General features: G+C 40.7%; 35 protein-coding genes and 1 long non-coding RNA gene across 69 annotated transcripts; 15 read left to right on the top strand and 21 right to left on the bottom strand.

Moving 5' to 3' along the window:
• Positions 1-11,078: 11,078 nt before the first annotated feature.
• LOC117210542 (cytoplasmic polyadenylation element-binding protein 2-like) lies at positions 11,079-67,273 on the bottom strand. Of its 2 annotated transcripts, XM_033453669.1 has the most exons (9): positions 66,220-67,273; positions 63,798-64,975; positions 55,005-55,113; positions 27,427-27,477; positions 16,377-16,679; positions 16,142-16,254; positions 15,511-15,903; positions 15,322-15,432; positions 11,079-15,064 (listed from the first exon to the last, which is right to left on the bottom strand). In XM_033453669.1, the coding sequence occupies exons 2-9, from the start codon at positions 64,890-64,892 to the stop codon at positions 14,948-14,950; spliced, it is 2,292 nt and encodes a 763-aa protein (XP_033309560.1). In that variant the 5' UTR covers positions 64,893-64,975; positions 66,220-67,273; the 3' UTR covers positions 11,079-14,947. The 2 variants fall into 2 exon arrangements, with proteins under 2 accessions (XP_033309560.1, XP_033309559.1); XM_033453668.1 differs by having other exon boundaries at positions 63,798-67,273.
• Positions 67,274-67,288: 15 nt separating this feature from the next.
• Positions 67,289-69,013, top strand: LOC117210544 (charged multivesicular body protein 5). The gene is made up of 4 exons (XM_033453671.1): positions 67,289-67,807; positions 67,906-68,223; positions 68,315-68,542; positions 68,630-69,013. Exons 1-4 carry the CDS (start codon positions 67,739-67,741, stop codon positions 68,678-68,680), a joined length of 666 nt encoding a protein of 221 aa, XP_033309562.1. The 5' UTR covers positions 67,289-67,738; the 3' UTR covers positions 68,681-69,013.
• LOC117210545 (tubulin epsilon chain-like) lies at positions 68,915-71,426 on the bottom strand. Its single transcript, XM_033453673.1, has 9 exons — positions 71,274-71,426; positions 70,929-71,161; positions 70,720-70,835; positions 70,456-70,644; positions 70,061-70,312; positions 69,844-69,990; positions 69,628-69,777; positions 69,366-69,540; positions 68,915-69,145 (listed from the first exon to the last, which is right to left on the bottom strand). Exons 1-9 carry the CDS (start codon positions 71,296-71,298, stop codon positions 68,999-69,001), a joined length of 1,434 nt encoding a protein of 477 aa, XP_033309564.1. The 5' UTR covers positions 71,299-71,426; the 3' UTR covers positions 68,915-68,998.
• Positions 71,427-71,505: 79 nt separating this feature from the next.
• LOC117210543 (nuclear envelope integral membrane protein 1) lies at positions 71,506-75,293 on the top strand. Its single transcript, XM_033453670.1, has 8 exons — positions 71,506-71,688; positions 72,076-72,185; positions 72,269-72,491; positions 72,561-72,727; positions 72,813-73,028; positions 73,112-73,236; positions 74,691-74,852; positions 74,966-75,293. The coding sequence occupies exons 1-8, from the start codon at positions 71,595-71,597 to the stop codon at positions 75,087-75,089; spliced, it is 1,221 nt and encodes a 406-aa protein (XP_033309561.1). The 5' UTR covers positions 71,506-71,594; the 3' UTR covers positions 75,090-75,293.
• Positions 75,294-81,519: 6,226 nt separating this feature from the next.
• On the top strand, positions 81,520-114,752 carry LOC117210509 (protein tincar). The gene is made up of 15 exons (XM_033453615.1): positions 81,520-82,226; positions 103,081-103,201; positions 105,096-105,200; positions 105,366-105,642; positions 106,185-106,409; positions 106,551-106,682; positions 107,914-108,807; positions 108,884-109,071; positions 109,149-109,348; positions 109,466-109,968; positions 110,431-110,626; positions 111,560-111,692; positions 111,857-111,907; positions 112,450-112,670; positions 112,864-114,752. Exons 4-15 carry the CDS (start codon positions 105,372-105,374, stop codon positions 114,023-114,025), a joined length of 4,176 nt encoding a protein of 1,391 aa, XP_033309506.1. The 5' UTR covers positions 81,520-82,226; positions 103,081-103,201; positions 105,096-105,200; positions 105,366-105,371; the 3' UTR covers positions 114,026-114,752.
• A 10,974-nt stretch (positions 114,753-125,726) lies between these two features.
• Positions 125,727-135,839, bottom strand: LOC117210510 (probable sodium/potassium/calcium exchanger CG1090). Of its 2 annotated transcripts, XM_033453616.1 has the most exons (11): positions 135,830-135,839; positions 131,559-131,699; positions 131,193-131,485; positions 129,171-129,656; positions 128,814-129,039; positions 128,359-128,471; positions 128,036-128,211; positions 127,519-127,742; positions 126,477-126,791; positions 126,129-126,362; positions 125,753-125,952 (listed from the first exon to the last, which is right to left on the bottom strand). In XM_033453616.1, the coding sequence occupies exons 3-11, from the start codon at positions 131,214-131,216 to the stop codon at positions 125,753-125,755; spliced, it is 1,998 nt and encodes a 665-aa protein (XP_033309507.1). In that variant the 5' UTR covers positions 131,217-131,485; positions 131,559-131,699; positions 135,830-135,839. The 2 variants fall into 2 exon arrangements, with proteins under 2 accessions (XP_033309508.1, XP_033309507.1); XM_033453617.1 differs by having other exon boundaries at positions 125,727-125,952; positions 131,193-131,699.
• On the bottom strand, positions 133,521-134,890 carry LOC117210513 (tetratricopeptide repeat protein 1). The gene is made up of 4 exons (XM_033453623.1): positions 134,446-134,890; positions 134,178-134,354; positions 133,904-134,086; positions 133,521-133,834 (listed from the first exon to the last, which is right to left on the bottom strand). Exons 1-4 carry the CDS (start codon positions 134,743-134,745, stop codon positions 133,655-133,657), a joined length of 840 nt encoding a protein of 279 aa, XP_033309514.1. The 5' UTR covers positions 134,746-134,890; the 3' UTR covers positions 133,521-133,654.
• Positions 135,008-138,773, top strand: LOC117210517. Its single transcript, XR_004488116.1, has 4 exons — positions 135,008-135,518; positions 135,668-135,772; positions 135,890-138,464; positions 138,616-138,773. It is a non-coding gene; the product is annotated as an uncharacterized LOC117210517 (long non-coding RNA).
• Positions 138,774-138,880: 107 nt separating this feature from the next.
• On the top strand, positions 138,881-157,601 carry LOC117210511 (tachykinins). Of its 5 annotated transcripts, none has more exons than XM_033453618.1 (7): positions 138,881-139,067; positions 154,700-154,892; positions 155,126-155,314; positions 155,740-155,991; positions 156,132-156,351; positions 156,425-156,647; positions 156,726-157,601. In XM_033453618.1, exons 2-6 carry the CDS (start codon positions 154,701-154,703, stop codon positions 156,586-156,588), a joined length of 1,017 nt encoding a protein of 338 aa, XP_033309509.1. In that variant the 5' UTR covers positions 138,881-139,067; position 154,700; the 3' UTR covers positions 156,589-156,647; positions 156,726-157,601. The 5 variants fall into 5 exon arrangements, with proteins under 5 accessions (XP_033309509.1, XP_033309510.1, XP_033309512.1 ...); XM_033453619.1 differs by having other exon boundaries at positions 138,882-139,067; positions 156,734-157,601; XM_033453621.1 differs by having other exon boundaries at positions 138,882-139,060.
• A 598-nt stretch (positions 157,602-158,199) lies between these two features.
• LOC117210515 (COMM domain-containing protein 4) lies at positions 158,200-169,687 on the top strand. The gene is made up of 8 exons (XM_033453627.1): positions 158,200-158,345; positions 168,061-168,108; positions 168,273-168,344; positions 168,436-168,501; positions 168,832-168,871; positions 169,041-169,241; positions 169,314-169,460; positions 169,540-169,687. The coding sequence occupies exons 2-8, from the start codon at positions 168,106-168,108 to the stop codon at positions 169,575-169,577; spliced, it is 567 nt and encodes a 188-aa protein (XP_033309518.1). The 5' UTR covers positions 158,200-158,345; positions 168,061-168,105; the 3' UTR covers positions 169,578-169,687.
• LOC117210514 lies at positions 158,546-162,184 on the bottom strand. Of its 2 annotated transcripts, none has more exons than XM_033453625.1 (4): positions 161,859-162,184; positions 159,442-159,885; positions 159,099-159,198; positions 158,546-159,002 (listed from the first exon to the last, which is right to left on the bottom strand). In XM_033453625.1, exons 2-4 carry the CDS (start codon positions 159,881-159,883, stop codon positions 158,816-158,818), a joined length of 729 nt encoding a protein of 242 aa, XP_033309516.1. In that variant the 5' UTR covers positions 159,884-159,885; positions 161,859-162,184; the 3' UTR covers positions 158,546-158,815. The 2 variants fall into 2 exon arrangements, with proteins under 2 accessions (XP_033309516.1, XP_033309517.1); XM_033453626.1 differs by having other exon boundaries at positions 159,099-159,183; positions 161,859-162,183.
• On the bottom strand, positions 163,098-166,814 carry LOC117210516. Its single transcript, XM_033453628.1, has 5 exons — positions 166,689-166,814; positions 166,064-166,123; positions 165,900-165,985; positions 165,338-165,504; positions 163,098-165,166 (listed from the first exon to the last, which is right to left on the bottom strand). Exons 3-5 carry the CDS (start codon positions 165,981-165,983, stop codon positions 163,765-163,767), a joined length of 1,653 nt encoding a protein of 550 aa, XP_033309519.1. The 5' UTR covers positions 165,984-165,985; positions 166,064-166,123; positions 166,689-166,814; the 3' UTR covers positions 163,098-163,764.
• A 171-nt stretch (positions 169,688-169,858) lies between the features above and the next one.
• On the bottom strand, positions 169,859-205,341 carry LOC117210536 (microtubule-associated protein futsch). Its single transcript, XM_033453652.1, has 11 exons — positions 204,728-205,341; positions 204,024-204,234; positions 203,095-203,334; positions 195,712-195,810; positions 195,405-195,577; positions 195,098-195,255; positions 194,565-194,976; positions 187,806-194,429; positions 179,395-187,415; positions 174,998-179,277; positions 169,859-174,810 (listed from the first exon to the last, which is right to left on the bottom strand). The coding sequence occupies exons 3-11, from the start codon at positions 203,330-203,332 to the stop codon at positions 174,641-174,643; spliced, it is 20,175 nt and encodes a 6,724-aa protein (XP_033309543.1). The 5' UTR covers positions 203,333-203,334; positions 204,024-204,234; positions 204,728-205,341; the 3' UTR covers positions 169,859-174,640.
• A 4,200-nt stretch (positions 205,342-209,541) lies between these two features.
• Positions 209,542-211,076, top strand: LOC117210527 (heme oxygenase). The gene is made up of 3 exons (XM_033453641.1): positions 209,542-209,850; positions 210,094-210,292; positions 210,468-211,076. The coding sequence occupies exons 1-3, from the start codon at positions 209,748-209,750 to the stop codon at positions 210,907-210,909; spliced, it is 744 nt and encodes a 247-aa protein (XP_033309532.1). The 5' UTR covers positions 209,542-209,747; the 3' UTR covers positions 210,910-211,076.
• A 150-nt stretch (positions 211,077-211,226) lies between these two features.
• LOC117210526 (m7GpppN-mRNA hydrolase) lies at positions 211,227-213,662 on the bottom strand. The gene is made up of 5 exons (XM_033453640.1): positions 213,416-213,662; positions 212,657-213,304; positions 212,306-212,444; positions 211,927-212,221; positions 211,227-211,843 (listed from the first exon to the last, which is right to left on the bottom strand). Exons 1-5 carry the CDS (start codon positions 213,460-213,462, stop codon positions 211,590-211,592), a joined length of 1,383 nt encoding a protein of 460 aa, XP_033309531.1. The 5' UTR covers positions 213,463-213,662; the 3' UTR covers positions 211,227-211,589.
• Positions 213,663-213,879: 217 nt separating this feature from the next.
• Positions 213,880-215,111, bottom strand: LOC117210528 (phosphomevalonate kinase). Its single transcript, XM_033453642.1, has 5 exons — positions 214,964-215,111; positions 214,728-214,878; positions 214,420-214,625; positions 214,206-214,355; positions 213,880-214,106 (listed from the first exon to the last, which is right to left on the bottom strand). Exons 2-5 carry the CDS (start codon positions 214,856-214,858, stop codon positions 213,985-213,987), a joined length of 609 nt encoding a protein of 202 aa, XP_033309533.1. The 5' UTR covers positions 214,859-214,878; positions 214,964-215,111; the 3' UTR covers positions 213,880-213,984.
• Positions 215,112-215,430: 319 nt separating this feature from the next.
• Positions 215,431-217,424, bottom strand: LOC117210529 (60S ribosomal protein L29). 3 transcript variants are annotated; one of them, XM_033453645.1, is made up of 4 exons: positions 217,286-217,424; positions 215,929-215,983; positions 215,766-215,830; positions 215,431-215,587 (listed from the first exon to the last, which is right to left on the bottom strand). In XM_033453645.1, the coding sequence occupies exons 2-4, from the start codon at positions 215,963-215,965 to the stop codon at positions 215,474-215,476; spliced, it is 216 nt and encodes a 71-aa protein (XP_033309536.1). In that variant the 5' UTR covers positions 215,966-215,983; positions 217,286-217,424; the 3' UTR covers positions 215,431-215,473. The 3 variants fall into 3 exon arrangements, with proteins under 3 accessions (XP_033309536.1, XP_033309534.1, XP_033309535.1); XM_033453643.1 differs by lacking the exon at positions 217,286-217,424 and adding an exon at positions 216,208-216,309; XM_033453644.1 differs by lacking the exon at positions 217,286-217,424 and adding an exon at positions 216,212-216,292.
• Positions 217,278-220,504, bottom strand: LOC117210525 (calcium-independent phospholipase A2-gamma-like). Its single transcript, XM_033453639.1, has 8 exons — positions 220,143-220,504; positions 219,304-219,700; positions 218,863-219,229; positions 218,575-218,787; positions 218,251-218,459; positions 217,945-218,143; positions 217,625-217,828; positions 217,278-217,531 (listed from the first exon to the last, which is right to left on the bottom strand). Exons 1-8 carry the CDS (start codon positions 220,208-220,210, stop codon positions 217,278-217,280), a joined length of 1,911 nt encoding a protein of 636 aa, XP_033309530.1. The 5' UTR covers positions 220,211-220,504.
• A 574-nt stretch (positions 220,505-221,078) lies between these two features.
• Positions 221,079-273,574, bottom strand: LOC117210569 (G1/S-specific cyclin-D2). The gene is made up of 5 exons (XM_033453711.1): positions 271,649-273,574; positions 262,753-262,968; positions 236,151-236,313; positions 228,891-229,036; positions 221,079-227,737 (listed from the first exon to the last, which is right to left on the bottom strand). The coding sequence occupies exons 1-5, from the start codon at positions 271,844-271,846 to the stop codon at positions 227,525-227,527; spliced, it is 936 nt and encodes a 311-aa protein (XP_033309602.1). The 5' UTR covers positions 271,847-273,574; the 3' UTR covers positions 221,079-227,524.
• An 88,062-nt stretch (positions 273,575-361,636) lies between these two features.
• On the top strand, positions 361,637-364,197 carry LOC117210568 (splicing factor YJU2). Its single transcript, XM_033453710.1, has 3 exons — positions 361,637-361,801; positions 361,927-362,643; positions 362,748-364,197. Exons 1-3 carry the CDS (start codon positions 361,778-361,780, stop codon positions 363,069-363,071), a joined length of 1,065 nt encoding a protein of 354 aa, XP_033309601.1. The 5' UTR covers positions 361,637-361,777; the 3' UTR covers positions 363,072-364,197.
• Positions 363,310-369,019, bottom strand: LOC117210567 (early endosome antigen 1-like). Of its 3 annotated transcripts, none has more exons than XM_033453708.1 (11): positions 368,634-369,019; positions 367,966-368,087; positions 367,564-367,782; positions 366,525-367,381; positions 366,344-366,463; positions 366,129-366,241; positions 365,805-365,944; positions 365,534-365,652; positions 365,073-365,421; positions 364,664-364,854; positions 363,310-363,439 (listed from the first exon to the last, which is right to left on the bottom strand). In XM_033453708.1, exons 1-11 carry the CDS (start codon positions 368,665-368,667, stop codon positions 363,415-363,417), a joined length of 2,289 nt encoding a protein of 762 aa, XP_033309599.1. In that variant the 5' UTR covers positions 368,668-369,019; the 3' UTR covers positions 363,310-363,414. The 3 variants fall into 3 exon arrangements, with proteins under 3 accessions (XP_033309599.1, XP_033309598.1, XP_033309600.1); XM_033453707.1 differs by having other exon boundaries at positions 364,664-364,866; XM_033453709.1 differs by lacking the exon at positions 367,966-368,087 and having other exon boundaries at positions 364,664-364,866.
• LOC117210566 (spondin-1) lies at positions 369,009-397,293 on the top strand. Of its 3 annotated transcripts, none has more exons than XM_033453703.1 (18): positions 369,009-369,523; positions 370,160-370,428; positions 378,041-378,242; positions 388,051-388,294; positions 388,965-389,151; positions 390,042-390,206; positions 390,432-390,555; positions 390,731-390,861; positions 391,703-391,901; positions 392,055-392,217; positions 392,381-392,720; positions 393,805-394,009; positions 394,615-394,782; positions 395,125-395,247; positions 395,531-395,679; positions 395,824-395,902; positions 395,988-396,056; positions 396,191-397,293. In XM_033453703.1, the coding sequence occupies exons 2-18, from the start codon at positions 370,426-370,428 to the stop codon at positions 396,364-396,366; spliced, it is 2,727 nt and encodes a 908-aa protein (XP_033309594.1). In that variant the 5' UTR covers positions 369,009-369,523; positions 370,160-370,425; the 3' UTR covers positions 396,367-397,293. The 3 variants fall into 3 exon arrangements, with proteins under 3 accessions (XP_033309594.1, XP_033309596.1, XP_033309597.1); XM_033453705.1 differs by having other exon boundaries at positions 392,381-392,606; XM_033453706.1 differs by lacking the exon at positions 395,125-395,247.
• A 142-nt stretch (positions 397,294-397,435) lies between these two features.
• LOC117210570 lies at positions 397,436-401,274 on the bottom strand. 4 transcript variants are annotated; one of them, XM_033453715.1, is made up of 3 exons: positions 400,828-400,954; positions 399,777-400,322; positions 397,436-399,649 (listed from the first exon to the last, which is right to left on the bottom strand). In XM_033453715.1, the coding sequence occupies exons 2-3, from the start codon at positions 400,260-400,262 to the stop codon at positions 399,506-399,508; spliced, it is 630 nt and encodes a 209-aa protein (XP_033309606.1). In that variant the 5' UTR covers positions 400,263-400,322; positions 400,828-400,954; the 3' UTR covers positions 397,436-399,505. The 4 variants fall into 4 exon arrangements, with proteins under 4 accessions (XP_033309606.1, XP_033309604.1, XP_033309603.1 ...); XM_033453713.1 differs by lacking the exon at positions 400,828-400,954 and adding an exon at positions 400,528-400,805; XM_033453712.1 differs by lacking the exon at positions 400,828-400,954 and adding an exon at positions 400,427-400,805.
• Positions 401,275-401,333: 59 nt separating this feature from the next.
• Positions 401,334-408,357, top strand: LOC117210565 (UPF0518 protein AAEL005291-like). Of its 5 annotated transcripts, XM_033453699.1 has the most exons (13): positions 401,334-401,725; positions 401,884-402,095; positions 402,213-402,464; positions 402,553-402,703; positions 402,880-403,125; positions 403,828-403,875; positions 404,689-404,856; positions 404,967-406,244; positions 406,329-406,527; positions 406,648-406,659; positions 406,740-406,896; positions 407,035-407,200; positions 407,278-408,357. In XM_033453699.1, the coding sequence occupies exons 1-12, from the start codon at positions 401,576-401,578 to the stop codon at positions 407,195-407,197; spliced, it is 3,036 nt and encodes a 1,011-aa protein (XP_033309590.1). In that variant the 5' UTR covers positions 401,334-401,575; the 3' UTR covers positions 407,198-407,200; positions 407,278-408,357. The 5 variants fall into 5 exon arrangements, with proteins under 5 accessions (XP_033309590.1, XP_033309589.1, XP_033309591.1 ...); XM_033453698.1 differs by lacking the exon at positions 407,278-408,357 and having other exon boundaries at positions 407,035-407,244; XM_033453700.1 differs by lacking the exons at positions 406,648-406,659; positions 407,278-408,357 and having other exon boundaries at positions 407,035-407,244.
• A 1,843-nt stretch (positions 408,358-410,200) lies between these two features.
• Positions 410,201-412,904, top strand: LOC117210540 (RILP-like protein homolog). 4 transcript variants are annotated; one of them, XM_033453665.1, is made up of 7 exons: positions 410,201-410,219; positions 411,009-411,359; positions 411,487-411,628; positions 411,715-411,842; positions 412,020-412,390; positions 412,511-412,609; positions 412,674-412,904. In XM_033453665.1, the coding sequence occupies exons 2-7, from the start codon at positions 411,048-411,050 to the stop codon at positions 412,795-412,797; spliced, it is 1,176 nt and encodes a 391-aa protein (XP_033309556.1). In that variant the 5' UTR covers positions 410,201-410,219; positions 411,009-411,047; the 3' UTR covers positions 412,798-412,904. The 4 variants fall into 4 exon arrangements, with proteins under 4 accessions (XP_033309556.1, XP_033309553.1, XP_033309557.1 ...); XM_033453662.1 differs by lacking the exon at positions 410,201-410,219 and adding an exon at positions 410,240-410,570; XM_033453666.1 differs by lacking the exon at positions 410,201-410,219 and adding an exon at positions 410,240-410,570 and having other exon boundaries at positions 411,487-411,607.
• Positions 412,905-414,559: 1,655 nt separating this feature from the next.
• LOC117210539 (microprocessor complex subunit DGCR8) lies at positions 414,560-419,732 on the bottom strand. 3 transcript variants are annotated; one of them, XM_033453659.1, is made up of 7 exons: positions 419,613-419,732; positions 418,206-418,637; positions 417,808-417,891; positions 417,292-417,676; positions 416,915-417,192; positions 416,411-416,847; positions 414,560-416,231 (listed from the first exon to the last, which is right to left on the bottom strand). In XM_033453659.1, the coding sequence occupies exons 2-7, from the start codon at positions 418,606-418,608 to the stop codon at positions 415,899-415,901; spliced, it is 1,920 nt and encodes a 639-aa protein (XP_033309550.1). In that variant the 5' UTR covers positions 418,609-418,637; positions 419,613-419,732; the 3' UTR covers positions 414,560-415,898. The 3 variants fall into 3 exon arrangements, with proteins under 3 accessions (XP_033309550.1, XP_033309551.1, XP_033309552.1); XM_033453660.1 differs by lacking the exon at positions 419,613-419,732 and adding an exon at positions 418,744-419,186; XM_033453661.1 differs by lacking the exon at positions 419,613-419,732 and having other exon boundaries at positions 417,808-417,943; positions 418,206-418,399.
• A 1,217-nt stretch (positions 419,733-420,949) lies between these two features.
• On the bottom strand, positions 420,950-425,356 carry LOC117210552 (putative homeodomain transcription factor). 2 transcript variants are annotated; one of them, XM_033453682.1, is made up of 16 exons: positions 425,039-425,355; positions 424,821-424,960; positions 424,495-424,706; positions 424,221-424,407; positions 423,993-424,129; positions 423,813-423,915; positions 423,508-423,720; positions 423,252-423,316; positions 422,941-423,110; positions 422,669-422,805; positions 422,256-422,565; positions 421,893-422,121; positions 421,668-421,763; positions 421,432-421,575; positions 421,213-421,308; positions 420,950-421,133 (listed from the first exon to the last, which is right to left on the bottom strand). In XM_033453682.1, exons 1-16 carry the CDS (start codon positions 425,062-425,064, stop codon positions 420,984-420,986), a joined length of 2,415 nt encoding a protein of 804 aa, XP_033309573.1. In that variant the 5' UTR covers positions 425,065-425,355; the 3' UTR covers positions 420,950-420,983. The 2 variants fall into 2 exon arrangements, with proteins under 2 accessions (XP_033309573.1, XP_033309576.1); XM_033453685.1 differs by lacking the exons at positions 420,950-421,133; positions 421,213-421,308 and having other exon boundaries at positions 421,448-421,575; positions 421,640-421,763; positions 425,039-425,356.
• A 691-nt stretch (positions 425,357-426,047) lies between these two features.
• On the top strand, positions 426,048-428,719 carry LOC117210541 (ER degradation-enhancing alpha-mannosidase-like protein 2). The gene is given in 2 exon segments (XM_033453667.1): positions 426,048-428,247; positions 428,249-428,719. Coding segments are annotated over 2 exon segments (2,025 nt in total). The 5' UTR covers positions 426,048-426,261; the 3' UTR covers positions 428,288-428,719.
• Positions 428,720-433,059: 4,340 nt separating this feature from the next.
• Positions 433,060-438,836, bottom strand: LOC117210551 (vesicular inhibitory amino acid transporter). The gene is made up of 4 exons (XM_033453681.1): positions 438,457-438,836; positions 437,277-437,580; positions 437,006-437,138; positions 433,060-436,931 (listed from the first exon to the last, which is right to left on the bottom strand). Exons 2-4 carry the CDS (start codon positions 437,561-437,563, stop codon positions 435,747-435,749), a joined length of 1,605 nt encoding a protein of 534 aa, XP_033309572.1. The 5' UTR covers positions 437,564-437,580; positions 438,457-438,836; the 3' UTR covers positions 433,060-435,746.
• A 914-nt stretch (positions 438,837-439,750) lies between these two features.
• Positions 439,751-444,179, bottom strand: LOC117210588 (ubiquitin carboxyl-terminal hydrolase 20). Its single transcript, XM_033453744.1, has 4 exons — positions 443,452-444,179; positions 441,566-443,323; positions 441,216-441,487; positions 439,751-441,145 (listed from the first exon to the last, which is right to left on the bottom strand). The coding sequence occupies exons 1-4, from the start codon at positions 443,868-443,870 to the stop codon at positions 440,844-440,846; spliced, it is 2,751 nt and encodes a 916-aa protein (XP_033309635.1). The 5' UTR covers positions 443,871-444,179; the 3' UTR covers positions 439,751-440,843.
• A 182-nt stretch (positions 444,180-444,361) lies between these two features.
• On the top strand, positions 444,362-446,284 carry LOC117210591 (eukaryotic translation initiation factor 2 subunit 1). Of its 3 annotated transcripts, none has more exons than XM_033453748.1 (6): positions 444,362-444,517; positions 444,752-444,997; positions 445,086-445,317; positions 445,399-445,631; positions 445,706-445,821; positions 445,901-446,284. In XM_033453748.1, exons 2-6 carry the CDS (start codon positions 444,760-444,762, stop codon positions 446,084-446,086), a joined length of 1,005 nt encoding a protein of 334 aa, XP_033309639.1. In that variant the 5' UTR covers positions 444,362-444,517; positions 444,752-444,759; the 3' UTR covers positions 446,087-446,284. The 3 variants fall into 3 exon arrangements, with proteins under 3 accessions (XP_033309639.1, XP_033309638.1, XP_033309637.1); XM_033453747.1 differs by having other exon boundaries at positions 444,366-444,564; XM_033453746.1 differs by having other exon boundaries at positions 444,367-444,551.
• Positions 446,285-446,444: 160 nt separating this feature from the next.
• LOC117210592 (40S ribosomal protein S20) lies at positions 446,445-447,270 on the bottom strand. Its single transcript, XM_033453750.1, has 3 exons — positions 447,132-447,270; positions 446,844-446,949; positions 446,445-446,754 (listed from the first exon to the last, which is right to left on the bottom strand). Exons 1-3 carry the CDS (start codon positions 447,132-447,134, stop codon positions 446,498-446,500), a joined length of 366 nt encoding a protein of 121 aa, XP_033309641.1. The 5' UTR covers positions 447,135-447,270; the 3' UTR covers positions 446,445-446,497.
• Positions 447,271-447,786: 516 nt separating this feature from the next.
• Positions 447,787-454,889, top strand: LOC117210587 (sister chromatid cohesion protein PDS5 homolog B). 4 transcript variants are annotated; one of them, XM_033453740.1, is made up of 17 exons: positions 447,787-448,082; positions 448,806-448,957; positions 449,054-449,248; positions 449,362-449,552; positions 449,637-449,844; positions 449,946-450,452; positions 450,527-450,825; positions 450,907-451,249; positions 451,322-451,426; positions 451,521-451,940; positions 452,023-452,385; positions 452,506-452,752; positions 452,856-453,103; positions 453,174-453,470; positions 453,909-453,944; positions 454,061-454,111; positions 454,170-454,889. In XM_033453740.1, the coding sequence occupies exons 2-17, from the start codon at positions 448,877-448,879 to the stop codon at positions 454,224-454,226; spliced, it is 3,648 nt and encodes a 1,215-aa protein (XP_033309631.1). In that variant the 5' UTR covers positions 447,787-448,082; positions 448,806-448,876; the 3' UTR covers positions 454,227-454,889. The 4 variants fall into 4 exon arrangements, with proteins under 4 accessions (XP_033309631.1, XP_033309633.1, XP_033309632.1 ...); XM_033453741.1 differs by having other exon boundaries at positions 447,788-448,082; positions 452,506-452,737; XM_033453742.1 differs by lacking the exon at positions 453,909-453,944.
• A 1,610-nt stretch (positions 454,890-456,499) lies between these two features.
• Positions 456,500-460,009, bottom strand: LOC117210590 (probable ATP-dependent RNA helicase DDX27). The gene is made up of 13 exons (XM_033453745.1): positions 459,841-460,009; positions 459,532-459,720; positions 459,335-459,425; positions 459,126-459,271; positions 458,716-459,021; positions 458,494-458,621; positions 458,210-458,407; positions 457,975-458,119; positions 457,689-457,870; positions 457,275-457,606; positions 456,927-457,172; positions 456,748-456,829; positions 456,500-456,637 (listed from the first exon to the last, which is right to left on the bottom strand). Exons 1-13 carry the CDS (start codon positions 459,925-459,927, stop codon positions 456,544-456,546), a joined length of 2,226 nt encoding a protein of 741 aa, XP_033309636.1. The 5' UTR covers positions 459,928-460,009; the 3' UTR covers positions 456,500-456,543.
• Positions 460,010-460,491: 482 nt separating this feature from the next.
• LOC117210547 (flap endonuclease 1) lies at positions 460,492-463,237 on the top strand. Its single transcript, XM_033453677.1, has 8 exons — positions 460,492-460,680; positions 460,777-460,879; positions 460,950-461,116; positions 461,838-461,947; positions 462,003-462,206; positions 462,301-462,519; positions 462,599-462,781; positions 462,855-463,237. Exons 1-8 carry the CDS (start codon positions 460,599-460,601, stop codon positions 462,930-462,932), a joined length of 1,146 nt encoding a protein of 381 aa, XP_033309568.1. The 5' UTR covers positions 460,492-460,598; the 3' UTR covers positions 462,933-463,237.
• Positions 463,238-463,385: 148 nt separating this feature from the next.
• On the bottom strand, positions 463,386-466,715 carry LOC117210546 (reticulon-4-interacting protein 1 homolog, mitochondrial-like). 3 transcript variants are annotated; one of them, XM_033453676.1, is made up of 9 exons: positions 466,577-466,715; positions 465,769-465,894; positions 465,343-465,583; positions 465,117-465,262; positions 464,840-464,989; positions 464,480-464,769; positions 463,949-464,134; positions 463,700-463,877; positions 463,386-463,630 (listed from the first exon to the last, which is right to left on the bottom strand). In XM_033453676.1, the coding sequence occupies exons 2-9, from the start codon at positions 465,814-465,816 to the stop codon at positions 463,427-463,429; spliced, it is 1,443 nt and encodes a 480-aa protein (XP_033309567.1). In that variant the 5' UTR covers positions 465,817-465,894; positions 466,577-466,715; the 3' UTR covers positions 463,386-463,426. The 3 variants fall into 3 exon arrangements, with proteins under 3 accessions (XP_033309567.1, XP_033309565.1, XP_033309566.1); XM_033453674.1 differs by having other exon boundaries at positions 465,769-465,985; XM_033453675.1 differs by lacking the exon at positions 466,577-466,715 and having other exon boundaries at positions 465,769-466,268.
• Between the last annotated feature and the right edge of the window lie 64,831 nt (positions 466,716-531,546).

Below are 531,546 nucleotides of genomic sequence, written 5' to 3' on the forward strand. Positions count from 1 at the left end.
CTGCACATGATCGGCAATAGGAGAGATAAGCTTTAGGATATCGCGCCTTCTCGTTCTCTATCTTGCCGAGTGACGCTCTGCCCGAATATCCGTCTCCGATGATTTTGCAGAAAATCGCGCGACCCTCGATTTGTTCGAGAAAACGAAAAAACACAAAGAGAAAGAAAAAGAAAAAGACGCGAATTGCCTTGTCTCGCGGCAAGAGTCCTGGCTGGCTCTTCGTTCGAATAACTTCGATCTCGTGCACTTTCGATAACGAGAAAAAAGTCGGATCTAAACGTCTCGACGTAAGAAATATATCGCATACACATAGTAGTATTGCTTCGACGTACTTAAATGCTAACGTAACGCACAAATGCGGCGTTTAAAAGTAGTTGAATGGTTCTTACACGATAAATCGATTCGAGTAAGGTAAAGAGACTAAATTTCGTTTAAAAATGCTAGTCGAACTTGTGGAGACGGTGTCGGCGGGATACGAACGCGGAGAACGCGTCCTGCCTCTTTCTCTTTCGTCGAAATTTCTACGAAAAAACGTCGACTCGTACGCAAGTCGATGAACCTATATTTAACGAACGATCGGTTAGTTCGTAATAAAATCCGAGAAAACGTGGAATACGCGGAACGAATGCGATCAAGGGAAACGAGAACGCGGTCGGTTTGCACCGAGGATTTCCATCGAATGGTAAAATTCGTCGAGCGACGAGCTCGCTAACGACAACTTTCGATCGTTGCTTCGTTCGTGTGGTTTCACTCGGATTTCTCGAAATAATTATCTCCGAAGCGAAGTTCTACCTGAACGCTAGCGTTCCGAAATCTATCAGAGTCTCGGGGAACTGAACCGAATCAAGTCCAGCGACGAAGGTGCAACGTTCTGCGACCGGCAATTTTTCCAAAAAAAATAAAAAAAGACGATTGTTCGTTGCGTCCACTTTTTCGCGTAAAAAATCGTTGACCGTGATTGCATAGAGCGAATGGTCTTTATCGAAGAGATTCTCGATGGAAGAAAGTATCGTATAGAAAGACAAAGAAGATACATTTCGTTCATCCGTGAGCTTTGCCTATCGACGAAGAGAGTGTGTGTAACTATTTTATATAAATCTACAGGCGAAAATAGAGAGACGAACCAGCGCAACCATCAAATTAGTAATAAGTGGTTTGTTTCACTTAAGCGTAGTTACTTACTTAAAGTTACGTTAAGCGTAATGTGTACAATATCCTAAAACGTACAGCGCGATTTCCTCTCAGGCGCTGTTCACTTGGATCGTCGTTCGTTCAGTCGGACACATCGATCTTTTCGAGCCACGATCGAATCGATCGTCCATTAACGTTAACTTTAATACTATGACAAACCAAACGATAAAACTATTATTTTCCTATGCCTTTTTTTCTCTCATTGTTTCCGCTCTCCTCCTCTCTATCCCGCTCGCTCCTTTCGTTTTCATGGAAACATACAAGAAACCTGTGTATACGTACGACTTGCATGGTGAATCAAGTCCACCTCGTTTGTCTTTTCTCGAAGGACCACACGGTGTTCGATGTACCTGCGATCGTGTTTTACGGATCTCTCTCGGTTTATTATCGTTGAAAGATTGTTTCGTTAGAATAAAAGTAGCGTAAAAGTCGAACGTGGATTTGATTCGTGCCAGTTCCGAGCCACTAACGTCTACTTTATATAGATATGTGTAAAAAAATTACACGACAGAGTATATATATATATATACACATACATATATATATATAAACGTAACTTTCACCGAATGTAACCACGGGAGTACCTTCTGTCGTACACTCGATCGAGGTCCTTCGGTTGTATCGGGCTTCGAATCGTTCGACGAGTTTGTAGGAAGCAAGGGAGAAGGATGTGCTACGTGTGTATGTGCGTATTTTGTGTGAGAGTGTCTGTATTCGTGTGTGTTTGTGTGTGTGTGTGTGTATTTAACCGTATGTGTATGGCAAGCGTAATGCAAAAGTGTGTGAAATGTGAAAAAAAAACAGACACGAAACGATATCGTTGAAGTATGCATAATTTGCATTTAACCGTAGTACGAATAGAAATTCATTAACAAAACAGAAAAATATGAAATAAGGGAAACCAAGTCAACGTTGCTATATCCAAATACAATAATAAAGTACTAGAAAACTTTCCTCGGTTACAGACGAGCTAAAGTACCCTTAACGTTACCAACGATAATAAAAATGTGTTTAAAAATAAAGATCACCATACAACGATACAATACGCTATTCGCTACAATAACGTGGACAATGTTAAATTACAGGTGAACGTAGAAATAACGTACAAAAAGGATTTCTCGAATCGTGTAAATAGTCTCTAAATCAGTAGGACACATATTTAAATCGCGTTAATAATACCTATTGGTTTTTATCAAAAATTCAGGGATCGAGATACAAAGAAAGTCTTTTCCTTTTACGAATCGAAAATAAAAAACGTTTTCTCGTTCGTTTCGTAATTTCCGTGCAACTTTCGTGGATCGAGGATTGACTAGTAATATTCTTGCTTTCGCCTTTTCTCCTCCTCTTTTTTTTTTATCATTTTTCTCTTCGTTTTTTTTTTTTTTGGTTACTTTTTCGTTTTTTTTTTTTGTTCCTCTTTTTCTTCGATATTTTTCCTAAGAAAACCTCCGTCGATATACAAGACGCGACCCTCGACGATTTATTTACAAAACGCGACAAAGATTTATTTATTGCGACGCTATCGTGTCGTATTCCGATGCAGCGAAATATGAAAGAGCATACATTATTAAAAATAGAAATGCAGTGTAAGAAGGGGTAAAATCGCGTCTTGCATCACGACAGACGTCGAGTGACATTTTTTTTTTTTTTTTTTTTGTTATTCGTTCGTACGCCGTTTTTACCCAGAGGTGGGCAGAAAATACTACCACTGGTATATATAAAAAAATAAAGATGATCGATTAAAACGAGCTCCGCAAAAAATTGCTTTAATAAAAAATTATATCTTTCGAGAGTATGAAAACCTCGCAGTTTGGTAACTTCAAGTTAAGACTTAAGTTGCACTTGTAAGTTTCCTCTAATTTCATTCGTATCCTCGGCATCGATTATATTACAAAATTATATAGAAATTTGCGTTTTCATCGTTTTATACGCTAGGAAATAAGGGTCTATCTTAAGTAAACAGTAGTATTAGTAACAGGAGTCTCCTATATGATAACTTACGAATACAAATGGTGAAATTTTTACGATAAAAAACAAACGTCGACGTGTAAATGTACATAAAAAGATACGTACAAAGGCGAAACGACATTTAAAAAATTCTACCTTCTTTCTCATCATCGTCGCTATTGTAAATTTCATTCGTCCTTTCTTCTTCGTCCTTTCTTTCTTTTTTTTTTTCTGTGGTTTTCTCAACGTTTTCACTTTTTTTCAGCTTGTTTTTACTCGAACAACTTTTCTTTAATATCTAAGAGACGTCAACTATTTCCCGTAAAAATTTCCACAAATTAAAAGCAGTCAGACTTTCTATTTCTACGTAAAAAACGCATGCACTGTGCCCGCCTCTGGGATGCACTTAGCTCTGTATTTTCCATTTTCCGCGCTCCGTCTCTCATTCTCTCTTTCGCTCGCACGCTCCGCCATACATTTTCGACCATTCGAACACACGTACGAACATAAACACGCACACAGAACAAAGAACACGAAAGCACACTCACGCACACACGCAAGCCCTCTGTTACTCGATTTTCTTCTGCCTGCCACTTTGTCCCTCCATTTTGCTATTTCTTTCTTGCGTGTAAACTTTCTATCTCTTTCTCGTCTCCAAGATCTCGTTAAAAAAATAAAAAAATATCTTCTTTCCTCTGGTTCCGCGATAACTTTCGCTCCTGGCAAATTCCCATTTTGTCCATTGTTTTCTCCTCGTTTCTCTCGCACTCTCTCTCGTTCTCTCTTTCCGCATTCTTACTACTGTTATACCCGTCCGCTTTCATTCGTCCGATAACAACATTGCACGGCTCCCAGCTCCAAACTTATACTGTCTTATAGCCTTATCACGTTTTACGCTCTAAGTGTCTCCGTTAAACATATACACGTACATACATTGAACTTATCGCTGTACCGCATTTCCATTGAACGCATCCAGACTGTTTGTAGCTGCGTGGTTCACGCGTACCGCGAACGCGATCGTATTTTGCCCCGTACAATCTATCGATGGCGCGCTACGATCCGGCTGCCAAGGAACAGGGTAGCAGAAATCGTTCTGTAGGCGAGTGACTGTAGAGTGGCAACGAATACGATGTTCGGCTTTCTTATCGAAGAAGGCTGTATCGCGCCGTCTCTTTTTCAACGCCAAACACTCTGGTGCCCGTCGACGCGATGCGATCCTTCGACCTCGGGTCAGACACGCCGCCCATCCTTCCAAGGGAAGCTACGCTGACAACGCACCTGTGCGAGATCGATCATAGAACGTAGCTCGAGGATCGAAGAACGGATCGCAGCGATGATCGTCCGTTCGGAGGATCCTTCGAGCGGTCCAAGTCGACGCGTTGCGGACATTCTTCGACGATTGACGATCGCGTTGCTGACCCGAGATCGCGATACGATTTGACGTATCAAAGGCAACGCGCAAAGACGTAATTCGTAATCGGCGTCGGACCAACGGTTTCGGCCACTTTTGCTTGGACAGAGATCTCGATCGATGCGCGATGCTTGCGTATATTGCAAGCAATTATTCCAAGAACGTTACTTCCAAACGATCTACGGATCGCATTTATGTCTGACGCTTACAGGATATTCCAGCTTTAACGAGACTCGAGTTTCTCATTTATCGTTGCGCTCTGGTTTTCGCATCGAAAGTACTCTCTTACCGGCTTTTGTTCTCTGTACGCGTGCCGATCTGTACGTTTCCTAACGTGCACATGTCCATGTATACATCAGATGTACAAATATGTTCAACTGTTCTTTGGTACATGCAGATATATGCGTACATCTACAGTAGACACTCTAATAGTAGTAGTGGTAGTAGAAGTAGTAGTAGTAATAGTAATAGTAAGAGTAATAGTACTACTACTACTACTAGTAGTAGTAGTAGTAGTAGCAGTAGTAGTAGTAGTAGTAGCAGTAGCAGTAGCAGTAGAAGTGGTGGTAGTAGTAGTAGTAGTAGTGTGGTAGTAGTAGTATTAGTAGTAGTAGTAGTAGTAATAGTAGTAGTAGTAGTAGTAGTAGTAGTAGTAGTAGTAGTAGTAGTAGTAGCAGTAGTAGTAGTAGTAGTAGTAGTAGTAGTAGTAGCAGTAGTAGTAGTAGTAATAGTAGTAGTAGTAATAGACGTAGCAATAGAAATAGCAGTAATGGTAATAGTAATGGTAGTAATAATAATAATAATCATTACCGTCTTCGTAATCATAATAATTATAGTAGTAGTAGTAGCGGCATTAGCAGCAGTAATAATAATAATCGTAATAATAATAATGGTAATAGTGCTAATGATAGTAATAGTAATAAAGGTAATGATAATTAGTAATCGAATAATAGTAATGACGATAATGACAATTGCAAAAATAACAGCGACTATATTGATTGCGTTAAAAACATTATCAACTAGTAGTAATGCGTTTCGTAGCGAACGTATATCGTATGTAACAAAAATAGAGAAATTTGGAGAACGATGAAAGGAAAGGCGACTGAACGATCGCTTGCCTTTCGCTAGGACTTCGAAAAGAAGGAAAAGAGAAAACGAACAAAATACGAAGGTACGAAAGATGATGCGTTTTCGCGCGGAGCGAAAGAAGACCGCGCAACGGTTTAACGGAGGTTCGCCTTCGTCCACGTACTTGATCGGTCATTCGCAAATTCGAAGAAGGAAAGGAATCGTTTCGTGGGCGCGCGAACTTTCCGCAGTCCGTCGCCTTCGATCGTCCGCGTTTTATCTGCGAGGTATGGCTCGAGTTAAAAAAAAAGAGAAAAAGAAGAAAAGAAAAGACGCGTGTAGAAAGAACAACGCGATGAACAGGAAGGTGGTCGGGAAGTCCAGCAAGAACACAGATCAAACGAGAAAAATAAGATTTGCAAATTGCCTCTAAACGAACGCTAGTCGTTCGAACGCGATCTATACAATACGAGAGCGATAAAAATCGTAACGCTTAAAAAAATATAAATCGATCGATAAAATTGTACGTGGAAAATGGTAGATAGAAATAGGATTGCTCGAGCATATCAGGAGCTAACTAGAGGTAGGATCGACTTGGTCGATCGCGTTTGGCGCTTCGTGTTTCGTGCCTGGTATCACGCGCTCGCTACAATCTCGCTTTTCCGCCATTAATCGTCGTCGGTTCGCTCGTGTTCTCGGGGTTTACGCAGAGCGAGTCTCGAAAGCGTGAACGCTTTTTCTTTCTTGGACAAACGACCACTCGCCAAGGATCACCGAGACTCACGACGCTTCTACCTTCCCAATCTCTCTCTCTCTCTCTCTCTCTCTCCCTCTCTTATCGTCGGTTTTTCTCTCGCGAATAATCGTTTTGAGACGATCGAATCAAGCTAGAGAGATCGTTCCGCGCTTGTTCGCGACGATGACAACGAAACGTCGTTGCACCGGTTCTATTCGACGTTTATCGAGTGCAACTTTGTACGCACCATGATAAATCGCGTTGAAAATAAAATCTCGATGGTCGATTCGTGGCGAGTACATCGTGTCCTCCTCTTTTGGAGTTTACGTTGTACACGATGTTCGTGCTTTTTCGATTGCTCGTTCGACTTTCGCTTCTCTTTCTCTCTTTTTCTTTCTCACGCGCACTCTCTCGTCTCCTCTCTCCGTTACATCTATCGAAGCCATTTTCACTCGTTCCGTGTTTCTTTCATTCCTTTCCTTCGCTAAACCCTCCTTTCTCTCTCTCTCTCTCTCTCTCTCTCTCACTCTCTCTTTCTCTCTCGCACACACACGCACGTATTCGGTGTATTCGGACGCACCTATATAATTTCATGCAAGCTAAGACGCGACCATCGTCTCTCGCATTTTCTCTGAACTAAGATATTTAGACAAGAATATAACAGCGGTATAAAAAACTTTTCAACACTGAAAAATACAAATCTATCGTAAGTGACTACCATTGTTACTCGTTCCCCCAAAATGTTCATCCCTCCTTCTTTTTTTCGCTTTTCCCATGCTGTTTCGTAACCCATACCGTTTTTGAGTCACTCGTGCGCATTACACGAACGACAGTGTACGCGTTACGTCGCGCCTGTGCTTATGCAAGCATCGTTCGGTCGGCATCGCGATATCTTTCGTTATTCGAAACTTCCGCTTCTCCGCTTTTCCACGCGTTTCCACGCTCCACGATTTTCCTATCCGTTTCTCTTGCATCCCGCTACTGTCGTGTCGCGCAATCAACATCTATATTTCAAGTTTACATCCATTATCTTTTCTTTTTTTCAAGTCCATCAGAATATATTAAATATTTCGATCGTTATTATCAATTATATATTAGTATTTTATATCCTGTACCTACATGTACACACACACACATATATACATATACATATATACACACAAATATGTATATACATGTAAACACGCGTATATACATATATATGTGTATGTATATATATATATAATTGTCATTATATTATATATTATGCTTTATCACACATATTACAAAGGAGGTGAAGAATCATACCTAACATATTGTTTGTTACTCTTGTAGTTGTTGTAGTTGTTACTTTTTTTTTTCTTAAGGGCGATTTTCTCAAACAATAACTTTGCTGCGAAATGTAGCTTATCATTATCGTTATTATTATTATTATTATTATTATTATTTATTATTTATTATTATTATTATTATTATTATTATTATTATCAATCGTCATCGTTATTATTTTTCTCTTCTTTGCTTTAAATTCTTAGCGTGCCATTGCCGGCAGACTTGCGTTTCCATCGTGTGTACGCGTGCACGTTCGTACGTATAAAGTTTCGCTATAGGCGACTACAGAGTCGCGGTTATTCCCTTTATCCATACTTCCTCGCGGCCTCAGCCCCTATTTTCAACGCAGCAGTCGCGCGCGATGTTCGTACGACATCAAACGTCAAGCAGCGAGTCCATCTGATTTTCGTGATTCGCGGTTCGTCGACTTTTCTTTCTTCGCGACTTGCCGACTAGCAGAGAAATGTAAAAATTCGTCGAGTCGCGCGTAATATGCCGTCCCGTCGATCGTGCTCGAAAGCGATATGTCACTTATCCGCTACGCGTGGAATCTCGACAACATTCGCGAAATAATTTTACCTAAACGCTGCTCAATTCGTATATCGGCAATATGCCCGATAACGGTCAACTAAAATTTTCTAATTGATCTAAGCATCGAGTGTGCACAGAGCAACCGTTCGCGGTTCGTTGATCGAGCGCGAAACAAAACGAATCTTTCATCGATATTGCCCACCTACCTAGGCACGGAAATTTCGAAATTGCACATTGATTTGCGAACGATCGATAAGCGAACGTTAAAGTGTCTGATAAGGTCATTGTCTCGAGTACTTGGTATTTCGCGCGAACCTACGCCGACGTCGACACTCTGCCGGAACGTTTTCATCCGAGGAAAAGCGACTGGAGTTTCGCGTACGAAAAACGCGCACGTACGTTCTCGCGTGTATGTATGCCTTTGTCTGTGTTTGTTTGTGTGTGTGTGTGTGTGTGTGTGTGTGTGTGTGTGTGTGTGTGTGTGTGTGTGTGTGTGTGTGTGTGTGTGTGTGTGTGTGTGTGTGTGTGTGTGTGTGTGTGTGTGTGTGTGTGTGTGTGTGTGTGTGTGTGTGTGTGTGTGTGTGTGTGTGTGTGTGTGTGTGTGTGTGTGTGTGTGTGTGTGTGTGTGTGTGAGCCCGCGCGCGTACGCGCGAGCGGCGAAATCGGTACGATCCGTGTCAGAACACAGGTGAACGCAAAAAACGCTCGAAGAAGAAATTCGTTTAGTCGAGATCGCGCGATAGTTCTGGCACGGATACCGGGTTCGTTTCGGTCGTTCGTGGCGTGAAAACGCGCAAACGAGCCGAGATTTCTGTTTTACGGGGCATGATAACGCGAGTGTATCGATAGAAGGAGACGTCCCGCTCGATTCAACGGCGGAACGCCGCGGCATTCGTCAACGATTAGAAAAATTTGTCTAGAAAAATCTCGATCTCGATTCTCGCCCAAATACTCGGCTCGCTGTCGAGTATCGGAACAATACTACTTTCTATATAATATATATTAATATATATATCATATGTATATGAATATATATATATATACTTTGTTTTAATTATCAATTGATTTAGGTGAATTGGTACCTAGATAAGTTTCACTACGATTATATCGATCGATTAGTGGGGAGAACGTGTCCGTGCACGAACGAGATCGTGTGTCTAAGAGTTGGTCTCGTTTTCGTGTGTCGGTGTGTACGAGCTCGGGGTCGCGCGCGAAATCGTTTTCGAACGCGTATCGTTTCGTGCTCGTTTACGGGATGCAAATTTTCACCTAGTATATATATGAGCCGCGGTAGCTTCGTAGCCGCGCCAACGCGATCAAAGGTTTTCCCATTCCTTCGAAGCCGTCGTTAACGGTATCGTCTCTCGACCTCGAAAATTCTTCGCCAGCCCTCTCTTCCATCTCTCCGATCGATTTACGACCGAATCTCGACGCGTACAGAGACGCACGCGGCCGACGTCGCGTTTCCAACTTTCATCCCCGAGCGATCTTTCGTGGAAACGATACGCACGGTGTACGCGGTGATAAACGAAAGGCAGCGTTACGATCGTTACCGATCGACGAAAATAAACGAATTGCACGCGTGTTTTCTCGAATCGCGCTGCGACCGAAAGTCAAGGAACAAACGGAGGAGACGCGTCGGAATCGGAGGGGCAAGCGAATCGTCGAGTCGAACGTGTTTCTCTTATCATCGAAGCAATTGGAAAACCATCTGGACGCACCGCGTCATATATGCACGCTTATACGCTGCGTTTGGTATATGCGTTTTTAATAAATTTATCCGTGAGATAGCGACGCTGCCGAGACGCGTGAATCGCAGCGCTTGCTTCTTAATCGCCTGAGTCGCCGCGTTTCATCGCTCCTCGTCCACGCGAGAACGGTGCCGAGCGTCGACAAAATTACGCTAACTAATGCTCTTCCCTTCCTTTGTCCTTTTGTTTCACCCTTCCCCCCCTCCCCCGCCCCATTTTCTCTCCTTTCTTCCTACTCGCCGTTCACTCGCCGCGCCCCTTCGTTCACAAAAATCTCGCTCGGTTTTTTCAGACCTCGACAAGGTTCTCCGCGTGGCACGAACGATGTTAATCGTTACTCGAAATAAACGCGTCCATTCGCTTCCATCGCAACTATTCTCGCCGGTCGACCGATCTAGGACACGGTCGAAATACCTTCTGTGTCCGCCAACGTTTTTCCAAACGAGATCGATAAACGTGTAAAACACGAATGCTCGCCACGAATATTTTCCTACGTTAATGTAATAGCCGATCGGTTTACAAGATTCGACGTTGAGTTGAGTTGCGTGTATGCGAGCATCGTGAATAATTCGTGTGAACGAAGGGACGGAGATGATCGTCGTTAACGTGGCTCGTTTCTTCAGCCTTTCCCACCCTCTTTCTCTCTCTCTCTCTCTCTCTTTCTCTCTCTCTCTCTCTCTTTCTCTATCTATCTCTCTTTCATGCACTTTTCTTCTTTCTATCACGCATTCATACACACGTGTGTACAGACAATCGATTTTTCGTTCTGTTTCTCGTTTTTCTCTCGTACACTCTTCTTCTCGTCCCTCTGTTTTTCGCTCTGTTCTCTCACGCGGATATCTCGTACCTCGTGTGGATCCTAGACGTCACCTAATCTATGGCGACACGTATATACAAAAAGAGTACCAAAAAAATAAATATATATGTAAATATATATATGTATATATAGATGTGGAAATTACTTTTGTTTATTCATTCCTCCTAAACGTACGCGAAAGTACGCATCGGTTAATCCACGATTAATTTTTATCGATTCGTTCTCGGATGACTAAATTTGTGATATCGTAGGTATGCGTGTACGCGTATGTATGTGCCTACGTGTCTGTGTGTCGTGTATATTTTTTCTTTACGAATGCGTAACACGCGAAAACGTGTCGTTAAAGATACTCGTCGTGCGAGGTTAATCTACGAGCTTATGGTTTCAACTGACGGTGCTGCTACGTATAAAACGACCATCTATTAAGCGGAACACATAACGTTGCATACTGATAACCATCCGTGTCGTTTCCACCGTTGCATCCTTGTCCGAAATTCGCGTCGACTCTCTTTCCACTCTCGTTTCCTCTGCGAACATTTTTCCAAACTACCGACTGCTTCGTATCCGTTTATCGAGAAGAAAATGAAAGATGATAGCTGCGGGCCAGGATGTCGGACGAAAGTTAACGCGTGGCAACTTGGACACGGTCGGAAGCGACACGCCGGCGATTACCACCGAGAAAAGTCCTCTGTTCCTCCTTCGAAGAATAAAACTTATAATAACGCGTCTCCGTCGAGATGAGATTTCATTTGAACTACGTCGATTGCATCATTGCGTTTGATTATATACATCGAGCGAAGAAATTCGTTAGGATCGAGAAAACGTGCATCGCGACAGCCGTTCAACGCGGATCGTATCGGTACAAGAAGGATCGGTCATCTACACAGCAGAAACCCGTGCAGTTTTCTTCGTATTTTATCCTATCGACTTAGATCGTTCATTCGCGCGAAAACAACGTTAATCTTTGCACGCGTTTCCTTCGGATCTCCTATATATCGGACGTATGAAGAGTAATTTGCTAGGAGCTCGATCGCTGCGTCTCTTCCCCGTCGAGAAAATTGTAACGCGTACGTGTTATGGATGTGTGTGTGTGTGTATGTGTCCGCCCTGCAAAGGAGCGTTACTGTATATTCGCGAGATCGACTTACTCCAAATACACCGATCCAATGGAGAGACGTTCGCCGCTCGTTGTTCGAAAAGAAGAAACGCGGAGGCCCAGGTACGTAGAATCGTTTACGTTCCAACACCAGGTTCGAGGATCGTTTCCGGATTCACGGCCAAGATTAGTCCCGTGACTGGTTTCGATCGCGAGAAATCTCCCGTTTCTTCGCTCTCTCGGTCTCTCGGTGCTTTTTCCTTCCTTGACTTTCGAGTGCCGACGCGACCGTTCCTTTTGTACTCTCTTTTATTTTCTTGAAAACGAGTAACCGACTGTCCCGGTACGATCGTTACGGTCAAGCCTCGTACCATCGTTTTCTTTCCTCCCGTCGTTTGAGACATTTTTGGAAGGGTCGCTCGGTTAAGGTTTCGTGTATTGGCTGAGGATCTGGTACGGTTAAGCAAACTCAACGCGCGATCGTGCGTTAAGTAAATTGGACTATCGTCTTTTCAACGTCCGTTTCGAATTCCATTTCTCTACTTCGATCTCCTAAGCCCCCTGTTTATCCTTCCTCCTCCTTCTTGTTTCGTCTCTTTTTCGCAATCTCTCCTTCACGCACGCACGCACGCACGCACGCACGCACGCACGCACGCACGCACGCACGCACACACACTCAGGCAAACGCGCACGCATTCTATTCTTTTTCTTACACTTTCGTTCTTGCTTCCATTGACTCTCGGCATATTTTCTCACCTCCGTCTCACTTTCTTTCGGTTATTCCACTATTTTCTATCCCATGATACTTTTTGCTACTTACTTCTTGCATTCAAATAAGTTAATTAGTAAAAAATCGTTTATTTTACTCAAATATTTTGTCTACGAGCGCAACGTCACGTTTTTCACGCGGGAAACGCATGTGTATATATATGTATGTTATATATACATACAGATATATAACGTATATATACATATATATATATATATATAACGCACCTATGTAACATTTAATAAGTTCTTAAAAGCTAAAGACCGTGTGATACAGATAATTATCTGACACACAGCGATTCGAAGCGTGGTTGGTTTTTCATTACCTATTCAACGTCCAACGCGAATGGCTCATTTTGAAACGTTTGCGTCTTTATATTTATATCACTCTTCCGCGTTTATCTACCAGCTCGCGAGTATCGACCATTTTCTAACTCTTTCCGTCGCTCTGCCGTCTCATCTCTCCATCCGCATCTCCTCTTCGTCGTTCATTCACACAGGCATACACGCTCTTCCGATTCTTTCCAATCATTTCCTTTACTCGCTTTCGTCCCTCGCGATCTTTTGCTCTCTCGTGCTCGCGTTCCATCAATCTTAATCCTCGCGGTTTCACGTCGAATCAGGTACTCGCTATCACCTCTTACCGTTTCGATTCACGTTCACACTCGTACGTTCCTTATATATTTTCGTACACCTCTCGGGTCAGGTTCGAAGCGACGGTCGCATCCTTCCATCGAGGAGAGGGCAAACTGCCGTTTGGCTACCTCGATCGACGCTCGATTCTGCCTCGATCGATTTCTCGAGGTGGCACAGAACGCTCGACGAAAGAAAGGGACCGATTGCCCCGGTACGGCGCTCCGTTCCTCTCGTTCTCCGATTTCCTTTCCTGATTGCCTTGGCCTGTTCGACGAGAAAGAACAAGCGAGATCGCAAAAGGAGGAGGTGGAGCAAGTAGAAGACGAGGAAGATGAAGAAGAAGAAGAAGAAGGAGGAGGAGGTGAAGGAGCAGGAGAAGAAAGTGAACAAGGAGGAAAGCGCACGTTCGTCGCGCGAAAGATTCCGGTTTCCTCCGAAAGTTTCCGGATTCCGGCTCGCAAAAAACGGATAGACAATCGGTGGACAACGGAGAACGATGTTCCTCGTGGTAGCTTCTGCGCCTCTGCCCGACGCGCGATCGATCGACGAGGAGATCCGTCGTCCGTCTTCGGCCGACGCGCTACGAGAAAAGGAACGAGCGAACAGGCAAGGAGAGGAAGAGGAACACCTGGAACGAATCTTCCCGTTTGACAGTCGGTAATGGGAAGAGACGATCCGCGAGCGCGAACAACGATTGAAACCTCTCGTCGGACGCGTCCAACGCGTGCTCCGTACGAGAGAGCTTTTAATTATGGCCGCCTACGCGCATTCGTAACTTATATATATATATATATGTGTGTGTATGTATATATATATATACGTCGATATCGATATCGGTAACTAACGCATGTTCCATCTCTCGGTCGGACGAAAGGCGTTTAGGGCGACGGTCCGTTGTTCCTTCTTGGCCTCGACTCGTTCGTTTGTCATAAAGCGGAACTAGCGCGCAGCACTCCGTGTATTACCGACGCACCGACGAATCGTCGACGAGTCTTCCTACTCCGCTGCTAAACCGTTTTTCCTCGTGGTGAATCGTTGGTGCGCTGAGTGTCACACATACAAACTCGGAGACGAAAGATCGAAGTGGTCGTCGGTGCGAAAAGGTAACGTCGAGACGCATCGGCTGGCAGAAGACGATGATGGCGGCGGCGGCGGCGGCGGCGGCGGCAGCGGCGGCGGCGGTGGTGACGGCGGTGGTGGTGGTAGTGGTGGTGGTAGTGGTGGTGGTGGTGGTGGTGGTGGTAGTGGATGTGTGGTGGTAGTAATGGCCGTGACGGTGGTGATGGCGACTGATTTGTTCGCCGTGTAACCGGTAAACACGTCCATGTAGCGGTGGATAGCAGAGCAAAGGTAACTCATAGTGGAATAGTAATGGTGGTGATTGCGATAGAGCGGTAATAGCAATAGCGATAATAGCGATAGTAGTAGAATAGCCATAGTACCGACGATCAGTGGGTAGTAGCGATAATAACGGTTTTCGGGCTGTGTTTCGATGCAGGTAGGTATGTGAGCAAGGGTGAGACGAAGTGTCGGACGGGCCGTGGGAGGTTGAATGAATGGAAGGGTGGGTGGCGGCGGGCGGTAGAAGGTTCTCGTAGGGGGGGCGGGGGAGGAGAAGTTGGTACGTAGAAGTGGTAGTTAATTAGCTAGGGTTGCGAGATAATTAGGGACAACGCAGCTGGGGTTAACACCAGCGGTACGGCACGGCCCGAGGTCGATCCGCACCCTCCTTCACCAACGGCTTGTGGAACTCGCGACCTGGTCGCGAGTGAATCGTCGCCCAGCAGTGCTCGCAATAGTACTGCAACAACAACAAATGAGAATGCGCGTTTCGCGCGCCGTTGCTTTCAGTTTTTTCGTCAGGGGCTTCGTAGTTCGCTGCTCACGTCAGTTCGTAGTTTTCGCTTTCGCCGTCGTTATCATCGTCACTGTCGTTGACGCTGTCGTCGTTGTTGTCGTCGTTGTTATCGTCGTTGTTGTCGTTGTTGACTCGCGATACGCGGCAGGGAAAATAAAGGGAAAAAGAGGAAAAACGTATAACGAGGTGAAAGAATTTACCTGTAGGCAGGTAACGTTTGCGCAGAAAAACGGCGCAAATTTGCCACCGCAACGTTGTCCCTGACACTCGTCGCACATTTGATCGTCCAGAACGTATGGTTTGACTTCGACCTAAATAAAATAAACGAGTAATAGTTGTAAACGATGGAATCGGTTAGATCGAAAATACCGCTCGGAGTGGCTACTTACTCTCTTGTCTATGTCGCCGTGTTGTAACTGAACGAATCTCGCCGATATGGCAGCTATGTAGCTTTGTTGATTACTGAAAGCGACCCTGCCGGCTCCTTTCGGATACTTGAGCTCGGGATCGGTATCGATACCGGCGTAACACACGCCTCCGTAGAGTCGATCCATGATCATCGCCAACTCGACGGCTTTCAACGGCCGTGGAACACCACCGACGAACACCGTCTTTCGTGGATCCAGCGGCATCGAAGCGTCCAGCACGAAATCCGCGTCGCTCAGTCGCCACGGTCGAATTTGCACCGGCTTGTCTTTGGTCGTTGGCGAGCTCACGCATAGATACAATTTCTCCTCGTCTTGAATGCACGCGTCGATCAATTGTTGCACGGACGCTTCGTCCTATCGTCAACGAAAACATTCCAGTTAATATATCTCTTTATTCGTTACTCGAGATTCTAATTAACCATCTTGGCGATTTTCGACTATCGATACACGATCGTGTCGATCTTTCGTACTATTTTGTTGCTTCGTGGTATCGCGTACGTAAAACAAGCAAATCGAATTCCATCTTTCGTAGTAGCCAAACTGCCGGTTTATTATTACTCGGAGCATAACACAGCGAGAGTTTCTCGCTTACCTGGAAAAGCAAGAAAGCGTAGCCCTTCGGTGGAAAGTAGGATTTGCTCTCCGCTTTGTGGGGCCAGTCGACGACCAACGATCCGAAACGACGGAAACTGGCTTTGATTTCCTCTGAAACCGGACGACAACGAGCAGTTAGAAAAACGTTCGTCGACCCGTTAAACCGTACGACGATTCGCCAACGGATATACACGAACGGATGGAAGAAGCGAATCACGGAACAAAAAGCTTACCTTCGTCGATGTCCGGTGGCAGACCACCGACAAACACCTTCCTAGAGAAGCGTTCTCCGGTCTCGCTACCTTGACTGTGAGGACTGCTCCGACTCGGGGAGGAAAGCGGTGCGGTCTGAGAGCCGGTTATGCCGCTACCGACGCCGACTCCAACCCCGACGCCGACACCGACACCAACTCCAACGCCAACTCCGACTCCAACACCGACGCCAACACCGACGCCATCGAGCTGACTCGCCGCGTTCGGATCTTCTAGCAGCGTGCCGCTCTGATCCTCCAGACTTGGAAAGAACGGCGATTTGCCTGCAACCATAGACGCACTACGTTTATCCCTCGTTATTTTCGTTTCTTTCGACCACTATTTTTAAGCCGAGGATCGTCGAATCTTAACTGTTCGATCGTATTGACCGACATGATCTTCGAGCCACTAATTAGAAATTAGCCCGCTAATTAGAAATTAAAAGGAGAAAAACTATTTCGTTTGAAACGTCGCGTCTCTTCTCTTTTCCGTTTGATATCGACCACCACGATCGCGCGATCGAGCCAAGCTTCCTGCAACGTTCGTTTCGTTCGCCGCTTTCGTCCAACTTTTCATCTCGAAAAAACGCGAATACGAATCGAAGTCGTTGATCCGTAGAGCTTTCGCTCCGAAAATAGATCGATGCTCTTGGATTCGCGTTGGACTGCGTGAAATATAAAGGGTCGAGGAGTATTTGCGATCCTCATAACCTGGATATCATTGAGCGTCATCGCATAGCGACGATTCTTACGCATAGACATGGCAACAAGACGGTTAGGAGAAATCGGGGCCGATGCCACGCGTAATTTCCGATCGATCCGAGAAAAACTCACTGTATCTTCTTCTGACCGGGAATCTCGCTCTTCTAACGAACGTCGCCATTGCTAGCGGCGAATTCTCGTTTCGATAACGAATGCAAAATAGTCGGGCAAACGTAACCGCTTGTTTCTTGCTGTCGCGAAAAGAGAAAACAGAAAACGGACAAAGCGTACGCGCAGTCGAGCGGAACAATCGAGTCTTATTGTTCGATCTTCATCTATCTTTTTCATTTGCCGGCAAGATCGATAGTTTCACGCCAAACTATCCGCTTCCAGGCGGACGTATAGCTCGAAAAATAAGTCGATCGTCGTTTGTCCGAGGAATCGGCTTTCCGATAGAATCGCAACGATTCTTTGCTCGGTAGGTGGATAAGAGAGGACACATGGTGTCCATCGTGCTGCCTCGCCCACCCCTTCGGTTTTACCCGTTCCCGGTTTGGTGCAGTATCGATTACTCGAGCCAGCTCTGCAAGGGCCTCCAACAGCACCCGGTTCTTAGGATCTCCTGTCCTAATCAACCTGGCTCACAGCGGTATATCCTACGCGCAATTTGCCATTTTATTTGTTTATTAACGGATTAAAGAATCCAAGAGCGTACATATACGACACGAAGATCAAAGGAGGGGAACGCGAGTGTATTTAAGTATATTTCGGCGGATTTACCGATTCCAATGTGATTTTACGATCGAACGAGATAAGTTCGAGACGGCGGGAACGAAAGTAAAGACAGCCGGTTAAATTCAGAGACGAGAATCGACGAAAGACATTTTGTAGAAGTCAATGGCGTAATTATTGTAAGACGAATGATTTTTTAATATCTTTTTAATATATTTTTAATATCGATCCCCCAATTACCGGAATTAGGTTAAAATTGCCGAGTTTAATGCGACTAACGTAGAAAACGAATAAACGTACGCGATTATTTTTCGACGACTCGTAGAAACGAAAACAGGAAGTAAAATTTAATCGACGCGTTTCGAGCACGAGATCGCGTAACCGGCACACGCGCACGCGGCGCGACCTATCGATTAGAAGATTTTAAGTCGCGAGTCCTCCTTCTTCTACTAACTTCGGTTTATCCGATTCCTCGTCGATCATCCGTTCACTCTGACAGCAGGTTTGATCGCGGAGGGTAAAACGTTTCGTTTTCGACGCATTTTCGAGGGATCGGGACACGAGCGCGATACGCTCGCCTGCCCTGCAAATCGTAGAACGATGTCACGCGAGTTAGGGGAACACCGGGGACCGCGTCCCTTGCCCTTCTATTCTTCTTCCGAGTGATACGTACCTACGTACGTATACGCCACGAGGGTTAATCTTTTTTAACAGCTTTTATCGCTAAACCGCGAGCAAACGCATCGATTCTGTCCAAGCAAAGGGCCGAGTTTCCTTCTCCGTTGCACGCGCATTTTTCTCCTATTTCTTTTTTATCGCCTTTCGTCGTCTCTTCGTCTCTCTTTCGCTCTTTCTTCTTCCAGCTCATAATCTCGCTTGTACGATACGTACAAGTCCAGAAAGTCGTCGTACGCTTTATAAGAAGTTTATTCTTATCAAAATAAAGTGTCAGATTTTTAAGAAGATATAACGTGTGACGCAAAGATAAACGTGACTTACGACGCATCGCAATCTTGAAAATTCAGTGGAAAAATGTTTCACGCGTCGGTGAAACGTCGGCAGATCGACGTTTTATTCGACAAATAAATTGTATTATAAAAAAAGGGGAATGACGAGAGAGAAGAACGGCGCAAGGTGTTTCAAGTAGCCCACGGAGAAGGGAAATAAATTGATCCACGCGTGTGATCGCGATACGTCTATATGCACGAAGTATAGACACAAGATACGAGACACGAAACACGAGACACGAGTCGCGAGGGTTCCAGATCGAGGGAGGCGAACGATGGCGACCGGTTCGCCGTAGAATAATCTGTGCGGATAATCGCAGCCTTATTACCAGGCACTGCGCCTATGCCGTGCTCGTGTTCGTGCTCGTGCTCTCACCCTCGCGCTCCACCCTCTGGCACGCATTATTTCGGAAAACACGGCAAGACGCGGCCTTTGACTGAAATTATATTTATTCGATTGGTCGATAGTCGCAGAATAAGAGCTTTCCTAGAAAACAGACGTTCCATGTCTATAAAAGAGAATGGTCGAGCGTGGCGAAAACGTTCTCGACGATGCGAGTAATTTGTGACGATTCGTTTAAACGCGATAACACTGCCATATTTAGCGGATCGCTCGTATTCGCTGCTCACGCTGTGTCTTATTAAATATTCCACGTGCTGCGTAGAAACACGCGCATCAACGTAAAAGAACGAGGTACGCGATTACAGCGAAGAGTCAACGATTCTTTCTTCACTCCGATGTATCGTAATTCGTCGATTCCGATCACTCGCCGTAATCGATCGACCGATGAAGCGACAGGCTGAAAATTAAATGGCGAAATTAAACGATTGTCTAAACAAAAAAGAAGAGAACTTGTCTTCTGTAGGAAAAATAACACGTCGGTTAGAAAGCACGCGCGAGAAGCCGCTCTTGCTTTCAAAATTAGCTAAGAAAATAGATAATGGAAACGTAGTTTTCCGTGTTCGTAAGAACGGTCGTTAGAGAGGGGGGAGAAGATGTGGAAAACGTCGAGGCTCGTAGCACGTGTAGCAAAATTGAAACGAGAGGCGATGTTTTCGTTCGGTTGTACAGCAACAGTAATGGGGAACATCCCTCTAACGCACGCCGTCGACGCTAGGAGGTTCTATGGATCAATATTACAGGTAGCGCTGCCCCCTGTGCCCGTTCCACCTACGTTCTCCCTTCCATTCGTCAGCCTTTACACGCTACACCGATACCTTAGCTTTGGCAGGTAACCAAGGTGCGAGCTTCGTTCTACATTCCTGGCCAAATATATCAAACGCAGCGTGCGTATTTCAGAATCGGGAGAGTGATGGCGAAGTCGCGCAACTCGTCGACATCTCCACGCCGTGACCAAGCTTGCGACGGACACGTTCGACGACGTGTCGACGAATCGTTTTGTTTGCGTTTCGCGGTCGTGTCGCTAACGAAACGACCCGCATTCGAGAACGCGGTGAAAAAGAAACGGGTGTGCGCGAAAGCTAGCCGAGGTGAACGACCTTCTATAGCCACCGCCTCTTTACTGCACCCCATCGTCGGTAAACAGTTCCCCTTATGCTTGTTTCGTGCTTTCCTGGTCTTTCGGCGTCGACTCGTCGTAAGCCAGCGTTTCTCTTTTCCTTCCTTCCTTCCTGCTCTTCCTCTTCTTTTTCTTCCTCTTCCTTTTCTCCTTTACATTTTCTCCTTTACTTTTCTCGCGGAGACGCGCACCCATTGGCACGTAAGCTGCAACATGTACAGAGGAAACGCAGGAATCGCGCTAACTTACCGCACCAATAGCGCAACGACACGATGATGCGTCGCAGCTGATAAAGCTAGCGCGTTTGCACGATACTTTCCGCGAATAAATCAAGTATGCGTGACGAACGCAAGTACCGAAAGAGATCGGATTTTCCTATAAATTCTGTATAAATAAACGTTCGATAAAGGGGTTTCGGTAACAGGCTACGAATTGTTTCCAACTGGCTCTACCGTGGCAACGACCGCGTTTATAATAACGCTGTAGCGCCGCGTGATCGTAGAAAACGTCAACGGAAATTTCGAATCTGAGAGACCCATATTATTCTGTCTTTGAATACCAACGTTGTTTTCGTTTACAAGGTCTAGAGGCAAACGAACGCGGGACAGATTGTTATTGCCGTTATCTGTAATCTTCAACCAGAGTTACATAAGAACTTAAACTTTTTTATGCTAATGTCCGTCGATATAGATGTACGAACGTGGACAGTCGAATCGTTATCCGATGATATGCGATCGGCGTAAGAGTATCGAGCGAGTGACGATTATAACTGGCGTACACTATCTCTTGTACTTGTACGAATTCTAATACACCGACTATTACAAATTCATGCACTCGTCGCATTATTAAATACAACGACACGTTTAATCCACCTCGACGCTTTGTCAGATAGACATCGCGTGGCTAGAGACGGTCTCGTATCGTTACAACGTACGTTCGGCCAGCTTTTCCGGGTCTAACTTTTGGAGGCGCGTGGAAAAGAACAGACGCGCAATCGTTTATTGGGCAACCAAACCCTGCTCGTTTCGACGAGGGAGCTGACAAATAGACAGTTGGTCACGCGACGTGACGAATTTTTTTACGAGTCGTATGCAAATGCACGGCGGCACGTGTTCTAAGCGCATTTGCGCGATAAACGACTCTCCTCTGCCAGCATGATTTTCCATTTCGATACGAGCTTCATAAATTTCGGAACGTCAGCCGGCTCGTCCGGGAATATCCTTTGTCGTAATTTCTTGGAATCCTCGTCCCATACGTCGTTCCGTGTTTCTATTTGAATTGTTCGGCGATGGAAATTATTTGGAGAGCTATCGAGACGTAACGATGATCGCTGTGAAATTGGCAAAAACGGGGAGCATCGTAGGAGAACGAAGGCACGGACACGCGAGGCATCTGACTCGATTCGAGGAACGAAAGGGGAAAAGTCGAATAGACGAGAAGAGCAGGGATTACCGTAATAATCGTTCATTGTTGGGAGAACATAACGAATGTTGTTTCACGAACGATGCCTGGCCATTCTTCTCTCATCGCGTTCTTCCCAGCTTGCTACGGAGTGCCGCTGCTACGGTCGAATTCCTAGCAAAGATACGCTCCCCCTTCTTATTTGGGCAATGGATTTAATTTTAGATAAGCTCGGAAGGATTTTATTCTTCCGGCGGTCGAAGTCGATTCAAACGGGTCGCCAAGAGATACGTACTCGTCTGTATTGTCAGCAAGGATCCATCGAGAAATCCTCCGATACTCTTCGTCGTGATGAATTTCCTAGGTATCGCGATTATAAAACTCTATATCGTAATTTTCGTATCGCGATATACTATTCGCGATTCTCCTTCGTTTCGGCGACCTCCGGATAACGGTGAGACAAGCAGCGATAGAACGCGAACATTCTATGAGATCTTATCGGAGGAAAATGGAGAATTAATTACTGGAAGAAGGAGATCGATCGATTAGTCTGGCGAAAGGACAAGAATCGAAGCTGCTGGAGGAAATGGGAACGCGTACGAGTGTAACGCAACGGACGCACGATGCGCGGTGATAATGGTAATCGGGGAGAAAGCAGCAATTAAAACGTTACTAGGGGCGCCACGTTTTCGCACTTCTCTTTTCGCGGTCTCTCGGCTGTCTAGCCTACCCTGCGTCTCCCTTTCTTCCACCCTTTTTTTCGTCTGCTCCCCACCACCTTTACCTATGTCGCTAACCCTTCCTTTCCTTTCCCTTCTCCTGTCCCTTGCCCCTTGCCCCCTCGCAGCCTTCATAACCATTTTCGAGGTTTCCATTTGCCAGCGCAACTTATAAAAATTTGCAATTATGGGCTTATTAACGACTTAGAAAATCCTGCGAATTAACGAGCGCGCGTCTCAAGAGCCAGTAACTTTACGACAGCCCTCTTGCATTCTCGTTCCGTCGACCTCGACGGCTTGTCGTCTCTCTGCCTCGTACGCCACTCTGCCCTCGCCGCTTCTTCGCCCTCCGCCGCCACTCTCTCCCACTCTCCTTCGACTTCTCCTCTTCCTCCTACCGCTTGGTCGCCGTTCGTCAACCCCATAGACCGCGATCTAACCATCCCAAGAGAGAAGTACAGAGACGCGCGAGAGGGTGAGCACGCCGACTGTGAAATTGCTCGAGGTACATAGAAACCTCGTCTAGCTACGTGTACACCTAGGGGAAACGTTAAGGCATAGAGATATATATATATATAAAACATCACTGATGCGACGATTATTCGACCAACGATACAACAGCGTAATAATAGCACAATGGAAAAATGATAGATTCTCAGTTGAGATGGAGCGTAGCAAGGTGAAATCAATCCGTCGTAAATTTCGTCCGAGTGGCTTCGCTCTCTCCGCGTTGCGAGTATTTCCGTGCGTATTGGCCAACAATCGAATAAAAGTATATTCTCGACGCTCGAAGGTACAAACGTAACGTCCGTCGGTGTAGAATTCGTCGACAAACCCGAGCTCGTGGTTATCGGTAGCGCTTGAGAAGCCTTGACGCGTATCGCTGCATCTATGAAACACGCGACGCCAACAAATCACAAGATTCTCCTCCTTTTCGCGTATCTCGCGTTAACTTCTTTCCATATCGTCGGTCTGTCCCGCAAGTAAAATAGACGAGTACGACAAAAGCGTAGAAATCTGGAACTTCGATGTTGGTTTCTCTCCTCTCGTTGGTTTTACGCCTCTCGTCCTTCTTCTTCGTATTTTTACGCTGGATAATCGCTTCGCGAGAGACGACGATTCGTCGTGTCGTAAAACGCACGATGCTTACCGGCGCGAGAAATTTTCAATTAATCAGCTATACTTCAAAAGCGCGTTAAAGCAAAGACATTAACGACGATACGGATTTAAAAGCGACGTAATCGAACGTTGGAAACTCGGCGCGATGCGATATTGCGAATCGTACCGTGTATAATCCAACAAAGAAAGGGAACGCATGGAACGCCTGCTGCACTCTTGACCTTTCCAAAGTCTTGTGCAAGCGAGGCTGCGGAACGTCTCGCCACGTTTCCAGGAGGCAACGCGAAGAATTCGACTCGCAAACAAAGAAGAAAGCTAAAAGAGATCAGGAAACGCAGTTATCGCGTTTGTGTTTGTCGACCGTCGTTGAAAACGATTTTGTTCCATGCTTCGAGTCGTACAGTTGATTCGCAACAGTACAGGATGGCGGAACCGGTGTTACGGCAGAACGATAAAATTTTACGAATTTCCAAAGCTGAATTTCCGAACCTTGTTTCGTCGTAACCATGTATATTTAAAGCTTGTTTTCGTTCTTGATCACCCGTTGTCTCTCAACGTCGAACGCGAAAGTGCTCTTGATACGAGACGCGTCTTACAACGCGTTAAGGCAGGTCTTGAAAACAGGTCTCCCCGGTCTCTCTCTCTCTGTTCTTCTCTCTCTTCTCCGTCTCCTTGTTGCACCGTGTTTCGCGACACGCTTAAACTCCGATCGAAGGGTTCAAACTCTATAAAATAAAGCGATCCATCTTCGCGACGCGCTTGCAAAGGATAGTGAAAACCTTGACGAACTGCGGACAGCTATCTAGTAAAAAACGAAAGTATGTTATAACTACGATTGTCGCGTGGACATCGCTCGTAGAAGGACCCGCGAGTTTTCGAAACCACAGTTTTTTTCTCAAAACGCCGGTTTTCGATACCTGAAAAATATCTTATCGTGCGCTCGAAATATTTGCAGCAACGCCTCGGACAGCCGTATTTTACGAATATGTAACCATATGTTGGCAGTACGCAGTAACAGTACGCAGACGGACAAACTATTCTCGTACACCGAGGAGGACGCTCCTTTACGAGAAAATTATCGACTTCTCGGCAGACGTAGCTACCGCGTGTAACGTCAGCAGCGAAGGAGACGATTGTTTCGATTCTCTTTCAGAGTCCGCGGTTCGATGGAGTTTACGATCGCAAAAGGACGGTCTCGCGAATCATTCCGCACCGATTCGAACGAGAAGCACGCCGAAACGATCGTAGGACGAAGAAGACGGCGCACGTGCGCCCGTTCTTGCAATGGCGCATGATCGCGTTACACGTTGCGTCCCTATTCTCCTCCGGTAAAAGTAGCTCGCGTGATTGGTGTCGCGTGATTCGCGCGACGCGAATACAACTCCCCGGTAATTACCCCTAATTGCGTCGCTCCGCGATAAACTTCCTTGTGATAATCGTTGCTTTTAATCGACCAAGAAATTGCTTTTTCCGTCGTTCAACGGACTATACGCGATCTCAAGAGCAACCTCGGTTGCCCATTAGCGAGAATGATTCAACGAATGCCGGCGAATAACATCTGTAATCCTGTTAGAGCATCTGATTACCATTGGATATTCGTAGATCCGTTCGCCGAATATTCGAGGAATATCGACCTTCGAGGACACAGATTTTTTTATCGAAAGCGTGCGTTACATACATATCACTGTATACGTATGTACGTTAGCGTGTATAAGCGGTACTATCGATAAAGCGATATTATCGATATCGACTTAATCACGTATGATCGTCCGAGATAAGACTGGAGACTAGAGAAAATCAGATGGTCAAAATCAGTATTTGGAGCGAGTTTTGTCCATTTGTTATCGTTCGAAACTGTCGAGATATTTATGCACGGTAATGGGGATACGTGGACTCTGCGAATGCTATGCTCCGTATAGAAATGAAAGAGGAAAGAAAAGTTTGTACTTAGTTTATCGGCGAGAAGCCGTATAGAGCAGGTTTACCCTGCAAACGAAGAACGTCAACGACGCGAAACTTTGCCAAGGATGCTAGGAATGTGGGACAAGGAAAATCTTACGCCTTGGCTTCGATGCGTTTTATCGCGTCGACTAGCGTTCCGCTGGTGAAAATATCGAGTATCGACGCGCTAATTTTTATCTCGATTTTTATCTCGCGTAGCCCTCTTTTACCTCGATTAAAGAAACAGAGAAACGCGAGAGGAATGTCGCGGGGCGAGAGGAAATATCCCGGCGGAGTATCTCCGCGAAACGGAACGTTTCCTAGCGAGAAATCGGACAGGTTGTAGCACACAAAGGTCGAGCGTACACGGGAAATGAATTTTTCCGGTTCGTACAGTAGACTCGTCGAGTAACGAGCGACCAACTCGTTCCGTTTCATTATGCAAGCAAGGAGACTAGAAAAAATACGCAGCTATCGAACCTCGTTGAAATCGCTTTTTTCGCGGTTGGTCGACTTTATTAGACGCCTGGATGAAATATCTGTGACCTTGGCGCGATGCAAGCTTTACGTTTAAATCGCGATCCTCGTTCGGGGAAAAGCCTCGTTCGTTTCGCCAGCAAAACTCTAATTCCGTTCAGGCATGCGCAAACTCCGTGCTCTGGATTATCCGAATAATTGATCTATCTACTTTTACGTAATGTTTCGGTAGCTATGGCTCGTGCAGTAGCCGTATTCGTTTAACGTACAATCGGCTGCCTTCACCTTGCGATCCTGCTTTGTACGTATTTATCGGTTTTCCTCCGTAAAGATCGGCGAAAATACGTTCGTTAGCTGCTGTGATAACAACAGCGGAACGGTCGAGCAGAGTTCTCTTGCGCGTTTCTTTTTAGCTTTTTCATGGGGCGATCGGGCGATCGATTTTTATCGGCACGCGTGTACATCACGACGCTCTAAATAGGTTCTCGCTTGTGCGTTTCGCGTGCGCTTCACGCTTTGAAGTTGCACGTAGAAAATCGTCCCATCAGCGGAGGACTCGGTGCATGTCTGTCACGCGGCCGATTCCGTGCATGTTCGTGTAATTTTAGTTCGTGCCTGTCCGCTGGTAAACCCTCGAGAACCATACGACGCTACGTAGTAGAAAATTCTTCGCTTTTCGATGACGCGCGAATCAGAGCACGACTCTCTTCCTTGGTTAAGATAGGATTTTCTATATGCGTCGGTACGCTCGTACCTGTTCCATGGGAATACACAGGAAATCTGTGTGGCTGAACTTGCAGGAAATCCTATCTCTAAATACCAGTTTTCCCCGTGGTCGTTTTGCGCTCTTCTCGATCGAGAGATCGCTGAGAATCGATTTTTTCTTTTTTTTTTTTTTTTTGTCGGACGCTTCGACGACGAATGCACGGAGCCAGTGCTCCGTGTTTTTCCCTTCGAAGAATATCGAAAGGAAGGAAAATTGGCGATTAAAGGACAACGGTGGTGGCAAAGGAGATAAAGGAGCGAAGGGAAGAAGAAGCGGAACGTTAAACTATGAATATCCCTGGAAGAGGAGGCCAACGGACTAAAGTACAGGCTCGAAGCCAGTCCTTTTCCAGCGATTGCAACGAAGAAGGAGGAAACGAGCGTCGCGGAGGAGGGCTTCGTTTCCTTGATTGCCGTCAGAAAAGTGTACAAGCCTGTTGCAAAGGCGTTGCGCAAGCGTAAATTTTAATTGAGCGTACCACGGGCTCTGGTCTCTCTCTCTCGAGGAATCTTCCTGTGGCGTAGCGTAGCGAGACGCGGCACGCCGCAAGTATCAGCGAAACGTTCGAGAAACGGCGAAAAGAGAAAAAGAACAAAAGAACGAAGACAAGAGGAAAGAAAAAGGAACGGACTGGCAGTTTTCACTCACCGTGCAGTTGCGCGAGCGATTGCAGCGTGCTGGCATTGCAACTTATGTATCCTGAAACAAAGAAAAGTTCCGTGGGTTCGATTAAACCTGCATTTCCATGAAATCGCTGGTGGTGTCGATCGATATTCTACGATAAAAGCCGATCTTCGGTTGGTTTTCGTCGGTTCGATCGAACGAAGCGAAGCCACATCGATCGACTTCATAAATTGAAAAGTATCTTCTCAATTCGTAGTGGCACGTACACGGAGGAAAGCAAGTGCGACAGATACGAAAACGGTGGATCGAGATCGATAAAAAGCCGAGTCGATCGATTTAGCTTCTGAAAACGGCGAGAACTTGCCCCAACAGGAGAAACCGAGCGATTCGTTCGATTCTAGAAAACTACTTTTGCGAGCGTCTCTCGATCGGCCATATCTTGGACGTGCGAGCGTATTGGACGTGCATCCACGCGCGGTAACGCTAGACGCGCGCGTGAAGTTACGAGCCGGGATATTGTATCGCAAGGATATAAAGGTAAAGAAAAAGAAAACGAACCGCTCGCGTGCGGTTCTCGGAGATCGCGTTGCACAGTGTCGTAAGTAGCGACACGAAAGCCCGTTGCCGGACACGTGGATCAGACGCGGTTTCACCGTTTCGAAAAAGTCCGCCGCGTTGCCTGGCTTATCGAGTACGCGACACTGCTAACCGTTAACCACAAACGAAATAAGTCGAACGAGAAAACGCCGGCAACTCGAATCTACGGTTAAGCCCTCTGTGCGAGGTTTTGCGGCTTTCCAGACTCCTCGACCGGCAGATAACATCGACACGCGCGTAGTTCGCTGAGTCGATGCTGTTCTTGTCTTCGTCCAAGGAATCTCCGCTAACGTCTCGCTATATTCGACTACTTTTACGCGGCAGTCGTACGTTCTGTTGTATTACGCGCTTCGATAGGGCTCGAGAGATCGATGTTGCATCGTTAACATGGCGCTATTAATAGCTACGTAGAGGATTCGCGTTCGCAAAATCTCGCAAAATCTCGCAAAATCTCGCAAAATCTCGTAAAACGCGTTTCATTTATCTTTCTCATCTACGACGCTCTTCATTTTTCACGTCCTTCTTACGCGTCCTTTCTTACTTTTTCTTTCTACTATTTTTTACCGCGTTGACGTCTTTCACGTACTTTATACCAACCGTATATAACGTAAATGATAATAACCAAGATTGTGCAACGGCCAGCTAATTTTAATTACGAAATCGAACTTTGTCATCGATAATATTATCGATGATAACGAAATCGAAGGTTCTTTCGGGCGATCGATCTTTCGATAATTCGAAACTCGCTACGTCTCTGCCGTGAAATCGAGGGAAGGGGTCGCGTAAACCAAACACGCGAATTCCAATCTCCTTGGCGAGTGTCGCCATCGATTTAGACGCGTCGGGAGGGAAGATGGATCTCGAGTCCGGGAGCGAAGCTCGCGAGAAAGAGCCGCTTTCCGACCTATCGTCTACTCGACTCTCGTTCCGCCCTCCTGACGATCGAACGTCAAGACGTTCCGTCTAGTGGACGCTGGTTACATAATTCTTTCGCAGCTGTAACGCGCTAGCAAACGAGCAACAAGAAGAAGAACAAGAAGCTTGAAACGCGCTACGCTGGTAAAACACGGGGCTGTTCGACGAGAAGGTAATAATAGCGACCGCAGACTTTGACTTTGCGCCGCTGCGACGTACTCGGACGACGAATAAGATAAAAATCGACCGCATTGCCTAATTCTTCCCGGTCGCTTGGAGATTGCGCGCGGTCGAGCGTTCCCTTCGACCTCGCGCGAACCGAACAAGATCCGAACGTTCGCGAGTCGACCAACGTGTGGGCAATTTCTTTCGACAGTTTCCGTTCTTACCGATCGAGATCTAGTTTCCTTTAGGGATCGTAAAGTCGCTCGGTGTGATTGGCGTTCGCGTATTTACGCGGCAACTCCACACCTACCGGATCTTCCGATTCGAGGTTGATTAAACGAGTCGCGACTCCTAGTCGGCTCGATCGTAATTCGAAAGTGGCCGACTAAAAGGCAGAAACGTTAATTAAGACGCAGAAGCAAGTCGAAGTACGCACTTGTACGTATATGCAGCAGGACGCCGTCGAACAACCGCCGTACGCAGAGGAGCACGCGCGTGCTTGTCGAGCCGAGAGAGTTGTGCAATCGGCTCGAATCGAAAATATCCACTACAAGTATATTCGGGACGCTCGTTGCGCGAGCGACACTTCCCTGTTGCCACAGTCGGCGCCGCGGCAATAATCTCCTCGTTTCTACACCGCTGTCCCGCTCTCGCGCAAAGCTCTTTCTCTTTTCTTCGCTTTCCTCCGGTATCCGATGTTCGTTCCGTAACCCAACGATCGAGTCGCGCAAATACCGCGTAAGTAGTTGTATCGCAAAAATCCTTAAGAAATCTAACGACGAGCGTAAGGAAATTCGAGCCTCTTAAGAGACAAAGCGTTCGATACCGGCTTTTCCATTCTCGAGGTTTCCGGCTTCCGACTGGCTCGTACGTATACGTACAAGCCCCATCGAAGTTACTTCACGGATTAACCAACTTTCGATCGCACGCTACATAAATTAACCTGCTCCAGTCAGCCGTCCTTCGGAGCGTAACAAGCAAAATATTCGAAAACATCTGCCCGTGGAGTCTTCTTTTCCAATTACTCTCGCATCAAATAACGGATCAAAGGAACTTTAAGCGACAACCTGTGCGATAAAAATCAAGTTTCGAGCGTTTTCTCCTTTATGAAAGACGTATCGTTATTTAGCAAAATCTAAGCGACGCATCTCTCTCTTTCCCTCTGGCTACATTGTCGCCGCTGATAACCGCACAGCTGCGGTTCATGCGGCGTAAAAACTTATATAGAAAAGAAAAGCACTTATATAGAAAAGTTCGACGCAAAGTCGAACTGAAATTTATCGGAGGTCGTAAGCGAAGAAAGAAAATTTCACTCGCCGCGAATCTCTCAGTTTCTTACCGACCTACGTACACGAGTTCTAAAACACAATAGTCGCGTTTCGAGCGAACGGCTCGCCTTTCCATCCCGCGAAAAGGCGCGTCACAAAACCACGACGGCTTGATTTTTTGCCAAACGACTTGGTCTTGCGACACGTCGATCCGATCAAATTTCTCGACGCTTTCTCCTTCGCGGTCCCCGGCTGAAAATCTTCGTGATCCCTTCCAAGTTTCCCAAGTTAAAGTGTGCGTCAGGCGACAAATATATATACATATATGCGTAACCGGACAAAGTTTTTACGATTTTCAAAAATCGACGACACACGGTATTGCGCTAACCGATGGTTTTCTCTTCGTTTTTGCGACCGATTCAAAATCGCGGTAGTTTAATGCAACCGGACAACCGGACGTTAGCTCGTAGAAGAAACCGGTTCCGGGCGGCGCGCTACGCCGCGCTGCGCAACGCCAGCAGAGTTTGGTCACCCGCGCGAAATCAAACGCGAAACGAGACTCCGTGGCACGATGGTATACAACGATTCGCTTTCCATACCAGATATTTCTGCCAGTTACCAACTTAACCGGAACCAAGTAACTAGCGCGAGTACGTACATCTGGTTCGAGCCGAGCCGAGCTTCTTCCCTCTGGCGTTCGAATTCGCCGATCGAATTTCTTTTTAATGGCAACGATTCGCTTTATTAAGCGAATCGTTGATCCACGGTCTTATCAATTTCAGCATACCGCTGCTTTTACGCGGTAGCGACTTGCTCCGGTGCTAAATAAGTAAATTAAAAGAAGGAATCGCGTCGTTTGTTCGTTTCGCGTGTTCAAAGTCTAACCGCGTATTCGCTTTCAAAGAACGTGGCGTCGCGCAAATGTATTTCTCCGCTCGTCTTAAATAATAAACATCGCGTTGGATATATTTCTACCGATCGGGGATACAAACACGTACGGTTAGTCGTTTGAAACGCGGATAAATTTTACAAACGTCGGAGCTTGTTCCCTGACTTTTCCTAACGTCGGGTATCTAACGCAGGATCTCGACCACGTTCCTTTCTGATCATGACCTTGCCACTTAACGACACCTTTGACCTTCGAATAAGCTCGCTTGTACACGGATTATACACGGTGTTCCTTGATGATCGTACGGTGATCGTATACTTAAGGAATGCTGGAAAACATGCAAAAACCGAACCACGACGAATATTTTTTTCCCTCGTATCGCGTTAAATTTTTACATACGTACGCGATAAAGTTGGCGATACGCTGCGATAAATTCCGTCCTATATCGTTAATGCCATTATAAAACGACGGTTGCTCGCTGAGAGAAGAGGAAAAACGTCGAGTTGCAAGCGGCTCAAAATGGCGGGAACGTTCAAGGCGACTTTGTACTACGACGTACTACTATAGAGTAGAACGTTGGCGGCTAGCTAGCGGCTGTCTTGCAACTTGAACCGAATAGCGGTATATCCGTACCGTGTCAGGGAAGCAAAAGTTTAAACGTGCATCGACCTTTCGCGTTTCCTTTGGCTCGTCCGTTTCGCTGAAACTAGGATCGCGAACGTTGGACGTTTGCCTATCTATTTCTGTCATATTTCTATAAAACATGGTCGAGTATTTACACGTTTATCCAACGCGGATAATTACGTAAAGCGTATATTCCCGTCAAGATTTATCCTCGAAAGGTTTCCGATAATCGCAACGAGCGACCGATCGATGATAAAACGAGTCGAAGAATGCGCAGGTTCCGTCTCGGATCCAACGATAAATCAGCGCAGGACTCGGAGAAAAAGTTATCGCGTCGAATTCCTTCCGCCCGGTGCACATTAACGTTTATTCTAACGTCTTATCAGCTTCGGCAGATATAGCCAAGAAATGCGTCACAGTTTTCTTTTTAAAGGAAGTCACTCACACGCTTTCAAACTCGTTCCGCGTTAAATCGTAGGAAACTGCGCTTTCCGTTTCTCTGCGGTCGTCGAATTCGAAGAATCGCGTCACAGGTCCGAAAGACGACGATTTCTCTATTCGTTATTATTGCTTATCTGTGTCAGCGCGTTATTCGCGCGCGTTTTCATTTTTCAACGTCGTATTTGAGAAAAGATTAGAATTACGCCGCGTAACGGCGACTCGGCGACCGACTACTCTCTTCCTACGTCCGTTTCCCGTTCGCGCTCGTGGCAGCCATAACACGCAACGTATTGCGACACGGAACGACGCTATGCGAAGAATCGATTGTTCGAGGCTTTCTGAAACGCGCGATGAAATCGATGCTACGTTACGCAAGCCACGGGCAAACGAACGTCGGTTTTCGGATGGAATCGAAATCGACTATCGGTCGGTTCGACCGGCGAATTTAAGCGAGCGCTCGATCGCTTCTCGCGTTACATACGTCGTGTACGTCGAAAACCAGGATATCCGAAAATGAACGTTCGCCACCGTTGCTTCTGGCTCGACAAAATTCAGGCAGGAACGTTCGTGAATCGAGATTCCTTGGAAAATTAACGTTTTTCGTACGGCTGTCGCGTCAACGGACGATCAAACGAACGATGAAACGAACGACAATGTACATGCGTCTTCTGTGTGTGTGCGCACCGATCTTGCGTTTACCTTGATCCTTTCTTTCCGTTTACGAGGAACGATTTACGAAAATCTAGAAATACCTAAGGGATCGAAATCCTATTTACCGATCAACGACGAAAACAATGGATTCGTTGATCTTCCTACGAATACGATCGACGAATCGACGCGTTATCGTCGCTATCGTGGTTTCCTGGTAGAAACGGAACGCTGCAACGATCGTTTTACTATCGCGAACGCGTTGCTCGATGATTCGATCGCAGCGGTACGCTCGACGAAGGTCGACCACGCATTACGTACGTTATTTACTCGTATCCCCACCTACTCGGCTTCTCGCGATACTAGTTCCTGCGAGATATGAAAAGCGTTAATGGTGCGTACGTTGATGGTGCATCGTCGAGTCGGTTTGAATCGGTTCGAGTTGGAATTCTACGTTGACGTGTCTCGCAACACGATCTCCGATCGTTCCTGTCACGACGTCTACTTGGTGAAAGTGTTAGATAACGATTTTATTCGTGGCACGCTGCTCTGGCCTCGAATCGTACCAACAATTTAAAAAAAGAGATCTCTCGCTCTCCCGCGCTGTTGCTTCACACTGTGGACGAAACGCGAGCAAAGTCGCGACATTTTTATTCGTTTTTCTCGCACCTGTACACTCTGTACTCGTACGTACGTGCGTACGTTGGCCGCGACAATCGTATTCGTATTTCGAAGCTGCGACACGACAGCGAAGACGATGGTTTTAGAACGATCTCGAGACACCGGTTAGACCACGGCCTATTCAATTAGACTGGCATCGGTGACATAACGCGAGCCACGATACGGATGTGCATATTAACCTATTTAGCTCCGTTACACGCGGACAATGCATGATCCGCGTTCTGCGCGATGCGAGCGACTTCGAAATGGACGCGGAAGAAGGTGAACGTGCAATGGAATTACACGAAATTCGAATATCTCGCGCCATTACGTACCAGACGATGGACGCAACACCCAACTACCTAGTTTTCCCGAGTAGCGTCGATCGGATCTGCGCATATGCAACGAACGCACGTGCGCGTGAAATTCTATCTCGTATAAAATTCTTTCTCTTTCTCCGCACGAATTTCCATTCGAATGGAATCGTGCGATTCTTCGTTACACGACCGCGATATCGTTATCATCGCCATTGACGGACGCAAATAGCTGGTTTCGAGCGTCGAACGAAACGAAGGAGAACGGGCGAGAAGAGTACGAAAAGATAACCAATTAATAATCGCAGAAGAAGTAGAACGCGAAACGATCCAGTCGAGCATTTCAGATTAAAGGCGAATTCCACGTAAATTCGATATTTACGTAGACGTTTATCGCGACATTATACGCGTCGTTGGACGCGTTTTGCCCCAACGATCGCCGTGCACTTTACATAATCTTTGTGACCCTGCATCTCAAATACCGCAGAAATATACAGCCTCGTTATCTCTTTCTCGCTTTGTCCTCGTCGCTCTTCAACCCCTTCCGTAGTTATAAATATTACCAATTTACGTTGCTTTCTTCTTTCGAGTCACACGCTGCACCGTTTTTATACGAGCCTTCCAGAGACCGAGCTCGCCAGCTTCCAACGAATTCCGTTCTTCACGAATTCCTCGATTTCGTTGGTACGCGAGTTATACGAGTCGCCCCAAGAGAAACTCGTCGTTCGTCGCAAGACGATGACGCACGATGGTTCACGAAAATATTTGAACGCGTTGCATACACGTAGAAGCTACCTATCGCCTTGTTAACCGGCTACGGTCGATCCCTTCCACTTTTGGCAGGTTCCTGCCTACCGAGCTCCGTTTCGTTAATCGGTCGTGCAGCGAAAGCAAAAGCAGTGGATGAGAAAGCAGCGACGAAAAAATCCGCACGAGCCAGACGTTTACCGAAGCATCTTTGGTTTCTCTCGCCAGAGAAATCGATTTGACGTGCTTTTAGATGGAAGAAACATCCGATTAACGGTATAAACGTGGACGGATGATTTTCTTTTTTCGTCGAGTCGGTTTCGCATCCTAAATTTGGACGAAATCTGGTTCGCGTCGAACGGTTAACGTCTGAGAAACGCTAGGCATCGTTCGAAATAGAAAAAGACTTGCTATCTACGGAATGCAAGCGCCCCGTGCATCCGCTCCGTTACGATTCTATTCCGGTCCTCGCGAGCAAACCGATGAACTGCTAGACCATGCTCGACTAGTAGCGCGTCTCTACGCGACTCTATCTACCCGCTCAACGCTGGAATCTTCTATCCGCGACCAAGAGCGCGCGCGTCTAAAAATTCGAATTCCAAGAACGTTCGTGGTCGGCGAGAGGAGGCGTTAAAAAATGGTAGGAAACAATCGTAATTCGGTAATAGGTCGGCAACCGTCGAAAAACCGTAGCAGAGCGGAGGGATGCGGGTAATTCCGGGGACCGAACGGAGGGGACGAGGCTCGGGGGAAGATTCGAACGAGGTGGGGTGGGCGAAAGAGAGGAGCCAGGCTAAATTTAAATGGCCCGGTACTACTCGTGCGTCGTTAACGAAACGCACTTGGCTGCCGTATACGCTGTTCCCCGGTCGTGCTACTCCCCAGGACGTAGTACGCATACAGACATGTACGCGTCGCGTGCACGTGCGTCGAGTCGGCCGATCAGCTGGCCCGCATATAAGGGTTTCCACGACCCTCTCTCCGCCGGCGATTCCGTCCGGGTGTCCGTGCGTTTGACTCGGCTTTCTCCTACTTCCGGCGCTCTGCGATTCGTTTACGCATAGTTTATTAACAACGCTGTTTCACAGGTTGTTCTACGCAGAAAGTAACGCGTGCCATCGCCTGCTCTATGCAAGATCGGGCAACTCTCAATTTTACGCGTGAAAACGCGAGTTCGCCTGTGATCGGCCAACCATACGTTCCAGGCTGGCATTTCTCGTACGAGTCGTATATATGGTTTGGCGGAAGGTACGCGGATCGAGGTGGTAAATTGAAACGCGAAGAGAAACAGCCACCACGAACGTTTCCACTCTTTCGAATCTATCTTGGAATTTCCGACTATTCGCGATAAGTAAATTCGTCGAGATAAATACGTTGTTAAATGTAGGAACCTAGGCGGTCAGGTCTCGAGATTGGCAACTTTTTGAAAGCGAAGAGTCGATCAATTTGACTTCGGACAAGTTCGTACAAATGTCAACTGGAACGCGACAGACGAGAATCGTCGAGAGAGAGGCACGTTCTGCCGAGAGGTTTCTCCAAATTTCTATTTTCTTGCGTGGAAAAAGTAGCAGAGTATCAGGAGAGCGTGAAAAGAGGAAAAAGTGAGCAACGCGAGAAGGGGAGAAAAGGAGAAAGAGAGAGAGAGAGAGAGAGAGAGAGATGGTCGGGAGAAAAGGTCGGATCCGGCTTACAGGAGGGTGGCTGAAACTATGCGATCGATAGTTGAATGCCCTCCAGTTGACATGCGTAGCCCGTACCTGCTTCGCTTACGATTCACCCCCGATAACTTTTTCCCCTCTTTCTCTCGGTCTTGTCGTTATCTTGCCTTTTAACTGATTCCGTTTTTTCTTTTTCTATCTCCGAGTGAATATGCCATCGAGGAAAAATCGCTCGATAACGCATAGAACGTACGAGTCGACGCTATCGACGCTGACAGCGAAACTACCAGTCGACTAGCGCCCAACTCGACGCATGGAAATTTCCATCCAGACGAATTCTCTTCACCTTTGCTTCGCGCTTCTGTTCCACGTTCCACGTATATTTGTACTTCCTTCTCCATATTTTTTCTTTCTCGCCGGGCCGATCGATGCCACTCGCGCACGCAAAAATATATCGCAATTCGTGGAAAAATAGCGCGCTTTTACTCGCATAAATAAAATTCAATTGGTCGCACGGGTTGACGTTAATCGGCGAAATTACGCGATAAAACGATTCAACGTTGATTGGCCTCGCTACGCTGAATTACAATTACCTTGGTGATAATAAATAGCGCGAGGAAGGGAATTGTTAAGATCTGAAAGAAACGTTGTATCTACTCCTCTAACGACAAACAACGTTATGCACACATATATGTTAATTCGACTGCTATATAATTCGTGGTGATTAGAGTTTGCCATTTGTATTTGTCAGAGGTTTTAAATACTCGAAAAGCGAAAATACAGAGGTAATAAATAAGCAAAGAATCGCGTAAATTGATAAGTAAATATTGTCTGCTAATACGTGGTTAATATTTACATGACGCTGCTGTAACGTCAGCGTTCGTCGATGCATATGTGTGCGCGCGCGCCCGCGTGTGTGTGGCATAGATCTGTTCGTTTTGCTCCAAAAACTCGCACGTAAAACGCGGGGGAGAAAGGTTGGGAATCGCGTTAGAAGAACGCCGCTGTGCGTGCCAATCCAAAACGTAATTTACCGTTGCAAATATCGTACAGGTATTTCGTGCGCGTTTCGTACGATGCGATTGTAACGAATTGCAAGAAAGCTGTACGAAACGAAACGGCAGAGAAATTATGGAAAACTTGGTCGGGTAAAACGCTTTGATTACACGATCGGTTCGCTGAATCGCTCGGCCTTATTATCAAGATGTTGAAACAGAAACGTCGGCGTTATTGCTAAAGAAGGAAATCGATATCTTATCGGTGTTTCGCGATAACATCGAATATCCTGCTCGCAAAACCGTAGATATACACGTTTTATGTATCAAACTACAACGTTTCTTTCTTTTCAAAGCGTATAGACGAGTATGTTGGGATGTAGGTCGTAGATCCGTAGATTTCCAAGTTACGGTTTACGCAAAAAGAGGTCAACGGTAATGCAAGGTGCATACATCCAGCTGATCACGAATTCACCGAAACATTTCGCTTGTTCGCGCATCAATGGAAACGCGATGACACGACCAACTTTCTTGCGGAACAAGAGTTGCGCTGCCGTTGGTAGCGACGGAAACAAGAGTTCGTTTAATGGCACGGTTTATTACAATCCATAGTTAGCTCGCGAAAGGAACGCGTATTTCGTAAAATCGTAGACGACGTAGGCGTTCGTCGGAAGATTCTAAAAATCCGAGTTAATTTTTCTTGCGACGATTATCCTATCATTCTTGTAATATCGTTTTGTTATATTGTTACTATTATTATTATTATTGGTAAAATTACGTAACATCATTGTCACACCATCGATAATCGCAATACAGGTAATCGACGAAACGTCCGAGTCTTCGAACGCTACCATTCTTTTTGCCTATGCGCGACACGTGCACTAAAACGTACGAGTTATATAATTATTCATTGTTACTTACGTAACGTCGTAATCGCCGAGTGAACCAAAGGAATACGAGATAACGGAAATGCGAAATACAGTCGACGATACAGCAACGTCAGAGGTAAGTATACCTGCTATGTAAGTTTCTGGAAACGGATGGATCTCTAAAATTGTAACCTTCGAGTCGAGAAAGACACACGTGCGAACAAACAGGGGGAAAAAGCTCGGTGATGTAACTCGATTCATCGGTAGACGCGAACGAGCGTGAATCGAAAGATCCCATCTGGCAAAAATTCAGTCTGCTACGATTTATTTCTGACCGATCGGTTAACCATCGACGAAACCAAGTTCGTCAACGAACAACGGCTCGTTTTCCATAGATTCGTGTTCGCGACGTTCGACAGTGGATTCGACCCGATCGTAACTAGCCAAAACGTTGCAAGGAACGGTCACGATGTCCGTCTCGTTTTCGAAAGTCGGTCGAGGCTGTTGCGACAAGGGACAAGTGATTGAGAAACAGCGCAAAGGAGAAAGGGGCATTTTGTTCAGCGCCAAAGAACCAACTATGAATCGTCAAACATTCGTGTAACGATAGCTCGTGGGTAATGTACAGATATCGGGTCTAACATTCGACGGGCAAGGGATCGTCTATTTACGATAGCCCGATATTACATATACAGCTAGAACAGCAAAGCTTTCAGTTAAGGTCGGTACGATCCCCTTCGTTCTGCATATTTCTCATCGAATCGACTACCCTACTGTTACCAGACCTTTGAACGCTTGGAATCTAACGCGTTCGCTTTGACCTGTGGAACAATATCCGCCAGAATAATTCTCAGCATTTCAAATATCGCGATACGCGTACACACGGAATAATACAGAGAAACGCGAACCGATCCAACTTTTTTCCAAAATCTCCGTGATTTGCTGCGCTTTCTTGGAAAACAGAAAACATCAAAGGGAAAAGCTCGCGAGGAAAGATTACATTCGTTCGTTTCGACGTAATCTTTCGACGCAAAGAACGTGGAATTTTTCTATGGTCTCTCCGTATATCTACTCGTTTACGATAAACGATACGGTTCTTCGACGATGATATCTCGATCTCGATCTTCCTTCGTTTCTTGTACCTGAACGTTTGAACGATAGCGCGACGATAGCGTAGAACGCTGGAATAATTACGGCGTGAATAAAAAATGGTAGAGAGAAAAGGAAACGAAATGTATCCGCGGTGAGGCGTTACCAAAGAAAACGGGCGAAAGAAGGCGCGAAGGGGTAAGCAACCTGGATCAAAATGCATTCCAGCGCGAAGTACAAGCAGGGAGAGGTTTTCCCGAGGGGTAGAGTGCGAAATTGCGCGGGTCAGGCCAGGTCAAGGCACTCTATCGGCGAGCGAAATAAAGGGTGAGCTAAAAATCGCGACTCGCGCCACGAATCGATATCGTACTTGTACGATTTCACGAATACCTGTCTTACGCGCAACAATTCACCAGCAAAATCTTGAACATAGAGTATAACGGTACAATTCTAACGCGCGTTAGCACGAACATCGAGTCGCACAATTTGAATAAAAACGAGATGACGTAAATGAAAGACGAACGATCGTATTAAGTAAGCGTAATATCGATTAACGTGTCTCGTAAAATCTGCGATAGTATTCGTTTCTATTATAGAGTGCGTACGTGGTTTCCTGCGGGGTCGAGTGTGAAACAGGTGCGTGGCACGTACCTGTGCCTGACGTACCTGAGGGACGAATCTTTTAAACTTTAAAAGGACGTCCTTTCGCGAAAATCCACAATGGAGACCGTTCAAGCGTTTCGACACGATACGACACGAAACGATTCATTACGATACCAGAAGCGTGCGTGACACGGACATCCCTCTTTGCCACGTGCACGCGTAAATACATACCTACACATTGTCGCGTTTGGTATCGCGATTGTCATCACCCATCATCGACTTGTTCGACTCGACGCCGTTCGAAAATAGCAATGATTTCTCTTTCGGTTATTCTGATTTGAAAGTACTTGAAAACACGGCAGTTGCCATTAAAACGTAATATCGATTATCATGGGCATCGATGGACGAGCAAAGTAGCGCATGTTCTACGTCAAATTACATAAACAAGGAGAAAGAAAAAAGAATAAAGAACAGAATGGAAATTTTCGAACGCGCTGTTTCATCCTTGCTCGGGAAGTATTTGTATGTTACGACGGGCACAGTCATCGATGAATCGTCATTGAAAGCTGTGTATGTGTATATACAGTCTATATATTTGATGTTGTTTATCAACTTCCCCTCCCTTACTCCCAACGCGCCATCGTTTGATATCCTCTGGTAATATACCGTCTCTTGCCTATCTTGCCTATATACTCCTATCGTAGTTACAGAAAATAAAGCACGCGTATAGATACTCGTTACGAGATTAAAAAGAAACTTGTTCGAAAGGGAGTAGCCGCAAAGGATCTACGCAACGTTGAGGGGATTAGCTCGAGACAAAAAGAGCGGTGAAAAAAGAAAAAAAAAAAAAAAAGAAACGTAGCGCTCGCGACGACGAAGAGCGCGAGGCAGGATGCGCGGCTACGCGGGTGCGAGGTGCGATCACGTGGCGGGACACGCGTCGACGAACTCTCGGCTCGAGCCGAAAACGGGCAGGCTGCACGGAGTGTGGTTGCGTCACCGTGCTCCGAACCCGTGATCACCCCGCGCGGCCTCTTTGCGAAATTCGAGAGAACCTTCGAACGCCATACGCACGACACGACGCACGAGCCTAGTCTCGCTCGTGGATGGAGCGAGTACGAACGATCGTTCGTTCAACACGGCGACTAACCTACGACAAGTTGTATACTCGACAAATACGTAATATAGGCACCTTTATTGGGGAACGTGGTAGTCCAGATGTCGGCGGTTGAAGGTGTCTCAGCCGGCGCAGCGCCGAACGCGCGAAACATCTTCTTCCGCTATATGGATTCCTATGGGTGCGACTACGGTCGCTCAATGAAGTCGTTGAATCTTTTAACGCGAATGTTTTAACGGTAATTCGTAGGTTACACCAAAAATCTTTTCGACTCCGTTTTCGTCTGCTGTCGTTGGTCGTTAAACTCGTTCCCCGGTCCGTCCACTCGGCCCGGTCGCGATGGTCGCCGCGCACTTTGAACCTCACCTCGGCGAACGACTCCTCCTGATTTTCGATAGATTCGGCACTACGCGGGTGACACGGAGCGACTGCACGCAACAGGACGTGATCAGAGCATCGGAAGTTTCGAGTTTATGCACAACACACATACGGACAGGAACGGCACACTAACGGGCGCGAGCAGCCAGGCCGAGCACCGGAGTACCGGGGTACCGTTTGTCGATGAACCCTAGATAAAGTTTCCTCCTCCACTATCGAGTCACTTAGCACACACTGGGGCGATCTTCGATTCCACACTGCTACCCACCGCGCACTTTTATTCTTATTTCTATTTTTCCTTTCTTTCTTCCCCTACCCACCCTCTTCCTTCTCACTCCTTTCTTTCTGTATTCCTTCTCTTTCTCCGTGTATGTTTCTGCTGTTCCGCACTATCCTTCCTCCTATTTCACCGAACACGCAACCAAATCAAACACGTATGTAGTACACGTAGTGTCGCTACTATGTTAGCCGTATCGCATCCCAAAGACGAATGGCTCTAAATAGCGTATCTGGATTAACACAGAGTTAAGCACATGTCACGGCCGACGAGGCGAGAGTATTAGTTGCTACGTCGTTCGTTTATACGATAGCAGTTAAACGAACGGAAAAGTTGTCGCGCGCACTTTGCTTCGATTCAACACGTCCCTCGGCCGTGATCTCTCGAAAACAGATCGTCGTTCTTTCTCTTCGCACTTTGCCGCTTCTTTCTCGGCTACTCGCTCCGTCGGCTTCGAACGAGCGTACGCGACACAACCGGCTATTTGTTTTTAGAAAAAGGCGTGGTTACGGTTACGGTCGGCTGTGTGTTACGTTTCCGACTGCGATTGCGCGGCGCGTGAATACGACGTATGATGCGCGCTGTCTGAAGTTCGCTGAAGGAATGGCCGCTCCGCGATGGTCCCCGGCCCCCAGGCGTGGGAGGAAGCTGGTAGCGCGCGGAGGTGCGGTGCGGCGAGGCGCGGCGAAACGAACGTGGTGGGACGAAACGAAGCGAGACCAGGCGAAGAGAGGCGAAGAGAGGCGAAGAGAGGCGAAGAGAGGCGAAGAGCGGCGAGACGAGGCGAAGTCCATGCGGACATATATGTACGCGCGCGGTGTGTGCGCACCTACCGCTTCTACTCTGTTCCGTGTCGACACGTCGACGCGTGTATGTGGTAGCGTTCTCGCGCGCCGGTGTCCGTGTCCGCTGTTCGTCTGCGAACGAGCGCGACAGAGTCGGAGCACGCGCGCAAAAGGGATCGATGGCGCCGCGGCGAAGCTACCCGACCACTACTCCATCGGAGCCACATCGAGCGAAACGCTACTATACGACCGAAGGAGATACAGGAGTCGTCCACGCGCACACGTTCAGTTTCGCGCACGTACACGTGCGATCGCGGAGAAAGAGAGAGAGAAAGAGAGAGAGAGAGAAAGAGAGAGAGAGAGTGCGTCAGGGACAAACCAACGGCGCGAGTCAAAGCGAGTTCGAACGATGTATGCGAGATACGGCTCGATGACGTACTATGAGCAAGTGGATGGAAGAGCGAGAGGCGAGAGACTCGTACCGCAGGGACGTAAACAAAGTCCCGAATACCCCGATGTAAACCTTACGTGTCGTCCTATTTGACGCTTTGTGGTTTGTTCGATGTTTCATCGCGATCGTAAACGTAAAACGAGTTATCGATAAATCCGAATCTGTTATCTCACCTGTACCTAAATCCAGCCATTAGGAATAAAAAAACGGGTTCGGTCGTCTCAAAATACGATCTCGAACTCGCGGTTACCACGGGGTTTGAACAGAGTTCGTGTGAAAAACGATCGAGGGTAGAGAAGTTGATAAAAGATAAAAATGGAAGACGGAGGACGGGGCACGCGTGTGCGTGTAAAAATACAAGCGGAAGCTATACGACGTATATTGTACGAATGTAATGGAAGCAAAAATGGGAACAGATATATGTTGTTGCGCGTATGTACGCGTGTATGTATACGTATGCGTGTTGATATACAGATAGGTAATCTTATACGCACACGTGCGTATATAGTGCGCACGACCCCTTGATAGTCGCGTTGCCTCCGTTCATATTTCAGCATTGAGACGCGATGACTCAAAAACAAGCGTGTACGTCGCATCAACGTATTAGTATAGCGCGTGCATCTATCGCCGTCGATGTACATACGTAACTTCTTATCTAGCCGTGCATCGTTTCTCTATTTATTCGTTTGTTTCATCCTCTGTTTACACCCCTTATTTCGACATCTGTTCGAATTCAAGCGCGTCATTGATCCTTGAAATACGTATTTCTGCGCCCTATCGAGACGAAGAAATTAGCGGAAAAAATGGACTCGTCGCGTTCTCTTCTCGTACGCTGTTCAAATATATCGGTGTGGAAATAATTTTCGCAGTCATTGAGCCATTGAGACTGTACGGTCAACGCTTTGCCGAAAGAAACGGATCTAATCGATCCGAAGAATCTCGAAATTAAGTATAATATATTCGGCGACAGTCGAGCGTAACCTTAACCGTATTATACAAATGAAAGAAAGAATGGCAGCTGAATATCGTATCGACCGATCGAGCCGCGATCTTGCGGTCGTTTGGCAATCAACGAACAAATTGCGCGTACATTATCGCCGAAGATTACGACTGCATCGGCAACCAGAGAATAATAAAAATGTTCTAATATTTCGTCCAAGCTTGTAGAACGACGACAACGACGACGACGTGGAAGAACTGGATAATACGCTCAAGGTTGTTTGCTCACGAGTGCGCTGCTTATACGAGCGTTTCTGAATCCACGTGATATCGCGAAATACGCGAACGTTGTTTCGGCGCTTCGTCGGTTTCTTCGGTTACGCGTCGAATTCGTCTCGAAATCGAGTGGAATTTGTCCGCCACTGACGTCCCTTTTCTACTACCTCGCGCATTCCGAATTCCAAGCGATCCATCCATCCCTTCCTTTCGAATCGTCCAAAAGATAACATTTGCAAGCATATATGCGTACAGGCGTCTATGAAAGTGTTTCGAGACTCGCGAACGCATATCGCGATTCCATCGAGATAAAGCTTCGTCATCGTTACGATTTCTTTCTGTTGGTAGATGCACGATATTGTGAATAATTACGTAACATGCCTGTAACCTAACGTTCCTTGAATACGTACGGACGTACTTAAGCGTATCCACTCGGCGTAATACTCGATCGATACCTAAAACGTATTCGAACGATTGGATTAGTCTCGTGCATGAGCGGAATCGATGGGAAATAATTTTTCGACGAATGTTACGCAAATACATCGGTCGATTTACCTACAAATGCGTAATACAGCCTGCAGAAGCCGGCCACTCGTCCAACTATCGGAAACCTCCGATTTGTTGCATCGATCCTAAGCGATTATGCACGGTTCAAGGCATATGGCAAACAGCGTGCACATGTGGTAATATCTATATGTAACGCTGTTCCGACGGCGAGAGGTGTACCGATACGAAGGATACTTTAATCGATGTTCAAGGTTAAACGGCAGAATTATTAGCGCTCGCGCTCGTTGCGACACGATCGCGGTTGCTCGTGCTCGTCTCGCGGTTCGACCAGTACCACGCCGATACGTAGACACAGTGTGTCGGCATTTTGTGACGCATAGCCGTTACATAATCGTTCAGCGTCGAGACGAGCCGCGCGTGGTATAGGTCCTCGTGCTCGATCATCGCCGATCCAATTCGAAGAGTTCGTTGTTCGGCAAATATTCGAGCGATTAAGAGATTTGGCGAACAACGGCGGAAAGCAGCGAATGAAAGAGGAGCGACGAATAACACGGCAAATCGTTCCATTCGTACACGAACGCTCTTATTTCACAGCCGTTAAAGGATAATTGCAGAAAACGAATAAGTGGATGCAGGGACATATGAAAAATTAGAAAGTCAATTCGGTTGTTCGCGTTATTCCGCGTCTTGGAATCGCGCGACGTTCCAACGTCGTCGTATTTCGTAACCAATAAGCTGGCAACAGCTCGGCAACGGTCACCGATCGAACCATCGTTAATGAAAACTCTAAACAATGGCCAAAGGAGGGACGAAGGAATTTGCGTACGTAGCTTGATCGCGAAAATTAGTGCATGCATAAACGAGGTAACACGCGCGCGCCTGCGCGGTACTCCACTCGATCGAACTGCGCAACGGCACGATGGAATTTCACGAAGCAGAAACTGCACTCGTACAATTTCGAAACGTATCTCGTCGTAAACGAGCAAATCCGCTTTTCATCGACCAGCTTTGTAACGCCAACGCGCTTCCACGTTTCTCGGTTCGTTTTACGAACCGAGAAGCTACCGCAAGCCGAACGTGTAATTCGTTGGCGATCTTCCTGTTCGCAACTTTGTATCTCGAACGTAGGAAATATCGATCGTCGAGAGATATCGACGTTGAGAGGAAATGGCGAGGAGAAAAGCAACGGATGGAACGTTCCTTGGCCGAAACGGTTGGCCCCTAAGCTAAAATAAGCGGAAGTAAGCAGCACGAGCGCATCTAAATTTAGACGTGGACGTGTGCTCATCGTTCGGCCTTTCGGCCATTACGCTACTAGCTTGCTCGTTGCATATCTGGCTGATGGGGGCTCGTGCTCCGGTTAACGTGGAAGCTTCGATTCCAGCACCGACTTCGACATTGACGTGCACGCAATCCCGCCTGAGCATTTTAGGCTGCATGCATAATGGGTATCCAAGATCCCGCCGAGTTGTGGAAAACTGGTCCCATTTGCATTTCGACACATCGTATCTCCCTACCGTTAAGCCTGCCTTTCGATGTTTCGACCAACACGCGATATCGAAGAAAAAGAAGGCTCGCGTGTCATATTCTTGATCCTAATTTATGTATTTGTTTATTGCGACAGGTGGCAAGCCCGTGGATGCAAAGCGGGACCTCCCATAACGCGGCAGATACGTATTATACGGGACCCGTATTAGCCTGTTTCGCGTAAAATCGTGAAATTATAAAAGAGAAATCTGCGATCTGCAATGTCTCGCTTATCGATTCGCTAACGTTATTGCTCGCTAAATTACCGCGCGGAAGGGCCCGGGTTACTCGGAAGCGGCGAAAGGATATCGAGAAAACGCGACTATCGCTGGAAAGCACGTTGTAAATTCTATGGAAAGGATCGATAGAACGGTAATTAGAGATACAGAAGTTTAGCCTGAAAGTAGAGTGGACAAGTTCTCGCGGCTTTTACCGATACGAGGCAACTTTTAACGCAATGTCGCCGTTGTCTTCTCCTTCCTCGTTCATCGATCTCGACAATTTTCGATAAAAAAAAAAAAAATGGAGAATGAATCTTTAATATCCGTCCGAACGGAGAGACGATGGATCGTCGCGAGGACGACTGGGAAAATTTGGTATGCACGCAGCCTTATCGTAGATTCGGCGCGAAGGATGGCTGACACGAAAGTAGTCCGTAGTACAAGATGCGAACACGAATCGGCCGGACCAGCTGACTGCCAAAACAGCTGCGGCGATACACGCGATGATGGATCATTGCTTGCTCCGTTTCACTGGTTCGTCGTCTCTTCCGCTTCTCCTTTCCACTTCGACTCGACCTCTCGACTCGATCGTACGACTCTGTGCGTTCAGCCAATTCCCGCGTAATTAGCCGACCTTCTTCTTTTCATCGATTACGCGTACATGTTAAAGAGATCCAAAAGCGAACAATCGATCGTAAGGTAACGTAATCTTACAACTTGGAGAAATTCGAAGAAATCGATGTGCTTATAAAACTATAATTTATATACAGGGTGGTTGGTAACTGGCGGTACAAGCGGAAAGGTGGCGATTCTACGCGAAAAAAGAAGTCGAAAACATGGAATAACAATTTTTCGTTCGAGGCTTTGTTTTCGAGAAAATCGACGTTGAATTTTCGCTCGGTACGCCTGCACTTTATCGCGTCTCGTTATAATCACCCCCTTACCGCTTGTACCACCATTTACCAACCACCCTGTATAAGTATATGCTTGTGATAAATATTTAAATATAAATATACGCGTATTTAATATATAGATATATATTTGTAATAAACTATCGCCTTGGTCTTTAGTCAAGAAATCGACGTACGATCTATTTGAACGGAATTTGAAATGTATCGAACTGATTACCAACCGGGTGTGCTTTGCCTCTCTCTTTCGAGAACTAGCTGTTTTATTTTTGGCCGTCTTACGTAAGGAACAATGTTCGGTGGACGATCGAGGCGACAAACAGCGTTAATCGTACCGTGCGATTTTGCCGCTAATCTCGAAGCACGCTTCAATCGCTCTTTCTCAAGGTACGCGTGTCGAAGCAACTATTATTCCTTAAGGAAAATACAAATTGCCGTTCGTGTTGCAGAGTCACGCAGTGACGAAGAGATACTCGGTTTTCTGTACGCGATAAAACGTTTGTTGTTCCAAATAGAAAGTTACCGTTATCCAATCCTGACGGCGGCTAAAAAAATTCAAAGGCCTTTTCCGTCTCTTTTTCTTACGATTAACCAATTGTCGCGTTGGCTTGGAGTCTGTCGATGCCGAGGAAAAAATTGTTACGAGAAACGTAGACGAGTCGAGGATAAAAACTATCACGTTCCATGGGATAAAGCGAAACGCCGAAAAACCGGCACCGGTGGACTAATAGCTAGAGGAGAAGTACGGTCGCTCGAGCGTGCTCGCGATACTCTAACTCTGGTTCGTTAATTTTTTCGTCGCTTTACGATTCGAACGAATTTACCCGAGAGTCGTTCGAGCCTCCCGCAAACCACAGTGATCGATACCATAAGTCGAAAGTACGTTTGTCGAATTTCCCTTAGAATTTACCATCGCTGCTGTCACGTTGCCACGAACGATCTCGCACAGGTCGTTCGTCGCTCAAGAATCGAACATCGATCGCGCGCTTATGTAACGAAATTAAAAAATTAATAAACAGTGGGTCGATTCGAGCAGCTTGCAGGAGATTCGTTTCTCGTGGTTTCCTATTCCTTCGCTTGAACGTTCTATATTTTTCGATTTATCACAACTAACGCCACAGACGAGCTTCGTACGACGCACACGTTGCAACGAATTGCGGTTGCGTCACGCGTATAACGCCTTCAATGAAATATCGTAACGAACATGATATCTGATATCGTACACGGTATCCTTGAATTTATATAATGTCCATTCTTTCGTTATTCGTTAAGGCTTCTTTCGTTCCCCTCTATCCTCGCTCGTCGATCCTTTTCACCCTGCCCCTTCCTCCTAGTTTCCCCTCCATCCATCCATCCAAGCGTCTATCTGTTACTATACGTTCGTTACTTCTCGCACGACTCTTCCTACACGATACACGAAACGATTGCGTAAGGATTTCTTCGCTTTTGTAAATAATTGGACGGTGCTCGAGCGACCAGTTCCATCGCCAAACAGCAATACGGAATTATAAGCGTACAGAAACGTAGAAACTGCGGCCACTTTGGTCGCTGACTTTGACAGCCGACGATCGTTCTCCCTGTCGACTTGTCGTGTATCTTACGACGAACGACTTACGTTTTTCCGTACGACCTATTGCATAAATATAGAAAGACGCTAGTCATCGGAGAAGCATTTGCGAGCGGCGAGTTGCTACAAATACGAACGCATTTGTTCGCTTAATTGTTTCGAAAACTGTGCGTTTGAGATCAGTCGAGTCTATGAATGGAGGAAGGAGCACGGGGGTAGTTGGAGTCGCTCGACCGACAGCGGTCGAACGCGATAGAGAGAGAGAGAGAGAGAGAGAGGAAATAGACGGAGAATAATGACGTTCGTTCCGGAGAATAATTTTTAAGAGACGACAAAAAATATTTATTTGCTGTCAGTAGGATGGTTTCGATTCACGCTTCGATAAATAAGAACTATCGATGGATGGTAGATATTACGTGATCGGGAAATAAAATGTCAAATACCATAGACGCGTAATTGCGTAGGAATTAAAGAGCGACGTAAGACGGAAAATGCAAGCTCGATAGGTTACAAGTGCAAGGACGAGAAAAGAGTCTGTTAGGTGTCCCCGAGCGAGTAGCATCAGCGATCGCGCGTGTCGCTCGTTCGTTCGCCCGCCAACCGCTTTCATCCACTCTCGTTCTTGCACCCTTTTACCCTTTTTATTCTTTGACGTAAGCCTTTTGTCCCTCAGGATATTTGCGGAGCTTTGTTTCGTCGACAGTATGTACAGCGGCTTAAATATACGTCGCTAATGGCACGGAACCGAAGATACAAAGGGTTGCTCGCTACTGCTACCGTTCTTACTATTACTGCCACTGCTGCTGGATGCTGGCGTGTTTATTTATAATTTGACCATGGTCAAGAAAGGAACGATCGAATCGGTGGAAGCTAAAGATCGACTTTCAAAGCGGACAGAGTTACTCGAACGATGCAAAGAATGCGATCTTTTATAAATAAGGAAATAAAATAAAGCCGCACCACGTAACACGCAGCACGCTCGAAAGACACAAAGAATGCGTCCTTTTATAAATAAGAAGGTAAAAAAGCTTGTACGTAGTAGGCAACGTGCACGAAAACATCGAAAGAGTAATCGAGAGTACAGAGGCTCGCGAAAGTATTCGCACAATTGTAGAAACGTAGAGACATCGCGCGTTTGAAATACGAAAAATTTGGAAATTTTACTAGTTTTGTAACGAAACGCGACTAATGATCAAATATTTCGACGAATTCTAATTTTCTACGGCGGACGTTCGAACGTTTTCGTGCGCCAGCGTACACGCGCGTAACGACGGCCGAAAGTCCCTTTGCGTCGCGCGAATACGACGTACGAAGAACAACATTGCAGGTCACTGCAATGCGGCTGATGGTGGCAGTTGGTCAATAGGCAACCAGCCAATTCCGATCGAATTTAAATAAGCCCTTGTGCCATTTTGCACTGTCAGCTCCGAGTATAACGTTTCTAAAGAAACCTTTTTTTGCTTAGTCCACGGAGCGTGCTCGCTACGCGGTACACACGATCGATCCGACGCAGCGCCGCGTTGATCGATGACCCGAGATCGGAAGATCGAGGATCGAAGATCAAACACGACGCGAGTCGCGTACGTCTATACGCTCGATTAATAAACTCGTCCGACGTTGACGGATCGACAACTCGAAAACATCGTAATTTCGATTAAATCGTCGCACCGTTTCGGTATTATCGAAGATTCGCTTCGTAAATAAATTTTGAAACGCAGCGTACGCTTGCGCGATGCCGAGCCGCTTACGATTCCTTCTACGAGCCGCCTAGAGATGGCGGTACGCGTCTTTTCCAGCTTGAGCGTCGTTCAAAGAACGCGTCAAGCGTATACTCGGTCGGTATTAACGCCACGGATTCAACGCAAACTGCTTGACAAATTGGTAAGTATAGATGACTCGAGAATTCCACGAGTCATTCACGGGATTTACGACTCCGTGTGAATACGTTATTTATCGACGAGCGTGTGTGGTTCTCTTACAACGGAAACTTATTCGTAATATATTACATTCTCCTTCGTTTCTTCGTTTTAACTTCTAGAGCCCCTCCGCATATATATATAGGGGTGTACAGTACACCGCGTGCAGCGGTATAGTATTCGGACTTGCCACGTTTTCCGAGTTAAATATACAAAACTATCGACGAGAATACCGAGAGACAGGAACTTGTAGGAATAGTAGGAACTGTATGAGACGGAAAAGGGAGAAAGGATCGTCGGGTTTGTTCGTTGGTAAAATAATTTTTCCTTCCACACGACCCGAATACTATTTTCAGTCGGACCTTATCGCTTTATACGCTTATTGTTTGCACCGTTACCGTCTTATCGGACGTCAGCTTCATTTTTCAGATTATTATCTCTAATTCACACCCGACCGCTTTATCGTACTCCGCGACGTACGAGAGAATACTATTTCGGAAATTGTTTGCTACTTTTGGTACTTTGATAAACACGTGGCAGCAATACTTCTCCGATAACGGGCACGACCATAATTGCCCGCGTTGCTCGAGATGCGAACGATTCTCGCCAACGATCGCACAACTTTGATCGAATGGAATATTTAGAACGAGCAGGTTTCACCTTCGCCGTGGTCACCTGGCAACATTTTTTTTTTTTACATGGACTTGGATCGATAGCTGCGGCCGCATCCTCGAGACATCGTCGCATATTCTCGGCCAATATCGCGTCTACACGGCGCCATTTCATAACGGACGAAAGCTTCGTGGCCGATGCGACGCAACAAAAGGATCGTCGCTGGTTCTTCGCCACGAACGCAGCTCGATTCTATCACCTAGCTGAGACGAGAAATTGGTTTTCGTTTTTCTGGACGGATTAAGGTCGAGAATCGCGGAAAGACAGTCGAGTCGATTCAGCAGGATCGATACGAGAACGTCGTTCGTGTCGACGCTGTAACGCGTAGCGTAGTAGCTGTAAAGAAAAAGCTCTGCGATTCTCCTCGTTTCTTCGTCGATTCCGCCTGCTTTTTACGTAAGGCTTGTTTCACACTTGTGACGCGATCTCGCGATTTGGTAGGATCGTATCCTTCGTGACACGGATCCATAGTGGTCTATGAACGAAACAGTTTAGTAACTCCGAGATAATTTAGAGTCTCGAGTCATTAAATTTGTATCCCGGGTCAACTTGCTATTTAAAAATACGAAGCTGCCAAATCTCACAGCGTCGCTGCTATATGTAAAGTCTCGACGATATCGTCGCACCACTGGTTCACCTCGTGTGCAAAAACTCGCTACTAAATTACGCATCGTCTTTGACAGAGAAGGGGATGAAAGGGAAAGAGTAAAAAAAGAAACACGCAGAAAGAAAGAAAGAAAAGAAAAAACGAACGAAACGTTGCATCGCGAGATTAATTCTCGTTTTCTTCGCAGATCGAATCTCGAGTAGAAGCGCACGAGTATTTACGTATTTACGCGGTGTCCTTTTTATCCATTCACCTTTTCAATTACACGCGTAGCGTTTGTTCGCAGCAGCGAGATGGGGTGCGCGGAAGATAGAAAGGGAACGAGGGGTAGAAAGCCACGATCCAATGAAACCCTAGATGGCTGGAGCGCGGCGTAAAACCACCCTCTATGAATCCCGTCGGCGTTACTAACCGATTACACGGTACACGTATGCGCGATATATAGGTCAGAGAATGCAATCGTAAAGCCCGTGTCGTTCAAGGACGGAAAGTTGGCCGCTGGTTAACCGCTAGCTACTCGCCGTCAGATAATCTGGACGAGTGCGAGCACGCGATCCTATCAATCGGACACGTTCGCTCACGCGGGACATTGTTTTCATCGTACGATGCCGAACCGATTTAAACGGGTTATAGTTTTCACCCGTAATGGATAGAAATCTTGGTCCGTAAAAATACCGAGCGGAAGGAAATTATTCTTAAGCATTGTTCGTGTTTAACCACGGTGCGACGCGATGCAGTATAAAAACGCAGCGATAACGCAAAATCGATCCGCTTATTTTCGAAAGGATCTTATCGACGCGGAACACGCGATCGTTAGAGTCCGAGTAGCGTGATCGTTCTCTCGATGTAGCTTCTAACGCGCGTTTGATCGTTCCTTTCGTGCTTTCGTAACGAAGTCTGCAAAGCCGAACCACGCGAGTTTAAGCTCGAATAATTTGCCATCGCTGATACGCGTATATTTGAGTTTAAGCCGTGATTCTTCCGCGTTTCCTCGGCATCTTGCTAGATGCAAGAGGAACACGCACGTCGCGGTTAGAACAAAGGACGACGCGAAGAGCGTTTCGTTTGGTCCGAAAGATGGCTACGACGCGTATACAGCCGGCTATCGTTGCCGTCTCGAGGTTGCACTCGGATTTTCCGAGACTTGACCTACTGGTGTGGTTTAAAGTGCCATGCTGACACTTTTAAAGATGGCGCCGTAGTAAGCACGCCCACTCAACGGAGCCTTACAATGCCTCAAGAGAGGTTTTTGTTCTAGAATAAAGACGGGTTCGCACTCTGGCGATTTGCTATCCCATCCTAGCTCTCAACCCTATTATTCGTTTTTCACCGAAGAGTATCTTCGACTAGACGCCGTTTTGCGAAAGGGTTACTCCTTGTAACTCCTCTATTCTTCCAGCCATCCTCTTTCTCTCCGCCCTCTGTCGAAGCGTAAATTTCTATCGGAAATTATCGTCGCGATCTATTCTTCGTTACCGCGAGCTTGTCCCCGGCCGATCGTTATTTCCGATGGTATTTCGATCGTGAAGAGATTTTAATTACGGCTATGTAAGGGTTTGCGGCGAGTTAAAAAGGAAAGGCAGGACGTCTCCGATGGTCTCCGAGGGAGCCGATAATTACGCGATCGGAACAAAGTAGGTTGGCCAAAATATTTCTCTACGCCTGTTCTTGCTGCTACCACGTTCGTACGCCGTGTATCGTTTCATCTTTCACGAAGCTTCCCGCGTCATTCGCAAAACTCGACGAGTCGTTTCCACGAGTCTATAACCTGTAACTCGCGACTCGTCGACTCGCCGATATTATTAGCTGCGAAATTATCGAGCAAGGAGGACGTAATTCGTGGTGAATAAATAATCGCTGCATCGCCGCAAGGCAAATTTATCGACCTGGAAGAACCAAGGCGACACGAGTCAACGAAGGGAGTCACTTTCTCCAGAAGCTGCTAAATCCTACGAAGCTTCTCGGCGAGGATCCTCTTGTCGCGCGCGTTTCCATGCTAGAACGACCAGAGTAGTCGATTTTAAGACGTACGAACAAATTCCGTGGCTGTGGGATGTCGAACGCGGTGTCGTCGCGGGTGTTGGCGACGACATCGGGCGTTTGGTCCTTCCGGTGGTCGATGTCGGTGGCGTCGTACGGTTTCGGTGTGTAGACGCACCACTAAGGAAGAAGAGGCCTCGCGATACCACCCTTGCCCTTGACTGTAGGCGCGAGACCGCTTGTCTGAGGGTTGTGTCGGAGCTCGCAGACAGGGTGAGTAGGCGCGAGAAGGAAAGCGCGATCGCGAACGAGAAGGGAAGCGAGAGGCAGAGCATCGCGAGACGCAAAGCGTTTGCCGGTCTCCTTCCTACTTCTTTCGGCTCGGTTTCTATGTTGGCTCGCGAAGCTCGAGCTGGACGTGTAGATACGGTCGCGTCGAATCGCACAGAGTGTACAGGATAGAGCGAGTAAAGTGTGTAGAGTGCGCGTCGAGTGGAGGGTGCCGAGAAGGGTTGGTCTGCGTTAAGTGGTCGGTTCGGCGGCTGTTTCGTTGGTCTCTCGTTGCTCGGAAAGCTAGTTGTCTCATTCCGCGCGCCGATCTACCATCTTTGCCTATCGACCATCTTACCGCATTATGCACGTTCGACAACTTGTTTCGTTACGCACCGTCGTCCAAATCTTCCCGTATTTCCTCCACTTTTTTTCCTTCTCCCGTTTCCGTTACATTTTCTTTGTATCCATCGAAGAACTAAATTTGGTCAATTTGCGTAGTCGATTTTGAGACGGAGTTTGATCAAATTACGAAGAGACATCGAGACGATCGTATCTGGTACGTGTACGCGTAGACAAAATCTCTCGTTAGATTCTTGTGACGAACTTTTCAACCTCTTCGAACGATAACTTTGTATTCGCGGATTATCGCGTCTTCTATTCGGCGAAGTTCGCAAACATCGAATCTACGTTTTATTACGAGCATTGGAAAATCGACTTACCTTTCACGTGTTCAGAGGTATCCGCTGTACCTCGCATGATGTCGCTCAAGTAATGCTCCAACGTTCTCATACTGTCCAACGGTGAATTTCCATTTGTCGTCATACGATCCTGCAAAAACAGCGAAATTTGTTCGTTATTTAGCTTGCATCGGGCGGGAAATCGGGCGGTTTATCCATTTATTTAGTAACAGGTCGTAAGAAGGGGCCGACGAATCGTTTCGAACGTTTCGCCAACTACGGGAAACCGATCGTTCGCGAACTCGACTTGCGAGGCGTTCGCTCGACTCGCAATTTCTACAGCGAACGAATTTTAATTTTTCACCGTCTCTCGTTATCGCGTTTCATCGAAACGAGCCTCTCTCGCGGAGAAAGGGCTTTTGAGGACGAACGAGTACCTCGATGGAAAACTTACCCGGCAGCGATGTCGCGCTCTCCGATGAATAGAGTAACCAAAGACGAGAAGAAAAGGAAGGACGAGGGAGACGAGAAAAGAAGCAAAGTTATGGATTCGAGTCTAGTTTCCTCGGAGAAGGTTACGCGCAAACGGACGATTTAGCTTGCCGTAGTCCAAGGTCCCTACTTTTAGATAGAATGGACATTCTTTGTTTCGGAGATTCCGCTTGTCATTGAGAATACGTCAGTTTTGTATCGTCTGGCTTCCTGCGCTTTCCTTCCTAAGGCTTCGGTCAAAAAGGGCCGCTGGTCACGGCAAAGATCGGCATTCGAATAAACAGGCTTCGACGTTCAAGTCGTATTTATCGGAAAAGAAGGAAACGTCTGGAAGGAGATTTATTATTGCGAGTATTGGTTGACCGTGAATGCACGACGCGCCTGAGAAAATGACGTAACGATTAACGGAGGAAAAGCAACGATTACACGCGTCCTAGAATCATTCGCAAGCGAATCGATCGTGAAGCGTCCGACCACGCGTCGTCCTTTACTACTGAACTCGTTTCATAGCAGAATGCGCTGTTTGTTTCGTTTCCACGAACCGCTCCGCGAAATAGGGAATTCGTTTAGTCGAAACTTTAACCAACCGCGCATCGCACATCTATCGCTAGAAAGTCAAAGGTAATGTCTATTCCGAACGTCGGTATTTAACGTTCGTTCGATCGATCGATCGGTCGATCGCGAGTAATACGCGGCTAGCGAAAGTATTCAAGAACGGAAAGAAGGAACCTAAAATATGCGAAAGAGAGAGGAGTGCGAAGCGATGGACGAGGCAGAAGGAGAATCGAGCTGAAAAGCACGCGAATAATATCGAACATCGGGCTGCGACGTAAATTCGCCCGATTTTGTTTACTCGTCCTGGCAAATACACGTTACAACTCAGCGCGTACGAATTAATTCTCTCGATCCACCGTTACGTTATGCCAAGAATCCGAAGACAAAGTGTTTGTCGAGTGACGAAACGATTTTACAAGCTTAAAGAACCGACTTTACCGACTTTGAGAAATCGATTTGATCGGTTCGTAGTATCCTCTTAAACGTAGACACGGTGATCGTAAAAGTCAAATTCTTCGTGCTTTGCTAATTAAAGTACATCTTGACAGAAATAGGCGAGTGTCCACGCATTTCCGAGCACCGTGCGGTGTGCATATAGCACGTATATCTCTGTATCGTTGTTCGTTGGTGCAGGGCGAAAGGTGCAAAGGTAGCCCCACTTTTTTCGCATTCGCGTTTTCTTCGTATTACCTGGAACTCTGAGGTGTATTTTCTCCACCCTCCTACGTGAACACCGACTCTCTAACACTGCCGTGTTCCAACCTAGTTCCCCTTCTTTGGTTTTAAGGCCGCCCACACATTGCTGCAAACGTGACTGAGGTGCGCGCGCACACACTCACCCACACATGGCCAAACGCGCGAATCACGAACGAGCGCACGAGCACCCTGCTAGCCGATTTCCGTGCACGCGCACACATCCGTGTGCAAGCACAAGCGCAGAGCAACCTTTCCTCTCCCTCTGGCCGTGTCGCTCCGTTTCCGTCTAACGCAAGGCACGCTGGAAAATCAATATAGGGAAACCAGGAAGCGACGGCAGGGCGTCGACAGCAACCTCCGTGCAGGCTCCGTCACTGTACCACCCCTATTCCACTTGTTACCCCTCTGCTTCTCCTCTTAACTTTGCTTATCCATTTACCTATACATTCCTTTTCTTCCCTTTTTACCCTCTACTTTAGCTTCGATCGGTTAGTGTTTTTAGGTTATGTTTTTGTTTTCTTCCGTACGTTTCGCGAGACCAGTACAGAGATGTTATTTAACGAGCGATATCGCGGTCAGTTTATCGCCTAGACGCAAATCTTGAGAAATATAGAACACCTGATTTCATATTCTCCGAAAAAATAACGATTATTAAGAATACGTAGATCCTGCTAATTACGATAAGAACGCGTCACTGCGAATCTATGAAATTTTTATGAGAATTGTTCTAGTTCTAGCACGTTAATAGAACGTAGATACGATATAATGGGAGAGAGAGAGAGAGAGAGAGAGAGAGAGAGAGTCGCGTGTCGTGAAAGAAACGAAAAAGGGAACGACACGGAGTGTTAGTCGATTCGTTTCGATTGAAGAGCGAAAGCAAATATCGTTTCGCGACTAGCGTGGAACGTTAATTTTTCTAATCTGTTCGTGTTTAAAGTTCGCTCTAACGATTGAACCGGAGAACAAAGAGAATGCGCCACGGCCGCGCAGCAGTTTGTCGCAGACGGAGCAGATTCGAACTAGGATTCTGCGCTATACGATCGCAGGGTGTGTACTCGCGACAACGTTGGCCTACTTCCAATGATTACGACCCGCAAAATGCTGCCACGTCCTTCGTCTTATGCCGCGCTAGCTCCTTCCTATCGAATTTAATTACTCGTTACCATAAATACGACCGAACGATATCATCTCCTGCGTAACTTAAATATAAATCGCTGCTAAGATGTACAAGTTGGCCTCGTCGTTCCCTCCGAGACAAGGATGCTGCGAGCCAACGAACAAAGAGTCGTCGTAGAGGCAGGGCAAGGACGACGACGACGCTCTTGCGTGGAGAATTTCGGAGCGTTCGGGAGAAGAGAGAAAGATCACGCAAGGGGGTGGGTTTTATAAAGGGAGAGAAGCGTGAAAGGGATTGTTAGCGAGTGTATACGCGCGTGCACGTATTCAAACGCGTATACATCTTCGACTCCGCCATTTCCGTGCATCCCGCCGGTCTAGACGCGACCGTTCTCGCGGCCGTTGTTCTACGCGTGTTTTGTACTCGTGCAATCTCTTTTTCTTTCGCTCGACGAACCAGACGCGCGTAATTCGCCGCGCCCCGACGCCTCCTATCCTCTAAAACGCGCTCTTCTTTTTCTCGAACGCGCGCGACGCGACTATATTCCACCTGGACGACGCGCGAAAGCGCGTAACCCCTTCCTCGCTTCTGTCTTCCTCGGGATATCCATTAGACCGCGTGCACCCATGTAAGAAACAATTATCGCTTTGTTACGTCGGAGACGAAACGCAGACCGTGTTCAACCGACAGAGAATCCTCGCAACGAATGAGAACGCGATACAGAGCGTCCAAGCACCTGCTATATCGCCGATATCGACAGAAACAACGTTGAAATTCGGAGACTGTGTCGTTCAGCGAAGGAAACTGGATCCTTGCTACTAAGCAGAATTTGGCCGTCGACGCTTTTAAGTAAAATCTCGATAATCGACGCTTCGAAGGAAAAGTTTGAGAATCGAAGAGACCGCGTAAAATATTAACCGATGTCGCTAGAACTGGAGCGATCGATGCTATTGATCAAATTTTGGCTGAAAATCCACGCTGTCGATCGAAATTTCGTATTCGAATAGACCAGAGCGAGCGAGCGAGGCGGCGAGGCGGCGAGGCACGAGCTCGGTGTAACCTGGATCCCGAGGCATGTGCGGAAGAAACGATTCCAGCGGCCTGTCGCGAACTAGGTCACCGTCGGTGGAAACGGGCTGAGCAGAGGTGCGGCAGAGCGCGCTACGCCACCGCATGGCATGGCACGGCAGGGCACGGTAAGACGAAGCGAGACACGCCAAGGAACACCACAGCCTTCCAAGAGAGAAAGAGAGAAAAAGGGGGGATTCAAAAAGTGGAGGTAGGTAAAGAAGAGAAAAGAAGAAGCGATGAGAAGAGAAGAGGGAAAGGACGGGGTGGAAGCAGTCGATGGTGAGGGTAAATTGATGGCGACAGAAGGGCGGAAAAGGTAGAGCGCTGCCGTCGATGTTCGCTCTGTTCAGTGCGCGTCTGCTCGTCCTCGGCAATCTACACCCTCGTCCAGTTTCTGCTTAATTGCAAAATTACCATTTATCGACGAGATATATATATATATATAAATATATATATGAACATGGCGTTTTTAGCCGATAAAGTGTGCAAGGTTAACCACGCTTTCTCTCCATCGTTCGATTCCGATACCTTTATACGAGCTTCTCGGTAACCGAGAACTCGCTAACTTTCTGCGCAATATCTAGATACGCGATTAATATTAACGTTTCAAAATACGGAGCTTATCTTCGTAAACGTATTTGTCGCAAACAGATAGCACGAAGAGAAACTCCTAATTTGGATTCGATCTTCGATCGTTTCTATTCTTAAGAGTATCGTTCCATTATTTTCGCAATTAAGATGTACATTTATTCTCTATCTCGAAAACACCGTGAATTTTTGATAACAACGAACGTAGAACGCTGGCTGACGAGACGCGTTAGTCAGTTTGGCGAGCGAAATAACGTTGTCGTTTCTACGGATCGGTCGAGAGTCGAGGACACGGTTTACAGGCGAAAGCTTCGATTCGAAAAAGCTGCGTTCCGTGTTTTCGATGGTAACGACGGAGGAGTAACGGCGTAACGTCGGCCGTTGCGTTCGATAGCGGGTAGTTTCGCGCACACCCTCTGGCAGCGCCGCAGGGTCGCGCGCCTTGCAGTTTGCCGTATTTTATTACATAAGCTGCGAGCTTGTGTAACGCAACCGATCGATACGAGCTTCATAATTTTTCATCGTATCGGTCCTCTAAGTGCGCGCTCGCGAGCAGAAAGAAAGAAAGAAGTGGACTTGGCTGTGGATTCGGATTCGGCGAGTGGACAAAGAGAGTCGGTCGATGGTGCACGCGTGGATTCCGAGGAGGTCGCAACGGGCGGGACACCGTCGAGCTCTGGCTCGCGAAAAATCTATATCGCGCGAAACCGGACTGACCTATAAACCTCATACCGGGTCGGGTCACTCCGCACCGGCGCAGTCCCGAATTCAAATAGGAGGGATCTTAAATTGGGTTAACGTCCGGATATATTACCGCGTCACCGGAATTAGTCGAAAAAGATCGTCGTTGCGTCTTGGTTCGCGGATGCCAACCTAACTCGCGATGATTACATCCCGTTGCGTTGGCTATCGGTATAGCGCCTTTCGATATGGCGACCCGTAACGTTCTTGGTTTAGCGTTTGTTTCAAGGACGAATTGGCGAAAACTCTCGGCCACCACGCGACGCGATTAACGCTTTTAGCTAGAACGTGGCGTGTATCGAAGCTATCGACATTTCTGCGTACGATTCCATAGACGGGGTTTCTATAAACCAGACGATTCCACGGGATTGCGTATTCCCAACCGACTCAAGCCCGTCGACCGATTAACCGAAATCGTCTTTTATCGAGTTTCCCGCCTGTTCTGTTCTATCGGCGTGCACTTGGCGTACCAGATGTTACGCGTCTCCGCCTACATTTTGATACGCGTACTACGTCGTGATACCGGTTAAATACCAAAACACGAATAGACGCTGATACACGATTTCTTGGTTTCGTTGGCGCATAACACGGTTGCGAAACAATCGTGATAGCATGGAAGTACTTATGGAAGAATTATCAAGTAGATAGGGCCGGCGTTGCTTGCATTTTCGTTTCGTCAGAGTAGTACACGTGTTTCGTAACGATATATATATATATAACGATATACGTACACGGACGCCGCTGTGTAACGGCACTGCGTCAAGGTAAAGTCAATAAAAAACTTTATCTTGTCGCGCGTTTAACGTTTTTCGAATCGACGCTGGCTTCGATCGGCTCGTTGGCCAAACTCGTGGTCGGAACTTGGCCTAGTTTTCCCGTGACCCTCGAACGCAAGATCCGCTGCCTGGTTTTAAGCAAAAGAGCCGCGGAGAATTTAGGGGAAAACGCACGCGTAAATCGGGCGCACGCGTAAATAGAGAGACGCAAGGCGTAATCGGTGCTCGTCTTCGATTGGTTTGCTGCTCTGGCTCTGGCTGGCCAGCCGGTCTACGAGCACGTGCCCCGATTCGCTTCCAAGGTGAATGACGACCGACGAGTTATCGGACTTCGAGCCCGAGTATTTTTTCACTCCGTTGCGTTCGACGAATCGCTTCGTTCGCGTATCGCCGTACATTGCCACATTGCCAGCTTAGCGTACAACCTCCTTTCGATCGACTACCCACAGCCAGCTTTTTTCTTATCGTCTATTTTACGGGTAGATACGGAGTACGGTAGCGGCGCTATTCCAATCACCTTCTAAACTTCCACTTAAATTCGCCTTAAAATTCTATCGTATACGGAATAATTCGACTCGTTGAATATTACGAGGCATCGTTACGGCGTTTAACGCGACAAGGAAAGAACGAGGAAACGTGGTGTATCTGGAACTCGGGAAGAAAAAATATCAACGATCCGAGAACGAAACGAAGCCTATGCTAGGGTTATTTTAATTAGCGAACAGGTATTATATAAGAACTGGTAAAATTAATGACGAAATATATGTTTCAATTACGGTAACCTACACGCGCTACTGGATTACGATAATTACATTTACGAATATTAACGCGTTAGTCAGACTTTTATCGAGTAAAATAAATATCTGTGATAAAATATTATGGAAGAATAGAAATTCTATGATGCTATATTCTATATTCTATAGTATGCATAGTGGTGGAACTATTGGCGGTACATTTCGTCGTCGGAAAATTCGTAATCTAGTTTCACGAATTACAAAGCGAATTACTTAGCTGGTCACGATAGAAGAGAGACGATCATAGTGGAGGAAAGTGGACGTCCGAACGTCCCACGTACGTTCCTATATCCGACGATCGGATTATCGCGTGTGCATCTAGTTTTGCCCTTTAACGAACGACGTTTGTTTCAGCATCGATTTCGTTTCATCCGTTTCTATCCGTTTCATCGTGCGTAGGTATAGTTGGTTCGAACGCGCCCAATTGATAAACGCGGCAAAGGGATGATATTTTGATGAAAATACGACGTTATTACCTTTCGGTAAATATCAGCATACCGATACGATCGATCGCTAAAAACTGATCGAGCAGAAGTTTCCACGTAGAATACGGTCGATATCCAGAGCCGTAAAACAGACAGCACGAACGTACGGCGTTACGTACAACAAATGCATGTCACGCGTACTTATCGAGAACAATGTCGCGAAATACGCCAACACGAAGAATGAACGAATCGATCGTGACGAATGCAAATATACAGATAATTATACATATTCTTGAAGAAAGGAACCAATTCCAAAGCGTTTTCCGACCTACTTGAAACAATACCGCGAACCTCGATTTTAACTAGGTTTCGTATAAGTTGTAATTGGATTACGATGCCTGGTACAGATTAGGAGAACCTTCCTATACCAAACGACGGACCTAACGACGAACGAAATTAATCTTACACGCTATCCTTACGTTACGATATTTCGCCTTTTCGTTCGGCTATGGCCCGTTCTTCTCGTTTCTTTCTTTCCGTTTCGTTCGTTCGTACGTGATGTAGAAAACGCGAGTACAGAATTTATAAGTATCATAATGCATATAATTTAAATATAACCGTCGAAGAAGATGCGCGAAGGGTAATAGCTCGCATAACAGAATCCGCCATTTCTCCCGGATAGTATGCAGGTCTATTTTTGACAAGTGGCTAAAATAGCTGAGCTTAAACTTCTGCTAGACACTGTTTGAGCTGTTCGAGCTGCCACGCAGGAAAGGAATTAGGTCAGACATCAATAACAAAATAAGTACATCGGAAAAGTTCTTCTCTCCGTTTCTTTTTAAATACCGTAAATTCGATTTCAAAGTTACGTCAACGATGCGTTTGGTTGTTAGCCGATATTTTACGAGCGCTTTCGCGCATCGCGCGCCATTCTAACCTCTCACACCTTCGTACATTTCGCCGTTTCATCGTAGCTACGTTGGGCCAGCACGAACGACGAAACGAATCGAACAACTGAAGAAAGAACGAATTCTCGATCGTTGATAGGCGAAATCGACGAGAGTCGAGAATCGGAATAGGTTTAGACGAGGTTTAGGTCGGTTTCGAAGTAGATCGAACCACGTTTCGGAATGTTTCTCGAATTTCGAGGAACGAAACGTTCCGTTTAAGAACAACCATGTCGCGCCGTTCACAGAGAGCGAACCGTTCAAACAGCCGTTGTACCGTCTAAATTTAAATGCATGTCTCGAAGCGGTTGCATAACCTGGCATCGAATGCGTGCACCAACGAAACTGCGGAAGCCAAAGCTACCGGTATATACTTTTTCGAGCGAACCATATACCGCTACGGTAACCTTTCTCGTAGGTGGTGAACGATCGATAACGGAATAAAAACTCCATTCGCTCTGGAATCGACAAGATCGCGCTCCCTCGTCGAACTTAAGACGCTCGACGATCCCGACAGAGACGTTGGATCGGCGTATTCTTAGGTCGAGTGTTACGGGTTAATCCCAAGTCGGATAATTCGGAGTAATTCGAAGTAAAAGAATAGAAGCCAAAGGAAAAGATAAAGATTCTAACCTGCTGAAACGGCGGCAGCTGTAGCAAATCTCTGTCCTCGGCGGTGGTAACTTCGAAGGTTGGCGCAGGTTGAGGCGGATACATGTTGCCTTTTCCGGGATACGAGGTGCTTCTTCGAAATTTCACGGGGCTGATGCAGGAGGGATGAGCCGCTGGTCCCGGATGACCGGGAAACGTAGGACTCGGTTTCCTGCCCTGTAGCCCGGCAGCTGCCGCGACCGCAGCAGCGGCGTGCAGGGACGAGTGCAGGGGAGGAAGATTCGGTACCGATCTGCCGCGATTCCAGGGCGAAAGGCCGGGACTCGCGACCGCCGCAGCTTGCGGCCCAGCGCTCCATTGTTGAGGCGCTTGCGGGCCACCGGACCAAGCCGCGTAACCTTTGCCAGGTAGGTAAACTCCCGGATGCGACGTGGCTGTAGGTTGTTGTTGATGCTGCTGTTGCTGCTGCTGCTGTTGTTGTTGCGGCGGTTGCTGCTGTTGTTGCTGCTGCTGCTGCTGCTGTTGTTGCTGCTGCTGTTGCTGTTGTTGAGCGGACGAGACCTGAAGTCCGTGTCTCGTAGTTGCAGCGGTCGCGTTACCGTGCTGTTGCGGGAAATTGTGACTAGCTGTGATAGCGCGACGCGTTCCAGCCGAAACGGTTGGACCGGTACCAGCGAACAACCCGGTCGGACCACCGGTCGGAAAGTTCTGAAACGCTGCGATGGATCCGTTGACCGGTAACGCGTGAAGACCGGTGTCGTCCGGAGCGGATGACCACAAGCTCGGCACTCTGGCCGCTTCGGAGAAACTCTGAAGCGCCGAGCTGGTGCTACAGGCGATCTCTTTCTCTGTAGAGGAGGGCGTCGTCGGCGTGATAGCGATACTCTCGACCTCGACCGCGTCTTTCGCCTTTTCTAGTCCAGCGACGGCCTCCAGGCCAGTACTGGGCGATAGCGGCGCTGCTTTGCCACTGGCTTGTTTCTCGATCAACAGATCGTCCTGCATCGTTGATGTCGTTACGGTTACACCGGGACTCGCGGTATTGCTACCGATCGAAGATTTCGTCGTGCTGGACAAACTATTGGAGAAGAGGCTGGTCGCGCTAAAGTCCCCCATAAATCGCCAGGGTTCCAAGATCCACGAGTATCCTGTCGATCGTATCGAGGTCCCTTTCGCCGACCAACTCCTTTTGGATCCCCCTGTCGAACAATACGGATTCTTTTAGAATCTGTGTTTGCCGATTCGCTTTCGAAAATTCGCCCTGTGATTCGAGATAAATCGAGTCGTTGGCTGTCGGCACGGACGTCGTCGACCACCCGTCGACCAGAGCTCGCGAGACAACTATCGATCCACGGCGTACGCGTAAAAACACCCACGAAGCCCGGAAGCTGTGCGAACTACACCGATATTTGGCTTCTCTTATTTTCGCCGTTTTCCTCGATTCCTTCCTTCCTGCTCTTTCCCTCTTTTTTTCTTTTTTTTTTTTTTCTTGCACACGACAGTTCGCCAAATAACGTGGAAGCTAAACTACGACAAAGACGCGTCGCGCCCGTGTAATTTCCCAGCAACTTTGCTTCCGTAGCATTCTGCTAGTTATCGAACGACCGCCCGCTCGATGAGATGACCATCGTCGTTCGCGCGAAACTACCGTCCATACGACGTTTGTTCGTTCGTTGGTGTCTAACGTCTTTTTCCGGTATTTTTCAGCCGCTTCCGGCGTGCATAATTTACCCTTTTCACGAATGTACGACGAATTTATCCAGTTGGAATTCTCCCAAGTATACGCGCGAAGCAACGCGACCTTCCGTCTTGCAGTGCGACTATTTGTCGATTCCTTCAGCCGCGTTTCACACATACACGCTCACCCATAGAGGCACGCACACACACTCCACCGTAGTACTACGCGAAACGAGGCCGGGATCGTGGTCGTGATCGTCGTGGTCGTCGTGGTCGTCGTTGATCGTTGCGTATCGTGTACGCGGCACACTGCGAATACGCGTTTTATCACTAAACACAGAATCTCGGCAATAAGGATAGACGATCGTTTCGATTCGTTCAGCGTCGAAATTCACCGCGCGAGAAGCAGCGCGCGTATCGCTGTTCGACACACTCGCGTCCTCGTTAATCGCGACTATTCTTCCGATTACCGATCGCTCGACACAGTCGTCGAGCGACTCGCGACGCACGACTCACGACGTACGGCCACTGTGCGTATCGCGCGCCAGGGAGATCTCCGCTAGTTCCACGGTTCCCCGGTTCCACGATTCCCCGGTTCCACGGTTCCCCGGTTCCACGATTCCCCGGTTCCACGGTTCCGCGCTCGTTTGACTCCAATACTATCGCCGAATCGGACCAACTTGTTTCCTTCTCGCCAACCCTTTCTTCTTTTCGTCTTCTTCACCGTGATTCCGCTCGTCCTATCGACGATACGGCCCGAACTTACCGTCGTCTCGGCTTGTCTTCGTTCGAGCTAGCGCTGCTTCTCATTGGCAATTCGAGTACTATGATCACTCGCGGTTTATCGTTTGCCCACGGCACTGCTTCTGTTCGTTCACGTGTCACGATCTTCTACAACGATAAGACGTCGTCGTCGTCTTCGTAGCAGACGATTCTACGCAAACAGAGCCTCGAGTTTTCCGGCCCTCGTCGTCGTCGTCGTCGTCGATTCGATCGATCTCTAATCGGACAGCAGCCAGCTGTTGGTTACTCGCGTTCCCTGGCTGCGCTCGACGGAGCACTCGATCGGAGGCCAGCCGAGCGCGATTCGACGACGCAGCTTGGTGGCTCTGCGTCGCGCGTAACACGATTCGTGCGTGGTGCCGACTTTTGGAACACTGTGGCCGTGCTGCGGCCCACACCATGCCAGCCGTAGTCTCTCCGCGTAGCCGTCCGCTCGGCGATCTTCGGCCGCCGCTTCGTCCTCGTCCTCGTCCTCGTCGACGTCGTCGTCGCTACGTCGCTGCTGCGTCGCGCGGCGACGTCGCTCACGCACGCGCGTTCACGTTCGCCTTCGAGCTGCCGCCGCCGCCGCCGCCGCCGCAGCCGCCGCTTCCACCGCCTTCGCCACTACCACTTCCACTATCGTTTCTACCGTCGCCATCGACTCCACCACCGCTACCGAGGTCGCCAACGAAAACCATCCTCGTCGTTGTTCGTCCGATCCTTTTCATCTACCCTCCGTTTCTTTCCACCGCACCATACACTAGGCTTCTCGGCCTCCCCCGTGAATTCACCTGAATTTTCAAATACCTGCTCGACGCGAGCGCCTTGGTTCCTCCCCTTCCTCTGTTACCTTTCTCTTCAACTTACCTTTCCGCCTTCAGTCGCGGAACGTGCCTGTGTACTTACCGACAGAGATAAATAACCCGACTGTTGTAACATATCATATCACTGTACATTTGCAACATTCATTCGTTGATTTAAGGTTAAGCGCGTCTAACCATGAACGATATAAGTGCGCGTTCTAAGACTCGTTCGAAATTCTTTTACTCCGCCTAATAAAACGAGAACGTTTCGTCCTTCCAACGAATTGTAATCTTTATCGATGAAACGGGGATCTTATTATTCGTCGATTAGAATTCAGCCAATCGGAATAGACCGCTGATAATGGCGATAATGTTGTTATCAAACTATCGACAACGTATTATATTATAATATCTGTTCACAAAAATTGGATGACAGATAGGAGACGCCATAGATGGATAAAAATTTACCGATAACTCGTTTGAATTTTGTTACATTTTACCTTAAAAGCAGAAATGCCGAAATCCCGCTCAAAACTAAAGTACATTGATAAACGTGCTACGTGACAGTAGATGGAGCAACTGACTGCGCTGAGTCAGTCAGCTTGACGTTTCGATTGAAGGCGAGTAACGATCGAGAAACAGAAAGAGAAATAAAGGAGAGGAGAGAAGGAAGAAGAGATAATCGTATCTTACCTTTACTTTACTTTATTCGCCAAAATGAACAGACTTTTTGGTCGACCTAAAACGAAAGAACCACCGCCGAGTCTCACCGACTGTATCGCCGGGGTATGTGTTCGTTTTCGTTGCATCGTTAAAGAGGTTACGTTACTATCTACACAATTTGTACGTTTATAACACATAATTAACGTTTATGGTTGTAATAGGTCGATAGCAGGGCGGATACTGCGGAGAAGAAGATAGCAAAATTGGACGCGGAATTGAAGAAATACAAAGATCAAATGGTTAAAATGAGAGAAGGACCCGCGAAGAATGCGGTTAAGGCTAAGGCATTACGCATCCTGAAGCAGCGTAAGATGTATGAAACACAGGTGGACAACTTGCGTCAACAGGCCTTTAACATGGAACAGGCAAATTATGCTACCCAAACGCTAAAAGATACTCAGGCAACTGTAGTTGCCATGAAAGAAGGAGTTAAACAAATGCAAAAAGAGTTTAAAAATATCAATATAGATCAGATCGAGGTATTTTCAGAACAACTTCCTGTTTATTGTATCTCTTTCCTTTTTTTTTCTTTTTCGCTAACTTGCGACGATAAGTTAATGCACATCTTAGGATCTCCAAGACGACTTGTCCGATATGTTGGAACAAGCGGATGAAGTCCAAGAAGCGTTGGGTCGCAGTTACGGCATGCCGGATATAGACGAGGATGAACTAGCCGCCGAATTAGAAGCTCTCGGAGACGATTTAGCCATCGACGAAGATACCAGTTTCTTAGACGATGCGATCAAGGCACCTAGCGCTCCTGACAAAGAACCTGGCGCCAGCTCAGTCAGAAATAAGGTTCGTGCTCTCTATTCTATCGTTCGGAGAAATATTAGGAAACATTTTATTTAAAAATTGCATCAAACGAGAATTTTTTCATTCCAGGATGGCGTATTGGTGGACGAATTTGGTTTGCCACAGATACCAGCTAGTTAAGATGTCGTTTCGTAAAAACATCGACCGATATAAGTAAATATTATGTATATGGGTATATCCAAAGATGATTGGTTCTTGAACGACTTTCGACTTTCAGAAGCTTTTGCTACATACATATGTAGTACACAGACAACGTACTAAGTATTCCGAATTTCTCTAAATCTATGGATATAAACTCGCGCAAATTGTACATTTTCGATGAACGGAACGTAATTTCGTTGTTGCTAATAGATATGCTATGTTAATATATTTTTATTGCTTTCTGTTCATGTTGTTAATGTATAGATCAAGTTAAATAAAATTGTCTAATCTAAGAATTTAAACGATCTGTAACCGAGAAATATTCTTCTGAGTTTGGCTTTGCACTTCTGTGTACTGCATAATTAAGTTTGAGATTACCTCTTTACTATCAATGAAATGCGTTTCTTCAAAACCGCATACTTGCGTGTAGTGATACACATGTGCCTGCAACATAAACATAACATCTACAAGCTTACTTTATAAGTTTCGTGTTTGTATATACAGGGTGAACCGATAACTTTGACCGCCTTAATTATTTTCTTTTATTTACAAAAGTTATATGGTTGGCTATAATTTTTTAAGATTTCAACAATTTATAATTCAAAATCATTTCTGATACCAAAGGTCCACCCTGTATATGTATGCGTGCTCGTTTTAACATTACCTTCCTTCTATACAGTCTAGTAAACTGTTCTATTATGTTTTTAAATAACGATATCATCGAGGAAGAGTTTAAAAGACTCAACAAAGAGGTTGAGTGCCCAGCTGGAGGTACAGAACACAAACCTACTTTCATAGCTTCGTTGCTCCACTCTGTGAACGTAACTTTTTTCCGAAATCTGGAAATTCAAATATAATATCGCATACGATGATTTCCAAGTGCATATAAAAAAGTGCATTATCGACAAATTACACGAGATATTTACCTCTCGATGTTTCGTTTTAAATCGTTTACAGGGCAGTTCCCTCTAGCGATATGTGCAGCGCTTAAAATCATAGAACCTGATCGTAGCGGGTCTATTTTAATCAATTGATTATTTCGTGACCATGCATTGGTAAATATTTCATCTATTAGCCTTAAAGAACATATATAGATTACGTTTTTATAATCTCATACAATAATATCATAAGCTAATATGTACTTTGTTTCTCGCATATTGCACATCGTCGGCGCTGATAATGCTGATGGACTAACGCTGCTAAATATATAATGTAATTTTGGGTACGGTACAAGATTCGTCGCTATTTCGTTCATATCCATATTTAAATTGCCAGGGAACCTAGATCCGCTAAAAAACGTGACTATTTTCATAAGATTTACTTGTTATGAATAAAAATTTGTGAAATTATTCTAATTACCTTGTTAAATGAAGAAGCATATTTGCAACAATGCTGTTCATATCTTGGAATGGTTTACACGAGATGTTATAGTTTATCTGATCTGTGTTACCTTTTATTTTCAATTGTGCATTGCATATATCCAAAAGGGATTCGTTTTCAATAGGAAATACACAAGTCGCATAATCTATAAGCTCTCGAGTTGACAACAATACATTATATGGAGCTGTAACAACATCTTGCATAACAATTGGATATACGCAAGATACTAGTCTGTAATGATAACAATAACAACTACTAAAAAGTTAATAAAATAACGCTAGTAATAATAAAAATCATAATGATAATGATGATGTGAAATATTATTCTTCGTTGTAATCAAAATAATCTTAAAGAGACATTTATATATTTTATACCTATCTACAGTAGGATAATTATTGGCCAGTAGCTTTAGAACAGCTGTTCCTAATCCAGAACCAGTACCACCTCCAAGAGAATGCATTATTAGAAAACCATGTAACCTAGAACATTCTTCTGCCATACGTCTGATAGTATCTTCTAATTTATCATGATACTCTGTACCATAGGTATGATAACCTACAGCCCTACAAAATATATCTGTAATATTTGTTTTGTCCAAGAATATACCAAGGTAATCGAAGAAAGCAAAAGATAAATACCAATTATTCGCAGAGCCTGGATAATTTGTTACAATGGAAGTCTGATCAAACAAGTCACGCACAGGTCCTCTCCTTAACCCTCCTATGACACTATCCTCCATATCTATCAATATTGCCTACATACCAAGAAATCCACGGTGTAAATCTTTTTAACCATTCGTCTGAGTTTTCTGTAATTGTGTAGAAATAACATAACATAAATATTATACCCTAGCTTTGACTTTAGCTCGTTTTAAGTCGGTTATACTTTTAAAGCATAAATTGCGTGTATTCTCAGGTATAACAAAGAAACTATCAAACGCATCAGACAAATCGCTCATATCTTTAATGTGGCTTCGTTGCGTTTTAAGTAAATTCATCCCAGTATTTGTTGTTTGTATACCGTACTCGTGTAACGCCAAAGGCCAAAATGCTGAACCAATTTGATTTCCACATTGTCCAACTGAAATCAATGTAAATAAATATAGTATTTAGTTTCAATATATGCTATTTCTTGAAATCCATTTATACGACGTTCACAATTTATCACAAACGTAATATCACTCGATATATACCTTGTACCGAAATGAATTGACTCATTAAAAGTCTGTCCAAGGTACTTGAATTCGGACGTTAAATTCTCTTCGTATTTGGCATACTGTGATATTTTCGAATTATACGGTAAACTCGCGCGATTTTCAATTTGACGAAGTGAAGATTAGATTAGAAAGAATAGCATCGATATTTGAATCAGTGTTATCGAAAGTCGCTTCTTTCGATTTTGAAATTTCAAACGAACACTTACGGATAAATTCAGTATTGTTCCATCCTGTAGAACCAGATAGTACTTATAGATTAAGGTTAAAATATTGGTTATCTTTTTGCTCGATTATAAAATGGACAACGGAATAGTAAACCCGTTAAGTGCAGTTATTTTTTTACTTATTTTTCATTGTGTGTACACAGAATCACCATCAACTACGGAATCAAGTAAGCCATATTAACTTATAATACCGTAACCTATAAAATGTGTATTATAAAATATACTGACTTTGATGACAAAGGATACGGATGAAAATTGAGTTAAGAAAATTGAGAAAAGTGAGAAAAGTTAATTTTGTTCTGTTTTTATGTCATAGCAACATCCGTATATTTATAACAGTTTTTCACTGAACAATTCAATTTTGTTTTATTCGTCTCATGAAAACGTTAACAATTGTTATTTGTTGGCGTTCTGCTTTTTACGTTATAAAAAATATTTAATTTTGAAAGCCTTTTATTTTACTCATATTTTACTTATATTTTGTTGATAAGAATAAATTCTAAAGAGATACCTAGGCTTTTATTTGTTTAATTTTCTTTATTTGACCTTTCTAGTACACTTTTTAAAGCCAGGAGATGTTATTGAAAATAACAAGCCTGGATTACAAACTTTCTGTCATAGTGCCAAACCAAAACATGTGAGATATATGTGGGGAAGTTTAACAGTAAGAAATAAGTTTGGAATTCATGTAAAACATGTATCTACATCTCTATGATGTTACATTTAGTTGTATTTTATACGTTATAGATCTACTTAAGAACAAATATAGAAAACTATGACCTTTACAATGGGAAAACTCCTGAAGAAGTAATGCAAATGCACGATGACAATCATAGGTCCTGGAATTTTAATATATTTAGCATACAGAAGAATAAAAAATTCAAAATTAATCCTTTCGAAGATGTATGTATTGGTATATATGTGCATCCCTCCAATTTGCACAAATATACAGTGAGCATGATAGAAACACGTGAGTGTGTCAAAGCAATGAAATATTTTGTGGTATAAATGAAAGGCGCTTAAATTCTTGTATAAACAGGTACCGATAGCTCCATATTAATAATGATGATGGCAGGCGCTGCATTATTTTTGGGCGCTTATAATCTCAGTAAAAATACTCTATTTTATTATTTGATCAGTATAATGCTTGGAATCACCACCTCGATTATAATTTTAGTGTACTTCATTAGTAAATTTTTACTAAAGGTAAATAGCTTTTGTACAAGTTTTATTCACACGTGTAGCTTGCTACGTCGCATTTTTAAAAATTAATGTCTATACACAATTTAAGGGTAAGATGATGTATATCACGGTCCTCACTGGTTGGACAATGAGTTTTTATCTATTTCAAATGTTATGGGAAAATACCCAACTAATCATCGTGCAGTATAGGGAATGGGTGGCGTGGTACATTTTAATCACGTCTGTCATCAGTTTTGTCATTTCTTATCGGTTTGGTCCAATTACGAATGTTAGGACGAAAAGACTTATACAGTGGTTCTTGCAGGTTTGTAGACTAATGCGTTTGAAAAAATTAACGGTTCAAAGTTCGCTTGTTCTCATTTAATGTTCTTCTTTTCGTTTACTTAGATAATAGGATTGATTACCATGTATTATAGCAGTTATTTACGCGAAGCATCAGCCTTTTTTTGTATCTTAATTCTCTTACTTTATAAGTCTCCTACTGTATTAACTCAAAAAGGCAGAACTTACTGGTAAGTTATTCGATGATATCAGCGTTATTAAGCTTTTTAGCAAGCTTGCTTCAGTGTTTGCTTTCAGTGTTACTCATATTGCTTCTTTATCTAATCGTTCGTTCCTTATATCTATATTTTCAATGTTACAATTAAAAATGTCTGTTAACTCCCCGTGGACAAGCATATTTTTTGCAGCTTTCATGGGCAATCTGGGTCATTATGTCCATAACTTTACTGTTCTACTGTTTTACTGTTCTTGACTTTCAAAAAAATCTGAACAAAATTTTGTGATGTTTATCAAAACCACTAGTTTAGTACATAATAGCTTTTTCAGTCGAACGTTTAAAGGATTACTTAGCAAAAATCGAAATTCGCAAAAAGGTTTATAAAAAGATGGGAATTTATTAAAAAATAAATATTTGTACAATATACAGATATAAAAAAAAGTGATTGCATGACTTTGAACCTCTTGTGGTGATCTCTTAGAAAACTATATGTACATTTGCGATGAGTTTAAGAAGTATAATATACTTTAAAACTTGAATTTGGAGGAGTTTTGGAACAACAATGCAGAAAAAAGCCGGTATATTTATTGCAAAATGTTACTTCAAATGTACTGATAGAGGGCAATCTCACCTTTTCCTATATATATTAATGGCAGTCGATCTTGGTTTGCGAGATATTTGTGAAAAACTGTTGTTACTACTACTACGGTGAATTCTGAATATAATTATGTGTCTGTGTCAGCATTGGATGCCGGTCGCTATACGCAGCACTAATACTTACACTCTGATATACAATTTCATTTGTATTACAGCAATCATACAAGGCGAAAAAAAAGAAAGCTTCCATGGTAGTAGGAGAGCAAGAAAAGAAAGAATTATTTACTTTCTAAACTATTGATCTGCTTCGGAACAAAGTGATTCGCACCAAATTCTTTTTGGTTTTAAAGACCCATTTACTTCTTATTTTTTTTATGTATTCTCCCTTCCCTTCGAAGACATTCAAAAGTGAAATTTCACCTCAGCCACGAACGACCCAGGTTGTCCACTGTGGGTTGATATCAATTATAATTGCTATTCCGCTCATATTCTACTTATTGTTAATATTTTAATTTGTGTTAATAAATCGTTCTATATTACTTCGTAGCATTTTGTTATTTCGGTTAAAAGGACACATAAAATAAAGGTCAATTAGACTATCTCACCTATTCCATTTTTATCACTTTTAATTGTTTGATAAATATTCGATAAATATTTTGAATGCATTTTCATTATACTTATCGAAGCTAGAGTTTGATATGAATAGCGATCTTTGATAATTGCTAATAGCGATAGACAGTAGTGTGTAACCGTAACAAGAATAGTAAGAATAGTAGTAGCGATAGCGATGGTAATAATAACGACAGCATTAGTATTATCGTTTAGAAAAGCAACACCGTATGTTACATGTATACACCTGTTCGAAATCAGGATGAACATGTTTCCTGAGAGAAGAAAATTATTGACAGAAGACCAGTATCGTGAAGAAGGAATAAGAGAAACGAACAAAGCGTTGAACGAGCTAAAAGAATATTGCGTTAGTCCTAAATGTAATCCATGGAAAACGACTTTAATATTAAAAGATCCGATAAGGTTATTATATTATGTATTAGTTAAAAGCTGGTGTGCGTTTACGAAGATTAATCGTGATGCAGTCGCGATAATATATTCGCGAATGTAACGTAATTTAACACACGTGCTTCTAGGTTTGCCAGGTTTATGGAAGGTGAATCACATTTATCCGAAGGCGAGTCTCGGGAACACGACGCAGAGATCACAAGAATTATAGAGGAATGTGAATATACGGATGATGAGGATGATACGCTATAAAATGTACATAGGAGTCATTTATTTCGGTAAAAGAACGACCAACGAGTACAAAAACCTTGTACACCGTTCATTATGGAAACTTTTCAAGTACAAAATTTTTTACTCTGAAATATTGTACTTACTAATTTACTATATAACTAGAGATTGCATATTTTTTTATTATATCGATTGCGTGGTTGTGAAATAAAGTTGTTAATTATGATATTTGTTACGTGCATTGTGCGATTCTATCGAGCAGATTTACTCAATCGCGCCACGATCCTTCGAATCTCGTTGCAACCCTAATCGCGATCGTATTCTTATCTGGTTCGCGTGACTGCGGTCCTTTGCATGTATTTGCCCTATGTATCGTTATGTTGTTTGCTCCAGTTACATTTCTGCGAATGTCACTTTATATTTCACGAGGTTCATTTATAAAAGCACGAAGAGAAAGAGGAGAACAACAACAACAAGCATACTTCTTCTTTCTCTCTCATTTTCTTCAAACAAAATTCTGTGAAACTCGGAAAAACCATGCAATCTGTTCTATCGCGGGATGAACGAGGAACAGCGAGAGCTTTATTAAAATAAAGGAACTTTTTGCAGTAATTGTTCCACTTGTTCCTTTTTATTTTTATTCTCTCTCTTTTCTTTTTCATAACGATACATCGGATAAAAGCGTAAAATTGCCATAAAAGCATCCTCGGTTGATTTTACTTCCCCTTCGGGCTACTATTATTTTGCCATTTTATTCAATCTGGTATTCGCGTATTGTACACAACAGCGGAGTTATTGCTTCCTTTTCAAACAGCTCGATCGAGCAATGTAAGTAGATATCGCAATAAATCAGGGACAACTCGTTTGTACGTGTTTACGATTCGAATTGCTTCATCGTTCTGCAGCTTCTCATTAGTTTCTCCTGATCCGCTATCTTCCTTTAAAAAATCCTACCGAGTACGATAACGCGAAACTTTCGTTTGCCTTCGTCTTTGTGAAACGACATCCAAGTCTTGGTACAGGCATATTTTTTATAGCATTTGATATATCAAAACGTTCACATGGCAAATACAATATTCACGTTCAAGCGAAAACAACGGATTAATTGATTAATCGATCAACGAGAGTCAAGAGCGATCGAGAACAAACGGGTTGCAAAGTTGTCGTTGCAAGGGCGTTGTTGCTCGTATTGCCATAAGCGAAGATAAGCGTTGGGTTTCTGACACTTCATCGAGAGTACGCGTTCAATTGCTTCTCACGGCGTACAATAGACTCTCGTAGGTCTTGTACTTGCACACGAGTTGCTTTCTCCGACCCACGGCAAATTGTCATCGAGCGATGAACAACACCGACAGGTGGTCTTCAATCGGGCACCTTGCAAAAAACCTGAACGCGCACGTATGCGGCTTCGGTGCGTTTGCTCGGTTGATCATATTGGATTACAAAGTGCCATGGAACGGCCAAGGGTCACGATTAACTTTTGCTTTTCGCACGGTCCAACCTTCTTTCCACCGTAATTTCTCTTCATACGTGGTGCGACTGTTAGAACAGAGGATTCTGGATTGTGTGGAAAAATTTCGTGGTAAAGAACGAATGCTCGGCTCGGGGGACATAGAAGACGTTTCGTATAGAACGTGCTATATCAAAAAGCAAATTGTAGTCGGTCGAGTGTCCGGGGGAAGCCACGTGATCGGCAGGTGGGATTGGTAACGGTCCAAAGGGCAGAAGCAGGATCAATAAGAAAAAGACTGGTTCTCCGTGATGCATGGTGCACCTGCTCTTCGGAGAGACACGAGGAGAGCGGATCCGATCTCGTCCACGATTCTTCGTCAAAAATCTCGAATCGTTTCATTGTCGGAAGCGACAGCGACGTTCCAGCACGTATATAGCGAAATAGGTATCGTTCGAGTCGCTTGAGCTTCGACCTTTTGAAATTCATAGATTTGTATTTCGTCTCGTTGAACGAGGAATCGAACAGAAGAATCACGATCGAAAGCAATTGGAAGTAGCAGAGTCGTTGAAACCCGATTCCAGTGAAATTGATGGACGTAAGCACGGCTTAATGGGAAACGATCGTGTTCGAAAGACGGTGTTATAAGAGAGCAGAGGAAGTTAGTAAGATAGAAGAGCTTGTTTTCTTTCGAGAGTCTCTGCAAGGACTATGGTTAAGATCCCAGCCAGCGTATGCCATCTGCCAACTAGTTCTTTGGATGCCAGTCGCCCTTTAGTTTACCAGCGCGCAAGAAGTAGCTCGCTGCCCTTTAAATCGGCTCTACTTTGGCAATCACGATCAGCTGCCTAGTCGGCGTCTCTCCCGTAGCTTCTTTTTCCTTACCATCCTCTTCTTGTTCCGTATTCTTCCGCTTACTTCCTTCGCGATTGTTCCCTTCCTCTCTAACCCTTTCTTCTTTTCGCTATAGGCGATCCGCACTGAAAATGTCTGTATGTTCCGTTTTTTGATAAATCGACACGCGTGTTTACGGTACATAATGGAAAAAATATCGCGTAATACGTACAATGTATTTTTATTGCTCGGGGATCACGAGTTACGAAGCCGTAGCACTTTTATCTATTTGAAACTCGTCTGGTTTAATCGTCGACAACCGTAAAATTATTTCACTCGCGGGTATTGGATTTTTTGTGGTTACACTGCAAATATGGATACCCCAGTTCCAGCGAGCTTTAGCTTGAACCGTGGAGATCGCGCTTCGACGCGCACGCGAATATATCCCTTGATATTTTAGTCTTCGGTCTTTTTTACTGTTAGAAGAGAGCGTTCAAGAAGAATACGAATATCGCAGCGAGTCGAATTCGTTAAATCCAAGCATTCGATTTCCCTGAATTTGTTCATTGTAACTATATTGGACGACGATGCGTTTAAAGAACGAAGAACTCGAAAAGTATCGTCTATTTCCTTGGATTCGCGAGTCGATTTGTACCGAATCCGGGACTCGAAAGATAATGGATATAATAACATCGATGGTATAGTGATCTTTATCTTATTGGACGTGATTTATTTAGAGTGATCGAAACAGAGAACGATGACTGTTTAATCAGAGCTATTCCTTAACACGTTGAATGCCATGGGAGTCACCGGTGATCGGCGCACCAAGTTTGGTAGAAATACATAATTTGGACAAATGTCGATAGTTATACATTTTTTATTATTACCATCGTTACTACGATGATGTGACGAAATTAATGCAGTATAAAACATGTAAAAATAGTTTTATTTATACACGAAATATAGACCTATTATGCGCAGCATAAGCCCCCAGCAGTGGCTGTCGAACATGGAAGAAAACCGTTTTCTCCGTGTTTTACCTTAATAAACAATAACCCTAAGGAAGGTTTCTATTCGAAAGATGTTTGATAACAATTAAGGGTCCCGGCAGTAAAGTATAAAGTGCTAAACCTTCCGAGGGTTCTTTAGGATTATTGCGGGTCCGAATAAGAATATGGTAGGTAGGTCAGCACGTAACGATATAGAACAGTTATTTAGCAACGCGAAGAAGCGATATAGAATAATTGATAATCGGAAAAAATAAGTGAATCGAGCGAAATTGCTGACAGGTGATCTTAGTGAGATAAATTCTTGTGGTAATATCTCAACGTTGTACGTATCGCGTAATAAAAGATTCATCGTGGTGCAAACCTTGCAAAACTGGCGTGGCATTCAACATGTTAATGTAGCAATGTGATAAAACTAAAACGACTAAATTTGTACAACTACTGGACTTCTGAGTGACAACTCACCACTCAGAACTCACAGCTAACAATTCGCAACAACTCGAGAACTAACGAGTAACGACTAATTCGCAACTTACTCGTAACCGACTATACTCTTCGCGAAAACGTCCTTTTATACAACGATTTTCGGTATCCGATTATTCGGTATGTGTTTTACAGCTGTTAATGGCCCAAGATGGTTACGTGCACCTTTTCAATTACCCATTATCCTAAAAGGCCACGGGCATATGGCCTAATGGGATTTTCCATCCTTGCCGGCCCGTCAGCACTTTCAACATTTTCTACCTGTAGTTCATCGGCATTTTTCCCGTGGCTTTTCCACGATATCACAATAGAAGGATGAAGCGTGACACAATTTGGCACATGACTTTTCACGTAAGGATTTTTGATACGTTCGATAAAATAGGAACGATAGGTGCTATCGGCGATTGTTACTCGCTAAGGTCAATATCGCTAGAGAAAAGGGGACGAAAAGAGAGAGAGAGAGAGAGAGAGTGCACATTGAGAAAGACAGGTTTAGCAGCGTGAAAGCAAAAGGTGAGACGGATGAATATGTTAGCAATCCCGTTGCGGGCTCGTAACCAAGAGTTACTCACGATTCCGACCCTCATCAGCACACAATTACTTTCTTTGCTTCGACGTAATGTCGTTCAACCGGGATTCTGGGATTTTCAAAAGACCTTTACAACTCCGAGTCAAACAATGTCCGTAGCAAGTATCAATTTAGTCATTTACTCGATTGGCGTGTTTAAACGTTTACCATGAAAGCAGTTATTCGATGCAGACGAAACATTCGTACAAGTTGAATTCATAAATGTAAAACGTAGCAGAAGGTTAAACGAAAAGACTCTGTGACACGGTATCGATAATTCGCGGCGGAAATATTTCTATCGATGAAAATTCGTTCCGGACGTTAAGGATCGACTTCGTTGATAGGAGGAAATGGAATCGACAGGGTAAACCAGAGCAAATGCTATTACAGGTGAATATCTCTGGGGTGAATAAACGTTTCTGAAAATGATCCAACAATGGGGCAAAGTACGCGTATCGAATGTAATGATTTTTCCAAATACGGAAGAACGATTGATTGTTCGATAGAAAGAATAGAATTGTTTAAACTATCGTCAACCAGATATCGTTAATCTACTTGCATCTTGTTCGATTCGATCGACGAATTATTGCCACGTTCGCAACATTGTTATCGTTCTTTCTCGAATAACCGATCTCGATCGATTTCCGGGTATGAACGTCATCGATAAGAACTGTAAAGACCGGTTCATAGAAAGCAAAGCAGCGAAGGGAAAGTAAAGAGGAGCGAAGAAGGATACCGGCTCCCATCTCGTATTCACGATAAAAATATGGTGTTTGAAAAAACGTTGGAGTTTTCAGGACCAACGACGAACGTAAAAAACGGTCGAACATGATCGTTCGAGACACACGCTCTTTCGTTTGTGCGAATGTACGAACGTTTGTGGAGTACCTATTCGCCAAGGAAAAATAGAGAAAACAGAGAAAAGGAACGCGTTTCTGTGCATACGTAGTACACGCATACTTGTTACCAAACGTACATATGCATGCACGTATTTGTTTCAACATCGAAACTCGAAAATTGAAAAAGTTCAACGATGTTTTCCACGGACTAGTAGTTGGTTGACTGGATTACACCATTTTCCAGTTTCGTCCGTGCATTGCACACTTGCGGGACTTTGGCGTTTAAAGTTGCGTCTATTCCCTGAAGCAAGCGTTCCAAATAATTGACGATCCCACGTTCCTAGTTTACATTACGGTTCAATTTACCGAGTAAACTAATTGTAAGCACGTTGCTATCGTTAAATATAACAATTCTGATACTTGTACAGTTTCACTCGCAAGTGTATGTATACGATATCATCGATTGTTCTAGCTGGTACTGTCCAACGAACGTACACGACATAATGGCTTCGTAATGACATAACAGTAGAAAAGCAACTCCGCCACCGTTGATTAATCGGCGTGGGCGTCTTACGGAAAAAACTACCGTTAGATTCGGCAAACGAACATAATTATCATAAACACGCAAAACTAGTTGGACACGAAACAAGATCATCAAAGATAATTTAGCCTAACCAATGACAAGCCTAGTTCCTTCTGGCGAATAGACCAGTTCGACTGTATGGGTGGTTGCGCCTTTTCACGAGTCGCTAATTTCATAACTCGTTCGAGAAGCGTGGCTTGTGTATCGGTATGCGATACATTCACTTTTTGTAAAAAAGAAAAGAGTATATATTAATCTATTGGAAGCATCGCATCGTTATATCACCTATTTTTTTCGATTCCGCGTTCAAGCAGCTCGAGCGTGTAAAACGCGGAGCGTAAGCTACGGCGTAATCGCTGTAACTTCGATTACGCGTAATTAAGATTTCCACGTCGATACTGGAGACGATGTAACTATTTTGCTGAAACGAATATCGAACAATGACAAATGGAAAACAGCTTAAAAACTATCGGGAACAGAATACAAAGGGACTATAAGGAATTCGATTACAGGTAGATTCGCTTGTTATCCGGAAAAAAGGAGAAGAGCAAGGAAAAGAAAGTCGATAAAATAGTAGAATCGGCGGTGGTGTCGAGCGTGAGGAGAACCCCTGTAGCGCAAGGAGTGGGGGAAGGATAGAGCTCGACGAGCCAATGAAGAGAGGAAGTGCGCGGCGCAGATGCGTGGTACATTCGATGCGCCGGGCTGGTCAGAGCAAGCGTGGACGTGTACCGCGTCGGATCCTTTCGATTTTTCGCTCGATTCTTTGCTCGTTTTTCCACTTACGACCGCGTTGCGAGTCACACGGCTGCCAGACTCGGACCGATAGCTTCCTAGTTACGCGAGTGCTTCGAACCCGATCGGTTCTTCTTGCCGTTCTCGAATCTTAATCGCCGAAATACGTACGTACTACGGGGAATCGAGAAAACTTCCGGGATTGGAAGGTGAATCGAGCCGGAGTATCGACGATCGACACAGTGCGGACGAATCACACGTGCAGTGACATTGGTATCGAATTTTGAGCGATCAATCGAGATTTCTCCGTCGTTCGTCCATTCGGTTGGACGTAAGACGTACCGCGTGTCGAGTTCGTAGGATTCTAAGTTTCGCTCACGAAACATCTGCGATGATCATAAGAGTGAGAATTCGAGTGACGCTATATATTAGCGACACTGTCTTTCGTTCTATACGTTTTTGGTACTCGCTTTTACTTGGACCCGAACGCATTGCGGCTATTTTGAACGAGTAGACCAATAGCACCGGTAAGAATGTAAAGATTGGTCGGACAGAAGAACCGCGAGTGTCAGTAGTTTACAGTGTCCGGTGAATTTGACTTTTCGAAAGGCATCTACGCTCGCTGGAAGTCGCCAACGTCGAACCAGGATTGGAGCAGAAAGGTCAGTGTGCGTTTCATTGTGTTTCATTTATCGATCGTTGCGGCATACTTTACTATACGTAGAAACACGAAATACAATATACGAAACAACGAGATATCGGAACGACCAGATATATGTGAAAATTATCAGTTTCGTCTTGTCTACGATCGAACGAAACGATATATAGAAAATGTGGGTCAAATCGAATCTTTCGAAGATCGAGTATCGAAAATCGACGTGGATTCGCGTGAGAACAGACGAGATCGGTGGACGTTCCGATGGAACCTCGTTAGTTTTTTTTTCTTAACGAAACGAAATGCCAGAAACGTGACTGTTGAGCGGTAGTTGAGAAGTAGTCGGGGTGTAATTAAGATCGATAGCTGGAGATTAGATTGTTCCGGGGAAAAGGGAGTAGCTGAAAGGGGGTGCAGAGACGAGAGAATTCGGGATCGAAGGATGGTGGAGAGAAGGTGGTTGCGCTGAAACAAGCGTACGCGGTGAGCGGAGGAACGTTGCGTGCAGGAACGAGGCTCGTTTCGTTTCTGCAATACCAACGATGCGATACAAGTGTGACTATCGCGCGTTCACCTACGATTATCACTGTCAAGGGGGTTTAACAGATTTAATGGAACGTTTCCAACTTCTTTTCCGTCGCTCTACTTTTATTCTTTCCGTCCCTACGAGCGTGCGTACGCCCAATGATTAATTCATGCTTACCTCCGCGTCAACGATTTCATTTTGCACGCAGTACTTGCAGCTTGAATCGGATTAGGTTACGTCGTAAGTTCTCCTCGTGTAAACTGGCTTACTGTCGGAGTTACGTGTTCCGTACTTGGTTTACTAATATTCCACGTTACGTAAATGGACCATGCGACCCATTCTTTCGTATTGGAGCTAAATACGCGTGTTTACGTCCTCTCCGATATTTCCAAAATGTCGCTCGTTGTAATTTCAAAGTATCGAGGACGTTAAAATATCGTATCAACATAGTCGAGCTTCTCGAATATAATCGAATATAGCGTGATATCTCAGAAAAGAAACTCTGTTTTCATAAATTCGCGTATTTCGTGGACGAAGTGGAGTTTCGATCGATTTATCTTCTAAGAGTCTGCCGTGGTATCCGATCCTGATACCTCTCTGATCCTCCTTTCTCTCCTTCTCTTCTTCTCTTTCGTTTAGCCTGTGAATTCTTCTAATTGCACTCGTCAACGAAAAAGACAGCACGCGTCGTTTCGATTGCTCTTTCGCACGCGCGATCTTACGATCGATTTATTCCCATCGAACGGTACGTTCGTTCGATCGACTTTGGACGTTAATGAACGACGGAACGAGCGCGCATCGAAGATTGATAATCGACGTCGGTCGTTCCCGTGAAAGTCAACGTACCGTAAAGTTCTCGGTTCATTCATCGTTCCCACGTTGCGTAATAATCGTTGCTGGCACGTGCCACGTGCGACATACAGACGTTACCGGTTCACGGAAGCGTTGTCGTTTAGCCGGTACGCTCAGTAGCCGATTTACCGAAAATCGTCTACATTTAACGGTATTTCTACGTTTCTCTCGGAGAACCGCTCGGAATGCGGCCCAGACACGGCACGATACGATCAAACGATCAGACGATCGAGTTAAAATCGATCCTCTTAAAAGCTACGCCGATCGTACTACGCTTCTTGTAAAACTCTGGTTCGAGATCAGGGATTAGGTCGTCTACGAGGTATCGGGTTGAACGCGGGTTAGACGATGGTAGAAAGAACGATACCGGTTTCCCTCTTCGAGGTAATGTTTACCACTCTTTCCCTATCTCCGAGCATACAGCTATACAAGTCGTGTATATTAAAGCAACTCGCGGAAGAGGATCGTCGAGAGGTTACGTCGTTACTTATCAAAAGCTACTCCCGGTCTTTCACATTCCCTGTTCTGCCCTGTTCTTACCTCCGACTACTTTACCGCTTTCTTGCCTTGCAAAATGATCGAGCTTTAGCCTCGATGACAGTGGAGCACTCTCTTGCCTCCTTTTTAAGAAATCCAGCTGGAGAGATGAACGTAACGAGGAACAATATCACAGAGACAGCGAGATTTCGAAAGTTTCCGTCGAAAGCGCGCAACTTATTCGTAAAAATTTTCCGTCGCGAATATTCCATTACTTTCGGATATTTAAAGGTGTAAAGATACCCGGAATGAGTATAATATTCGTTCGAATATTTGACGCGTTTAGTACCATCGTTTTACTTCTGTTCACGAAGATGCAAGATTGCTTAAATATATATAATACATGTAAGTATGTCAACGAAAGCCAGCGAGTCAAACCATCGACTAATATCGCGGACGAGGCAGTTTAACGATATCGACTCCGCGGCATAATAGATCGTTCGGTGAAGGAGGCTCGTTATTGATAATTAATCTCATTACGAGGTTCTAGCGTAGCGGCGATGGAAAAGGACCGATCGGCTCCCTCGAAATCGAATATAATAGCCTTTTCATCGGTTCTTTTTTCACGCACCTTTCATCGCGTATGCCGTCTGCACTGCCGGAGTTAAACTTTTCTTCGCGGACAATATCACCATTTATTATAGCGAACAGTTTTATTCAGCGTATTCTCGTTCGAAAGAGCGCGCAAGGACGAATCTTTTGTAGAAGAAAGTTATCGAAAGCGATTTATTTCGCGGTCGGTGCTAAGCTCGACTGGCCTCTACGCGATGAGAAACGAAATTGGATTTTGAAATGCTTCAAATGGACGACCGTATCGTGACTAATTTTCGTGCTAACTAATTTTCAGCGTATATACTCGTATGTATATGTAACGACCTCGAAATCCTTTTTCTTCGTTCTACGTGATCGCGTTACGGGCTTTGTAAACGTTTCGAGCTTCAAAGCAACCTTGTGTGTATATGTGTATACCGGCTTCCGGTTTCCGATCAATCTAAAAATCGTTCACGACTATGCTTCCGGCGGAGCGTGTATCGTGGCATGGTAACCTTCGACGAAGAATCCGAGACGAACGATTCGAAGGATAGTCGTCCCTTTATCTCGTCGAAACTTTTTCCGCCACTTTTTAAATACAAAGTGTATTTGATTAAAAATGTATGCAGTTTAAAAAATATTTCATCTTCGTATAAGAAAAGCTAATAAGTATATATTAAACACGAACAGGTATACATTATGTAGGACGATGTTACAAACGGGAAATTTATAGAGCTATATTTGACGGCTTGCCCGAGTCTCCCCTGTGTTGCACTGCGAAAGGGTTGAAATAATTATACGGAGGTTTGCTTAATATGAAACTTTCTTTGGAAGGAGCACCGCCGAGACGTACATATTTTGTGCACGCAACAGGCTATCCTGGCACTTATACGATCTGGGCAGTACGATTACTCTCATACAGCGATATTTTTCTTGTCTTCGTAATTTATGAGCGTAATATCGAGTAACGCGTAACGCCGCAGCTTTCATAGACTGCCATAAATTCTTTACTGCACGCCTAGGTCGTTAGAAAATTGACGAAGGAATAACTATTCGACGATCGATTTCCTACAGGTCCAGTTTTTACGAATTACTATACGCCTTTTACCGCATGTCCAAGACGATCGAGTATCGGAAAGAAAATAATTAATTCTTTACCGATAGATTTGCTCGCGGCTTTAAATCGCTGCAACACGAGTATTTCGAGGCATTCGTAGAGACGACGAGTAATAAGTAGTTGAAGGAGAAGGAAGGAAATCGATTCGTGGTTAAACGATCGAACGGATAACAAAACGCGTTCTTCGAGAAACGAGTGCATCCTTCCGTAGTTATGCATTCGTTGGAGCGCAAAGAGCAGGCTACGGGGTTATTTTTGTCGTTTCGTCCACACGGGAAGGAGACCATCCCGGATAAATTTATCGCTCTACGACTCGGTGTCGGTGGCAATTTCGGGATAGGCTTTTATAGAAAAACGCGAGCGCTCGTTCCAGCGCTGTTTCATCGAATTATCGCCACGTACCACCGAACGTCGCAACAGCCTCCATACGCCACTTTGAAGTTTCAAACTATCGTTTAACGATGCTTTCAAACAAATTGTTCGAAACAAATATTCCAGATCTTTCGTTCATTCGAAAGTTTCAACTGAAAATCAATTTTATTTCAATCGCGCGGCAATTAATTACTCCGAATCGAAGAGAACGCCCCGCCATGAAAACAAAATCAAGCTGGACACAATGGAAGCAGCGCGATTAAAACACGGTAAATTTTCGCGGGCACCGAGCCAAGTGCGCTCGTACGTTCGCGCTAATCGAACTCTTTCTTTCCGATCGCATGTCGCTAATTGCACGCTGGGACTATCGTGCTTCCGTATATCGTGTTCCGTACGCACAGGTTCATCGAAATATTCGATCATTTGTAGACACCTTTTACGAATATATTATGTGTGTCGTATGAAACATTTTCAAAGTTACGACTATTCGTGCCGTGTATATTAATATTTCGTCAAATATATATTTTATACGTATACATTTTCGAATTGCTTTCGAATTTGGCCAATATAATCGTGACGACCGAGTCTCGTCATGACTAACGTCGATACGATAACGTTTCGTACAAGGCGTAGAGTACGAACGTAAAAGTTGTCTATGACGATCCTTAACACACTTCCGTGAGCCATCGTAGTATCCTATCGTATACTATTGGTCAACAGTTCGATCAAAGAATTCGTCACGCGACCGCTTTCGATTATTGTTACAACGATCGAGGTCGTTTAGTTCTGTTCGGCGATCGTGTCAGATTTATCGTTACGCCTATTGCTGCAAGTGCTGGGTACAATAGCAGCGCACAAAGGTGATTGTCGTAACGTTCTACCATCGTCGTCTACGGTCCTCGAGAAAATCTCTATACGAATGTTCTATACACGTATGTGTGTATTTGTAGGCAAACGTTCGAACCGAGTATAGTAGTTGGCGAAGGTTGTAGTGGTGGAGGCGTGGATGTGTACGCGCGAAGGGAAAGAGAACGAAAAGCCGGTCTTCGATGGAACACCTGTTCCACAGGTATGCGATCCTTTCCACTCTTCTTTGTGCTTTACCTCTCCGATCCGGATTTCTTCTACGCGTTTCTGAGCTTTGTTACCCCTTTTTGCAGTCGCCATAGGAAGAACGACGTTCGATGCCACGTATCGCGATATAAAATGCCTCGCGTTCCCCTTTCCACGGCTAACCAAAATTCCCCAAATAAATGTTATAATCGACGATCGACGGCACAATCGATTAAACGGATTTAAGGGACGATTTATTAGATCGTAGTATCGTTAGGAGATCGACTCTGTTGTGACAACGACCATACCCAAATCCACGCCATTCCATACTACCTGACCGCTGGGTTTCAACTTGACCTTTGCACATGGCCCAACATTACGCTTTCTCCATTACGTAGGGCAATCAGGATCCTTCCCTTGTCCTTCAACACCTACAAACGCGACATATAAAAACTGCAAGCATCCGACCACGAGACTAGTCTTAGTCTTGAGTCTTGTGTACAGTTGTGGCCGTGATTCGAACAACTGTTTTAACTTCGCTTTAACTACTCCTTTAACTGTTCGACTACTCCTTTTTTATCATTAATTTTACGCCACGCTGTCTTCGCTCGTACTATCAAGTTTCGATGACTTTGGATATTTATGCAAATTCATATTTTTATGGACATAATTCGTATCACTGCGACCGACCGTGTTTTTTATTTTGCTGCCTAGTCCTTTTTCTGCGTTTCATACATATTGTAATTGCTAAATACTCGTAACGATATTTTATTTCTCGGCTAGGCTATATACAACGTGTCGCAATAACCGTACGCAACCGTATATAACTCGTTACGAAGTTAAAGTGGAAGAAGGTGGCTTACGCGAAACTTGTTTACCGATTCATCGCCGTTTTATTGCGTCAAAGCGGCCATCAGACACTCGATTACGATTTTTCGCTACCACCTGGCATTGTACGTTTCACCATATCACGTTCGTCCCAAGCTTTCGTAATTCTTCTTTGCTTTACACGTTGCTACCCTGTTCCAGCAAACGTCAAAGTGCTCGTGCACGACAGCTCTTTTGTTCTGCTCTCGAACGAGAACGCAAACGCCACTGGCAAATCGACGTTCCGGATATACGTGCAATATGTATATCGACATTTATCCATATATGCTATATTTATATCGCGGATGGAAGTCCAATCTATTTCTATATCGCTCGAATATTTCATGACCATTTATTTTCTACGTACGTATCGCATTTCGTTCGAAACTTCGTTCGTCTTCTGTTTCTTTCGCGCGCATAAATAAATAATGCAGCAGTTATTTCTTGACAAATCGAAAGGTTTCGCTTATTTTAATCGTCCGTTTGTTATTACTTCGCTGGAAACTTGGCTTTTGTTTTGTTTCGTTTCGTTCGTGGATATAAACACAATCGATGGTTTTCTTCAAAATGTACGATATCTGCCTTATTTTATTATCGTATATGTTTCTACGGGTTGAGCGATTTTTATTACACTCGAGCAGTTTCTCGTAAGAAAGGAAACATCGAAACAAAGCTGAAGACAAATGACGGAACATCTGTTCCTTCGCAATTCGCATGTCTCTTGAAATTATTTATTTCTCGTTTCACCTCCCGCGATTCACATCTCCTGCTTTAACATTGATTTATAACGTTTGTCGCGCTCGATCCATTATAAACCGCAACGTGTTCCCTATTGTCTTTGCGTCTACTGGGTATCAAGTTAACACGGAGAACGGAGCAGCAACAAAGCAAGGCAAGAGAAAAGTAGTTAAAGAGGAGTGGGGCTAGAAAGAGAGAGAAGGAAGGAAGTTAACGGTAAAACAGAGAAAGTGAAAGAAAAGGGATCGTGCGTTGGGTAGAGAAAGACTAATGCGAGCCTCCATTTACGGCCAGTTTCCCAATTTTACAGACGGCCAAGCTTTATAGAACTTCTCGAAAACCTAATTCTTCTACTACAAATACGAGCAGGATAATATTCCTGCCAAGTTCTCATTATGTCTTTGAAACCTAAGACTTTTCCGTTGCCTGTCGTTACGTCCCGTCGCCCGACCACATATTCTAATCCATCCTTCGATCGAGATGGCTAACAGCTGTTCAAACATATTTGCTCGGATCCGCAACGATCCCAAGGAATCGTTATCGCCACGTATAAAATCCTCTTTACAGCGACAAAATCTATTGGCGTCTTAAGATTTACTTTATCTTGATTGTTTGTCAGCTAACTGTCGACACCCTAATTTTCTACGATGCGTCCTTCGAATCGAGACACTGCTTAGGGTTTATTGCTCGTTACGATAAAACACGAGATAAGCGGCTTTTCCCAGGTACAAGGTTCGAAGGTCGATTTCACCCGTGAGCGACCTTCGGCAGGGGCCGGCCAGCACCTACTGCCTTCGCTTCTCTACCGAAAATTGTAATCGACGAATCCGCTTGTCTCGTGCTTTAGACACATCCATAGCTAGTTTTCCTCCTCGACGTTGTAACGTCAATTCACATGGCCACTGTGACATTAGGGGCCAGATGTGTGCGTGCCCTCACCGCGTACCCTCGATAACTTCAAGGACCCACCATAAACTTAAACTTTTAGTTTATCGTTTCTGTAAGTTTTGTCGGTTTATGGATGGTCGTTGAACAGTCCTTAGGTCTATTGTACGTTCTTACAAATTACGGAGAAAGTAGGTAGTTACTTAATGGGAAAACCTATCTTCATTTATTAACGTGGGCTATAACCAATTGGCATCGCGGATCGTTACCCTCACTTTTCCTAAAGAAAAGTGTGAACGACGAATCCGCGTTGTTAGTTCAAAGGGACACAGCCACACCGAGCTTCCCTCCGTAATAATACGAGAACACCTCGACACTGAAATTACAAACTCTCATCAGTCAACGTCTCGCAGATCAGTCGCGTAAACGGTGGTTATAAACTTGTGTTATTCAATAAAGTTCTATAGAAAAGAAACGCAATTGTCAACTCAGAGTTAAAATCATTCGAACCATCTCTATTATCTTAACCGAAATAGGCGATCGACTGATTCGTGGCGTCGATTACCGTATCTAGACGAGATCTTACAACTCTCGTTGACGCGTTATTCCGCGAATACGGTCGAACATCTGTTTCATCCGTCGATGCCTTTCCCTCATACTCTCGCTCGTATAATCGTTTACGATGCATCTTGTTATGCGGGTTATCTTCAGGGACGATACGTGAAAAATTGGACTAGGTAATATCGCGCAGCAAGCAATATCGTTGCCGCCAAGCAACCGAGCAGGCCACGGCTCTCGTTGTCGATCCTTTGGCAACCTTCTTGCCGTGTGATCGTCGCGACTCGCCTGGTATATACGCTAGTAACACGATAGTCGAAGCTTGGCTGCACAGTTTGGAGCACATTGCTCCGACAACCTCCATTGTTTCTGACCAGTTTATCGTAACCCAACACTTATTGTGCATCAGAATGCCACGCTCTCTTGGTAGCTCGACGACCTGTTCGTCGGTCTGCCTCCCTTCCAGTCTGTGTACCTTTTTGTCTAAGCAGTTCCTCGTCCCTGGCAATTCTTCTTTCCTTCGTTCATTATTTTCTCGTTCTTTTGACGAAGGTGCTCGGTCCTGAAGTAGAATATTCCGCTTTACGTTGGCTAATTATTCCAAAAATATTCCCGGGGACTGGGAATGAGACGGGGACAAAAAGAACAACGCGTTTATACATCCGTACGATTCACGGCGTACTGTCGAACCTTCGTCGAACTACGAGTCGCTTAACGATTAACGGATAACGCGAAAAGCTGCGTATTGACCTGTAAAGTTATTTCTAACCGGTCGATATACGTAGCAAAAAGTCTCTACGCTGTTTAAAGATTAGAGAGAATAGCCGACGATATACATAAGCAACACGACGATCGCTGACACGAATTATCGTTTTTCCACGGTTCGAGAAAGTCCTTCGGTCGCCACGAAACTTTACTTTCCCTGTATATAAATTCGTAACTTGCGTATACAGCCGTAAACTATATTTTTTATGACCGTCGATTTCTTAATTTCTTTTTTTTTCTCGTACACGCCAAAAATTTCATAAAATATCTGGCGTATTTTGTCCCTGAATTTCGTCGGCAACTTGAACGTTGACAAACCATTTCGACACGCTGTTCTACACGATTAGATTCTGTTCTGTTCTGCGATTAGAAAATTAAGAAATACCAGAAACTATTATAAGGGTGGCGCAACCCCTTCATGTAACGTTACACGCGATGTTAATTATTCTATCTTAATGTAATTAGTAACGAGGGGTTGCAATGATTTTCTAATCGCGTGAAATTGAAAACGTAGACGCTTGAGTATACCGTAGAAGGCGGCTACTACGCGTGCGATGGTGCAATCAGCTCCGACACTGTAATACAATCGGTATAGGAACTTGACAGTGGTGTCAAGAATATGGGTCAAGGGGCCAGAGTATTTATCATCCGTTCGATCGAACGAATTAATTTTCCTTTCGTTTTCTCGACTCCGTTTCCTGAAACTCGATTTCTCAACGAAACCTTGTAATTTCCATTTAAAATTTCATGTCTTTCAACTCTTTCCCGGTTAACTTAAGAATTCCTGGTTCGTGAGAATTAAACAGCGGAAATTTTGTCACATTTTGGAGAACACAGTTAGAAAGTAGAACCACGGTAAAAAATCGTTTCATCTGCCGAATATTATAGAAAGCGCTCTACGGATATTTCATATATTTTTCCATATTATGTGCATTTTGTAAAATTTTCAACTCTCAAATTTCCCAATAAATGCATAAAAATCCGCCGTCTAGCAACGATATACCGAATCCAAATTAATTCGTAATTATCAGGTTAAGCAATGACTGCATTCGTATTTTTTTTTTTTTTTAAGAGCGCGTTACAAATTAGATCAAAGTTGGATTTGTATGCAGCTAGAAAAAGTCAATAGCCTTGAATCGAGATTAAATGGAAAACTAAATGTAAAGAACAAGACGAAATTTCCACGAATCTACGAGCTTTTAAAACGAAAGTAGCTAGGTCCGTGCGATTAGAAATTACAATGTCGGTTCGACAAAGTGTAACTTCGATCACGAGTTTGTCTTTGGTTGGCGTAACAGCCGCCGTAAGCACTGCCGATTTTCACGAGTACACATCGTACATGGATCCATTTACTTGCGCCGTTCACGCTCGACTTGTTCGCAACTCGATACTCCCGTATTTAATATCACCCTACGAGCGTGACACAACACCCACTCCTGTACCAAGTGACTCGTTACTATCGTTTAACCCTGCAATGCTCGCTCGAAACATCCGGTTAAAGGTATCGACCGTTGACCGGCTGTCCCCGAACGAAATTTTTCCAAACCATCGCTTTATCGTGTTGCTTCGACGACGATATATTTCGATTTACCGAATTCTTTGTATCAAAGTTATATTTTCGGATAGAATCATTCGCTATAGCGTACGGTTATTTTTATTAAAATAAAACTGCACCAAGTTTCACCGCCAAGTTACCGTATTTTATAGCAATAAAAGCAAAATAAAGTGCTTGTAACATATTGGCATAACGCGAAATGATTTTGGTCGATTTCCTCGGTTGGAGTTGGAAAGGGACTTGACGCGTTTGTTATACCAAGTAAATACATAAATAATTATGTAAATAATAACGAACAATCTCTAGTTTGAGGTTTGGACATCGTACTGATATAATATTTGTTTTCTTATGTCAGCGAATATTCCTGTAATATAATGCATCTCTAATCTGTTAAATAAATATTGTTGAAGTGATTTCTCACTTTTAGGAAAACTCGATATCTGCTCTAGTGTTCAGTTTTCTCAGTCCTCGAAGCCATTAAGTATTGTTTGGCGCTAAATCAATTTGAAGGGCCTCTCAGCCTCATAGCCTTTTTAGGAACATGCCTTGCACAGATGGTACAACGGGCTATAGACAGGCCAGTTTTCGTAATTATATAAATAACCCATAGACCCATGGTTTCGGAGCTCTGTTGCAATGTAACGCTGCCAGTACTTATACTTATTTAAATATATTTCTATTACACATTCATCCAAGCGTTCCTCTATCGTATAACATCAATGACTGTTATTTAACGAAAATAATGCTTTTATAGAAGGTACAAAGACCATCGCGATCGTTGGTGCCTCTGCGGAGATACGGTCGACCCAGTGGCTTTTTAGTATCAGAAATTAACCATCGACGTCTTTGTTTCTCTATACGATAATATCGCGTCGGAATTTACCGAACCTATGTGCACGGTATCAAGCTGTCGCCATGTACACAAGTAACTATGTACTTGTTCGGTTTACCTAATGAGATTTAACAGTATCCAATTATCTAAAGTGCTTTTCCGATGGTCGCTTCAGTTCCTATCAATCAAATTTCCCTTCGGCTAGCGGCCGTGCCGGTTCGATTTCCAGCCTCTGCGTATTTTATTTCGCGAATTAATTTACCGCCTGTGTGTATATATGTGTCGTATAAAACAGCACGGACGATCTTTTATGGGAACATTAAAATTTCGCGAAATATACTCTCTTTGCGCGTTTAACAGCCACGTCAAAGCCAACGATAATGGTAGTGTGTTAAAAATCGTTTGCCCCGTAACGTGAAAATTAAAAACGCGACCGACCGCCGCATCGATTTTTTCGTTCGCCGAATCTTCTTTAATCGCGTGAATCGCGTTCAAAGGAAATTTTTTGACGAATTACTAAAAAGTAACGCGACATTCGCGGTAAAGAGTTTTCGATATTCTAATTTTCTCTCCTTTCTTTCGTACGATTTAACGAAAACGATATGTCGAGATACTTCTTCCTGCGTATCTCTATAACGACAGCAACGATTGCTGCGTCTCGTAGATTCACGATATACGATATACGTCGAGACCCCGGTTATATCTTGCAGCTGTTGTTTATCCCTTAGCTTGCAATTATAAGGGGCGATAAGAATAATATCCTATTTCCTTTCACCTTTGCCGTACTACCATCTTTTTATTTTAAACCTTTTCTTAACGATGTGAACCATAACGAGCCGATCGTTGCATCGGATAACGATAACGGAAAATCGCGAAAATTACCGCACTCCGAATACAAATTTGTAGATACGACCGGAAACATCGATCGTCTAATATTTTCTTCTTTTCCGTATCACGATCTGTTTGGTTTATCATTCTATCCGGATTACAAACTACTAGTGTCCGTTCCCTTCGTTCCTCCGTGGTTTTCCTTTCGGTCGACACCAATATTTCCTACGACTTTTCAGTTCCAGCGACACACACGTACATATAGGAAAGGCAGAGCTTATATGCAGCTTTTCTTGTTTGGTCGGACTGTAGAAAACGGAAGGCAATCACTTGGGATTTTATCCGAGATTACTATGAACGCGAGAAAGGGACGATCGCTTGAAAACCTCGAAGAGAAGGGGCCGAGCGAAAGAAAGAGTAAAAAGAAACGCGCTTTTCGTAGCTGGAGAAACTATTCAATTACACGGGATAAAATTCAAGATACTTTGTATATAAACGCGCGGTCGAAAACGTTCGCTCGGTTTTGTTCCTTCATTTGCCGATGCGTAGGTTGGTCCGTGTAGTTTTGTGTTTTTTTATCTATATCCGTTACGTCCTATTCTATCGTTATACGGAAGTACACTACAGGGAAGAAGGAAACGATAAGAAAATAGCGAATAGGGTAGAGTATGGCGGGTGACGTGATAAAACATCGTAAGATAACGGTTCATGGAGAAAGCTTCGACCAAAGGGTGGAAGACAAAGGAAACAGATGGTGAAAATTAGAGCCGCGCGGTACGCAAACTTTGTTTTCTTTAGTCGAATTCGATGGACACGAAAGCAACGCGCCGTAACCAAATATAACATCCCCCTGACGGGATTCACAGGCGCGTCAAGTTTCGTAAAGCCTGCGCTAATCGTATTTGGGAGCTGTTGAACACACCCGGAAACCAAGTTATACGGGAACGAAGCAACGAGTGTTTCGCGCTGCTTCGAATTCTATACATTCGTACTTATGCACGTGCTCTCGTTTAATCACAGACACGGTCAAGGCGAGAAAACGTGCGTGCCCTCGCATCACGTCGCTCGTTAATCCTTCTAATTGAACTCGACGTTTCATTTCGTTCGATTCCTTTTACTTTTAGCATAGGAGAATCGCAGAGCAAAAATACGACAAGTACAGTTTCCTTCATCTACTGGCTTTCATGATTATTTTGTGGTAGTTCAAAGGTAGTATTTTAATGTGACTCGCGATAACGATAAGAATAACGATAACGATAACGATAACGATGACGTGATGTTTCGTGCGCGTAGAAAAAGAAAATGGAGAGAACTCCATTGTGCCAATACTTTCTGTAGCCGTAGCACGGACAGCTTTTGAATTTAACCCATTGAATTTAATTTACGAGTCACTGGCGATAAAATGTCGCACGTCCCTCGAACCGTCGAGGTTTAATTTTTCTCGGTTTCGGTCGACCGAAAGAGGCGATAAGAAAAACGCCAGAGAGCACTCGATATATCGCAAGCATCGCTTGTTCAAACGTTTAAATAGCTATTCGCACTTTCGATAGGCGATGCTAATTCTCGTAACCCTCGCATTTCCATGGCGTTTCGATAATTCTCCCCTTTCGGTAGGCGACCGTCTTTTGCGGAAACGGCTCGACGAATGGATGAAACCGATCGAATCCGATCCCTTCGCCACAAAACTAATTACGTTCGTAAAGCCATTAATATTCCCGGGGCATATTAATCCACAAAGGAAGTCACGATCAGGTTGGATGTCCGATCTAATCCGTCGAAGAGCGACGAACCTTGTTTGTCGTGGCTACTCGATCGATCGGAATTACGCGAGGCAATCGTAACAACGAACGTGTATTACATTCTGTCGAACAGATATGGCAAACGGATATCGTAAAAATACCAGTCAGGGATGTTGATATTCGCGCCAACTTCGTTGCAGTTGTTCGCCGGAGAGCTGTTCCGTTCGAAAATATTTATAAAAAGGTCTGGCATGTATCTGTCGGGCCAGTCATAACATCCGCGAGATTAAACGATATTCGTACGAAATTCTATTTCCCAGTTCCTCCAATTTCAAATTTATGACTCCGTGAGTCGAATACGTCTGCTCCGCCTGCTGCAACGGAGCACGTATACGCGCTGCCCTATCGCTTACCTTTCAAATTATTCTGACTGGCAACCCCCTACCAAGCCACGGTGAAATTCACGATAATTGCCGCGTCACAGTCGATCGTAAGCTAAGCAAGACTGTCAGGAAGACTGACATCGACTGCGTACCTACTTTCGTTATCGAATAACATCGATGCTCTCGTCACCATTGCAGTCTCTGTTGCGTCTCTATATTACTCCAAACTACATTATGTCGGATATCTATCGTACTCCGCAACCGTTGTCGATATTCTACAACCGTAAGCCCATGCTGTCTTAGCACGTTCGCGAATAGTCTCGCGAAGCATCTCGTCGATCTTAGGACGTTTATTTAGTCGTTCGATAAGCTCCAGATTATATTTCGCAAAGTAGATCCGCTCTTAACGCAATATTCGTGCATCGTTTATACTTATATCGTGTGTTTATCGATATCACTATAGTAGCAGCATTTTTTTTTTTTTTGTTTTTTAGATCAACCAACTAACAGTTATTATTTTTACCTTATCTCGCGTGTACGCTTCGTAAAGTAAGAAAAATTTATTTCGAGCAATACAAATGTGTACATTAGTTACACCTCTGTATCACCTTCTTATACGCATACATCGTTACGATCGATCGTTAATCGCGCAATGCTCGCGTGAGAATGGACCTTGCCGAAATTCTCGGTGAAAATGAGGGGTTTAGATCCCAATGTTTAGCAGTGTGTGTGCGGCATCGGATATTGATTGAATGGGATGCCATGGGAGGTGTGCGGCAAGAAGGAATAAAACGTTGGAGGGAGAGAAGGAGAGCCGGTGACTGTCAGAAGGGAGAGCGACAAAAGGGACGAAGGATGGATGATACTTTGCTCGTTAGTCGCTAATCATCGTCATTTCCGTTCAAAAATCAAAAGCTCGTGCTAGACAATCTTTTAAAAGTCGAAGAACAACGTGAAACAATTTTTGTCGATTACATTTCCTTCTTATCTCACGATCGACTAACTCGATTTTTTTCAATCCGTACTATTTCTGGCTAGAAACAGAGTATAACGTCGCTTAAGCTTTCTCGATATCGTAATTTCGATGGGAAACCAAGAAAAGAGACGATGAAAGAATCGTAATGATCCAGCGATCGGTGATTTGCTCGATCAATTGATTCGTTTTCTCTGATTAACAAGTTAAAGATACGTACTTGCGGTATACGTCAAACCGACGAACTTGAAAATTCGTATGACAAGCTTTCGCTGTAACAGCATCCTAAGGCAATTTCGCTTGTCCCGTGGTGGTAGGGGCGGTTGGTTGAAACGTCGAATCGAGGGTGAATCTCGAGGGTGAGTCATCGGTGGAACCCCGCGGAAAACTGGGAAACTTTCTTCTTTCGGAATGTCTTGAGGGGCAAAGGAAGAGAGCGATGAGTCATCGAGACGAACCGGATCGCGTCGATTCGATTTGTCATGACAAAGCGTTCCGCCCATTCGGATGTAATAGGGTGAGGCTAGGTTCGAGAAAGAGGGCGATGCAATTATTACTCGGTCTTGTATGTTAGTTCAGAAAGAAAATTTCGATGTTCGTTGGTACTCGTTTTCTCGAATCGAAGGCTCCGATTTCATCCGGTTTCGCGTGGAGCCAAGGAGAAAAAGAATCGCGGTCCTCCGAGCTCCGGTCGACCTCGTTCTATCGATTTACCGGGGAAAGCCGAGCAGAAGCGACGCGAAGAAACATTCCGGGCAGCTGCGTTTCCCGTACCGTTGCGGAAGCACCTGCACCCAACGATTTTAGCCCGTTTATCGTTTCGTCTTCGGAACTAGAGCCGATGCTAAAAATCTCTCCTCCGAGCATTCGTTGCGCGTACACCGGAAGTCGAGTGCGTACACTCCCGTTCATAAATTATTACGCCGCTCCACCTACGATCGGTCGCCCCAGATTTCGACGAACCTTTGCTTTTTTAGGTTGATCGATCGATGTTTTGGATTCCGTAAGATAACGATCGAGAATGTACGACAAAAGTTGGCGGAAACCAATTGGAAAAGCTGTAAAATAGTCGCAGAAGCCGGCTCCACCATGTTCCAGTCTATATTTCATTGAAGAAATATGAATTCGATGGACGATTCCGATTGATACCGAGTCTGAGAAGTTTGACCAAAAATGAAACTCAATTACACGTACAATCGGTAATATCGTCATATCGTAGCATCGAATATATTAATTTCTTTACGGTTTATCGTCTCAAACGACGTAGTAACGCCGAGAAAAAGATATAATAACTTTGTACGAATTTCTCAAAAGTATCTCTTCTTTAGTCTCTGAGGTACTTATGAATGGGGTTGTACGTACCAAAACCACGAACGTAATTTCAACATCGATTCCGTTGAACCTTCCGATCTAGAAATAGCTCTGCTTGTAAAACGCACTCGCTTTTCGTTCACAGATCCTCCTCTGTTGTTATTCGTTTATCGTTCTATACCTCGTCGGATCAAACAGCTGCAAATTTAGAAAAACGTCGAATACGTCTCCCTTCTTTTTTCTAGCTCGGTTCTCGTACTATTTATCGTCGGTATATGCCTCTCGAACGTTCGCTGTGATTGATCTCGGAAAATCAATCGCCGATGGATACGCGCGTACAAAGAAAATTCATCTCGGCTGCGTATGAAACGCGTTGTTACGAGGGCGTAGATGAACGCGTATTATGGCTATATCGACAGAGAGTAACGAATGACACGCAGGAAATCAAGTTTTTCGAAGCCGCGAGACAAGGATGGCAACATTTACGCTAGGCACGAAGCATTGAAACGTAGACGTTTCGATAGAAAATCGATTTCCGGTTGAGGTTCGTGCGGATCGCGCCAGCAACACGCTCGCTTCGTCCTGTTCGTTGTTTCTTTGTTGCGACCGAGCATCGATCGGTGCCGCAATCGAACGTGCTTTAGAAATTTCCGCGTAAAGTAAACTCGTGACCAACTTGCAACTCCATACTCCATACTCCGTACTCCGTACTCCGTACTCGTCTACAGGAAGGATTTCGTATTCGAGGAAGCGCCGTCGCGTTGTCGTTGTCGTTGTCGTTGTCGTCGTGTTCTCCACGACGAACAACGTCGTTGTCGGCTATGGAGTCAGCGAACGTGACGCCGTTTCCCTGTTATTCGCTTCGCTGCGTTAAATTCGAAGTGCATGCTTAATTTAAGACACCGGAGAGAGAATGTGGGAATATCGACGTTCTTCGAAGAAAAACATACGGTGCCAGCCGCTTTCTTCTATTTCTGAACACATCTTTCGAAATTCGCTTTTAGATCGGATTTCATTTCGCCGATATTTTACCGTCATCTGCTTTCAAAGTAATTACGACAACGAACAAAATATCGTTATCGCGTTACGAATATTTATGGACATTCGTATTTTTACCAATATAATTAAACGCCTGGAACTTAGATAGGAAATTGTTTTATTCATTAGATATCGCAAAGGATACTACACTTTGCATACCTAATACGTTTTTCCACGTTATATAGCTCCGTAGTTTCTGGCTATTTACTTATTTATTTAAATTTCTCGTAAATGTATAAAAATCGGCAGCCTAATTATGTAAGAGTAACGGAGAACAATAGGGGAAAAAACGTTATAGCCAGCCTAGGACTATTCCATTCAACGTCCGAGCTTTTTGTATGAAATCGATGAAATAGTGGCGAGAGAGGAACCGTAGATTTCCGATAACGATCGTGGCTGCTTCGTACGATAATAGACGCGTCGACGATTACGATTACGATGCATCGTCGACCTCGGCTTTTCTCAGCCGTCTCGTGAATCCAGCCCAGCATCGTAATTCGGCAGGAATTTACGGTCGCGCGAGCGTCTATAGCCTATAGTTTATATCGTGCCATGCGTATCCAGCTATTTCGGTGCTGTTTCAAATAAAACGAAAGCAAAAACGGAGCTGCATATGGAAATTGCCGGTGTACACGATGCGTAACCAGAGATATCACCCTTCGTACGTAAATAGCCAAGTTACTACCAACTATCGTAGTATATTTCGTACTTGACCTTTTTCAAAGGTCTGACGTGCACGACAGGGTGAAACGCACGCGAAATACCTGTATCGAGTTTTGTTTTTTACACTTCGTTTCGTACCTTCAGCGGTGAATATGTTTGGCGATTAAATCGAACGTGAAGGTGAAAAAAAATCGATCGTCGATCGCGATTTCGTGCTTTCCACTTTCCAACAAGCGTCCTCTGTCTACGTATAGGTCGTCGAAAGATCGCGTTCGTGTTCGATGACGATGACTCGAAAGAGTACGTTACGAAGCTCGCGCAGATAACGAGATAAAAAAGAGAAAGAAATACCGTTCGTTCGATATGAATGGGTTAATTTGGACGCTAGATCCTACGTTCGCGAAAGTCAGCGGAGTCTCTTTTTAGTCTTCGTGAAAAACCACCGAGAGAAATCGTGATTTGAATATAGGGCGAAATTTTACAGAGAGCAAATGTTCCCTGGCAAAGATCCAACACGATTTTCGCTGAAATATTACCATCTTCGACTCGTCGCGCGTTTCTTCTAATCCTCTCATTTTATCGCTTTCTCTCTCTCTCTCTCTCTCTCTCTCTCTCTCTCTCTCTCTCTTGAGAGGCAGACAGAAAGAGAACTATAGAAGAGCATCGTGAACACGAGCAAAGACGAGAACGCAAACTGGTAATAGAGAAAACGAATGCAAACACAAGCAGAAATACGAACGGTTCAGGGGATGTTGAAACGCGAGATCGGTTGACGTCGATAATTGAGGTGTCGATGCCTCTGACTGGTGCAAGCGCACGCTGTAGGCAACAGTGGTGAGCTAGCCATTGGCAGCCTGCCAGCTACTCCTCCTGCCATCGATGCCTTCGGTGTTGACCGACAAACAAAAGGGACCTCGATGCATTGTCCTCGACGAGACCGAATGCAGGTCGAGGATTCATCCAACGACCGGCTCTCCCGTTCTCGGCTGATATTGCATTCCGTAAAGGACGATCGGCGTGCTTGTCGCTGTTCGTCCCAATACCTTGCTGCCTCGTAACGAACTTTCATCTCCTTGTCTTCGCATCGCGCGTGTTCACGCGCGATAATTTCAGCGAAAAGGAAGTATTTTTTCCGAATCCTGCCTAGATATAATCGAGGATGAGATTTGCGTTAGCTTTAAACCAGCTTCTCTTAGAGGCCAAACTCGTCCGATCCTGGCAAACGATCGCCAGTCTCCCGATATCTCTGACAAAACGTGCACGGCGTCACGTTGATTAAAAACGAATGAAGTCATTCGTATCCCCGACGTTGAGGGCAGGTCGGGCAGACGGAGGATAGGCCGAGTAGAATTGGTAGGAAGAGCGGAGACCGATCGAAAGGCAGTTGATTGACGGGAGCATGAAACGGCAATCGCGGGCTAATGCCCTGCGAACACAGAGAACGGACCTTTCTCGCACGTTCTTCGCTATCTCGTCCTTCGCCTATCGTTAACCTTAGTTTCGCTTCGATATTGTTTACGACTGGTCGACCGACCACGAAAAGAAACTCGACTAATTTGAATCGCAAAACAAGACGAGTCACGAGTTCAGAAATCAAGACGAGCGGCAGAACGGACGAGGTCGAATCGGTTGCCAGGCGATATGCGGAATATATAGGATTAATAGGGTGTTCCGGCTGTCCTCGCCGACACAGCCACGTAAGTAGCTGTCTCGGAATGTCGGAGACGTTCCGGAAACGGAAATAACGAGCTACAGCACGATGTAACGTTGGAACACGCGAGAACATGCTCGCCACGAGATAAACGACCTCTTCACATTGCTAACCGATGCAAATTAATTAAGAGAAACCACCCTTTGCTTGTTGACGGTGCTGCTAAAATATGTAGCGGAGAGAGTCGTGTCTGCCAACTACCTTACTGTCCAACGAATTCCTCCAACGAGCAATATAATCCGCGCGATAGTTTAAACTTAAGACTCGTGCAAATTCTCAATCCAGGTAGTGTTCGTTGTTTCGATATCTGCGAACGTCTGTGCGATTCCGTATTTTCCTAAATAGCTAATACCATATTCGTATGCAAGATCGTAAATCATTAGATCGAGTATCCAGAGGTTCTTGAGCTCGTTAAGTTGCTCCATGTGCAACTCTCCTTTCAGGAGATTCTTAATTTTCTACGCATCTCTATGCGGATGCAATTACGCTTCCAGTAGTTGCATTAATCGCACTTGCTAATTTATTTGCCCGTCGATTAGACTTCCGTTGCGAATCGTTTCCTGTTCTTAAGAAAAATGTTGGAAATGCAGTGTGTAATTCACTGATACTTTCGCCCCATTTACGATCCGTTGTTATTGACAATCGCAATTATTTGTTCATTTTATATTATCGTATTCTTCTTTTCTATCAAAATGTGCCATCCATACGTAAATAATAATAGTAGTAATAATAATAATAATAATAATAATAATAAGCAGAAATTTGTTCCTCGCAAAATATCATAATGGATAGAATCGGATACAAGAAACGTGACGAATATAACTATTTTCGAATAACGGTAGCTACAGATTGGATCAAATTCGTCTATTCATATACTCTCGAAATTTAGCGAGGCAGAATAATCGATCGACGAATCGCTTTGTTCAACAGTGAAAACGACAATGGCTAATCGATTCGCGAGCGTGGCTGCAATCCGTTCGTACGTTCGTTTATAGAAACTTGAAAGAACCTTTGGTTTCCATTTCAGATCCGCATAGCGTTCAAAGCGCAACTCGTCGCTTAACTCGTCGCTTGACTCGACGAGCAGCACGACGGCGACGACGACGGTGACGGCGACAGCGACGACGGCGGTTCTTCTCCTCCGTTCGGTGAGTAGATCGATCGTTTTGACAGTTTACGTATGCACAGCATCTCGCGAAAGTATTTCAACGCCGAGATACGACATCGGAAAAATATTCGAACAGCCAATTCCCCGTTATATCGACGAATCTCTATGTTCAACGTGGTCATCCCTCGACGCTTATCGTACGTTCAGGATGGTCGTTCGTGCTGTATATTAATTCTTTACACGGTGCACGAACCGTCGTCGTTTCTTGCTCGGAAACGATCGTCGAGAAACACAATCACTTTCTGCCAGTAGCCGCGCCAAATGGTACCGAAGAGCTGTAGTCGCGAAAATTTTGACAAACAGCCAGAATTCGTTTTGTTCGTCCTTCTCCCTGGAGGAAAGTCCATCTACGAGTTACACGGTTTTTCATTCTCGCTACACCGTGACCGAACGTTCGTTCGATTTTCCATTGCACTCACGACCATTCGTCTTGTCCAACTTCACCGGCGGACCATCGGTCCACGTTTCGTTCTTCCGTACCTGCTTTTCCCTCAGGGGAAACTTCTCTCACTTAATTAGAGGAAACACGTTAGCTGCCAATTTGTCGGAATTGGAGAAACAAAAATTTCGAAGGAAGGAAACGACGATGAAGCAACTGGAATAACAAAACGCAGGGGGAGAAATAGAGAAAGGAATCTTATCGTAGGAAGAAACGCGCTATCGATCATCGAAATTTCCAATTCCAGCTTGTTCGAATATCGTTCGCGACAAGTGGGTCAACCCTAGCGAGATTACGGTACGATCGTGCTTCTACGATAATAGATTCTCCCTTTCTGTCTTTGTTTCTCCTTCGACCTCGTATCAAACGGAAAATGAAAAGACTCGTTTCTTTTTGTTACGACACCGAGCCCCTTCAGAGTCCGTCTCCACGGTATCGCTTCCTTCTTTTGAATACCGTGGCAAAGCAAAAGATCAGGAGCAATATCCGACTAAAAAAGAATTTCTCTGCAAAGTAATCATCTCGGAAAAACGGCTTCTTTCGTCAAAGAAACGAAAAGAAACGACTTTACGAAGCTGAGCGTGCAAGAAAAAGGCCGATAGGGAGAGAAAAGAGGGAAAGAGAGAGGCAGATGTGGTCGTAAGAGCACTAGAATTACCACGCTACGCTGGCCCTCCTCTGTTTCGACCCTTTTGTACGACTCGCTACCGCGATTGTCGGTAAGCATTAAGCCGCTCGATCATTTTTCTTCTTCCCGCGCTTCGTCATTGTCGGTTTCACGATTGGGGAAGCATCGAGTTGTTCGCGGATAGACACGATGCGTAATTTTCTCCGCAACTTTTCGAACAATGCTCACACCCTACGCGTCGGTTTCCCCTTTCTCGTCTATTCTACGTTCAAACGATACCGTTTACGCGCAATGCGCGTTTAAGTCTTCGTCTCGGTCTTTGTACTTCTGCTACCCACCTTCCATCAAGAAGTATCCGATATCTTCTTAAACTGACTTTTTAATCGTTTCGAACGTTCTCCGATTCCTATCGAATTCTCGTTGAATTCTCGTCGATCGAGAAAGAAACAAATATGAAAATTTAGTCGCGTCAGAGCAATGGCATATTGGTATTCTTTGGACACATCCTTTTGCCACTTGCGTAGCTTGAACGGAAGATCACGATGCTAGGTACAAACGAATCAACAGGCTTTGTATATACGTCGACGGGCAACAACTTTTGTGCGTGTGCCTCGTAGTATACTTAGGTGTATAACACAAGTAGACAAGTCCGGTCAGTTTCACGGTTCGATCACTGCAGCGTCCGTGCGTCCTCGTTTTCTATCGTACGCGATGCGTTCTGACGAGTCGCGTACAAGACGGCAATTCGCTTGATTTATTTCACGCTGTTGGACTATCCGATAATTCGATTTTCTTTTTACGTTTCAGGCGGCGCTGTCACCTCCGAAAATGCCACAGCTCCGCATCGATTGTTCCAAACTAACTCCTTCGAATCATTAAGACGCCTACACTAGAAACATAGCAGAATACTCGGTAAATATTTCAAACCGGATCGATGTTCGACTTCACGCCCACCGGAAAGTTCGATTCCCGAATCTGAAAGCGAAAAATTGCGAAATTATACGCGTGCGATTTTTCACGCGCGATATCCCGCCCTCGAGAGTTCTACGACGAACGAACGAAACGTCTCTCTTTCAGAACAAGATGTCAATGACGGGAAGCTTAATGGGTTACGAAAATAATAACGAGGTAAATCAAGCAAAGTGCAAAAAGCCATTAAAACCGCTCCCGATAGTGTCCAGCGTAAACTCCAGCGGTATCACGACTACCAACAAAGCGAAAAAGCCACGAAGGTCTACTAGACGAAACTCTTGTATACGAGGTCACGTGAATAGTTTGTGGTCCGTCTGGTACGGCGTTTTGGCGGTCGCTTTTCAAGCTTACATCGGCTTGAGATACGCAAAAAGGTTTGCCGGTAAGTGAAATCGTCGTTTTTCGGATTGAAAGAGGAAACTTGGCTTTCCATGAAATTCACGGAAGAAACGCGGTACGGTAGTGCGATAACGTACAGTGATTCGCGAAAATATTTCAACGCTTATGGAAATCTTTTGTACACGTGCAAAATTTCAAGTTGGCGTTGACGGATTTTTTAAATTATTACGCCGCATGAAACACGATCCAAGCTTTGGTATATTTTAACGCGAAATTTCTGTTCCGTTTCGAACTTTACCAATACGATCACGACAGCCGTGTCCAGTTACAATATCGATTAAGTTCCAAATAGTTTGCTGTAACGCGAGTAACATATTCACGAAAGTTTCTCGTCATAATGTTCAAATATAGTAGAACTTTGATTATCGGAATTAATCACGACACGTACTGTTCGGACGATCAAATAACTTTATTTTATTTTCGAACGAGAGAAACGAGTACCATCTCTAAATTTTCTAACTCTGCTACACTTTCGCGAGACGCTGTATACCTTCGACGTGACAGGTTGGTTGGTTATATTTGCAGCATATTTATCGTTACCTTGGCCGGCGGACGCTCCACCGCCGAAGGTGGAGTTATACGCGTGTCTGGTGCTAGCCGGAGCCGGGGTTGTCCTACTGCCGGTTCTGCTTGGCGCGGCCTTCCTGAAGCTAGGCAACCTGGCGAACGATGGAGTGAAGCTCGGTCGTCATTTGAGCGCCTGTTCACGCGACCCGCCTTCATCCTTGCTTACCAACAATCCTGACCACAGTGAGTATACGTGCCATGTATTTTTCATCCCGGTTTACGTCCTCTCCTCCGTCAAACGTCCAAGCTGAGATGTTTCGCTCGACAAAGCGTAGAAAGCAGAGCCATTTGTAGCTACACAATTCCCGTGCTGTCGATTCGCAGGTTTGGCGAATAATTTATGGCGACACGGAGGTCCCACGGCTGCTTTCGTACACCTTTGCACAGCCATGTGCTTCCTGCTGCCCTCGCTGCTCATGGAGGCTAGATTGATACACGCTGGATTTCTGCCAAAAGGTAACGACCCACACCTATCGCTGTTTCTCTTCGTGTTCCGCAATTACGGTGACGCGTGTTTTGAATGGTTTCGCTTTTCATTAGCAACGTGATTAATTTTTGCGGACAGTTATACGATTCGAACGATATTTCAGGATAACCATGATAACGCGTTGCCTCTCCTGTTTCACGTGGAAGAAGGCAACGATACTTTTCGTACCATTTTTTTCGAACACTCGTTTCTTCCTGGTTGAATATGCTCCACTACCTTGCAGTTCGAGTAATCTAAGGGAAACTAATTAAAAATCTATCCGAAGCTACACTAGCTTCACGCGTATCTTCGTTTAGGCTGATCTCATCGGTAATTGTTTAACTTCTGTGCGTCTTCCAGCTTAAAGCTATCACTCGCGTGTGCCTTGGTTTTCATCGATTTGAAACATTTCAATCGAGTCGATGACGATCAATGAATCGCGCTTCGGATTCAGATCGCTATCGTTATGGGGTAAAACGATTCGCGCATGGAGAAAGGGGCGTTTGGAATGTAACGGGGCAACTTCGTCCTGACTACGTTCTGGTTCGTGTATTGATCGGCCAGGTGTGTGCACACAGCTAGCTACAGGATTTCTCGTTCCTCGAATCCTTCCACCTTGGGCCACTTAACCAAGGAAAGAAAAAATATAGCATTTTTTTTGGAACGAATCAATTCTCAACCCTTGTACACGGTATTCTTCGACCTTGTTAAAAAACCGTCTTATTCTCGATGATCTCATACTCCGAGATATTCGAATTCCTCTCTTCTTTTTCTGGCGCTATCGTAATGCCGGCTACGGGATCTGTTCACGCGATCCGTGATCAAAAACACGAAACCACAGGGCGGAACTGGCTAATGATTAACACGAAATTATCAGATTGCGCGCATGTACGTAAATTCGTACCTTTACGTACGTAATTGAAGAAATAAAATCTAGGCGGGGATTTCTTTGGTTTCGCGAGACTGATAGTATTTCGAGGAACGGATTAACAACACGTGTAGTTGCCTGGATGCATCGTACACGCCATCTCTCAATTTCTGTCTATCGTTTATTATAATTTTACGACTCGCGTAGAGCATTCGCGCGTTCGATCAGCGTCCGCCAAACTCGTGAACTATAACCGAAGCGATTCGTTGCAGAGATTGCGAAATGGAGCGCAATGCGGATACCAGCTCGATTAATCCTATTTAATCGATAACCCGATGCTTCCTATTTTCCAGAAACAATATGGCGTACGGACCTCGATTGGCTAGTGACTCACCGGGATCGTCTGGTTGTATCCAGTTTCATGAATCCAAACGTGAATCTCAGCATCCTAACGGGCTTCGTAACTCCTCAGCCTTTCGTCACCTTAGCGCCGGACGAAGAATCCGACAATATAGCCAACGACATCGTCACGACGAAATTGGAATTGACCGACGTTATTAATAAATCAACAGCAATGGAATTTCGACCACGCGACCGCACGAACGAACATCTTGGTCAGTTTCGTACACCAGCGAGTACCAATCTACCCGTACCCAATGCAAGAGTTTCAAGCGTTAGCACTACTTTGCCTACCAACAAGATTACGATGCCCATGACGCAAAAAATTATTAACGACACGACGAAAACACCGTCCATAGTCAACGGGGCATCGAAATTAAATTCCACGAGACTGACATCCGCAGCTTCTCCGATTACAACAACAGCAACGACTAGTACAAATATGGCTGCAACAACTACGGCAACGATAACAACGACAACGACGGCGACGACAACAACGAGAGGCGTTAAAGCGCCTGCAAGCTCAGACGAGGCGGCAGCGGTTACAGCTGCGACTACGACCGCAACCGCAGTTCCAACCGCTGCTACAGCCGTAACGACAACGTTACCGTCGACGTCATCTTCAACGTCTAGCTCGATGAAGTATGGCAATACCGTTAGAAGACCTACCGCTGCGAAGTCGATTATTAGAAGCAATAATTCGAGGAGTAAATTGAAAACGAAGAACACGGGGAAATCATCGACGACTGTTCGGCCCGGTAAGAACGTTGGGAATATGACAGCGCAGAGTATGTCGTTGACGATGAATAGTTTGGCTGATTTGGATCATCCGGAGAAGTTGAATCCGGGTAAGTTAAAATCGAATCTCGAGTTGTTTTCTCTTTCTCCGATTTTTCGTAATCTTTCTTCTTGTATCTCCATTAGCTGAATCATACGGACCTATTACTCTCGAGTACTTGAATTACGCCATCGCTCTCGGAGTGTATTCTGTGAGATACCCAGCGGTGTTCTGGTCGTGCAATAAACCGTTGGCCACGATTTTTAGCTTACAGTTGATCGTCAATTCCGCCCAGAGTTTATTAGCCTATATTGGAATGTCCGTACTTTACAAGGTAAGACACGCTCTTGTAACAAATTCCCCTATAAAAATAAAAAATAACGGAAGAATTAAAATTTGTAACATCTTCAGGTTCAAGTGATGGGACCCTTGAAGGTGCTACCAGTTCTTCGACAACAGTATCGCACGATATCGACTACTAGCAGCATATCGACGATCTTCGGGGACTCTTACTTCTTACTAAATCCACACGTTACCCTCGTCTTGTTTGCTCTTTCCTCCCTCCTGGTGCTCTGTTCCAGCATGGTGATGTATTTCTACGCTTACGGCAGGTAAGTCGCTTTCCATCCCCTCTGTTTTCTTTCATTCTGCCCTATTTCGTTCTTTAATGGAACTGCTTTTCGTCGTACGAAAGTTTCTTTAACTTCTTTGCGCTTCTGCACATACAGGTTTACGGCGTTTTTGAGCCAAGAACGAGAGCGTCGAATAATCTTGTCAAAGGAGAATAGAAATGGCAATGGTTGGATGTATTTCATGCACTGCACCGCTCTGTGCGTATTCCTGTCGATCGCGATCTGCAGCGCACCGTTGCTCTACGACTACAGCGTCGTATATCGTGGCAGTCTGGATGGTGCGATATTAGCCTGTGTCGTCGCTACCGTTCTGCACTTGCTCCTCTGGTTACTCTTATGGATCTTTCTCACGATAAAACAACGTTGGACATTCAAATTGCGAGTGACGATCGGTCGTGCTACCGTTAGGTCAGCCAGATCGGTGAAACTCGTAACTGACGTGGATCTGTTGTCAGCTAGAGACGACGAGGACGGAACTAACGCGCCGTTACTGGTCGTTGGGAATGGTAGAACTTACACGATTGCCGACGCGTCGCCGAAGAAAGCTATCATGAGCGTGATACAAAAGGCGGCTATTGAAAGGAAAGCACGCAGTCAAGGTAAAATAGCGCGTTATGGAGGAAGGCAGTAAGCGCGTAAGAGCGTACGAGAAACTTTTTCGTATCTTTGAATACTCGTGAATATTTTGTGTTTTAATTTGGTGCAAAGTTGCAGCAATGTCGGCGATATACTTATACTACTGTTAAACGTTTTCTTTTAATAATTGTCTCCGAGTCAATTTTTATTACACCAGCGTACGAACAATACGTCGAGCTGACGAACAAACTATAGTCTTGTGTAACAGAACCGTTTATAGCACGACCCTCTTTTTACTTTCCGCGGTATATTATCGTTTAAAACATTAACGGCTGATATTGTTTCTAACTTGAAAGATAAGCTTCGAACATTCTGTACCCGAAATTCGTTCATAATTTTGATACCTTGGCACGAATTTATAAATATCTGACACGTATTTCGCGACACTGTCTACTATAATCCTTTTTATCTTATTCCAATCGTAGGAAACGTCGATTCCGTAAACGGCGACTCAGCAGCCGACGACGAACAGATTTATTGGCTAAGACCAAAATTACGTCCATCGCCGACTAGATCGCCGAACGACGGAAACGTAGCGCCAACGACGGAAAAGGGCTGGCTGAACAAGAAATTGAAACCCAAGGTCACCTTTAACGACCTGCCTAGTACGTCAGGCTCGCGGTAACTACCCTCCTCCCTCCTCTTGATGTCTTTCTGTATGTATCGTTGTGTCCGTGCCCGTGCTCATGCTCGTCTTCACTTTCATTTACTCTCTCTCTCCTTCCTGTAAACTAACTCGAGATTCCTGTAGAGAATTCGCCCGATCGATCGTTCCAATTCGGTAATCAGTCCGTATCACGGAGAACTTGCCATCGCCTTTTTATCATAACCTGCGTTCCCTTTGTGGAATTCTCCTGCTTTGGCTACTATGTATTTTTATAATGTTTGTTGCTCTTACGATATTCAAGCGAGTAATTTCCTATCGATCTCCTCTTCTCACCTTGAATTCTTTTTCCACTTAATCGTACCGTGTTCGTATCTGGTGCTTACGTACACGCGCGTGTTGTCAGTGTTATTAAATTGCGTGCTTTTAAAGTGTATCGAAATTCGTTAACTCTTTGAGATCATAATGTTATATTATTACACCTATTTCGTATCACGATCTAGCAGGAATTCTTAAAAAAAAAAAAAAAACGTTACTAATATCATATGATACGCTATGTTATTACGTTATGAATATACGCTATGAGTAAACGATATTTCATTTTCAATACAATTCGCACCAAGTGTCAAATCTCGAAGAGTTAACGTCACGTATTGCTAGCACCTGTATTTATTCACTAAGCCTTATTGTCATTCGTTTTCGCTTTCACGAGACTGAATAAAATTTCTTACGTTTACGTCCAATATGGATTACATGGATCGCTAGAAACTAACAAAAAAGAGATATCACTTTATCCAATTCTCTCTTTTCCTGTCTTCCTCCCCTCCCTTTCTTCTCCCCTGTCTTTCTCCCCGTCTCCCATTATCTCTATTTTCCTCGTCTATCCTAACGGATAAGTATTCGTATGACCTCGTTGTAACATATTACAACGTGGTGCGTGTGGATTGCAGCAATAAAGGAAAAGTCAGACGAGGCACCGGTGACGGAGGCCCTGAAGATGATGGAGATTATGCCACGTTACGAGAATTACCGCTGATCACGTCTCTGGACCCAGCGGATGATTCAACGTCCGAAGAGAACAAGGTATTCGATCATTTTCTGTCGCGAATCGTCTTTTCCCCCGTTAGATTTCATTCGCGATAAACGTTTCGTTAACTTGAAAATATTTTGCTCGAGTACCTTCCGACTCTTGTAACGTCGTTCATTTCCCCTTCGACATTTAACTTAGTTTTCTTTTGCTTTGACAGTGGGAAAGGTGGCTGATATCTCGTAGGGACGTTATACCTAAGTTTGGCAACGTAAGGCGTACAAAAATATTTTTTTTTTATTCGTTCGTTTGTTTTCTCGTTTCGTGTTGACGCTTCGAAGTAATACTAACATTCTTTAACTGCGTGTGTTTGTTTTTTGGTTGCGTACTAACATACGTTAACGTAGAATCGTACCAGACGAGGAAAATATTTGAAAAGCGATTTAACATGCCACAAATTTCTACGCAATTCGATCGCATCGGTAGTGCACGTTCGATCTTCTTACGCTTATCCTCCCATCCTTTCGAATTCTGCTCTGTCATCTCCAAACAGCAACCGTACCAATTTTATATTGTACATGTAAATGTATCTACGTAAAAAAAGGTTCGAAAGATACGTTTGCTAAGAATTGAAACACGTTCGTTTCTCTCCTCTTCTTCCTTCGCCTGATGGTCCTGTTTTTCTTTTCTTTTTTTTTTTTGCGTTCTCTCTTCGATTCGTATGATTTTCAATAAATTCATGAGACTCTTGCAGGCTTACTTTCTAATTGGCATTTCGCTTGGCAATTAATCGTTGATGAAACGTTTCAACAGCTGCTCGAGTGCGTGAACGACGACCAAGTGACATACTACGCGAGCGCAAATCGCGATCTACAACCTTCGGAAGGCGACCCCTCGCCCCTATTGACTCCAGACCCTTTGCCCGATCCCACTTCGGAACCACTTCCACTGCCACCTCCGACTCCGACTCCGACTCCAACTTGTGCACCGACTACCGAAGTTGTCACGGCGTTACTAACCACTAACACCCAGGTACTAACAACTCTTGTCGTTCACAATATACTTTTCTTCTAACAAACTACCAAATAAATACCAGACAGAAAAATGACAAATAAATAAATAAATAAATAACTGAATACAGAGAGCGAGATAAACGTCGATAAACAAAAATCCGTGGAAGCCCTGTTCCTTAAATTGAAGGTAGGTGGTCGCGCATTGGTTTCAGACAAACGGTGGTCAAACGCCGCGATGTCTGCGTCGAGGGGATTCGGGAATGCCACACGAAGAGTTAACACCTCGCTCGGATTCTTCAAATTCTCCGCCATTGGACGCCGTGGTGGGTGGTAGCAGCGGAGCTGGTTCGGTGACGGGTCACAGCAACGCGAGCAGCCACAGCGAAACGTCCTCGAGTGGCGTGCACAGTAACGCGAGCAACGCGAGTAACAGTAGTTGTCAGAGACGAGCGACGAGCGTGGACGACGTGAGCGGCAACTGCGATCAACGTGACGGCGAGGAATCACGCGATCAGTGGCGCAGCTGTTCCCTCCAGCGAGGGATTCAGCCTCCATCCGCAACGGCCACCTTCTCACCGCCGAACAGTCGTCCAGGCACTAGTCAATCCTTCTCATCGCCGCAATACGCGAATCACGTGCCACTGTTCGCCAATATCAACGCAAATTCAACAGCGAACGCGAGTATAAACGCGAGTGCGAACACGGGCGTCAACACGAACGTTAACGTGAACGACGTCAACGTGGTTGGACAAGGATGTCCAGCTGTGATTCTCGAGAATCCGAACGAGGCGACCGTGGTGATCCGGCGGAAACTCTCGAGGACGAAGCTGACGGAACCGCTGAACCCTAACGAGGAACCTTTCGGTCGTTCCACGAACATGAGGATGACGTCGTTCACGGAGAGCAACGATATCCGCGTGCACGCAACGTCGGCCACTCTGCCGCATTATCCGACCCAGCCGGCGGTCACTTATCCGCATTGCTCCACCATGCCTTTGCCACACGCCTCTCATAGCATGGCTGGATCTCATATGGGTGGATCTAGCGGAAGCTGCGGATCGGTGCCGAGGCACGCTTTCGTCCCTCCGCAAGTACACTCGTCGGTACCAGCCCATACTACTCTACCGTCCCATCACAACGGCGTCAGACTTCTTCACGGCATCACGCCCACACCGAACAACCCTTTCGTCAAGAGGTTCCCTCCTGTGCAGCTACACACGCAACCCTGGGCACTGCCAGGCCACCACACTTTCCCCCAAGCTTCGCAGGTTAATGGAAAATTGACCACTACCGCGCAGATCAGGCAGAGCGATCGCGACTCGGCTAATTTCTCGATGGCCAGCAGCGGAGACTCGGATACGTGTTTGCCTCATTAGACGTTGATCGCGTCTGCTAGATTCCAACCTCTTCGCTCTCGCTCCGCGCCGAGCAAACCCGATACGTTCTCACGATGCCGTTCCCGTCGTCGTTCTCGACGATCACGTTCCTAGGTCGCCTCGACGAAACGTTTCCCATCGAGACATTCGCGAGATCGTTCTCGGAAAAGAATCGTCGTTCTTCGCGAACGTACTTCGATGGGAACCTTCTTTCAAACGTGTTTTGTCATCGAGGTTCGTGGAGGATTACCATCGTGGATTTTTACCCTATCACCGATATCAAAAGTAACGTTATTACATATCATACCGGTCGATTACTCGCAACATCCGACACTTACGGTTACATTGTGTTATTTTCGATACAGATGTCGTATGTCGAGATAATATTCTGCCCCGTTCTTCCATATCAATTATCTCTCCATATGCACGTACCAGTAAGAAATCATACACTTGTAGATACACTTTTATGGTCTGCCCGTTTTTTCAGCCGGTACAACGACTCGTTCGAATATGAACGAACGACTCGCGATACAAACATATCTTGCCAGCTGCTCACGAATCACCGCTCGTCAATCGCTCGTCAATCGCTCGTCAATCACGAACCATTATAATCGCACGTGAGACTATTTCGATCGCCAGACTGGAAGGAGTGAAATTTTTTTACATTTTTTACTTTTCCATATAGTTTGGCGTGGTCATACACCATTTCATCGCTTTATTGCAACAAATAGCCGACAAAGACACTCGTGAAAATAATTTACGACTGCTTAAAATAACTTATATATATATATATATATACTTATTATTACAAAAAAAAGAAAAAATCTTCTTTTATCATTATTCTGAAAGCTGAACGCGAAACTTGCATTTCAAACGGATAATCTTCGCACGAGTTGTTTACCCTCGTGATATTCGAGACGGCACAATTTCGATCCCACGCGACGTAATAACGATACATCTCGACTAATACGATCAGCGAGTGAGCCCATCAGAGAGGACGTTGAGAAGCGTACGATTACTGCCATTGTAATAAACATAATCGCAAGACTTTCTAAGATCTTCGTTATATCGAATATATAAATTGATTTCATCGACTGCCATGTTAATTCGTCCTGTTTAACGCTTGCGCTGCGGCAATTCTTTTCTATTTCCGCGATTTTAAAATGGCGAAAAACGCGGCGAGACCATAGGAAATGATCTCGCGTGGAGACGCGCCCAATTTCATAATTAAGTAAAGACTTAAGGACCCAGATGCACGACGCACGAGTGAACGATATATATATATATATATATAATCCAGATAGTCGAACGAATTCGAGTTCGAGCATCTATCGTTAATCCAAGTACTTATGATATCGATTAACCAAAACTGCAAGTACGGGTTTCCTAACTTTCGACGAAGAAAAAAAGAAAGAAAAGAAAAAAGAACCGACGCTTTTTCGAAACAACATAGAAAACGATCGAGATAATAATGTGTGTAACGTATATTAATCAGTGCTTATCTATTACGATACTACGAATACTCTACGATACAGGAAACTTACATATACCAGACGCGTGTAAGTGATAATACGTTGCAAGCGAAGCTATTGGGAAATTGTTGTTGACGCAAATTCGGCAAAACGAACGGTATTTTTCGATTTAGGATCGATCTTTGCAATCTCCGATCAAATACACCGATAGTAATAAACTAGTGGCAAGAGAGAGGTGTGGTACTGAGAGCGTGCCTTGCTTGTTCGACGAAGCATACGTATAATAGGACGCGCAAGCTTTCTTCTTTCTTTCCACTCGCTCGTTCGAGAAGGTTTCCTTTGACGTAAACGCGCAGCGTAGTCGGACGAGTTGCGTGAAATTTAGCTTTCCCAGGTAAATACGCTCTAGAAGAAAGATTGTTATTTTGAAATATCTTCCGATCGTTTTCGACGATATCGAGTCGGAAGAGCTGAGAAGAGTGCGCAGAACAGGTATATACGGTATTGTCGATAAATATCCGTATGTTTCACGCACTTATCGCGAAAGCGTAAAATCCGATTCCTAAGAATCTCACACGAGTCTCTCAGAAGCTGAATCGATGAACAACGACTTTCGAGAGAACGAATTATCTACCTTCGTAACTTCATTTTTCACGATAAGCTTTAGGATAATAAACTGGAAAAGATAACGTTTATACCGGCAGTTCGCATTTGAAGTTTACATACTTTTCGGTTTACGAGACTCGTCGGATATGGCTTTCGAAGGGCTCGAATATTCACGAGGACGATTAAGAATACCGATTTCGCCTGGTATCGCGTGTCGTATCGACATTAAGCTTTCTTCAAACCTCGTACATACCGTTGCGTACTCACACCTTTCTCGACTCGTTATTCGCAAACGTTAGTGTTAATATTTAGTTTACGTTCTGACGTGCGAACAGAGCCAGTCGCTTTCGTCGAGCTTTCACTTTCGTGGATCGAAACGAGGGAACGAAGTTGCGAAAGACGGCTCTAATGGGCGACGCGTCAACTACTTTTTTATCATATCACGGACGTTAACGAATCACGGAGCGTACGAACATACTCGAATAATTTTTCTATCACGGAACAAAATCAACGGAAGGGAATACCATCTAATAGATATTTTCTTACTCTTTCCACGAACGAGTTACGACTTCCGTACGTAGAGAGTAGAAACGGGAATGTAACGTATAGCCGAGTAGAAAAAGCCAGTAGTAGTAGTCAGCCAGATCACCGTCGATGAGGTTATTCGAATTAATTACGCGTGCGTGCGAGTTTTTTGCGATGTTCGACGTACGTCTGGCCAGAAGGGATACAGCGAAGTCATAAATTACATTACGCGAGAACCTCTTCGATTTCGCAGCCTTCGTTCGCGATAATTTATCAGCTAACGATATTAGCGATCTCGCAAGCTGCAAATCGTAGATCGTACGTAGATAACATCCCTTTCGCGATTTTACGTGAAACAGAATAATTGGATAACAGGATTTGCGATTTGTAAAATTCGCTTGTAGAATTTTACGTTTACTCGAATCTCAAACTCTCGATTGATTTTACGCTACGGCTTCGTTATATCTTTTTTGTCAAACGTTACTTTGCAAATGTGTAGCACGTATCTATTCGAGCCTCGAAATCCTTGGTTATCTGGACGGACGTTAGACAGAAAATTCCTCTAATTTTTATACCTCGATAGGATCGAATAGATGAACGGTTTTTGCGAGTAAATTAGAAGATATCAGTCTATTCTTCTAGGATCAACGAAACGTCGAAATGGTTGCAGTCAAAGCTTTATGGTACCGACAGAAACGCAGACTCTTGAAAAAGCAATCCTAAATAATCCGCGGATGGTTGGTTTCTATGCGATAAATCTTCATTTTCTAAAGCATACGATCGATCGGAATGCAAACGACGGCTAAAGAGCAGCACGATTCTTCGACATCGCGATCGATTTGTAAAACGATAAAGCTTTCACTGTACTTGTATATTTTTTCAAACGACTTTCAATGCGCATAGGTTACACGCATTCTCTTGAACGCCAATTACGGTATCGACTTTTATACGAGACTTGCTTTCGTCTTCGTTCGAAGCTAAAGATCCTCAACAACGCGATTTAGAGATAAAAGAAGAAGAGAACACGACGACGGAGAATCGAGGTCGAAGCGAACGAGCATGTTTTTATCATCATCGACATACGGAGGTAAATCCCCGAGATCTTTTCGTAAAAAGAAGGAAAAATACAAAAAAAAAAAAAAAAAAAATAGAGAAAAAAAGAAATAAACGCTTTGTTACACCGATCGTACATATCACAGTGAAAGGACCACGCGTTGGTAACGACGAGACGTGTAAAATCTTTCGATTCGCTACGCATTTCTGGATCGCCATCGATCAACGATCAGAAGAAGGAGATTTCAACTTCTGTAACGTCTTTTCTTCTCGACTTTTTAATATCGGGCCGATCCGTTCTTCGAAAACGATCGAGTTCGTGTTCGCATCGTATTAATCGAAATAAAAATACATCAGGCTAAGAACGACGACGGACTCGCGTTGTCACGATCGAGAATTACCGTTGTCATTGTCATCGTTGTCGTCATTATCGTTTCCATCGTTGTTATCAGCAGCAGCAAGAATATCGAGAGCAAAGAGCAGCCGAACGTACCTTTTGGAGAATGGCGAAAAGGCTCCGATCTGATACGGACGCTGCTGTTTGCAGAAATATTTTTTTACCGTTTAGCGTCAGTCAGCCACCTCATCTGTTCGTTTTAGATCCGGCTAGACATCTCGAACGCGGATACCTGCACGAAACGGATCGATTCCGCGTTCCACGTGCTACCTACACCCCAAAAGAACGTTAAGGACGAAAAGGAAAAGAAAGAAACGTAGTTTCGGCGCAATTTCCGAGCTTTCCCGCGAGAATTGTATCCGAAGCGCGCGTAACGGCACAACGCATAGAGAGTAGCAAACGAGAAGGAAAAAGGAAGAAGAGGGAAAAAAAGAAAAGAGTGAAAACTAGAGACAGGGGAAGAAAAAGGTTGCGTATTTGTTGCGCGTACGAATTTCCGTGCCTATGTCTGTGCGCGCACGTTCAATTCGTTCGCCCTCGAACTAATTCCTTTCGAAGCTGTAAATAACTAAGGATCGAGTCAAACTTGCGGGTGAAACGAGAGAAAGGCGCGAGAATGAACGACGAAGGGGAAGAATTAATGCAACAAAAAGAAAAAAAAAAGGGGGAAGAAAAGAGAAAAAAATTTAACAGATATGTACGAATAATTGTATAAAGACTGATTAGAGTTATCTTGGTATTTATTCTAATTCACAGTTAAACGCTATCGCTTTGCGCGCTCTCGAATACTCACGGAGCACGACACCAAAAGTATTCCCTGGCTCAGATTCCATTTTTCTCTTGTTCTTTGACATCTGTCTGCGATTACTCGGTCGCGTTTCCCGTTTCCATTCGTTCTTCCATTTGGCATTTCGCGCGCGAATCGCCACGAAACGTCGAGTCCTATTAATCGCCAAACGATCACAGCGGTGCTCGCTTAAATTTCAATAAACTAGGATTTTGTATCGCGATTCTCGCGCAAGCAGCGGCAACTTTGTTCCACGAATACCGTCGAGACGAGCGAATAGAATTTCGCTGTCGTTGTCGATACGCGTGATTTCCATTTTTAGTTGCATATCGAAGCTTTCCTTAAAACGTTCCACGTCTTATCGCTTGTCGAGACAAGAGTGAGATTTGCACGATGATATTTGCGGAACCGCGGCAGAGTTAAGCGAGCATTACTGGACCAGCAGCAACCACTAAACGCCGATCGATCGTTCGATGGATCGATCGAACGATTCTTGGTTTTCGTGTCTTTTATCGATCGATAATTTGATGCTCTGTTTGAAAATAGAACGAGTCATATACTCGTATCGGCCTATGAAACATTTTTTCGTCGTACAGACTGGAGAACGCGAAAAGCGAAACGGAAAAATGAAGAGAAAGGATAGAAGGAATAAGGGGAAACGAAAATCAACGATCGACGATCACGATCCGCGGTATTTCGATGATTTTTGTTTCGTATCGTTAACGCGTAATTCATCCGTATTCAAGGGAAGAGCCATCGGATTATACAAAACGCGTGCGAACAGAGCAAAGAGAAAAAGAAAAATGGTACGCGCGATTATAACAGCGACGCTACTATCGTCACATCGTATCAATATTATCCGATGCATCGTATAAACAAGTAAACTAGATGTAAACTTTGTATATTCATTTACCAAGAGAATAAAGATAAATTATTCGACGTACATACACGGAGCGAGCCGTTTTATTCCCGAAAATTTTTGTCCATTTCCCCGTTTCGTTATCCACGCTGGTTTATAAACGAATAAATAAAGCAAATATTCTCCGTCCGGCCCTTTCCTCCGTTCCTTTCTCCACTATTCGCAAACGCGCACGAACATATCTATTACGAATGGCGTAAACAAGGAAACGTTCGATAATTGCGCGAAAATCGAGAGCCAATTTATGCAAATTACAAATGCGAAAGAGACGGAGACACCGAGAGTCGAAGCGTTCGACTAGACTAACCGAGACTTTTAACTCGAAGCTCAAAATTCTCCGGTTTTCACTCGCGATCAACGAAACTTTTGCCAATACGTTTGTTACATTTTTCTAGTTAAAACGAAACTAAACGCGTTACGATTTGGGGCGTATTCGCTTAACGAAACGACGATTAAAAATGCATATCGGTAATCGAGTATAATTTAATTTACATCGTGTTTGGTGTCGTCTTAATCGGAAAGATCTCGTTAGTAGGCGCTCGATGTTAAAAATTCGAAAAATAAAAAGAGTTTCGCTTTCCACGATTCCATCGTATTACGTTATCGGATCGCGGCGAGTCATCGAGCTTCGCGTTGCGTCGGGAAAACCTTCATCCCCCGTAACGACCGTGCAATTATCGAATGTTTTCGTACGAATGTCCGCGGAACGACGGTTCGTTGGTCTGTTTTATTTACACGTTAATTTGTTCGTTCGTGAAATAATCGATTCGTTCGTGGACTAGTTTATTCGTTTATTCATTTATATTTCGTATTTGTGTTTATTTCTTTACGACATTGGTAAAACAGTTTGCTTACATAACGCCGTAATAAGCTATAACTAGATGTATTGACGGTTTAGGACTGTCTTGGAAATGTATTCTAACAACACGAGAAAAACGTTATATAACAGAGGGAGATCCGGTTCTGTTTCCGATTTCGATCGCGCGTGAACAATCCCCTTGGAAGGTGCACGATCGTTGCACATCGCATCGTCCCGTCGTATCGCTTTATCGATGTTTCACATCGCGCGCGATTTTTCTCGATTTTGTTCGTTGTTTAGAAGCGCGCAACATACTTTCTCAAACTGTCGATTCGATCGCGTCGAGAACACGTTCCACGCGTGTACAAACGCGTTACATAACGCGTATATCGTTCGTTGATCGTTCGCTTAATTCGAAGAAATTAAATCTACGCTTACAAATTATTACGATTTGCGTGCTAAGTTATCGCGTTTATCACGTTCTCTTCTGTTACGTACAGTATAAAATGCTAGGCGGTTTCTACGAGTCTTGTTAGGATCGCTACTCGTTTACGTAAGTAATTTATTGCGAATCGTCGCTCGATGTCACGATGAAACGACCCGCGCTCTCGTTCGCCTTTCTCGCTTTGTGTTTCCCATTCTTTAACGTATACCTACTACGCATACATACGAAATCGTTGGAGCGCGAGGGAAACGCGACTGGAAACGCGTCGAACTCGCACAGTGCGCTGTATCGCCGTTAAATCGAACGAACGTTTGTCGTGTCGCAACCTTATCGCAAACTGAACATTTTTCGGATGTTCCCTCTTGTCAATGGCAGGTACACGGACGTATTGACTCGACGAAGACCAGAAATATCACGCGCACAGGAAGAAGAAGAAGAAGAAGAAGAAGAAGAAGAAGAAGAAGAAGAAGAAGAAGAAGGAGGAGGAGGAGAAGAAGAAGAAGAAGAAGAAGAAACTATATATTTGAAATCAACTAATCCTGTTAATTAAGCTAGGCGCATAATATACGTATACTTGCATATAGTATGTGCCAAATATAGAGAGTCTGTATACATATATTTATATATATATATATATTGTATATATATTATCTGTATATGTATATTCTTATATACGTATATCTATAGGTATGCGTATATGTATGTATGCGTATGCATATTACTCGACGATATAAAATCTACATTCACAACAGTTAACAATGAATCATCGACGGGTCGATATCTATATCGATAAACAACGAGTCTCCTTGTTCGTGTTACTTAAACTTTTGAATCGGATAGAGATACCTTCGAAACAGATTTTTCGTTGGTCCGTTGTTCGAAAATTGGTGAACGAGACAGAGAGGGGCGAAGGACGGGTAAATAGGTCCGATCGAAACGTACGTAAAACGTCTAATTTTAAGCCGTATCGAATATATTGACTCGAACGTATGAGCTACGCCTATCTTAAGGGCACCGGAGAATTGATCCAAGTTACGCTAAACTATCTAACGATATACACCTACGATAACGCTACTAATTGATCTTTATTGACTAGAACCACACCAATTTTCGAACGTTGTTGCACGAATGACGAGTACGTTACTCGGCTACGAAACACGTAGGCGAATTCACAGAGTCGACGATCGGGAGAAAAATAAAATTCTACAGAGCCAAACCTTCGTCAACGAGAGAAGGCCGAACCACGTTTTACACCCATGCCCATCTTAGTCGTTCACCTAGCGAGTCCTTCTTTTTTTCGTTTCTCGGTGCACGTCGCGCAAGTCGCCGATCCGACTTAATCCCACTTGGTCGAAACGACGTCAACGTAATTTTCTAGCGAATCATCGCTGCTTCTTCGCGCGCCTCGCTTCGCGAAGCTGCATCCGATAATTACGCTTCGACCAATTGAACGCGTTTCCAACGCGTATTCGTATGCGTCAGAACGCACCGTCTCTTGCTTCGCATCGATCGATCGAACGCTTGTTAAATGCCGCGGTTGGCTTCGTTGAAGTTCAATTACACGCACGCACACGCATGTATATATACTCTATATGGAGGTGTAATTTGAGTTCAATTCGATCGATCGATCGAGCGAACGAGCGAGCATACTATATATCTCACGATATCGCTAATAGTTAATATCAACGTGTATCCGCCTGAAGCGCTAACAATATAACAAATAATGGTAGTGAACAAACACGTAGAACGTTCGATAATCATATAAATCTAAGCTTTCGTACGTATCGTATATACTTTTCTTTATGTATACTACGTACTGTGCATATACATATACATATACAGTGCGTAATATACAGTTTGTAGATGTATGTATTGCTACAGCTATATATGTATAATGCGTAATCGTACATATCTATATACGCACGCATACGATATATGTACGTGTGTATACGTACATGTACTTACGTAATGGAGCACGCATGCATATAACACACGCGTTCGGTTTACGTTAAAACGCCTGCGCGATCTTTGCGATCTGTCATCGGACCGCGTACCGATTCAAACGCAACTGTGCTCGTGACACATTACGAATTACGTTTGCATTGTATTTGCTTTTGGAACAGGCGAATGCACGCATACGGTACGATGTACGATGCACGATGTACGAAGAAGCGCTGATCAACGTAGACAGACAAATACAATAAATACTTAGGCTGTTCGCGGATCGCGGTTTGCTCTTTGTTTGGAATTCACCGCCGGCCCGCTTTCCGCTTAGCGACTACATAGAATATCGTACGTATAATAGTCTAGAAACGTTGATCGATCGTCTTTGCAAAATGGCCAGGCAACAGACAGATCGAAAGGTATGGGAAAACGGAAGAATACCGAACGCTATCCTTTTACACGCTGATCTCAAGGATCGCGCAGAGTAACGTTGTAGATACTTTCATCGGATAAGGCTGCGTTAATTATTGTCTCTTTTGTTATCTCGTCTCGTACTCGTCGAAAGTGTACCCTTCTATCTCTTTCACCTTCTTCCGTCAACTTCGTTTCTACCTTTTGACTCGCCTCCACTGATCCACGTGGGTCCTACGTAATCCCTTTGATCGATGCGTACGATTTGTCCGAAACGAAGCTTTTAATTTCTCCTTTGCAAGCAATCGTACTTTTACGCGAGTACGCGAACGGCGTTCGATCATTCGCTCGACTCGTTGAAAGCGCTCGCCTCTCCCTCACCCACGGTCTAATTCGTCCGATAAACTCGAACTTCGCGACTGGTTGCATCGTCTTTCGTCGTTTCATATTCGTTCAGGACGTTAGAAAGTGAAAGAAAAACAGAGATAATAGTGCGGAAAGGAACGCGCCAGAAACAACGTATTCGAGTGCACGTAACAAGCCTGTCGGTAAAAAGGTCGATAAAAAGACCGGTAGATAGTGAGGACGAATGGTGTCGATCGTCAGCGAGGAAAACAACGGTGCGTCGTAAATCTCGATTCGGACGTGGCTAGTTTGTCCGACGTTTATCGATTTCCTCTGGAAGAAAGCAAGCTTTTCGGGTGCCGCTGCATCGCGTCTGACTGTTAAACGTTAATTCTACTTCTCTGATCGATAAAGCGCTTCGTAGTAGCGGCTCCACCCGCAGTTACGCGCGAACAGAGAAATATTTCGTAAAAGACGGATTAAAAGGTACTTTCGTGATTTCGAAAAAACGCGTTAGGCCACAGGCAAACGATCGTTCAAGAGAGGGAAAGAAACATCGAAGTAAATTCTTTCGCAACATTTTTCGTCTATCGATACGCTAAATTCGCTGTTATCGACGCGCTGATTAGAAAATATCTATCAAAAAACGTTACGTTGTTGGAAAATTAACTTTTCCGCGGATAGAACCGTTTGAAAACACTGACGTACGCACACGCATACACGCGTATACTTGCATAGAAAACGTATATGTGCGCGATAAGAACAAGGGAACGATTATCTCGATAGCAAAATAATTATTCTCGCGTGTGCACTATATCGCTTGTCGAGGAAGAAAAACGGCAATACGAATCAACGAATTAACGAACCAACGAACGCACGGACGGACGAATCATCGTACAAGAAGAAATTGACTGGATGCCGATTGCGAGAAACGTTTAAAAACGTAAGAAATAAGCGAAAGTGCAGCAGCTTTCGATTAGAAATTTCGGTGGAAGTACGACAAGTAGAGCAGTAAGAGTCGAACGAGGAAACAGAGTAGGTTTGAAAGAGCAAAGAGGCACGAAAGATAGAAACGATATTCGATTAACGAAAACGACTGTCTAGAGTCTTCGGACTGTGGCGTCTCGCGCGTCTACGATTCGAAAGTAAGCGCGACGAGTTAATACGATCGATCCACCAGTTCTATTCCGCTACCGATTCTAGATTGCATAATACTTAACAACGTCGTCGTTTGCGTTTTAATACTGATGAGTGTATTGTCCGTTTGACCGACCCCAAACTTACGAACAACGATAGAGCTTGTTTTCGTTGCGTTTTCCATTTGCTTCCGAAAGAAAGCTCGATCGATATCGTACGAATAACAAATGGAAGCAAAGTGAAACACCGAGAATCGTCGATGTTTCGATGGAAGGAAAATTCACGCGACGTGAGAATAGAACTCGAATTTGTGCTCGAGAGGTGACGCTACAAATCATCTAACGCGTTATTGTACAAATAGATGTTAAGACGAGCGCATTTGAAATATATTCTTTAATTCCAGTGCGAACTGGATTCTTGTCACCTTTTTTCTCATTCCTCTGCCATTCTTCCTCACTTTTGCTTGAAATTTCAATTCACGTAGAAATTAGAATAGGGCTAGAAGCTAAGATAAGAAGAAGGAAGAAGAAGAGAAGAAGAAGAAGGGGAAACGGAAAAGAAAGAAGAAGAAGAAGAAGAAGAACGAAAAGGAACGAGAAGAAACGAGACGGAGGATGGAAGAATGAAACGAAAATATTATAAAAGAGTTTTCGAACTATCTTCCATCGTGCTTTAGCAGCCTGATACTTACACGATGCAATGAGATCGAGTTCGACGAGAACATTTTCATCGAGCATTCAGTCGGTTGCTTACACACGCACTCTTTCTCTCTCTCTCTTTCTCTCTCTCTCTCTCTCCCTCCCTCGCTTTCACTGCTCCTCCTTTTCCACTTTTTCCATTATATTTCATTTTCCTCGTCAGTCTGTATACGATTAAGTGGCGTTCGTTTAAAATGCGCTGAAGCAAACCGGAGGATTCATTTCACCAAAGACATTTAGTTCGTAGAGCGAGGCAAATGTGATGAATACCAAGTACCAAACCATCAATATCGCTCCGTACCGTCGATCCAGCTTCCAGCCGTTCAAATGGGTCGCCAGGACTAAGAACACCACCGTTGACAGCAGAGACACCGTCGAGTACGTCAGACCTGGCAGTGCGACAATAAAACAACGGGAATTTGAATTTCGTTTGGCAACTTCTAGACTGCGAACGTTTATGCATTTATGGAAAATTGAAATGCACGAAAGTTCCCAGACACGCGCATTCGCGGTCTAGCAAGCGTATGCGACAAAGACTCGTATAAGGGAAATCGCACGATTTTACCTCGACTAGTGACGTTCACGTGCGAGCCGGGTTGTATCATCGCAGTTTGTATAAACCATGGAAGCCCGAGGCAAACAAGTATATCAAAGACGTTACTGCCGACAGCGTTGCTCACGGCCATGTCACCAAGGCCTTCTTTTATCACGGCTAACGACGAGAGCGCGTCGGGCACACTGACACCGGCAGCGACGAACGTCAAACCCATCACCGTGTCTGGTATGCCAAGAGTGCTACCTACGAAACATTGAATTTGCCGTTGAAGAATAGTGGACGTCGGAAAAAGATTACTTAAACTATGTTTGTATCGTTGTGCTTTTCAAGATCGCCGCCATCGCTGCTGTCTCTTACCTATAATCGTAATCATCCACACCATGAAGTAACTGTAGAAACTGATCCAAACCATCGACACGCAGAAGGTAAAGGGATACCAATTCCTAAATTTGTCCTGTCGGCAATCCGGCATTGTGGCGCGGCACATGAAATGAATCGGATAGACGAGACCCCAGGTGAACAGAGACCATTTGCTACCATCGGTGGGCTTCTCTAACGGCGATACCTCGTTCGGATCTGGTTCTTTCGCTTTGTAATAGCTCGGTTGTTTCGGTGGTGCCGATTCATTCGTTTCAGGAACGTTTCCTCCTGCCACTGCTCCTGCGGTTACACCTGCGTAGCCAAGCGATCTTCTGTGTAATATTTTCTACTTTACGGAATTTCATTTTTGCGCAATAATTTTCATACACTCCCGTCCATGAGTATTCGGACACTTACGTAGTTAGGCATTTCCCATAAATATCTTCGGTTTCTTTTATGGATTTATCGCATTGTCCTACGATCTTCGTGTTATTTTTGGAGAATATTTTATACAGAGATAGGTTGGCGAAGACGTACACGCAGTATTTTCTTATCCGCTACAAGATGCGATAGGAAAGATACACGTTTCGTACACAGAAGGCGGAGATGACATTGACAAAATTAAAGAAGGAACGAGCGAACAAAAATCTTCCTTTTCCATGATATTCCATTTTTGGAAATCGTTTAAGTCGAGACATTAAAAGCGAAGCAGACGTTTAGGTTGGAACAACTTATACAGTAGCGATATGGAGGTATCAAGATGATAAAATAAAAGATTACGGGTGATTTTGTCTTCCGTCTTTGGATAGATATCGATCACCGATGATCGATAAACATGACAGCACGATAAACGACGCAGGCGTTCGAACGATTCGAGTCTACGTTCTAGTTCGTTGCAGCATCGAGATCGTAGGTCAACATAATGAATTCATAAAAGTCGCCGGATGTGTACCGAAGGTGCACACAATCTATTCTTTTTATAAAAACTAGAATAGATTAAAAATTCGTATTTCGTACGTGTTTGATAATCGGCGTTTACCTTCCTGCTCTTTATATTGATCCGTAGGCGAACTCGGCCCTGTGTAAGACAAGCGGTCCTCTTGTAACGATCTATAACTAACAAGAGCGCTCTCCTCCGCGGGTTCGTCGTCTTTTGGTAGAAAAGGTATATTGTAAGATTTCGCCCAACGTTCCAGTCTAGCGTTGTAAGATAAAGCGACGCAGTACACGCCGTACATGAACAACATGAACAGAGATTCCATCCTGCGAAAGACACGTTTCTTTTTTGTACATGATAAAAATCGACGATACGACATCCATGCGACGATGGTACAGTCACGAAAGTCTTCGTTCACCGTGGAAGAAGGTAATTTTTATTAAAATAAAATGCTACGCGAAAGTTGGCTACAATGATAGCGTATTTCATATGAACGCGATTCTTTCGTTGAACGTATATGCTTTGTGTAAATGAAATGGCCTCTTCGTAAGATATACAAAGACTTTTAGGGATGACTGTGTCGTAACAGGAATAAGCTCGATAACAAGCTGTCTCTTACCAAGATATCGATTCGTTGTAAATTGTACCCAGCATCACCAGAATCGATACAGCGTAGAAAAAACAATCCCGGCAGAGGGGCCACCAATTCAACTTTGACACTGTCGACGTACACAGTCCACACACCGATATCACGAACATTATATTGAACACCGCACTTCCGATTACACCGCTTACCTGCAATCCCAACAGCAACTCTCTGTAATCTGCATAATATTCCTCACTAAATTCCTTTCGAGTCCCCTCTAACCAAACTTAATTACGCGCGCGCGTATTTGCTCGATGTGGATTTTTGGCCAAAACGCTAAGTTCTCGTATACTTACTCCGATGTCATCCTTGGCAAAGAACACACCGATCACCACGGTTGCCAATTCCGGAGCTGAAGAACCGGCAGCCATAAAAGTCGCTCCAGCAACGTCCGGAGACAATCGCAGTTCTACGCAAAGAAAACCAAGACTTTTGTCAATATTCTCGCAAATTTAGCGGTAGAAGAACTTCCTATAATTTGTATAACTTTTATCAAAATCACGCTTCTTCGATGCATCGTAAGTCTCGCGGTTCTATTACTATTTACTATTACAATTTTGATCCTCCATAAAAATAGAATTTCTCCTTATATCTTCGATATCGTAAAATTAGTTATCCAAAGATTCTGCTGTATTAGATATAGATGAAAATATACACGAGAAATCTTTCTGTATGAGCAGCATCCTGCTGAAAACGTGCAAACGCATAGGTCTGACACCTGAGTGAAATTCTACTTTAAAACTTTCGTTACCTTCGCAAATTCGATCCAAACTGGAGACGAAGTAATCGTCGCAAACAATGGCAAGGCCCAGGAAGGTGTAAATTGCAACTAAAATATGAATGATCAATCCACCGTGTTTTCTAGCCGAGGGACCCATTAATGGTCGTGGAAATTGTTCGATCGCAGGTGGCGAGCAATCTTTCCTTCGCGGTCTCCACGTTGCATGTTCGTACTTCATAGTGGTCGTTGTTGGAACCTAGAGTCTCGAATAACCAATATCTCTTATATGCGTTATAGTGGAATTCGAACGATTTACAGTCGCGTTCCTCGCGTTTAAAAGAACACCGCGATAGAAAAGAGAATTCGATAATAAAAATCCTGACTCACCGTTGTGGTTCCAGGGACATTCGCTGTCGTCACTTCCTTTTTCGGAGCAGTTTTCTCTGCTGGAGAAGCTTTCTCCGTCGAAGCGGCGTTCCGTTCCTTCGAATGTTCACCGAGCTTCGATTTTTCTTCTTCCGGTGTCTTCTTTCCATGTTTCTGCTGGCCCTCGTTCTTTTCTTCCGTTCTGTTCTTTTCGTTCTTCGGTTCGGTCCTTTCGTTCTTTTCTTTCTCCGAAACAGCCTCTTCCTTTGCTTTTGGTTTTGGTTCGACGCTGGCCTCTGTCTCGGGCGTGAACGATTCCGAGGTAGAATCTAACGTCCAGTTTTCTTCGCGGTCCGTGGAACTGGGATAAGGAGACGTTACCTCTTCAGGTATTTTTGCACAAGTGACGTACTGGACTAATATATACACGAGGAAAAGGCCGAATCGCAGAGACCACCTTCTGCGTCGCGAAATACTTTCCAAGTGAATTCGCCTCATTGTCTTCGACTGAAACATATTTAACGTACAATTATCATCGGTACATGCATACAGCTTCTTTTATATTTAAACGCGCGGTGAATAGACCGCAAATGTTTCTGCAAATTCTCGTTTTTACGTAACTCAATTGGAAAACTGGAATGTCAGCAGACATTTGTTTCATCCGGTAATACAACAGATCCTGTGCGAAATACGCCATCAATTTTGTTTTTTACCGCTATATGAATCACGTTGTTCAACTTTGACGTGATGTACGTAATAGTTCACGTTTTCTTCGTCTCACAAACGTCTCGTCCCTTAACGGGTCGAACGACCCGTATCAAACGAAACATGCGAAGGATTAGACTCTTTTTATCTCGATATAGTCGTATCGATCGTGGGAAATATATTGATTCGCAACGCGTACACGCATGTAATACATGTTGCCAGACGTGTCGGTAACAGCCTTACGAATGAACAAAGTAAACAGAATAAGTTTTAACATCGTACGAGGATAATCCCGGTTTTCGTTCAAATATTTATGCTCGTTACGAAATGAAAATTAAACGAAGAGAAAGCGATTGCCCACAGTTACACTATAATTCTTTGCTGCAAGTGAGAAAGCAGCGATACGATAGAATACAGAAATTAATTAAAAGTTCTGTTCACAACTCGACAAGCAACTCTAACTGTAACGATTAAAATTTATCGTATTGTTCTCTTCTGTTTTTTCTATTCTTGTTTTACCTTGTTATTATCGCAAAAAGTTCTTCGTTCTTTGTATAATGCGACTGAGTCATTTATAGCCACGTGTATCGCATTATACGCAAATATGGAAAGCCGTAGTCAAACAAAAACTCGACGATCTAAACTTTTGCTTTGAAACGTTTTTTCCTTTTCAACGTGTTTCGACTTCCTCTTTCGTCGTTCTATTTGATATCTATTTTTACAGCTAACGATCGAAAATCAATACCAACGAACGACAAATACAATTTTTCGAATTAGGCAATTACATCCACTCTCTCTCTCTCTCTCTTTGTTTCATTTCGAAGAGCCAGGCGACGAACGCGTACGAAAGGATTTACGTTAATAATTTATCAACCCATCGAGGAAATAAATACTTAAACGATACTGATAATTCCATATGAATGCCTACATGCGTGTAGTATGTGTGTTGCGAAGGAAATACGATTAGAGAAACCACAAAATTACGCGTTAAGTTATGAAGAGACACCAACGGCTCGATTTACGGCAAAGATCAAATACGCGTCTTTTAATGACGAACGAACCAAACGATAGGATTTCTGAAAAAAATAATTCTGAGCAAACGCGCATACGTATTTCGTAATGGGAACGATTCAACGATACAGTGGATTTCTATTCGGCAAAACTATTTCCGGTGGCGGAAGTTCCGAGACTTTATTTACCGCAATTAACACGTAGTAATATAAAAGCACGAGGAAAACCGAGGTGTCAGTGAAAGTGACCCAATTCGGTGTTTCCAACGATCGTTAAACGGTGGGTTTACGAATCGACGTATGTATGGTAGCTCGTAGTTCGGCTTACCCCTTTCTCAGAAACGTTGCACATTATGCACCAGCGAATTCGACGTGACCAACTTCTTTTACGTGCCTCACGAAACACGTACGCAGCACCGATTATTGGCACGCGAAAGGCGAATCAACGGTGCAAGCGACCAAAGGCACTCTTACGCTTTCCTCCACACTCAGCCGACGTCTGCCGAACGCTTCTACCACGATAGAAACTCGTTATCGAGTGTCGGGCGCTCGCTGCCGTCGACGCGACGCGACGTCGCCCTTGTCGTCACTGTTATTCGGCAACAACAACGTTCGATATTTCTAGGAAATAAAGGCAAAGCTTTATTGCTGCGTCGTACTCGAATTATTGATTTGCATAAAAACTGTCGGTTACGATGCGTTCTCGGCGTGTTTGCGCTGTACGTAGGCGTCGTCTTCTTGGCTACGTAGGTGTCGTGCTTACTGAACCACCCTCCGGTTAATACGATCTCCTTTCATCGACGTCACGGCCATCCTCGTGCCGTGAAAAAAGTATCTTCGCAAGATCCCTTTCACGGTGCTTTCACATCCCTTGTTATCCCTATCTCTCTCTCTCTCTCTCTCTCTCTTTTTCCCTCTCTCCCTCTCTCCGTCTTTTCTATTCACCTCCTATACCCGATTTTTATTTTTCTGCCAGTTTTCTCGTTTATTCCACGTTTGTTTTTATTTCTTCCGAGTCTTGCAGTTTGACCGCACACTTTCAACGTGCACGTATGTCTGTATGCGTGTAACAGGTCACCTTTAAACGCAGATACCAGCTTTTAACGATCTCTGCTAGCACATAGCCATGCAACGTTTATCGTTTACCGGTCGATTCTGGTCGCCTGTTTCGCTGCGTTTATGCGCTGCTCGCCAATGAAGCCTCCTTTCGCATTTCTTCTCCTCGCATATCACCATCAACGCCGCCACTATCATCCCCCCTTTGCGACTGCCTCTATCCTCTTCCCCTTTTGCTACCTATATCTATGTGTTTCACCTGCATGCGCGCACGCGCTCACGAGTACGCGAGAACCACCCTCCTACTTATCCTACTAAAGCGCGCACACATCCGTCGTATCTCTTTTTCTGTTAATCCCAACCCTCCGATATCAAGTTACGCACGCGCAATCGCATTGTCACAATTCAGCTTACTGTGAACCGCAAGAATGAAAACTGAATGAAGTAATGGCCATTGATCGGTGAATTACGGATTCTTATGCATCCTTGGAATTGGACATATAGATAATTATATATAGATGCAAAATGTCCAAAGTAGAGTTCTACTTTTGTAGTTGTTAATAACATACGAATTTGGATAAATACCCATAGTCGATCAAAGATGAAGAGGGAAAGAGAAAGAACGCTCGATATGTAATTTTATATTTTAATAATCGCAATTGGAGAAATGTAAACCTAAATAGACATTTTTCTATCCAATAGATGTTATAACGAGCGCTTTACTTTAGTTATTTATGTATTCTTGTATATTAACTTTAATTTTCCATAAATGCAGGAATAGATCATCCGTAATGCGGCGATAAAGTCTAGGAAATATGAGGATAGTACACGAGTATCGAAAATAGAATAGAAAAAGGGGTATATACGAAGATAAAAATATCGAAATGAGAGGGTGAGAAGCGATAGGAGTGGCAACGTGGACAGTTCATCCGTTGCTTCCTTTCTATTCGCGGTCGTTCGTTGCACCTGCAACGCTTTAAGGTCGTTCATTCGTTCGCTTTCGATTGTGAAAGATAAAAATAGTTTCTTGCCTATAGTTGCCTATAGCTTGTTGAACTTGTATGTGATAGGATCGTTAGATTACATATGATCTAAATCATACGACGTCGTTAGGAATAAATGCTAAAGACACCAATAGGATCTGCCTCGCAATCTGTCTGCTGGTCTTTCGATTTTTCATAAACTTTTTTTATTCTCTTGCGAACAAAAGTTCTCAGTAATATTTATTAGACCATTCTACTATCGATCGAAACATTAACTGCAGTAGATGCCAAGGAAACTCTGAATCAACAATGCAACAAACGACATGCAACTGTAAATAAAATTGGTGTATGAAAAAATCTGACGAGTACATCCGACGAATACATCCGACGAATGATTATTTTACCTCGTGACGAACTTACAAACGTATACTTACCATTTATAATGAATAAATCTTGTGCCGTAATCTGTAATCGGTCAAGCATCGTACGTTTTCAGACGAATCTTATCAAGACGTTGATCGGTAGCGAAAGAAGCTAACTTCGTATCGTGATAAAATCGAACAACGAGATTTTACGATTTTACATTTTTTATATATATAATCTTCAATATTTTAATATATCTTTCTAGATATCATAACGTTTATGTATTTATTACAACAAGCACACAACATCCGAGCAGAATTTACATAAGGTACGTATAAATATTCCGCGACACGCTTCCAAAATCAATTTTTATGCGGCGGTTGATGTATTAACTAGGATTTTGATGGAACTTGACAGAATAACCACCGCTATTAGGATCCTTTTGCAGTTCGAAATTATTCGTAGAAAGACCAAAAGGTTTTAGTACCATATTTCCCAAATCCTTCAGTTTCCCTAGCATTTCTTCTTTCAGTTTTTCGTTTCTTTCGTTGATCAATGGAGGTAATCTCTGGTAAAACATTTAAAGCATTAATACCTAAGTACAATGGAAATAAAGAAGATATAATTTGGTGATTACCCGAGTGGCATGATTTGCCTCTACGTGACCGGAATCAAGCGTTAGAATTTTTTTGAAGTCTTCCAGAGCCTCGTCTAGTTTCTCCGCTTCTTCGTATAGTTTGGCTCTTCTAGCGTATGCTTTCACGTAGTTTGGATTTAATTCTATGGCCTTTGTACAGTCGGATATCGCCGATTCTCTATCCTACTTAAAAAACGTTGTAAGTAGATTTTACCGAAAAGATCATTAGATCTTTCAAACATTTACGACGATATTCTTTAAATAACATCGTTACCAGACATATTATCTTTGCAGCAGCCCTGTTGGCGTACAGAATGGATCTCTCTTTGCTATAAGCTAACGGACAAGTTTGCAATCCTAGCGTGTACATAGATATTGCCTCATGATATTCTTCGCTCTTAAAAAGATCATTTCCTTCATTTTTATATTTCTTTGCTTTTGCTTTAAGGATCTGAAAAAGAAAGATACATCGGTAGATATAATATACGATGATTACTTATATAATTCTGTAAAGGCCATAAACTTTATAAGCAACTACAAACTTCTTTTTCATCTTCAGAGAGGGTTAGTTCTCTATCTTTCAACGACTCTTCGTCTATATAGTCTTGCGGAAAATTAGTGTCGCCTTTGGCCCCTGTTTCACATTCGTCAGCATTGTCATTGATTATTCCCACACGTTCGTAACAAGCTCCCGAGGAATTGCCATTTTTTTCAGTCGAATCTTTGATATCGTCGTTCGACGCGGGATTGTTATTTGCTCTGATACAAGAACTTTCTAGATCTTTCGTGAGTTCCTCTATGATCTGTTCGTTCATTTTCGAATTTTCCGATTTATCGCCCATCGCGTAATTGTTTCTTACCTTGCAATGATTTAAAACCTAATCTAAACGTTTATACCTAGGAATCGTAAAGGTTAACTAAAGCATCGCAAGCAGACGACTTAACTTGTCATTGTTAACTTCGACGCGTTTGCAGATGGCACTAACGTTTCTTCGTAGTTCGCAAGTCAATCGTTAGAGTGCATCCTACGACGCGCTTCGTAAATAGTATTTCAAAGGCGCTTGTGGCGGAAAATTTATACGCAAGTATCATTATTATATTAATTTCGTACATTTATTCATCATAGCTATCGCTTGGATCTATAATAAAATTTAAGTTTGTTACGATACTCTAAACGTTGTTCTATGGAGTATTTCTAATTATCAATATTATAATTGTCACGTCGTAATTTTATAGGTTAATGGTAAAAACTTATGTACATATATCGTATAAACGTCATACATTTTACATACATCGGTTTATCGCGAAATATTTCATGCTTCGTTACAAAATAGGCGTTATTCGCACGGAACAATAATTATTACGTTTCATAGCAGTGCGATTTACGTTTCGTGCACGTTTCAATATAATCTAGTATAAGTTTTATACAAACGAGGATAAATTATTGTTTATACGTGTATAGAATTACTAATGAAGGGAAACTATATCTCACTAGGTATGATCTGAATGAACCTACGAATATTATAACTACGTGCTCTGGCCTGATTAAACTTACCAGTTCGTATCAAACGCAAGTAAACCATTTACCTATGCTCTGTGTTGTATGCAAGAAAAGGTGCATTGATATAAAAATTTAACGAACAATATTATTATTTTATTTTATTAATATTACGGTCAAATCATTGAACATTATCTCTGTTCAACTTTGATTTTTAACTTTTCTCCTCATTCACCTTCTCGTCTCTCATTTTCTTTATTCCATAGCTTACCTGTTATTACGTGAAAGAATATTACATTACATTGGGCGAAGAAGACTCCACTGTTAAAGTTCGCCGTCGATAAATTCGAGGAAATACGGAAGTCAAATACGTAAGTATAGTTAGCACGGTAGTGGCTTATGGTTCAATGAAAATCGATTTCATCAACCGCTCAACTTCCGTTTCGATAATAAACAGGATCTTGGGTGATAAGCTATGTTTCTAGTAGAAACGGGATAAATAAGGATTCTCGTCTACTGCAACCTGCGGCTTTTCTTCGTCATCAAGGTTGATCCGCCAGTGCACAATTTCTTCGACGAGAAGAGAAACGTCCTACATCGAGCAACTTTTCGTCCGTATAAATTTTACGTTGATTTGTCATCATTGGCGTGTGTCACAGCGTTGCATATGCAGCAATAAAAATATCCTTTTGAAAAAATTAACGTCACCAGCTTAAAAACTGGCGCAACTCGATCAGCGCTACTTTCATAAATCAAGTTGTTGATTCAATTGTAAACACGTGTAATTCTATTTATTCAAGATCTATTTATTCAAGAGTGTTTTGTAAGCTTTACTTTAATTTAGTTTTAAAATGTATAAACTGGTCGTATCCACGGTCGTAGAAAACTATCTCGTATGAAGAATCGCTTCGTGTTGTTTCATTCAGCTACAGTAAATGTTTCGTATAACGAGCGTGGCGTTTCTTTTCGTCGACACGCCACTTTAATTAGAAAGATATTGCGCACGCATAACTTGTATATATGTGTATTGTCTTTCGTGCAAGGTTTCATGCGAAAAAAGAGAATAAATTCTCGACAAAGCAAAATGCGACATAACAGCGCAAATAAAAAATTCGAAACTATGCTATGAAAGAATTCATGAAACCACGAGCATTGGTCACAAGGGTGTATTTTTCTTCTTAGACGATGGTAACGGCGCGCGACCGTGCGCCATCGTGCTAGATCGACCGTGTAACTAATACCAGTTTCTTTTCTTATAAACTGCCGTACTAGCAAACGTTTTCAAGCAACTCCGTTAAACTACTAGAATTTTTACAATTTTTTTATCTTCGTTTTTTAATCGATTTTTTTCCAAAGATACGCGAGAAACGTTAGTAAAATGAATTACATACGCGCATTTTCATCTTTATCATTTTCTTGTAGTTCACAGATGGAAATCAACTCATCGTGGATAGTAATAGTAGCGTTACGTATTATCTTTCCATACAATCAATATGCAAAACTATCTGGATTTCTATTTTACGCTCAATAAATCCAATTTCGAAAAAAGGCCAAACACGAATTAAAAATACGGTCAGTCGAATATATATATGTAATAATATACATATATATATATATATAATGTGATAATACAATGTAAATTTTCGTTTTGATTTATAGGCAAATTATTAGTTGGAAATAGGGTAGATAAGAGCAATTGATTAAAACTGTTTCAAACGTTTAAAGAGTATTAATGCGATATCTCTGTTCTGTGATTTGATCGACAACAAAAGCATCTGCTTGGACGCTTTTGCCTATCTATCTGCGAAACGAACATATTGTTCGTTTCACTTGAAAACATTATCTTTTCTCGATAACATAGATTTTGAAATATATTTTCTATATAGGGTGTCTGTTCAATTTCAGTACACTGAAATATCTTTTAAGGAATTGACGTTACGAAGAATATGTTGGTCAGTACGAAGAGAGACGTTATGCAATGCAAATATCTTTTCTATACCTGCTATAGTCGGGATGAATTTCAAAGGCAATTTAATTTTTTCTTTAGATGGATCTATGTATCTTCTTACGCACCATTCGATACATTTTCTAATTCCCAACGATAAAGAATTATGATATCTCGGTCGAGAAACGATTAGTTTCAGAGGTATTTTAGCTTTAATCTTGTAAAACTCATCGTACGAATGTAAAGGGAATATAAACGTCTTTCAAGAGTAAACGTTTTACAAGAGTAAAGTTAAAATGTCTTTCAAATTACTAAATACTTCTCGACCCAAGTACCTTGATACGTTTTTGCAGAGAGTTACAAAATGCATCGAATGTATGCAAGAAGATGTATAGGTCCGTTCAAAAAAATTAAATCGATTTTGAAATCTTCCACACTGTACGAATTACAAAAGAAATACTTACACCGCATAACGTCTCCCTCGGTAACAAGCGATTTTTGATGAAACACTTTTTTCGTAGTACCATTACCTTAAAAGATATTTCAGCGCATTCAGATAAAACAGACACCCGTACGTTTAGAGGCACATCACTTTTCATCTAAACGAAAACTGTTTCGAGAACAAATACTTGTTTTAATCATATCGTGGGTGGAATATTTTGAAATTTGTACCTTCCCATGAATATAAATGAATCGAAGGAAATTATGCCACGCACCTGTAACTTTCGAAACATTTGTTACAACTTGATATTAGCTACGTTAATCGTATGCAAATAGCCGCAAAATGATGCGTTACCGTCTTGTTCTTCTGGAGCATCAACGATTTCATCGAACGATCTTGCCGATCGACGTTGCAAAATTATTCGAACACAATTCCTTGTTGTTCGTTTATTCGGTCGAACAAATGCACGAAATAAAAACCGAGAATTGTAATTTAGGAACGATAAGACGATAAAGGAAAACACTTACAAAACGTCGTTTCTTCGTCGAAAGAAGTTATTGTTGACGTCGAAGTTAACGAGAGCTGCGGTGCACGAGAGCGGACGGTCGTAACGAAACTCCGTTGCTCGATATCCGATACGCGATCGCCAACCAGAAGAATATTCCTCGTTATTCAGGTGCGAATTTATACAAATTCATATATTTGCGAACATAATTAAAGAAACGGGACTTTGATATAATAAATTACTGGAGCAATGGAAAATTAATATACACTGTCTACTCGTTATCGTTACCAAGACTAGCCAACTGATATATTTTTGCTCGTAGATGGGTGAATATGCGAGAGGCTGCGGAAGGAAGAAGAAAAGCAAATGGAAGAAGAAAAAGTGGAAATGTTCGCCGTTGATAAGGGAGAAGATTGAAGGTGAAAATCGGTAGTTAGCCAAACATTATGTATTCGAGATAGCTACAAGTTTCTGCGAGAGATATTTGCGATGAAAGGGGTACGGGGTTAGATTTCTATCCCCAATGGTGGTGCAAGCTTCGTTTTCTCATTGGTCCCCGCAGATTCGTGACGTCACTACGCCGGCCTATGTAAAGGTGAAGCACGCGGAGCGTCAGTACATCGTTGTCCGTCACGTCGATCGGGTCTCAACTTTGAATCGCCCTCTGCTCCTGCGAGAGTCGTAAACGAATCTTTAATTCGAGCCAATCGACAACGAAAATCATCGTTATCCTACTCACGAGGACGTCTTTACGCTCATCTACGAAGGTAACAGGTACGCATGAAATTTTTTTACGAGTCGTCAGGTCGATTTTTTTTTTTTTTTGTTTCTATAATTAGAAATAACTACATATATATACACGATACGTATATACCGCTACTATTCTTGTTCTCTCGAATCATTTACGAATCATTAAACAATCGATATGGTCTCTATAATAATTCCACGCTAAGTCAACCTCACGTTTTCGGTAAACTTTAAAGCAGAGATAATACACCGCGTTCGAAACTGCTTCGGGCGATACATGAAATATACAGGGAACAACAGACGCGTTAACTTTTGATGGAATAAAGAATTCAAAACCACATCGAAATATAATGCATTGAAATTGAAATATCATTCTACGATGTACGTGGCGTTGATATTTACATTTCTTATTTCCTTTCTCGGTCAGTTTGCTTTCCTTCTCTTTCGCTTTCAAGTCGCAAAATATGTTTCTCACAGTCGCAATGTTTGCAAACCATCCGAGCTACGTATGTGCTTTCGTTCTCCAGTTAGCACATGCTTTTATAAACGCGTTTTCATGCATAGGTGAATATACATATATTTGTGTACTGTATACGTAGAGATATTCGTCAAAGAAGAAATAAAGAGCGAAAGGATGGCGAGGAAGGAAGAGAAAGAAGAAGAAAGATATTGTTCGGAATTTAGGAATGCTAGGAGTTAAAGTAGAAGCGTACGGTCATACACAGCCATGAGTATTACATCTGTTGAAAACTTGCAATAAATTTTGCTTTAATTAATATTTCACGTTATAAAACACGTGTAACGTAATTAAAGCAACAAATTTACAATAAAATGGTTAAAAAAATAAAAGCAGTGGGAAGCATTCAATTTGTATTAAATGTCAGCACTCTTAATGTACTTATATCGTGTATACATATACGAACGATTTTTCGAAGCAACAGGCTTCCAAATAGAACGTACAAATACGACCAACAGCATTCGACAGTAAATTAAAAAAATGTTCGAGTTTCGTTTCATAAAACATTAACGACAGAAACGATTATTGGTCCGAGTCGACGTATTTGTAACACTGAAAAACTGCGCGTACCGTTCTAAGCGCATTTTCCACGATTTTCTAGCTATTGTTAAACAAACGTATTACCAACGAACGAAGAGACGAACGACTAAGAAAGTAATTAGTTTCTTGAAAGTACCCATTCCTCGAAACAATAAAGTTGCGAACGATTTTGTTCGATCGAATAGGTGTAACGTCTAACAAGTTTCTACATTGTTCGAATTCGCACTTTTCGCGTTACTTCGATTACAATGAAGCTAAAAACAAACCAAACGAATGAAATGTAACTGGCACGAAGATTCTATACAGTGGATAAAGCTACGCTTTAATTTGCCAATATAGAATTCGCTCGATTGTTTCGAACTCCGTTTCGATTTCTCTATTCGTTGACGCACAGTCGAACGTATCTCTCGAATGTAAATTCATCATTCTGGATTTTACCAAATTTACCCATTCGTTTACGAATTCAAATGACAAACTTCGATCGAGCGTGTTCGTTGCTTTTTAGCATAATATTTCTCGTATCGAAACGCGTATACGCGTTTAACCAACCGATTGCCATATTCGAAACTTTACGTTTTAAGTGTACCGTACTCTTTATACTTGATCGATCCTCTTGAGCGCACCGATCGTTTCAACGCAAAACGCGCGCACGCTCGAAATTAACTACCCTCGTTACTATCGAACGTAATTGCAAAAGTTTAATCAGATCTTTAAATTCGTTGTTCCAAACACTCGATGAAATCTTCGTATTGACACATATTTTCCGTGGTAAGCTACGTAAACGGCATAACGATCGTACAACATCGCATTGGTGCTCGACATCTACATTTGTATCATTAGCATCGCAATCAAGAAGAACATTTTATTACGAAGAACACGCGAGTTCCGTAAATACATCCATTCGACTGATTAATGCGCATAATCCGAACGGGTCTGCTTTTCTTAACGTCCACTTACCGCGTTTCAACAATTTCATATTTTCCTCTTATCGACCGCTGTGTTCTTTCGCGGTTCTTTCAATTTCTTCGAGAAACGAATAATTCGCCGCTCTTTTCGTAGAAAGTGCACGTGAGAACGCACGATTGCGATTAGTTTTATCTCTTCACCGTTCCACGGTCCAATTCTCTCTGTACAGTCTTTCCATCTGTCGTTCATTTTACCTCATCTTCCAGTATCGTATATAAGAAAAGGATACAAAGTGACTTAAGAACGAATCTTATCATTGCCGGATAAAACAGACTTTTTTCGAACGTTCTTTGGTTCTCGATTAGGAAAACGCGATTTCTTCTCCCACGAAATTGTTCTCGTACAGCAAGAAAAGATACGGAATTACAAGTTTTCCATTACTTACGCAGTCCTGGTTTGTTTCTTTACACGATTTTCATCGATACATTTGCTTCTCCTTCTCTTCTTACGTGTATCATTGCGTTTGATGTTCGACTCGTCGTGTTTAACGTCGTCATTTGCATATTATCGTATGCATATCAATGTCATATACGATATATAACAGCTATAATACACGAGTTTCGCATTATGATTACGTGGTCGCATTTTTTGTCGCAAATTCTTTCAAAACTTCGATCATTATTCTTTCGTTATTCCTATTAAAATTTTGCCCATTCGCTTTTTTCCCGCGAGCAACATGACGAAAGATGAGAAACAGCGATAATGTTACATACAGTGTAAAACTGCAAATCTAGAAGAGAAAACCCATCGAAAATGATCTCTTTGTCATATCTATATATCTATATATATATATATGCAATGTTATCCGAAAGGTTTTTAAGGATGGAGATTTAATTAAAACTTGTACGATACGATTTGCACCTAAATATAACGACGTACATAATTACACAAGAACACGTTACTCCATTGTGATCGTTCATATTTTATACTTTTAATTAACTCAATCTGACAAAATAACACAGTCACCGACGTATTTGGAAGCGCGTGCTTTAATCAAGCAAATGGTTCCGTTCGCCTAATCATACGTCGACTCGTACTACTTGTCGCTTTCCTCCTCTAAACGAAAACAATTCGCTTACATCACTCGCCAATCTATCAATTCGTGCTTCTAGTTCAAACGATCGTCGTTAATACCCTTAAAATAAAAACTTCGAGTCATCGACTTCCTTTTACTCTTATACTTCGCTACTATCTTCATACTTGATACTTTAAAGCGTCGTGTAAATATCTTTCTAACCATTATCATCCGCGTGGTACTTTAAATTACTTTTAGAATATAAACGATCACTTGGGAGGATTAACCTTGAGAGGATTCTTACACGGAATCAATGTGAGCTAAATTTATCGACAGGATTTATTTATTAAATTTATTGACAAACATTTATGACACAAGTGCGAACATTTGTGTGAAGATAATAATAGTTGTTTATCGTTGAAAATTTGTTTCGAAAGAGGCAAGCATGTGCAAAAGGTAAAACTTAATTCAAAGAGTAGGCGATTCTGATCATTGTCAAATTAGGTGTATTCGCGATAAAACGTGGACGCTTGGACGCAACAAAGGGCGTATTGTGCTGAACTTCGCAGAATACGTTAAGCAAATAGTAAGACATAGTACGACCGTCATAGGAACAACGATGAATTTCAGAGGAGTTTCGTAGATAAATAAATAGACAGAGAAAGAAGACTCTTCGATCTGGAAGCTTTCGTATTTAACGCAATCGCATCGAAAGGTGTAGAGGAAAAAAGTAGAGGAAAAATTTCCAAGTGCTTGAAACTAGTTCCCTACTCCACTGGAAACTCGTTTGTAATTTACACCGTAAATCGACGATCGACTAGCATCGATGTAGCTACAGTTTCGAAACACTTAATCCGTACTATCCGGCTAAACCGAGCATTTTCTCATTGCGGGTTAATCGTTCGTTAATCCACTTGTAATTGGCTACTTATCGACCATCGTTTAAACGAAGATCGGAAAACAGTATTCGGTGATATTCTCGTTTACGAAGTTTACAGAAAAACGTGTAACACGATGTCTGTGATTTTATAAAATATACGTCTACAGATGTTTTCTACGAACGCGTGCAACATATACGTCAAAGACAAAATATGGTAGAGATAAAATATAGGCGGTTTACCAACTATATTCCACGTAGACCTGGTTGCTTTCATCGTTCCTTTCATTCGGTTAAACGCAAAGAACTCCGACGCACGCGTTACACAAAGTTTTATTTTTATTCGTTATTAACTATCACCGACAGTTTCGAGTCTAACTTCAATACAAATTATCCGAACAAACAGACAAGGTTAAAGAAACGAAAAATCTAAACGTTGGATTCGCGCGAACGTTCCAGTTCGTTTCATTTATCCTCGTTTATCGTTACGGGTGCGAAGATTCAAAGAAGACGCAGTTTAGCGTAGAGGGAAACGTGATTTAGCGTAGATTTTTCTTTCAATTTGTAAGAATTTTCTCCAGCAACGAATTCCTTCGTACAAATTCTTCCGCCATTCTTGTATGTAACTACTAAATTTTTCTCTCGTTTCTTTATGACCTTTGCGGAAAAAATTGATTTTCCCGTTTACTTAACTCGCTTCGAACGAAAACTGAAAACATTCTTTTTTCAATCACACCATTGTGTTAAATTGTGCGATCGAAATGAAACGTAAAAGCTCCGACAACCCTCTAACTTTGGCATTTTTTTTACTAAGATTGAAACATTTTAATAAGAGAATCGTTATTTCTACAGAACGTTTCCAACTATAAACGGTTTGTCTTGAAAACAATTCACTTTGTCGCCTGTTTATTTACGTAGCGCGATTATTGCATCGTGAAACCATCCAAGTTTCGATTTTCAAATTTTCGTTACAGATTTCTACATCACTTTTAGAACGCCGTTTAAAATTGAACGAATACGACCCGAGGCTTTTAACCTGTAACTGTTACTCTGCAGGCAAACAAAACACGTGCACCCACTCGTGTCAAGAAAAAACTTATCGCAGGATGACTGATAACTTTCAATTAAAACATCGTGAAACACAGCACGTGTTTCACAATGACTTGCAAGATAGAAACACGTATATGACAGTTATTTAACGCGTGTATGTCTCACATACGTATGTCATACGACATGTCATACGACATGATGTATGTCATACGACAAGTATATATTATATTCGTACATATATAGGCAAAAAAGAAGAAAGAAAAAGATTTAGACATCTTCCGGCAAATTTATTCTTCTCAGATACGTCGGATATCTTTTATATTCCGATTCTGATTCCCCTGTGTCCTTTTACATTTGTCCACGTCACATAGCCAACAAGGATTATCGATGGGACAATCTGCAACACCACCATCTATCGTCCCTCTTACCTGTCGCAATTTTTTATTTGCACTTTGACAGGCGCAACTGTACCGTGGCAAGCTTCATCGTGATAACGGTACAAAGGCAGATGTACGATAATCGTCGGGTTTCTTGATCGTTCAAAAGTTTAAAGAACAGAAACATTATAATTATAGGATGGTGAAAAGGCGATTCGTTGAAAACACGTGTAAGACCGAGCACGAAACTACGATGCACGCTATAACGATAAATCACAAGTTTTCCTAGTAGCTTATTCCCCAAAAGGGAAAAGAGATTTGATGATAAGTCTGACAAGGTTATTTATGTTTCTCAACTTTAGTACAATGCCCGAAGGTGTTTTTGTTACGAAGATTTGTCAATTATTCTCAATGAAATTAGTCCGCTATCGTTCAGAATAAAATAGAGTTCCACTTTGCGGACAAGCTGATCTCGTCGATCATCTTAATTCGTTAATATTCCATTATACGCATCGATAAAATTCTTTTTTTCGGTATCCTGCACGAATCTGTTTGCATGATGCTTCTTACCGTGTACTATACGTATATAGGCACATACGTCTGTATACAGAAGCACGAGTGACACTATGAAACACGTATCTACAGGTGTATCTACAAGTGGATACGCATATTTCACGCACTAAGTAGTTCCTTTTCTTTCGCCTAGTCTTTCCAAGATTTATCTCGAACGTGATAGGATGTTGAGACGAGGTTCGTTCTCGACAATAACGAGCAGCGGTTTAATTTTCAACGCAATAGACAAACGCGCTTTGAAATCATAGAGTTGTACGGTATCGTATGGCACAGGATAACGCGATACGATAGTGGCATCCGAATGCCAAATAACGAAGATCTTTTACACTCCGTCCGTAATAGTTTTTGACGAAGGAAATACACATATGCATATGCGAGCTTCTCAAATGCCAGGCTGATCAATTCCACTTTTCGTTCCCTCGTTCTCCTTACGCTAGTAAACGATTATGTTCGATTTCCGAAGAAGAAGGAAATATTTATGTTCAGAAGGTAGCATAAGCGACTGGGAATTCCAATGCGAATTTCAAAAATACTATTTTCGCAATCCCATCGCTTTTCTCTACTTTCCGATTTATGACGATAATTGCTGATCACGTTTTTTATGATTATGGTTTCTGATCTCTAAGCATACGTAATGTACTTATTTTCATACTTTGGGCTTTCGTATTTTCATGAAACGAGCAAGAAGTAGATCCTACTGCCTTTAAGTCAGTTTCACAATATTCCGAGAACTCGATGAAATTATGCGAAACTGAAGGAAAACTTTAATCGTACGACGATCAAAAATATAGCATGGCCTGTTGTCTGAATTGAAGTCTCTTTTATTTTTAGATAGAATCGTAAGCTGTGCGATCGTTACGAAAGACGACACGCGACAATCTACTCTGATTAATAATTAATATCCCGCGTAATTACCAGGAATGGCAGAAATGAATCGAATCGGTGGTAAGCGAAGCTTGTCGACGCTCGTATATCACATGGCACTTGTCGATATACGTTCGATATACAGTCGATATACACACACACATTCGTATACGTGTGTATGCTTCTAATAGCGGCAATAATCTCGCGGCTTCTCCGAACGGATAAATATCGGACGATTCAAAACTGTAAAATTGCTATGACACAAGACGCGAGCAAACACGCAATATCAAACTTTCATATATTCAGCTTTCATCGATCGTCGTCTCATCACAATGCACACACCGCATCGCGTTTCCCACGTTTACGTGGTCAAATGCTTTTTAGACTCTTCTTGTACGATCGTCTACTAATTGAAAATTTGTGTCGAAATTTCGTAGGAATGAGAATCGCTCTAAGGAAAGAAAGAAAGAAAGAAAGAAAATCGACGTTAAATATTTATACAGGAGAGGATCTTCGAATAGAAGAGAAAATTAAAAATAATAAAATATATACCATCTGACTAAATATAAAACATGTTTAAAGAAATTCGACACTCGTGTGATATTGCAACACAAAATTTCATTGAAAAAAAATCTTTTTAGAATAAGAATAGGTCTTTAGAGGGGAAAGAAAATTAATGAAAATGATCGAAGAAAGAGATAATCGTTGTTTCTATGCAATCGAATTAATTATGGGACGTCTTTAAAAAATGCCTTCATCTTACTCTCATTCACCTTCGTCTCATTAGACTAAAGGGATTAAAGGTTTGCGATTGAAGGGCCTCGAGACGCGCATAATACTACAAAATGTAATTCGTTTAAGAAAAAGTTAGAAAATTTCTTCTGCGAGACAAGAAACGTAATTAACGACGGCAGCAATCAATGAAAACGCGTACAAATTAGATTTCCGTAAAAAAGAATTGATAAGAAATCGAAGAACGTCGAACGGTATTATACAGGACAGTTATCGACAATTTAACTAAGAGTCTTCGGAAACGAGATCAAGTTTTTAGATGAAATTGCGGCATTCGTGCTTACTCGCGGTTACCTTTAAAAGGTTCTAAATTGCGTACGCGTGAGCGTGCTTAAGGGCGCCTCGTACGTTTATTAATCGACGATGAATATTGAACAAACACCTGTTCTCGTTCGAGTTCGGGGAACCGTATTCTCACGCATCCATCTTCCCGCCGCTACTTCTCCGTTTATTCTGCTTCGACATTCGTTTAACCATATTTCGTCTATTAAAGTAAATGGTTATCTCGGCAAATAAACGGTGAAACATGGGAAAGGCAAGGAAAGGTAACTGAAGGGAAGAGAAGAGATCGTGAGATCAAATTGTACAGCTCGTTCGTGTAATTACTCTGGTAATCGTTCGAGCCTCGAAGGAGAATAAGTTATCGAGTACTTGGTTACTTTACAGTAGAAGAAACGTAATTTAACAAACACCGAAGCTAGTCGTCGCGACGATTTTGCAATTTAGCATGCAATTTGTCGTTTATTCGATTAGCTTGCTTACTTCCTCCAGCAGACGTTACTTTCGTGGGGTGGAACGTTGTCAGGCTGGTGGCAACAGTAACGACAGCATCGTTTTCCGACTCTCGACTCCAGCATGAGATCGAAGTCGCATCGTTAGCAAAATATGGGTTGCTAACTACAAGCAATGCTTCCTTGCTATCCATGCAAATGATTGGAAACGAGCAGAGAAGGAGAGGGAGAGGGAGGGAGAGAGCTCCGCGTTTCTGTATCCGTTCTACTTATATAGAAACTTTCTCAAAATATTATCTTGTATTATACCTGGTACTTGCTTTCGCTTACAGCGTCTTTCATTTATATCGCTTCATTCTGACAATTTCATGAAATAACGTACCATGCTTAATCGCAGTTGCGAGGATGATCGTATCCATCCAAGCGTCTGTTAGAATAGGTTGTTAAGCTTTTGCCTTTCTGACATCGTAATCAAATTTAACACGCGCACTTTCTTTATACTGCGTACTTTCTCGAGTCTCTGTACGAGAAAGGCGAACAGAAACCTACGAAAATCAATTTATTACAACCATCTTTCCCGTTCCCCTCAGATATATCCATGTTTTTCTCGCACTTTCTTTTGTAGACGATTTTCCTCTGCAAGAGCTTTCGTCGATGTAAGCAGAATCGATGGAATTCGACCGTGTTCAACCTCGGACAGCAACAGGTTGCAAGGCATACGATCTTATGTACGATATGTATACGTAGTTGAAAAGTTTCGCTGGCCGCAGAATCGCGAACCAATTTGACAACTAAGAAACGAAGAAACGTCCCGATAATAAAAGTTTCGATGAATCTTGCTTGGAAAAGTAGCTCGCTAGAACTCTACAAATCGTTTTCACCGAAAATCGTAGCAATCTTATTTCCGAGCTTCGTATCGATTATTTTACGATAATTCTTCGATAAATAGCCCTTCGTTATCATTCAGTTGCCTACCATAAATCTTCTAGCTATCTTCTAGCTCTGTTCGTTACCATTTTATACCCGGATATCTTCTATCTATCCATTTATAAAAAAAGAAGTAGAAGAAGATATTGTTTTAGATATTAGAAGAAGATATTGCTCCTTGAGAACTCTCAACGTGCTAGTAAAATTCAAATTCTTCGCGAATCCTCGATTCCTTACACCGACGATGTATAGTTTTTCCTCTCGTTTCTAGCGTTGGCTGGAAAACGGCGTTGTTGAAGAGTTGAAAACGTTTCGCCCGCAACGCGACTATTCTTCTCTAAATCAAGATCGTCCTTGCTTGTTTTACGCGACCATTGGATATGCCTTGAACGATGCTCGAAACAACCAAAGGTATCGACGTTTTCCGAACAAAACCAATACTCAGACCTATGTATATACTACTTGCATCGCTCGTCCTTTTTCTGCTCCGCCTTCGCAGAAGCGGCCGAACAATTTTCTGCCTCGTCGAGTGTTTATCTGTTTGCATGGTACCTCTTCTTTTTCCTCTTGCTCCTCCTCCATGTTCCTTTTTCTTTTTCTTCTGCTTTTCCGCCGGTGTTCTCCGATCGCAACGCATTTGCGCATTGTTTTCGCAACTTACAAAATGTTTATCTTTTCTTTCGTTAACTTCCTCGAACCTCTTTCGAACCAAGAACCTTTTCAACTCTCTAGCTTTGCGCTCTCTCCGAGGACAACCAATTTTATTCTCTCGAGAAAACAATACGATTTATTATAAATATTTATATGGCAGCGATCGATGTTATTTACATTTCGAACATTGCTACGTGCCACTAAGACCGAGGTTACAGCTATATTAAGTCGACTTCTATCGCAAGTCGTTCTTTCCTAATCCTTCTTCCTTTTAATAATCGACGCCCTTTGTCTTCCTTCGAACCTTTAAATAATTTCTTCGATAAAAATACTTCGAAATATCTTCAGATCGTTTGAACCGTCTTTTATCAGAAATAGATGAGAAAGTGGACAGTTCGATGCGAAAATAATAAACAGATCGCAGAGAGTATCTATCAAACAAGCTTTTCCACTTTTTATCGATTAACCGCACGAATGTAATTTCAACTCTTGGTAGCTTTCGTTCTTAAACTTGGTAATTTTTCAATTAATGGTCGTAGATTGGTAAAAATGTCCCAATAACGTCCATGATCGTTGAAATTGCAAATAGAAAGACCCAATTGCGAGCTTTTTGACATAAGTTGGTCCTTTCACGTACTAGTTTAAAAAAGCAGTTGTATCAGCCTTCGAACAAAATCACAACTACGAAACAAGAAAAATCTTCCTTGTCGACAACCAAAGGTCTGCGTTCGTTCTCTCTAAAAAAAAAAAAAATCCCTTTTTCCACAAAACTTACGTTTATTTTATCCTTTACTATACTTTCCTCTTCGTAAGTCAGACGGTCCGACGAGGACTTTATGCAATTTTCTTTCGATCTTACGCACCATATCCCAATCGTGTTAATGCTTCTGCTATCGATCTCTCGTAGAAATCTATCGAGCTCCGTAAATATTTTAACAAACCATTTTTTGCGATCTTCTCGCCACTTGCGCAAAATGCGCCTTTGTAATTTTTCATTTGCATTACGAACAAATCTCTTTAATTATTCCCGATCGTTGGAACGGTAGCACGCGTACACGCGACCGTCATGGTTTGATTTAACAACGAAGAATATTCAACGCATTTGCGAACAACTGCCCGATCGAACTTTTCAACGAAAGTAATTTAATTTATACGTTTCTGGTACAGAAATTAATTAAATTTTATTCGCCGATTGTTGTCCTAAATTTAAATAAACGGGTACTAGGTTATATGTAACACGATGTTGATATGTAAATCGATTCTGTCGTATGGAGACATTCACGAATTTAGTTAAACTTCGTTTCATCGACAGTCAGTAAGATCGCGGCCTTTTAGGTTAAAAGAATTAACCGGATTCCAAAGAATCAACGATGAGTTGAGCGTACGTTTCATCGTTCGGCGATGAGCGAAAGATAGAAATTTCCCGATCGCGCATATAAATACGTAATAAATAATACAGCGAAAACGTGAAATCTGAAAGATAAAAGAAGATCATCGTACGATTTACGATGAAACATGCCAGATATTCGTTCGAGAAATCATTTCATCGACTACGCTATTGAAAGAATCAGCGACTTCAAAGAAGATTTTCAAAGATTCGTCGAAACACGTTCCATCGAAATAGCAACGATGCTTACAATTTGCGGTCTCTTTTACTGGATCCAACAATACGTGTCTACGTAAATGAATTGCAAGTACCAGACCTATAAAACCATATTACGTACACGTGCACAATTTTATCTCCGGGTGATTTCTCAACCACGACCTTTCCCTGGTAATCATTCATAATTTCTTCCCTGCTACAATGACAACGGTTTTTCCTTTTTCCAGTTTCTCTCCGATACTTGGTCCAGATACTTGGTCCAGAGAAGGGAAGATGGTTTTTCTCCCCTTTATTTATCGCGATCGGTGCTGTTTTTCTAGCAAACAGCTCAGTTTTAACGCGAAACCTTTAGAACGTTCGTTCGACTCGAACAACTCTGTTCACGATGCAAATAATCGAAGCACAAGCTGAACAAATTACCTCGAAACGCAACACGCGCAACCACGCGATCCTATACGAAATATGCCGATGCTTATTATGCATTGGCCGACTTTGTCTTTTTTTCGAAATCAGGTTATAAGGGGATGGCGATGAAGATAATTTTATTTGTATCATTTATGTTTTTTAATTTCATGTAACTCGGAATAAAGCGAAGGAACTAACGATTCTGTCTAATAACCAACTCGTTTCGTAGGAATCTGTTCGTCGATACTCGCAAAGGTCATTGGAAATTAATATCCTTTTTTCTTTTTTACTTCCGATGTCCAATTAGTAGGTTTTCATTGAAGCAAATTATTAATACAATCGTTACGGTATATGTGGTACAGATTGCGGTTACGTTAGGAAAAACACGCGCTGATCTCCGCCGCGTATGCAGCTATTTTCAAATCAGATGAAATCAGGGATTTGATACAAAGGTTTCTATAAGCGTTCCAACGCTTTCATGGGCCACTGTATGTTGAGAAGTAAATAACGTCCGTATATTTGTCTCTCATGTTGGTCAGAGGAAACCGCGTAACGTTAAAGTTAAGCTTAAGGGTAAACTGTTGGTTAGGGTGAAGATAGAAGTATAAGCGAAGGTAAAGGCAAAGGTAAAGATAAGAGTAAATGTAAAGGTCATTCTTGGTTCTCTCGTGACGTTGCGACAATGGTACCGTGAAGAACCTAACGCAAAGATTGATTACCACGGAACAAAAGACCAATGATTCCAATCCGTTTCGTATCGGCTTTCACGTGTTTTTCCATCTTTCCCCCCATTCTTTTTCCTACTTTTTTTTTTTAATCCTTTGTGCACATACACGGATGCACGCGTGCACGCAGATACACGTACTTACATACGCCTACCTCTCGATCTCATCCGATCGTGTTCCGTCCCCATTCAACTTCAGTGCGCAGCTGTAGATTGCAACGTTACTTACCGTACAGTGAACGTAGCTATTTTTATTTCACCTTCGTTGAAAAAAAATCATCCCCGTATGTAGCTACTCAGTCGAAATAATGTATCATACTTGAACTTAAACGCAGTCACGACGCTTCGTTTGGAATCTTCTCCTTTTCTTTTTTTTCTTTTTTTTTCGTCTTTTGAGCTTAGAATCGTTTTTGTAATTGAGCATCGTCTCTTTTAACTTTTCTATACGTGCGAACCTAGAAAGATTTATACCAAGTACGGAATAAAATAATCGAAGCGGCGTAACGCTCGTCGAACAGAGTACAATGCTCCGGATGGAAGAATTTTGAACGAAAGTACAAATTAGTATGCAACAGTTGCTCGTAAGAAAATGATTTCATCGAATATCGGATTGTGTCTGAAATAAAAGTTTGTTGGTCGCGGATCGTTGATTTTGAGAGAAAATATGGAATACAAAGACGGCTTGTTTCCAACGATTACACGAGTGACCGACCCGTGAAGAAGAGCCGGGGCTCAGCGTACAATCTATACGACATCACCTGAAGCAACGATGCTACTCCCTTGTCTTCCCCGAATACCCGCCAATCTATCCTTCCTCTCCCTTTCTATCGGTCTCTTTATCGAGTCGGGAAATCATCGCTCCGTTTACTCTACGTCAACCGACGAGCTGACCTCGACGGTCACCCACGGTTCTATTCGTTAACGCGGATCATTCGCCGATCAGTTTCAAATTCTTCGTCGATTTAACTCTGCCCTGTCCAAAAGAAAGTTTTAAACGTGCTACCGTGTACCTTCAAATTTATCGATTTATCGCGACTAAATGGTAAACTGTACTTACGGTAAGCTTGGCTTTACGTAGAGGCTTAAAAATCTTCGCTCGATCGAAAGATTTGTGTGCGCAAAAATCCAAGAGACGTATGCAACGTGCAGAATTGTACGAAACATTCGAAGTATAGTAGCCGGCATAATATTCAAAGGATGGAAGAAATAGAGTGTAAGGATCTAACTTGCCATTCTTGTAAAGATAATCAAAACGGCGGAGTTGGTAATTCATCACAATTTTAAGAGATCAGAAACAAACTTTCGTTTAAAAACAATTGTCCCCTGAAACTTCTCGTTCGCGAGAGATTACCTCGTTTAGACGTAAAGAATCGGACGAAGGCTGTTGCAGCGTCACAAAGTTAAACGAAATGAAACCATAAATTTCAAACACGGACGGACGATGATGGAAGAAACCACGAGGGCAATGAGGTGCTACTACGAGATGCGATGTCGAGAGGCGTTTTAATCAAGCTATACGATCCGACACCGGTTTACCGCGTCGTTTAAACTTACAAAGCGATATCTGTGGTCCCACTCTTCACTACTGATCGACGAAAGACGATGATACGCTCGTTAACGTACATTATTATTATGCGCGATTATTATTTCGCCATTTATCGAATTCGTAACGTTTTTGGCCATCGAGAAACTGTAAATTTAGAAAATCGAAAAAATGTTGCGAGAGAAACGTCGAATAGAAACGTTCCACGTATGCTGATGTCCTGATCAATGAATGGCCTCTTGTATTCGATCGTTGGTGTTATTAACAATTTACTGACCGCTAGCGGTTCAACAGCATACGCTCGTCCGACCGGCAACTCAGGCTCTGTTTCGGTTTAGACTCTCCGATACCGTTCTTTTCGTTCATCGCGAACGGTAAGTTTTCAAATTGATATAAAACTGTGGGAGCTTACGAAGCAACGCAACTGACGCAACCGAGCAAAGTATCTTGGCGCTAAATAACAAATTACTGCTCAAATAATGAGAAAGATTGTCGGCAACAAAAAGCCGATTAATAGGCTACCGATCGGTAAGCGTCGGCGACAGAAAGCCGATTAATCGGCTATCGGTCGATAAAGTGTCAAGTTACCTACAAAGATGCTCAGGTTTTTCATCAAAAATTATTCTGTCTTTTACTACTCTTCTTATATTCTTCTACCTCGTACCAACTTTCTAGAAACTATTCTTATTTCGTTTCGATACTCTCTCTCTCTCTCTCTCTCTCTCTCTCGTTCTGAAAAATTGAAAAACGTATTTTAAATAAGCGAACGTATATCTATGGGTTTTAAAATATACAAGAGAGGCGAGGTGCCAAGCAATAATACGCGTAAAAGTTACGGCAAGAAAGGAATTGCGTTGTTTTATTTCTCATTTAGTATTCATAAAACATCCGTTTACTAAGACACAATCAAGGTAATAGACGATAAAACGTACACGACGCACTTTTGATGAAAAAAGCGACGATATTTGAAATTCAAACGCAGCGTCCTGTAAATTACTTTACGTCGACACCGTAGTTGACAACGATAAGAGTCGGCACGAGCGGATTCGTACGAATTTTAAAATACGTAGAACAGACGAGCAGCTGTCTGTCGATCTGAATTGCCGCAAAATATCATTTCATTCTTGACACGTAGACATAGGCCGGTCTACCCAATACCGATGACGTTGTCAATCAAATAACTGACCATTCTTCGTGCATTTGTCGTGCGCTTCATTTGCGAATTAAGAATCTCAGTCTTTTACATGTATCGTCCATATATATGTATATGGGAATGTGTATGCCATACGATAAGATAAACCGAGTAAAATTCCATTACTTAAATCATAGCCTCGTGGGAGAAATATCCTGGTATACGAGCTAGGACAACGAACGATAAAAGTGCCTTGCCGAGAATATCCCATTCTTCGATGAGAAAAAGTTGAATTAAAAGTATACGTAACTTGTAACATAAAACATAGAACTCGGGGTAACAGATTAATAACGATGATCTAATCCTTTACAGAATGATCATCCCTTCGACGTTTTTGTTAATGGTATCCGTCACATTCGCGATCGCCGAAGAGTCCATGTCAGAAAATGTTCTCTCCGACAAACGTGCCGTTATGGGATTTCAAGGAATGCGTGGGAAAAAGAATTTTGACTCTTTGGATTCGGAGGACTTTGGAATTTTGAAACGTGCGATCATGGGCTTCCAGGTAAAGCATCTAAAATCATTTATGAAATGCTTGTTATTTGTATAATATTATATTATTCTTTTTGCATTATTACCTTATTCCTTCGAGAATTATTATTTTACCATTGTACAATATTATTATTTTATCACTCGATAGAAATCTTATATACTTGCTGCAATTAGCTATTCGTTGAGCGTGCACGTCTTTCAGGAATTTATTGACATTATGCATAATGCGTGGTTGCGTGTGTACAGGGAATGCGTGGAAAGAAAAACTCGATAATCGCTGACGTTGAAAATCAACTTTTCCCCGAGGAGACTAATAAGCGTGCGCCGATGGGTTTTCAAGGCATGAGAGGCAAGAAAGCTTCGTTAGATGACGAATATTACAAACGTGCACCGATGGGATTTCAGGGAATGAGAGGCAAGAAATCTCTCGAGGAGGTAGGCAAACAGCGAACCTTGAATTTCGAAGATCGTTTGAAAAGTGTGACGCGAGGCAAAGAAATATTACTTTTTACTCGTTTACATCGATTTATTTCTCCTTCGTTCTCTTTTCCCCTTTTTACGCCTGTAACTTCTTTCAATAGTCCTTAACAAATGGAAAAGAAACAAATTCAACGCGCTCTTTAAACTACGCTCTTGAGAAACGATAGAATTTACAACGATGAAACTTAAAAATTTACGCCATCATTGCATACGTTGCATAGTTACTTCGGTAAATGGTAAAAGCTTCGTTTCTATTGTAAAGCGAGAACCTACCTTGCGAAAGAAATGAAAGCGTTCAAAGAAATAATACAATAAGAATACTCTTTGTTTCCTTGTCCGAATATTATGATTATACCTATATACGTTTTCTATACGTGCAGATCTTAGATGAAATTAAAAAGACTACCACGAGATTCCAAGATCCAAGAAGCAAAGACATGTACGTGATTGATTATCCAGAAGATTATGAAAAGAGAATATTGTCGATGGAAGGATATCCAAATATTTTCGATAAGGAAGGCGAATTCTTGTGGGAGAAGAGAGCTCCAATGGGATTCCACGGGATGAGAGGCAAAAAATTAATTCTTGATCCGTGGCAAGATCTTGATAAACAAGACGTTATGGGCTTTCAGGTGAGTAAAGCATGTAAAATATTTCCCAATGCTTTGTGTGCAACATAAACGAAAGAAATTGCGCTGTATATGAGCACTGTGCACATTATATATTCATATTAAATAGTGCGAATCTTAAAAGATCTACGGAAACTTTGCAGGGGTTGCAACGTAGGAAGGATACGTTCGATGATTATTTAGATTATTCGATGAATCCGTCAGATTACGAGAAAAGGGTTGCGGATTTTCAAGATATAGAAAGCGGTAGCGATTCGTTTAAAAGAGCTCGCATGGGTTTTCATGGGATGAGAGGTAAAAGGAACGTTGGGGAGATTTACGGATCTAATTCGAGCCCTACGCAAACGACGATCGGTTATCAAGGTATTTATATAAATTATATAACGTTGAAAAAGATTACGATCAAATAAAATACGGATTGTGGTACTTCAAACAGGCGTAAGCAACCCTGGAAACAACCTCGCCGCGTACGAAATTGAAAAGCGATCACCCTTCAGATATCTTGGAGTCAGAGGAAAGAAGAATCCACGATGGGAATTCCGAGGAAAATTCGTAGGGGTGAGAGGCAAGAAAGCGTCGTCTTTGCAATCTGTCTATTAATGTATTTCAGTAAAGAAACATCGAAAGGAGTATGAATGAAGATTCGTGAATGTTATTAGGTAACTTGATGAACTTATTATAATTGTAGGTAATATTGTGAATAAAGTTTTACTTTTTATCGACGTTTCTTATTTCAGGCAATTAGCAGTAATAGCACTGGTTTTGTTGGTGGCAACAATGGCAACGCAACAACAATAATCACTGTGTAATGCTAGTCTTTTTGTTTAAACGTGTATTAGACTGTATCGCTTGATAGGTATACCTAAGGATAGGGGAAGACAACGCGGTACTTTTATCAGTAGACTGTCCTCGTTATTGTCATTGCATTCCATGCGTACATTGTGAAAGAATACGTTGTCTTCTCCCCTCGAGATTTTAGTTTCAACGACATATCCGTACACCGCCAATGTACATATATACGTAAACCTCGAGCGTATTACAGACCGCGTTCCTATTTCTTATATTTTGAAAAGGGCTTAAAAGACGCCACTCTCTCTCTCTCTCTCTCTTTGGTTGCTAATTTATTCTTACCGTTACCCTTTTAATTTTGATACAAAAAATTAATTTATTTTTTACATTCTCCACGTCATTCTCGAGACTGTTATGTCGACTTAGGAACAACTTAAAACGGACATAAATAATATAGAAGTAGATAGAAGATTCTATTTTTCTTGAAAAAAGAAATCACCGATATATATGTATACAGATATTTTACGCTTCAACCAGCAAAAAAAATTAAATATACTTTAAGTTCATTCCTTTCTCGGAATACAATGTGATTGTTATGACTATACAACACAATATTTTTATACTATCGATACCTCACCTCCTTTCGTGTTTTGTCACATGAACGATATTTGTTAAACACAGCTTGTTTGCAAATAAGTTTTAGAATACGTAATCGTTTAGTATTCTACCCAATGACGAAGACCTATCTATGTTGTAATTTGTAAGTGTGAAACAAGTCTCTGGCAATTTAAAAAAGAGAATAAATATCTATATAAGTTATTTGATTTACTTGTTTAATTTGAACTACGCAATATAATAGTTGCTATTTACACAACAGTTGCAATTACTGGAAGAACGATGAAAATAATGCACCTATATATACATATGTTATTTATTATTTTACAGAAGGAAAGTCTGTGTCTATATATCTACATCTAAGGACAAATACATATAAATAAAAGCACTACATTATATTAATTCAACAAGTGCTGATATTGGCACAAACTTATAATTGACAGGAAAATATTCTATTTTAACAAATATGTCTATTTTTCTGTATCGGAAGTTTTATATAAAAACTTTATTATCAAAACACCTTTTTATATGGAACCAAAAGTAACAACTTTCTTTTCGTAAAGATTAATGACTTTCATACGATGATAGTAAAATACATCGAAGGATTAACTTTAAGCCGGTAAACGCGTTAGAGGTTAGGTGATTGGAATGGACAATTCTACGATATTTACTAATGTACAAATACAAATATCACAAATTATCCAAATTCGCGTTTATTTTTATCTATAGCATAAACGAAATAAAATTCTATTCAATTTAAAATTAACCTAAACTATCACAAAATCACAACCAAATGAAGCTGTCGTTGTATTTTCTTAAGGTTGGCTAACCTGTATTGTTATCGTGTGCAATGGTACGGTCGTACCGTCATACGGTACGCAATGTACGAGGTGGTCAATTTCTAACCTATACATGCGAATCTGTCACTCTTCAAGCATAAATTCCAATTGTTGGTAAGTAATGTCCACGATAAAACCAATTAAAATTTTAACGAAAACATTTAATAAGTTATAATAATAAGTTATTTAATAAGTTATACTAATATAAATATGCATAATATACATATGCATCGGTCTTGAAATAAATGTAGAATAAATGTGAAAACAATACGTGTGGTATATAAAATAAACACGCATAGAATCCGCAAGGGAACTCTGATTAAACAGATATTTATTCATAATGCTATATAATACATATGTGTACATACACCACTTGACATATTTCGCATCCAAAATTCGAATGTTACAGATATTAAAGAACTTATTTATTCCCAACCTCCTGCACAATTAGATCGGATAAACGTGTTCCAAACAGAAGATACACGATTGTACAAAGTAAAATAGAATCGAACGCGCCAAACTGCTTTACAAATTTTATGACGTTCTATGGATTTATCTAATCGGATAGAATAATCAGTGTGCGATTAATTATGTTTTCTGAAAGGAGAAAAGTTCCTCTCGTCTTTTATAGAATCGGCCGGTACCGTGAAGTACTCATTTCCAAAACGGAAGGTATATGTTTTTAAACTTCTTTTCCCATGCCATGGACCCCACGCTCTGGGTTTCTCATATTGTTCGTTTTGCTTCGTTTTCTTCTCGATTTCACTGCAACTAATGAGATTATATTACCAAAATAAACGAAGAATGAAAACTGTCGAAGACAATTTATCATTGACATATGTCTTTAAAAAGATTTTAATTACGAACCAATGTTTTTTGGCGCAGGTGTTACACATAGAAGATAACCAATTCTTCGTTTCGATCGAGAGTTTTTCGTCGCCAAGTTTTCTTCCTGCAATGAGTTTATCTTTGAAACAAAGCAAATTGATTACAAATCCTGTGATTTGCTAACTTTATTAATTTAGGATTTTATGTTAAATCTGTAATTCGAGCTTGTTTGCGAACACAACGGTAGATAGCATACAACATGATCCAATTACGATCTTGATTCGCGTAGTACGATGTATTCAAAACAAATGCAAACAGCATCGAGTCATTTTGGATTTCTGAAAGCGAACGGTTTAAACGTGCATCTTATTTTATAACTTACCTTTTGCCATCAGGTGGAGGTTATGAGGATCTCTCGTTAATGCTAAAACTGAATCTCGATTGTTCAGTTTCTCCGCTCTTTTTCCACCCCAACTATTAAAAGGAGTCCATTCGACACTTTCTGTTATTCTTTTAACATTGCTAAATTCATTCGTAGGTGTGTCTCGATCGTACCAATCGTGTGTAAGTTTCGTTCGTTTCCCTTGTGAGTCGACTTTCGATCGAGAATACTCTTTTGCTCGTTTACCACTCCAAGGGTCGAACGATGTCTTTTTCCACACTTTCCATATATCGTTCCCAGGTCTGTCGGTATAATTATCGGTTAGTATATCGTTGCTTTCGTTTTCCAGGTCCATTATGTCCGGTAGGACTATATCGTCGATTTCTGAACTTGCGAGAATCGCGCGTATCAAAAGGGAAACTATAGCAAACATCAACCACATGCCTAAAACAAATTAATTTGGTAGAAATAACAGATGATAGATACAAATGAACGTTTTAGAATATAATTTTCTCTATTTCTTCGACATTCTCTTCGCTGTTGGTACAAAATATAAAAAATACATATTTTCAACCTTTTTTTGGGAAACAACTAAGCAATTAACAGAAATTGACATTTAAGGTATAAGATTTGTAGTATTGCATTTGCACGAATCTTTCTTCAGCTACATTATTGAAAGGTTAAACAACTATCCGATTAATTAATAAACCCAAAATAGAATGAAAACGGATAACAAAAAGCTCGATTAAGTACGTATGTAGTACGAGATGTAGCGCATACACGTACACGCTTGAATATGCTTCATATTTAGCATTCTTCGCTATATCATATAATATAATTGCAAAGAGTACGAAAAGAGATGAATGTCGGATATGGGAAACATACGTGAGCATTGTCATTTGCTTTTATACGCAAACAAATATTGAGAGGGAACAGAATAACGACGCTTAATTTTCATCAAGTATAATGTACTAAATTTTATACGATAAAATTGCAAACTGCCGGAATCGCGTTTCATTTTTAACTTTGTTAACTGACAATGCATACACATTACGATTTCATAGTAGGATCAAATCGTTTCTGAGAAAAACCATGAAAAGAGGCTAAACCTTCCATTTGTTGGATCTAAATATGCATGTGCAATGTAAAAGTAAATACTATATTAACTGCATGAAATCTTTATGGAGAAGTATAATTCTTATATGCAGAAGTACGTTGCCTCCCTCAATTCCCTCTAAAAATAATCTACTAATTGTACGTTCCTATTAAAGTCGCATTACTTTCATCCTTGCGAAATAGTCGCATTTATATTATATGCGCGTTTCATATACTTTCTTAAATATGTGCAAACACAGCGGATAAATTTAACGTGGAATATCCGATTTGATAATTTCTCCTTTATATTTTCATCATTTCTTTCGTGTTATCTTCGGTCATCGAGCAAAATTAAAATAAATCCGATATTTTGAAAGTAATTTTTAGAGAATCTTTATATTTATTATCAGAGCCCTATATGAATTGTGAAAGAACATTTAATTTAACAGAATACGAAAAAATATGTATATATATTCATATATTTCTCTTACTATATATTATATATCTATTTTTTATTATATTTTATTATATTTATTATGTTTTGTGTTATATATAGTTGAAGGATGTGTTGCATCAAGTGGAAGCAACAGTGCATTTTCGTTAAAAACTTGTTAAAACAATTAACAAGCACTTTCAAACCTGTCATCGGCTTATTCTTTTTCACAAACCATTTACGTCCTGCAATATCATATTTGAAAGGAACCTTTTTCTCTCGAAATGTTCATTTTTAGATCTTTTCGGTTTCCCCCCTTTTTTTTTAACAAACCTTCGTTACATTAAATGTCAGAAATAGAGAAACTATGTTTTCGACTTAATCTAATTTTCGTATGTCCTGTCATTCGACGCAAAATACGTGTCAGATCAAATTTTCAGAAAATATTCGTATCTGTCAGGCCGTATCTATCAATCTAGAATAATTTTAGATGAGAAAATTACGTGTCAAAGGATCTAGAAATTCTCTTTTTTCTCACGCGTACTAAACACACTTCCCTATAATACACAATATGCAACAAATTAAATAAGTCGACGAATCAATGTTAATTTCTGCAACCCCTTCGTTGCCGTTTTCAATGATTTAACAAATGAAAGCTCCAAAAAAGACGAAATGTATCATCGGTTAGCACATTAAATAAAACTAATCTTCTCTTACTAAATAAAAATATTTTTAGATCACTATCGTTTAAACTCGTTATATCTTCTTCTTGTTAATTTTAATTCACTCCTAGAGTTTTATCGTCTAGTAACGAAGAGATTAATAATATTGGTGAGAAGGATCAATTAGCGAACTTTTTTAATTTGTCACGTTAAGAGCTGCCGCTTACCTCTTACACTGGTATCGTATTTCACTGTTGAAACCTATCCGCAGTTTCTGTTTCGAAAACTAATTCTTCACTTAATGAGATGTTACGATTACGAAAAATCGTCTCACCACCGTTCCTTTCAGTTCTATGCAAATATATTGTACAGTACGCGCGACACTTGCGAGCTCCGCTAAAATAAGATGTACAGTGACTAGTAACGATACGCGCGGCTCTTCTTATACCCGCCACGTGCTTCCGCAGCGCACTCTCCTTGCTTCGAAAGAGCAACCCCGATTTTTAACCGCCCTTTTCATCCACGCTGCTATTATTGCTCACGCTTAATGCTTTTCTCTCTCTCTCTCTCTCTCTCTCTCTCTTTCTCTCTCTCCCTCTCTTTCTCTTTCTATTTCGCTACTGCACGTTGATTCCTATTTACGTTATTACATAAATCCATCTTCTAGGAAAGAACAAGAGAAACCAGAAACGAAACGGGGCAGGAAAAGGAACGGAATGATGTTGCAAATTGTTATATCGTCGATGATAACGAACGTAAAACTTCGCCTCTCTTGTCCTATCATTCTTTTGTTAGATCGAGCGACGTTGTTTAGTGCAGGTTTTAATTTGTCGTAATATATTATTTTATTGTAGAATAATTGGTTATCAGAGGTCTTCGCCAGAGTTGGCTACATTCGTCAAGTAATATCGTATTCCGCTGAAATTAGCTTTACCTTATCTTTCATTTGTGAATTAAAACAGACGATGACTGTTAATCATCATTCAATAATTTATTTCTATAATACGCGATGAAACACATTAAGATAACGACTACCATTGACACTCGACCAAAGTCTATACGTTTGCGTGGCTTTGGAAAGCGCGAACAGCAGGGAAATCCGTCGAATTTTTCTTGAATTCAGGCCCGTAATCCAAGGAAACGAGGCAACGGTGTTAAACGCTTGTCTTTTGCTTTGTAAAGTACGGTGACATTTTGCGAATACAATGACAAAGTGAATGTGCGAGAAGAGACGGAGGTAGCATATGTGCGTATCGGTTAAAAATGCGTTTCTTCGCACTTTGAAAGATTACGTCGTAAATTTCAGCTCAGGGTAATGCGTAACGTCAAATTTTACGGTGAACAGGCAAGAGTAAAGACAAACGGAAGCAACAGCCTGTTGATCATCATTTTAATTTCAATCTCGTCAAGAGAATTGCTCGCCGTTTCGATCAGAGTACAGTAGAAATCGAAGAACGATGAACTATTATCAGAGGTTTTCTTTCTATAAATTTACTCGGATCGCGCGATTTTTGAAGAACAAACAAGGCCAAGGTCTGATCATTCGTTTTTAGGAATATTAAGTATAGCGATTCAAGTAGATACAGATGTTGTATACAGACGCGAGTGAAATGATCTTCATAAAATACGTAAGCATTAGGTAAGCGTATAATTGTGATGATAAAGCAAAATAACTTGCTTAAAATTATGGTTAAACGGGTAACACGGTGCTATTAAGTCCAGTCGGTAGATTTATTCGGTCAATACGTTTCTTCGGAACGTTTAACATTCTTTGTTTGTAGGTGTATTCGCTTTAGCGTTTCCTTTGCTCGCAAACGTAAAGATTCCGGTGAAATGTTATATATACATTCGTACAATACGTCCAATTTGATGTAATTTAACATTATTCGAATGACAATCAACTACGAACGTTCAAACGAGAAAAATTACATTTCGCCACACGAAATCTTTCAAATTCATAAGCCTAAACGATACATATGAAGACATTCTTTTAGACAAACTGAAATTTTCAATCGTAAAACAAGTGTTTCGCTTCGCTCTAATTGGAAACGATCGCGAAACACCAACCAGTTCGTTGCCAAAAAGATCTTAATTTTTTGAGAAACATTTTAGGTAAGAACAATTAGCATTTAATCAGAATGATTCGTTCAGTGATGGTAACAACACTCTTTTACCTCTGGACGCATAAAAGGGATCAAACTTGGATAATAAGTCTTTAACAATTCCCTTCGTTTTTACCCCATAAAGGTGATCTTGGAGTTTCTTTGTTCTCCTTTCTCTTTCGCTAAAACGATCCTTGCATGTATTCGAATCGCATTTCAAATCTTCCCACAACTTTCCTCTATCCACGAAGCTATCTATCATCGATTCGAATTCTTTCGATTCTAATCGTTCGGATAATATCTTCTCGTCGTGCCGATTATTAGTTCTTTTACCTTTGGAAATGAAGTAAGGTTGCCTGAGTATGCTATCCAGCATGTCATAACCGACACTACCCCTTCGCTCTCTTTCGAGATAAGCCAAGATAGTCGGCGTCGTTTTACGAACATGTCTGTACCGCCAATTTGGTCGGTACGTAGATTCCACCACAATATTCTTTACGACGGCGGAGGCACTGTTTGCCGTGTTCGAGTCGCGTTTCATTCGAACGTGAAATAAAACAGAATTACCCTTCTCGCCAATCGCGTTCCTCGAAACGCGAGCCAATTCGATCGGCATGTGAAATGTCGTCAGTCGAGGCGTGTAAATCGGACGTGAGACTATTTCGTCTTTCGAACGATACGTCGCCGGTATTTTTCTAAAATCCGCTCCACGCATGTCTTTCTGTTTGTCAAACGTTGACTCCACTTTTTCGAATCTCCCGCTCTTTTCCTCGTTTTTCGAATATATCTTTCGCTCGTCGTACGCCCTTTTCCTTCGCGTGGCAAACAACGAATTCTCATAGTTATTTGATCGTAAATGGTCGATACATTTGTCATCCGTCCTTTTCAGATTTTTCTCTTCTTCATCGTTATCACCGCCGTCGTCGTAGTTGTCGTTATTTTTGTTTCTTTCGAGTCGCGAATTCGCATACGTCGATCTTCCATCTTCCGTCGTTGACTCGATCGTTTTCGGTTCGTCCGCCAGGATAACATTCGGATCTTCGTACTCGATCGGCGATTCTCCTCTCTTCGAGTCGCTCACGATATTTCTTAATTTTTCGTGAAACTTCTTTCCCCGAGAAATGATAAATGGATCGATCGTCTCCAAACGGCTATGACGCGAATGCTTCTCCTTGCGATCATTGTCAATTTCGATCCATGTTGGTTCCTCCACGTAGAATGGATTTTGTTTTTCCAAGCCTAATTGTCGATGATAGCAACATTCCTTCGAATTAAACGATGCGAAACGATCGTCTCTTTCCAGTAGTTTGCGGAACTCTATCGATCTTGGTATGGTAGGATTCAGGATACGACGTCCTACGTGCTCGGCTCCTATTCTCTTTGCCAGATTCCAGCTATCATATTGCGATTGTTTGCCACTTGGGTCCACGTATCTTTGTAACACGATAAACTTTGTAATTATTTGCATATAGTACAAAGTAGTAGCGTCCATAGGTCGCGGAACACATAGTACATTTATCGAAAATTATGTTTAAAATTAACAAACACGTGACGACTTATGGACGATAGCGTATTTATATGAAATATGTATTTTGGACGATTACCTGTTCGCCGTAAAAGGTGTGAGTTTCAGCAATTTAGTAGCCTCTCGCGAGGAATGGTCATCGATTTCGAAACAAATGGCGTCTTGCCACGATCCACGTCTTCCATGTTTCCCCGAACAACGCACATTCAGATTGAACGTCGGTGTCGCTTCATCGTTTATGCTTTCCTAAAAATTGTGATATTTTTAAATATCAGCGAGGGCGGTGAACGGTCTGGCGTTTAAACGGTGGACAAGAACTGTTCGTTATAAATATTGTTACGAAGCAAACAAGAAGTAGAAGATGAAACGCGACTCCAGGGAGGAAACTGTACTTCTTCGTACGTACAAGTGTTTTTCTTTTCTCTTTTCCCTCTTTTTCTTGTCGTAATCAATAAGGAGTTGGTGTAACCTTTTAAGAGTTTACTCATTAAAATGTGACGAAAGTAATAATAATACATCGATGGCAAAAAAAAGAAAGGGATAAGAATTAATTTAGCAGAGTAATTCATAATTAGTAACGCATAGTTTTGCATAATCAGAATATTTAACTCTTACGATGCGACAAGTTCGTGCACATTTACCATAGAAGTGTCCTTTATCTTCGTCGCATCGATATTGCATGCCACCGCTGATAAGAGCGCTAACGTAAGGAGGGATCTCGTCATTCCTACAAAATATACAAAATATTACTTTCTCGAAGACGAAACTCCGTATGAAAAAATTGTAGTCCATATTTTCGACTTACTTTTATATCAGGCGATATTTTCGACCCCCTTTCCTGTTGTAGCACGATTTCGAAAACACCCTATATACATAGTAACTGTTTATAACCGAGGAGCGCTCGTAGGAAACATTGTAAGTGCCAAAATTGAAAAACTTCGACTTTTTATTGAAAAATGTTCTATATACCAGTGGAAATATCGCGGTATAGAATTTGAGTGCAATTTCGCTTTCTAAATATTTATTAATAATGCTAGAAGATGGCGTTTCCACAGAGAGAAATTAGATGAATGGAACTAACTATAAAACAAAACAACATAACATAATAATATAATATAATACAACTACAAAAGGTGACACGTACAGAGTTTTCTACAAATACACTTGTCCTTTTCACCAATTTCGACTGCATTGATGCATAAGGATTCTTCTCCTCCTGAACATCTTGCTTCTTGGCACTTACAGTGTTTTAAGATTACGTATTTTTAAATTTTAACAATACGTCGCGCTAAACTTTCGTCCCTGATGCCTTGCAACAATTGGATTTCAAAAATTATTTAAAGATATTCTGTCTATTTCGAAATATCGATCTCGTTCGAATAATTATGATCAGTAACGTACGTAACAGTTAATGCGAGATGTGGACCTACCTGTTGTAACAACCGACCACGATCACTGTTTCGTCGTTGCACGACGAGTCGAACGCGAAGAATGGACTCGAAATGACCGTTTCTGCCGTATTTATGGTACTCGTTCGCGAATCCTACGGGCGACCTCGTTGCGGTCGAGAGATTAGGAGAATTGTATGGGGAATTTACCCTGCCACGAAACGCAAACATCCTGATGACTTTAGGTTATAAGTTTCTTCCGTGTTCTTGTTCTTTCGTCGAAAAATTCCTGTCATCGAGGGAAATGCGTTTCACGCTGGTCACGCTTGTCATAACAGAAAATGTTATTTTGTATTTTAACATTTTCAACACCGACTCGATCATTTATATACTTCAAGACGATGCACATCGTCCCTACAATTTTTAATATTAATCTTCCGACTGCAACTTTATTTTTACCGACTTTGTTCCTATACCGAGTCGTTTAAGACCATTCGGCTTTGTTTATACCTTTGTGTTTTAACAAATCTCCAAAAATTCTTGGATAAAAGCTCTTCCAAGCTTCTAGAATGTCACTCGATTCGCATCCTAACGTGTTACCTAAATTTTATTAGCGAAGCAACGTTCAAACAAAAATATCGAAAGAATGGAAATTTGCTGATTCGAAAACGGTATGCAGATGGAGGTTCGATTAAGTTAAGATTAAATTAAACTAATATTATACGCTTCTTATAAAATACATCGTGTATGTGTCGTCGAATCTGTCAGGATGTTTCCCTCTTTAACTATTCCATGTGAAAGTACTTTGTTCTTTTTTTAGTCGTTAAATGGTAAGAAAGAAGTCAGAAAATCAACAAACTATAATCAAACTACGTCGTACAAACAAAAATATCGATAACGTGCAATATAGTTTGCAATACGTTCAATGAAACAGATATTTACAATGTAAACTGGAAAGGGATTGAATATAAGTACGCTGTTTCTTTCTGCGTCATGAAAGACGCGTAAGTACTTACTTATAACCATAAAAACGTTATGATGCGAGAAAGAACATGCACTCGTGTTTAATGTGATAGTACGTTGTGTAACCGAATCAAGTAGGAGGTAACCAAGAGCGCGTATCAACTTATTTACGTTTGATGTAATCCCTTTCGTCGGCATATCCTCTAACTTTTACCCCTCTAAACCGATCGAGTTCAAACAAAATTTTGATTCTCTGGCCTAAACAACGATCTTCCCCAATTTTTCTTTTTCTTTTTGCGAATCGTAGATCGTAGATATTGATAGTCGTAAAATCGTAAGAATTCGTCCACTACGTCGCTTCGTACGACCGGCCAGTTCATTTGATTTCACGTCAAGTATGTGTTCTTTCGTTTTATCGATCGATTTAAACATTTATGGGTGTTCTTTTCAGATCAAGAACCGATACATCCGATATTTCAGAAGAAATCGATAAACCATGGTGAGATAATCTGCTTATCTATTATAAGTTATACGATAATATAATACATTTGGCGATATAGTTTATTTTTGAAGTGGGTGCAATTACGCGTGGTAACTACGCAAAATTCTAGGCACAAGATCGATAGAAACAACGTGCATTTTATTTCTCTCGTTTGTTCGTAGAAATTCAGATTTTTAGGCGATGGGGATTGCCCCGATTGGTTGCTGGCTGAGATCAACACGTTGTCACGTATGGTACAATTTCGTTTCAATATCACAGACAGTTTTCACTTCTCGACCGAGTACGCCACGATCCTTGAAAGTTTGTTTAATTATTTTGTCGCAGACATCAATCAAAATCAAAATACTGGGCCAAACGGTTGCAAAGTATCTTACGGAGAGAGATCTCGATGTGAGTATTAATTCTTGATGATCTATATTTCAAAATAATAATTTTGCGAGCTTGTCGGATTTAGTCGTGCCCGTATAAGAGATAAAGATTGATTTTAACAAAGAATAAAGATTAGGAATAAATATCCTGCAGAAAATTTTAGTCGGGCAGAGCAAAATAGGATAACGCGTTATGTTGTTAAAAAGGAAAGAAAAAACGATAGAGTAGATCTTAGATACTGAAATCTAAGCGAAAAAGAGTTTTATGTTATACTATTTGTTCTGTTTCTGTCGCTATCGTTGTTATTTTTAGAAGAGTAATATCAATTTCGGAATACTTTTTCTTTTCAAGGAGGAGAAGGTCAGAAAAATTACTCAAGACGCTAAGGTTGGTAAGTGGAAATCAATTTTACTGCATCAAACAGTAAGTACAAGTGTATTGTTTTCTCGTTTCATACACAAAAATTCGTTTCTCTCTCTATTCATTTTATTCGTATGTGTGATCAATGTGCGTAACAATTTTTCTTTATCCTCCTTTCCTATTTCTTACCCTTCGCGAAGAATTAAACGACGCAAAGGCTATGGTGGCAGCTCTCGAATTAATTTTCACATCGTCCGCCCGATATGGCGTTTCCGCTGCTGATCTAAGCAGTGAGTTACAACAGCTGGGACTGCCTCGCGAACACAGTGCTGCGATTGCCAGACTACATACGGATCATTGTCCTCAAATTACGGCTGCACTTTCTTCGCAGTCTTTAAGAGGTAATTAAACGTCTTTTGGGTTAGCCGCGTGATTGACGCGAATTCTAATTGGAAAATTCTATGGTTTTGCAGTCAGCAGATTATCGTCGATCGAAGTTCTATCCTGCGACAATTCCACGCCATTCTCCACGGTGTCTCTCAAATTGAAGAAACTGGACGGAAACGTAGAAGATTCCGTTATTAATATATCAAAAAAGGACGTTCACGTTCTACTGACAGGTGAGGATTAGAATTTGACAAACGAAAGATTGGTATTGTTCGCATTTAACTCGTTCGTTTGTTTTTCCGTTTTTTCTAGAACTAAGAAGAGCCAAATCCTTGATGGAAAATCTTTAAATACTTGAAAATTACATTCTATGCAACGGTATACACAGCATGATCACCTTCGTCGATAAGAATATTGTAAACTATATAACGTCGTCAATAATAACATTGCAAAATGAAAATATTTTGTTCTTTATTTTCGACAGAAATCAATATTTCGTAATAAAAGCGACAAACATTTCCGGTAAAGGATGAAGAGGGAATATACGTACTTTATCGAAAATAAATATCTCTCCAAATTAAAAACAAAAAGTTTTTAAGTAAATGAAAAACACGAGAGTACAAGGAAAGAGTATTGCTAAGGTATAATGTATATTTATTATATTATCATTTTTTGTCATATAGCATAACATTGTTATTTCTATAGTAATAATAATAATCATAATCATAATCATAATAATCATAATCATAACCATAATCATAATAATAATAGTAATTATAGCACCATGAACACTCCACAGTAAGTTTTTTTTTTTTTGTTTAATTCGTTATTCGAAAAACACGACGCGCTGATGCGCTTCAAGGGGTGAGAACCGCGATTTGTATAATAAATACAATTGTGAAAAACTGTACTTCGTCTTACATCTGCGGCGCAGTCTCGTAACGGCAGAAAATCGACTGTGAAGAAGAATGACTAGATGATTTTTTTAATATTAGGAAACGAGATTTTCTTCTGACTAGAACATTAGCGTATCCGATATTTCGCGTGGAGTAAACAAACTCTTGATTTATCATGTCTCGGTAGACCGATTGCTTTACTTTTCTTTTTCATTTTTTTTTCCTGTCTTTTCAACATTTTGTCCCTTTTTGCATTCGTCTCGTTTGATCGCTGATTCGACGTTGCTTCGTACAATGTACTCCTTTTGATCCAGCAAAATCTCTTTAAAAACACATGCCAAAATTCGAACGTGAGCCCTTACCCCGATACGCTCGAGTGTCGGATACGTGTTAAGGGCGTATGAAACACACTTCATACGACGCTCTTTTTAAGTTGATATTCAAATAAAACCGTATCACCGTTCTCACACCCGTTAAGCATCGCGATTTAGGGGTTCGTACAGGTGTCGAGGTTCGCACTTCTTAATCCTTCGCATATTCTTTTTCCTCCCGGAATTAGATTTCTTTCTAGTTTTTTTATTTTGTCTCTGACTTTCCATTCATATATTATATGTATATTTCTTGCGTCGTATGCATGTATTATGTATGTGCACACGCACGGTTTGTACGTATGTGTCTGTGTCTGTGTCTGTGTGTGTGTGTGTTCATATATATATATATATTTATATATATACCTTTTTGTTCTTCTTTATATTTAATCTAAACTGTCTTAATGAAAGCTCGTTCTTAACTTTTATATTCATCCTCGTTTCTTTTTAATTAAAATTCTCTTTCATCTTCGTTAGCTCGTCGAGGACGAGCGCATACCTAACCATTCGCTTCGTTTTACCAATGTTAATATAACTGTGTTTGTTTACTCGTTTCGATCGTTCTCGTTACATATTCAATTTCATAATTTTAATATCCTACCTAAATAGCTGGTCGTCGTTAGTTTGTCAATAAATAATACATAAATACATAGGTACACACATGGTTTTATCGCTATCGCGCATTTACGTTTTCCTCAGTTTCATTCGTCTGTTCCTTCTTTCTTTCTCTCGTCGCAAGCGACAAAATTCTCGTCCACGATGACGATGGTGACAATGACGATACGACCATGCCAATGACGATGGTAAACATAACAATGCAACAACAACAACAACAATAACAATAATAACGGTGACAATAATAGAGATGATGACTGTAACGATACGATAATGGTTATTAATAATACATAATAGTAACGCGATGATTATGATAATCATAATGATGATGACGATAATCATAACGATTTTGTTAGAATAACAATGACAATAGCGATAGTACGAACAGCGATAATATTAGGAGGACTAATAAATAATAATAAATAATAGCAATGACAATGGTAATAACGAGCATAGTAGCAGCGGCAGTAGTAGTAATAACGATGATGATGATGATAGTAATAATTATATCGAAGATAATACGTAGCAAACGTATTTTCGTTTAGACCAAACGTCTTTAAACCTCTCGTCCAAAGATCTTACGTGTAAACCTAAATTACAAAGATGTAAAAGATGGAAAAGTAAATGCGTAAATAAGTAGATGAAATATACACACGGAGGAGCAAATAAGCGATCGTTGACGAGCAAACTGCGTTAAACGAGCAGTAAAAAACTTACACACTAACTAGAGCATTTATTGGACCTTGAGTTATCGTAAGACAATCACAATCGGCAGAACGTACGTTTCTCTTCTTAACTCTGCCTTTTTCCTTTCGCGAACCTGGTAACATTCGTAAGACGATCGTTTTCGTACAACGGGTGTGAAAACCGATCGATATTATAGGCCTTTCGCTATGCTCAGTTTTAATGCCTTCGGTCTTTCGTTATTCGAGACATTTCCATCGAAATTTTCTTCTCAAATTCTCCGTGGTCGATCCGAGTAAATACAATTATCTGTAACTTGAAACTGTCAACTTGCACGAAATCGAATGCGATGGTAATTTTGTTAATAGGTCGATGAGATCGCTTTCGTTCTTTCAACGAACGATACTTATCTGTTATTTTCACGTATACAGATATATATATATATATATGCGTTCACAAAATAAATTTTTCCTTATATATCATTTATCACGAAACGATTAAGAACATAACGAGCATGCGTTCTCATAATCTACAAGGCTACGTTTGTTCTATGAAAATTACCTCGATCACACGCGTATTTCAAATTCTTGAAAACACGTTCGCTTTACGTTACGTACGTTAAGCAGAATTTTATTTCATCCACGTGGAAGATATCATCGTCCTTATACTTTCGGATTTCTAATCGTTCTTACAAGGATTATCATCATCATTGCCATCATCGTTACTATATTTGTCGTCGTCTCGTCGTTATTGTCACCGTTGTAATCGTTATTGTCGTCACCATCGTCACCATCATCACCATCGTTATCGTCGATAACCGGTAATCGTCACCGTTCTCGTTTACGTTCGCGTTGTCCACATCGTTGTCACCACCGATCATCGTCATGATCGAATCGTTATCGTGACTAATGCGTGTTTTCGTCATTGTCGTTACGATTACCGTTGTAATCGTTTCGCGTATAGTCATCGTTACCATGTGTCGGGCAATTGTCACGCCATCGTCATCCCGCACGAGTGCAGTTTGTCGTATTTCGTCGATCTGATTGAAATAAGTACAAAATGAACTAAACGGTTTGTCAACTTTCTGGAACGCTTTCTTTTACGGTGTTCGGTTCGACACGCGTAAAAGGAATAGGGACGCGCGGAGCATCGAAATTCCCTTGGAAAGCAAACATCGTCAGAATCGTTGCGTTTCTTTCGCGAGATACAACGAGGAGAGAATGGAAACGAGTCAATGGAATTCGTAGACCCCTTGTACAGTTCTCAACGTCGATACGACACCGCGATTATCGTTTGGTCTAATTTCATAAACGGTGCGCGCTCTAGAAAGTGGTATTTTGTTACGTGGCAAATGAAATACTCTCATCTCTAAAAAATATCTATAAACGGATTTATATTACAGGAACGAGCAACTCTGTTCTTAAGGTGGCCGAAAACTCGGGCGAAACGTCGAAAAACAGAGCTGTTCACTCCGATACGATTATCGAACGTGGACTTTGTCCATTGGATGGATGTTGTACGATTTTTACTTTATCGCCGTCTCAGTTTTGCTTCTGATATTCTACTTTCTTCGTTATCGAGAAGGGAATCCTTTTTTAGATTTTGCTTTATCTTTATTCACCTACCTCCGCTATAAGGTAACGGGCCTAAGTGGCGTTTGGAATGGAACATCGACGATATGGACGATCGTTTTCCTATATCGCTTTTCCTGTTGTTTGCTTCAATCCGATTGCGACCGCGCGAATATCTTCCATTCTTTGGGAATCTTTGCAAACGCTTTGTTTCACGACTCGGATCGTTTCACCGCGGTACTTCCCGATTGACGTATATAGTCGTTTATCTCTGTACACGAGTAGACATTCACGACGAGGAGATCGATCGTTAGTTCGACGAAGAAACGTCCTTGGATGTTCCAACTCGAATTCATTTTTGTCGAGAACTTAAGACCATAAAAGATGTACAAAGAATCCTTTTTTCTTCTTCATCGACGTGATCGATGCCTCAATATCTGCCCGTTATGTGTACGCGTTGTTTCGTCCTATTTACCTTTGTACGTCTTGTCCGTGTTATTGCTAGGCTGTGTTGCGTTGTTCCTACGTGTCTCCATCTTTCTACGGCTTTTTTAGCGATGCTTCCAAAGCGATAACAGTGTCGAGTAATAGGTGTGTATATAAAAAGATAATGGAGGCAAAGGACGCGTTCTTTAAACTTTGCGAGTGTAAGCGTCCAAAAAAACTGAGAACAGGCCAGGTTCGTTTGTCGCAACAGCTTCTAACGTGATCGTTTCACAGCTTCGTATCGAAATTTTGCACGTACCAGCAAAGATCGTACACGGCCGAGTGTTCAGGAGAAAATTGCATTCTTTTTATCGTATTCTCGATCTAAGTATCATAGGTGAAGGAAGCAAAGAAAACAGATAGAGAGAGCAAGAAAGGAGCATCGTTAACGTTATCGTCCTCATCGCTGTTGTCGTTATCGTTGTTGTTGTGTTGTTATTTTTGTTGTTTTCGTCGTGATTGTTTTTGTCGTCGTTATTGTTGCTGCTATATGTTGTTATCGGTGATCGTGGTAATATAGTTGTTGATCCAATAAACCTGTGCATTTAAAAACAAGGAACAACTGCGTATTTATGATTTATATGGGATTAGGCACGAAATATTCGGATCGTAGAACGACCACGTCCAAGTCGTTCGATGTAGCCTCTCCTTAAGATTTTTCTAAAGTTTTATGGACCGCTAGTAGGCACGGTAAGGAATTCGCGAAACGGCAAGTCCAGAAATGAAGCGATCAAGTACACTCTCTGAACACCGCTCAGAACTCAACTATTACGGCTGAGCAGGCTGCCAATCCCTAGAATTCAAGTCTATAGGCACTGCAACTAGTCTCGTGGTCCTGCAGGTTAATCGTACATCGGGATGCTGAAGGTGAAAGGTCAATGTGATTCGCAGCCAGAGCTTCTTCGTTGTCGGCTACCCAATAGCCCAGGGTGTCGGTGTCGTAAGTTGGGATCATAGTTACCTCTGAAAAGCAAAGATCATAATGTGAATCGTGCTAGGATCGGCAAATTAAGCGCTACATAAGGATATACTTTCTCGATGAGAATTAAGACTTGAAAATAAGATTGAAAAATTATTAGAGTTTTGGAATAAACGAGTGCCAATACCGATCGGCATAAATGTGTCCGAATGAAAACTGACGTCGACCTACCGAGATCTTTGTCTTCCCAAGTCCTCTTAGCTTCCAACAAAGCGTCATAGACTTCGCGACTTGGTTCGGTACCGCTGAACACGTAATATCTCGCGCGAACTCTCTTGAAGAATTCCAACGATGTGTAATAGGAGTTTCCATGATGAGGTACATAAGTAAGATCCACGTAGACGGGTTGTACTTTATTCTTCGAATCCTTCAGCTTCTTCTCGTTCTTGCCCGGACTCTCGGAGCGTTTCTTGTTCTTCAGATTCTCCGATAGAACCTTTCTCGCTTGTTTCTTCTCTTTTTTCGGTGTTCCGGGTGTACCCTTGTTAGAAATTTCATTGGTCACAGGAGCTGGTGAAGGTAATCTCAATGGCTCACCCCAGTCGTTGATAGCGTCGAAATTTAGTCTCATATTGTTGTCGGAATTCGTGTTTCTGAGGTTAAACTTATGCGGTGGAATGGGAGAAGGAAGCCCCAACGGAGTTCCCCAACCATCTAACGGATCTTTCTTCGTGTCAGACTTCGGATCCTCCTCTTTGCGATCGTCCGACTTACCATCAGAATCTGACGCTTCTCGACGAACGCTACCGTTCGTGTATCTCACTGAGATAGTTTTACCCTGTGATTCGGTTTCTTTAGTTTCCTTTTGTTCCATCGACAGAGCTTTCTCAAAGTCAAGTCCAGCCTCGTCGATATATTTCTTCGGATCGGATTTCTCCTTGTAATCACCGGCATACTCTTTCTCCACCATGAAACGTTTGAACGTGTAATCACCTTGATCTGTCAGAGTGGAAGATTCGCCGATCTTCTGCGTGCTGCCACTTGTTGTATCTTTTTCCGATGGTAGCTCGCCATAAATGCTGCTGCTCATCGCGCTGCTCATAAAGTCGCTAGATGTTCTGTCTTTCTCTTTTTCTTGCAAGGAACGTAGAAGGGAGCTATCGGGACCCAAAGATTCCGTCATATCCTTGCTAGGTAAATATTCGTCTACCTTCACGTCCACTTTCTCCGCCAATATCACCGTCTCTCCTTTTTCGTTTGTGGTTTCCGTGACTTCTCGGGTCGTCGTCACTATCTCACCGTCGTCGGACACTGTCTTAGTCGTGGTGATGATCGTTCTGATCACCTCTCCCGATCTGAATCCTTCTGGAGTTCCAGTCAAAGACCTACCTTCGGATCTTCGGTCCGGTGTAGTTCTTCCTGACAGAGAAGAAACGTCGGAAGCGATATCGCGTACTTGAGGAGGCATCGAACGTTTATCCATCGGCGTATGCTTCGTTTCTTCCTTTTCAAATTTCGCTTCAGATTTTCCTTCTGCTCCTTCGACTTTCTTCTCTTCTTTCTTCCTTTCCGTAGACTCTTCGGTCTTCGTAGTTCTAATAGTAGTTTCTTTGATTATGGTACCTTCGTCGCTTAAAAATTCACTCTGCTTACTAGCTTCGGTCGTCATTTTTTCGATAGCCTCTCTGATGTCCTTCTCCGATATCTCACCACCCGTTTCTATGATAGTTGTCGTTCCTTTTTTAACGTCGACGTGCATACCCGACAGAATGTCCGATGTCAGACTCTCTTCGCTCAGCTTCTCGCCTCCTGTAATCACGATTTTCTTCGTTTCTGTTCTCACAGTTTCGACGGTCGATGGGACAGTTTCTTTGCTCACGATTTCTTTTATCGTTTCGAGATCGTCCGTGTCGCCCATCTCACCCTCGGGAACGATAATCTCGCGCTTTATGACTTTCGTAATCACCAGCGGATCATCCTGCTCGATGATCTCCCGTTTTATTACCTTACGAATCGTTTCGGGTTCTTCTTGATCCGACACTTCCCGTGTTACGATTCTTTTAACCACGATCACCTTGCCATCTGGCGAAACTTCCTTTTCTTCTTCGGTTGGCTCTCCTTCCATCTCTTCTTTACCTTTGATAATTCGTTTTTCCAACTCCTCGAACTCGAGCCTGGCCGAGGGTACAGATTCACTCTCGTCTACGTCCGATTCGATTACTTTTCTAATTACTTCCGTTTTACCCGTCACTTGCGCGTCTACTTCGCCGATTTTACTTTCTTTCAGTACAGTAACTATCTGAGGTTTCGCTTCCACGGTGTGCGTAACGGATGATTTCTGGGTTACCGTAGTGGTGATAGTGGTGGAGGTGCCGATACTCGTAGAAACTACATCTTTATCAGGCGAAATATGGTCGATTGGTTTACCGGCCGATTTGTCTTCTACTTTCTCTACGGTGGAAGCTGTAGGCTCGGATATCGAATCAGGAGTTCCGTCACGAGTTACGTCTGGCGTTGATTTTCCTGATAACGTCGTTATATGGGTCGTACGTATCTCGGTTACTCCGCCGACGAATGCTTTGTGGAATTGGCTCTCGTAACTTGTCGAATAATCCGTCATCGACGTTTCCATGTGGCCTTCGCGTTGTCCCGAATATTCCACCGTTTTGTAATCGTAAGACATTTTCCCTTCTCCGTGGTCGGGTTCGTATCTGAGCTCCAGAGATTTTTCATAACGGTAGCCATCCTTGCCGTAGCTGTCATCTGGCTCGTCGTCGTGATAGTACACCTCCACGTCGATCACGGATTCTCGAGTAAGTTTTCTCTTCAGAATTAATTCCTCCGTTATTTCTAGAATAATGTATCGAGGTAAAGACGATCGGACGATAATGTCTTCTAGAATTTCTTCGGTGATTTTCTTTCCTTGCTTAACGTAGTCTTCTTCGAGAAGTTTCTCAATTTCGATTCTCTTCTCTTCCGAGATCGAAACTTCTTCGTCGATATGTGGCTCAGAACGTACAGGGCTATCTTGAGTAGATTTATCAGAAGCAATCAGTTCGGAACTTACGCTAGAACTTATCGAATGATCCGACTTCTCCATCTTTTGCTCGGGTATATCTAAAACTGAATCTCTGTTCAGTTTCCTCGTCGTAATAATTGTCTCTATGATAGTCATTACTATCAACTCTGAGACTGAATAAGTTCTAATTATTTCTTCTATTACGATCATCGTGATCTTCCTTCCCTTATTTATATATTCTTCTAAAATATACTTTTTAATATTTGCTTCTTTCTCAGGCGTTATTTTCATCGTACTTTCTCGATCGACCTGCGTTTGGTCCATTTCAACACTTTCAGGCAATACTTTATAGCTATCATCGACGAATAGCGACTTATCTTTAGTTACCTCTGTAGTAGAAACGCTTATCTTCGTAAAATCTTCCAGTTTAACTGGCGTCTTTAATGCCCCATCCTTTTCGACTGATTTCCGAATATCAATCTGTTTCTCTTCGACATCTAGCTTTTTACTATCGATTTCTCTTCTTTTATCGCCTTCGTCTAAATCAGCGATGCTGGGAGACTTTGATTTGTCGGACAAATCTTTAGCTTCTCCTGGAACACTCGCTACACTGGGAGATCTGGATTTCTCAATTTCTTTTATACCAACTTCCTTCAAATCAGGTGTCTCGCTAGCAATGCTAGGAGTCTTTGATTTATCCTTAGGTTCTGACAGGACACTTGTTACACTGGGTGATCTGGACTTTCCAATGTCTTTAGCTTCGACTTCCTTTACATCGGAAACGTCGCCAGCGATGCTTGGGGACTTCGACTTGTCCGATACATCTCTCGAGTCCAACGTAGCACTTGGTATACTTGGAGATCTGGATTTCTCAGTATCTTTTGCTTCAACATCCTGTACATCGGGAACTTCTCCAGCGACACTCGGAGACTTGGATTTGTCCGCTGCTTCCTTTGGTTCGCCTAATACACTTGTTACACTAGGAGATCTGGATTTGTCTTTTACGTCAATATCCTTGAGATCAAGCGTGTCGCCAGCGATACTAGGCGACTTGGATACATCGGATTTACCCGCTACATCCTTAGATTCCACTGAAACACTTGGTATACTCGGAGATCTAGATTTCACGATATCTTCCAATTCAACTTCTTTCACATCAGGTGCCTCGCCAGCGATACTGGGTGACTTTGATTTATCCGATACATCCTTAGCTTCCTTTGGAGCACTTGGTATAGTTGGAGATATAGGTTTGTCAATAGATTTCGTTTCAACCTCCTTTAGGTCAGGTGATTCACCAGCAATGCTGGGCGACTTTGATTTATCTGATACATCCTTCACTCCCACTGAAATGTCTGTTACACTTGGTGATTTAGATTTGTCCACAGAATCTGCAACATCTTTCAGATCCAATATATCACTAGCAACGCTAGGGGATTTTGATTTATCCGTTAAATCCTTTGCTTCCGCTGGGGCACTTGTTACGCTAGGTGACCTAGATTTATCAGCAACTTTAGCGTCAACATCCTTTAAATCACTTGTTTCGTCAGCAACGCTGGGAGTCTTTGATTTTTCTGATATATCTTTATATTCTAACGGAACACTAGGTGACCTAGATTTATCAGCATCCTTCGTCGGAACATCCTTCAAATCGAGAGCCTCGGCAACAATGCTGGGAGACCTGGATTTATCCTTCGATTCATCTGTGACACTAATCACACTGGGAGACCTAGATTTCCTAATTTCTTTAGCCTCGACATCCTTCAAATCAACAGCTTCGCCAGCAATACTGGGCGATTTCGATTTATCTACTGTTTCTTTTAGTTCCGCTGAAACGCTTGTTACGCTAGGAGATCTAGATTTCTCCATATCTCTCAGATCAGGAACTTCACCAGCAACACTGGGAGATTTCGATTTATCTGACACGTCCTTTGATTCCACAGGAATGCTTGCTATACTGGGAGATCTAGATTTCTCAACATCCTTCAAATCGGGAACTTCACCAGCGGCACTGGGAGATTTTGATTTATCTGATACGTCTTTCGATTCCACAGGAATGCTTGGTATACTGGGAGATCTGGATTTCTCAACATCCTTCAAATCGGGAACTTCGCCAGCGACACTGGGAGATTTTGACTTATCTGATACGTCCTTGGATTCCACAGGAATACTTGGTATACTGGGAGATCTGGATTTCTCAACATCTTTCAAATCAGGAACTTCACCAGCGACACTGGGAGATTTTGATTTATCTGATACGTCTTTCGATTCCACAGGAATGCTTGGTATACTGGGAGATCTGGATTTCTCAACATCCTTCAAATCGGGAACTTCGCCAGCGACACTGGGAGATTTTGACTTATCTGATACGTCCTTGGATTCCACAGGAATACTTGGTATACTGGGAGATCTGGATTTCTCAACATCTTTCAAATCAGGAACTTCACCAGCGACACTGGGAGATTTTGATTTATCTGATACGTCTTTCGATTCCACAGGAATGCTTGGTATACTGGGAGATCTGGATTTCTCAACATCCTTCAAATCGGGAACTTCGCCAGCGACACTGGGAGATTTTGACTTATCTGATACGTCCTTGGATTCCACAGGAATACTTGGTATACTGGGAGATCTGGATTTCTCAACATCTTTCAAATCGGGAACTTCACCAGCGACACTGGGAGATTTTGATTTATCTGAAACGTCCTTTGATTCCACAGGAATGCTTGGTATACTAGGAGATCTAGATTTCTCAACATCCTTCAAATCGGGAACTTCACCAGCGACACTGGGAGATTTTGACTTATCTGATACGTCCTTTGATTCCACAGGAATACTTGGTATACTGGGAGATCTAGATTTCTCAACATCCTTTAAGTCAGGTACTTCACCAGCAACACTGGGAGATTTTGACTTATCTGATACTTCTTTCGATTCAGCGGAAACACTTGGTATACTGGGAGATCTAGATTTTGCAACATCCTTTAAGTCTTGAACTTCTCCAGCAACGCTGGGAGATTTTGACTTATCTGATACGTCCTTCGATTCCATAGGAATACCTGGTATACTGGGAGATCTAGATTTCTCAACATCCTTTAATTCGGGAACTTCACCAGCGACACTAGGCGTCTTTGACTTATCCAAAACGTCCTTTGCTTCAGCCGGAATACTGGTTATACTGGGAGATCTAGATTTCTCAATATCCTTTAAGTCAGGTACTTCTTCAGCAATGCTGGGTGACTTTGATTTATCCGTGGCTTCTTTCGATTCCGTTGATGCGATTGATATACTTGGAGATCTAGATTTCTGTGTATCTTTTATATCGGCGTCCTTTACATCGGGTATTTCGCCAGCGATACTAGGAGACTTTGATTTATCTGATGCGTCTTTCGCTTCAGTTGGAACACTTGTAATGCTAGGAGATCGAGATTTCTCAATATCTTTTGCTTCAACATCTTTCAAATCGGGAACCTCCCCGGCAATACTAGGCGATTTTGATTTATCGGATGTTTCCTTTGTTTCAGTTAAAACAGATGCAACACTAGGAGACCTGGATTTTTCAGCACTTTTTGCATCAATTTCATCTAGATCGGGTTTCTCGCCAGCAATGCTAGGTGACTTTGATTTATCAGTTGGTTCTCTCAGCTCGGCTGAAATGCTTGTTACACTAGGAGACCTAGACTTCTCAGCATCTTTTACGCAAACGTCTTTTAATTCTGGAATCTCACCAGCAATGCTGGGTGACTTGGATTTATCCGGTGTTTCTTTCCGCTCAGTAGGTACGCTTATCACACTAGGAGACCTAGATTTCTCAATATCTCTTTCGTCAATCTCCTTCAAGTCAAGAGTCTCACTAACAATACTAGGTGACTTTGACTTATCCGAAAGTTCCTTCGGTTCAACTGCAATACTTGCTACGCTGGCAGATCTGGATTTGTCAAAATCTTTTTCATCGACTTCCTTCAGATCGGCAATTTCTCCTGCAATGCTTGGTGTCTTGGATTTATCAGCTGGTTCTTTTGGCTCAGTAAGGACACTAGTTACGCTAGGCCTAGGAGACCTAAATTTGTCAACATCCTTTAAGTCAGGTTCTTCGCCAACAACGCTGGGAGTCTTTGACTTATCTGATACTTCTTTAAACTCCGCTGAAATACTTGTTATGCTAGGAGACCTAGACTTTTCGATATCCTTTAAATCTGGTGTTTCGCCAGTAATGCTAGGAGTCTTTGACTTATCTTTCAGGTCCGTTGAAATACTTGTCACACTAGGAGATCTGGATTTCTCAATATCTTTTGTTTCCAGTTCTTTTAGATCCAGCGTATCACTGACGATGCTTGGTGTCTTTGATTTATCTGATATATCTTTAGTTTCTACTGGAGCACTTGGTATACTCGGAGATCTAGATTTCTCAGCACCTTTCGCTTCAACGTCCTTCAGATCAGGCGTTTCACCAGCGATACTAGGAGACTTGGACTTATCCGATACATCTTTTGCTTCAGCTGGGACGCTTATTACACTAGGAGACCTAGATTTTTCAATTTCTTTAGCTTCAAGATCCTTTAAGTCAGGTGTCTCGCCAGCGATACTAGGAGATTTCGACTTATCCGGTATGTCCTTTGCTTCGGATGGGACACTCGTTACACTGGGAGACCTGGACTTCTCTATTTCTTTAGCTTCAATGTCCTTTAAGTCAGGTGTCTCGCCAGCGATACTAGGAGATTTCGACTTATCCGGTACGTCCTTTGCTTCGGATGGGACACTCGTTACACTGGGAGATCTGGACTTCTCTATTTCTTTAGCTTCAATGTCCTTTAAGTCAAGTGTCTCGCCTGCGATACTAGGAGATTTCGACTTATCCGGCACGTCTTTTGCTTCAGATGGGACACTCGTTACACTGGGAGACCTAGACTTCTCTATTTCTTTAGCTTCAATGTCCTTTAAGTCAAGTGTTTCGCCAGCGATACTAGGAGATTTCGACTTATCCGGTACGTCCTTTGCTTCGGATGGGACACTCGTTACACTGGGAGATCTGGACTTCTCTATTTCTTTAGCTTCAATGTCCTTTAAGTCAAGTGTCTCGCCTGCGATACTAGGAGATTTCGACTTATCCGGCACGTCTTTTGCTTCAGATGGGACACTCGTTACACTGGGAGACCTAGACTTCTCTATTTCTTTAGCTTCAATGTCCTTTAAGTCAAGTGTTTCGCCAGCGATACTAGGAGATTTCGACTTATCCGGTACGTCCTTTGCTTCGGATGGGACACTCGTTACACTGGGAGATCTGGACTTCTCTATTTCTTTAGCTTCAATGTCCTTTAAGTCAAGTGTCTCGCCTGCGATACTAGGAGATTTCGACTTATCCGGCACGTCTTTTGCTTCAGATGGGACACTCGTTACACTGGGAGACCTAGACTTCTCTATTTCTTTAGCTTCAATGTCCTTTAAGTCAAGTGTTTCGCCAGCGATACTAGGAGATTTCGACTTATCCGGTACGTCCTTTGCTTCGGATGGGACACTCGTTACACTGGGAGATCTGGACTTCTCTATTTCTTTAGCTTCAATGTCCTTTAAGTCAAGTGTCTCGCCAGCGATACTAGGAGATTTCGACTTATCCGGTACGTCCTTTGCTTCGGATGGGACACTCGTTACACTGGGAGACCTAGACTTCTCTATTTCCTTAGGTTCAATGTCCTTTAAGTCAAGTGTCTCACCAGCGATACTAGGAGATTTCGACTTATCCGGTACGTCCTTTGCTTCGGATGGGACACTCGTTACACTGGGAGACCTAGACTTCTCTATTTCCTTAGGTTCAATGTCCTTTAAGTCAGGTGTCTCGCCAGCGATACTAGGAGATTTCGACTTATCCGATACGTCTTTTGCTTCGGATGGGACACTCGTTACACTGGGAGATCTAGATTTCTCTATTTCTTTAGCTTCAATCTCTTTTAAGTCAGGTGTCTCGCCAGCGATACTAGGAGATTTCGACTTATCCGATACGCCCTTTCCTTCGGATATGATACTCGTTACACTGGGAGATCTAGATTTCTCTATTTCTTTAGCTTCAATCTCTTTTAAGTCAGGTGTCTCGCCAGCGATACTAGGAGATTTCGATTTATCCGACACATCTTTAACTTCAGCTGGGACGCTTGTTACACTGGGAGACCTAGATTTTTCAATTTCTTTAGCTTCAAGATCCTTTAAGTCAGGTGTCTCGCCAACGATACTGGGAGATTTCGACTTATCCGATACGTCTTTTGCTTCGGATAGGGCACTCGTTACACTGGGAGATCTGGATTTCTCTATTTCTTTAGCATCAACCTCTTTTAAGTCGGGTGTCTCGCCTGCGATACTAGAAGACTTCGACTTATCTGACACGTCCTTTGCTTCAGTTGAGACACTCGATATACTGGGGGACCTAGATTTCTCCATATCTTTTGTTTCAACTTCTTTTAAGTCAGGAATCTCTCCAGCAATACTAGGTGTCTTTGATTTATCCATCCGTTCCTTTTGTTCAGTCAAGAGACTTGTGACGCTAGCGACACTAGGAGATGTTGACTTCTCAATATCTCTTGCCGTAATATCCTTTATATCGCATACCTCGTCAACAATACTGGACGACTTTGACGCATCTGATGCGTCCTTAGATTCTCCTGAGACACTTGTTATACTGGAAGATGCAGACTTTTCATCTTCTGCCTCTGCATCCTCTAAATCCGAATAACGAGAAAGTGATTTTTTATCAATAGCCTTTAAATCTGGCTTCTCTGCAGGACTAATCGGTGATTTCAAACGATCTGTAATAACCTCACGTTCTTCGGTAGCACTCGTTATACTTAACGCCCTAGCCTTGTCTATTTCCTTTACATCAATCTCTTTCCACTCATGCGGTTCAGTAGGAATACTGGGTCGCTTTGATACATCAAAAGGTGCCTTTGATTCTATCGGTTTTTCACTGGGAATTTCTGCGATGTCTGCTTTCGAAGGTTGTTCAAGAACAGGACTTGTAGTCGGAGTTCTAGGTTCCTCTGGTGTTTTTGTTTTCTTGGATTCTTCAGCCTGACGTTTAGAAACATCTACTTGTTCTTCTATCTTCTTTTCTGCTTCTGCGGTAGTGATCTCAGATTTTTCCAACTTTGTCAAATAGACAATCGTCTTTTCTACCATTTTATCCTCGCTTACCTCCTGCAAATCCCCTTTATCGCTCGGTGCCGGAGAAGGAGATTTTTTGTCTGCTTCTTTCGTTCCTAACGTGTCCTGGTCAGTGATAATTGCTGGCTTAAGGTCTGTGATTGGTTGTATCTTTTCTGCTTTGGTAGGTTCGAAATCAAGTGGTTTCTCTTTTAGTTCTGGACTCTTTTCAGGACTCTTTTCAGGACTCTCTTCAGGACTTTTCTTAGGTGAAATACCGGCACGTTCTTTCTTGTCTTCTTTTTCATCACTTACAGGCATCTCAATTTTCCTATCAACTTGAGCAACTTCTTTAATTACTTCTGTTTTCAAACTTTCCGGCATTCCAATTTTTCTTTCTGGAACTATCGTTTCGAAAGTTGACTTTAGAGGTTCTATATCTTTCATATCAGAAGTCTTCGCCGATTCTTCCGGTGATTTTGCAAAAATAGTTTCCGCCGGAGAAACATCTTCCGATCGAAGCGACTCCGGTGATTTCGATGCAACGATGTCGAGACTTTTCTTGCGAATTTCATCGACTTCAACTTTCTCTTGAATCAGCGTCGGTTTCTCTAAAGCTTCTTTAATCATTTTTCCATCTAATTCTTTTTTCTCAGCAACGGTATCCACTACTTTAGTAGCTGTATCAACAGATGATTCGATTGTTTCAATCTTCCTAGTTTCTAATTCTTTCTTTTCGACTTTTTCACGAACGGCTTTAGCCATATCCTCCAAAATTTCTGTTTGTTGTTGCAAACTGGGAGACTTTGGAATTTCTGATTCTATCAGAGATGGAGAAGTGCTACTGTCCGCTTCTTTTGGTTTAGTAGGTACCGCCTTCTCTAAGCTGTCTTCGAGATCACGTGAGTCACGAGTGTCAATCGGTGACTTATCCAAGCTGTCTTCAGGAGTTACCTTTCCGACATCTTTGATTGATGGTGACTTATCAGAAATGCTGTCTTTTTCTGGAGAACTGATTTCTGAGTGCAGAGAGTCCTTATCTAGAAGCAAAGAATCTTTATCAGATGTTGATTTGACAGATGCATCTTTAAGAGAATCATCAGGTGTAACAGTTTTTTGGAGCGCGATAGTACCAGTTGGGGAAATTTCAATTTCTTGTCCGCCATCTTCGCTGCTTGCTGTAACTAACATCCTTCGAACAGCTGCAGCATCATCTTCAGGCGATTTCTCAGGTTTCTTTTCTTCTTTAACTGCAACTGGTATCTCTTTGAGTGGCTCTTCTTTTCGAGCCAACGATAAGTCTTCAAGAACAACTTTCTCAATTTTCTTGTCACCTTCGACCTTTTCTACTTTGGGAGATACTTTCTCGTCCTTTTGAGCTAAATCTTCAGGAGCAACCTTCTCCATTTTCTTGTCATCTTCGATCTTTTCTACTTTAGGAGATATTTCTTCGTCTTTCTTAGCCAAGTCTTCAGGAACAACTTTCTCCATTTTCTTGTCATCTTCGATCTTTTCTATTTTGGGAGATACTTCTTCGTCTTTCTTGGTTAAGTCTTCAGGAGCAACTTTCTCAATTTTCGTGACATCTTCGATCTTTTCTGCTTTGGGAGATATTTTCTCATCTTTTTTGGCTAAATCTTCAGGCCCAACCATCTCCACTTTCTTGTCGTCTTCGATCTTTTCTACTTTGGGAGATATTTTCTCATCCTTTTTAGCTAAGTCTTCTAGAGTCACTTTCTCAATTTTCTTGTCATCTTCGATCTTTTCTACTTTGGGAGATACTTCTTCGTCTTTCTTAGCTAAGTCGTCAGGAGAAACTTTCTCCATTTTCTTTTCATCTTCGATCTTTTCCAGCTTGGGAGATACTTCCGCATCTTTTTTAGCTACATCTTCAAGAGTAACTTTCTCAATTTTCGTAACATCTTCGATCTTTTCTGCTTTAGGAGATATTTTCTCATCTTTTTTAGCTAAATCTTCAGGCGCAACCATCTCCACTTTCTTGTCGTCTTCGATCTTCTCTACTTTGGGAGATATTTTCTTGTCATCTTCGATCTTTTCTACTTTGGGGGATACTTCCTCATCTTTTTTAACTAATTCCTGAATACTCTTCTTACGCTCCACTTCAAGTATTTCCGGTTTCTTTTCAACAAGTTCTTCCTTCGGTACGCGATCAACAACTTCCGATTCCGGAATTTTCTTGGAAACGTCGATGACTGTCTCCAATTTGTCTTCTCGCTTCTGGTCTTTTGTTAATGAAATTTCAGTAGGCTTGATTTCATCGATGATTTCCTTTTGAACAGGTGACTTTGGTTCAGTTACCTTTTCCACTGGTCTCTCTTCTTCTTTCGTTTCTACTGGTTTCACTTCTTCTTTCTTTTCCACTGGTTTCACTTCTTCTTTCTTTTCTACTGGCTTCACTTCTTCCTTCTGTTCCATTGGTTTTACTTCTTCTTTCTTTTCCACTGGTTTCACTTCTTCTTTCTTTTCTACTGGTTTCACCTCTTCCTTCTTTTCTATTGGCTTTACTTCTTCTTTCTTTTCCACTGGTTTCGCTTCTTCTTCCTTTTCTACTGGTTTCGCCTCTTCTTTCTTTTCCATTGGTTTTACTTCTTCTTTCTTTTCCACTGGTTTCGCTTCTTCTTCCTTTTCTACTGGTTTCACCTCTTCTTTCTTTTCCATTGGTTTTACTTCTTCTTTCTTTTCCACTGGTTTCATTTCTTCTTCCTTTTCTACTGGTTTCACTTCTTCCTCCTTTTCCATTGGTTTTACTCCTTCTTCCTTCTCTACTGGTTTCACTTGTTCCTCCTTTACCATTGGTTTTACTTCTTCTTTCTTTTCCATTGGTTTTACTTCTTCTTTCTTTTCTACTGGTTTCATTTCTTCTTCCTTCTCTACTGGTTTCACTTCTTCTTTCTTTTCCACTGGTTTCACTTCCTCTTCCTTCTCTACTGGTTTCACTTCTTCCTTCTTTTCTATTGGTTTTACTTCTTCTTCCTTTTCTATTGGTTTTACTTCTTCCTTTTCTACTGGTTTCACTTCATCTTCCTTTTCTACTGGTTTAACTTCTTCCTTCTTTTCCATTGGTTTTACTTCTTCTTTCTTTTCTATTGGTTTTACTTCTTCTTCCTTTTCTACTGGTTTTACTTCTTCCTTCTTTTCCATTGGTTTCACTTCTTCTTTCTTCTCTATTGGTTTAACATCTTCCTTCTTTTCCATTGGTTTTACTTCTTCTTTCTTCTCTATTGGTTTTACTTCTTCTTCCTTTTCTACTGGTTTAACTTCTTCCTTCTTTTCCATTGGCTTTACTTCTTCTTTCTTTTCCATTGGTTTTATTTCTTCTTTCTTTTCTATTGGTTTCATTTCTTCTTCCTTCTCTACTGCTTTCACTTCTTCCTCCTTTTCTACTGGTTTTACTTCTTCCTTCTTTTCCATTGGTTTCACTTCTTCTTCCTTCTCTACTGGTTTAACTTCTTCCTTCTTTTCCAATGGTTTTACTTCTTCTTTCTTTTCTATTGGTTTTACTTCTTCTTCCTTTTCTACTGGCTTAATTTCTTCCTTCTTTTCCATTGGTTTTACTTCTTCTTTCTTTTCTATTGGTTTTACTTCTTCCTCTTTTTCTACTGGTTTAACTTCTTCCTTCTTTTCTATTGGCTTAAATTCTTTTTCTTCTAGCTTTTCTAATTCTTTCTGAATAACTTCTTTTTCCAGTACTAGTTCAGCGATTGAACGTTTCCTTCTTTCTTTTTCTATTGTGATCGCATCCACTTGTTCTTCGGGCGATTCAGTCTTCTGCTCCTTCTTCTCTTTAGCTTCGTCTAGATACTTTTCTATGGTATCAAGAGATTCTGGTACTTCGGTCACTTTAACTTCCTTTTCTTTCTCTTTAACTGGTTTTACATCGATAGGTAATTCTGTCTTTCCTACTTTTCCCTTTGTCTCGTGAACGAATTTTTCGTCAGCCTCGATAACGTCACTTATGGTATCTTCCACAGCTTCTTCGGCATATTCCCGCTCGCGTGATTCGTCTGATTTTGGTGAAATAATACGCGATGTATCTTCCAAAGAAGTAACAGTTACATCACGTACTTTATATTCTTGTTCGACAGCCTCAAAGTCGTCGCCAATGTCTTTTTCCTGTCTTTTGTCGATAATTTCTTTCAGAGATACCGGTTTTGTAGGTATTGTGTCCTCGTAGTCACGAACCTCTTTCGGTTTTGTGGAAGATTTTTTAATGATACTTACAAAATCATCTTCTTCTTCTTCTTCGGCTGACAAACAAACGGATTCTTCTTCGACGCCGAGTTCTTCTTTACGTGGTTCAGAAATTTTAGCTTCTTCTTTCGGTGATTTCATCTCTTTTTCCTTCAAAATCTCTTTTTCTACAGGAGATTTTATTTCTGGTTTCGCGACCGATATAACTTCGATTGGTGATAATTTTTCTTCCTTTTTGTCTAATTTCGACGGTGCTTCGATCTTTTCCTCCTTCGTTTCTTCTTTCTTCTCAGCTTCTTCTTTCTTTGCTTTAGTATCAATCGGTTCCAGTTCGGAATCAAACAAACCATCAGTTTTAACATCGATTAACTTTTTAACGATAATTTCCTGGATAATACGAATTACGATTACTTTCGGCACAGTCTTTTTAATGGAAATTTCTTCGACGATTTCGATAGTTATGCATTTTCCTCTTTTAATGTATTCATTGATAATATACTCTTCAAGCTCCATTTTCAATTTCGGAGTGATAGATTCTTCCAATTTTAAGATATCAACGTTATCGACGACATCTTTCTTTGAAAGACCCTTTCGTATAATAATCTCTTCGATAATATAGATAACACGCTCCTTTGGAACACCTTTAACAATTGTAATGTACTCTATAATCTCAATAGTGATTTTCTTCTTCTTAATCACAAGTTCTTCGATAATCTCTTCCACAATACGATCTACCTTATCGACAATAGCTTTTATTTCAGCGGGTAATTTAATCGAGAGTTCAATTTCTTTACTCAAGTCCACTTTGCTTTCCTGCATTTTATCTGTAACAAATTTCGGTGAGGTTGGTGTTGAACCAGGAGAAACCATTACAATCTCCGCTTTGGCGGGAGAAATCTTTTGCTCGAAACCTATTACAGGCTCTTCTATAGCTGTTTGAACTTTCTCCTCTTTTTCGATCGGTGGTTTCACAGTTTCTTTCACACAAACGTCTTCCACCCCAGCTTCCAGTACGTCCACCTTCAGAGACAAATCTTTAACTTCGGGAGCAATCTCTTTGACATCTTTCATCATTTCTTCGCAAATTTCCTTAACGTCACGCTCATCTTTCTCTTCTTTCGGAGATATAATTGGCTCTGTTTCTTTGACAATTTGGACACAAGGTTCTTCCTTTGTTTCTGCAACGAGTTCTTCAGCTTCCTCCTGGTACAGAGAAATTTCTTCGGTAATTCCAACTTTCGTGGGTATCATAGGAACCTTAGTTTCCGCGACAGCTTTAGGCGGCGACACAGTTTCCGCCACAGGTTTAGGCGGCGACACAGCTTCCGCCACAGGTTTAGGCGGCGACACAGCTTCTGCCACAGGTTTAGGCGGCGACACAGCTTCCGCCACAGGTTTAGGTGGCGACACAGCTTCCGTCACAGGTTTAGGCGGCGACACAGCTTCCGCCACAGGTTTAGGTGGTGACACAGTTTCTCCCTTTTTGATTGGTTCCTTGAACAACAACTTGTCCGAGAAGACATCGTCTTCTTTCAGAACCTCGGCAACCTTACGCACGATTTCGGTAACATCTCTAACTTTGTCCTCGATGTCGATACCAGCTGTTCCAGCAAGAACCTCTCCAACGTCTAGAACAGCTTCTTTAACGTCTTTCGTAGGTATTTCTTCTTCCAAATGTTCAGCTTTTGGTATTTCGAATTTCACCTTTTCAGGTTCTTTGCTTTCGGGAGATGTGCCTTCGATATGTGGCTTAATCGCTTCCAGCTTTTCCACCACACCTTCCAGAGTGTCCTTAACGACATCCTTCGTTAATGGTACCTCTCGTGTCAAATCAGCTGTTTCACCGGCAATCTTCTCTTCCAACGATTCCAAAGAATCCCTCAAGCTGTCCTTTACTGTTTTAAATTTCTTCGAAGCTTCTTCCAACAGTGCTTTTATTTCTTCTGCTTCTTCTTCGACTTCTTCTGCAAGCTGTTCTTCCTTCTTAGCTTTGATCTCGATCTCCGGTGACTTTTCCGTCTTTTCTGCGACCTCGACATCTTTCGACGGAACTTCGCTTGGCTTCGCTATTTCTTTTTTCGATTCAATTTTTTCTTCCTCAATGGGTTTCGATACCACCGACACTGGAGATTTGCTTTCTTCTTTCACAGCCTTTTCCTCAGTAGGTTTAATTTCTTTCTCTTTAATTTCGAGTTCTGTTACGTCACGTTCTGTTACGGTCACACCCTCGAGTTTTTCCTTAGCCATCGCGATGGTTTCTTCCGTGATCGAGGCAGCCCTCTCTTGTATCTTCGGTTCCACTTCAGGAACTACTTCCTGGACTTTCTCACTAGGTTTACCAACTTTCAGGAATATTTTCTCGACATCGACTTCTTCGAGCACGGTCTTCTCTTGTACCTTCGCCTCTTTCGGAGAACTGGACTTCGACGAAGACTTTTCATCGACGTCCTTCTCCTGTTCCTTCTTTGATTTCTTGGTTAATTTATCGATGCCCTTTTCAAACTTATCAGCAACCTTGCCGAAGAAGCTGAAAACTCCTTTTTGTTCCTTAACAGGTGGCGTAGGTGGTTCCTTGACCTCTTGCGTTGGTACCGGTGCCGATACTTGTGGCTGAGGCTCTGGTTCTTGCTGTGGTTGTGGCGGTTGTACCAATGCTGGTTTCTCCTCTTTGTCCTTCTCGAAGTCTTCCATTCTGTACAATTTAGGATCTACCTCTTCGTGGACTGGCAAATCAGCAACTTCGTCTGGTGTTTTTACAATGTCGCGTTGAAGACACTGTACAGCTTGACGGACATCAAACACTTGAACGTCTGGTTTTGTAGTTACTGTTGGAGGTACGGTTCGCGAAGCAACGACCTCTTCTTTAACTTTCTGTACCACATCCTTTTCTTTCACTTCCTCGATAATGTGTTTCTCGTCGATATCTTCTTTGATTTCGTCCAGAGGTATACGCTCATCTTCTGGAAGCGTCGGCGCTGTGGTTGTAGCACCAGATTCCAAAGTTGAAATTCGTTCTTGCGATTCTTCTAATTTTTCTGGTATTTGTTCCTTTTGGTCAGCTTCGGGTTTCAAATCAGAGTCAGTGGTTTTCTTCTCGGAAGAGTCCAACTTATCAGGGCTCAAACTCGAAGGTTCCTTGGTAATGTCCTCGCTATCCTTCTTACCGGAATCGTCTTTCTCTTCTGGTTTTTGTTGAATTATCTCTGCTGCGGGAGCAACTATTTCTTTAGCCTCTTCTTCCAATTGCTCCCTACGATCTGGTGACAAATCAATTGGCTCTGCCCTCTCTTCTTCGCCTTTCAATATCGTCTCCTTCTCTTCCAATGGTTTTTCACGCTTCTCCACGCTCTCGTCCTTCTCTTTCTCCTCCACTTCTTCCTCGGCACCTTTTTCCTTCACCTGCTCCATATCCTTTAGCATCTTCACCTTCTCAGATTCAGCCTCGTCCAAAATATGCTTTTGTTCACCTTCGCCGCTCTGAGTAGAGTCTTCTATATAATCTTCCTCTTTCTCAACGATCAAATACTCATCGATAAGTTCTCTCTTAAGTGCATCTTCCATGTCAGCTTCGATTATGTCATCGTCTGTGATATCTTCTTCTTTCTTGTCAGTAAGTTCCGCTGTGATTTCATCATCTCCTTCGGAACGATCATCTTTTCGTGTTTCTTCGATAAGATCTGCTTTTTTAAGCACTGCTTCGATCTCCTCGACTACTTCTCTTTCCTCCTTTAGATCAGCCAGCACTTTGCTTTCGATAGAATCCAAAGAAATATCTTCCGATTGTTCCATTAGACTCTTCTCTGCGAGTCTAACTCCTGTTTCGGCTTCGATTCCAGATGGCGTGGATACAGTCGAAGAATCGGCTGTACCTTTGTCGCTCTTCGCTTTGCGAACGACACCGTCTTTGTCAGATTTAACAGAGGTTGTTGGAGTGCTACGAGTCGACTTCGCTGGACTACCAGATACTCGAACTTTACTCGGACTAACTGGTTTTGGTCGGCGGCTAAGCGGTTTTCTGTCCATTGGTTTCGGTTTGGCTGGTACTTTGACCATGCCAGTGGTTATAGCCGATTCGATGTTCTTCTGTTCAAGTACTTTTCTATTATTTGCATCCTTAGTGCTTTTCGCTGGTGGTGCAGCTGCTGTCTTCTGGGCTTTTGCTTTGGTCACGCTCACTTTCGATATCTCCGTCTTTGTGGCAACTCCGTTTATAGTTTTCTTAGGGGTCGTTGGAGAAGATTTTACTATCATTCCAGCGTCCTTCTTTTCTACGGGAGACTGTTTCGCTTTTTTATCAGTTACCTTCGCCTTTGTTTCAATCTTTCCAGGTTTAACGCCCTTTGGTTCTTTCGATTCTTTCCTTTTGGCTACTTCTTTCGGTTTTGATTCCTTCGCCGGTGGAGTTATCTTTTCTGTTTCTTTCGGAGGCTCGATCTTCTTTTGGACATCCTCTTCGCGTTTCTCTAATTTCTCTTCTATCTTTTCTGGCTTCTCCTTCCCAACATCCTTCTTTACAATCTCCTTCTTCGCTTCCTTCGCTTCTTTTTCTATCTTTTTACTCTCCTTCTCCACCTCTATCTTCTTGTTCTCCACTATTTTCTTAGGCTTCGTTTCAGCTTTAACAGGTTTCGTAGGAATAATTGACGTTGCTTGCGTCTTTGGAGGTAATTCATCTGTAGCTTTCATTTTTATTTCAGGCGATTCTTTTTTCTCTTTCTTCGCCTCTGTGCCTAACTTCTTCGAAGCTTCTTTTTCACTGATCAGGCCCAATTTCTGTTTCGTGGGCTTGTCTCGCAGGGTAGCTAAAGACGCGGACGGCGAGAGGCTCTTTGCGGAACAAACAGGATGCTTTAGGAACTCCAGGTGTTTCAATCGTTCGAAACCTTCGAAGATCTTCTGTTGAGGCGTACTTCCGGGAAACAATATTCTCGTGATGGTGTCTTCGGGGTTTGCGGGTTGCCAGACTAATAACGCGCATATGGAGACCAAATTCTGGATCGGGAAGGTTAAATTGTTCGAGTCTTTCTTGTGACCACCGGCAAAAAGTTTCGAATCGGCGGCGTGCCATCTCGCCAGAAATTCTTTAACTTCGCGACTATCCTTGCTGGGGCTTAACACGTACATGTCCAACGTGCCGTGACCTACTTTATGATAGAGATTGATCGGGTCTGGGTCTCTGTAGCACGGATGCGCTCGCAGACTGATGTGACGCAGATTGACGACCATCTCTTGGCCAATATCGGTGAGATTTAGTATCAGAGGATCGATATCTTTGTCCCCGTCCGGTGAATTGGATTGTCTTCTCTCCTGTTACGCGAGAGAACGCAACATCGACAGTTTTAATAAACGTACATTAATCAAACTCGATTAGCATATTGCGTATATACGACTCGAGTAAGAAAGCGTGGAATCGACAACTTTTTATAAACTAACGATACTTACGATTAGGTTGCAGAAGAAATGTCCGATTTGAGGATAGACGTGCATTTCTTTCTTCTTGCGGAGCACGCTGGACATGCCTCCAACATTACTATTATTTATTCTGGTAACTAAGACCGCATCGAGGCGATCCAAGTGTCTGGTAAAGTCCCAAAAACAGGCCTTTCTGGCGAAACCACCGTCCACCAACATGTTAAAACCATTTATGCCGAAGAGCGCGGCATCACCTTGACCGCCAGGGAAGACATACAATGTTGGGTGACTAAATCTTATGTTGCCTACGACATCGGATGGCTCCATAAGCTGGTCCAGTGTCTGAGCGACCAGATATTGTCCAATGTAATTCGTGAAACTCGCGATGGCTGGTAATCCAGCGGTGAGAACGTCATCGGGATTTACTCTTACTCGGCAAGGTCTGTATCATGGCAAATATAACACACATAGATGAATTATTTAAGCGTCGCAGACTCTTTATAATATTGAGATACAATCTACGTGGATATTGAAACGTTGTTCGAAATAAATAGGATACAAACCTAGTGCAAGCTTCTTTGGAAAGTCTATTTGTCGTCCAATCGCCGACACTCGCGCAATGAATGTCTACCGTGACACTGTTTTCATACGCACGAAGAACTCTTTGCACTTCGTGTTCACTGAACGCATCCAGGAAATCGGCAAGGCTAAAGGTTCCATCCTGGACGCGTGGCATTTGAACGTGATCGTTAGTTTCAGTGGAAACAGAAATGTTCGGACTATACTAGATGAGCTTAGTAATAGTTTTGCATGTTAAGTTTCTATGTTATGTTTCGCAAGGTATTATGCTTATGTAGAATTGGCACGTACTTGCAGTATCCAGGAACCATTTCCACTGAAGGTATAGCCACCGTGTATAATGTGTCGGTGTTTTGTAAAGCTTGCGAGAAGGTTACGGATACATTGTAACAGTGTATTCGTTTGCGGGTGAATCAGAACTTCGGTAACGAGGTTCTCGGTTGCGTATTGGATCAGTCGTTCGCCTGAAAATTCATTTCTCTCAGCGAACGAAACGTATTACAACGATCTATAGTACGTTCTTGGGATTCGGAATGATAGCGAACGATTTAGATTCAACGATAATATTTATCTTATAATCGCGCGTTTTAATTAATACCATTTCTTGCTTCTTCCCCTTCCGGAGCTTGCGCCACCAACGCCAGTAATTCTTTTTCTAAATCTACGTGACAGCTATCCTTATCCCACGACAAGAAACCTGAAATGCAAAATTAGAAAATATTAGTCGAAAGGAAGATCACGTAAGGCTCGTGGATATGTTCCGTTTCAATTAGAAAAGTCGAAAAGTCTCTTTTATCAGGACTCAAGATCCGAAAGGTAAATGATCGAAATAGCAAGTTATAACGTCGTACACAACTACCTAAGAGTCTGCACTAGGTTGGCTTCGTAAAGTGAGGATGATTCAGGGCTGAATAACGTAAGGTGAAGGTTAAGAAATCGAGAATTGTCTTCTACTCGAACGTCGACTCGTCAATTCTATTAACGAGATGAAAGTCTGCATCATATAAAATCAGAATTTAGTAGAACCTATAACTAAACGTATAACTACTTTCCGAGCGAAGAGACGCTCGACGGTAAACGTTAATTACGAGTAATTTATCAAATATATTTTCAGTTGAGCGCATTCCCGCATTCCCACATTCTTCGCGGCTCTTTCAAGAAAATATACAACAGATAAAAGATCTCGTCCGACGTAAATTATTGTAGAAATAATCGCAAAGGGTGGACAATTGGTCATAAAGTTATACGTGTAAAGTTGATGAAACAAGTAAGATCAAAGGAATTAGACGTCGAACGAACAATCGACGTAAAGAGAAAGTAAAAAGAAAAGAAACGAATATGTCGATAGCACGAATGAAACAGGAGTTTCTATGACGTCACGAATACCGCACCCCGTCACGTGGTTCGGCGGTAGCCGGCGATCGATCGCACATCCTGCACCCACTCTCTATTGCCGTCTCTGTTACTGTTATTTTATCTTTTCTACGTGAAATCCACTTGCAGCAGCCAGCCGCTTAAAAAACAAGCATACGCGATTACATAAATAATAATAAACGAGCGTACGGTAGAATAAATCTTTGTCGCAAATAAACTACAGTTTAACAATGACATTGTTCTTTAATTATATACAGATGGATATATTAACGTTATAATCGTAATATATCGGCTAGTTTTTACTTGTCAAGCTTGCGACGAAAATCTTACGAACAAATTGAATATTACGTTTATTTCGTAGCAGCAACGAATCGAGAGAGATAGAGAAATAAATCATAGAATAAATCATCGCGAAGTGTTTCCAGTCTGCGTCGAAGCGAGCAAATAATTTTTATTACAAAGTAGAATAAGCAACGTGACAGACCAGATACCATAACTCCAAAGGATCGATGGTACAATGGTACCACCGTATCTCGATACCGAGAGATTTTAAACTTTCAGCACGTAAAATCTCACTCGTTCGATAAACATTTATGAATAAACAAAAGTAATCATAGTGAACATGACCGACCAGTGCTTGTTTTATTGCGGGAATAAATTTATTCCGATAAATGGGATTATAAATACGAACAATGGTTCGTTCGATGAAAATTTAGAAGAATAACTTTCGGTCGAATAAAATTTGAATATGGACGTGAATGGGCAAATCGAGTATATGCTAAAAGAAGGGAAAGAGTTTGAATAATCGTTGATAATCCACGAAGAATAAATCAATGGAAAATAGGTTTCATATTTTAAGAAAGTATAATTAAAATGAATTTCCAAATCCAATTATATATGCGATAACCGTATATAACTATAATTCCTTCGAATCGCTTAACTTGTCAAGTTGAACCACAGAACCAGCAAATTCTCTATGTCAAATTGATCGGAAGCCCTGACGATGATACAAGAGAAGCCGTGCGTCGGGGGTCGTGCCTTTTAATGCGTGACGAACCCTCTACATTTTCTTTACGATATACATACATCTATATATATATATATATATATGTGCTAGTAATTAGTACTAAATAGATTAATATACACGTATTAATCTATTTAGTACTAATTACTAATATCTGTGTGGTAATATATTTAGTACAATTTAATTATTATCGAACGTACGATGGAAAATCGTTTACAATATGCAAATATTACAAATGCGATAAAGCAAATAAAATTGTAGAAGATAGAACGCATTGAATTCAGCCATTGAATTCCAGCAATCGCGAGATTTTTCTATGAATTTAGAAAAATAAATGCCGATAAAATAGGAGTGGAATGGCTTGAATATTTAGTAACAGTAGCGTTTCTTTCTCTGGAGAAAATCGTCTGATGCACCTCGCGTTGATAGGTCGTAGACATGTTCTACTTAAAAACAGTATCAGTGAAAGATACAGTTAAATATAGACAGAATCATGGCTTTCTTCGTTCGAGCATTTACCCCTCTTGCAGTATCTCTCAGAATCTTAAACATTCGCCGCTATCTCGTTTCTCGATTTCTATTTAATTCCCTTCCATTTTTCCTCCTTTCTCGTGTATTTCTTTTTTCTTTTTCTATTTTGATAAGTTTTCTTCCTTTTCTCGTCTCTTCCTGCCTGACGACGGACGCTAAGAATGTTAGGAGTTGCCTCAACTATGTTTAGACGTGGTTTTCCGTTATCCTTCGTGCAACTTACCGTTCTCGAAATTCGTACGTCTCCGACATGAACGCGAATTCGATGTCGCGAGAAACGTCTGTATAATTATTCGTTAATAACATTTACGTCGTTAAAGAGCGTCGAAATGTGGAAATATTCTTTTCGCGATACATCGTATGCAGTAAGACAGGATGGATCTTCACGAAGAATATAACGTAGAAGCTTTTGTCGTCTAACAGGGTCAAAAAGTTTCTTCGAAAAGTGCTGACATCATTCTTGATTGATCTCGCGAGGCGAATAAAATATCGAACGAGGTCGATAGAGAGCTGTTGTTGTAACCTGTTTCAATCGTAAGTGTCATTTATCGTCGCTTCTTTGATTAAATACGACTATAAACGTTTAGCCATTCGATCGAGTTTAGCGCAAATAATACAAAACGTGTCTAGATGGAATAATAATATTTGTTACATACCATCGTGTTATTATACTTGAGACGAAATAAACAAATTACGTATGTATGTAATAAATCTTGGCGTAGTTCGATAAATTTAACAGCAGCCTATGTGCAAACTTACCGATTAACTAGTAACCAATATTTGAACATACACGAACTTGATGGAATAGCACAGAGATCGACTTAGCCCGACCGCGGCTATTTATATTTTTAAGAGAAGGGCGAAGACCTGCTCCAAGGATTTGTTAAAGATGAGACCGAGATTTATTTCTTGCGTTTCGATATTGTCCGATAACGCTTAACGAACAACTAAATACTTATCGAAGACCATCGATGAGTATCCTTTCGCTTGGATAAAGAACATTCCACATACGATAATGATATTCAAACGTATTTGTACTTTCGGATATCGTTGGATCGCAGCAGCGTATGCGCTTTTAGCGAAGAAATTTTAGTTAGAATCGTTACAGCGATACGCGTGTTGTGTGCGTAAGGTAATCGTTGCGACGAATAAAGTTTTATAAAAAAAAAAAAAGCATAGATAGGATATATGAGATAATACATAGTATTGCAGTTATAATATTGTGTATAATGTGACAGAAATATGCGATAAGAGAAAGTAAAAGAAGGTAGAGAATTATATATAGAAGTCTGAAAATAAAAATCTCTTTATGCAGTTGCATCGTTGCATATCGTTAGCGTCCTCGTTGACGATAAGAAGCACTCGAAACGGAACAAAGGAACGAAGGGAAAAGAAGGAGAAAGTACGAGCATGCGAAAAAATATTTTTATATTATAACTGGACGAATATCGATGCTAAGTATGCTATTTGGTGTAAGGGTCAGGTTCAAGAACGAGGTAATCGAGAAACAGAGTTTCACGACTCGGAAAGCACGATGCACCAGAGAGCAAATCACTAGCGAATGCCGTGATAAAATTAGACACACTATATTCAGTTGCGCGTACGACGAAATTGTAAGAGTCTTCTGAAAAAGTTTTCTGGAAATTGGCTAAATAGCATCTTGCTTCGACGTTTGCATCGACTGTCGCAAATATTCTTGAGAAATCAATGCTTCGATTCCTTTCGATGTTCGATAGATCTTTTATTACGCTGTCGACAATACGCGCTGTGTTACGCGAAATCGAATACTCTCTCTTCCGAATAACTCGACGTTAGAGTGTCGGTTTAATTGTTTGGAGAAACCGTGAATATTTCACTAAAATAAAAATTGTCGCCACGGTGAAAACAGTAAAAGATCACGCGCCTACAGACGCCTGAATGTCTGGCCGAACCACATCTGGCTCAAGAATCATAGCGGTGCGAGTCAGTTCGCTGTTATGCTTCATAAAATAGCGTTCTACGTTTATTATCATAAGAAATTCATTATATTCTTAGAAAGTAACGGATGAAGTTGTACCTAAATTAACTATGAAACTAGATGGATGACACACGCTGGCTATAAAAAGTCTATGCACGTTCCCTTATTTTCCGATTGTTATATTTGATACTGAATGCTTCTCGGATAGTACCTTTCTAATAATATGAAAATATTATTGAATTACACAAAGTTTTGATATACCTGGTACTAATTATTAATATGCAAATGCTATAATAAATACCACGGTATATAGCAAATACATTTTCTAACCACCGTATAAAAATTGAAATATGTTATTAATTTGAGATTCTAGAAACTCGATTCACACCACTTTGATTTTCAGTTCACCATATGTGAGTACAGGTGCATGTACGTGCTTCGTTCCTTGTAATTGGATAAACAGCGTAATGCGGTTGGAAAAGCACGTATGCAAATTTCGCCATTTGATTGAACGGAACCCTCTATGCGCAAGTTCTTCCGGATATTACAAGCATCGAATAACTCCAACTTTCGCGATGCTCCCCACGTCCTCAATCATGATTCATACCGACAAGTATGCCTTCCTATCTTACGTATGTGTGGTTACTCGTACAATATCTGTAAATATACGCGCGTACATGTATTTGTATATGCATTATCACATTAATCTTTTACGAGCATATTACCATGTATTAACTCACGCAAATGTTCACGTACGACGATTCGCATACTCCATAAAAAATTATCAGTTTCTAAAGCAGATACACGATTCATAAATCAAGATATCACGCGAATATTCTATTAATACTGTTTTTCAAGTATTCATATCTTTTTCTATATAAGTTTTTATAACAAATCATCGTATTTGCTGAGTATTAATATAGTCACGTTCTTCTCTATGTACTTTCGGCAAAATTTAATTTAAAACTCGACTACGTTATCAGTATGTCAAGTTTATTCTCGTTTTTTATTCGTAACTCCGGTCATGTATATCGAGAACGAGGCACAATAACATTGTCAAAAATAGTGGACGAGTCAGCATTACATTTAGGTTCTTCGAAATAAGCAGATGAATGAATTCATGTCTCGCCTTCTTTCCGCTCTACCAATCCTTCCTGTGATGCGTCTACGCTCTACACGGGCAACCCATGACTCACATGAAACTTGCTAACGCGTATACCATACCCATTGCATACGAAATTACCCATACGAACTCACGTATAGAAGGTACAAGAATTCTGGTTGTAATCGAAGAAATCTACTTAGAATTCCAAGATATTTGATCGGATGCTCTATCGAACAAGCTATACCTTTCTTATACTCGGAATCTTCCAAGAATTATATAAATTTCTAGCTCGTGTTCAAATTATACCCTCTGTTATCGTAACAACACGGCAGTACTTATTTCTGATTCTTTCTGACCTGTAATCTTTTTTAACGTAATGAATAATAATGATCATCTCGCGTGCGAAAATGATCTTCAACTAACAATTAAAACGCTTACACTGTTCCAAACAATTTCAATCTGTTTTATCTACTTATCTGATTTGCTAATTTTCTAGCAACTCTTTTCAGAAATCAACGCATCGCGTGCACTCGTTTCAGCCCAATTTTCATTCCCTGTCTTTGCTTCTGTATACGTCCGTATGCAACATACAAGCAACCATTGTTCGTTGAATTACATCTCAAAATGATTTGAAAAAATTGTCATTATAGTTTAGCGACGATTTTCGTTATATACTGTGTAGATGGATTATTGATCCAAGTTCTGGTGACTGCGGGGATGTGGCCGTAGGCTGGTCTAACATGCGCATGCCGCATCAAACTCACAAATACAGATTTTTCCCTTCATCCACTATTTTCTTTCTACCATTCGCTTCTTCCTACTTTTATTTCCCGTCGTAATGAATCTTTCCTTTAGTGCCTTGACTCCTTCACGCCCCATTTCTTAATCACCGTTTCCTACGCGTTTCTCCGTGTCTTTTCCACATTCTTGATAATTTTTGATAGTCGAATGCTCGAACTGAATTTCACTTCCGTTAAGGAACAATCTTGTCGTTCAATCAACCATATATGACCTGTTTCGTACACGCGAGACATGCATGAAACGTTTTATAATGTTACCAACATTTTTCACGCATATGCATGCATATATATGTATATATATATTTGTAATTTTTCGTTCCATTGATGAAAATTTGCACGATAGATTTCAATTTTGCATTGAAATTGTATAAGGAAACGGAAAGGCGTTCTGAACTTTCTAGAATAAGTTGAAGATAAATCAGTGACCACGTTTGTCAAATTTTGTAAATAATATTTATACCACGATGTATTGATAAAATAAAATTAAAAGTAGAAAGTAATTCGTGGCTAAGCGTGTCTTAATCGTATATAAGCACGAACTAAACCATAAAGTCGGAGTTCACTCGAATAGTAGGAAAATGGGTTAGCAATTAAACTATTAATCGCGAAATTTGGAGAACCATAGGACTCCTATCGCTTCTTAAAGGTTGACAACCAACAGTTAATGACGTATAGAGGTACCATTCGATTTCCTTACTAACCAACGTCCGCTCAAACTCCGCCTAGCAACAAGGGGGACCTGGATAAAGTTGTTGGGTAAGCTTGTCCGATAAATCGGAAGGAATACGCACAGCGAAGAAGAACCGTTAGCGCCTGGGTTCATGTGCGGAACTAATACCACGAAATATGTATATGAAATCATAATTGTTATCAGAATCTCAACCATACACTTTAAATACTTTAACAATACTCTCTCATCTATCGACGACATTATGTGCTTTTTATTGATAAAACAATATTCTACATTGACGCTATTCTTATCTAGATTAGAACGAAAATAAAGAGGAAGAAAAAAAAAAGAATCTAAAGCCGCGGAAGCGTTTAACCGAGCGTATTTCGATTTTTATTTGTTAACTGATTTTAAAATTGCTATCAGGCATGCATTTGGATGTTATAAATCCTAAAGACGATTTCTCATTGGACATCGTATTATATTACATTGATTATCGCTTTAATCGAATTGTACTTACCTTTTGCGAGACGATTTAAGATGAGATCTTTATGCTGCGTGGTATGAGGCTCTGGAAGCACAACGAGAAGGTAACAACCACTTAGTGGTGACGGTGGTGGATGCTGTTGTTGAGAGCCTGGTTGCACCGCACTACCGGTCACCGGTATAATCGGAGATACATTCTGTTCAATGTTTGGTGATATCGTAGTCGTTGCCCCTCCCCCTCCGCCCTCTCCAGTAGGATCCGTGGTACTCATTGCTGAAACAGAGGCGAACCAACTAAATTAGGTAAGAAGGAAGCTTATTCTTCGCCATTACTAATTGCAATTGCTAGTTCCGAATAAAGAATAGTTTTTATCTCTTAAATGTCTCTTCGAGGAAAGTTTGTCGATTAAACACGTTAGCCGGATAAAATCTCCTATGTATAATTCGCGATTTATCTACAAACCGATTGGCTGTCGCTTTCGCTAACAGTTGTCAGATATGATGACATCCGATATATGACATCATACTAGAGCTGACCCATACTACTGTTATACTACTTTTATGTTTGGCAGCTATACGATGATTGATGATCGCCAGTTTAACACCATACGTGCATTTCGTATACGATGTATATATATACAAACGTAAAAAGCTTTAAATGAAAAAAAAAAAAGAAAATGTCAAATTGATCGTTGCCAGGTAACTGCAAGGTTGCAATTTGTCCCTCTTTATATATTCGATTCTTACGATGATTTTACTTCTACCTGTATCCCCAATTATATACAGTCGAAACATGAGCATGCTAATAAAAATGTTTTCACGCAAAGTATGATCACTTTAAAGATTTTTTTTCATTTAACACAAATTATTTCACTACGCGAGAAGAAAGAGAATAAAAATGCGATCGAGATATCCATCGAGATTCGTGCAAACGTGAATGCACATTTTAGAACGAAATCTTACCGAGGCAACAAAATTTCGAAGAGATTTTATGAAAAGGTCACCGCGTCGTCACACCGCAATTTCATGCGGACAGTGTTGGCGTTAAGTATTGCGCAGGATTTGCACGACCCTTTTCCTGAAAAGCGGTAGGGCTATGTCCTATCGCCGAATGCGCAGGATCCGAGCTTCTCCGTACAACATTAGATCATTGATCCAAATTCGGGCTAGCTAACTACAAAACAGGGCATTAAACACCTATTCTTAATGATGAATTTTAATAAAAAAAAATTCTATTTCATCGAAAAATAGCGAGAAATAATAAGAGGCTGTAAATTCGGAAAATCACGGACTGGACTTAAAAATCCGGTGAGTAGTGATAAAAATGATAACATTTTTCATTTGTCGTTATTAATACATTTGGTAGAAAAAAATAAAGAAAAAAATAAAACACCTCGTGTCATGTTGTCATTCCCCGCACGATATACAACACTTTACACCGCGACATTGGTATAAGAGTGTCAACCGGACAAGCGAGTATCGGCACTGCAGTCTACCCCTTAGTAACAACCCCTCCCGCAATCCACCTAGCCGGCCGATAAAATCTATACATAGTTCACCAGAATGTTATTAAAAGTTTCGTGAAATTCAAATCCCTACCGTTCTCGTTTATCAACTAATTAACGCTCACACCGAGAATCTTCTAATAATATGTTTTACCAGCTTACCTCGTTACGTGACACGATTATCCAGTTTTAATTGTTCGATCTTTCGATATATGTACAATCCAGGAACGGTATTCTTTCCACGTAGAAAACAACGTGAATAATATCCGTCAGAGAAGCAATCGAAAACAGTCTGTTATCTTAACAGGCTACTTCTTCGTGTGAACGCTTTAATTTCTCCGTTTCTTTCGTATTCGATGTTGCGTTTAAAGACCGAGAGATATAGAGAGAGAAAGAGAGAGAAAGAGAGAGAAAGATAGAAAGAAAGAGATAGAGAAAAGAGAAAGGGAGAGATAGGTTAGCAAAAGAGGGGCAAATGGAGAGCGACAGGAGACCGAGTAGTTCGCGAATACGGTGGCAAAGAGGGTGGCGTGAGAGAACCGTTGTAGGACACAGCGACACTAAACGTAGATCGGAACGAATACGAGATGATGCCTGTCCCTTCTTTATCTAGGGACGGGGTTAACAACGATTCCGTCGTTTCCGAGTTTCTTTACTACGAATTCACGAAATGTCTCTTCTCTCTGTCTGTTTCAATCAAACGATATTTCAAACTCGAATTGACTCGGCAGCAACTCTCGCGTTGCGAGCTGCCGGCTCTCTAACAGACTGCGATACCCTTTGCCGCTACCATGCAAAGACACCCCCTCTCCAAGGATCGTTCCGGTATCCCCACTAGCGATGCGCACTGGCTCGGTTGCTTTAGGTTCGCGCAGTTCAGACTGCCCGTAACGTCTAGTCATTCGGTTTTCACCGACATACACACGGACACAACATCTCCACGGCATCGGAAACGTCGCAATGTAGGCCCATTTAGGTGTATAACGGGGACCATGCTATATACATGCACAGACTTTGTATTACATACTCGAATAGCCAGGGGTACGACATCGTACCACTTTAGTTACACGTTTGCACGTGTGTGTGGCCATATGTGTATATCTGTATGTGTGTGACTGACTGACACGACCGGCAAGCCGGCCGGCACGACGTCGGAAAATGCCGGTACCGAGGGAAAGGACTCCGGCACCGGAAAACAGAGAAAACTGGGAAAGTATCACCGAGACTTGGAGGTCAACGTTGGTCATACTCTGCAGTACCGGGTGCGGTTATTTAAGGGAAAATGTTACGTGGTAAAATAATGACTGGCTAAGAAGCACGCGATACATATGTCTGCCATTGCGCCGGCCGGTATGCCGTGGGAAATTAAGGAACCGTTTCTCATTCGTTATTTACGTTCGTGGCAATAATTACGTCGAAACGCTTGTTAAAATGAGTAACGATGATTAGAAGTACCATGAATATTCAGAGTTCGTATTTTATTCTTTAAAATGTTGACATGTATTGAGGTTTTTGAATATATTACTTCCTCAAATTATCAGTGGGAAATTATTGTTACCACACTTTAAGTCTCACGCAAGTTTAGGCATAATATTGACCTTTATTCTTGTTAGAAGATATTCAAATTAAACTAGATACTGCATGTGTGAAATTGGCACATCTTCACCAGCATGTAATTACTATGTATGACCGTAATTTATACTTATTATTCTCTAAAACAAACATATAATGATGCCAAAATAACTATAACATGTCACGTCTGATGAGTGGGCCACATATGTAGGTATACTATTTGTCGCACTGCAGGGAGGATCTGTTCCCGTAATTCTTATCGCTTTACTTCGTCGTCCATTCTATATCACTAATACCTTTCTCTAACTTTTTTCTCGATTCCTTTTTCGAACAAAACATAGAGCTTAAAATAGTTAAAATTCCTTCACTACATATGTACATTTATTTCCATTTTCTATTAATTTTTTATCGAAAAAAGTAGCAGACTTCCGTGGATGGGACAAATAATGGTTTCGATATAAAATGGAAAAATGCTCGATTGAACATTCAGATAAAGCCCCCAAAAATATATTTTTAAAAATAAGAAATATTTTACGAGCAGTTGTATTATCAATTACGTAATGAAGCCGCTACAGACATATACGTATATGAATGCATATAGCTACAACTGCAGATGTGACCTCTGTTATTTGGTCAGTTAAATTTATTTGGTTGCCAAACTTTTAAAAATTCGTAAATTTCCTAATAATCGAAACATATATAATTATTTGATAATATTTATAATTTTATTGGTTTGCAGATGAATAATTATTTATATTTATTGTTCAGTAATTTTGAATCTACTAAAACGAGGAGGATCGTAAAGAAAAGAAATAATGTCATCAATTAAAATGTTTGTTGATCGCACGGTCGATATATCGATTCGTTGGCCGTCTTCGATTGCCGCATTGCATCTCACAATCTTCAACCCTGTATCTATGAAATATCGTACCCGATTGATGGTATATTTCTCTTCCAATTTTTTCAAAAACATCAGTATTTCATAATTATCTATATCCTTTCTATCTATTCAAATTTTTCTCGTTCTGGTTTTAGTTAAGAAATATTTATCTATTAATTTCTTACTATTCTTTGTTTCCTCACATTACTGAATATATAACTATAAAAAGTATATATATATATATATATATATATATACACACGTACACATGCACCTATACATAAATATAAAATATAACGTGTATATTCCATTTGTAAAAAAAATAGTTGCACAATGTGTTATTAAGAAGAATTATATATGATATATTTAGTATTTCAAAGTAATAGTAGAACATTGTTATTTTCTCTTCTCATTAACTGTCCCTAATTTTCATGCTATTTTCATGTCAAAATATAATTTCGAATAGAATTCGAACGTGATCAGGGTACAAGTCAGAAGTTTTACAGTGCTGGCCATAGTGCGCGGCGCTAGTATTGAGCGGCATCCCTTACTAACCGTGTTGAGAATATCAGAAACCAAAATATAGCATCTCTTCAAGTCGGATACTGTCTCTTGTCGTAATGACGATGCGCCCTACGTTCCGCACTTATTCTACGTCCCACCATGTCAGTGACGTAGGTAAATGCGTTCACACGCGAGACATCGCGACGACACATGTGACGTTTCGACGCGCATGAAACGTAGATACGATTCAATTTACGATATCTACTCTAACGACATAGATATATGTAAATCAATTAAAATTATTTCACCTTCCACTCTTCAAACCGTTCGTATTTAACAAACATAATATCTAAAAAAATTTTCTAAATGAAAGTGTTTAATGATATATTCGACTACAAATGCAATTCAATCTGAACATATGTATCAAAGAATGAGCAATTTAGTGGGGCAGAATAACGAAAAAGTAAAGAACGTACGTTTGAAAGTACCATCGCGTATTGAGATGCATACGTAAAATTTCTACTCGATTCTACGGTAATTAAAATACTAATTAAAGAGTCCGTGACTAAAAACCTGGCGAAGCGTATTAAACCACTAATCTGCTCCGTTCAGAAACCGTTCAGTAATACGAAGATATGTATACGTGCGCTTGTGCTTATTAATTGCAGGTACCTTAGCATTTGCATCAGCATCATTATTACATCGTTCGAATTATTTTACACTTGGCATCTTCTACATTACAGTCTGTAACGCGGTATATTCAGCAGCTATAACGTCGATGGCCTCCTTTTAAAGATTTCAAATTTTTCTCCTGCGATAAAGCACGTCTACCTCTTGTATCGTCTGCATAAGAAACATTAATAGATTCCTACTTTAACTTCCTACTTCTTGCGTTCTGCTTAAATCAAACAAAGGTGCCAACTTACTGCCATTAAGATATTACGACGCTTTCTTTATACTCTCCGATACAATTATAATTACATTTTTCATATGCTGATTGAAGATTAACGACTAGTAATTAGCAGAATTACATAACTGGCTTCGTTCTCGTTATCCAAAAGTGTTGGACGGTTTACAAAAGGTAATTATCATTGTTTAGCAATGTCTGTCAATATTATATAAAAATATATGAGAAAGATAAGTGATCCCAAAAGCGCAAGTTTAGCCAAGACAGCAGGGCAGGGCGTTCACGAGGCGCCACGACGACGGCGTCTCATCGATCTGACTAGCCGAATACCGCAGCCACTTACAATATACACAGAGCGTATACCAATGCCATAGAAAATCCACGTATCTGCAGAGAAAACTGCCAACTACTGCAAACAGTACGCTTGTGCCATCATAACATTTTTAATCGTCCACTTGTTTCATTTCCTATTTGACAAATTTATTGTCTTTCATATAGAGATAAGTTACTACTTCTATAAAAACTACATACTAATATTCTCATTCTTCTCCCGTTTTACGTTTTCCTTTCCTTTCCATAAATGTTCCGTTTAGCAACACTGAAGCATATAACATATAATAAAAGTATAAACATCCCAATAATTTACCAGATATACATAATGAACTAGGAGAAAGGCACAAACATGAAAAAACGATTGTAAAATACTGAATACCTGCATTTTATTGAAATAAATTTCTCTTTCATAATCTCCACGATGATGATAATATAATGTTACCTGTGCTGAACAGTTAACAAACGAAATAGAGCAAACACGGGAAATTAAAAATTACCAAAGCAAATACAATTAAACGAATTAAACAAAAAGAAAGAAAAACATACATCTCCTCAATCAATTTCAAATGATTTATTACAGAGACAAAAATTAAATATATTGTGCATTTGGAAATTGTCATAAATCTTTTTCATGTTACCAACGATTGAAAAATATTCTACAGGGACTTAAAATTTTGAACAATCTTTTCTAAGTAATCAATATATCAAATGATTAATAGTTCTATAGCGTTTTCCTCTTCTTTTTCGACGAACACAGTGCCATCTTGTGCTTGACCGTAAGTTTCAGCTAGTGCAATCATATGATTGTACACTAGTCGTACTGTTCGTGTGTTGTGTAAATGTTAGACGTGAAATAGTGTTTTTAATTATTTAATAATATTATAATTGTACAGCGTCTTAAATACGAACGAATTAAGAATAAAATGGCACGATAGATTTGTATCCATTTTCCTGTACCGTGACAAAGTCATATAGATCTCACGAAAATGACAAGCAAAGATAAAGAGACATTTTGTAAAAAAATGCAGAAAGCCACTAGAGAAATTCATTCAATTAGTGACGCATTAGTAAATGCAAAATTAGCGTTTGGTAAAGCACAATCTTTTTAATTAACGTATCAGTGAAATTTAAATCTTCATTTTTTCATATAGGTTAATAGAAATGACATGTAATATAATATAATATAACAATAAATCCTATATGAATTCTATTAAGCAATGCAATGAATATTTATTCTAAGATCATTGTGCAATAAACTAATGATAGATTACATAAAACTTAAAATCAAATGATATCAAATTAAAAATGACAAATATCACTGATTTTAAATAGGTATTCTTGAGGATTCTGTATGGGCTGATGGTCTTCTGGTTTTCTATGAAATTTTTCGATATTTGGAACTTGCTATGATCAGGTGCAAACATACAAAAGTAGGATCACTTTTACAGGACGAACTTCGTCGTACCGAGGCGTTTGAACATGATCTTGAATTTTATTTGGGGAAAGAATGGACAAAAAATTACAGTCCTAGGTAAATTCTTTTGTACTATTTTTATATTTCTACGTACATACGTACTTTCAAAAAAGATTAATATGTAATTAATTTACTATCGGTCGCTGAAAATATTTAAAGGCATTCGTGAATCATTGACAAAATCGATAGATCCTCGATCTAAAATTTGGTGTATATTTAATATCTTTTCCAGGGATAGTGTTACCAAATATTTGAACCATTTAAAAGAAATCGAAAATACGGAACCCATTTTACTGATTGCATACATTTATCATCTGTACATGGGCCTTCTAAGTGGTGGGATTATTTTGCGTAAAAAAAGACAGGTTATGCAAAAAATTTGGCCATTTAGAGGATCTCGAACGATTGTTAACAATATTACAGACTTTGGAAACAGTAACATTTATGAACTTAAACGAAATATGCGCGATACTATGAATAATATCGCAGAAACGTTGGACGAAGATACAAAAAATAAACTTATTGAAGAAAGTAAAACGGTGTTTGCATTAAATAATGAGATTATAAGAAGTATAGAAGGTACAAGCACTGTCCTTGTGAAAAAAACGATGTATTTTGTTATCCCTGTTATGATATTTCTTTTAGCCTTTTTTATATCTTTGAAGAAAGTATGATAAATATATATCCGTTTTAAACGTAGATTTTATTTTATTTATATAAGAATAGTTTTTAAGTTTGATTTAGATATCTCTCTTATTAAACATGCGTTCAACACGTGTACATATAAATACTCAACTATGGTGAAACAATCTAGTTATAAAATAAAAGAAATTAAATACCCTCTGTTCATCTTTCAGAGATAGTTTCATAATTTACTAATTTAAATTAAAGCGAAATATACAAGATATTTTATTACATAAAAAATAAGTACCTATCAAGTGAAAGTAAACACATGTATATGTATATTATTTCGTTGATTTCATCACATATCTAAGCGTACTTTTATCGTACTTTTATTTAATATTCTGTTGCATTTCATTATAGTAGTAGGCTGGATATATAATAACAAAAAAAGTCCTTAAATATCTAATAACTAAAAACTAGTGATGTATATACCTTGTACTCTGTTATAATATCTGACAAGATCGTTTGAACACCAAAACCAATATGCTGAGAAACATTTGTGATCTCAAACAAATGTTTAAAATCATATTTAATTATAAATCTTTGTACACTCTATCATCATTTAAACTTATATAAATATTCTAAAAATGTATGCACAAAAAATGTACAACCATCGCGATATAACCCTGCTGAGTATGACTATGTCTTCTAAAATCATTTTAAAATAATTTTATAAACAATCAAGTATTGCTTGTTTGTCAAATTTAAAGTTTGCCCAAGTCATTGAATAATATTCCATAGAGTGGTTTTGGGCTTTTACATGATCTATTGGGAAGAAACGCGATGCGTCGTGATTCATTAGCACAAACGGAGAAGGTATAGTTTTTAAATCTGCTTGCAATTTATTTGCTGCTTTGCCAAATAATAAAGATTTTAAATTTCCATCGGGGAATTCTGCATTCCGAAATTCTCTGGATATTTGATCTGTAAATCAATAAAATTCTTCATTATATTACACAATCTCTTAAGCTTACAACTAGCGCTAATTACAGTATTAAGCACCAAACCTTTCGATTCCATAGTTAGAACTTTAGCTTGAGCTTTATAACTAAATTCATTGCATTTTACAGACTGGATAGCTGGATCCATTAAAAATGAATATGATTGTTGATTTTGTGGACTGTCGGTTAATTGTTTGGCGAGTATGGCTGACGTTTCATCTTCATTCTGATCCCCGAAAAGATTACGTTTGATCGCTGCTGTTTTTACATTTTTACAATCATGTACGCTACGTCGATTCCTTGCTGGTGAAGTATTACATTGTCGAAAGTTTTTAACGTCTTTGAAGCTCGGAATATCGTTCTAGAAATAATTTACAGTTACATTAAAATTATTTTCAAAGACATTAACAGAAATAGGCGATTAAGCAACAGATAGTTCAATTACCTGAACAGAATGAGGAAGTAATTGCCGTTTATTCTTTGGAACAGTGTCAACGTCACCCAGAGATTTGTGTCTGTGTCTTCGTATAGTGTTTGCATTTTTCTCACGTAAATGTTTCTCTTGTATCCAACGTCTCATTCTCCTATTTAAAAATTATAATAGCAAAATAGAATTTTTGAAGCACATCTTCATTATACTTTTTATTCTTTTCTAACATCTAAACTAATTGCTTTTTTAACAATGTTGTATATATGAACAAGGACATGACATCATGATATAAAGGATAGTAGATAATAATGTATACATCATGTCAAAATAACTTTTATCTTTTAGGCTTTTGAAATAATTTATTACCTTACAAAAGGAATAACCATGAAAAATGCATTTGGACCAACTCCTGTTTTTACTTTTGGGGTCATATCTTTCTTGTTATTAGGTAAATCAGCAAGAGAGAACCATTCTACATTTTTTATTTCTTTCCTTGTTTTTGGTTGAAATTTCGTATCTTTTTGTACACCACATATTATGTACAATCTTACCAATTGCTCATTTATTACCGATTCAATGTATTCATTTTCATCTATTAAATTTGAAATATCAAAACCAGTTTCTTCCAAAACTTCTCGAACAGCACAACGAGATGGATCTTCATCCTCATTAACTTTGCCTTTAGGAAAACTCCAACTACTTTTTGCCCAATAACTTTGAACAAGTAACACTTTAGTTAAATCTTCGTTCAATACAATCGCTCCAAAGGTTGGAACATTTTGTTTATAATCACGCCATTGTTCAAGAATACTATCTATGTTAGCTACATGAGGTTTTAGAAACGGTATATGAAAAAAAATATGCGTGGCAAATTCTCTCATGCTACATGGTCTCAACTTTGGATTTTCATCTGTACAATAAAAATCCAAATAAAACCAATGAGCTAATTCGATTTGAAAACATATTCGAACTAAATCTTTCCTCTCTTCTTCAGGTACGTTGATAATAAATCGACTGAAAATATCAAAATCCCAAAATACTTTCAATACAGGATGAAACAATGTGAACGAAGTTAAATAATGGTATGAAAAAAATGTTTTTTGAGAATTAAGTGTAAAAATTAACCTGCTTAAATCGTCGAGTATGTCGGATGGTATTGAATGATCCACCATTTCAGGAATTAATCATACAAAAGGAAATTTCAATATTCTCTTTTATAATAAAACTTTGTAATCGCAAAGTACACACACAATCATCGTATATAATCACACTTCAAATGTTAACATAAACTACCTCAATCGAGTTCATTTATACTTCATACCATTCCATTCTCTTTTTCAATTGATTCGCTCTATGATGCCATCTAACCTCCTTTCTGGACATTCCTATACCACGGTCGTATAAAAACATGTTTACAAAATTACGCGAACATGATCCGCAAAATTTGAGAATCAAATATATAATATTTAACAAGCTTAATAATAAATAATATTTCGAATATCCATTCGTAACAACATTTATTTAATTACAATTTAATTTTCAAACTCGTCTAAGAATACAATTAATTTGTATTGCTCTTTTATTTTTTGTAAATCACTTAAAAAGATTCATTTTTTACAAGTGTATATACATACATACATATATATATATGTATGTGTACATAATGTTAATTTATACATTTGTGATATGGTTCACTAATTAATTAGTTTTAATATTTGCTCTAATATATATTCTATGCTCTCATTATTATTTATCACTTTCAAATCCCATATATCTACATCATCCAAATTACATTCAGTTTCTGAATCATCAATACCTGTAAAGTATACTTTATAGTTAATAATGTAAGTACATGCAAATATAATCATAATCAAACTTCCATTGTTTCGTTCAACAATTAATTTTTGTTACCTACCTGGGGTAAACATCCAGCCACGTTTGTTTCTAATTGAATCATCTGATTCAATGCGAATTATTTTACATATATTTTTAAAATTTTCCATAAACCATTGTATATCAGTTTTTCTTCTTGTATCACTTACTATCCATATAGGTTTGCTATATGCTAAAACAAATTGGCATATGATATTGTATAAAATATTAATTTTTAATATAAAATCATTTCGTACCGTTATACATTTCTAGAGCTGCACGACAAAAATAGCCATAATCTTTGTTCCTGATGTTTTCTCCCCATTTTGCCATTTCAAGGCGATAATTTTCTTTGTATTTTCCATCTCCTAAAAGTTGATCGATATCCAGACCAAGAGATTTAGCCCAGTGAAACTTAATTGGTCCAGACAGTCTTATAATTTCACTCTTATCATGTCCAATTCTATTAACAAATAGATCATTCAACATGTTAAATTAACATATTATTATTATTATCACAATCATATTGTTCTGAGTTATTTTATTATGACTAGAAGCTAATCACCTTTCGTGCAAAGCATTTGTAATATAATCTTTCCCAGATTTTCTTTTACCACTGAATAATAAAATTATTTGTGGTTTGAATGTTCCTTTATGGCTTATTTCACGATCATCGGGAATATTGTCAGTCGCCATATTGAAATCGCACTACTTCACTTAAGTATAAATTTGAATATTAAAAGATCGCATAATTGTTCGTTCAAAATATCAAAATTTATTACTTTATATAAATAAACTTACATATATTTATTACAAATGCACAATGCTTATTGACACAACAAATATGTTTCTGATTTCTTCTATTAAACACCCAAATACTTCTAACTACTGATACGAAATGAGAAATTAACATACTTATAGATAAACTTATTTAAATTCTAGGAAGTATAACACAAAATCAAAGTGCACATCCGAAAAAAAAAGAACAATAGCAAAAAATCTTTGAGTGCAAAAGGTTAAATTCAAATGGACATTTTCAAAAAGGTGCAATCTCTACGAGTATAATGCTCGCTTGAATTATATAAAAAGACAGTGGGGAACTTCTTATTAATGGAGTGTATTAATTGAAGAGCTTGGGAGATTGACTGATGGAATCGTTGTGTTCTTTAAGCTTTAAATGACGCACGCAACTATATAGAATTTAGGATCTATCTGTATATTAGTTACGAGTCAGAGAATTATAAAATATGTTTGTTTAATAGTTTTTAAATTTTTTTTATTACAATAAAATCATATATATATACAGGAAAGTTATTTTTTAGCTTCACGAAGAGCCTTACGTTTCTCTGCCCTCTTCAATTGTTCTTTGGGTTTTAAATTGTGCTTCTTCGCAAAGCGTTGGTTTCTCAAGAATTTTAAATCCATCTAAAAAAATGTCAAATGTCATGAAGTTATATTTTGATTAATATAAACGATGTTACCGATAAAACAAATCTTAAAATCACAAGAGGAATTTCTTGATAACATAACAAGCAATTAGAGATTCTGTTTATGATTAAAAAAGAAAAAACTATTATTATTATTTAATAAATTTAAATCTTACACCAAGCGTAGATTCATGCCTGTAACGTTTTGGTTTTTTGATACCATTACGATGAGCTTTACGATCTACAAACCAGAAAGAACCAGGTAATGTTACATTTCCTATTTTACATTTTAAGATAAATGAATTTCACTTTTCATGCTTCATAATTATTTACACTTACTTTGATTATGATTGGTATGATTCTTGGATTTTGCCATTTTTCTCTGTTAATCAATCTAGAAAAATAATAGCTTTAATCAGTTACAACATAAAATGTCATAAACAACCTTTGAGGTTAAGAGTTTCTTTGAAAATAGGATTATATTCTGTCATGAATTGGGAAAAAAGACTACGAGAAATTAATACAAAGTATTTTTACTCAATTGTAAAAAATAATATAATAACATAGTTATGTCATTTACATAGAAGATGATTTAGATATAATAAATTTATAACAAACCTACGAGAGTTCTTCCACGCGTGCTTGAAAGCGGAAGTCTAAAGTGAAAAGAGACAGGTTCGTAGTGTGAGAACGACACTAGCGCCAAATATACATATTTCTCTTGCGCTATTTCTTTTCCTTCTTTCTTTAAAGTTCAATTTAATAACATATGGTCTTCAAAAACGATAAATGAGAAACGTAATAATATTAAATATATTTAGTTATTTTAATATCTTTATAGTACATAACATTTTTTTAACGAAGTTGACAATGGCTTAGTTAAAGCTGAATTGTAATACTTTAAAGTGTTCTTTGAAACAAGTAACATTTAAACATTATAAAACATTTTATACGCATGATCATTTTCTATTTTATACAGATATATTTTCATATTAATATATTCACTACTTATGTGAAAAAACACAGACTAGCATTAGGACTAGCGGCACAGCGGTTTATAATATTTTATATTATATATCACTTTGTTATTTACAGTTATTTAATGCTTCAATTCTCTAAACAAGCGCACGTATGCTAAAATATATGTATACTAAACAGTAAAATAATGTTATCATTTATGAAATACAATATTAAAATAAAAAAGTCACTGGTGTATTAATATATAATTACACTAAGTACAATAGTAAACAGTCCTGCTAAAATAAATATTATATATTTATTTATGATGCTTTGTACTTTGTCATTTAATGACCATCTTTTATTGATGCATGTGAATATGTGTGCATATGTCTCAGAGGTCACATGTATGTACATGTTCATTGATATGTTAACTAAATCGTTACTTTTTACACAAAATTATTTTCAATATAATATTTACAAAAACAAATATAAATAAATGTAATATATTTGTTTCGTTATATTAACGCTTTAAATAAATGTTAGAATTAATAATAATTACATCACATATCTAGTTACTAGTTTGTTTCAAACAAACTTTTCTCATAAAATATAGATACGCTGCAAGTCTGTAAGCCCGATTAATATAAAACTCGTACTTAGTATTTACGTAACATGTACATATCTTTATAAGTTATGAAATGCTTGAATAAATTATGAGATAGAATAATTCATAGACCTGAAACTTTTCTTTGTAATGTAATCCAATCCATGATTTTTTGTTGGAGTTTTCTCTTCTGTAATAAAACTTCAGCAGCTTTTTGAAACTTTTCTTCATTTCTACGTATATACATTCTTGCATCTTGTTCTAGTTGATTGATTTTCTCAGGACGTATTTCTACCATCGACAACATCTCCGTTAAATATGGATTGAATCGGAAGTAAACGTTTTCCGGCAGCAGATCGTTCAACATAATATGCACAGCTACACGGTATATTAAACGTTATTGACGTGTAAGTATATGTTCAATTCAAATAGTAAAATAAATATGTTAGAAGTTATTATGCAAATTAATACCTTCGGTATCTGTCGCGCTATCCAAAATTTTATAAAACTTGTCTTTCCAACTTGAAATCGCTATTTCTGTCGCTTTGCTGTTGTCACAAATTTGATTTGGCGTGCGACCAGTTCCGAATGAAACTACACAATGAATTGGATTATTTGGCCATAATTCTTTAGCTTCATGTAATGCGACTGCACATGGATTGTTTACCAGTATACCTGCATAAAATTAGAGTATTTGAACACTTCACTGTCAGTCTTGTTTTATATGGTTAGGGTTAGGGTTAGGGTTAGGTTTGAAATCTTCAATGATTATGAAATACATTGATATGTACCTCCATCCTGATGAAGGTATCCACCACATTTAAATTCTTCAAAATAACTAGGCGCTGCTGCAGATGCTCTAATAGCTTCCCACAATCTATGTTTATGAGATCCTAGATATAAACTTTCGACTTTATGAGGTAAAGTATAATTTCTGAATACATAGGCCATTACACGTTCTTGGTTTACAACGGCAGATATAGCTGAAAACTAAAAAAAAATAGCTATTGTATCATAGATGGAAGATTTTTTACTTTCAACAATTCTCAATAAAGTAATGCAATATTTTGTTTATAAATAAGAAATAACACACATACTTTTGGACCAGCAGGATCATGAACTGTTTTTATAAGAACTTTGTCTCCTATATTCTCTTGCAGTAATTTTTCCCAGAGCGCTGTATCATAATATCCATGGCTCCATACCAAATTACTCGTACCTTTTATTGCACTTTGAGTAAACACTTTAGTACTTAGTTCCTTGTATAATTCAGATATTTGAAACAATGATTTTCGTTTATGTCCACCTGTAGACAATATTATTAGTAAACTATATGTAAAATGACAAATGGTAAATAACATTAAATTTTAAAAATAGATGTTGATGATTATTGTAATCAAACAAGCATACTATATACATACCTAAAGCAGCAGCAAGAATAGCTCCTGTACTCACACCACATATGTAATCAAACAGTTCATGAGTTTTCTTGCCTGTCAATTGCTCAAGTTTTTTTAACATTTCTATAACTAATACTCCACGCACACCCCCACCATCAATGGAAAGAATCCTAATACCTCTGCCAGGCAAGGGTTCAGTATAACCCAATACTGCTAATGCTTCTCTAATAGATGCTGTGAAGTTTAAAAGCATTCAGGATACTCTTCCTCGTATAGTTAACAAGATAATGTCTTTAAATCATCGTATACCTTTTGTTTGTTCATCTTTAACCTTTCGTCTAGTTTTAAGCAATACTCTTATCGCTCCTCCTTTAATCGCATAATGTCTAGCTTCTGGATATTGATCAATGTGTGCTAATAAATCTTCGATCCTTCTCCAACGTGAAGCAGTTGATTCAGCAGTTATTATACTATTCAAGACATGATTTGTTCTAGACGCAATACTGTGTTTTGGTATATCTTTGTGAATATTTACTTTCCACTTTGGTGGTACAACTAATCTGGCTGTTTTACTTTGTACAGAATTAAATATCAGTGCACCAAGAAACTCAGAAATAATTTGTGATACTGCTTTGTTTTGAAGTTTACTCTCTTGTATATTATCTTCATGAATTTGCTAAAAGAATCGTAGAATATAAGGAAAATAAGATCTTTGAGTATGTCGCATATTATCCAAAATATATTACTTACCTTTTTACATCGAACAGAGCTGGTAGTTAACGTCTCTTCTTCTGGAACATTCAGTATTACCTTCTCTTTTTCTATTTTACTAATGTCGCCTTGTTTTGTATCTAAATCATTATTATTCTTCATATGTTTTGAAAATTCAAGTGCTGACAACTTCTTCAAAGTATTTATTTGTGAATATGTTACTCTTTGTAGAAAATCTAACCAATATTTGGAGAAGATAATTTGCAAATTTTTATCATAACCAGCTTTGTTTAAATAATCTTTCAATTGCGATAAAATCTTCGAGTGATTTTGCATGGACATCTTCATTTTCCACAAAGTATGTAAACGATTTAATAATTTATTTTTATCAACACTTCCACTATAACCTTTACCCGTAGCACTATCTGTCAACTGTCTGTAAGTACAAAGAATTAAACATTTATGTATTTATCGCGAGAGCAACAATTAACAATATAAATAATTAATAAATATACTAAGTAAGTATAATTATAAATAAGTAATCAATCAACATGTTTTCATGTTACGTACGATTGTTCATAAAATGATAAAAATAATTAACTTTAGCGAGTAAGTTGTACACACTAGAAAATATGATGCAAAATGATTTGGTAATTGCTTAAATTAGATGACGAATTTTTGCGAAGCAAACTCATTGGACAAGTGCAACTATTATTAATTTAACTTTATACATTAAAGCACAAACACAAGCGCATGTGCGTCATGTTATATAAATAACAAAATGGTACAATTAAGACTGGGAAAGGAACTAGAAAGATAATTTTTTAGTTATGATAATTCTTGAACGAAGAAATACAACTTAACGTTCCATAGTTTACCTTGACAAAAGGAGAAACTTTTGATAATATTTCACACTGTAATAATATGTTATAACATTTCGTGTCATTCTTGATTTGTTTCGTTGTATGAACGATGAGAATATGGGAATGATAAAAGTTTATCACACTAGCGATTATCGATTTGCTGAAAATTTTGCAAAACGATTCGTAAAAATTGCTGATACCGATTTCCTTTTCTGCAATAGTTTTAACTAATGTCACTTCGTTATTACGAGTTCATTTACCGAATCATCTTGAAATACTAAATAGACAATAGCTGATTCTACTTATATAAAGAACTGCTGACGCAGTTAGAGGGACTCGTTTTGTAAATAATATGGCCCGATACCAGCCCACCAATAAGATTTGTTGATAACCATGTACCAACTTGACTCTCCAATATCAATACACCGACGAGGATAAGTGCCGCATGTTACCAATATTGTTTACATCTTTGTTTACGATCTTTGCACGTAAACATAATAGTGTTTATGTTACAGGTCTGGGTAATTGTACGCGAAATGCATTCCGCGATCAATTGATGAGAACAGCGATGAATGAAAGCATTTAGACATTGTTTTTGTTTATCATCGGTGAGCCATAAAGTTTATTCAACTTCCATGCTTTATTGTTCTTCAAATTCATAACAAAATTCATTAATGAATTGTTTATTAACTTTTCTTTTCAACTACTATTTAAGCAGTAACATAATATCGCAACTAGGGAATATAACTATTTTAAATCGTACGACAGTAGCGCTCTTATGATGGAATGATAGAATTATATTAAAAGTTTGAATTCGTCAGCTCTAAAACAATATATATTTTTAGAATATTTTCGTTTATTACTTAGTACAAACTGTGCTAAGACGTCCAAAGAATATCTTTTCATCTCGACGTAAAGATAGTAAGAAGCGAGCAATAAATAAGACATGTCTTACGACTGTATAAAATATTAATACTTTATTTTCCATTCGAGTGTGCGTCACACTACGCACTGTGGGATATGTACAAAGTTTGTCGTACCGAAGCTTTCACTTTCGCCTGGTACAACCAATCGCGCACCTATCGATTAAAAATCATATTTTTTACGTGCTAGGTTTAAAAAGTAACGCATAAGTGTGATTGTTACATCCATCTTGATTTTTCATAACTCTTTGTTTTCATTCTTCTGCACACTCTTTCGCCGTGAGTGAGATTTAAAAAAAAAAAAAGCTACACATGCTGTTTCGAGCGGTGTATGCGGTGTCTGAGGTATATCAGTGGTATGTCTATTGCGTTGCTTTACTGCGAACGAAAAAATCGGGGAAAACAACCGACGAAATCTACGAAATGAGAAAACAACATATGTAATAGTATGTATAGCGATCGATGCGAGTTCGTCATTGAGCGCGTGCACTATTATTTTCGTCCGTTGAATCTGGCAGTGAATCCTCGTTAAAGAGGAAAATTGAGCTTCAATCTCTTCTTGGTACGAGCTTCGAACGTGTCTATTGATATACGCGGAGCGTGGCTAAGATTAGGATTGCTGAGAGGAAGCGTAATCACGTGACGTTGAATGAAGCGAAACTCTGTACTCGCATCGAACGAAGGAAAAAAAAGAAAAGAACATAATCGGATTCTCGCGTGTTCCACGATTATTCGTGGAAGAAGGAAACAAATTAAAGAATTTCCGTGGCGCTAGATTATTTTTCGTTCGGTGATATTAAAGAAGGAAAAGAGTGTCGCAAGCTCGTCGTGTTCTTACTAAGCTAAAACAGGGGCGGAATAACGGGGTTGTTCGACTGGAACGAGACGCGATTTAGGAACAGGCTCGCAACCTAGGATCACAGATCTCCGAACAGTTCTATTTTATGACAAGTGCAACTACTTCACCATCGTTTCGGGTTTTCTTCTTCGCTTTTGGAAATTATTTTACTACGTATTTTTATACATGCTTATATCTATACTGTTAATAATTTGCCCTTTTTTAGGATTCGTCCATTCGTAATTACACGATACATAGTGTTATTATGTAACAAAATAACGAAGAATATTGTGTAAATGAAGCAAATAAATGTCGATGCAGATTTATATCAAAAAACTAATATAATGGTAAAACACCAAGAGACACGAATCTCGAAAAATTAACGTAAATAAATTCGATATTATAAGAACTTTAATAAATCAATCTAAATGCCACGTACACATACAGGGACCTTTAAAACGAAACAGAAAGTTTCTTCACAAAAGATCGTTTAAAATCGATGCGAATAACTATTTTCACGGATCCCAAATCGAAAAAGGAAATAAAAGACAAATTAGAAGACGACTATGTAAACATATGTAATGTCCTACTACGCATATAGCCAATATACTATTAATAAAATAAAGGTCCATAAAAGAACCACCACGATAAATTCCACAATTAAATACGATTCTATACGTTTCTAGCAAACGGATTTAAACAAAGTAACGTTCTTAGTTTTCCTCCGGAATTCCTTCGAAATTTATAAATTTCCTCGAAGAACTTTAACTTCTAGCTAATATAATATAATAAATTTCGAATGGACGATTGGCGAAAAAAAGAGGCAAACTTTGAAGAAGTATTTCTTCAAACCTCGAATTTCGATCGAACGTACAAGAAAATCTGGGACCCTGCATCAAGGCACCGTCATTTTCGGTTTACAATTGCCCGATGTAGCTCCGATGCGTCCCTCCCCCGTCTCTCGACAATGATCCCATTCTTCCAAGGTACACAATGATACGTGTTTAAAATATACAAATATATATGTACATATACGTATATACATTTATTTGTATATATACGATACATAGTATACGATATATATACAGATACATGTATATATTAGAAGTGCGTGCACAGAGAACGCATTATCGTACGCTAGTAGTACAAGTATGAAAAAGGTCAGCCATGCGTACACCAGACTGCATATCATTTGCTTTTTCTTTCTTTCTTCTCTTTTATATTATTCGATCTCTCTCTACGTTGTACTAGGATTTGGTTACTTGAAGAGTATGTTACTAACTAGGTTTCGTTCTGTGGCACTGGGCTATTTCTGCCATTTTCTTGCGTTCTGTTTTTTTTTTTTTTTTCTTTATCGTTTTCTTACTTCTTAGTCGGAATGCGCAGATTGATTTTCATTGAGAGCGGACGAAACGCGTGTACCTCTTCCCGCCCTGTTCTCCTCTTAGCAAGTTCCTCTTTTTATTCTCTTCGTAGGATAGGTTCGTTTCGTTCATTTTTCAAGTTCGAGGGAAGAAGAGGAACTCGCGTTCCCCGAACTCCGGTCTCCCCCTCTTTTTCTCTCCTTTACTCTACTCGACGCATTTTAAGTACTAATGGGTTCGTAGATTATTTATCTTTTTACTATTTCCTTTTTGTTTCTTTTTCGATGAACATTGGACGCTAGCCTCAACTACTGTCGTTTGAGCTGTTTCCATTTTCACGACATTAGACATTGGGATTTATATTATTTTCTCTATTTTTATCGTTTTGGTTTTGCGTCGGATAATATTCTGCTTCAACTACTTGGCAATCTAATTATACGTACATACAGCGTAGATTAAGGAGGATAGATTGATTAAACGTTTATATTTTGTCTTCTAAAAGGGAGTTTATGCGTATAATAACGTTAAATACGTTGGATGAACGATAGTAGTTGAGGTTCAACACTTCTGGTGCTGTGGATCTGTGCGATGAGAATCTTTCTTTTTGGTATTTCTTTTTCTTTCTTTTGTTCCTTTTTTTTTTCTTTTTGTGGTTTGGAGTTACAAATTTGGAAAGGGGTGATTTATGTACAAAGACCTAAATTCGAAAATTTCCCTTTAATCGTTCTAATTTTAAGAATTTTACGCATTTCGAATAACAATCGATGACTTTATAAAATACACGGATATCAAATTTCATTGTTTTCGAGTATTCAAATTCTTATTTAGACTACCTTGTCCTAATTAGTAATTGAGACGTGTTACATCTTCTGATTTTGTACTTTGAATCTTTCTTCCAAATGCCTGTTTCTCGAACGAACACGAAAAAGACATTCGCTATAATATATAAATGAAATTTCTATAAAATCTCATTCAGCGGTTCCATGCACATCTAGCAAACCCACAGAATAAAAATCACAGCACCAAAATAGTTCAATTATTAGACAACGTTTAAACGTCCGATTCTACTCGTATTTAAACTCCTCGTCCAATTTCTCTTTCTCGATTCTATCGCACTGCCACGTTACTCGACACTCTATCTTACACGGACTACTGTGTTAACTTTTAATAGTACGCCTCGTATAGCTTTCCTACATATTTACAATCGCGGTTTTGGGAGAAGAATAGCCAAATGCAGAGTGCTGGTTTCGAGCGTGCAAATGTTAGACTGACTCGGTTTAACTATCAAAGTCATCCTTTTATCAAGTTCTTTAAAAAAAAAAAAAAGAAACTCAAGGATCAGCAGAAATTATTTTAGCCTGTCTGGTGCACAGACAGTAGAAATTCCATACTAATTCGCTATTTTGTCATTTCTGCGATGTTTTCTTTAATAGAACGAATAGCATCGCGCGTGATAGTTATACGATACATGCTACAAGAAGCCATCGTAAATCAGCTTTATGATATGCATAATAATATGTATTTACATATTAATATATCAAAAAGAGTTAAAAAGATGTAATCTGAAATGCATATACCAGCAGATTCGACGGTAAAAAGTTATTTATAAATCTTTTTTGGAATTTCGAAACCCTCTGGTTACGCCGTTGAAGCTTTTCTTCCCCATTTTTTCCTTTTTTTTTTTCTTTCTTTTCTGCTTACGAAAAATTCGGCACACACGCATGTACACGCACGTATAACCCACACATCCACACACCGCGCATCATCGAGCGTTCACAAATGCACATCGGGCGTGGCACAACCGATCTTAGGAACCGAGTGGAATAAGCGACGGGTTGTGCCGCAGCTCCCGGAAGGAAAAAACACATTTGGATTAACAATTATTGTAAACGTAAATACAAAAAAACAAAAGGGAACTATATTTTCCTTTTTCTATCTACTACTCTAAAACGCTTCCCTATTCCATTCGACATCTCGCTGTAATAAACTCGCACGCGCGATCAACGTTTTCCCTTTCTTCGTACTCCTCCTCCTTTCTCTCGTATCATACTATCTCTCTTCATTCGCGCGCAAGCACACACCTCGTGTATATATAATGTGTACATATATATATAACTTTTCTCGTATGTATACCTATGTACAAAACACTACATGACTGGATTTGACTATATGAACTTTTTATTCCTTGTTTTCTGTATTTCTTCTCTCCCCTCTTTTGCTTTTCTTTCCTCTTCTTTCTAGCCTTATAGAAAAGAATCGGTCCGCATTTTGTTGTTCTTTCTTTAACGGTTTTCTCTAATTTTCTAAACGATACACGAAATTGGCGCGATAGCTTCGTCGTCCGGCTACTAAAAGTTAAGTGTACAATTCTATTGCGAAATAGATGCACAAAGCGTATTGCATAGCCTTCCCTCAACGGCACGCCTTCCGGTCTCCTTTTTTCTAATTCTACTTCTGGTCTCTGTTCTCCTTCGACCATCATCGAAATTATCGTCGAAGCGTTTCGTATCTCTTGCTACTTTTCGGGTCTCTCTCGAAGATGCTACTAGAATCGCATGTTTTATTCTTTTTATTCGTTTTATTTCTCACGTTCGAGTAATCTCAGTGTCTCTCTTTTAACGATACATTTGTCTCTTTCTTCTTTTAACAAGATTTAACCGTTGAGTTTTAAATTACACGCAGTTTACTTTTGTTCCTTTTTCCTCCGATACTCGTCGATCTGTTATTAACCTTTCGCAGATCAGTTTCTTTTCTTCTTTTCCAGCCTCGAATTAACGCGAAGCGAATCCGATCGAAAGCTGACATTATCGTGAAAGTTGCCGAACGTTTCAATATCGTATGCAGAAAGAACATCGCATGATAATTACGTGAATGTTTCGGGCGGGGAGGGGGGGGGGGGAATGGAGAGACAACGAAGCGAGAATGGAGTACACGCTCGTGTCTCGCGATTCCTTCTATTTTGTATAACATTCGATACTTAAATAAACGACGCTCAAATATTTCACATTCGACTTACATTCCTAGTCAAACGATTTACTCTTACTTGCTACCTTTCCTTGCACCAACGAACATCTTTCTGCAAAATGAAATCTAACTTTCAAAGGGCTAAATTATCGAATCATTGTCTCGAACGGAAGTATAAAAAACAGTTCAGACTTTTTCAAGTTCCGCATCTTCGATCGATCTACGTTCCATGCTGCAACGCCAATAGAGGGCGTTCAATCCCAAAAGAAAAAATAAAATAAAAAAGTATTATAATAATAAAAGAAAAAAGTCTCGGAAAACTCTAGATCATGATACGAGACGACACGTAGTCTCTGTCAATGAATTGAGAACAAAACCAATTCCGATGCCTTGAACGATCGGATGCACACGGATATTCGCGAATAAAAACGCGTACAACTAAATAACAAAGGGGGCCCATCGAGACCTTGGACCCTCGCGCTCGCTATCCGACCCTCTGCATATACATACGCATATATGTATACACACATACATACACACACGCGAGCACACACACACATGCATACATATATATATTTTATATATATATGTGTATATATATATATATATAAATTGTGCACGCGGAATTACGATTCGTTTTGGGACAACGCCTCGGCATTGATCGTTGCTCGATCTCCGAGTAAAAACTATAACGTATATTCGATAGCTTTATCTAGATAGATCGACTAAAACTGTTTCGTGTTTTTCCATCGATCACGTGCTCTCACCGCCAGTCGAGCCCACGAAAGATAGCGCTCCTTCGCTCGCAAGTCGCTCAACGATCAGCGAACAATCGAACGTGCGTTCGAAGGGAAGTGGTTGTTTAAAAAAGAAAAGAAAAACGTCCCTAGTCCTTCGATGTCCCGCGTTTGGGTTTACGAATCTTCGCGATGAATCTACAGAATCCGTACAGAACACTAAAATATCGAACACGTTTCGAGATCTGTCTCTCTTTCTTCGAAGACGATTCCGTTCACAGTGGTGACGAAGGGAAACCAAACGACGATTCGGTCGAGCAAACACAACGTATTTTATATATCTATGTGTCTTTCGCACGCGCCTGTGCGCGTTGTATGCTCTTTGCGTTTCAAGAATTTTCTCGCGCGTTCTTCAGCTCGAACTTTGCCTCGTCCCTCTTGATTCTCTTCGTGGCCGTGGGTCCCTCAGCGTCGTTGTCGTTGTCGTCGTCGCTGCTGGGCATCGCTCGCTCCTCGGCCTCTAGGCTCAGCAGAGAGTCACCCTGGCCAGAGTTTCCCTCAGCGGCGTCTCTCAAAAATGGACGTCCCTCACATCGGTCGGCGTGCCCGCCTTCTCGTGTTCCAGGATCTTCTCCTGGCTGGTTATCTCGTCCCCCAGAGGCCTCTGCGACGTGCCCGAAAGAGATGATCCGGTCACCTGATGGCCGTTCCCGCCGGTACCGTCGGCACCCACCGCTTCAGATACCATCTCTTCGATTTGCTCCAGGCAACCTTGCAGGTAGTCCTGAAAGAAGAGGAAAACATCGATCGGTCTTATAATTGGCTTCTTAGATACGGCTCTAATATTTCAATCAGGGGCATTCCGAGAAACGTAGCGGGTCGGACAGGTTATCCTGGGAATCGAGATTGATAGATTTTGCGGAATATAATGATTATAAGTTACAGAACGTAATACTTGTTACGATTCTTGTTAGAAATTAGAAAGAAGGCGATCGATTTATGAATCGTTAGGGAATTTCGTTGCACGGCCGAAGGAACAGGAACGCGTAAGATAATTCGATTAATTAATCGAGCTAGCGTGTAATTTTGATCGACAAGAGAAAGTTCCAAGAAGCAGTTTGAGAGATGGTTCGCGAATCCAGCCAAGACGTCGCGCAAAAACGTGCTGATGAGCGGAGTGTAGCAGGTGTCGGGCACATGTTTACGGGGAAAAAAGTCACAGCGTGACGGGAAAGGGAAAAGACGATTCGAAACACGCGCAGACTATACATTCATAATGCGCCGAGTGCAAATAAAGTGCACGCGTGAATGGCTCGGCATGGGGTCTACGTCCTGTAAGCGCAATATTTTCGACGACCACATGTGTTTAGAAGCAGGAAGGAACGTATACCAAGAACTATGTTGGCCACCTGCCCCTCTGTTCATTCATAATCTCCAACCGTCCAGATTCGAACCAAAGCGAAAACCAACCTCTCCACGTGGTTTTTTAAACGTTTGTCTTTTATATTTGTAACGCAGTTCGACGAAAGACGAAACATCGAATAATTTCGACGTTCATCCATGCGTGAAACTTCACCGATAGGTGCTCCATATGTTAACGAGAACGAACCATTTGCAATGTTCGAGATCTTTGTTTTAAATTTAATTTGTTCTTTTTTTTTTCACTTAAACGTTTTCCTTAAATCGTAAATCGAATCTGACGAAAGCTCCTTCGATTCCGCTATTTCGATGGATCTCTTTGCGATTGAACTTTGTTAATTAAAAATATCTGATAAATCTCACACAGAAGCAGACACACAGAAGCTGTCACGCAACGTTTATTTCCGACATTTCGGATAAACCAGGTGCAAATCAAGCTGCGATTATATCTACTCGTTGACAGTGCTATCCGAAGTTTCTCTCGGGCGTCGTGAAATAATATCAACACGAGGACAAACCTGTTCGATAGCCGTGATGCGAGTTAACTCGTCGAGGAGGCCGGCCAGCCCGTAACCGCTTTTCCCTGTCCAATCGAGACCGTGGAGGGCCGCTGCGACGCTCGCCGCCGCGATCATGCTCGGCGTATACATGGAGAATTTGTATTCTGCAAAAAAACATGTCCATTATCGAACTTATCAGTGTCTTATAATTATTAAAAATGATATTTACTAACTGAGCTTCAATTCCGTATAACGTACTCGTGAAAGGATCCTGTAAACGTTCAAATAATTTCGCAAGTTCTTCTTCTAATTATCGAACGTAAAGTAACGGCTACTAATGGATGTCGAGCGTTTCGGTACGACGCCAACGAAATTTTAAAACGTTCCCCGTGTAATACATTCGTAGAAGGATCGTACAAGCGTCGGAATACTTTCGAGAGCAACTGCAACTACTCCCTTGCCGTGTTTCGGCGAAAGAATTAGAATAAAAAAATCTGATTGCACTCGCGCGCATCGTCAAGTGTAAACAGTAAATTTCTCGACACTCACTCACGTGCATTAACCTTATTCCCATTGCATCCACATCCACCTGCATAACATCCACCGTGCACATAAAACTCCCTTACATTGCTCCTTAAATTCCAAACACACATCTTCTCAGCCATTCCGAGTAACACGAACGGCATACGAAGTAGCCGATTCTCGACGAACCGGCGAGGAACCTTCTTTCGAAACATCGAAAACACAACTAGAAAAAGACAAAAACACGTTACCATTATTTCCAAAAAAAAAAAAAAAGAAACAGAGAAAGAGAAGGATAGGATAGTCCAACGTTCGATCGTATCTCGTCGTCGAAGCGCGTTAACAGAAGCGGCCATGAAAACGAATCCTAGAATTCCGTGTAACGTTTCATTCCACGTTCTGCTAATAAAAAATCTGCTAATAGAACCGCAGGTAGACACGTCCCAGGAAAAGGGTATTCGAAACGAGATTTACGACGTTGAAAAGTCCGGCCTTGGTGGTGCCAAGCCCAAAGGTTACCGACTCAGCAAACACCAGAACGCACAACCTACAACTCTCTCTTTATTTCTCCACTTCCCTCGCGCTTTTTGACACGGTCGAGTTCCATCGTGAAAGCTTTCGCCACCTTAGCGAGCTGTGCTAATCTCCATGCTGTCGCCAGTGACTTTGAAAATGGGCCACCGACAATGGCAAACAATTGCCAGGGAATGGGCTACGGGGTCTTTTGTCTTCGTTAGGTTTAGGTACGAATTCGGTCCCGGTAATCACCTAACGATAAACACATCTGGCCGAAAAACTGCCATCCCGGACTTTCTAATGCCTTTGTTGGCGGAATAGTTTGTGGATCTTCTTTTTTTCTAATTTGTTGTTTTACGCCAAATTATCGGGAACAGATGCTTTTATTAACCAAGACATGTTTTGTTAGGATTACGAAAAGTATTCGATACAGGCGACAGAAGGGTAGAAATCCACGTACTGTGTCGATATTCGCTCTGAACACGGTACACCTTAAAGTAACGTATACTCCCGGAAAAGAAACGAAAAGGCGGAGGAGTCCGCCGTACGTCGTATTCATGCGACGAATAAAACTTCGTCGTACATCTTATACGGTAAATACGATGTGGAAGAAGTAACGAGGGACCGACTGGTCGTGTCTTTAAATCGATCGGTTTGATGAAACGAGCTTGACGATTAGACGCGACAACGGAGCGGCATGGGCGACGAGCGAACTATTCGCAAAGCGGGCCTCGAGATCGACGATAAACGTGACGATCATCGACGCGATCGTATTCGTCCTTTTGTGCCGGTAATATATAGTCCGGCGCGCGTTTTGTGTGGATTTTTCTCAAACGCGAGCGCTATTCATTCATGGAAAGATGGGAACAGGTTCCTGGACAACCGAAATGTCCGATGGACAAGCTGAAATTCAACGGGCAGCGTGTGTGCGCGCACGCACACGCCGTAATAAAGCCATTAAGAATGGAATTCCGCGAAGCCGCTCTTAAATTTGCAGAGCCGCGAAAGAGAAGAGGAAGAAGAAAGAGAGTTATAAAGCTGGTGCAGGTGCGTTCTGTTGTCCTCGGGGATGGCGAATTACTATTGGAGAACGGCATTCCTCCATCAAGACCACCCCCGCTCCATCCATTTCCATTCTCTTTTCTTTCTCGTCATACTCCGATCGTACTTCTGCAACGGATTTCTGCTTTTTTTAAGAATCTCAGTTCTTTCGTCTCTTTCAGGCTTTACTCTTCTCTCTTACTCTTCTTACTACTCCGCGTAGCGTCCTCGTAGTCCTGTGCAACGTTATCCGAATCTTTTATTTCCTTGTACGCCCTATTCGCATACGCGCAGCTTCTTCCCACGTTTCATCTCGGGAAGATGTTTCTCTGCGACTTTTCCGGATTTGATTTTCTTCCCTTTCTCTCGCTCCATGACTGTTTCTACGTGGTTCTCGAGTTCGTTCGCGTAATTCGATGCTCTCCGGGTCTTCTACCTTCGTTTCGAGGCTTCGGTATGATTCTGTCCATAGATCTTTCTAGAAGTTGGTCGCATACTTCGCCTTACCTTGCCTCACCGTTGTTCTCTTTCCGATGCCTACTTCGTTCCATCTTTCCCTCAGGACTGCTTCTCATTCTAGCGGCATTTTGTTCTTGCTCGTGTTTCCTCGATGGTCTTCCTCCCTCTTTCTTCTCTTGGCCTCCCTCCCTATTCTCATATTCATTTTCGGCTCCTTTCCTCTTTAACGTCCTCTCCTGCCTTTCTTTTCATTCTACTTCCACGTCTCCTTTTCTTCTCTTCGCTTCTGAAAACACGACTAAATTAAAATCTCTTCTCTAGTTCTTTACCCGACATCTTTATAGTTCTCATCGAGGCCTGCGATACATCGCAGAGCGCGGAACCGACGGATCTAGCGCGCTAATATTCGAACATGCATCTCCTCCTTGTGACATCGTACGTGTATGGAGCAACGACGCATCGTTTCGCTTCCTCGTCGAAGAAGTGGATCGAATGTCGTCGTTTTAGCTCGCGAAAGATCCGTACGAACACGAGTCCAACATTAACGACAAATAAAAAAAGAGAATAGAGAGGTGTTGGCGCGAATTGCATCGATGCCGATGACGAAAACAATCAGTTGGAGCGCGTCGTGCGCGTTGCAGGGGCGTGGAATCGAAAAAGGCGAGCAGGGAGCAGGTTCACGGACCTTCCGCGATTCAAGGAAGCGGCTGGAATTCGTGGCGCCGCCGTTTGCTTCTCTTTTCGTCGGTGAAAAAGAGGGTCAACCGACTCGAACCGAGCTCGGCGAGCTACCTAGTTTGGCTCGTGAGAAACAATCATCGTCTCCCGGGCCGCTTCTAGTCTTTTCTCTTTCTTCAACAGGGACCACCAGAGCCGGCCAGACGACGAAGGACGATGGTCCTTGCTTTTTGCCATCCCCGCTTGTAATAACAACCGACTGGCAGCGTCCAGAAGGGGATTTAAACGTGTCTTGCGATCTCGTCGTGTTCGACGCCCCCTTCTTCCTCTTCTTCTTCTTCGTCGTCGTCGTCGTCGTCCTCTTCTTCTTCTTCTTCTTCTTCTTCGCATTCTTATTGCTTTTGTTTCTCTTGGTTCCCACTCTTCCTCTCTTTCTCGCTCGCTCTTTCGTTTCTTTCGATTTCTCGATTTTCCAGCGAGACTCGAGCGATCCTTGTCGTTTTAAAACAGCTCTGTTCTTCGCGGACATCGATCCCCGTCTCTACTTTCATTTGTATAACTGATTTGTATAATTAATAGCATTTTGCGGAGATTTTTGCAAGTTACTCGAGTTTCGAGTTACAACATATTCTTCCGTCTTCAAAGATAAGATCCCCTTTTATACAAAGAGTCTCGATACAGACACGACGATTCGATCGGAGATTTTTACCCATAGTTTTCTCAAATCGAAGGTTGTATCACTTGCTGCTACGTAATTTATTCTATTGGCTCTTAACAGACCCATGTGGTCAGCGACGATCATCGCACGACTATTCCGTTTACGCTTCGTTCATCGTTATTCAACGTGATGGCGATAAATTTGTCGAGATTGTACAATGCATCGTTATTTATACATATTTGCAAGGTTCCGCTTATGATTAACGACGATAAGAAGACGAAGAAAAAATTTAGCGGCGAGAAGGACTGTTTTACGATCGTGTAGCTCGTTATTTCGAATTTTCTCCGAAGGCTCTCCTCCATCCTTAATTTTCTCCTACTATTTGTACTTGCTATAGAAAAATGTCTCTCACAAAATGCAAAATAAACGAACCAGCGCCTTCGTTAAGACACGTAACGCGTTAAAAATTTCCTGCGAATTAATGAGAAAAAAAAAATCAATTTTGCTCCCTCCTTCATTTATCTCGCTACGCTCGTAATCACGAAGGTAGAAGTCATTTCTCAAGCGGCAAAAATAACACGGAACAGTTAATTAAGATTAAATATCCAACATGTTACGCTATACCTAATCCTTAGATTTCGGAAGATTTATGCGATTTTTGCGAAATATGTAAGATTCGAAAATTCTACCGAGTGTGCATACAATAGGCGAAAATATACGCAATGTTCACAGCAGAAAGAAATTTCTATTTAAATTGGTAAAAGTATAAAATCGCATAAATATTGGCGATCCGCTGATCGCGTTTCTCCCCCGTCTGATCTTCTATCGTAGAGACAAAAAAATCTAACGACGGTTATTTCGGTCAGCTGTAAACGTCGAGAGGTTGGTCGGATCGACGATTAAAGAAAATAAAACGAAAATAAGACGGGAATCACCCTTGTACGTTCGTTACGTCATCTCTATGTCCATTCTACCTTCGATCCGTAATTGCACGCTCGGCCATAATCCATTAAAACGAAACGCAACGAAAAGAAATTAAAGAGGCAGAAAGAAAGAAGAAGAGAATGAGAGGAAGAAAAAAACGGAACGCATAGAATCGACTCAAAGTAGTTACGCGATGGTTTCCACCGGGTGCATTATTCACCATGCACCGGCATATTCATTAACGCGTGAGTTAACGATGCACGTTCCCGATTGTTTATGATGCCATGGCACGGTTCTAACGAGGCTAACAATGAAGGTCCGCGCGTAAAAATTGCATTTTAAAGAATATCGCCAGGCGATTATAATTTCTAATAAACGCCTAAACGCCGTCTGCCCGGCCAATTCCGCGGATATCGCCGTGCTTTTTCTTTCCCGTATTATTCGTACTAAGCAGACCTTGATAAAATTGAACGTTCGAATAAACAAAACGAAATTGAGAAATCTCGCGACACGAAGTGTATATATAGGAACGTCACGAAGTTATACTTTCGCCTATAGATAGGGTGAGAAAAGAATCGCAATCAACGCTTAATTAAAACGATAATGGCCTGTTTTAACGAACGAATACTAGCGGCTCGTACTATGCACTTCCGCCACAATGTTGCGTTTAAAATGCGCGAACATCAAATTAAATCGCTTACTACGGAGAAAAGAGAAGAAAAACGAAAGAAAAAGCTGAACTGGCGTTAATATTATCGTACTTTTAAAATATTCGAATATTTGATAAGCAGTCGCGATAAAAAACGACACGCAGATAACGTTTGCTTCGTTCTATATTCATAGATGACGTAGAATATGACTGTTGTGCAAGAATTTATCGGTTTCGTTAATTATCATTAACCAGTTTGCAGCAATTAGAATATTATGGCAAATAGGTATCTGGCGCCGGACAACTTGAAATATCGTTGCACCAATTTCGCGGAATCGGCAAAGTAGGACGAACGAATAATTTTGTGTTCGTAGAGCTCGGTATGTGGCGCAGTTACCTATGAAAAATTTACAATTTTTACGAACGTTTCTCTATGTGGATCGTATCTGGAATTTTTAAACGTACCTTGCGTTCAGCATTTTTACGTAAAAACACTGCGATATCACGAATAAAGAAGACTTAGATTCGATACAATTTGCCGCGTGAGGTTTCCGTTTGCATCGTCGCTTTGACGATTAAAATTCCAACTTCCGATCGTGTTCTTGACCCATAAACAGTAACTTCCAAGTTGTTAATTTCTCATGCGCTTCTTAATGCGAAATCTATTAACCCAAGTAGCAAGAAGTAGTCAACCTTGTTATATTTAAAATAGTATCCGTTCGCGCAACACGCGCATTGTTCAGAAACATTTAGGAGACGCTTTATACGTACGTTTTACTTCTGTTATCTCCACAGAAAATAAGAGACGGTTGTAAAAAACAGACAAGAAGTAATTAAGCGTATTTCAAACAGATAGACAAAATAAACATGGATTTTAATTAACATTTTTAAAGAGGCGTGAGTCACTGGCGACGCATGTTGCTTACCAGGAAAATTTTTACTCTTTCGTTAGTACGCGTCACGCGTATGCGACATATCGTGTTTTAATTTTCTTCAGGATACATGCATGATATCTTATTTGTTCTGGTTCGAGGTACTGTGTTATAAACAACGACGAGTCATCGCTGGTCTTACGACGCGTTGCAATTACAGATCGTTCGATAGAAACTGTAAACGTAAATGATGCGTGGAACAGCTAGCCATACGATACGTCACGTATACAGTAGACTCCCGCGTAACGCGAGTTCTTACAACGCGAGTTCCTACAACGCGAATTTATATAGCGCGTAACGTATTAACCGCGTTATACGCCAGTCTACTGTATATGCGTGACGAGTAGTTGGCAGCAAGAGGCGATCTAGTCACCGTCCAGCGTTATATGTCCGCTTAGCGTGTTTTACTATTACGTAATATTTAAAAATATATGTAGTATATTATATTTAAAATTTCGAACGTTCGAAACTTGAGCTGTGAACACGCGCGACTATTTCCATAGACGGCGGTCGATAGAAAGGGTCAAATCAACTTGAACGTCTTCAACATCTAAATGTAACTTTCACCGTCACACCCTCACACCTTCTCATCCCATGGAAAAATTCCTAAACGGAAGATTTGCGGATGGAAAATTCCTAAATCAAGTAATTGCCAAAGCCAGAAACCTTAGAACAACCGCAGGCAAACGCACTCGATCCACTCGATCCTCCTACAAGCCTGAATTCGAATTTTGCCCCGTGAACGGGGTTACACGTTGCCAGAGTAAAAAATCATCGTTCGTCATTTACCTTTGTTCCTTCGAATTTTCCACGGTACAGCGGGCACGCATTCGCCATGCACGCTCATCCCACACACATAAATACATATGCAGAGGTCGGTAATCCTGATCGTTTCTCACCTCTGGCGCTGAGGGCGATGAAGGTCTGCGCGTGCCTCCTGACCATCACCGGGTCCCAGGTACGTGGCACCGGCAGTCTGCTCAGGATGTGCATCAGGAAGTCACCGGGTGTTACGGCGGACAATTCCCATTTCAGCTTCGAGACGACCAACTGCTCCCACCTCTGCAACAATCATCCAGACGAGAACGCGGTTTAGACGATCGCATCATCCAATCTCGTTACATTAGCGTTACGTTGGCGGAAGTTTTCTTCTAAGGAATTTTCTACTTCGGGGAATAGGTTTGAAGGGGTTAGACGTGGGTAGTCGGTGGGTGTAATACGGCGATGCGCGAGAACAGATAAAACGACGACTCTCTAAGTTGCATTGCAGATTGGATAGATAGGTTTTTGTTCGGGATTTTTCATATTCTGCAAATAGATCGTCGGTTTGTGTGTGTAGCGTGGATTTAACGTATCATCACTGGTAGACGCTTTCGCGGAGAGAATCAATTCGACGTTATTCTGCACGAGGTTTCGAATATTCGACCATAGGAGAAAGAGTCGACGATTATTCTGGACGACGTTTTGGATGTTCGTTTATGTGAGAAGGAATTAGAAATTTCCTTGTAAATCATGGTACCAGTTTCATATTTTAAAAGTCGAATATGCACGGAGTAATTCGAACGTAAGATGGACGATCGAATTTTAGACAGCAGTTTCCCAGTTTAAAATTACTTTCAGATATTTCGTATCACGTATTAAGATACTTCACGCAACGCGTGATGAGAATACAAGGAATTCCACGTGTTACGCGTTTAATGCGGTGAACATCCTTTACGTTACACGCTGAACATCGTCGATACACCGAACACCCTTCGCATTACACGTTCAATACACCGGGCATCCTTCGCTTTCCGTGTTTATTCTTGCACTTGCCAATTTGCATATCGGACAGTTTCTAATATCGGTAGCCGTATCGAACGTTTCGCGAGTATCGAGTACGCTATCGCGAGATCCGTTATGTCGAAACGTAATCCAGACGAACGTTAAAGTCGTTCGAACGTGCTATTAGGCGAGAATTTCTTTTTAAACTTGACGTCAAGTTCTAATATCGTTACTTTATTTGTTTATACCTTTAAAATAATTATAGACGTATTAAAGATAAATTCTCGCATGGAAGATCCCGCACGATGGCTTTACACGTTGTATTCTGTTATATATCGATTAGGATAATCTGAACTCGCAAGAATGATTAAATAGGCGATATTATACGCGATACGTTTTCACGACACGAAGCAACATAATAATATCCTTGCAATAATAAACGAGGCAGCACTTTATAGAAACTAGCAGCGAACTCGCTCACATCGCTATGAATCTTATCCAGCCAACCGACTGTTCGAATACCTTCGTAAATCACTGTACACGCTATTAACATTCCAAATTTCAAACAAACTCCAACATTAACGATTCCTCTTCTCCTAACAAGAAAAATTAATTACAAACAGCCGTAAGAGTGAAACGAAAATGTCTCTGTTATATAAAATCTCGAGAACCGTGAATCAAAAAATATTATACGCATCGAATATTCCCAGTTATCGAGGAATGGCCGATTTAAGTTTGCATGCAAACGGGTAGACGCGTTAGTTGCTCGCCGCGCGTGTATCGTCGTCTCGATCGTAGTAACCGTGCACAGTGTACACGTACCGCTCTCTGTTTCCTTTCCGTTCTCGCGGATGAGCTGCTCGCTCGAGTACGTCGTAGTACCCTCGTTTTCTCTCGACCGTGAAATTACACGGCGGCTATACTACGTGGAGTACTACGCGTCCTTCGGCTTGATTAAAAGTCCATTGAATTCGGTGGGTATATACGCTACTACTCAAGGTTCTGAAAGTCTCTTACGAAACGGCGCGACGTGACGTGTCCGTGCCACGCCGTATGGCTTTCGCACGTTCACCAAATAAAGCGCGATGGCCTCGTGGCATCGCGTTTCTTAATGAATCGTCGTTAGCATCCTCCTGTTAACAATGTCTCTGTTCGATGGTCATGGAATTAATCTTTGATCGACATTAGGAAAGCTATGGCGAAGGTTGGAACGTCGATCGCTGTGACCGACCGTTCCTTCGGATTCAGGAGCATTCGGAGCACGTACTTCGGAGAATCGAGAGAAACGAATTTTTTTGAACTAATCCACTTGCTCGTTCGTTACTTTTTCCATACGGCCATTTGTCGATCTATTAATCGGAGTCTAAATTTCTAAATCTTACCTAAAACATTGATCGAGTTTTTCAATCGACCGCTTTCTAACTACGTCAAATCGATCGTTCGAAACGAAATTCCACAGAGAGAACCATCGAATTGTATTTTTCAATGAAATAGCCGCGGATATACTGGTGGTACACGTACGAAACGGAAGAAAGTGGCTTTTTTAGTCTGTCACCTGAGCTACTTCTTAGCCGGATACTTTTCCTTAGGCGTGAAATTAAAACTTTAGGAAAATGGAAATAACGTCAGCTGGTTAAGGATCAAAGAATGTTTGAAACTATAAATCATTTTACATATTTTGTGCATGGAAAATAATACCGGTAATCAGCACGAGTTAACGGTTTAATTATCGGAGCTTCTTTGGTCTTCCAAGGATTTCTCGGATCTTGCCGGTTTATTTTACGGAAGCTTATCGTCTTCTTGCTCGTTTCGCCTCTTCGATCGACCACTTACACACGAGAAGGCGAAGCTTTATACTCGAGTGCGTGCGTATATGCTCGTAACGCGACACGCAGTGCCAGTGAATGAAACAAAGACGGCGGCGCGCAGTGGTATAGGCGTGATTTTTACGCGGCAGCCAGCCGCGATTCTCAAGTAGCGTCGGAGTCGATAGCTGCATCCACCGTGCAGGCAGTCGACAGCTCCTCCACGCGACGCGACGAAAATCATTCGGACGATGGTACAGGAAGTTTCTTTCGTTCGATAGAATTTGAAATATTATCATCGATACACATACGCGTGTACATTATCATCGAATAACGCTTTAAAATTTTCTATGTAACTCAATCGTTCTTCGATTCCCCGACGAATAGTTTCATTTTCGTCTCTTTGCTTAGATCAAACGACTAATATTCGATTGTCAAAAAACGAACGACTTATTTTCATAAATTCGCTCGCCGTACAGACACGCGTATCGATCGAGTCATTCGTATAGCGATGTACCGTGCGATAGAACCTCCTAATGACGAAACGTTCGAATAATACAACGCATACGTGCACCGAAGCCTTCCTGTATCGACTCGTTCGAGTAGTACAACGCTCACATGGTAGAAACCTGAACAGCGTAGGTTCTACTACGCCATACTCTTTCAAAAAAAGAAGTTGCCCTTCCATACGGAGTGACTGGCCAGCCCCACGACGCGGCGGCGGTCGCTTTCGCGGTGATCGGGAATCGCAGAAGAAAGAGGGTACGCTGCGTAATATCTCGTGGATGGCCGCGTAAGTACATACAGCAGTGGTGTGTCACGGAATGCGTGACGGTGCAACGACGCGATGCGCCGGGGCTACGCACGCCACGGTACGATGCGTACGCGAGCGTAAACGTAACGATTCCGCGGGAGGCCAACGATCCGCTTCAGGGATACCACGTTTTACTATTTATAAAGCAACTCGCCGGTTGCGTTTTCTCGATCGTCGATGATCTCGGTGAGAGCCACGGCGCTGCGTAACGACGACGACAACGACGACGACGACAACGACGACGACGACAACGACGACGACGACGACGACGTTGTACATAGGCGAGACAAGTCGCTGCGCCTCGGTCTTTGGCTGCCTTCGGACGAGCCTCGTATCCTCCTCCTCCTCTTCCTTGTTTCGTTTTATTATTTCCTTTTGGAATATCTGGTGTCGTGGTGCGAGCGTGAGCCCGCGTGTTAGATGATGCAACGTCGCCGCGGTTGCACTTGTGCATTTGCATTTTTCCACGACGGCCATAGCCTAGGAAACCGGGTTCTCACGAGAGGACGAGGTCTGCTTCGTTGGAATGTTAGAGCCCCTCGTTCTTTTTTCTTCCCTTCTCCCTTTACGTCTGTGTACTTGTGTACAGGATGTTTCAAGAAGGTTCGCTGGAAATTTGGGCGCGAGTGGTTCGAGCGGCGGAGGCAGCGTTGCGGAGAGCATTTGATAGAAAATAAATTGGAAGTAAATCGCGGCAGTGATCTTTTTGCTTTCTTCGGAAGGGCAGGTTTCCAGGATTTATATTCAAGTCACTGACCGATCTTTGTGCAACACCTGGTATACTTCTACCCTGTCTATCTGGTGCCTCGTCCGATTAAATGGAATCGGATGGCGTTCGATGGAGAGTTGTGGTGCGAAGGGAAACGCGAACGTGTTCGTCATGCTTCCAGGGTAATTTGTTCGAAGATGGCGTTTAGAATCGATGACTCGCTGTGGAGTTGCTGCGCCACTTGAAAATATCTCTCGAGCTAGGACTGACGTTCGATCGTTCGACTCGTGACACGGTGCAACGTTTATTGTTATCACTAGGTTGCAGATGGTTATGGAAATTCGTATCGTTATAAACACAGCTAATGCGATCGAACATGACCAATCGTTCATGGCACCTGCTAAGCGTTATAAAGAATATTCTACTTCGTATATTTTACACGTCTTATTTTATGCGTATTTTGTACATTTTCGCGCATTTAAACGCCTCATAAATGCATAAAAATTATAACGATAAAACGGACTGATTGTCGCTAATGGATTGGCTAATGAATTTATCAGTTACACATACAACACATACACAAGACGCAGAGACGAGGTAGGCACGTTATTTTTCGTTCGGAAAACGTGCGATTGTTTGATGCGAATGAGTATGAAAAGTAGCGAAAAGGGGAAAAGTAAGGTAAAGGCAAGAAATGCACCGAGCGAGCATATCGAGTGGCCAATATCGCTTTATTATCATTTGGTCGAACTTCCTGTTGGCTTTCTACCGGCTCGATATGCGTTATCGACCACGAAATCGAGAGAGAAAGTCGACACCGAGCTTGAAACAGAAAGAAGAAGGAGCACGCTGTGAGACGTGGAATATTCGAGTTCTACGCATATGGTATGTCCACAGGTGCAAATGGCTGTTGTAATAAACGTGTACAGTGGAAACAGGAACGTAACCTCGATTAAAAGGACCATACATCGAACAACAAAGAAGAAGAATATCGTTGGATCGAGCGATCGTCGATTCTGTATTTTATATCGCTTTATATTATTTCATATCGTTTTATATTTACGATTATTCTACAATATTTTCTACGTTTTAAAGTTATTCGAGTCGCGAAGAATAATCGCTAAAGTGCTTAAATAAATACTAGAATAATAACCGAACTGCCGAATGTTGAAGGAATGTTCGACATATTTCTTCGGTATGTTCCATGAGCTTCAATAACGAAATAAACGTATCGTCTATTTCGCCAGCAAACGTATGCGAAATAGCACGTAAGGGAAATACCTTGCTGGTATATGCCCGGTACTATTTGCAATGAGTAATAATTCATCGATCGATGGAAAAAAAAGAGGGGAGGACCAGGAAGAGAAGAACGTGCTCGTCTCGAAAAATCTCGGCGACTGGTTCGGACCGGTTGACAAAGCGAGAATAGAAAAGCTGATTGCCAACGTCCGGAATGGACGCATTCCATGCAAAGAAGATAAGAGGTTATGTGGAGGATTATCGCAGCAGGCTTGAATTTTTTAGAAATATTTGCATTCCAATCGCAGGGAATTCTAATTTATCGAAGAACGGTATAAAATGCCTAAAAATAGTTGTAATACATTCTAATCGATGCTAACGCAGGAATCCGTACATAATGAACTATTCCACGACATAAATTCGTATATTTACAGTAGCTGTCTTGGAATAATTTGTGACTACATTGACATGCCACTGTCAGCCATCTACGGTCGAAGTATTATCTACAGGCCGGTTTCTTTCCAACAGAAAACGGAGAGCGTTGCATATGGCATCGGGTAGAACGCCAAATGGGCGAAAGAATAACTCACCAGGCATTAAAGAGTCTTTAAAAACAAAGGTTGGGAATTTCCAGCAATAAAACCGAACTGCGTTTTCTCTCGTGTCTTGGTCGTATAATTTTCCCTTTTCTGTCTTAACCGGAGCAAAAGTCGACGCAAGCTTTCCAAAAGTTATCCCAAGAGTTTCGAAAAATTTGTACAAAGTATCCGTAATTCTTTGTAATAACGAATGATTTAAGTTGGGCCGATAAAAGAAGCTGGAAGAAAATCAGACGAGAGATAACGAATATTATTGTTCGTTCTACGTATTACGTTACTAAGGACTTACGTTAACCGAGTACGAGGCGAAAATGTAACGCGAGAAAGAGCAAAATATAGCTGCATCGTAAACCAAGTCACGTTCAAGGCTTTAACAGAAGTTGCGCGTAAAAAAAGTACAAGCTGTACGAGGGTGAGGAGAACAACTTGATACGCTACTGGGTATTCATGGTATTGCGGTAGTGCGTATCGTGTGTACGCGTACCTACTTTGCGTAGACGTGCACGCATGCGCACGCACGAATGACGCAACGCGTGTGCACGCGTGATCCACGTGCAATTTAACCCTCTGCGGTCTCGTCTGGCAGGACGAGAAACCGTAGCTTGCGATTATTATCTGCCGATCGAATTAAATTAACCGAAGAGAAAGTACGAACAACGCAAAATTTGATCAAAGGCTCGATGATACTACTAAGAATTATTCGATGATACGATTGAAAATGTACGCGCGATCTCGCGAAAGTATTCGAATGCTCGTAGTTACGCGAAACGCATTTCGAAGTTTCATCGGTTGTCGGTCGTAGTAAAAATTTGAAAGCGATCGAAAGACGTACACGCCAAATCTACGAATATCAGTTGCTTGGCGAAACGGAAATTTTAATCACGCGCGTTAATTGAGTACAAAGTTTCTTTTGGTAATTAAAAGCGCATAAATAAGTCACTAGCAACAGAGGATACGTTGCTCCATTTTACGTAGATATTTACGAAGTTAATGAGAAATTACTGGACGTAGAAAGAACGCGGTTCTTTAACGACTTATACCGTGTGGCTTTTAAAAACTTAGTCATGCAGATATCTGTGGTATGCAGCAACCAATTTCTGATATTATCGAAGGAACTGTAAGACCTATAATAACAATGATCGTAATTAAAGTTGATGTACAATTATGTTAAAGAGCCGATCGTAGAAGCCTAACACGATAAGATCGTAGATATCCGAGAAATGCTTATTCGACGTAACAGGCTCTGAAAATAACGGCTGTTATTTACTAGATCTACCTATTGAGAAATCACCCCTTTATCGCTGGCCTTACTACTATCGATACTTGTTTACGTTAACGGCTATCCGGTTATTAGTTCAACTTCGGACCCAACCTGAATTGGATCTACGTCATCAGCTTCTCGTCACCGATTCCAACGGCGTTTCCGATTCGTCGAGTCGAACGTAGCGGCTTGATCAATCCTCGCTTCGTTGTTCCAATTATTTTCGACGCGATTAAATCATAGTACCACGATCCGAGATCTATATATTCGCGCGTCGCCTATTAATTTCATCGTACGTAAGAATTTCCCTTTTTATTTCTCTGCGGACGATCGACTCTTTCACGGTAGATATTACATTAACGATTAGTAATTAGTATTAGTAATTATATTAATATTACAAACTATCTTTCGTCGGATTTCGATAACAATTACTACCATAGGCAAATTCCATCTGTACTTGGGAAAATTAACCTCTGTACATTCACAACGCAATTTAAGCCGCTGATATATCAGTCGACGAAACACAGGATAAATTACTCTGACATATGTTGCTTCACAGAGATAAGACATCGTGTGAAATCGGATAAAACGCGGTGATAGCGGAGTCGCGTAGTAATTATGGTTATTTTGTTGTAATTACACGGGCTCCATGTGGTAGAACGTTGCTTAATTTTCCGTTTTCGGAAATCATCGACTTTCCAAGTTGCAGATGACGAACGGAGGGTGGAATCAGTGCGACAGGTGGTGAGCGTCGACGGAAAGGGTATCGCGCGAGTTGCACAAATTTCGATACTCCGCTTCGGCTAATTTCGTGTACTTTTAATTTTACTTTTATCGATAGATGACGGCGATTTAACAAGGAAAAATAGGCATGCAAAAATAGAATGTTTACGCTAACAAAGAATAACGAAAACGTACAGAGAACGAACGATAATCCGTTCGACCGAACGGTATATCGCGTAAGGCGGAAAAAAAGAAAACGAGAAGGCGGGAAGGAAGGTGATTCCGTGTAGCTGCGATCAATTTTTGCCAACGAGAGCGGCCCGAATTCTAGACAGACCGAGCGACGGAAACGGCGAAAGCGAGCAACAAAGCTAACGGACAATAGGTTTCCTTGAGAGGAGAAACGCGGAGGGTTACGTCCCTGCCATTACCTGGCCGGTTCCGAGAAACCGGGGTCCGATTTATCTGGTTCGCAATGAGGAATCGATAGGAGGTGGCCTGCAACGAAAAGGTAGACGCCGATGTTGTGCATCGGGTGTCCCGAGAAACACTAGTCTCGTGGGAAATTGAGGAAAAAAATCTAAGCGCTTATCAGGTAGTTTAATTATAAAAAAAAAAAAAAAAAAAAAAAAAAGAGATGCCTGGACGAAGATAAACAGTCGTAGATTCTCGAAACACCGTGTATTTTGTGAGCAGTTTTGTGAGTGTAAACTTAGTAAATAGAGCCGTAGATAAACAGACGTAGATTCCCGAAACACCCTGTATTTCGTGAGCAATAAAGTGTAAACGTAGTAAGTGGACGTATCATAGGATGGACGATAAGATAACGGGATGTAAATTTTATGTATGTAGGGTATCGAGTAAGTCGCGAAGCAAGTATTTCCTATTAAAAATCTATACGCGCGTTTTATTATCCCGTGGACTCTTTGCTTCGATCTATAATTTACCGGCTACCGTGGTATAACGTATAATACCACGCTAATGTATCATCCGTGCTGCGACATATAGATCACCTATTTATCTCTAGGATGTAGTAACATTCCGCTCAATTATATTCCATATATGTATGGATAAATGAATACCAACGGATACAGAGGGCTAACGAACCTTTTTATTTCCCTCGTAACGCAAAAAGAAGCAAGCGATAAAAATTCCTCATCCACCGAACGAGAATTCTCATCCGTTCGTTGAACCGTGCTCGCTAAAAAGGACCGAGAATCTAAATAAATACAAAAAGGAGTACAATAGAATGATCGATAGGTTCGATAGATGGCAGCACGATCGCGCGGAGCTGAATGGGTCAAACAGTTGGGACACCGAGTGGATGGAAGGGCAGAGGGAATCCGTGGAGGGAAGAGAGAGCCGGAGAGAAAGTGAGAAGAAAAGGTAGAAAACGAGCCAACGTGGAACGGTGGAGAGAAGTCTGCTTTCGATTGGAAGGAGAAAGAGGGGAGAAAGAATGAGGCAGGATCGAAGGGCGGCGCCTGTGAGCAAGGTGTTTACCATTCTGGCCAAAAATAAAGTACAAAAGGCCAAGGTATAGAGGGCTCCTTCTCTCAGCGTAACTGGCAACAAAAAGCAGAATCACCGTCCGTCGCGCATTCCTTAGCCCTCCATGGGCGTAAGGCATTCCCAGGGAGAGGAAAGGACCCTCTTCGAAACGGTGCTCGAGGGGTCGTTTTCTGGTCCTTCTAGTAGCCATCTATGGCTGCGTCGTTTAACGCTGGCCAGTGCCACTTCCAGTAACTGTCTCTCCCTCTCTCTCTCTCTCTCTCTTACGATCTTTTTTTCTGCAGGACATCTGCTCCAATTACCGGAGAATACGACTGGTCCTTTTTCGCACGTAAGAGACTCCCTTCTACATCGGTAACGCGCCACCCTACCGGAATAGCCATTCTCTCATTCTCTCTTCCTTCGCCGCCTTTATCGGCACTCCTGGTGAGATATGGACGCGAGACACCAGAGGGAAACCATGGCGTTTCTTTGACCATTCGGTGTCCGTTGTTCGACACTGGCGCCTGGAGCTTTTGAAACACCCTCTTCTAAGCTTGAATTAGGTTCGTCACGGTGTTCGAGAGTTTGAACCGTTTGGGTGGATTTTCAGGTAGTCTTCGTCGAAGGGTAGATTTTTGATGATTTTGTTGGTGTTTGTGCGTCGATGGAAAGTCGACTGTTAAAGAATATGGGTCAGCCGGTGTGGATTGTCGAGAAAGAATAAACGCTGCACTTTGGAGGAACAAGGAGATTTGGAAATTACACGCGAGAAATGTGCATAAGAAATAAAGCCTTTTGAAATACGATAACGCTTATCGCCATGGGAAGAATTTGCCGCTTCGTTATCTAAATTTCGCTTAAATTTTTCATATATTCACCCCATCGGAGAGACTTGCTCGAGCAAATTTAAATTTGAAACGAATATTTTCAATACACGTATTTATATATTTATTTAGGACGGTGAAAGAAGGCTGTGCAGTGTATATAGATAGACGCATCGTTGTATTTCTGACGATTCCTTTCCCGGAATCGCGTGGGACAGCTGCTTCCAATGTCCACTTTTATTTGTGCATGTGCTTATGCATCCTGTACCGTGAAACGTATATTTTCAAATTTTTCACGGACCGAAAAGAGCTTGTTTAAGAATAAACGGATAACGAATAAATCGCTAGAACGTATAACGAAATTACACCGAAGAGATATTCGCCGTGGCAAAGTCGAGAATCGACCAAGAGTCCAACGAAACGAACAGCGACTGGCTACGATAAGAGAAACTTGAAACAGTTGTTACAAAGCGATTGTATCGTCTTCGAATTATATCGCAATTTCAAGTTTTTAACGTTTTAATAAAATTCTCCAAAGGCAAATTCCTTTTAAAAAATTACCATAATTTTTAATATGGCTCATCTAGAAAGCTATTACTGAATGGTGGAGGTTCTTAAAGAACTTGTTGCAACCTTGTCCGACTTGTTTCTACGTTCACTTTGGAGAAGAACGGCGGTGACCTCATCGTGCGTGTCTGACGTGGTACTGGCAGCGACTACTGATTCCTTCAGCCTGCCGCACGTGCTCTGCTTTTTGTCAGAATTTTCATCGTTTCGCCAACATTTTCCTGCATAACCGCTTCTAATACCGAACTATTTTCGAGAAATCTTTTCTGAATTTACGAACGGAAATCGTAAAGTATCTTTATCACCGTGCTTTGTGCTATTTATACCACGTTTTTAGTTTTAAATATAATTTAAATTCTTCGTCTATCGCCTTGCTTTTTCTTCCTTTCGCACACTGTCTTTTGATACACCTTAAGCGAAGTAAGAAACAGGATGCTGTAACGGCTGCATCAATTTACTTAATAATTATATATTCATTAATCAGAAATTCGAAAAAAAAAAAAAATTTTTCGATGCTTACGAGTTCGTTGGCCTTTAAATTCTTCGTTTAATTTAATCTTTGTCAATTCTGCGACTCGATCAAACTTCTTATCAACGAAAATAACAAAATAAATCTCGCAAAGCCGCTACAAGGAGAGAAACAGGTTTATCTCGATAGGTGCGACGCTATTCATCGCGCAAGACTCCTAAACCACTATGACGCAAGGAATTAAAACTTAAATCGCATTAAATAACCTAAGAATATTATACATATAATAAAAAAAAAAGAGACACACAGACAGAGACGTCTAAGAATGTAACGAGAATATAACTATTCTACGCATAATATGTACGACACGGAGAATTGAAATAGATCATTTTGTTTGGAATCAAATAAAACGTGGAAGGAACCAATTTCTAGGAAAATGTCGATGTACCATGATGAGCCAGCTACGGGTACCCGCATACCCGATCATCGTCCAAAATTATGTTTTATACCGTTCGAAGAAATTGAGAAGGATCGATGTACGAGCAACGAGTTACGCGTTTTCGAGGGTTGGGCGGACCCCGGGAAAACGTAATTAAGATTCACTTTGTGCCTCCTAGAAACGCTCGGTTCTGACTACGAGGCTTTTGTGTTTCTCTAAGATCGATCGTTTCCTGTCTCGATCGTTTTCGATTTTTAATGAACGTTTTAATTAGTCGATGGTATAACGTACCTTGGAAATTCTTCGCTCGTATGGTGTTATTTTTGTCGTACCGATTAGATATTTTTCCGAGAACCACGAGAAATATCCTTTACTAGGAAAAATCGTAACCGGAAAATCGCTAGAGAAAGGAATATCTACGTGCTACGTCCTCGAAACCTCTTCTACAATTTGTATTGTTTCGAATTAACAATATCGTTCGAGAAACCGCTGTAAAACCTACGGATTATCTCGTTCGATCCAAACGCGGACACGTTACGAACGCAGAGAACGAGAATAGGACATTTTGACCGAAACTAAGTCATTTTTCTGTCACGCGTGCCGCTAAAAAGAAACGAGCGAAAATCTTGGAATCGATGGAACGAGATCTGGTGCCGCGAAATCGATCGTCTCGATGCTTCCTGTGAAACGAGAAGAACGGTTCCGACGACACGTGGTGCGATCCACCGCGATACGTCACATCCGCGTTCGAGGCCAACGTGGACGAAAAGAATCGAGCCGCTGTTGCTTTTAGAAGTTAGAAAGCCAATTCTCGCGGTATATCTGGCCTTGGCTCGATCAATATTTACGAACATCCGGCTTACGAAGATCAAATACCAAGACGCTACGTTCGATCGGGGGCTCGTACAAGGGACCCTTGCGACAAGTCCTCGTGTAACACGGTAGCTCGTACAAACGGAAGTTTGCACTCGATTTCCATGGAATCATCGTGACCGGATTCGCAAATCCTTTGCTACGCCATATTTGGAATTGTCTCGGATTTGTTTTGCGATCGTAAATCATCTTTAACGGAAACTATCGCTTGCGTCTAGAATAGTCTAATAGTCGATAATTTAATGTCTTTCTCTTCTTTGCTTTGTCTATTTTACTCGAAGAATAGATCAAAGAACGTCCTTATAATTTTTTAGGCCAAAACGAAGAACACGAAATTCACGGTACACCGTGAAATTTGAAGCTTCTTCGGGTATTCTCGATATTCGAAATACCATCGATAGAAGGTATTTGCATTTTATCGACGTGAGCTTTCGCTCAATCTGTTCCCTGGAATCGGTGCTTCGTTAAACGACAGAAACAGTCGCATCCCGTGTGTCCTTTCACGCGAAACCAAAATGTAAATTACGAATGATCGTTTTTGCAATAACATCTGCATAGCCTTTAAGACCACGCGTTGCCTTTGTTCTCGGGATGTTTGAAAAAAATCAGAAGCACAATGCTGCGCTCGCCTGAAAGGTAAAGGAGGCAGCAGCCTCGAATGAGAAAGAAGTTAAACGCATAAAATACTTCCTGCAAGCTACGATGCATTACGAAATGTTAACGAAGCAATATCTTTGTTCGTTCGTAAAACGATTATTTCTCGCGGGCTGGGCCCATTGTTCCATCTTGCGCGACATCGGCGAAGGGACACGTTCCAGCTTTTGCCTCGAATTGCAAAATTGCCTCTTCGTTTCTTTCGCTTTGGTCTTTCGCGCGAAAGTAAAGTACGTGATCGGTTTTCAGCGATGGCGATATATATGTGTCGCGGCAAGGTCGGTGGTCCGGTTAGTTTAAATGGACGCTAGAAAGCTGAGGAGAAAAGGGAGATTTAAACGTCGTACCGTTGAACGAAGTTCGGGATTGTTAAAGGCGGAATAAGGAAGTGGAATTTATCAAGCGGCAGACATCGACCTTACGCTCCACTGTCAATGAAATTGGTCGATGGCAATAAGGGAAAGATAGCACGGTAACAGAATCGGAATGGGAAATATTGGATAGAAAAATGTGAAAGCGAAGAAAGTGACGTTCCGATTCGTTTAATAACGTTGTAAAAATTCGCTCGTTACTTCCGAAGCAAATAAAATAAATCATCGTTTAAATTTCTCGATGACAGTAAGAGAAATCTTTATTAAATGAAATTTATTATTAACATAAACGTCGTTTCGGAATAATAACACGCGAACAATGATCGTACTTCAAAGAGGAACACTGTAAGTTTACCATTAAAATTCAGAGTTAACATTGTAAACAGTTGTCACAATTGCGGCAGTGAATGAATTCAAATTGCACATTACGACCTATGTATTTACCGTTTTCCTCATCTTTATGTAACGCGTTCAACCAACCACCAAGGGGGAAAATGCACGTGCCTCATTTGAATATTATGACTTCGCGTCTTCGCAGCATATCCCCGTGTTCACTTCGGCTTTTTATTTCCTTCGTGAATGGTTTTAACAATTCCGTTTAAATCCGCGTCAAGTTTCGCCTATTTCCGAAATTTCTAAAATCCCGAGTGAATTTTCTCTTTCTGTGCCCAGTTGCGGAAATCTGAAACTATTTCCAATCTCCAAATCCCAATGCGATCCTTTTAACGTTCAAAGAAACTGGAGCACATATATCTCCTGCTCCATTCTCAATGAAAACGATCCTAAAATTTATCTTCGCAGAACGAACAAACAATATCCAACGAGATTGACCGTGTTACCTAGGAAAACTAACGTTCACGCTAAATCCATCAAGCCGTGTCTAATTTCCCAACCCTTCTCGTTTCACTTCGGTCTATGCTCGAAGCTCGAACGAACCTGAATTTATTCAACACCCACCCACGAAGCTAAATAAAATAGAAGTATAAATATGCACGGCGCGAACAAGCAACGCTCTTAAAAAAGAAGCAAAAGGAAAAGAAGAAAAAGAAAAAAAGAAGAAAAGATGGATAAGCCTCATGGTGGAGCTACGTCACGGCTAAATTTCTGTCGAAGGCAACGATAAAGAGTATGGTCGGGTACGTGCGCGAGCCAGAAAAGCGAGTTTACGCGGCCTCGGGCTGGTCACCGCCCCCACCGACTCGTTCATGGCGAAACTATTTCTAATAGTCGGCTACGAAGCCGACAAAATCGGCTCCGTGACGCGTCGAACAATAGGCAAACGGGCTGAATTAAGGACAGAACCGAGAAATCGTCCTAACTCGTGAAACTAACGTCCCTATTGTCCCTCGGGTATTTCTCTTCCCACCTTTCTCGCTCTTTTTACGTAACGACAAAAGTCGCGCGTATCCCTGGCTCTTGCGTTAACATAGGTTTTTAGGGACCTTGAAGACGTGCTTCTAACTGGCTAGAGAAAGTTCCGGTCGAGGAACGGTAGGTATTTCACGTCTTAATGGTATTTCTCATGGACCCGACTAATTATATTCCTTTGGGCCTAGATGATCGGGGCATCGGTATTTTGCTTTTTGAAGGAATTTTTGCGGAGTAGGGTTGGTACAAATATAGAAAAGCCGCAGAAAGTTTAGAGACTTTCATTCTCTAAAATCACTGTAAAACCTGTAACAGATCTTCTCTTTCACGGCGAACAGAGTGCAGCGAAAACAGTGCACCTGTCGTGGAGCAACTCGACGACAAGCTATAACGTAACGTAATCCAGGAAACCGACGAAACGGCGAATTCGCGTTGAATCTACGAAGGATTTATTATCCTGTGTTATCCTTGAAAGCTTCTTCTAATAACCATATCTTGCCGCGTTAAGGACGAAACACGGATTAACACGAAGTACGTTGAATCGATTCCTTTCTTACGTAACTACCGATAAAACAAGAAAAGAAACCTGTTTCCAAGAAACTGGAATACAAAAGCTAGAGAAATCTATTCGCACGCCTGTAGAAAACCTGGATGCAAGGAATTCCTGGGGATCGAGCTAAACGAAATCGAAACCGGAGAGCTAGAGGCGCGATTAACTCCATAGATTCAATTTCACGCGATTTAAGGAGGGTCGATTTAATTCCAGTTTTCTTTCGATCGCTGGCAGTCCAGCGATCCTTTCGTCCCAGTCCCGTCGAAATGGAAACCTGCTGGCATCGAACAAGCGCACCTGTCGCACGACCGCTTTAAGGTAGGCCACGTCAAGGAAGGAAACACCTCGTTTCATTGGTCAAGACGCAAGGTGTGTATTACGATGCTCGCGACAGGTTGTAGCATGTGTTGATAACGACTCTCGAATGCGTTTCTGCAATTTTCTTCTGCTGCAATTTCACGTACAAAGGCCCCCCTTCCGTTCTGAATGCTTCGAACGATTTACCGCAGCAGGTTCGTTCGCTGAAAATTTGTGCCGATAAAAATCTTCTTAATTTCGACGTTGAAAGCGTAATTTTCCTCACGATGCTTCGTTCTACGAGTCTTAGCAGCTAATTGGTAATAAAGAAAAACGAGTTTTTTTTCGAGTCGTTGCGAGAAATTTTTGGGACGTTCGACGTTTTTAATATCCAAAGGACGAGAAACATTCTTCGTATGGGAAAATCGACTGCGATATCGTCGGAATCGCAAAGCGTACGCTTACGAAACGAATCAGAATCGCAGGTTCTTTTCAGCGATTAAGAAATTACGTCAGAGAAGCGAAAGAAAAAGAAGTTGCTTTCTGAAACTAAACACAATGTCGGTAACCGTCGTCATCCGGGGTGGACATAGTGTCGGCCGATCCGAAACCCATTCTTCCTCTCTATTCAATGGAACGGGAAACTGTGGTATTTGAATTTAGTCACCGGTAGCATACGAGCTTTTTCTCATACGCGTCACGTGCCGCGGGGAATTTAAATGCCAGGAAACACCAGCGGCAGAAGAAACGAGAGTTTCCAGCGCGTGACAAAAGAATAACAATGAAAAGCGACGAGGAAAAGAGATAAGGCGGAGGAACCACGTAACCGGTGATCAATAACTATAAATCGAACGGCAAAAAAATTCATTCCTAGAGAATAGTTGCTTCTAATATGTTACGATGATAATAATAATAATAATATATTCCAAATAGTTATTCCTTTTGAAATTAAACAATTTCAGCCCGAAAGGGGGAAGATTCTGTATCTTTATAAATTTACTTAAACTATATATAACCCCCGTTTTCTATTTGCCCTACCAATTTCTATCGTCTAAACCCTTTCGCTTTGAAAACGATTTTCATAGCACGGAAGGATTGAAAATTGATCCGCCGAATGAAGACATTTTACCGATATTTCTATTTTCCTTTTACTGCTCGAATATGCAGGAAGAGAAAAATAAAACAGGTGAAAAGCAGCACCTTTTCATGCCGCAGTACGCATCTTGTTTCTTTGCAATTCGCGTGCTGGCTCCTAATTGCAGCGACAGATGGTCGACCGTTGGCTCGAAACGACGCGACGCATCGACCATCGTAATAAAACGCGACCGGGTTATCCAGATTAGTTTGGTCCCGAGAAAAGACGAAATGGATCGTGTCCCTTCCTCTTGAAAAAAGCCTCTTCTTCTCCTCCAGCGGTCGTTCGAATCGACGAATAAATTAAGAAACGCGCATAAATTATATTCGAGAGAGGCGAATAGGAGTTTTCGAGGAGACAGATGTCTGACGACGAACGTGTTCATCTACTGTGAATTTTACACTCGTGCTGACCGTACACTTCTCGCCATTTGCATACGGATCTTCCCAGACGAGTTTGGAATGCACGCGTTGGTATGAATCATTTTCGAGTTTCGAACATGTCCGATTCTTTTGAAAATATTTAGTTATAACGTTTAGCGATTGAATAAAATCGCACGATCTACTTACTTCTTTTTCTTTTTTTTTTTTCTTTCTTTTTCCGAGAAGTTGTTTCTATATATAGCAAATATGGTGAAACTAACTTTGATTTTATTTGAGAAAAGGCGTACGAAGGAATCTAACAGATACGATAGATACGTGGTTACTCGATATATCAGGTAGGCTCGGAAAATATTGCGCAAGTTTCGACGTGTTTTCAATTTTTCGAAAGGTTTATCGAACGTAAGATCGCTCCTTAAATCTTTGGAACTTTAAAGTAGAATGTAGATAAAGAGCGTTCTATTTATCTATATTTAAATATCACGGTTGCCAATAAACGTTAACCACGCAGAAATTTTTAACTTTGTAAAGTTATTGTCGGAGGTAAAATTACTGTTTACGATATATAACGTTTCTCGAGAACGTCTCGTTCCGCATCTTGCATCGATGCATCCGATGGCCTTGCGATCTTTGTTAAAAATTATTGCGCTTCTAATCGCGCGATTTCCTTATATTTTGTCTTACATTATTCACGCATGACTTCTATCTCGCGTTTCGATCACAGAGAAAAGATCTTTCGAGAAAAGACGTATCTATGAATCCAATATGAGAAAAATACTTGGAATCTTAAAAGAAGAGAAACACGAATAATAATATATTGAACAAGACGATACGAACGCCTGGTTTTCCGAACGTTTCTCAAATTTTACGGTGATTTTTTAAATTTGCCAAATTACTTTGCTGACAAAGTCTCCGAATACGAGTGCCTCGCACAATCTACAAATCTAAAAATACCACGACGCTGTTACGCGCGAATGTTCACAAATATACTAAAACAATATTTTATAGAAAATAAACTGCGAATATAAATTTCTTAATCTTATGGAATATTTCATTGCGAAATAAATTTAAAAAATAAATAATTGTCCGCTGAAAACAGTAAAGTCAAATGTCAGCAAAGTACCTTCTCACCTACGTACGAGCTAAAAAATCCAAACTCACGGAACGGCGATTTCATGGGGCCTCGAATTTGGAACCGTATTACCGTCCAAAGACGTTGTAGACGTATTTTCTCCAGATTTAAGTAGCATCCCGGTTTTAAAACATCGCGGCTGCGTAACCAGGAGATTCCGTGCGCGATGCGCGTATGGAAGCACGCGTACTCGACAAGCGCACGCAACACGTGCGATGAAAAGCACGCACCAGGACACGTGTCGTTTCTAATCGAACGCAGGCAGGTGAACGTTCGCAACTTCCTAACCTTTGTTAAGAAGTGCGCGTGTGTAGGTGCTCGTAAATTATCCGATCGTTGGCTAAAAACGAGTTGGAGATAAATCCAGGAATACCGCGTAAAGATATGATTCAGAATGGTGGTTTGCAAAATTTTGCCAAGACTAATATTAACAGCTAACTGATGCGAAATTTAAAAAAGGAAAAAAAAAAGCCCTCTTCGGAATGGGAAGGAGATACGAGTGAACCGGTTATTTCCAAAACGGGCAAAATTCGCGTAGATTAAACGTTGAAATTAAACAGAATGATTAAGTGTAACCGAACTATCGCGTGCCTAACCGGTACTTTCAAGGCTCTGTTATCGCGTAGAATGATCAAGGAAAGGCGAACGTCTGACTGGTGAACATCCGCAAACGGCAGCGGACTATGTCGAATCCATAGGCGTTCGTGTAACCACGATCGGGGAATTATACGGTACATGGACTAACGATCGACTAGGAATTTGAAAAGAAATTAATCGATAATTAATAGTCGAAATAATTGCGGGGAAAAATTGGTTGGCTCGTTAGTCCTGTTTATTAAATACGGGAAATGCGACAAGATCTGCATGCATAATGACCAACGGGCAGGTGATGGTGGTTACATAGAGAAAGGATTGGCGCTATAGCTTTAACGAACTGCCGGTTATTTTCTCCAGCGATATTTTTCGTTATTTTAGTCGGGAATCTTCCATTTCTCTATATTTACGTTATACGTATACATTGTACGTTAGCAAAACGTGTAAAAAAATGTCGTGCGACGATCGAATAGCGTAGGAAAGAAGAAAAGAGGGAAAATGTACCTATCGAAATGTTTGCAACGAGTAGAAAATTTCTAGAAATATCACGTGACTCGTTAATTCCAAGACCGGGCTTATCGATCGACTGTTCGCGCTAGTTTCGATTAATCGAACAAAGAAGAAACAGAGGCTCGTAAATTAAGTCGAACAAAGTCGACTCTAAGGTTTCAAGAAATTGAGTCTCGAAAGGACTTGCAGGACTTCGATGGACAGAGGGACCCATGGGAGAAAGAAATTTAAAGGGTCTTCCTGATACGATAAAAGTGGAAAAGGAAGGATCGAAGCTTCGCGGCTTCTTTCTCTCCTAGTTCAAACGCGTTTCCAAGCGTATCGACGGTCGTCGTTCTTCGTTACTATAATACAATTTACTTATTTCGAACGTCAAGTATGTACGATAAATGGAAGTATAAAAAGTTCGATATTGTACGAAACCATCGAGTATCGACGCTTGACGAAGACCTCGAGAATACGAAGAACATCTTCGTAATTATATACATATATATATATAGTTGGCAAATTTATTCCGTTTAAAAATAGACAAAATCGAGGCCGATTTATGGTGATCGGAGAATGAGAAACATACAAAATGTCGTATCGCTTGATTATATTACGTAATCAACGGACGTGCCTTTCTATCGTTGCAAATCTTTCAACCTTCGCCGTAGAGGCATCGGCCGAGTACAAAAGGTTAACGACTGAACAAACTTCTATCCAGCTCCCATTCCCTCGCCTCCTATAAAACACGCATTAGCATAAATATCCGCGATAGAACCACCGTCGCAAAGCGGAACAACTTCCCTGAGCGTTGGATCGAGTTGCGATCGAATCACCTCGACTCGCACCTGATACACGAACCGATCAACAGGTGACGCTTTCCACTACAATTACCCGGCACCTGGCCCACATCCGCGCGAATATCGAGTTCCCTGTTCACGTGTAAACGCGCCGAGTCGCTTTCACAGCCTCCGTAAAGAGGAGGAAACCGAATCGTCCGCGTACGCCCGGTAAATCCATCCGAGGAAGATATCCAGCGGGATTTCCTGACTCGCGATCGAAGGAAAGGGGTACTGCTGGTTGCTCTCTGTGTCGTCGTCGTATTGAGAGATGCAGCTGCCTTTGGGCGTCGAGCACGGGCCCGGTGCAACCCTGCAAGAGCCAGGATACCAAAGCCAGCACCTGGCCATCACCTGCTCCCCTCCTTTTTCTGCGGCTTCTGCAGTGGTGCACGGGGCCAGCCGGCCGGAATTCGTCTCTATGGGTATTTTTGCGTCATCGAAATGTCCCGGTATCCTGTGTACCCCTTTCTCGAACCCTACGCCGTAAGCTTTTGCGAGCAGGCTCACCTTCCCGCCGTCCACGAGGTTTCGCACCAACTCTGGGAAGGTGGAGATTTCCGGTGCTGTGCACTTTGACACCGGAACTTTGGTGGTTTCTCAGACGAGAGATGGTTTCAAGGTAGGACCTGATTGTTTCAAGCGATCCGAGATCCATGGGAAAACCAATTCGCCATTCTGTCCACCCATTTTTCTTTTCCTTTATCGGGCAATTCGATAGAAATCGTAGCAAATTACTCGTAATGAAAGCAATCGTCGACATCGTTGCGCATCTTTAACGAAAACGTCTGGAAATTTGGTTTTCGGGCGTATCTCAATGAGCCGCGTTCTAAGATCTTATATCGGTACTAGAACAAAAATTACGATTCATCGAACGTCAATCGTGACATTCTGTAGCAACTTGGATCGGCAGAGTGACGCGAATCTTAGAATATCTAAGATCATGACCCGAGTCGACAAAGTTAAAAAGCGAAACTTCCAGTCCGCCGTTCATCGCCTAGAAATTGACTACCTCGCAACGCGTTTGATCCGTTGATCGTTCATATTGCTTAATCACGCGTAAACTAAAAACAGCTTTCCTCTTCCTTCGTACCTGATAATTACACGAACTATATTTTATACACAGTCAGTTAATTCCTTGCACTCTGACTCGTTAACCGAGTGCAAAGAGTTTAAACGCGAAGATAATTTCGGTACAAGCTTCGTTCGTACGGAGTATCTCTATACGTGAACGATAACGTTAAAATTGACTAATAACCCGATAAACTTGATTAATTTTGTAATACCTATGTACGAATAAATAAATAAATAACCAAACGGCTAGCCGTAAGCCAGCCAAATACGATTAAAATTCACGGGGAAAAAAGGAACAACGTGGACAAACAGCAGCCGCAACGTAGCGTGAAAATTTAGCTCGGCTAATTTCCATATCGTCACCGGTGGCAATTGGCGACACAACCCCCGTGTGTCGAAACTCTGCCCCGTTTCCGGGCTTGGCACTGTATTTCGTAATTTCAGCCGGTGTCCGCCGGTCCGATCGATAGACTTTTTCGTGCCTGTTGCACGCGTGCCAGTGCATGTGCATTCCGACATGTTGCAGGTGCACCACGCCCTCGGCTAACACCTTTCTGTTTGTTTTCCAATGATTAGTCAGCGGTCTATCTCTCTCCCCTTTCTTTTCTTTCCCGCCGCCCGTTTTTAATCGTTCCTGTTTCTTTTTTCTCTCCTATTTCTGTTTTATTACACAACTCGACGAGCACGAGGCACAACATACAATCAACTGCATCGAGTTTATTGCCCTCAGGGGCGACGAAATCGTCCTGAAAACGGCAATTACCCTTTCAACGTTTCCACTGTTTCACGGCGGCGATTATCTATCCCTGCGTGCTTTCCGCTTTTTGCCTGTGCGTTTTTTTTTTTTTTTTATATTTGGCAGATTTCTTTCGTTCGCGTGATCGTCGCGCTTGATACGCAAATCGGGCTATGCCTGTTCTTGTTTGAAATTTTATCAAATTTAACTATTTCGTCGCTATCGAAGTAACGAAACTATCTCGAACGTATACCAGTCCTTGGTCGGACGCTACAGCAAATTACGGCGAAACGTAGAAAATTTGTTGCCAACAACGCGGTTATAATCGCTACTCTTTGAACCCAAAGAATCCTAATTGATTTATTAATAGTTTGCTTATGTCAATATCGATCGCCGTTGAAACGAGATGTTCGCAGAGATCGTTTCATGGCTCGACAGATATTTATTGTGTGCAGTATGATAATGAGATATCGTGTACCAATTTTAGTGCAGTGCTGGATCTAGGTTACTAATCTTCTACTGGTGCAGCAATGTCGTTTATAGACGAGGAATGCAGCTACACTGCGTGCGATATTCGTCATTTAGATAATCGCAACTAATGCGAAAATGTGTATACGCATTTCGCAGTCGCGTTAATTAGTACGATTAGCAAGCCGCAGACTCTTCTACGAGCTGTGTCCACTGTTTTCTCGAAGCACGGCCTTTGTCACCCCGACTGCTTCTCGCACGGTGTCGTACGTTGCTCGAAAGCGAAATTACGGCGATATTTATACCGGTTTCAGGTGCTCGAGCAGGTCGCAACTTCAATTAAAAGCTGATAAAACGAAAAGTCAATAGAAGAAACGAAATTACGGAGAGAAAACAAAGAAATCCTTCGAGATCTGTCTAAGAGCAACCACGAAGCATCGAGCGACTCGAGAGTGGCTGGAAATTAAATAATACGCTGGCCGTATCAGACGTTATCTATTTAGGCTTGTTCAGGCTATCGCTTGTTTGCTCGAGAAGCCCAGTTACGCTTTCGTATTCTCGAAAAGCAGGAATTCGTAGAGCGACTGCGGCCATCGTTTCGTTTCCTATTTGCCTCGTGTGATATTTAAAATCCTCTACGGATCGTTCCGATTTCTCAGTGACGCAGCAGCCACGGAATTCTTGCTTCCTCGTCGCCGCGTTTGCAAAACGCTCACTTTTCCCGACGATGACCCGACCACGCGCAATTGGACACCGCACGATGCCGCCGTTTAGATTTCGAGACGTTTCCAAATGATTTAAACGCGATCGTGTTCTTTTCCATGTTTTCATTCGTCTCGGCGAGAGACGTTGCGAAGAGAAAGATCTGATTTCCTCTCGTAACCTGTATTCGATGAATTTGACGTATGCTCGAGTAGAAATATTTGGTAAATCCATAGAGCGGGCGATCCGATCGATGAAATCGTTGAAAATACCTTTTCCATGTTTTTATAGGATTCGGCAATAACGACAGGAAGAATATTTAAACAACACAGAAGAGAAACCTGTAGAAACAAACGAAATTATGTTTCCCGTGACAACAACGAAAATAGATTTTCCAGACTTACTCATCGACCACTTTCGAGTAATAATAGACGCCAATAAAACGTATGAATATAATGTGACCGGCAAGAAGAACAGACGCGTCAACGTTGCCTCCAATTCGAATAAATTTCTAATAAACCTCCAACAAATCAGATGGCTCACCTACGAGATTTTGCAAGATTTGTCATCTCTCAGGAAGTCGTGACATTTTAACGGAAGGTGGCGCCGATTCCAATGACTATTTTCATCCCAAACCCTAGCAATTTTCATATTTCATACGATGATTCATGGAATCGATCGAACTATGCATCGATAAATTGTCCGTTCTCTCTCTCTTCCCCTCTCTCTATATTTAGAAACCTATTCAATTAACTACGTAATTTTCATGAGTCGATTATGGATTTTTACGTATCTGTGTGAAATACGAAGTTAGAAATACGAATGTGCCAACATTCGAGGTGTAATAATATTTAACGAGCGAATAGAATCTATCCATCTATCTGTAGATTACCAGGTAACGATAAAATATAAATAGACTGTTACGTTGAATTTTTTAAAGCGGAAAGCTCTTTTTAAGGCAGCGACGTTCCTAGGAAATTTAAATGTCTCGCGACATTGAGAATTTGTTAGGAACGTAGAGATTGTCGGCAAGTTTAATCGATCAAATAACAGAACCAGCGAAATCCTCTCGATAGCATCGATCTTTATCTGATAAAGAACTACACGTTCCCAATTCGGATTTTTAATAAATTGGCAATGCCATCCGAGGCCAGATTAGATAGTAAATAAAGAACCGTCTGGTGATTTTGTTTGCTAAAGTTTTATACCTCACGACGATTTTTTCCTTTTTATTTGTTGCTACTAGTTTGTCTTACATTTTTAGTATGGCTCTTTTCCAAAATGTCTTTTTTTTTATTTATATCGCGAAACACGTAGAAACACGGTGAAACTGCTCTATATACCTGTTCTTCGGACATTTTGACGTCAAAATTTAAATTCGAAAGTTTCAAATATCCGAGCTTCGAAGCTACTCGTACACTTTGTTAAGTAATCGTGGAATCCTATCCGCGCAAGGATTAAATCCACAAGAACGTAATTGCACAGATCGAAAATCGCGATAGAAAGGAACCATGACACGGACAGACGATGACAAGGTTGAATAAGCAAGAAAATTGCCTGCGTCTGCTGTGATTCTTACATTCCATGAATGTGGAACGAGTTAGAAGACTTCGTAACGTTGCACGCGTAACGTCGGATCGCACGATAATCGGCGAGGCTATCGATAGGACGAGTTATCGGCGGCTTGAGTTTCGGCCATTTATTTAACGGTCCTTGTCGGGGAACAATCGAGAAACAAAAGCGTCTGATATCGATAACGTGCTCTATTTCCCCAACTGTTTTCGCCAAATGCTGCGACAAACCTACCGTAAAATTTCTCCTATGAAAGTTTCATGGCTTTGGCATACGAGCAGGCGAATCGATAGTGGTCTACGATACATTTTAACGAGAAAAGGAGATTCATCGCGCACCATTGTGTACGTTTCATCCAGCTGGTGACACTTTTCTATATTTTTCCTTTCCTTTGTCGTTGTTGATTTTTTTTTTTTTTAAGAAACATATTCAATCACAGGCGGACGACAATCGTAGATAACGAAATGTTTATTAAAATGCCTTATCAAAGCGCCAAAATTATCTTTGACGAAAGATTATGCGAAAATATCGCATAAGACACGATAGTATCGTGCAATCGTTGTTCAACTTTATATCGCCAATGTAACCTGTTATTTTAATAAAAATCTAATCTCTCGAATATCTGTAAACAAATAGCTACTCGAGTCGATTTTTCTTTAAACGACTCTTAAACGATTAAAATAAACTTTCACAAAGTGCTATCGTATGGAAACTTTTGCCAAGGTAAAAAGAAATTTCGGATACCGCGCAAAATTGAAAAAGCTTCGAAACTTTTTTTTTTTTTTTATTCGACAAAGAACGCGGAACCACTTTTCTCGGATAGAAATGGTAGACAGATGTCAGTCAGACTACTTTGCACCGAAAACCTGACAATACTCTACCTAAAACTTATCGAGAAGGTGCAATCAACGATAAGCTCTGGTGTGTTTCATTAACGCACAGCGTTTTATCGGTAGCAGCTGACAGCGTTTACTAACAGGATTTTCCCTCTTTTCCTATAGCCAATAGTTGTGAAAGAACGTATAACTCGATATTTGGGTATCTGAACAAGGTATATCGACCAAAATGACTAAACTTTCGTAAACAGTCATTATGTACTTATTTATTTAGACGCAATAATCTCTTACCGTTTGTATTATTATATTTGCCATTTGATTAAGACGTTCTTTTCCTTTAGTCTCAATCTCGCAACTATAATATAATCGATGGTCGAAGCGCTAGAGCTCTTAGCATCGAGGTAGAAATTTATAGAAACTGAGCGATAAACCGCGCGGTAAATTGTCGGTATTCTTCGCTTTTCGTTCCAATCGCCAATCCAATAATTAATAAAATCGTCGTTCCGATCCAATAATTAAAAATTAACAATACAAAAGCCTCCCTTCGACCGCCGAAGTTCGAAACGTTACCCAATCGAGATCCGAAGAAGCGAATTCTCTGTAAGAATCGACGTGTGCGCGAATGTTCGACCACCGTAAGAGAAGAGAGAATTTACCGATATAAGCAATAAGCGGGAACAAAAGCGAAAGGCAGTGCGATTCTATGAACACTTACCCATAGGTCATCCAGGGTGACGGAGTTGTCTGTGTAGAAAACAAGCGCCTCGGCGGTCAGCGGCGATGGTTCTCGCAATTTCGAGGCGAGAAGCAAACAGGCAGTTCCTAGTAGCTGCAGCTGCGACTTCCTGATAGGGCAGATCGAGAGGAACCTGTCGACGTAGTTCATGGACAGGGGAAAGACCTCGTCCTGGCACTTCTGCTCCTCGCATACCTGTCACCGATCATCAACCAACAGATTAGAATCGTGTCCTCTCGTTTGGCTCGCGGCTAGATCCAACACGACAGGGTCCCTTGTTTCGTTGCGACGAAACACGAAAACGATTGCTCTCGACAATTTGTCCCGTCGCGCTGTTTCAAAGGAAAGCGATGGCAAGCGATGCTTGGACGAAGTTAGGGGACTATCGATACCTGGATAATGCAGGTTAGGTGGAACGCGAGTACAGTTACGTATTTTCGCTTGATACAGTCACATGTCGCTAAAACCGGGTAAATTACAGAACGTAAAATGCGTCGAGATTCTTCGACATCGGCGAAACAAATTTTTCTGTAAAATTTCAAAAGTTATTCCGTAAGAAAAATCATCATCGGAGATTATATCGTGAATATTGTCTATCAGAAAGGGATTTAACATATCTACTAAATTTATAAGAAAAAATCTCGAGCTCGTTCCCAGAGAAGCAAAAAAAGAGAAAAAGAAAGAAAAAAAGAAAGAAGGTTGGTGGTGTGTTTAGTTTGGTGGAAATTAACGGCAAATTAATAAAATAACAGTAAAGCCGAAAAAAGAAGAAAAAGAAGAAGGGAATACGTCAGACCGGATTTCCTCTCCTCGTATTTTAACATCGTGGCTTTGGCTAATCGATCACCCTGGGGCACAGGTCGGGGACCTCGGTTTTTGTTTTCAAAGCATTCTCGAAGAGAGAGAGAAGATACAATCGATACAGTCGATGCTGAAGAAGAGTATAACGAGCTTTCGGCGTCGTACGAAATTCCAGTACGACGGGTTGAAATAATTCTTCGCTAAACGAACACACTGCGTCTAAAGTCCAATAGAAATAAACGAAACATCGATTTCGGTCAGTTTCGCGGCGTTCGTTAAGCGGATAAGATTAACCTTGTACGAATAAATAAAAACGATCGTTAGTTCAACGAGAAAATTACGTATTATATCGTGCATTTCATTTTTAGCTATTAAGTAACGAGGGCTAATCGAAAATATGACTTACGCAAGATTTCCTAATTAAATATGTATTGAAGATATACCTCGTCGATTCTTTTTTTCTCAGAGATACTGCTAACTCTCAAAATGAATTATTGCAAGCAATTATTGCGAAGTTAAAGAGATACGCGCAACGATACAAATTGATAAAAGATATGCAATACATTTCATTTAAAAGCCATAGTTTGTATCAAAAGATTGTTTCGACGCTTCTGCAAATATACGCTAGCTCTTCAGGAGAATTTCTCAACGTGCAATTATTGCAAATTCGAGGATCGAAATACAAAGCGATACGAGATACGATACACGGATTTTGTCAAAGGTGTCATTTGCGTTAAAGATTATCGTTTTAACGCCTCCGTCGATACTGTTAACTCCCAAAATGAATTATTGCAAGCAATTATTGCAAAGTTAAAGAGATACGCGCAACGATACAAATTGATAAAAGATATGCAATACATTTTATTTAAAAGCCATTGTTTGTATCAAAAGATTGTTTCGACGCTTCTGCAGAAACACGTTACCTCTTCAGGAGAATTTCTCAACGTGCAATTATTGCAAATTCGAGGATCGAGATACAAAGCGATACGAGATACGATACACGGATTTTGTCAAAGGTGTAATTTGCGTTAAAAGATTATCGTTTCGACGCTTCCGTCGATACCGTTAACTCTTCAAACAACAATTACTGCAAAATCGAAAAATCAAACGTAAAACACGAGATACAGGTAGCAAGATACGAACTACGAGTCGAAGAAACAAAATTTCGAATTCTGCATACCGAAATATATCGATCGAGAAGAACGTGTTGATTCTTAGTGCAGATCGCCGACGACGCTCGAGACGAAACGATTCATTTTCTTACAGAATCACCGTGTTTTAACGCGTCGTTACCTTTATATCGGTAAATTTTACCTCTCGCGCAGAGTTTCGTCCTCTTTTGTCAAATTAAGTTAACGAGTTAACGATATCGCTTACAAAAATTACTTGTACCGTGTCCCCGCGCACTACCGGAACGGAGGTTGACCGAAATTTTCCAGCACCGAAGTCCCACCGGTTGCTTTCCTACCGGTTTAAGCGCAGCCGTACGAATCGTCGTTGCGTCACGACTTATTGAGCGTGACCGACGATTCCACCCTTTTCGAACACCCCTTCTTCTAATTGCGCTTCGTCGTGCGTATACCACGACCAATTAGTACTACCGGTTTAACGAAATAATTGTCTGTGTCCCATCATCGATTAAACGCGTTACGAGGCTGCAAAAAAAAAAAGGCAAAAATTTCGCGGTGTAAGTTTTAATGACTGTAGGTTCAATTAGCGGCATGAAAGGATGCCTTTTTGCTTCAGATCCGTGAAAGATTACGTTTGGGCCAGTCGAGGTTAGAACTTCGGAGAACGTGGGAGCATTACGAAGCGTATTGATAAGACAGAGTTTAGATCGTTTTAATCGAAATCCATTATACGTACGCGGAATAAGTAATGTGAGAATCGTATGGGAATATTTAGAGCGAGTGGAAGGTTACGAATTAAAATTTATTCGAACAGAATACTCCACTCTGGATGTACTGGCAGATAAGAAAATTAATATTTAATTATTATTTAGAGAAGACGATGTTTAGTGGAAGATAGATCGATCAATTTCGAAACTGACTTTTTCCCTTGGAAAGATCTACCGATAAAATGAAACAAAATGAAAACTTGTAGAGTCTGATCAAATTAGAATAATTCGATTCGACGAGATGCTATTACAATCTGTGACGCTTTTGCGGTTACTTTCTTTGAATTACGTATCACTCGGCCGATATTACTAGTAATTTACATCTCAGACTGGAAGATTCTTTTTGGACGGCGATTTCTTTTCAACGGGGATGAACCGCGCTGTTCTCCACCTCGATTTAACGAGATAAAGTTTCTTCGCATTACATAGACGTCGAAAGAGCGTCTAAAATCGTATTCAATAAGCAACTAAAAATTGTATTTCTTTTCTCATCAAAAACATCATTGTTATCTCTGCAAGTTAATTTTTATCTACCGAGCCCTTTTTCTCGCTCGCTGCCTAATTACTTTTGAAGCATTATTCCTGTAAATCTCATCGTGGATAGTCGAAGCGATATTTCTTTCGAAGACTTGGGATTTTTCGAGTTTCGAAGGTGGTCGTTTCTACGAATCGACCTAGCTTACCAATATCCTTTCTGGGGTGGCGATTTATGGCGGCGTTTTTGTACGTTCGAGGCACAAAGTGTGTCGCGCAGATGCGTTTTCAGTTCGCTATGCACACCGTTGGTCAAATTTTAATCTACAGTGTAAAGTAAAGAAACTCGTACGAATTTATTCGAAAAGAATCGCACAAAAATTACGACGCTTACGAATATAAAAAAGTCCTATTATTCAAGCTAAATGAAGTTACACGGCAGAGGGAGACAATGGAGCGAGCAAATTTCGTGCATTGAAAAGAAGAAGGCGGAACCATTCCGCTCGATCGGCCGTTGCAAAGGAGAAGAATTAAGAGAAAAGGCTTTGGATAATTACATCGTGCATCTGTTCAAATATTAAAGAAAGTTTGGCCGAATTGGGGCTCGATATCTCTCGTTCGAACGGGCAACACGTTTCGAGCTGGAATTAAGGAACGCGGAGAAGGCTAGCCGATAAAAACCGTGGGCCAACAAACTCGTCTGTATATCTGCCGGACGGTCATCCGTTAGCCCTCGCCACCGCAGATAATTAGTTTAACGAACCGTTTTGCGAAAATTCGCGTCCAAACGCAGAAAATTCCATACTACTTGCATTTCATAATCTTGCCTGTCATTCTCTCCTTGTGGAAACTGTCGCACCAATTATCAGACTTCCTTGAACGCCTTCCTTTCGCCTCGCTACGAAGAACATTCGATACCACGAAAATGAAATGTATAGAACGTAATAAAAAAAAACGTCACTGTTCGTAATTAGAAAATCGTTTCTTCGTACGATCGTGCTGCAAATCGCTGCACGATACGCGTGCACAACGTCGTACGGATTATCGTTATCTCTTATGGAACACGAGTTATCGATACCACACGCGAACTTTCCGGACAACGCTTTGTATTGCCCTATCAGGCTTTAGGCAACGGCTTCTAACAACTGTTCGCCGATCGTCAAACATTCCTATATACTATATACAAGTGGTGGCAGAAGATAGAGAGGTTTCTACGTTGGTTATCTGCTGCGATAAACTTTAATCCGTCCTTCGATACAGATCCGACAAAGAGAAGAAAGGAAAGGCGTTTGACGTTGTCGGGGTCAGCCAAGATTCTTTTAGAGTTCAATGGGACTGTTTGCGATCTATAGATGTTCCGACCTCTGAAAATATTCGAGCGTTTGTGATTTTAACAGATCTTATTCATTAGAATAGGTCATGGATCGTATTGAATAGCTATCGAACGTAAAGTTTGTCGCTGATACCGATAGTCGTGGAAAACGATAAAACGATAAGCGCGTTTAGCACATCTTTACACATTTAAATGAATTTCGATATTTTGTATTTAAAATTTTATAATTTCACGTTCATCGAAGAAACCTTGATCCAACGTTGTAATATTTTTGACTACCAAATAAACGTTTCGTTTTAACTAACGAATCGTCGACGCCAACAAGTATCTCTGTCGTGAATAATGTTAGGATTTAAAATTAAATCGGTTCCGTTATATCGTTCTATATTCTACGTTTTCCTTATCCCGCTTTCTGTCACAGCATGTAGGTTGAATTTAACGCGTTGCATTTACAAATTATTCGAACCGATACTGATAACATGGAACCAATTAGGTTACCATGGTAATTTATTCCCAACTACAACAATTAACGTTTCCATTCTAAAAGGATTTCGTTCAAGAAACACGATGGTCGAGGCAACCAAACTCTTATTAGCACATCAAAGCCGCGAAGATTAAGCGGAAGAGTATAAACAGAAACAAATTTGCATATTTAACGGGATTTCAAATTGAAACATCGGCGACCTTTAACCCTAAACCGATTGCACGAGATGTCGTTGCACGAGATTCTGCGATTCTTCCGAGGAAATCGAGATTTTTTCTTCGCGAGATTTCTTTCGCGAGTTTAGCGATCGACCGATTACCAGAGACTCGCCTCCGTGTGAAATACGCCTGAGATACGCGAGAACGAAGCGAAAGGACAACGTCGAATGAATTTGGACCGAATGAATCGTTCGCGAGTGCCTCTAATACCAAAGAATTCAAAGCGATGGACTTCGACACGCGTGTACGACACGATCCAGTCCGGTCACGTTCCCGACGTACCCGTATGATTCAAGGCCGACTTTACAAACCTCCTGATCGTTGTAATTAATCGTGCAAAAAAATCAATCGGCAGCTGAATAAACCGGACCTTGAACCGCGAATCGCAGGAAATCGGCCTGGTTAAGAGGCTTCGGATAGTTCGAGGAACATTCCAAGGACATTTAAACACGATTAATATCTTAACGCCAACGATCCACGACTATCGAATCACCTTGAGAATCGATAGATTTAAATTTCCCACCGATCCATGCCTTTGCTGGTTCGCGTCTTATTTATTATTCTTCCGACGTAACTTACTTTCTTCCAATTAAATCGTGCAGTCAGTTTGCTGCATTTGTGCGAGATTTAAAGACGGAAAGACGGAAAGATGGAAGTAAGAAAAGTAGATTAAGTAAACTTTGTTTTCAAATTGCGTTAGCGAATTTGCAATTGTTCGATGCTTGTACCAATACGATTAGCGTTAATCGTATTACTATGGATAAGTTTAACGTTCGCCAAATCTCACGAAACATTCGACGTTTACTAAGGTAAATTGTAATATTTTACGCGTACCAAATTGCCAAATATCTCGTAGCGGAAACTTGGGTGCGAGAGTATTTAACGAATCTGCAATTAGTAAGTATTTGACATTTATAGTTCTGATTATAAGCATAGTGTAAGTACCTCGAGTGCTTGGCGCTATTCGCGCCACTTGTAAATTGATAAAAAGTGAAATCGCAAGTTTTTATATTAGATTAGAACGCACTCGAGACGCTGTCGAAAGTTACCTTCAAATAGAATCGGACACTTTTGTGCAATGTACGACGATCGTATTCGAATGGAACAATCGATTTCTAACGTTACGGGATCTTCTAGCAATAATATCGGAACGAATTGAAAGTCAAAATCGGCGAACGTATGTACATTGCATCAGGAGTTAAGATTTATAGACTTATAGATTAGATAGATCCTTCTTATCGGTATTTATAAAATGAGTTATACAACCGAGATTTTAAATATCTCGGTGTAATTTCGTGACGAAACGTGACAACGGAGGGTTAATCGTGGCCTGGATACCGGTGATTATCAACGATTTCTAATTTAACTAGCGTTACGTCATTAGAAAGCCTAAGGATTTTGATCGTGCGAATTTCTGATTTTCAGTTGCTCGATTTCCTCGTCCAATCGAATCTAGTCAAATATTTTAGATAACTCTGATATTCGTTTAATTCCAGCGTTAAAAAATATGACAAATTCAACGTGGAAAAAATTCAGAATTGCGAAACTTTATTCCGTTAAATTTCGAAACTTTCGTTACTGAACACGCTTTGCAATATAACGTTCGATAATAACGTACGATATTTGCAAAATTTAACGAGTTCGGATTTATTTCTTTAAAACGATATCAATGTACCAATGAAAGGACGTCGTATGTTACAATGTTTCGCTTTTCAACGATCAAAAGAGACGGTCAACGTCTCTTACCAGCTAACTAAAAGAAAGCGATCGTAGTTGATCGTAGAACAAATTCAGTCGAATCTCGTATACATATGTATGCGTAGGAAATTCGAAGCCGAACCGACCAAATGATCAACCAGGATACCGAACAATGAAATGATTACCGTTACGTTAGTCATGAGCGGAAAAAAAAGAAGAAAAGAAAAAGATACTTTGTCGCCAGATAGAGCAAACGATATCGCCGAGAAACACAGATATTTCCGTTCGACTCGAAAAGCAGAAATTTAAATGTAACCGAGAGCTACGAAGACTACATTGTCAGCGAGCCAGAGACGCGTTCGAAGGAAAAATTAATCTTGGAATCTTACGATTCGATCCGGAAGCGGGAATTCGTTATAATAGCCGTCGAAGGAAGTCTACCGACGAATACGATTACGCGACAAACATCTAGGACGACGTTCACCTTCATTTTCGTTTTGGCTAATATCTCGCACCTTTCCATTACAATATCCAACAGTTGTATCCTATAATATTCCGTGACTCGATTCGACTATCTATGTTAACTATATTGTGTATTGATCGATATAATTAATCGATATAATTACATATTAATTCTTTAGATATTTCAATTTATACGAACTTTCGCAATACGAGCGCAAGGTTTACCCAGAGAATTATCATTCGTAAATTGCCATAAGATTCGACCAAGATTTATCTAGGGAATTGCATTAAGAATCCTCTGCTCGAGTATTTGAAATTTCCTCTACGAAAGTTTAACTCGATTCCACAGTTGGCTGAAAAAGGAAGGTTCTCGGCAAGATTCGAATCTCCGGATTTGCAAATGTCGTGTTTGTCCGCATCGATACGCATTTGGTAACGCACAGGTGACGTAACGCGGTGATCCCACTGACATGATTCGACCGCTCGTCAATGACGGTGTAAAAGATTGCGAGAACGCCCCGCCAGCCAAAAGCCGTTGCGTACCTACGCAACAAGCGTGTTTTTTAAATTTTAAAGGGACCCCGGACGCGCGTTCGACGTCATCGGACGTCTCTCTCTCTCTCTCTTTCTCTCTCTCGCGCGCTCACCGCTGCCGAAAATAAGTCACGAACGTTATACGTTCCGCGAGCTTTCCATGCGCTACCCAAACGCACCGATATAACGGAATTTTCTGTTCGATCTGTTCGACGCTAACGAGGTTCCCTCGGCTGTGACACTCTGGATTCAAAGAATTCCTCGTCACGCGATCTCTTTCGAATGAAAAACCTCGACCACTCTACGCCTCTACGCGTTACGGCCTGTTAATGTTCTCGATGACAAACGAAATCCTACTGGTATATCGACTGCTCGACGTCGTGACATTTAAGTATTCGCAGATGGAACTTTAAAACGAGATTGATCGTAGCTTATTAATGCGTTCTACGTATAACATAAGCGATAATGCTATCGGTACATATTATATCGATACATTGTTAATAAATAGTTGCGTGGAAATGGTTGGTGCGAGAGAGATTATTGCCAACTTTTACGTAACGCGAGTGTTTACTGGTAGGCCGTATAAAATGACAACGATAACCCATATATAATAACGTGTAATTCTTTTTCGTTTTCACTGCACAGCGATTTAATAACTTAACAAGTCATCGAAACTTACCACATTCTACGTGACAGCGTAAAACGAATCTCGTTAAAACGAATGGAAATTATCGCGATATAAGACGCGTATATAATCCGTGACCCTTTCGACTATCGAAAAAGTCGCGAGACTCCGACTTTTCCACCAACGATTTCCCGCAAAGTACCATCGATCGTGCTATTAATTTCATCGAGACGCGTAAAAAACAACGTAACGTATCTAGCCGCGATGGTAGGAGCGGCGATAAGGTTCGGTTAATGGTTAAATTTTGGAAAATTCAAGGGCGACACGTGGACCGGAAACAGTTGCTCACCTCCAACATCCACTCCGCGACGATCTTGCGCATGAGCGGCGAGATGTCCCTCTGCACGCACTCGAAGTAAGAACTGCTGGGTGCGTATCTTTCCTCGGTTTTCAGAAGATTCTGCAACACACGGTCGTCGCCAAGTACGGCAGGATCGGCGTAAGCTCTGCGCTCGACCGCCGTGTTCTCGCAGCAAAGCAGATCCATGATCCCGTGGCGTTTCTAACCTCTCGAAACACGCACACACACGACAAAGAGAAACGGTGGCGGCGGCGGCACAACCTCTCCTCCTCCTCCTCCTCCTCCTCCACCACCTCCTTCTCTTCTTTTTCTCGGCTGTGTATGCGATGACTGCTGCCGCTGCTGCTGCTGCTGCTGCTGCTCGCGATCGAAGATATTATTGCACGGTGTGTGTGTGTGTGTGTGTTTGTGTGTGTGTGTGTATGTGTGTACGTGTCAAGATTCCGGTGGTCGTTGACGACGCGAAACGAATCCTCGCTGTATAAGATCAGACGTATTTTTCCCCTCTCGTTCGTATTTTCCGTCTCTTCTCAGCGCCGTCGCCGACGCCGTCGCCGTCGTCGTCGTCGTCGCGGTGTCACTTTATTCACGTGCCACGTTGCCAAACCGTTTTTCACCGGCGCGACCAGACAGAGCATGCACAAATCGATCGTAAAGATACGGCCACGGCTAGAGAAGTTGGCACGAATTCGCACGGCAAGACGCTTACCTCGCCCAGGACACTGCTCAACACTTCACAAAATAAAACTAACAGAGGAATACACGCGTGTCGAACGTGTGCGTACGCGTGTATATATACACGTAACAGGACCTTGGTTTCGGGCGATGACTTCGAATATCACTCACCTAAAGGCCGTTTACGCGAAAACAATATATACAACGGCGAGAATCTGTCGGAGTTCGACAAAGTTGTGGGAAAAAAAGCTGGTCTACCGATTTTGTTATCCCTTGCGTTCCATGCACAACACACTTTACTTTCGTCTCTCCTATTCTCGCTGTCCAAAGTAGCTACCGGTCTCTCGATCTTGTATAGTACCTTTTTCTTTTTTTTCTTCTTTTCTTCTGTGTTTGACTCTTCCTGTTTTTCTTCGCGTATCCTCGGTTTCGTCGAAACGGTCTCTCTCGATCGAGGATAAAGAGCAAGAAAGAACCGAAAACGCGTTACAATAGCGCGTCAACACACACTGGTAGCGAACGAATAAAAATGATCGGCCGAAGGTTCGTACGACGTAGGAATTGTAATAAATAAGCGTAATTTGGTTTGGCGTAGCTCGTAATCCGTCAATTGCGTCCGCGTCGTAGACAGTTCGCGGCGAAACCGTTTCGCTTTTAAAAACGATTGTCGCTTACACGGTCGATTTAAATGTCCTCCGATGCTTTAGTCTTATTCACTTTCTCACGATCCGACACTGGCGACTTACCAGGTCAGAATGCCGCCGGTCTTCCTGCCGTGGTTCGCTCTTCTCCAGTTCGTTCTTCCCGAAGGGGTGGTAGGTGCGTCCCCACCATCTCGGCGCCAACGGTCACGTGATCACGGATCGATCCCTACCACCAAGGCGCCAGCGTGTCACGTGAAACGTAACTGTCCCCCCACCATCGGTTGGCATGACTGGGGCGCCAGTGCCGGATTCGCATCGTGTAACAGGAACCCAGCGCGACTGCCACCTACAGGGTCGCCACCTTCGGCGTCTCGTGTTATTTCAGGGACGTCCACGATATCCACGGAACCAAGGTGTAGCGTTCTAACCTGCCGTCTTTCGACCCTCCGTCACCTGGCAAGCTTTTTTCAACGTGTACGATTTGTCTAGTCTAGTCCCTTCGATGCCGTGCGAGATTCAGCATTTCCGCTAGAACCTGCGAACAGGTGGAAATATCTCGTCATGGGATTTAAACCCTTCAATTGCTCGCAACCAAAAAACCTTGCCCTTTCCAGCGAAATGCCGCTTTTTATTCATCTTTTTCCTTCGCCGCAGAGCGAAATCGACGAGTACACAGTACAGTACGACGAGTACAGTTTGCAAGTTTCTCGTTTTAGAATTTATAGTCGCACGAAAGGTTAACTCTGTTTTGTTAAAAGAATAAGTTTAATTTTGTGGCGATAAACGTTCAAAATTATTAGCAGGTATAAAGTAAAGTAACTATATTCGTGTATCGATCTTATTCTTTCTTTTCCACGTTATCCATACCACGTGGACGTTACGTAAGGAACGTTTTCCTTCGTGCGAGTACCATAAGTCGCGAGTCGCTAGCAAATCGATAATAGGAAACCTGTTGAAATTCTGGAAATTACAGGATCTTTATCGTATATATCCTAATAAATACAAACTGCCTACGTTCGTCTCGATTCTTATTGTACAAAATATTACGATCATCGCAATTTTACAGCGATAAATTTCTTTAAACGTTCCACTAAGAGTACAATTTTTCCAAAACGTATTTTTCCATCGAATTGCAACAAATCTTCGAGTTACATGTTCCTCGATGATATTTTATTACATTTAATAGCCACGTTAAATCTTGACCATGTTCAAATTTCTAATAACGTGGCATGGGGTTCCATGTGATCACAATCCGATATTGACTCGAGAGAGTTCGGACAAGTCCGGACTCATTCGTTTCTGTTCGTTGATATACAATGTCGAAATTCTTTACTTTGCTCTTTGCTATCGAAATTTCCACTCTTTTCGAATGTTCTGTTATTTTTCATCCACATTTTCGAGTGTAAAATTTGATCGATCGTTTCATCGGTTGTGAAAGATAAAGATATCGGTAGAAAACGTCGAAGGACTCTCGTTCCATTCGACGAAGAACGACTTCCTTCAGGTGTTGTCTGTAATACACCATATACGCGTGACGAGAAACGGAGAAATTCCATTCTTTTATCACAAAACAGATCAAAGCAGTGATTTACGAAGAAAGATTGGTAGATGTAAAATAAAAGATCCAAAGACGATAGGTTAGGAATCTTACTCTGTGGAACTGCAAGGGATTAAGAAGTATGGAGGTCACCTTGAGTTTTTTAAATAGCGTTCCATATTTTCACCGTGATGGAATAATAGCCTCGATTCCGCAGCAAATCTCTGCAACCACGGAAAGAGAAAAGATAAATGGGATTGAGTAATTCTAAGATCACGTGATCAGGTAGAAGGATGCAATGGATGTAAGTAGTAATTCCAAGATCGTATAATCAACACGTAATCGGATCTGGACTTAAAACTTGCAACTTTAATCAACCTCTATCGTAAATTATCTCGAATAAACTAATAGCCTTCTCCGTATTCTAAAATAGTTTCATAGCGATGTACGCAAACGATAAAGCGTCTTTTGTTACGATACAATTACGTCGCAATCACCTATGACCAACAAATAACAAAATGTTTCGTTATAGTATATACAGTATCGACTATATGTACTCGAAGAACAATAAACGTGACATTTTGCGTTCCTATCCTTCGTGTCGTTAGAAGATTAATAAAAATTGGTTGGCCGATTTCGTGGTGCGGAGGCACTGCTCGCGAATCGTTGCTACGTTACTATCGTCGCTGCAGAATATAGAATCGCATTATCGCCAACGGCTCGAGAACCGTGCATGCGAGAGGCCTTCTCCTCTCTCCGTATCCGGCGATCGAACGTAGCCCTAGTGCGGGCTTATTCGTTTGTTTCTTGGCCGAGTCGAGAAATTTCTGAAGCGTGTATAGGGAAAGTGAGGGCCACTTCCGCCGGATAATTTGAACGGGAGAAAGAAACGGTCCGTGTAGGAGTGGGAATGTCCTTCGTGCACGAAACTCGCGGCTTCTCGGCTCGTTTGCGCGTACTACGAGCTTACTACGAGCGTCGTACGCGCGTGCAAGTTTACGCGACCGGATGTTGGCAGCGCGTACCAGACGACGTCGTAACGACTGAACAATAAGTGCTACGCTGGAGTACTATGACTACGGCCCGAGTAAATCGGAACGATCACGACCGTCTTGTATTAGACGCTCGGTGAAAACCGGATGGCCGGATATCTCGCTGCTCGCTCGATCGTCCATTCGATGATTGGTCGGTCGGTTAGGTTGGACGAGCGCCGTAAACGCGATTATTCGAATGTAACTTTAATCGCAGGTATAGTCTCTCGTACGTTCGCTTTTATCACGCGCAGAAACTTCTCTATATTTTCCTACCGCGATTCGTCCTTTGATTCTTGCTATTAATGTTTGAGGGGTACCGCGACGGTGCTTACCAACTCCATAAGTCGGAAAGTGGAGATAAATGGTAATTATAAACATTATCTTTCGAAATCTAGGTTGAAATTCGCGATCGAGACTGTCCCGTGTCATACATAGATTTATGAAAATAAGTCTCTCGTTCTTTAAATCGTGGTTTTTGAGTTACCCGTTGTGAGATAACGACGTAACTGGTGTTATTAGTAACGAGAATAATAACGTTTATAACGTTTATAAGTCGAAAGGCAGAAATAGTTGTGACGATATTAGAAGCGAAACAGCAATGATCGTAAATGCATTATTTTTATAGCGACGGTCATGGTCATGGTCACGATGACAGCGTCGTGACACTGACGAACAATAGTGACAGTGATGTAGTCACGATCGTATTACGGTGGCCCATGATCGAGTCAGGATAAACATACAATCAAATTGCGACTATAAGTCACGAGTAAGTTGTGGTCTTGGTTCATTATTGGTTGTACGATACTATCGTCGTCGGAACAGTTGCTTCGAACTATCGTTCATTAGCTAATATATTCTAGATTCGTTCCAACACTGGCGGTTATAATAATTGCGATAACCACACGCTGTAATAAGACGGTAATGGAATATTCGGGTTTCTAGTATTCTCTGATATTTATATATTTTTAGTTAAAAAACGTTTCGCCGACGTAGCCAATTAATCCGTGTATTTGACAGTTTTTGGCAGGCCAATTATATTAAACGTAAGACAGACCGCATTAATTAACCAAAAGCGTTAACCATTATTTCTTCACATTTGGTTCTAGATGCTATCAATGAAATTTAAAATTCAAATTGACTACACGATTGCATTCATTAACTTTTCGCCATGTTCGTCGTTATTGTTCGCCTACTAATTAGACTTTAGCGTTATTTCTAGCATGCACCTAGTAATCCCAGTGTGTCTGTGTGCATGTATACGCGCGTCTCACAAGAAGAACATCCTGTGTGCTTCGAAGAATGGAATTTTAACAATGAATGGAATATATTCGTTATCGTTTCTTGCTGCTAAAGTTACACGCGCGTCCTTCCTCGCGTTATAATATATATACGTAGGACAATTGTCGACTTAAAATAAACTCTCGCGATATTTCCTATGTAACTTGTATCACCTATCGAAATGTGAAACTTGACGCGCGATGCGTTAAATCTATTCCTAGGTCATTGATCACGTCGTATTACTTTTTAACCAGTTAAATATTAACGACAGCAGCTGTTGCGAATAAGTTGTAAAACAAACGATTACCGTAACTACGTTAAACTGTTATTCAAGAAATTGTAATCAACCGTTAGAATTACTGGTTGTACGAACAGAGCTATTAAATACAAGTATAATAGGTTCTTTAATTGCAGAAACGCACAACTATGAATCATTGTGGCGGCGCTTCATATAAACAGGTCACACGCAATAATTGTATGTAACGTTTATTACCAAGGCAAAACGATATCAATGACGTAACGTGTATTTTTAGTAACCAGCGGTTACTTTAATACATATAATCTCTTTCTATAGGTATCATTCACCTCCGTTTTAACCTCCCAATGACCAACGATCCGATCGTCGATCTTCGATTACCAACAGAGTCGGAGAAACGGAAGAATAATCGACGGTAATCGGGCAATTTGCGAAATCTTAACTTTCGAAGGGAATCGTGCGCGCAACGTTTGGACAAGGGCAGCGACAAAGTGGTCATCGTATAGCAGTTGCACCACGTGGTCGGTACGTCGGGCGAAGATTTATGGCGGTGGAAAGCCAGGCGAATATCCTCGCCTTCGGCTTCGTTTAAATGGCTTCGAGGCGGCTTTATACTCTATACGCACTCTCGCCGCGCTAGTATTTAATTTCACTAGAGCATGAATGTTCCGCTTGGTGCTTACCCATCTTTCACGATACGCCTTGCAATTTTTTCCCCTTCGAAACCAGCCTCGAACGCTTCTTCGTCAGGAGGCGAGCCACGGATCGTACGTGTCCTACGAAAAAATGAATTTCGATGCAATTGAAACCGTTTGACGGCCGCAAAACCTTTCGTCCACGTGGGAAACCTGGTTTCTTCTTTCGAGCTTCTTCCGTTCCTTCTTTTTCGAGCTTCTTTTTCTTCTCTTCTCGCAAAGAGTGTTTTTGGAGGGCTTGCCTTTTTTTTTTGTTCCTGAAGCGTTGCGTCGTAATTTAGAGTAGGTAGTTCGAAGAGTATTGTTTTTTTTATGGTCGTCTGTGCTTTTCTCGACGTATGGTAGATCTAAAGTTCGAAGGGTTAAGTTGGAAGGGTTTCGAGGGTAATATCGACGATGAATCGCAGCTCGAGAAATTTCAACTCTATTTCGAACGAAAAATAGTTTCTTTTTCCCCAAGTTCGATTTAGCTTTTCAACGATTCTCGTCCTACGATCGCCTTAGATTTTTTCGTTCGAAGGAAGAAGCCTAAAGAGAGAAGAAGCTAAAGAGGAACCAGTAGTCTTTTCTTCGAAATAAAGATTTTTCAGTTGTTTCACCTTCCTGGTAAATAAGCCATTTACAGTCGTGAACCCGGTTCCAACTCGAGTCGGCGTCTTTAACCGAACTTGTTCGCCCTCTATCGCCGTGTAACACGTTCCGATAAGCGATTGTTAAATTTACATTTATGCAGCCATGGATGCGGGTGGACAAAGAAAGTCTTCTTACTCGGTACTGTTTATAAGAGTCTACCTATATGATTTGTGGTGCACTGTATGTATACGTATTCGCTGTGTTCCGCGTGAAATTTAGTTACGGTAACAAACGAAAAGAATTTATGAATATTTTTCTGAAATAAGAACGTACGGATGTTCGATACTCTGACGGATGATACGTTGCAACGTGTCGGATCTATTTGTTGTTTTCTTAAAGTGAGATGCGTGAATTGCTTGGATGGAAGAACGTGTATTGCATCTAATAATACCTACTCACCGCGATGCAATCGCATTCAATGAGTAACTCCATTAGCCACGCGACTAATAATGCAATCAAGCTCGAATTAGTGCCAATTATTAGAATTATTCCGTATAACGTTCTACGCGCATTCCCTCTGTACTAATTCGTACGGGAAATAATCCCGCTTTCTCTTCCATCTCGCCACTCTTCGTTCTTACCGATCGATATCGAACTTTCATTCTCAGATTTTAATTCGCCATTTATAAGCATCCCGACAACAAGCGTTACCCTATTCGACGAGTCTGGCAATTGGAATTTGAGGGTTAAAACGCGACGAAAAAAATCGGCGGACACGCTGGCCGCGTGTGAGTGGAAACGCAAGAACGTCGGTGTGAGCCGAGCCTCGTTAAGCGATTTATCGGGTGGTTGTGTTCGAAGTTTGAAATTGATTTCGACGGATCAACGTTCTCGTTTCGGCGACGTGCAGACCGAGCGAATTGCCGCCCGGGGCCTAATTAGCGTTTAACTAGCGAAATAATCTTTTTTTTTGCGCGCGTTCACGCCCCTCGACGCAGCGCCGCGTCTTCTCGGAGTCGTCGAAGAAGCTGTGCGACGTATGCGGGATGCCTGTGTGAAAGAACTTTCAACGATGACGAGTGCTTCGAGGGCGTTTAAACGGCCTTTTTTCCATCGGTTGTATCGGTTTCGAACGATAAACCACTCACGGTTGAACATCGGTGTTCGATGACGTTCTCATCGACGCGCGACAAATTGCCAGCGTTATGGAAACGAGCGTTAAGAAGGTTCCGCGTATCCAGTTACTGCGAAACGCACCGCGCAATGAATCATTATTGGCAACTTCATTTACGCACACGCCCGAAATAAGGAATCCGCGAAGCAGGTGCAAAACGAAACGGGAGCGCGTTTATCGGCACAGCATCGTGGTTCGCGAGCTCCCTCGCTTTTGGTTCGCTTGGTTTACCGGACGGATCGTTGGAAACGTCCGTTAAGGTAAAAGTGGCATTCCATTGCTGCTCAGCCAGCAACGCTGCTGCCAGTCCACGAACTTGTCTTGGGAACGAAATCCCGGTGTAGTTTTTATAAAAATTCCGAAAAAGAATCCCCGAAGAAGCTATCTTGCTCGTTGATCGACCGCTCGACGATAATCGATGCAAGTCTCATGCTGACAGCGCCGATCTCCTTAGTTCCTCCTTTCGTATCGTACGATTAAAATAAATCGTTCTCTCGTGATATTTCGTCTTGCTACGTCGATACGGTTCGTGTTATGCGTAGAATATGGAATCTTCAACGGACCAGTCGTTCGTGTCTTTTACTACGTTCGTAAGCGAATGCTTAGCGAATTTTTATCGAAACCGTCGATTGCGTTATACAATTACGTTGCAGCGTAGAACGTATATCTTACATCCGACGATTTTAATAGCCACGCAGACCAATTCGACGAACTACTCTTGGAACCAGCCGGTTGTCTCTCCATAGCCAAAGATTCGAATCAACCGGGACGAAAAATACCTCCGAGAAAACTATGTTTGTGGCTGGCGATTAAACGAATCACTCGGTCGATTTCGACGCGGAAGAACGTCTTCTTACCCCGGCACACCCCAGCGCGACGATCGACCGGTGCGCGATTTCGTGCAGCTCGCCTTGGGTCGGCCAGTATTTGGCTTATCTGTCGGTAAGTGGGCGTGCTCGATAATTCCAATGCCTGCAGCCCTGACCGTATGATTTATACGTGGCTGCATAATGTGTCACATCCTTCGATGAGCCTTCCGATTGCATAAGTGACTACGGGGTTAACGTCGCGACCGTTGAAAGCCTCGATGTGGCGCCAGTCTTCTCGCATCGTACGTGAACGCGAACTCGTATAAAACGTGTGTCCGTTTGACCTGTGTGCGCGTGTACGTGCGCACGTCGAACGTGGAGTTCGAGAGCTGGAAGATGTTTGCTTTGCCGCTCTTCTCTCGCAATAGAACGCGACGGTGCTCCGGGTGTACACGGTCGAGAGAACGCGCGCCTTCGAGGTATTTCACCTTGGGCCTTGAGTAATAACCGACGATCGAGACACGCTGACAGCCGCGATAATTGGACGGGGGTTATCTTAATTCGGACTTGGCGGTGGATTTTTTCAGCAGCTTCGTTTTTGGCGCGGTATATCCGATCGAGGTGGATGATCGCGACACGTGGCAGGTCTGATTGCTTCGACAGTCCGGATGAATACATCGACGAACAGGGTTTCGCGGAATGCCGGCTCTTGCTTCGCGTTCGTTCACGTTCGTCGAGGTAACGCTGAATTTTGACGAGGAGTTTCACAGATAATCGATGACTAGTGTCGCTACAACGCAAATTGGATAAATTGGAATTTCGAAGCTGTAGAAGCAATTTACAGCTCGGACATGTTTATAGCTGCCTGTTGACGTAGATTTCCAGGCATCGGTAGATCGTTTCGCCTTCGTCGAAGCTCCTTGTCAATTTTTTTCTCACCGTTACATTCTCTTCGAATCGAAGATGAAACTTTCAAAGTTACGAAGAAGAAACTTTCAAAGATACACCAAGCGACGTTACAACGAACCTCTCCGACATTTGTACCATTAATCCGTATAACGATTCCCGTTCTAAAATTATAAAACACCTTGCAAAGACCAAACGAATCCAAAATGTAACCTTCGACGCACGCAAATCTTACCAGGCCCGGTCAAACGACCAGTTTCGAAGTTTGCGCGAACGACCAGTTTGAAGAAAAATTGCGCGTTCGTTGTTATTCCTTTTGGTCTATCTAGAAGACCGGCACGAATAAAGGGATTTGTAGAGATCTAGTCTCACCTCGAACAGAAGAGCCTACGGCTTTCGTTCTTCGTATCTGAACCGTTAACGATCGACGTACCTGCGCTCAAGGTCCAGAAAATACGTATGCCGTTTCCTTCCGGAGGCTGGCGACTTTAAGGACTGCATCGTAACGATAAATCATCCAACGAAAGAAATTGTCCGTCGTTCGAGTTGACCGTCTTTTCGCTTGTACTTTCGTATTTATCTGGCAGATTTTACTCAATTTTCCGCAGAACGTAATCAGAGGCTTTGCAAGTGTCGTCGACGCGTCCTAATCTCTTTTCGCAAGATTCGTTATCGTCTTTGGAGATTTTCTTCAGCTGCGCGTACTTTGGATATTCTCGAGAGACCTTGTCTCGTAATTATCGGAGATTTCGTCGGAACTCGGAGTTCACAGGCTTTTGCAATTCCTTTGTTGAGAATTTCTTTTGTCGAACGGTCTTTGGATAACTTTAAGACGCTGGCGATGCACCGTCGATACGGTCGCTGTGGATTTACCGTCTCGACAAAGTAACCAAACGTATCGTTTAAATAATAGAAAGTTCGAACGCTATATCGTTCAGAGAGCATAACGTTTCGTAGTACAACGTTTCGTTACAAAATACTAGCGCGTGTGTGGTAGATGTTTCGGACAATACGATATTTAAGCGGTAGAATGTTTGGATAGTGAAACATTTGAATGGTAGAGCATTCAGGTGATAAAACGTTCGAAAGAGCGAAAGATTCGTAGAATTTGTAAGAGGATTATAAGAGAATTTCTATATTATCTCCGCTTCTTCGCTAACGTTTATTAATACTAAATTTTTAGTTCGTAATATAATATATTTGAACTGTTCGTGATCTTTAACCAGACAGAATATACGAAGAATAGAAAGAACATATTCAGACACGTAATTACCAGGCATCGAAGCTTGGAATACTTGTGAATTCCAAGTTTAAAGGTCGTAAAAGTCAACGGCTCGTGTACAAACCTATTCTACATGGCGACACGACACTTAAAATTATGGGAAGAGGAAATAATACTCGTGGAAAGCGATGACGTTACGAAAGAAAGGGATGGTGTCAGATAGTACGATATTAAATAACCACACCCTTTTTAACGATCTCTCGTAACTAAATCTATCAGGGGTCGCTTATCGTGGCCCCCATTGATAACTGCTTCCGCTGTTCTTTGATAAAGGAGCGCGCTCGATACAGAGTTACAAGTGTTACAACGGTGTTGTTTGTAAAAATAGGGGCTCTCATTACGAGTAACGCTACGATCTAGCCTAGTTTTATCGAATCTATAACAGTATTTTCTCGATAAACGCAATCATCGAAGGACCGCACTTCGATACAAAATAGACCAAACTAAAATATTCTGTACAGAGTGCAGGGAATCGAATAAATCTCTGTTTATCTCTATCATGCGTCTTACTGAAATTTAAATTATACGAGGATAACCATTAAGCATCGATGCCGTTCGAATAATTACGAGCCGTGGAGCGTGTGTGTTCCATAGTAACTCGTACGCGCAACATTCATCCGCATTCTCATGGAACGACAAAGCAAGAGAAACTAGAATTGCCAATGTAGTTGCACGTAATTAGCAACAAATGATAGCCACTTATGCAATCTTTATTACAGACGATCGATCGACGACGTGTTTGCCGGCGCAAGGCTGTATCACGAGTGTAATGATAATGGCCAGGCGCCGCCGGCGCCAAATAATTGTCTGCTTTTGCCCTCTTTACTCTATCGACGAGCATATATCGTCATCCTATCGAAGCCAGAATATCTTTGTTTCTCGTACAGCGACGCGGATCGGCGCGTTCCGTCGATCGCGAATTACGATTAATTAGGACGTGCCCTTTGACGATCACGCGCCGCAATCGCGGCAAAGCTCAACGAAGAGACTAAATAACTCGATGTGATTTGGCGTGATTTTTGAAAAATAGGCAACTCGTACGAGAAGCGAAAGCAACGTCGATGGAGAATTTCGAAGGTCGACGTTACGTTCGAGTAATTCGGGAAAACGTGATCGTAACGGCGGATAGAACACGAGGTTTTCGAGTATGATCCAACAGCGAGCGACTACCAACAGACATACCGTCGAACGCCGGTGTCGTGTTTGGATTTCACATTCTTCCCGGTAACACAAGTGTTCTTCATGCAAGGCGTGTCCCTGTTTCTCGCGCTGCCGACGGATCCACGTTTCTTCCGTTTGAACGAAACAACCCAAATCATTCTTATCTTTCCTACGTGGAACGACCGGCTCCCTCCACGGTTCCTCCGCGTCTCGCCGCGACGAGTCGTTTCCCTCGCGCTGGGCTCCGGAATACGCCGCGTGACGCTATGCGACCCCTTCGTTTAAATTATAAGAAAGACGACCAGGGTCCCGGTTTGTCGCGGCACTCGTCGAAATCCGGTAGGATTGGAAAGAGGAAGAAGGAGAAAAAAAAAAGGGAGAGAAGGAAATCCGGAGAAACGTAAAATCTAATCGCGGTGGAAGATGTGTTCCAAGGAATTAATAAAAGAGAAAAGAAAATGGTATTCCAGGAGAAGAATAAAAGATCATTACCGGAGGACCGATCGTGAAATTGTAATCTGGGAACGTCGGGGGAAAAAGAGACGCGTGAGACGGATGGGAGAGGATCGGATTGGGGAATTTGAAAAATTCCATACGAAGAGTCAGATATCGTGAAACGAAGATTACATCGAAACTTGGCGAGTTACGTCGCGCGTCTACAGTGATTTAAAACGTCGTATAGTTTTTTAAACCTTGACGTATATTCGCGTCCTATCTCGGTTTTTAACCCGTATCGTGGTTTTTAAGATTTACGTGTTTGCGCTTTAAAATGTCGCGCCGTTGCAAACTCTGATATTTGACCGCTCCTTGCTTTACATTCCATTTTTGTATTATATTTGGAAGATTAGATTCCCTTATTTATACTCGCAGGTACTACGATCGCGTATTAATATTGTCAATATTAAATAAACGTATTATTTTTCTATCGAACGTCTAACTCAAATAAAGATCTTACGTTAGAAATCGAACGGCGAAGCTAATCGTATCGTATCGTTTTCTACTCCAAAGTAATTCGCCATCTTTTAAGAAAAATCATTCTTTCGCAAAGATAATCGATCCTATCGAAGATCAAACGATGAAATCAAACGACTATTTTTATCGTAATTTTTTCATAATTGTACAAAAGCTTCGCAACTTTTTTATTCCGTTTTATTCGTCGACTGGAAACTTTGTATTCTACGGATTATCCGTCGTAAGATCTCCGCAGCGGTGTATTAAACGCGGGCGTATCGACAATGAGTCGTAAATCGCGAGTCGTGTAATATATTCTACCTAGTGCACCATGTTTAATCGCATTGTTCAGGCTTCGATGACTGTGTCATAATTTCCAAAAGTTTAACTCGCGATTCCCCCTAAACAGAAGGAAGCCGTCAGCTAAATACTCGATTTCATGCCCGCATTGCTCCACTTCCGTCGTCGTGCTTCCTATTTTCCGATGTGGCACGACGGAGACGCTGAAACGAGCTGATGCGGGCAGGTTAACCCTCGTCAGGGTCAATTCGACCCGACTACGTGGAACGTAGCGGCAATAGTCACGAGATCGATTCTCATACGTCCAACGTAAACGTTACTGCACGAAGAACATGAAATTGGTAGAAACGTTTTAACGGTTTTCTATCGTTAAATTATTATACCTTTCGTAGAAGATCGCTTGGAAAATTCAAATTAAACGTTGGAACGATCAGGATTTTCGAAGCAAAACCGGTGGCCGTTCTTGCTGTTGCAAAACGTAACTGGACCGAAAGTGCCTGTACAATTTCACACTTTCATCCAAGTAATTCGAGAAATCGAAGCGAAATAGAATTCTGGAAGACTTTGTAAAGTAAAAGGATACGCAAATTCAATGTTATTTCCGAATAGGCTTACGTAGCAGCGCCTTTAAAGGTTGGTCCGAGCTAGACTCGTAGCGCCAGGCAGTCGGAGGGTCCACGGACAGAACGGTCCAACCTATCCTAACGTAACCGGCCGACTATCCTCTTTTTCTTTCCCTTGGTGACGGTTTCCTTGGTCGTTTCTCTTCGGTTGGCCCCGGTTCTCTCGCTCGTTTCCAAGAAACAGTTCACGGACGGTATACGTACTAATGGTAGAACGTGGTGGGGAAGCGTTTGTTAACCCCCGGTGTGTTGCACGCTTTCCTTCGTCTCTTTACTTATTTATTAACGGGTTGTTACCCTTTCACCATGGCGAGAAACGATTTCTTTTTCGGGCCCGTATGCCGGGTGATAACAAGTTACATGTCGCTTACGAGGAAGTACATCTTTGTTTTATCGTTTTGTTCTCGGGTCAGACGTTGGTTAGGACCAAATTTCCTTGCATTCTGGTACCATTCTTGAAGCGAGTAATAGTACTGTTTGCATTCCCGTTTTTTGCGGTAACGTTTGTTAAATAAACGAATAGTACAGATCGTTTTGAGTTTCCTTCTCCCCGGTAACGTTCTTAAAATAAGTAACGGTAAAAATCGTTTTAATCGAATACACGATGTTGCGAAAGTTTTATCGAAGTTTCGGCTTTAAAAAACGTCTCATACTCGTCGACGTAACAGTAACTAGCGTGACGATCTCTGTATCTAGATGCGTAGATCCATTGGAAGGAATGTACGAAAGGAGAGCGTTTTTCGTCTCTCTCGGAAGTCCAGTTCGCTAAACACGTTTCCCACTTAGCTACTCTGTCGAGTTTCTCGTTTCCTCGAGAAAATTCAAAGGCTCCGTGTTCGTTTCACAAAAGTTGCAGTTTCAAGAGTCCGCACCGTAAATAACCGAGCAAGCTCTTTGTCGAGTGCAAGTCTTTGCCAGTCTGCGAAGCCCGAGCATTATGCCAACGCTAACTTGAGATGACTAGGCAACGTGGAATGTTCTTCTTAGCATAGAGCAAAAATCAAAGGAGGTGTAGACTAAAGTACTTTGAACACAGGTTGTAGAATAACCGCTTATGGATTCTCAGGAAACAACCGGCCTGATGCTGTAACTCGTTTCGCCGGTCATCGATGGTCGTCCTCGCAGCAAATCTATCGACGGATCGCTAAATTTTGCGCCGAATTTTGCCACGAATATTCTTCTCTTTTCTCCGATTTCTCGCTTATAAATCGATCGAGAGTATGGCTCGTTTCTAACGCAAATTTTCCTTCATCGCGAGAGCGAATAATCGTAATCGATCGCAATTTCTCTCTCTAATTTAGCAGCTTGAAATTAGCAAAGAAATATCATTGTACAATCCATATATGCTTTCTCTCGTTCTTCGAGGAAATTTGAAAAATTAGCAAAAATATGTACGAGGATGATAGAGTTCGTTGGAGGAAGAATCCGTGGCGTGTACGCGATACTTTATTTTAAGAAGAATTTTAAAAAGACCAGATCTTACTTCTAAAGATACGATTCGTTGTTGTTTATAGGAAAATTTGCCAACGGTTTTACCGTAGTGTTATTCGTAACTCGATCGGAATACGTTCCGTTCTGTTGGAATCTCTTTGGAAAAATGGACTCTCGAACTCGCAACGTGATCCTCGGAATGCCTAAGCGGATGCTGCTCATCTTTTTAAAGACATACGTTTTCATTTTGGCCTGTGGTGTCCCTAACGGAGCCTTTGGATCGCGGTCAGATTAAAGGCGTTACCCTCTTATAATCTGGCTAGATTTAAGGTCTGGGCGTTTAGGATTCGGTCTAGCCTACCACAACACGACCCTTCTTAGACTAGAGTACCGACCGAGTTCCTCGAAAATCCGGCCCTTTCGACAAATCTTTCACCGACCTCACCCAAACCCAAAAACACCACCTGTTTCTCCAAAAATTAAATCTCCGACACTCTGGTCTTTAACGATACGCGAATAGACGAAAGTGTCTTAGCTCGAGCAATTCTTTCTTACGTCTTCTCTGGAAGAAACTTAAAGAAGAAAGTAAACCGATCGATGGAGTTGCTCAGGAGCCATCGAAATACGTCTTTCCAAACTTTGTAAATTTATTTCTAAGAAGGTTAAGAGGTGTCACCGTAAGACTCTCGTTATCCATTATCCGAAAATGGACGAACCGCCTGCCCTTTTTGAATTCCTAGTTGGATCTTGCGTCGCCCTTCTTCCATGGTACCAGCAGACGAGCCACTCATTACGTCACGTAGTACAAATGACTTTAAACGCCACTCTGGCTCTGGTCGGCTATCCCTTTCGATTTCGACGTTGTCTGGGCACTCCCCTTTTATATTTCTCGCTGCCAGCATCGCCGACAATTCGACCACGATGGAGGAGAGGAGCTGGAATCCAGTCGTTCCCTGGTGGTCATCGGTACTTCTCCTCCTTCTTCTTTTTCTTCTTCGTCGCTTCTTCGCCAGTTTTTTCCTCTACCGATTCGTGGATCCTTACGGAGGTGAGACTTAGAGCGAGAAAGATGGACGTTTCGGTGTCGTCTTTTAATCGCGGATCTCCGTTGCTTCTTCTTTTTCAAAGTGTCGCGAGATGTTGGCGGTTTTCGTGCTTGATACGCGTACGTTGGTGTTTCCGTAGGAAACTCGGGGTCGGTGGTTTGGATACGTTTGTTTTCAGCGATCTTTAGCGAAATTACATTTTATTACGAAGTATAACGCACGATATAGACGTATCGATACAAAGTATCGCATGCAAGAAACGTTTCTGGCCTTGGACGATAATACCAATCTGTCTGTCTTTTGATAAGAACTATCCGTGACTTTGTGTCACGCAAAGTTATCGTTCTCAAAGTACTTACGGAATTATTTTAGCACTTTGAGGTTAAACTTTAATACCTAAATATCTTAGAATGTGAAATCCCAAGTACCTTAAATACTCGTCGCGATCGATCGAGCGAAGCGACTAATTACGTTCCATCGACGAACGGTAAGATGAAAGGGGAACCTGTAAAGAGAAAGGCGGGCGGAACGAGCAAATTAGACGAACTAATTTTCCAAACTACGAAACGTGACCTGTAACGACCGGAGAAGTCGAGAAAATCACAGATACCATCTACCTACGCAAAAAAATTTCCCACGCGACGAGTCGTAATCAAAGTTAACTCGAAAAACCGAGAGAAAAAGAACACATAGACAGACCGCACGGATATCATTCGGCGTAGCCAACGATCATTCCCTCTCTGGTAAACATTAGAGAGTTATCAGGTGCATCGTATGCATTCCAGCTTTGCGCGAGAAAGTCGGAGGGCTTCTCGAGGACTTCGAGTGGCCGTCAAAATATTTAAATGACGAGCTTCGTGGCAGCGAAAACATCTGTTTTCTACTCAAACTTTTTCCCTTTTTTTTCTTTCGTTCGAGCTGTTCTCCTGAAAGAGCTTCAGGATTCACATGTTCGTGACCATATGCGACGACCGACGATATAAATTAGAGCATCAGCTCGACCGCCTGTATTTTTGTCGTTCCACGGCACTTAATCTTTTTCGCTGATAAACGTGTCCTGTGGTCGCCAAACGTGAATGAATCGTAATCAGCGTCCGCCTTGACCGACCGATAAAACAAATTTAATTCAAGAAAATGGTTATTCTGCGCGTTCGACGCGCTGCTTCCGGTGCACACCACGGTCCGGCAGTTCGGCGACGTAGCAGCAGAAAATTATCGCGCCAAGGTTATCTGTTCATCGATCGGAAATTCAAACTTTCAATCGCGAGTTGCAATTTGAAAAATATATAACGCAGTACGCGACTATGCGGCGAACATCGATATCGAATGTGCAAAAGTTTCTCGTTGAAAAACAATCTTTTCTACAACGGACCATCCTATCGAAGGAAGTTTTTTTTTTTTATTTAGTTGTTTACATTGACAATTTGTCCGATTTGGACATTTGGTAGAATCGGACATTTGGTAGAATTATCGAAGGAAGTGGCAGTAATTTCTTCAAGATGGTAACCTCGTAGATTGGAAGTTTTGCGGTCATTCGCATCACATTCGCGTTGCAGGCATAGATTTGATACCGTAAACGATACTGCCACGATAAGAGTAATTAACGTTATAGGAAGTGCTGATCCGTAGGAGAAGTCTATGAATGAATTATTCCGATTGCAAAGTCGGTTTGAGCTTCTCTTCGTCTCAACGAAGGCCTTTGACTATTCGCGTTAAATAAATTAAAGATTCTTTCCTTTTTATTTTTCCAGTCGTTCAGACTCCTCCGTCACGATTCCACGAACGTTTCATAAGACCTCCATTTACCGCCTGAACGGTACGAAACGGGAAAACGATTGATTTTACTCGCGATTAGCTGATCGAACGACGACTGGGGACAATTTACGTGGCTGGTACGAACAGCCACTGCGAATTTACACATTGATTAATTATAATTCGTTTGATCGACTCTGCGTGTCGGTTCTGTCCTACGTTGTCTTTTTTGATTCAGTTACAGAGGAACAAGCATAACGCGCGATCGGTTTTTCTCTAGCAGGCGCATTCCTCGTATAATCTTTGAATTATTTTTGCTTCGACAAATGGCTAGTACGAGCGAAGGTTGGCCTGAAATAGATTTACAATTGAAAAGATGTTTGAAACAACTTTACGTTCGACTTTTACCGCGAGATATCTATACGACGAATCTACATTTCAATGTTGCGATATTACATTTCACGCGTTGGCCTACTCGCTTTTTCCTTCCTTATATTTACATTGATTTGCACATTTCTCCATTCTAACGAAGTATGTACGCGTCACAGGTAAATTTGCGATAAATCTATAAGCGTAAATCATGCAACAAATTTACGCTCACACAATGGATGCTTATTTGAATTCACGAAGAGACGAGACCTACGTTCGCAAGAAGTCTACGCGCTGGTAGATCATTTTACGATAAATCAACAAATTTTTATCGACAAGAAATTTACATTATCATCCGTATCTGTATTGATATATCTCACTCGTATCTTTTTCTAAATCAAATAATAAAAGCGTCTATACTTGCGGGTCTCTGCAAGAAATTCGCATTCAACCTACATTCCCATCTGTTTTTACGTTTGTAAAACATTTCGGAAAAAAATCTACATACGTAACGAGTACCTTATTGTTTTACAATGTACGCATATTTATCAATCGATTTTCAACGTATGTACGAGTCAACTTGACACATATCGAGAAACACATTGTCACGTCCCTTTCGAATCGACGTTCGCTTTTTACATTTCCATCGAATTTCGATCGTAAAGATTATCGTTTGCCTCTGATAATTATCGCTTGTTTTTTCTTTTAACTCCGAAACAGAGGAATTCGCGAGATAAACCAGTTCGCGAGAAAAGAAGAGCAAAGTAGCAGGCAGAGTTTAGAGAAATGGAAAAAGTTTGATCGATCGAGCCACGGTGGAAGAAGCGTGGAACGTTGGTTTATCGCGGAGGAAGCGAGAATAGGCGCGAGAAAAACGCCTTCGTAACGAACGAAAACGCGTCGATGCGATATTCTTTCGCCAGTCGCGGCGTCGGTGGTGGGTGTGGGAGCGAATGCAATATTGTGCACCCACGTGCAACCGCTAAGCCTATAACTCACGGGCAGCGCGCGCGTACACACGCGCGAGCTGTGTACACAGTTCCGCGACAAAGCGTACCTTGAATCAGGACATCGCGAACCTTGAATTCGCACGTGTGTGTACACGCGTGTATGTGTAGCGAACAGCCTCCCCTGGGACTCAACCGTGTGTGCACCGGTTCTCACGCGATCCACCTCGACTATCGCCAGGCCACGCCAAGACTGTCGTTGTAACCTATTTTTTAAAACGATGCTTGCGATTTCTGGTTGAAAGGAAGCGTTTGTCCTACTCGCTCGGTAGCGAATAGACAGCCGTCGAAAGATGGTATCTCGTTAGAGACGATTCAACGTAAAATAGTTAATCGTAAGAATCGGAATCGTAAGATGTGCCCGCTCGGAGAAATCGTATATCGCAGGAAGCGTGGAGGAAGAGAGGAATATCGGGAAGATGTTTCCCGATAAGTTGGCGGATTTCGAGTTATAGCAGGTTTTTTCTTTCCTTCGCAAATATTCCCACAGTAACATCGACTCAAGAAGAAGAGGAAGAAGCTAAGAAGAAGAAAAAGAAGATCGAAGTAAGACATATGGGGAGAAAAGATCGGAGGTTAACGTACCACGAGATGTCTGTGAAAGGCACTTATGTAGAAAGGCGGGGTTGCATCGGGTATATGTACACCTTTTGGAAACGCGACAATGCGGCACAGTCTCGCCGGGGTCGGTAAAAGTTAAACACCGAAAGAAATGTGCCTAACAATGCCGTAATTTCGCGGTGTCTCGAGGGAACGTTGGACTTTTCAACGCGATGATTTAGTGATATTTAGTCGTTGGCAAGGAACCTGCGCACCAACATTTTTCTTCCAAACAGGAAGGAACAGTTTGAAAGGCAACGTAGGCGTGGTATCCTAGCAGGCAGGAGGTGTTCGACTTGCCTCGAATTCGTTCCTATCTCTTTGAAAGCATCGAAGAATCGTACGATTCTCATAAAATGGAGAATCGGTCAGTGGAATACGAATAAGACAGGGAAAACTTCTTCCGAATGGAATTTCTCTCTCCGACAGGTTCAACCGTTCTTCCCCGTAATCCTTTTTGTCCCTCGAGTAATCGAAGAAATTTCACTCTTCTTCTTCGTTCGAACGACACTCGTCGGTTTAACGTCGGCCATGTTCGAGCGTTCGAATAAAATTCCACCTACGAAGGGTCAACGGTTCGGCGTATCACGCGAGAAGGCAATTACCCCGCGGAGAATATTTCGTTCGATATTTGACGATCGTCCGGGGAATGAAAGGAGTAGATCGCGTACAAGTATCGCGTGGAATTCGAAAGGCAATGACGTTGAAGCAACAACGGAGCACGACGCAACACGCCGGCTGCAGCAACAATTGCCGCAGCAGCGATATTTGACCTACGATATTTGCCTTAACCACGATGTCGTTCGATTGCACAAACCTGTCCCTGAACCCGAGCACGGTGCTCTTTACTCTTCCCAGGCATCGGCACGATGAATGTGTGCGCGAAGAAGCCCAAGCACGCACCACAAGCGCAACCGAGACCGCACATCGCGTCGTCGATTCCTATCCGAAACCGTTTACTCTTAATCGTCGCGCACCACTCGTTTCTTCTTTTCGAAATACTCGCCAGTCCCGTCGATTTCTTTCTTCCAACCGTTCCTCCCTTTCTTACAAATTTTATTCCCAATCGTTCGTTCGGAATTTTAGGATTTCGGACAAAGTTCTTCGGACAAAGTGCTAAATAAAATTTCCATCGAAACCTTGCATCGTTGTCGATCGTGTATCGTTAACGTTTTCCGTAATATTAATTTCCAATTACGACTTTGATATGCCATTGCGTTTCGTACAAATGCGATTTTTGTTTCTTTTCGCTTCGAACGGTTACAAACTTCTGGATCTAGTTACGAGAGCCAAGTTGCAGCTGAACTACAGTTCGATCGATCGTTTCGTCTACCGGCTGTTTATTTGCAATGCAAGTATGACTCGTGCTCCGAAGTAACAATACCTGCATCAACGTACGCATCGACCAACGTACGCGTGTGCCGCCGCTACCATCGTGCAACGACAAGGGATCGCGATCCGATCCACGCCGTAACGTTGTTAACGCGATTTCTGAGAATCGGTTATCGACGAGAACGTTAAATTTCCATCGTCGTTGCATTTTACGGAAACCGTTTGTCGTCGTGCAACGAGCGTCAAGTTTGAACCGTTTCCACGATTCGGACGGTGATGCACGAAAATGTATTTTTCATGTGATCGCAACGAAGGAGAAGAATTGCACGACGCAGCTTCCACTGGGAAGACGAGCCAGCGTCGTGATAAAACTAAGGCCAAATTGACAACGATATAGGTAATAATTTTGACGAAAAACTACGTACGACGTACCATCCGTTCGATAAAGAAGCGAATTTGAGATTCTCGTTAGTTGCGCCGCTATCGACGCCGAGCGACGATGCGCGCTCGATCGATCGGCTAATTACGCGCTGCGATTCTCGCGACGATCCACCTTTCGAATTCGTCGTCCGGGCAATGTCGTCGTTGACACGCGCAACTACGATAGACGTTCGCTGCGTACGTTGCGTACACTATAGGTAGACGAGACGCTGCAGTTGCATTCGCGTGGGCGTATAAAGGCGATTCCCGCGCGGCTCTCTTCTCGTCTTTCTCTTTCGCCAGCGTGATAAGTGCGCACCGCGAAAAACGAGACGCCGGATGTGACGTCACCGCGACCCCGCATATTTGCGTACACACAGCGACGCGCGCGATTGCACGCCGCCGCAATAATTTGGTTCCGACCAGCAGCTTGCACGCCTCGGACCCACCACGCCGTCTCGTTTTCGAATCCTTCCTGGAATTGCTTACTTACTTACGTACAAAACCAGCGCAAGCGTCATCGACCGTTTACCAAAACGAAAGTATGTTTCGTTTACGGCGATTTGCGTGCCGAGATTTAGTCGCAGAGTCCTATCGTCTCTGTACATTTGTAAATTATACCTTTTGGAAAACGCTTTAAACGAAAAGATTAGAATTTCGTACTTTTAATTTTGTATTTTTAAATTTTATTTTTTGGAAATTACGAGGGAATTCGGAAAGTACGTAACCGCGCGAGATACGTGCGATAGCTTCTGTCGTAGGAAGACAGGTTGTCGTAAATGGCAGGTGTGCGAGGTTCGCCTCTTTTATTTCCTTTACGATTATTCAAGTATTGGGCTAATAAAAGCGATGCTTTTACTAATACACTTTTGTTTATAACGGTACAATCGTTTCATAAGTCACGCGCGAACCTCGCAACGGATTAAGTTTGCATTTAAAAGTTACCAACGATCGACGTACTACGCTTTCTGCTAATTAAGTTTACGTTTAAGAAGCAGTCGTAGAAGATAAACGATACTCCGTTAAAGAGTTAAACAGAAAATAAGCGGAGAAAGAAACGACGACGCGTGGTTACCGTGGTATGGTTAAAGTTCGAGCGGATAATTTGAGGGATCAGCCGATCGAGCGTTTCGAACGACGAAATCGCGTCAGCGGCGTTAAGAGGAAGCTGCTGCTCTGCAACTTCGATGCCAGCCTCGTCTCGAGCCGCGTGGTAATTTGGCAAAGAGAGTTACGTCGCATCGGACGTAGCTGTATAAGACCAACGCGTTTAAAACGAGTCGGCTACGTGTACGCGCGCGTAAGAAACCAAACAGCGGTAATTTCTACGAGTAAAAAATCGGATATACCAGCCATGTAAATAATGAATTATTTCCGTGACTCCTCTGCAACCGTGTTTAGTTGATGTATGGTGCGTAGTTCGATCGACGCAACTATGTGGCCGCGTGATTAACGACGAACGAAAGCGATCGTGTTGTCGGAGAAGCACGAAGTTAAGTCGCTGAATGATTTGTGAACATTTCTGGTGAGAAATGCAAAGATGCCGTGGCAGCGAGTTGGCCAAAGCTGGCTGGTTTATCGTAGCAATTTCTTTCTCCCACTCGTTTCTCGTCGTTTCAATTCTTTTTAATCAATTTTAAGCGTTGGGTGGACGCATTTGCTCGTAACAAACTCGCAAACACCCAACACCCCGTCCAAGAGATCGGTAGCCCGTGAAACGACCATTCCAACGCGACAGAGTGTCTTAAACTCGATTACAGTGGATGCAGGATACGGTGTCGGCGACACGGAGAGCGTGGAAGAGAGCAGCAAGGAAGAACGCAGGGGCGTTGGTGTCGGTGCCAGCCTCTTTCAGCCATTATTCCTCACGGTTCGTATCGACGAACCGGACTGACCTCTCTCGATGTCCGTAAATTACGATGCATTCCAGTCGATGTTCCACGGTGATAAGTCGCGGCCTCCAAATGTTTCGTCGCTGGCGGGCATTATTTTCGCCGCTCGCGAGCCGATTGCTCGCAGATACGAGCGGACAGACGGCTCGCGCGAAACGAGCTGTCGATGCATAACGAACCCGAGAGCGAGCTGGATATAAGGATCGTGCTCTACATATATTTACGCAACCGGCCCAACGGTCCAGCCGCTTCTTTATTTTTTCATGGCAATTTGCTGCCAGATGTTATTACGTACGCGATTATCGGACGGTAATGTGACGGTGTTTACGGCACGGCTAACGATACCGCGATTGATAATCGGACATACCGTTCTGTGTCTGTGTATCCGCCTTTCGCGTTTGTCGCGCAGAAGGTGCGTCGTTTTTCCCTCCTCTCGCGACCGGTTTCTTCTATATACGTGTGTGTGTGTGTGTGTGTATGTAATTAATAACGGAGAACAAATCAGGGATAAAACGTAAAAAAAAAAAAAAAAAAAGAAATAAAAGGATTTAAACGCAAGGAAATTGCATCGAGCTACTTGAAACTCCGACGATCTCTTTGGTATGTTGCCTCGTTACAGCGTTACAGCCAACATAAGCGAGTTAATTCAATTTAAATATCGCAATTAATCCAAGAAAACGCTAGTCACGAGCGTCTCTCGTGGCAGTTAACATGTTAATTATCTTGGAAAGCGAACTTCTCAACCGACGTACCGCTTACAAAATCGACGATCAAGACCAAAACCCATCTTACGTACGCGCAACGTCTTCCATCTCGTCGTATCCACCCACCCTTCTCCGCACGATCCTCCCTGTTCATCTATTTTCCTTCGCGCGTCGCTCCTCCCTCGAACAAGAATCACTTTACCACGCACCAGCGTAATATACGTGCATCTTCTCGTCTCGTAAACTCGTTGCCTCGACTCTCTCGACAAACCCGACGCCGCCTTTTTCCCCTCCCTTATCGTCCGGTTTCGTTCCTGTTTTCGTTATCGGTTATTTAAATGTTACGGGTTAATACGAGCCACGGCTGAATCAAAACCACCTACCACGAGGAACGAATAGCCGAGTCTCGGGACGCCGGTCAAGACCCGTGATCGACTCTGCCGATAGAACGAATTCCATAGCGACCGTGAATCGACGTTTGCGCGTCGAGGAATACGAAGCGCGCCTATGGCCAATGGCCAAACAGTCAGAATGGTCAGTTATGCGCGATCAAGATAAATGGCGGCCCGTCGAGCAGTGGCGTTCCTCTTCGTGCAAGCCATCGACCAGTCGCGGAATATCCATCGACGTTATGGCTCTATGAAAACGTCCTGGGTCGCGGGTCCTCGTCCGTCCGTGAATACAACTCGTCGGCATTCGTCACTTCGGCCATCATCGATTACACCCTGGATGCCGTTTCTGATGGAATCATTTATCGGACGGCACGGCGGCTGCTTTCTTTTCTCTCGTTGGAGAACTCTTCGACGAAGGTCGCTGCGATGGTGCGTCCAGCTATTCGTCTCGAGTCCCAGGCCTCTCTAGATGCGATCGATCGGTGAGAAACGACAGGCTGGATTTCTGCTGATTTTCGTATTAATTCTCGGAACGCGAAGTCGCGAGACTGGTTTGCGTTTTTAGCGTTCCCGGCCAGACAGACGATTTATCGTAGCTTTAATTTCGGTATTCGCGACGTTTGGTCGCGTAGGTTTGACAATGAGACAATGGATAAAATGGAAGCTTGATCCTCTCGCGAAATCTCTTTGGAAACGAACGTTCGAGAAACTAAACTCTCCACGCATCGACGAGAACTTCAGCTACTTCGAAAGCCTACTCTCACGCTCTGACTACCAAACCACGTCCAAATTACTTCCAAACCCGTTGGTCCATCCATCCGTTCGACGTTCCACGCAAATTCCCATCTTTTGAAACCGAATCGCGCGAAATGCCAGCGAATCTCGCTCGTCCAAGCTACGCCCAAAAGCATCGAACGTGCAAAGCTTGCGACCTTGAACGTGCAAAGGCGGTCGACGTACACAGCCACGCAAACTTCCGTTTGGCCAACCCTTCGGCTATGGAGCAGCTTATGTACCGGCGTCGATACCTGTCGACTCGATCGAGGATCGTCCCGTCGGAGGTGACGCGGTAACAAAATCCAGCGGTCGGTCGGTCGGTCGGTCGGGCACGCGGTACACGCAGATTCTTTTCCAAAAACGTCGTCCGCGAGGCACCTGCGCCGTGAAATTCCTGCCTGGCGTCCGCGGCGTGTTCTCTATGCAACCGGCCGATGGAGTGGGAGTAAATGGTGGCGACGATGACGAAAGAACGAAAGAAAGGAAGAGGAACGCGCGAGAATGGAGGTGGGAGAGCACGGGGGATGCTGTCTCGCTCGTTCACAGGGCCATCCATTGACGCCTTTAGCCCGGCATTTATGAATGAAGTCCTCCCCACCACTGTGCGCTCGCGCGATCTTACGTTGCACATGCGCTCCGCGGCTGCGTGCGCACGTTGCGCTCTCGTTGCACACGACTGCGAGCGTAACGATGCAACGCGTCGTCCGTATAATAGTCGTCCGTACGGACCGGCTACTATTCCCTATTAGCGTTTATAGATAGAGTTGCTCGCCAATTTGCCTACGTCTTTATATTCATATCGTACGCGTTTGAGAAAATACATTGAGAAATTTCGTTAGCACCGGCGCGAGAAACGATTACCGACGTAATCACGATCGACTACGTCGAAACAAATCTGAAAATGTAGCGTGATTCGTATGTGCGTAATCGTAAGATCATACGCGAATTACGATTACGATTCGATGTAACGAATTATTTTCCGAGAAACTAGGCAACTAGGAAAACGAAAGATACGAAACACCGTGGCGAAACAATTTTCCATGAGATTTTCTGTATTCTGTAACGAAACCATTTACAAGATAGTAACGGTAATTTATAAAATCGATTTAAGTAATTCTAAGGTATTTTAAGCAGACGTTTACTCTTTAGGTATAAAATAAATTACTTGGGAAGAAAAACCATGGACCACCAACCTTCGTCCGTATCATCAGCCTCCCTCAGCGAAATTTCAACCGCTATAAATCATTTTTGCTTCCGTTCTTGCCTCGCGTTCGTGAATTCGCTCATTATCGTGATTTTCATCGTGACGTAACGGTTTGCAAAACGATCGTGGCATTATCGTCGTTTGACGATACGGTCCATTTCTGGCTAATCGATCCAAATGATATACCGATTACGCCACCGGGTGAAAGCTACCTCTGTTAACGTTGGCAAAAACCTAAGGAAACCTACGTATAGTCGCAACCGTCCCTCCGTAAAGAAAGTATAATACAATCTGCCGTGGCGTCACGAACGCAGGGCGAATTGCGAAACACCGCGCATTATCGAGATTTCGATGGAAAGTCGTTGATTTTTCTTCGGCGATCTCGTGGATGCGTTTACGTAAGATTATTCCGACAAAAAACGTTCGAGAAAACGGTCCATCGAATGAGATTTCATGGAGTTTTTATGGCGTAAATCGTGTCGCAGAAATTACGCAAGATTCCGCTGATATCGTATCGTTAAATTCTACGTGTCCACTTTGATACGAGCGTCAGTTGCACCGTAGCGAGAACGACCGAGTAACTGGATAACGAGCTTGCCAGTGAGAAAATTTCTCGAATCGGTGATTCGTCGCGAATAAGCATCGACGAGAAGAGGCTGTTTGCGAACGAGGCTGGAAGGTTCGATACCAAAGAAAAACGACCGCCGTCTCTTTAAACGAGCGGTGGACGGGCGCATCTGTACGAAAGGAGAGGATGAGTGGAATTAATCGAGCACATGACGCGCGAGTGTCCCGAAGGGGCGCGCGGCGAACACATGGTCCGCGCGATAGAAAACCGCCGCGCGACAAACCGGGACCAACGCGGAGAAAAGCCGATTCCTCGTCGCTAGAACACGTGTCTAGACTGACAAAAATGCTGGCCGCCGCGTTTTTTCCACGCGGCAACGAGCGTATTGTGGCGCGAGGCCGCGCGTTTCCGCTGCAACTCGCGCCGCCGAAAAAACCAAACGAACACGCATTCGTCTGGAAAAAGGGGCACGTGCACCGCACCGTTTCCACCGGCTTTCGTTCTTTTATTTTTCCTCTGTGCGAATTCTACTATTTTTTTTACTTTCTACTGCGAATTTTTGCTTTCGAGACGGCCGCTTCTCGTTGCGACCAGGCTCGCCTCGCTTCCACGGGACGCGCCATTTTTACTCTTTCGGGTGACCTCGATTCCCGCCAGACGAAGGCAATTCAATTTGGTTTCAAGTAGATTGCGCAAGACGCATCGATCCGAAGATATCGACGTTCGGTCGAATTCTCGAATTTTCTCCTTTCTAGAGCCGATCTTTGACGCCTATCTTCGAACCTAGAGAATCCACGATTGTTGTTTTAGGAGAGCAGCGATGATCGTGGGTGGTAGAATTGGAAGGATGTTGGATGGTCTTGCGTTACGATTTTTTGGAGAAACGTTCGTCGATGGAGTTTTTTTAGTGAGATTCTTGGCTCGATGTTCGTTAAAGAGCCGAAAGATCGACGTAGAACGAACGCGATGGTAGTCTGTGCATTTCTCACCAAAGTTGCGCTTCCGAAGAGTCTTAGAGACGAGAAGAGAACGATTTTGCGTGGACCGGCTGGCACGATCGTTCGTAGAGATATCGCGAGAGAAAATAGCGCGGGGCAAACGTAATTATACGAGTTTGGACTTTGCAGAGTATAATACATCGAAAAGTCGAATTACACGCTCGATACTTTGTTTCCTTTACATATTTTAATGCCAATTGATCGTTGACTATCCGTGTAAGTTGTTTATAAGCTATCGGTAAAATGCGAAAGCTACTTATACTTATTTATATACATGTAACTCTACGAACGTGTAAATGTTACGTCGCACTTACGCTTGTTGTAAGGATGTGTTACGCTTGAATGAACGTTAAGGTGCATACGTGGCTCTTATCCTTTAAATCAAGGACTTTAATTAAGGAGAACGCGCGCTGCAAGCCACTCGTCATGAATAAAATGCAACAGTCTCGTGTCAATTACACACTGTATCAAGTTGTGATTAAAATTCTTCTCTCCACCTGCCCTTTAACTTTCGCAATTTATATTCGACTCTCAGTTCCTATTAAACGCGTTATTTCATCTCTATATCCTTATTTATGTCTTTCACACTTTGCAACTTGTGTGATCCGTAATTTTCGATTTTAATCTCGCTATTCGTATATTTGCTCTACTCCTCACTTTTCTCTTTCGTTTACCTTCTTCATTCGCGTTCTGTCCAAATGCAATCTCTCTCTCTCTCTCTCTCTCTCTAATCGCATTACGTTTACCTGGCTCTAAGCTATTCTCGTTAATAGCATTCACATCTAGCGTTATATTAATTGGCTTAACGTCGATTATAACGCAATTAGTTCTTCGCGTGATATACGTACGCAAAGTTACACGCTTGTGCAGATACGCAAATATAGATATATTTGCTCGCACTAGGAACGATCGAATCTTTTACATCCGATATAAGCGCAAGAACGTGCAACGATATCGAAAAGCGAGCCACATGCCAAACAAACGGCAAACTACAAAAAACAAAACGGCAGCTGGAAGAAAAGATGGCCCTTGATGAAGACAGCGATGAATCAAGGAACCGCGTGATCGGTTTAGCAGTGTCCAACAAGGGTGATAATATATCGCGTATAAATTGTAGCAAAACCGTTGTCGCGGTATAAGCTAACCAACGCGAACGTTGATGGATAATAATCGCGTAATGAACGTGAATTATTGCATAATGCTGTGGAGGATCGGGCGTGGCCGTATTACGGGGCCCGAAGAGCGAGGAGGCGGAAAAAAAAGGGAAAAGAAAAAACCAAGCTAAAATCAATGTTCGCAAGATCGCGGTCTCGCGCGAGCGCGCGCCAGCCACTGCGTTCCCTTTTAAGTATTGCAACTGATAATCATACCCTTTATCCGTAGCAATTTACCACGCACCACCGTATATCATCGTCGCCTGTTATTTGCAGGTCGTCGAGAAACCTCCGACACACCGTTGCAACAACCTTTCGAAGATTTCTTGATTTCCGACGCGAAAAGAATAGCCTTTTTTCAACGCAGGATAATATTCGGACAATCTGTTCTTCTTCTCGCATTTTTCTTTCTGCCGTTTGGAATGCCGAGAACCATAGCGGTGCAAGCCGGTTCGATCCTCCACAAAATAGCGTTCTGCGTTGATTATTTAAAAAAACGATGATCGTATCTTCCTTCGTGCGATGAAAATGCATGGCGACAGAGGATACTAAAGGAACGACATTTTCGGGAATACGCGACTAAACGCAAACGTTCGAAGTTCCTTTCGTTTACCGTTCTCTCTTTCTCCTTGCGATAACTTTGCTCTTATTACAGAAACTACTATACGCTATACGTACTATAGCAACGATCGCATGACTTTTGCAGCGCTTGTCGCTGAAAGTAGCGAAAGCCACGCGATACTTGCGCTATGTAACAGTTTGCGAATATCGTGTGAATATTAGGTACAAATAAAGAAAAGAAAAAAGAGGAGAGGAGAAGATGTACTGTTCTAAGTTTCAAACTTAATTTCCCTCTGAGATGTGTCCAACGATAGAAGGTAATTTATTCCAGGAGGAAAATTTCGAAAAAAAGAGGCGCACGAAAATAGTAGCTTTGTTCCGTGTAGAGAAACGCTTGGCCGAAAAAAGAAAAAACGGTAGAGAACCTTTATTTCTAAAGAAAAATGTAAAACTAATGGAAGGAAGAATAAAAGAAAATAGATTTCCGAGGAAGGTAAGAGAAGAGGAAGCAGCGTTAGGTTTGTCGAGAAGGCGAGAAGAGGAGAGAGGATTCCTTTGAGAAGAAGCAAGAGGAGGGAAGGAATTTCCATTGAAGAGGATGAGGCTAAAGAAAAGAACTTTCATTGAAAGCGTTCTCGAGAAACTGCTTTCCTTTTCAAAAGTGCCGACAAGATAAATGCAATTCGTTAAAGTAACGAACTTTTAAAAAGAATTTTAACAAAAAGTTTAACGAACAAATAAGAAGGGCAAACGTATTTCTTTCAAGGAGAACGAAAAAGAAATGAAATATGAATCGAGCATTTTATGTAAATGAGATCGCAGTTATCGACGAATCTTACAAAATTCCACCGACACGAACAAGCCTCGTTTTAAAAAAATCGACCAGCGTAGTTAGCCTAACAATAAAAGATCGCGTATTCTTCGCGGTTCGACGACTTCGCGTTCCTCGCAGTATGTTGACCTGCGAAGGAAGAGATACGCAGCCGTAGGTACGAAAGAAAAGACGAAAAAATGAGCAGCGGATCGATTAAACGGCAAAGAAAACAAACAAAATACCGAATTGACCGAATAATTCCATCTTTCATTTCGCAACGATGTGTCGCGAGCGGCTAACGAAAAGATCGCGCTTGAAACAAGAGATCGTAGAAATGAAAAGCTACGAAGTATAACAACGCAGTCCCCGACGTTTCGTGGACGCTGGTAAATAATTTTAGCTCTGAACCACAGCACGCTTTACTCAATTTATTTACGCGATTACGAAGCGACACATAACTCGAATATTTTTATCCTACAATGGTATCGCATTGGCGCAATTTTTGCGCATTATCTCGCTATTCGAGCCTCGATGGGTTAAACATACCCTCGTCCGTGGAGAACGGAAGGAAAAAGAAGAAAATGATAAATCTTACGTAAAATGTTGGTGAAAAAAAGAGGAAAGAAATATGGAAAGAAGAGATTTACAAAGTCGGTGGTCCAAGGGGACTCGATGGAGATAATACGAGTGGTCGGGTGGTAGGAAAGGGGTCGAAACGATCGTGGAAACGACGAGAAGGGAAAAGTGGCGCGCGTGCAAGAGGAAGAATGCGGCGAAAGGGCAGGGCCAGAAAAGGTAGACGGGGGGAGTGGGGCGAGAATTCGAAGAGCGGCGTACGAGCATCTTATTTCAATATTTTAAGCGCACTCCGGGGTATCACGCATACCACGAGTGGACGGCCAATATTTGAAACGGACCACAAACGCCGCAGCGCGGCTTCGTTCCTGGGAAAGAGAAACGAACGAACCGAGTACGCGCGGACTTTACACAAAAAGTCAAGACTCGATCGAAAGCGTACCGATCTCTTGGTGAAAAATTACGCGCGATCGCGACGTTGAATTTGTTCACGGCGGGACGTCGCTCGTGAGAAATGGCAGAAATTAATTAAGAGACGAGCCATTGGGAGCGCGAGGATTTTCAAAGCTATCGCGTTCCGATAATTACTCGGCTCTTCCGTATCGAGTACGACATTACGTTCGAGAAATATGCAACGACGCGATATTTTTGATATAACAGGAGCGCGTTCCGTGAGACTGGACGCAACCGGCGTAATTTACGATTTCATCCACGATCGAGGCTGGCCCGTCTAAAAAGATACACTGTTCGCTTGTTAAGCGGAAAGATAAAGGGGCTGCCTTCCTGGATCGGTGATCGCCGTCGTTGGGGAATGCGGTGTGCGCTTTTTTTCCGCGAACTTGCAATTCGTCGCGGCGTTCTTCGCCAAAAACCGGCGCTCGCCGAGTTATCGAGGAAGCGATTCCATCTCGACCAATCCACGGCTGCGTAATCGCTCGAAATAAGTCGGCCGACGATAAAGTGGTCACGAAGGTTTAAAGAAGTGGCAGAACGATAAAACGGCCGTCGTTTGTTTCGATTTTTAAGTTCTCGATTGAAAATTACAATTTACCGATTATTAATACTAATTGACCGATCTTTTTGAATTATTTATAAACCGCTAACGTCGCCTGTTAACCGCGTTAATGTACATTGATATTAACGATCACAATGGCGTCGTACCTTAACTTCTTTAATTTCTCCGCTCGATGCTCCTAATAGCCACTTGGCTCACGCCCGTGTCCGTGTCCGTGCTTCCGTTTCCTGTAACAATTATATTTTTCAATTACGTCACTTTCCCTATATCGCTCACGCGTGAAAATTACAGACGAGAAATAGAAAGAAGACCACCGCTCCCTAAACCGTTTCTTCTAAACGTTTTCAGCAGAGGAAAACACGTTCGTAATTAATCGTGTAATCCGACGAATCGGAACGAACGATCGCAAGGAGAAATGGATCTGAATTTTTCAATGGCGTTAGTACGGTCGATTGGCACGCGAGGAATTCCATTGGCCGGTCGGGCGTTGGCAATATCGCGAGCGGCGTTCATTAAAATTCATTAAAATCGATAAGCTCAATTAGACTTCCTCGCGCGCGTATTTCGAAACTCACCCCTCGCCGCGCGATTTTCAACGCGTTCCAGGAATCATTTTAACGACCGTAAAACAGACTCTGTCCGCTTGTTAAGCCGACCGTCCTTCCCCAACCGTGTCGCGATAATCTTCTTTAGATAATCTCGTTAATTGATTATTCTCTCTATATTATTAGTTTCGAACCTTCGACGGCTATTTCTTTATGCGCTCTCGATCAACAACGATTATTTCAACGGATTAATATCGCGTTTTCTCGATTTCCTCGTTTTACTTATCGCAGACGCGCCGACTTATTGGTTGGTAAATTATGTCGAAAAAGAGCAGAGACGGTGCTATCGTTCGTTAACGCATCATAAGGAGCGACTAATTGTTCCCGTCTCCAAGAATATACCGAAGAGCGTGGCGACAATTAGCCATTCCTACGCGAATAGTAGCGCGTTCGTTTGGTCCGTCTACGAATCGCGTTAGGTTCGCCGGAGGAGAGGAAACGTCGGTTTAATTGGCCCGAGCGACAGATATCGCGGGCCTGAAACGAGGAAAAAGCGATTTGCCATGGGGGCCACGTAAGACCGTAGCATGTGTCAGTCCTCGGTGAGGCTTAATGGAACAATGGGGACGGGGAGGCGGCCCTTGGGCAACTCGAGGGCCTGGCAGTCAATGAATCTGCTGGCCTTTTCCCATGCCCGCGAACACCAACGCCAGAGTTCCCTCTCTCTGTACGACTGTTCGGGTCCAGTCGATTTTATTAGCCTCTGACTCATTCCCTCTTTACTCCCCCGCTAGTCTTGCTGCCGGATATCTTGCCTTCTTCTTTTTTCCTCTTCTTATTCTTATTCTTATTCTTATTCTTATTCTTAGCTCCTCTTATTCTTATTCTTACGCTACGTCTTCGTCTTTGTTTTCTTTTCTCTCTGTTAATGGGGCAGATCGTCACGCAGGACCGTTCCAACGTGGACAGCTATCGTTTCGGTCAGCTTTCGTGGATTTTCTAGACGGACGTGGAAGATCGATTTGAAATTCCTTGGAAAATTGTAACGGAACGTTGGATAACGGGGTTGTTGGTTGTCGCCACTTACTCTGCGATAAAAGATTCAAAATTCTTCCATCGAAGATCGATCCTGCAGATCGACTTAAACATTTCCTTCTACGTGCCGAGGAGATTTAAGAAACTCGCAGGATCTTTTAACAAACGAGATGGCGATTTGATCGAGCAAGCGTGCGAACGACGAAACTCGGGACCAACGACGAAGGCAAAAGCGAGGAAGACTGGCGATCGACCAGAAGACGCAGAGGGCGACTAGGATGATCGTGTAAATAGGGAAGAGTCGCCCGGTCCTCCGAGTTCAGCGGACCTGTTTGTCTCGATGCAAACGATCGTGTGAAAGTCTCGCCGCCTCGTTAACGCCACCTTCCGCCAGACCCCGCGAAGGATAGCCGAGAAAGGGAGGAGTCTTTTTAACCGAAGCCCGAGAAGAAGTTGCCAGCCACGACCACGATCAGCGGAGTAAGGGGACCGAAGCATCGTGCTGGGAAGAGCAAAGATTCCGGGCGAACCGAGGAAAATAAACGGACGAAGACCTCCTTCTCTCTTCCCGGCGAATTAGCTACTCGATTAACAGACTGCCGCTTTGTTGCGGATGCTGTCCGAACCGACTCTCGCCTTTTCGACCTTAGAACCTACTGTTTATTGCTTTGCCTTTCTCGCTTCTTTTGATTTCTTCGGGTTGCCTTCCTTTGCCTTTCGACGCCAGTCTCGATCCTTGGGATAAGAACGTTGAGATTTTGCTGTCCGATACATAGGAGAAGGGGATGAATTCTACGACGCTTCGATGGGCGTCTGAAATCACGAGCAACGACGACGAACGTAACGAGGTAAGGTCGAGTCGTTCGGAAAGCATGCTGATTAACTTGAGAATTTAGGATGCACAGATAGACGGCGATTACAAGCTGCTTTCCCAAATGGGACTTTCACAAACGAGGCTGCCACGATTACCTAAAATCGTAGGGTTCCGTCAAGCGTAGGCATGGGTAGCGTTACAGCAAACTTCATCAGGGTTCAAATGACAGAGCGATCAGTTTATCTTCAGAACACCTTGTATAAATTCCTCGAAAGCCCCCAACACTGTACCAACCCAACGACATTCTTCCCAAAGAATTTTCCCACCACGAAAGCGAACAAAAAAAGAAAAGAAAAAGAAGAAGAAAGAGGGAAGAGCTTCGCTCGTGTCGTACACACACGAGCGCACAACGATGTTCGATTTTCCCGAATTTTCTCAATGCCGTGTCCCTTCTCGTAACCTTCCTTGGAGTCTTGGAAACCGGGAGGAAGCTGGAGCGATCGAATACCGAAGAAAAAATAGCGCGAAATCCAGCCTGGAATTCCGAAGGAAGAAAAGGAGACGCGGTAGCGGGACCCCTTTGAAACATAGTCTCATTATTTGCAAATCCGATAAATCTCTCTCGTTCGTGGCGGCTTCCACGAAGTTCGCGGTGGAATCGGGCCACGCAGATTGCCAGAGTATCGCGTGCTGCTGGCCATCTTTTGGCCAGGTTTCGGTACCTGGACCCTCCGCCCTTTCATCCATCGGCAAAAATCTCCCTCCTCCTTTCGCCCCGGTCCACTTCGTTCGCCGATACCTCGTTCGTCTCGGTCCTCCGTGTGCGGCCCCTGTGGCACTTTCGGCCGTGGAAACGGTGAGAAATATTCGAGGTCAAGGTCGCGGAGGAAGGATACTCGCGCACGAGCTGTTTCTCTTTTAATCGGCGAGGAACCGCGCTTGCGATCAACGAGTTTTCTATTGTTCCTTTGATTTCGAGCGTATGGACCGTATAAGTTAATTTTTCGGCCTGCAAATGTTCGCGAAGGATTAGGAAACGCGCGAAGACGACTCATACGACGGTTTCGGAAGAGCGAGACAAGAACCGTGCGATTTCCAGAACAAACGTATTATTTTCAGACAGGTTTAATTGAGATTTCACAAGCCAGACCAATCGTAATCATGGCAAACGCAATCTTATCGTACGATTTCTTTTAAACTTTTATTAAATACCCTCCGTACATGTAACGTACCAAGCAACGATCGATTATCCACACGCGAAATGAACGAGGAGTTTTTCATACGTGCGTTCCTATGGGGGTTTCTCGGCGCGCTATCCTCGATCCTCAACCTCGCCGGCTCCGTCTTTTCTTTCCACGAAACGCTTTCGGCAAGTCAGCACGGAACCGGATGAAAAGCATGGCGCGCGTTTCTCACGCAGAGATTGGATCAAAGACGCGAAGCACGCGCGAACCGTTGATTTACCACGAGAAACGAGTCGCACCAATCGAACCGTATTATCGGGCTATTCGTATCGTTCGATAGCCGCGCGGTGTATTTTCACGCGTGCGAAAGCCCGCCGTATGTTGCTTCGACGGACGTCGATATCGTATCGGTCGACTCTGTATCGTTCGTGGCTTTTAACCACTTTGGTTACGCGAGATCCATAAAAATCACAGGTCTTGAAATTCCGAAATTGTTCGAATACCTCGTTGCCGACCAGCGAATTTCATATTTTTCTCTTTAAAAGTTGTCTTCGATCGAATACCAGAGACGCTACTAGACCGAAAGATAGACTCACGTAGTCGTCCGCAAGAATCGCGTCGAACCAACACGAAATCCCATTAAGTTTCTAATTCGAAACGCCGAAAACTCTAATCGACGAAATCGTGTCATTTGTGATCCGCTTGGTTTCACAAATTTGTCAAAAGTCTGGGATAGACTCCAGCGGCCAGCAGGCGTCCACGGGACGGATGCAAAGTGTCGGCGGTCCATTAAAGCCGGGCTTTCAATTCCGACCAGCCGAAACGAACCCATCAGCCCGGCCCATATTCCAGAAACCATCAGCTCGGAGCTGGAGGCTCCGCAACAAGCTCCACGAACGCGATCGTTGCTCGCAATCTCGTCGAAGCTGTTCCCTTCTAAACGCGGCCCGAAACCCGAGCCGAACATTTTCGGCCTTCTCTTCGTGCCCGATCCCTCCGGAGCAAAAAGGATCTTGCCATATCCTTTGATCCTGCCAGGGAGCCGTTCGTTCCCTTTCTCTTCTTCTTCTTCTTCTTCTTCTTCTTCTTCTGCTTCGTACTCTTCCCTCGATTCCTTCTACCATTGGGCCTGGAAGGAAGGACCTCCCCGGGACTTGGTCGCTGCTCTGGAGGTCCCGTTCCTCCCTTCTCGCCCCTCATAGGCAAACGGCAGGCTAACGGACGAGCCAGAGAAGGAGACCGACAGAACGGACTCCGACGAAGACGAAGAGGTTCGACGTGGTGCGAGCAAAAGACCTGCAAAGGACAAGGTCTCGTTTTGTTCCTTCTCGATTGCCTTCGTCCTTTTCTTTTCAGCTTCCTGAGCCGTTTCCAATGGGTGCGGTTTTTTCGCTACTTTCATCCTCTGGGGGTTGAAGTTTGAATTTTCAAAGGATTAAAATATCTTTTGACCATTGGAGAAACGTTTCTCGGTCTTCAGGGAATTGTGGCGGTACGTGGGATGGAATAGCGCGATTGATGGATTTGGAACGAACGTGTTCGACGATTTAGTTGGGAATTGTTCGCAGACGTGAAAGGTGAAGGCATAGTTCGAGAATCTGCTTGACGTTGTTACGGAGAAGTTTTCAGGTTTCGAAGAGACGAGCAGTAGCGAACGAAGCGTTGGCTATTCCGTGACGTAAAGTACATACGATTGTACAGGGATTTACGCAAGTATCGTGAAATACAAAAGTTGGCGAACCATCTCGTCTCGCCATCGTCCTTCTTCAAAGACCACACATCGCCAAACCGCATCATCCCATTATTCTTCGCTCTCTCCCTTCACACCATACGTCTTCTTTTAATCCCCGTGCAACCACGTCGCCAAAAGATTCCCTGCGTTCTTAAACAATACCCCGCGTCCCTACCATTCAACCCTTTTCTCGATTTCATCTCTCCTGCGATCCCCGACATATCCTCTTCGCAATCACCGAAACGATATTCTTCCCATTCCTGGACTATCTCAAAAGTCGAGATCTACAGCTTTTCGTAGTTGAATCAGTACGAACGTGTTGCCAACGATCTCTCCGCTACCCATCGATCGTCGATCGATCAACGCGACCTCCGACTGACCGTTACATCCTTATCGTGGCTGGCGAGAGCGATATCCGCGACGATGGCGCGAGCGTCGGAAAAAATACGAGCCTGGCGGGCTGTGCGCGATTTGACGTGGCCGCGGTGCGCGTGTACGCACACTCCGACACCCCCAGACGCGGCGGCTACGAGCCACGACCACACGAACCCCGTGGGCCCCGTAGAACCGCATTCCAAGGCGGCTTCGTGGACCGGGGCCTCGATCCGCGGGACGCGGAGGGCCAGCGCGAACGTTAGGAAGGTGGTGGAACGACATGGCGAGGGGAACAACGGGGGGAAGGAACGAGACAGGCCGCGGAAGGGCGCGAGAGAGACGCACGGGCCGAGGAATAACTCGATAAAGCGGAGGACCCCTTCTAATTAAAATGAGTTCCGCCGTGGGTCCTCTCGTGTACGATTCTCGCCGCGGTCTTATTTCGTCGCGGATCCCTCCCTACCCGCCGTTCTCCCTCAACTGGCACGCCAGCTCTCGGGTCGTTCCAAGCATCCTTCCTGGTCCACTGGAATTCGAATGCCGGACATGTGGGAATTTCTGTGGTGGGGAGACCGTTTCCGCGGTCATACGATCGATACCGCGAAACAGAAACACGTGCGTCTAGATTTTCCTCGAACGTCGACTCGACGACGGATTGGTCCTTTAGGGTTTGTGGAGGTTCGATCGTAAAAGGTGTGAATTGCTGGATTTTTTCAATTGTCTGAAAGGTTCGGAAGATAGCTGGAACGATTTGAGGCGGAGTGTTCGGGACGAACGCGTAAATTTCGTAGACGTTTTTCGATCGTACAACGTTGTTGGACAGAAAACTGGGAATGCGTGGATCGTTGGATAGTTTGGATGCTTTGAGAGAATAACGTAGCGCGGTATGATTTGAGACGAGCGTTGGAGGTGCGTCTGCTTGGCTTTGAAATGCGATACGTATATCTGTGTGAGGAAGATGGATATTAAGTGCGCGCAGTTTTCCAGGTGTTTGATTTCACGAATATCGCGATATCTCGAGATAATATCGTTCCAAGAATGTTTGATTTCGTTTTCGCGAATGCTCTCAGGAATTTCGTTTTAGCAGTTTTTGCGAATGAATACTCGAACGAACGAACCAAGCCTGGACCCTCGGTTCAAACTTTACGTTCAAACCTGTGATTCTTCGCGTCTCTAAAATTTTAGCAAAGTAGACAAATGTAACGAGGAGACGCTTTGCTGGCTGGCGAAACGGTCATCTAAACGCAAAGGTACAAAGGATGGCCTTAGACGGAGGAGCGATGCTCTGGCCGTGATTTTCGCGACTGCCTAAACGCGTCGGCCGATTAAGCCAGGACAGAGGCTGTACACCGGTGTGGCATAGTAATTAAGACCTTATGGGGCATCCCGAGGAGTCATTCCAGCGCAGCGTTCTATCGCACAATACATCCAATTTAATGACCCGATGCGTAAATCAAATCCCTCCGCGTGCCGCTTCATCGAAATCCTTGCTCGTTCTATCCCTCTCCTACCCGATCGTACGTTCGTCCCTCTTTTTCCACGTAGGAGGTGGAGGCTCCTTTGAAACCAGCCAACCACCACCATCCGCCGCCGCCAACATCAGCATCGGCACCGTCTCTCGCAAGGTGGGTCGCCTTGGGTGATACACGACGTTTCTCACGGTGATAATTATCACGGTCTGCGCGGCTCCGAGAGACAGTCAGTCTGCTTTTGTATAAATACTTCGTCATTAGGAATTTTTCTGAAGACGACAGAGAGGGCTGGTGCTTTAGTTTACGCGACGTTTCGGTGTTTATTCGTAGCATCTGTTTTCTCTGGCGCGATCGAGCGCCGTGTATTTCGTCGACACGCAACTATAATCCTTCCCACGAGTGTGATTTCATCGTCGACCGTGGTCTAAAAAATGGAACTTTTGTAAACTCTGTATGTGTATACAATTTTGATTCCGAAACATTGGACGGAGGAGAGCAGCTGCTATTATAGGTGCTAATTCAAAAGAATTCTCTTCTTAACCAACAGGCTTGTTTATTCATCTTTAGACGTGTCTATCTTGAAATTTAAATGTAAGTAACGAGATACGTCGTAGGCTATCCGAACGAAGGTGGAGCTCATGAATTTTCTTGGATGGCTTTTAGCGGTGTCGACGTCCTGAATGGTCGTCTGTCCATCAAACTCAGGTATACACGTGCAGTTCTATACGATAATTAAAAGTCCGTTATTCCAGATGTTCATTGTTATTTCGTCTGCGTTTAATCCTTGGCTCGAACAATGAGATTACGGCACGTCGATCGCCGTTGAATACTTTCCAAATATTGAAGTATCCAATTTGACAGTGTGCTACATCCAAGCGTTCCAAAGAGTTTTAAAAACTGGCAGATGTTCTTGTCGTGAAAAAATCATTAGTAATATAATTTACGAGCTATTCATCGAAGTTAAACGAACGTTTTTCTTTAAAACGGCATGAGAAATTAGGATTCTTCTAAAACGAAAGAAACGTTGCCCTCGTTCCGTTTGAAACGAACGTGATTCACATGGAACAACATTGCCAGTGTTTCTCGCAGAGCTGATCACCTTGAAAAATGATATACCTTGTTCTGATTAATTACATATTGCCAAGAACGAAAAAACGAGAAAAACCAAGCCCATATGTAAAGTTATGCCTGTCGTAAATAAGTACCTCGCTCCAGATAGCGTATTTATTTTTCCTTGTACGACACGCCATATTTTTTGCAACATCAACCGTGTGTCTCTCAATGGCCGCGACATTTGTATCGGTTCAATGCCGGCAATCGTAATTTGCTCACAATTAATCCTACTTTGTACTCTGTGTTACCATCGATTACGTAAATCACGGTACATTATAATTAAAAACTTACGTAATACGTATTTATTTGTTTCAGCCTGACGATCGAGTTGCATTGGATTTGTTTTTACAGCGGAAGAAAAATTGCATAATATCAATAAGGTCGAGTCAAATTGAAATTAAAAGTTTGTTTCGGGCATCATATTTTTAAGGGAGGAGGATTCTTATTGAAAATATGATCTTTCGCTGAGAATTCTGCCGTATATTCGGGTTATTTAAACGCTTGAAAGATTTTATAATTTCCTAACGCTACTAAATATCCAATTACCTTCTAAGAATTACACTTTAGTAATTTAGTGTCGTGTAATTATATACGAAACGGTAAATCGTCCTTCATCGACTATATCTTAATTAACGACGATGCAGTTGCTACTGGTAACTCATATTTCTCGATACAATTGCTCGCGTTTCTGACGATCGATGCAACGTAGAAATGGTGGCCGATCGTATTCTCCCGTATTTTATGGCCAACGCGTCAGCTTAAGTCGACGCTTAAACGCTTTAATAGTCACCGAACTGTACGAAATTGGCTACCAGAATGGAATTCGGAGAAATTTGAATAGAGCAACCGAATAATTTCTCCATCTTCGTATCTTGATAATCTGAAAATTCGAAGCAGCCGTACGGTGGAAAGAAAAACTTTCGCTACTTTTGCCAGGAACAAACATTCCTCGCTGAATAGAAGGTGTTCTCACGTTGATAATTATCGCGTCTCTAAGAGAAAGAGGGATTGTGTTCTTGCGTGAATGCCCGCTGAAGTTTGCACATTCGTCGGCGCAATTGGCGATAACAGGTGGAATGCAATGACAAACGTAGTGCAAAATGCAACACCGCAACGTGCGTTCATATCCCATATGTACTTTCGAGTATTTAACGTATTACGCGTATTTTATGGATTTTCGCATTTCCAAATTCTCCGTAAATCATAGAAATCCGCAGTCTACCGGTAAGAGAAAAGTTATTTATTAAAAACGTAGCGTTTTGCAAAACGTTCCGATCGCGCTGTCTATCGCGAATTCAAAAGTAATTCTTCGGAGTATCGAAGATTGCCAAAGTCAACGTTCCTTGTTCTTCGGTGGCTCGAGAGACACGCGACGAACGCTGTAGGAAGAACGTTTCTAGATGAAATTTCGTTCTCTGCGAAAGCGAAGGAAGAACACCGAAAGGAAAAATCCATAGCGCATACGGTAGACCATAGAACGTGCATCAAGAGATGGTGTAGTCAGAGAGGTACAGGTCGTTAGTGAATTCCTGGTAAGGATTTAATTTATTCAGACGTGGCCTCGCGAACTGATTCCCATGTGCGACTCGGATCTTTAAAAGCCCGGTCGTCGAGTCACAAAACAAACACTCCGGTCGGTATTAATTCTCGTTAGTGCCTTCCGTTGCAGGATTACCGATTACTTTTCGAGGAGAAAAGAAAGGGAGGAAGAAAAAAGGGAAAAAGGAGGAGAGAAGAGAAGAAAGAGGAAGAGAAGAAGAAGAAGAAGAAGAAGAAGAAGAAAAGACGAAAAAGAAGAAAGAACGGCGTTTGATCGTTGCTTTATCGAGATCCCGAGCGAAATATATCTCAACATTTCCTTTTTTTTCTACGAGGCTCTCGCACCGGCAGCCGGAAAAATATCGCCTCCCGCGAGGACCGCGCGCACGCAGCAAATTTATGCGAATTCTTCCGACCTCTTCCGCCTCGCTTCGATAAAGCCAGATTATTGTTTCGCTGGGTCAGCGTGTTTACGCGAGACCGATCGATACTGTTAAATTACTCTTCGTTGCTGATAGTGACGCTCCAACGTGTGATTTTGCGAAATTTCATTGTCTAGTTTACAGTTTCGGACTAAATAACTTTGAACGATCGGTAAGTCCCAACAAATAGAGAGAATGCGAGAAAATCGCGCGGAATGGAAAATCCGCGAGTTTCGCTGGCTGAAAACTTTGGCAGTCTTTCTCAACGTGCGCGCTGGCTTTGTCAAACGTTGACAGGATCAACGGGTTTTCTCACGCACGAAACGATAAAGTAGGCTACTTCGAAGGCAAAGTTTACGGGCACGTTCGGCCGAAATTCTGATCGGAATCGAGCGGACCGGTTGGCCTTTGCATTCTTGCGATTGAGAGCCTTTGCAAGGGTGCACCGACACGCCTCGGGCGGTTCCCATTGCATCGTCGCTTCAGACGCCAACACATTCGTTTCTCGGTGCAGCATTGTATCGCCGGGACGTATACGATCAAACAGTAAACACGACCCGGCCGTTCGATTGCTCCGGGACACGTGGACGAAAAAAAGCATGATTTCTCGTCCGAATTCTTTTTATCTTGCTGAATGAAGAGAAAGGTCAAAAGTAAATCGTCGAGATGATTTATTTGCCAAATACTTCGTTTGCTTCGGTTACGCTTTATGAAATTGAAATTCGAAATCGAAATTCGGTAGTTAAGGTTGAAAGGAAAGACGAAGATTACATTTGCCACGAAGAAAAGCTGCCACTGATATTTCGTACTTTGTTGAAACGCGTTTGTTTCTCTCATTCGATAGTCGTACAATTGGAAAGTTTGTGGTTCTAGTAATTTTCAAAATACGATATGCATCGAGTGGAAGGTTGCTGGAAAGCTACTGAAACGAACAAACAACCATGCATACACCGCTGCTATTGGCGAAGCCTGCAATCACCTTCGATTCACCTACTTCCGTGACTGTCCATAATTTCCTTCGTAACGATCCTTAACTCCATCTTCCAGCATCTTCCTTCTTCCAGCATGCACCCGATGGAATGCGATTCATGTAGCCAACGATAAACCTGCAACCGGGACCACACATCCTTCCTCTCTCGCCTCCAACATACATCTAACAAGGTATTCTGCCCGATATAAGGTTCCTGTTCAATTTTACCCCCTGTAAGGTTCATTTATATTATCCGCCCGGACACGGACCGGTTGTGACAGTTACTGTGTCTTTCCACAGTCGTTATTTACTGTAAGCGCGCACCGTGTCCGCATGCATAAATCTTTTATACAGATTCCGTGCCGTACTATAAACAGCGACAAGAAGAGTCTGAGGGATCAGGTAATGAAATTTGGTCGAACGACCTACGATCCGTGTCTGTGACGAGCGTAAATTCGATTATCGTATCGACGTCGTATCCGAGTGTCTGAACTTTCGCCTGAACCAAGTATACGTACAACGATAAGGAACGAACCCATATCCGATACGATCCGAAGAAAGACGAAAGGAGACAGGAGAAGATAAAGGAACGCGTGAGAGGAGAAAGCGAGAGGAAGACACGGTAGTGTACAATGTCGAAGCATCTGGAACGTTTCTGCGACGATTCGCGAGTACTTCATGGTTGAGCACAGCACGTTGGGATCGCAGTGAATCACCTTGTGAAGGTGGGCCGCCGGTTCCTCGGTTACGTGTGTATTCGCGTGCATACGCACGCGTGTTCGTCCATACACGCGTACATATACACTCTCAAACCGCATACCTTTCCCTCCTTCTTCTTGTCTCAAGCTAAACCACCTTCTTCTGGCCCCCACCCCATTAACTCAACCGCCTCCCGCAACTACCGCCTACCACTCACCTTTCTCTAACCCTTCCTCTCACTCTCTCTCTCTCCATAGACCAGACCTTTAATCCAATCTGTGTAATAACAGCCGCCCTTTAAAAAGCGCGGAAACCCGCTGTGTACGCGCCGCCGGTCTTTTGCTTCGCTTCTTCCAGGGGAAGCTGCAAGCCGCCAACTTTCGCTATTTCGCGCAGCAGGATTCTACGAGATTCTATTTTCATATGGCGACGCGTTAACCGATTAGAGCAAACTGTCGTCGAAAGTTTCGAAGTAGAGTGTAAATTTACGAGTGCGGTCAGCCTAATTACGGTTAACGGTAACCAGTTTTGTATCGGTGGTTCTAGGATCGATTAGTTAGCTGTATCGGTTGGTCGGAGCCTGGGATCAGTGTAGATTCGATGGCGATCGGATGGAAGGGCTCCGAGATGGTTTTTAGTCGCATTCTTCGGACGAAGTAAAGTAGAGGAGGAAGAAAGACGCTGAGGGAAGACAGGGGGTTGGAGGTGTGTACGGTGGCTGAGGAATTTTTGAGGAGTGGTTTTAGGTGCGGTAAATTCAACGGGGAAGCGTTGTTTAGTAGCGTGGACAGATCATTCCTCCACGAGAGTCCAACGAGCAAAGACGAAATAATTTCCAACGGAAAATCTGTTATTTATCTATTATTCGGACCTTTACGACGGTTCCCTACGAATTCTTACGCATCGTACAAATCCTTCTAACCTTACGAATCTCAAATATCCATCGAAAACCCATCTCCTAGGACGCAAAGTTTCTCTTCCATTCCAAACGACCGTTGCAATAAACCAAAAACTTGGATCACCGACAAAAGTCGATCTCCTCCGTACCAACGATATCAAGCAGGAGAAATGAGGAGCGTGCGTGCGCCAAACAGAAAGTCACGCTTTCGAGGGCGTTCACGATGCAACGAAGGAAGAAGAAGAACGAGAAGAAGAAGTCTAAGAAGAAGCAGGAGGTAGAGAGAAGAGAGGAGGCCCGGGCCGAAGAGAAGGCTCCGTTCGGCTGTTCTTCGGCCGACCCTGATCCTTCGTGGCTTGGGACCCACCACGCCATGGGATGCCTCCTCTCCTTCAGCGCCGGTCGGCGGCTCAGCATCCTTTAATATCTCTCGGCGGCCTCCTCTCGTCCAGCGTTTCCTCTTTGTCGCTCGTGTTCCTCCTCGTGGCTTCCCTTCTCGCTAGGACGGCTCTCGCGGTCGGCCACTTTCGATAGCATCTTGATGGAATGCCTGCGGGGTAGGTACCTGCCGCATTGTCGGCTTGGTTCAGCTCGTGCTTTCGCACTCGCCGTGATCGCCTGTTGTTGCGTCCTGCTGCCGTCCCTGTCTCACGCTGGTTGCTGCTCCAGCTGGCGTTGTTATTGTTGTTGTTGTTCTGGATGTTGCTGTCGCCGTTATTGGTACCATTTGGACGGTCGAGTCGACTCGGTTGGCGCCTTTTTGGTGCTGGTTTCGCGGCCGGTGCGTTGTCTCGTCTTCTTGTTGCATTCATTCCGCTAGTCGGACCACCTCTTGGCCGTTAAATCGCGTTGCTGGTCTGGTTTTCCTCCGCCACGGCGACCTTGCGTCCGTGACGACGAACCGTCAGCTCGGCAGACGAGAATCGCGTTCTCGTATCTTATGCGGCGAACCGCCACGCGGACGAGACGAGGAAGAGTCGAATCGCACGAGGTTCGGACTTGAGAATCGTACGGAATCTCAGTCGAAGGTGAACCTTTTTGGGAATTGCTTTTGGGCTATCTTGATAATTTATTCTGCTCGATTCTAGTTGATTTTTTAAGTATCCAATCCATTACGATCTTTTCTATGGGGCTGGGAAGTGTCGGGACACCGGCTTGTTTTGGATCAGACGCGACTTAATAAAATTACGAGTAAAAAGATTCGAGCAACAAGAGCAACGTACTTCGTGTATCGTAAATTTTCTTAAAGTTACGATTCAAATACGAAAAAAGATTCTTCGCTTTTCTTTATCAAATATAATTATCGGAGGAACCATCTTCCTTTTAGAAAATGGTCGACCATTAATAATTTACAGCCGACGATTGATCTCGGCGCGTACTTTAAGCTTCGCATTGTTGCATAATGCAGGATGTTTTAGTGTGCGTTGGATCGCGTATCAAAATATTAATTGCACCACTCCCTTTTATAGATCAAAGGTCTCAAGATCAAGGTCCCAATGATGAATAATAGTTCGCGAATAACCATCGACCAAACAAAGTGCCGATAACTATCAACGGTTACTAATGATTTATGCGTTTAACACTTTTCTTCAAATCGTTACGACCGTTACCGATAAAGATCAGCATTAATCACCCGTGCGTTATTAATTGCCTCAATTCGAGCAACGTTTATTTCGCGTCTCGACACAAACATCTTCGCGTATAAATTATTTTCTCTACTTTTCATTCCTCTTTATCTTCTCCGATTAAAAATTCTCGCGTAAACATTGTATCGAATGATTTTGTGAATTTTAAGAAAGAAGCAGGAAAGTAGAGTCGACCCTCGAACGACGCGGATTTCGTTAAATGCGGATCTTTCTCTCCGTCAATGTTATTTTATTATTAATGCGTAATTTGTTAGTAACGAAACGCATTTTCTGTTCCTTACGCGTAAATAATTTCCTTGATAACATTTCCCTTTCTCTAACTTATTTTATTTATTATTTTATTACGAGAAAATAACAAAATGGGTAGTTACATACACATATGTACGCACACATTTAAGTTTTTCAAGACTCTAAAATTATACACAGATTTTCGACTATGCGGGGTGTTTGTGTCCCTAACCCTCGTGTTGTTCGAGGGTCAACTGTATTTCATTGTGACTTATGTAAATGTCATCTATGGATATTTAAATGATCGTTTCCCAAATATCTAAACATTGAATAGTACTCGATACCGATAACACACGTAGACGTACACGCAAACGGAGGAAAATGTGGTGGTGCATGCTGGCGAGCATAGCAATCGCACGGACGAGTTTCACGCGGGTCTGTGTGGGTGTACAGTGGTGTACAGTGTACACGTGGTGCAGACCCTGTGCTCTGACCCCAACCTTCCGATTCCGTCTCTGTCGGCGACGTGGCATTCGCTGTTGCACAGCCGGCTGTGGCTTCACCCAGGATCAACGTTAATGGGGGTAGCCGTGGAATTCCTTCGGCTCGTAACCCGCGATTTGCCGCTCGCGAGGTGGTTGCGTACGTGCGTACAATATCACAGAGCAGAACATCCAGTCTTCGACCTTTTATTCCTCTCTTGTTAACCGCTCTCGACCATCCCTTCCTTTCTTCTACCGCTTTTTCCCTCTTCCCTGTGTATTCTTTTATTACCACAGCTCGTTGGAAGATCGTCGCTTGTCAAAAATTCCGGCTTCTCGTCGATTCTCGTCTTCCTCTTGCGATTCTTACGTAGTCAGTGAATTTTTGCATTTTTATATTTCTCGTAAACGTGCAACGATGGATACGGGCGAAAGGAAAACGCAGAGAATCGGTTTGAGAAGCACAACTGGACCATTAAGGTAAGGTAAATTAATTCATAAATAAGTCATTAACTGGCTGGATGGAAGACCAAGCTTTTCCAATACAGTACCAAGCAAATTGCCCTTATTTCCGAACACGCCTCTTCCTCCCAGCCAATTTTAAAAATTCCTTCCCACTCCAAAACGCTCTGTGCATTTGGTACCTCGACGAGGGAAAAAAGATCGGCAGGAAATTGCAGTTTTATCCCGAAGCAAGGGGTATACACGACAGAACGCTCTTTCTCTCTCTCTCTTTCTCCCTCTTTCGCCTATCCCCGCGGCGTTCGAACGCGAATTCCGCGTTTCGTTCGCCCCTGGCCGGTTTCTTTTACACGCCATCGATAACCGGCAATTACCGCGTCACGATTCTGCCCTTAGAACCCCGCTTAATAAATTGTCGACTTACTTCCCTAGGCACCGCGTGCGCCGGCTAATCGAACACGAGCGGGAAAACGCGTGATTTCGCGGGCCAGTTCAGCGAAATTCGAAACCTTAAGTATCCAGGTAGAACCGCGGTAATCCGCGGTTGTCCGTCAATTTCAAGAAAAATAAATTTAACTAGTCCACGGTATCTAATCTCGCTATTACCCCAGCGATATATCTTCCAACCAACCGACGAAACTTTCATCGTCCTTTTTCCGGCGAGCTCGGACGTTGTTGGATAATGCGCGACAAACGAACAACGTGTCAAAGGATACGTCCGATTTCTCGCGAGGGTATCGAGTTCGTCCGAAATATCCGATTCCTGGAATACCGCTTACATCGTTGGACGAGAAAGAAACCGTCGATTATTTGGCACGGCAATACGCGATACGTGGCAATTTGAGACTTTTCGAATCGCGAAAGTGTTAATCGGCGGATCAACGTAGGCACGCCGCGGCAAATGTAATTACGAAAAATATTGGGAACCAGGTAACGGAGCTAAGGAGGGAGACGGGTAATCGTTTTCATCGTTGCTTTTATCCTCCATTGAATTCCATATCGAGGTAACAAGCCACGGTGCCGACCTCTAATCATCTACAGGGATTTACTGCCTATGAACAGTCACGGATCCAGCTAGCAGCCTTTCGAACCTTCTCCTCCTCCTCCTCCTCCTCCTCCTCCTCGTATAATCATGTCAAATCGTACCTATTTCGCATTACTGTTCCTCGCATAAGTAATATACCTTGACTAAATTTATGTATCTATTTCTTTTTCCACCGCGTGCCACGAGCGAGAAATCGAAATGGTAGACGATTTACGACGTTCCCAATAGAAACAAAAAGCGCGTTCATTTTGACGGTTATTTTATTTATCGCTTGTACTCTGCAGGCTGGCAACGTCTAGCGACTTTACGCGTTTATATTTATGGCCGAGCGAGACAGCGAATAATTATAATTGAAATTTAATAGCGTAGAAGAGCACCTTTTTAACGAATATATATCTCGCCCGTTAAAGATCGCCAGTACGTACGTATAGGAATTAGAATACTTCGGTGAGCTCGATCGAACATGGCATAAAGGAATCGGCAAGCCATCGGTCGAACAAAAAACGAAACCGTTAAAATCTCGGCTAAACAGTCGGCACGAAACTCTTCCATTATACGACGGCAAATTTCCTAAAGCAGCAGAAATATCAAACACGACGAAACATCGCGTTACACGAAGAAACACGAAACTTCGCATAATTCGCTCGAACGCGTGTTCATCGCACATGGAGTTCCACGAACGACGAAAATCGAAGAACGAACGATTCTCTAGAGATACACCTTGCGTGGCCATAGAACGCGTGGCAATGTGCGAACGTCGGTGCTTTCAGAAAGGGGATGTGCACGTGGAACTCTCGAAGGTTGCTAGCCGGCGTTTATAAATCGCTGGAGGATTCGCAGCGGGTAACTCTCGAGTTTTAAAGTTCCCGCGCGTCACGAATGCGGTGAATACGACTAAATGAAATTACTGAACGTACGCGCGATTAATTACATTGCCGAGAATGCGAGAAAATAGCAGCATAGATGGAACTAGCATTGGCTGCTTTGTCGAAGCTTTTCAGCTTTAAGGACGGCCTATGAAAAGATCATCGATCGAGAGAGTAACGAATTTCTCGTCGATTAAAGTATCGTACAAATTGGTCCACGAATCGATCGCCACGATTTTCCAAAGAATGTTCCGGATAAAACGTCGATCAGTTTTGAATCGGCTGCTAATTGCGACAAAAGAAACTTTTCGAACGACATCGCGCATTTTTGATTTCATACCGTGGTAGCTGATGTTAAGACCAGTTCAACGATCTACTGCGTTTAAGACGACCATGAATTTTGAAACGTCGGCCTAATCGATCGAAACGTTATCCTTCAAAAGTATACCACGCAAGGTGTGCTTATTTCTGTACGCTGTTTATCTTGCTTTTGCAAAGCTCGTACGACTAACGTTTTTCGTAATTTGATCGAAATAGAATAGCTTTTAACGACGACACTTCCGTCGATCGAGCCGACATTTCACGATTCACAGTCGTTTCAAGGTTATAGCGTACCGGGTCGTTGAACTCGTCTTAGCACGAGACCAAAAATACACAGTGTCGTTCAATTTCTTTGTCGGATCGTCGCAGGTGTCTGAAAAATCGTAGCGATCGATTCGTACAGCAAGCAGAAATTTTTATCGAAATTTACTCGGGCAAATCGAATCTGCTCGTAGGCAAAGTGACTCGTTTACACCGAAACCTGACCCTGTTACGATTCCAGGCTTCCGAAATGTCCGAATAACGTCGTGGAATAAAATTCTGGAATAATATCGCCGATACGCGTGTTAAATCATACGACGAGTCTTCGAGTCAAATGCTCGAAACGTTCGAAAGGTTGGAAAGACTCGTTTATGAACGGAATAAAAATTTCATCGTATCCATTTAGTTAGCATAACCTGTTAAAATAAAATGTTGCACATGCACAATGTCGATAAGATAGCTGTCAACGGTCGTGATATTTTTTTGTAGCGATCGATGCAAGTAAGTAAATATGCAGTTACTTACGTCGACGTCGAAACAGGAGGAGGGGGATGTGGACGGTGGAAGAATGTGTAACGAAGTGCACATTCCCCGACGATATACAGAGACGTGTGTGCAACGGCGTCACGTGAATCGAACACCGCGAAGCCACGGCTCGTTTTCTGCACGCGCTCACGTCCACGTCTGGAAACGAAAATCACGGAAGTGGCTGGTTCACGCGCACACGAGCGCGTGAAGTTGCATAACATTTTGTCGAGCCATTTAAATTCTTAACGCATCGTGCCCACCGGTCACGTATTAATGCGTCCTTCATTAAAGTAGAAAGAACCGCGACGTTCAACACCGTCTTTCCTTCCCTTTCTACGTATCGTTAGGGAGGAAAATTTAACGAAGTTCGTCGAGGCACCGGTAGCTAGAAATACTTTCAAAGTAGTAGCCAAAGTATCCTGTCTCGCGATGGATTTTGAATTAAACGCCCTTCTCGCGGATAGAGGCGATTTACAATTAAGAATGGCAGATTCTACGATTCTAAGAAACGATTTTTTTCGTTCTTTGCGCTTAACTCCACGAGATACTTAGCCCGTACGAAATGAAAGTTTTAAACAAAAGTTGTCGTCGCGGTAGGGAGAGAAGCGATACTTCCGTTCGATAAAACGATACATATACACAAACGCTGGTTGAAGAAAAACGATTCATGACGTCTTATCGTAGCTCGTTAAACTCTCGAGAGATTAAATTATCGAAGCTGCGTCTGCAGTCGCCTCTGAATATAATAAATCGTCGATCAGCGGTTGATCGAGTGAATGACCAGAAGGAAACAGGGTGGCCCGACTTTCCAGCGCTAATGATTTGTCTGTCCATAGCTTATCTCATTAACGAGCGTCGTCGGAGTATCAAGAATGGGACAGGCTTTTCCTCGCCGATTCCAATAGAGAGCACGCGATCTAATAGAATTCTCTTTAAATTAACGATATTCGAGTAAACATTTAGATAGGAAAAGTAACGAATTCCGGATAAACCATACATCGTTCTATTTCGACCGGTATCCCTGAAAATGTAACAAATCGAAAAGCTTGCTGCAACCGCTTCCACTTTCGTTTCGCTCGAAGAGGATAAACGTTATACGTTTTTCGGAATGCAAAAATAAGGTGGGAAAATTAGGCGTATTGGAAATATTGGAATAACGATGTACGTTAAGTAGACGGACGTGATAACAGATAAATAACGACGTCATTAGTACGATACGGTAGTCAACTATCGAGAGGATCAGCGAATATGTTGCGATTTAAATTTTAGACCGCGTTCAATTAAAATTCAACGAGAGTTTTTTCTTTATAGCCATTATGTACGTGCGATCTGCGGATCTTCTTGTAAGGGATCCAAGCGTGAACACCTTAATTGGTACGTACCGACTAACTTTCTTATTACATATGTATCATGAAAAATTCATATCGCGCTTAAAACGCTTACGATCGTCAAATTTTACTCGATTCTCTTCTCCTTTTTAACGGTCACGCAGCTTTTGCGATTAAATTTTAGTCCACTTGAGAGGAAAATGTCTCTTTATTGAATTTTAAAACGCGATTTTAATCCGCTGCTCTTCTACGATTCCCTTCTTTCTCTTCTATCGTTCCTTCGAGTTTCTCATCGAGTCTTAACATTCTCGTCTTTGCAATAATTTTTCTATGTGCGAACGTTCGAATTAAACTACGTTACGAATATCGACTCACTGCGCCATATATTTAAGATTCGATCGAACGTTAAATCGCATATTATATCTCGGTACCGAAAAGTCATGTTCGATGCTCGACCGTTTTCGATTATCCTGTCAGATTATCTTTCCATACGTACAATTCTCAACCAATATTTATCCAGCAATTACTCAGCAACGAAAGCAACGCCACTTAGTCGGACGTAAGACGCAACATCGTTACTTCCGGCTCTTTTTACAACCAATTTCTCCACGTGGTTTCTCGTACTCGTTGAAATCGAAGCAGATTACACGTTACGAAAACGTTGGAGCGGATTACCAGGCCGAACGAAACGCGCGTTGAACGACGCGCCGGTCTAAATGGTTTTCGTCGATTTTCCAGAGTTAAAGCACCGTTCGGATTTCACTTTCGCAAGGACGATCATTATCGAGCGACGTGTATAGCCGTACGAACAATGAAAGCTCGTCTCGTGCGGGAACAACCGATAAAAATGAGGCTCCTTTTGCCCAGGGGTAGCCATATGGCGTGAATTTGATTAATCGTACGCGCACTGTGTCGGAACTTTGCCTTCGTTTGCAACGATATACGTTGGAGGAGGAACGCTGTTATTCGAGTCGCTGGATGTTCTCCTTTCGCGATCAGAACGCGTATTGTTTAACCTGATCTAAAAGTAGCGAAACTCGTTCTAAGCAACGTACATCGAATAAGGAAACTGGAATCGAGCGTACAGGAGGAATCACGCGCTATAAAGAATATAAAGTCCCAATTCTACGAAATAGGCGATTTGAAAAGAGAATGGGAAACGAATATTTCCAAGTAAAGAATCGTAGATAAAGAAACGTCCGAGTTACTTAAAAGCTGGAACCTCGCTGGTTTCAGGGAATCCGAGAGGAAACGCCATCGAAGGAGGAACTACGAAATGAAAAATTGGGATCGATTGTTCGCTCGGAATAAAACTCTGAATATAAGATAAGTTCTTTGGAAGGATGAACGTAAAATGAGGAACTTAGAATACATTAAAGTTTAAAGTATTCCAGATTCCTTCGAGTAAAGGAACTTAAAGCAAGGAATTTAAAACAAGTTTCCACGAACAAGAACCTTGACCATGAAGCTTAGAACGAGTTCCTTCGAGATAAGAATCTCCAACGAGGAATTCTCAAGTGATATATTTAAAATAAACGATTCGAAATTGCTTCTTAATCTTAATTAATTTATTTAGATTACATCGCCTTTAAATAATTTTAAGAGAAGGCGAACAAATTCGAACGACCTCGTTTAATAATCGTCACGTCGTAAGGAATTTTAAAAGACATTCGTCGCGCTTTTCCGAAAAGTCTAATCTCTGCTCTGTGAACGAGGTCCAATGAAATTCAACGGCATTTAATGGGACAAGCGTTGCGCGTCTTACGCTTGAAACATCGTAACGATATACTCGCGGAAATGAAACGAGTAACCTCTGTTTAAAGACGACTACCGGATTAAATCGAGGGCGCGTAACATGTTCTTATCTTTATCTATTACTATAATTACATAATTCGTTCGAGGAAATATTATACGAAGGCGTATTTATCAGAAACGATTTAAGATGGGTTCCAGAGGATCGTCGACTCAATTTTATTAATCGTTTCGTCAAAAGCGGACAATTTGTAGATATCGACAACGTATCTTGATCGATTACATCGTTTTGCGTGGCTCCAGGATCTACGCGACAGTCAATGAAACAGCTTCGCAATGTAAAATTGCCAAAATCTCCGATCTCCGTTACGTATAATTCAACTTTCTGTATCGTAAATACTACGCCCTAAAATAAAAATACGAATTAAATGCCTTGCCTCGCGTCTCTGGCCTCTAATCTAAACTTTCAACCCTCGTAACCCGTCTTCTACGACCCCGTCATCCATCATCGTTCGAAGCACCTAGAAAACTCCTCGAGCAACAAGTAGCCTATTTTACATTCTTATCCGCGTGTTCTTTCACGTTCGAGACCCGGTGTGGTCGTACGACCATACGATATATACAATGCTCCGGTTTTTCTGCTCCTCGCGTGTTCGCCGCGGGCAAACGCGGCTCTAATCGCAAGATGGATGAAGTTAGGATCACGTAGGGCCAGGTGGTGGCACGCCGTATACCAGTCGAGGTATATCTGGTACCCGAGCCGTGTTTCCTTTGCTTCATTACGTCGTCGAAGATTATCCAAGTAGAGTCGATTTCGTTAAGGGTGGCTGGCCAGACCGGGCGCTGCGACTTGCACCCTTCGCAAGCTCGTGCCAAGCAGATGTCTTATTGTCATGCTAAGGGATCACCCTTGTGCGACGCGTAACGTCTTTCCGGCTGTCGCCGTCGGTTTCTGCTTGTTTGGAATTATTTTTTCGGAGGTCAAGGGGGAGGCAGCGGCTTCCATGTACAACGTAACGTACCCCAAACGAGAAGATCCTGCTTTCAGAGTTTCGGTTCGTGTCTTTACGGTTGAACATCGTCGTTTTATCGATCGAGTCGTTCTCGCCACGCAGCAATTCTATTTATTCGAATCGTATTTATCGGAGTGGAATCGTGGTTGGCGTATCGTCGATCGAATTCTCGTCTATCGATCGCTGTCGAATACGCGTGAAAACACGGCGCTCGTGGATCGGTCAAAAGTTCGAAAACAGAAGCGAACGGTCGAAGTAACGTGAAATAAGTCGTTGTAAGTCGTTCAACTCTGGATGGTCGAATTGGATGAAGTCAAAAAATGGTGCAACCGTCGTCATGGGCCCCTTGGCAAATATTTGGCGGCTGAATAAACGGCAAATTCACGTGGCTATGGCTTCGTGTGTTTGGCTTTTGATTTCACTCCCCCTCTTTCTCGTGTCCTGCAGTCGCCGCCTGCAGGTCTTCGAACTCGAAAAATACTTTCTTGGCTCCTCGACGAGCAGGCGATCTCGAATAAAAATCCGGCAGCTGGCTTCGCCTCTTTGTGTTTCACGGCACGGGCTAGACGCTTAGGACTTTTGTCGTTACGTTTGCCTTTGTCATAGCCACGGAGACTACCGTCGCGCCACTGACTTTCGATCGATAAAGGATCAACTGGCGCGAGCAACGATATACAGGGTGAGTCCATCTATTATCATCGAGTGCATATATACTTTACACGGTTAATCTATCCGCTTTAGAAACGGATACGTCGCTTTGGTAGAAGATGTATCCAGAGCGATAGTCGTTTCTAATTGCCTTCGCTTTCGAATCTAATCTTTTTATCGTAACGCCTAAAGATACGACGGGACGATAATTTTCGAACAGTTTCGGCAATTTCTATTTTTTTAACGATATCAAAAGCGTGCAACAAACGAGTCGAAAGTTACCGATTTTGAGGCAACCTTCGGTCGGTCGGAGAAGTGAAAAAATTACGGGTTGCGAAAGTGTTAAGATTGTACGAGAGAGTTGGCAAAATCGTACCACTTAAGTTTTAAGATATCTTACGTCGTGTTTCCCATTTCGTACCAATTTGTACGCAAATTAAGTTGAAAATTGAAGCTCGATGTTCGCGAAACCTGCTATTACCTGTCTTTAATCTTTTTCCCAGAACAAATTAATTTGTTACAAGCCTTTCTTATAGCGTAAAATGAACGGTGTGATTTCGGCAACCAGTTGCCCAAATTTCGCGCGTACGCTTTCTTTAAAGCCAACGCCTGCGCTGATAGAGAAATTGTGGAAATTGAATATAAAAATACGTACAATCAAAGTTGCGAGAGTTTACAGAAGCAAACAAATACTTAAGCGTCGTTCAGCCGTTATAGTCTGGATTTTAAAATCTGCTTTAACGAAGTACTCCTACTTAACTCTAATTTTCCACCTTAATAAGTTCCTTCCTTTAACTCAAAGCCAGCCATGCGAATAATTGATCGTTAGTTTCCATTAAATTTCGTTAAGCATGGCTTGCTTCTTCCACCGAGAATCGTTATTAGACGTTTATGATCATTTAACCCTCCGATTTGACGAAAATCCTGGCAAATCTCGTTGCGCGTTACGCGAACCAAATAAGACGACGACAAGAGAAGATTTCATAGACATTTCATTCAAATAATATCCAATCGTAAAAATTACGATTTTTCTACTCAAAATATCGAACTATCCTCCACTTATGGTCACAAGAATCAAAGCACGTCCATCATCCTCCCAACTAAACGATCTATTTCGAATATGTAAAATCTACCATCTCTATCACGATGAGTTAAAGATCACTGCCCACCCTTTCTCTTTCGCGAACGTTCGTGTCTATTGTTCGAAATAAAATATGCCGATCTCTCGGTGCACTTAACTGTATTCGTAAAAAAACAGCGAGGCCAGGTGCTTCTCGCGTCGTGGCGCAGTCACCACCTCTGTGCAAGCGATTCCAACGTATCGAAGTCGTCGTCAGACGGTACTTTTACCTCCCGATGCCCCTTCCAGAAACCGTTCACGAGGATACCCTGCCGTTTTCTTTTCATTTCGCTTCGTCTCCTTCACCCTCGGCCCGCTGCTCGCGCCACGAAATAGCATTACGTTAGACGATAGACGGTAGTCGATCGCCAGGTGTCCACGCAACCCCGTGCTACCCCCTGAAACGCAGGTGTGCTGGCACGCGTTCTCCTCTCCTCTCTTTCTATTTACTATCGGCACGATTTCGCGCGTCTCCTTCTAACCAACGTTGTTCTCGAATCGCAGGAAACGTGGTTGCAGACGCTTTCTTAAACGGTGCAACGCACTTACGTCATCGGGCTCGATCGCTCGGCGAACGTTCATCCCGTGGAGGGATCGCGAACGAAAGGGGCCCTCCAACTGTCTCTCGGCAGTGAGAGCATGGAGTAACGGGAAATTCGAAAAGGGTGAAGAGTATTTAAGCGCGCCGCGTTCACGAGATTATGGATCGCGAGACGTCCGGTCTGAGATTATTGGGCGTGGATCGTAGAAACGATATTCGAAGGATTCGGAAGCCGCGCATCGATCGACTCTAGAAATTAGAAGAGTAGAAAATTGGCCATATCGTTTATCGAAATTTACTTTGGAATTTACGACTATCGAAGTCGCTTCGTCGTGATAGATAATCGTATGGATTATTAATTTTCAGTCGTTTGTTTGCAGGGGAGCTGGATCTTGAACGTTGTTACGCGTTTTTAACGAAAGGCGTACGCGCGAGTCTATATCTAGATGACAATTTTCCCCTATGTTTAGCCACAGGATATAATGGCACGAAGAGAACTTGAAACCCCCATAGAAGGCAGGGCGTAACTATCAACATGGAACAGCTTGGTAAGAAATAACGATTCTCGTTGAGCATCGAGGATCAGCCGAGTGACAGCTTTCCACTGAGCGATCTCGAGGGTCTCCATCTCGCAAACAACCGTCTTGAACATAAGGTGCTCCTGGTACGCATGCCGTTCTACAGATACGCGTACGAGGTGCATATGCTTTCGTGCCATTAACGTACACAAAAGGCACGTGCCAAACGGTCTTTAATTAATGCCTCTTGTTCTCGATCATTGTCTTGTCTGCGCCATGTGTACGTACAAACCGTTGACACGCGTGATTTCTCTGGATCCAGATATTGCCGGATTTTGTAAGGAGAATTTTCGAATTTCTGACAAGTTCGAGGAAGACGCTAAAATCTCGCATCGCACAGATTTCTCGTTAATAATATTCGTTTCATCGTGTTCGTCAAAACGTGTGTATCGCAAATTTCACTTACACGATGCAAATAACGAAGATATCGAAGTCAATGCGCAAAAATACCTACGAATTGTTCTACTCTTTCGCCATCGAGGAAGAACCTTTTTCACCCTTAAAATATCACATTCACAAATTTGCCAAAAAAGAAAAGAAGAGAAGAAAGATAAAAGTATAAGATACAAAATATTTTACGCTTCGATTCTCTTGACACACGTCGAATTACAGGATGACTGGCGTAACGCCAACGCTACGAGGGAGCAAGGAGAAATCATTGAAATAGGGGAGGTTCGTGCGGCGACGCCTGCAATTTGCCCGGCGACCGCGACAATGGGAAACGAGTGGCTGCTTCACGTTCAACAATTCGGCTTTCCTTCCAGGGAACAACCGTCTTGAACATAAGGCGGCGGTCACTCGTTTCGCAGGGTCGGTCTATTGAAAACGGGGTGCATAAGTATCGGTGCAAGTCGGCGGCATAAGGCGCACGTGCTGCACGCGTGCCACCCCGGGCCCAGATGACTTTTAATCGAATTATCGTAATCACCGGACGAAAAATTTCTGCTGCGACTTTTGTCTTGCTCGAACGAGCTCTTGCTTCTTCCAGACGGTTATTAACCGTCACGCTGGTAGCCGACCAAATTTTTATCGCACCCCATAACGTTCCTCCACGGCCATTTTTCGGCTGTTCCGAAGGGACCCTTTAACGAGAAAATAATAAACCAGAGAATTGGATCGTTACGAGGAGGAAGCTCGTTTTAATTTGGAACATTCAGTTTCAGCGGGATCGATCGTAGAAAAAGATTCTTTGTGGTAATGGTCAGGGGCAGGTATTATTAAGGGCGTGAGTGTGTTCGTGCGTGGATTGGATCTTTCAAATTGATCGATGATTAATCCCTTCGTGCGCAAGTATTTCTTCCAGTCGCATTTCTTTAAATTAATATATCATTCCCAAGATATATTAGGTTCGTCGGAAAGCTGTGTAGTCTTTTCAGAAAAAATATCTTGGAGATTAGGAATACCGATAACTGTGAATAGTTTACCAACTTGGTTATAGATTACGTTTTATCTAGATCGGCCAACAACCAACATCAGTGTGATATTGACGGTAATCCTCTTGAGTCGTCAACTTTATAAAACGTCTGCAAGATTTTTCGTAATACGTTTGCGTTATATTCTCCCGTAATTTCGTGCTCCTTGCTTCATTATCCTACGTTTAATCTAACCCATAGTCGGTGATCGTATTAAATCGAGAACTCCGTACCCCTTCTAAACGTTCATCGATTATTCAAGTTTCAACCGCGCTTAGCGCATTCGCGCGCATCCATTTCTCGAGACTGTCGGCAGTGACACGGAAACGCGCGTACAATTTCCACTTACGAACACGCGAGACTCGACAGGGTGGTCTCTCGATTTACGATGGGAAGGATATTTGGAAGGTTACGCGCGTATCAGAGAATTCGTCGATGCCACCGAGTAACCTCGAGTCATGCGGCATATCGACACGGACAGCATAATTATGGGACGTTTTTCGAACGATTATTGCGGTTGCCGAACCGTTCTTATTAGCTCGTGTATAAGAGTACGCGCGAGTGTTACGATCCTCCTCGGTAAAATACCTTTTGGACACATAATCAGCCTCCATAACGAAATTCGTGGTACACCAGTATCGTGAAATTTCATTGGTAATCTCGTTTATTAAGGCCACTTAAGCGCGTCGCTGCGATACCTCGTTGACGAATGGAACGATGGGGCTTGCGCTTATTTTCGTAAACCAACGAGGGTGAAGTTGGTTCTCGCCTAATTTAATATCGTGTGCTTTCTAAAATTTAGTTTATCTACCGAGTAGAGCAAGTAAGCGAAACGTATGGCAGTGGCGGTACAAAATTTGAGGAAACGAAGAATCGATTTTTTAAAAAACCTGTCAGATATTTTCGAGTTTGATTACACTTTTTTTTTTCTAACGAAATTTAGTAATATCGAGGGTCGTGCGCGAGTGTCTGCTTCGAAAGCGGAGGCGTTTTGGCCTTCTGTGAATATCAAAGACAAGAAAAAAGAGAATAAAGTAAAGGAAGAAAAAGGACGAAACGCTGATAAGGGGAATAATCCGACACGTCGGAGCGATCGATAAAAGAAGCGAGAAAATCGTCTCCTGGAAGAGCAACTGCTCGCGTGTTTGCTCTGTCGGTTGGTTAGATCTGTGCGATTTTAAATACAAACACGATACAGATGGACGGATGTGAATGGAAGGTCAGGGACACGTTTGCAACGGAATCGTTTTGGCGAGGGCAACCGATAAAGCGGGATAGCTCGCCGACCGTCTTATCATTCCGTCTCAGCTGTTCACCCCACGCAGTGTCTCGATTCTCGGAAGGTCCTCGTAAAAATATCACAGGATGTAACCGCCCGCTATGCCAAAAACCGACCTGCTACGACGCGCCAAGTACTGGCGTAGGACTCGCGTTTCACTTTCTCATCCTCCAACGAACCTAATCTCCGTTGCTTCTCGGTCGTAAATATCGGAGAAAGTAACATTTTAAACGGTGTTAAAAATATGTTATTTTAGAGAAAATGATGCGCGTGTACGGACACGAAGATCCATCGTTGCGAATTTCTGTAAGGAGCAGAGATAATCCTCGACGGAAGCTTGTCGAATTTTAGGGATATCCGATTAATCGATTTTTTAAATGTCAACAGCTCAGACACGATTCTTTTATCCCTTATTCCCGTCTTATCTTGACTTTATCTTGGCAGAAGCTTGCCCTCCTCGGTTAAAACTTCTTCACGATATGTCGAAAAATGAAACAAATCGATCGAGCTGAAAAAAGATTCGCGATAAATCATTGCCTCGATTATTAAGAAATTGGTTGCAGTAAAAATATACGAGATATCGGGCGACGGTCTTAAAAAATATTTCAGCTTTGGTAAATAAGAAAAATATACGTCTACTTAAGAATGAAATAACCAAACATGAAAAAAGGTCGCGGTAGGCATTCGTTTTACGGTGCCTACGACATTTGTCGGAGCGTGAGAAACGCCGGACGAAATCCAAGTATATTTACATAAAAAGGGAAGAAGAGGAAGGACGTTCGGGTCGAAGAATCAAGGATTCACGAAACACGCCGATAAACCGCAAGTTCGTGGGGTTTCATTGATGCCAGGTCTTTTGTCACATGGCGCCTGACCTACCAAAAGCGAAAGCATAAAATTAACAAGGAAACCAGTCGTTGCGATTACGGATTTATTTTACGAACCACCGGTAACCGATGCTTATCCTCGGAAAAATTTCAACCGTGCGACGTACACAAATTCACACGAGAGCGAGTTTTAAAGACGAAGAAGCAATCGCGTAGGAATTCTCTCGATCCCGTTTATTGGCTTTTACGGGCGACAAAACGGTCGCTAAAATATCCGACACGGACAACCGTGTAATGTAATCGACCGTGAAAATTAAAAGGAGCCACGACGTTTTTTTTGTATATGCACGTTAGTGGCGAAAAGTTTGGAATCTGCGCGCGTTTCGTAGAAATTTCGAATCGAACAAGGGGTCGATTTAGAATTTTATCGGCTTAGAAAAGTTTCGCGGAACGCGTAAAATCAATCTCGCTGAAACATAATTCTTCGACGAGGATGAGATAAAGATTTCATAAATTTTCTCGAAACTTTCACGACGCGTTTTAACCTTTCATTTTCGGTCATAAATTCCTTTTGCAAATACCGAACGATGTTCGTGTCGTTAAAAACGCATGTCAAAAGTACGACGAGCCTGACATTAGCATGAACCGCCTAACGATTTCTCTTGCCAAGTTGATTCCGGCTGGTCTCGCGTAACGAGCAAGAACGCATCTCTTCCACGGCGGCGTTGCTAATTAAAAAAAGGAAGTCTGATAAGCAGAAAAAGAGGCGATGCCTGGCGTGGTGTACACGAAAGGAACTGGAACTGCTCACCGAGAGAGCAATATCGCGAGAAACGGTCGGATAGAGAGAAACGGAGAAAGAAGAAGAAAGGAGGGAAAGAGAGATTACAATGAAAAGAAAGAGAGAAAAAGGAAGAAGAGACGAACAAGACGAATCTGCATTGGCAAGCTAATGGGTGAAAAGGCTTCCTTTCGAGGCAAGAGGAAGCTGGAGGATTCACAGGAGCCGAGAGAGGCCGGATCCGGCAGAATTTCGCATGCGATCATTATCCCTTCGCAGGTTTTCGGGCTCATTCGGAATTCCATTGACAGTTCTCGGCCGGGTTTCTCGCTAGCGGGCATTATCGTCAGATTAACCGTTTCATAAGCAGGGTGGCCAAAAGGGCCCTGGTCCAAGACAATCCGCACACACCAACGTCGAAGGCTGTCGGTTGCGTCTCTTCTCGTTCCGCCAGCCGAACCATCTCTCTCGATCCTACAGAGTTCCAGTACAAAGACCTACCAGACGGGAATACTCGTTTCTTTCTGTTGCCTTTCATCCTCCTCGGCACTTCCTTCCCACCGTCTGCTCTGCCTCGTCTCCCGCGCCAGCAGAGACCCTGCCGTTCCACCAGTGGCCAGCATCTTGATGGACCGTGTTTTAAATTAACCTTTTCTCGCGCTAATATCGCCGTTTCGATAACAAACCACGTCCGAGCCATTTCTTTGCGTTTCGCGGCATTTTCGCGTAATTTCTTTACGTTTCCTTTAACTCCATAGGGGCGCGAATAGACAGTCGCGAATGGAATCACAACTGAACCGTCCAACTGAAATCGTTCGAGATCGAGGGTTTGAGAGAAAATTGTTGTTCGGACGTACGTGTCGTACAGACAGGTAGTTTGTCAATTTGATTTTTATTGTTTCGCGTTTCCCTCCATTTCTTCTTCCTGAAAGTTCGTCTATTGGCAGAGAAAGGAAGGCAAAGTAAAATCCACCTTGGAAATACGGAAACCGTGGAAGGAAAGTGGACCTTTATCGGAAATTTCTCGGACGAGAGTGGTCGGAACGCAACGATCATCGGATCGGTCGGCGGGATTCGAAAACTCCCGCGAGCTGGCATTTTCGAATCGCCATGACGAGAGGCGTATTATCACGTTACACACGAAATATCGTGTTGCAAGGTTACCATTGAACGCCAACGCCATTATCCTACCCGGCGTTTTCGTTCTGCAATTTAATCTACGACGCCCGGGGAATACCTTTCTCCTTATTGCGCCGGCTGATTTAAGCACACCTTGAACGCGCGCCCGTGCAGTCCTTAAATTAACCATCAACGGATTAACGAGCGCCAGCGATACGAAACTTGGCTCGGTGTGCGCGCCTATATCAGCTATGGGAATTACACTCTGTTTGCGGCAACAAAACGCAAGCTTAATCCTCGCGCGACTCGGGGTGAGCGCGGAAGAACGAGGAGGATCGGTTCTCCGGCGGCCACCGCTGAGCTCGGGTTTCTTTCAATGATATACGACTTATCCGTGCAACGCCAAAAAGACAACCGTCGCGTCGATCCTCTGGATAAGGCGACCTCTTTATGGGAAACGATGTCATCGTCGGCTGAATAGGACCCACGGTGAGATACGTTGCAGAGGTTCGAAGAGGCCAAACGAACGCTTCATAAGCGTTTCCTCTCGTTTATCTGCACGATGACTAGTTAATTTCGGTCGGCGAATATATCGGATATCGATGAAGCGCGATCTGTCGAGAGCCGGGATTCTTTGTAAATTGAACGATTTAAGAGCGTCGTCTGGTTCGACGAAGTGGAAACGCGAACGGTTGCCCTTCGAAGGACTCGTGGCTCTACATACGGGTAGTACGGACGCGTGTCTATGTTGGTGCACAATACGAATCGAGTTCCATTGAGACAATTGGCAATTTTCGACGCCGAATATCCGTCGGAAGCGGCGGTAGCGCCCACGGCCACTCACTTGGCAAATTGGAGGCCAGACGATAAATTGCAAACGGTCGTGCATGTACACGTAGCTGTGCACGCCACAATCTCCCCGACTCGTACCGTGTGGAGTGCAACAATGTGCGTTATACACGCGTATGTAGAGTCCGGGGCTTGCGTTCGCCTCGTCATCGGCATAAGGACCGCACGCAGTAACATTACCATTCGGTCGCAGACGAATTCATTGGCTATGCCAGGGCGTCTTCCGTTCACAGGCAGAACGGTTGTCAGTCCGGTTTGACCCGACTTAGATCGTACGTGAGGAGCTGTTACGGTCGGCACTCATCAAACGTTGCGCGAGGAGAAACGCCGGCTTGCCCCGCAGTGTACGTCTCTCCCTTTCACGCTCCTTTCGCCCCCTAGCCGAGCCGGACGGAGAAACATCGTACAGGGCCATCTCTTCTCTGCCTTGGTCGTGTGTTGCGCCGTTAACGCGCCGGTTTTTCAATTTGTTGCCACTACTTTTGAATATTACTCAACCTGGTCCTCCTTGCCTCGTCCTGTTTTCGCGCGTCTCCTTAACCCATTAAGAGCCGAGCGATGCAGCAACGCGGGACAGTTGCGCGAAATGTTGTTGTTACAAAATTAGTAAATAAAGCAAGCTAAATCGTTTTTGCCGCATTTCGTTGCAGAGAATTTCAGACCGAAACTTCTATTAACGATAAGAAGATAAGATAACGAGATAAGACACGATATTCGTACAAGTATTAAATAAATCGTAATGACGGTACTCGAAAGGCAAGTCAGCCGTACGTAGGGCAGCCACGAAACGTTCCAATTACTTGTACAACAACACCACCAGCAACAAGTTGCTCGACATCCCATTGACTCGGCCTGCGTTCGGGGTATTATCGATCGTTCGGATTCCCATGCTATACTGCCATCGGTTGCCACGAGTCAAACGCATTCTCACCGTGTACTCTGTGAAAAGAGAGAGTCCATATCGTGGCATCCTGATGCCATTAAAATATGGGGGTATACGGACGATACACATCTGCTTGCCTTTATGTGCAATTACGAAGAAGCTGGCATTGCACCCCGGTGCATCGATCCGTCGTGAATCCCACGAAGAGACGTTCTTCTATTTCGTGTCACTTCGTATAGGGGCGTATTCACTCGATATTTTCGCTATCTGGTGGGAATTTTGTATGCGACGTCAAAGATACGATTCGAACCGGATCACCGATACGGGGCATTTTATAACGTTCGATGTAATGGATTGCGATCACCTTTGGCTCTTTGTGCGATTTTTCTCTTTTTTCTTTCTTTTCTTTTTTTTTTTTTTTTTTTTTTTTTTGAAATTTTAGAAAGTCTCGATTCTAACAGCATATCTAATATCTTACAAGCCAGAACTCTCGTTACAAGCGTAGAATTCTCGTAAACGTTAAACGTAGAATCTTCTTGCCGTACCAAATAGAAAATAGAGATGTTAAGAAAGAGGAGGGCGCGAGTAAAGAGAAGAAACAGTTGCACAATACGATCAAACAAAAAGTCTAAGCTAATAAGGTTTCAGAAAAATGAAGAAATCTGGCGATATTTCGAAATTACCACAATTATCAGACCCCAATAAATTTCAAGACACATAATTTTCCATCTACGTTCTACTCTGCGACTAAAAAAATTCTGGGGGACAGTTCCCCTATTGACAAAGAGAAGACCAGGCTACTTTTATCTCGAGTAAACTGGAGCCAAGACTCGGCAAGAGAAGAACTCGAATTTCGGCAAAGAAAAGAAGGCATCTTGTTCGGTAGGTGGTCCCAGACATCGCAGTGTTTCAGAACCTAAATATTATTAGAACGGCCAGAAGTAGTTGGAACAAGTGGCGACAGATTTCAACTTGTTGCAAGAATTCCCAGGAAACGGCACCAAGTGTTCCCGTTTTTCCAAGGATTCGGTAAAATCCTGGCTCCTTCGCGTCCTCGAGTGTTTTTGTCGCGACGAAGATACTTTTGAACGGCGGAAAAAGCAGAGAAGACGATTCCCATGGGAGAAATTTTGTCGAAACCGATTCCACCGATATAGCCTCCTTTTTCTTTCTTTCTTCGTGTAGCTTCTGTTTTCCAGAAACTTAAATTACATAATCTTTCGCACGGACACACTCATACAAGTACCGGCGTGGCGATTAACAGTAAAATATCGGAAAAACTGCTTGAGAAATAATCTTGCGTAAACGTTTAATTTATTTGGCAGGAAATGAGGTACCGAGCCATTTATCTCCAAGATTTATATGTACTGGAATCTAGAATATCTTGCTTTATCGTTTTGTTGTTAGCGTTTCGTCGTGTTGAAGATTTAAATACGTCGTTTCGTCGGAACACTAATTTAGAAGATTCTTCGACGAAACGAGTGTTTCTTAATTAAGCCATTGAATAATTCAGAAGAATTTTTCTATAATTGCAAAAAATTTCGCAGAAAAAATATCTATAAGGATTCGATACTCCTTTTTATCTACTTATGTCAACGAATTTATTTAATGCACGAATCTGGTAACGTTCGATTCGTCAAGAAACAAATGACGTTTCTAATTTTTAATTTATGGCCTCCATTAGTACAGTTTCTGAACGGCTTGTTTTTCAGGTGACCTCGAGCGAGGCGGCAGCCTTCGCCGCGTATAAAAATGCAAAAGGATAATGTGACGTCAGAGATATGAATCAGTTGTACCACTTAAGCGTTGCATTTCAGGTAACGAATGGTTCTTTAATTGAATATTGAGATAAAGATTCGCAAGCTGAGGGAGCGGCGCATCCGGTCCAATCATCTGCGTCATTATATGCAGATTGTAGTCGAACATAAAAATTCATATAGCTCGTGCCACATGAATACCTTTGTTTGTCGTATCACCGACAGCGCCAGAAAATTCGAAAGAATTCAGCTTTCGTAGGGCGAGATTTGCATTCGAGCGTCTTCTCTCTTATTAAAATTCCATTTTCCTTGCTAAAGATCCAACGCGTAACTTAAGATTCAATCGCACGGCTGATAGAAAATTCGTTTGGGATCGTAAAATCTTTCTTATTATTTCGACACGCGATGTCATCTTTCAACGATATCTATAGGACTCTAGAACAAAAAAAAAAAAAAAAGAAGAAAAAAAAATACGGAAAAAAAGAAGAACGGAGGTTGGCGAAAATTTGCGAGGGTTAAAGAGCGACGACGTTTCCCACGCGCTTCTTCGGCTTCCTGTAAGACTTTGACCGTCGGAAAGTCGGCAGGGTTGTGTCAGGTAATGAAAAGTGGCGTACGAGTGTCTGCCACAGATATATCTGCAAGTGGCCACCATGACCTACTTACGCAAACGGCAATAGAAAAATCAGCGTCAGTGGGGAGCAGATAGGAATTCCTTTCCGAACCGTGGGAGAGTCCTTCGGAACGATCAGCCATTGAACTCTGTCTTCTTCCGGCCTTTTATCCGTTTTCAAGCCACGGATTTTCTGGTGTCACAAGAACTTCTTTGCGAAGGGAAGATTCGCTCGGCTATGTCTTTTTATCAGACCGCCCGAACAACAAAGACCACGAACTATGAATGCCACAAGTTGTGGTAGTTGTTATACAAGGTGTTAAAAAATAATGATCAAAGATTTCGATGATTTACAATACGCATGAAGAATCGCCAAAAGTAGCTTCTCACGAGCAGTGAATTTCTACACTCTGGAAAGATAATTTGTGGGAAACGTACGACAAGCTGAAATCTCGATAAACTTGCCAAGAATCCAAAAAGCTATAAAGAAAGAGTCAAGTAGAAGTACAATTAAGCAGAGGCACGGTTACGTAATTGGGCGACGATGTTAACGTTAATCAGCATCCTTGAACCGGTTGAATTATTCTAAAGCATGTTTCACGCAAAAAGAGGCCGCAGTTTAAAAGGGGCACTCGCGGTTGATTGGCGAGCTGTTAAGGGGTTAACCAAACAATGTCTTCCGTGCATTCTTGCTGGTAATTTATGGCAGAATATTAAGGTACCGCGAGCCACCCGAAACTTCTGCCACGGTCAATGCACTGTCGCACGTGGGCGTGCTTCCATTAGGAACACTGTGTCGCATTCCTTCGTATTTCTTTTTCGGAAGCGTATTCGCTGCGTTTCTTTCCCTTCTTTTTCTTCTTTCTCCATCTTCGCGAGGTTTTGCAATCAAACACGTAAGACGCGATTCGTTTAACCCGTTCGCGTGAAATATAAACGAGCTACTTACGACTGTCGAACATTGTATTTGCTGATTTTAATTAAAAGATAATATTTGAAAAATCGAGAAATCTGCGATACAAATGAACGTGATTATAGAGATTTGTATCTGGCTGGGTTTAATTAAAAGGTAAGATCAACCAATAAATTTCTTCAACATTTTTGTGCTGTGAAAAATTTGTACTCGAGTTTTGTACGTTTCCCTGGTTACTTCGCATCCTCGTATTTCGTTCTTCCATCGTCATTCGACGTAGGACGATACGTAAAAAGCTTCCTGCTGCTACGAAACTTTCTAGGAATAGTAAGTTTAAAAAGCGAATTATTTCGTTTAAATACATAAACGTTTCGAGGGAATTACACGAAAAATATCGGTTCGTGTGTTTCAACCTAATACAACATAAAGTAGACGACGGGATCGAGTAGTAAAAGAGCAACGTCGCAGGAAGGAAAGTAACGAAGCTGCGCGTATCTCGTAAAATCTGAAAACAGCGTGCTCGCATTGTACGTTATAAAATAAATATCACCAGACGACCAAAGGATCCGAGGAATTATTTAACAGAGCTTTAACTAAGGCATCCGAATATTCCTTTTTACTTTATGTTAGCTGCTAACGCAGATGTTTCGCCGTTATATTGCCAACAAGAAATGTTGTACAAGTACCAGCGCGTTAAAACGCGGTCTGCCCTCGCTAAGACACATAAAATTAGGAAAAATTCTAGGAATCAGTTTATTTTCATACCGTACAAACAGAAGTAATATCGTCATAAAATAGGTACGTCCCTTACGGGATTATTTGTTTCAAAGATGTGGAACACTCGTAGAATTACCGGAGTCTCGGCCGAGCACCGAAACAATCTGAGAACTCGGTCGTGAACAACGACGGTGGCGCGTTAAGAAACGTCCTTCTACTCTATCGCCTCCCCTACATTAAAATTCAGAAAGAATACATTTTTTCACGCGAGAAACTAGTATCGCTCTTATCACTTACACGTGCGTTATTTCGATTTCACGGTAAAACAAAAACAAATGCATATTTTATACGAAACTCGTTTTCCTGTTTCTCGAACGCTTGTTTCCCGAATACTAGTAACGCACCATTAAAAATATATCTTTTTTATTATTTAATTTGTACTTTACAATTTGTCCAGCTGGACATTCGGTGAATTTCTCCAGCTTAATCGCTAAGTAACATGTGGATGGCTATCCCCAGCGGGATACCATCATCGAGTTTGTCTATTTTATTTGTTTAGCGAGGTCAGTGGGGTGTTTTCTCTTTAGTTTTCGCTGAAAATACATCGAATAAAGATACCGATTCGCGGAAAACAATTTCTTCAAACAAAGTTGTCTCTACATCCACCCTAGCCTTCCACGAGCTCTTCCTTTACACAGCCATCATTACGTACTGTCTCTGCTTCTTTCGCATCCGCTAAACCACTATGTATCGTCCACAATTAGACAACATCTACGCGACATCGGAAGCGCAGGCCGCGCGACACTGTCACGTGCCTAATTGACATTGTTTACATCGAGATTACTGGTTGAATCACGCAAATGCTCGTCGTCCGAGGCGGCACGACTCGCGCGATAGAAGAAAGCGCAAGTTCCCCCTTTCCTTCGATAGTTATCGTTTCACGTCCGCGCGTAGTTAAACACCATATGGCTGGTTTTTGTTCGGTCGAGGAAACGGCGAAGGGAGGCAAGGTTATTTATTACATTGCTTCTTACCTAAGGAAGTCTGGGCTATTGCACCGATGCCCCTATTGTAGCTGAAGAGAGTGGAGCAGGTTCGACGAAGGGTGCAGGCTTCTACCTAGCCTTTTGTCTTCGTTCACCGGACAAATTCCCGAATTTGTTTACGCCCGGTTTGCGAAATTAATCGCACGCGAATCCTTCACGGGAAATTTGACGATCGTTGGGTAAATCGCAGCCGTTGCGAGGGTCCACCGTTTCCCCTCCTCGACGACGATGTCCCTAATTTGTCTTCCGTTGCCTGATCGCGAGGGATGAAACGGATTCTCGACGCGCGCACTGTGCACCGGTTTAATTCGAGAAACGGAGAATTTTAGAGCGACGACAGAGGGTTGGTGTTTCGAGGATTTGAACGCCCGAGCGATCGATTCGACAGGCAAAAGGAGGAAAGAAAATGGATACTGAAAAGATATTGATAGAAGAAGGCGTGGCAAATATCTTTTTTTGTCAATGATTTTGAAGATTTATGCGCGTACAGAAAGAAAAATGTTACGTCGCGGTAACGTTAAAATATTATGGATTTTTATCGCGATCTAAGTACTTGTCTATTTTTAACTGAAACTGACAAATAAAATATGATAAGGTATTTTCAAAGAATCTTTAGAAGAAGATCGAAAGATCGAAGAGAACAAACGTAGTTCGTAAAATTCCATCTGAAAAATAAAACGCATCTGCACGTCTTCCGTGCGATTCGCGTGTAATCGAAACGGTAGTTAAAGGGTATAAAAAATCAACGGAAGTCGGTAGTGGACTGGTAATCTACGATGGAGGAAGTACGATCTACGAGGAGATTGTCCATTTTCTACTATCTACTGATACGGATGTACGTCGGTCAAAACTCACGAAACGTCACACAAGACTGCCTACGCGTTGGATTTGATCTCCGGCGACTTCCTCACCACTTTGCGGTTACCCCAGGCTTCTTATTCGTGACCTGATACACCACTTATTTCACGATTATCTCACCGAGGAACACGGTGACATAGGAAACTCGAGGGATACGTTCGTTAACCGATAAAATTGACACGTGTTACACAGCTTTGTGCCATAAGTTGTATCCACTTGTGATACAAAGGTTTCTTTTCCAAAAATATATCGTCTCAAAGATGATGCTATACTATCGTTGAAATAATATAATTATAGATATATCAGAACGAACGCACTGTGAAATCTTACGCGTGTATTCTATTTGGAAGTTATTACGAAAGTATCAAACTTAGATAATGTTTAATGCGCGATATGGTAATTGTAAATATCGCGTATTGGAAAATTCATATCGTAAGGTAACAGGATAATTTAAAAAAACAATTCGTAAGTAATTCGAGTAATATGTTACACGCATAAATAAATATTCGTCAGTTTTTAACATCCTACAAGATTTTTAAGTAGGTACAGCATTCAGCTCGTGCATGAATTAACCTTGGCTACATCCCTACCTTGATAAGCGTAAGAGATCCCTTTATAATTATACCTTTCTAAATTAATTATTCGAAATTGCCTTTTCAGATTGCGATTGCTCCTAATTATTGCTCCGAGACCTATATTTAATCGAGTAACGTAATCTCTGAATAGCGATTTTAAATTGTTGCAGGAAGGTTTTACAATCGGGAACCGGTTTTCGATTTAGCTGTCTAAACGTCATCCGCTGGGAATAATCTGCTAATTTCGAAATCTTTCGTGTCCGAACGCATTTAATCGCAGTAGGCACACGCGCACTTAAAAATCACCCTGTATATTCGACTTACGGAGGAAGCGAAGATTTCTGTGAATGCATCTGCTTGCCATGCAGAAGCACATCTTAGCCTCGGCATTCTCATTCTTCTCCTTATAGGCCGATGACGCCAGCGGAGGAAGTTGTAACATTCCTCCTGGTAAAAATCCCGTTCCTGGTGCACAATGCACCCGCGGAAATTTAACCCTCGACCGTAACCCTACATCGGGACATTTAATTTTAGCACACCTAGTAGTCCCATTCGATGTTCTATATTCTATACGATTTAAGGAATCGTCGTATCGATTTTAGGCTGGTCGAAAGATACAAAATACCGCGCTTTTGCAAATTTGAATCGTTCGGACGACTAGAAGGCACGTTAAACTTCAACGTTCTTCAACTTCAACGTATAACGTTCAAAACTTTCTTTAAATAACTGCAGCATATGTCGTGCAGTAGTCGACCGAAAGGAGGATGTGGTGCGCCACAGAAGTTTATTGCTCATTAAATCGTACCGTATCCTTTTCACCACGGCGCATGTAATCTTTATTGTTTTCGCGGCCGATATATGTTACGGTAGTTCTCTATTCATAGTGGAAAGACATATTTCATAATAAAAATGAAGTACAACGAACTCTGCATACAATGCTACTGTTAATAATAATTTTCATGATAGTATTCAAGTATCGTCAATGCCTATAACTCGGCAAAGATAAGACTACGACAATACGTGCTGCATGAGACTATTCGTGCCTACATCGATTATAACAATTACCATATTTATAACAAATTACAAAGGATACTATCTACAGCCTGTTTCTAAAATCTCGAAAAACCAACGATACGCCAGAGAACCATAGTACCAATCCCCGTAAATTTCTCTAGCAGAGATCAAAGTTTCCAAGCTACAGACTCGACATTCGCACAGAGGCACGAACGGCACGTGGTACGACACTGGACGCGATTCACGAGCAAAGTTTGACTCGCGAGGCCGCTCGTATTCTTATTCCAACGGCATTATTCTCACGCAATAAGGCTTGGCCGCGTCGACCACCCCTTGGTTCGCGGGTTGCGCCAATTATACGGAATTCCGATCGCTTTGAATCAGCTCCGCTGGCGAGATAAAAATAAGCGGCACCGCGTTAATTTAATCTTAACGACGACAAACCAGGCGGTCCCCTTTTTACCTTGTTCGAAATCAAACTTTCGAGTTAACGCACGGAGATCGTTAACGTTTTCCAACGGTTGATAAGCGATATATGACTCGTGCCGAACGATCGCGCGGCGCAGGTTAATGCGACGTGAAACCGACGACCGGGCAAAACAATATGCCAACCAACATCCACGGGGAATCGTGGCGCGTTTTAATTAATCGTAAGCGTCCCTTCCTAGGGAATTTCGTTCCGGAATGCAGTAGCGAACCGATCCGATTTCCCTTGGGTCGAATGCTTTTTCCACGATAAAGGTACACGCACAGCGGAAGCGAAGGGATGAAGTTTTACTTGGAATTGCGCGGCTTCAAGTTTCCGTGCATTCGAGTAGAATATGACTCGCCAAGCAAATATATATCAGCTCGCAGTGTTACTCGAACGTTTAGGGCAGGAAGCTTCATACGCGTTGTGCGAAGCATTTCGAAATTTCATTCGCATCGTAACGAGACGCGACTATGTCGGGTTACGTGGATCGCGATTACGTTGGTCAAATCTGGAACTAAAGCGAAAACGTACAAGTAAAAGTTGCAGGATATTTGGTACAGGTAGATATACATTTTGCAGAGCTCGCGAAAGTATTTTTACAGTTAATTATCCGTTGTATCGATAGATCTTTGGTATTCGGTATGGGCCATATTTGACACTCTCTCTCTACGTAGGCGAGTTTAATGCCGTGAAAAATATTTCGTTGCACACGGATTCGCGTCATTTTCTACGAGAAACGGCAGATTACTTGCCGAATGGGGTTGTTGAAACGCGTGGCCGCGGTAGGATCAGTCGGTCGTAATTATTGTAAACCTTTGAAACGGCATCTTTAATTTCTGCCGCTTGTAAGCCATGACCAATATACAGTGTCCAAGGGAAAACGGTTTCAATTAATTTCACGATCGCTTCATTACGGCGACGTGAAATGGCCGGCGAAGCCCAGCGTGGTTTGTTGAACTTGAGACGGCACTACAGGTGTATCTGGATGCGTACTCGATCTTGACCGAGCAGCATTCTTTCGAAAACGGCGACCAAAAAGTATCGATGTAAAACAAGTAACAAGGTAAAAAGAAGAAAATGCTTTCGAAAGAATCTGATAATGAACAGCCGTTTTGTAACAAAATCTGCATTCAGCGAGGATTTTGGACGGTACCATTTCGTCCTTTTTCGTACCGTCTTTGACTCTATCGAGATGTTTTTCAGATTTTATCGTTATAGGAGGACGCTGCTTCCGCTAAGTACCTATCAGTTATACGTTTAAATATAAAAAACGAGAGAGGCGGAGAAAATCGAAAAATCTTGGAACGAGAGGCTGAAGCTGAAGTTACGTCCAGTTTCTAATTGGGTTGATCATTTTCGCCATTTTCGCCGAATTTTTAAACTTAAAAAATATGGAAATTTGTTTAGAATAAATCGACCATCGATGAGAATGTAAAAAGAGTTAGGTTGGGGTTAGGTGAATTCGTCTTTTACTTGAAACGAGATTAGGAAAATGTCTGGTATTCGAATTGTAATATTCATGCACCATCTTTTCATCGTTCTCCACTTCCTAGGAATCCCGAAAATTTAACGATACTCCTAACGTTCCGCTTCTTTTCCACAAGCAGAATACTTCGTTTGTCTCTATTTGTTCCGCCATTAGTTTCACAGGCAACGAACAAGAAAAATTAAGGTGCTTAAACAAGAAGAGAGAACCAAGTATCCAAATCTACCGTAAATTTCCTCGATTTCCTTGCTAATTAGCCTTTTGACTTTTCCTGCACCGAACCTCGACGCTCGATCCATCATGCCGCTCTCTCCTCGTCTTCTTTCGCGTCAGTTCTTACCTTCTATCTCCCGTTCCAGGGAGATCCTCTCTCGCCCAGTTCATTGAGTACGCGTCTGGTATGCGAGGACTTCTTACCCTGGATCAGGCAGGCGGTCTAATGGCCAGCCGCGGAGCATCGCAGGAGGCACGTAAGGAGCGTGAAACGGCCCAGTGAGAGGGCAACGATGGCCTTCGACTTACAAAGCCAAGGTTTGGGAGACGGCAGGACCTCCTATCAACGGGATACGCTTGCGGAAAGGAACCGTTTCGTCTCTCGAACTGGGCGAGCACAATAAGTATATATATATATATATATACATATACAAGAAGATGCCGATGAAAGGACACCGCGAATTTACGATTGGCTGACAGGTGGCCGCAGAAGGTCCGTACCGGGAACCAGTCCCTGGATTTTAAATCCGACTCACGGACTAACACACAATTGTTAAAAATATAGTCCCGGCTAGCTTAGTCGCCCATGAGATGATCCGTACGCACAGAGGAACCGATACGGAGAACTTGCGAATACTCCAAGGAACGTAGATCCAAGGTCCGTAGATACAGATCCTGGAGCATCCAGGTCGGTCGGTCTTTGGAAAGGTTTGTTTCTTTCGGAAGATTTATGCCGAAGAAAGTCCCCGTATTATCGAAATCATGGTAATGTGGCAATTCCGCGTCTTTTAAACGAGCGGCTACAGAAACTATTGGCGCATCGTTATATTTATCGTAACGTTTACGTACTAGTTAGGAGCGCATGATTTCTGCCAATAGTTTCCCGGCCATTCTACGTATACTATTTACTCGGTGTTTGGTCGACGAAGGAAAGTTTGATTTCTACAGTTTGTTTTGGATAGCGAAACTTCATCTTACGGAAGGTCTAATAAGAGACAAAGAATACGCGAAACTCATTTGCATGAAGAAGAAACGACTTTATTCGGTGGCAGAACGGCGCCAGCCGGAACAAAAGTGACTTTTCAAGCTCACGACAAAGTTTTCGCCTGAGGAATTCTACAACTCGCGACATTTGCATGTAGATATACGCAAGCAACAAGATTGTTCATCGTGACTGCACATCACGACCTACGTACAGGACACCCTGGCACGTCAATGATTGCAGCCGACTTCCTGATGGCTATTCACGGAACAAAGAGGAAAAAAAGAAATACAAAGAGCGGAGTGCAGTTTCTCAACGGCACTTTTCAAACAGCCTCGCCATATTTCTCGCTTAAAGTTCCTGCTTATCCGAGCCTTTTTCAACGAACACAGGAAGCAATAAAGAAACAGGAAAACAATTCGTTAAGCTATGAATTTTGACGATTTTTAACGCGCGTCATTTTATAATTTTCCTTCGTCTTTTTTTCGTGGCTCGTGGTACATCTAATTTGCGAATAATTTGGGCGTGAAATACTCGAGCAGCAAATTATATTCGTTTATTCGGGCATTTAGAGACGAACACTAAAAATTAAATACGCGAAGGACAAACAAAGAGCCTTTTAAACAAATTTATGGAACGATTTTTCATTTTAAAACGACTGGCACGAGGCTATCTCTGATCTGACTGTTTTTTAGATTTACCTGGGAATTCCAAAATATTACACGCCGTATAACATTGCCAGACACACGTAGCTGATCTAACAACGAGCTGCGTCGTTTTTAATTAATCCTAATTCCACAGACAACTTCGTTTCGTCGATCTGCGTATTCTTTTTAACAAAAATGTAAAGAATCGTGGAAGATCGTTCGATTCCAAGAAACGCTGGTCGGTGAAGCCACCAGTAATGAGATACGTTACTCTGCAAAATATCTGATACAATATAAACTTTACGTATTCGTTATCTCGCCGTTTATCATGTTTTGCGTATCACAGCCCACGTTGTAGGTATAAACTGGTACCTCGGTGATCACACGGGACCACCCGGGGCCTGTCTCTCGCGCACCGAAACAAGAAGAAAGGAAGAAACATCTCTTCCCCCCGCGCAATTTCTTGACGAATGCCTGCAAAACTCCACACACCGACCAACTCATCCGTGAAACGCAATTCCACCTTTTCCAAATAAAGCGCTCTGTTAGATCGATGGAAATATTTCGTTCGTTTCAATTTCTTCAACTAGAAAATTTGTTTAATTTGCCCTCGGTGTAATATTTTATTACCGTTAGTTCTGTAAACATCGCTTTGTCTACCTATTCGTCCAATTCGACATTCGTCTAACAAGGAGTAATTAAACAAGAAGAAAAGAAAACGACAACCAATAACTTGACCCGAGATTCTCGATAAAACAATAAAGAACGAAAAAGAAACACGACTCGCAGAAAGATACCCAAACCATCTACTAGAATCGGTCCTGTGCACCTATCAAAACAATGGTCAACAAGGAGCAGAGAATCTAGCGGAATAATAATATGCCAGGCGCAGAACTGCAGCCCGGGGCGCCTAAGAAAACAAGGAACCATCGAAAAAGGAACGAACGAAAAACGCGCAACCTTGACCTCAAAGAGCAGAAGTTTGGAAAAGGAAAGAAAGGAAGAAAGAGAAGAGTTACTTGAAAACTAGCCGCTGATGCATATTCCACGAAGCTATTTTTAATACTGTGCAACTATTCATCATGCCTGAGCATCACACCGGTCACATATAGCCGCAACTTCTAAAGACAGGGTCCGACAAGGACGGGTAAAGAGAGGGCGAACGGGTAAGAGAGAGGAAGGCAAAGAAACGAAGGCTCCTCTTCTTTCCTTCTGTCTTTTCCTTGCAATTCCTTCACGAGCCTCGCCAAAACATCCTGCATCGGCTGACGCCTTCTCTTCCACGTACAAAAGCTACCAACGGTCGCGATGATGCCGTCCCGTGTGTATACATACGAGTTTTATCCACGTAGACAGAGCCGCCACTGGCAGTCACAAGCTCACATGTAAATCACGTGTGCCACACACGAGGCTGTTTCTGCCGTGGCGGACGCTCAGGTGAGAGAAGAAGACGTTGGAATTGGATGGCTACGCGCGTCCTCCGATTCGGATCCCAACAAAACAGACGCGCCGCGCAGGAAGCGATCGTGGCATCATTTTTCTCTCTTCTTCTGTTTCTTTTTGTTTTTGTTTTTTTTTTTTTTTTAATACGTATACACCGTGGTCGGAAATTTGCGATACGATCGAAGCGAAGAAGATTCCGTGGCTGAAAGCAAGGAGATGATCCGGAATAAGAAAATTACGTTGGAAGTTTGGTTTTTGAAAATATCGAGTTCGCGAGATCTTTCTGCGACGCTTCCGAGTCACTTAAACTCTCGTGACTTCACCCGGCGTTTCCTTCGTTTCGAAAGTCAGCAGCATTTTATCGTAGAGAGAAAAAGAGGAACTAGGAATATCGGTACCAAAGTGATAGCAAGACGTCGAACGAGCTGAGCGAGGTTAGAATGCATACCAATTACAAGAACGCATCCGTTGTAAGTCGATGAGAAAGAACGCAAGGTAAATAACGTCCGTAAGAATGACATTCCATGTCACGGTACGTGAAGCTCCATAGAAATGGTACATTTAAATAGCTACAACGTCTTTCCAAAACGTGTTAGAAAAATTAATTACGCCGCGCATCCTTTCAAAACCTCGTGCGTTTTTCGTTCTGTTTTCGAATCGGATATTATCGTATGAACCGTGGCGCACAAGTGCCGACGTATAGGCGAGTAATTACTCGGTTTAAAAACTAATCCGAAGTTATTGGTTTACATCGAACAGAGCGGCGATCAAACGTTCAATTCCACTTGACAAGATTCCAAAATCGCCAACCAATTCCAATCACGATTTTGTTCTCGCGGACCGCTGGTAAATGAATGAATGAATAAGAAGAGCCAAGGTTTCACGGTTGACAAACGAAGAAACCAAAGAGGTTCCCCCGGTTGTCAAATGAAAAAACAAAAAATTAAAAAGAGCTACGAAAGCATCCCAGTGGGCAAATTGATAAAGACGTCGAAGGTGGCGGGCAGGCAATTAGCTGTTGGCGGGCCAACTGCAAATCACGCGAACGAGCGAGTTTCGCGCGCGCGCGCGAGAGAGAGAGAAAGAGAGAGAGAGAGTCACGCGTGTGCGTGCTCGCGTGAATGACGCCTGGTACTTTTCAAAGAAGGCATCATCTTCGATGCGGTGTGCATAATCAAAAGCAGAATCCTTCGGCCGGAGAATGCCGCTTGTTCGATTAGCGGCCCGTCTTTATCGTACCTCATCGCATACCGCGACGTGTGCTATAGGAAGGCTGCCATTCACGAATGAAATCTCTCACCGACGATCTGCCAGAGATTCGAACGAGGCATCGTCGTGTCATCCGGTACTATATGCGAAACAATCGCGTGGCCTGGCCTCTTTTATTTATAATCACCGCCTTGTGTTCTCTGACCCGTTTTTGAAATAACATCTATCGATCAAAACAATCGATCGTTAGATTAGAAAGCAAGAACCGCGTACATGTTTTCAATTGTATTCGCCAGTGTCTGTCATCTACCAGTCGCAAAGTACCTGAACACCCTCGAAACATCTTGAAAGAATGGAAATTCCATACTCTGAAAATTCTCTTTCGAAGAGAAGATCGAGGAAGAATTTTACGATCAATTCTCGTTGAGAATCATAAGCAAATTATTCTAGCGTAGTGCTATAACGATTCTAGCTGAATCTAATGTTTAAATGTAGAGGGTAATGTCTTTTTAGCCTGCGGATCTGATCCGTCGTGTCAAGTAATTGAGTGGGTCTCGGTGGTTATTGACTCTTACGTTATATCTATTACCGAATTTGGATATTTCTTCTTTAAAACAAAATAAGACGAACATTCCCAAACGACAGATCCTGCGTAATTTTCAACATCTGCGAAACACCCTCTAGCCAGAACCACGATATATCCTAAACAGCAAGCATACCTTTGCAACAGTTCCACCGAGACAAGCACTTTGGATAGATTTATGATACAACACCGTTAGAAGTTTCTTTTATTTTTCAAGCATACCTTCTACATCAAATCCACGTGTACGACATAATGGAATTTCCAGGGTGACCAACGATACCACGTATACGCGGAGAACGTACGATCAGGTAATACCACTTTTTCTCGAAAGTTTTTGCAAGGACGACCGTTGTGGATCATCCTTGCAACATTCCCTTTCCGATTCCCACATATATTTATTAGCTGGCGGCTATGAACTCTCTTATTCCGTGGAAAATTAACGACCAACGATCGGTACGACAAACGTGCCGTAATTTGGACCGTAAGGATGCATATAGAAAAGTTATTTTTTAACGTTAGTCGCATTGATCTATACGACGGTATCGGCGAGACATCGAATATCCTTCGATAAAATAAGAAAATAACTTCGTAACATTGGGAACGTAACACCAAACGGCGATAGAAATTCGTCTAGGATGGAATCGGAGGTACGAGCAAAGTCTGTCGGAACAGAAGCGAGCAGGGTGAAAAACATTTTGATCGACGTTCAACCTGTTCCAGTTGAACGGCGTAGTTTACTACCTGGAAGTGGAAGAACATTTCTGATAGCGAGGTAGGATCCCTGTCGATCTAGAATAGAAACTGGACTTGGTGATTCTAGAAATCGGACGTTCACCGAAAGAATCGATCGAAAAATCGAGGAGACTGGTCTGGTTAAACCAGTTGTCTAGCCGATCGCCGGCCTTTGCGAATGCTGATTGCTGCGGAAAAATGATCAGCAAAACCGTTAAATTAAGCGATAGACTATCGTACGTCGATAAGCCGGTGCACGAATTTTGTTCGCTGATATATGAAGCGTGACAGAACTCGTGCTATGCCCTGGATCTCGAAGAGTCAAATGGTACTAGAAATACCGTGGATCTCGGTTAATCCATTCCTCTTTCTCGTCCCTTTCGCCAGCAACTTTCGTCTTTCTCGTTTAGAACATGATCGGTAAATGAAGAAATCGACGCACAGGCGTTTGAACGATGACGGAGAAAAGAAAATTGTTCGAGGAAACATTCTCTTTCGATAGGCAATAAATCGATCAAGTCGAAAGAGACTATTTTACAGGTGACGGCATAAAGGAAATTCCAAGGCTCACTTGCTTGATTACTGCCGCTTTCAACACAAGTTCAACGACCTATGTTACAAGGCCATTCAAGGTCATTCATGATGACCATCACGTCAGGAAGCGATCTTGAAATTGCAATTCCAATCGACGTCTTTCGTCTGTAACGTGAGAGTACTCGAGCGCGAGACTGAATATTAAAACGTGCTTTCAACGTGACACTTTTATCGTCTTTATAAAAACCATATTTCGAACGATTCAAAGAATATCGTTGGTATTCACGGAACGTTTCGTTCGCCAGATTCACAAATAACCTATCATTTTTATATCGAATCGCCAAGTTAGAATAGAGAAGGAAGTGGTAAATATTTAATCTAATCTTTTCGCAACTTTCCACGTTGACACCGACGATGAGTTGCTTTTCGCGTGAAAAAGCAGAATCGAAAGGGAAACGCCCTAATATTGGTAAAAAAAAAAACAATACCAACCATCGCAGTCCGTTGATGGAAACGCGGAAATGTTATCGATCGATTGGACGCAAGGTCGCCGAGTTCCGACTATTAATCTAATCGCACGATCGGAGGTGTGTGTTCCGAATGCAACGGCTGTTTCGACGGTTCCGCTCGTTCGTGACAATTTAGCAACGCGGCAGGATGACACGAGCCGCCTGTGAAAAAAAAGGACCCGCGATCGTTGGCGAATCGATCGCGTCTAGCGTGTCTCGCACGAAAGGAATGGAACGAAAACTATGTCCGGTCCAGTCTACTTTTTATTAAATGCGTATCGGATACGTACATACGAAATGTGATTTTTAATGGGTTAGAATTTGGTAGACTATTCGTTAAGCTTTTGTCTAACTTGTCACGCGTTACGTATTTACACCTACAGCGTGCAAAGGCAATGTTCGCGCTAGATAGCAACGATTTTTTTGTTCGCACAAGGCAGCGACGCTTTTCTTACCTGAAAGAAAAGACTTGTCCCGATAAATTTCGTTTCCCTCGTGACGTAAGTAGATAACGAGCGTCGCCCCTATCTCGTAAGCGTGAAATTAATTCGTTATTATTCCAGACCTGTTACGAACGAATAAGAATCAGACCGAGGTAAATACCCACCCATATATATGGGTTAAAAACCCACCTATTTTTCGGAAACTCGACGAAGAATAAAATGGTACTGGCATCGTAACGGCGATTGCCGTTTTCCCCATAATTGATACGATAAAAGAAGAACCTGAGCATCTCGAGGGACGATTTCCCTTATTCGGATGGAAGGAGAACGGGCGACAGTCGGACCCACGTAGGAGTCGTAAGTTCCTGAAAATCGGCCGATATCGCAAAATTGGCTTGCCTTTTTACGGCAATTACGTCAGGGCAGGACGCAGACCAGGTGGAAGTAACTCAGTTAAGCGAAAGGCACGCGCACCACTGAAAACATCGGCAAAAACCGGCCTAAGTATTTCGGTTTTTGCCAAACGCGTACGAGGAAATCGGCGGGGCGTGTTTTTGCCTGGACAACATTTCGGTACGAGGCAAAAGAACGGGCGCAGGAATTCGATAATCTCTTTACCAGGGTGTCACGTAGGTGCTGCAGTTGCTGCGGCAAGTTTTTTCGTTTATCACGTACGAATCGGGGAGGCCTTCCTCCGGCGGACCGTGGGATCAAACAGGATTTCCGACAAGCTACAGTAACCGAATACACGGCCGATCCTGTTCGAGGAGAGCTTCGCCCATTTCAACCATGGATAGCCTTCTTTTCCGATCCATTTAACCAGCGTTGGCTTAGGTTAGGCAAACCGTACACCGCACGCTGCAATATCGTGCCAAGAAGAATCGACTCGATCGAATTTTTCCAACGCGAACCCGTCGTTCGTTCAGCGTCTTTGCTAAAGGCTTAATTATCTGGCAGTGGTCTAATAAAGTCTTAATTTTCCCACGTCCTATATTCGCGTGGTAACATTAACGTAATCAGTCTGTGTACTAGCGCGAAGCCGTAGTACGCGGACTGTCGCCAGAGAACCGTAGTACAATGATAAATAACGCGAAGAGCAACGTCGTTGGCCAACGGTGACAGTGGTATCGCACCGTAAAATGGATAAACTTGACATATCTCGTTACGACTGTGGAAACTAGTGCTTTTGTCTCGGTCGGAGAACAACGACAGATTCCTAATAATACGTTGAACAAGAGAAAAAGAGAGAGAGAGGGGGGAGTGCAGTAGAAAGAAACAAGCCAAGCAGGTAAAGAAAAGGAAAGAGAAGAAGCGCGCGTATATCGCGTATCAGGTCTCGTCAATTTGAAACGAGACCGTCGTTCGTGCGTGCTACTTTGTTTCTGCTTTGACGAAGCCTGGAGAGTACGGTCGATGGCTCGTGGCGGCGGACCATAGCGGCGAGATTAAAATTTCTCGACACCGTACGTCGATCGACAATGTATCCACGAGAGCTGAACACCAATTAAGACGTTACCTGCGCGGCTGAAACTCGATAAGGGCCAAGGAATGGTCCTCCGTGGCCATTTAGACGAGCCGCAGCCGCTGTTGTGGAACACGGGCCACGGTACTTCTTGGCCGGCTAGGAGAGGAGGAACCTTTTGCGATCAACGTAAATACTCGTATACCGACGAACGCAACGAAACGAACCAACCACGAAGACGAAGGCAAAGAACCAAGAGGAAAGAGAGAATTGGCCACTGAAGAACGGCGGTGATTCTCCGGTGTCACACATGCCGACGCTCTCTCGGAGCCAGGCCAGCTCGTGTTTCGGTTTTCGGCTTTCCGAGAAACGTTCGCAAGACCTGTCATCCTTCTCTCTCTCTCTCTCTCTCTCTCTCTTCCTCTCTCTCCCTCGCGACGTTCTTTCTTGCTCTTCTTCGTAGCTTGTCCAGACAGACATTCGCGTCTTCGTGTGCTGCACAATGAACCAGCGTGCTCTACGCTCTTACGCGGCTAAGGTGATCGAGGATCGACACACCGGTGGCCTCCGCCCGTGCACCTTGGCAATAGATTCGCGCGCGCTCGTTAACGACGCGTGAAAGTTCGGAGAAGGTGAAAACGCGACAAGAGGTCCTCGTTCGTCCTATCGAAGAACTTTACAAGCAAGAATCGAGAGAAACGAGTTTGCGAATGAATCGCGACAAGTGGCAAAATTCGTCCATTCCTGAAACGTCGTTCCTTGGATAAAAAGCTTCGGAAATATGTTAAAAAGTCCGGTAGCGATGGCAAGAGCGAATCGACGAACGAATGGAGCGACGAGTCGCGATAGTGATTTAAGAAAACGTGGAAAATAAATAAAGGTATATAGGTAAAAGGGTTGAAGCAGTAGGGCAGCGTACGTTTGTCCGCGTTGAACGATAGCGTAATATCGGTATCGTGCGTCGAACGTAAAAGAAAGCAAGGAAGAAGAGAGAAAGGGGAGCTCGTCTGGTGGCGCCCGCAGACGACCGTTTTTGTTCCCTTATAATTTGGCAGTAGTCAACGGTTCCTTCGCAGAAGGACAGGATGCGCGCATGCCTTGCAAGGATCGCGAAGAATTCGTTGCCGGCCTTCTCTAAGAAATTGTATCGTCTGCCTTTTAAAGTATCCATCGACATAGGATTTCTGTTCGAACGTTTACACACGTTCTTGAACCGTGGAAATGTTTGGCTGGACTAAGAAATTGGCTCAACGACGGACAAACGACCCAGAGGATCGAGAGGAAATTTCTTGACTAACCGACTGCCGGGAGAAACTTTGCCAGAATGCGACACTGGATTCTACGTGAAATGTGTTTGCCTTGCGTCTACAGGGTGTCTCGTATTACTTAATCTTTCAAAGTATTTCGTCGATGATAAGATGCCTGAAAAGGAAACTTCTCACGCACAGCAATACTCTGAGTTTCTCTTACGGAGGATATAATCTAAATTTGGAAACATGGAAAATACGATCTTTGTCGCACCATATTCATTTTCGTTAATCTCGTCGCTTTCAAGCCTCTCCGGTGGCTAGAAAGGAGTCTCAGTCTCAAATACAATAGCGTTACAACCTGATAGAACAAACGTTTTTTATTCTTCTCAAGAAGCGTTCTAAACCTGTAAATATCTTAAAGCTTTATTTCGTAACACCTTGTATACGAAGCACTAAACGGCATCCGGTCTGCGATGGTAAAAATTTTCTGACGGAAATCGTATCCATGGCAAACTGTCGCAACTTGAAAATCGCGTTAAAGGAAGCCAATGAGCATTCCAAGGATCGTATCGGTCCCTTTCGATCGGTTCTGAATTACAGAAGAAGAAGCAGAGAAAAACGAGGAGAAATTTGGCGATGAAAAGTTCGCAGCGACCGTTGAAAGAAAGCTGCGCTCGGTGTGTCGTGGCGCGCATAACAATGTGCGGCATACCACGATTTGCGGTTGCGAGGGGATAAAAGTGCGGTGCAAAACACTTCTGAGAAAAATTCTGGCAAAGCTTCTTCGGCAGCGCAACGCCACTCCTTTTCTTATCGAGGATGTTTTTGTGAAACGCGGAACGTGAGACGTTTGAATTTGAGAGAAAAAAAAAAAGGACAAGGGAAAAACAAAGGAGAAAGGGAAACAAGCGGTTGCTTCGCACAACCGATTCAATTCGATTCGGGGAAACTCGAATTTAGATTAGGTTTTGGTATTCGCCGAACATCGTCCTTTATGCGCGCGTCTCTCTTTTCGAATACCACTGTAGAAGAAACTAAAAAATGCCTATCGAGTTCAACATTTTTAATAGAAACGTTAAGGTTAAATTCGCTAATTTCAATTTCAAATTAATATTTGCATATTCAAATCAAAAATTTTTAATAAGTCGTAAAGATGAACTAAACGGAATATTTGAAATATTTATTGCGCTATTCTAATATCGTAATATACTGAAACGTAATCGATATGTTTTAGAAAGTATATTGTATCTACGTTGTACGAAAATTGTATTCAAAGATGGTCGCACGTTGCTAGTTTCGCAGCAGAGTTATGGCAATTTATTCTCGCTTTTAATTTCATCAGGCGTGACATCATTGTGATAAAATCAGACATTAAAAATACGTTGGCTTCTTGCACTGACAATGAGCAAGCAACGCGGAATTACGTCATTCCGAGTTGTAGTAAACGTGCGTAGCGGTAATCCGTAACAATAGTACACGATGGCCTTCGTGATAGCCGCGTAGTTTATGGGGGCATCTTCGGTTTTGACGGTGTATAAAAAGAAACAACTTTGATTTTTTGATCACGCGTAAACTCGAAACGTCGTAGACTCAAAAACAATACCGTGCAGCTACGTTTCAACGCGTTCTGTTAGCCAAAGCCAATAACGAAATTTAAAGTTCGATCCATTTGAGTCGCGAGTCCGTCGTACCCTCGTTATATTCTTAACCATCTACAAATACAGTTTCATCTTTAAAAAGTAAACAGATAGATATTTTCTCGTCGATGTTTCAACGGACACGATTCCCTCGAGATCCTCCTGGCTACTGTCTCCCGCCATTCTTCTCGTCTCATCTTCTTTCTCCCGTCTTCGTTTTTTCCCCCCGTTCCTTTATTAAGTCTTTTTATAAGAGAAAGTACGAAACCGTGCATAAAATGAGCACCGCTGACTGCTAACAGCATCTACACTCCATGAATGGAACGGCTTCCAGGAATAGTACAGCCCACTCAAAAATGTCGAGATGCCAAGGCACAGAGGAACGATGACCAGCAACATGTTGCACGAAAAACGATTAATTAAGATTTCTCCCTCGTTAAGCTGGAAATTACTCGCGCCCCTAAATGTTGCATTTATTTAGTCTATCTTATTCATCATCGTGACACGTGTAATCTAGGGTTCAGAGCCGCTTTAACCCCTTCGCTACGAAGGCTGCGATGCAATTTACGGTGATTGTGTTGCATCGTGACCGAGGGAAATAAAAGTTGTCTGGCCCCGCGTTGCCTCCTACCACTAATTTCTAAGCGGTTGATCTAAGCGGATTACAGCTTGCGTCTATGAACGCGAACATTAAGAAAATTACCGTGAACTGAGAAATATATTCTAATAGATTTATGAACAGCTAATGTTTCAGTCGTCCGAATGTTAACCCAGACTGGATAACGGCGAACCGATGTATGATAAAACGAAGGACAATGACGCCTACAATGGAACTTCCTGATTCTAATTTGGTTTCGTCTCTAACACGTACGCTATTCGCTGCGTTGTACAGATATAGCATGGGGCTAACGTACAAAAGTTCCGGCAACAATTTTCCATTCTTTGCTTCATACGCGATTATAATTATCTCGTGCTTCGATAAATTTTTAAAGCAACAAGTAGATTTTCTCTTTCGTATCCGGTTTACTCGTATTTTATTCCTCTGTGGTAAATTAATTACGGAATAACAACACGAAATAATAACGTATTGTTATTTCGCTGTTATCCTTATGAATGGATTCTCGATAAATGTTCAGTTACATCGACACGAATATTATAAAGAAAAATTAGTCCGAACATACCGAATACGAGATTTCCCGACTTTCGAAGTACCCAATTAATCGGTACTCGCGATACCATTGTCTGTATTTGTTTGCGCTTAAAAAATTTTGATACAGAATGTGCCAACTTATGGACCACCCAAAGAAAGAGAGAGAGAGAGATCGATCGATCACAGATATCTTTGTACATTAGATCGCGATTTCTCCTTAAAATATTTTATATAAACGTGAAAGTACAAAACCGTGTTGCCTGTTTCGTTTTTTTATGAAAAGATTCCACAACCGAATTTATAGATTTTTAGAATTATTTCCTAAAATCTGACTACCATTTTTTTCTTCTACATTTGTTGCGTAACTTCCATAACGTTGCTTCGAACAGTATCTTTTATACGAAACTGAAATATTTAATTACTTTTTTAGAAGCTAGTAAATGTCGGCGTAACTCTGGGACAAAAGTAGGTTAAAACATTTAAACTGATTCGAAGGTTGAAACATCGTAGAAATTTATAGCATCATACGAAAGAGTTATAATTTTTGTTTGTTCGAAGACTAACTTCCAAGGTTGCGAAATTCCAAAAGTCTTAGATTTCTAGATCAAGGATAGCCGTTACCTCTGTTTCATATCTCGGCATAAACTGAACTTTTATGACTTTAAATCCTTAATTATACTATGAGAGAAAGTTCAATATCCATTTACCTTATCGCGAAACAACAGTTAAACCTTACATTCGAAGTTACATTTACAAAATATATATAGAATTCTAAAATTTTTGATTAAAATATAAATTTCTGTACGTAGCGAGGTTATACCTAAAGGGTTATACCCACTGGCAAAGCTAGCGATATAAGGATCATCTGCGATTATCTTAAAAGTTCATAGTAGCGCTATGAATGAAGAAATAAACGATAAAATATCTAGTTTCTAGATATACCAAGGCAATATCTACAGTTCTGTACTCAGAATGGCGATAAAAAAGGATCATATCGCCGGCAAAACAAAAAGCCCAAAAGTGAAAACCGCAAAACTTCGGTAGCTAAAGTCGTGGTAGACCATGAAGAGTCAAGTCCAGGAGGAATCCCCATGAAAGTCCCATGAAAGGAGAACACGTATACACAGGCGTAACAGATTTTAAAACGTCGTGGTCCCGGTAATGTATTCATAAACGTACCTTTGCCGTCCCACAAAAGGAACGCAGGATAGTGGTGTGTCTTTAAGACTGTTCTTCTTTTTCTTTTCCCCTTTTTTTTTCTCGTTTCCTTTGCGCAAAGATTCTTGTTTGCCCGTTTTACGCGCTCGACTGACCCAAGTCATGTACCCATGACCTTGCGTTTAGCTGAATAACCTTTATACGCGTACGATGCCGAATTGAATCCAGTTCCACGAAGTAAAACGGGCCTACTCGTCTCTTCTGTACGCTCGCTTTCATCGTTCGGTCAAATGCCCGCATTATATTCACGGATATTAAATTCACGTTAGAGAGAAGAAACCAAGGGAAACATCCGAGGAGGTCTTCTCGCCGATTTTAATTCGTCCCGCGTGAAACGAATTCCGCTAGCTAGAGTATTCTACAATGGTCAGCTAATCGCTGTGATACCAGTCATCGTTTATTGCTCGTCGTAAACGTGGAATTTAGTCGGTGTCGAGTACTTGGTTCTTAGATTATAAGACCATGTAACGATAGTTGTACTTTGTAGGATATTAGTGTAATAGTTTGTCATAAAGATGGCTACATGTCTTATTTTGTAATAAATTGTATATAAAATAACATTATAAGTAGCAAAAACGGGAACGATTAGATTTCATTGAACATTAGCTACTTCGTACTAAATTTCATAGTTCGATCATTCCAGAAACGGTTATACCGAGATTTGAATTTCCGCCATTTTGGTTCTCGTTTCATATTCAAAAGTGGAATAGTAAAAATAGTATAAACTACGATCTAAAGGTTGAAATGTTACGAAAACTTTCCTACTTTTTCTATTTAACAATCGTAGTGACTATGAGCCAAGTAAACGAAAAGACTAAAAAAATCACTCACCAAGCAGAATCCGTTGAACGTTGAGGTTTGGATGCTGCGATGTAGCTTCATTTTTATACAGCTCCAACACACGCTTCCTGATAATGTGATACACCTGTCAATCACTGAAAAATATGAAGTAAGAACTATTCAAAGGTTCGCTAACTCTTATTACGTGCAATAGGAGTCTTTGATGCAATGATTTTTAATGATTCTTAATGATTCTTTCTTACATACCTATGTTCAACGCTTCTCTCGACCACAAGAACTAATGACGCTTAAACTTCAAAAAACACAATGGCGGAATTAACGAATAATCGCGCGCGCAGTTTATACATTTCATATTTGCAAGCAATTAAATATCACGTGTACCAACGTTGGAGTATTAAAACTAATATAGAATGCGTAGACTTCCATAAGCAAGGGTGGCAGCACTGAATAGTGTACTTTAGTTGTTACTTTGACAGCAAAGATAACCTAAAGTATATTTATGTTGTATAACTACCTATTTATTTGTGTCCTATAATATATTTTGTGTTAATAATCTTATTGCATTAAACCAGAAACATGTCGGAGCGTAAAGTTTTAAACGTAAGTAAAATTTCACAAATAATTGCATTAAATTAAACGACGATACGTTTATATTATTGTGTAGATTGATTATATATATTAACATGCATTAATTTATTACATTAATCATAATCTTTATATTTTAGAAATATTATCCGCCGGATTTTGATCCGTCAAAAATCCCTCGTATGAAATTAGCCCGAAATAGACAATATACAGTTCGTTTGATGGCTCCTTTCAATATGAGATGCAAAACTTGCGGTGAATACATTTACAAAGGAAAAAAATTTAATGCTCGTAAAGAAGATGTCGAAGGTGATGATTATTTAGGAATACGAATTTACAGGTTTTACATAAAATGTACTAGATGCCTGCAAGAAATAAGTTTTAAGACAGATCCCAAGAATACGGATTATGAGATTGAAGCGGGTGCAACCAGAAATTTTATGGCCTTAAAGTTAGCGGAAGAACAAGCGCAGAGAGAGGAAGATGAGGAAAAAGAGGAAGAAGCTACCAATCCGATGAAACTCTTAGAGAAAAGAACATTGCAATCGAAACAAGAATTGGAATTGTTAGAATCTTTAGAGGAATTGAAAGACTTGAATCGTAGACAACAAACTATCGATTATGATCAAATGTTAGAACAATTTGATACAGATGCAGCCAAGCAAAGAACAGAGAAAGAGCAAGAAGAATATGACGAAGAGTGTGTTAAAGCGATATTTGGTAAAAAAATTGTTGTAGAAGAAGAAATTGTGGAATTAGATGAGAGCGAAAGCAGTGAACCAGCAAAAAAGGTAATGAAAAGAAGTAAAAGTAAAACTGAAAATAATAAGTTTCAATCTACAACAGACGAAGAAAAGGTAAATACTTACTTTATTTCTTTATCTTTGGTTAATTAATTGTAGCTTTTAAGTATTTATAAAAACTATAAAGCGTTTTTTATTTTTTTCCTTTTTTTTTGAAGCCTAAGGAAACTCAAAGAATAAAACCATCTGAAACATCATTGTGGTCTGAAAGTACACCGTCATCGTCAAATAGAAAAAGTTTGCTAGGCATAGTTAAAAGAAAAACAAATTTAGTAAATACCAAAGTAAATTCAAACGAGGTAGTTGCTAGTACCGATAAGGAAGAAACGCAAACTGTGGCAAGAAAAGAAACTGATGCTCCTACGGAAGAAAGTAAAAATCCAAACAAAAATACGTCTGAAAGTATGCATAAGCCGACGAGCAATAATGGTCTGTCTTTACTGGGTGCATATTCTGGCAGCAGTGATAATGACAGTGATTAACATAACGTTTGATAAATTGTACACATAATTTAATTTTATTAATTTTATTATAAAATAAAGTATACATATAAAATGTATAGAGAAAAATATATAAATAAGCCTCGTCGATTACAGTAATATAAATCAAAATACATATACTCAATTTACACGCCTCTTCTCAAAAATATTGCCAACAATCTACGATTCGATTAATCGTGTCGAATATCGAATCAAAAAGATCTTGCAAACGATGTAAAGTGCCGCTTACCAAAGACTTAATGTTTAATAACATAAAATAATCTCTTTGACAAAGAGATCGACCAAAGATGGAGATCATTTACGTTGACGATGATTAGAAAGTTCCTTACAGGATGCCGAAGCCCTTACCCCTAAAACATAGAAAAATAAAATCGGTCAGAGAGTTGAAGAAATTAGAAATCGGTCTGTTTCAAAGGCTAGGCACTCTGTAAGGAACTTTTGTATCGACGATATAACATTGAAAATTCGGTAGCAGGGAGTACCTAGCCTATTAAATCAGACCTTATTAATACAACGTACAAATTTATTTACAACGTACTTTACTAATGGTTCCCATGTCAAACTATGATTAAAGGTTGTATATGAATTTTTATTATTTATAAGTAGAAATTTTTATTTTTTATACTAATAACGACTGAAAATGTTATTTATAGCCATTAAGTAACAAACTTATTGTAATATTTTCAGAAAATTTAATTGAATTACGTTCAATGCATTATTTGCATCAGCTGTCTACTGCATCAGTTTTGTGTATAAAATAATTCAAGAGAATTGCGTATGTGAGATTTAATAACACCACAAAACCAAGCCATTTATTCCTACGTTGATGAAACACATCCTACAAAATTGCAACAAGATATTGTACGTGTTGAACATCAACAGTCCCTTAACAAAGGAAGCTATGTACAGTAGTTTACAAGGCGACACCATGAGGCACGGTCTTATTTACCAGCGGCGACCGAGCACGATGATGAAGATGACGATATTGATGATAATCTCTCTGATAAGGATTTTGCGACTCCCTGCTACTATCATTCACATTATCAAACTCTTCGTCCAAATTGTACATCTCGGAAGTATACCTTCTATTTTTATCCATCGAAGGTAAGTCATAAAAATATCGATCACTTTGGAAGTCGCGAGTATTTATCGAATCTTGCGTTATTTTGTGACTAGACACGTTCGTCAACCAGTTACGAAAAGATTCGTTAGTATTGTCAGTAGAATCGTTTTTGTTTGACCAAAGTTGATTGTTCTCTGCGGATGTTTCTTGGCGACAACGTTCACAAATGTAAGGTTGATCCTCGTCGGAGGATGTCTGTCGCTGTATATAGTCTCGGTAATCGTGTAACTGTCGATGATCAGTTTGCGAAGTACTCGCATCATGTAAAAATTCTGACCTAGTATCGACCAAATCGTGTTGATTTCGATGCAAGAAAGAATGCAAGTTGAACGAATCTTGTGAAAAAATTTGATCAGAGTCGCTAAGATTCTCCTGATTATCTGTAGATAATCTATCTCGTTCATTTTCCATGTCAAACTCTATGCAAGATGACGACTGTCCCCTAACGTACCGCTGTTCCTTATTCCTTTGCAAAGCCAGTTCTAGTTGAGCAATACGATTCTCTAAACGCGTACGTTGAGCTTGAGCTCGATCTTGGTGGTCCTCCATTAGCTTCACCATCTTCTCCAGACGCATAATCTGTAACTGCTTGTTTTCCAAAGTCGTATACAATCCCTGGATTGCCTCCGTTTTGGCAGCTACCTGTTTGTGAATCTGGTTAGACAAAAATATGTCAGTTTCTTCGAACAGTTCTATTCTTCTGACGCTGATATAAAGAATTTTTAACTACGAGTTGGAACGATTATAACGATATTTAAAAATATGTATATTCTAAACTTTAACTGTTAAAAGGTGTTAGAGAGTAGTCCGAATCTACCATAAATCCGGAAAGGAATTAAATAGGAATGATATTTGGTTACCTGCTCAAGATATTCATTGTTCTCATCGTTAGTCGATAATTCTCCATTCTCCTGTTGTGCCTTCCCTTTCAAGATATCAAGCAACTCGTCTCTGACTTTAAGAAACTTGCTCTGCTCACGCATCACACGGTCACGCTGCTCCAACTCCAATTGCTTCTGAGTCAATACAGTTTCTAGCTCCTCCTTTTGCTGAATTACTTCTGCTAAATTGTTGCGAAGATCGGAGACCTGTTGTTGAAGCTCAATCGCATGAGCGCTTAACCCAGCTTTTCCACCCTCCATGGACTGAGAATGCAGCCGCGTTTGAATCTCCATCAACTGTCTTTCTAAGATCCCATTTTTTTCTTGGCTAAATCGCCCCATGAAAATTTGGAAAGTGCATTATTCGAAAAGCTTTAGTACATAAGGATTTAGAAAAGTGATTCTTGATACTTTCGTGCATTACCGATAGAACAACTTACGCGTTTTTTGCAACCTTTTTCAGTTCCGAATACTGCATCGTCAGCTTCTGGACTTCGTTGGATTTGAACACTAATTCCGCAGCCAATTTCTCCCTCGAATCTTCCTCCTCCTCGCGACACTAGCTCACGAGAACAGAAGAAAGCGAAACAATTAGAAATTACCACCCTCTCTTCGATCAGGGTAAAAGAGTGTCTAACAAATGATTGAGATTGAATCGAGTAGTTCTTAGGACTTATACGAGGACATGTCCCGAAAGTAGTGCAAACTAACGGCCGCTTGATGCATCACTGCAATGATTTCCTCTTTCTCCTGCTGCAGCTGCAACATCATCTGCCTCTGCGCCTCCAATTCGTTTCTGGTTGCCTGCAACTCGTTGAACAGGCGTACTTCGTTCTCTGTATGACTACCCTCTGATAAGTAGAACGAAACACCCATTAAAATTTTATTTTAACGCAAACATTACACTTTTCTCTCGATGCGACTAAGAGATATTTTTTAAATATTAATCTAACGGAGCAAAGCAAATTCACGGATATTTTCCTGTTATTTTTCTTTTTTTTTTGTTGGAAAGTTGTTATGTCCAGGTCTTTGTACCTGTAATAGCGAACTCTTTATTCTTCTCCGCAAGCTCGCATAATTGTTTGCTCTTCTCCTCGAGATTCTTGTATCGATCCTCTAATTCTGTGAACGCGTCTTTTACTTGTTGCCTATTTTAAATATCAAATTGTTTTATTCTTTTGGACTTAAAAAACCATCCCCTCGTTATAATAACCGCATTCTTCATAATCAAAAACGTTCTTTTCTTATACCTTTTCTCCTTTTCGATCCCAAGATCAGTAGTAACCGCTTTCAGCCTTTCGGATAGCTCCTTGATCGTATTTATCGCTTCGTTTTCCTTGCTATTCATCTTCTCTTTAAGCTCCACCAACCTAAAGCAGACCAAGTTAAGAAGAGAGGAAAAAGGAACTTCAGAAAAGCAGGAAAAACAACCGTGCTTCGAAGCTATCCCTCTGCTTCTCCACCTTAGCGACCAGATCTTCGCTGTTCCTCATCGTCTTCTGCATGTCTTTCATTCTACCCTCTATCGCCAAATCCTTTTGCTTCATTTGACCTTCTATGGTCTTCACGTTGCCCTGCAGCTGCTGAATCTTGTCCTTATCGTTTGCCATGTGCGTCTCCATCTCCCTGATCTTCGTACGTGCTTTCTGCAATTGCGACTCGGTCTGTCGAAGACGTTCTTTGTTTTGGTTATTCTTCTCTTTTTCCGTCTGCAGCTCCTCCATCGTAGTATTTAATTGCGTTTGCAGTTCTCTCTGCGCTTCCGCCGCGTTCGTCTCCTTTATCTTCGCCCTGGAATGCTCGTACTCGTCGATTAGATGCTGCACGTTCCTCGTTAACTCGGCGATCGACTTCTCCTCGATCTCCTGTATTTCGTTCATATGCGACCTAAGAGCGTCGTAATCTCTTTGGTGAATCTCGAGCTGCATGGTCACTTCCGAGTTCGTGTGATCCGGGTCGTTCCCTTCTGAGCTGGCTTTGATCAGTTGCGACGTCACGAAAGCCACGAAAATCGACTGTTTGTCCAACAGCTCCTGGCAAAGGTTCCGCAACTTCTTCGGGATCTCCCGTAATCGATCCTCCAAGGATTCGAGCATTTCTTTGCCGACGGAGAGTTTCTCGGCGTGAATGTTTGCTGCCTCGTTGCAACTTGTTTCAGTTGCTGGAAAATGTTTGCTCGATCCAACCTCCAGTTTCAGAGTTTCTACTTTGCCCGGATCTTTCCCACCACTGGTGATTAGTTTCTCACGCAGCTGAGACATCTCGTTGTACAGATCTTGCGCGGTTTTCTGTGGAAATTTCAATTCGCGTTAAATCTTTTGACTGAAAAATTATGACAGTCTCTGGATTATACGATCAGAGAATATTTCGAAGACATTCTAATTTTTAAGAATATGGATTTTTTCGTAACAGCAGAGGATCACGCTTCGAATGCGCGAATATTCGTGATAGATCATTTCTAAATAATTACCTGTTTGTCAGTCAACTCCTTCTTTAGTAGCAAGTAACGTTTCTTTTTCACTGCATATTGATTTTCGGGTCTAAGCGTCGATCCAGCTGGCAGACTGGATGTGGGCCTCTTGTGCGAAATTGGACTGACTGATGATTTTCCTGGCGAACGTCGAGCGGAATTACTGAGCGATTTATTACTGGTGGAAGCATCTTCCGTGGTATTACTTGTGGAATCTCCCTGAAATTGCAATTATATCTTTCATTATACGTCGACATTGAACTTTTAATCTGTCGTTTAATATGTCGTTAAGATACTTTAAACTACAAATTTTCAAAATTATCTACAATATTTCATTGTTAAACGAATTGCCTCAAGCAATATTTTTCTAAAGATATTTGTAGAATTGCGGTAAATACGAACAGCAATCGAACTACGTCCTGACTGACTGGTCAGAGTTCTATTTTTTTGAGCTGCGGAGTTACACCTAGTCCCTGCGCTTGACATCGCACTTTTTTCTATAGCGCCTCTTGACTCTTCGTTTTCTAAATTTTCAAACAAACATCTTTAATTCGGGCGACTTGCAATTACGGGCACGATAATAATAGACAATGATAGAACGAATTCGTCGACTTATTTTTCGCTGAAGGAAAAGAGAAAACCGAGAATCTTAATCGGATGGATGTAGAAAAGTTATTTTATAGTAACTCAGGTATCTTAACCGCCGTTTAAACGAAGACACACATCACAAATGCAGTCATTTATCCGTAGTTGCGATGCAACTGCGATTCAGTCACGTCAAAACCGTAGAATCTCTTATTCGATCGCGAGTCGAATTATTCCCTTCAAATATTCACCGCGTGAATCGCTTAATTATCAGCGTTCCACATTTACACAAGCGCGAATCCCTTCTTTTCTCTCCAACCAAGCTGTTATCACAATCAAACGAAAACGAAGGAAAAACGACGAAATATATTAAAGATCGCAATCAACGACGGAATGTGATATGAAGAGAGCTAAAAATATTTTGCTGGAAGGAAAGGAAGAAAAATTTGTCGCGATTTAAGAAACGACGAAATCGCGTGGGAAACCTGACGGTTGGTGCGACGTAATCGATTGGCTCATTATCGTTGTCGATGGCTCGGCGTCGGTTGGACACGGTCCGGGTTTCGATGTCTACGACACGTGGGCAAATTTGCGGCGTTCTCGGAGATGTGGTCGGGTTTCGATTTCATGTTCCTGCCGGTTGAAAGGCAGCGATGTCTCACGACCGTCCACTCGTTTAAGACAGTCGACGACTTCGCGACATTGAACACCGTCACCGTACGTTTCCTCTGGCAAGCGGATCGTACGATTTACAGATAATTCTCGCGGTTTAAACCATCGTTTGGCATAATCGACACGCGGCACGCCGGACGCTTCGGTTGTCGGGTTACGTTCCACCCTGGGACTTTCGTCGAGATATCACACGATGATTTTAACCGGTTCCCCCGAAACGTCAAGGAAGGGAAAGAACAACGACGAACGCCTTAATGACAGGCAATTGTCAAGGATTCGTTCGATATTTTGATAGTTTCAGAAAGCGTTCCGCGAGATGGAATTGAGAGCTCGATTTTTGCACGAATATTTATTCCGTATTCTATCGTACAATAATTTATCAATTGACGATATAATACTAATGAATTATTAAATTAGCTATAGGTTATAGAAGAGTAATCGATATCGCAAGAAAATATAATAAATTTGTTATTTTGTTTGAAAATGTACATGCGCTTAATGTAAAATAATTTATTAATACGAGTTATTATTTTCTACTTATATTTCAAAGCAACGTTCAAGTCGGAGCAGACAGCGGCGTGTGGGAATAAAAGGTTTGAAACAACTCATGACGTTTCTAGACCTTTTAAAAAACTACTCAATAAAGGCCGACCTTGCACTCGATTGAACTCTTTCGTCTGTTTCGCTGCGAGAACATTATTTGGTAATTATCGTGGCGCCTATGTTTTATTTTCGAACACGCGGCTGATCAACCAGAGTCCGGCCTTCGATGATTCGAAATTGGCGAAACGAAATCACTTTATCGTACTTTTTATTAAAACAGGAAATACGAACAATTCGATACGCGTAATAAAAATATTTAATTAATATCTACGATCATGTCTTGCCATAAAGATAATTTAATTCGTGTATTAATTTTCTCACTATATACGCGTATATATGGTCCATTTATTTCAAACCAAGATAGGTTTGCATTTATTTTCAAGATAAATATAGCGATGGTAATTCAATCGCGTCCATATATAAGTAATTATTAAACTTTTGCAATAAATTAATTTATTATTCCTAACGAATGAACGCGCAAACAAACTCTGTAATTATCTCTGTAATATCGCAATTACGATCTCGTATCGCATAATAAAATATTACAGACTAAAGAATCGTATTTTATCCAGCTTTAAATTCGAAATTCCATCATTTCGCACTTTTGGTACTTTACGAAATTTCGTTTCGAGTTAATTTTGAGTCACTTACAGTTAAAGAATCTGGTTGACTTTTCTTTCCTATCAATCCAAACGGAAGTAGAAAAAGTTTCTAACCAGCCGCGTTGAAATAACAGGAACGCATATGGAGTGTGCTGTCTGACCCTAGCGGAAGAATCTCCTTTGAAACGCACTGCGCAGCCAATCTGCGCAAGTGGTGAGTTGTTATTAGCGCGCCTCGACAGACGCAGTCAGTTGGCCAGAGACTCGCGACCGTGACGGATCTTTCGAATGTTTATTTCGATTATGTTTAACGCACGTGACATGAAGCACGAAAACCAACCGTTTTAAGTTTGGTCCACGTGTTCTCTACGCTCGTGTACAAATCATTCCAATTGTCATCATGGTGAGTACGAAACTTTTATACCTTTTACGGTAGAATTATCTATATAAGAAATTGAACGATTTTTGAACGAATGCTTAAGATGATAATACAGTTATGTATAAACAGATTGGTCTATGAAATATATCGTTACGTTGCATAGATCAAAGATAATATCAAAAAGCAGTTATCGAGCATTATCGAAAGCAAAATTTCTATTCCTTCTAATCTGTTTATCTATAATTAAATAGTTCAAAGTAAACTTTTCTTTCGGAATGATAATCTTCCGTTACTTCGTGTCATTTTGGGATAGCTAAGGATACCTTTCTCTCGTTATTTATATGTATAATAAAATATAATGATATATTGGATAAAAGTATAATTCATTTGCGTACCTTGCTATCGTCCAAGCTGATAAAATTTATGGAATTTTTATCTATATTCAGCTCGTCTTAAACAAATAAAATAGTGAAAATGTTGCTAAAAATGTATCGAACGATAATACTAAGAGCGAATGTAATAAACGACACAATCCCTTTGTGTACGATCTATGTATATTGCCAACGGGGAATGTTGATACAATACGATGAAACGAACAGTTCTATTCTTCGTTTCATTTCACTGTCGCGTTAAATTGAAATACATATGCGATGGTACGTCTTCGTATCTTACGCTTGTATGTTTTCAAGCACGTGACGAACGGAGATGTCGCAAAGTTTTATGAAATTTCAGATTAACATGAAAATTTGCGGTAACTAGATTGCTGCTCGTCTAATTTAAATATCTAAACATTTCCTATATTCTATGTAATATCTATTTTATCAATTATTCTTTCTATATCTATTTTGTCAACTTCTTGTTAGCAAATATTTCAATCCGTCGGTATGTTTCCAAATATTTCTTCTCGCAGAAACAAATGGTACATTATTCGCATTTATTGTACCTCGGGAACGTTTGCGAAATCAGCTTTAACGGAATCATTCACGCGCAAAGACACTATGCGAATATCGATTCGTTCGATGCACACGATTTACCAAGTGCCTACTAGAAAAGGTCACGAGGGCAGCAAGGGTGCAAACTGGTAATGACCCCAGAAATGACTCACAGAGATACTTTCTATAACGGAGTGCGCTCTTTCGTAACTGTGTAACACTGTATCTACATCGAAGCAACGTGATATTTACAAATATAATTGGCGTTCCAATTAATATATCAACAATCTCGCTACGTTGCTAAAAGTTCTGTAAAAATTGAACAAGAAAGACTCGTTCTACTTGTTCGCTTGTCCCAAGTGAAATGTTAGTTAGCGAGCGGACTAGGGAATGTTGAAACTTTGTTGAAATACCGTAGAGGAAGATGTACGGTTTCGTACAATATGGGGATGGAATTCTACGTAAAAGGTTGAAAAAGAAATACGAGCTGTTGTAAAAAGCTATTAAGTATTAAAAAATAATTTTTTACCGCAAAGACAGCTCGTACGATACCATAAGTCGAGGAAGGTTCGAGTAGTCAGAATTCATAGAAATTCTACGTCGAAGAAGACGGAAGTCGAGTTAAAGAAGTAGAAGTAAAAAGAAATGACGACGTTGTGACTGAAACTTTTTTTCAAACTTTAAAAGCCGCGTCCTAAATAAATGGTAGAAAATGGTAGAAAATGGTGGAGTTGCTCGTTTTCTCGAACCATTTGATCGCGTTCATCAATCATTTTAGAGGGAAACCGTGTTCCTGTACGTTTTGTCGATTCTCTTCGAGAAAGTTACGCAAGATGATACAACTTTCGCTTACACAAAGAACTGGTCGTGCCTTAGATTTAGAACAATTTAAAAAATTTGTAGAAAACCATGCAAGAGATAGTAGTTAGAAAATATGTTTGAATAGGAATTTGTTATATTCACAAATACGAACGAATTCAACGTAATTGCTTTCTATTCTCAAATCTTTATCAAACAATGTTTACCAAATGCCACGACAACAACTTTTTCTTTCTCATGTTCTACCGGGCATACGCTCTTTAAATTCTGCGTTCGATCGCAGGCCGCATCAAGAAAAGCAAACGCAATCAGAGTATTATTCGACCTGGCTGGAATATCCGTTTTCATTTGAAAAAGCTGCGCGTTTCCAGCGATAGACATGGATAAATGTATCAACGCTTGATTGTATCGTTGCGCGATTAACGTGTAACGATGTAACGATAATCGCGCTACTTCCGTTAGTTCGTTAACAACAAAAGTAGCAATAATACATAGCAATACGAGCAACAAATAATCGCGTGCCTGTTCGAATAGAAATTACGGATCATATGCCAAAACGAAACTGTCTGTTCTTAAGAGGAAGGAAACGGAACGAAATGAAAATAAAAGAAGGAAAATACGAAGAGAATACAACGATAGATACGGAAGTTTCAAAAGTGTAGGAAATAAAATGAAAAAAGAAACTAAAGATTCGATTGAACTCGTAGAGTTACAATTTTTTGTGATAAATGTAGCAGGGCTAATAAAAATTATGATCGTTGACGTTACCGAAATAGAGAACTGAAAGGGCATTTTTTTCGAATAGGAATGTTTGCTACAATAGATTGCATTGTGTGGAGGTAGCCACTTTTTTCTACAAAAGAATGTATTCACCAGATATGACGGACATTTCTATTTTTCGTTACAACGTACTATATGTCTATATTTATTTGCTAGCAATGGCTGTGAAAACGAGCGTTCTAGAAAAAACACAAAAGAGACGCAAGGAAATTGTTACAACCGTATAACAGTCCTTGCTGCAGCAAATAACTCTTGTTATTTGAAAATGAAAAATTATTCTCTCATAAATATCAGCTTCACGTTTTCGGAACTTCGTTCGACTCAGAGACGTTGGTCTGAAATTTAATAGCGAAATTTCTACGAAAATTACTACCATTCTAGAGGTTTAAAACGTCCTCCCCCAACTTATTGACATTCGAATGACGTATTGGCGGTCTTTGCAATCTGTCTTTCGCAGTTTCATTCTACTCGATGCAATCCCCCAAGCTTCTCCTCCTATTCTCTTTTTTTATTCCACTTCACTCGCCCTTCAAACTTATTTCCTCACCTACTATCGTATAATAGGGATAATATAGGTTCTATCCTCGAATCCACTGAAAAAGATCGAATATTACCAGTGGGTACGTCGATTTTCTTTCCCACTTTCCACCTTTTTTAGTGCTAACAGTCATTAAATTTATAGTCATTTTATCGCCCGAATTACGATCCAATATCGTATTTAGAGTTGACTCGCGGAAGAAATCGCAGGGACGTGTATAGTTCTATGCCAAACCACCTTTAGCGCGTCCAAAACTATTCTCAATCGCTTTCAGTTAGTATTTAGTATTTACTATTTAGAGCTAAAAGCGCTATAACCGCCGCTATAGTTCAGGGAACAAAGGTGAAACAAAGTGGAGCAATCTGTTGGGCGAACCTTTCGATTCGAATCGCTTGGTAAAAATGAAACCAGAATCGAACACGCCAATTGAATTTGCGAATAGAGTTGCGTAAACTTTTGAATAGTGACGCGACGCGCAGGAAAATCATGGTCGTGGCTCAACACGAGGTATTGTTTGAATTCCTGTCGTTACTCTGCGGTCGAGGATGCAGCGTGAATGGCAGAATGCCAGATCGAGTCAAATACCCCGCCCTATATGTATCGTCTTCGGCCAATATATTTAGACACGGTGAATTTATGGTTGGTTGACGCTTGTTATTCGTCCTTATCAGACACCAGAGATTTAATTGCCCTGCAATCCTACGATCGAACGATGAAAAATGTTTGGAAGGACTTGTACGACTCGTAATCTTGAAATTAAAAATATTTTGTGGGAGGGAAAATAGAGCGCAATATAAGGCGATGGTTTGAGAGCGGATAAGGAGGGAAGAAACGATAATTAATCCGCTATACGAGGTATTCGTAAAAGAAATGGGTAGAGATAGTCGGTATAACTAATCAGGCAGATAATCGATAGAAAATATTAAAAAGCAACGTGAAACGATTAATCTTTGTTGCCGCATTCGTTCGTACCGGCACAATACAAATTTGCATTTACGTGTAAATAACGTGGTTATCGATGGATATTTTAAAGCCAGTTTCCAAACATACAACGATACACCGAAAAGGTTCTCTTTCTTTATGGTTCGATACAGTTTTAGTTTTCCTATGTTTATGATGCATAAGCGTAATAAAAAGATCATAAAACTGTATTTTAATACCACATGCGTTCGATACCTCTTTCACCTAACTCCGTTATCTCTGCTCTTTCTATCTTCTTTTCTACTTACCGTCATTTTAAAAGAATATAAACTCTGATAAAAACTTGAAAGAAGAAGGGCAACCTAATGCTTCTTATCTCGTAAAACTCGTCGACTGTCATTTTTAATTTACGGAAGCACCGGAATGTTCAAAAAACGCATGCTCGATCAGCTAACCTTGATTCCGCAACGACTTTATCACTTGCTCGGCAGATATTATTTTCAATTCGTTAATAAGCGCGATACTACGTCACCGTTGATCATTTTTAATTCGTAAGAAATCACGATACCGCGTCATCGATCGTTTTAACAGCAACTGCGGAGGAAAAAATTCACGAGGAAGAAACCGCGCGAATTTTCTAGCTTGTGTATATGTAACGGACTGTTCGCTGGTATGATGCCACGCGCGAGAAGAAAAGAGAAAAGAATCGTTCGGTCTGATGGCGCGCTGTATCTTTGCCAAGATGAGTCAGCCAGTAACTGGTGTACGTGTATAGCCGGACGAAGTAGTACAGGCACACGTTTCCTCGCACGTGTGGGCAGACGCCGGGCTGGCCGGCGTTCACGTGCTTCGCCGCGGAATATTCGTATTCTAATTTAATAGAAGCCGGCATCCGGCAAAGTGACATTTCGTGCTGCGGCCCGTTCCGCGAGATCCGCTGAATTTTGCATTGTTGCACAATGCGACGTCGTTACGTAATTAACGAGACGTAACGCCGCTGGCAAAATGGAAATGCCGTCGTCGCGACGGCTTTTATCGCGCGATTACGCGAACGTTGAGTAATCGATTTGGTTAATCGTCGCCGTGTTCTACCGGGGTTAATATATCTTGGTTAAGCTTACAACTTTATACGTTGTTTCGTGATCATTTTCCCAGTGTATTTTGCAACGGTCATTGACGTTAATGGATATCAGAAAAGGTATTGCGTATCGCCAATTTTCTTGTTTTCATTGGAACGACGAGTTCTTCGTTAAATAGCTAGCACGATAATCGGATTATTTATTAATCTATTTTACGCTGGTATTAGTAAATCTATTCGTCTCATCCGTGATTATTTCGCAGTATATTAGTGGAATTTCGAGGAAAAACGCAGGTCGTTGACCGTTAATAGGATTCTTTCGATCTTTTCCTTTTATTCGGTCGTGGATAGACGTAGGATATTTTCCTTTCTTGCGGATCGCTTTAGTTCGTTAAAATATAGGATACTTCTTACGCATCTTTTAGTACGTAGGTGACACGTGATAACGTGTGACATAGTTATACCGCCACATTTTATAATACGTTAATAATGCAACTGATATTTGCATATTAACGTAGCGAAAAGATTTTTGGATTTTTAATAAATCCGAACGTGTATTACATTTCCATGAATTACTATTCATATGGTTGATATTATTATGTAAATCTGTCCGATAAATAGGGTTTTTCTCCTGGCTTCTATGTTTTTACTTCAATATGACGTAGCAGCACCTAATGTACTAAACGCATTACGAAAAGCATTCCATTAATCCGCATTACGCAAGTTAATGTGAAAATTGCTGCCTGCGTCGAATTTGTTGCGTTTAACGAAGTTAAAGGCAATTTTTCTTTCCTCCTTGTCTACAGCCAAAATATAATTACAACTAAATTCTGACACAGTCATTCTCCATTCGCAAAAGCGGCGAAAAGAATAATAAATTCTAATAATCGGAAAACGCAGGTTCAAAGGAAATGACCTTAATTACAAGGAATTTCGAAACTTTTGCTTCCCCCTTTTTGTTACGTTCGTCTATGCTGCTACGTAAATCAAACGCTTCGTTCTTCCTTCGATGTATAATACATTTTTTCCAAATATGCAGAGTATCTTTAATAAAATTTATCAAGGACGTTAAAGAAGCTTATTAGGACAGAATATTTTTTCAAATAATTTAATAACACGAAGCTAATAACTTTTAAGAGTCTCTAAACCGAAAATCGTACAGTAATATTCGAGAAGGGTGGAACAGAAGATCTTGCGAAAGCGTTCGTAGGTATTCGAGAGATGTTTCGTAAAACATTTTGCGTTTCTACTTCGTAGCTCATTGTCTGTTATAATTCATCGAACGTTGTTACGGCATTGATTCTTTCTCGGCCACGTAAATGGATTCGTTGCAATCGCCACGGCCAAGATCTTCACGAAGGCGAACGTCAATGATACTGCGAGCCTTGAGAATTACGTAAGAGAAAATCGTGTTATCGGTCGATTGAATGGAGCACATAAGCTAGCGGATCGCGAAAGCATTCAAACGTATACAAAAAAATTAAAACTTTTCGCGTATCTTTAACATTTTTAAAAGACGAAACGAATCTCTAGATTTCATTTCATCTCTTCGATTTTGTTCGTGAAAATATATATTTTTATTAAGATCCATAATGGAATAAAAAGAATATTATTTCGAGATGTGAAATTTGACCAAACTTTAAAGAATACAATCTTAAGATTTACTATCTATTCTAACAAAGAAGAGATAAGTTTGAATATAAAATGCAGGCGAATACATAAACACGAAACTTTCACTGGTATTAAATCCTCTGCCGCTATATCTCTCCTTTCCATCGGAAAGAAATTTCCTTTTCCATTAGAAAAGAAATATCCAGGGAAAGAAATAGCGTGAATTGTTTTTCTATATAGATTTAGCCACGTGTAGAGAATACAATGGAGCGGAGAACGTGCGAGATGATAGTTGGAATTTTTCGTTTTTCCACTATAGCCAGCGGGTAAAAGAAAGAGACGATGTCCCCTCGATTCACGTGAAATGAAAACTCGCCGTATGCCACCATTTGTCCGTGGGTGTTGGTGGATAAATTAGGTCAATCGGTTTCCAATCCTAATCCCGCTCATGACGTATCATTCTTATTTACTACGTCAGTTTTAGGCCAATTTCCAACCGAATCGTACGCGCCATTATGGCCATTAATCGAAACAACAGCTAGGGGAGAAAGTTTTAACCGGGATGTCATCTTCAGTCCTGTCGTTTATTACGAATTTTCTCGCTTGCGCCAAACACTTTGCTCGAAAGTGGAAATAGAACGCCTTGAAATTATGATTTCAGTCTTTTCATTCACTATATGTCTTGCAACTCCGGATGCTTTGTGTATACTTTAGAGTAACGACGAAACAGTTAATAGTATCGTAATCTGTCTCTCTCGACGTTTAGCTTGGATTCGCTTTCAAACATCGATCCTTAAAATTATAAATAAGTTCTTTGGAAGCTCGTAGCTTCCACATAGACGAAAAGCTCGCTAAACTGCTAATTTCGTAAACGTAGCGCAAAACATAATAGCGGTCGTTTATAATTGTCAAGATAAGTTCATAGTTTAATAGCAATCTTGCGCTTCATTTTTGCAGGGAATAAAAAGCTTAAGGGACGTCCGCAGCTTTTTGTTGCTGTTGGCTGCAGTAACGAGCACAAGTGCGACAAAATGTAGCAGACTCATAGACGGCACAACGATGCCTCGTTCCAGTGCGGAAGAGAAATACCACCTGTTTATCACCTTGTTCAATCGATCGGATATGGTCTTCTCCTATATGCCAAATACCAAATACACTGGTGAGTATTTTATTAAGTGATTTTACTTTTACTTTTAGAAAGCTACGACGATACTTGATCAACGCGGAAGTCAAACTGCTCGTCTTTAACGAGTTCGATCGTTCAGTTCGTTTTGTCCGACAGTGTTCTGAAAGAAACGATTAAGCGATGTACGTCTGGAATGTCGCGGAAATTGGGAAAAATTCATTCACGCATAGTTTGATCAAAACGCGAATCGACATCGAAATAACGAACTTTGTCGTGAGAAGTTAAGGTGGACTTGAATCGAGTCGCTTCGAAGTTTTAATTCTCTTCGCGACTACTTTGAATAGTTGAATGGGCTCGCGGTCCGAAGAACCAGCTTGTAAATTACTGTTTATTCGACGATTGCGACGGGAAGATTACTCGAGCGCGATATTTTCAAAAATAATTATTTGGATATTGTAATTAACGGGCAGAGAAAGAGAAATTCTTTTATGCCACTTTATGGTATTTGATAACATGTACATTTTTTGTTTAATTAATTATATCGTGAACTCTCTGCGAACAAATTTTTACGTAGAATATCACCTATAGATAACATCGTGAAGATTGAATTTCCGATAACGCGAAACCCTCCAGAATTTGTTACGTTACACGCGATAAAAATAGCGTATGAACGGAAACGGTAACGAACGAAAAGTGGAGAAATTTGTTTATACTTTGAACAATTAACGACCACGAAACTCCAAGGCGAACGAGACCTTTCAACTTGTAATAACTACAATATATCATCGTAACTAATTCCATTAAAAAAAGGCACGTTTTTCTCTCGTGGCGATAAATAATGCCAACAACGCGATTTCAGTGAAAATTTAATACTCGCCGTAGTCTCGTTCACCGTGAGCTATCAATCGTCTAGTCCTACCATTCGATATATCTCGAGCAAGAGTACTCCGTTCAACGTCTGAATAGACCTTCGAGAATAAAGGAAAGAAATTTCTCTCGAACTGCTTCCTTCGACCATAATGACGGCAATTATTGAAAAAACCCAGGAACCTAGGACGTATCGTCACCTTATGCGGGATACCGGCGGACTCGGGGCACACTGGCGATTCAACGCTCGTCGAGAACTATCTTCCATAAGATAAAAAACGGGTGTGTAACTTCTGCAAGATGCGGATGTCCCCGTTTTTTAAATTTGACATCAAATCCGGGCTGCTTCCGCCAGGAAATTACAGGGATTTAGTCGAGAGCTTGGCGAATAGAAAATATTATATTTGCCGACCACAGGCGGAGACACGATAAGTCACATTTCCTATCTTTTGCGTGAAAGCAGTTTTAAAATTCAAGGAAATTCATCGTCGATCGATTTTTTCGTTCTGAATTATGTCATATTAAAATTCTTCTGTTTAGTTATAAAGTGACATTAAAATTAAAACAAAGAAGAGTGCTTATATACCGAAAGAAACGTGCTTATCGTATTTTCCTCCTGCTATCTTCGTTTAACAGGGAAACGGATTTCTCTTGAGTAAAAATTCTATACTTTAGTTCTGTTCCATAAATATAAGTTTTCGTAAACAGATCCACGGTCCATGATCATTAACTGGAGCCTCGTTCCTCGCTAGAACTCCAGTTCTGCGTTATTCTACAACCGAAATCTCTATATCACCCAACACTCACAAACTCGGTAAAACCATCCTCCCCTACAAACTCACCTTCGCGTCCCTTTTCTCCCATAAACTCCACCCCATTCTCTCTCTTCCATCCCTCCAGCTATCCCTGTTCGCCTCTCCGACCACATCTGTGTTCCATTCAATCTCTCACCAATCGCAATTATACCTCGCTTTCTGCATATTCTCATCCGTTACATCCGTCGACTAGAAACACCGGCTTTCTATCACCGCGCCTCTCCCAAAAAATCAACCGAATATGAAATACATCGACACGTTTCAATCCATTCTTCATTCGCAGTGGCCATGTCCGCGAGGTTCGCCGTCAATTACATACGATCGATCGCGAACCGTGTTCGCGTGTCTCCTCTGTGATTAATCGCTGGCGTGGCATCGTATTTAGTAGCGATCGCTCGGCAATGACGCTTTACGATTTGACAGGACTATTTTCTGTACGTTCGAATTAGCAAAGTAGGCGAAATAAAGAATCGGCGAATTATTATACAATTTCTACTGTTTTTCAGCGGTGAGTTTTTCGAGTATTCGAATGGTTTCTGGCAAAGTTTCTCCGCCGTGTTATTCGCACCAGTAACGCTGTACACATTTATACCGGACAGGATTATATTTCGAACAATGTAATTAACAAACTAGTCAGAGTGACTAATTCGCAATTTTTCCGTCGTTCGCACTGGTAACGCCGTGCAATTGGACTGCTTTATTTCTCTAATGGCCGGATCACACGCTCGTGTGCGTTGCATCATTAAAAATGTTAACCCGTCGAATAGCACAGCGTTATCGCAAGCAACGTCACATCGCTCGCCCGCATCAGTCTTTATATTTTTAATAGCGGGACCTAATGTTCGCGTACACAGCGTCATTAACACGGCAACTACCATCCATTAAAATATAAGACTTGCATGCAAAGAAACGTAAAATCGGAACGAAAGATGTATATAGAAAAGATATGGAAACGAGCCTTCGTTCGTGTATTTGGACAAAAATTATTAGAATCTGCGGAGACGTAAAGCGACTCGGTACAAAATTTCTAACATCAAGCAGTCCGATAGCTGTAGCGGTAATCCAGTTTGTCTCAGTCATCGAGCGGAACACTGGATGCAATTATCGAAAACTAAACCGGTGAACGTGGACCGTAGACGCCCCACGGTTACTAACGCATGCAAATCCTACGAGTCGGTGAATTAATGCATTACGTAACAGTTTGGCCGCGAGCCAGGTGCCAAGTACACGCTCGTGGATGCAGTTCGACGAATGCACCGGGTGCAACCGGTGCACAGGTCGGAATCGCGAATGCGAATGGAGTCACATCGAATCAACTATAATGGCGCCGTGGAATCGGAGACGGATCGTTGAGAAGAGAATCGCGCGTGAATTCCCTTCAGATTTATCGAGTGTTTTCCTCCGCTTGCGCAAGCATTCTATCAGAGTTCGTGACTCGTAGCTGTAAATGTATCGTGGAAATCGGCATCGGGAGTATATAAAGGTCTTCATGGAAAAGTGGTGCAAGTGAATCTCTTTTTAGAAACGATTCCAGCGATATATGAGATCTAGATATTTTGTCATAAATTTATCGGACTTTACCACGGAGTGTGCATAGTAAAACGTTTGAAAATATCCAGGGTTCTCCGTTTTTAAACTTTCGCTTTATCGAATTTGTCGAATTAAAGTTTCCACGTCTATTACGTACTATGTTTTCTTCCAAACGTTTCGTTTTAACATTCGCGAACTTGTTCGATGGATCGGTGGTGATTCGAATAAGGAAAGTTCGACGATGGACAATGATAGCTTTTAATGGAATATCCTCGCTGTGAAAAATTCGAATTTCCTCGGAAACGTGCTCGAGGCAATCGTTGGCGATTTATAGTTCACAACTGTCCGACTCTGACAAAGCTCGATTTAGCTCACTCTTCTCTGAAATTATCACACTCTGACACGTACTTACACGTCGCGGCTATCCAAAACTTCTTTGGCATTTCTACAGATCGCTCAGTGATACGCATCTCGCTCTAAAGGTTGCTCTGCTTCTTCGTTTAATTCGAAAGACATTTATTGGCAATATTTGATAAGAAAAAAAATTGTTTTACAAAGTATTTTTAAACATACGATATAGGATTATCAAATTGTAAGCTCGCGTTCTTACGATAAATTTTAAGTTACGCTCGTGAAATATTACCTACTATTTGATCTTTTGATCTACTTAAATGAAATAGGAGCTAGTTCGTCCACTATGTTTGAATCATTTATTATAATACCATGAATCGTAGTACGATTTTAGGTTTCTAAATTTATGTCAGGCAAAATTCAAGATATACGTCTGAAACAAAGTATTTCTTTCCGCAGTTATATAGAATATCCTATCTTTCCTTTATGTATATCTATACTACATTTACGCTCCCCAATGGTACAATTGATTGATACGTGCAAATATTTTTAATCTTTGAAAAAAATGGTGTAACTTATTTATCCTTCGTTCATTAAATGTTTTAGTCTCCACTTTGAAAAAATTCACGTAGCCAGAATTCGATTTTTTTGCACACCTCTGCCATAAACCATGCATTGCCGTTTTTTGCAGGAGAATATGTTTTTTTTTTATTAAAACGGTAGAAAAACGCGTTGATAAATAAAATTCTCCTACCATTTTTCATACCTGTAAATAGTCGTTTTCGAATATCAATTGTTTTTTAATCAAACACGTGCATCTCGCCATTTTGTTTTGATGATTTAATAACTATTCTCTCTCTCTCTTTGTGTTTCAAAAGCTACGAACAATATCATTAAAAAAGACTATCGCGTTACTAAAAAAATTTGAAAAGCATAACAAACGATCGTAACGTTGAGAATATTTAACCGAGTTCAGGATGCTGCGAATTTGCGGAAAGAGGTTCCGTTTCCTTTTTCAACCTCGTAGCAATTTCAATTTAGTAGGAAAAGACAATAGTGTACAGAAAGCGGCGAATGTGTTTTATGGTCATCTCTCGAATTCAGTTTCTGTGTTTCTCCGCCGACAAAAAGACTAACGAATAATAAGGACGCAGTGCAAAGTCCTTCCATACCGCAATTAAAACCTTCCACTCTTTCTATTTCGTTTGCAAAATATTAAGCGTTCACTCGCTTAACAGTAGGGTTTCGCACGCGTCACTTCCAAATTATTCACGATCAAAGAAACTTTAAAAATTTAATCAAAGCTGAAATTGTTCCGTTAATTAACGCCGTACTCTACAAACTACAAATAGTAGCTTGTGCTTAAACGAACGCTTAACTCGCAAACTTATGCCAACCAACCAACAGGTTCTTACATACATCGTGCAGAAATTCTATCGAATCATAAAACAGAGAAAAAGTTATTTTTATTATATATCGGCGCGTAAAGCTTCGCATATACTTATTTTGTTTATTCATATCCTCTATATTGCTTTCTTTATTGCACGTCGTAAGTGAAGGAGTCATAAATAATAACGAAAGCTTGCTTGTAATTTAACTGCCACGGCTAAATCTAATTACACGCTGTCGGACAGGGGGAAAGCCTTCAACCGTTTAATTAAACTTTAAATACGGTAAAATGATAGAGAGCGATCGTTTCGTTAGATTATACGGTCATCGAGAAAAGTTATTTGCGATTACGTCTTCGTGCTGCTATTATTCTTCCCCCAGTCATTAAAGAGCTTACCCGATGTTGATCTGCTTGGATAAAACTGACGCGATTAATGAAACTTACTGGTTAATTCAATGGAAGCTGCTGGAGAATCGTAAATTTAAAAGGTGTGAGAAATTGGATGTTTGAAACGAAGTTGCTTCTTTGTGATGTTACCTTAAGTTTAATTATTATTTTATAATATGTATACGGGATAAAAGATGGATAAAATGTATCGATTCCTTTCAGAGAATCGTTCAGTTTCTTAAATGATACAATAGCGTATGTATACAACAGTATATCAAGACAGTCACCTCACAAAGACAATTTTTGTACGGAGAAACAGGATGCGGAAGAATCGTAGAATTCACATTGAAGAGGTTTTAATCGATCGCATAGAAAAAAGAATTGTAAAACAGCAGAAGAAAAGACAGCCTGGAGAGAAGGAAAAAAATAATGAAGCGGACTCACATTATCGGGAATTCGATTAAACCTTGTCGCGCAGACAACAAATCTCCTCGATTTACGTTCGAAGGGTTTCTAAAGACGTAAACGGAGAAGCAATAAAGCAGCGTGACAACTAAATTCTCGAGACATTGAATAGATTGCACGCTCCGCTGGTTTGAAAATTACTCGCAAAGGTAATCTGCCGTTTATTTTTTTTTTCTTCGGTATTTTTCTTTCGCTTACGACAGTTATCACGATAACGTACGTAACTATGTGGTATTAAATATCGACGATTGTTACTTTAACGGATTAAAGTTAGCAGATAAGTTATACAGGACGAAATTGAAAGAGATAGGCGCATAGCTGTAATTTTGAAAATTAATATCCCTAAAAATGTAGAGGAACAATGATGACAAAGCTAAGAAACCGAGTGTAACGTTCATGGAAAGACAGCACCTTAGAAGTGTTGCCGCTAATCACGTTAACAGATTATAGAGTAGCACCTTAGGCGAGATTTTTTCCACGCGCAATTGCAAAATCGAGCAAGTTTCTTTCCTTTTGTTTCTGCGTGTCAGCGTGGGAAACACGATACACCGACGAAGGTTTCATTTAACTCTGTTTTCCCCCCTTTTTCCCAGTTAATTCTTCTAATTCAGGGTTATGAGAATGATCGTGAGAGTCATGTGTCACTGCTTGCTGGCGCAACTTTCAGTTTCGAGACTGGATTTATCTAACGTCATTGCGTCTAGACAGTGTTCAAGAAGAATTTATTCAACTCTCTCACGGTATACCGCCTTTTTCAACTATTAAACGTCGCGTTAGAATTTTGCAGATTCAACGTTATTTTATGGGAAATGAGTAGTTCGTAAAAAAAGAATTCTGCGTGAATTTATCAAGATGTAATGTCTGATACGAAGCTGTACAATTAGAACGATTAAAAAAAAAGTTAGAAGAGTTTCATAATTGGAATTGTTTTGTAATGCGGTAATGACAATCGGTATATACAAAGACTAACGCAGGCGCAACCTAGACCTAACCCAGACCTGCTTATAGCAGACAGACTATAATCAGATTAAATTGTATTAAATTGTTGAAAGTAATCATTCGGTACCTCGTTCGCCATAGTTATTATCGGGACTTACGAACCTTGTACACTTTTAAAATTTTCTAAGATCGTGCAGCTGGTTTAAATTTTCGGAGCATCTAAAAATTCCGATATTTTAAAGACATTTCGATTCTCGAACGTTTCGTAATTTTTGCGGTTAAAAGCTCGCAGATTGTTCAGGATTTCCAAAGTTTCCAGATTTCTCGTTTTTAACAGTTTGAAAAATTTTCATTCGTTTAAGGTTTATGTCGATATCGAGAATAATTAAACGCGTATGTAATTACTTTCCTAATCGTGTACTGTAATTGGTACTGAAAAATATTCTGCCTGAAAAATTGAAGCTAATTATTTAACCTGAAATTTCCTAAGAGCTAAATTTGGCGTACTCAGAAATGTAGATAACAAGTTTCATGCTGATGACGCGAATACTAAAAGGTTCTTGGAATTTCTGTCGCGCACGCTATTCCGCGGGCAGTCACTTTTCCAAAATGAGAATTATTTATAATTGCACGTACATATTTTGCAATTAAAAATATTACAATAGATATTTGTGCAATAACGTTACATATCGTCACACGCAGTATAATTTTTTGCCCGCAATTACGCTATTCTTTTAAATGGAAACGTGTACACGTTCATAAGTCAAAATAGAATAATGGAAATACCAAAAATTTATTTTACTTCGTGTAATTCTGTTTCAAAGGTGACTAAACCTCGATCAACGAGATCGTTTTAAACGAGCAAAATACGACGAGGAAGATACGTGCACGGCATTGCGTGAAAAATATTTGTGATCAACGTTTAAGTGACGACTGAGTTATTCAGTGAACTAGACGCAGTTTGTGAAGACCCGTAATACCGGAAGCCATAAATGCTCTAAACATCTGCGTGTTACGTCTCTGATGTATACGCACGGGACGAAGTAAAATCGACTGGAAGGGAAAAGATAGTTTTGTGTGTCTACAGGGTGCTTGCAAAGTCGTTGAAATTCATACGGAACCGAGAACTCGGCAAGTTGGTTGTCTCGTTGTAAACTCGCTACGGTCGTCGATTTACATGCTAAAAGTTGCCACTGACGATATAATCTTTGTAATACCTGTCGATTAACGTAACTCTCATACATCTCTTTACGAAGAGATTTAAAACGATATTATTATCTTTACTTTAGACAAAATTAGTTACTTATTTTTTATTAACACAAAATCCTTTGATCATTTTTATCGAAACGATTTATCGACGGTAGTTGCTACGACAATAATTTACATTTTATAATTCGTATTTTATAGCTGAAACATTTTATTTTACCGTTTCGTTAAATCATCACTTCCACGCGGTTAACCGTAGACTTCACTATCACAGCGTTTTATCGTTTATCGTTCGATAACATTTTCAATGTCCACGCACGAATTATATTTCGATAAAAATTCAAGCATGTAAAATTAGAAGCTTCGAAGTTCCGTAATTTTTACCCAAACGAGTTTTTCGTTTCAATAGCTTACGATCAATCTGTTCGTCGCGCTAACCGAATCACATCGTATACACACCTACTATACAACGTTATTGCACGACTGTTTGACGCCTGTGTTGCACAAAATACAGACTGTTGAGCAAAGGTTCCGTGAGTAATTTGCGCGAATGAGTCAAAGAAAACCAGTGCAATTGCTTCACTACCACGATGCCTGCAACCAATTTAATTTCCCTGGATGCTGGATCGAAGGCATTAATTTTCCATTCCCAACAAATGTTCGTCAACGTTTAATTATCTAAAAGCGCTTGATCGAAATTTGTATTAATTCGTTATTTTCGAGGCTTTTGTAAAGAAAATATATGATTCTGTTCTCTTCATACTCATCCTTCCGGTAAAACACATTGCCAGATCGACGAATCGAACATTTTCCACTAATCGATAGTATTGAACAAATAGAATGAAATTTCGTAACGCCACTTAATAATTTTCCAATTTTTATTAATGTTTATCCATCTGAAGAAAAATAGTTATTACCTAATAATCGGTCTAGCAATGAGTCATAATTATTTACAAAATTAAACGTTCATTGATCCCTTTTCGATTTCTTTTTCTAAATTACTCGAACGTTTGCAACGATATTACCTCGTCTGTCGCAAAAAAAAAACGAACAATTGTTTCGGTAAAACAGCGGGAAGAATTTTTCATCGGAAAAGATTTGTACAAAATAATCGGCCGAGTCGCGAGAGTGTGCAAACCGTGAGAATTTAATACGCTCTACAGAAATTTACACGAGACAGAGAATTTAACGTAGCAATAAAAAATATATGCAGCTAGAATTCGGCGGTGCGTTACAACGTTGTTGTGACACGTGCAATAAAGTAAATATTTTCGAATATAAAGTGTAACTAACGTACATTCCCGCCTTGTAACAGAGACGTACGGATGCTCGATTAGGAATAGAAAAATAAACGATAATATATTTTGCAACAACGATATCCAAAATAAATATTTTGAAGATCGCTGGTTCGTTATTGTATTTTGTTTGCTGACAAACGGATATTCGAGCAAGATTCCATCCTGTCCGCAAAGTCAGAACGACATTAGCTGGAAACGAATTTATCTGCATTCATCGTGGCAGAAAATTGTTCATTAGAAAGTCACGATCTTAATCCCCTCGATTATCGTCTACGAACTACTTCGGAAGACGAGACTTGCCGTAAATCACGTTACGATACCGATGCATAAATAACAATTTGTGCGAAGACAGTGCCAATATCCATAGTTAGATGAATAGTCGGACCATTCGAAGAAACGTATGTCAACAAAGGATGGTCACTTTGAATCTTAAAGATTTTTGGAGAACGATTTCCTGAAGTTTGTTAAAAGGGGGAAGAAAAGTAATTGTAATCGACGTGATACGAATCGTTGACTAAAATAAAAAAAATCTCTTTGCGCGAAAGAGTTAAGAACGAAGGAGCAAGAGGATGAAATGCAATTTTTTGTTTCAGTGACATTGCAAGCAGACAGTACGGATATCATGCCAAGAAAATTCACTAGGTTTTTGATATCCGCCGAGCCCGAAAAAGAAGACGACGCGGCAGAGAGTGGCATCTTCGATTTGCAAGACGAGTTGTTGACAACATACTCGGAAAGTTGTCCGAACGCCGTGGTGGAGACCTCGAAGATGTCCAAAGAAGAGATTTCTGTGGCCTGGACCAGCCCTTCCGAAGGTAGCGGTTGCATATTTATCAGGTGAAGGGACATTTTAATAACAAGCATGGAAAATGATAACGTACTTTTGCATGCAAATAGTAATGAATTTAATCATATCGATAAATTTGTATCTATCTCCTCTTTCGTCGTTTACGTATCCTGTAATTTATTCGAATTTGTAAAATGAAAATCAACGAGATATTGGTCTGTTTTGTATATACGGATTTTTTAATCAACGTTAGGAAAGGAAATATCGCGCGTAATTTAATAAATACACGATTTAACGAACATTTTATCTTTCAATTTTATGTAACGAAAATTCTTCCTTCGTCAAAATTCGTTCTTATTCAGTGGAGAAGTATTTTTTTCTTTTTTCACGATCAATCGGAAAACAAGAATTCTAAAATACAACAAAATTCCAAAGATAAATGTTTCAATTTATCAATTTCGGAGTTTATCCTAAAACTTAACAGAATTAAATGTTACACGATATCGCTAGAATAGCAAGGATAGAACGATATTTCGCTATTTTTTTTGCACGATTTGGCAAAACGACCGAAAAATAAATCTGTCTTTCTACTTCGCATCGAATAGCATGCATTTAAACGCAAAGCTTGGCCCATTTCGGTAAACGCTGACATCTCGAATTAATGGAATCTCGGGAACGTGGGCCCGGTAACACGTGTTCTTCCACTTGTTTTTCTCATAGGGCAACGATATTGGAGACGCCAGATACATGGTACATGGATGATCAGAACTTAGTGCTAAAGATATGTCAAGACTCGAGAGCCGAGGCGGACGACCAGGGGCAGGTTCTGAAAAAGTGCTGCGCCTGCGACGAGGCGAAGTACGAAGTTACTTTCGAGGGACTTTGGTCTAGAAATACTCATCCTAAGGCACGTGAGAGCTTGTCAAATAAAATCGACAAACAGAAATGCATAGAATCGCTATCGATCTTCCTGTTTAAGCATCGACGTGTCTCTTCGATGAGAAACTCCTTCGAACGAGTAACGAAAGCGAAGCAACTCCTTTTCCTTTTATTTCGACCTTCCTCTTTTTCGTCGAAACTTCTTTTCATTGAAATCGATGCGATGCGAATTAAGTGTACTGATCGATTGAAATAAGATTCTTGGAAAATTCGTATAAATGAAATTATCGTCTTGGTGAAAGGAAAAAGGATTAGTTCGTGGACATTTAGACGTACGTTACACCGTGTAAGAAACAAATTACTTATTTTGAACAATTCGAGTATATAAAATTCGACTACGAATTAATTTTGTGCGAAACCGTTGTACTAAAATAAAGAATGTACGTTGATAAATTACGAAGAGTATCGAAACAAGTTGAAATTGCAGAGGAATTATTTCAATTCCAATTGGAATTCTTCGTGCTAAATAAGGAGACTGGATGCCGTTTTATCGATGTTGCGGGGGACCGAGTTACTTTACGACGTGAAAATGGGTCGAAAGAAAGTTCGACAAAACTTTCTTTTAACTTGCGACCATGTGTGGCTCGGGTATATAACAACGTTATAGGAAAACGTTACCCATAAATACGGAATCGCATCCGTGTGCATTCGTTTCAACGATTTTCGATATTCGGTCAAATTGAAATGAGAGTCACTATTGTGATCAGATTCGTGCATTCAGCTGGTGATTATCGAAAAATTGAAACTAAAAACATACACTCCAACAGTTTTGTACGAGCTATGCAATATGTTTTCTCTCTTTAATAAGACCTTTTAATGGGAAAATAATTTTTAATCGAACTTTTTTCATTTTTCCAGGACTTTCCTAGTAAAGGATGGCTCATTCGATTTTCAGACGTAATTGGAGCATCGCATACGGTTGATTATAGATTTTGGAAATACGATGGTCTAGCTAGTCCTGGGTTGCAACAACTGGCTGAACTTGGATCGACCAGGAAATTAGAATCCGAATTAAAGAGTCAAGTAAATATTCTTAAAACGAGAACATTATATCATTTTTTTAAATTCGCTTTTGTCTATCATGAAAAGTTAACTGTAGCAGGGAATAAGGAGAGTTACAGTTACTTTCTAATCGAAATAAGTTCTTTGTTTTGAATTATAAGAATTCGATTTTAGTTTTGCGTAAATTTCTTTTCGTATTAATATCGACTGTAAATATCGATCTACGAATGGTTTACTTTTTCACAGAGTAAAAAAATCAGAACTATAATTAAAGCCAGAGGAATAAGTTATCCCAATGTGACTGGGAAAACTTTTGCAGTATTCCGTGTTGATCGGGAACATCACCTGATGTCTTTGGTGTCGATGATCGGTAAGGACATTTTGGAGAAAAATAATTCTCCCGATTTATACTTAGACAACGTGACGATTCTTGAAACTGAGAAATGCTTTACGAGTTCCACTGCGAGATTCTAGAAATTACGATGGATCGATCGAAGTTTACTGAATTTCAATCAACATATGAAATGTGAAAAATGATTTTGTAGATCCTTCGCCGGACTGGATCGTCGGAGTTTCAGGTTTGGAATTGTGCTTGGATAGTTGCACTTGGATCGAACACAAAGAACTGAATTTGTACCCTTACGATGCGGGCACTGATAATGGAATCACGTATTTGGTAAAAAAAAACTCCTTTCTCAAACGATCTAAATTTTACTTTCGTCCGATATATAGTTATTTTCGCAAAAACATCCTCCAAACGTTCTCTTGGAGCGGTTCAGTTCGATCGTTGCCAACGAGTAAAAACGAAAAGCAGCTGCCGATAAAAAACAAATTACGAAGCGTAATGAAAAATTGCAAATGACAGGTAAAGACGAATAGGTTTTCGTTTACGATGGAAAATGGTTTCCCCTTTGGGCGGAGAAAAGCCCAGACGTTTCAGCAGTTTTCGATGCCCAGCGGAAAAAATTCGTTTAGGAGGACGAAATCAATGTCAGCTGTCGATCGCAGAAAATCGCATAATAAATTCAAGCGCAGGTCTCGGGCCTAACAATCGACAATAGGGTTGCGGATCGCGTGAAAATCGCTGACGGCGTCAAAGTAATCGTGCCTGCGACGCTTTTCCGGCCGACCAACGACTTTCCTCGTCGCGTCGTAACATTTCCGCTTTTCGATCATTCGAAATCTATCGTTCAACGATGTCCTCGTGATTCCTCGCGAAACACAAATTTAAACGCATACAAATATCTTGAGCAATGATAGAGAGGCAAAAATAATTCATTAATTTCAAAGGAAACGAACGATAATAATAAAAGAAATTCATAAAACAAGCAAATTTATAATGATAAAATGAATAAGTTGAAGAGGATGAGAATTGTTTGGAGGTTGATAAATGTCTCGTGCTTAATTATCGATATCGTCGTTATTTGATATTTCTTGATAGGCGTAACTTAATTACTTTATACTGCAATTGCGTTTTATGTAGGCGGTAAAATGAAAGAGATTTCTTGCGTTCGCAGTCACCGGATTCGCCAACTGAGCCTCAAGAACCCATCCGTAGGATAACTTCGAGCTACCCAAACGACTCCAAGTCCCCGTTTTACGATCCTTCCGGTTTAGATATGAAACCGCTTGCCAGGCTTTACTTGAACAGACAGAGGCTTTACGAGAAAGCCTGCAAGAATGCGTCAGAAGATGCGCCATCGTCCACAGATACGGGTAACTAACAGTAGTTTAAATAAACACGAACATAGAGAATATCTCTTTTTATTAGCTTTTTTATTTCCTGCTCGAGGTGGTCGTTTTAACGTTTAAAGTTAACGACCTTAGTTAAGGAAAGTTTAATAAAAATATAATTTATAACGTATACAGGAGCCTGCAAAGTGACAGCATGGCGCAACTGGACTGCATGTTCGACAGCGTGCGGTCGTGGCACTCAACTCAGACAAAGATATTACGAGAACGAAGCTGCAGCGGTGGCGAACAAGTGCAACGTCTCGCTAAGTGACAGGCGTCAATGTCTTGGACACGATTGGTAATTAACATGATTTTATGAAAACTCTGCCAGAGAAATCTATATGATTCGGAATATTGAAACACGTTGCTATAGGTATTCAAGAAGGTTTAGAAACTTGTAACAAATTCGTTTCGGATTATCTCTATCGCAAGGAAATAAAATTGAATAACGTTAAATATAGCAATGGAGAGCGAAGATCGGTGAAAGGATGCAGCGAGTCCGAAGTACTACACGAATGGAGTGACTGGAGTGAATGCTCGACGACCTGCGGCCGCGGAATCAGGACCAGAACAAGGGCTTTCAAGAACAAGAAATATAAACAGTGCAAAGCCTTCTATAGCGACCAACAACTTCAACAAACCGACCATTGCACGAATTCTGAGTGCGATGAAAAGAATGGAGAGGAGGTAAGCGAGATGTCTATCCAAAAGGAGGAGAATGATAACAATGAGGACAATGATAACAAAGAAGATTACGAGGAAGACGAAGCAACGTTGGGTGGAATCGAGGAATGGTCGCAAGTACAGAATCCAGTGATAGTTTACGAAAATTTACTAATTGCAAGCTAACTAGCAGAAACCTCGCAAAACGCGTGCACGTAACTTTCTGGCTATTGTCTCGTCGAGCGCGTGAAAATAAGACGTAGAACAAACTACCGTTTGACAGTTGCGCTTGTTTATGTTATTATTAACAAATTATCGAACTTGGTCATCACAGAAATAATAATAATTACATTTAAAGATCATTACATATACAAGCTGTCCCGCATAACGTAGTATCTATGCTAGTGCTACGTTATGCAGGACACTCTGTATATATACGAATCATTACTAACGAATTTCGAATTATTCAGAATAATCGTTCCACGCGCGAGTAACTATAAACCATACCTGCACCATTTCTCGCTGAACCATCCACTGGCATCCTCACGTAAGTCAAGCGATTTAATCAGGAGAAAAGTGAAAAATCAACGATCAGTTAACTCTCCGTTTACAGAGTAAGTCAGAAGCAATGGATGAAATGAATAAGAAAGCTGGATAATCGATATTTCAACGAAACAAAATTGCTTTTGCCTTCTTTATAAAATAATGACCATTTCTCTTCTGCTTGCTCACAGTGCTAGATTATTCATTTTATTTGTCACTTCATATTTCATTTAATAACGTCATTTGTTAAATGTACTTTGTCACGCATATAGAATTATGGTTACCCACTGACATTCAACTTTTAATAAATGCAATCGACTAACGTTCACTATATGCGACACCATCTAGTTTATACATACGTTCTTTCTTGATGTTACAAAGTGACTAGCTTTTTCTTCTTTCGCCGTAACAGTTTCAAAAAAGGATTTTAGATGCTAATAATAAATTAAGTTTTATTTCTAGAACTTTTTCTATTAAGAATTAATAGAACATAAAAGATTAGAATTGTTTGTTAATGGGCATATTTAAAAATCAAATTCAATTAATTACTGGGATGTCAAAATCTTTTGAACCATGAGATTTACGAAGAAAGTTAAATAAGTCTGCATGGTTAAATGACAGAAATCTTAGTAATTGAATCAAAGATCTAATTCATCCATGGTATTGATTTTCTAATTAGAAATGCATCGAAGAGCGTTACATGCAATGGTCCCTGTGGTCACCCTGCAGTTCTAGCTGCGGTAGCGGTACCCAAACGAGATTTAGAATGACCCATGAGAATTGGAAACGCCATGATGACGTGGATCCTACAGAATGTAGGCACGAGGCGGTTCCTTGTCAAGCTAAGATTGCATCATGTAACTTCACGAAAGAAGAGGCAGAAGGTAAGACTGAACGATTTTCTGTTCTAACCAGGAGCAAAATCAATTTTCATACATGACAAAATCGATACAAATCTTTGCGCGTTCATTCTATATTAGCTTTGAGAGACGCTAAAAGTCTAATGATATCCTATTAATACATATCGCTGTAGAATGTAAGTCCTCTAATATTTAACTCGTTGATGTTTTAAAATATTTCGAAAAATCTCGTAGATGCCTAGTATAGGATGTTCTTATAATTTCCCAATAACAAGACCCAAGAACGGATTAGAACGTAACTTATTTTCTCGACAATTACAAAGCTTCGCTTGTTGAAAGGAAAAACCAAGATATAAAACCCTCTTAATTCTCACAGAACTGTATCAAATTTTCCCTTTACACTTTCATGGCATGCGGCATTTTTATAAACAAAGATACAAATTGTAAATCGAAGCAACACAAGCAGCAGAAGTGCGTAAAACAGAAACAAAGAGAAGCAATTAATCATGCAAATTTTCGTTATTTATAGAAGAAGCTAGTGAGAAAAGATTAAAGGGTAAATCGCAATAAAAATGATTTCAAAAATAAAGAAACAGAAAATTGTTAAGAGAATGTTGGACTGATTGCAGAATTTTGCAAGAAACCGAAGGAAGAAGGACGATGCAACGGCAACATCATTCGTTGGTATTTCGACAAAGAGAAGGGATGTAAATCGTTCAAGTATTCCGGCTGCGATGGAAATGAAAATAATTTTCCAACTGAACAAGATTGCAAAAAAGTTTGCGATAGCTATCAGAGTAAGTTTCCCTTCGTAATTCAGCCATCTCCTACATCTTTCTTTATTCAAAAATGCATCGACGATGGAAGTAAAAGTTGTTCGGATGATAAGATAAAGTAATTTTGATACTATTGACATACTTTTGTATCATAAAAGTAACAATAACTCAACTCTAACAAAATTCGTTGATTTTTAGTTCCTTTAAGGAAAGAAAACTATATGTACTGTTCGAACGAACTCGTTTAGAGCTTCTGATGATTATCGAATATAGCAAATTTAATAATTCAAGTTTTGTGGCTTACGTTTTTTAACAAAATCTCCATTATTATTCTGTGCACGCTTGCTTATCAAAAAAATATAGAAGATTTAAGGACTAACTTATCGACTATGGCGAAAAACTATAAGGTATCCCTCAGCAGCGTTCTCAGCTATCACATACCTGCACAGGGGCAACGCAGTACGAAGACAAAGCGAGCACACCATGGTGATGCTACCTAACAAATTGCATTACTTCGTCTTGCAAATCGAATTACGAATCCCTTTGGCCCCAATTTCGAATATTATCAACAAAAAAAAGAAAGCCATAATTATGTTGCGTAATTTGATTGAAATTCAATATTTTTTGCTCGATATGTTGTTAAGCAGTTAATTGCTCGCTTATTATCAGTATAAACATTAACGCAATTTAGTGACATTCTACGTTTAACCTGCTTGGTTTATAAATGTTTTTTGCAATGTAGTAAACAATATGCAATATCTTCTTGCAGAGAAATTAAAGTTCAGAGGTATAGAAGCAGACAGTCAAATGAAATCGTCTTATAACGCGGAAGATGTCGACTGTCAGGTATCCGAATGGAGTAGTTGGTCTAAGTGTGCAGGATGTCGTGGATATAAAAATAGTACAAGAGAAATTAAGGTAAATAAATTTTTATAATCAGAAGGAAAATGAAAGTTAAATGTTCTTTTTACTTTATTCGATGAAAAATTCGTACGAATCAATGTTTTCCATCTCCAACAGTTTCAAAAGCGTACGTAACTTCGTTTAATTTGAATAATACAGGTACCACATAGAGGTAAAGGTAAACGATGTCCAACAAAATTACATCGTAAAAGAAAATGTCGTAAAGATCCATTGTGTTGTAAGTACAATGAAGATAAAATAATTTAATCTAATTTAACATGTACTAACTACAGAAACTGTTTAAATAAAAGTAAAATCCGTAGCCTTGCAAGCTGATGTTCCAAGGCGACGTATATACCGTGACCAAAGTTTGAAGGTAGAAGAAAATCAAAGTGAGTTTTGATTAATAAACATATTTTTTTAATAGTCCATTGTTAAAGTCGTAGAATTAATGATACGGTTACCAGACACAACTACTATCTCTGAGAAAATTTTTAAATCTTAATGCGATTATTGATGAAATTAGTTTCAGTTGACTGTAAAACGACACAGTGGTCTAGATGGTCACGTTGTACAGCCACTTGTGGAGAAACAGCACAACACAGGACAAGAATGGTCAAAGTTCAACCTTTCGGTCCAAGAGGCAAACTTTGCCCTTCTCTGGTAGAGTACAGAAAATGTTATACAGGGAAATGTCCATAATAATGTTCATCCATACTTTTTACATATCCACTTTTTATTTTATTTCTTTGTCTTTAAATGCATTTGAATCTGAAATTTTATTTATGTATCATTAAATCAAGCATAATAGAGATTTGACATGAAATAGAGTTTTTGCAATTATAATACATAATAAAATATTACAATCTCTTGACGTGATATATTTTCCAAAAATTTATGGTACTATAAATAAGAACTGACAATCAATACCTATTAGATATCACCTGATTATATTATATGTTACAATATTAGTTTTGAGGATGCTTGATGCATTGATACATAATATTTTAAAATCGAATTTGTTTAATTTTTTATCGCTTTTATTGCAAGATTTAAAATAAAAAAGTGTTCAAAACCGAAATTATATTCTGATAAACATGTTGGAAGGTATATATGAATTAGCAGTAAATCAAATATGCATTGAAAAAATTCCTTTATTTATTGATAAATAGAAAATATTTATGATAAATATTAAAATCAAATTATTGTAATACAACGCACAAAATATCGTGCTACAATTCTTGTCTACCTTTTGTTTTAATTCTTTTCAGTTATTCAATATTGAAAAATAATAACAAATCGCTATAAACTACATATATGGAATACTTCATATATTATGCATATGTGATATGAGTAATTGTAATATATAATTACACATATATTGCATATGAGTTTACATATAGTAAGTAATTCTTTCAGTCAAAAAAACCGCATTCCAATTATTCATAAAAAATATGTTCAAAAAAACAAATACAAAAAGAAAAAATACAATTTATGCGAAAAAATATGTAGTAAATCGATATTTAAATTATTATTAAAAAATGTACCGTTTTTCAAATATTTTAAAAGCCAATCTATGTATAGTAGCAATAAATATGTTTATCTGTACAAGTATTATTATAAAATATATATTTGTGGCATTTATCATATAATATTTAAGAAAATATAGATCTCAGTTTAAGGTCGAAAATTTCAATTAGTGTTTATTAAAATTATATGTTTAAGCAAATACTATCAACATGGAGAAAATATTTATAAATGAGGAGTGTAATAATAATTTTTACATATATGCTATTATTCAAAAGCTTAATCCAATATTATTTCCAAGTAAAGTAAATGTAATACATAATATTTATATTTCAAATAATCGTAGTAGTTAGTCAATTTTTATTGATTTTACACAATTTGTTAATCGTAATCTTTTCCTTTCTTTCTCATCTTAGCATACTGTAATTAATCTTAAGGATAAGAGTATATATGTCACATATCGCTAGATAGTAATAAGTCATTATTAAACAAGACACAGTCAAGTTACTATATTCACTTACAATGTATATCTGACAATAATGATACTAATGATACTATATATATGTCGGAGATGGAAGGACAGCGGGATTGCCGTCGGGAATGCTGGGAACACCCCCAATACCATAATCAAGATTTGTATGTTTAAGCAATAAAAATAAGAAAATAACTTTTAATGTTCCAACCGGACTTTATGACGACGGGTTCGGGTTTAGGGTGACCTAACGGGTCACTGGACGTAGCCACGGGCACGGGAGGGACGCGTACCTGACAGAGGTACGGAATGATTATATGACTCTCCTTAAAAACAAGGATTAACCCCAGAAATGGGGACAGGAATATATAAGGACAGTCTCATTAGGATGGAGAGAGCGTTTGTTAGTGAGTCGCTGTACGAAGTGCGGACCGAGTTATCGAGAAGTTACCCGACCCGATTATTACACTGATACTTGCCATCCCGTGTGCCGTGGATTCGTCAACAAATCTGGAGCCATCGTCATTTGCGTCGGGAGTACCTAATCGTCGTGAGTAACCGCGCTGAGTGTAACAACCACCTTATCACAATAAATCGCACCCGTGTCGTACCGCATCCATGGCTAATTCCCGAGGAAATACCTCGGCCGCCCCCAACCTTACACCCGATGACACTCCGACATGTATATAATGTAGTATTAAATGAAATTCAAAACTGTTCTCTCCTATATAATATGAATATAGTTATCAATATATTAATAACATTGTTCAACACTGAATTATGATCTGCCATATCCACTAGATGATCAAACTATTCTATTTTAAAACGAATTCGGAAGTAGAATTGCTATGTCGCCCTCAAACTTTTAAAAAGTGCAAGTTTTTGTTGCGACGAAACACACGATTTTCCACCCCATGGCGCCATTGCTCATTTGCTTGCACTGATCCGATGAATTCACTCTTTATACGCAAAATGTTCGATTTTTTTCATATATGTATGTATTCTTAGACACTATATAATAGCAAAATTATAAAGAACTTCTCAGACAATATTATGTACCGATACGATTACATATAGCTGCGATATCGACGAGTTAGGCAAGCAATAGCCGTTTGGCGGCAAAATACCGTATATATCTTCCTAAAGTTCAATGATAATACCCAATCATTTAAAACTACTAAATTTAATAACTTTTATATCGATATGATATTAATATAAGTGAGATAAGATATCGATATAGTTTTCATCACTTTTAATCAAATTCTTGCAAAAACTCGTATTCTTAAAATACTGAAAGTGACAAAACAATCCCGCTTTCTTCTTCTGAATTCGTATTTGAAATGAGACTCTCTGTATAATCTAAAAGGATCACCTAATAAATATCCTAAATTCGAGAAAGTTCTGGTTTCTTAGGCAGTATAATTGATGTTAATAATACATTTTACTATAAGCATAATATTTTATTTTATTGAATAGTTAAGTACTGTTACAGTATGTTTTACTATATATATAATATATAGTGTAATATATATATGTAAGAAACCACTTTGATTTGAAAATCAGTAGTTTTGAATCTCATTTTAGTATTAAAAATGTAAAATATTCTAATTCTATACATAAAATTATTGTCCATTTTGTTGTCCAATACTTTGAACTGCATAATTGAGAATTACTATATTATATATTTTAACTTGTCCTATGTACATAATATTCATTTATGTTACACAATTTTACAAGACAAATCCATATATGATACAATAATTTTTAATTTATCATTTATTAGAATATACTGTCATATAAAATTATGAAGGATTTTATTAATTTTCCCACTTTTTCAGTACATTACTTATCATTAACATCTTCCTTTGAAGAAATATTTTCATCTTTTAATAAAGGAGTATATACAAGTATAGTACTATCTTTTCTCTTCTGTGTTCCTGAGATAATTCCCTGTATCTTTTGTTTCACTTCTTCTATCACCTCTTCCTATAAAATTAATGATATTGTACTAAAGCCAAATACCAATTAATTTTTTAAATTAATACAATTTAACTTATTATTAATAATTCAAATATTTTGAATACATAAATAAATAAATAAATATTTTCCTTACTTGAAGCCCCTTAGGGTGGGAAAAAAATATTTTAGCCTTATAATTTCTTTTTAACGTTCTGTTAATATTATTAATTTTTACATTTAAATCATAATCCATAATATTCTGTTTTATAGTAAATAGCTTAGCAGACTTTATCTTCTGTTCATTTTTATGTGTTTCTGCTACATCGCTTGTAATCTTGCCAATCTTTGAAGAATTTTCAAGTTCATAAACACTTCTACCACTTTTAGATGTATTTGATACATGTATTAACTCAAGATTTCGCCTTTTAGCTAATTTTTCTGCGTCCTCTAATGAAATAACAGAAATAGATTTATCTGTATGTATAAGTGTAATTTTGGGAATCCTTTGAGTCTTTCTTTTCTTTTCCTTCCCATCTGCATCATCCATAAAACTTTTGCTAAAATTTTGAACATACTGATTTACGTTACTATTATTCTTAATTAAAAACAATCTAATTGATTTAAATAGAAATTTGGACATTTCTGACGATATACTTAGCAATATTCCTTACAAATAAGACAGACATAAAGTTATTCAGTACTGAAACAGAATAAAAGATAGAGGTTAAGTTACAATTAACGTACAAAAACAGTTAAATTTAAGTAACATGCTAACTATAGAATAATAAACAAAATAATTCTAACATCTCGTTTATTTTTCAGTTTTATTCATTTATATCGGAGATAATAAAATTAAAGCTTTTTATGTCATAAAACTGTTAATCTTTTAAATATACAATGCCTACGGTTTTCATTGTGATTGTGATATAGTTATGTGACCATATTGTTTTTTAAATTTTCGAGAATTTTTGTTTCTTTTTAATAAAATTAATTTCATATTTTACTTCATACTTTAATTGTTTTCATATTTTTTAATATATCCAGATTCTATGCATATTAACATTTAAAATTCGTGACAGCTATAACATTAAATTGACCATATATCATTCTAATACAGAGTAGAAACTGTGAATATTAATATATTGCATTTCTTTGTCATAATGTAAAATGAATATACTATCTTCTTTGGTTAAATTAAACAATACCTTATTTACATATATTTATTTACACACATCTGTCATATTACTATGTTCGAGGTTTAATTCTTTATACTTAATAAAGCTTAAATATGTAAGTACATCATTTTATTTTAATTAATATCTATATTTTAATCGTTGTATAATATATAAGTCGAATAGAAATTTTTTATTATATTTTATAAGATTTTATAATGAAAATCACTATCTTGGGGAGATACATAAAGATTCCTGATTTCTTTTTATATAATACAAATTTTCGAAATGGTTCTAAAATGCAAACTGGACAAAACGCATTGCATTGCGAAGTATAAACATGGACGTACTTCAAATGAATGTGGAAAAATAGGAAAAATGAAAAAAAGTTAAAATTAATCTCTAAACCTTAGTTGAATAAATATGGCGATTTCTTAATGGGCTAACATAATAATACAGGAGTGATTAGTTGCTGGTTATCAAACATACAAAATATTTGACATAATATAACGCTGACACGCGTTAACAAAGTATTTGTAATGCGCAAGTCGCACAATAAATATGCAGTTTGTATTATCACTGTGTCCTTGCTGCGTAGATGTGCGATTATCTCAATAAGTAGGACAATTTTGACAGAAAAACTTGGTTAGTCGAAACTGAGGAAGATAGACGAATACTTTATTTTTATGCCAGTTAGTAATATGAGAGATTTCGAAGAGAAAGGATGCGTGAAATCAGGTTTCTGATGAACGTGGAAGTAAATAAAATATAGACCGAAAAAATGAGCTGGTTACGAAGTAGCCCCTTGAGAACTAGTTTCACTAAGCAACGTTCAAGAGATTCTCCGCCAAAAGATGCTGACCCGTCAGCATGCTATGACAGTTTTTGTAAACATTGGCAACAAGCGTACGAAATCATTTTACGCACATCTGTAAGTTCAATTTTTAAAGCATAGCATTTATAGTAAAAAAAAGTAAAGATTCGAAAGTTTTTCAAACGATTTTTGTAACTGTAGTATTTTCCGCTTTTTGATATTATGGTAATAAATTAGAAAGGATTGTAATTAAGTTTTTTATTATATTTGTACAGCCGCCGAAAGGAATATGTAATCAAGATGATGTTCTTGGAGTTGTTAATCATGTAGATCAGATGGTAACTCTTTTAGTTTTAGAATTACGTGATTTTAACTTTTACAATAACTATCGACAATCTACAACAGCAACACACTCTCCTTGTTTGGAGCATTTATTAAGTGAAAACCTCCTTGTTAAACTTTACGATTGGAATAAACATAGTGGAAGGTAGAAGTCCTTTGATTAAAAATGATAAAAATTTGTGTTTTCACATTATTTAATATACAAATAATATTGTATGTTATAATATATGTATTGTATGTTGTATCGTATGTAATTTTGCAGATTTAATAATGCTGTTCGTTTAGAACAATTAAAACTATATGAACTTTTAGTATCACATAGTGGTACTCTTCTCGCCCATGAACCAGTTGCCAGACCATTGTTACGATTACTTGAAGATTGTGCAAATGATATTATGCCATTAGAAGTAGAAGAAAAATTAGTAGTGTTATTAAATCAATTATGTGTTGCTTTGATGCAAAACATGGCATTACTTGACTTATTTTTTCATCCAACAGCAATAGGAAAAAACAAGTTAGTAGAATATTTCAAACATATTTCTACACAACATTATGCGTATATTGCATAATGTATATTTAATGATATACGTTAATTTTTCTAGATTTATTATTTTTACATTACTGATACCATATGTGCACAGAGAAGGTGGAGTAGGACAACAAGCACGTGATTCCATGTTACTCTGTATGTCTCTCTCAAAAAAAAATGATGAAGTTGGCGTCTACATTGCTGATCATTCTAATATATGTCCTGTATGTAATCTTTGTAATAAATTAAATTTATGTAAAAAAAGAAAATAATGACTAATAAGAGATAGTACTAATTGCGACAAGTTTCACATAAACATAATTTATAATTATTATGTATTCATATGCTATATTGTTATGTACCTAAGTACTAATGAAGTTTTTATTTATTTAATAATTAGGTATTAGCTACAGGTTTAAGCGGGCTATATTCATTGTTACCAAGGAAATTAGATATTGAAACAGATGATTGGCATCGGTTAACACCAGATGATGTTAATGATTTACCAGCATTGATGCACTTAATGAATTCTTTAGACTTTTGTAATGCTGTTGCACAAGTTGCACATCCTTTGGTACAAAAACAGTTACTTGAATTTTTATATCATGGCTTTTTGGTACCTGTAATGGGACCAGCTTTGTTACAGGTGAATATAATATACACACATATATATCTTATTATTTATTTAAAATGAAAACATCTGCTTACGTTTTAATTTAGATGAAATGCATCATTCTGCAAATGGCTTATAAACTTATATTAGAAATTTAAATATGTGTATTTATTTTATGATTATAATAGATAATTATTACATACCTTTTTTGTTTATAATACATTGCAATATCTTTCTTACTTTACATGTATGTGTGGTGAAAGAAGGTACTTGCAACTTGTTTATTTGAAAATAGAATATGGTTAGTAAATTGTTATTATTAAACATACATATATACAATACTTCCTCTCTCTTTTTCATAAATTAATTTTTTTTAAATATTGAAATATGCTAATGACATGACTTTTTCCTGGTTTTACTCAATTTTATAATGATTTCAATTATTTCATCTTATTTTAATATCCTGCTTAGTTATTTAAAAACATTAAATGCATAATAATTGGTAATTGGAATTGTACGTAAAGTTTATTAATATTTCCTGTTTAATAGATTCTTATAGGTACATATAGATATGTTATTAAATGCATATAACATTGTCAATGTGGTGATGGTAAATGTAAATATTAATACCTAATACTAATTAAGTATTAATAATAATGCTAATATAAAGTTCGAATCATTTATGTTATGATATGGTTGTTGGTGGCTATCCGGTGACATGTTTATGGTGCTCAGGATTCTGTTGGTTTGACCATAAAACAGCTAGATGCACAAGAACATTGGGTTAGTACAAAACACTGCAGTTAGTGTAGTAAACTTGTTCAATTTTCTTAATATTAGTTTTAATACTTCTAGAAAGTTTTAATACCTTCTTAATATTATGTGATTTTTATTATATAAATAATAATATAATATTAGTGCAGGCTTAAGCTTTTACTGACATTCTATACTTACAAATAGTTACAATAAACATTTAATATATAAAGCTTTTATAAACGACTTATAAACCATATGAATTATATTATAAAGTATACCTAAAACCTTATATTTAATGACTTTACATAAAATACTTGAAATATATCTTATTCATAAAATTTATATTTTTTATACATAAATTTTCCAAATTACAGTGATTAAATTTCTCAAATTTAAATATATTATGCTTTTTATGCTTTTGTTTTCTGTCTTTGTTTCATGTTTTATGCTTTATGCTTTATTTGTTTTCCTAATAAAAATATGTAGTTTGAAACTATTTTAAATTAATATTAGTGTGAGTTTGTTTAACTATTTTTGAAGTTTTTGTGTGTTTTAGATAATGTTTATCTATAAATGCTAATATCCTTCTTTTACCACAAAATAAAATTTGAATATTAAAATCTAGACATATCAAATAGAATTGTAGCAGTTTTATTAATAATTGCTTATTCATGAATTATAAATTCTTAATGACACACACATTTTAAAAAGTTCTTAAAAATTATTAATCGTTAATTGTTTAAAATTATTATTTAATTTTTAGTTAAATTATGATAAAGTATATATATATATATATATATATATGCAAAATTATAGGTAAGTAATTTTCTAATATTACAGACAACAGTGGATGAATTAGTTGCAGCCACAGCTTATTTTGATTTATTTCTTCGTTCTGTAACTGAACCTGGTCTCTTACGTTCGTTTGTTAGATTTTTACTCGAAGATAATTATGATGAATGCAGAATACTGGATAGCCTTATTCAAAGGATATCTTCTAGGTCACGGGTATATATTTTATTTTTATTACATATTACAAAAGATGACAATGTTAATAACTTTTAGTAAGTATAATAAGTAATAAAAAATCATAAAAATTTTTCAATTCCTTGTTTTAGTTATGTATAGTAACATTGGGACTATTTGAAACTTTGGTTAATTTAAATTGTGAAGACATTATGCTAGAATTATGTCTGGGTGCATTAAGTCCTTGTTCTCATGTAATGCTTTCCCAACGTAGAAGATTAAGAGATATAGATCCTTTTGGACGTGCAGCTGAAAAGTTTTTGTCTTTGACACCAAGTTGTTGCTCGCCATTTGCATCTATAAATTCTCAATTCAATTCTTTACCTAACAATACAACATATGAAAAATATTCAAATGCTACATCTGAATCTTTGAAGTCATTGCCAGCATCTATAAATTATGGCGTCAGATTATCAGACAGCCTTTATGGAAATTATCATGCTTATTTATGTGACGCTCGACAAAAAATAAGAGCTTGCCGAATTGCTTGTTCTACTTGGTCATATCAATACAATGGAGAATTACCAAAAGATAGTACTACAAGCAGTGCGACTACTTTAATAGATGACAATACATTATTAGATCAATCTCAGAAGAAAACTGAAACAAATAAAGCTTTATCATTAGAGATAGCAAAGCAACCAACGGTTTTTAATGAAATTATTGAAACCTCATCAATAGATAACATGCTAGTTAACATATCTTTGCTAGATGGGAAGGATTTAAATACAATAGAGAAAGAGTTAAAAATAGAATCCCTTGTGGCAACAGGTATAGAGTTATCATTAGAAGAACAAGCAAAATTAGATGCAGATATTGCTGAATTGTTAAACGAAGATATTGGAATATCAGATTCTGTTAAAGAAATGTCATTAATAGATAAAAAGGAATTTGATAGCAGTAATGACGATTCAAACACCACCATGAATTCACTTTTATCGTTAGGGGAAAGTAGCGGCTATGAAAGCTTCGCATTTAAAGGTTCATCGCAGTCAACTCCAGATAATGAGCCTAGCGAAGATCGAATAAGCGAACACGACGAAATAGAAATTGAATCAAACAAAGAACAAGGTATATTATCTCTTCATAGCATCATAGAATCAAGTTCAATTGCACCAGAAGAATTAACAGCGAATAAACAAAGTAAAGAAAATTACCGTCAAGATGTATTTAATGGACAACCGAATGTCGGTATATTTTTGGATGTTCTTTTACGAAAACTCGAATGTATGACAAGTAATAATTTATATGTTAATTTACATCTAACTGGTCTTATCAGCAGATTAGCAATATATCCACAGCCTTTGTTACAATCATTTCTCTTAAATCATTCTCTAGTATTTCAACCTAGTATTAGATCACTTTTTCAGGTTTGTAATTATATACATATTTTTATTATGTACATATTCACAAATAGTGTATAAGATTATAAAAAAAACTTCATCTTTCATCAGGTACTTGCATCTTTAAAACATAAAATAGATCAATTTCTTTCACAACACAATAGTATAGATATATTGGTCGAACAAGCACGACTCTTTTTAATTAACCGCGAGGATAAATTAGTAAATGCAAGAAAAAATGCATTAGAAGCTGCTGCTCATTCTGTATCCACTAAAAGAAATTCTTTGAGTGGGGAACCATTTTCAAGAGGTATAATTTTTCTGATTATTCAAATATTATTTATACTTCATTAATATATTTTATTGATGCAATATATAAGTATACATAAATATTATATTATTGCCTATAATTGCCATGCACTCCTGGAAGTGTTCAAACGATGTAGGTATAATAATTGCTTACAAATATAAATAATATATAAATATTATTTCTCTATTATATTCAAACAAATTACGTTTTAGGTGAAAATAAGAGATGGAGTTTAACATCATCTTTTACACAAATGCTTAGAAGATCAAGTGGCAGTTCTGGTCCAAGTAGTTTAAACAATACTGTTAATCAATCAACTGGTATATCTGAAAATCAATTAGAAGCTATTGGACATGGTTCTGGATATCGGTAAATATTTTATTATCATATCATTGATAGATTCACTAGTTAAAATTGTTAAAAAGATATGTTACAAATTTAACTAATATTATACAAACTTTCTTTTATAAAGATTATAATAATACTATAAAATTTTTCATCGATTAGGTATTATACAAAAACGTCCTGGGAATCTCCAAATGAAGTAAGTCCAGTACAAAATGTGGTGTTATGCGCAGTTGTATTAGACGAGTGGCTAAAAGAGTTAGCTGCGATTACACAAGAACATGCCATTATATCTCTTACAAATAATCTGGAGTTTAAAGTTTAATATGTAAGACGACTGAACACACAAATTAAAATTCAGTTAATAATATAGTAACTATTGAAAATATTCTTTCCTTCTTACAGGGTTTTAATAAAGTAATATGTGATATACATATACACACACTGCTAGACTTATACATAATACATCATATTATAGAATTTAAAATGTTTATGTAAAGTTATTGAAGAGAATGTAAAAATATTATACAGAATATTGCTATAAATATGAAAATAATAGTATCTTTTTCATTTTATAAATGTAGATAGGCAAATTAGGGATTAGCTTAAAAAGTTATAGATTTATACATTTTTGTTGAAGTTATCCGTTTTAATCACTAGTTATATGAAAATTGTGTTAAGAGAAAATATATAGAAAGTTTTATTCAAAATAGGCCCTTCGTGAATATTAATTATTAATATTTAAACAAAATCGGCCGAATCTTATTATAAAGACTGACATTTAGAGCAATTTCCTATACAATATACACATATTACATTATTAAACTATTTAATAACTTTTTATTGCATATGCTACAAACCGAATCAATTTATTTGAAATTATATTTAAATATATGTATATTAATCCAAGATCATAAATAGTTAAAAATATTTACATAAACAAAGGAAAGTGCCAAGTTATTATTTTAATACGCTACATAATATAATCAACACTTTGGAAATTGTTCCAAATGTATTTAAAATTTAACAATCAAATTACTGTTATGACAAATTTATTTTAACAACAAGGAAAATATATTTGCATACTTATGAATTTTACATTGACTAACAACACGTAATAATTACATAGCCTGTTTTTATTGTACTTAACTTAATATATAGTTATAAAATCATAATTACTGAGTAATATATATCCACAAATATGATTTGAAAGTTTAGTAGCACAAAATATTATATACATAGAAATTTATATATTTTAAATTATGAATTTTTAAATATTGCTAGATGAAACTGTGCGTAAATTGAACACTAACTGAAATTAACAATTCATCTATCTTGTAATAATTTTATCCTATATTTTAACTTCACTAACGTAATGTTAAATATAAAGTAAAAAGTATTTTATTATGTAGTTTTGTATTAATTAAAATATACAAATATCAAATTTTTTGCAATATTTAAAGTGAAACATTAGTACAATATGTATGTTAATAACTGAAGAACTATTGATACTTGGCAATAATGCGATATTACTGCATGACTATAAAATATTTGCTTACATATAAATAGCATATCAAAATTCAATTATTAAAATACAAAAATTATTCCAGCTCAATTTTTGTTAACAAGCATTAAAATTAGTATTAATATATGAGTGCAATTATTAAAAAATTATGGTAGTTAAGAAACAGTTAAATGACAATGAAATTGCAACATGATCACTGATTAAAATATTATTATATGTGTATTTTATTCATTACTAAAAATTAACATGTTTTTTGATTATTTTAAAATTCATATTTAGTATAAAATATTTACTGCAATGTGATATTAAACTAGATTATTGGAACTTTATTAAAGTATTCTAGTTTTATTTTTGTTTCAAATATTTAAATGAATATTAATTTAATAAAGAATTATTAACAGTTCAAACAAATGTGCTTCAAATGTTTGCATGTAATGCATGGTAGAATAATATTATTTTATATGACGACAAGTAATATCGAATTTGTAGCATTGTAATATTAGTAAATTAATAATTTAACAATTTCTTACATAAGAAATGTTTAAATGCAAATTTCATTATTAGCATACCTTATGTACCTTTATTGAAAACATGCAGTATTTTCGAACAATGTTATATGCTTGCCAACATATTGCAAATAATATAATGTAATATTTTTAATATTTTATCATTTAGTTCATTGTTATGTTTAAATTTGTTAATAAATTTACGTAATAAAGTAGTTTATAATAATCATTCAAGAATTTTCATAATTCAGAATTGCATATATAACTTCAATAGCATAATTTTAAATATTTAAGTTTATAATATTCTTTATCTTTGCATTTTTAATTATGTTGCTAATATTAAAAGTATATTAATAAAAAAAATTATGACAATAATTTAACTATATTTTATAGTTATTTTATAAATAGATAAAATCAATTTGAATTTATATTTTTGCATCTCTGACTTAACTGAAGATGTTATATGTTGTTACAAACAATTTGTTATAATAAATTGTATAATTTACAAGTTTATAGTGGTCACCAAGAAAACTTTCATTTGTTATATATTGATTTTTGCTTAGTAAGATAGATATTACTAATGTCAGAATTTATATGCTATACAAAACTTAATATACATATGTTCAAATTTTGAAAATTTAATATCTTTATTACACAACGACTGTACACTGAAATTGTAATATAAAATAAAATATATATATATTATTGTATTACATAGAAAATGTTTTAATAAAAACTGATACCAAAAGATTAAATATACATATATAAATATATAGTACAATTTCTATGAAACAGACTTCTCATATACATACGTACATACGTATATTTTTAAAACGTTGAAAAGATAAAATGGATATGAAATAATAGATCTTTGAATAATCTATAAAAACAAGAATTTTCGTTTTTAATTATTGTTACTATTATTATCTATTACTAATATTTATTCAATAATGATAAAATGCTCTCATTAAAAGTACATAATATAAGAATAAATACATTTTAAAATTAACTTTATTATTTTAAATAATAAATGAATTGTCATACATACATGTATTTAGTGTAAATAAAAATGACTTTGTGTTTTAACTATCTTTTAAATACTTAATCATTATTAGATCGCAAGAAGAATAAGATGAGTAATAAAAATCAATTCATTCAATATTTTATATGGAATTCTTTATAAACAATTTTTAAATTCTTATAAATTTCAACATATATACATATATATATATTGTTGTTGTTGACATAGTTATGTATACAAGTATCCTACTATTTTTTTAGAACAGAGCATCCAAAATTAACAATGTAGTTTACATGTAAGGTAAGGAATTAATCGATATTTTGCTTTACATTGAATATAATACAAAAATACATATAAGTAAATACTTTTGAGTTATAGTTTCTCGGGAAAATATTATTATGAAAATGTTTAACTACTGAGCGATTCTGTTGCGTTCGATTGGAAATGTCCAATCATTGTATCGCTTTGATTAACACTCGCCGATAGATACAGTTTGCGAAAATCGCTGTACCAAAAAGAAGACTAGGCTTAATCCAGAATCACTAGATTGTCGATTTCAAACTTCTTTAATTTTTTCTTCTATTTCAATTTATTACTTCGAAAAGATACATACGGTGCTTGTGATGAAAATCGTCTATATGTACATGTACGTATATTAAAAGTGGAACCTCTGCAGTACTGCCATATAGCGCTAAATAGAATCTGATTGCAACTGTGCTTAATCGACATGATCTCGTACTTTCAGACACATTAATTGTTATCGATGTATATATTCTAATCGTTTATATTTTTGTATAACGAATATTATTTAAATTTCTTAACGCCAGGCCTAAATTAATATAAAAGTGTGTTATATTGAACGCAAATTATGATAATATTAAATTAATATTAATATTAATATTTTGTTACGTTCCATTGTATCTTTTTTAATTTCACTAATTGATCGTAACACATTTCGAGGTATTGAAATTTTTACAAATAATTGTAATATTGAAATTAATTAATCATTGTATTAATATATTAAAACTAATATTAGTTAGTAATTGACATAATTTCTGTTAGAATATATTATTGTATATTTCAGCAGCTTCACATATAATATACTTTGATATAAAAAGTATTCATGCCTTTTTGTTTGGGAAATTATACAACCCATAATATGGAGGAATATGCTGTAGTATCCGACATATCCGTTGTAGATGTTTATGATATTGCATCGGAAATAGGAAAAGAATGTGAAAAACTCATAGATTCATATGGAGTAGACTCTGTGACCAATCTTATGCCAAAAGTAATACATGCATTAGAATTACTGGAAAATCTTGCAACCAAAAATGAACGTGAAAATACTACAGTTCAAGAATTACAAGCAAAGATTTCACAACTAGAAAGTGATAAAATTGAAAAAGCTGAAGATAGGCAAAGATTTGAAAAGGTATTTTATTTTAAAAAATTCATAAATTCCACATATATACAGATGCATATGCATAGGTATTTGATAGATGAATATTTAGAACTTGCTCGTTTTCTTATTTATTCAGAAACATTTATTTATTATATAGGAACTGGAACAAATCGAAGAACATTGGCGTCAAGAATCTCGTGACCTAGTAGAAATGGTTACAAGGTTACAAGAAGAAAATCGACGATTATCAGAGGCTCTGCAAGAATCACGTAGTGATAGTCAGTACAGCAGTAAACAAAGTACTAACAACCTTATTCCTACTAACACGATGCTATAAATGTTCTATTGTATATATGTCTTATTAGTTACATGAATATATTTCCAGCTTTTACAGCTAGTCAAGAAGTTGATATTGCAGTATTGCAGCACTTAAGATCTATGATAGACAAACAAAGAGATCAAATTCGAGGAAGAGACAAAGAGCTGCTGCAAAAAAATACAGAAATAGAAAATGTAAATTGGTACTTATGTTCGTATGTAATTTGTGACTAATATAAATTGTGATTAAGTAATGCTTTTGTAAATGTAATATGTTTGATACTTTATAATTTCCTTAATTATCTGTTCTGCTTTTTTTTTAGATACTAATAATATATATTTTATTGTAAATTATTGTTCCGTTTTATACAGTTGACAGCACAGGTTGAAAAACTCGGAGTTGTCGGTCGAGAATTAAAGCGGAAACAGCGTCAGGCCCAAATGCAAGCACGTGGTTTAGTAGAGGAACGAGCAGACTTCTTAGCCCAATTGCAAGATCAAAATCGTGAATTGATAAATCTTCGTGCCCGCCTTGGTTTAGCAAAAAAAGAAAATGAAGACCTAAGTAAATTACAGGGTTGCCCAGATTTAACAAATAAGGCTATATATGATCTGGATGATCCTGACAGACCAAGGTTTACTACCGCCGAGTTGAAAGAAATTTTACATGAACGAAATGAATTGAAAGCTAGAGTATCAGATTTAGAAGATGAACTAGAATTATATCGACCAAAGCCTGAAACGTACGTTTCACATATATACAATAATAATTTGCCTTGCTCCGTAAATTATAATAAGATTTTTTCAGTACAATTTAATATTACAATATTTAAGAAATTATATTGTCTTTGATATTATTATAGGGTTGAGGATGATAAAGATGCTCCTGTTCAAGGCCCTCTTCCCTATGAACCAGATGATGCACCATGGAAAAAGACATCTGAATCTGGGATTCGTAAATTGTAAGTAACTCATACATGAAAAACTTAAGAATTCTAATTTTTAATAACAATGTCTACTTTCCAGTTTCCGGAAAATTTTCTCAGAGTCTAGCAGTAGTTTTTTAGTTGGTAGTAGCCCACGTCGAAGTCTTTCTAGTTTATCAAAAATGGCTCTCTCTGGAAACAGTACATATGATGAATCTATATAATGGTTTTTCAACGAATAATTTTTAAAATCCTACGAAGATTTATTGAACATAATGTCTTTGTGTTTATTCATAGTATTTTATATTCTAATAATGGTATCTAAATTGGTTTAATGAATTAAAAGTATGTAACTCATTTTTTTTGAGTTATTAATTACAACTATTAAATAACTAAGAAGATTTAATTATATGTGATTAAAAAGAATTAGACAAAAGCACGATTATTCATATATGTGCAACATTGCATTTATCAATTATTAAAATAATCTAAAACGAACTATATTTAAATATATGTTAACAATTGAATTGACGTGCCTCCAAAGTTAAAAATGTTGATAATGATGCATATGGTAGTGTCTTATTATTTCTATTGGTATTATATTTCATATAATATAAGTAACGATATAAAATATAATATTCTAGACAAAGTTATACAATCTCTTTAACTTGTATAAAAATCATGCAGTAGCATTTTTCTTTATTATATATTTATAGTTAACACAAAACAAATGTTTTTAGATACAAAAAGATTCAGTTTTATCTTGTTAGAATATGATAATTTCTTTTGCATTTAATACATAATAGTTACAAGTACATGAAATTCCAAAAGTACTGATATATCTTTATCAATATAGGCTATCTAACGTTATAATAAATATAAAAATTGTATAATTACATAAAAAATAATTATTGTTTTTTAAAGTATTTATATTTGTATATCTTCGTTTTTTTTCAAAAATATTTATGTCCGAGTATAATTTAAAATATTAAATTAAAATAAGTATTCTTTTAACTAAAATTTGGCTACATATAAACAAGTATATATATTTTTTCTATAGTTTTAGTAAGAATTTGGATATTATAATGTGTTTACATTTTTTATAATTTGTGTGCCATTAAATGTCAGTGTGAAAATAAAGGCAAATATTATACTTATATAGATTGTAAATACTATTTGAAAATCATAAACGTAGATATATTTAATATAATATATATAAAGATATTAATTATATATATATATAAAATTACACAAGAAATAATAATAGTAGTGTTAATGTGAAAATATGCAGTCACGTAAAATGAAGTTCACATTCAACCAATAAAATATATTGATAATAGTCATTCTTGTTAAATTGATATATAAATTAAAATTATAAAAAAGAAATAAAAATATAGTTCTCACTCCCAATTTCAATAATCTCAGGAAAAACCTGTAAAAATATTATTTATAAATATTCTGAGTTTAAAATTTAAAATTTCTACACCAGTATGTATATTGTCATATGAAAATATAATTATTAATTTAATTGTAAAATAACAATTGTTTTTTAATTGCAATTTTTTAAATTGATTAAAAGTTTCTAAAATTTTATATAGGAAAGTTTTATACTTTTCAAATCCTATGACATAAAATAAAAAATTTAATATTTGTTAAATATGTATTTTTAGACCAGTATACATACATGTATTCAATAAAACTGCTTCAATTTAACGTCTATAAAATGAAATTAGAAAAAACAAGAATATATTGTAGCTTAAGTTACAAATAGCTATAAAACATATCTGTAACTTAAGTTATGTTTTGAAATAAAGGATATGATATATACATATTTATTTTATAATAAAAATATGTTTCACACGCATGTGCGCGTTTAAAAATAATTTATTACAATTATTATAATTCTAGTCCTGTTACGTATGCCTATTATATATGTAAATGCATTTATCTTGCATTAATTTAACAAGGTTTTTAAAACAGCTGATAAAAAGTTTAAGATTTTGTTTATTACACGATGCTTTTGTATACTATACAATCAGTAAATCTAATATTTTTAAACAATATTATCTCAAAAAGTAACAATTTTTATGATATAAAAAGAACCAAACACGCATGCACTCACTCACACACACATACCAAACAAAATTTATCTATTCCACATAGTTTCACAATGTTTTAAATAGAATATTAGAATATTATATTAATCATATTACTTACTGTCACCATATTATAGTATAATACATAATTTTTCTATCTATATAGTAATTTATATATGTAACATATTGTATTGTAATTAAGTAAACAAAAATTTCATTTACACATAGGTAACACAAAAAAAATCCACAATTTATAATACACAAATAATGAAGATTGATGTTTGTATTTTCTACAGAAATATCATGATACTAAGGTGAAAGAATGAAAATACCTTTTTATTGAATTTAGAAATACATACATTGTAATATTTCCGACGAAAGCTTAAACTTTGAAATAAGTTCCAATACTTGTGTTATTAATTTTACAGTGGTATCGTTAAATAATTAGTAAAATACCACATAAATGCAGAATAAGAATAATAGTGATATAGAAAAAAAATCATACAAAAGTGCCAAAGAAGATAAGTGATGTAAATGTTTTATGCACTATTTGATAATTTATTTATATTCTATTAATTCTATTAGCAAATTTATTAGGACAATTACAATACTTTTCAATATATTGTAACCATTATTAATATGCAAGATTGATGCCTTAATGTTTATAGAACTGAAATATACTTTACTGTAATCAGTTCTTTAAAAATAAATGATTATGTTTTATGAATCGTTATGTGTTTGGTAATTCTACATAAAATAACATACAATTAATAATCATTTACATGTAATATTAAATTCCCTTTATGTATAGAAACAATAGTGATTTTAAAAACAATATTGTCAAATACATTTAACAATTTACAGTGCAAGAAAACTAATGTGATTGAGGTAGCATTCTGTAATATCTCGATATCAAAACTGTTCTTGAAATCCAAATCTTAAAAACAATCTCCAAATATTTTTAACCAACATTCGCATTTTATTATACTCTTAATCATTGTATTAATTGATTATAAAAATTGATTTCGAGATACATAAAAAATAAAAATATCAAAATATTAAATATGGATAAGCATCAGCACCATTTTCTTTTTAAATTACTATATTATAAAATGTTTCACTCTTGTTTTCAAAACATAAAATATAAAGTAAATCAAAAACGTTTACTTTCTTACAAAACTTACAAAATAAACTAATATTTATAGGATACACAGTAGTTGACTAGTATGTTATAAATCCACATTGTTCAAATTAGCTGCAGATCCAGTTGGTAAATCCGGCGGTACAAACTTACCGATAGGTTGTATTGCCTGTCTCTGTTCTGCCAGTTTACGCATTTCTTGTCTAAGTTTACTTAGAATAGCGTGATTTGGTTGATTGACAGCAGCTTTACCTTGTAACAACGTGATTTCTTGTTCTAGCTGTTTCTTTTCTTTAAAAGATTTTACGCTTCGAGATCCATAAAGTCTTAGTAAGGATCCCCAAGACTGGATATGAGGATGCATAAGCTGCAGGATAGCTTGGGCTGCTCGTTGTTTACCATCTTTCTTATTACGACATACCTAAAATTATTTCAAATATATGTTACAATTAAAAGGTACTTTATGAGAGAAATAAAGCGAACTAAAATAAAAAGAACACATTTATAATGTTGCATATTCTTTTTTAAGAGAAATAGATAAAATATGGGACTATATAAATTTGAATTAATTATAATTTAATAGATTATAATTTTACTTACAACAGTGGCTTCATGTTTGCCGACACGCATTGTAAATTCATTGCGTTGATGTTTTAATGTGTTTACAGAGTAATTAATATGCATATCACCAAGACCATAATTTCGTTGGAGGCAGGTGATTAAAATAGCATGCGGTGACGGTTCAGTTGTCTTTGCGCAAAATTCTGCGACTCGTGGATCGGTGATCGATATTTCATCAAAGAATGATAAATCTGCATCAGAATTTGTCCTTGATGCTTTAATCATTCGACTGTTATTACCAGAAACTGTATCTCCTCCATTATCACCAGAAATTTTATCTCTCATTTGAGGAATTAAAATTTCAAGAGTTTTCCGCGCAGCATTAGCTTTTGCTTGTTTTTTGCTACTACCGAAACCGCTTCCATACTCCATATCATTTATACAAACAACGGCAGAATATGGAGTTGCTGCATTTTCTAAAAATGCAAGAAATAGATTAATTTAATATATACTAGCTAAAGAATTATTTTTTATGCAACTTACCTAATTCTTTAAACTTGTAAGTTGGTTGCTTTTTAAGTGCATGTTGTACATATTCATGAAGTATGCAAACATAACTTTTGCCTGAGGGATTCATTATCCAATGTTTTGGTGGTCTTTGTCCAGTACTATCATCTCCGACATTACCACTGCTACTTCCTGCTAGTCCAGAACTACTAACTGGAAACGTTATTAGTTTTGTTCCATCCGGTAAAGTAGGACGTTCAAGTTGTTTACGATGTTTTTTATTTTTTGTAAATTTTCTCCTTGCTGACCATGATCTAAATGATAATGGAGCGTGTTTATTAAAATTCGTTAACTAGTTTTATTCCATTGTATGAGTACTATTGTTTCTTTAATATTATTTAATATATACTTACTGAAATCTCATTACTTTAATAGCTTTAAAGCGAAATAGCGATTGGCAATAATTTCTTAATTGTTTACTATCTAATGAATGAGCCGCTCGATTTTCTTGAATTGTTTCAATCTTTGCACTAGGGAGGCTACACACTTCTGTATTTGGATCACGTTCTTTCTGCTTCTTTCTTTCTTCTTCTTCTTCATGAAGAGCTCTTTTGTATTGAAGACAAGGTATTGCACTAACAGGCACTTCGTGTTTTCTCACACTACCAGGTCCAAGGAAATATGGTTTTGCAAGAGTACAAACCCTACTTTGTTTATGCAAATATAAAGGCATTCCACTATTATGTGTTACCTGCACCCACCCTTCCGGAAGAACGTCAAAGTGATTATGTCCAATTTCTGTAAAAAAAAATGTTATATTCTTATATGTTACACTTTACATATAACTTCTTGATAATTTCAAGTAACTATAGCTATAGTTTTTATACAATATTGGAATCTTTTTATATATTAAATATTTAAATACTCACCATCCAAGACGAGTTTCACTTTCTCTTCATATGGTACACTATCCTTCTTGTCTTTTCTTTTGCCTTTAAATTCTTCCGGTAAACCTAATAGTAGCATATAATACTTAACTAAAAAAATACTCTGCAACTGCATGATCTATATAAGAAGTATAAAAGGAAATAACAAATGATCTTATCTTTCTGTCTTCTTTTTATGATTTTGTTTTAGACACATATAAGTTTTCCAATTTAGCCTATTCTTATAAGTTTCTTTCATATTAATATAAGTTATGCTTACTATAAACTATTATCTCTCTTTCTCTCTCAGTACCTTGTATACTTTACCTTACAAAACAGCAATAAAATTTATTGCAATATTTATTTTGAATTTAAAATTGTTTTGAAATAGTAAGATTTACCTTCTTCAAGCATGGCTTCAATTTCTTCATCAGGTACATCAGAATCCATACTTTCATCGGTATCAGAATCCATATCACAGCAGTTCTGATCTGGATGGCGTTCTAAATCATCCAAAACATCAAACTGTCTTAAATCATCTGTAGCTGCAATGCTATCTGTGTTAGATTCCATAATACAGTCTTCGGTAGTAGAACCATTGTATGCATTTGTATCATCAACAGATATAGTTTCTTCTTCCATTATATCACTACAATTGCTTCTGTCTGACATTCCACCTTGATTATCAGTATTTATTTCCAACGTGCTTTGTTGATTATCCAAAATTGTTTCATTAGTGTTTTCATTTTGAGAAGCCATATTTGATTTAGGGTTTTCTTCAGGAACTTCTTTATCAATCTCCATTATATGTATAACAAGGATCTGCTAAAATACTGTAAGATCTAATTATCAATAACATATCAAATTTCAATTTAGAGGATATTTTATGTCTTATAATTTTTATAGTTGATTAAATATTTAACACATTCATATACTAACAAGCAAATAATTTTTAATTATCTTTGTAGCAAAATTTGTTACATAAACTTAAACACAAACTCTGTATATAATAACCCGTGGATTAAATAATATCAAGCACGTCGCATGGCCACACCACTTTCACCAATGAGGCCAAAGTCCAATCAATTTGAAACCACTTTAAAAATGGCAACGAAAATTGGACATTTGCATTAGTGTTAGCAGTTTGGGGCCTATTATATATCCATGAGTACATATTGCACAAATAATACATTATATTGTCAGAATATTGTAGAATGTAGTTGACACACTTGCTTGGCTCCGAAACTAGACAGGGACAACATTGAAAAATTGAACCTGTTGCTAGTCCGAATAATGCACTAATGATATGAAAATTAGATTTATTTAAATAATATATCAAATGCTCCCGTTGTAAGCTAATATAAATTACATGCAAGTTTAATATTTTTATATCTATATACACTAGTAAAATGTAATATATTTAGAAAATATGTATAAAGTATAAAAATATATCACAAAAAAGTTTTGAATCAATGGAATTGTATATATTACAGTATAATGAAATCCTCCCTTGTTTATCTGAGACACATATAAAATAGACAAACTTTTTTACTATAATTCTCAATTTTCTAATTCATGTACATTAAATAAACGTATTTTATTTTTAAAAAGGCTTGTTCTATACACACAAATTGAGTGATAGATAAAATAATCATACGGATAATTATATTATTGTAATAGTAAAAAATTTACTTTCTGCCTTTTTATATAAGTTGATAGTGAAAGCATATGATTTTCGTGTTTAGCAAGTAATGTAAATCAATATTATAATACATCGTTATTAATTTCATATAGCTTCGTAATAATACCTTTATTTATTATATCACAATATCGTATATTTCCGAAAATTATAAACGCTAATTCACCGACCATTTAACAATGTTGGGTTAGGTACAGTTTATCTTAGATACTCTTAGATACTCTTAGAATGTTTACTGACACTTTTTTAATATTTATGATTTAAAAGAAAAACTGCTGTATCAGTTTTATTTAGAACACAAATTATTTTTAAATCAGCACTTAGTTATTTAAGATAAATTTATATCCACTTTGTTTGAAATTTTAGCTATATCTCATGTAATAATACAATAGAATAGAAACTTTAGTGTTCCAACGCTCTCTTTCGTTATATTGAGAAAGCTATACTCAGCCAATGAAAGTATCTCACCCATAGATCGCCATTGACTGGCATTGACTATTGATTAAGGACCTAAGACATGTACTTACCTCGTCGATGGTATCATTTGATTCTGGTTATATGTATTTTTAAATTTATTACTAATTACTGAGATTTGAATTTTACATGTGTACAATTTTACTTATTATTTCTATGTATTATAGATAAATAATAATTATTATAAGTATTATTTTATAATATTTATAATTATTATAAGTATTATAGACAAAAAATATAGGTATTTAAACGAAAATCAAGATTATATTGCATATAATTTTATTTTTTAAAAAACAGATTCGCCAAAAAGATCGAATACGGTAAAATTCACATAATTTACACTTAAGTCACAGTATTTATAATTGCAAGAGTATATGTGTATATATACATACAATACATACATATACATGACTTAGTTGTTTTATTTCATATTTTTTATATTCCACTTAAAGCATTGTTTGTAGCAGTATTTACAATATTATATGTACATGATACTTAGATATTCTATATATGTATATAAAGCATCAATAAATATATATTTAAATTGTTTGTTATGCATTAAACGAACAATTATATTTGGAAATTTCCTCTCTGATTATATCTAAATTTTGCTATGAGCATAACAGATTGTAATACATACGGGTTGCATATAGGTTGTAAAATAACGGTTAATTTAAAAAAATAAATATTTACTTCTGACATTTTTATAGAATATTCCAATATAGTTTACTATGATAATTATGAGCAGAACTTTTATTACCTCTTATTATAACAAATAAAAACAATTTAGTGATTTAATTCGTCGCTATAAAACAGAATTCCTAACAATATCATAAAATAACAATGATACGTAATATACGTAAACTAAGAAATTAGAAAATGAAATATTTTCTTTCAATATTTAAAACAATACTATAGAATATCAATAACAAAGTTATTTTCGTTAATGATTCAACATCATGAGGTAGCTATATGGAAATAAATATTTAATATAATATCCCTCTTTTTATTTAATTTTTATCTTATGTAACTTAAGCTTAAATCCAAGTAATTCAGAAAGCACTCCCGAAAGAGCAGATAATAGTACTACTTTTGTAATTGTGTATAAATAGGGATTAGCTGATAAACCAGATATTTTAAATGGACATTCAAGTTCCTGCAAAATATATACTAATTATTTGATTGAATCAGTTGTTTTACAAATGTAATAACAAGGACATGCGTTTTCATACTACCTTTATCAAATCTGCTGCTAATTTGAGTACATTATTTGCTACCATAAGTTCTTCTTTTTTATGTGGCTTTTGCTCTATTTGTAAATACAAATTGATCTAAAAACAAAACAATATCAAATACTTCAAATTAAAATATAAATATGAATAACATTTTGTATACGTATTAAATACGTTATATATATCGTTTTTAATTTATTTTAATTATTTTATTTTAATTACCTGTTCAGTTATTAACACAGAAAGATTTCTGTATTTTTTATTAATTTTCGTACCCAATGTCATAAAACGTAATATAAATATTCCAAGAGAAAAACTCCAAAACAATGCTTCAACGTTATATCGGGAATGTAAACTCTCAAGGTCCTATATCACAAATATTAATATTATACTTATAGAGTGTTATATATATATATATGTATATTCTCACTGTAACATTTTTATACTCATCTTTTTACCTTAATTAACTCCAAGCTCACAAATGATAACAATAATAAAGTAACAATGAATACTGCTGATACTATTACATCTACAGAACGTTGCGGTCCTCTTCTCTATAATATATGATACATTGGAAATGAATTATTACTGCTTAAAAGATTGAAATATTACAAATATATTAAGAATATGCTTAGAACTACACATACATTCATATATATATATATAATTTTTTTTTATTTTACCTTCAAATAAGATCTGACACTTAACCACAATTTTATATTGCGTACTTTATTTAACCGAAAATGTGGTAAATCAGATTTTCTAGCACGTCTTGACGATGTTAAATGTGAAAATAATTTTGCATATAAAAGTCTTTGTTTATAAGTACGTTCTGCAACTGCTAATAAAAAGAATAATAAAGAGGATAATATAAGTCTTTCAAATGCTGATATAAGCACTACTATACGTTCCCTGAAATAAATAATAACATTCAATAATTTTTTCCTACAGATATTTTTCCAACAATACTACATTTTATTACATAGTAAAATAGTTTTTATTTCATTAAGATATTTATTATGTAATGATTTATATTGTGTACATACCAGAGAGTTGTCCCGAAAGTCAAATCTATAACTTTAGCTAAAATATCACTATATGTTTCTAAATTGACATAAGTCAAGTCATTTGGTATTAAGGAACTCGTTACATTGCTACTGTTATCCATCCCAACATGATCACTCAATCGCTTAATAGATGGTATTAAAGCTAATACCACACTAAGCATTAAGCCTCCATAAAAGTAATTCATGTTCTCAGGCATTGATTCTACTCTAGCAATAATAGCCGAGCTGATATCCAGCACCGACAATTCAGCCTTTTTTATATCACGTCGTGTCCATATAGTACAGGAAACTAAAATACAGCAAAATTTTAATAGATTATAATAGAAAATACATCTAAAATTATAATTAAGTACTAAATTTTATCTATATTATTATAATTTAATTTATGTTACCACGATCGTATGAAGCACAATTAGAAATAAGCATTATGGAGGGTGGTAATTCAAATTCCCAAGAAAAAGGATGTTCAACAAATTCCCCATAATTTTTGTTGGTTTCATTATGGAGATCAGATTCTTCAAGTTCTGAACTGTAAAAGGATTTAAATTTAAAAAGCCAATTTAGTATAAAGATATAAATGGTAAGATGATCTCTTTTACTGAATATCAGTCTAATTAATTTAGACCTAATTAAATAACATTTCAGATTCTAAAAAATTGTTCACCTATAGCTACATTCATCACTATTTGTTGTTACTCCCATCCATTCTGTAGCAGATGTTGTAGCTTCTGTTAAATGATTTGTAACTGTTTCTTCACACTCTCCTTCTTCCTCACTTTCGCATTGCTGTCGTCCTTCCCTTGATCCTATTCCCATTAGACATTGATCTTTATCCTTTAAATAATAACTTAAAATTTTAATATGTTTATATTTAAGTAACTCACATAATTATCTAATATAATGAAATACATTACAGAAAAATTAACAATATGAAAAATAAACTATGGAAGTTAAAAACAAGATTAGACTATTTACCATCTTGTTAGAAGTTTCTGCTTCGCTATTTGAGGAATTTTCCTGTGACTTTAATAATTCAGGTGCTGCATGGAAAGTGGAAGACAATCATTTTAGCTAATAAAGATATTAGATAAATTGCTAGAGAGATTTAATAAATAAATATATGTCTAAAATATGAAAATATATTATTTTAAACTGATACTAGCACTTTGTATCATGTATTGCATAATGTTACTATATGAAATGTTTAAATAAAATTTGTCAAAAATCAAACCTGAAAATTTTGATTGCAAAACTTGTTGACTAGTAGAATCTTCTAACCAAAGAATGCGTTCCTCGTTATTTTTAAGTAATTCCCGTTTATGTTTAAATTTCTCTGGTACTCGTGCAGCACTTTTATCATTATCACTGGACACATTTCCATTTAAGCTTTCAAATCCATCATCATCCTGATGTATATTTTTTATATTTGGATCTGGAACTTCATCTATAACAAAAAGAAGTATACTTTGCATTTAAACAAAAGCATGTAACTAACAATAAGACAGAAAGTTTTAGTACAGTATATAATGTATTAACTTGATTGAGTATGACTAGCTGAAGCCTCATTTATGGGTAAGGGATGGTTCACAGCCACATTCATTGGCTCATTATCACAAGATGCTTGAGCTGTCAGAAATTCCTATAAAAGTGAACTACTATGCATAAAGTTTTTTAAAAATCTGTTTTTATATATTTCAAATAATAAATTATAATTACCTGTGACCGACTAACAGTCAGAGAATTTTCAATTACAACCTTTTTAGCAAATCGCACAGATGTTAATACTTCATCACTTACTGTGCTAGCTTTTTCAGATGCTGTATCTTGAGATGATTTAGAATCTTTATGCAAACCTACAGCATATAGTAAATATAAACTAAAATAGAAATCCACATACATGATAATTATATAAAATAATTCTACAATATATAATAAGAAACTTACGCAAGTTTTGTCTTGTCCTGGATTTACCCATTCGACATCTAGTGTGTCTTAAACGTCTAACTATTTTTTGCTTATTTTGTCCATCACCTATTGTTGGTCCTGAATGAGTTGACACAATATGGGAATGAACAACGCATAATGTCAACATCATAATAGCAGGTATTAATACCTCTGAAGTTGATATAATCTGTAAATGTATATCTTATACATATATCTATAAATACATACATATATGGATGTATGTATATTTGTAATACTAATAAACATTTCATACATCACTTTCATTGTCCTTTGCCATTTGACAAAAATATATACCCATATTGATCAGTTGTAAACTATACAATAATAAAAATAAAGTAAAAATTGTTAAACTAGTTTGCTGTATCCACCATTTTCTATATAAAGGAAGAAGCAATAAACGCTGAAGTGCCAAGCAAGCTACAGTTGACAATCCATGCTTTGGCTTGGCTTTTGGGAAAGAAGAACCTATATGCATTAATATTATATAAATAGAATATTAATTGATTATAAATATAAATATCGTAATATTGAATAGCTTAATAGTTAAATTTTGATTATAATTTTTTAGTTTATTGTTACCTCTTACAAGATCTACATCAATAAGTTCCGTTTTTAGTTTTGCAGTTCTCATTGGAACATGTGTAAATCCTTCAAGAATATGTTGTTCCACGGTTTTTTCCCATTGTTGCTTATCATAAGTACCAATTTTCTTCTGATACCTAAACCGTGAATTGTTTTAAATGTACAAACAGCCATATAATCTTGATCGAAATGTGATGAAAACATAAATTTCTTACCAATAAACAAGCTCGTTTAATTTCATTTTTGTCGATCGCTATCGTAATCGTACAGAATGACTGTTAATTTTTAATCTTAACCAATAATCGACAATATTTGAGCGAACGGAAGATGATTTTCCGTATACTTTTGTTAGTATGTTTAAAGAAAATGTTGCTCCCATAATATATAACAAGCGTTATTTACAAATAATATTTTCAGTCAGGATATACCGACAGATGAGACATATAAAATGCGAATATTTACAATACATTCAATAATTTTACGCCATTATCTAGAAACAAAATGTTCTAGATTCCTAACAATAACTGTGACAATTAATAAGAAGATTATTTTCAATTAATTCTAATTTATAAATGTATACTAATAAAGTCTTGTACGAAAAAATAATTACGCATGTAATATTTTTTATCCGTTCGCTGTTGAAACTGTCACACGTTTATAATATTTCGTTTTAAACAGCGTTGCGAAATACAATGTAGCTACCAATCTTATAATAATATACATAAAACAGTAACTTCTTTTGATTATCAAACTTACTGATTATGTTGTTTAAATTAATTTTGTAGATATTTTTTAAAAACTAATTCATCTGAATTTGTAATTCATATTATATCCTTAAAATTTGGATAGCAAAATTAAATATCTCTATCTTCATTTTGTTATTAAACTTAAATATCCCTATTTTATTATCACTTATTCATAATAGCCTTTTTAAACTACAATAAAAATTGAATTGTGAAAGATTTGAATATTTTACTAAATACTTAATTTAATCAATTTTACAATATACTTAGATGTATGAAAATAAAAGCTAATATGCATAAGTGTATATTAATAAAGTATGATACAGTAATGAAAACTACATAGAATGTAAAATAATTCTTTAATCTGTTTATTTATATGTATTTGGATGTTTTTATTACTAGATAAATATACATACTTAACATTTATGTATATAAATATTATGTATCCTCCCCCCTCCCCTTAATGAGTTTAGGCAACATACTTCATGCAATAAAACAAGCTAGAAATTACTTAAGAATAAGTCATGTATCATATATTATATCAGACAAAAGCCGGTTTCTAACAATTTTTAACATCTTCGTTAAGTAATGCCACGTTTAAAAAGATCATTTTATTTTAATGCATTTACATATACTGTGAGTAATAAAATTTCGATTAATAAAGAGATATAAACATTCACGGACTGATTATCAAGATGCATCTTTTTGATACATGGTTATGTTTTGGTTTTTTATCTTTGGTAAATGGGCTACGTGAATACGATAAAAAAGATTTGATTACTCTAAGGGAAGAAGTACGATCTATGTTTGATCATGCTTATTCGAGCTATTTAACATACGCTTATCCCTATGACGAACTACGATCATTGAGTTGTGATGGATTTGATACATGGGGCAGTTTTTCATTGACACTTATCGATGCTTTGGATACCCTCGCTGTAATGGGTAATTTTTCTGAATTTCGACGTGTAGCAGAAATTATAAGTGCTAGAGCAGATTTTGAGGCTAATATCAATGTATCTGTATTTGAAACTAATATAAGAGTAGTGGGGGGATTACTTAGTGCTCATCTTCTATCACGTAAAGCAGGCATTAATTTAGAGCCAGGGTGGCCTTGTAATGGTCCATTATTACGCCTTGCAGAAGATATGGCAAAACGTTTAATTGCAGCCTTTGACACTCCAACAGGAATGCCATACGGCACTGTTAATTTGAAATATGGAGTACCTGAAGGTGAAACAAGTATCACATGTACTGCTGGGATCGGAACATTTCTATTAGAATTTGGAACTTTGTCTAGATTAACTGGAGATCCATTGTATGAAGAAGTAGCTATGAATGCTATTAAAGCATTGCACTATTATAAATCAAATATTGGATTAGTGGGTAATCATATAGACGTACTAACAGGTCATTGGACAGCTCAGGATTCTGGAATTGGTGCAGGTGTCGACTCTTATTTTGAATATTTAGCAAAAGGCACTTTATTATTCCAAGATCCACTACTAGCGACAATTTTTCATGAGCACAAAGCTGCTATTGAGAAATATATTCGACGAGAGGATTGGCATTTATGGGTTTCTATGACAAAAGGTCAAGTAACTTTGCCAGTGTTTCAGTCTTTGGATGCCTATTGGCCCGGAGTACTGAGTTTATTTGGTGAAATTGGAGATGCAATGAAGTCATTGCACAATTATCATCGAGTTTGGAAACAATTTGGATTCACACCAGAATTTTATAACATACCACAAGCAGAAGCAGGTACTAACAGGGAAGGTTACCCGTTAAGACCAGAACTCATAGAATCAGTTATGTACTTATATAGAGCTACAGGAGATCCTTACCTTATACAGGTAGGAATAGATATATTAAGAAGTTTGCAGCATAGTGCTAAAACTACGTGTGGCTATGCAACTATCAATGATGTTAGGGACCACCGAAAGGCTGATAGAATGGAGTCTTTTTTCTTGGCAGAAACAACTAAATATCTTTATCTCCTTTTTGATCCTGATAATTTTATTCATAATTCTGGTCAGAAAGGAGAAATTATAGAAACACAATGGGGTCAATGTATTGTAGATGCAGGAGGATATATTTTTAATACAGAAGCACATCCCATAGATCCTGGAGCATTGTACTGTTGTCATAGAAGTCAGAATTTATTTTCAGACCAAAAAGCGACGTTATGGAAATTCATTCCTGTAAATGATATGAAAGAAAAGGAAAATATAGAGCATGCCTTGTATCCAAAAGATATAAAAGATACAAACGATGATAAACCAATTGAAATTGTAAAATTATCTGAAATGAGGCACACTTCTGTAAATAATGTAGAGAATAATAATAACAAAAATTTAATCAATCCTTTGCCACTTATAAATGGCAAAGTAGATGAAGTGATAGCAATAGAAGAAGAAAGTAAAATAAACACAAACAATCCTGAAGCTTTGTCCGGAAGTCTTTGTCAGGAAGAACCAGAATCTTTGAAAGTACAAGTTGCTGCACCTCCTTCAGGAATTTATAAAGCTGATGACAGTGAAAATATTGATACTTATGAAACCTATACTACTTCTGATGGGCATTATCCTACTTCTGCTACGAAAAATAACACAGAATCGTTTATCAAACAAAACAGTATAAAATCGAGATTTGAACCACAAATATTGCTTGAGAACATTCGAAAAAAGAATTTATATCCAACAAATAATTCTGCAAAAATAAATTATCAGCTTTTATCTTGCCAATCTCAATCATTCCTACAACGTATATCAATTATAGGAGAATTTTTTTAATTTTATATATCAATTGTATATACAAGTGTATATGTGTATATTTTCTGTTAATCTTTTGTCTTAAATATGAATATATTTTAATTACTTTTTAACGACGAAGTTGTGACATATCATTTGCAAATACATGTCTAAGCGAAATATTAGTTGTAAATTGAACTAACAATTAACAATATCAAATTTTTAGTTATTATAGATCGTAAGAAGCAGTTTGAAAAAAGAAAGAATTTTCGATTCTTATATTTTCGTATTTTTAGCAATCAATGGCATAAGTTAATTAAATTTGGAATAAAAATTTTATTGTATATCGTAACAGTGACCTTGAACTTTCATGTATTCTGATGAGTAAAGCTAACCTACACAATGAGTAATCTACACAAAATAAATCCTTACATAACTACTCAGTAGGTAACAATATTATATATGCTTGTTAGTATACTATATTTATAAGACATAATAGCTTGGTATATGTTTAAATAAAAGAGAGAAGCAAAGTAAACAAATTGTAATAATTGAAACATATTTTACAAAGTAACACAATTGTAATAATTATTTATCTGTGATCAAAGAGGAAATTTCCTCTCTGCTATAATTTATAGTATATAAACAACTTATCAACTATACAAATATAAAATTTATGTTTTATATGTGCAGGCTCTGTATAAATATAAATTTTATGTTAAATCATAAATTAAATTAAAAGTAAATATATATTTCACGGATAAATGTTTTGAATTTAAAGATTGTAAATTCAAAGCATCGTAATTATTAAAATTTGCTATGTTAAATGGCAAAATATCATCCGGTATATCAATCGCTAAATGGGGAATCCCAATAACGTGCAAGGCTGGTGTACTTCTCATTTAGCAGTTGCTACTACAATTAAAATTCCCCGATATAAAAGCAGAGAGGAAGTGCTGTGCCACGCAGGCAATACTGGAAGGTGATCCATGCTAGTATATACAAAATCCTATGAAGTTAGAGATCTGCTCTGTTTAGTTGCACACTAGTATAGACAAGAACCTATTTAGTTCCACGATACAAGAACCTATTTAATTGTACGGTTCTACGAGAAAGTTCATATCTACTTTTCTATCCGAAATAGATAAGTATGAGAATAACAAAATCGCGCAAAAATTAAATTAATTGTAAGTTGCCTAAGAAAGAGAAATTAATTTTTTACTATATTTCTTTATAGAAAAAAAGAGAGTATTCCCTTTCAAACGATAATGGATGAGTGGAATGATGCAATAGAAAAGTAAATAGAAAAGTAGGTATGAACTTTTTTGTAGAACCGTACAATTAAACAGGTTCTTGTAGTATAGAACTATGATCAACCAAACAGGGCAGATCACTAAAGTTATAGGTTCTTGTATATGCTAGTGTGGACCACCTTCAGCATTTGGCCGCATGATGGAGCACCTGTACTGTGAAATAATAAAAACTATAAGCATGAGAACGTCATTTCCTCTCTGATAAAAATTTGTAAAAGTCCCTATGAGGATTCAGGGGAAACCCATATCCCCTCTTTCCCAATTGCATGTGCATATATAAAGCATCGAACCTACTTGAAGACACAATTAATCTACCGAAGCACAAGAGCGTCTTTAAGACATTTCACTCATATCTATAAACTACGCAATTCTAAGGTAAGTGAAGTGTATTTTTTTATCTTAAACCATTTTTATAATTATTTTATATATTTCTTCTTATTCTTTTCTTCCTCTTCTTGTATGTTGCTAGAATTTTTCTTACGAATATAAAATAAATTATTTAGATTAGTAAAGCCAATATAATTTTGTTTTGTTTTGTTTGTTTTAATTGTCAATACAATATTGTTTTGTCTGTAAGAATACTTATATTCTTAGTCAACTGCCAATTACTTTTTTTATTATATAGATTTAGTTGATTATGTAACGATGATTGTGATGATTTGTTGACTTTAATATTTTTGGGTAAACTAGAAAAAAGTCACAAATTTTACTTTACTTTATTTAATTCCTCCTCTGCTGAAACCCTAATATTCGGTGAAATCCGTTCCGTATATTGTGTAATCAAATGATTGTAAAATTGATTTATCATTGAGCATCTTGTCTTGGAATATAATTCAACAGTGAAAGGAATAATATCACACAACATCAATTTATAGTAACATAATAAAATCTATCCATGTATTCTGTATGTGCGCGTAACAAATTATATTTTTGTATTTTTCTTCTTTTTCAATAGATGGACAAAGCATCGCAGGATAATAGAACAAAACAATGTAATCCAACTCATACACCTACTGGTCCAGGACATCAAGCAGGATATCATGGATCAGGGACAAAGGCAGATTTGGATAACCATTCCAATCAGAAGAATCCTAATAATCCATTGTACAAAAATTGAATTAATTGCATTGTATAAGTAAAATGCAATTATAATAGAAAAATAATGTATTTCAGTGATGCAACAAATACACATTAATACAATAACTTTTGGTTACATTTATTGTGATTCCTTTCAAAACAAACATCTGCACGAAAACTGCGAGCTATTCTGTTCAAAAAATTATATAAAACGTATTGTACGTAAGAGTATATGTGTAATACCTAGCAACTGTAAATAGATGTAATTATTCTTTTTGTAATTCACGTTTCGCCACTTAGATAAAATAGATAAAAATAAAATAGATAAAATAGATAAAATTAGATCAAAATTAGATAAAAATTACTTTCTGTATATTGTCGATAGATTGTTTTCCAATTCACGAACGAAAATTGAAATTTATGAATTGTTAAATTTAATACGAAAATTTCTGTGATTCTTGTTCTTATATTCTTAGATTTCTATTTAAAAAAAATTTTAGATAAAAAGATTAATTTTTGTGAAATAAGAAGAATTAACCGCAAATTTTATTGTCTGCATTGTAACGTGTAAGAAGTATCTATTTTAATGTTTCGAGGTTTTCATTCTTATTTGTTAAAAAGTAACTTTCTCTGTAGCAGAAAGTATCTGAAAACCATACAGATCTGATTCGGTTACGCTCCAAATACTATTTATCACTACATAAAGGATTCATTCTACCTGAAAATATCATTGTATGTTCATCTATCGCCATGAAATCGTTGGTAGGTTGCATATCATTAATATTGGTAATATGTATTATGATTTTTATTATAAGTGAAAATGTCTGTGTATTATTTTAGAAAATTGTCAGCTTACTTTGTTTTCTCACTTTAATAATATTTGTGAATGTAAACGGTAATAGAGGAAAAACAACTATGCAGAGTGATGCTATGGAAATTGGTAAGATTAAAAATATAATCTTTTATACCATGTACTTTTCAAACAATAATTTATAAATTGATTGAAATAGGACTTATTTTTGCATATTACATTATACGTTGTAGATATAGAATTCCACTGTTCGAATTATGTTTCTATAAAATAATTTATTCGAATCTTTCTAAGTGCCAGTTGTTTGCTCGACCAATCGCGGGGAGACGCAGTCGCGTTAGCTTTAGAGTTAGTAGTTGACTTTTCCAACGATGTAGAAGAAGTGAAGTTGAGTGACGATGCTGTGTCGGAGGAAAGCTAGCGATGGGTGTGCCTAGCGCACGGGACCATCGGGTTTGTTCATGCCATTTTAGGTCAGGCCAGATTCGCAGGCTGAAGAGGCACTACCCGCTAGACCTAAACGCTAGATTCATTTAGTTATCCAAATTAAGCATATGCACTTACTTATAATATTTATAAATTATACCTATCTATAATAAGTATTAACTTATTGTAAATAAACAGCCATGTCACTGCGTCACGCCAGAAAAATTACTGAAAATTCTCAACGCGAGAATTGATTGTAATTTCCACAAATAAATAAAAAAAAAAAAAAAAGAAAAGACATTTGTTGGGTCTGAAGGACCTTAGCAGGCAAGTGACTCGGGTTTATGACAGGTGCTTAAGGCTATTGAGGGTACGGAAGAGCGGGCATCTGGTGTCCGTCTGACCCGCGGTGTGTGACCTGGGCCAGACAGAGAGTCGCCCGGCGTAACACCAGTGGTCATATTAATTCACTTTTTGGGACTAGATTTCTTTTCTTCCAGGCGATGTACCACGTGTAAAAATAAAAGTATTTCGAGGTTCAAATAAAGAACAAAATGGAGAGCAGTTTTCTACATGGGGATTTTGGATTAAACAACCAGCTACAATGAAATGAAGGCACGTTAAATATCACTTCGTAATTATTGAGCGCATAAAAGCTTATGGTTTATTTTTCGTATGAAATACGGATGCATACATATGTATATACTTTATTGTAGAATAAAACAAAAGAATTTTTTTTTTTAGTAGAATATGTAGGTACATAAATTATGAATCGAGCCAAAACATGTGAATACTTTTTAAATCTTGGTTATTATTTCTTGATAAAATATTGTGATCGTTATAAATTTACAAATTTATACACGAACGTAATCTCTGGGAATAAAAAATGTATTACATATTTTTATGCATGCACTGTTAGTTTCCATAGTGTTGATTAAAGTTTTGCAAAGAATGTTACGGGAATTTCAATGTCACACAAAAGGAGCTTGACATTTTTGAATGTCATGGTACTTAAAAAGAATTCTGTATAAAAAATGGAAATAAAAATAAATACTGCACATGAATATTATATATTGTTATTGATGAATACTGTTTATTAATAAAATTATGTTGTCAAAAAGAAGCGCTTTTATTTCAACTTAGAAACGAACATTTCGTACATTACAATCCAACATCTTTATATCATTTTGAATCGAGTTCCATAAATCGAGCCAGATTCAAATAATATTAATGCATATGTAAGATTGATAAACAATACTGTATCATAAGTACATGTATATCTATTGTCTGTTTAAGGACTGTATCAATTAAAGGTCCGTTGGAAAAAAATTCATCGATTACATTGAAACATGTGTAATTTTGTTTATTATTCTTTATAACGTATGTATTATTCTTTGAAAATATTGTACTCACAAAGGTGAATAATAATTATTCAAACCTCTTTTTAACTATAGTCTTTGAAATAGAAACTTCCTTTTGTAATCATTGTAATCTTCATGCACGACACTCTGTCTAATTTTATTTAATGTCTATTTTTTTTGGTCGACAATTATAATCAAAGCTTTGTTATACTTCTTAAAATAAAAGATCGATACTATGTATACATATACATTATATATATATACGATACCAATATCTCTTTTTTTAAATAACAAGGCAATATCATATGTAATTTATCAATCTTGCGTTGACTTTTTTTACCATTTGTCTACGTTGATGATGTAAAGAAGGGAACGATTCCTGAAGAAAGGAAAATACTAGTTGAAATAATTTGCAGATGATTTCACTTATACATTAAATTTGATCATAGCCTTAATAATTAACGCTTAACTTCTATAACTCACAATATAACGTTTAATATCATTGACAAAGGTTTCGTTCGATCAATAGATCGTATTACATTAATTATTATTATCATCTTGGAAGACATCATTGGAAGACTCGTTTCATGAATATTATCGTATCTCATTTAAATAACGTATTGTGACTGCGAGATGCTCCTACCCCTTTTTCCCTTAAATTTGATATCTAGATTAAAAAAATAACAAGTTACAGAATACTGAGTAGAACTGTTAATCTTCCTAAATAACAACATTAATATTATTTTTACGATAGCTGATCATGTCATAATGATATTAATATTATTCTGATATCTTTTATTCCTTTTAAGGTGGTGATTATATGGAAGTGCGATTAGCGGTAGGCGGCTTTACCTTTCATTTCATTCAACCTGTTTCCTTTGGTCGTAAAACATCTACTCAATAATAAAAGCCCAATCTTTATGTGTATCTTATAGTCTCTTAATTATAACCGCGCAATATTTCCAACAATTGCCATACACATTCATTACGAACAAGTGTAGTTATAACATTAACCAAGAATGAAGTCGAGAAACATAAAATATTTTCACGTAGTAAAAACTAAGATTGCACTAAGATGCATATAACAATTATCGCTGTATGTGGCTTCTAGATGAATATAAGTGAATTAGATAATCCCTAAATTAACCTTTTCCTCAGGGATCAACTGGTACACTTATTAAGAAGCTAATTATAATACTAGCGAAACGTTCGGACAACATTGCTGGCGGACATTCGGAGAGGCAGCTCAAACAGTAATAATTGTATAGATCTCGGAAGCTAAGTACCTAATATTTGAGTGAATTTAACGATACAATTGAATTGAAGAACATCTCGCAGCACCGAACTACTGCATTAGCTACATTCGTATTGCTTAAATTAAGTGTGATCTATGCGGCCTGCAAAGGCCTCGGAAGACATTGGATTATTATAACTAATTGTACTCATCCGTACATAACTGGTTACATATTTGCATTCGCTTGCACGACGAGGAGACGTTAGAATAGACTAATTTGTTGTTAACGTGTTGGCAGCTAAGATCCTGAAGTAATCGTAATGAGAAACGTTGTTATTCTCGGTTTTACACGTTCCGCCGACTAAATATCTCTAATTGTAAATTTAACAACGAACAACGCCTCCTCGGCGCGGCGCGTAGTCAACGTGTAGATAGAAATTACAAGATCCGCAATGTAATTATAAAATCCCGAAATCTGCGTAACAGTAGTTAACTTGTACGTACAATATTCACCGTGTGTTTCGCTTGTAAACGTATTGTGGAAGACATCGATCACTTACAACCAGCAATATATTGTTACGTTTACTGCACTCTAAATAGTCTAAATGTTGCCTAGAAAGCCCCTGAATGTCGACGATTTTTGTCAAGGAGAAGGAAGACATAAACCCAAACGAAGATGATAGGACACATGTCGAAGCCAAAATGTATACGCGAATAAATTCATTTTTTCTTCTCTACTAGATTTTCTCGCCTTAAATAGATCATCTGCTAGATATGTGTGAGTTCTGGTTGAATATAAATATACAATCTCAAAATGTCTCGAACCTTTTCGATTAAACAAATCTGTATGTTATATCTATTCAAACAATCGAAGAGATATACATTTTTCTTTTTCATAGAATCTCCCTAGTCGATGACACACAACTAGAATCTTTTTCTTTATTATTTCGTACGATTAACGTTAAAAAACGTTCGAAACCAGCAAAAATATAGACGCCGTTATGTTCTCAAGGGAATACGTAAGCGGATTGCACTGCAGTCGTTAAAAGCGATACGAATATTATCGTACAGTGCATATTCGATACATGTGTCATAAAATTTGATTCCCTTGAGCAGTATATCTACACGTACTTCTTCGTCTTACATGTTTCTATTTCCGTTGGAGAAACAAACGGAGATCGAGGGAGCTTAATCACACGTGTGATTGTTCAAAACGGCAGACCGATTTCAAAGGCATTAATCAAGGCAGAGCCTGAATCGTATACTCCGATTACACCGAAGAGTACACCGAGAAAGATCACGAAACAATCGTACGCGACTGCACTCCATTCCATGGAGTTTCTCTTTAGCTTTAAATGAAAATAACACGGCCATATAAACGATAACATTGTTCCGGTAAAGGAGCCTATGAACCCCATAAGAATACTGAAGTGGGGAATGAAGATCGCCATAAGAATGGTGAAAACGATCACACCAACTCGCCACGCCAGACCCCAGACTTTCAACTCGCGATCTACAGTCCATATGGTTGGGAAGATCGTTTTGGGTCTGCCTCTAAAGAACGCTCTCTCGAGAAGTTCGCAGGCAGCGTAATACGGCAAAGGATAGGAGAGTGCGGCTTTTATGACCAGGCAAAAATTTACCAGACCCTTAAAACTGGGCGAGTGTAAATTATTCGTGATCACCTGCTGTGTGTCATTCTGGAAAGTTAAAAAACAGATCCAACCAAAGAGCGATTTGAACGCGGCGGCCGCGATGTGGCTCCAGTTTAGCATCCAATCGAACTTGGATCGATCGATCAGATTGCCCTCCAACGTAGGTAAAAATATCTGCGAGGTATAGCTGAATACGATCACACCAAGAGAGATTGGAAAATTCTTTAGATCGGGCATCCATTTTACTTTGGACCAACCCCAATCACCGATTTCTAAAAGACAGTAGCCGACGATGATAGCGTTTATGAACAAGTGAGACATCGTGCACCAAAAACTAAGGACTGAGACATGCTGTAGGGATTTGAGAAAACCGAGAGGTAGTAAAAATATCCCGATCAACATCATCCAACTCCTAGTATCGATTGCACCTTCGGGGAACGTGCCTATCATCAGATCACCACAGACGACCACGTATAAAATACAAGTCATAAGTAATTCGATGATCTGAGCGATATTCACCGCTCTAGCACCCCACGTTGGTCCGAAACATTCTTTCGCAATGGCTACATATGAATCCCGTACGCGTACGCGTTGGCCAGTCGTGGTATCCAATTCATATAAACATTCAACGAGTATCTTGCCAGTATAGCAACAGATATGAGCTATACCGATCATCGCAGCAATGGCCCAATAGCCACCTCGTAATACGGCGAATGGCAACGATACGATGAACATACCCTGCAAATCGAATAAATAAATCTAATCTTGCGGTATCGTATAAATACCAGAATCTGTCGTTGAATAAACAATACCTGTATTGCATTTGTAACGTTCCATGCTGCTTGCCATTCATTAATTTTTACTCCTGAGCCACCAAATTCGCCACCACCTTCGTCGTATTCGCTAAATTCACCGCTACTGACACTTCCTGTTCTAATTTTGTCCCTATGAAATTAAATCGCATGTATGAGCTCTTTCTACATAAGAATCTTTCTTCGATCGAATACCGAAGAACGAATTTACAATAGCTTTATAATAGTCCTTTTTATCTATTACTATACATACGCGAAAACGTTCATTTACCCGTTTCGTTGATAGCTGAAAGAGTCCTCAGCGATGCCTACATTATTCTGCTCCCGATATGCTTGATCTCCATTCATAGTTATCATTTCCGTGTTATCATGACCTTCGTCCAACGATTTGAACTGTGCATGTCCACTTTGTCCTGGAGTTTGTCGTTGACCTGGGCCTGGACCGCGAATAAGTTCCATACACGGACTATTCTCTGGCCATTTAGCTTTCAATGTTTCCCAAGCAACGTTTATCGTTGCCCCAAAGGATGGTATGTAGAATCCGCGAAAATTGGCCATTATTTAATTCGTTGCTTCTGAAAGTAGGCAAACTGCTTTTACAATCCTCGTTAAAATTTCCACGTTAGTAATTATGCATTCCCTCATTTGAAAATCTTAATAAGCAATATACTCGATTGTTGCTAGTTATTTGCATTATATTTACAAAATTTAAATTGTATATTAACAAATATTATGATATCATTTGTAATATAACATACATAATATGACTGTCAACTGTTGCGGATGAGTAATGTTGTTCGGTGTAACTCGGCAGTTAGCATTATCAGTTTTTAAGTATACTAAATATTATATATCAGATATACTTAGAGAATCCTTTCAATTTATACGAATTATACATATGTTCTACGAAAATTGGTAAAATTTCAATATAGAGAAATATCAATGTAATATAAATATATAAATGTTCATATCTTGCAATAAATAATAAAATGAGGGATAGAAATGAGCAATGAAATTCTATAATATTCAATTACTTTAGTATTCAAAAAATTTAATAAGACATTTGCATTAGTTATGGGCATATTTTAATGATTCTTTTTAGAGTAACTCAACCAACTCTGCCAGTTTATAAAAAATAATTAGAGTAACAGATGCAACACACGATATACAGGTCATTTTAATCGCTTGAATGAGAAGAATGGTTGAGTATATAGAGCGACACAATTCCATTCGATTAACGAGGAAATACTTTGTACACGTGTAATTGAACCCCGTGTTTAAATGACAATCCCTCATTGTGTTCCGTAAGCTCTTAATCGATTTAATCGTTTTTCCATCGTACGCTTCCAAACTTTTCATATACGTATCTGATGTCTCTCCTATGAATGTTTGCCCCTGATTTCTTGTACTCTTAAATATCGACCGGAGTCTCGATTTCTTGCTTCACTTACCGAATGACGAATAAAATTCGTCCCGCAAATATTCAGGGAAACTTAGCGGCGTTTGAACAGTGCGACGACAGACGCAACTTCCTCCAGCGCGAGTCTCGTCCCGTTCTCTTTTTTTTATTTTTCCAATTTCCTTGCCAGGCGTAACGAAAGGCTTGAATTAAAAAAGGGTCCAGCAGCAGCAAGTCCGAAGAACGGAAATACTTGAAAATAAAGGGTCGAAACCGTCTAACTACGTGGGCTACGACACCGCATGGTCGTCTACGGTCTACCGCGATCGTCGAGTCCCTAATCGCGAGCCCTTAATCGCGACATAGACTACGGGGATGGCGTATCAGGGGTTGGGAGATCCGAAGAATATGGCCAGCATCCCTCGAACGCGCAAGCCTCGATCGATGTGGTCCATGAGACATCTCTCGACATGTCAGTACTGTATTTAAAAGTCACGTCTCCCCACTTGAAACGAATTAAAAGAGAATGATTGCAAAGACTGACTCACTATGCGTATCGTATCTAGTATTGCAATATCTGAGTCGATTAGGTGTTTCTTGAGGCACCTAATGTCGCTTTATTGCTATTAGGAGCTCCTCATATTAGAAAAGATGTATTTCCTGTTGATATCTTAAAAGGTCACTTGACAAGACGAGACTGGTATTAAAATTTGTAAGAGGAGGTCGCGATTTAAACGAGCGCTTTTTTAATTAGGCTTGAATTTTAAAGATTAAGCTGTTTTTATTTTTTAAATATTTATTAAATGTGTAAACAATTAATGATCCTTAATCTGTTTTTATTTTATTAGCCTTTCCTTATATTTTTCTGCGTACCTGCCGATTTCTTCTTTGACCGTTAGTATCATTTTTTTAATAATGAATATTTTTTGTGAAAGCTATGCATTGTCAAAAACAACATCCAATACAATATCATATTTCATATTTCACATTATACATTTTTTAAATACTTGTAAGTACTAATGAACAATGAGAGCAACGGACATATGGATCTTCCGAATTTTCCCAAAGAGAGTTATGTTACATATATTAATAATAATGATAATTTTAATCATGATATCCTACTTTAAAGTGAAATATTAATATATATTATAAATATTAAAGATGACAGCATAGCGTAATTATTTACATAGCGTTAATTATTTACTAAAAAACATTTTGTAATGTAGATAACATTTGAAAATAACAATAATTTTATTATTTTGTATATAAATGTATATAATAAGATGTTATTTTATTATTTACTATGATACAATATTAAAGGTATTATAAGAGGGAAAAACCAATAATTTTAATAAATAAAGAAATCAACTTGTTTATTATTCATCTTAGATATGTTACTTTTCGTAATGATAATTGATAATTGATATTAACTTTACAATCATTTGTGTCCCTGCGTTTTGTAATTCAAATTATAACATTAACATCCAAACAAGCAATTCACGCATATAATATGAATACTTTACTATAATATATTGTATACAAAATAACCGCTAATTATTGAATTTAATAACTCTGGTAACAATATAAGGCCGTGAGATCACAACAAAAAATGCTTCTAACTTCTACTCTAAAGATATATATATCAATGAATTTATAACTTAAACTGCAGTAGAAGAGTGTGTTTGTGTGTGTGTGTGTGACTACAGCAGAAATTTGACATTTTCTACTAATTTTCTACAGTACGAAGCTTCTGTTACTATCATTCTGTTGTGGTTTTATATATTACTCTTGGTATATTTTACCAGGGTTAACTAAAAATTTTTGCTAAATTAAATCGATTTATTTTTCAGTCTTCCACTTATATGTATATAGTGTATACATTTTTTAAATGAATGCATATAAACCAGAAAATATGTAATTTTGGGTATTTTGTATATGCAGGAATGACACACAGATATTATAGTAAATGTACAAAGAGGAAAAATGTTAAATTTAACATCAAAGTTGGAGGACTAATAATATGTCACCAGCTTAGTCTAAGAATACAGCTAAATATTTGTCTTTAAATAATACAGTCGTAGATACCAAATTTTGTACTAACTAATTGCCCACCAAATACACTTAATACCCACAAATTTACATTAAATTGCACATAGTGACAAACAAAAGACACACAAGCAAACGCCATGAGATATACAGACATTTCTTAAAATTTTTATATAATGTTTCACAATGTTCAAATATTGTATAAGAAGTACTGTGTAGCAAGTAGTTTTATCGAAGGTACTTTTGTTTTACAGATCCAACAATAATCTATAACATAACTATGTTATACGATATGACAGTTAGAAATTAATTCTTTTATATGAGGATATCAATTATAACTTTAATGTCCATGTGGAAGTATTAATTTATATTTTATATGTTGAAGTAATTAATTTACTCATTAACATCCCTTTGTGTCTTTTGTGAGTCACTATCCGAAGTTAAACTTTCAATAGCACTATCTGGTTGTGAAATTGTTTCAGAACTCCTAGTCATACAGAGTTTATTAGATTTAACTTCTGTACGACTGGATTTAAAATTCTGATCTAGATTTGAATTTGAAGTGGAATGTAATGATATATTAGACTGAGCAGAAACTGGTCTTTGACATGAATGCAACATTAATTCTGGTCCTCCACCATATGTAGTTAAGAAGAATTGCCAGAGTTCTTCTGGTATTTGTCCATAATCTGAACCTATATATAAGTTTTATATTAAGATACACATATAAACAAAGACTTTAACATACTATAATTTGAAACTTACCAACTTTGAGGATATTCTGACCATTCTTATTTATTATAATAGAATTGTTATCAATTGGTCCTGGTGGTTGAGTCTCTTTACCCCGTACAAAACTTTGCCATTGACGTAACCAAGCCATAGCCAATCCATATATGGCAGTAGGATTGTCAGTGTTATGGTTTAGCTGTTGAAATACCTCCATCTCATACTGTCTCCTTTTTTGTAATGATTCATATTTCTCTTCACAACTTGGACATTCATATAAATGTGTACACGCTGGACCCCCTCCAAATCTGAAACATTATTTTAGTCAATAATTTAAGTTCTAAATTAAAGGAATAATTTTGAAACATAATTTATGTAATACTTACGTATTATATAAATATTCCCAAACTGCTTGTGGAATAGGCATGCTAAGTTTATCTACAAATTGTGCTCTAACAGGATTAACACCACCATGTGGACAAAGAAAATCGGAATTATCTATAGGTCCTGGTTCCGAAAATGTATTAAAACGATTTATCCATTGCCGCGATACAAAAAAGTTCAGATCAGACAATTCTCTGGAAGAAATTTCCATCAATTCCATTGTTTTGTCGCGTAACTGCAACATTTCTGGTGACCACTTTTTATAAAATAACACATAAGCCTCACAATGCTTTACAGTTTCTGGCGAGACTTCTGTGACACATTGATCATCAAATTCAAACCATTTATTCACAATAGGATTTAATGCATAACAAGTATAATGACCACCACCAGCTGTACCATGATGACAAATAACTGATATTAAATCATACATGGTTACTTTGGATACACACTCTTTATGCAAATATGGTCGCATATCTAATCCTTCTAATGGAAATGAAACATAATTTGCTATTTTTGAACTAAACATTAATTCATGACGAAACCTTTTTAAATGGACACATAGTATCTCAGGTAGTTCTAAAACTTTTGAAAATTTAATTCCATTTCGCAGTTTGTTACACTTTTCACAACTGTACATATTATCTCCTTTAAGTTCATCTGCACTAAAAAATGCAGAAAGACAGTCATGAAGACTAACAACTGGCCCCCAAAACCAAGAACGCATCCATTGTAAGAACCATGACAGCCAACCAGACTGATTAGTTACATACACAACATCTGAACATGGTCCTGCCTTTTGCGGAGTTAAAGGTCCTTGATGTAACATATCAATATGATCTCTACTTGGAATGGGTAATGATAAATCTTGAAAAGTTTCTACTCTTGTTGAAATTCTATCACAAGTTAAACATTGTACGCTACTTAAAAGTTTTCCATCAAATATATCACTAATGATACTTCGTGTTTTCATTTGTTTCTTAGTCCTGTATTTCACAGGTGAATTTTGTGTTGATCTTTGTTGTTGAGAAAATGGTTGACTTTCTACAGTTGACTTTTTGATATTTCTATTCGTGAATTTGCTTCTTAGTTTTTCTGATTGAGATACTCTAGAATATCTTCTTTTTGTACCACGTTCACCTTCATCACTAAGAGAACTTTGTTCACTTACTCCAGAATCACAAGTTTCATATTCGGCATCTGATTGGCTAGAACCATTGCCATCAATTTCAGTTTCATCTTCATCTGAAGACTGTTCTCCTAGTCCCTTTAATCTCAACACATTGTCGCGATCATCTTCAATATGTTCTTTTAATTCTTCATGTAACTGATCCATAAAACATCTCAAAAATTCTTGAGTATCATGTTGATGATATCCTCTAAACATTGGATGGACTGTTCGAATACCAGATAATATTCCATGTGGTACAACATATCCTCTGGTTTTCTTATTCCACATATCTCGAATAAGGTTTAAATAGCTTAAGCTTAAACCAGGTTTTCTATCTTTGGACATATAGCTAACCATATGACCACAATCCAAAAAGAACTGTGTCAAAGGAGGTACATTTGATAAAGCTTGAAGTGCTGCATTCATGTAACATGTATTACCAATGTTTTGAAGACCAACAAGACCTCTTGGTTTTCCAGAAAAGTCTTTGCTTTCATCCGAGTCTGTACTATCTGGTGAATCACCAGATTTTTCATTAAATAATCCATCTTTCTCATAATTCACTCTATTTATAAGCTCACCATAAAACCTATTGTTTATAAAAAAGAAAATATATTTATTTGGTAAATACGTATGCCTCAAAAGTTTTCAGTATTTATTTTTTTAAGAATATAGTATAAATGAGAATTATATAAGAAGAATAAATAAAATACTTACTTATCCAATATAAGTCGATTAAGATCATCTGTTTTACAATCTATATTAATAGGTGCATCACCAGCAAACTTGTTACTTTGTGGTTTTATATCTACTTGAGTAGGTGATACTGGTGGTGATGGTACATGCCTAGTTATAACTTCTCTTTTACAAGAGTAACACCATATACGATTTGTGGAAAGATTCATATGAGCACAATGATTAGGAAATTTTTGGTTGTGTACAATGCTATGATCCAAATGTGTTTCTGGACACCCGACCCAACGACAATCAGGGAATAAGCATAACCATAAGTTAGGTCCATCCGTATCACATTCACTACATTTTTTAAACTTTTCCTTTTGCGACACAACAATCTCAATAAACGCGAGATCACCGCGATTGGCGATATGAGGACAATTCCTCGAAATCAGAGGCATTTGGATTTTGATATTCGTCCTGTCGATTATTATTGATCGTAGGACGTGAAATCGCGTGTACACTTTAGTTTTTCACATTCGTCTAAAATTTGGTTTACACGCGACTCGAATAATATTATAATCATTTTCTAACCTGACTGGGTCATGTCGTTCTTGGTGATCGAACATTATCCACGAAAACGATTGTCATTGGAGATAGTTGTGTTGAGAAAATTAGGTATTATAATCAGATAGCCAATGTAACAGAAAGAATACAGGTTGGTGTGCATGTTACAATCGATAATCGAATTGAAACCATTTAGAATAAACACGTTGTCATGTTTTCGTGATTCATATTAAATTTATGTTGAATAATTAACATTCGCATAATAATTATTATAACTTTTTATTTCTAATATGTATTTATGCCCCCAAAATTTATAATTTATATGTATAGTGATATTAATCACAATACTTATCTAAGTCCATTGCGATAGATGTCGCGTTGTTAGACAAAATGTTGTCAGTGAACAAACCTCAGGTTGGCTACCGCTGTGTATTTCTCTTAATAACTTGACTGTAAATCGAGAGCAAAGTGCACATGGATTATTAATACACATCAATAAGTTTTTAACATTTTAAGCATATTTCGATAGTATAGATAAACGGTTGGTTATTTTTTGTGCAAATATATTCATACTGGTAACTATAAAAAGTATATTATCGCACATTTCGTAAAATTCTTGAAATTAACCTATATGCTAACCTTCTGTTTTTTATTTACTAAAATATTTGATAGACTTAAATGTTCTTTGACGCAAAGAGAGATATTTATCACTGAAAAAAAATGAATTTCGTTTTTATTTTGATTAAAACAAATCGTAATATTTTTCCTTTTATAGTAGGAAAAATGGTGTTGTCGTGTCGATTTTATAAAGAAAAGTATCCTGAAGTGGAAGATGTAGTCATGGTGAATGTACGTAGCATAGCTGAAATGGGAGCATATGTACATTTATTAGAATATAATAATATTGAGGGTATGATCCTCCTTTCTGAATTGTCTAGAAGACGTATTAGATCTATTAATAAACTTATTAGAGTAGGAAAAACTGAACCAGTTGTTGTTATTAGGGTTGACAAAGAGAAAGGTAAAGTATATAAAAGCTTTATGCATGAAATAATCCTAAAATTATTTTAATCGTTTCACCTAATAGTTCATTAAATGATTCAATATAGGTTATATTGATCTTAGTAAACGTCGTGTATCAGCTGAAGATGTAGAAAAATGCACAGAGAGATATGCAAAAGCAAAGGCTGTAAACTCAATATTAAGACATGTTGCAGAATTATTACATTATGATAGTGACGATCAGCTAGAGGAATTATATCAAAAAACTGCATGGCATTTTGAAGAAAAATATAAGAAACAAAAAGCTTCTGCATATGATTTTTTTAAGCAATCAGTTTTGTGAGTACAAGGAATAAAACATGTGAAATGAAATATTGTTAGTTTTGTATAGTAATGATTGATAAAACATTGTCACTTTAGGGATCCATCTATTTTAGCAGAGTGTGGACTTGATGAACATACAAAAGAAGTATTATTAAATAATATTAAACGAAAATTAACTTCTCAAGCAGTAAAAATTAGAGCAGACGTAGAAGTAGCTTGTTATGGTTATGAAGGAATTGATGCAGTGAAAGCTGCTTTAAAAGCTGGTTTAGCTCTTTCCATTGATGAACTTCCAATTAAAATTAACTTAATTGCACCACCACTGTATGGTATGTCTCTACTTTTATGTTTTTGCATAATCTTCATCTGTGGATAAAAACTTAAAAATTTTATTTTATTTTAGTTATAACAACATCTACACCAGAAAAACAAGATGGTTTAAAGGCATTAAATGATGCCATTGACGCTATACAAAATAAAATAACATCATTGGGAGGTGTATTTAATGTTCAAATGGCTGTATGTTTTGTCATTATTATTAGAAACTTATACATATTCGAACCTTTTATGTATATGACAATAATTTTTTAATTTATAGCCAAAAGTTGTTACTGCAACTGATGAAGCAGAATTAGCAAGACAAATGGAACGAGCTGAACTTGAAAATGCTGAGGTTGCTGGTGATGATGATGAAGAAGAAGTGGAAGGAATGGATGGATTTAGTGGCGGTGAAGGTGCAGAGGAAGATAAAAAACCCGAAAACGATTCTCAAGAAGAAGAATAAACATAGAATAAATTAACAAATTATCACGTTTCATTAACTAACAGTTGTTTCTAAATTACAATTGTACTTTTATAAGTACTGCCTTGTTGGACATTATGCAGAATATTTCAAATATGTACACAAAAATCAATGTATTATAATTTATAAATAATTTTTTATGAACTTCATGAAATAAACAGATCAATAATGTCTAAATTACTAATAGAAAAATTATCTTTTTTCATATTGGCAATATATTTCCAATTTTTTACTTAATAAATTTAAATTCTAATCCTTTAATCTTTTACATGTTTATGATATATGTCAATTGCAAAATACTTATGTATTTGATCTTATTAGAATACAAATTTTACACAGATATTTGTATTTTTATACTTTTATTAAAACTTTATACAGTTTCATTTAAATTGCTTATTCATTTGCAATCGTGACTTCCACTTCAACACCAGGTTCAATGGAAATGCTTGTAATTTGCTTTACAATTTCTGATGGTGAATACAAGTCAATAACTCTCTTGTGAATGCGCATCTGGAAACGATCCCACGTTTTTGATCCTTCACCACACGGTGTTTTACGTGTGGTTATCCTTAAGATTTTCGTGGGCATACGAACTGGACCCTTCACCTTAAGTTTTTGTTTATTTGCTCCATTTATCAATTCCGAGCACACTAAAACAACATGTACAATTAAGAAAATGTATGCAATAATAATATAAAATAATATTGTATAAAGATAACACATACAAAAAACAATTTACCTTTTTCGAGAGAGCGTACATTTCGTGAAGTTAGCGTAATCCTAATTCTGTGAATAGGAGTTACTTCTTGTCCTGGTTTTTCAGGGTTGTCAACTTTTGTACTTGCCTAAAATATTATTGAATAAACCACAATTAATATTATTAAATGAAAACATATAGCTGTAAACCGCGTGTTTGGGCATACAATTAACCTAACAAATAGAACTTATATAAAAAAACTTATAATTCGTTAAACCAATTTAATTGAAAATCTTATTTTCAGTGAAAATTAACAACATAATCACACACCATTGTTTAATTGCTTTCCTGGTCGAGATGATCAATTTCTTTTTAAACAAACTGATCAGCGCTGAACCAATGCAGGCACACGTTGCATGTGCTAAACTGAAAGAGATAGGAAACACCATGATTTCCGGTTAGGTTTGATTCAAATATTCTAATAATTTCTAGTGAAAATGCATTAGTAAATACATTTTTTTAATGAAATTCACTTTATACATAAATAATATTACATACTAATAAATTTTATATTAATTTATATTTACAAAATCAAAGACAATTTCCATAATTAATTCCAAAAATTAATCTTATTCGTTATCAGATTATAATCATTTATACAATTAAATTATTAATAAATTATATGTTTAAAAAATTTAATCTGTATTTTTATTTTTATGATATGTATTATCTGGTTAATTACAAACTTTTAGCTGTACATATTATTTGTTCTAAATTCTACCGCTAATTGCATATGCTTAAATGTTGTTTTCATTAGAATTCTTTATGACTACTTCGTCCAGATGTACATAACAGAACATTACATTATTGGTGCAGTATGTTTTTTCGTATATTCTAACCAATAGCATTACTGTTACATTCCCTTCAGTACTTTTATGTTAGTGTTGTTTAACTACTTGAATCTGAAGTATTCTCCAATAAAGTTAAATGTGGATGACTTCAAGTGATCGAATGCGCTGTCGCGTCCTTTGACACGCTTAACCGTTTACGAAAACGATTTCGCTACACTTTTGCTGACATTTTGATCGTTTTACCATGCCAGATATTTACAAAAAATTCAGGAAGTTACGTCGAACGCGATATATTCGCACTTAGTAATAATTACAACGTGAAAGTGTGTGAACTCCAAAAACTAAAATAGTGCCGTGTATCCATCACATATATTTGCTTTATTGATATTTTGAGTGTCACAGGCCTTGTGGTGCCTATGCATATCTTGAGGTAATACATTCTCCATTGGATGTAATATCCAACATCTTTTGTATAACAATGTATTTTGAAATTCTTTAGCTTTATAAGTGTGCTAAATAGTATTACTGTTTACATTGTTTTCTTATATTTATGCACAAATCATAGACATAACCTATGATGCTCCATTATAATTTGTTTTAAAGTACTAGTATTATATTTTATACAAGTAAACATATATTAGCATGTTATATTATCTTTTTATTAATTTATTTAAGTCATACTTTTGCTATATGATTTGTATTTGTTGTACGTATGTAGAAGCTTCTACTTACTATTTGTGTTGATATCAAAACTATAATGGCATGTGAGGATAAAAGCTACTAGTTTGATAATAACATAAATATTCATGTTTATTTTTATTTTTAACTCATGTAATCTCTTTTAATTTGTTGATTTTATGTTTATTTTTATCATTTTAACATTATACACTTTATATTTTCTTATTCAGTTATATAATTGATTAAGCATTATACAAAAATCATTATTATATTGTAAATTATTACAATATATCATTATGTACATTGAATTATAAATTATATTATAAAATATCAAAATATATGTGAAGTTGGAAGAGTTGCATTGTATAGTTGTAACAAACATTGTTTTATTTTAATAAAATGACTTTATTACTTAAATCATTAAAAATAACATTTTAAGGCAGAACAATAACTAATGAGACATATAATATTTCAGAATTTGGACGGTGTTCTAGATTATTTTAAGGATATAAAGTTTCTCATATTTGGTTAAATCATTTAGTAAACATGTCGGAAATAGTTTACCCGCAAGGGTGCAGATCTGTCACAGAAGATCTGGGTCCAGATGAACTTATTAGAAGATTAAAGGTATATCTGATAAAATGATTTATATCTTATATAAAATATAAAAGAGACAGTAGATAAAACAATTAAAGATAACTGATATCAAAATTTATCAAATAGACATTAGCTCATACATTACAAGCAATGGGTCAAGATGAAGGGATGTATCAACAATATATACCACTTGCATTACATTTGGCAGAAGAACATTTTTTAATGCATCAGAGTAAAGATGTACAACTTTTGATTGCATGTTGTATTGCTGATGTTTTGAGGGTTTATGCTCCAGAAGCTCCGTATAAAGATGCAGAGCAGGTAATATAAGTTAATTAATTATAACATTTCATAGAATATTTTATATAAATGTTTCTAATTCTTTTTGGAAATTTAAGGATTTAATAATAAATTAATACCCTTATCTGTTATAGGTTAAAACAATATTCTTGTTTCTGATTAAACAACTAGCTGGACTAAAAGATCCAAAAGATCCCGCTTTTAAAAGATATTTTTATCTTCTGGAAAATTTAGCATATGTGAAATCATTTAATATGTGTTTTGAATTAGAGGACTGCCAAGAAATCTTTTGCGCACTTTTTTCTCTTATGTTTAGGATAGTAAAGTATGTTTAACATGATTATACAGTACATAAATACAATATATATATGAATAGTTAATTAATTGCTTGTAATTCTAATGATTTCAGCGATGAACATTCTGGGAAAGTCAAAAGCTTTATGTTAGATGTATTATGTCCACTTATTACAGAATCTGACATTGTTAGCAATGAACTTCTAGATATCATACTTATGAACATTGTAGAACCAAACAAAACACAAAAGAAGAATGCATATTTACTTGCAAAGGAATTGGTGATCAAATGTAGTGATACATTAGAACCATACATTCAAGCAGTGAGTAGAATAAAAGAAACACTTTTTTTTGTTTGTAAATCTATAACACAAGAAGGTAAAAGTTAATAATACCAAACCTTTTTATATTTTAAAATTCATAGTTCTTTAACCATGTACTGATCTTGGGCAAAGAGGAGAAGAGCTTGCAAATTTGCAAGAAAGTGTATGATTTAATTTATGAGTTAAATCACATATGTCCAAGCGTCTTGCTGTCCGTCCTACCACAATTAGAATGTAAACTAAAATCTTCCTCTGAATCTGAAAGATTGGGTGCTGTAGCATTATTAGCAAGAATGTTTTCCGAGAAAGGATCTCAGTTAGCTGTGCAACACACACAATTGTGGCGTGCATTTTTAGGAAGATTTAATGACATCAGTGTATCAATTCGTATCAAATGTGTGCAGTATTCAATGCATTTTTTATTAAACCATCCTGAACTGAGAAAGGATATTACTGATACGTTAAAGTTAAGACAACATGATGCAGATGAAAGTGTACGATATGAAGTTGTGATGGCTATAGTGACCACTGCTAGAAGGGATTTCGAAGTGGTGTCAGACAGTGAAGATTTGTTAGAATTTGTTAAAGAAAGAACATTAGATAAAAAGGTATGTTATTTTTTACATGAAAATATGTAAACTATGAGTATGAAAAAAATATTAATATTTGTTTCAATTTTCAGTTTAAAATCAGGAAAGAAGCAATGGCAGGATTAGCAATGATATATAAAAAACATTTGAATGATGCAGATGTACCACAAGCTACGAAAAAGGCTGTTACTTGGATAAAAGATAAAATATTACATGGTTATTACATGGCAGGAATGGAAGATAGATTACTAGTAGAAAGATTACTAAACACTTGTTTAGTACCTTACCAACTACCAGCTGGTGAAAGAATGAAAAAATTGTATCATTTATTAGGTACAATTGATGATCATGCATCTAAAGCATTTGTAGAATTACAAAAGCATCAGCTTGCGTAAGTACACTCTTAATTTTTTTTTTATTATTATCTTATATATATTCATTTTGTACTTTTATATAAAATTTTATATTTCAGTGTACGAAGAGCAGTGGTTGAATGGTTAGAAATTGTAAAAAAGCCAGACGCCATGGTTGAACTTGTAGCTAAGATTCATCAGATATCTCGCTTTCTACCAGATCCTATGAAAGTTCAAGAATTTATACAGAAGTTCAGTGCTCACATGAGAAAAGATTCGGCTTTATTACAAGGAATGGAAACAATAGTTCAACCAAACGTTTCTTGTAAAGAGTGTGCAGATACAATAAGTATGGTTCTTAAAAAATTGGGTCAACCTGTCATGACGAATTTGTATTACAACACAATAAAAATGCTGTTGGAAAGAGTCAGTTCTGTAATGATTGATGAAGAAGCAATTAGGGTAAGTAATGCATGTGGCTGTATTTTTGCATGTCTTTATATTCATATCTTTATATCAATTATGTTTTAACAGGTCTTAATTGGATATGTATTAGATTGTTTAAAAGGTGGCAATGTAATAGAAGAAGTTGGACTTAATCCGAACAATGCAGGTGAAAAGGGTTTAAGGTTACTTGTGGTAAGTCTATAATTTTATTGTACAAAGACATATGATCTTTGCTTTTCATGTTACTAATTCATTTTTATATGTATATAAAATGTTTTTCTTCTAGATGCTTTCATTTGTATTTGGTCCACATTTTCTTCATAATGATATTTTGATGCAACTTGTTCATCTTTTGGAATTGGAAGATGAAATGGTAGCACCGTTGGTTCTTTCGATTTTCACATTTTTAGGGAAATATAAACCTTTATGTGATGTTGCACCGGATATTATGAACCTTATGGTTCCAATATGTAAAAATTTCGCAGAAACAGGAACACCAAAACAAGCAAAACAAGCTGTCAGGTGTTTATTTGTTAATATGACCAATATTCATGATACTATTTTCCCTGAAATTATTGAAAGAATTAAAAATAGTCTTACACCAACTTCAGAATATTATCGAACATCTATAGTTACATTAGGTCACATAGCTTATAATTTACCAGAAAAGTATCAAGTACAAATAAAAAATATGGTGTCTAGGAAGGTAAGTTCTGCTAAATATTATATTATTATTTCAAACTTATGATAATGTGATTTAGTTCAGATTAAGTGTGCTGAATTTATAGATAGTCAAGGAGTTATTAGTGAAAGAAAGCAGTGAACAAACTGCTGATACCATTGAAGGAGACTGGTGCAGGGAAGATCAATTACCTGAAGAAACACGTTGTAGATTAGAAGGATTGAAGTGCATGGCACGCTGGTTACTAGGATTGAAGACTGATGTGCTCTCTGCACAAAAAACGTTTAGAATGCTGAATGCATTTGTAGTAAACAAAGGAGATCTTTTACAGCAGGGTCGTTTAAGTAAAGCAGAAATGAGTTGGTTGCGCTTACAAGCTGGTTGTTCAATGTTGAAGATCTGCGAACAAAAAGGCGTTGGTGATCAGTTTACAGCAGAACAATTCTATAATTTATCTCAGCTCATGGTGGTACGTTTCTCCAAACTATGATTTATTGATTTATTTCTTAAAAATAAATTTTGCATATTTTTATGTAAATAGAGAAAGAAAATTGATTAACAATATTGTGAAAATGTATTTTTTTCATAGGATGAAGTTCCACAAGTGAGGGAAGCTTTTGGTAGTAAATTACATAAAGGACTTGGAAGAGGAATTCCAAATAAGTGTTTGCCACTAGACTTTATGGGTTATTATGCACTTGCTGGTAAAGAACAGGACAAAAGATTAAAATGTGTTTTAAAAACTTATATGCAAACTGATATAAATAAAAGGAGAGATTATGTTAAGACATTGTCATTGGGTACAGTGGAACGGGCCATGGGTAAGAAACTAAATAGTAAGGCATTATCGAAATATTGTTTAATATTATTCTTTTATTATTAAACACGTATTATTAGAAAAAGATAAATATAAAATATTTTATTCAATTGTTATTACAGGTCAACTGCCTCACATTCTTCCTGATTATATGCTAGTATTTGCAGTACCTATTCTTGCACATGATCCTGAATTTACAAGTCATTTGATGGTTAATCAGTTGAAAGTGATACAACAATGTTTGTGGTTTATATTAGAACCCCTTATAACGAAAAATGAATATTATTGTTATGGTTTTTATAAAAATCTCATAGAACGAATGAAGAGTCATAAGGATGCTTTAAAACCTGAGGATAATAACATGAATTATGTAATTATAACAAATTATTTATTATTTATGAATCAGTTATAAAAAGCTTATATTTACTATGTACTTGCAGAAATTGTGGGCTGTTTGCGATTTGGCTATGAATGTGATATATACAAAAACGACAAATTTTGATATGAAAGAATTTCCAAGTGAAACACGAATTCCCACCATGTACTTCAAACGAGCGGATGAATTATTGACTAACACTAGGAATTACTTACCTGCTGAAATGCAGATAAACATGTCGAGTCCTAAAGGAAAGGGTTCTCTTCATAATACACATTCTGTCAGTGAAAGACCACAACGTAGGGCTAAGTCAAAACAACAGAAGGAAGTGGGCATTGGGCCGAACGAAACTGATGCAAGGGTAAGACAACTAAAATAATGTATAGGATAATTTTAGACACAGTATGATTTAGAGTAGATTCTTATATATATGTCGGAGGTGAAAGGACATCGGAACCTTTCTTTAGAAGTTCTCCTAAAAAACAGAGATTGACCCGAGGAGTGGGTAAAGGACTATATAAGGGCAGTTCGGTGACTCATTATGTCACCTCGAGCCCAAACCCATCGTCATAAACCTTAAGTGACCGCATAACTATTTCTTCGCTTATTTTTTAAATGTCGTTGTCGTAAACATCTGGATTGGGGTATTGGGTTTTTCCGAACATTCTAAAGAAAGGTCCCGATGTCCTTTCATCTCCGACATATACATTACGTTTGTAATTTGTAAGTTTGTATACGATATATATATATATATCTAAATAATAGTCTTAAAAAGTCTATGAGTATATGTAATTTCAAGCTGCAAATTGGAGAAGTGGAATGTATTGATGCGCAGGTAAAATTATTTTTAATACATTTATATTCAACATCTATTTCTCTTTTGTAGTATATTATACTTCATATTTCAAAAATATAAAGTACATGTATTATATTTAATATATTTACTTACAGCCAGCGGAAGCATCGGAAACTAGAATTCAATTACCTGGTTTAGAGGAAGAAGTAAGAAAAACATATTTATGATTGTAATTTGATATATAGTAAAGATATGATTTTTCAGATTGAAGAACCACCAGCAAAGAGGGCATTAAGAGAATCAGACAAAGTAAATAAATAATTAAGTGAATGAACTGTATTCAAAGGGATGTTAGGAATAGGGGAAAGACCGTGATCATCATAAGAATTAAAGAATCTAAAAATACTTTACAAATTAGAAAACAGAATATTTTGATTATGTACAACAATTAATAAACCTGTCGTTCGCGTATGTCTAGACAGTAAGATGTTAAGATAATGATACATTAACGTCAAATAATTGATACATATAAGCTTACAAGTCAAGAAACTTCATGAAGTTGCATCGCATTCATAAGGAAATTAAAAATTTACTAACTGATCATATAGAAAATATTTTTCTTTCAATTGTAAAGAAAAAAAAAACATAAACTTGGTTTGGTTCTAATTTCTCTACACGTTAAAAAAAGCAATGGCACATTCATTGATAAAAAATACAATCCTTTGTATAATTAATAACTGTTTAACCACCATCTTTTTTACATAAGTCTTCGAAAATATTTCCCTTTCTTTCTTGTGAAACATCTGACAATTGTTGTATTGTTCACTTTTGCATTGACGAATACAAATGTTTATATATACTATTTCATGTGCATTTTTCTTCATAGATTAATGAGATTGTATACAAAATTTTTGTAACAAACTATTCCAAATAGTAAAATCCTTACATGATATCATCAAACTTAATTGTAGTTTTCAGAAAAAAGTAATCGAAAACCACATTTATTACATGAAATACATCGAAATAATACACTTCATTAAATCTTTACACGCAGAAGAGAACAACATAACGTTGTTGGATTTCTGTGAACATCATGTACTAAACAAAAGGGTGTGTATCAATTGGCTTTGTGATCCAAAGTTGTTTGATTCTATTAATCTGATTATCATTATTATTATATTATATTATAATTAAGATTATTGCCTTAATGCTATAATTATTTTATTGAAAGAATGACAATTTTGATAACCATTATTTCCTGAGAAAATATGTATTTTCTTATAAAATTATCTCTTTATATTTTAACCCAAAAATTAATGTAAATGAGATTTGGTCAGCGCACGGCCACTAATTATTAATTTATTTCAGACAAGCTGTGCTTATAAATATTTCAATAGTATCTAATAAATGTATACATATAAATATTTTCAACGGATAGTGCGCATTAATATAAAAAATAAACGTAAAAATTTTTGTTATACAAAAGTATCAACAATGCACCACTAATTCAATAATCAATTGAAGTTTATCATCATCGAATGTGACAGTTATTCTTCCATCGCTGTCATTATTGTATATGTATTATAAACTTACTTTCGTATCACTTTAATTCAAATTTGTATCCAGAACATATATTTGTACAAACAATATAGTAAATGTATTATTCCGATATCTCAAGGAATTGTATACATACTTTGAATGGTTTAAATACTTATATTTTTATTTCGTATTTTATAAGATGTTGAAAAACATTCATTGCATTTATAAATATTTATATAATAGTAATTTCACATATTACCAATTGCTTTAAACATAATGTATTCATTTAAAAATATATTTTATTTCATAACTACAGTAAACAAAAATAAATGAAACTTTTGAATAAATATAGATTAAGTGTAAAATTCTATAGAATTTACTTAATATTTAGAGTTAAAAATAAATAATCTCATACCTTTTTGTTATTAAAAAATTAGGAAATTGGATACAAATTTGAATAGCATTAAAATAATTTAAAATGGGCCTAGGTTTTATAAAATTTCCTTTGTCATCATTAGAATTCTTAGTATTAAGCATTAAATTGTATTAAACATTAAGATGAGAATGAGAATTGTGTATGAGGCTGTGAATGGTGATGTGTGTTTGATCTTATTATATAAACATTATAGAATTAACACATACCTATTACCTCTTCACTGAAATTACAGTACAATGCAAATCTTGCAGTTTTTAATTTTTTAAACATTCATAAAGGTCATTCTTTATTTTTCATATATGTACAAAGCATTGTTCATAAGTCATCGGCAGTGCATTGTTACTGTTTCAGCTTCATGAAATTTAATTTGATATTTCTTGAAATAATTTATAAGTTCAAATTGTTTTGAATTATATTATATTTTATCTTATAGTATTATTATCAAACATTTGCTTCTATAAGTATTTAATTGCATAGTACTGCAATTTTTTCAAACAGGTTATAGACTACAAAATATACATATTCTGATGAAAAAAACCAATTAATCAGTGCTATTCATCTGTCAATCTGTGAGACATAAGTGACGCATTGTAACGGTTCTATAATAAAACAAATTAAGTAAAATGGTATGTATTTAATAAGATATAGTTACAAATATCAAAATTAACGTCTTTTAAAATTTGATCTACTATCCTTTTTTCCTATGTTTAAACTTTTTGCACTTTTTCTTTTACTTTGATTTTTTTTAACATTTGCCCTAAAATAAATAAAATAGTTATTTATAAAAGCATTATTATGTATGTCTCTAAATATAATATAATGATATGTAATATTTTATTTTACCTTACTTTAATAAAATATACTTACTCGTAACGCATTTTTTTCACAGCTTTCTTGCTTGTATTTGTTAAGTCAGCAGCAAATGAAGATTTTGGCCGTTTTAGCGATGCTGAAATCGAATTGAGATTATAGAAAAAAAAAATAAGATCCAATCTTTCTTAATTAAAATGAATAATTTACTAGATAAATAAATTACTAGAACTTACCTTTTCTATTAGATGAAAATTTATCATTCTCTACAACTGTCCGGATTTTATTTTGTTTGTTCTTTTTCTTAGCTAGTCTCGCTTGGTATGCTGCAATTTTTTCTAATTCTTTTTTGGCTCTATCCTCTGCTGTTTCCTGTTTAGGTTCTTTAGATCTCTTTTTCTTTTCTTCAATTATGTTTGATGGCTCCTTGTTTTGTTTCTGCCCTTTATTTGTGTTTAGTTTTTCAGTCAATGATAATTTCTCTAAAAATGATATAAATTATTTTGATAATGTGTACATGTATTCCATGTGAAATTTTGAATAGCTACAATTTCAAATACGAAAATTAATGGATTGAAAATTACCTTTTTCTTCTTTTCTTTCTTTCTGAGTTTGGAACCAAGTTCTTTGAGTGCCTTTATTACTTTCATTTTTTAATAATTTTTCTGCTCGATTTGCTTGATTTTCTATCTTAGCTAATTCCCTTTCATTTCGTTCTTCTTCTAAAATTTTATTTACATCGGTTTCAAGAGACTGTAATTTTTTAGAATATTTGTCGATTATATCAGGAAGTATTATTCGATTCTTTACTGGATTTTTTGCATTTTTAATAATTTCTTTAACCAAAGAACGTTCTTGTTCCCCAGCTAGTGATACTGACACTCCAACACGACCAGCTCTAGCTGTTCTCCCAACTCTAACAAATAAATAAATAAAGCAATTAATTTTTTTTATATTGGGTACTTGTAAAAATTCACAATCAAATTAAATATTGATACCTATGAATGTAATGTTGCATGGTAACTGGCATTACGAAATTAATTACGGTTTTTACCCCACTAATATCTAAACCTCTTGCAGCAACATCTGTTGCTAATAAAATATCTATTTCTTCATTTTTAAATTTTGTTAAATTTTCTAGACGTTGTGGTTGTGTAAGATTACCATGAAGTTCTCCTACCTATCAAATTATATATAATAATGATTTAAAAGATTACCTTTTACTTTTTACTACAAACTTCAATATACTTTAATATTTATTAGAATAAATTATATTTTAAATACCTTGATGCCTAATAACCCTAATAAAATGTGTAATCTATGAGCTTGTTTTTTTGTTTGCACAAAGACCATGACATGATCATGAAAGGTTCTACAAATTAGGGCTGCCAAAATTGCTTCACGATCTCCTTCTCTTTCTTTTCGTATCCTATATTAAAAGTATATAAAAGATGAATATATACATACATTAAACAAGAACATAAACATGATCAATTAATTGCATAAGATATAATTTTACCGAATAAATTCTTGGCGTAAATTAAAAGCAACGTCTTGATTGCTATCTACAAAAACTTTAACTGGTTTATCTAAAGATACAGCAGCCAAATCTTTCACTTCTTCAGTCATAGTAGCTGAGAATAAAATTGTTTGTCTGCTTCTTGAACATTGTTTTACTATGTACTTCATCTGTTCTGCAAAGTATTCATCTAACATCCTTATAAATAAAAAAGTATATGTATATAATCTTCCAATTATAAATTAATAAAAGGAATATAAAGCAAATATTCTTTTTTCATTTACCTATCTGCCTCATCTAATATAAGCACTTCAATGCTGTCTAATGAAAACGATGGCGTATTTCTTAAATGATCAATTAATCTTCCTGGAGTAGCTATTACTATATCTGGATTCTTCCTTAATACAGCCTCCTAATTTTAAAGTAGTAGTAAATTAATAAAGGATTATTTCTTAGTATAGTGTTCATTTACTAATATTTAAGTTTTTCACAATATATCAACATACTTGAACTTTCACATCTAAACCACCAACAGATAATCCTACTTCAATTGTTGTAAATTGAGATAACTGTTTTGTAACTTGATACACTTGCACACCAAGTTCTCTTGTTGGAACAAGTACAAGAACACGAGAAATAGAAGGACCATCTAATGGCCTATATAATAATCTTTCTAGTGTTGGTAACATATAAGCTGCAGTTTTACCAGTACCTGTAGCAGCACAACCACATATATCACGACCCATTAATGCAACAGGGATGGTAGCAGCTTGTATAGGTGTTGGATGCACAAAATTCATGGCTGTTATAGCCTTTAAAGAATATGTATTATGAATTAGATATTATATTAATATATATATTAATAATCAAATACTAACTTAAAATCTATGTAACATAATATATTGATATACAATACCTTTAATAAAGGACGCGACAAATTCATTTGGTAAAATGTTGCATGAGTTTCTATATTTGAATATTCCTCAAAGTTAATTGTTTCTTCATCATTTTCTTTAACAACCACTTTCTTTTTGCTTTTCTTTTCTTTAGTTTTAAATATATCTAAAATAAAACATTTATATTTCTTTAATCAAGTTTACATTATAAAGGAAAAAATATTGTTACCTTTTCTAAGCTCGTCTTCTGATAAAGATAGTTCATCATCTTCTTTTTTAATTTCAGATAAGTCTATATTGGATTCGTTATCTATTTCATTCTGAAGAAAGAATATATAAATGTAACGTAATTGTTGTATATGTAATTGAAACAACTAAATATATAAAGAGAAATAACATCAAAGTTATATATGTATATATATGTACTTGTATTTTAGATTCGGATCCTCTTTTAATTCTTTTAATTTTATCATCAAGTTTTGTCTTAGCTTTTCGTTTAATATACTTGTTTAAGTCATTCCATGTGTCTTTATTGTAATCGGAAATATCATTTACAAATTGAAAATTGTTATCGAAATCCTTATTTTCCTTTTTCTTTTGTTTCCTAGGCTGAAACTACATTAATTCGGAAATTTTTATTTTTCCAAAATAAGAATCATACAGTAAACAATCATCTTTCTAATTGAGTAAAGTTGTACTATTTAACCTAATATAATTTGTTAAATTATGTCTTACATCATCTTCGACATCAGAATCTTCAGAGAAATTTGGCACTTCCTGATCATCTTCGATTGTTTTTATTAAATCACAATTAGTATCCATTTTCAACAACAAATACACATATTACAAAACCATGCACAATTCCTAATACTTCAACCACGTGGAACATCTACTGTATATATGTAAGTATGTAGTAACATCTCTCTATATGTATATATATATGGATGTATATGTATATGTATATATATATATATATACATAATACCGATATATACCGATACGAATTAGAAAATTATAATTATATAAGTTTCCACTAATAATATCATAAACAAATTATAACGAAATACATATAATATGTATAGCTTATTATTCATTAAATTAGCATCTTAATTTCAAATATACACTAATGGCATATGAATTCAATTTGTTGAATCTATTATACGCAATTTTATGATTTCATTTTAGCTCTTATACTCAACATAAAAAGATGTATAAAATATGTGATATTGAAATATTATATAATAATAGGATAAATTTGAGTATCAAATAATTTGTATTAGAAGAGGTATTAGCAGGTATTAGTAATTTCAGTTTTAGTAACTTTAATTTTCTCACATTGGATGAACAGCATGCTTATTCTTATTACAGCGTTATTACAGCGTAATATTGGCGCGAAACTTCTTCTTATGTTATGCGTTTCTTTTCGATTCCACGTTTCGCACATTATTGGACTAACTTTAACGCGAGTGATTGAATGATTGAGTGATATTACCATGGGCATTTTAGGTTTATCAAAATTAATAGCAGATATAGCACCAAGTGCTATTAAAGAACAAGAATTAAAGCACTATTTTGGTATGTAGATAATCAGGATAATTCGGAATTTTGAATCATTTAATTATCAAAATTAATTATGAAAGGAATATTTTACATTTTCACTTTCCATTCTAGGTCGTAAAGTAGCCATAGATGCGTCTATGTGTTTATATCAATTTCTTATTGCAGTACGGAGCGAAGGAGCTCAGCTTACATCTGTAAATGGTGAAACAACAAGGTATATATTTTGACAAATAATTACATATGAATACATATTTTGTATTACTTTAATATTTTTTATATTATAGTCATTTAATGGGTACATTTTATCGAACAATACGTTTAGTAGAGCAAGGAATAAAGCCTGTATACGTGTTTGATGGAAAACCACCGAACCTAAAAGGTGGAGAATTAGCAAAACGTGCTGAAAGAAGAGACGAAACACAGAAGTTGTTACAAGCAGCAGAGGAAGCTGGTATTTCTAAATATTAGATTATTTCATGTTAAAAATGATTTGTGTTTTTTCTTCATTTGATTTATTATATAGAATGTCTGGTAACCATAAGTTATCACAGTACAGTTGAATGGAAGGTGATTCTACATTAAAAGCTAAATTGAAAATATACAATAAATGTTTTTCATATGATGCTTTCTTTCTGGGAAAGTTTTGAAATCAAGTTTGAAAATTTGACAAGTATACTTGGATTAATTTCAGGTTGAACAGGAGTCAAACTGCACGTAAAAATAGAACAAAAATATAGCTTTGCTTTTGAGAAAAGTAGATTTAAAAATGTATCACGTGTATGCACTGGACCAGTTCTTTACTAAACATGTTCAAACTTTATTTTCTTGTAAATGGGGCATATTCCTTTAAATGGAAAAATTCCATTTCACATTTTTGCCTTATTTTCGCATGTAGAATAACCTGCTACTGATTATTTATTCATACTTAGTTGATACTTAGTGAAATTCAAGTATACTCAACAAAATTTCAAGCTTGACTTCCTCGGAAACAAAGCGTTATATGAAAAAATTTTATTGTGTACTATCAACTTATTTTTTCACGTATAATGACTTCTTATAATCAGGGTCTTCTTAGGTCACAGTTTTGAATTGTACCACCAGTTGCAGAACACCCTGTATATGATAATTACGTCAATTTATATATCATATTAAAAACTTTTGTCATTTTCTAGGAAACGCAGAGGATATAGAGAAATTTAACAGAAGATTAGTAAAAGTTACAAAAGAGCATGCAGAAGAGGCTAAACAGTTATTGCAATTAATGGGCATTCCTTACATTGATGTAGGTAAAACAAGGCGTTATAAATTTTACTGTAATACATACATTGATTTTATAGGCTCCGTGTGAAGCAGAAGCTCAATGTGCTGCTTTGGTAAAGGCTGGTAAGGTCTTTGCAACCGCTACAGAAGATATGGATGCGCTTACTTTTGGATGCAATATTTTACTCAGGCGATTAACATTTAGCGAAGCAAGAAAGATGCCTGTACAGGAATTTCATTTTGATAAAGTATTAGAAGACCTTGGATTAAATCATGATGAAGTATGTAAGATCGATACCTTTATTGTATACAAGATATAAATAAAAATATTTATTTTCTGGCCATTAATAACTTGTTATTTCTGCTTATTTACAGTTCATTGATCTTTGTATAATGTTAGGTTGTGATTATACAAGTAGCATTAAAGGAGTTGGACCAAAAAGAGCTATAGAGTTAATTAAAACACATAGGTCACTTGAAAAAATTATTGAAAACTTGGATACTAAGAAGTTTTCCATTCCTGAAGACTGGAATTATAAAGAAGCTCGATTATTATTTCAAGAACCTGAAGTAACAGATCCTGAAACAATTGATGTAAGTATAACATTCTATGTATAGTATAACATTTGTAAATGATTGGAAATATTTATAAGCATTTTAATTTTTGCATAAGCTGAAATGGACAGAACCAAATGAGGAAGGGTTAGTAAAATATTTATGTGGCGATAAGCAATTTAATGAGGAAAGAGTAAGGAATGGTGCAAAAAAATTATATAAAGCACGAAATACTTCCACTCAAGGAAGGCTAGATACATTCTTTAAAGTATTACCAAATCCAAATCCTCCAAAGCGTAAAGTAAATATAAATAACGGTTTTTAAGATTACACATTTTTTTTTAATCTACTAAATTTATGATATTTTAAAACAGGCAGAAGACACAAAGGGAGCTGCTAAAAAAAATAAGAAAGGAACAACAGGAAAACCACGTGGAAGGCAGCCAAAATAATTGTTCAAAGTACTCATACTTTTTTCATTTTTATGAGTGCTATATACTGAATCATTTATAATATTCAACATATAAAGTCATTATAAATAATTCTGAATGCATTTAGATAGTTTCATATTTATTTCATAAAATAAATTATAGACATTGGAGTAATATTTTTCATTTTACATATATCGTCCAATATTTATGGCTTAACTTGTACACCCTGTTATATAATTCCTTTTCATTTATGTATTCTAGTAAATTACAATTTGGAACTATATGAATTATGTAATTACGTATATAAAGTAAATTTTATTACAATATTTATTCAGTCTTGGTTTTTGCACCATGTGTATTTATTGTACAGTTTTATTAGGTGTATAGAGATTATTTTAATGTTGGACGGTATTTGGCAGTGATAGGAGATAGGGATGTTGTTTATAGTATGTATTGATAAAAGAAACTGCGATATTTATATAACTGAAAACTTTTATACATATAATATTCAATTGTCACTGAAATGTTATTATAGTACTGCCGATAGCATTGGGATCTAATATATGATACAATGCTTGTTCAATATTATGAGGTCCATACACCCTGTCTACAACCATCTGTAATTGATCAGCATCAACTAAATCGCATAGTGCTTGTAAGTATGTTGCGTTAATCTTTGAACCTTCTTTCCATTGATGCATATTAAATCCAAGCACGTACTAGAATAAATATCGAATTTGAAATCAAATTGAACAATAGAAAAATACTACGTATATAATTTCATTTACCTGTATTAGTAACTTTATTCGTACACATCCAGCAAATATGCTTCCAAATACAAGACCTAACGAGTCAGACGTTAATTGTTCGGGAACTGTAGAGACATAAAAGCCATAAGATGCTAAGTGCTGCTTTAGTATACGTTCATTAATTGGTTGACCCCCGGTATAAAATATAGTATCAAATCTAAAAATTTATTGATCGCTTAACACAAGTAAATTTAATATATCGTTAAATAATTGTTATATTGAACGTACTTATCATGTAATTGTAACTCTTTTTCTATATCTGAATTGTCTAATGGTATAACATTGTCTGCTCCTAAAGCTTTTGATACAGGAATTGCATTCTGTTTACACATTGTAACTACATGTCCACCCCATAGCTTAACTAATTGAGTTAAAATACAACCAACAGGTGTATTTCCACCATATATAAGTACTCTATAGGATATTTACTTTAAAAAGTAATTTCTATATACATATAATAATAAAACTATTTGTTTATCTGCAGTCGGACCCCCTATAACGCGGACTAAAAATAATACCACTGTCCCCGTACAATGTGATTAAGAGTTGAAAATGCAAAAATAGTTAATACTGTTGAGCGATAAGAAGGGGTTGTTTACAGTGTGTATCGTGGAACGTATGTTATTTTTTCATATTAAAAAAAGACTACAGATTTATTTAGTTATAGTTTCTTGCGTTCTTGGATTCGAATAACGCGTAGTCCGTATAACACGGAAATATATCTCGCTTTATAGGGGGTCCTACTGCAATTATTTATACCGTTTCCCTTTCGCATTGCCTTCCTGGATCGCAGATCTATTAACTAAAGCATCCCAGGCTAAACATCCATTGTAGGGAAGACTCGCAGATGCTTCAAAGGTAAAAAGTTTCGGTCGTTTAACTACTTGAGTTTCTGGGACAACTATGTATTCTGCCATTGTACCAGGAGCCCACGAAGGTACAGCTAAGAGCACTTCATCTCCAATGTCAAAATTAATAACACTTTGTCCTATACCTATCACTATTCCAGTACAATCTCTGCCCAATGTTACTGGGAGTTCTTTGTGTTTCTGAAAATGAATAAGTAACGCAACTTAAATATAAGTAATACGATAAAATGGAGCATTTTAATTTACGTACACCGGAATTGAGGAGTCTTCTGTAAATTTTGGAATAACCATAACAAATTTTTGTGTCAACAACATTAACAGAAGCTGCTTTAACTTGTACTAATAATTCGTTAGATCTTTCGATCATAGGCATTTCAGCATCGTCTATCATGGACACACCCTATATCGTTTATAATAAAAATATATTTGCTTTAGTAATATTGCTTCAGTTATATACTTACATTATTTAGTCGCATCAACTTAAGATTATATATTTTTTTACGCGTCAATGTAACTTAATATAATACCTCGATACCAATGTAATGGTGACATATTATAGCTTTTATACGATGCATATGATGAGATACGTGCCCCCAATTAACTCCAGCATAATAACCAAGTAAAGTACCAACAACTAAACCTGTCAGACTAAACGCAAGTTCCCTTTTGGACGCTAGAAGAAGAATTATATTTTCATTTTTTTCCAATTAATATTAATATTAAATAACGAAACGTTAAAATTTATTTTGCTACCTCCGTTAGTATATAAGCTTTTTATTTGTCTGTAAAGTATTCTGACATTAAAATGTGTATTATAGTATCGATGTTGTAATTGTTCCCAAGCATTTTCAATCCAAATAAGTATATGTTGTACAATGTCTTTGACATTTTGCATCGTTTGATTCTCATACAATTCGTAAAAAATTTGACGTGCTTGAGTCAACCATGTTATGACCCATTGTTGTCCTTGTTGTGCAAATAACGATGTTTGAATCTTCTCGCCAACAAAAAATTTAACATATAATATCGAAGATGAAGAGCCGAACGTCAATTATATTTCATTTCTTTGGAAACTGATATGACAAATAATCGATAGTGATATATCTTTTAATTTATTTATAAATTAAAAGAAAAAGGAAGATAAAACAGCTGATAATTTTGATGAAAAATTACAATTACCTGAAGTGTCTCGACCTGATTCGATAGATGAAACCAAATTTCATCCATGATTTTGTAAACAACTGGTTTGACAGTTCAGATCTAATATATCATTTTATATCGCACACTGTTACAACGACCGGTTAGCTGAAGATGCAGCACAGTAGTTATATAAATAAACGATTAACACATTTCGTATAACTCAAAATAGATACCAAGTTTCTATTTCAAAGTGTGACTGCGAAAACATTGGAAGTTATAGTTTTCAAATCGCTACGTTATGTATTATGTAAACGTCGTCGCCTCGATCACGAGGCGACTTGGAAAGGGATTTTATAAGGAATGATAACAATTGATGAAACGCCGTTTGCTGTCGAACGAGATAGGTTAACTCGAGTCGCATAAATTTAACGCAAATTCGTTTGTTTTCTGTGTGATATAACTCGTACGACGATTGTTATGAAATTTTGTCACGTGAGATAAAAGCACGAGAGTGCTTAATGCTAGCGAAATCTCGCAGTTTATTGCTAAAAAATGGTTTTATTTTTGTCAACAGGATAAAAAGTAACGCGATAAACAAAGATTATTTTAAAACGAAAATTTTGGTATTCATATATACACGTATGATAAAAGATTTATTTATACTAGTTGATTGTGTAACATTAATGTTTTGACACAATTTTCTAAAGCATCGAATATTTGTTTGTAAGGAAATTATTTGTGTTTTGATTTTATATAATGTATTTTACAGATTATAAAGTTGACTTTTAAAGAGAAACAATTTGAATATGTTATACAATTATATCGTATATGTGTGCGTATATCATACCTTGTTAAAGTTTCAGTTACTAATTTGCATATTTTTCACAATACATTTTTTTATGGTTGTTGAATGAACAACGATCGTGCGATCAGTACGTATCATACATGTTCTCGCAATTACTCGTTACTTCTGACACAGATCATGGCATGACACAGATCAGCGCATAGGTATTTTAAATATCTTTAAAGTGACATACTTTATCGATCAGTAAATTTTAGATCAAAGCTCAGTCGATAATATTATCAGTATAGTTATCGATATAGTCGTGTTTTATCGTTCATTGATAAAGTCGAATCGCGGTAAGATCAACGATTAGTATGGTAGGGCACTGTGCTAGAGTCCTGTATCAAGTCCTGAGTCAATGGCACAGTCGGTACCATGGAGTCGGTGGTATGGATGAAGCTGCGGTTGGTAAAGTAGTTACGTGTATTTTTAAAGCATTTTTAAATTGTTCATTAGATGGCAATATTTTAGTTTTGTATAGAATTGTTTGCACAGAATTTATATAATCCCGGTTGGAACGTAAAAAGTAATCATTACTCTAACTGTATAGGAAACTAGATATTTTAAAAGATACCAAAAAGCAGATTTGTAATTTAATACTGCTCGTATAACGTACGAACGTTAATCGAAAGACTAAAAATATACTTTCACCAATTATAGCTATATTTCTATATTTTTCTATTTTTTTCTTTATTTTACTTTTTTTTATGCGTTTCATTTCCGTAATCGTTATCCGCGTAATTACGCAATCTCTTTGTCCCTCGAATCTTCCTTATTCTTTGTACGAAAAAATTAGCAATTCGGCAAGAAAAATGTTTTATGTCTCTTTTATCTCAACAATGTGTTCATATATATGCAGAAATACCGAACACGTTAATATTCGAATGTTATATTACGCATTGTAAAATGCTGATCGAATCGTGCGAAATCGTTGGATCGGGCGGAAGGAGCGGGTTCTCGAACGTTTCCAAAGATCGTTTTCGACATGTACCTACGCGTTCTACGTGTGTTTCACACGGTGAGTTCAAGGCTCGTGGCACATTAGCAAGTTGGTAGCCGTCCAGGCACGTCCTTCTGAATGAGTCCTGGCCGCTTTCCAGCGAGCAACCTATCCTTTTACGGGATATCACGGTGGCCGGCTACTGAAACTCGTCGAACCGTCCAAGTAGGACCGTCGACGCCGCTTCTTGTCGGGGATTATCGCCGGCAGTTGCGGCAAGTGCATCGAATTCCTCCGCGATTATCTACGAAAATTGCGCCAGAGTACCATTTTGCTGGCGCGACTAACTACCAGGGACGTCGAGATTTTTCCGCAATTTTAAAATCTATTCTCGCTACACACATCTTTGTCCGTTATTCCGATTTTCATTCGTCGAATTTTTGAATTACTTAAAATTTCTCGTTCGACATTTTGTCGATGACGGAGATACGCGTTACATCGAGTCATCGAATAATAGTTGGAAGTTTTCCACGCCAGGTCTTATTCGTATCACTGACGATGTTAGGTAGTAAATTTCTGCTAGAATAATTCACTTTTTTTTAGAAGAATAAGTCACTTTTCTTTTATTCAAGCGCTAACGATTATCCGCTTTGACTACCTTCGTTCTGTCCAAGTTCTCCTGCAATCTATTTCCAAACGTAAGACTAGATCGATTTTCATAAATACTCGGACAAGAATAGCTGCTTAGACGCGTAATGGCATTTCGCGAAAACCCTCGGTATGGTCCGTTATCATCGAAAATACATCGCATTTGAGCGCGATACGATCGTAACCGACGATCGGGCTGTCGCGTTATTCCAAACAAATCTAAGTAAAAGTAAAGCGCTTTTAAAAATCCGTTCGCGCGATTTTAGAGGTCGCGCGGCTTCGAGTTTCAGCGAGCGAAGCCCGTATTTGCTCGTTGACAAGCGTCGATCATCGGCCGCGACGCCGAAGGTTGGTCGTCGAAGGCCTACCGGTCGTAACCGCGAAAATTGCATCGTATTTGCGAAACAGCTGCGCCCGGGAACAGTTGTCCACGGCCAGTCGTAAACTCGCGTCAGGATCGCTCTCTGTTACGCGTCGCTGCTTCGGAGGTTGGCGCGCGGTTTCGCTCGCGACCGCCGTTCTTCGAGGTGTTTCACGTGCTAAGAACAGAGAGAAAATGAGAAAGAGAGGAAGAGAGAGAGAGAGAGAGAGAGAGAGAGAGACAAGCGTCCCGGCCTCGACACGGGCCACGTTTCTCTCGCGCGTCGCTTCCTGCCTCCTTGGCCTGCTTCCAGGAATCGGTTCACCCTTTTACGGCCGGGTGTCACCGTGTCTGCGCGTTCGGCAGGGGGAACGCGCCAAGGTCCCGGAAGTGGGAAATCTCGCGGCACTTTTTCGCCGACGAAAGTTTCGGCCAAACGTGGCAATCCGAGGATGGGGTTGTTGGAAACGGCCGGATCTTGCAGAACTAGAAGGGGAGGCTGCAGTAGGAAGGGGTGACTCGGGCGAAGGAGCAACGAGGCTTTCGCTATTGCGAATCCTCGAATTCTTCGGAAATAAGAAAGAACGCTGGGACGAGCGAATGTATAAATAAAAGTTTCGCAAATGGAAATCTCCGGTGTGCGAGATTAGAACAAACAAATTTGCCAGATGGCGCGAGGATCTCCGACGGGAAACCGCTCGAAACTGGGCAGATTTGAAAAAGTGGGAATTTTCGAAAGCTACGCGGATCGGAAAATTCCGTAGGCAGAAACGTTTCGGAAAGGAGAAGCCGGGGAAAGGGAAATCTTATAACAGGGAATCTCCAGACACCGCGTACGTATATTCGAGGCAGCGCCTCGGTCCAGAAAGGCTTCGTCGAAAGAAACGGTATCGAGAGAACGAGAACTCCGTGAAATCGACTTGGCCGGAAGTAATTTTCGCCAAAGTGGAACATTTTACAAGGAGATCAGCGTAGCAAAGAGAAAAAAAAAAAAAAAAAAGAAAAGGAAGAAAGAAAGAAAGAAGATCCGCGAGAGAAAGGAACAAGGGATTGGTAAAAGGGAGAGAGAAAGATCGCGGACAAAAGGGTGCATCGGGGAAGAAGAACCGTGCGGGCAAACCGAGAAAAGGAAATGGCGATCGAAGCGGTGACTGCGAAAGAAGGACAGTGCGGCGAAACAGGGCGTGAGATTTGCGAATTTGCGATAAAGGAAGGTCTCGCGACGGAGTCGTCGAGCAAAGGTAGACCTTACGAGACGCAGAAATCAAGAGTAACGAAGTCGACGAACCGGGCGAGATAGGGAGAAGAAAGAAAGGTATTTCGAACGAGGAGGAGGATTGGATGGCTTGGAACGGAAAGGGACGGGGAACGGTGAATAACGCGACGGAAGAGCACGGTACGGGAAGGAACCGAGGGAAAGGGACATTGGAGAGGTGGCGGAAGACGGAGACCAAACTCGTGGACGTTGAAGAGACGGGGGAAAGCGATGGCGTAAATGTGCACGAGGTCTCTATTGTGCGATACGCGAAGCAATGGCGTCGGGTAGCGCGCGTGTTGCACACGTACACGAGGTTTATTATACGCACACTGTTTCGCGGTCGAGTGCATTCAGCCTAGCGACGACTTTCGGGGTGACAAAGGGGCTGACGAGGTATCGCGCCACTGCCAAAAAGCTGACGACACGCCGATACGTACATGCTGGGTAGAAAGTTTCCAGTTCTCCGGGGACAGGCAGCTTACAGTGGGTGTAAAGTGACCATTTGGGAAGGCGCGCCTGCGTCGGTGCGGAATACTCTCGAGGAACGCGTCGTGTACGCGAGTTTCTTTTTTTTTTTTAACGCGAATTACGTTTTCCTCCTCGTAGACGCGATACTTATTTATTTAAAAATTAGCGAAGCGATCGAATCCGATAAAAAATTTGTCGCGGTAGCGTTTCCCATGCAGCAGCTGGCGTTTCTTGGATCTTTTGATCGGCGAGTCGATCGCAGCTCGGGCTCGAGCGAAAAATGAAAGCGATATATTTTCTTTGTTCGCGGAAGACGATACGAATATGTACGTATAGGATGTTTCCTTGTTACGTATAGAATATACGCCTTGTATATTTTAGACGAGGCATACGATTCCGGCGATATCCTAAGAACGGATTGTCCGCTTGTTGTTTTTCTTATCGCGTATACAAATTGCGCATTACGTGGCCCGTGGATACCGTACTTTAGCAGTTTTTCAAATCGCCAAATCCTTTTCCGAAACTTCCTGGCGTCTCCGTCAGATCGCGTTCTCCAAACGAAATCAGGAAATTATTCGACGAACGGAATTGGAAAATCGCGCTGTTCTACGCCGCCGAGATACGATTTTCTCGCTGATTCTTTTCGTCAAATACCGCCAGATTCGATAAATTTTCGTAAATGCTATATCGATGCGAGCTTGTAATCTGTCTGAACGATGCTTTCCGGAATCGAATTTTCGTACGCGCGTACGACAGACGCGCACTTTTGCGATCGTACGCAAATCACTGCTCGTTCGACGCAACGTTTTCGCCATTAACGTCATCATGCCCATGTTCCACTCTTTTCGACGCGAAATTTTTCTCGCCAGCTATTCGTCGCTTTCGCCGAGTCCTTTGATCTTTGTCCTCGGTGCGTCGAATCTCCGAAATGACTAGAAGCTCCGCTAACTATAGATATTCTCGCGGTGAGCGAGCGTTCGAACGCGCGGCAGACTTTCCACGGTCGAGCGACGCTTCACGGGCTGTGAAAACGGCGGCGAAAGGAGATGCACGAGGCGAAGACGCGACAGCGGCAGAAGCGAGAGGCGGTGAAGGAGGACGAGGCGGAGGTGGCGGAGGAGGAAGAGACAGAAGGCGGAGGTGGAGGTTGCCAGAGATTCCGCGGGATGTCTGTGTTTGTCCATGGAAATCGGCAAAGGAGGTCAGCGTATGCAAATAACAGGGTCGCGAGGGTTGCCAGAGCCAGGAGGGTCCCGTGGGTCAACGGACAGGAAGGCGTATAAGGCTGTCTCCCTTTCTCTTTTGGCTTCGAGTTCGCCTCCTCCTCCTCTTCTCTCGCATCCCCTCCTTCTCGTGCTCGCCGTTGTCTCTCCCTCGGCCCATGCACGAGCTCTCGCACCAGCGACCGTTACGGCACCATATATTTCTAGAGGCAGCGGTGGCGGCGCGGCGGCACAGGAGTCACGTCCACAGATATAAAGGTGGTTCTAGCGTGTGCCGGTGTGCGCTCGCCTACGCTCGTGGAAATATTCGATTTTTACGATACGAGACGCGAGAGTACGGCACAGCCACACGGACGGAAAGAGCGAAAAGTGCGGGGAAAAGGCAGCAGGATCGTACCGTCCCTTGTACCAGCCACCGTTTTTACATCCTACTCCCTTCCTGATTCCGCTCGAATCGCTCCTCTTCTTCTTCTTTTTTCTCCCTTCTCCTTCTTTCTCGCTCGCTTCCTCCTTTTTCCTCTTCCACCTTCGTTTCTCTTCCCCCCCGCGATTCTCTATTCCGCCTCGCCGTGCCACCCCTCTCCCCATCGTCGTTTCCTCCACCTGATCGAGGAATTAAGTTACGACGATGGGAAGCTAGAAAAATGGCGATACCGGGAACATACGATATCTGTGCTGCCGGGCACGAGCACGAAGTGTACAGCCTCTCGGTATCGTGTTCCTGGGACCCCGGGGGGTAACTCCGCGTGTCGGTTGCCCTCGTCCTCGCGCAAATCGTCTTGTTTTGCATATCCAGTTGATCCAGCCGGCGCTCGTTCGCCGCCCTCGCAGTTTTCGTCCCTTCGGAAGAGACCACGAATTAGACGGTCCGCCGAGGGGACACGGGGACAGCTGCCATATGGCGAGAACCCGACCGCTTTTTGTCCTTTTCTCGCTCGCTTTCTCGTCCTTCCTTCTGCCTTTCATTCCCGTTTCCTGCTTTCGCAGCTTCTTCGCACGATTCTTTTTCTCTTCCCTTTCGTTTGGAACGCACGAGAGAAATTTGCGTTTCGTTGATCGTAGGATCGCGGTACTTCGATAAGGTCGATTAACCTGTTGGTTAGACCGTTTTCCCGACCAGAAGCTTCTTCGGTCATGGAATTAACTCTTCCAGCGCTCACTGAAATAACCAAACGCGGACAAGGAAACTTGTCTATCCCTCGCTATCGCTCGAATCGTTCGTGGTCGTCCTAAATAACACGGAGATATCTGTTGTTTCTTAATCAACTTTTTTAAATCGATCCTTGCGCGTCGTATATCTTGAAACCTAGGAGCGCATCGGCCAAAATCGTATCCGAACGAATAGATTATTACCTTCTAAATATTTGTACGTATCGGACGTCGGGTTAACTCGTTTTACCGTGGTTAACAGGTCAAGTATTAACGGTACGATATCGACGGTAGCGTGATCGTAGTTGGCTGGTTATCGAGGCGAAGTTGGGTCGGTTGTTCGGGAATTTCTGAATACGGAGACCACAGGGGGAAAACATTGTAACTCACATTCTCCGTTCTTTTTTTTTTTTTTTTTTTTTTTATAGAGAAACAATTTTAAAGTTGAAAACGCTTTGCATCGGCGATTCCACGTTACGAAAAGTGTGTTGTTCGGCTTTGCGACTAGATGTGTATCTGATTTGTAAAGTTACTTTCTCTCTGGTTGGATATGTCTATCGATGTTCTATCGGTTACGTAACCGAACCATCGATAACAGCCATTTCGTCGAAACTGATGCAAACTGGTTAAAAACTTACGGTAACGTGAAAAGGTCAAAGTCGATCATAGCGGGCACGGTTCGTTCGACTTTTCCGAATTTCGGGGAAAACCGCGTCGGTGAAAAAATCTGTTACCGGAAGCAGCCAAGAGAGAACCGGCCGCGGCCGAGAGACCAACGAACGCCGGTTTCGCCTTGTTCCTTTTTTCAATCCGGTGGCCTGAAGTCGTGGCCAGGCAGAAAGAGCGGTACCGTTTCCTTTCGCGAACGTACACTGGCCGCATTCGAATAAACGTGCCTACGCATCCCTCCCCTCCCTTTGGTCAATCCCCTACCCATCGCTCGCCTCCCTCCTGCCTCGCGAGACCGATGTCCCGACGCGCAGCGTGAATTTTAATTAAAGCAATTAAGCATGCGTCCATAGGTAGTCGCATTAACCAGCGCGCGTCGCATTCATGGCTCTGCTCGTGCTCAAAAACGCGACAGCGATGTGTCACGCGACCGACAACGAAAGCCTGGACATCTGGTTGTCCGCTCTCCACCCCCGCAACCCGCTGTTTCACTCGCCATTTTGCCAGAGCCACGGTACGCGGAATCCGCGAAAAGCGTCACGCTAATTTCTGCTCCGGCCTTTCTTTTAATTAGCGCTCCTCGTTAGATTACCGCTCCTCTCGAATATCGCGTCTGCCTTTCGCCAGATTTCTTTTTTAAAGGGTATTTTTTTATTCGAAAGGGTCGCGACGACCGATCGATTTCTTTCGAGAAGATCGGTATCGAAGGTCGGGGGCTGTGGAGGAAACGCGATCGTCGGAAGGGATCGTGGATTTCGTTCTGGAGTTTCTTGCGCGTGGAAAATTTTACGGACGGTTGGTTTGTCTTTTGGCGGTTCGATGGTCTCTATATCGTTTAATATTACCGTTTAATATCGCTCGATCTAATTTGTACGATGAACCGTCATGGAGATAAAAGCAACCGTTGATCGTCGTTCGAAGACGTCTGATAATCCGTACAAAGTAGAAATCCTTCTAATAGTAGAACCGTAGGTAGCACTTTCAACTGTACGTTTTAATCGGAGCGTACGTACATCCTACGACCATCGTGTCAGAAACGTTTCTCTTAACGAATTACATCGTGGAGCATCGTGGAGTATTGACAGCCGCGTTTCAAAAAGCTAAGCCAGCAGTGCCTGTGCCCCCGAGAAGAAAAAATATAAAAACGAACCTGTTCCGAAAAAAGAGAACGAAGAACTATCGTCGACCGCAACTCGCACCAATTTTTCACAACTACAAGTCCCACTAATTTTCCTCCGGCCATAATTCACCTTCCTCTCCTCGCGACCCTCCACGGCCCTCCTCCCACGTGCCGTTCTAACTTCCTCCAAAAAATCCAATACCCTCTGCCTGACCGGTGAAAACAAAACGAGGCAGAAAACGTCGACGAAAAAAACTATACGCGCGCACACTGGCAGATATCCACACTTACGCGGAGATATCCAGAAAGGCAGAGAGCAAAAATCCAACGCATCCTGGAATCCATGTGTGTACGTTCAGGTTCTCTCTCTATCTATCTATCTCTCCTCCCCCCGCCCCTGTATATAGGTATCCGTATGTGTAGAACAGGCGAGCGAGTTTCCTTGCCGTGGTGCGCTGCGCTGGCGGGCACGCGATCGAAAAGCGGCGGGCGTGGTGCGTTAAGTTCGAGGGTTTTCTGTGGATCGGTGCTCGGTTTGATGGCTAGGGTTGGGCGGTAGCCACAAGTGTCTGCCGGAGCGCCCTCTCTCATTAATTCTCCACCCTTGTTGCTTGTTAAGGTAGGGGTGGCTTGCCCCTGCCCTCTGGCACTCGCGCCACGACCCACCCCCACGTACTTGCTTCTCCGGGCCAACTCACTTTACTCTCGCCGGCGCGGCGGGAGGGTGGAAATGCTTTCTCGAGTGCGGCTGGAAGCCGGCGAAAGAGGGTGAGGCGCAGACAGAGAGAGGATAGAAACGTGCCAAGGGTGAGACGCAGCCTGCTCGTCGCGAGAGCGAGACAGGCAGGGTGAAACAGCCATCGGGAAAGATGGAACGAGGGACGAGGAAAGAAATGGATGGTGGGGCGCGTGCGACGAGGAGAAAAACGTGGGTGAGAAAAATAGAGGGGAACGGTGGGCGATAGAGAGGAACGACATGGCTAGGAGAGCGAAGGAGAGAGACAGAGCGCGGCACGGAGAGACGGATCGACGAGGGTCCAAGCGGCGAGACATCGGAATTGCGGTCGCCGCAGCCGCGATACATATATTATGTACACCCGTTAAGTGGCCGATGCAAATCGAACGTCACAGGCGGACGGTGGGCGTGCACGTGACTGTAAACGAGCCGATTAGCACGTCGTTTCTCTTATTCGACGCCTTTTCCACTGTGCCGTCGATAGCGGAACCGGGCCGCAGGCAGATTGCAATTTATGGGGAATTTTCCTCTTTTTGTCAGCCGGCAGGGGGACTTCTCCCTCGCATGTGGCGAGACCTCGAGATACGGGGCCCGTTTATGGGGTAGTTAGCCTGTTTATAGCGACGGGTTTTCGGTTATTGGGATATCGGAATCGTTTAGAAGGATATCGAATTGGCTTAAAATAACGGAGTTATACCTGGTTTTAGGAAGCGTTTATCTTTAATTTTTCGTTTTTCATCGATATCAGCGTTTGACATCGATTGGCTAGTCAAATTAATTTATTTTTACGTAGCGGTAGATTTCGCAGCTCGTGCGGCGGTATGTGAAATGCCAGTCATTCGTAATATACTAAACATTATACCAGATAATTTACACATCGTTTATCCAATTCAACGTTAACGTTTAGCACCGGGGAGGGACACGAATCTACAAAAAATAACGTAATTTCTGTTACAAAGAGAAGACCCGCAAAATATTCACACGGCATATGTCCAATTTCGTTAACAACGTACAAACTTACAACTTAACGTTCTTCGTGAAAGGAGAGCAAGAATATGAAAAAACGGACGCAAGCCGAGTACAGTTAACCGGGCGATATCAAATTTTCAGCCGTTTGCAACAGACCACGCGCCATTTATTTATCTTCGAACCGAACCGAAGCCGCGCGACCGGACCAATTTTCCCCTTCGCTTCGTTTGGCCGTCGAAAATTGCGTTTCCTTTTTTTTTTTTTTCTTTGGCGAGCGAGGAAAAACACGTGTACATGGAACACGAGAGGGGCCCCGAGTTTCGGACCCCTGTCCATAGCCCGGGTCGACCGTCCACTTGATCGTTTGGTTCCCCTCGGTGCCCTCCGCCAACATACGGTATCCCGCCGCTAGCGTCCCCCTATCTCTTGGCATTTTTTTTTGTATCGTTGCACGCGCTCTGCCTGGATCCCTGGGCGTCTGTCATTCCGCCCCATCTCTCGTCCTTCCTCTCTCTTTTTCCCCGAAGCCCTTCGTGGTGCGGCGAGGGCAAATTTACGAGGAAAGAGGGTGGCTCGCTGGCGTGAGCGTGTATCGTGTTCGTGTGAGAGAGTCGAGGGGGATGAGGCGGAAAGCGGAGGAACAGAGAGCTGTGCGTTGAATTAATTCGCGCTTCGCTGAAGGTCTCTCGTTCGAAATTCCCTCTTCCCGCCTCCTCTCCCTGTTTCCTGCCCCACGGCCGCCCCCGTCTCCTCTCTCTTGGGCTGGCTCGTTTCCCGATCCTCCGTATCGGCGGCATGGGTCCTGCGAGAGTATCACGGCTGAAATCGTTACTCGTTCGGCTAAATACCACGAAAAGGCTCCGCGATGCAAACGAACCGTTCGGGAATCGGGCTCGTCGAATCGTTCGGCCGCGAATTAAAGATATCCCCTTTCCTACTCCCATGGGTGTACCTTCTGCTACTATACCGTACGGCGGTTCGTCTTTTTCCTCCGCGTTCTTCGTATCGTTCCTCGTTTAACCCTGTACAACCGGATTTTTCTTTGTTCTTGTCGGAAAGATAAATTACGATTATCGATTACCATACATCGGTCTGATAGAAGAGCTAACGATAATTTGCGAAAAAATAGTATCCGAAGGGTCCCATAATTACGATCGGAAAAGAATAACTGTTTTATTTTATTAAAAAACACTTGCTCGCGGACCAACATTCGTACACTATTAACGTCAGTGAGAGTTCTTAAGCATCGCTCGGTCTCTTCTCTTTGACCTCCTCCCGTCAACTTCCCTTCGCCACTCATCTTTTTTCTGCTTTCTCTTCGGGCCTTATTTCATCCCCGCCACCGCCTTAGCCTTCCTGGATCGTCTTCTCGCTCCTTCTTTGGTCCCACTCGAGCCCGTCTTTCTCGTCCCCCGTCCCCCCTCCCCCATTGATAGTCCTTTTTTAATCCTCCGCTTCTTTTGCTCCTTTTCAGGGCCCTCTTTCGCCCGTTCCTTTCCCTTCCCTTTGCTTCAGCCTCGACTCCCACAGCTTTCTTCTTCGGTCGAGCTCCTCCTTGTCCTCGTCGTTCTTTCCTCGATCCCCTCGGGTCTCTTCTTCGGCCTTTCGTGACTCCACCGTGCCTCCTCGTCCCTCTTGCGCGCGTACGCTCTACCCGACCATACATATAACTGTCGCTCCCCTCGAAGAATTACCTCGGGGATAGACGTCCGGTCGGGCGAGTTCCACCAGAGGACTGGTCCCGTCCCGGCGGTCTCTCCTTCTTCCTCGTGGCTCTCTCGGAATCCTGTTATCGTGCCGGCTATCTTCCCTGAGTCGAGTCACCCGACCCGACCCGACCCGCGGAATGCCTAGAATTAAGCCTTTTTCGGGACACGCGATGCGTGTTTCTGAAACCGGCCGATTCGGTAGTACGGTGCGTATCTCGTTTGGAAAACGAGCAATGGTGGCAGTCGAAGGCCCAAGAAGGACCAGTCGGGAGATCGATTTGTGATATGGAACTCACGGCGACGCCTGCTTCCTACCTGCCCTGTGTCGCTTTCTACCGTGTTTGTGTAATTATTTGAAGAATTTGACGACGCAAGTGCATCGTCTTCCCCGAGATAACGTCAAGAAGCTAGCGAAATCAAATTGCGAAGAAAATCAGCGATTAATACACTTTCGCGATCTTACGTGATCCGATATAATAATCGTACGGGTAATACGCAAGAGTCGAAACAATTATTATATAATCGAGTGACGCGTGTTTAACGTTTCGTTAAAAAACTCGACACGATATCGTACGCTTTAAAACATCGAATGAGACCTGATTAAGACGAGAGGAATTAATTTAAACGACGATCGATGACGCCGGAAAAGATAAGAGAAGCATCTTCGTATCGATTTTGTCGACAAACGGTTCCTCTTTGCGCCAAAGGAATATTTGTTTGCCGGATAGGAGGGACACTGAAACGATTCCGGAAGATGCGTACAGACTGGTAAAAACTTGTAGATACGAATCACCGAATCTCTGACCACCCACATTCAAGGCTATTTGTTATTTTCGACGAAATTCGGAGAACGACAAAAATTCCATTAACGCTTATCAAAGCCATTTGAAAGCCGATAAGACGCCGCACCCACCGCCACTTCCGAATACCTGACTTTGGTTAACGTATTTCCTGACATGAGAAACGATTTAACGAGGAATGTAACGGGATTGGTTGCAGTGACTTCTTGCGTTCGCAGATTTCGCTGGAATCGTAGCGGAGCGTCATCGATTAATAACTTCATCTCTGTGTGAATTTGTTTACTGCACCTCGCCACTATGTTTTTATAAACGAAGAAACGAAGAATCGCGAGAAGATGGATAAAATTTATACTAATTATCCGCACGAACGAAAATCATGATATCAAAAAATATTTCCTTCCATCCGCGTGACTCTGTTAATAAACTTGTGGGACAAATGCGCAGCGCGTTCAGTTTCAATCTGATAACCAAAAATCTGCATAAAATATACCATCCCGTTAAGTACACGGGACGTATCTTGAACAATAAACATCAACTGAAATTCCGGATTTGTTAGCCGCAGTAATTAAAAACGCCAGTCTCTTAAACATTTTGTTGCAAATAAAACGATATTCTTCGAAACGCAATTGCGACTAAACGAAACTCTGCCAGTCTTTTCCTTGCTTTATTTGTGCGATCGAAACGTCATACGCGTATAATATCATTTGAAAAAATAAAAGCAGTTTTGTTTCTCTATCTTTAAGAAGAGAGACATACTCTGCTACGAGCGGTGAATTTTTATCACCAAAATCATCAAATATCTAAACTAAAAAATGACGGTGACGCGACACGACGATTGCTGCCAACTCCGCCTATGGTTTTTTTAATTCTAATTAACTCGCTTCGGGGAGGAAAGTTTCGTGGAATAAAAGCTCGCCAGTTTTCCCGGGCAAGTCCGCTTATCACTCGGGCCACTGTGGACGAATCGATGCCACTTATTTCAATATTTCATCGTTGCCACCCTCTCGTGCGATAACCGTATTCTCGACGGTCCTTTTTGTGTCAGCATTACGCGCCACGGAGCTTCGAAATTACGTAATTCGAGCGGCAGCTAGACTTTTAAAGGACGTCGCGACGCGTCTATGGCGGAATCGTTGGAAATTATGGCCGTGATGCACCGGTTGAAAGCGTAAACACGCGGCGTTGGTCCGCGCCGCGGATGAATGGACGGCGTAAAGCCTCTATTATTAGCAGATGGTAGATTACATCGATCCTCTTTTCTTCTTTTTCATTCCTGTCGCTCGGCCCCTTTATCCGCGTTCCCCTCGTCGATGCACTTGGATAGTGCCCCTCCAGTGCATCCCTTCCGCAGTTTATGCTCCCTACAAGGGCGTCGTCGCGCTGCCAATTACTACGCGCGACGTGCGATCCGTTGCGCTCTGCTAATTAATTTCTGCCGCTGCGGCCGGAAGCTGCTCGCAGCAGATACCCGACCGTCGCCGTTAAGCGTTGTCGATATGTATAGTTCCATTTTCTCTCCATCCTCCATTTTCTTTCAGGTACATGCTGTTTAGTATTTGAAATTTATCGCGATATCAAAGATTCGAAAGACGTTAATTTTTGTTGCGTTACTTCAAGATTAAGGTTAGGTCCACTAGGAAGGAAAGCGGAGTCGACTGCCTATTGCAGCAGTTCGTTCAACTTTTGCGTCCAACTTAGGTACAAAACGATAATCGAGCCATTCAGAAACCGCATTGATCAACTTCGTAAACTGATAAGCGGCAGAAAAAGTGATAATGTTGCGAACGCTATTTTTTAAACTCACCTTGCAATCTTCAATCACTTATGTCAGTTTTTTCGTAATAAATGAACTCATGGATGCGAGTAGTTTGTTTTTTCTTACGAAAAGAATCGACCTACAACCTCCATGAAATCCAACGCAATAATACAGATACAGTGTAATCACTTGCGTCGTGTTTGCCACACTTCTATCTGGTTCTCTGTTAAACACACATAATCACTGTCCATCGATGTTCCACGAACGTTTCCAACACAAACGATTCAAACGAAATTAGCGGTACCAGCATCGAACGATTCTCCAGAACGCTATCAAACGAAGGCGTGAACGGGCCAAAAAACTGGTATCGCGTGAACGACTGAAATACGGTTTTACAATTCGAATTATCCGGCGTGATCGGCGGACGAAAACGTCACGGCCGCTCGACCCGGTTAGACGCGATAATCGATAATCATACCTGGCTGAACGCGCGCCAAACTGGCACCTCGGTCGACCGTTGAAAATCAATGACGATGCATCGGTCGTTTTGTCTTTTACGATTGCTAATCACCGTGCGCCAGCCAGCCAGCCAGCCAGCTATCGTCGACGCGTTTAATAATTAATCGCGATCGTTCCGTCGCCGGAAAATTCCCCGATCCTGTGGAAATTAGCGCGACGGCTCCACGGGATCTACGAGCCCCAGCCATGGAACGCGGTGCAATTAGCCACGCTGTGAACTACCGAATTACGAACAAAGCTGCTCCGTTCGTGTCGCTATGCTCCGTCAAGCTGCTTTTTTTTCGTGGACTACGTTCAAACTTATTTGTTTGTCACCTTTGCCGGTTTTTCTACCGGTTGCGTGAAAAAGGAAATTTTCCGAGAAGAATCATGGAAATTGCGCTTGGGTGTATAAACGAGTAGTTTCTACGAAAGATTTGTAGACGAGTGTGTTAAGTACCGATAAATTGTCGAGGTGTGATTACGGCAAAGAAAAATACCAGATTATACCTTAAAATATTAGCGTACACCGAAATGTTATTTATTCTGTAAAAGTTCGTATGTTAACAGCGGAATCTGAATTTTCCGAGAAATTTAAATATCACTGTGAATTTGGTTTCTAAAAAATTGTTCGGGTCCGCGGAATACTCTGAATATTATTACAAATTTGCGAGGAAGCTACAGTTTTTTTTTTTAGAAGTTTGGATTAAAGGAAGGAAAGAGGAGAGCGTGTGTAGGAAACGCGGCGATGGTTGATGGGTCGAATAGGTCGTGAATAGGGAATGTGTAGGCGGACAGAGCCGTGGGTGCCGATTCCGATGGTGACTGCAGTAGTCTCGGGGATCATTCAAAATTCAAAGGGTACTCTCATCGAGCGAATCCACCCGCAACTCCTGCGCGTGATACGCAAAAATTTTTGGATCCTTCGTGTCCAGCCACGAGGCTCATGTATTTTTTCTTGTTTACAGACGATCCACCTTATATTTTTGATGAAAGAACTTGCCAAGTTGTTGCCTCGTGGGCATTTCATCGCATCAGGCCACTGTGTCGATTTGGCAAACGAGGAATACACGAGAATTGAAATTATCAAATTGTGTCATTTTTTCTTTTTTTTAACAAAATCAAGCCGAACTTTATACATTTACTCACTGAGATTCGCATTCTCAAATTCTTTTTAACGTTGCAATCCGAGCTCGAAATTAATCCGACGTGCTCCCAGTTTACAATACGACGTACGACTTTCGTTCCAGAGCCTTTGAGAACTTCTACGGGAGGCAAGATGGCCCGTAACCGTTGGAAAAAGTTCGTTGATGATCTATTGACCTTGGTTGCGAAATCAAGATTCGGTTACTCGTGCTGGACCACGCAGCATCCCCGAACTGGATGGGGTAGTTTTCATCAGTAGGGTCACCGTTCCCACCCTTTGGATTCGGATACGAGGGATGAAATCTCTGGAGAGTAATGGGAGCTGTCTTTTTTATTAAAGGCCGAGCAGTGACAATGCCTGTCGGATGCGACGATCTCCTTTAATGCGAAGATTTTAGCGATTAGAAGATTGTCCATGTATTTCATCCGATCGAAGTTTCGTCAATGATCGCACGTTTTAATGTCGGAATTTGACGTTTCTCGTATTATCGAAGAGATTAAAGAGAAAAAGGAGAAGGAGAAGATAAGGAGAAGAACGAGAAACTTACATTTCTAGTGATTTTATGATGCAGAGACCACTCGCTTGGTAGTAACTGGGATTACACTCCAGTCTTAGGTTTAAGCTTTTGTTCAAATTATATCAGATTGTCCTATATGTTTGTAGCAATTATCAATGTAAGCCTTAGAAGAACAGTTTGAATCATAAATATTGTATCAAACCACCATTTGGTATCGTGCGTCATAATCGCGACACATTGGGTTCCGATGTTTAATTTTAGAATATTTACTTTCATTTTGTACTGCATTTTGTTCTTCAAAATATTTAAGATTATTAATGATGTTTACTGCGTAAAAAGTAAATGCAGCTATGATACTATAATATCATCCCTTTAACGTTATTTGTATTTTTTCCAGAGGATAAGTATTTTTGTGAATACTAGAGCACGAGATCTAAGAAACTGTGTATGGTATGCATTAGACGACGTCTATAATTCATCACTTATCTTTTGAAAGTATCACGTTGGAGGATAGAAGGACGCGCTTCTTTTAAAAAATGAGAGGAACTAAGAGGCGCAGTTTTATTACTAAAAAATATCATGTATCGTTTATTAAAACAGGATTCAATTTACGTATAAAGATTGTTCTGCGAAATATTCCGAGAAATAATTTCGAAAATTATTTCCAATAATTTCGAATACAACATCGATCTGTATGAATGAACGTAAACAGTTGTATAATACGATCCGATGCCCAGTAATAGTCTCGGTGTAGTTAAACAAGGAATGAAGATGACGAAAGAGATCATGGAATCCTAATTCTGTGGGCTACGGTACTCGTGCTAGGTGGTGAGAGCGTCATTAGAGTTCTCGAAGAGAGCCATCGTGCAAGTATTTTGAAGGGTTGTACGCTGCTCGTGCAGGAGACTCGGCGACGGTGAGGAGCTTACAGTGGTGAATTTTTCAAAAATTGTTCCGAGGTTGCCTCTGTCAAGAAACTGGAACCGCTCTTCTTTCGAAATTATTTAAAAAGCAAACACAAGACTAACGCATACGTATCTTTTACAGCTTTAACTTCTCGCTCGCGAGGTTGGTCAGAGTATAGAGAATTAATCCATCGAATAAACGACCGTACTTATAATTCGGTGGTTGGTCTTTCTTTTGCGTTACATTTAGATATCAAAGGGTTTTCAGGCTCAAGCGAATAAATAAGAAAAAGTAAAACCTCTAAAACTGTAACTCGCAGTTACTCGAAATCGTCGCGAAAGATTACTGCAGTTACCGGTATCTCTGTGTTCCAGAAGCATGCTACCGAAATCGTCGGGAAACACGAGAATCGGAAAGAAAAGTAAAAACTTGAAACGCCGCCAGCGATATCCCTGCCACGGTTTAGTTTATAATAGCTTAACACGGCAGGCAACGCACGTATGCTTTCGATACTAGAATGACCGGGAGGAAACCCTTATATTAATTAGAGCAGTTAAGGGCAACTATCCCCTTCACGGTGGTTAATGTGCTTTGCCTGATTCGACCCCCTAACGGGATTACAGAACGTGCGCGCGAGGTTTTGGCGTTGCTATGCAATCCTACCCGGTACACAGCGTGCTCGCGCGCGCACACACGCCTTTCAACTCCCTATCCCTGTCCATGTTCACCCCAATTCGCTTGTATCCACACGGATACGACTGGCTCCGGTATTCGATTGGCTTTCGGTCTCCGGTGTTGGTGGAGGGCTGCAGGAGGCCGCCGCCTCGGGGATTTAAGATCTGATTTCAAATTATACCTTGGAATGGACCGGTCGATTTATCTCCGAGGAGTCGCTGCAATTATGCATGGCTTGACAGTTTCGGTCGCAGGCAAATTAACTCGCTGCTGGTGAGAAGCGTGTCGCTACCTCCTCTCTCCTCTCTCTTTGTCTCTTTTCCCTTTCACCAGTAGTACCTTGAATTATTATTTTTGCCAGAGAGTTAGAAAATTTGAGTTTGGAGAGCCGAAGGAATTTTATTTCGAGACGAGGAATTTCGATGGTTTGACAAATCGTTGTCAAGAGACGTTAGGATCATAGAAATTTTGTAAATACTCGAATCGTCACAAAAGCACCGGATAATTGAGATTCGAGGTACGTATATGTTTCTGATTTATTATTACCGACTCTTCTTTATTTTAGGTTTCAAGGATTCTAGAAATTTTACAACTTGCGTCCCGATGTACTTCGTTTTATCTACGCATCCTTGATCGCCATTTTTGGAGCAAGAGAATGGAATAAGAGAACGGTCGGTGTAACGGGTTTGATAACGCTGTACAAAGGTGGATTATCTTTATTGTTTAGTCCTCCTGGTTCTTAGCTCGTATGAGAGGAGTAGCAAGTGCCTGTGGTTAGTTTGTGCAATGTGCAGGCAAAGGAATGTTTAATTTATCAGATATCGTTTACAAAGAGAGCCGGCATTTATATACATGGCTGATAAAAGTTCCCCGCTAAATTCTAAAGATGATTTTAAAGATTTTTTTCTATTTCACTTATATATTACTACGATTGCTACATATTATTCCAAACAATTCGATAAAACGACATTTCGAAAGCCATGGAAACTAGAGCATGGCGTTCTCTAAAAAATGCAAAAGAATTTTAATTACGAGTAGTTCGTATTTGTCAGTCTAACGAATACTATTAATTAAAAAATTTCTTTCCTTTTTAGCTTCTTCGAGGTGATAAAACGGAGAAAACGCGTAAAAAAACGCGTCTGATTAATTACGACCATAATAGGCAAGGGAAGAGGGAAAACCTAAACGATGAGAGTGGTTAGCGAAGAACGACTCCGAAGAGGTAATTATTTCGGTCCCGATGATCGTTCTTTCTTCGCAGTTTTCTACACCGAAATACCCGACGTATGTATATTGGAATGTATAATCGAGTGACAGGCGACGTGCGCGTGGCAGCGCTTAATAAAGCAGCCAATAATGCGACTGATATGTCGCACCCGGAGGCGCGATGGCGGTCCCGATGCCAAAATCCGTAATTACATCTTCGTCCCGATGATGACAAATGTCCGTCGACCCGTATATATCGATGATCCGGCTTCCACTTTTACGGAAACAGAAACATTGGGGACATTCATCACGCGTCTCAGATGAAAAACCATGCGTTGCACTTTCCCGGATGGCGTACGGGTAGAAGAATCGAGGTATTCGCCGATTTTGCCGCAAATCGGACATGACGTATGTCTAATACTTTGGTGCTTTTGGTTTTTAGAATATCTTTGAAAATATATTTGTACAACTTTGGATATTTCGGTCGTTGTATATGTATAAAGTATCGATATGTTTTAAACGATTTATTATATCTGATTATTATCATATTTTTATCGTGGTATAGCACATTTGCAAAATTTGAAATTTTATTACCTTGTTTTCTTCTAATTTTATAAGTAGAGGCTTCGAATCGCCTACGGTAAGAAATTGAAATGTCTCGAACGTTATTGGCATATTTAATTGTTGGAAGTGCCAACTTTTCCGATAACTATAACAGATGCCATTCTTATGTACGGTAACCTCGTGCAATTCGAACTTCTCCAAATTCTCCATGCGAACGTAGAAACATCCGATTCCGAAGATCCAACTCTTTTTTCAATTGCATTCAACCGTTTTTCCCCGTGGACGGAAACGGCCACGCTGTACGAAATCCACCACTTTAACCAATTCCAACTTCTTCCAATTTCCCCCATGGACTGTAACGAAACTGCTTTCTAGGCCCCGTTGGCTTATCCAATTCCAACTTCTCCCAATTTCCCCCTTGGACTCGCTACCGCGTTCTGCGGAGGCCTAACCGTTTTCAAAACTCACAGTCACCTAATTTTTCAGCATGGTCTCCTAATTACACTCGTTACTAATTTCCGTTCAAATTTCTCCGATCGTATCTAGCTATGGAACCTCTGAAATTCATGGACGGACCCAACCCCTCGAAAGGCCCCAGTTTCCATCTATCTGCGATCGTTCGATCGGAAGGCAAACAGCGCCGTTTCTTTACCCCTGCCACTTAACCCAATTCAAAGTTTCCCCAATTTTCCCTATGAATTCAAATGGAAGCTCTTGCCGAGGCCAGTCGCTTCGCTCAATTTCCTGTAGCGCTTCTCGAGGCCGCCGCTTCCACTGCTCGTTCGCCTGTTCTTCCTATCTCTCCACCTGCGCTCCATACAGCTTGGCGCGTCTCTGTGTTGTTCATCCCCTGGGGGACGACGCGGCGAGCACCTGCCGAGCCAGGTAGCGCGTGTGTGCACGCGGCGCCGGTTAATAAGGCAGCCAATAATGCGAGTCGATGTGTCGTGGCGCGGCGCGGCGCGGTCGCGTTGCTGATTCCGGCGCCGAAACGGCCGTAATTACATCTTCATTAAAATGATGGCGGGCCGTGTTGCAGCGGCGCCAGGTACACAGGAACCGTGTGCAGACCGACCAGGGAGGGTAGAGAGACGGGGTGACGCGGAGGCAAGTCGTGGGAGGATGGGATGGGAATAGGGAAGGGTGGAATGGGACGCGGCGTGTGTAACACGCGGGTAACGTGGCCGCGTGTAAACGCGCACCCACGCCCACGCGTTCGTTCGTTCGTTCATTCCCGCACGAGATGGTGGAAGTGGATTTCTGGTATCTGTATCATGGTTAGCCGTTGTACGTAGCGGGTGTGGGGCGTTGGATGCAGAGCACGGGGGCGAAGAGGCGCGGAGGTGGTGTAAAATGGTCGGTGCGAGAGCGAGGTCGGGATATAGGATGGAAAACCAGGCTCGGCACGAGGGCGAGAGAGGGCTGTCAGAGTCGGTGGAAGTGGCGCGGAGGTGGAGGTGGAGGAGAGCCACCGGTAGAGGATATGACGCTCGGAGAGGGTGAGAGATGGAAAGTGGGATCGATGCGTCGCGCCGCGGGCCGATGCCTGCTCGCACTTTCAAACTGACACCGTCCTGGCGCGCGCGCTGCCCTGGCGCGTGTGTGCGCGCCACCCTGTGTGCGACGTTCCGCTTTCACCGTACTGCACTGACGTGCACCACGTCCAATACCTTATGCTTTCGACCGTGCCGCGTTTGCCTCGTGGACGTCCGCCGGACACGAGGCATGTTTATCGCGCCCACGGATCCCCGGTGCGGAGAGTTTGCTAGACGCGACGGTCTGTTTGCTTCTTCGGGGACTGTCGACGAGCGGAGGAGGTGCCAGAGGTTAGATAACATTTTTCGCATAATTCATACGGAATCTTGCAGTTTCTGTTTCCCACCTTCGAAATAGAAACTTTGTAATTTTTATGCGACATCTTTCCGCTTTTAGAAATTGGGCGATGGGGCGTATGTTGCCGACCGCGATTTTAGAACATTCAAGTTTTGCCCCGATCTAAGATTAGTCGATCTTTTCACAGGTGTTGGTAGATACGAGTGCGTTTCATAGATGGTTAACGTTAGAGATGACGATCGAATTAAACGATGGATCGTGCTAATGAAAAATCGAGACACAATCCTTTCTAATTTTAAGATAGTTATTCTAAAATAAGTTTGACGTCATTTGCAGCTGATTAGCGATATTCTGAAATTTCTTTGTCTTTTTCAAGACAAGCGTGCTTTTGAATGCACCAAAATAAGGTCGATCAAATAGCATTGCTCAACTAGAGTGGAAAACACTGCTCGGACGAATTAAAACTAACATACAATACATATATATTTTAATTTCCAATATTACTTGCTTACTAGAAACGTTTGTTGAACGCTTGTTCGACGTTTTATCGTATTGGATTGCGTATCTTTTCTTTATCCTCCATACCTGATCCATTCATCAGAACTGTCCGGCCACTCGAACGCCTAATTATTTTGAGCAAGGTGCTTTCACCGCTGGAAAAAGCGCAACCAGTTTTCTACGGCAATCTCGACGTTCCTTGGCGAAGCACGGTGAAGAACTCAAAGAAATACCTTCTCTCGCCTTCGTAAGCGGCTACGTGAATGCGCTTTCCACTCCTTAATCCCTGACAGCTACTCCGTGGGCTTTTTTGATCTCGCGACCTCGATTTACGAGCTATCGAACCTGCTGAAGCCAAAGCTTCTTTGAACTTTTCTACTCTACGGTCGACCGAGCAGTCGACTAAAGATGGAATAAGCCTAAATAGAGAGCAACGACCAATTTAAGTGACAATCGAGCACGAATTGCGTCGAAGATGAATTTGCAAAAGAAATAATTTCTACGCTAATCGAGTTAATTAATTTAATCGAATTGTTAATAATTTGTATTGTCGATCGATAGGAAGGTTTACGTAGCTATATCGTGTATTATTTCTAACAAGATTGATATTTTTAAATATTTTCTACATCGCGTTCTCATCAATTCTTTTCACGAGACATCGGTGAAAGCAACGGTAAAAGAAAATGTCGATAATTCCATCTTAAATCCAATCTCTAAGTCGATAGCACGCATCACTCGCAAAAATAAGACTTTGTCGATTATTTCCAAAGGCCACACCTCGCCACGTTTCTTCATTTCCATCGTTTCGGTCTCGAAATCCGATGTTCCAAAAAATCCACGAAACCTGCATTTTAAACGCTCGAAGAAAAATAAAGCAGCTTCGTTCGAAACATTTCGTGCACGATCTCTTGATGTCCTCCGTCGAAAAAAGGACACTCATATCCCATTTACCATGCATGCGGCCATCGAAATCCTCGCGGCACTTCGAGCGGAAAACCGTCTCTCGAAATCGACCAGAGCTTCCGGCCGCATTTTTCCCTCGATGCGATTTCCTTGCCTCGGCCCGCCGCGGAACCAGCGGAGGCTGCAAACCAACCCCCGCTCCATCCCCGCGGACTCGATTCGCCCTGGAGTTATTCACGACCGGCCGAAAGTGGCTCTCGATTGATAATCCGGCGAGTACGGCTCGATTCCAGCGCGCACGCTGCTAAGCGGGACGAGAAACCAGGCTGAACGAGCGTGGCCAGGGAACGGAGAAAGAGGGTGAACATCGGCGAAGGGGGTGGATCGAAGCGGGAGGAGGGTCGAAGGTTCGGTGCAGACAGGCGACACGGGGATATCGAAATAGGGCTAGGGTGGGCTCCCCCGGTAATGTGATTGCTCACCCGTTTCACCTCGTCCCGGACTACTTGCCGAGTCGTCGTTCAACTCATTCCGGATCCGACGAACCCCCTTCCCCCGTCAACGTCCGGGAAGATTTCCCCTGGAAACGAGCGGCGATGGCTGCAGGCTGAGAAAGAGAGAAACCAAAGGATGGACGAAAAGGAAGGGAGGATGGGTTCCTGTTGCCGGACGGAATATAATTCCTGGCCGCGGAGAAGGAAGTGGTCGACATGCAACCGACCGGCCTCGGTTCCACCCTCTGGGAAATGCGCGACTCGAGGAAGTCGGGGGTGGACAACAAGTGGCCAGCGGCCTTTCGAGGACTGTCCTCCGCTCGGGCTTGTTGACGCTCGTGTCTCCTTTTTCTTCTTTTCTTCTTCTTCTTTTTTTTGGGGAGGAAGGCAATGCCAGTGGGAAGCGCCGATCGATCGCAAGATTAGTTTTGCGCGCAGACTTCGGTTTGCTAAGACGATCGTCGCTCAGTTAGCCGATCTTTATTCGTTGCTTGGCTGCCGGTGAAGTTTCGTGTTCAAAATTTTCCTGCGTGCTTTAGTTTTCTCGTATACGTTGGTATCTTGCGTATGCCAGACACGATGGTAGTATGCTTCGCAATTACGCTACTTTTTAACAAAGTATGTGAGAAGAGGATACTCTGTTAAACGAAAGGGAACAAGGAGAGTACGTTGGCTCGTAAATCGTTAGAGGCGGTAGATCAATCGAGGAACCGAGATTTCTCCGTTAGAAGACGGAGCGGCAATCACTGGGAGACGATCAATCTCGTGGCGGCGATTTTCAGCCACTTGCGGTCACCCACAAACTGTGGTCGCAGCAGAGACACAGGGGTAAGGGTGGTTGCGAGGGTCGAAGGTCAATCGCTGAACACTGGCAAGGGGAGAAGGACTTGATAAGGGTTCTACGTTTTATCCGTGTCCCATCTAGCTTCGGTCTTCTCTCGGATCGCGATCAAAATAACTCATTGTCGAATTAATTTTAATTTCCTTTCATTCGCGCTATGCATTTTAAGCATCTAACACGGATGCAAAGAGAACATCAGCGCTAAAAATGAATTTTGAAAACAGTTAAATACATCTTATATTTATTAAATTTTGAATACATTTACATCTCGTTTCTCCTTCTTTAAAGATCTGAAGATGTCTTCGAGAAATTAAAAGATAGTCTTGCAGCTCGAAACGAGACGTGAACTATTTGAATCAGTCCACTCATCCAGAAAATAACGAAACCAATCAACTTGCGTAGCGAAGCCGCCATATCGATGGTAATAATAATAGCAATAATTAACGCGTCTTCGAGTTCTACAACGTTACACGAGTAACAATGTTTCGTTAATATTTCGTCAAATTTATATTACTGCGTACAATATCTCCTTGATACCTTTCCGATAAAAGAGCGAGCTGGGGGTAAAATGTTAATTGCATTTTCGGTGATTGCCGAAATTCAATTTGCGATAATTAATGGCGATTTTTTTTTTTTTTTTTTGTTCAACCTCCACACCCCGATCTCGGAGCATACCGCGCGCTGCGAGCTCGCTTTTAGTGGAGTTGTCACGGGGCATTAAGTAGTTAATTAGAGTTTTTCAAGGACTCGTTTTAAACGGGGCGAAATAAATAATTAATTCGACGTTCACGCAAAGCGTATCGTTGTTCGCAATTAAACCGGGGTCTGCCTTTTACGATCGTTTAAAATGCCGATTACAGAAATTCGCGTTCACCGTGGCAATTGTCCGCGAATTTGCGAGCTGAAATGATGCAGTTATTGCTGCGGCAAAAGCTAGTGAAATTCACGGTAACGTTCTATGAACCGCTATTGCGGTCTAGAAATCAACGTTCCAACGAAATGGTTGATCGAATAATGAATTAGATAAAAGAATCGCTACTCTTTGCACGCATCGGTGCGCGCGTAATGCGTATATCCTTACGTTCGAGAGAAATAATTACGATATTTGATGTCCTTTTTCAAGCACGACCAATAAAGATAGGATTATGTACTCTTTGGAAGTTTCCGAGCACGAGTCAAGAGTTGAAACGATAAACGACGTAAATGCCGTAAAGATAAAAAAGGATGTTTTTGATAGGAAAGGATGTAAATATCACTAGGATACGGCGTGAAAAGTTTTAAGTGCCCGAATAGTTTATTTTAGCTTTTAAGGCTATCGCAAGACAGCATTACGATCGCAAGTGCCAACTAAACCGCGGATGGAAAAAATGAAAATATATTTTACCGGAAATCTTTCTTTTCTTCGTTCATATTCTTCTTGCATCGTTCGATTTCTCGATAGCAAACCTTTCGACGTCTTACCTTCAATCGTATTTATCGAATTGTCAACGCCGTACTTGCCCTTATTGACTTATTATAGTTAAAAATTATCTTGGCAACTATATCGGAATATTTCTAAAAATGACGTATCGCGTACACTTTGCTTCGACGTACGTCGACTCGCGATCGTAAAAAACTTCTCGACCGCAACAGTGTTTTCCGTAATACCACGGACATGCCTGTAGTCAACGATTTAATTAGCCTCGAAATCTTGGCAATCACAGCCATATCCGGTGCGAGCGGCGAGGAGCAGCAGGTCTCGCGTTCGTTTCACGCTTCATCCGGCCCTCTCTATCAATTATCTCCTAATACTCATGCAAATTGGCTGCGAGGCCCGACGCACGACTCGGCTGCAGTCAATCAAGCGATCGTGCGCGCGCTCCAAGTTGTCGGGGCGAACTCGACAAGATAAATATCGGCGGAGCTCGACGGATTAACCCGACGCCGATAGCGCGACGCGAACCGGGGTGGCCTATGATTTCAATCTAGCCGTGGGCTGTGGGACGGCTCCCTCCAACGGAGGCCATCCAATTTCCGATCGTTCCCTCGGCGTCGATGGCGACGGGACTCCGGTCGAGGTTTACAATTAAGCCGTCTCGCTTCGAGCCGGGCTGAGCGACGCCCGCGCCCGGGCGAACTGTCAACACTCCTCGTAAAAACTTCATCGTCCAATTTGCGCCCCTGGAACTGGTTGGAGGGACGAGGGGAAAGAAGGGCGGAGAAGCGAAGGAGAGAACGGTGGCGGAAAATCGCGCGGTGATCTTAGCCGCTCGGTAAACGAATTTCGTAACGGAGACCCGATATGGACGGCGGATAGGACGAGCAGAGGGTAGAGGGAGAAGGAGACTGGGAAAAGGATGAGAAGACAGGTCGGGGAGAGGAGGTGGCGAGGAAGAAGAAGAAGAAGCGAGCGAGCGAAGAATAACGATGAGGCGGCTGGATGACTCGAGGCGTGGAATATCAAGAGAGGGTGGGTGTAGGCGGTGGATGACGGTATGGCGGAGGAAGGGTTGGAGAAAGAGGGATGAAACGGGAAGGGCGAAAGTGTAGAATGGGGGATATATAGATGGCTAGAATGTGTGGTGAATGAAACGGGCGGAAGAGGTGGAAAAGTCGAAGAGAAGTTAAAGAGTTTGACCGATAAAAAAAGGGGATAAAAGAATAGGAGACGGATGTAGGTCGAATAGAAGTACAAGTTAACGATAGGTTGGAAATGTGAAAAGATACGAGGGAAGAGGGAAGAGGATGTGGCGGGTAAGTGAGTGATATAAATTATTAAAAATAAAAAGAAGAGGAGAAAAATCATAGTGGGGGAAGTAACGAGTAAGAACGTCGAGTAAAGGGAAAAGAAACGGACGAGGAATCGGCTGGAAGAGAAGGAAAAAGGGCAAAGGGGCAACGTTACGAGAGAAAAACGGCGAAATCAAGAATGGCGAGCGAAAAGGGGTAGAACGAGGGAGCAGCGGAGCCAAGAGAAATATCGGGGATGGAACGAAAAGACGAGGGTGTGAGCGCGGCAGAAGGAGAGATTGCAGTTGACTAGCAAGGCTGCCGTAATGAAATCAAGGGTGTAATGGCCCCGTCAGAGCGAAAACCCCCTACGAGCAACCTCGATTCTCTGTAGCCACCCCCATTTTCACCCCGGACAGTTCCGGTACTCTTCCAGCTTTGACGTACCGTAAAACCATTACGCTTTAAGGTCGCTGGAGCATCGAACGTTTGAATGTCACACCATTGCGCGCGTATCGCTTTTCGCCTGCTTAAATTTACATCGTTCCTTGGCCGACTCCTCACCCTTTTGTACCAGAGCCTGGACGGAGTTCCCTTTCAACCCTTTCCCGTAAAAGTGAACGCCGACCGAATGCAAGCTCGTTAACGAACAGAGAGTTTGCAAATCGAGCAGGTTGATTTTGGATCCTTAGGAAATCGTGAAATGGAAAAGAATCAAAATTGATCTAATTCTAACAAATGTACGGGTGGATTAGAAAATTCCACTCGAATTTCTTCGTATTTTATATTCTTGCAATTTACATCTTTCGACAAATACATTTATCTTATTCGCGTCTGCCACGATTTCCGTTGAAAACTCCTGACTAATTAACAAAGTTCCGTTCCACAGCTATCTAATCCGTTCGGCTGCAGATATATATGTATTATGTACGTGGATGACGTCGACCATATAACGTCGCGTCAGAGATCTTAACTAGGTTTCAATGAAGGAACAGATTACTATCGTAATTTCAGAAGAGTCGTCTTCTATCTCCGATCGAAGAGTTAAAGTTGTCGAAAGTAAGGATACAAAATTTTCAAAGATACGACTCGTCCCTGTAGCTTTCGAGGATTTCGAAGATAATCTTGGTCACATTCGCCTAAGTTGGGGTAATACCAAAATATATATTTTTCCAAATACAGGCAAGCGTCGCGTCGTTCGCGAACAGATTTCGCTGGAACCGCGAGTACTTACTCGATTAATTCTATTCAATTCACCAAGACAATTTCGATATATTACAATATAATACTCGGCTACATTGGAACTACGGGAAAAATGGGCTCGACACGTTCGAAAGGGGGGTTAATACGATTTCAAACCGCAGATTCCTTGCTCATTATCGGCCGGATAAATGAAGCCCACCGTCCGGAACGTTTGCACGGCCCATTATCATGCAGATAATATCCTGCAATCGACCGGTAATGACCGGCGAAATCATTCCAAATAAATCAATAAATAAATAAACAAAATAAATCCGGCGTTGCGGGCTGGGCTACCCAATAACGGGACGTCCCATGTACCAAAACCGATGCTCTCCGACAAAGACGGACGAACGGCCTGGTCCATGATGGGAAAGAGACACAGCGATAGCTGGTTTGTTCGCGAGACTAGAGGTTGCTGCTCGCTGAAATCCTCCTAACCCATTGATTACGATACCGGCAAACAAGCGTCTCTTCTCGTTCGTTCTCTCTTCCTCTCGTCTGTTGGTTTCACCGATTTCTTTCTTTTCTGACTGCGTGCGTGGGCTATCTCGGCCGGCGCGGCTGTCTTTTCCCCCCATTCTCTCACGGGGAGTTTCGCACACACCATGGGTTTCATGCTGGCTCTCATCCAGAGCCAGGTTACGATTTCATCTTCCGTCTCCTTTCACCGTCCTTTGCTTTCTCTCTCTCTCTCTCTCTCTCTCTTGCTTTCGCTCCCTCTTTGCCTGATACTCGACACCCTCCCTCCTATCCTCCTCAACCCCTTTCCCACGTCCACCCCATCCACCGTTCCGTTCCCGTTCCTGACTCTCTCGGTCGGGTCTCGTCTCTCTCTTTCGGTTTCCCTCTTTTTCTCAGTGCGCCTCTCTTCCTCTTTCCCTTTTTCATCGTTCACTCGCTCTCTCGTTCAACCGTGCTGCTCTCGGTCTCGGTGCATCGCAAGGAAGTTTTGCACACCACAGAGAGAGCGGTACCGGCTCTTTCGCATCCACAGTCAGAATTCCTGGCCCCTCTCCCCTGGCCTCGTTCAACGTCCCTCGTACCCTCGATATATATCCCCGTGCATTTCGTTTCCTCTCGTTTCGTCGGTGCCCTCTCTCCTCTCCTCTCCTCTCCTCTCCTCTCTTCTCTTCTCTCTCCTCTCTAGCCTCTTCCTCGTGCTGCCATTGCCGCTGCTGTTCCTCCTGCTCCTCCGTTAGCCTGGCTCCCTCGAGCGTGTTCCAGCTATACGGCTACCACTACCACCCTCTCTCGCTCTTTCGTTTCCCGGCGTCTTGCCGCCCCGCGCCAACCAACCAGCCAGCCAGCCAGCCAGCTCGTTCTCGGCGTTCTTTTTGCCCCGTTCTGTTTCACCACCGGTGGCGCGGTGGCCCTCTCCAACCCCTCTGCACACCCTCTCTTTCTGTTTCGCCCGTTTCTGTTTCGCCTCGTCCTCTTCTCTCGCCTGCGGCCGATCCTTTTCTCTCGCTTGTTCCCGTTTTCTATCGTTTCTCTCCCATAGCTTTAGCTTGCCTCCTCCTCTACCCATCGGGCCGCATCGACGCTCGATCCTCTCGCTCGCTTTTACAAGTGGTTCCAACCTCGGACCGGCGCCGGTGTCGTGTTTCGCGTAATAGGTCGTCGTCTATGATACGCCGCCCAGGGGTGGCTCTCTTATTATTATTATAATCATTATCCCTTCCTCATTCACAAACAGTGGCTAGAAGGTATCGCGCGGGAGGGCACAGAGTGGCAGGACGGCGGAGGGTACACGGTCTGATTTTCCGGCTGATCGCGAGTCACGCTCGCGCGACCGCGTCGCACGCTTCTCCACGCTACTTCGGATTATCGAGTCGATATCTTTGCTCGTTTTGGGTACGTGGCTGGCGCTGATTAATCGGGACATCGCATGCGACAGAGATCGCGCACGAGATACTAATAAGGGGCGCTTTCCGACTCGACGAGTCGCTCGCTGACGAGCTTGTGCATGATGGCTCGATGCAAAGGGTCGTCAGAGGTGCGCGACGAGGGTGTCTCGTAATTTATTGCGGTACGATGGTTAGAATGTTTGTACGTTTTGGTCATGCCGCTGCTGACATTTATCGCGTTACGTGCACTGGATTATCAGCATAGCAGGCATGCTCGACTCTTTACATTTTAGACGTTTTTTGTATATGAAATAATTTCGCGAAATTCGAACATTTACGATTTAACAGGTTTACGATGCTTTGAAACGAAGAAAATTAGTTTACGTTGATTTAGCTACAATAATTTGTACGTCAATTTTGTTGCGGCATTAATTTTTTCCCACTTTCATATCGTTCGAATAGAATTTATATGAATTTTTAAGATCAGAAATAATCGCTAATCTCATTCGTAAATTAACAACCTCGTTATCTTACGTTTGTCCGATTACTTCGACAACGTGCAATTCCCCTTTGCAGATTGTTCTTTAACAAACGTTATACGCCAGCGGTTCCATCTGCGTGCAGAAGTAGCTACCGGTTCTTATAGGACTCTGTCGTTTGTTAGTATCGATCGAACCAAGGACTAATTTAACCTACGGCCTGCGATCACAATCGGCACTGGACTGCTCCGTACGATTCGCTACTCGCTACTATCAATCGCGAGTGACGCTAATTTCACCTTCGATCGCGATCAACGGTAGTTCTCTGACTCTGCCACTTGGTGGTATCGATCGAAAGTGACCCTAATTTTATCTTGAATCGGAACTGGTATCGTTACCGGAACCACGATCGATGTTATCGTCTCGAACGTAAGCCGCGTGCTTTTCATCCTCAATTTTTCTGCCATCGTTATAAATCGAAATCGGAAATACAGACTCTTGGTATATATATGCGGATGACGTTAGGATGGAAATTCTTGGACGATAATTATGCCACGTACGTACGAGCACATAGCGCGGTATCAAACGCTGGATTAATACGCAGACAGGTGTGCCTGCAAACTAATCATGAGAGAGCATTGATGTATGTAATCACAATAATGGATGTTCCGATGAATTTGGTATCCGTGGAGGAACTCTTGTCAGTCGAAGGACGTTTGTTGCTTAAGAAAAACTCTTTCGATTTGCCGAAGCATTTCGATAATGAAGTTCGCTTGATTACGTCGGGGAAATTTATTAGAAATTTTCTAGTAACTTGCCGTCTTTCCGCTGAATTTGTTCCTTCATCGTCGCACTAATGTGCTGATCGAACGTTTAACATCAGCGTAACATGGTACTCTAATGTTGCGAATTTTGAAGACGGAATAAAGAACAAGGAATATACTTCACCGTGAGAAAGTTAAAAAAAACGAAAAAGAAAAAAAGAGAACAAAAAATAAATGGAAAAGAATGATTTGGCGAAAAAGGGAAGGCGGTTCCCCCGCGAGTGTCAGAAATGGTGGAGCGATTCGAGCGGGAGCGCGTGTTTCGAGCGTCGCGTGCCGATTTCTGGTGGCCACCGGTCCGCTTTTCGTTCCGGCTCGGTCGCTTTCTCTTTTTCCGGTTTTCTGAGGTCGGCCGCCACACCCAGCGAGAACGGTAGCCGTGCTGCATGTCGGTTGAATCGATGGAGGACACGTAGGGTCGATGTTAATGGCCTTGCAACAGGTTGAACGAATCGGTCGGCATCTTTCGACGACGCGACGTCGGGCATCGCGCGCGCCTTTCCTATCTGGTGTCGCGGCGATAAGCGGATTGCGGGGAAGAAACGCGTTTCCGGCGCGTTCGATCGATAACCGTGAATTATATCGATGCAGCGGGGCTCGCGTTCGCGGCCTGGCTACCAGCGCGTTGTATAAATATTTATGGGCCGTTTTTTCTTCCTGCTCTCTCTTCCCCGATAGCACGCGTTCCGCCTCCGTCGAGCGCTCGCCTCTGCCGACGATAGGAAATCGGAGGATCGTTTGGAAAACGGCGGCGACATCGAGGGCGTCGACGAGCGCCGGCTTTCAGATACGAATTTTCGTCCGGTAATGGGGATTGGAAATTTGTCGATGAGCAGAGTGAGCAAGAAAAAGAGAAGGGAACGAGCAACGGGCTTTTCTTACGGAAAGCCATGGGTTTGGGAAAAAGAATTCGGAAATGAGATTGATCTAACACTCGGTTTCCTAGATTGCATCACGAAAAAAAGTATTTTATGGGTCTGCTTTCCCTAATGTTCTCTAAGTAGACCGAATGAAATTTTAGTCAGTAGATAAAAATATGATTCTGTCGAAGAATGAAGTTGAATCGATATTCTAATTTGTAGGATTGTAAAGCAAATGGATGTATAAACATTTTCTTCCAATTTCAGTGGACAGTAATTCCAATTTATTAACGTCGTTTTCAGGGGAATAGTACAACCCTTTCGGATTTTGATAATATTCATTTATACAGGAAATCTTACAGACAAAAAAGATATTTTCACGGTATATAGAATGTTCTAGACGGTGTATTTTTGAAACCGTGTTCGAAATGATGATCGCGAAAGGTAGTACGAGTTTGAGACCGGGCGATTAGCCTCTCGCAATAGAGGCTATGCCGATATATCGATCCTTGGCTGGAACCACCGGGTCTCAACGTATTCCCTGATCTCTATAGAGCCTCGAATCGGCACGGAAGCCGCTTAGAAAGCGATGACTAAACCCTCGTTCCGAATCTACGTAGTTCGTTCCGTTTTTCGCGGAACGTCCAGTCTTCTCGATAATTTCAGTCGAGCCTTCTATAACCTGGATTGGATTGGTCGAACGTAGACACGATGCGAAAGAATGTCGGCTCGGTGGTTCGTGCTTTAAATGTGTGTGTACGTGCACACATTCGATATTCCAAGGAAATCGTGCCACGTTGCGTACGAACGCGATAGGAAAAATTAATGTACGATCTTCGTTAATTTAATGGCGTATTAAAAATGGTAAAATGCAATTCGAAATTCTCCAGTGACAAATGACTCTGTTTCGTCGAGCAACGAACTACGAGGTCTTAGAAACGATAAACCTAAGATTCTAAAAACCAACCTAGAAAATACTTATCGATCAGAATCATTTTCATTCGCAACTGTGTCTTAATCGTCGATTAACAAACCGCGTCTACTTTTGTCCCCATTTTCGTTCAACGTCTACAATCAATAACAAAATCTTCTGATTGGCTGATTTTACTTAAAAAAAAGGAAAAAAAAAGTGCTTCTCCATTTCTGAAGCCAATCCACCCAGCAACCGTAGAATCGTTCCTTCCAGGCTGTTGTATTTCCGAAAGATCCGCGGAATCTCTCGGTAGTTGGAGCCAGGTTCCCTCGACCCATATCCAGCGAGCGGCTAAATTTTTCACAAACTACCTTCTCGAGGCAATCAATTGGACGCGCTCTCGTGCACACCGGTGATCGTTCCGGCGCGGCGCGGCGCACGCATACACCGGCATGGAACACGGAATGAACGGGTCGTGAACGACAGAAAGGCAGCGAAAGGAAGAGAGAAAGAGAGAGAGGGAGAGAGAGAGAGAGAGAGAGAGAGAGAGAGAGGAAGAAGATCGTTGGCTTCTCGACCCGAAATCCAAATCCTCCGGAGGCTTTTCCCGGCGTATTTTCCGACCGGAGGAAATCCTGTTAACTCATTAATAACTCGGCCGGCATCCAAGAGAACCAAGAAGGGTTCCCATCGTCGACGGCGCCGCCGCCGCCGCCGGTGTGGGACGCGTTGCATCGTTTTGCTCGCAGGATTAATGGATGAACATCCAGGATCCATGGGCTGGCGAGTTGGAGGAGGGCTGATGCTTCCCTGCGGCCTACTGTTTCTCTTTCTTCCGTGTGGAAATAAATACCCGTTTCCAATGCTGCTACTGCCGCCGCCAGCTACGCGATTCGAACGTGGCCGGGGGCGGAGGGATCGAGAGGATGGGGCGAGCGATGTACGCGCGTGTAATTAAATGCAGTTTATTTCGCGATGGTTGGATATTAGCGCGATCGCAACGGGACTCGCACAGCTCGTGCTGATCGCGAGCGTGTAACGTGTCAAGGTGTTATTACGCTGACATATTATGCGGCAACGCGCGCTCATCGCGGTACCGAGCAAAAGTAATTGAGCCTTGTACGCCCGATGTCAACGGGGACGTGCGATCGTTCGTGCAATGGGCACGTTAAGACGCATTATTACGAGAGAACGGTGGTTTTCGGATGGAAGTTAGGTCGCAAGAATAGACGAATGATTTCAATAGATCGATCGCAACGAAATTAGGATTATTGGCGACGTCGTGCAAGTCATCGATAACGTCTTTCAATAGAAAGAATCCGGTAATAAATTTGTCTATATTTAATAAACATATCGTACGTTAACCATACGTCATCGCGTTATCGAATATAATAATAGCTTCTGTCGAAAGTATCCCATTGAAAATCGTTCTACACGTATAGAATATTCCTGTTTTCATTTCGAATATCAAATTTAACGTTACGAAGTTAACAACGAGCGTTCTTTTTTCTCTTTTTATCAATTAAAGAATCCCACGCATGAATAACATAAAAAAATAACGCGGAGCGAAAACCTAGACCAAAAAGTGCTGGTCCATCGCTCGGTGCACAAAGGACAAAATCTGCCTCAAACAAGAAATTTTCGCCGCAACTCGCTCTAATCGAACCGGTATCCGCGACGGAACGCTTTTAATCCGGCGTTGATAGAACGTTAATCCATAAAAATTCGCGTAACCGAGACCCGTCCGACAAGCCATTGGAACAAACCAAACTAAAAGAAGAAAACGTACAGGGTGAACAAGGAGGAAATTATTAATTCGCTGGAACGATAAACGTATGGAGCGGCCATATCGGAAAATGTGGAGTGTAACGATGGTGAGGTCGCAAACTGAGCGATTACGCCGGTAAATAAATCCAGGTAGAAGACGAGGACCGTGGAAGAGATGGCTAGGGGGCTCGATTACGAAAACGTTGTTTAATTTCCTACGGGGTTCGCATCGGGTTTCACTTTAATTAAGCGAAATAATTAGCCGTCAAAGGTTTAGTTAGCTCCGCGGGAAACGAGACGCGGATATTTTGCCCCGACAATGTCGCTTTTTCAGCCGGAAAAGTTGCGTAGAAGGTGGGGAGTAGGTACAGCAGGCTACGTCGCCAGATAAGATTTCTCCAAATCGAAATTCAGAGGTCGACGATGGCAGGCCGAGACGCAGAAACCTTAAAACACGCCATTTCGCTCGAAATTGCGACACGATTAATCGATTCACGTTCTTCGTGCCACGTTTATAAATGTACGCGTTCTCGAGATTAGCAACCGGTTCAGAGAAATCGAAGATTTACGCGATTTTATATGATTTTTCGCGAAGCAAATACGGTAAAGTGGAGCAAAATGTTTCGGTAACTCCTCCATAAAATATTAGCCGTTTGCTGCGACATAGCACGACTCAGGGTTACGATCGCGAGTTACGATTTCTAAATTATACGTGTACATCGATTGAAAAAGGTACGCGATTCCTTTATATTTTGCTACTTTTTTACATTTCTCCTTTTTTCCGGTTTTTAATGTTGGTTACAAGGTAGATCGATAGAGGGGAAAATGGGTATTGTTTGTGGGGCAGGTTCTCGCGCGGTGGAGAGGTCTTTTCGTGTGAACAGCTCTGAGCAGCTGCGATTTTGTAAATATTTGTGGGCGTTGCTGTTTTCCCGAAGCGTGGTGGCTTTTCAAAAAAAAAAAAAAAGGGGAAAAAATACGCTTTTAAAAAATTCACGCAGAAATGGACGGTGCGATTAAAGCGTTCCAAAGGGCGATAGATCGATACTCTGCCGGTGCGAAATTATTGTTGGTATCGCGTATTATACGCTCGCGTTTTTAAGATTCGATCGATGGATAAATGAAAATGTGTAAAATTGTATGAAAAATTTAGGCAGATAAAAAGTCGGCCTTTCGTAGGCAACATTTTTATCTTTGCTAAAATATGCAGCGATACCTTTAGCGTTCTCGATTTATTAAAATACCTTTGGTTTTTGGTTTGGTGCCACCATCGATGAACAAACCGATAGCAAAATCAAAATGTATGGAACTTCATCTAATTGCAAAGCAGCATCGTTGCGACAACTAGACTAGAATAACAGTTTTTTTAAAGCAAAAATCGATAGACTTTGTTCTATGTAAATCAAAGATGGTAAAATCGCCTATGAAGTCTTTTCTCATTCGATTAATATATTCTTTCAACATTTGCACATCGTTCTTTCATTTCCATTTTCTACTTTAGCCAAGTGTACATAGATTTACTTACGTATTTCCCGATTCTTTCTACTCCACTTTAATCTACTGCTCCCTTTCTTTCAGACCTTCCTTTCTAAATCTACTCCCAATCACAATCAAACACCCACAACGAACATCTCTGAATACTAAACGGGAATCCGGCTATCCGTTTCCAAACGGGAACATTCTCGGGTTCCTTGGTCCTTTAGCTACTACGACGATTGGTCTTCTCTTACTGCAACGATTAATACCTTGGATACTTTGTATATTTCTATAACTTTGGAACACATCGCACAGTATTGGTGGGTCTAGTTCTCGCCCTGTATATTACATACACACGTAAACCAGAGATATTCCGTAATCAAGCTGACATTTCACCGGACGCGCGTACTTAAAGGGTTAATCGTCGCCTTCGAGCGAGTAGTCTGGCCGCGAACGAGAGATACTTTCGCTTCTCCTGCCCGGCGCTTTCTTGCCGCCATTACCCTCCAATTACGCCTCTCGAAGGAGGCATTTCGAAAGTTGCCGGTCGCGTCCCGGTGCATCGTGTCGTATTTCAACGCGGCACCACCGGTTTTTCCTTCGGTTGCCTTGGCGCGAGCCTTGCTCGCTTATAAATATCTAAACCCTGGGAGCGCGTCGAGCAAGGAACGGGCAAAAGTAAACGAGCGAAGGGAGGGAAAAGAATGGACAACGGGGAGAGAAACGAAGGAAACAGGCGGACGAAGGACGGGGGAGGACCCAACGAAAACGAACAGTTCGTCCCTGACGAACTGGCGTTATTTTAGCTCTCCCCGGAGAGAGGACCTTCGAAAACCTCACGGAAGCATCGTCGAAGGGCAAAAACGAAGTCGGTTGAGGCAGCAGGGATAAAGAGGAAAAAAAAGTGGGGCGCGACGTGGGTCTACCAGAGTGGAGGGTATGCAAGCGGACCGATAAGCTCGAGGAATCGATATTCGAGCGGAGCCACGATCCTCGGTGGCCCGTTCCCGACAGGACGCTGATAATCGGCCTGGAAATTCCGTACCATGGTCTGTCTATGTGTGTATACGTGTGTCTGTAACTATGTCTGTATATAATATGTATATATACACACACACACACACACACACACGCGTACATACGTACGCAGGCGTGCGTGTGCGCGTGAACCCGGCCGCTTGCGAGTCACGGTATATAGTGCCACTAATTATTACACCGGTGTGCCGCTCGTTAACGCATGCCCGTGTAAATCTGCGCCGGGAAAAAAAGTTTCGTTAGAGGAGGAAACCGTCCTTCCTTTCCCCCTCCAGTCTCCGCTCTTTCTGTTTCGCGTTACATTACGATATACCGGGTGAGGTGGATTATAGTAGAACGTCGGTTTGACCATGGAGGTTTGTTCGTTTTTAGAATAGCGAGATGGAGTCAGCCAGGAATTCCAACGCATTTGTCTTTCTGAAATACATCGGTAGGAATCGAGTTCGTAGCAAACGCGAGTCTAGTCGGAGTATCTCTCGGACGTACCTCGAAATGCGATAATTTAATATTCTAGGAAAATGTTTGCAAGTTACAGTAACGCTGTCTCTTCCTCGGCAACGATATTTCGTTACGAAAGAAATTAGAATTTTCATATCGCGTAGCAACGATAACAAACGTTGAACAGTAAGAATTCCAAAATATCGGAACGAATCGCTTCAACGTATACCGCTGAACACTTAAAGCTCGTCGTAATTAACAAACCAAAATTCCTTCGCACTTAAAACGCGTGACAAACTCCGGATCGCCGCAAGCGAGTCGAAGTTAACACACTTACGTTAACTTCTCCGAAGAAACTAAGAATTCTGCAACTTGGAGCCGAAGCGATGCGGAAGGGTTAACGCGTCTGAACTCACCCTTTCGACCGCCCCCGCGTTACCAACTTCTCCTCCAGCCATCGTTCGTCGAAGACTCGGAACGGTCGATGATGAAGTTTCAACCGTCTGCCACGCAGCTTTTTCCTTTCCTTTTCTTTTCTCGTGTTCTCTTCGCCTTCCACCCTCGACCCTAGACCTAACCTCTGCCCTTCTCTCTCTCGTCCTTTTCCCTTTCCTACTTGAGAGCCACGTTCCTGAACGTAGGCTTCTCTTCTCTCTCTCTTTCTCTCTCTTTCTCTCTCTCTTGTTACTTCTCGACAGCCGACTCATTAGCAGGTGATCAATTAAAAATTCGTTTGTTTTCGCGGTGCTGGGCAAGGGCACCGCCCACCTAAGCCGGCTCGTGACGGCGAGGGTCGAACGAACAACCCCTGGTGATGGGTGATGCGCGCCGGGAAACCAGGGGAAATAGTTGGGGACTGGCAGTTTAGTGGCGACTGGAATACGGGGACGCGATATGGGTAATTTATATTGCGAGCTTTGCACGGTTTTCAAGCGTTCTCGGGGCGCGGCAGAATTTTGTGGTCACGGGATCGGGGTTCTTTAACGTGCTGTGTGTCGCGTGGGTCACGCTATTTAGCAGGGGTAAGGCCGTTATTTTTCTTCCTCTTTTTTCTTCTTCCGTTTCTTCCTTTTTTTTCCTTCTTGTGCGGAGGTTATAATGTTTTGCTCGGGGATACGGTGATAGAAAGTTAGACTGCTTTAGAAAAATGTAAATCTTCCTTCGTATTTAGCAGAATATCGTTACAGTTTACTGATGTTATTTCACGGAATAATAACCAATATTTATTTGGAAAAGCAGATTTCCAGTCGCGTATTTCCCTCTGTAGCGTTAAAAAATTAATCGATCAACGATAATTCCAAACTGTTCTTCGATCTTTACACCCAGCTTAAAAATATAAAGTAAAACTTGTTCACCTCAACCTAATTTCCCGCCGCTTAACCGTCCAAAACCCTTTCATGCACGAGAGTATTCGGAAAGACGAAGACCGCGAGGGAACGTGTCGAGTTTGTCCAAGGATCGATACCTTCAATCCGGCTGAGTGACACTTATCCCGATTCCGCGATCGATAGTGGATACTTTGTAACGTCATCGATCGATGGCATAAACATTCGGATTGGATTAATCCCGTGGCTGGCCCTTCGACGACGACGGAAAGACGTCACCTCGTAAAAAGTTAACGGCATTAAAGCTTATTACGGTTAATGATCGGGTATAAAGCGAGCCGTTTCGGGCAACGCGCTGACACGACGGCGGGAATATTTTTAGTAAGAGCGACGCGTGCACTCGATCAATCACGACCCAGAAAAACTTCTGTTGAAATTTTCAAGTCCCCCCGGTCGAGCTGCCGCCGCCTCCACCGCCACCGCTGCGTGTTACGATCACGGCGAGGGAATTAGCGGGGCAAACGAAGCGACAGACGGTGAAATTTCACGTGGCGTGACTCGCGGTCCCAGCGAGAACTGTTCCAGCTGGGAACCGAGTGCTTTATAATACATGCGAAACGTTCTCCGATATTTCTATGTTCAACGATCGTGTTAAACCCTCGTTGCATCTGATTAGTATCGGTTTACCTCCGTTTACGGATGTAGATTTCTGCAGAGCTTGAATTTTTACGTGAAAGCGTACTTATTCGTTTCTACGTTTTGCAATGATCGTGTTGATGCAACACGGCCCCTTCGCTGCAGATTTTAACGTAGAAATTAATTTGCTGGTTCGGGGTATATGGTAGCAGGCCATCCGACTGTTATTCGTTATATCGATGTTATAAGAATATATGTTAGGGAAAAATCAATAACTACGCGATACGAGAATAACGTAACAGGGAATTTTCTTTCTGCGATTATTTTCTGTCGACACCTTTTTAGCTTCTTCTTTTATATTCTCAACTGAAACACTTGGTCCCTTCTGGCCCCTCTCTAATTCTCGACGTTTCACACCAAATTCCCATATTTACAATACCCTTCAGCACGAAGCAAACTTCAACTTTAGCCACTGAATCAGCCGGTCTCCGCTTCCGCCAGTCATTAATCACACCTATAAGAGCACCTCTTTCCTCGTCCAAAAACAACCAATCGCACCAAAGTAATCCTCCTCCATCTTCTCCCATCGGGTACTTCAACATCTCCGACACGATGCTCGAGGAACCTCCTTCCCTTGGTGGTGCACCGTTCTAGATATCCCTTGGCAAGTGCAGGCGGTCGTCGCGACGCCAACGGCGACTCGCGGGAGCAACGTTTCGCGGACCTCGTCGGAATAAAAGGGAAGATTGATCGCGTTCCTAGAGGCGACCACGAGCGTTACTGGCAAACGGCTGATCCAGGGTCCGTGTCGATGCCAAGCGTTGCGTGTAACGCTTCCAGAATGTCCTATTGTTTGGAAGACGTAGTGCGGAGTTTATTGCGTGACGAGCGGCCACGGTTCCGGGTTTATTGCCTAAACTGCGCGCCTCGTCCACACGGACCACGAGTCGCGCTAGCGTCTCTCCGTTTGCCAAACACCGAGACGATCGATCCTATCGGCACCGTGGGATCGTCTCCTGCGGGAAAACAGCCCGACTCCGGCGGAATCGTCCGTGGAATAATTATGGAAGTCCGGCGGGAGTTTTAGCGAAGGCTGGCCCGGTTGTTTGCGATAGTGGATGATCCGTGTGCTCGAATTCGACGAGATTGGGACGCCTCGCTATCTCTTCCCGTCCGGTTTCTGGGTTATTAACTGTATCTTCCGGGTACTTTGCGTGGCGAGAGGAAAGGAACTGGCTGGACAGGCTAGTTTCGTAAGTCCGGATTTGAGGAATATTTATCGTTGGAATTGCTGCTTATTCTGGGTTATAGGCCGAGGATCTTTGTGGTTTATCGGGTGTATTGTTTTTGACGCGAGCAGAATTTGAGTCTCTCGCGTGAAGCGAATCCCGGACGACTCATTATGGATTTCTTGCTAAATCGTATTCCTTCCTCTTCGTCCGAGAATTCGTGTATTTCTAACAATTATAATATTCTTCGAGCGTTGTTTCATACGTACGTGTTTGAAAGTAGCCGCGGAATACAGCAGGGACCTCGGTACCGTGGAAAATTAAGGAAACTAATTCCTGGGTCGGAAAAAAACCACCGACAGCGGAGCTAGTATTAAGCCCCATCCTCGACCTAGACGTATCTGCAACCCTTCAATTTATCAGCCCATTTACTCCAACTTAGTCGGACCTCGACCACCGAAATTCTGGAAAATGTGCAAAAGAGTAAAAAAATCTTCGAACGTCTGTATATACAGAGTGGAGGCAGCGTGAACGCGAAAATCAGTTTCTGGGGCGAGAACGCAGAACGCGTTCGTAGCTCGTGGGACAGGGATATTTATTGCTGGAAGTTCGCTCGGAATCGGGCGGCGGTCATTAATGGAGCCGGTGTAATTAGTCAGCGGCCGCTGAAACGTAGCCTGGCGTTCGCGCTCGTTATTATCGGGCAGAGGGGGAGAGAGCGTTTCGTTAAAAGCGCTTAAAATAATATCGGGTGAAAGTTACACACGTGATCTCGATCACGGTGACTCGACTCTCTCTAGAGAGGGAGAGGGTGGCGGTGACGAAGCAGGGGAAGAAAATAACGGCGAGAAACGGGGAGCTCGTTATGCAGATTATTAAACTTTGATAATCGATAAATATTCCTGGCTCGTTTTCGACGAAGGTCAACACGCGCGCGGCCCTTTTTCCGCCCTCGGCTTTGCCGAGCCGAACGCGATGGTACAACCACGAGGCGACTTTTGTTTACGCGGAAATGCCGTTTGGCATAAATATTCGAACGGAGGCTAGCTCCGCCTGTTCGCTGTACAAATATGCCAAATTTCTCGGCGAGTATTCGACAAAGTCGGACACTCTGCTCGATAATCGATATTCTTTCGCCGGGCTTTGTGCTGGCTTCCCACACCCGCAGGCCTCGCGAGAAATTTCTCGATCAGCGAATATGGGAACCGACCGATTAATAACTGCTCATTAGCGGCGAAACGTCGTTCTATCGAGCACCCGCGCCACGATATGCCGTTTCGGATAACCGAACCTCGGCGCGGCGATTCGTGGGAAACGTTCGATGGAAGCTTCGCTGCGCTTTTCGTGGTTAGATTACGAGGGGGAAACGTGCATGTTCGTTTAGTGGCTGGATTATTTGGCTAAGGATGATCGATCAATGTAATATTTCGCTGCTGAGAAAAACCTAGAGTTTTACGACAATGCCGTGGCGGGTGGACAATTCCTTGTTCGGCAGAAGGAAAACATTTGTCGTATCCGAATCGAATTGTGAAAGTATAGTTATATCGGAGAAGAGCGTGCAAGCTATCGTAAACTGGATACCCGATGAAGAGTAAAACCTGGTAAACTGTTCTTTCACCGAACGATTAAAAAACCACGAAAGGAACTCTTTCGTAGCAAAAAAATTCCATTTGAAACGATCTATTAAGCTGGCGTTTGCTCTTCGACAATTTTTCATTCTCGTTCTCCGAGAGCCAAGGAATACTTTTATACGGAAAGGAACGCGTATCTACGTTCCATTCGAAAGAAACAATTCAGATCAGAGGAAGATTAACGGAACAATTTTTTCCAATCAACGACACTTCCGACTCTCTTATCAGGCGGTGAAACGATTAGTAACCCACCACCCCTAGCGGCAAGTTTAAGCGGAGCATCGAGGAACGCGCGAAATTCTTTCGCGGAAGGTCAACAGCCGCTCGAACGAGTTCAAAGAGAAATAGCTCGGTACGAGGAGGAGGAGAAGGAGGAGGAGGAGGAGGAGGAGGAGGCGGCTACAAGCGGCGGCTGTTCACTCGCTATGCGGCTCGTTGCGTAGATATTCAAACGCTTGCCTCCTCTCGCTTCCGGCAGTCGGAATAAGGTGGAACGACGCCCAGGCGTCCCTAATGACTGCGGATCCGTCGCGGCGCCCGTACGCCGATGATTATAATCGATAACCCAGCCGGCCTCCTACCGCCGCCACCCTCTTCTCCCCCTAGAACCAACCCCGTACTCCTCTACGCCCCTCTGCATGCCGCGTGTCCTCCGCTTCCCGGCACGAGGGAAACCAGCACACGTGGGTCCTCCCATCGGCAACCACCCTCCTCCGCATCACCGACCTTCTAGTCTGCCGCTCGTAGAAGCCGATATAGAGGAGCATCTGGTTATGTTTATCGCCTCTTTATAAGCTCGTAACCAGCCCACGAGCATCCGTCGATACCTCCACGTCCTGTTTTTATTTCTTTCTTGGTTTTTTTCAAGGATCCACTCTTTGTACGTCCACTTTTTGGACGATGCGCGGAGCAAGATTAGAGCTTAGCAGAACCGGAATATAATCTGTAATCTTCGAACGTTCGTCCTCGTTAACGAATCCACAAAGTTACGTCGTGTTGCGTTGCGTTACGTTGCGACCGTGAAGCGATCGGTCTTCCTGATCTTCGATGAAATATAAAAGAGAGATGAGAAATTTCGAAATTGAGGGCAAAAGAGTTTGGAATGGTAAAAGATTAGAGATAGATTTTCGAGATAAGCGAAGACGTCCGATGGAAACAAAGAATCTATTCTATCGATGAAATACAAAAAAGAAAGAAAAAAAAATAGGGCGAAATCAGGGAAGGAAAGGGGAAAAGAACTTTGGAGGAATTCAGAATAAGTTGCTGGTCGCTAATGGCGAACGATGGCGAAGACCAAATTTCGCTTTTTACGTTCGAGAAACAACTTCCTGTGGGAAATTAATGGAAGGTAGAATGAATACTGTCGAGTACTATCCACTGGATGGAAAATGAAGGCAAAAGGGTGGCGTTGATGAAGAATTTAAAAACTAGGGTTTGGACGGACGATGGTAAAAAGTAGAATAGGAAATGCGTACAAGGTAAGATAGTCGGAAGACAGCTTCTTCGAGAAATTCGATAGCAGTTCTTTAGTTTTCAATTTCGTATATTCTCGAGATATCGGACGTGGAACGTAAATCCGAAAGAGTAAATTAATTCGTTAAAAATGAAAAAAATGCTAAATACTCTGGATTATTTTTACCAGATTCTGACAAGGTTGGGCGATACATTTTGTGGTGATTAAAATTCGAAAGATGGTAAATCGGTATGTACACCGTGTCCTTGGATGCACGGGTATAATCGGAAACGATCATTTTCCTTCGACTGGCGAATCCGAGTTCACGCCTTTCTATCAGGTTACGACTTCTCGTTTTATATCCTAATGGCGTATAATTACGTTAATTATTAAAAATGTTGGAACGAAAAGTATTACATAAAAAAAGAAAAAAAAAAGAAATAAACCGCATTCGCTTCACGCCTCAAGAGTGGTAAGAACAGGTTATGGAAAGTCATACTTCGTACAGCAACGAGGACGTTATGATAGGCAGCCGTGGTAATAACTGAAAAAAAAGAAAAGATCAGAAATGACTCAATTAATCGGAAGGATGCTTAATATCGTGCTCCTGAGAATCGAAGATCGTGTGTCCTTCGTACGTTTTGCATAAACGCAAAATTTTAGGCCGCGCCACGTGAAATTATCGTTTTTCTTAATCGAAATAAAAGCGATTCGTCTTCAATTTACGATTAAGCGAAGTGTACGCGATTAAAATTCGCCAACTTTTCTTAACGAGGTACACTCTGACACGCGTATTTCGTCTTTGTAACAATTAAAGCGTTTTGATTTCACAAAGTTTCCAGATATTGTGTTTTCTGTATCCTTATCTTTCTCCACGTTGTATTATCGTGTTATCGTTCGTACAAGGTGATCTACGAAATTGAGCATACGGTGCTCGTTAAAATAATCAGAAATACCGTTTCATCGATGTAGTCCAGATGAAATTAATCTCGAAGAATACAGGACAAGATAAAATTAGAGTTTTGTTTCAGTCATTTCGGTCGTACGGATATAACTCGATAATACGATATAGGACGAGACAAGACAAGGGATTAAATTGCTTGTGAAATCGCCTATATTCGATCGTTTCAGCCTGTAAAACAATTCCAACACCCCGTATATTTCAAACGAGAAACCTTTGTTCCCATTTGCAAAGATGTCACAACGAGCACATATTTATTGTATTTTTGAAATGTTGTTATTGTATGTTTTCGGCTGCTACACAATTAAACGTATGTATATCATTGCACGAACGATCGCGGAATTTCAAAAGATTTTTTTCCATATGGACGAGTGAACATTCGAACGTTCTCGTTAGAACCGACCTACCGATTTGTCACCACTTATCAAAAAGCTGATAGAAACACGGCCTGGGCTATGCTTATCGTCCAGACGTAAGCTCAGAAACCTTAACAACATATATCATTGATCGATGATACCGTTATCTCCACGTACGATGGTAAAGTGTCTGCGCAGTCGTACCTGGAACACGATTTTACGAAAGGTTGGGGTCGGTTTCTGGCATGTTTCATCTGTTTCTATTCACTTGAATTTTTTTTTTCATAAAATCCTATAACGTTAAGGATCTTCGTTTTTCCACTTTTACTTTTTAATATAAACATTTTCTACTTTTATACGTAATAATATATATGCCTTATTCGTTTCGCCTTCTTATCGCGTTCATTCGAAACTTCGACGCGATTTTTTATCCTTAAGCCTTCTGTTTTTTAATTAATAATATCCGAGAAAAGCTGTCAATTCTATTTCTAATTCCAATAGCGTTTCTGAATTACGTAAAATAATCGCGATTCTATGTGAGTAAGGTAATTCAAGTATTCTAAATAAAATAAAATAATCCTCATTTTTTCAAGCTTCTAGGTAATTCGCTGGAGTGGCAATCGGGTCGAACGGCGTGGAAATTCAGCGAGCGTGCAATTTTACGGGATCCTTGCTCGGTTCTGCCGTTAGCAGCATTATTGATCGATGACGGCGTCATTTTATCTTGCGGCTAGGTAATGGTTATGTACGGTCAGTGGCGGCCGCATCATTAGATCAGCAGGAGCAACGGTCTGCCAAAAATATCTGTAGCCGATATCGTTTCACGGATACGTCTCTTTACAGATCCCGCACGTTTTGTACATTTGTTTTCTTCCCTTTCTTTTCTTCGCTCGTTCGTTAGGATTTAATTATTAGATACGGACAATCGTCTCTTTGACAGCTGGCTACGGGTTAATTAATTTTGTTAGCAGCACGTTAATTAGATTTATTACGACGGCAGCTAAACTCCAACTAATTTCGTTCAAACAGGCGGTCGAAAATTTGAACCGTAGAAACACATTGTTGCATACGATAACCTATGCTTTCGCGAAGATTTACGATTCAGGTATAAATTCTAACGTTTAGGCGACATCGCGATTAAAGATACAAATTAGGGATTAAACGGAGAGTAGAATTGAAAATTCTGGTGGTCTACCTTACGCAGAAATTTATGGATTGCTCGATCGATAATTCGTAATTTCGTAGCTGTCTTTGCAAAGCTACGTTTTCGCGTAACGAGAGTAGAAATTACTTGTTAGAATTGGTTATCGCTGGAAATTACCAATACGACGATCTTATCGCCGTTCTATCGGCAACCAGCGTTTAAGATAATTTTACCCTCGAAATAATTATTTTATTTTTCATTATCACGAATGGCTGTAGGTTGGTCGAATGGACAAAGACCTAGACACTGCGGTCTTTTATTTTGCGATACATGTCCATTCGATCTCCGTCGTGAGTACGGGGCAAGATAACAACGTCATCGATCAATGTGCCTTTGAGGCGTGTTGGAAGCTCGGCAAGCGATGCAAGCATTCTCGAAGGGTGGAAATAATTGCACCGTGTCATCGGAAGCCAACAGCTTCTCTACTCTATCAGTTCAATTTTCTATACTTGACGCACATTGAAAAATAAGAGGCGCTCGCCAAAGGCAAAAAGCCTTTTCGTCAAAGCGATAGTTTTATTTAAAACACGGAAGAGTCCATTTTAACGATCTCAAAATTCCTATTGATTTTTTCCATTCGACAAATAGCGCGACTCGGAAGCGATCGGGTTAATCGCGCAAAAGTGTTGCGCGCATGAAACCTTAATCTTTGGGCTAAAGGGTCCGCGTAATAGCAAGCGAGGGGATGAGGGAAAATTAAGAATAGAAACGGTGCGATTAAGAATAGAAGCGACGATGTGGCAGGTTCTGGGCGAGCATCGAACTCGGAACTGATTCCGAATCGATTACATCTGCCGCGTCTCTGATCGGCGTTCCGACAGGTTTAATAAAATATCGTGTCGCCAATGGCGGAAAATTTTCCGCTCGATGCTCGTGGCCGACGTCTACGGACAAAGCGGCTGCTCCGATGAATGATGTGTATATTAATTCTTCGTCTCTCTTTTCCTCCTTCGTTTCAGTCTAAATTACGTGCTTCGTGTTCTCTCAGATACCTACACTGCCGGTCGACGCTTTGGAATCGCTACTGCCGCTATATGGAATTCGAAAATTAGCGAAAAGAAAGTGAATTTAAGATTCTATTTTCTTGGAAGGCACGTTAGTGAAAAATTGTTACGAAGAAAATCCCTTTTTTATTTTATCGCAAAGGTTATTATCGATCGTAGTGTTAACACGAGAATTATTAACGATTATAGCGTGAAACTGGTATCAAGGAAATAGTTATTTAATCGGTATATCGTGTAACTAATTATAACGCTAACCATCGGAGTTAGTCAGTCAGTCGATGATTTGATTAATTTGCGAAATGATTTCGTATCACGTTGATACGTTAGTTCGTTGGTTTGTTTATCGACTGTTGTTGATCGCTAGTCGGATTCATTGTTTTATCACCTGATTAGCTGATTGCTTAATTAACTAACTGCACGAATCAGTACGCCAGCTAACCAATTAATCTGCCAATTACACAATTATACGCTAATAATTAGCAATATAAATTAATTAGTCGCTTAGTCGTTAGTCGATCTACCAAGTTACTAATATCAACAAATTATCGTTTCGTTGATTAATCTGTCAGTTAGTTAGGCAATTTGACCAATCAGTCGATTAACCAAAAAATTAAACTATCAATTTTCCAACATAAGAAACCATCAAATCTCGAAGGATATCTCTCTAGATATCTGAAATCGATTCCACAGCCAACGCGGGAATATTTTCTACCACCTTGTACAACGCTAATCTGTCAGATTACTACCGCGTTATTCGGCTAATCAAACAATTAGTCGATCGTTCGACAATACCATCGTCGATTAAAGCAATCCTCTGCCCAAGACCGAACTCTCGATCTACCCCTGTTGAAAAAACTAGAACCGTACACACAATCTCGTATCGATTCAACCCGAAAGCTAAATTACAAAACTACGCCTTCGATCACCGTGAGCAATCCCATCTACGTGCTTAAAACGGCAAATGAGGGCGGGTATCGGTTCCTGGCCGGGCAATTATAGCGGCGATCACGCGGCCCTGAGTGTGTAATCGACGGCCCGGTTTCAGAGAGAGATCCGAGGCAAGTAGGGTCGGCAGCGGCGTCGAAATTAAATTTAATGGGGTGAATCAGAGAGAGAGAGAGAGAGAGAGAGAGCAGGTCGAGCACAGCGTAGTCGGCCGTCACGTGGAATAAACGCGGGACAAACGGGCACGCGAACGAGGATCTGCCGCGGACGTGCATGTTCCTCTGAATAACGTAATCGCCGTAGTCAGCCCGGCTCTGGTATCGTTGGCTTACATCGGCCTGGCCCTTCCTCTCCTCACGACCCACCCTGTCGATTCACCCTGTCGGTTCCGCCGCTTCCTGTGTAGCCTGCGGGGGCAGCAACGTCACTGGGACACCGGCTGAGAGTGAGGGATGAGAGTAGACTCTGCGGGTGGAAACGAGAACGTCGATGAGGGATGGAGAGGGTGGGCTGGTCGTGGCAGTGCATAGAAGGGTGAGAAACGAAGGGTGGAGAAGAGCGGAAATATGAGAAACGAGGAGATGGGATCGTGGAAGGGAAGAGTAGTGTGAAAGAAGACGAAGGGGCGGGTGTGCAGGTGGAAGAAGAGGCGTTTTTCGCAGGGACTTGGGTTTTAGACGTTTGCAACTGGAATTGCGTATTCTTAACCTCCTGCCAGAGATGGCATATTATACGGTTTATTGGTGGATTTGGATCTTCGTTCGTTTAATGGGGAAAATCAGGGGTTGGGAAATTGAAATTAAAAAAACCGGAGGAACAAGATGAAACTGAGAGGATTTGAGCGGTAGACGAAACGACGTGAAAGAATGGGACGGCGAGAAATAAAAGGAACTAAAAGTAAAAAGCTTAGAAAATTGAAAAATATAAGACGAGTCTACGGATCGAGTGTACGAAACAACGTATGGCAAACGAGATGTTATAAAAGAGAAAAGGCTGGTTTAAAAAGTCGAAAACGGGAAGAAACAAACGACGGAATTTTTATAGTATAGAGGAAACGAATAATACGAATATGAAAGCGATCTAGAGGGTCCACTGTGTTTAGAGATGCGAGATACGGAAGAAGATGAGAGAGAATATCGTTAAAAGAGAAAGCTCACACTCGGTTGTTTTTCGAGTGTGAAACAAAGTGAAAGAGGCTACAAGGGAAAGAGGAAGAGCAGACGAGAAAAGGTAGAAAACTTTCAAGAAGCCAAAACTAGAAAAGCCTAGGAGTAAATTTGCGAAATCACGGAATAAATTCCGAAATAAATTTCGGAGAAGCTTATCGAGACACCAAAATATTCTATGGCGTAGAATAGAAAGCCAATTTAAAATTTTCATAATTTCCAGTTAATCGAATCGAATTCTATAATTAAGTAGTTCGAAAAGTAACGATTTCGTTCCGAGATGTAAAATAAAGGTTCTATTCTGAATCTTCCCAACGTTCCGCATCTAAAATAGAGATATTATTCCGCAACGAATGTGTAATAGGATGCGAAATTACGCGTAGTCTAAGTAATTTTTGTTAATAAGAACGTAGATTGTCAGATATGAAATTGCAAAAAAAAAAAAAAAAAACGTAGACAATTACACCATTCGCGACGTAGCCTGCGTCGATATATAACGGGTGCACAAATATTAAGAAACTTTTAGAATATGCAGTTGATGAGTTCGGCTCGTGAGTGGCTCGATTCTCACTGCCGCGATATTTAAACAGTCGGAATAAAAACCAGTGTAGAAAGATGCACAAAACTGGCGCGACAAAAGCAAGAGACAGGAAAATCCAGAACGGATGCAAGAACAGAGTGGAACCGAAGAGAATGGATGCGGACGCAAAGAGCCAGCCAGGAAAATGGTCGTAGAAAAATGATAAGAGAAATCCGCGTGGAGGCGAACATCGAACGTGGAGAGGCGCAAGGGGATGAAATACAGAACAGAGAGAAGGGAAAAGAGGGAGAGCATGCGTGAAAGAGAGGGTGAATGGAGGGTTGGCGGGTAAGCGTGGGGGTAGGAGTCGAGGACTCGTATACCCTGGGGGCTTACAGCTGTCGCGTACCCAACACCTTTTTTCCGCGCGCCGGTAACATGTACGTAGGTTGCAATGCGTGCATAGAAATTGCCTGCATAGGGGTAAATCGCACATTTCCTGCGTAACGCGTGCAACTGAAACGCGACGGAACGCTTTCCTAGGAGGCTGGCTCGCCTTTTGAATTACTTGCCATTTTTTCGGCTGCGTGCCACGTACCCGCCTCTCCTTTTCCCCCGATCTCTTGCGCGACGACAATTTTTGAGCTTTCCATCTTTAAATAAAAATCGATGAATTTTTGAATAGCCTCTCGTAAATCACGATTTGATAGAGAAATTCTTTGATTTTATGTGAAAACGAATCGAAAATGTGGAATAAAATTTGTTCGTTTGAGATTTCATTTTTGTGTAAATCGAGTTTGGAAACTCGATGAATACGCGTTACATTTTGACTATATCTGTAATCAAACAATCCCGTCACGCAGAATACCCATCAACCTCCCAATTTTTATCATATTTCGTAACTGAAAATGTATATCTAATAAGAAAGGATATTTACGTATCAAATAATTTGTCAAATATATAAAACTAGCCGGTTGGCTGCGCGAGCAAAATTTCACTTCGAAATTTCTTTCCCGCAAATTTTGTGAAAAAAAGAAAATGGGTTTAACATTTACAAAAGTGACCTGCCCGATTCTCTCTAAAAACAAAACGTCAAACGAAAAAATTGTATCCCACCTTTTTGTTATATCTTTTCTCGAAAAAACCATCCAAACCGTCAAAATTTTTATACACGTGGAATAAATGTTCTTGTATCGCGTTAGCGCGAGTATTTCTTTTTCTATAAAGAGATATTAAATTTCTCTTGCGGAGTCGTGTTCTTTCAAAGTGAACAGTTAAAAAACCGCGGAAATTTCACGACGATCCGACCCGGTTTCTTCCTCTGGTTTTCCGTGTTTTCTAGCTGCAAGAAAATTGCGCGTCGACGGATTTTATCGTTGCGTCAGGAAAATCGAGAAGTTCTCGAGCGGAGAGCGCGACGGAACAGAGAGAATCCGTGGATTTCGCGAATTATAATTTAATTATCGCGGCGGACCGCGCTAAAGCGCGCTGCTGGGAGTCTCGTGTCGTTTCCACGAGCGAGCCGGCCAGAAAAAAACCGCTAATTAACGGCTTTTCGAAATTCCATCGGCGATGCGATCTCACGTTGGCAATTCTGCTGGAAATGTTCACGAACGTTCGGCGTTGTTTTCGCGGAAAACACACGAGGCTTAATGGATAGCTTACAGTTATCGGTAGATTTGTAAATGGTGAAAATTAGGATTTCTATACGAGAAAATAGTGGACGACGTGTTCGATGAATTGTACATAGGAAAAATAGGAGAATTAGTTAAAATTAGGAATTGTAAGAAGTTGCGCGTACAACGAACATAAATAATTAGACATGATAAATATAAAGCGGTAGCACGTTCGTTTAACGTAGACAAATGATTCTGTTTATTTATAAAGAAGTTTAAATCGTAATATTCTTTAAAGATATAACATTCCTTTAATTCCACATTAAAATAACGAAAAAAGATAAACGTTAATATATACGGACAATTATTTGGTAATCACGCTTGCAATAAAATAAAGAATATCAAAATACGAAATTAAAGAACAGAATAACGTAATGTCCACGAGATTTTCAGATGCGGTAAATTCAGAAAATAAAATATGTTTAAATATACAAAATTTTAAAATATAATAGCGAATGTGTGACGCGTCAAATGTAATGTTAAGTTATGACGAACAAAGACAACAATTTTCTAGCTGGCATTTAAAATTTCTGCATTTATACGATGTTTGCGAATATGTTCGTTCTGAGGAGAATAAAACGAGGGGAATAGTTGACGCGCAAGAAGAAAACACGAGCGATATAATGCAACATAAGTTTGCGAAGATCTGGTCGCTAAATGCAATCGGAGGGACAATTTAACCGATAAAAAGACTCTCAAAAATCTGGCTGCTAGACCTAAAGTCGAAAGCAACCTTTCTTCGTCTCTCAAGAAGCACCCAGAACACCATTTACAAGACCTAGCTCAAACTAAACTAGCGTGCAAGGAAGCTACCCTGGTACCCGTCGACTCCTCGAACCATCGATCACATCAATCCCGGTTGCAAAATCTATCAGCGACTGCCTGGCAGGATTCCTCGAAAGAGCACCCCATTCGATTCGGTCAGCCAGAACGCCGCCGGCACTCAAGTGTCGGACAACCGACCTCGCGACAAATCGTCGCATTAATTCGTGCGGACGGACGCGTCCCATTCGTTTCTAAATCGGGCTTCTTTCACCGGCTCGTAAAGGGAAAAAGGGTGAGAACGAACGCTCTGTAATCCAATATATATATGCATACACCGAATGTTTTAAATTTCTTCGAAAGAACTGCTCGACTCGCGATCCCTCGAAACGTCTAAATATTCATTTCAAAGTAGCGTCGTGATACGACTTTTAAACCGACAACTAGCGTATTTCCATCTTCTTCTTCGTCGTATTCTGCAATGACAAATTCGTACGTACCTATAGGTATATTCTATATGTGTGCATGCATATACACTGTTATATAGACACAGAGAGAGAGAGGAAGGGGGCGCAATCACGTTGTCTCCGTGCTCGGGATCATAAAGCTTGCGGTGGCAAACGGGTCCCGGGACTTTTCAGCCTGCCGGAGCCACCCTCCCGCACTCAATAATCCCATAACGCTATAGCGAGCCCCTATTACGAAGGCTGGCGACCCCCGTGGCAAGGTATAGAGCCAGGGGGAAGCCACCCTGGTTCGAGGCCGCGTGGCACGCTACCGTGAAACCGCCCTTGTCTTCTCACCCTCTTGTACCGCTCGGCGCGAATCGATGGGGAGGCCTGATCGTGACCGAACCATCGTCGCCCGGTATACAGATTCGTAGGTGGCCCGATCCGCTACGAGAATCAAACGTTGAGTCAATGGACGACTCGCTGGACCGAACTGTGAATGAGTAGCCCGCAGGGATAAGAGGTTCGCTATGGGAACTATCTGAATGGTCGAAACGTTCAATTCGAGATTTTTCATAGAATCTGCGTAGGTTGTAATTCCGGTATTGGACGAAGAGCAAATGACAGTGGGAGATTGAAGAGGGGATAAAGGGGGAGAAATTTCGGGATGTTTGCAGGATTTTGTTAAACACGGTAGAGTAAAGTTAGAATATATAGAATATATATATACCCTTTCGTTATTCATTTTTTTCAGTTTGAAGCTTTACAGCTTTGGATCTCGAGGGAGCTGTATTCGAAATTAGTTGAGCTGTGAAAATTTTAAATGGGCTTGGTCGGTCGAGTTAATGGAGAGGATCGTTGGTACGAGAACTAGCGATGTTTTTGAAACGGCTGCTTTGTTATATTTTGTAGAAAGAAATTTCATTTTAGTAGTACATTGCTCTGATCGCGAGAAATTGAGAAGGAAGCAAAGTTTAAAAATTAACGAACGAAATAGTCGTCTTGTGTCCGTCGCTTTCGTCGAATATTTAAATATTTACAATAATCTTAACCGTTTTATCGTTTACCACGACACGCCCTCGCCTTCTCTGGCGTTTCATCGAACCCGTACACGAGTCCTGGACTAATTAATCTCATCGGCTCCCATAATTTACGTCACCTGGACCCGAAACTAATCACGCAATTGAATCATCTTTCGTTTAACGTGGCGTTAAGCCCGACTGAAATAATCGCCGGGGTGGCGGTCTAATCTCGCGTCAATTAATATCGACCTCGAAAAGGGACACCGGCAACGAGATAAACAGCCCCGACTTCGTTGCAACACCTACCACCCCATTGGCTCGTCTCTTCGCAACTTTGCGTCGAGAGGAGGCGAAGCTCCGGTTGCCAACTGCGAGACGCCGGAGAAAATCTTTCCGCCCTCTCTTTCTCTCTCTCGCTCTCTGTTTCTCTCCGTCACCAGTAGCCAGTTCGAGGGAAACTGTGCCATGAATCAAAATTAAAGTCGCTTTATCGTAAATTTTCCTGCGCCGCCCACGCTCGACTCCTCGTGGCTCTAAGCAGGGCAATTAGTCATTCTCCGCGGCTATGATAAAACGTAAAAGTCCCACTCCTTGGCCCCGTTCCTTCCGAAACTTCTTAAGAAAACGCCGCTTGAATCTTTGCGAAACCCGTTCGCACTCCCCGCCCCTCTCGTCAAGCATTTACGGATCCTCGATCGATAGTTTCGAAAACCGTTGAGAGGCTTTTTCTTTCCAAGTTTGGAGATCGCGAGACCGTTGATTAGAAATATTGGAAAATTGGGAACTTTTCGAAGAGTCGCTTAATCGCGAAACTTTTTAGGAAATGCGTGAATTCGGGAGATTGCGTGTCAAGAATCTCTATAACGAAGAAGAAGAGGAACTAACGCGAAATTACGAAGGAATGGAATCTCTGTCTTCGATTGCGTTTCGATGATATTTCTGTAGCAGCACGACGAAAATTTGAGTTATAACGTCTCTCGTTATTAGAAACACAAATTATAATTAACTTGCACGGTTTCGTATATTTCTGCATTTTATTTCCGATATATTCGAGCATGAATTCAAAAATACGCCTGAAAGAAGAAATACGCGCTTAATTTAAGGGTTCGAAAATACTTGTAAATTGGGTGATTGTAGTTTCGATAAAATCGTAGCTATGATGCCAGATGTGTCTTCTTTCAATGCTAAAAGAGAGAAGAAATATCTTTGATCTATCTCTTTGGTGTAATGAAACTAATGGGCATTTTGCATGTCCTTTGTTGTCGAGAAAATTTATTTAAATACTCTATCCAGGCCTGTTCGAAAATTTCCTCTCTTTAAACCTGCAATGCATAATGCGTGCGCCGATATTATTTCGAACGCGAAAAAGGAAAACCGTTGTAGTCTGCAACTCGCTGTAAAGATCATTTTTCAAAAATGTTTCAAAAAATAACGCGTTCGCGCTAATGGCGCTTACGTAGGATTTGAGAATCGTTGGTCCTGAAAATTTTTGGAATTATTGTCGCAAGTAACCTGGTTAACTACGTTTCATCGGACGTATAATTTACAAATCTCCCGAGTAGAAACCTACCGCCATATTGCAGCGATTGCAACGAAAGTTTTACATTTAAATGCAAAAACTTTATAACGCGATCGATTAGTGCTCGTGTAACACGTTTCATGCTTACGTCGACTTTGACGAACAAATATCGCGCCTCTGATTCTGTGCCATTATCGGTTATCAGCCTCGTGCTAAGAGCATTTGCAATAAAAATATTAAAACCCCAATGAAAAAGCGTTTTATTCGAAGAAACGGCATTTTCTACGCATTAACACGATAATTATGAACAACATAGCCAAATGCATTTTCGTCCCTGTTTTCTATTTATGGACTAAAGTGTTCAACTGTGATATTCTTAATAAAGAATGTTTCGTGTCGTTTCTTGTACTTTCCCCTGTCGCTTTAATCGTCCGTAGCTAAAACAGCCCTGAAACCTGGCCGTGTTTCCATAAAATCCATGGATTATTCGAAACTGTCAGCGCGGGGCTATCGGACCGCGCCGGTAATTAATGGACAACGCGTTAAATAATTCATACGTAACATTCGAACGAGCGCAATAAACGAGCGCGTAAAACTTCGGATTTGTCGCGCGACCGTTTTCCTCCGCGCCGGGAAAAATCGCGTCGACGACTGCGGTCCCTTCGTTTACGATGCCAAGCAAAATCATCGTGATTCGTCGTACGCGAACGGCCTCGCACTCTCTTCGACGTTTCCGTATCCATAAAAAGATAAAGTAACTTTGAGCTCTGGTTAGTTGACAAATATCTAATTGAAAAATTGCTCCGAGTCGTTTTTAGAAAAATGTTAATGCTACGCATCGATCGTTCGACCTGCTATAAAAATTGACTTCTCTTAAATACGCGTTATTCGTTGTTTTTTTTTTTTAGTTAGCCAGTGTCATTAACGTGGCATATTTTTCATCGTCTTCGCTACACTCGTTGAATAATGGGTCTACGTACTACCACGTTTGACTATACTGTCACTGCCACTAAGCGAATATTCATCACTGCTGTCTGAAGGAGGATCGACATACATCTTCTCATTGTCTCCGGACATTCAATAGGATGGCTTAAAATTTTAGGTTCATTTGAATTGGTAATTGTTGCCAAAGGTATGGCAGTGTGTACTCGAAGACAAGCGCGATAGAAAAAGTCTCACCGGTAAAGATATTGTCACCAGGTACTTCAGAGTTCTAAATACTCCTGAAATTACTGACTTTGCTTAAACATGTTACCAAATTACTCGCTGTTGCTAGTTGTAATTCTGATAAATAAAAGCTTTCAAAGAAACCGCGATACCCGCGAAACGATCCAACGGATATCGTAAAGATTACGAATTCTAACTGAATCACCGTATTCCTTTTAATTTTCCCTAGCTAGATACACGCATTTCCTATCGGTATAGGTGTCGGTATGAAATCAGGGAGCAACCGATATTCTCTGCGGCGTGCATCCTCAACGACGTCTACGGGGACCCATATCCGGCGACGTCGACTCTCCTTAACCACGAAACCACGGTACCATGGAGTGTACCTCTAAACCGCCAACCCGTAGTTTTGTTGATCACAGAATCAACACCTCCCTTCTACTACGACCACCCTCGTTGTCGGCGTCGTCGGATACCCAGCCCCGTGTCAGCCCATCTGCGCGACGAACTGAAAATCCCGTCGCTCCACAGCGAAACCGTTTCCTCATTAATTCGTAAAATCATCGAACGACTCCTTCCGTGTCGATGGATCGATCGGCGAGGGGAGTGCGCGCCCTGGGGTCGCGGAAGTCGTGCAAAACGAATTATGTAATAATTCGGTGTAGCGGAGAAATGTTGCAAGCTTCTTGCAGACTTCTTTGATCGAGAAACTGTAGCACCGGTTCGCGTAATTAGATTTCGAGGGACGCGTTCTTTGAAAATTAGCCGGAAGGAAAAGAGTGGCGATATCGAATCTATCAAGAATGAAGATGTTTTCGCTCGTACGCCACTTGCCTGTCGGAATTCCTTTATCGCGGAATACACGGGCACAGGCAGCTTCTTCCGCTGCCATTAATTCTCGCGTGGTTTTTTACGAGCATGCTTATCGAAAAGGGCAAAGACGAGCGTCAGACGAATCGGTAAGGGTTGTGACGGTTTAGCGGCGCGAGCGAACGGAAGGAAGGGAACGGTGGCAGCGTAAATGGGTGAGGCTCTTAATTAAAATGTTTAACACAGCCGCGAGAGCACGACGTCGAAACGCGAAACTTAATTAAATTGGTTATGACAATAAAAATAGAGGCTGCCCCACGGAGTTGGAACGAAACCGAAGCGGAGAAAGAACGCAGGAAAGAATAAAGCGAATGCGAACGAGCAAAAGCGAGTAAGACAGCGGGAGGGGCAGTGGCGGTAGAACAGGTTGACGTGGAAAAGGAAAACGAGAAAGAGCCTGGAAAAGGGTGGAAGACGCGTGGAAAAAGCAGCGGAGGGAGAGAAAGAGATCGAGAACAAAGAGGAAATGTGAACAGCGTCGACGAGTCCGGCCGCACACGGTTACATACTCTCGCGTCCGTTGGGTACATGCAATCAGCGAGGCGTACGTATATACACGATGCACGCGTTTAATTTGACCAGCACGCGTCTCCGTGAGGATTTTTCGGTTCGACGACACAGCGAGGCTCGAGGAACACCTCGGCAGTCAAAATGAGAGAGAAAAGGGGAGAGAGAGAGAGAGAGAGAGAGAGAGAGAGAGAGAGTTGGAGCCGGAGTTAAATATCGGCTGGGGGAGGGGGGTGACAGAAGGGGGTCCCGGAGTGTCATTCCAGTTTTCCTCGGTCTGGCTCTCCGGCTAAAGGACGAAGAGAACAAGCCAGAGAGAAAAGCAGAGAGAGGCCGACGGTGGCGCAGGATTTGCGAGACGTCACTGCGAAAATACGCGCAATTGAACTTTTCAACCCCGTCGGCCTTCCCTCGGCTACCGATCCCCTCCTCTTCCCGTCCGCTTCCATTTACTCTGTCGCCGTCGGATTCTCGGCCCGGCTTGTCGCTTTCCTCTCCGTCTCTCCTTTTGTTCCTCTTTTTTCCGCTCGATCTATGTCTTGTTCCTTCTGTCACGCTCCCGTGCTCGCTTCTATTCTCTTCCCTTTTCCCTCTTACGCTCTCTTTGTCATTGGTTTCTCTGTTGCTCGCCTCTCTCCCTTTCTATCTCGCTCTCTCTCTCTCTCTCTTTTTGCCTCCTCTGCCGCCTCCGGCTCGTGGGCCCTTCGCTCTTTTGTCACGCCACCCTTGTTCGCGCTGTCCCACTCTATTTGCCACCCCCCGTCGTTCCATCATCCCTCAAAGCCGTACAGTCTAACCGGTGGCACACGAAGGGTCGCTTTTGCCGGTGTTCGTGAACGACACGAGGCTCCACGATGGTGATAGTGGTGTCGGTGGTACGGCGGTGGGCAAGCTCTCGTTGGATTTTTCTCCGTCCTTCTTTCCCTCGTCGTCTCTTTGTCCTCTGGCGGCGCGGAATCCCGGGGTGGGATTTGCAGGAGCCGGCAAATATGCGCCCGATAAAGACTACCCACACCGCGGTTCTACCAACCCTGCCAAGGGATTACCTGAAGCCTTCGCGGCGATCATCTCCTTCCGACGAGGCTTTGCCGCGCCTCCCCGTCAACGGTTAATGCGTCATGCCTGTTCCTCGCTAATCGACGATTCTACTCTCCAAGAGCCGACATACGCACTGTTTGCCAAAGCAACACCCCTTTCGTGTCGTTTTGCGGGCTTCGGATTACCGGAAATTAGGACTTCTGGGCGTGGAGCTCGAATGCCTGCGGGAGAAAGTTCAGACGAGGTCATCGAGCTTCGCAGTTTTCGACGATTATAAGGATCTTTGATATTTGAAACGAAACGAAAGGGTGGCTTTAGCGTCGACGTCACGAGTGTCGACGGTATCGGGGAAAAATTGCAACTAGCTTACGAGTGCTAACGAACTAGCATCGCTCGATACACATACGCGTTTGTATCGGATTAAGTTTACGTAATTCGTTGGTTGATAGTTTAGAAATAGCAATCCTACGATTTACTAATAATTAGATTCCGATGTAATACATCGGACGGTAGATCGACGAACGATGCGTGAAATGCGATAGCTTCCTAGACGTTACACGTTCGTGCAATTTATTGTAGCATTGGAACGATACCACGAGAAATATTTTAAGCAATGTACGAGTCTACGTTAAAAATCCTACGACTCCAATATATCATCCTACTTTCGATCGTATTTCGATCGCTATTCAGCAACAAGTATTTGCAAAATTCTTCACCCAACCCGGCAACCTCATCTTCCCCTTCCGACGACCGCGTCCAAAAAAAACTGCTTAAACTTTGCAGAAATATTCTTTCACCAAGTTATGGCGAAATTTCGCGCGTCCCAAATATAAAACTGCGGAATTCCGTCGAGAAGAGCCCCCGACACCTATCGATCGTGGTCGTCTATCTGGAATCGATTCTCGGTACGTATCGTCGACGATTCGAGAGGCGAATGGCTGGGGACCGATTCGGAATCGAAACGCGGCCGTGCAACTCGCGACGTATTATGGACGAAAGGAGTGAGAGCAATCTTCGTCGATAGCGTCTTTCCTCGCACAATAAAAAGATCGATATCTCGTGGCGTGTTTCGCTCGACGCGACCGCCAAGATTCTTTATCCGACATCTGTGTCAAGGAAAAATTCTTCCGATCCTTGCCGTGATCCCGTCGTTCTCGGCTTCTTTCGTAATCCTTTCCTCGGTTACCCGTCGAACCGGCGTCCTCTTCCCTTTTCCTCGCCTCTCTTTCGCCCCTTTTTCCTTTCGGGGTAGTCGCGCGTGGCTATGGAAAACGCCGCGGGAAAGTAAAATGCCCGTCGTTACCCGAAGACCCGCGTCAACGACGTTCCACCGAGGGATTCCGTTGCTCGAGGATTCGACGAAGATTGACCGAGATTAACGGGGACCTGACGAACCAATCCTTCAACGAGGCGTACCGAAGATATCGCGATGAGAGGGGGATGCTCGCTGGAGATGTTGGTTTCGAACGACCGGCAGATTGGTTGGGCAGATTTTGGTCGATGCGGAATTTCAGAAATTCGCTCGTATATTTTTAGCGCGGTTTCTGACTTTTACGTTATATTTGTCGGATTAAGGTTGGAATTTTGGGCGTTCGATGAACCTTTACTCGAATTTACCATCACGCATATAGCCGATGTTTACCGGTACAAATGTGGGTACTACAAGAGGCTACAAGTAACAGCGGCGATAGGATGGTCGAGATGCCGATGACAACGAATTCAGCTTCGACAACGAATCCACGGTCCACGGGATGACGGGACACGATTCGGATAACTCTCTCGATAACTCAAGCAGCAATTTGCCCAACGAATAACTAACTAACTAACTAATTAACTCGTAATCCAAATGAAACTGCCCTTATATAGTCCTTTTCTCACTCCTTGGGTCAATCTCTGTTTTTGAGGAGAGCCGCGCAACTATTTTCTACTTCCGTTATTACACGTCCCTCCCGTGACCGTGGTTTAGGTTAGGGCCGAGGTGACTCATTATGTCACCTCGAGCTCAAACCCATCGTACCTTAAACCTTAAGTACCCGCATAGCTATTTCTTCGTTTATTGTTAAATGTCGTTGTCGTAAACATCTGGATTGGGGTATTGGGCTTCTCCGAACATTCTAAAGAAAGGTCTCGATGTCCTTTCATCTCTGACATATTTATTTTCCTATGATTTTCGTCACGTACGAGTAAAACTGACCGTATAGCTCTAAAAAGCTTTAAAATCATTTAGCGAAAATCCTCGAATATTTCGATCTTCGTCGGATTGCTGTTCAGCATCGTCAGGTCACGATGAAAATCGGTCACGAACGATCATACTCTATTAGGATGATCGCAATGGCGATGATGCGCGAGCGCTCGGTTCTGGCCCGGTAGGCGCGTCTTAATTAAAATTAATTGTCCCGGCCGCGTAGCGTCGTAAATCATAATAACCGGGGCCGAAAGTTATGGATGTGCCGCGACGCTCGAACGGATCTTTCATCTCGATCGGCGATCGATGGTTAACCCAGGGCCGCTGGAATCGGGACTCCTCGTGGCGGACAGTGATTGATCGTCCGTGTGGATGCAGAGGATCCTCCGCTCGACTACCGTTTCCTCGGCGGACACGCGAGGAAAACAAGCGACCGATCGAACACGACGTGACACAGCCGGGTGTCAAGCGTGCTGTGATCTCTCCACTCCGTTCTCGCTCGCGATTAACCCTTTCCGCTGGAACGCGTTCCGCGAATACAGGATACCGAAATCTAGAAAACACGGTATTTTGTGTTTCAAAGCACGCTAACCAGGCTACTTATTAATCCCGAATCGATATGAAGCTAACTTGAACGCTAAAACCAGCGGCATAACGCGACCAATTACAAGGACGGAGTAAGAATCAGGATATCGAGGAACGTTTTCGCTTTAATTTTGAATTCGACGAAATCTTCGTCCTTTCCATCCATCGTAGAACAAAGTAACGATCAGGATGGGCAGTGACGTTTTTCCTTCGATTTTTCAATTCGACAGCATCTTCATTTTTTTCCGCCCACGGTGGAACATCGACGACATATGGGATAGACGACAGGTTGAAAAAATCGCGTTGCCCGGAGCTACAGAGCTGTCGGCGTATTATGCACGCGTCGAATCCAATCGCATTAGCCGCTCCCAGGAGACTTTGGGTGGCCATGCGTCGCGGCAAAGGCAAATATTATTCGAATTCCGCGTGCACGCCGCCATTAGGCCATCGTTCCTCAGCCCGTTAATCTCTCAGGGGCTAACGAAACACGGAGTCGGCCGTTATTAGTGCCGAATTTAGAATTAAGCGTGGCCTGGCCACCCCTCCGGTTCTCCCTTTTGTTTCCAGCCGGGGGAAAGCCTGCCCGTGGAACAATGCCGGGACAATTCTTTCGCCGCCGCGCCGTCGACTTAATTCGCAGGACCACTTTTAATTTTCATTTTCCTTCTCTTTTTCCCCTTCGTTCTGCTCGCGCCTTTTCTTTCTTTTTGCGTTCTGTCGCGTCGGGTTAATCGCTGTTCGATAGAACGATTTGGAATGTATATTCGAGGTTCGAGAGATCGGGGGCGTTCCTCCATAACGTTTTATTCTTCTATTTCTTGAACGTGTTTAGCTTCGGTGATGATGAATTTTGTGGCGAAATACCAATTGATCGTTTCGCCCGTCTTCGCCTATCTCACGAGCTTCCGCGTTTTATTACACACGTTATATCCGAAAGTTCATAACTCCGAGGGGAAACATCGCCGTCTCTTTCACTGGCCTTCGTCCCAAATGCAAATAGAATACAGTCCCATAGGTTGACCGAAGCCTGCTCGCAAACACTGTATAAAAAGGGATGCTGGTTTAACCGAACGAATAATTTAATTGTTCCCGAATTTACCAATTATATCCGTCTTTCGTCAGAGATCGAGGTACCCGGCAAAGTTGTCCGAGTCTTTGGAAATTCTGTCTTTTCGAAAGGTTTAACACCTTACAGCGTACAATTGGAAAACGGTAAAGACACATATAAAACGATGTGAAATAGCTGGAAAAATCATCGATTCCAACCCAACAACGATGAAATAATACAGAAAAAGAAAAAAATGAATAATACTCGAAAAATGACAAAATCTACCTCCGCTTTATCAAAATTATTCTAAAATTCAAACCTATCTTCCTAAAGCATGCCTGTACCGTCAACCGTCTAACCTAACCCTAAGCCGTATTGCTCGATAGCGCGTCACAGAAACTTTCTGTTCTTCGAAAAGACTGCTCGTCGTCCAAAGGAAAAAAAGGCGAAGAAAAGCGGAGCGCGGAGGAAGAAGCGGAACGAGGAGAATACGAAGGAAAAGAAAACAACGACGAGCAACCCAGTTCCTCGAAGGCCTCTCTCTAATCGCATCCGGAGCGTTTCGTCGCGCGTCTCGTTTTCTCGGTTGGAGAGAAGAGACAGAAGAGACAGAGGTCGTATCCGAGGACCCTTTCTCACGCGACGTCGCCATCCCGCCGGATCAAACCAGAATTACTCTGTGCGCAACCCCTTACGATCTTCGAAGATTCAACCCCTACGACACCAGGGTCGCTCGCTTAGCTGCAAACGGGACGGAACTGCTTGACCGTTGTCCAGTTTCTCAGCATCCCTCTCCCTCTTCCTGCTTTTCATCGTTCGCTAGCCCGTGCGCGTCCCGTGAGAATCAGCCTGGAATCGAAAACTGGTCCAGCGTTACGCGGATCCTAGAATCCGATGCACGATTGGCGGAGAGAGGTGGAGAGAATCGCGCGGGCTGCACTCCAGGGACCAGTCCGGGGAAAAATGATGTTCGTCTTCAGTTTCGGCGCGACGGTACGACTCGCGTGACCTCCAAACGAACGGAAATCAGAGTGTGACGATAACGGCCCAGTGGCAGGCGAGAAATCCGAGTTCACGTTCTGTGAAACGTGAATTTGTACGAGACGAGTAGAGGAGGAGAGAGAGGAAGCGATAACCGCGAGGTCGAAGATCGCGGCGCCGAAAGCGGTTGCGATTCCACGCGTCGCGTCGTGGCGATTACGCTAATTGCCGCTCTAATTGACCGACATTCGCCGGCGTCGCGTCGTTATCGAGCTCGAGCGACGCCGCCGTTTTTCCGGCCATCCAACGCCCGCCTGATCCAGCTCCGAGCCAACCCGGAAACTGGGCTATTGTTGGAACGAGGCGGAGGTTCGCACCTCGCGAAGAAGATCGTTCTTTTTTTTCAGGATATCGGAGACACGGCGACGAGCGTGTTAAATTTTCGATCGTGCAGTGATTTTCGTTTGAGTTAGCTGTCGAGATGGTTTTTTGGCAAAAGGGAATTTTCGTGATCGTTTTTCCGTTCTTTGGATGATTTGGCTCGAAGCGTCGAGTAGATAAAAAGTACAAAGACGCGAAGAGAGAGTTTGTTAAGTTTTGCTCGTCGTTACATTTATCCTCGTGCATGTTAGAATGGGAAAGTATTTTTTCTTTTTCTTTAACATTGTTTCTACGTTTTCTACGGTTACATTTGCACGACACATTTTCTACTGTTCGCGTTCGATCGATTTACCTTTATAATCGCATGCATTTTTCAATCTGTAACACATTTCGTGGTGTTATCTGTTTCTACTTTGTACATTAATATTACCGCGTTAAGTTTAGACCTTTCCAAAAATTCACACGCCGCAGCAAACCGTAAGAAGCAAAATTTCGAATCCGTCGCCCTAACTTTCGACGTGTATTCCATCATTCCGGATACCACTCCTACCCGGTCGGACTACGAAGAATCGATATCCCGAACGGTTGTCGTTCGATCGCCATCGAAAACTCAATCTACGCGATTCTCGGAAAACGGGACGTTTGATCGTTCGTATAGCAGCAACTCGCGTTAATCGACGAAATCGTCGGTGTGTTCGCTACTCCCTAAATGATTCGCTTCATTTACACCTATAAACGGCGAGTTTTATGGCCGGTTCATTCGTTTCTGTCGCTTAACTAATTGCCGGGCCGTGTTTGCCCGCCGCGCGGATCATCCCCTGTCTTTTTCCTGCCCCTGTAATTAGCCCTTCTTCGTTATTAGCATTAATTTATTA

The sequence above is a fragment of the Bombus bifarius genome, unplaced genomic scaffold (assembly GCF_011952205.1).
Source record: "Bombus bifarius isolate JDL3187 unplaced genomic scaffold, Bbif_JDL3187 scf7180000008206, whole genome shotgun sequence".
NCBI lineage: Eukaryota > Metazoa > Arthropoda > Insecta > Hymenoptera > Apidae > Bombus > Bombus bifarius.

What these genes read in the sequence shown, in the direction of transcription:
- LOC117210547 (XM_033453677.1), top strand. Translation starts at nt 460,599, where the DNA reads ATGGGCATTTTAGGTTTATCAAAATTAATAGCAGATATAGCACCAAGT. An exon ending in CAGATCCTGAAACAATTGAT is followed by an intron (nt 462,520 to 462,598) that starts GTAAGTATAACA and finishes TTTTTGCATAAG; the next exon opens with CTGAAATGGACAGAACCAAA. An exon ending in CAAATCCTCCAAAGCGTAAA is followed by an intron (nt 462,782 to 462,854) that starts GTAAATATAAAT and finishes ATTTTAAAACAG; the next exon opens with GCAGAAGACACAAAGGGAGC.
- LOC117210540 (XM_033453665.1), top strand. Translation starts at nt 411,048, where the DNA reads ATGCCTTTTTGTTTGGGAAATTATACAACCCATAATATGGAGGAATAT. An exon ending in TCAGTACAGCAGTAAACAAA is followed by an intron (nt 411,629 to 411,714) that starts GTACTAACAACC and finishes ATATATTTCCAG; the next exon opens with CTTTTACAGCTAGTCAAGAA. An exon ending in AAAATACAGAAATAGAAAAT is followed by an intron (nt 411,843 to 412,019) that starts GTAAATTGGTAC and finishes CGTTTTATACAG; the next exon opens with TTGACAGCACAGGTTGAAAA.
- LOC117210545 (XM_033453673.1), bottom strand. Translation starts at nt 71,298, where the DNA reads ATGAGTCAATTCATTTCGGTACAAG. An exon ending in CCAGGCTCTGCGAATAATTG is followed by an intron (nt 70,645 to 70,719) that starts GTATTTATCTTT and finishes TATATTTTGTAG; the next exon opens with GGCTGTAGGTTATCATACCT. An exon ending in CTAGACTGTATAGAAGGAAG is followed by an intron (nt 69,146 to 69,365) that starts GTAATGTTAAAA and finishes TTTATGTTGCAG; the next exon opens with GCACATGTGTATCACTACAC.
- LOC117210539 (XM_033453659.1), bottom strand. Translation starts at nt 418,608, where the DNA reads ATGGAGATTGATAAAGAAGTTCCTGAAGAAAACCCTAAATCAAATATG. An exon ending in AGTGAAACTCGTCTTGGATG is followed by an intron (nt 417,677 to 417,807) that starts GTGAGTATTTAA and finishes TTTTTTTTACAG; the next exon opens with AAATTGGACATAATCACTTT. An exon ending in GCAAACATGAAGCCACTGTT is followed by an intron (nt 416,232 to 416,410) that starts GTAAGTAAAATT and finishes AAATAATTTTAG; the next exon opens with GTATGTCGTAATAAGAAAGA.
- LOC117210587 (XM_033453740.1), top strand. Translation starts at nt 448,877, where the DNA reads ATGTCGGAAATAGTTTACCCGCAAGGGTGCAGATCTGTCACAGAAGAT. An exon ending in AGGGTTTAAGGTTACTTGTG is followed by an intron (nt 451,427 to 451,520) that starts GTAAGTCTATAA and finishes TTTTTCTTCTAG; the next exon opens with ATGCTTTCATTTGTATTTGG. An exon ending in AAAATATGGTGTCTAGGAAG is followed by an intron (nt 451,941 to 452,022) that starts GTAAGTTCTGCT and finishes CTGAATTTATAG; the next exon opens with ATAGTCAAGGAGTTATTAGT.
- LOC117210590 (XM_033453745.1), bottom strand. Translation starts at nt 459,927, where the DNA reads ATGGATACTAATTGTGATTTAATAAAAACAATCGAAGATGATCAGGAA. An exon ending in ATATTAGATGAGGCAGATAG is followed by an intron (nt 458,408 to 458,493) that starts GTAAATGAAAAA and finishes TTTATTTATAAG; the next exon opens with GATGTTAGATGAATACTTTG. An exon ending in GTGAAAAAAATGCGTTACGA is followed by an intron (nt 456,638 to 456,747) that starts GTAAGTATATTT and finishes TATTTATTTTAG; the next exon opens with GGCAAATGTTAAAAAAAATC.
- LOC117210527 (XM_033453641.1), top strand. Translation starts at nt 209,748, where the DNA reads ATGACAAGCAAAGATAAAGAGACATTTTGTAAAAAAATGCAGAAAGCC. An exon ending in AAATGCAAAATTAGCGTTTG is followed by an intron (nt 209,851 to 210,093) that starts GTAAAGCACAAT and finishes GATTTTAAATAG; the next exon opens with GTATTCTTGAGGATTCTGTA. An exon ending in ACAAAAAATTACAGTCCTAG is followed by an intron (nt 210,293 to 210,467) that starts GTAAATTCTTTT and finishes TATCTTTTCCAG; the next exon opens with GGATAGTGTTACCAAATATT.
- LOC117210568 (XM_033453710.1), top strand. Translation starts at nt 361,778, where the DNA reads ATGTCGGAGCGTAAAGTTTTAAAC. An exon ending in CGGAGCGTAAAGTTTTAAAC is followed by an intron (nt 361,802 to 361,926) that starts GTAAGTAAAATT and finishes TTTATATTTTAG; the next exon opens with AAATATTATCCGCCGGATTT. An exon ending in CTACAACAGACGAAGAAAAG is followed by an intron (nt 362,644 to 362,747) that starts GTAAATACTTAC and finishes TTTTTTTTGAAG; the next exon opens with CCTAAGGAAACTCAAAGAAT.
- LOC117210542 (XM_033453669.1), bottom strand. Translation starts at nt 64,892, where the DNA reads ATGGGGGACTTTAGCGCGACCAGCCTCTTCTCCAATAGTTTGTCCAGC. An exon ending in GCCACCGGACATCGACGAAG is followed by an intron (nt 16,255 to 16,376) that starts GTAAGCTTTTTG and finishes GTCCGGTTTCAG; the next exon opens with AGGAAATCAAAGCCAGTTTC. An exon ending in CAAACGTTACCTGCCTACAG is followed by an intron (nt 15,065 to 15,321) that starts GTAAATTCTTTC and finishes TTGTTGTTGCAG; the next exon opens with TACTATTGCGAGCACTGCTG.
- LOC117210514 (XM_033453625.1), bottom strand. Translation starts at nt 159,883, where the DNA reads ATGTGGTTGATGTTTGCTATAGTTTCCCTTTTGATACGCGCGATTCTC. An exon ending in CCTCCACCTGATGGCAAAAG is followed by an intron (nt 159,199 to 159,441) that starts GTAAGTTATAAA and finishes TTTGTTTCAAAG; the next exon opens with ATAAACTCATTGCAGGAAGA. An exon ending in ACCTGCGCCAAAAAACATTG is followed by an intron (nt 159,003 to 159,098) that starts GTTCGTAATTAA and finishes TAATCTCATTAG; the next exon opens with TTGCAGTGAAATCGAGAAGA.
- LOC117210510 (XM_033453617.1), bottom strand. Translation starts at nt 131,216, where the DNA reads ATGTGCAACGTTTCTGAGAAAGGG. An exon ending in TCAATATAAAGAGCAGGAAG is followed by an intron (nt 126,792 to 127,518) that starts GTAAACGCCGAT and finishes TTGGCTACGCAG; the next exon opens with GTGTAACCGCAGGAGCAGTG. An exon ending in CGTGAACGTCACTAGTCGAG is followed by an intron (nt 125,953 to 126,128) that starts GTAAAATCGTGC and finishes TCGCACTGCCAG; the next exon opens with GTCTGACGTACTCGACGGTG.
- LOC117210551 (XM_033453681.1), bottom strand. Translation starts at nt 437,563, where the DNA reads ATGGCCAATTTTCGCGGATTCTACATACCATCCTTTGGGGCAACGATA. An exon ending in TTCAGCTATCAACGAAACGG is followed by an intron (nt 437,139 to 437,276) that starts GTAAATGAACGT and finishes TTAATTTCATAG; the next exon opens with GGACAAAATTAGAACAGGAA. An exon ending in ACGTTACAAATGCAATACAG is followed by an intron (nt 436,932 to 437,005) that starts GTATTGTTTATT and finishes TTCGATTTGCAG; the next exon opens with GGTATGTTCATCGTATCGTT.
- LOC117210565 (XM_033453699.1), top strand. Translation starts at nt 401,576, where the DNA reads ATGAGCTGGTTACGAAGTAGCCCCTTGAGAACTAGTTTCACTAAGCAA. An exon ending in TAGATGCACAAGAACATTGG is followed by an intron (nt 403,876 to 404,688) that starts GTTAGTACAAAA and finishes CTAATATTACAG; the next exon opens with ACAACAGTGGATGAATTAGT. An exon ending in GGATATCTTCTAGGTCACGG is followed by an intron (nt 404,857 to 404,966) that starts GTATATATTTTA and finishes TCCTTGTTTTAG; the next exon opens with TTATGTATAGTAACATTGGG.
- LOC117210513 (XM_033453623.1), bottom strand. Translation starts at nt 134,745, where the DNA reads ATGGGCGATAAATCGGAAAATTCGAAAATGAACGAACAGATCATAGAG. An exon ending in CTGCAAAGATAATATGTCTG is followed by an intron (nt 134,087 to 134,177) that starts GTAACGATGTTA and finishes TTTTTTAAGTAG; the next exon opens with GATAGAGAATCGGCGATATC. An exon ending in AGGCAAATCATGCCACTCGG is followed by an intron (nt 133,835 to 133,903) that starts GTAATCACCAAA and finishes ATGTTTTACCAG; the next exon opens with AGATTACCTCCATTGATCAA.
- LOC117210515 (XM_033453627.1), top strand. An exon ending in TCAACACGTTGTCACGTATG is followed by an intron (nt 168,345 to 168,435) that starts GTACAATTTCGT and finishes ATTTTGTCGCAG; the next exon opens with ACATCAATCAAAATCAAAAT. An exon ending in TTCTTCGCAGTCTTTAAGAG is followed by an intron (nt 169,242 to 169,313) that starts GTAATTAAACGT and finishes ATGGTTTTGCAG; the next exon opens with TCAGCAGATTATCGTCGATC.
- LOC117210529 (XM_033453645.1), bottom strand. Translation starts at nt 215,965, where the DNA reads ATGGCAAAATCCAAGAATCATACCAATCATAATCAAA. An exon ending in TCATACCAATCATAATCAAA is followed by an intron (nt 215,831 to 215,928) that starts GTAAGTGTAAAT and finishes TCTGGTTTGTAG; the next exon opens with ATCGTAAAGCTCATCGTAAT. An exon ending in GGCATGAATCTACGCTTGGT is followed by an intron (nt 215,588 to 215,765) that starts GTAAGATTTAAA and finishes ACATTTTTTTAG; the next exon opens with ATGGATTTAAAATTCTTGAG.
- LOC117210525 (XM_033453639.1), bottom strand. Translation starts at nt 220,210, where the DNA reads ATGACACGAAATGTTATAACATATTATTACAGTGTGAAATATTATCAA. An exon ending in ATGATCCTGCTGGTCCAAAA is followed by an intron (nt 218,144 to 218,250) that starts GTATGTGTGTTA and finishes ATTTTTTTTTAG; the next exon opens with TTTTCAGCTATATCTGCCGT. An exon ending in TAGCGCGACAGATACCGAAG is followed by an intron (nt 217,532 to 217,624) that starts GTATTAATTTGC and finishes TATACCGTGTAG; the next exon opens with CTGTGCATATTATGTTGAAC.
- LOC117210569 (XM_033453711.1), bottom strand. Translation starts at nt 271,846, where the DNA reads ATGGATCTGCTTTGCTGCGAGAACACGGCGGTCGAGCGCAGAGCTTAC. An exon ending in TCGCGGAGTGGATGTTGGAG is followed by an intron (nt 262,969 to 271,648) that starts GTGAGCAACTGT and finishes GATCGGTGACAG; the next exon opens with GTATGCGAGGAGCAGAAGTG. An exon ending in TCACCCTGGATGACCTATGG is followed by an intron (nt 236,314 to 262,752) that starts GTAAGTGTTCAT and finishes TGATTGTTGCAG; the next exon opens with AGGTGGGAGCAGTTGGTCGT.
- LOC117210592 (XM_033453750.1), bottom strand. An exon ending in TGTACGCTCTCTCGAAAAAG is followed by an intron (nt 446,755 to 446,843) that starts GTAAATTGTTTT and finishes ATGTTGTTTTAG; the next exon opens with TGTGCTCGGAATTGATAAAT.
- LOC117210591 (XM_033453748.1), top strand. Translation starts at nt 444,760, where the DNA reads ATGGTGTTGTCGTGTCGATTTTATAAAGAAAAGTATCCTGAAGTGGAA. An exon ending in TAGGGTTGACAAAGAGAAAG is followed by an intron (nt 444,998 to 445,085) that starts GTAAAGTATATA and finishes GATTCAATATAG; the next exon opens with GTTATATTGATCTTAGTAAA. An exon ending in TTTTTTAAGCAATCAGTTTT is followed by an intron (nt 445,318 to 445,398) that starts GTGAGTACAAGG and finishes TTGTCACTTTAG; the next exon opens with GGATCCATCTATTTTAGCAG.
- LOC117210528 (XM_033453642.1), bottom strand. Translation starts at nt 214,858, where the DNA reads ATGGCGACTGACAATATTCCCGATGATCGTGAAATAAGCCATAAAGGA. An exon ending in ACAAATGCTTTGCACGAAAG is followed by an intron (nt 214,626 to 214,727) that starts GTGATTAGCTTC and finishes ATTTGTTAATAG; the next exon opens with AATTGGACATGATAAGAGTG. An exon ending in AGCTCTAGAAATGTATAACG is followed by an intron (nt 214,356 to 214,419) that starts GTACGAAATGAT and finishes AATTTGTTTTAG; the next exon opens with CATATAGCAAACCTATATGG.
- LOC117210566 (XM_033453703.1), top strand. An exon ending in AGCGGTTGCATATTTATCAG is followed by an intron (nt 388,295 to 388,964) that starts GTGAAGGGACAT and finishes TTTTTCTCATAG; the next exon opens with GGCAACGATATTGGAGACGC. An exon ending in TCGTAAAGATCCATTGTGTT is followed by an intron (nt 395,903 to 395,987) that starts GTAAGTACAATG and finishes TAAAATCCGTAG; the next exon opens with CCTTGCAAGCTGATGTTCCA.
- LOC117210552 (XM_033453682.1), bottom strand. Translation starts at nt 425,064, where the DNA reads ATGAAATTAAACGAGCTTGTTTATTG. An exon ending in TTGTGCTTCATACGATCGTG is followed by an intron (nt 422,566 to 422,668) that starts GTAACATAAATT and finishes GCTGTATTTTAG; the next exon opens with TTTCCTGTACTATATGGACA. An exon ending in TAGCAGCAGATTTGATAAAG is followed by an intron (nt 421,134 to 421,212) that starts GTAGTATGAAAA and finishes TATATTTTGCAG; the next exon opens with GAACTTGAATGTCCATTTAA.
- LOC117210567 (XM_033453707.1), bottom strand. Translation starts at nt 368,667, where the DNA reads ATGAGCCAATCGATTACGTCGCACCAACCGTCAG. An exon ending in CAGGACGTAGTTCGATTGCT is followed by an intron (nt 367,783 to 367,965) that starts GTTCGTATTTAC and finishes TTGCAATTTCAG; the next exon opens with GGAGATTCCACAAGTAATAC. An exon ending in AGGAGTTGACTGACAAACAG is followed by an intron (nt 367,382 to 367,563) that starts GTAATTATTTAG and finishes AAATTTCCACAG; the next exon opens with AAAACCGCGCAAGATCTGTA.
- LOC117210543 (XM_033453670.1), top strand. Translation starts at nt 71,595, where the DNA reads ATGGACAACGGAATAGTAAACCCGTTAAGTGCAGTTATTTTTTTACTT. An exon ending in ACCATCAACTACGGAATCAA is followed by an intron (nt 71,689 to 72,075) that starts GTAAGCCATATT and finishes TGACCTTTCTAG; the next exon opens with TACACTTTTTAAAGCCAGGA. An exon ending in TTAGTAAATTTTTACTAAAG is followed by an intron (nt 72,728 to 72,812) that starts GTAAATAGCTTT and finishes ACACAATTTAAG; the next exon opens with GGTAAGATGATGTATATCAC.
- LOC117210516 (XM_033453628.1), bottom strand. Translation starts at nt 165,983, where the DNA reads ATGACGAGATCCCTCCTTACGTTAGCGCTCTTATCAGCGGTGGCATGC. An exon ending in AGATAAAGGACACTTCTATG is followed by an intron (nt 165,505 to 165,899) that starts GTAAATGTGCAC and finishes CACAATTTTTAG; the next exon opens with GAAAGCATAAACGATGAAGC. An exon ending in ACACCTTTTACGGCGAACAG is followed by an intron (nt 165,167 to 165,337) that starts GTAATCGTCCAA and finishes CGTGTTACAAAG; the next exon opens with ATACGTGGACCCAAGTGGCA.
- LOC117210544 (XM_033453671.1), top strand. Translation starts at nt 67,739, where the DNA reads ATGAACAGACTTTTTGGTCGACCTAAAACGAAAGAACCACCGCCGAGT. An exon ending in TCACCGACTGTATCGCCGGG is followed by an intron (nt 67,808 to 67,905) that starts GTATGTGTTCGT and finishes TGGTTGTAATAG; the next exon opens with GTCGATAGCAGGGCGGATAC. An exon ending in CCAGCTCAGTCAGAAATAAG is followed by an intron (nt 68,543 to 68,629) that starts GTTCGTGCTCTC and finishes TTTTCATTCCAG; the next exon opens with GATGGCGTATTGGTGGACGA.
- LOC117210570 (XM_033453715.1), bottom strand. Translation starts at nt 400,262, where the DNA reads ATGTCCAAATTTCTATTTAAATCAATTAGATTGTTTTTAATTAAGAAT. An exon ending in CCCACCCTAAGGGGCTTCAA is followed by an intron (nt 399,650 to 399,776) that starts GTAAGGAAAATA and finishes TTAATTTTATAG; the next exon opens with GAAGAGGTGATAGAAGAAGT.
- LOC117210511 (XM_033453618.1), top strand. Translation starts at nt 154,701, where the DNA reads ATGATCATCCCTTCGACGTTTTTGTTAATGGTATCCGTCACATTCGCG. An exon ending in GCAAGAAATCTCTCGAGGAG is followed by an intron (nt 155,315 to 155,739) that starts GTAGGCAAACAG and finishes CTATACGTGCAG; the next exon opens with ATCTTAGATGAAATTAAAAA. An exon ending in AAGACGTTATGGGCTTTCAG is followed by an intron (nt 155,992 to 156,131) that starts GTGAGTAAAGCA and finishes GAAACTTTGCAG; the next exon opens with GGGTTGCAACGTAGGAAGGA.
- LOC117210536 (XM_033453652.1), bottom strand. Translation starts at nt 203,332, where the DNA reads ATGAGTACCACGGATCCTACTGGAGAGGGCGGAGGGGGAGGGGCAACG. An exon ending in TCCAAAGAAGCTTGCACTAG is followed by an intron (nt 194,977 to 195,097) that starts GTTTGTATCCTA and finishes GCCATGATACAG; the next exon opens with ACCTTGCCGAGTAAGAGTAA. An exon ending in TTGGGAAGACAAAGATCTCG is followed by an intron (nt 174,811 to 174,997) that starts GTAGGTCGACGT and finishes TTTGCTTTTCAG; the next exon opens with AGGTAACTATGATCCCAACT.
- LOC117210509 (XM_033453615.1), top strand. Translation starts at nt 105,372, where the DNA reads ATGTCAATGACGGGAAGCTTAATGGGTTACGAAAATAATAACGAGGTA. An exon ending in GAATGTCCGTACTTTACAAG is followed by an intron (nt 109,072 to 109,148) that starts GTAAGACACGCT and finishes TAACATCTTCAG; the next exon opens with GTTCAAGTGATGGGACCCTT. An exon ending in CCTAGTACGTCAGGCTCGCG is followed by an intron (nt 110,627 to 111,559) that starts GTAACTACCCTC and finishes TGTGGATTGCAG; the next exon opens with CAATAAAGGAAAAGTCAGAC.
- LOC117210588 (XM_033453744.1), bottom strand. Translation starts at nt 443,870, where the DNA reads ATGCCTCTGATTTCGAGGAATTGTCCTCATATCGCCAATCGCGGTGAT. An exon ending in AATCGACTTATATTGGATAA is followed by an intron (nt 443,324 to 443,451) that starts GTAAGTATTTTA and finishes TATAAACAATAG; the next exon opens with GTTTTATGGTGAGCTTATAA. An exon ending in TCAGAATATCCTCAAAGTTG is followed by an intron (nt 441,146 to 441,215) that starts GTAAGTTTCAAA and finishes ACTTATATATAG; the next exon opens with GTTCAGATTATGGACAAATA.
- LOC117210526 (XM_033453640.1), bottom strand. Translation starts at nt 213,462, where the DNA reads ATGGTGGATCATTCAATACCATCCGACATACTCGACGATTTAAGCAG. An exon ending in ATACTCGACGATTTAAGCAG is followed by an intron (nt 213,305 to 213,415) that starts GTTAATTTTTAC and finishes TGATATTTTCAG; the next exon opens with TCGATTTATTATCAACGTAC. An exon ending in ATGGTTATTCCTTTTGTAAG is followed by an intron (nt 212,445 to 212,656) that starts GTAATAAATTAT and finishes ATTTTTAAATAG; the next exon opens with GAGAATGAGACGTTGGATAC.
- LOC117210546 (XM_033453676.1), bottom strand. Translation starts at nt 465,816, where the DNA reads ATGGATGAAATTTGGTTTCATCTATCGAATCAGGTCGAGACACTTCAG. An exon ending in ATCAGGTCGAGACACTTCAG is followed by an intron (nt 465,584 to 465,768) that starts GTAATTGTAATT and finishes GTTGGCGAGAAG; the next exon opens with ATTCAAACATCGTTATTTGC. An exon ending in ACCATTACATTGGTATCGAG is followed by an intron (nt 464,990 to 465,116) that starts GTATTATATTAA and finishes TAAACGATATAG; the next exon opens with GGTGTGTCCATGATAGACGA.